The sequence below is a fragment of the Watersipora subatra genome, chromosome 5 (assembly GCF_963576615.1).
Source record: "Watersipora subatra chromosome 5, tzWatSuba1.1, whole genome shotgun sequence".
In the NCBI taxonomy this organism is placed as follows: domain Eukaryota; kingdom Metazoa; phylum Bryozoa; class Gymnolaemata; order Cheilostomatida; family Watersiporidae; genus Watersipora; species Watersipora subatra.
The window spans coordinates 23,315,811-23,892,526 of NC_088712.1; the positions used below are offsets into that span (position 1 = coordinate 23,315,811).

The following is a 576,716-nucleotide window of genomic DNA, read 5'->3' on the forward strand; positions in this document are numbered from 1 at the left end:
AGGCATGATCGGTCCGGATGGTAAACTCTCTGCCATATAGGTAGGGCCGGAAATGCCGGACAGCCAGCACAACTGCCAGCAACTCTCTTCTAGTTACGCAGTAATTGCGTTTGGCGGAGGAGAGGGTCTTGCTATAGTAGGCTATGGGTCGCTCCTTGCCTTGCTGGACCTGGGATAACACAGCCCCGGTCCCTACGTTACTAGCGTCGGTATCTAGCACGTAGGGTAAGGAGGGATCGGGATATGCCAGTACTGGGGCGTGTGTCAGCGACCATTTGAGCCTAAGGAAAGCTTCCTGTTCCTCTTCTTCCCATTTCCAGGGGACCCCTTCGCTTGTCAACAAGGTGAGAGGTTTGGCGATCGAGGCGTAGTCAGGTACGTATCGGTGATAGTACCCAGTGGTACCCAAGTATGACCTTAACTGCGTCACGTCCTGGGGTGCTGCCCATCCACTGATGGCCTGAATCTTCTCAGGGTCGCTAGCCACTCCCGTGTCGCTGACTATGTGGCCCAGGTACTCGACTTGGGTCTGGAACAAACTGCATTTAGAGGGCTTTAGCTTCAGCCCGGCCTGTTTCAATTGCTCCAACACCTCTGCCAGCCTAGTGACATGACTAGAGAAGTCTGCTGACATGACGATGATGTCGTCTAGGTACAGCAGCAAGGTTTTCCAATGTAGCCCTTGGAGGACGCGCTCCATTAGCCGCTGGAAGGTAGCCGGGGCGGAGGTCAGTCCAAAGGGGAGCACCTTCCACCTCCATAACTCACTGCGTGTGGCGAACGCCGACCGCTCCTGGGCCTCGGCGGAGAGGGGTACCTGCCAGTATCCGCTCATCATGTCCAAGGTATTGAAAAACCTACTGCCGGACAAGGCGTCCAAACTCTCGTCAATCCGGGGAAGGGGGTAGGCGTCCTGGCGAGTGACACTATTAAGTTTTCTATAGTCTACACACAATCGCCACGCCCCGTCCTTCTTCCTCACCAAGACCACCGGAGAGCTCCAGGCCCCGTGAGCGGGCTCAATCATGCCTTGCTTTTCCAGGGCCGAAACCTGTCGTTCGATTTCGGCTTCTTTTCCGTGTCCTACACGGTATGGGTGTTGACGGATGGGTTGTGCCTCTGGAAGGAGGGGGATCTCGTGTTGTACCAGGGTGGTACGCCTCATGTCCTCGCTTCCTTGGCTGAATACATCCGCATAACGGACCAAAAGGTCTTCCATCCTTCGGTGCTCGGTAGGGGACGAGCAATGTGGTGCCGCCTGTTGGAGCAAGTCCAGCATGTGGGAAGGTACGTTGGAAACAGGAGGGGGAGTTTCCTTGGAAATCTCGGCTTCTCCCTTCGCTGTCCAGGGGACCCCTATTTCGTCCGGCCCGACTCCAGTGTATTGTCCCACGACCGTTCCCGCCGTCACGCTGACGGGATGGTCGGTGGGGTTCATACAGCGGATGGCCACTCTCCCCTTCTCACCGAGTTGGTGTAGGCTGGTGGCCACCATATACCCGTTTCTTATTCCCTCGATTAACCCGACTGGTTGATAGGATGAGGACGTGAGACGTCCGGCAACCAGGACCTCGGTTCGAGGGGGAAGCGTTGTGGCTCGCATTATTTGAACTTTGCTTGTCAGAGGTCGACCCTCTCGGTCAGTGCAAGTCAACTTCTGTCCATTTAACACCAACGTGGGTTGCTGAAAGTTCATCTCACAGTGGTGGTCGACCAAGAAGGGCATGCCCAGGATGGCGTCCTCCTTCAAGGCACACACCACGAGAGATATAGTAACCTGGACACTCCTGACTCTGACCGGGAGAGTGATGAGTCCGTGAAACTGCAGCCGGGTACCATCTGCCATTCGTCCATAGTCCTCCCGAACCTCCAATTTGCTTTTGACATCTTAAGGTAATCGCTCAAAGACATGTCGTCCCAACAAATTAGAGGTGCATCCGGTGTCCACGAGAAACTGGACGGGCTGACCTCCGATGCGACCTGGCAAAAAATAGCTGCTATTATGCGGCTTCCATGATTCGTCTCCGTGAGTTCGTCTGGCTTTGCTCATCCTCTGGGGGCCTTTTTTGGAAGGCCGAAACGGCTTTGGCCAGACGTACGTTTCGTCCTTGGCTTCTGAGGGTGGGAGACCTGCACACTCAGGTAAGGGTTGATACTGGTTATGCAAGGGGACCGGTGGCGAGCAGGGGGGGGAGCCTGTGTCGCCTAGTCCGTCGTGGCCGTTGCCACTGGCCTTGCAGGGGTATATTCAATCCACAGTCAGTACTTCCCCCTACTGCTGTGGATGGTAACCGTTTCCCGACCTCGTGACTTGAGGCAGTTGTCCTTGGGAGGCTTGGGGGCACCGGCGTTGGGTGTGCCCTGTCTGGCCGCAACCCCAACAATTTGGTCCCCTTTTCTCCACTCCCCGTTGTCCCAACAGCTTTCCTTCCCTTAGTCCATCCGCTAATCCTTTTATAGCCATCAGGACGTCATTCAGGGTGGCTGATGGGGGATCCGAATGGACGGGGGCGACTGTAGCGGGGGTAGCCTCCTCCTCCTCCACCGTCATTATTAGGGGTCGGGCACCAGGCCGAGGAAGAGTGGGCTGGATTTGCAGGAACTCATTCCCCGCCTGCACTGCTTCCTCCAAGCTCTGGGCCTTCATTGCTAACAGGTGGCGTTGGAGGGGCGTGTTTCCCAGGGTCAGAGAAAACGCATCCATGGCCATACTGGACTGGTAGGAGTCTGGAAGGTCAGCGTACGCTATCTTCACCAGACGCTCCATTTCTGTGGCATGTTCTTGGAGGCTCGTCTTTGGTTCCCTCTTGAGGTGGAGCCTACTCTTAGCCTCTCTCGGGGAGAGCCTGTACTTTGTGCGTAAAGCCGAGAAGATGGAGGCAGGTGAGTCCCCTCGACTACAGCTTCTGGCTCCCTCCTTCAGTGTCTCCCGCAGGTGGAGGAGCGTGGCCTTCTCACTCCACTCATTAGCTTCCGCAACCTCTTCGAACTGGGAGATGAATAACTCTACATCTTCACTCCCATCGAACTTCGGAGGCTTGAAGCTAGCTTCCTTCCTGGGTATTCGTAAGGCTCTAGTAATAGCCTCTGTTAGTTGACCAATCTGGTCGACCTGGTGTAACTCTGCCTCAGCCAGATCTCTGGTAGCACTTCGTCGGCTGCTTGGCATGGTTACAAGGTTTATCCTGGAAGTCTGTGGTCAAATCCCACCGCTGCCACCAGTGTGTTGGATCCTGCGACCAACACGTAGAGGCGACCTGGGTCGGCTTACTCTACCGGTCTGCATTCACTCTCCACAGGGGCCGTGTAAGGGTTGCCCGTTGACCAACACGCGGAGGCGACTAGGTCGACTTTCACCACCGGTCTACTTCAACCACCTTACACCAGGAATTGCTCCCTGAGTGATATTATACTCGTTCGACAAGGTCGACCTGAGGTCGACGGGGTCGACAGTGTTTCTATAGCTCTACTCCCAAAGCACAGTCCGTAGACTGAGGCTTGGAGTAAAGTAAGTGCTCAGTGTGATTCTGTTATTGCGCAAGGTAACAGAAGAGTGTGGGTCCAAATGCAAAGCATGTATTGAACGATCTAAATGAGCCGAGGCTCTGCCTTAAATACAACCGAATATGTAAATGAGGTGGCAAAGGCCAGCCTCCTCTAGGGGCGTGATTACATAAAGGAAAGAGAGAATACAACTCCAATGACACCAAAGAAAAGGAGATGGCAACGCACGTTTCCATCACAATATTAATGAACATCAATTGGAAAATGACAGTATAGGGGAGACACCTAGGCCTGCTAAGAGAAAACAAGTTGCAAACCAGCGACCAATCTTACCTTCAATATGTATTCTGTGTAAGGAACGCAAGTGCAAGACTGGATGTGTAACCACTACTATTAATAAGCTTCGAAAAACCCAGCCCTAAATTTTCAGGTATGTCAGTGAAGCATGTTTAAATAACCTGTGATGGCTGATTTGATCTAGTTGGTTTTATGGCATAGTATTATTATGGCGATATCATCCGATTTTGACCTACTAAAGGTAACCTGTGATTTATAGTATATGTTTGAGTTGTGCTATTGGTTGTGCTATCTTTCAAAGGAAAACTCCAGGACTGTGCAGAGATCCTTGGAGATGAACGTATTTTGCGGGAGTTTAGCGGGAGTGATGCTGTCGAACGAAGGCTGAAATACCATAAATCCTGCTATAATAAATATGTATATGACGCCGAGGGGTAAATTTCCTATTCTATTACTTTTTAGGAATATTATTGTTGTTAGTGCTTTATAGTCTCTGTGTGAACAGGTATTCTATCTTTGATATTTATTTGTCATGTGAAACACTCAACACTGCAAAGCATGATTTAATTTAACAGATTACGCAGGAAAGATGATGTGGTATGTATAGAGTGTGTAGAATAATAGGTATAAAAGGTGTATGGTATATGTTGTGATTTGTGTGGCCTTCCGCTATAAAGATTGACAATCTATTTCAGTTGTAGTTTGAGGCAAAACAACAACCCCAAACATAGTGGCGCTGAACTAGATTATTAATAAATTTCAACTTGAGACTCTTTAATATGGTTAAGGATCATGATTATTCGGCAGGGGGAAATAACTCACCTCAAACATAAACCTATCCGTGCAATGTAATCTTAGTAGAAGAAACAGATGATTTGTGTTATATAATTCTTCTTAAACATGGCTTCATTATTATTCTGCTAACATCTACACACCCTATGACTGCTAATAAAGAGCTTTCACGTGCTTGTCTAACAATTTGATATAATGCCATTGCTGTTTATGGTATGAATCGCACATATATAGACTTTATTTCTTTCAAGCCCAACATTCCTCCACCTCAAGGTAATGGCTGGCACATGACTAAAAAAGACACACTAGAAATAACTTGGTATCAGAAATCTGTCATACCACCACAAGTTCTGAAAACGGTACATTGCAAGTGCGACAAAAATGGCTGCCGTCAAAGATGCTCATGTAAGATGGCCAACTTACCATGGTGCGACCTTTGTGGCTGCACCAATACAGAATGCGCTAACAGGGATGTGGAAGATGATGAGGAGGATGATGATGAGAAAGATGAGAGCTAAATCCTATTATTAAGTTATCAATATGTATATATTGTTATTTATCGAATCTCAATAAAAACCACAATTATTTGTTGAAGTTGTCTCCTTTGTGTCTGTAGAAAATACATTTATTAGCATAATGCATCTATTCACTTGTGTAATAGTTCAGCGACTAGGTATGAAATACATTGATATAATCACCTCATATTTAAAACAAAGTTAAATAAATGTTTAAAAGCTTTTAGGTCACCTTAGACTGCCACGCACACAGTACATGTGTAAATGGCAAATGTCGCTGCCAAGAAATTTGGCGCTGATTGAGTATTGGCAAGGTTGGTCATTCCGACAAACTGAATTTCTAAAGACATACATTACAGCAATCTTTTGGAACAATCAAATCCTGCTCTACTTTTTGTTTCCTAAACTAAAAAAAAATTAACAATTCAGCATCACATGCACTGGACTATACGTGAAGTTCGGAAAATATCCACGGCTAAACAATACTTCCCTTGATTTTTATACAACGCCTCCTCTATTCAAAAAGTTTGAACAGCGATAATTATAAAAGTGTAGTTGTCTGCTCTTTTCAAGTTACAACTTTTCAAGACCATACTAGACTGGGCAATGCGAAGCCACGGTGTCCTACATAAATAGCCACATTCCTCGCGACGCAACGTCAACGCTTTGTTCACTTGCAGCTGGTCAGGCAAGCGAGTCATCATTGTTTACATTGAAAGAATGGCTGAGACAGCTTTGTTGCTACATGTAATTTGACATAACTACTAAAGTACACAAGATATTGGTTTAAAACTTTAGATGCAAAGCTTATACACTATGCTTTTCCTACCCTGCAAATTTGTAAACGTAAAGTTGAATATTTCATATGTAAAGTGCCAGTAAAAGTGTATATGCCTATTCAAAAAATATTGCAAAATTATCAATGTTGCCCTATGCTATGGGCTAACAGGTCTGATAGCTAAGTGTACAAACTGATTTCAAATACATACACACTAGTAAATGGTACACTGATCGCAGTCTGCCATGAACATAAATGTTGAGTCTTAGGTGTTATGCAAACAGCATCAGAAAAATCGTAGAAAACAAACGACAAATGGTACACTTTTCTAGACATAATTATTGTGACAGGCTACACATGACTAAAGATGACCAGTCGGCTGAGCTTTGATCTAAGATTATTTTTGTTAGCTGCTACCTTTGTAGCCTCGTGGTGAATTCTAATTCTGACATATCTGGATGTGATAGTTTTAACTAACGCTGGCTGCGCTGTGACTTGAGCATGGAACTTCCTGATGCAAATTGCTTTGAAAAACCAACAAAAGAGTCTTAGTGACCACCAGCTCGTGTATGTCTGCAGTGATTCCTTGAATAGATTCCTTGAATATTCCTTCCAGAATAGATTATACGGCAGTGTGTCGACTTACAAGGAAGTCGACACACTGCCGTATAATTCTTAGCCTAGACATATCTTTGTGATGAAAGGATGAGGTGTAAACAGACCACCTCTATCTTTTACACTGATTAGTGTCGCATCATCCCTGGTGTGTAAACCTGGACAGGAGCTAGGCTATAAAGCAGGTGCAGTCATTGCAGTTGAGTTTTAAGCTCCGTACCACATAACCTGCTAAATAAATATTATATGTTAATATTATTATAAAAAGTATATGTATCAACCGTAAAATAAATTTACCTACATCTCACTGATCTGCTGCAGTATTACTTCAAGCCACTCTGCTACCTGTATATCTGTTCTATACACTAACAATAAGTGAAATTAGCTAATACCAAAATACATGTACATACCTAAATCATGTACCACAATATGGGCAGTCATGCAGTTTAGCCCATGCAGCAAGGCTACAATGTGTGCCAGATCTCTTGTTTTGTAGAAAATTTGGAGGAATTGGTTGTATTTACCTACCGATGTACTCCACTACGTCTGATACAGATTTTGTTAGATCGATTTCCAGCCGTTCGCTTGATTCCAAATAATCATGCAAGTCATCATCACTTTTTACAATAATTTTTCTTTGTTTAGATGAGAGAAGTAGGGAGCAGGAGCCATCTGAGCTATCACAATCAAGACAGTTAGCACTCGTGCTTGGTGTGATGTCTGTTTTCACTAGTCGAGCTGTCAGTGCAGATTTGAAGCTACGGATATCTGGATTATTGTTGAAACCTCCCTTGGCCCAAATCTTTGAGGACAGTGTTTCTATGTGCTCTTGTCTAAGCTTGTACAGAAGTAAATACTTGACCTAGCGAAATGTTTGAAAAATTTAATTCCCTATTCCAAAATATGAGGTACGCTTATGTAGAGGGTCGGGAATGATCTCTTCAGATTGCTTGGCGGCTGTTGACTCTTCATAGCAAAGTGAAGGTTCCAGGACTGGCTCATTGCGGTCTGGTGGAGATGATTTAGATAGTGTTGGTCGGCATAACAGTCGTCTATGCTTTGGTTGAGTCAGTTGTAAATATTTTCGCGGAAAATCAAATACCCTTAGTACAGCAGTATGTTCTAGTATGGCAGTCATCACCATACTCATTTACTAGCCCATGTCCACCTGCCATGGTCATGAAAAACTTCATGAAATGGGAAACACTTTGTCTACTTCGCGGTTGGCACCTCTTTGTGCGAAGAAACTTTTCAAATATTAGTGCCAGCAATGAACTTTAGGAAAACATTTTGGAATAACTATTATTTGTATGCATATCTCGAAAAAATCCGCAAGATTTCTTGCTCTTCACATCTAGGTACCTCTCACAACCACCCTTGAAAACAATTTAAGTAAAATTTACCTTTGAATCATTTCCAGTGCTGGTAGTTGCTCCACTCTCCACGGCTTCCTACTTAAAAATATGGCCTGGACTAGGCAAAGTGAACAAAGCAACAAAGTGAACATAGACCTATTTTCTGATGCCGTTTGCATAACACCTAAGACCCAACATTTATATTCATGACAGACTGCAATCAGTGTACCATTTACGAGTGGGTATGCATTTGAAATCAGTTTGTGCACCTAGCTATCTGACATGTTAGCCCATAGCATAGGGCAACATTGATAATTTTGCAATATTTTTGAATAGATCAATATACATTTTTACTGGAACTTTACATATGAAATATTCAACTTTATGTTTACAAATTTGCAGGGTAGGAAAAGCATAGTGTATAAGCTTTGCATCTAAAATTTTAAACCAATATCTTGTGCACTTTAGTAGTTATGTCAAATTACATGTAGCAACAACGCTGTCTCAGCCATTCTTTCAATGTAAACAATGATGACTCGCTTGCCTGACCAGCTGCAAGTGAACAAAGTATGGCGCTTTACAGTCCCTCGCCTTGCGCGTTCACAACTCGAGTTGATCAACTCGAGTTGCACAACTCGAGTTGTGAACGCGCAACACGACTTTTCAAAAGTAAGGCGCAATATATTGGTATTACGGTAGAATAACCGTAGATCTGGTTATATTAACAATGGTATATCAATAGACACCCGTTAGCTAATAGAAATTAAACTCTGTATATACTGTAAAACTAGAGCTAATAGCGAATTATTAGAATTATACTGTGCCGAGTTTGCAACTCGAGTTGTACAACTCGAGTTGCACAACTCGAGTTGTACAACTCGAGTTTGTAAATATAACTCGAGTTGTACAACTCGAGTTGCACAACTCGAGTTCATCAAAACCCAAGCCGAGTTCTTTAAACAGCAACTCGAGTTCAACAACTCGGCTTGAGAACATCTCATCGTTTCATTTTCTCTAGCTATATGGAATTTTTTGTGCATCATTAAACGCCGTTGAAATAATTTCTATGTTCATTTTGGTGTTCATTCAGTTTCTTGTCAGATTCTAGAGAGATGACTTTTTTTTTATTTAAAAAAGAAGTTGCCCAGCTGGCTGCGAATTTCTTTTTCCCAAACAGGTTTACATACGGCAGTAAAATTTTGGCTCATGTTTGGCTTTAGTAATTGAGTTTTAGTAACCAAAACTTACATCATTACATTAGAAATCAATAGTTGTAATTAGAAAGGAACACAAACTTCTAAATAACGTAGCAAAACTGATGTTATCATTCAAAAAGTGCTGTTAAAACGTAAGAGGCGCTCACTTAAAACTCATTAATTTAAGCCATTTTGAATAGTATTTTGGAATTTTGTGTTCCTCTCTAATTATAACTATTGACTTTCAATGTAATGATGTAGGTTTTGATTACTAAAACTCGATTACTAAAGCCAATCATGAGCCAAAATTTTACTGCCGTGTATAAACCTGTTTGGGAAAAAAAATTCGCTGCTCGGTTCTCATATAGATTGTTTTTAGTTTGCTTTTTACATTCTACAATTGTTTTTGTCTCTCTATATTTATAGAAATGAATATGCGCAAATCTCGCCAATATATAATTTAAATATGTATACATATTTAAATTATTATTATTATTAATATTAAATTTCTGTAAATGAGACACCCCAATTACTCACTTTGCTTTCTTTACGAACCCGTGTTAGTTTTGCGTATAGGTAACACAACTCGAGGTCATAAACCCAGGCCGAGTTGTACAATTCGGCAACTCGAGTTGGACAACACGGCAACTCGAGTTGTACAACTCGAGTTGTGAACGCGCAAGACGAGGCACTGTAAGGCGCCATAACAAAGCGTTGACGTTCGTCATGAAGAATGTGGCAATTTAAGTGGGACACAATGCTGAGCCGTGATGCATTGGATTGCCCAGTCTAGTATAGTTAATAGGTCTATGTTCGCTACAGTGATTAATCACTATCAAAACATGATTGCCGAAAACTGCTAATGCGCAGTGACATGCGCGCGCAGAAGGGTGCGGCTCACCGGTAACTTCCTAGTCCACTCGCAATTACGTTTGGTCGCAATTATTTAACTTTTGGAGATTTTTATGGTGAGTTTTATGTTTCATTGTGTGCTAAGCTGAGAAATTTCATTATATACAACTAATAGAGCTTGTTTACGCAATGGAACGTGCACTAAACTCACTTTGTCATATATTCACCTAATGTTTAATCAGTGTTAACGTGGACCGACCATTTACGATCGATTTGGCTTGCTGACAGATTTGGCAAACGCCCGTGCATGAATCAAACTGCGATATCGAAAATATATGGTTCATTGGAGACTTCTCATTTGATATATTAAGGGCATTTCAATTGAACTAATTATTATTATTAGGTAGAGCTGATTGTGTCTGAACCAATGACTAGCTTTAGTGAGAACTGCCTGAAGTTATCTTTATTTGCTCGATTGCATAATGTAATACACGATACTCCCGATGAATTGCCTCAGAGCATATAAGTGTGGTTAATATCTTGGCAGACTATTGTGGACTACAAAAGGTTTGCAAGGTGTGATATGAAGCCTGATTAGATTTTTATCGCAGTAGGCCTACTCTTTGTTATGACTATTTATTACAGCGCTGTATACTAGTAGTTGAGATAGACTTGAAGGCAATTTAAGCAATGAGAATATTCAGTATAAACCATGTTATGATTACATTCCTACCAGTCAGCTAACAATATAATAAACTTATTCTAAGCATAGTTGTCATTAACAGTAAACTTTGCTTCACTAATAAACCACCGCCTCTGCTTTAGGTGTATAGTACAGTATTATGTGGAAAAGTGTGAGACATTTTTGAGGCAGTTTTTGAAGACTTGTGATTTTTGTGCTATTCACTTTGTCTTGTCGCGGGGTAAACCAATCATCATCTTCTTAACTGCAGGAAAACAAGTCATAACAGAGCTCCACTTTTTTGCAAGTAATAATCTCATTTTACCTTTTTGCTTTAAAAAAATGCTTTTCATGATGCATTGTAAGTAATAAGTGGCAGTGAATAATGTTCCTCACATTTAGGCAATGGCTAGTCAGTACAGCAGCCATACCGTTATCACTTTATATGTATATGTAACGGTTAGTATGTTACTCTGTAGGTTCAATATAAATCTTTAAACTTTATTGTTATCATATATTTTTGTCATTTCATAGAAGCAATGGCTTCTGCACATCATGATATAGAGTGTGAATTCTGTGGCCAGAGGAATGAGAAAATTGTTGATCCAAAACAGCTTCCTTGCGGCCACATTCACTGTATGCCGTGCCTCACATCACACTATGAAAAGAACAAGATTTGCTGGTGCGGCCTTCAAAGCTGTGGGTAAGTAATATTCCACAGTCTTGTGATGCTTGCATTGTAAATAATTAATATGGCTTGTAATAAGTTGGTAAGAATCATTCATCCATTGGGTCCTGCTATTGTTTTAGAAGGCCATTCTTATTAAAGTTGTCTCTCAGATATTTTAATATTAGGTGACGAGAACATTAATTCTACGTGATCACACACCTTCATAGTTGGCCAATAAAATGATGTTTCTACATTTCTTGAAATACTTTATGTACATTTGATTCATTGGAATGAGTAGTCATCATCGGACGAACTGCAATTTCCACAACGATACTTGTCTAAAATCAGCTTTATTTGGTACTCATTTAAGGTGACTAACATATCCATCATTAATGATAGGGGAATTATGAAAAAAAATTAAATGTACATATTATTAGATTTTGTTATGTATAAACCATGATTTTTAGGAAGGTGTATAAAATGTCACCCGAATCATTGGCTGACCTGGATGTTGATGCTGCGAAGTTGTGCGATGCTTGCGTAAAGAAGGGACAACGCAACCGTCTCGCCTTATCTTACTGTGCAGCTTGTTCTAAAAAGTTCTGTGAAGAGCACCTGGAGGTAAGTCAGACATATAGTTGATTTTGGTGCTGTTGCAATTCCTTGCTTCAGAATTCAGCTTGTCACATGCAGGTTTATTTTACATGGCAGCATGGTTACTGCCGTTTACCTCTGTTACTCTTCAGATATAAATATAATAGTCAGTTGTTTACTTGTATCAACCAGCTGCAGTGCATTTCTTTTTAAATATTTACTTAGCTTATATAAAGCATTAAGGTAATGGAGGGTGGGTGCCGCTTCTAGAATATAGATGTTTATCATTTAGCACTAGAGCTTCAGAGCTCAGGCTAAGCAATCTGAATTGAGTAGGCCTCAAACCCTTGATTTCGATAGGAAACAATCTGAGGCATATCAGACTACCAGAGGTTTACTATCAAAATAACCTTTTCTCATCTTCCTGTCCCTTTTGTAAATCACAGTGACTCTTGTCTGAGATTACCTTGATCAGTTGTAGAGCAGGTGATTCACTAGTAAGTGCATGCTCTAGCATTCTATGCAACTTCAAGTATAATATGTAGTCGGTATTTTATATTAAAAGCAGAACTTGTTCAGAATGCATCAAACATGTGAAAGTCAGTTCAAAACTGTTACTAGAATCATTCTTATTGACTTCTGTCTTCTGTTGAGAACAGTCATATTCTATATGATCTTCACTCTCTGTATCAGTTGGGTCAGGCTATTACTTGTAATGCTACTTTTCATCTAGTCAACCTGCTGAGTCTCAAATTGCAATGTTTTGCTGTACAATATTGCAGCTCTGGGTTTTGAGGCTGATAGTAACACTATAATAGCTTTTAAGAATGCATCACTATACATGCTCATATCCGCTCTCAACTGACCATACCTGACTTGGTTGTTATCTCATGTGGGGCCCAACTTCTACCTTTATAAATGTAGAAAGTCTAAAAGCCCCCTTAACATCAACATATGGTAATCTACCATACCGCAAGCTTGGCAGCATTCTCTTGAATCTTTTTACTCGCTTCACCAGTTACTATGACAGCAATTCTACTTGACCCTTGTTGTCTTTCTTTTAGCAACATGATGTTCTGCTAGATAATCATCATACAGTCTCCATGACTCAATATATGTCAGGGGAGAGCCAACATCTGCCAGATATCTGTACAAAACATGAGAATCAACCACTAGTTTTGGGATGTAAAGTCTGCCATACTATCAGTTGTGTGAAATGTGTAGCAGATTCATCTAAATGTGAGAAAGGTAAGTCTATTGAGTAAACACTGTACTTACATTAGATAGCAGGATGATATTTACACAGTGAAGTAGACTGGGAAAATCTGGAAAGATTTAGTAGGAAAATTCATAAGCAATTGTTTACTGTCAAGGTAATCTTGCACAGGTGGACCACATGACTTCCAGTTGCTGGAAGATCTGGCAGCCTCCCTGTTGGATACCGTACTAACAGAAGAGAGTACAACCAAGGATGAGGAATACGAAAAACTATTCAAGGAAGTATCCCAAGTACAGGCAGACTTTGATGATGAAACACAAGCCATGCTTCTACTAATCCATAATACAAGAGACAGTCAGGTTTGAAATTATTGTACTGTTGAAATACCTCGGCTGCCTTCTTTCTTTCGTTATACCCAACTAGTTGATGTGACATACTGGCATTCCAGTAATATGAGAAAGAGGCTACAATTTGATGTAATATGAGAAGAGGCTACAACTTACTCCAGCTAATGTTCTTCCTAACTTTATATCCAAATAGTTTCTATGATATTCAAGCATTAGTTTTAGCGAGAGAAAGAGACTACAACTCCTGAATGTTAGCTTTTCTATTATTTCCATTTACTCTTCTATTTCCTGTTACAGTTGAATGAGATTAAACTTAAATATGACACACTGGAGAAACATGTGATGGAAAACCGACAGCAGTCACAGACTAAAATTGCTGACTTCATAGAAGACGAGCTGCTTAAGCAGTGGAATAGCCTAAGAACCAATAAGGAGTTGCTAGAAACTGGGACCAAGAGCCATCCCCCGGTAAGCTTTTAGCCAGGGTTGCTACTCAGTAGTTCATTAATGTTCAGGATTTCTTGTATGTGAGTTTGTGAGGGTATTGTGGATATATGGGTATGCCCGTGTGTGCTTGTGTGGTGTATATATTTTGGTATACCTGTGTGTAGTAGTGCTTTTGCAGTGTATATATATATATATATATATATATATATATATATTCTGGTATACATGTGTGTACTAGTGCTTGTGTAGTGTATATATTTTGGTATACCTATGTGTACTGGTGATTATCTAGTGTATATTTTTAGTACACTTTTGTGGAGCAGCACTTGTGCGCTATATATACTTTTGTGTACCTGTGTGTGCTAGTGTTTATGTAGTGTATATATTTCGGCATACTTGTGTACTAGTGGTCGTGTGGTGTATATATTTTAGTATTCATGTGTACCAGTACTTATGTAGCGTATATATTTTGGTATACATGTGCATACTAGTGCTGGTGTAGTGTATATATTTTGAAATACATGTGTGTACTAGTACTGGTGCAGTCTATATATTATGGTATATATGTATGTACTAGTGCTGGTGTAGTATATATATATATATCTTGGTATACCTGTGTGTTCTAGTGCTGGTGCAGTGTATATATTTTGGTATACCTGTGCGTTCTAGTGCTAGCGCAGTGTATATATTTTGGTATAGCTCTGTGTACTAGTGTTGGTGTAGTGTATATATTTTGGTATACCTGTGTGTTTTAGTGCTGGCACTTGTGTAGTGTATATGTTCGGATATACCTGTGTGTACTTGCAAGACTGAACTCATCAACTTGATACAACCATGTCCGCTAGTGCTAAACCTTCACGAAAAACCTATAGGCCTATAAGTCCTTATAAGGCCTATAATGTAAGCCTATAAGTCCTCTGACAGTGCAATAAAAGTCTAGCTGAGACATGGCAATTAAGTTCCTGATGCAAGGATTTAGGAATTTTAATTCGAACTTGGAAGTAAAAGAAAATTATTTTCACATGTACTGATGTAGCCTGTTTTTGCATTCAAGAGGACGGGGGTATAGCAAAACCTGTCTTAATACTTTCGCTGCCAAAGGGGTCAAGGACGACAAAACCCAATTTGTTAGCGGCGATCTGTGGGCATATGTGGCGTGTTGGTAAGGGTGGCTAGATACCACAGACCGCTTGTTTGAGGGTTATTTCTTCCTTCGTGAGTCATCCGTTTGTGGGCACAAGCCGCGCGGCTTGAGCTTGATGACTTACGGGTAGTGTATATAATTTGGTGTAGCTGTGTTCTAGTGTTTGTGTAGTATATATAATATGGTATACTATATGAGTACTAGTGCTTGTGTAGGGTATGTATTCTGGTATACATCTCTGTACTAGTGCTTGTGTAATGTATATATTTTGTTTTATCTGTGTGTACTAGTGCTTGTGTAGTATATATAATATATATATATGTATATATATATATACATATATATACATACATACGTACAAAGTAGATTCGAAAAACGGACATTTTATCTGAAGAGTGTGATACTTATTGTACCACATGAAACTACTAGTAATAAAATGTTTAACTTATATAGCGAAGTTCCACTTATACATATTATATATATATATATATATTCCGGTATACCTGTGTGTACTTATGCTTGTGTAGTGTATATATTTTAGTAAAACTATTTAGCAAGAGAGAGACTACATAAAACAAGTGATTTTTGAGAAAAACTTGTAGTTACCTTTTTGTTATGTTTCTCAGTAACTTGAAGCTTACAATGTTGTCATTTCAAAGGTTTTAAAATACGGAGTCCTTCCAGTGTTTGAATAACAGTAGTAGTTTATTTGTAACTTGAGATCAGACCTATGAGTACAGGATGTGATTTCATTTATTTAGCAGTTTTTTAGCTTCATAGCTAGAAAAAACATAAGTATCAAAAAACATAAATGAATGACAAAAATATAGCCTTTAGCTTATCAATAATTGAATAAGTGATTTTTTTTGGCTTTCAAGTATCTCAAAAGTTTGGGTATTTCAAAGTATCTCAAACCTACCTGAGGACGATTGCTTTTGTTGCCCTTTTAACATGTTGAAATAAGGACGAACACGAGTGTCGTCACAACGGCTAATGCACGACCACTAGCCAACTTGTCCGAGTTTCTATTTTTTAGTCTTCCTAGCGGCACCGGTCTTGTCACATAGCATCCTCTCAGTTACACTGTCGCCGACCAATTGTTTGTCTAATATCCAAAGCCCGAGCAGCCTATTCATCAGCTATCATGAAACATGCTGCCAATTGTGAAGATCGCTGCGATGTTTATAAACTATGGTTACTCCTTTTGCAAACTAAATACCTTCTGTTTAATATTTGAGAATGTAATTCTGTCATATTGCTGAGCTAACTCAATCATACTTTTCACATGTTTTTCAATAATTTCACGTTTGTATTGTTATTGTTATTTCACGTTATCAATTGTTATCATTCGCTTTTTCTTTGCATTATCCTTCATTGTACCGGTTAACTTTCGGTCTGCCCACAGTATTTTAATTCACATAGTTCTGCACTGAAAAGCACAGTTGAAAAATACTGAATGACGTTGTCCTCATAAAACACCTTTGACATGCTTGACCACCGACTTGCGTGCTCGTATCTCAAACATGGCTTGTACATGTATGTTAGTGCTAAAACTTGCCTTAAAGCTGGCTTGCATCTCAAGTTTCTCATATGTTGGGCACTCGTCAGTTGAAGCATTACTGTATACTTGGTCATATAGTGGCATTTGAAAAATGGGTCAAAGGCTTGTATGTGGAGAATCTTATATCTACGAGAAGAAACTTGTTCGAAATGCTGATCGCATCTCTATTATCTCATATGCTGGGGCACTCCTATCTAGAGACATGACTGTGTACAATTAAATTACCCTTAGTTATTAGCACAACACACAAATTTTAATAGTCATTTTCCATGAGTTTCTCTATTAGGATCACTCTATGTTTAGGCTGCAATTGTGAGAGGATTCAAAGAGTTGAAGGCAGAGTTGGACAGAATTGCTAAAGAATATTTACCAAAACTCAAACTCACAGATCAGCTACAGTTGAAACAGACGGGTATGAATAACTATAAATGGATATGTTTTCTACCCTCATAAAGGGTTGGATACACCACATGTTTACTAATGATGCTAACACCAATTTAGTCAGCAGATGACATGCGGACTCAGCATGTTAGGTTATGCTGAAAGCTAAATGATTGTAAGGTTAGATATTTGATTGAAGGCAGCTTTATTTCAGAAGGTAGTGATTTCCTATTGCTATTACCACCTTGCTACCGTTATAGAAGACATTTTTCTTATCACCAAAAAGACTTTTGGTGAATAGTATCCAAATAACTTGCCATTTCATTCAATCGAATATCAAAGCAATAAAAGCAATTATTCGCCTTTTTTCCCCTTAAAGATGAACTTACATGAATGTTTAATAAGTTTTATCAGAAAGTATCAGTATTTGTCTATAATTTGCCACTAGAACTAATTGAATTTGTATGTTGGTGGTTCACTGTACAGTACTACAAGTACAGTATGTACAAGTAGCTCAGGTATTATTTGCTAATATTGATTCCACATAAGGTGTTGACAAACAGTATTAGAAAAATTTTATTCAGTGTACTGCTGAAGGTGATGTTTTTGTAGCATGGCTACTAGTACATTGAAGGGATAACACGGGGCTATACAGCCGACCCTTTACCCAAGCTTTTTGTTAAACTTTCTGGTTAATCCAGAGATTAGCTGTTATCAAGTGGCATTCAGTGATAGTATCATGTAGACCTGCACGATTTGTCTCCCCACGCCAATTCGGTTATCGACCTCAACTTCAATCGAACACCGTTTATAACCGACACACATGAGGACTCGCCACGGTGTCAAACGATGTCACAATTGATTGCACAAAATATTGACACAAACAGCTTTTCAAACATATTTCTTTGAGTAAATATATACAGAAGTCATTAATATAAATTGGAATCTATTAATAGTCATTCAGAATAATTTATTTGGTAGATCCGTGTGTAAAAGCCCGTACACACTATCACTCAAATCAACATTTAGCTGTGTGATGGACTACAACGATTAGCTGTTTGTATGTCATCACCAACGATAAGGTGTACATACTTTGGGCGATTAGCTGTAGGTGATAGCTGACCAACAGCCAATTAAAAATTACTAAATTGTATCAGTGATATTGCAGGGTCCTTTTGTTATCTTTAATTATCTGATTATGCAATTCATCATGAGCGTAGTTCTTCGCCATGCTTACAACTATTAATTGACACAAATCTTCATAACTGTTGAGATTAGATCTGATGCCAATCAATATGCTAATAGTTGCTGTCATCGGTGTCAAAGTTCAACATGTTGAAAGTACATCGCATCGTCACCAGCAATGATTGGGTACGCCGCTCATCGCAGAATGACATTATAGCAGTCCATCGTTGTAGTCTATTGCATCGCTAATCGTCGATTTGAGCGATAGTGTGTTCGGGCTATAAATCATTGAAGTAAATCTTATTTTGGTGCTGTAAATCCTAGTGAAAATGCTACCATCATGTATAAGCCTCATACCGAACTCTGGAGGTTATTTTTGAGTTACAGGATTACAGCATATATAAGCCACACCCATCATTTTCACAAAAATAAATTTAGTTTAACCCAGCCACAATAGTCATTTGACAAATGTACTCTGTGGGTCCCTCGTTACACTCGTGCTTTGGCTGACTAAAAGACAATCGGTCAATGAGTGTTCTCACCTTTGACTGGAATGTGGTACGCGTGCAGCAAATTACAGTACAGTAAACAAGTACCAAATCAGCAAGCACATTTTGTAGCACATGCCATTGAGAAGGCAAAATATGACACTTTGCTTTAATTTAAAGTTTTTAATTTTTTTAAAACCGTGTGAACTTTTATATTTGTATCCCAAATAATGGTGAAGTACCACTTTTTCTGTGTGATGAAATTTACCGTGGGTCGCTCGACTTTTTTTTTACTAGTGTTTTACCAAATACCATTGTATTATGAGTAAATTTGAATATACTTAATAAAAGTTGAAAAACTCTTGATAGGTGGAAAAATTTTTCCATAGTTACTGACATGCATTGACAAGAACAGCCAGGGTTCAAAGGGTTAGAGTTGTGAACATAGCATTGAAAACTACTAACTGAAATGCTGCTGCAGTTTACCCATTAATAAAAAGTAACCTGACAAATGGAATCAAGGAGTGCGTAAAGCCTGATTTTCATATAAGTCGCGAAGCATCGACGACAGCATCACAGGCTATTAGCGATGAAATGGTTCACACTGTATCACAGTTTGTCTGTGTTAATCCTATACTACATGGTGATCATTTGTTGTAAGATTATTCACGCTTTCTCTAGAACTTCAGTATTTACATCAACATGAATATTCCCTGACATAATGTTCATATTACACAATGTAGTGGCTGAAGTGATGAAATACTAGTCCTGCAGCAACTATACTGTAGATTACACAACCCGTGACAGTCAATCACTGTTAATGCATAGTGAACAGTGATTGTTGCACATGTTGCAGGCTGTCATAGATGTTTAGCAAAGTCTGGGGCAACTTTGACAGCTGCAATTGTTTCTGACATATCCTTAGTACATGCAACAGTCTATGATGCCTTTACTATGTCATACGCTGATATTGTGTGAACTGGCCTTTATGGATCCCTGTACATGCATTTTACTATACAAGTGTACTGCATGTACAATGAGGGATGCGTACATGTATTTACATGTGTAGTAATTGTGAGAGTTTAGGAAGCAGTCTAAATGTTCTGAAGTGTTGAAATTATAGCTCTTCCTTAACCAAACCCTATTTTCAATTTTGAGGTAAATTCATGTTGTATAAGGGTCTCTAACCATTGAACTTAAAACCCCTGGAATGGCAAGAGGTCATTCGCGAGTACGGAAATCCGGTCGACGCCATTATCAGTTAATGTTCAAGTCAATTTCATTGTGTTCAATGTGAGAAAGAAATCTAATTTCAGATTTAACAGCTATGGAAGGTCACGAATACACCGCTCAATCAAAGGAACAGCCCAACTAACAATTTTACGTTCCCAGAACGTTCCAGGGAGGTTCCGAAAAGTCCCAGAAACGTTACATCGTAACGTTGTCACAAGATTATTTGTAGACACATTTTCAACGTTCCAGCAACGTTGTGGGAAAAACATTGCTGGAACGTAACTCTCAAAACGTTCCATCAATGTTGTGGGAATTACTTTGCTGGAACGTATTTCCCATAATGTCCCTACAACGTTGTGGGAAATACGTTGCTGGGACGTATTTCCCACAACGTCCCAGCAACGTTGTGGGAATTACGTTGCTGGAATGTTAGCAAATGATCCTGCATAACATTCCCACAATATTGGGAGAATATTGTGTAATATTCCACGAACATTTCTTACATAATATTGTCTCAAGGCTATTAGCTAACATCCCAGGAAGGTTACGCATAGAACATTGGTGGGACATTGATGCGTAGGGATTTCCATCTTTATTATACAATATGCCTAGCTACTGAGCATTGCTTTCCTTGCCGCGGTAATCTCGTTGAGCTAAAACAAAATATAATAATAAGGGCAGACAAGTTAATGGGCATTGGCTTCGCTCTACTAACGTAATGATTTACATACACGTCGGCTTGTCAGACGACACGTAGCGTTAACCAATCGGTAGATAGACTATCACCATCCATTTGGCACATCATGTATATGTGGCGACTTGGTCAGTTGCGATGAGTTCACACCGTCGTGTTTTACTCTGACCCGTCTTGCTAATGCTTTGGGAGTCAGAGCTAATGGACCCTAGTCATTTTTGCGATATGTCTAATCAAGTGCGAAAATTGAAATTTGGAGTGACTTTTCATTTCATTTACATAAATCATTCAAATTTATCATTATTTTTTTTTCACTATTTTGTTTGTTTTTATATCTGTGATGAAAAATCTATAACATTTTTAATTTGTTTCATTTTAAATATTTTTTTGTTATGAAAGGGGGACAACTTCCAAAAAATGAATCATGCGTTTTTGTACCATTCTAGCTAGAACGTTAGAACGAGGAAAAGGTTTGCTAACGTTATTATAACGTTGTTACAAAACATTGTTATCGAATGTCCTAGCAATGTTACAGGATTGCTACTTTGAAATGTCTGGGTATAAGCATTCACATAATATTGTCTTCTAATATATTCGGAACAGTATGGCATTTCACCATTATGGAACATTCAGCAGATGATCTGGTGCAAAATTCCTGCGACATGGGGAGAATGTTACAGAACATTCCACAAGCATGCCTTTTATGATGTTGCCTCAAAGATATTAGCTAACATCCCAGGAACGTTTTCGTGCAGAACATTAGTGGGGTGTAACTGTGTAGACAATTTCTAACATTTTGATGTTTCACAGAATGTTCCTCTAATGAATTGCGTACAATGTTACTATAATGTACCGAGCATAACCGTCGACAATATTCTTTCCTTAAGCTATACAACATTCCACCAACATTACGTCTCCGAAGCAACCTAATTTTTCTATAATGTGCCATGCTTAACCTTCACACAACATCTCTTCTCAAGGCTGACGGACATTCAACAAATATTGCACCTTAGATATATATGAAGACTTTTACTAGATTATTCTTAAAATAATCTTTGTGAGCATCTCAATAGTTAGGGCATGGTTCCGAAGCTGTATATTTTGGTACAAACAGTTGCATGATATAATAACAAAAAATAATATGAAACACAATAAAAATATAGCTATAAAATGACTAAACTCTATATATATTGTCATCATCAAAACATGGCAGAAAAATACCACAACCTTTACACCAGAATAAATTATATATCAATGATACACAGAGACAAACAAGCAAAGCTATGATCATATTTGTGAATAATGCTACGGTCCACCAAATGCTTTACCACATTAGACTAAAGTTTTTCCAGCTCGTCCGTCCTTGGATTGTGGTGGCGAAGGCTGTTCTTTCATCCAACAATTCAGATTACAGTACAATCCTTTAAGCCCTGAAATGTGAAGAAGCATTTATATTAGCAGATGAGAACTGCTAAAAAGTACAGAATACAAACAAAGCAAATATGAGTATAAACTAAATATGGCAACAACCTGTTAACAAAGTAATTATGAACATCGAGGTTGATCTGCCACATCACAGTGTCACTTGCTAGATACATGAAATAGTACCAGCAATAATTTTCTTTTCACTATTTGTGGGCACTCTATAATAAGGTAATATTGTCCAGTCATTCAAGTTTTTGGAATCGCGATTCCTCATAATAGGCACAGGTGGATACAAGAGTGCACAACCACCATATTTTCAAAATCATCCTAATCAGCTTTTTATTTAATGTCTTCATAACTGAGCTTCCTATAAGGCTGCAACTTCATATTGGCATATTATGAAAAATGCACAAGCATATCATATTTAGGGTTGCGCTAATAGTAAGTTTCTTCAGAAGCAACTAATGTCCTAGTCGCATTGTTCTTATGCTGAATTATCATTTTAATAATTTGAAATTTAAAAAAGAGTTGTTGTAGAATAGCAATGCGGTAAATTAATTAGTAAATCTCATGTAGCCAAAAACACGAACTTGGACATATCCATTAAAAAATAATAACAAACTGTAAGCTAACAACTCCGCATTAGTTGAGTTATTCACTTGGAGTAAACCTTTCTGATGAGACGCTATATGTGCAAACAGCTATATACGCAGGTAAATGAGAAGCACTGTTAATGCTATTGCAGATTGTTCCAAAGCTTTAAGAAACGCCGTGCAGATATTTAATGAAAAATTAAACGATAAGATTTTGTAAGTTTTAGTTGATCTAGAAGTATGCGAGCAGCCTGCCTTTTCAATTTCCTATATAAACTTGTTTGAATTAGCGCGTACACTCTTTTAAAAATACATAGTCAATCGGCTATTGTTGCCTCTTACATATTGTCAAATTCTTCAATCATACCTATCTTATATCACAATCAAATAGCTGAAAATCATGTCATAAAAAGAGAAAAAGAAATTACATCGCACTACTAGCTCTAAGTTGACATTTTGGTAAAAGGCAGCACGATTCTCAACCTAACATGCTTATCACAAGTTATACATAATCTAACACAATGCAAACTTTCAAGAGTTGCTTTCTTAATTATCTACACGTGCACACAACTCTTAGAATTCCATATTTTCTCTGCTTAAAATTCTGATGTGCTAGGTAGTTAGTGTTGAAATGTGCTTCCAATCTGCCAAAAAAATCTACGTTTTGTACTACAGCATTTCTAAATTTGAAATTAATTTTTCCAACTTTCAATAACAAAAATCACAGTTAAAGGGAGAGTAACTATAGATCTATCGTAAATTCAAGAGTACAAGTCGAGATCTGAAGTTTGGTTCGAAAATCCTGGTTTTGACATGTACATACCGTGACCTCTTCCATGGCCCAAATCTTTTATTCGCTAATAGTTCAATCGGGATCAGAGGCGGGCAATGCGTAGCTGAAGAAATGGCATTCAAAACACCATCAGTAAGGACGCCTTTTTTGGCGCCGTCGGGAATACTACAATTAACAAAAGCCTGAGAGTAGCATGTTATAGTGAAGATCACAGAGAACAAAAAACAAGCACTTAACCAACGTACTGGTTCACCTCAATACAAGAACAAAACCGCTACCTCGGATAATAGGTATTCAACAGTGTAGCAATGCCGCAAGACAGATTTCTGTCAGAAATCGTGATTCATGTACAAGAAAAAGGTGTGAATGCCCAATAGTGGATGTGTCAAATGGATTACCGAAGTGTGGCTTTGTAGGCAGATACTACAAAAACCAACATCAAATTCAAAACATATCACGTAATTCCAGAAGAGAATCCTAGTGATGACATTTCGAATGGTGAATAATGGGGACCTGGTGTTCCAATCAGCTCACATTGAGTAGGATTACTGGTATTGCACTATTTTATAAATAAATTCCTATATGTGATATCATGTAATTTTGATTCGCAACGGTTTTTTGAAGTTGAATTTTACTAGAAATCGTGCCATGAATTACATTACCGTTGTATTTTTGTGCAGACACCGCAGCAATACTATTTAAATTCATGAAAGAAACGAAGTCACTGTTGGGATTCAAACACAAATGCTCTATGGTAACATCTTCCAGCGCAGCGAGCTGGAAGCTTGTAAGTGTAGCATAAATACACACTGGTCAGTGCGCAAGGCGACATTGCAGTAGAAGGACTGGTCTTATGTACTGAATATTATATGGTATGTTTATCGAATTTGATATGGTTGTCACGACGTTAAGGGCTTAGGGCACAAATAAACAAACTTTCCATGTAGCTGAATTAAAGCATATTGATAACATATTAGTAAGCCTACAACATGTATAATAAAAACACAGACATGGAAAATTTGCAATAGTGATGGAAAAATGCAAGAAATATGTCTAGATCTCACCTGTCCCACAGTTATTGATACCGATTCAATTGGTTATGGATAATTTACTGTTGAGCCGAACCGGTGTATGGTTGGCAAATTGACCATAGTAGTGGTGATTGACTAGATAGCGATTAGACGATTAGTTGCAAGGATAATGGCCAGATCTTGTGAGATTCATTCTAAAAAATCGCAACAAACTACATTAGAGATCTTGCAAACAGCAAATCGATAAACTATCTATATGGTAAGAATCTAATGGTTATGGACTTGGACTGAGATTGAACCGATAACCTTGTAGTTGCAAACCCTAAATCTGGCCACTAAAAACTGCTGGTTGGTCACTACTAATATTGCTCAACATTTTCCAACTGAATAACAAGTTTAGCAGCTCAGTGACTAACAAACATGTCTTTACTCATTTGATATATGCGTATAGATCTTCATCTTTATGAAATTTTGGAGACAAAAATAATGGCAAAGAAAGATTTCTTCAAATTAAGTTTAGGAAATGGCGTTCAAACTTGTATCAGAGTTTGTCACATCAGAGTTGTCTTCTCTATTTTATGGCAGTCAAAAACTATTAATGATTCACCATTACTCCGTTTGTACACAACACACAGTCACTCGCAATGATATTTATTATCAACAATGCCTCTGAAGTAGGTAATGAAATCAAAAGATAATGCTACTACTCAGTAACATGCTTTACACATTTTTCTACGCATATATGGCTTCAAAGCCATTTCAATTCTATTAGCAAAAGCTCGCTCAACAAGCAAAAGTGTTTTTTATCAGTTATTAAGACATTCGATAACATCGCTGTGATACGTGAAAAAAATCATTTTAAAAGTTGTACTTCTCTTAAAGCACAGAGGTACAGTTAAAGAACGAAAGCAATATGTAACCCTTTTAGTGCCATAGGCCTACTCTTTTTAATGAATTCCTGTTTACAGAAGCGTGACATTTTAAAGACAAATTATATCCATTCTATGACTCGCAAATGCTCTTCAAGCTGTTTTCCAACGTCAAACGCATCCAAGAACGATAATCCACTGCAGTTTACCACCATGGAGTGCAATTATTTATAAACACAGTCTTTAACACTCGGTTTTATTTACGGAGAAAAACTTGAATTTGTACCAATGCAAAAAACTTTACTCACCTGCAATAACGATCACAAAGAGCGTCAATATCATTTATTACTATATTGTGAATTTTATTGCAAGTATTGCAGATGAGTTAAGCATCGTTAAATCATTAATTGAACTACAACAACCGCAAAAATAAATCAGTATGGCGGATATTTCCTCCTCCTAGTTTTGCCTTGTCCGATATTTTCAGGCATAATACGATGTAAATGCACACCTTCGAAATCTTTCGAAGGAGTACGATGCGGATTTTTAGCTTTCCTACGCATCGAACTTCATAAATTCAGAAAAGTTATAACTGAATTCTATGTATATGCCCACAAACAATCTCGGTTGATATTTTGGTTCATTATAGAGTAATACAAAAAAGCGTTTAATCTCTTTGTAAAGATTTAATAGACGTAAACTGACAAAACGTCGTAAAACCACGGTTATGGAAGAGCAAGCGAGTCATACTTAACGCCGAATACCTGTTGGAGATTCCGACAAGTTGGTGATTTTTTCTGAAACTACCGATGTGATTACCGCTGCCTATACTCATGATGTTGTGTTTAAACTGCTAAAAGAGTTCTGAATAAATATCGCCGAGTGATTTATTCACTACTAATGGACGTGATTTGACGCTATTTGGTAAGAAACCTCAAATTGTTGATCAGTTACAAAACTGCCTTACACAAAGCCACTGCACACTCGCAGACCTGCGAAAATGGTGCCCGAAGGGTTGAAATCAACTTGATATCAAATAATGAATACCATATTTGCCTTGTGGTGACCGATTTAACTCATGCAATACTATAAGCCCCTCTGTGGGGCTTACAGACAATTTAAATCAGACGGAAGCCCCTCACTGGAGCTTTTTTATATTATGTGGTTTGGTTCTCTTTTTGTAGCTACAAGTGAATGGATTCAAATTTTCTTGGTTCAAATGCTTAGTATGGAGACTATTGTAGTGTGTGCTCATGTGAAACTGACAGTAAAGGATTCTTATAAGTATTATATATATAGCATTTGAATTCATTTCATGTGAAACGTTAACTGCGGATGATTCCCAACATCTATAAGCACAAAAGCTCTGAAACGCGCTCGTAGAGAGCATACGAATTTCATCGCATCTGACGAAGACTTGCCTTGTTTGGCCTGACCCATTTTGTGAGCAGCTGTTTGAATGGCTTTTGTTGACACAAATTAATTATGTTCAACCTAAAATGAATTACGTAGTGAATAAGTTGAAGACTCTTTTATGAGAAAGAGATTTTGAGGTGATTTTTTTGTGAGCAGTACATCATGTTTATGTTACAAAACTATTTATTGTACTGACTGAAAAGAAAAACGAAGTTGCAAGTTGTCAGTCAAGACTCAATAATCATTTTTTATTTACAGCATGAAACTTTGTTGAGTCCAAAAATAATCCGTCAGACAACAAGCAAAGCAACCTTTTCACTTCTAACATTCCTTGCAAAAAACATAATTTTCAGTGATTTGTCTGCTAATATGTTACACAATTCTAAGAAAATTTATCTTTGCCAAAATTATTTAAGCATTGCCAAGTGGAAGTAACTTTATGCGGATCCATGGTCTATTCTAGCAAATACATGTAGACTAATTATTATGACATGACCATGTAGTAACTGTAATTTTTAATTTCTGTAATTTATCTAATTGTAATTTTTACAATTTGATATAAATGAGATAATCTCTCTTCGAGTTAAATTCAACAACAAGATTGCATAAAGGTTTGGAAATTTTTTTGAAGGTGCATCCCCCTTTTTCTTATTTTGTAAAGAGCAAATCTGACAATACAACAATCATTTCAACGGGTATGTGAACTGACTGTTTGATATAGCCGCGTAATTGCCTTTAAGCTGTATAAATCATCTATGTGAGAATTTTCTGCAAGTTGACAGGCTCGGTTACGAAGGTTGTTTCTTGTGTCATTACTGACCAATGCCCCAGATGGGCGCAAACTATTTTGTAATTGCAAAAGGAAGATTTGTTTAGTAAATTGGCAATGTCATATAAGCAAGCTAATAACAATAACTGAACACTTCATTGTTTTGTTAATTATTTGTAATATCTACTGTGACAAGCAACAACAAAAACTGAGCCAAAGGTTTCAAAAGAACAGTGAATATCACACTGTATTATTTAACACTGTTTACGAAAACCTACAATAGGTGTTCTCGTCATTTCATGAACAAAAAATAAGATTGTTATATATGACCTATTGTTAAAGGTTGACTTGCAACAAAATTCACATTACAGTTATTTGATATCAAAAGATTCACCGTGTCTTATTCTGTTGTGTTGTAGGTGCAAATTATATGGGAATGTGATTAAAAGCTTTTAAAAGCTATAAAAATCAACAGTTAATCGCAGCCACATGAGACCGCCGTAGTTTGAATTCTCTTTCCACAGCGGCTCAAATGGGACGTAGTTGTTACAGGATGGTTTCTGTTTACACTTTCATGCAACCTCATTCGTCGAAATATTTTCACAAATATATTTCACACGTTCAATAAAACCAGGTCTATTGTTCTTACGCGTCTATTTTATCGTCATTGTAATGCAGTCACTTTTAGCTCTGATATATTATAACTTACCGTAAAAGGTTGTTAAACTTTCTATCCTTAGTTCGAAGGCGTACATATCATTGTCTGATAATCATGACGAGCCTGTTGGTCACATGTGATATTCGAAAATTGCTGCAAAAATTATTTGCGAAGTATTGGGTCACATGATCAGATTACGACTTGACGATTAGATCAAGCCAAAACAAAATTAAAAATAGCGCGCATCTATATTTGATATGGGGTCTTCGGTAAAACCCGAAGTGTTTGTCATAAACTAGTGCTACGATAAGTTTTATATGGAGCTTTTTATTGGCCTTTCAATTCACATGAGAACATCACGTAACAAGACAATAACCAAACTGTCAGAACTACGTCAGAGAAATAAACAGATTCCAATTTACGGCGGCTTTTCGTTTTTGAGCTTTCAAGAGCTTGTAATCACATTTCCACATATTTGGCACCTACAACACAACAATGTAAGACATGGTGAATCTTTTGATACCAAATAACTGTAATGTGAATTTTGTCGCAAGTCAACCATTAAGACTAAAACTAAAGCTTTGGAGGCTAAGCTGCTTTTCATCAACAACAAAAACTTCAGCTTTTTAAAATTCACTCTCAGAGTCGTAGAGCTCACATGTGTGCTATACGGCTCTGTTCACGTCTACACATACTGTTGCAACAATAAAGCTATCTCTCCTTGGAGCAGACAATTCCACTTCTCCGGTAACTTTTAACTACTAAACAGCTATGGCATTTGTTAAAAAGTATTAGTCAGCCCAGCTTATAGCTCTATGGTGACAGTTTTGTCTTATTAATAGAAACGCACATGCAATAGATTGAAGGGGAGTCTATGGGTGATCGATCCGCATGATGCCACACTATCACAGTATTATCCAGGAATTGTATTTCAATGGGATTATCGCTCAACTGAGCAGTTACCGGTGTATCTTAGACTCGCAGCTTACAAATTTCTTACTCATCAATACTCTTTAAGGGTGGTCAGTGGTCACGTGAGAGCCGAAACGAACTAAACGACACAAAACAACATCGCTGTCAGTTGTAAACTGTTCAGCCGAAGACATTTCTGGCTGAAACGAACCATTTCGATCCTGCTCGAAATTTTGTGGTCGAACCCTTGCGTTTATTGGCTGGTTAAAATTCTACCGAGCACTCGTCACATTTCTATTTACGTGCGTGTGAGCAAAGGTAAATAGAAATGGGACGATCTTTATATTTGGTTAAATAAACAACGTCAAACAATTTATGACAAGGCTCTCCCGGACTTGTGATTGTATTGCATGAATGTAAGATGTTGTGCTTGAGTTTTGCATAAATGTTAAAGAATGGTTGTGGTTTTATTTCCTGTAGAATATAAGTAATGTGTCATACTCATCCTGATGAATAATCGTTGCCTGTTTTATTTATGTAAAACCACAGTACTATGATGAAGACTGTTTTTGTTTGTTATGTACTCAGCATAGAAAAACATTCATATATTAACAAAAAGTATAATTTTGTTGATGGAAGGTTTGGCAAAATTTTTCTATCGAGTGATTTATTCTGAGCAGCTGAACGATCTTCTGATAAGTCTGCTGTGTAATAATAATTAATAATTGTTCCTCAAAGTTTTTTGTTTACAATAGAAATATTTAGTTTAAATACATAAAAACTACCAATGAAACAGTGTCCTGTCTCCATGCGTATGGTATCTAGGAGGCGAACTGACTTCGGATGCCATGTGACATGTGGCTTAGCCGACCCAAAGTAAACTAACCTCCAAACCTAAGTCAGTTCGGTCATCGCGTGACCACGGCTTTAGCGTGTCACCTTTGCAACATTACTAAAAGGCTGTGTTTCAAGTAAGCGAATCTATTACTGGTGCACCTTCCATTACATCACGTGGTCCATACATGCATACATAGCTGAGAGGTTCTATAGAGGTCTGAAGGGCTATACAATATTACATAGCTTTTTGCAGAGGTCTCTCCAAAGTCGTTCTGTTATCGAAGATGTCATTGGCAGCTGACCAAAATTAAAGTAAAACAACCATGATAGTTAGTGTAATTAATACAATTATTCAATAAGTTAAAGCAATGGTAAAATAAATTGTGGCAATATGTTACAATGCAATACTGTTAGCAGCGGATGACATTCAATCTATATATAAATGTGAGCGTTTGTCGGTCGGTCCAGTTGTATATGGATAGTTTTAGTAATAAAAAATTCGCTTCGCAGAGGATTTAAACTTGCGAAGATTGTAATCGCAAGTTTGCAAACACGCATAACTAACCACAAGATTGTGATTTTCGGCCATCTTTTTTTCAGTATCCGTATTGCGATTGTAGGTTACTAACTAAATGTATATGTATTTTTACTATTAACTAATATCACATCACCATTTGTTTCATTTTTATAAAGTCATTTTAAAATCCATTACCTCTCTTTTAATGTGACGTTTCAATTTCAGATGTCCTGCTACACTCATATTTTCGGTTTCTTATAAAGCAATCGCTAAATCTACAAAGAACCGTGGTGCGCTTCATTGCTATACGGGTAAAGTCACAGTATTTCCGTTATCATACAAGGGACATCCTGAAGCACTTAAACTAGAATTGTGCTTTGAGTTTTTGGATTTTGGTAAACAATTTTCTCATGCTGAAGCAGTTCAGAAGGATGAACAGTTTAAGACAAAAAACTTTAAAATTGCTTAAGTCAATCCATAATTATAAGGTGATTAAGGCCCATCATACAAGGGACGCAGAAAAATCGCTAAAAACGAAACTTCAATTTTTGGCTGAAAACTCTGTGAAGTATATGATCACATTTTAAATTCCTTTTAGCTGATGTTTGCTATGTATGTTTCAATGTTCAGTGTGAAAGAACTAACAGATTTCATTAATGGTTCTCATTAAACCACAGATTATTTACCACTAAGTTTGATCATACAAGGGACATCATACAAGGGACATTTCGGATCACTTGGTTTTTCCACATATTTTATTGATAGACAGTAAAGTATCTAGCTAAAAAAAACTACAACCATTTTAATGGAATACTACATCTAAAACTAGCATGCACTGAAACCAAAACTAAAACTATAGAGCTAAAAAAAGTTGAGTTTACAGGAAGTGACCAGACATGTCAAAAAACGATAAATAATTAATATCTTAGATAAATATTGGAAATTAGATAAAGAAATGACAAATAAGATCACAAGGACATGCACCTTGCAAATTTACATGCATTTACGTTTATGTTGACTGTAAGCAGCTTTGACTGCCTCAGCATTCAGCAGCCGATAGGCTCGACAATTGTTGTCGCATGGAATGAGGTCTGGGTTAATATCGAGGATAAAGTTAGAGTGGGTGACTTCGATATTTCTTGGGGTGGGCCACATCCATTTCTCTCTATTTCTATTTCTACAGAACTATTGCTCGCTTAGAAGGGGATTTTGGCAATGTCTTCTGTACCTTCCGTGATGCTTTTCCTGTAAAAAATTAGAGCACTTGGTAATTAACCTTTAATACTTGTACTTGCTACAAAGTGATCGAAGTCAAAATTTTATAACACAATTCTTATTAATTAAAACCAATGCAATTGAACTGATTGATTTTGTTATAACTTACCAAATGCTTGAGTAGTTGTGTATCCTGGTGTTGACTGATTACTGGTGCTTGCTTTCAGCTCACGAGCCTTCTGACGCTGAGCAGCCTTCTTGAGCCGTTCCTTCTCTCTTCGAGTAGCCCTTTGCTCCTCTGTAAGGCTGGCTGTTACTTTTGCCCATGCCTCGCGTACTTGTTGCAAATGCTTAGCCTTGTACAGCTCTGGATTTTCCGATTTCTTTTTAGCTATATATTTCCTTTGCGCGGCACAATGAGCTGCAGGCATGTCTTTGACAACCTTTACCGTCGACATTCTGGTTGAGACTGGCAGCTTGTGAAAAGTAATTGTTCTATTGCATTGACCAGCAGCAGTGTCTTGACGGGATTATTTATTAAGGTAGCCAGTCAGGCAATCACAAGCCGACAATGCTTTTAGAAAATATTTAGAGACAGCCACATTAATTGTATTGGAACTAATTAACTCAACTAGTTATGTTTAGTTGCCTACAATGCCAACTCATGCCATCACTATTCAGATCGAGAAACTAAATTTCGACATAATGGGATTAAGTGCAATTAGGCTGGGAATATGTTGGGTACAGAAAAGATTATGGCCTTCCTCCACCAACAATGGTTAAGAAACCACTAACCATTTAAAATTAAGCTACGGACTGCCGAGTATAATAACTTTCGTATGTATGTTAACTATACCTCATGAAAATTGTCTAAAATAACATGGCCATCTTTTCAACGCTACTATTGTGTCATGAATATTCATGACATAATAGTAGCATTGCAAAGATGGCCATGTTATTTTAGACAATTTTCATGAGGTATAGTAAGGGAATGAAAGAGTAGATGTCCCTTGTATGATAAAATTGTCCCTTGTTTGATAATTTGTTTTCTTAATTTTTCTCAAGTAATTAAATTATTTTAAAAAACTAAACATGCCATCAAGAACCTCTCATGGTACTATCGGAAAATCCTAACTAGAAATTTTTTCACATGATTTGTTTTCAAAAAAACCAAAAAATGGTGCCCAAATTATCATACAAGGGACAGGCATGTATTTGGAACGCCTCTTAAGCAAGATTTATTAAGGTTAGAACTTTGGAAACTTTTCCAGTCATAGAAACTTAATTGGATTAAGAGGTTCCTGGTGACACAATTTGCAATTTAAAATATGCATCTAAAAAAATCCAAAAAAATCAATGTCCCCTGTATGATCACATAATCGTCTCTTGCTGCTTAATTTTCTCAATTTCATGAAAATCGTTCATTATTTTTAAAAATCATTATTAGTTATGAAAAGTTTGGACTTTTAGCTTTCCAATGATGTGTAAAACTTGGTTCTATGATAAAATTTAAAAATCACATCTTTGGTTTCACAATACTGTGATTTGACCCATACATTTGTACTGGTATCGTCCATAAAAACTTTTTCAATAGTTTTTCAAAGTAGCTTCTGCTGCAGCAGTAACCTTTGTATACACACGTTTCTACATGTATATAGTCACTGTTATTAATAATTCAGCCTAGTCATGATTTTTATTTTATTTTTTCAATTAAATTGTGCAAGTGCTCTAGAATATCGAATATCAGAATAGGATGAGGTTAAGCACTTTACAAAGAATCACAGCCATCTTTGGTACTAAAAATGATCAGTGCTTGTCCAATTACTACATGAATTATGATGTTATACTTATTTCTTTGGCAATTAGGCTTATTTGTGCTGTTTGTCCGAGGTTGGAAGGAGCAGAAAAGCCTCTGACCTCTTGTATAGAACGCACTAGAGTTTGCGCAAGCAGAGTGCCTCAATAGTTTAATAACCTAACCAGTATGGACAATCATTTGTGTCGCTTTGGTTGTCCACTAGTTTATTGAATGATTCATAAGCAGTTTGTTTGTGTGTGTGTATGTGTGCTCTGGTCACTCGCCTGTTCCCATACACGTCACAAAGTACTGGCGACAGCACCGCATGCTATTAGCGGTGAAATGGGAACCTATGCGCCGGGTACAGCCAAGGACCGCCGATAGTTGCAGACGGCCTCGCAATAGTTTAGGGCTGTTCAAATGTCGCAAAAGGCCGCAGGCAAAACCTTCATGTAATGCTCGTACAGGTGAAGGTCACCATTATAGAAACGGCATGGCGAGCGAACATTTTATGTGATTCCTCGATTATGTTTAGCGATGTAGCTTATATGTGAACATATGCCACCGAGCCTAGTGCCGCAAGGGTTTTGCTGCGCAAGTTACCGCCAGAGTTTCGCAATCGATATGTGAACCAGGCTTTAGTATTAAGCTGCGTTCAGATCAGCCATTGTGCAGAGGCCAAGTTTGATCTGAGAGTGGGTGATTTTGTCCGTTTTTTATTTGCAGGGTCAGATAACTTTAGCTGATATATTTTAGTGAGTAACTCCTTGAATTTTGCTGACTGTTTCCTACAATGTTTTTAGTGAACTTTTTTAGCAAGCTGCCCGATTATTTTGCACTGCTCATCGCTAATAATGGATAACCATAAGGAGGACGATCTTTTGCTAACATAATGTGCTTCAACTATTATAATAACAGCAGTTTTCCGGGTTGCTGTTACTCATGAGTGAAGCTATGACAATAGCATACACAGGTGTGAAGACAAATATGGTGTTCATATTAAAGCCTGGTTTCCATATGACAGCACAAGGCCGCGACGTCCTGCGTGCGTAGGCCAGCTGTGATATGGAAACTTCAACACACGACGATAGTGCGTACGCTAATCGCAAGGATCCAACAGAATGGGTCCTTGCGATGGGTGCGCACGATTATGTTTCCACAATACACCGCTAGACCTTGTCAACCCATCCCATAATTCAAACGGAGGGCTGTTTTCCGAAGAAATCCGTCTCTCCTACGAAAAAGTAAGGAAATTATCCACTCTGTCCAATGCAAGCGTGGTGCCTACGCGCGATATGGAAACACCGCATTGCGGCCCATGAAATGCATTGTGCACGATCACTGGGCTGCGCACGATCATTGTGCTGTCATATGGAAACCAGGCTTTAATGACACTATGGCTCACGGTAAAAAAGATGTCATTGGCTACTCAAATAGAATATCGGCTTTGAAAAAAAATTTTCTCTTTGGACTATATCGGTATCAGGCTTGTTTGCGCTGTTCACACGATACGATTCTCGGTCAGTAGAAAAATTGGTCAGAGAATTGACCCAAAATCGGCTGCTGTGACCGCAGCTTTAGTCTGTTAGATTTAGCTTTCTGCTTTTAGGAGGAAACTTATGTTATGCAAAAGCTATTATAACGAATATTGTTGGTTGGTCACATCGTGTATCTGCTCTAGTAGGGCAGTGGTGTCAGGTTTAATGCTTATTAGTTTGTTGTAGGGGCCTAATAGAAACTGATGTTTTTTTTTCTTCTCTAGAGGGTATTCTCAGTAGAAGCATATATCTGACTTTCGTTCATTTTTGGCAATTGTTTCCAGTTCTAATTTATTGCGGCTTCAGTGGTAGTGTCTGCCTTTGAATTTTGAGCTAATATAATCGTGCATTGTGGTGCCATTTTGTGAAGCGACCAGCATTTGTAATCTTTAGTTACACACCCCATGAATACCTGTCATTGTGAAACAAAGGAACTCATCATGTTATTCAACTTCTATATTACTATTTATGCATCCTGTCTTAAGAGTATTATACACATCTTACATAACCACTCATCCCCTTTTATTTAACCATTTCTGATGTGATTAGGAAACAGCTTTCTTGACTCTTGCTAGCTAGCCTGGGCATGGCTCTCGTGGTGGATATGGAGAGAGAGCCTGGGACACATAGCGAAAAAAAGGTAAGATAACTTCTGCAAAACGAGCGACATATGTTACATATGACGCTCAGACTGATACTAATGGAAGCGTGTCGTTAGATTCGTATCTCACGATGTATTAGATGTGGCGCGTTTAAAAGCCTATTGTCACGGTAACGTGACTTGATCTAGTAAAAAGCGCTATTTTTTTGATAGGCTGGGTGGTTACGAAATACCTCGTTTGATAATAAAACGATAGGAACCATAGGCTACTATTCTCTTGCGTTTTCACGTTAGCAGTTTCATTTCCTATACTGATAAAAATGGAGCCATTCAAAAATTACTATCAAAGCTAGGCATAGTCACACTGAGACCAGAACAGTCTCAAGCTTTACAACATATTATCGCAGGTTTTGACCAATTTGTAGTTCTTCCTACTGGCTTCGGAAAGAGTATTTGCTTTCAGATGGCACCGTTTTGCAGTGGTAGGTCCGAGTTGTTCATAATAACTGTCGCGAGTAATAATACTCGTGAGTAAAATAAAACTGAGATTACTTTTTACCAGATAAACTTTTCTTTATTAGCAGCGTGCAATTCATTTTTGTTGTTCTATTGCTATTCGTTTGCTATGTTTGTATTGTTATTGTGAATTTTTTTTATTCAATTGATTCAAATTTTTATTATAATTAAATCAAAACATAATGAATTGAACATATGAAATAATAAAACTGTCGTTATTAAATCTACACCTAAAATACAGTCCTTTATAAATTCGCAAATCATAAACCAACTACTTGAACCACCAATCCAGCACTTATAGTTAATAATCCTTTAACCCATTCAGGACTAATTAGTTATTGGTTTACTGCTCCCCCAGCCCAATTAATTTTTCACTAGCCTTACAATTAAAATAGAGCTACACAAAATTGAGTATAACTAGAGTTCTTTTTAAAATAATCTTGATTTGTTTTTTGCAGCTTAACAAAGACATTCTAGGCTTCGATGTGATATAAATTTTTGTGCTTCTTTACAAATTCTACTGACCACAATTTCTAATAATTCTGAACTTTTTTTTATCAAAATTGTTTTTCATGTTTCGTAGCAGCTCACAAGCAGTTTTTTGATACTGAAATTGTTGGACCTATGTTAGATTGATAGCAAACTTTATCAGCAGCAAATAAAAAAAAAGATTTCTCAATTCCGAGCAATAGAACAGGTGTTACTAGCTTCTAACCAACACTACGTCACTGACAGTTTTATCAAATATATAATCAAACAATTTGTTAATTTATATTGAAATGCATTGCAGAGGTTATTATGAATATATTATGCATAAAAAATACTCAAGTTACCAGCTAACAGACAATCAATTACCAGCAAAAAAATAGGTGTAAAAATACAGTAAAATATATTGTAAAAAATACAGTAAAAATGAATATGCATGAAAACGAAACAATATATACATGTATAATAAGGGTGTGTTCATTAAAAAATTATGACACGGTGAGAGTTATTTGATGCCAACTACACATGCATACTTGCTGCCATTATAAGTTAGTTGATGCAGTATTCATCAGATATTGATGTTGAAGCCCTAGGCTCATCATCAACGGCATCATCACTCACAAGCCCTTGACTGTCTTCACCTTCATGTAGCAAATATGATACAGCCTAAAAAAATTGTGCTTTAGTAGCTTTTCAGGGTAAATACTTGATAACAAATTGAAAATAAGTAGTCTACTGCAGCTAACAATTGGTAATACAAATTGCAAATATTTTTTGATACTGTAAATATAAACACAAAAAGTCATGAAGATGATTACTGTGGTAAGTGTCCCCTATCGACCAATATTAGAGCCTAGTGGTTGGGGGTAGTTTATAGTAGATGTTGATGTTGAGAACTATATGCTTGACTAATTGTGGGTTGAACAATTGGATATAAATGAAATAAGAAATTTTTATTATCTTGTAGTTCTACAAGGAAATCATAAAACTATTGTTTATTTTGGGGTAATAGAGTGATGAGTTCATGCTGCAAAAAGATCTAAATTTTATTGGATTGAAAATGTTATAACCATGTGCATCATGAAAAAAATCCATATCTCACACTGTTAGAATAAAGTTTGTTAGAAATTCACAAGAAAAATTTCGGTGTTTTATCGTTTTTTTTTGGTAAAATTCTATTAATTGCCACATAAAACTTACCTTCTTCCATCAGAAAATTCTCATTTTCTTCTTGAACATTACTTTTGTTGCTATTTTCTTCCCCTGAGCTGATTACCGCATCTAATTCACTTAAAAATTTTGCCATCGTTCGGATAAACCTTTTCCAAAATTGCGATCATCAAATTTCCAAAACAGTTGATATCTATCACATAATTTGTTAGTTAAAACTTTTTTGTCCAATCACATATTTGGTATCAAAATGATGCCCAGACTCTTAAACTTCGTTTGGTGAATGAATAAAACCGATGTACCTAAACAGCTAAGCAATAGAGCAAATCAAAGTTTAACCCGAGTAGTTCGGGAATGGGCCCTGGAGAGCACAACTCTTCCCGAGGTATTCGGGAACAGTCCTGAGTGGGTTAAACAGAGGGTCATTACAATTTCTATGTCATCAGTCAACTATTCAATTGACAATTTCATTACTGAAGCAGCATGTTTGTGGTGGTTGTAGATAGTAGTTTGTGATTTTGCTGCCAGCAACTTTCTAACAGCAAATTGTTTCCAGCAAAACTGTTGAAAATCTGAGTGTATTGATTTTAACTATATACATTGTATAATAACCGCAAGTACATCACTAACTTCCATACTATACTCCACACAAGTTGCTTGTAAAACTGTGTATCTCATAACTGAATATTGTAAGATGGCAGATCTCTTCATGAGTGTTTCTATTGTATTCTCAAGAATCTGGTTAATCATTGATTGGCTTGGTTTGCTGAGCATTAGTATCTTTGTCAGACTTATTATTGTTGGCATAGGCCTGAAATCCTCAATTGCTTTATTTGTTTTCTCTATAAAACATGTTATAATGGAACTCTATACATAACAACCCAAAGGTAGACAAATGTATTTTATTTTATAATTTTAAAAGTATAGCACTATGATTCTTCGTCTTAACTTATTAGTATGCTGGACTTGGTAGATGGCATCGAAATCTGCAAGCAAACACATTAACAATCAAATATATTACAGAATAGGAGAATGTGTTCTAAAAATGGTAACTACCCTTGTTGCTAAGCTCGCACCTATTTTTTGGATCAGCTTTAAAATGGCTTTTTTGCTAGAAAAACAGCAATACTGTTTCTAGTGCTTTTTGATTCAACTTAACTAGCCCATGTTTATTACATTTACTGTGACTAGCATGCTCACTTATCACCACTTGCGACTCTACTACATGCCATTCAGTCACCTAAATGCTAAGTATTATTTAATGTCATACGGCAACCAGCTTTATGGATGCAAAGCTTTTATGTGAATTTAATAATATTTTTAAAATTAATTGCTATTAAATCTAAGTGGTAGGTACAATGGCTGGTTTGGAAACTTTGGATAAATTTTGGCACAGTATTCCGATGTCACTCATGAAAAGATCCTGAGACCTACCGAAATTTATTAAAAATAGCATTCTTTGCAATTGTGTTATGCAATTAAAACTTGATTTTAATGACACAGATGGCTCCTGCCTCTACTTCTCTCATCTAAACCAAGAAAGAGTCATGTAGAAGGTGACGATGACTTCCATGATGATTTGGAATCAAGCGAACAGCTGGAAATCGAACTGTCAAGGTCTGGCTCGAACATAGTGGAGTGCATCGGTAGGTAAATATGACCAATATATCCAGGTTTTCTACAAAACAAAATATCTGGAACACATTGCAGCCTTGCTGCATATGCTAAACTGCATGGCTGCTCATATTGTGGTGCATAATTTGGGTATATAAATGTATTTTGGTATTAGCTACTTTCACTTATTGTTAGTGTATAAAGCAGATATACAGAAAGCAGAGTGGCTTGAAATAATACTGCAGCAGATCAGTGAAATGTAGGTAAATTTATTTTATGGTTAATACATATGCTTTTTATAATAATATTAGCATATGGTATTTATTTAGCAGGTTATGAGGTACAGAGCTTAAAACTCAACTGCAATGACTGCACCAGCTTTATAGCCTCCTGTCCAGGTTTACGCATCAGGGGATGATGCGATACTAATCAGTGTAAAAGATAGAGGTGGTATGTTTCCACCTCATCCTGTCATCACAAAGATATGTCTAGGCTCAGAACTGAGCATACGGCAGGGTGTCGACTTACAAGGAATCACTGCAGACATACACAAGCTGGTGGTCACTAAAACTCTTTCATCGGTTTTACAAAGCAATTTGCATAAGGGATTTCCATGCTCGTTCCACTGCACAGCGCAACGTTAGTTAAAATATCACCTCCAGATATTTCAGGATTATAATTCATCAGGAGGCTACAAAGGTAGCAGCTAACAAGGGAATCTCAGATCATGGCTCAGCCGACTGGTCGTCTTTAGTCATGTGTAGCCTTTCACAGTATGTCTAGAAAAGTGTACCATTTGTCGCTTGTTTTCTACGAGTTTGCTGATGCTGTTTGCATAACACCCAAGACCCAACATTTATATTCATGGCAGACTGCAATCAGCGTACGATGTACCAGTGTGTATGCATTTGAAATCAGTTTGTACACCTAGCTATCTGACATGTTAGCCCATAGCATATGGCAACATTGATAATTTTGCAATATCTTTTGGAATACATGTGCATCAATATACACTTTTACTCGCACTTTTTATATGAAATATTCAACTTTATGTTTATAAATTTGCAGGGTAGGAAATACATAGTGTATAAGCGTTGTATCTAAAATTTGAAACAAATATCTTGCGTGCTTTAGTAGTTATATCGAATTACATGTAGCAACAAAAATGTCTCTTGATTCTTTCAGTGTAAACAATGATGACTCACTTGCCTGACCAGCTGCAAGTGAACAAAGCATTGCCCTTCTGTCACAAAGCATGCGGCTATTTATATAGGACATCATGGCTTTGCATTGCCCAGTCTCCTATAGCTAATAGGTCTTAAATAGGCTCGTAAATGTCACCTTCAAGAAAGGGTAGTGAGCTTCAGCCAGCGCATTGGCATTTAAAATACACCAAAGGTCAAGCTGAGAATTAAACATGAGTAGCAGTACGCAGACCAACACACACAGGCACACATACATATTGAGCTATCCCTGCTACTTCACTCTGTATGGGGTATAAGTGGTAACATCACTTATGAGTTCAATATAGTGTCAGGGTCAGTCATGTAGTAGGACACTCCCCTGGTCATGAACATAATCTCCAACATATCTATGGCAAAACAGTCTTCAGCCATTTTGCAGCTGTTTAACTATGTGAATACAATTGTGAGAACTTTGCAAATTTTATGCAATTCAAGTTAGTTTATTTTTATCCTATAAAGTTCTGATCAGACATCAGCTGTAATCAGCAATTTGGATTTAAATGCTCTCTGTTGTGTCCTTATGAGGCTTACAGCGTACCCATACCCGTGGTTTTATAGGACTATTTTGACTATTAGGACTAAAAATGGCTTGAGACAGCTGGAACAAACATTAACTGAACCAAAATGAATCGAACAATATTAGAGCATGAGCGTTTAATTAATCTAGCAAAAGGGCTACCCAAATATTGCAGCAGTAATATTAGGTGCTCAAAATTAGCCAGTTCAACCTTCTTAGGAGGGTTTTTGACATACACTATTTTCCCATGATGGGCAGTACTTCGGAGTTGTGCCCTTTCCGAATCATGGAAACGGCGTCTTCGCACTGAAATCACTGCGCACTGATCAGTGCGAAGTCTGTGCAAATTTGCAACAAGGAAACAGCAACTGCGCAGTGGCTGCACATATCTCCCATGCCATGAAAACGGATTCTTCGAGGGCCATGAAATAGTACAAAAGCTATCCTGCTAATCTTGTTTTTTTCTAATCTGATTTTCTTTCGCCTATATTTAATTATGGTCTGCGCCCACAAGGATGAGGTGATTACTTTCCCAGACTTTGTTATCGATGCCAACACCTTTCGAGAAACAGGAGGCACGTCCTAAATAACGTTTAAATAATATATTGCTTAAAAAATTCTTATTAAAAATATATTACTTTGTAAAAATTGTGTTAAGTTTTGTAAAACATTGTGATTGTGTATTGTAAATAAAAGTATAATGATGACAGAAGCATAAAAAGACCTTTTCTGATGTTCGGTATCCATGATCGATTCAATTTCTCCATCAGGCGATTCGATTTATACAATGTATCTTCTCTGGCTAATTTGCTGAAAACCGCTGCGCAGCATGGTAACGTGTCAATCCCTTCGACTTCGGAGGGGGCTGCATCGCAGTACTGCGCACCATGGAAACATAGTTATAGTCCTTGTAACATTGCCCTAACAATAGACCGATCTTTAAACAGAGCAGCTCGTTTTTTGTGAACGATATTTGCAATAAGGTTTCCTTTTATACATTTGGAAAATTTGCAGGTATTTTATAACCATAAAACAGCTAAAGATTTTTGCTTAGATTTTAAAATAACCTATCTAAAGTTTTTTTTAAATTCTGCAACTGAATAAAGCATTGTTGCAGAAAAACAGTGATATCTTATAGAGATGTTGTTTTCATTGCATGAAGCAAGACTAAAGCTGAATAAGGATACTTCATTAATAATAATTTTGTTTGTGTTTTAAAGAGCATTGTTAAATATTAAAATGGTTTTCTATTCTGTGCTAAAGTTTTGCATGCAAACAATAAAATAGAAGGAACTTAAATGACAACATAGGTGAAACAAGTGCAGGCCTCGATTGAGTAAAATGTTGATGTATTGTACCTAAGTTCACTTGAAATGTAGAAAAGAGTAAATTGAATGTAATAAAATCCTGCAAAAGTGCTCTCAACTTCAATGAGAAATTAGTACGAGTGACTGCGCGTTACAATCAGAGAATATGAATATTTAAGCATTTTGCTATGTACACACTGTACTCTGCAATCGAGCGTTTCAATAAACACTTGCTGATGTGGATTTAACACCAGGCTTGACCTCATAGGTCAAGTACTAGCCTAATTAATGACTCAATAAATAGCCAAGCAGTCTTGTCCCCCGCTAAGCTTAGAGCAATGATTCGGAAGGTTGGCACATTGAGACTGCTGAAATGGAAATAGAAACGACTGAATCGTGAAAATGTTTTTAATGTGATTGTCATCGATATTCTAATGCACATTAATAACACTAGTGCCGTTTCCATAATTGGCAAGAACAATGGATTCGATAATGTTTTGTAGATCGCAAAACTCGCTTAGTTTGCGGATTTATGCCGTTTCTATGACGCAGATAACTTGTGGATTGGCTCAGTTTGCAAATTATGAGCGTCATGGAAACGCAGCTATTGTCTGTTAATTCTCTAGCATGTTGAACTCTTCTCTAGTTGAGCTCTAAGAGATGAGCGGATTAATCACATCCTTCAAATAGCACTACACTAGACGGTCTCACTGTCAAGGACTGTTACACAGGCTGAGGATGTCTGACTGCTAACACGAGCTCAGTCCGTTGACTATCTTTGCGTTGACTATCTATGCCATCTCACCGTGCGGCGCAATCTAACCATAATGTTTTGGAATGTTGCATATATGTTACAGCCATTCTGAAAATAGAAATACACACAAATTTTTATTAATCATTTTGATACTTATGTGGCTACAACATATAATGGCACTGTTTTGAAGCTGTCTTCCATTATATTTGCAGATGTGTCAAAGGTTGGCTTGCAATAAAATTCACATTACAGTTATTTGGTATTAAAAGATTCACCATGTCTTACTCTGTTATGTTGTAGGTGCAAAATATGTGAAAAGGGATTACAAGCTCTTAAAAGCTCAAAAACGAAAAGCCGCCATAGCTTAGAATCTCTTTATTTCGATGACGTAACCACGAAGTTTGGTTATTGTCTTGTCACGAATGTTCTCACGCGAATTGAAAGGCCAATACAAAGCTCAATATAAAACTTATCGTAGTATTTGTTTATGACAAACACTTTGGGTTTTACCAAAGACCGCATATCAAATATAGATGCTCACTACTTTACAGTTTTGCTTCGGCCTGGTCTAATTGGCAAGTCATAATCTGATAATGTGACCCAACACTTCGCAAATAAATTTTGCAGCGCTTTTCGATCATCAAAGGTGACCAACAGGCTCGTCATGATTATCAGACAATGATATGTACTCCTTCGGGGTAAGGTTAAAATATTTAATGAACTTTTGCGATAAGTTATAAGATATCAGTGCTAAAAGTGACAGCATTACAATGACGATAAAACTGACGCGTAAGAACAATAGACATAGTTTGATTGAATGCGTGAAGTATATTTGTGAAAACATTTTGACGAATAAGATTGCATGAAAGTGTAAACAGAATCCATCTCTCACAACTACATCACGTTTGAGCCGTTTTGGAAAGGGAATCCAAACTACGGCGGTCTCGTGGGGCTGCGATTTTATGTTCGTTTTTGAGCTTTTAAGAGCTTGTAATCACATTTCCACATCTTTTGAACCTACAACACAACAGAGTAAGACATAGTGAATATTTTCATATCAAATAACGGTAATGTGAATTTTGTTGCAAGTCAACCTTTAACAACTAAACACCTGGCCAGACATTTAGTTGTGCTGCCAAAATAGATGACTATGGTATATTTAAACCCACCAGTCTCATGTGCATCGCATCTCCATCATTCGCTCATTGAGCAATGCTATGGCTGTCCCAAAGTAGGTATTATTCATGGAGTAAGCTCTATGACTGCATGAACAGTAATCAATCAAAAGTTTACTATTTTAGTCATGTTTACCAGTTTGCCTATTCGCTATGACATCACTCAATAGGCTTACAGTGGAAATGTCTTACAGTGTGTTTACACTGCAGCAACTACTATCAATTTTAGTTGCACATGAAATTGGCTGCAATCACATAGCTGCAACTTCCTACAACTCCACCGATGATTGCACAGTAAAATTTTAGATTTACCAGACTTATTTGTTTTTTGAAACATGTAAACAGTTAGAATTTATATTTTCGAAGCTTGATGCAGTTGCGCGAGTGCATTGGGCGGAGTCATTGACTATCTTTGACATCAAACATCTTTGTAAGCTTTTGCCCTTACAGATGTTGTTACCCGCAGCTAAAGCTTGGAACATCAGCAGAATATATAACAGAATCTTTGTGATAGCTTTTGTCATGTTATGGAGGATTTTGTTCACCCAACCTCAGACAAGCTGACTATTTTACAGCGCTTACTGCTTGCTGTTTGAATTTTTCACCTTTATTGCTCTTCTATATGAATAAACATGTTTCACCAATCATTGCAAATGCTAGTTGACTTTGATCATGTCGCATCGCTTTTCTTCTTTTCACAGTGTATGACTTAGTATGAGGCTTCCTAGTTCATCTACTAGCAAAGTTATGGTAGGGATACTTAACAATCACTTTCAATACGTCTACTTCATTTAAAAGCTACAGAGTGACAAATCTAAACATCTGAGGTATGCATCAGTTGACATTAACTGACTTGCCCTTAATTCGATTATGGAGCAAACTTTGAAGGCATGGTATCAAATGAAACCATATACATGTACCTCTGAAAGGTGTTATGAGGTCACTTAAGTTAAAGTTAAACTAAGTCAAAATAAATTTGGGCCTACAAAAACAACACTTGAGCTAAGGTTAAAATGGTCCGCTGCTTCTGTAAAAAGTATTCACAAAATTAGCCATTATTCTTCTTTGAGGTGGGTTTTCAGATAATATGTCACATATTTCAAACATTCATCTTGTTCATTGCTAATAAGACTAATATGCTCATTGCTAATATGATTAATTTATCTCTGCAAAACATTCCAGTTCATTAGAACATTGTCAAGACATGCACAACGCTTCATTTATTACTAGGTGAATGCCCTGCGTTGCAAGGGTAATAGAACTGCTTATAAACACTACATTACCTACTACATTACAATTACAGTACATTATCTGCAACTGTTTATAAGTTGTTTTATTACCCCTGCAATGCCAGGCATTCAGCTAGTGAGGCTATGAGCCCTGAAGCTAGATGGTAATTATTATCATTGCTATAACAGGACTACACTTAGACACAGATTAATATATATATATATATATATATATATATATATATATATATATATATATATATATATATATATATATATATTGTAATGGCTTGGCCGGTAGCTGAGCCAGCTTTACTATCCTAACAAGCCGGTGCAGCCTGAACTCTGGGCCTTCCCCTCGTCGGCCTGCCTGACACACCTAGTGGTCTGATCAGGCCACGGCTGGTTGCCCCAATCTCAGGCTCACTTGGAACGCTAACACAGCCTGCTCTCTGAGACCCTATCTAGGCTGGTCTAGGTTCCGGGCTAGCTTACTGTAGGGCCTGATCTCTAATGCTATGGCATTTCTGATCAGGTCCTGTTGTAGCGTAGCCAACCCTTAGCCTTCCTTAGGTATCTCCCAAGCAGTCCTTACTTGAAGCTAGATCAGTTTTGGTAGAATGGTCCTGACTAAGCCACCCAGGCAGGCATAAACGTGATCAGTCGGTGTGAGTGAATTTAGCCTATTTATTATATATAATCATGAATACATGTTGCACAGCGTCGCCCACTTACATAATGATTACATAACACCTAATTACGTTGCGGCAAGCCTGTGAGGCAGGCCTAGATATGCAGTGTTACATAATAGGGTATAATAGAAAAGCACACATAAGGTTGTAATACAGAACATTGATATCTAAAGATAAGAGCATAGTTAATACATTTGTCTAGTCCTCCACAATATATATATATAAAAAATTGTTTCCTCACCCCGGATACCCCGTATGGGTGGTAAATTCTGCTCTAACTCGGGTCTCCTACCAGAGACCTGGGAGTTTGAGCACTCGCCTCAAGATCTTAGCTGTTCCCAATAGCGCACTTTTCTGCAACTCACCTGAGTTGATTGCTGTTGGTATTTGGGCAAGCCACATTTTATGCGCCGGTGTTATTGCGCCCAGTGCCCCAATGACTACTGGGATTACAGTTGTTCTTACATTCCAGCATTTTTCAATTTCTTCTCCAGAAAGGGAGATATTTATATATCTATGTATGTATCTATTTATATATCTATTTATGTATGTATATATATATACATATATATATATATACATACATATATACATATATATATATATATATATATATATATATAAAGTTTATTAAAAACTACAGGTTAAAATCATTACTACTATTAGTTTCATGCAATCGTGTTGCAATCTTCAGGTAGAATGACTAAAATGTATAATGTACAAGCTATAAAATTACTTAATAAAGCTGTGGGCTTAATACTATTGTGTGATATATATATATTATAGTATACAGCAAATTATGTAGTCAAATTATGTTATTGAGCTAATTAGATGTTTTCTGGCATGCCGGCATGTGGATATTAGCTCACTTCTAGTGTTCAGGCTGGCTAACTTTGGTTCGAATATGATGAAGTACTTTTCCCATAGACATAACTGGCAAGATTTTGTTGATGTGTTGTAAGATCGCGCTCTTTTGATGATCTTCCAGGTTATATTATAGCGAATGTTCTTGTCTTTTAAGTCCCATATGTATTTACTCAATTCTGTTTGTAGCCTTTTAGTAGGATTTTTAAAGGATGTATTGTGGATGGCTAGTCTTGTTTTAAAAGTTGTTTCGGTTAGGCCTACATACGTTTGTTTCTCTTGCCCATCGCGTTCTTCAGACTCTACGGTTGCCTGATATACTATGCATTTTGAAAGGCATTCTCCATTTAGAGGGCAATTTTCCCGATTTTTGCATTTGCATTTTCTGTCGGTGTTGGTTGGTTGTGATAGTGCTTGTTTATTGTGCCCGCTAATTATGTGGTTGATATTAGAAGCACAGCTATAACTTAGTTTTACGGAGTTTTTGTTGAAGATTTTGTGTAATTTGTGTTCTGGTGGAAATTCACTCTCCAGGACCTGGAAAAATTGTTTACCGATCATGGTGTTAACAGCTTTGTTGTTGTGTAATTTGTGTTCTGGTGGAAATTCACTCTCCATTTGTGGTTGCATCATCATCATGCTCTAATTGACTCAATTATTGAGCACTTTACTTTACAGTGTAAACCACATATACTATATATATATATATATATATATATATATATATATATATTTAAATATATATATATATATATATTTAAATATATATAGATAAAAATCTTGACTATTATATTTACACTACTAATAGTTTCGTGTTAAAAACACTCATCAGGTGAGCTGATGAGTGTTTTTAACACGAAACTATTAGTAGTGTAAATATAATAGTCAAAATTTTTATCTTCTTTTAAATTATTTTAAATTATTCTATATGCACTGCCTTTATGGCATTGAGCACTTTTTAGTCAGAAGATTTTCACTAGATATATTAGTATATATATATATATATATATATATATATATATATATGTACACCTCTGTGAGAGGTGTACACCTCTGTACACCTCTGTACACCGCACCTCTGTGAGAGGTGCGGCACTACTAGCCTTTGTGCAAAGCTCATCACTTTTGTGATTTGAGCACTCTGGTGCCAGCACATTGACTTTCTTAAAGTCTGTGAAGCAACTTAGTTGTTTCGTGGCAGGAAGTCAACTCTCATTGGTAATGGGATTTGTGTCCCTTGCCTAAGCTCTGAGCTGCACTGATGAGGCTTCAATAGCCGAAACAGTACTGTCTGTAGCATGAGTATATATATATATATATATATATATATATATATATATATATATATATATATATATATATATATATATATATATATATAGACTGTTGTTTATTCATTAGGCTCAGCTTACTTTTGTAGTCTATCAAGAATCACATGTAAGCCCATGTCTATTATTTTAGTGACATCTGTGATTGACTGGTTTAGAACATCAACTAGCCAGATATGCAAAAAAAACAGAAAATAAACGCTCCATTTGCAGATTATGGTTATGTACATAGTGTTGACACAAAATTTTGCATAAAACACGCAAATAAAATCACATGGAAAATGATAGCAAGTAGGCAAGCAAATACCAAATGTGTCGACAAGCCTGAACAATGATGTTGTGTCTTCTAATATACAACCCTGATTCCTAAAGCTAAGAGCTGTCTGGTGTGGACTACTGAGCCGTAGCGATACTAACTGGTAGTCTAAACATTTTACTTGAACATTATCTTTATGGTAAATGGATTATGATATACCTTAAATGCACAAACCCTATTACCCAAACAGACAATAGAAAAACCATTTGTGGTTGCATTGTACTATAGCCATTTTGCTTAGTATCAAATCTACATATGATGTATTTTAACAATTCTAAAGCCAAATTAATCTAGCTTATCCTTCAGTGTCCTATTTGGATCTGAACTGCAACATGATAAAAATGAATTTTTTTAAACTAATTTAATGTGAACTTGTTAAAGATTTTCATAAACATGACTTGACTTGGAGCTCTCTACATGCACATGTATTTTTCTATGTAATGCAAAAACACTGATTCAGTTCAAGCATGTACTCAGCTGCAATCTATTTCAATAACAGAGTACCCAGTTTTTTCCAGTTAGAGTTTTCCCTCCTTGGAAGGTTGCATCTATGAGGTGTTAATCATGCCTCATAGCATTTCTCTAGAATTACTAGCAATTATCTGATACAACCTCCGGTAACTTCTCTTACTGCACCCTAAAACTTATGCTTAGTACCATGTGATTCTGCAAAAGAGTTGAAACCTGACAACAACAGAAGCTATGAAACATCCTGATAAAATACACCACAGTATAACAACTCCTTACCAGGTCTTTAGTATAACTACTAAATTGATGAAAACTGCCATATTTGGTAAAATCATCATTTATTATTATTCTAACATTATGACAGAACTAAATTATTTAGCGGAATGAAAGGTATATACTTTCGGTACTATGTTATGCAAATAAAATGTATGAATAAATCGAGTATTGAATAGTAATTTGAAAGTATTCAAACAATGTTGTTTTGGTATAATAAATCAAAACTCAAACCAAAAATGTTTAAAAATATTACGCAGGCTCACAACAGTAGACTCAAGTCTTTTGAAATAATTTCAACAAAATACATTTTTAATTAATTGGTTGAAAACATTTAACTTACAAAACAAAATGTAAACATGAAAAATTTGTTTAAAATGTACTAATACACATATTAAACTTACTTGTATTTCGTCTATATAATTTGTAAAAGCTTTTAATGATAAAAAAACAAATATCTGGCAAGCCAATTGAATTATCGTTTTTGGAATTTCAGTACTTAATGCTACAATTTTTAAAACCTTGCCGTAGTATTATTAATTCCCCTAAAACATATCAGTTGATGTTACACACATAGAATCAAAGTACTTGTTAATAAAATGTCGTTTGTCAATTTATATAAAGACTGTTTTTTGCATCATCATTACTTCTAAGAATTACAATTGTAGCTGAATGCTTTATGCCTATTTACCAAATGTATATGTAGAACAGTCTAAACAGATGCAACTACTGTGAACTAGTAAGTGCTGCAGCTTTATAACCTCGTTACATTTATATTACTGCTACACTTTCCTCTTTAGAAACTCTTTGTTTGCATTCAAACTTCTTTGCGTTGGCCTGTTATCAAATTAGCTAATGTTTTACTTTTTCAGCGCTCTCTGAAGTTAGTACCAGTATCAGTTGGTATTATTTTTGAAATTTGCTCTTTTCAACTATATTTGCATTTATCTCAAATTTTTAACAGGTTACTAATGAGGTTTTAACTACATTACTAATGAGTTTATGGTCAAAACGCATACAGCGGTAGTCTGTCATTCTTGCTATAAACTTTGTAGTATTATTTTACATACCTAGTATTTAGGATCTTCAGTTAATAGCATCTATAAACTGTATGCAAAGTGAATACAGTGTCTTTCTTTTCGTGAATTTTAGCAAGTCAATAATCTTACTTTCCATTTTATTGACTACTGCAGTTTAACTATGTTAGTTTCAAAAAATTGCAAGCATCAACTATTATAGCAATTTAATAAAAACGAGTTAATGTGAAACTAAAAGTTGTCCTTTTGTTAAAGCGTAGTGGTACAACTCCCAAATTATTAAAACATCACTTGAAGTTACTGTATCTTGCTGCAAAATGAGAAGGTAACTTCTATGTAATTTTGTATGCAAAATATAAATATTGTGTGGCGTGCTCCGAGCAAATATGTCAACAGCATTGTTGCTTTTAGATGCAAGCTCATAATTTGTTTAAATAGGTTTCTTTCTAAATATTATTGCATATCTCCCAGCTGAAAATTTGGGATCTAGAAGCGACCACTAGCGGTGGAAACCGTCATGGTCAGGATACACTTGCCTGACCATAATGTTCCTGATTGCAACTCATAATTAATCACATTTGGCTAATGTCTAAAACTCTCTGTACCATTGTGCTCGATTTCTCAAAATAATGAATATCGATAGAGCTATTAATAATTCCCATACAAAAATGAGAAAAGTAAAATGATTGCAGACAGCTGTTATGATGAAAAAGACAAATGATTGCTATCAATTGGTTTTAGTCAAAACAATATTTGCATAGGAGGATGGCAAAATGGGTAAAACTAAAATTAATCTTTTTTTTAATAGTTTGTTGTTCGCCTATTTATTAAACTACCAACAAAAGCTCTAATAGAACCAGTTATACGACAATGTACATATGTTACACCATAATGTTATAGCAACATAGCAAGCCAATGTTATACGCATGTTTACACTCCAACATCCCAAAGTAATGTTTTTGTAACATTGCTGGGACATTTATTTGAAAGTAAAAACAATATAACACCATAATGTTTTAACTACATTGCAAGGCAACGTTATATAAATGTTTACGCTGGAACATTCAAAGGTAATATTTTGGGAATATTCCTGGGACATTCATTTGAATGTAAATATGATGTCACACCATAATATTCTAACTACATAGCAAGCCAATGTTATATGAATGTTAACACTCGAACATTCCAGAGTAACGTTCCTGTGACATTTCTGGGACATTCATTTGAAGTTAATGATGATGTCACACCATAATATTCTAGCTACATTGCTAGCCAATGTTATATGAATGTTTTCACTCAAACATTCCAGAGTAACGTTCCTGGGAGGTTCCTAAGACATTCATTTGAAGTTAAATATGCCGTCACACCATAATATTCTAGTTACAATGCCAGCCAACTTTATGTAAATGTTTTCAATTGAACATTCCAAAGTAACGTTCCTGGGACATTCCTAAGACATTCATTTGAAGTTAAATATGATGTAACACCATAATATTCTAACTACATTACAAGCCAATGTTATATGAACATTAACTCTCGAACATTCAAAAGTAACATTCTTGAAACATTGTTGGGACAATTATTTGAATGTAAATATGATGTCACCCCATAATATTCCAGTTACATTTCAAGCCAATGTTATATGAATGTTTTCACTTGAATATTCCAGAGTAACGTTGCTGGGACATTCCTGGGACATTCATTAATAATGTTCGCTAACGACGTTATGATAACGTTTCCAAAGTATATTCCTGTAACATTCTGCTGAACGTTACGATAATATTATTGCACAACATTCTATGCAACGTTCCTGCGACATTGTTGGAACATAATTCCACAATGATCATCAAATAACGTTTGTAGAACGTTATGACAATGTTTTTTTTGGAACGTTATTTCAGCGTAACGTTACGGAACATCTCAGGAATGTCGTTGTTAGTTGGATATTCTGGTGAATGACAGGAGTTGCCCATTGTATTAGCAATTGCGAATGCAGTATAGAGTAGATATGCTGCTTTTACAATTATATTATATTCATGAATAAACTAACTTCTATTCATGAATAAAATATCAAATATATCCTGGAACATTCCTATGAAATTCATTTAAAGTTAAATATGATGTTACACCATAATATTCTAGTTACATTGCAAGCTAATGTTATATGAATGTTAACCCTCGAACATTCCAAATTAACATTTTTGTAACACTGCTAGGACATTCATTTGAAAGTAAAATTGAGGTAACACCATAATATTCCAACTACATTGCTAACCAATGTTATAATAATGTTTGCACTCGAACATTCAAAAGTAACATTCCTGAAACATTGCTAGAAAATTCATTTGAAGTTAAATATGATGTCACACCATAATATTCTAGCTACATTGCTAGCCAATGTTATATGAATGTTTTCACTCGAACATTCAAAAGTAACATTTCTGTAACATTGCTAGGACAATCATTTGAAAGTAAAATTGATGTAACACCATAATGTTCTAACTACATTACAAGCCAATATTATATGAACATTAACTCTCGAACATTCAAAAGTAACATTCCTGAAACATTGTTGGGACAATTATTTGAATGTAAATATGATGTCACCCCATAATATTCCAGCTACATTTCAAGCCAATGTTATATGAATGTTTTCACTCGAACATTCCAGAGTAACGTTGCTGGGACATTCCTGGAACATTCATTTGAAGGTAAATATGACGTCACACCATAATATTCTAGCTACATTGCCAGCCAACGTCATGTGAATGTTCCAGAGTAACGTTCCTGGGACATTTCTAAGACATTCGTTTGAAGTTAATTATGATGTCACACCATAATATTCTAGTTACATTGCAAGCCAATGTTATGTGAATGTTAACACTCAAACATTCAAAAGTAACATTCCTGAAAAATTGCTAGAAAATTCATTTGAAGTTAAATATGATGTCGCGCCATAATATTCTAGTTACATTGCAAGCCAATGTTATATGAATGTTAACCCTCGAACATTCAAAAGTAACATTTCTGTAACATTGCTAGGACATTCATTTGAAAGTAAAATTGATGTAACACCATAATGTTCTAACTACATTACAAGCCAATGTTATATGAACATCAACTCTCGAACATTCAAAAGTAACATTCCTGAAACATTGTTGGGACAATTATTTGAATGTAAATATGATGTCACCCCATAATATTCCAGTTACATTTCAAGCTAATGTTATATGAATGTTTTCACTCGAACATTCCAGAGTAACGTTGCTGGGACATTCCTGGGACATTCATTAATAATGTTCGCTAACGACGTTATGATAACGTTTCCAAAGTATATTCCTGTAACATTCTGCTGAACGTTATGATAATATTATTGCACAACATTCTATGCAACGTTCCTGCGACATTGTTGGAACATAATTCTACAATGATCATCAAATAACGTTTGTAGAACGTTATGACAATGTTTTTTTTGGAACGTTATTTCAGCGTAACGTTACGGAACATCCCAGGAATGTCGTTGTTAGTTGGGAGACTACTGAGATTGCTACTAATAATTTATGTACGAGAGATAAGGGTGTAGGTGCACAGTGCTATTGCTATTCCATGAACTGCAAAAACCGCAAGAATGGACTTTTAAAGGAAAAGGCATGACATTTCACAAGTGAGTCACTTCTACTACTAGTTCTGTTACTATTGCTCAAGTCTACGACTACTAATAGTTGTGCTACTACTAGTTAGTACTGCCACTAGTTAGTTCTACTACACTAGTCACTGGGTGAGTGAGAGTTGATCAGTGTCACTACTGAGTGTACGAGTTTGACTGTATTTTGTCGGTGATTAGATAAATTTATAAGCTAGTGAGTGAAATGTTCTTCCTTCAGAACGAAGGTTTTTTATTATTTAAATTTTGAATTTTTTTTATAATAATATTTTGGAACTACAACCCATTAGGTTATTTCTAAATATTTATATTTGAAGGAAGTGTTTGTCGTGCTTATAATATTATTTATTGTTGTACCTGGATCTAGCTAGCAGTAAGGAGATAAGAGTAATAATACTATTGTTATTACTACTGTTGCTAACTAACTACTACAGTTTCATTTTAATTTTTAGATTTCCAAACAAAGCAACTGAGAACTCTCGTTATTTACAATGGTATCGCAACCGCAGAAGAGTGAATAAGCCTGATCCTTGAGCACTTATCTGCAACGAACATTTCAATGATCCATGTTTTAACAGCAAGTTAAAACGTTCGACTGAAGCCATTTAAAGGTAATATTTTTCAATGTTGAATGATACTTTTCAATGATTAAATTTAAAACCATATTGTCAAGCACAGTGCTGCAAGGTTGCTCAACTTAAAGTAGCTATTATCTAAAAAAAATTTAGAAACCTCAAACAGCACCCAAAACAGTGACAGCTGCCACAGCAAGTGCCTATGAATATGTCTGCAGCTTAGCAGTTGTGTGATCTGTTCTCTGTGATTCTTCATCTTCGTTTCTGGGATTTAATGTCCAACGCATAAATTATGCTGTCCTTTTTATCAAATGTTAACTGTGTAAATGTTTTTTTCATTTCCTAGTTGTTGTAATAAAACTACATAATACTCCTGCAAATCATAAATTCCAAATTGATAGCAATAACTTGCAATTTAGAACATAAAACATCTTTTTGGAACAAAAAAAATCGATTTAAATAAAAAAAAATCAAATAAAACAATAGAAATCGATTTTTTGATTTAAAAAAAATTATCAATTTTTAACAACCCTGCCTACAACACAACAGGGTAAGACGTGGTGAATCTTTTCATATCAAATAACGGTAATGTGAATTTTGTTGCAAGTCAACCATTAAGCTTTATGCCTAAGATGGGTGTGAATGACTTCCAGTGAAAATTGCTACATTTTCATTTTATATAGCGATATGGTAGCATTTTGAGCTGTTTTATTTTCATTATTTTATTACTTGTATGGTTGTTTATTAAGGGTACTATGTTTATGTGAATAAGACATTCATTTTTGTTGATTTTATGTAATTGTTATAATTGATGCTTTTGTTTAGGGGGTTGGAATAATAATCCTACTGTTACTCAGTTTAAGGCTACCTTCGCAGACTTATCATCAAATGTGGTGCAGAATCAGATGCTAGTAAGACAGGTAATGTTACTGCTCAAAACGAGATTCTCATCATACAGGCTACTCCAGAAGTTGATCAGTTTGTCGAACTCAATGATTTCAGATGTCAAATTTCTGTTATAGGTAACAGTATAGTCTATATAGCTGGCTACATTGTGCAAAAGCTAACTAAAGTGCTGTCGTGACATTGGCCGTCAGTTGCTGGTTACCACTAAGTCAAATATCCAGTACCGACATCTCTATACTCTACTCAAGCTACAAAACAATGGAGGATTGGTGCGTCCATCAGACGATGTCATCAGGATCCTGCTAGTTGCAGATCAATACTTTCGTATTCATACAAAGCCAGATCCACTCCATTGTGTGGTGTATTTTATCAGTAGTGTAAGGTCTAGTGATGTGTTATGCTTTGGGAAACACCTTACGGATACGGCAGATGGCATATCCAACCACTGTGTCATTGATGAAAAACTTAATTCAGTCGTTTTATGATCTCCGACAGCATCATTATGCTAAAATCCTACACTCAAACTGCAAGGTGCATCTTTGTGGCATACAATACTAAAGTAGTACTTTTTAAAGGCCAGTAACAATATAATCACTGTAATATTCATCTGCAGCTGTTGTTGTGCTATTATTCCTAATCTAATTTAGTTCTAAGAAACTGATACACCTTGGCTCAATATTCAGTGGTATACAAATCTCCTTTTACACAGTTTCTGTAACGTGTATGTATAAGTTTAATCATCTGATTACACTAATTCCTGCATTTCCTTGTTTGCATTATTTTGATTATTCTCTATTACAACGGTTTTTAATTTCCGTTTAGTTGTTGCAGTAGTTCATTCCATCTTTTACAAATACTGTATTATACATATCATACATTCATAAGCTATTATCACTTAAATCTTGAAAACAGTTTCTGTTTTGGCAGCATACCTATGTGTTGTTTTTATCGAAATACTTCATGTGCTAAGTTTTTCCATATGCATTTATGCATATGTAATATAAATTTTAATATAATGGAACAGTTGTTATTTGCCTGAATATATCATTTGCTGGGTTTATGCATTTGTAATACAACAGTTTGTATGAGTAACATGGTCGACGAAAATTTATTATACATCTACTTATCATTTGATATATCCCACTCCATATGTTATAAATAGTTTTTCTTCTATCAGGGCACTCTAAACGTTGTGTAGGAGTAGCTTTCATTAACACCCAGCTGGAAAATAACTATTCAATATGTACATTTCTGTCATTTTTCACCGTTTGTTTACAAACGGAACTAGCATTCGATTAGCTCTCCAATATGGCGCATACGTTTACGTATTATTATCAACGTAAAAGTCACGTGATTGCCATTCCAGGGGTTTTAAGTTCAATGTCTCTAACATAACCTCTGGGAAATAAGGTCAAGACTGGGTGTGATGAACCACTCCTTTATGTCTATTATTTAAAGATTCTTCAGTCATAAACCATATTAATAATTATTACCCTCCGTTTCTTTGTTGAAAATTGATCGACAAGTTATTTGGTTTACTAAGACTGATCAGTTAGCCTCCGGTCCAGTGATTAAAATATAGCTTATGTAGCAGTTAACTGAGTTTTGTTGTTTCATTGTCAATAATGTGCAGCCTCAGTGTATTTTATACTTTATGTTGCCTAACCAGGTCCTACTGTATGAGCTGCCATCAACATATTCACGTAATAATTATCATTGTTACATGGAATAATAGAGCACCTTTAGCCATATCAATAGTTAACAGTCTGGTGTTTAGGTGAGAAATAGCTGGGTAAAAAGAGCCAGGTTGGCATGCTTCCAAGTAATCATTATAACAATGCTTATTATTGGACACTGCTGATAGCAGTTGATATTAGTATTATATAGCTAATTATTAGTTTATAGTTGTACATCTGTGTATGGCAGCGCTGTCATATTGGCTGACTCTGTGTTTTCTTATTGTGTAAATATAACCTACAGAGGAATGTGAAGATGGTGATAAAACATGAAACTTGATTTCTCTGAGCTAATATCTTTCTTTCAAGTTCAATATTTCTGTGTAAAATATTTAATAACTGTTGCTACTCACATGTACACTCTATATTCTACAGGTGAGAGAAGAGATATTGAGATAGAAGTTATCTCATCTCGTGATAATATCGTTGAAGAACAAAAAGCTCCACCTGTTCAACTCCCCAAGTCCCTCACCAGACTGTCCAGCATACAACTGCCATCCTGGCCCTACTCCATCTGCCACTATAAGGGTAACACTTTTATTGGACTAGAGGATAACACAGTCAGCAGAATAGACATTGATAATAACATCACCAACAAGTTCATCTCAACCTCCGGGGATGTAGAGTCTATCACTTGCTACAAGAACAGGCTCTACACTCTGTCCACTACTAGTCCTCGTACAGTCAGTGTCTACAGCATGGAAGGGGAACTCATCGCCAGCTGGAACCATTCATATCATATCTACCTCTCTGACATGCTGGTGATTATTAAAGACAAGGTTTTTATCGCCGACCCACCCAACAGCAGGATCACTACCTACTCCTTAGATGGTCAAGTTCTGCATCATATTCCCTGTCCTCCTCTCACTGATAGCAGCAGTGTCTCCATGTGCGCCCCTGACAGCTCATCTATCATCTTATCATCCTACATACATTCCAAAGTATTTAAAATAGACACGGCCACCCATGAAGTCCTGTGGACTCTCACTGAAGTGGAGAAGCCTGATGGGATGGTCAGCTATGGAGAATATGTTCTACTGGCTGCATACAACAACAAATCTATATGCATTATTAATTCTACTACAGGTTAGTTATTAGCATGGTGCAGGGTTATTATAATATGTGTTGCTATTATGCAGGAATACATCATAGTTAAATTGTGTACATGGTTATAAGGAAGCATGCCAAATATTTGCATAGTTGAAATATGACTAGCAAAATTGGTTGATAGACTGAGCTCTCGCAAAAGGTAGTCTGAGTTCTCATTGTAGGCAAATTTGAATGAAACTGTTTTAAAAAATTATTGATTGGCTCATAACACATAACTGAAATTTTACAGAATTAGTCATAATTTTTAATGAAAAATAAGATGAAAACTACTACAGCAGTGTGTTATATTAACAACAAGAAAGTGTGTATCAGTACCTTATCATTATGTAAGATAGCAGTGATGAATTTTATTGTCCTGTAGAAATCCTGCACTCTGTTCTTCCTAATCAAGTACTTCTGAGTGCACTTGTGAGTGTACTGTGTGTTATAAAATAGCATTCCTAGCTCTTATCACACCTGAGATAAATATAGAGATGCTCGTATCATTCTAGGGGAGGACCTGCTGCCCTGCCCTAGTGTCATTCCGTGGTGCAGTGGTTATTATTAGTTTATGAGAGAGCCAAGTATCTACAGCTTAGAAATTTTCCATAAAATTTTGTATCAGCTTTGGTGGTGCTTCCATGTTTATTTTATGTTTCTATCAAAAAGCGCTGCCTGACAGCAGTGTCCATGTAGAGCTGATATTTATAAGTGGAAGTTTGACTGTGTATTTATTATTATATATTGTAGGGAATATAGTCTCTCAGATGGCACATGATGATATAGCTGGAGGTAGTGTGCCCTCCTTGGAGGTGTCAGGTTCCACCCTACTCCTTCCTAAATGTGACAGCAAGGAGGTCATCCTATACAAGATGAACTCATAATACCAGAGACTACAGTCAATGCTACAAGAATAAAGGTCGTTGTGTAAAGACATGTGGAGAGACATTATTACAAATGACCAGCAGCTGAGTCTCTATTTCAGACTGTGAGTAACACAAGACATAGTTACTATGAAAAGACAAGCCGTAAGTTTCCTTAACAGAGTTGACATGAAATCCAAGTTCTCATGGTCTTCAGCGGGGTCGTGTCCCTCTGAGCCATCCACTTCTGTCCCTCGCATCACTCCCTGGCAACGCAGCCAACATTTGTAGAGATCCAGCTTTCTCCACTGAGCCTTCTACTACCGAGAAATACCCGAGAGCGCCTCAAGGAGACGCCAACTGGAAGTAAAGACAAACATTAGAAAAGAAAAGCTATGTTTAACCTATAATGTTAGTTTTGTTCTTAGGCCTTCCTTACATGTTGCTTTAGAAATATTTTTATATGAATAATAAATCAATGTATTAGGTTGCCAGGTGTTGACTGTAGCCTTTCTAAGCCATGTTGCTGTTATAATAAAAGCTCTTTATAATGACCCTTGAAAGGAGCCTATGCTGGCAATCTGCCAGATCAACAATAGGACTAGTTGCATGCATTGTCATGGTTTTAATTTGGCTTGAGATGGAAAAGAGAGCTTCATCCTGAGTTATTGTTATCAATGCCCCTTTAGTTTTACCTATTCTTACAAAGAAACTCTGAAACATAGTTTTATTAATTAAACATTGGAACCAGTTAAGTTATTGTCAGGGCCTTACCGGTACTAATATAATAATTGCAAAACAATTAGGATAATTGTGTCTGGAATATTAGGACTTGTCTCCCTTGACATACAACCTATTTTATTTTTTGTGTGGATCATTTTCCATGAGAATGTTCTCATTTGTAATAAAGTAAAATGTGTATATGCAAACTTTTAAAAAACTATTTGAGGGTTTTTAAATCAAGGATGTTATATCTTTCCGTTTTGATGAGGTATCACACTTGAAATTTCAACAATTCCAAAAATACATTACCTGCCTTGTTCGCCGGTCATGACAACGGCCTGTAAGAGTGCAACCTCAGCACTGCAACTGACTCTATGGATGGAACAGGGCATGGTTATGGGCCTTACAGTGCCTCGCCTTGCGTGTTCACAACTCGAGTTGCTGTGTTGTACAACTTGGCCTGGGTTTTAAATGAACTCAGTTGCACTAATGCGGGTTTGTAAAGAAAGCAAAGTGAGTAATTGGGGTGTCTTTTTTACAGAAATTTAATGATAATAATAATTCAACTATGTATACATATTTATATTATGTATTGGCAAGATTTGCGCATATTCATATCTATAAATATAAAGAAACAAAAACAATTGTAGAATGTAAAAAGCAAACTAAAAACAATCTATATGAGAACCGAGCAGCGAAATTTTTTTTCCCAAACAGGTTTACATACGGCAGTAACATTTTGGCTCATGATTGGCTTTAGTAATTGAGTTTTAGTAATCAAAACCTACATCATTACATTGAAAGTCAATAGTTATAATTAGAGAGGAACACAAAATTTTATTCTAAATGGCTTAAATTAATGAGTTTTAAGTGAGCGCCTCTTACGTTTTAACAGCACTTTTTCAATGATAACATCAGTTTTGCTACATTATTTAGAATTTTGTGTTCCTTTCTAATTATAACTATTGATTTCTAATGTAATGATGTAAGTTTTGGTTACTAAAACTCAATTACTAAAGCCAATCATGAGCCAAAATTTTACTGCCGTATGTAAACCTGTTTGGGAAAAAGAAATTCGCAGCCAGCCGGGCAACTTCTTTTTCAAATAAAAAAAGAGTCATCTCTCTAGAATCTGACAAGCAACTGAATGAACACCAAAATGAACATAAAAATTATTTCGCCGGCGTTTAATGATGCACAAAAAAATTCCATATAGCTAGAGAAAATGAAACGATGAGATGTTCTCAAGCCGAGTTGTTGAACTCGAGTTGCTGTTTAAAGAACTCGGCTTGGGTTTTGATGAACTCGAGTTGTACAACTCGAGTTATATTTACAAACTCGAGTTGTACAACTCGAGTTGTGCAACTCGAGTTGTACATCTCGAGTGGCAAACTCGGCATAGTATAATTATAATAATTCGCTACTAGCTCTAGTTTTACAGTACATACATAGTTAAATTTCTATTAGCTAACGGGTGCCTATTGATATACTATTGTTAATATAACCAGATCTACGGTTATGCTACCGTAATACCCATATATTGCACCTCACTTTTGAAAAGTTGCGTGTTCACAACTCGAGTTGTGCAACTCGAGTTGTACAACTCGAGTTGTGAACGCGCAACGTGAGGCACTGTAAGGCGCCATAGCATGGTGGCCCTTTAGCCTGGTTTCCATACATGCAACAATCATGTGTGTCAGGTAATATCCGCTGGTCACCGCAAGAGTGCAACCTTCGTGAGAAGATGCAAATAAAACTTTCCCAAATTGGGCTGTGCTAGAGTGGATCATGTTAAAAGCAGCATTTCGTACGAACCTCTTTTAAAAGAAAGCTTAATATTTTAATAGATAAATGGCTGCAATGCTGATAAAACTGCATTAGCAGCAATGCAGTTTTATGTGAAGAGAAGCTTCACAAGTTTAGTGTCACAAGTGTTTGTTGTGTCACAAGTGTCACAAGTGTCACAAGCAATGTTGACTGGTCTCGGTGGTGTGAAGGTCGAAACATGATTTTGAGATTTTTTGCTCAGTTTCTACATTATCTCCAGGATAATAATTGAACTACTTTATTTATTTTAAATATAAAGAAACAAACGTTTAAAATACTATTTGATTACTGAAAAGATTATCTGAGTTGCTTAACAAGCTTTTTCAATATATATTTGGATCTTTCATGTATTTGAAATATATAAGATAAGATATTTTCATTAAACACCCATTTTACTAGTATTCCGCAGCTTTAGTTAGGTTAAATTTCTTTGTTTATTTAATTTTTTTTTTTAAATAATGAATGTATTAACTACTCAGTGAATCTGAGTTTATTGTTAAAGAATAGAGAAAGCATAATATTATTATGCTTTATTAGTTATCTTGAGGTGTTGACTGATGTTCTAAAAAAAGAATCAAGGAGATTGACCCCCTAGAAGCTGAGATATAGACAGCCAAACACAGGTCTACCTAATAAAGAATCAGAGGAAAACCCTTCGAAAATCCCGAAAACTATGACGTGTAAAATCGACTTAATGGTCATGTGCCGGAGTTGCGCACCCTTACCGCCGTTATGTATAATGATTGTTTTGGCTACGAGATGTGAAACGCTTCTCGCGATAGTAAATAATTTATATACTAGCTCTGGTTTCTCAGGAAAATCATCCAAACATTGTGTGGTAAAGGCATTTGCCCACAACCCCTCGTCATGATTTTTTAAAGCAGAAGAGCAGATTTTGACTATTGTGCTTCAAATTTTAACTCGATCTCCACGGATATGCTCCGAAGATCATCTGTTCAACGAACGGCGCGTGTATAGTCTATATGCGATATCCGCGATTGCAGTTTGTTTAGAATACGAAATAGGAATGGGACTTTTTGTTCCTTCATCATTTTTCTACTGTGTATCTACTGCAGCATTCAGTTGATTTTCATGATTATCGTCACTATTAACAGACTGGAGGTTCACTACAGCCATAATCTTAAAAAGACTAACTTGACCGTGCTGCTCTTGCTACAAGAAAAGAAAACGATAACTTTTGCTTTGATTTTTCTATTGATCTATTATCTTATCTATGATTATTTTTTATGATTTATATAATATTCATAATGCATATTATACAAAATAATAATATAACTGCGTATAGAATAAATGATGTAACTAATATAATTTGTAGAAAATTCCAAATGATAACCGAGATTGATGATTGATTTAATTGATTCTATTTATTAGCTATAGCTAAAAAAATCTGAACAACGCTAAAGGTGAGTCTGAATAGGGAAGCTAAGTAGGAGAACAACAAAAATGAGCTGAACTAGCAAGATAGCGAAATGTTGCGAAATAATAGATGCGTGTAATTATTTTGTGCTAAAACTAATCTACACGTCAGAGGGGCTGGTTCGGAATTCTAGGAGCGATGATTGTTAGGCCCAATTTGATTGTTCTATACTTCCAGGGATTAAACCAATTAAAACGCCGTGATTGTTATAGGAGAGCGCATTAGTTGGCTTAATTGACCAATGGCACACAAGTCGATTTCATACGTCATATATTGATGATTACCAAAACACTTTTGTTTTTTGGTAGACCTGTGTTTGGCTGGCTATATCTCAGCTTCTGGTTGGTCAATCTCCTCGATTCTTTTTTTAGAACATCAGTCAACACCTCAAAATAACTAATAAAGCATAATAATATTATGCTTTCTCTATTCTTTAATGTAAATAATTTTGTATAGACCTGTTTCCATATGCATAGCATAAATTATGTGACTAGGACTTTCTTGTGGTGGTTTTATTCACATCAAAAAATATGGAGTGTGGGCGAGGTCTGCATCGTAATTTTTAGTTTTTATTATAAGAGCTGGTTCATTAATTCGCCTGAATCTATGCTAAAATCATTTTGAGAAAAAAAACTTGTACTGCACAGAGATTAAAATCAATACATCCAGACTCCAAAACATCCATGTTACCCACTACCCCACTCAATCGCATTACTGTCTTATGGAATAAATATCCATACAATTGTGGCACATGTTATCCCACAGTGCTTGGCTATTGTATGTCCTAGTTTTTTATTAAAACACTATTCTTGCATTAAGGATAGCCTTTTTCAAATTAGGCTCAAATACATAAAAACGCGGTCAATCGTCAATTGCATGCCAATCTTAAATTTTGAATTTTACCAGATGTATGAATTCTTCAGGTTATTCTTGCTTACATCCCTCAATTGGCAGAGACATGCTGATGAGTGTGGCTAACTTGTTAGTAAATAGAAATGTGATCATCACACTTAAAATAACAAAAAACAAGTACCAAAAACTAAATCCAACCATTTTATTGGTTTTGGTTCAGATGGTAATAATTTGAAGTTATCTTCAAGTTTACACAAGTCGGTTTTGAGTAATAATTGGCTAAGATATTTTTAATGCGTTGAACTTAAGGTCATAACTCAACTAAACATGCATAAACAATATTGTAATTGAATTTTTTGTTAACAGCTTTAACTTTCCTCTCATGAAGTCAAGTCTTTCATTATGGTTCAAACATATGGTTGTTAAAGTTATAATAATAATCTCCATTTTCTTACAATAGCCCTCAAGCGCACTTCCTCGTCAAACTGTGGATATGAAAATCTGAACAGCTGATAAATGTTCATGTACAAAAGCCTAAATATTGTTAGAAGCTTGCTCAGAGTTTACTCAACCTGTCTCTCCTTTGTGCAGTATATGGTGACCTAGATGTAACCTCCTGCGCAGTAGCCTTATTTGTCAAGAGATTTACCTGATAAAAATTATAGGGACTAATTAGGAGTAACAATGACAGGGGAATTGTTATTTAATCTCATTCTTCCATACTTTAATATGCACAACGTATGCTCATGGTTGGTATTAAAATTATTTGTTTTTCTTTATCTACAGGTTAATTTATATTTAATTTGGAGCATACATTAATCAACTTTTCATGGGAACTGGTCTACTTGTAATTAAACTTTTATTCTCAGTAAGGTTATCAATACTCAGTAAAAATAACAGGTTATTATACTTTCCTATTAAACATGATATGTAGCAATGCAGTACAATAATAAAGACATTAATCGATGTTAAATGTTGAAATGTGGTTGAATTTAGCAAAAGTGTTCTCTTTCCATCTCAAATACTTTAAGACTAAAAGGGAAGTAGGATACGACAACCTAAGAATGCACTAAACAATTTTCTATATTTAGTTAAAAAATGGCATTAAAATTGCATAACCTTATTGCTAGGAAAGTGCAAAAATTAGATTGTTCCAGCTCCTAATTACTAGTCACAATATTGGCTATAGATTTATGTATACAGGAAGATAAATAAACACATATCTCAATCAGGAGCATGACAGGAAATATCATAACTATCTTATCAACCTTATTATAAGTTAGATGAGTGCTTCCTAGACTATTAGATTACATGTGAGCTTGTGTTACTCAGTGTGTCCTTAATGGGTACATCCTGCTTGTATGTATCTCCTACCATAAACTTCTAACTTTTGTTAAAATAAACATAGATAGCCGACATTACTGCTAATTCCACTGTACTAAAAATTAATTTATTGCTGCAATTGAGAATATTTCCTCACTTTTTAGATTATTTTTTCACGCAACTTTTAATTTAAATTGAATAAAAATTATTAATCAGCGAATTGGTAGTATTTTTATGAAGATACTTGCTAGTTTAGTTTACAAGTTCCATTGGTAAATCATAACTATTTTATTGCCAAATGTTTAAAAAAAGGTTAACAAAACACACAAAAATGCTTTACTGTGTAATAATTCACATTTTATATTTGTTAGTGATTTGTAACTAACTGTGCTGATTTGATTTCTTCGAAGTTGTTCTCTCCTGCTATGCCAGAACTTCTGCAGATATAAAAATTATCGGCTACCAATGTCTTCTAGCAGAAGTTTCCTTTTGTATATAAATATTTGTTGACTTTTTTAACTTGTTGAGCCAATTTTTGGCACACTGACAATCATCAAGGTCTAATGTCATCATAAGCCTGCTATTTCTTAGTCAAACTTTAAACGCTGGATGAATGTTCAATGCATTGAACATTGAAGCAATGTTAGTCTTTACATATAAAACAAGAGAAGACAATTTCTTCTAGGTGCACTTGAAAAATTTACTATAACTTTTAACTTTTGAACGAACTATTTGTGTAAGCCATTATTAGAATTTTCAGTTTATACATTTTGACTGGTGATAAACTGTTATTAATTCACTTACCCTTTTCACTGTTGATCCTACCAACTCTTCAATAATGCTTATGTTTTGCTGTTGGCACAGCAACTGCAGACATATGTATGATACAGTAAAGTACAAACTACCTTATTATATGTTCCATTTTCATTAAGTTTCTCTTTTATATCTTAATTAAAAACATTGGAATTGTAATCAAACCTAGTTGGAAACTATAATGTCTCTTAATGCTTTGTTATGATATTCAGGTATGATTTTATCACTTATAGTAGTAAATATTGTGTATTTCGCCACATTTCAATTTAACCTATTGAGAACGTGTGTCTTCTGCATATTTAACAGTTTAACATTTTGTGTGCAGAGATTTTTGCAGGTATTTGAAGAAAACTAATTTACAAAACAGATTTACCACTGATCCAAAAGGTTAAAGCATTTACATTAAAAACTTTTGACTTATTTTGCTTTCATCAATATGGTTAATAATCTTAAAAAACTGTAACACTTTAGGTCTGTATGAGTGAATTTGGCTGGTTTCAGCCTTATTACGCTTTGTTTCTTAAATATGACTATTTACTAACCGGTTATTCATGACAATTGATAGCTGTACAACATATTAAAAATGCTTACCATTTTCTCTCAGAATTATTATCTGCTTATCAAATTAATATGTGTATATGTAGCCAAACTGCTATTTTGTTTTATTATCCTGTGTTATTGCAAACAGTTCTTTGTTCAACTAACTTCTCAAAAAACCCTGCCCTCGGCACTGATATAATGTGAAAAAAAAGAAGAGTGCTGTGGAAACTTTAAGAATGCTATCATAGAGACATTGTATCTATCCGGTGATACTGTCTATCGATGCTTGACTTAAAGGTATCTATACTATGATAAAAGCCATTTTCATTCATTCATCTAAAACTATGCTCAGATCTTTATGGGGAAAAACGATAGTGCTGAGCCAGAATCAGAAATTGGTCTAATATAAAAAATAATGAAAAAGCATTGCTTCTCAGAGAATTAGGCAAAAACAGTTATGACGGGCGCTTTGTGGCGTGTAGGTGCATTGCTCAAATAATATGACAGCGCCATATTGCCATATTGTCATATTGTTATCCTGGGCTAGTACAAACAGTTCTTTGTTCAGCCAACTACTCAAAAAGCACTGACCTTTGCACTACTGTAATGTGAAAAAAGAAGAGTGCTGTGGAAACTTTAAGCATGTTATCATAGAGTCATTATATCTATCCAGTGCTACTGTCTACTGATGCTGGACTTAAAGGTATCTATCCTATGATAAAAACAATGTTCATTCATTTATCCCAGACTATGCTCAGATCTTTATAGGAAAAAAACAATGGTACTGAACAAGAATCAGAAACATCTCTCTTAAAAAAATAACGAAGAATAATTGCTTCTCAGAGAATTGGGCAAAAACAGTTACGACGAGCGCTTCGTAGCGTGTAGGTACAATGCTCAAATAATGCGTCATAGAGCATGCGCATACGCTGTTTGGTATATGATGAAGGTGTGGATTAATAGTGCTTGTATAGCTCAGTGGTCAAGCGGGTGGTTTGAAACTTGTGGTTGCAATCTTGAAATTGAATACCAATATTGTATAGCTATACCTGGAAATACTGAAAGACAAACACACATACATACAGACATTGAAATTTATAAATAGATTCATTACATTTATAAATGTGTTCATATATGCAAATTACTTTTTAGTGGAACCAGAAGAATGCTATTCCTAGTTATCTATATAAATAATAATATATATCTCATCGGAAGGATAACTCTTTCTGTGAATTAGTTTATTGGAAATTAGCAAGATAATTCAAATTTATTACAGAGTCTGAAATAGTCTAATTTTATAATTGTATAGCTATGGACCAGTCAACACTAAAAAGTTTCAGAGTAACATTAATATTATTTTTAGAACATCTACAAGCGATGTACATCATCAAATCGCTTAATACTCTATATCGCATTAAACGGTGTTAATAAAACAATATCGGTTTGGTTCACAAGTTCGTTTTGGCTGCAACTGATGCTAATAGTAAATGCCAGTAAAGCGCACCCGCAGGTTATTGTTAACCCGTTATACAGTTTTTTTCACCTTTTGATGTGGAACACAATCAATTACGCCCTTTTACTTTTCTAACATCAACAAGTTTCTTTCAAAGTTTAAAGATATGCTATTTGCCAAAGTTTCTCTGACAACACACGACAGAGATATGATGCACGCTCTCTTTCAGTTCAAAGTTATTCGTTATAAATTATAGTGAAAACAAAACCAGAGACAGATCGGTAATAAAAGTTTAGCCGATGATAAAGTTGAAATTTAGTTTTGTTAAATACATACTAAAACCAGGTAATAAAAGTTTAGCCGTGTTTAGTTTATACACATGTAATGAATAGTATTCTAAGCGCACATTTTTATTTCATCCGCAAGTGTGGGGAAATAAACTAACATTCAAATCTATTTTGAAAACTCGCTCGACTTGACACTTTACGTTTTATGGAATTTTTTATGTAGTAGGAAGCAAAATCTTTACATAATCTTTCTACATTACCTGAAATTTATGTCATAGGAGGTATGCATCATAGGAGCCTGTACTGTATAGTCTAGAATAATTAGCTTTGGTCATGGGGGTTAGTAGCTAGTACTGCAGCTAACATTTGCTGTTGATGAATAGACTACTACATACTGATATAGCAAGCCGATGTTTTGCAGTTGTACAAACCGTGAGTGGGATCGAGTGCAAGCAGTCTAGTCACGGAGAAGTACAATGTAATGACGTGGATAGTAGATGGCTCCTACGATATGGCATACAAGTGCCATTATATACAAGAGAGATTGTGGCCATTAAAATATTTGTGGAGTCTGAAAACAACCCGTTATTCAAAAAGATTGCAATGAGAGAAATTTGCATGCTGAAGGTTAGTTTGTCTTTTTTGTCAAGTCCCGAAACATTTAAAAGAATTAATTACTGTATTATTTGAATATTTATTATGAAGTGATAAACCTTTGAAGATAACATTCATCAGCCGATGTTGCAGCCGTCTAAGACATTGCTCGCTGCAGTGTAGTTTAATGTAAGGACATTGTTCTATTGCTCTTGTAGGTATTAGACAGCTCTGTAATTTGTAGGTGTGTTATGTGTGCGCATGCTATTGATATTAAACAGGCTATACCCTGGCAGTGTTGTATCGTCTTTGTATTTGGCAATTTTGTGATCGAGTTTGCCGGCTTATATGGCTAATTACTTTAGAAATACATGCCTGATTCACACAAAGTATATTTATATCAATCGTCTGCAGTTTGTCTACAGGTAAACAAACCATTCGAACGTGTTTTTTTTCAACATACGACTTAAGATTTGAGGGAATACTGGCGCATGAAACCCAAATATTTTCAACAATTTATTTTTTAAGTTTTACAGTACATCACAGTTTTGTAAAGGACAGTATAGGAACTGGCTAACAATTAAATATTAAATGTGAAAAGTAAAAAAAATTAGACGATGTGAAAGCATCGCTTGGTTAAACATGACCCAGTCTCTGTTAGAGTAAGCATATTTTCATTACGACATTTAAACTTGTTGATAGCGAAGTTTTCGCTGTCACTCTGCGTGTCTGTAAAGAAGGAAAACAATTAAAACCTATTTTTATTTATTTTCCATTTAGTCTTTTGCATAGTTTTATAAAGTACTTTTGTATTAATGCTATGCCTATTTACTCTTGATACCATCCAAAGAGGAAGAGCTATGATATGTTTTCAGGCCAGAGAATATGTTACAGTATAACGGTATACAAATATTTGCTCCATTATACGATGGTGTCCAGATAGAAGACAGTCCATACCTGTCATGTAAGAAACGAGGACATAGACCATGAAAGATCTGAAAACCTTTAAATGACACACATGAAACATTTAGCATATATATGGTAAAGCAAGAGGATGCAAAGACTTACTGCTTTGCTATATTTGTCGATTATTTTCTACAGTTGGAAGTGGTTTAGGTAAAAATAGTGTTGAGGCTAACATGTTAGAGGTCATTGTGTTTATTCTTTCGGTATTCATATCACTGGCAGCTCCGATTCTTTATTTTCCAGCATTTGAAACACCAGAATCTGGTCAACCTCATAGAAGTGTTCAAGAGAAAGAAGAGACTACATCTTGTATTTGAATACGTCAATCACACGGTGCTCAATGAGCTGGACAGGAACCCGAACGGGTGAGGACTCAATGATCTCTCTCTTTCTCTCCCTAATCTTAGCTATAATAAGAAGAGTATTTCAATTCGAAGCCACGCTAAGAACTTTAGGAAAAATGCTTGTCTCATATGGGAATTGAATTCGGACACTTGGCTATGGGAATTAATTAATTATGCAAATATTACTACTTATTACGATCTCTCACGGTGCCCGGTAGTGCCAAGCGTCCTAGTATCCAATGAGTTTTATTTTCTTTACTTCAGCGAGTGCTCTTGTTTGTGTTCCATGAACTTTCCTTTGTTCTTGCTCCATACGATGCTTCTACCGTATCTACAAAATTCTTTTTGTTCAATGAACTTTTTGGTATTGTATGCTATCCATTTTCATCCTCTGCAATGAGTTCTTCTGAATATGCTTCATAATATTTTGTTTTAGGCAACAATTTCATCTGCTTAGGCTCAATGAGCTCCCCACTTTGTGTAATGACTAAAATTGTTTCATATGATGACACAGGAAGTGACTTTTTTGACTACCCATTTATTTTCCGAAGTTGTTTGAAACTGGATGATGCTGGTTCCCAAAATGTTAAACTTGGTGGATTCTTTACTTTGGCTAATTCCTTAGATAGCCTTGCTAATTGCTATTGCGGTTGACAATAGAGAGAGCTTTCGCAGTTAGTTCTACTGCCTACCTGACCTCTCAACAATATCTAATATCTGTGGTTAATTTTTTTGCAGGGTGCCAAAAGCGTTGACTAAGACTGTTATATGGCAGACGTTACAAGCAGTAAATTTCTGCCACCTGCACAATGTAAGTTTCTGATGTGTCTACTCCCTTTTCCTTGACTATCTCTGACTGTTTACCATTGTGGAGTCTCTACCCTTGTAGTATCTACTCCATCTTGACTATCTCTGACTGTTTACTATAGTGGATTCGCTACTCTGGTAGTATCTACTCTCTCTTTCTCGACTATCTCTAACAATTTACTATAGTAGATCCGCTACCCTGGTAGTCCCTACTCCATCTTTCATGACTATCTCTGACTGTTTACTATAGTGGATTCGCTACTCTGGTAGTATCTACTCTCTCTTTCTTGACTATCTCTAACAATTTACTATAGTAGATCTGCTACCCTGGTAGTCCCTACTCCATCTTTCATGACTATCTCTGACGGTTTACTATAGTGGATTCGCTACTCTGGTAGTATCTACTCTCTCTTTCTTGACTATCTCTAACAATTTACTATAGTAGATCCGCTACCCTGGTAGTCCCTACTCCATCTTTCTTGACTATCTCTGACTGTTTACTATAGTAGAGTCGCTACCATGGTAGTCTTTACTCCCTATTTCATGATTATCTCTGACTGTTTACTATAGTTGAGTCTTTACCCTGGTAGTATTTACTCTCTCTTTCTTGACTATCGCTAACCGTTTACTATATTGGAGTCGCTACCCTTGTAGTATCTACTCTTTCTTTCTTGACTATCTCTGTTTGTTTACCATTGTGGAGTCTCTACCCTGATAGTATCTGCTCCCTCTTGACTATATCTGACTGTTTACTATAGTGGAGTCTCTACCCTGATTGTATCTACTTCTTCTTTCTTGACTATTTCTGACTGTTTCTATAATAGAGTCTCTACTCTGGTAGTCCGTACTCCCTTTTTCATGACTATCTCTGACTGTTTACTATGGTTGAGTCTCTACCTTGGTAGTGTCTACCCCTTTTTTTAACTATATCTGACTTTTTACTATATTACAGCCCCTTCCCTGGTAGTATCTACTCCCTCTTTGTTGACTATCTCTGACTGATTACTTTAGTGGAGTCTCTACCCTGGTGGCGTCTACTCTTTTTTCATGACTATCTCTGACTGTTTACTATAGGGGAGTCTCTACCCTGGTAGTCTCTGCTCTCTCTTCCTTGACTATCTCTGACTGTTTACTATAGGAGAGTCTCTACCCTGGTAGTATGTACTCCTTCTTCCTTGAATATCTCTGACTGTTTACTATAGTGGAGATTCTACACTGATTTTGCCAAAAGCCATTTTCGATTAACTCAAACTCAACTTTACTTATACCCAATCTAGTCCAACTCACTTAGTTAACGATTGTGAAAAATTAATCAGGCATGGCAGGCTGCCAACTAGAAAATAATTAGGACAGAATTGTTGAATTAATTATAAATAGCCTAATTTATTCCAAGATCTTTCCAAACCTGACAGAAAGAAAGAATAACTTTTTTTAACTTTTTTAGTTGGTTGGTTGCACCGTAACTGCAGATTTATTGGATTTGCATTGACATATATTCTCCTTTTTATGATCAATCCCACTGGTTTTATAGACCATGATTACGGTAATCTTACAATAAGTTGATGGGAACTGTATACTTTCAGCATTCCTTTACAACGATTTGCTTATTTTTCTAAACAGCAAAGTCTATTTTGCAAAGTAAAGCTAATAACAAATATTTTGTACATCTACAAAAAGGCAAAACAAAATATGTTCACTGTAAAAAGCAGTTTTACCTATTCCTAGTCTATTGCTATCCAGGGGTCAAGGCTAGGATAAAGATACTTTCAACGATACTCCATATGTGACAGTGAGACTAGTAGACTTACGCTGTAACACCTACACTTACCAATCCCCTTTGTATTTATGAATAATTGCGCAGCTATCCTAAACGCTTTTTTTGTCAACACGTTTAACGATCTATTACGACGACGAAATAGATTGTTGCGAAAGTTGTACATGCATATTGTTATAATGAAGTTATATATACATGTTATGAATAGTATTCTAAGCGCACAGCGTGATTTCGTCCAGAAGTTTGGCGACTAAACAAAGAAATCTATTTTGAAAACTTTATTTTTCAAATCTATTTTGAAAACTCGCTCGACTTGACACTATACGTTTTATGGAATTTTTTATGTAATAGGAAGCAAAAACTTCACATAATCTTTTTACATTACCTGAAATTTACGTCATAAGAGGTATGCATCATAGGAGCCTGTCCTGCATAGTTTAGAATAATTAGCTTTGGTCATGGGGGTTAGTAGCTAGTACTGCAGCTAACATTTGCTGTTGATGAATAGGCTACTACATACTGATATAGCAAGACGGTGTTTTGCAGTCGTACAAACAGTGAGTTGGATTAAGTGCAAGCAGTTTAGTCATGGAGAAGTACGACGTAATGACGTGGATAGGAGATGGCTCCTATGATATGGTATACAAGTGCAGGGACAAAGACACAAGAGAGATTGTGGCCATTAACATATTTGTGGAGTCCGAAGACGACCTGTTATTCAAAAAGATTGCGATGAGAGAAATTTGCATGCTGAAGGTTAGTTTTTTTTTTTTTGTCAAGTCCCGAAACATTTAAAAGAATTAATTACTGTAATATTTGAATATTTATTATGAAGTGATATACCTTTGAAGATAACATTCATCAGCCGATGTTGCAGCCGTCTAAGACATTGCTCGCTGCAGTGTAGTTTAATGTAAGGACATTGTTCTATTGCTCTTGTAGGTATTAGACAGCTCTGTAATTTGTAGGTGTGTTATGTGTGCGCATGCTATTGATATTAAACAGGCTATACCCTGGCAGTGTTGTATCGTCTTTGTATTTGGCAATTTTGTGATCGAGTTTGCCGGCTTATATGGCTAATTACTTTAGAAATACATGCCTGATTCACACAAAGTATATTTATATCAATCGTCTGCAGTTTGTCTACAGGTAAACAAACCATTCGAACGTGTTTTTTTTCAACATACGACTTAAGATTTGAGGGAATACTGGCGCATGAAACCCAAATATTTTCAACAATTTATTTTTTAAGTTTTACAGTACATCACAGTTTTGTAAAGGACAGTATAGGAACTGGTTAACAATTAAATATTAAATGTGAAAAGTAAAAAGAAAATTAGACGATGTCAAAGCATCGTTTGGTGAAACATGACCCAGTCCCTGAGTAAGCATATTTTCATTACAACCTTTGAACTTGTTGATAGCCAAGTTTACGCTGTCACTCTGCGTGTCTGTAAAGAAGGAAAACAACTTAAACCTATTATTATTTATTTTCCATTTAGTCTTTCGCATAGTTTTATAAAGTACTTTTGTATTAATGCTATGCCTTATTACTCTTGATACTATCCAAAGAAGAAGAGCTATGATATGTTTTCAGGCCAGAGAATATGTTACAGTATTACGATATACAAATATTTGCTCCATTATACGATGGTGTCCAAATAGAAGACAGCCCGACCTGTCATGTGAAAAACGAGGACATAGACCATGAAAGATCTGAAAACCTTTAAATGACATAAACGGAACATTTAGCATATATATGGTAAAGCAAGAGGATGCAAAGACTTACTGCTTTGCTATATTTGTCGATTATTTTCCACAGTTGTAAGTGGTTTAGGTAAAAAATAGTGTTGAGGTTAACATGTTAGAGGTCATTGTGTTTATTATTTCGGTATTCATATCACTGGCAGCTCCGATTCTTTATTTTCCAGCAATTGAAACACCAGAATCTGGTCAACCTCATAGAAGTGTTCAAGAGAAAGACGAGACTACATATTGTATTTGAATATGTCAATCACACGGTGCTCAATGAGCTGGACAGGAACTCGACCGGGTGAGGACTCAACAATCTCTCTCTTTCTCTCCGTAATCTTAGCTATAATAAGAACAGTGTTTCACTACGAAGCCACGCTAAGAACTTTAGGAAAAATGTTTGTCTCATATGGGAATTGAATTCGGATACTTGGATATGGGAATTAATTAATTATGCAAATATTAGCTACTCATTACGATCTCTCACGGTGCCCGGTACTGCGAAGCGTCCTAGTATCCAATGATTTTTATTTTTTTCTTTCAGTGAGTGCTTTTGTTTGTGTTCAATGAACTTTTTCTTTTTGTGTTTCCATACGATGCTTCTACCGTATCTACAAAAATATTTTGGTTCGATGAACTCTTTTGGTATTGTGTGGTATCCATTTTCGTCCTCTGCAATGAGTTCTTTTCACTATGATCTATAATATTTTGTTTTAGACAACAATTTCATCTGCTTAGGCTCAATGAGCTCCCCACTTTGTCTAATGACTAAAATTGTTTCATAAGATGACACAGGAAATGACTTTTTTGACTACTCATTTATTTTCCGAAGTTGTTTGAAACTGGATGATGCTGGTTCCCAAAATGTTAAACTTGGTAGATTCTTTACTTTGGCTAATTCCTTAGATAGCCTTGCTAATTGCTATTGCGGTTGACACTAGAGAGAGAGGTTCCTCGTGCAGCTAGTTCTACTGCCTACCTGACCTCTCAACAATCTTTAATATCTGTGGTTAATTTTTTTTTGCAGGGTACCAAAAGCGTTGACTAAGACTATTATATGGCAGACGTTACAAGCAGTAAATTTCTGCCACCAGCACAATGTAAGTTTCTGACGTGTCTACTCCCTTTTCCTTGACTATCTCTGACTGATTACCATTGTAGAGTTTCTACACTTGTAGTATCTACTCCCTCTTTCTTGACTATCTCTGACTGTTTACTATAGTGGTGTCTTTTTCTGGTAGTATCTACACTCTCTTTCTTGATTTTCTCTGACTGTTCACTCTAGTGGAGTCTCTACCCTGGTAATATCTATTCCCTCTTTCTTGACTATCTCTGTCTGTTCACCATTGTGGAGTCTCCACCCTGGCAGTATCTACTCCCTCTTTCTTGACTATATCTGGCTGTTCACTATAGTGGATTCTCTACCCTGGTAGTACCTACTCCCTCTTTCTTGACTATATTTGGCTGTTCACCATAGTGGAGTCTCTACCCTGATGGTAGCTTCTCCCTCTGTCTTGACTATCTCTGACAGTTTACTGTATTGGCGTCTCTACCCTGGTAGTATCTGCTCCCTCTTTCTTGACTATCTCTGACTTTTTACCATAGTGGAGTCTCTACCCTGGTAGTATCTACTTTCTTTTTCATGACTATCTCTTACTGTTTACTATGGTCGAGCCTCTACCCTGGTAGTAACTCCTCCCTCTTCCTTGACTATCTCTGACTGTTTACTATAGTGGAGTCTCTACCCTGGTAGTATCTACTCCCTTTTTCATGACTATCTCTGACTGTTTACTATAGTAGAGTTTTTACCCTGGTAGTATCTACACAACAAGGTAAGGTATGGTGAATCTTTTGATACCAAATAACTGTAATGTGAATTTTGTTGCAAGTAAACCTTTAAGAGGTTCCGCATGCCTCCATCAAAAATGCATCAACAAGGGGATTACTTTATCAATTCTGAGGATGACCTGCAGCGGGTCCAATAAAACAATTCATTTTTCGTACATATAAATATCAGTGTTTGTCTGTCATTCATGTGTCTACTTATAGCGATGCATTTATAGGGACAAACAATCCGCTTCATATTGGATTTGAACTTGGAACTTTCAGTTTTACAGACAGGCGTAGTACACATCCATTGCAGTATGATTCATACTTAATGCTTCAGCTAGCGCTGAGCGTGAAAACACACGAAAAAATAACACATCCCCATGCGTGTGTAAGATATCATAATATCTCAAAGAAGAAGACCCCCGGAGTTGACCTAAATATGTCAGCTGTATAGGACAACCATTATCCCGTTACAATAACATCACAGTAACATTCCAAGAACTACACTCATTTACACAAGCTATGCAATGTTTACTGTTTTATTTATACTGACAGTCATTGCTGACACTAATTACTATGAACAATGTCTAAAGCCAACAATCTCATCCTGTCTCTGCCTTCAATATTTATTATTGATACATTTCATCATACTTAATGATATATTCTCCTGTGAACTTTGGTCGTGCCTTCGGTGTCTAAAAACATACAATGTGTATTTTGTCTAATGTTGTGTGGCACTTATACCAAGTTGTCTTTGGCAATGTTTATTCTTTGATTTCAGTCATGCTGTCACAGTTTTTGTATAAAAGAAACATTTTAGCTTTATATTAAGAGTTATTTTACAAGTGATTGCTATGTACACACTGTATCTGACTCAAATATATTATCACGCTTAATGATTAGAGTGTACGTGTTGTTTCACGCCGAACCCATAAGTGTGAGGACAGCACCCCCTCACTCGTGAAGCACAATGCTTAAACTCACATGGTCAGCAAGGCTATTGTACTCAGTAAAGATCTGTAGTAGGCAATACAGCCAGTTCAGTATGAATTACACATAAATTTACACAAAATTAAGCACAATAGGCCTACATAGAAATAAACAAACACCTTCATTTAAATGTTAGAATAGTAAATGTTGTATATGTTGACTGATAATACATTTTCTAGGCAGAACTTTTTTATTTTACATAATTTTTTTATTATAGACCAACGTTTTGAAACAGCGCGTTTCAAATGACACACTTCTTTGGTGTGTGTAGCCAATCCCTCACTCCACTAGGGTACCCCTTCTTTGGTGTGTAGCCAATCCCTCACTCTGCTAGGGTACCCCTTCTTTGGTGTGTAGCCAATTCCTCACTTCACTAGGGTATCCCTTCTTTGGTGTGTAGCCAATCCCTCACTCCACTAGGGTACCCCTTCTTTGATGTGTAGCCAATTCCTCACTTCACTAGGGTACCCTTTCTTTGGTGTGTAGCCAATCCCTCACTCTACTAGGGTATCCCTTCTTTGGCGTGTAGCCAATTCCTCACTTCACTAGGGTATCCCTTCTTTGGTGTGTAGCCAATCCCTCACTCTACTAGGGTACCCCTTCTTTGGTGTGTAGCCAATCCCTCACTCTACTAGGGTACCCCTTCTTTGGTGTGTAGCCAATCTATCACTCTACTAGGGTATTCTTTCTTTGGTGTGTCCCCAATCCCTCACTCCACTAGGGTACCCCTCAAGCATACTCCAAGTCACAACTGTCTATAATAGCTAGACAAGCCGGTCAGGTCAGTGTTCCATTTGGGATAAAATCAATTTATCTCTTGTAGCTGGACCTGATGATGACTACACAGATTATGTTGCGACTAGGTGGTACCGCAGCCCTGAACTGTCGGTTGGAGATACTCAGTACGGCCCTCCGGTAGACATATGGGCTATAGGTTGTGTTTTCTATGAGCTCATGACTGGCCAGCCTCTTCGGCCAGGCAGGTCAGACGTTGACCAACTCTACCTTATACGGAAAACCTTAGGTTGGTGTTGCCCTACATTGTCTGATTTGCCAGTACTTCTGTCTCACAATGACTACTTTTCCTTTTCAATGATCAGAACTTTGAAAATGAGTTAATGTTAACATATAGTTTATCTATACTGAGGTTCACTGATGTTATAAATAGTTCATTTATACAGAAGTTCACTGAGCTTAACCGATCGTTTACATATACATGTGGTTATTTGATGTTAACATGCAGTTTATATATAGTGGGGATTCACTGATGTTATCATATAATTTTTATATACAGAAGTCCACTGGTATTAGCAGATAGTTTATACGTATATATATACTGGGGATTTACTGATGTTAACATATAGTTTATATATACTGGGTGTTTACTGATGTTAACATATACAGTGCAACCTCGGTTCTCGACCATAATCCGTTCCTGAAGGTTGTTCAAACACCGAGTTGTTCGAACACCGAAATCATTTTTCCCATTACAAATAACTTAAATCGTTTTAATCCGTTGCAACACCCTGAATGTTTACCTTGTTAGTACACATACATTTGTACAACAAAATGGCCAGGACACGAATAACATAAATGTAACCCGTAAAACGTAATGTAATTACTATCGTAATCTTCCATTCGAAAGATTACGCTAACATGAACGTGTAAAAATAAAAAAAGGATAAAGAAAAGAATTATGAATAGGATTTTTCAGGATACAGGATGTTCTTTTCTCTTAAAATATCTATCCAATGACACTTGCTTCTGCCTTCTTTTTAGTACTTTTCGGAAGTGGTTCATGATAGGGCCGTTAAAGTCATTGATAACTCTTGTGGCTGCAGCTTTATCGGGGTGATGGAGTTCGCCAAAATTCTGTAACTCAGCCCATTTGCTACACATTTGTTTAATCTCGGACATCGAGGCATCTTTTCTTGGCGACAACAGTTGGTCACGGTCAACACCGCTCAGCATCCGGCGTTCGAACTCCGATTTTTGTTCGAACTACGAAGCAAGAATTGCTTGAATTTTTTGTTCGGACTCCGATTTGTTCGAACTGTGAGTCATTCGAAAACCGAGGTTACACTGTAGTATATATATATACTGGAGATTCACTGATGTTAACATTTAGTTTATATATACTGGAGGTCCCTGGACGATAAGTTAATGATAAGATATAAGATGATAAGATATAGTTAATTTATACTGGGGATTCTTGTATGTTAACAGATAGTTTATATATACAGGGGATCTACTGCCCAGACACATGCAAGTCTTCAGCAAGCAACAACTCCTTCTTTAATAGAATTACTATACCAACTCCCGACAGACAGCAACTCTTAGAAGAAAAAGTCCCAAATATCAGTCCTAACGCTCTGACCTTTCTCAAGGTGACTACCTTTTTATTTTGCGGTCTACTTAAAAGACAGTGTTACAACATATTACAAGCTATATACAATAGACGCCTAAGGCACAAGACATTTCTACAAATTAACTAGATCATGGCTAAAGCCTGGTTCCCATATCGATTGCGTGACTCCGGCGGTAACATGCGCAGCAAAATGCTTGCGACGCTAGCCTCGGCAGCATCTGTTCACATAAAAGCCACATCATTAATAATATCGTAAATATTATTGCGTAATCAAATAAAACATTCGCTCGCCATGCCGTTCCTATAATGGTGACCTTTACCCGTACTGCGCATTTCAGGAAGATTTCACCTGCGTCCTTTTGCGAAATTTGAGCAGCGCTAAACAGTTGTGTTGCCGCCGGCTAATACCGGCAGTACCCAGCGTGTATGTTCCCATTTCACCGCTAATAGCCTGCGGTGCTGTCGCCGGTGCTTTGCGACGTATATGGGAACCAGGCTTTAGCCAGTGTCAACAGTACAGAGACTGCATACCATTAGCCTGGGCATGGCTCTCGTGGGGAATTGGGAGAGAGAGCCTGGGACACATAGCAACACGCGGCGAAGACAATTCTAAAAGTCGACTTTTGCAGTCGCTAATATCACAATCGTTATTTCCGATGGAGTATCATGTGACGGTCTTATTTATGATCTACGCGAGGTATTATTTTTAATCTGAATTGGCAGCAAACAAACGCTGGTTAGTAAGTATGAAATGTTGGTTGCATAATAAATCAATCACAGGAGTTATATTATTTCATATATTCAAATAATTATGTTTTGATTTCAGTATAATAAAAAATTACATCACAATAACAATTTAAACATAACAAATGTATAGCAATAGAACAACAAAAATAAATTGCAAGCTGCTAGTAAAGAAAGGTTTATCTAGTAAAAAGTCATGTCAATTTTATTTTACTCGCGAGTATTATGATTACTCGCGACAGTTATGAACAACTCGGACCTAACACTGCAAAACGGGGCCATCTGAATGCAAATACACTTTTCGAGGCCAGTAGGAAGAACTATAAATTGGTGAAAACCTGCAATAATATGTTGTGAAGCTTGAAACTGTTCTGATCTCAGTGTGACTATGCCTAGCTTTGATTGTAATTTTTGAATCGCTCCATTTTGTATCAGTATATGAAATTAAACTGCTAACGTGAAAACGCAAGAGAACAGTAACCTATGGTTCTTATCGTTTTATTATCAAACGGGTACTATGTACCCACCCAGCTTATCAAAAACAGGGCTTTTTACGAGATTAAGTCACGTGACCATGACCCTAGGGTTTTAAACGCGCCACATCTAATACATCGTGAGATCTGAATCTAACGACACGCTTCCATTAGTATCAGTCTGAGCGTCATATGTAACATGTCGCTAGTTTTGCAGAAGTTATCTTCCCTAGCATCATTAGTTTAATCAGCAACTTGATCTTTTTCTATTTGGAGCCTATTCTTCAGCCTTCATATACTTTACATCATGACTGAAACTTGGTTAACAGTTCCCCTAAGTGTCAGTCATCACATAGTGCAGTTACCCTCTAACAGTACTATTGTTCATATCTATTATATCATGACTGAAACTTACATGTAGGCTAACTGTACTATTGCTCTGACTAGAAGTTCAAAAACATACAAACGGTTTAACATAGGTAACATTTATAATTGTTCTATTTAAGTAGCTTTTTTTTAAAAGTTGTAGTTTGGGCATTTACTTGGCTCTTATTGGGAACACAATTTATTTAAGTAGTATTGTATTGTTTATACAGTGGACTCTCATATAATATAAACCTTCTATGACGCAAATTCCATTTAACGTAAAGAAAAATATTGTTTTCTTCCGGGTTGCACTTGAAAGAGTTTAACGACTTACCGGGGTATATCTATTATTTAAACTAGTACCGTGAGAGATTGTCAAGTACGCTGATAAAACACAGATAATAAGTAGCTGCATGATTATTCAGCAATGTTTAGTAATAGCATATATACAACTTTCATGACGTGCTAGTTAGTAGTGATCATCAGATGTGTCTACAAAATGGAGAGTAAGTAGCTGCACAGTTGTTTATTGATACTTAAAGGAGGTTGATGAGTGCAGGTCTTACACTGTCGGTCTATCAATCTGAATGTCACGAAAGATTGAAACAGTACATAAAGGTTGAATCTGTAAGATCTCCCAATGTTAAAGGTTTACTTGCAACAAAATTCAGGTTAAAGTTATTTGGTATCCAAAGATTCACCATGTCTTACTGTGCTGTGTTGTAGGTGCAAAATATGTGAAAATGTGATTGCAAGCTCTCAAAAGCTTAAAAACGAACAGTTAATCGCCGCCATCACGAAAACGCTGTAGATTAAAATCCCTTTCCAAAACGGCTCACATGGGATGTAATTGAACGAGATGGCTTCTGTTTACACTTTCATGCAACCTCCTTTGTCAAAATATTCTTGCAAATATACTTCTTGCATTTAATAAAACCATGTCTATTGTTCTTACGCGTTTATTTCATCGTCATTGTAATGCTGTCACTTTCAGCACTGATATCTTATAACCTGCCGTGAAAATTCATTTAATTTTTTAACCTTAGCTTGAAGGAGCACATATCATTGTTTAATAAAAACATGACGAGCCTGTTGGTCACCTGTGATAGTCGAAAAATGCTGCAAAAATTATTTGCGCTGTTTGACAGGCAGTATGGGTCACATGATCAGATTCCGACTAGATGATTAGACCAAGCCGAGACAAAACTTTAAAGTAGCGAGCATCTATATTTGATACGGGGTCTTCGGGAAAACTCGAAGTGTTTGTCATAAACTAGTGCTGCGAGAAGTTTTATAGTTAGCCTTTTATTGGCCTTTCAATTAATGTGAGAACATCACGTGTCAAAACAATAACCAAATGGATTAACTACGTCAGACAAATAAACTGATTCCGATCTACGGCGGTTTCTTGATGGCGGCGATTAATTGTTAGTTTTTGAGCTTTTACAAGCTTGTTAGCACATATCCACATATTTTGTGCCTACAACACAGTAGAGTAAGACATGGTGAATCCTTTGATACCAAAGAACTGTAATGTGAATTTTGTTGCAAGTAAACCTTTAAAGGCGGTTGATTAGTGCAGCTGTTACACTGTCGGTCTATCAATCTGAATGTCACGAATTGGAGTCTCGTTGAAATCAATCTTTTATCCTAACCTCCAGCCCTGGTTTCAGAAAAAACCAGACAGAGGCGACTCTTATGGTAGTGCCTGTATATTTTTGCTTCAATTTATTTTATTTCATACAATAAAAAAAGTTTGAAAGATCGGTTTAATATTGAATGTGTGGGCTTCCCATAACTTGACGTATTATTACCGTAATCATGAACCCTACACCGAGTCAAAATGATGAGAAAAAAGAGAAAATGTGTCGATATCAACCAATAATATCACAATTACTGCACCGGAATTAAATTAAAAAATTAAGTTCAGTTTTTCCTGTTTGACGGGACAAAGAGGTGAGTTTGGGTCAATCTTAGTACGGATTAGGAAATTTACATTTATCTTACTGTTGGTATAACAGATTATTTACATTGTAAAAACGTCTACTGTTTAATAAAATGTTACTACTAAGAGACACTGGCTCTTGCTAACTTCAGAAGAAAAACATGGAATCTATTAACCTCCAATCTGTTGCAGGGGCGACAACTCACCTTCCAAACATCTGACAGCCTTCCGCTCATACCATGTTTGCAAGAGATCACTAGCAGCAGCAGTTGATGGACAATTGGCTGATAGATACACTTTCATTCAGCTCACAAATCAGCCATCATATTATCCCCTGTACTGTTCCAACTCACCCGTGTTGTCTTGCACTTTCTTACCTCTGTATATTTATCATATTTCATGAGATACTTTTTATCCACCTTCGCATTTTCTACCTTTATGATGCTCCAACTTTTACAGTTTTAAGAACAGATCTGACCTTGATTCTTTTTATCCGGTTCAACTTTGAACTTGCTTTTAAATTGTATTTTCTTTCCTTAACAACAGCTTAGCTAAGCTCACAAAGTCTGTGTGATTTTCTACTTGCCAAGAATTCATTACGTGCTGTTTTTTTTCTAAACATCCACGAGCACCCGTCCAATTGATATCAAGGAACTGTTTAGATGATATTAGTATTCACTTTCCATTTACCGTCTATGTATTTGTTGTGGTAATATAGACATAATTCTTCTATTGTCCCTTTCATGCAGTCAAGGCAAAGGACATTTCTATAAAACAACTAGAACATGGCTAAGCCAGTGTCAACAGTGCAGAGACTGTATACCATAATCTCCCAGCTTTGTAGGGTTCAATAGTTTAGTGATGCGCTCTAATCAGTATGCCTCCATATAATCAGTCTGCTGATGATACATGCACAAGATAATACAATACTTTTATACTATACTAAAACTGGTCAGTATAGCTACTAAAACTGGAGCACCATCTAACGAGGCTAGAAAGACTCATCAAAATGCACTTGTTGGCTGTTAGTAGTTTTGTAGATGAAAAAGAGATGGTCTTAAATGTCATTTTTATATGAGTTATTGGTGCTTGTTCAAGAAGACAACTCCAACTTTGAAGCTTTTTAGCTTCCTAGTTGAATAGTAGCTAGATGAATTGTTGAGTCAAAGACTGAGCTAATGCAGGAGTGCATTGAGAACGAAGCACGCAAATGTGGTGACAAGAATAGATGTTGTCATGCTGAGGGCATTTCCTGAAATGGTGGTAAAAGACAGAAGAGTAATGCTGCCAAAGTTTTGAAGACATTTGCTGCTAAAAATGTAGGCTACCACAGTGTTTAGTTAAAATGCTGCATGCTGCTCTTATATTGTAGGGTGACATCAAGTCTACCTAAATGCCAACTTCATCATCTACCAGTATAACATGAAATAGGAGACAACGTAATACAATTAACTTACTAAAAATCAGAGAGTGATTTTGTTAGACTGAATAATGGAAAAATTGCAAGGTGTAACAGAATGGTAGTTATCTACAGATACATGTGAGAACATACATAGCTCTATGCCTACAGTTTGTAAAAGGAAAGGGAAAATGACTCCAGACTTTTCCTACAATATGCACAAACACCCTTTGTCTCCTTGATTTGGGGTTGCTTCTGCATATTAAGGTGGCATCTAATTAAAGGTTTCACGGTAAGCATGGCTGCACACTCTAAAATTCTATTGTAAATTCATAACATGAGTGGCTTCTTCACATCAACATTAGTGATTTCAATTTCAAAACTTAATTGCTGCTAGTGTCGACCCAGTGCATTAAAGAGCCAGCATGACCAGACAGAGATACTGAGGCTAAGAGACCAGCTCGGGTAATGTGGAAATTATCTAACCTCGTTTATGATATCTTTTAAACCAAATAGAAAATATTGTAAAAGAAACTGCTGGTTCTCTTTACAATCCACAAGACAGTGAAGTAATAAACACATAAAGTGTTAGCTACCAACAATATATACATGCATATTTATTAAATATACTGTATATAAGAATTGATGGATGACAGGTAATAAACCAAGAACATACATGCTTTTAGAAGAACAAACACTTCTATACGCTTTCTTCTTTGTTAGTCTTTACTCGCTTTTTATTTATTTTTTGCTCAGTTCCTCTAGATGTGAGCTCCTCCGGTGGCATCGCTATCTTCGCTGGTATTGGCCGCTTCTTAAAACAGGAATCGAGCTCTCTCTGTTGTGTTGGGCTTGACTGAGCCATGCCAACTCGAGGCCAGTTTGAGACTCTTAACCAGGGCTCTTCCTTTGTGTTTGTAGTAGTAACAGACCAAGTCGTCAGCTCTCTAGGGGAGCGGTCAGCTACAGTCAACTTTGGTTGGCAGGACAGCACTTCCAGGTTGACCTACCACCATCTAGTGCGCAGAAACAATATCCAGCAAACCCGGTCAACCAGATACTGCGCTGCCGCACTCGGCAGCTTGGCAAGGCATCTGATGGGCCATCAGCTGGTCTTGAGTGATGTGTCATAAGTGATACGGCAGACATACACAGCAAAATGTTGTGTCTTTTCTGCCCACAGTATGCTTTTCAGAAATGTCTGTTTCTGAAAAGAACGTACATGCTTTTAGAAGTATAAACACTTTTATACACTTTCTTCTTTGTTAGGCTTTACCCGCTTTCCATTTATTTTTTACTCAGTTCCTCTAAATGTGACCTCCTCCGGTGGCATCAGTGTCTTAGCTGGTATTGGTCGCTTCCTGAAAGAGGAATCAAGCTTTCTCTCTGTTGTGTTGGGCTCGACTGAGCCATGCCAACTCGAGGCCAGTTTGAGACTTTCAGCCGGGGCTCTTTCTCTGTGCTTGTAGTAGTAACGGACTGTGCCGTCGGCTTTCTAAGGGAGTGGTCAGCCACAGTCGACTTTGGTTGGCAGGGCAGCACTTCCAGGTTGACCTACCACCATCTAGCGCACAGAAACAATCTTCAGCAAGCCCGGTCAACCAGATACTGCGCTGCCGCAATCGGCAGCTTGGCAAGCCATCTGATGGGCAATCAGCTGGTCTTGAGTGATGTGTCATAAGGGATATGGCAGGCATACACAGCAAAATGTTGTGTCTTTCCTGCCCACAGTATGCCCACACTTCTTTTTAGAAATGTCTGTTTTTGCTCACCCTTATAGTTACTCCATATACACTGCAGGTGCCAGACTTTTTAAGTGCATCTTCCACTCGCTTCATTGTGCTACTGCTGACGGAGCGCTCAGTATGAATTACCTTTTTCTTCTCAATTCTTATCTCGGCCAATTTAATTGGTAGCTTCTATAAAGGTGGCTGTAACAGTCTGACAACTGAACTGTCTCGGTCGCAGTCACAGATTAGTCCTGAACAGGCTTATCAAACTCAGCTCTCTCCACTTCTTCAACCCAGTCGAGGCATTGTTGAAGTTCTAATGACGTCTTGTTGATTACTAGATTACTAGTAATCAACAAGTTGTTAATCAACTTGCTACTAGATTAGTAATCTAGAAATCAACTTGATTTCTTAATTACTTATTGGAATTTTCTTTTGTTTTTTATTCAATTGAATTTCCAACTTGGAAATTCCAACTTGGAAATTCCAAGTGAATGATCGTAGACTGCAATTCTTAGTAATTAGCCGCCGAAACTCACTAATAAGTTGGAGTGCCTCAGCCATCTCGGGAAATACCGGCCTGTTGGTAATGACTAGATAAAGTTGACTATACATGACGTTTTAGTGATGCAGTTGGTCTTGCCATATATTTGAAAATACTATTTTTAAAGATTCGGATAATGCAAAGGTCGCAATAAAATAAGTTAACTTGATGACTTAATTACCGTAGACTGGCAGAATCATAATTGGTACTCATATGTTTACACAACAACTAGAAGAAACTAATATGACAATATTTCAATTATTCTTATTTGAGTCGTTTGAAATATTTATAATATTGTATCTGTACCTAGAGTTAAAGTTTTATCCTAAAACGACAAACAACATCTCGAATGATAGAAGAAAAATGGATAATTTTTGTTGAAATCCACTATAAATTTGCCAAATCACATCTTTAAGCTTGATTAAGCGACTGTTGCTTGACCCAGCCTGAGAAGTTGTTTTCCCTTCATTTAAAGAAAAGTGTCACACAACTCTCGTTTGACAAACATATGTCAGTTTGGGGTTTCCACACTGCACATATTCAGGTACATGTGTACACAATGCAAACTTTGTGAATTGACGATATGCTTCTAAATATCCACATATTGTAAAGGAGCCCAAGTAGCCTTTTTTTGTTTTTACTCACTCACCAGTTTTATTGTCCTTCGCTAATTAAAATGTCATTGTGTTTGGGTTGAAGAAGAAACGACAGGAGTTGTCTCCACGTGGGGTGCGTTTGGTCAATTGCGTTAGCAGTTCATCCAGAAGCATCAGACTGTCCTTAATGGCAGCAGTAAAAGCTTCCCTCTGAATATATCTAGTATCACATACATAGATTGTCTACACAATTCATTAGTGACACCCACAAAACTGTTTACAGTTGAGGCAAGTGGCACCTACAACTTTACAAGACTTGTTTATACGGCTGCACCCTCATAGCTTGTCAAGTTGATTGCTCACTGGCATTCATAAAGGCTGTCTGCGTATCTGATTAGTGACACTTGCCAAGATTGAAGCCTCTTACTAGTGAAACCTGCAAAGGCTGTCTGTGTATTTCACTAGTGAGAGCAGCCAGTGCAGTTGCTTCATTTAATTATATGGTAGACGCTCCTATAATGTGACTAATACGTTCCAGGAGCGTTTACGTTATAGGGAAATAATCTTATAAGAACATTAAAATGCATGTAAATTGCCTAATCTGTGCCAACATCTTACCAAACTCACCCCTTTGGTCATGCAAAAACAAGAAACACTTTACTTAACTCTTTTAATTTGTGGGCTGTATCGCAACTACAGAATTATTGGTTTGTATCAACAACGTTTCTAATTTTTTTTGATCAGTTTCACTGGTTTTATAGACCGTGACTGCGGTAAATTTACAACAAGTTGATGGGAACTGCACATTTTTGGCGTTCATTTACAACGATTTGCTTATTTTTAAACAGCAAATTCTATTTTGCATAGTAAAGCCAATAACAAATATTTTGTACGTCTTCAGTAAGGCAAAACAACAAAATATCTTTATAACAAAAAGCAGTTCTACCTGTTCATCGTCTATTACTATCCGAGGGTCAAGGCTAGGATAAAGATAAGTTTTCGAAGATACTCCAACAGTAGTATAGTGAGAGCAGATCTACACATAATAGGCGGAGCTTAGGGAGCAGGAAGTGACATCACATCAGGATCTGTTTGATTGACAGTTGGGGGGCGGAGCTAGGCGGTGTTGAGTCATGGTGTGAGTCATGGTGATCTGTGTGATTCGTGGTGCGAGTAATGGTGTGAGTTGGTTGGTGACGTCGCGGTGGTGGTGTCGGTGGCCGAGTGGTGAGTCGGGCCGCAAGACGATTCGCGGTTGTATTTGGGATTATCGGATTTCGTTGGCGTCCGGTAGAGGTCGCTCTTCCGTGCCGTTTCGGGGATTGACGGAGAGCTCGGTGGCGACGGGTTGACGGACGGTGGCTGATGGATTTCGAGATCGTCGGAGCTTGTATGTATTTTCTTTTTTCCGATCCCGAATGAGAATGATGTGTCTGCGAACGAATATTCATTTTGATTGCAAACTTCATAAATTCTGAAATTATCTATCGCCTCTAAGTCTTCATCAGGATTAAAACTTTTCAGAATTGACGGAGCATGCAATCTGAAGGAATTCAGAGAGAAATTAAAACAAAGATTATAAACTCTGTATATCAAGACAGTAATGAGTTAAGGAAATGATATTATGATTAAATTTTATATAGTTTATTTGATGATATATCATAGGGATTAAAACTTACTATCAATGGATATGTTATTGAATAAAAGTTTTGTATATAAAAATGCTAAAACATAATATAAAAAAGACTATTGAATTTCATTCAATCCCAATTTTCTTCTTCTTTCATTGTCGAATGAGAATGAACTGGCTAAAATCAAAACATACATTATTTTTAGTGAGATATAGTAAAAGTAAGACATACAATCAGATTAGATGTACATATACTTATTATCTGTACTTTAATAACACTCCTGATGATCTCTTACTACACTTTATAATAATTGTACATATACTTATTCTCTGTACTTTATTAACACTCTTGATGATCTTTTACAGCACTTTATAATAATTGTACATATACTTATTATCTGTACTTTAATAATACTCCTGATGATCTTTTACAGCACTTTATAATAATTGTACACATACTTATTCTCAGTACTTTATTAACACTCCTGATGATCTTTTACAGCACTTTAGAATAATTGTACACATACTTATTCTCTGTACTTTATTAACACTCTTGATGATCTCTTACTACACTTTATAATAATTGTACACATACTTATTCTCTGTATTTTATTAACACTCTTGATGGACTTTTACTACACTTTATAATAATTGTACACATACTTATTCTCTGTACTTTTTTACCACACCTGATGATCTCTTACAGCACTTTATAATAATTGTACATATACTTATTCTCAGTACTTTATTAACACTCTTGATGATCTCTTACAGCACTTTATAATAATTGTACATATACTTATTCTCAGTACTTTATTAACACTCTTGATGATCTCTTACAGCACTTTATAATAATTGTACACATACTTATTCTCAGTACTTTATTAACACTCCTAATGATCTCTTACAGTACTTTATAATAATTGTACATATACTTATTCTCTGTACTTTATTAACACTCTTGATGATCTCTTACAGCACTTTATAATAATTGTACACATACTTATTCTCAGTACTTTATTAACACTCCTGATGATCTCTTAATACACTTTATAATAATTGTACATATACTTATTCTCTGTACTTTATTAACACTCTTGATGATCTCTTACTACACTTTATAATAATTGTACATATACTTATTCTCAGTACTTTATTAACACTCCTGATGATCTCTTACAGCACTTTATAATAATTGTACATATACTTATTCTCAGTACTTTATTAACACTCTTGATGATCTCTTACAGTACTTTATAATAATTGTACATATACTTATTCTCTGTACTTTATTAACACTCCTGATGATCTCTTACAGCACTTTATAATAATTGTACATATACTTATTCTCAGTACTTTATTAACACTCTTGATGATCTCTTACAGCACTTTATAATAATTGTACATATACTTAATATCTGTACTTTATTAACACTCTTGATGAACTCTTACAGCACTTTATAATAATTGTACATATACTTATTATCTGTACTTTGTTAACACACCTGATGATCTCTTACAGCACTTTATAATAATTGTACATATACTTATTCTCTGTACTTTATTAACACTCTTGATGATCTCTTAATACACTTTATAATAATTGTACATATACTTATTCTCTGTACTTTACTAACACTCTTGATGATCTCTTACTACACTTTATAATAATTGTACATATACTTATTCTCAGTACTTTATTAACACTCTTGATGATCTCTTACAGCACTTTATAATAATTGTACATATACTTAATATCTGTACTTTATTAACACTCTTGATGAACTCTTACAGCACTTTATAATAATTGTACATATAATTATTCTCAGTACTTTATTAACACTCCTGATGATCTCTTACAGCACTTTATAATAATTGTACATATACTTATTCTCTGTACTTTATTAACACTCTTGATGATCTCTTAATACACTTTATAATAATTGTACATATACTTATTCTCTGTACTTTACTAACACTCTTGATGATCTCTTACTACACTTTATAATAATTGTACATATACTTATTCTCAGTACTTTATTAACACTCTTGATGATCTCTTACAGCACTTTATAATAATTGTACATATACTTATTATCTGTACTTTGTTAACACACCTGATGATCTCTTACAACACTTTATAATAATTGTACATATACTTATTCTCTGTACTTTGTAAACACTCTTGATGATCTCTTACAGCACTTTATAATAATTGTACATATACTTAATATCTGTACTTTAATAACACTCCTGATGATCTCTTACTACACTTTATAATAATTGTACATATACTTATTCTCTGTACTTTATTAACACTCCTGATGATCTCTGACAGCACTTTATAATAATTGTACATATACTTATTCTCTGTACTTTATTAACACTCTTGATGATCTTTTACAGCACTTTATAATAATTGTACATATACTTATTATCTGTACTTTATTAATACTCCTGATGATCTTTTACAGCACTTTATAGTAATTGTACACATACTTATTCTCTGTACTTTATTACCACTCTTGATGATCTCTTACTACACTTTATAATAATTGTACACATACTTATTCTCTGTATTTTATTAACACTCTTGATGGACTTTTACTACACTTTATAATAATTGTACACATACTTATTCTCTGTACTTTTTTACCACACCTGATGATCTCTTACAGCACTTTATAATAATTGTACATATACTTATTCTCAGTACTTTATTAACACTCTTGATGATCTCTTACAGCACTTTATAATAATTGTACATATACTTATTCTCAGTACTTTATTAACACTCTTGATGATCTCTTACAGCACTTTATAATAATTGTACACATACTTATTCTCAGTACTTTATTAACACTCCTAATGATCTCTTACAGTACTTTATAATAATTGTACATATACTTATTCTCTGTACTTTATTAACACTCTTGATGATATCTTACTACACTTTATAATAATTGTACATATACTTATTCTCAGTACTTTATTAACACTCCTGATGATCTCTTACAGCACTTTATAATAATTGTACATATACTTATTCTCAGTACTTTATTAACACTCTTGATGATCTCTTACAGTACTTTATAATAATTGTACATATACTTATTCTCTGTACTTTATTAACACTCCTGATGATCTCTTACAGCACTTTATAATAATTGTACATATACTTATTCTCTGTACTTTATTAACACTCTTGATGATCTCTTAATACACTTTATAATAATTGTACATATACTTATTCTCTGTACTTTACTAACACTCTTGATGATCTCTTACTACACTTTATAATAATTGTACATATACTTATTCTCAGTACTTTATTAACACTCCTGATGATCTCTTACAGCACTTTATAATAATTGTACATATACTTATTCTCAGTACTTTATTAACACTCTTGATGATCTCTTACAGCACTTTATAATAATTGTACATATACTTAATATCTGTACTTTATTAACACTCTTGATGAACTCTTACAGCACTTTATAATAATTGTACATATACTTATTATCTGTACTTTGTTAACACACCTGATGATCTCTTACAACACTTTATAATAATTGTACATATACTTATTCTCTGTACTTTATTAACACTCTTGATGATCTCTTACAGCACTTTATAATAATTGTACATATACTTAATATCTGTACTTTATTAACACTCTTGATGAACTCTTACAGAACTTTATAATAATTGTACATATACTTATTATCTGTACTTTAATAACACTCCTGATGATCTCTTACTACACTTTATAATAATTGTACATATACTTATTCTCTGTACTTTATTAACAATCCTGATGATCTCTGACAGCACTTTATAATAATTGTACATATACTTATTCTCTGTACTTTATTAACACTCTTGATGATCTCTTACAGCACTTTATAATAATTGTACATATACTTATTCTCCGTACTTTATTAATACTCCTGATGTTCTCCTACAACACTTTATAATAATTGTACACATACTTATTCTCAGTACTTTATTAACACTCCTGATGATCTTTTACAGCACTGTAGGATAATTGTACACATACTTATTCTCTGTACTTTATTAACACTCTTGATGATCTCTTACTACACTTTATAATAATTGTACACATACTTATTCTCTGTATTTTATTAACACTCTTGATGGTCTTTTACTACACTTTATAATAATTGTACACATACTTATTATCTGTACTTTTTTACCACACCTGATGATCTCTTACAGCACTTTATAATAATTGTACATATACTTATTCTCTGTACTTTGTTAACACTCCTGATCTTTAATTAAATTAAACTAGTAGACTTGCTAGCATCACATTCTAACTGATATCTTCAAAATATGGAAAAGACTGTGAAGTGATATATAATACACAATCTTTCGATAAAATCATGACAAAATACTTTTGGTAAAGAGAACCCTGTTATCATTCATCAATCTTTGAGAGAATAAATGATACATACTACATTTATTCAAAACAATACATATATTCATTTTCTTTATATTCTCTTCAAAACGAATACGTACCTATACCTACCTTAGTAAAATTCCTCCATCTGTTCATTGGGCCTTCTTTTTTTTTGCTCATCCCTCTATTTACTGGGCAAGAGACTGTTATGGAATGGTTAAGCCAAACCAAACAGGAGAATTCCATAGGCAAGCCTAGGAAAACACTCAGGTCGATTGCCAAGGCGCTTGTCCACACGACAGCCTGAACACAGCGACACTCAACGAACTTAATCGCGAGTAGCCGGCTAACAGAATTCTAGCTGAAGCATACAAGCCTTATGGTATCAACGCTCGATTGCCCCAAAATCCCAATCTGTATATAAGTAGGCATCAGGAGCAGGACTAAGTGATGAAAAGGAAAATTACACTGAGCAAGCTTCTTATACAGAGTATTGAAGAATAGTGGCGTATCCAACAAAATCAATGAAGCGAAAATAGTGAACAGATTTTCGCGAAATTGAATTTCCCGAAAGTGAATTTTGCGAAATTACACATTATATATATTATATAGTCATCTTTCGCGAAATTGAATTTCGCGAAAGTGAATTTCGCGAAATTACACATTATATATATTATATAGTCAACTTTCGCGAAATTGGAATTTGCGAAATTGGATTTCGCGAAATTACACATATAATATACATGTGTAATTTCGCGAAATTCACTTTCTCGAAATTCAATTTCGCGAAAGTTGACTATATAATATATATAATGTGTAATTTCGCGAAATTCACTTTCGCGAAATTCAATTTCGCGAAAGATGACTATATAATATATATAATGTGTAATTTCGCGAAATTCACTTTCGCGAAATTCAATTTCGCGAAAATCTGTTTACTATTTTCGCTTCATTGATTTTGTTGGATACGCCACTATTCTTCAATACTCTGTATAAGAAGCTTGCTCAGTGTAATTTTCCTTTTCATCACTTAGTCCTGCTCCTGATGCCTACTTATATACAGATTGAGATTTTGGGGCAATCAAGCGTTGATACCATAAGGCTTGTATGCTTCAGCTAGAATTCTGTTAGCCGGCTACTCGCGATTAAGTTCGTTGAGTGTCGCTGTGTTCAGGCTGTCGTGTGGACAAGCGCCTTGGCAATCGACCTGAGTGTTTTCCTAGGCTTGCCTATGGAATTCTCCTGTTTGGTTTGGCTTAACCATTCCATAACAGTCTCTTGCCCAGTAAATAGAGGGATGAGCAAAAAAAAAAGAAGGCCCAATGGACAGATGGAGGAATTGTACTAAGGTAGGTATAGGTAAGTATTCGTTTTGAAGAGAATATAAAAAAAATGAATATATGTATTGTTTTGAATAAATGTAGTATGTATCATTTATTCTCTCAAAGATTGATGAATGATAACAGGGTTCTCTTTACCAAAAGTATTTTGTCATGATTTTATCGAAAGATTGTGTATTATATATCACTTCACAGTCTTTTCCATATTTTGAAGATATCAGTTAGAATGTGATGCTAGCAAGTCTACTAGTTTAATTTAATTAAAGATCAGGAGTGTTAATAAAGTACAGAGAATAAGTATATGTACAATTATTATAAAGTGCTGTAAGAGATCATCAAGAGTGTTAATAAAGTACTGAGAATAAGTATATGTACAATTATTATAAAGTGCTGTAAGAGGTCATCAGGTGTGGTAAAAAAGTACAGAGAATAAGTATGTGTACAATTATTATAAAGTGTAGTAAAAGACCATCAAGAGTGTTAATAAAATACAGAGAATAAGTATGTGTACAATTATTATAAAGTGTAGGAAGAGATCATCAAGAGTGTTAATAAAGTACAGAGAATAAGTATGTGTACAATTATTCTAAAGTGCTGTAAAAGATCATCAGGAGTGTTAATAAGTACTGAGAATAAGTATGTGTACAATTATTATAAAGTGCTGTAAGAGAACATCAGGAGTATTAATAAAGTACAGAGAATAAGTATATGTACAATTATTATAAAGTGCTGTAAGAGATCATCAAGAGTGTTAATAAAGTACAGAGAATAAGTATATGTACAATTATTACAAAGTGCTGTCAGAGATCATCAGGATTGTTAATAAAGTACAGAGAATAAATATATGTACAATTATTATAAAGTGTAGTAAGAGATCATCAGGAGTGTTAATAAAGTACAGATATTAAGTATATGTACAATTATTATAAAGTGCTGTAAGAGTTCATCAAGAGTGTTAATAAAGTACAGATATTAGGTATATGTACAATTATTATAAAGTGCTGTAAGAGATCATCAAGAGTGTTAATAAAGTACTGAGAATAAGTATATGTACAATTATTATAAAGTGCTGTAAGAGATCATCAGGAGTGTTAATAAAGTACTGAGAATAAGTATATGTACAATTATTATAAAGTGTAGTAAGAGATCATCAAGAGTGTTAATAAAGTACAGAGAATAAGTATATGTACAATTATCATAAAGTGTATTAAGAGATCATCATGAGTGTTAATAAAGTACAGAGAATAAGTATATGTACAATTATTATAAAGTGCTGTAAGAGATCATCAGGAGTGTTAATAAAGTACAGAGAATAAGTATATGTACAATTATTATAAATTACTGTAAGAGGTCATCAAGAGTGTTAATAAAGTACTGAGAATAAGTATATGTACAATTATTATAAAGTGTAGTAAGAGATCATCAAGAGTGTTAATAAAGTACTGAGAATAAGTATGTGTACAATTATTATAAAGTGCTGTAAGAGATCATCAAGAGTGTTAATAAAGTACTGAGAATAAGTATATGTACAATTATTATAAAGTGCTGTAAGAGATCATCAAGAGCGTTAATAAAGTACTGAGAATAAGTATATGTACAATTATTATAAAGTGCTGTAAGAGATCATCAGGAGTGTTAATAAAGTACTGAGAATAAGTATATGTACAATTATTATAAAGTGTATTAAGAGATCATCAGGAGTGTTAATAAAGTACTGAGAATAAGTATGTGTACAATTATTATAAAGTGCTGTAAGAGATCATCAAGAGTGTTAATAAAGTACAGAGAATAAAGATATGTACAATTATTATAAAGTACTGTAAGAGATCATTAGGAGTGTTAATAAAGTACTGAGAATAAGTATGTGTACAATTATTATGAAGTGTATTAAGAGATCATCAAGAGTGTTAATAAAGTACTGAGAATAACTATATGTACAATTATTATAAAGTGCTGTAAGAGATCATCAAGAGTGTTAATAAAGTACTGAGAATAAGTATATGTACAATTATTATAAAGTGCTGTAAGAGATCATCAGGTGTGGTAAAAAAGTACAGAGAATAAGTATGTGTACAATTATTATAAAGTGTAGTAAAAGTCCATCAAGAGTGTTAATAAAATACAGAGAATAAGTATGTGTACAATTATTATAAAGTGTAGTAAGAGATCACCAAGAGTGTTAATAAAGTACAGAGAATAAGTATGTGTACAATTATTCTAAAGTGCTGTAAAAGATCATCAGGAGTGTTAATAAAGTACTGAGAATAAGTATGTGTACAATTATTATAAAGTGCTGTAAGAGATCATCAGGAGTATTAATAAAGTACAGAGAATAAGTATATGTACAATTATTATAAAGTGCTGTAAAAGATCATCAAGAGTGTTAATAAAGTACAGAGAATAAGTATATGTACAATTATTATAAAGTGCTGTCAGAGATCATTAGGAGTGTTAATAAAGTACAGAGAATAAGTATATGTACAATTATTATAAAGTGTAGTAAGAGATCATCAGGAGTGTTATTAAAGTACAGATAATAAGTATATGTACAATTATTATAAAGTGCTGTAAGAGTTCATCAAGAGTGTTAATAAAGTACAGATATTAAGTATATGTACAATTATTATAAAGTGCTATAAGAGATCATCAAGAGTGTTAATAAAGTACAGAGAATAAGTATATGTACAATTATTATAAAGTGCTGTAAGAGATCACCAGGTGTGTTAACAAAGTACAGATAATAAGTATGTGTACAATTATTATAAAGTGTAGTAAGAGATCATCAAGAGTGTTAATAAAGTACAGAGAATAAGTATGTGTACAATTATTATAAAGTGTTGTAAGAGATCACCAGGTGTGTTAACAAAGTACAGATAATAAGTATGTGTACAATTATTATAAAGTGTAGTAAGAGATCATCAGGTGTGTTAATAAAGTACTGAGAATAAGTATGTGTACAATTATTATAAAGTGCTGTAAGAGATCATCAGGTGTGTTAATAAAGTACAGAGAATAAGTATATGTATAATTATTATTTACTAAATTATATTTTTGATTAAAGGAAACTTGAGAATATAAACTACATATTAAATATATTTCGAATTATAGGGTTTGCTTAAATGAAACAATTAAATTATACAAAGTAATTTTGGAAATTATTGGAGAAATCATTGGTCATGCAGCAGCAAAGAGAGGAGTTCTTTCGTAACTTCGACGTTACATTGACTTTAAAAGTAAGTATTACATTATATTTATTTCGTCTAATATCGTTGTATAATGATAAAACATGTAACTAAAGATCAAATACATTCAACAAAATTCACTCCAATTGGTTTGTAGGAATGTTAAAATGAGTATCAATATGTGAAAACAGTAATTAATATTTTGTATAACTCCACTTTAAAACAAAAGGAGTTGGAATTGAAATTCAAAGTAAGACCTGACTGTGTTTTAATTTGTCTGCATGTTCTACTCTGACTATAATCAATACAATTGTAGGATCCTGGGCATCACCGAACTAAATATAGTCCTTTTCGGAGAAGGCTTTATGAATTTGAATCTTCAGTAAGTAGTACATTATATTTATTTCTTTATTTTAACTGAATATCCTCCTCTGTCTGTGTGTCCTAGTCTGACTATGTGATGTAACATATTTGTTTTTCTTATTGTCTATATGTCCTACTCTAGCTGATTGCATATCCTATTCTGTCTGCATTACATCTTGCATATCATTCTATGATTCGATGACTAATGCAATTGAAATTTACAGTTTAAGTTGGAGTCCATTGTGAATGTAGAGTCTACTATCTCAGCAAGGTTATAGTAATCCATCCTGACTGTAATCATTGCAATTGCAGGCTCCCGTATCTCAACAGGAAGATTCCATTCAGAAAAAGAATGGATCTTCTTCTTCTTCTTCAGTAAGTATTACATTATATTTGATTTTTAGTTTGAATGAATGATCTAATCTGATTGTATGTCTTACTTTTACTATATCTCACTAAAAATAATGTATGTTTTGATTGTAGACAGTTCATTCTCATTCGACAATGAAAGAAGAAGAAGAAAATTGGGATTGAATGAAATTCAATAGTCTTTTTTATATTATGTTTTAGCATTTTTATATACAAAACTTTTATTCAATAACATATCCATTGATAGTAAGTTTAAATCCCTATGATATATCATCAAATAAACTATATAAAATTTAATCATAATATCATTTCCTTAACTCATTACTGTCTTGATATACAGAGTTTATAATCTTTGTTTAATTTCTCTCTGAATTCCTTCAGATTGCATGTTCCGTCAATTCTGAAAAGTTTTAATCCTGATGAAGACTTAGAGTTCATGTAAATCTCACTTCGATCCAATATCATGAGAGCTGGTGTCAACCATTGAAATGATGAGGGAATGTTATACTTTTGAGGATCGATGATCGAACATAATACCACATGCTCTCCCTTACGTTCAACGAAGAATTGCAACGCAATCTCACAATTGTCATTTTCTTCAGACTTATTTGCTTGTATTACTTCTAACGAAGCTGGAATATCCAAAACTTTTAGATCAATCCATTTCCATGGTTCTTGCATTTCCTCGGTTTTAAAAACTGTTGCAATAGGTGACGTAATTTTCTCATCTCCTTCCATATAATTTTCCTTGGATTCGAATAACCGCTTTACTACCGAACTTTTTCTTGATGATCTTCGTAATGATGTTCTGTTCAATCTAGACTTGGTTGGTCTTCTATACTCTCTTTGTTTCATATTCAATTGGGAAGTTCTTTCAGAAATAATGTCGATATTCATACTATTGGAAGTTGACTCCTCAGAAGCTCCAGTAACAATCAACACTAACTAATAATACTTCATCAATTTATACATTATCTTTAAAAAAGTAGTGGAACCATAACAGCGATGGATAATTTCAGAATTTATGAAGTTTACAATCAAAATGAATATTCGTTCGCAGACACATCATTCTCATTCGGGATCGGAAAAAAGAAAATACATACAAGCTCCGACGATCTCGAAATCCATCCGCCACCGTCTGTCAACCCGTCGCCACCGAGCTCTCCGTCAATCCCCGAAACGGCACGGAAGAGCGACCTCTACCGGACGCCAACGAAATCCGATAATCCCAAATACAACCGCGAATCGTCTTGCGGCCCGACTCACCACTCGGCCACCGACACCGCCACCGCGACGTCACCAACCAACTCACACCATTACTCGCACCACGAATCACACAGATCGCCATGACTCACACCATGACTCAACACCGCCTAGCTCCGCCCCCCAACTGTCAATCAAACAGATCCTGATGTGATGTCACTTCCTGCTCCCTAAGCTCCGCCTATTATGTGTAGATCTGCTCTCACTATACTACTTCCAACTCGTGACAATAAGACTGGTAGATGGACGCTGTAACCCCTACACTTACCTATCGCGTTTATATTTATGAAAAAAATGCGCAGCTATCCTATTCACCTTTTTGTCGACACATTCAACGATCTATAACGGCGAACTAAAATTTTGGTAAAGTTGTATATGGTACGCTAAGCGCATTGCGGCTTCCTTCCTTTTCTTCTTGCGGCTAAATAAACTAACATTTAAATCGATTTTGAAAACTTGCCCAACTTGACACTTTACGTTAAATGGATGTTTTCATGTTGTAGTCAGCAAAAACTTTACATAATTTTTTAGGTTTTCTGGAATTTACGTTATAGGAGGTATATGTTATAGGAGCGTCTACTGTACTCTGGCAGTCTAATGATTTGTGAGAGATAAACATGTATTAACTATATGTACAATTATTACACTAGTACACTGGCACAGTGGTAGCATGTTGGTCTAGTAAGCTCAATTTTGTGGGTTCCAATCACATGGCCTGTGGTGTTTTTTACCAACACTCAATTGTAGTTTTGGATAAAGGGACACGGCTGTAAGGTGCAAAAACACCAGGTAGTATTTAATAAGACATCATGCCATGGCGATTGAAACAATTAAGTATGAATGAAAATAGCAAAATGTTTTCTCTAGCATGCACTGGTCTGGCTGCTAACTTTTTGTGTCAATGGTTAGTAACTTAAAACTTCAGCATTTTGCGATTGAAACAAGTTTGAATAAAAATAGGTAATTGAGCATTGAGCTGTTTAAAGATTTAATACGAACAAATTTCACTCGGTATGTGTTACATATTAGCTGTGCAGTCAGCTTTCTTTTAGCTGTGCTATAATCGCATAATTGTCTAACCACCCATAGCTATGGGCTTGCTAACTAAGTCAGTTCCTTTATGTGCTTCTTACCTGTTAGCTGTGTTTTCTGTGATACAAGACTTATCGTAATAATACAATACAACAACTACAATACAACAACTGGTGTCAGGAACGAACATTGTGGACTCACAGCCAGCATTTTTCTATTGTCTTGCTATGGATCCTAACATAAAAGCTTTGATCGATGCTATGCAGAAACAGCAACAACAGTTCCAGCAGCAAAACGCTGATCTACAGAAGCAGTTTATCTCCTTGTTTGAAGCTACCAAGAGTGATAGTGCTGCATCAATACCAGTAGCTGTCGCCATACCCAAGTTCGAAGCATACGACAGGGGTAAAGAAAAATGGAACCAGTACCTTCAACGTTTCAATCAGCACTTTAATGTGTATCGGGTGGTAGATGACAGTCAGAAACAAGCATGCTTACTATCTTGGGTAGGAGCTGAGACATACGACTTGTTGTCAAACTTATTTGGCGCAGAGGATATTACAAGCAAGTCATTTACTGAGTTGTCGGAGAAACTTAATGAACACTTTGCAGATACCATACATGTGCAGGCAGCAAGATTTGAATTTTCTCAATGTAAGATGAAGACTGGTCAGTCCTATGTTGATTGGGCTGCAGAACTTCGTGGACTCACACGGCACTGTGCTTTCACGTGCAAAAGCACAGGCTGTGGCACTAGTTATGTTGATGAACAAAATCGTGACATAATCATTAAAGAGACGCCACATGCTGATGTACGTCGCCAGTGTCTACTTGATGCTGATCCCCCTTTTAATGATGTTCTTAAGAAGGCTACAGCATTGATCAAGACAACGGAGACCGATAAAATTCTCAAGGGGGAGACAACTTCTCCAGCTATTGAAGACACAGTAAACAAAATGTCAGGTCAGTACAAGCAAAGATCACGCCGAGGTCAACAAACCATTAGAAAGCAACAAGCTAATGCACAAAACACAGGTATGTTGAAGTCTTGCCCTAGCTGTTACATTAAACATGACAGAAAAAATTGTCCCTGCAGGGCATTTGTCTGCAGGAAATGTGAGGTCAAAGGTCACATTGAGGCTGTCTGTATGGCTAAGACAGCAGCACAAAGTCAGACAGAGCAGTCTGCTAGGACAGTTGAAAACTCTGTGTTAAGTGTGCTCACTGATGCAAGTGAACCTTATCATTATGTGAATGCAGTTTCAGATAATCTTTTCCAACGAGTCAATTGAAAGGTTTGGATCAAAACTGCTGTCAATGGTCATGACGCAATGTTTCAATGGGACACAGGGGCTACTTGCTCTATAGTTGATTTGCAAGGCTACTAAAGTCTTGGATCACCCCCCCTCTTACCTGTCAGTACCCATCTTAAAGCGTATGGGCAGAGTGAGTTACAGATTAAAGGACAATGTTCAGTTAGTGTGAAGGTAGGAGATGTGGAAAAACAAAATCTCAAACTTCTTGTTGTAAACACAACACAAGGCTCAAACTTTTTTGGTCTAGATTGGAGTGACAAATTTGGTCTCTCGCAGCAGTGGCTAGCTATATTGACACAGGGTAGTTGTGATGTTACCTGTACTGTCACAGGAAGTAACCCTATTGGATTTAGAGACAAAATTGCTGCACTCTCCTCTAAGTACTCTGATGTCTTTAAGACAGGTCTTGGCCAATGTAAAAAGGTATAAGTACCAGTACGCTTGAAACCAGGAAGCACACCAAGCTTTTCTAAACCTCGTGTAGTGCCATTTGTAGAGAATTTCTTCTCTAATAGCGACTAGTCCACCACATAAGTGGTAGACAATGAGTATTATTCCACCTCACTACTACTTGCACACGCTTGAAGACGACAAGTCACTGATTTGTAGGATACGTTTATAGCATGTATATATTTGTATTCCTTTAAACCGTGAAATCTGCAATTGTAATAACGATGTTGATAATAGGCAAGGCAAAATTGTAACGCTCTATATAATATCAAATAGAAAAACACAGATTCGCACAATTGCAAATTTAGGACGCATGCACATGCAGGCAAATGACAATAATAACTGCATATAAAATTGATGTATAATAAAAATGTAAAATACCTTGTATGGTCCCATGCATGCTGCTAGTGATGAAATGGAGGTTAGAGCTAATGTTTGTTATAAATGTACGTTTGTTCTGGTAGATGGCTAAAATAAGACTGATTCTAGTTCACACAGAAAATGCAATTGAGTTTTATGTATGAGTAAAAATATGCTTTTAATTGGTTGCACTAGCAAAAAGATCCATTTTGTGGTAATTCAGAGTTTTGTAAGCTATGATGATGACCTGTCTGCCGCCAGTGCAATGTTTATCTAGTAACCACTCAGTTATCCGGTGACCTGAGTAGGCTGGTCAGCAAAACTTTACACTCCCACCTAAATTTAGAATTAAATTTATTTTAGCAAAGGGTGCAGTGTTTTCAATTTTAATTACAAGACATGAAATGTACCAACTTTTGTACGGGTCGTTCCAAAATCGTTCTGTCCTTAGTCGGTTTACCCAATTTATCCAAGTCTGAGGTCTGAAGCAGAACGGAAGCCTTTCTAACTTTGTGATCTACACCTATGTGAATGGAGATTACTCTACCGGTTCTCCAGTAGTTTCTGTGCTCATTACTGTCAACAATGGTAACTAGATCTCCCACCTTTAGGTCTGGCTGGGAAAACTGCCATTGTGTTCTTTTCTCAATCGTCATCAGGTATTGTGTGGTCCATGCATACCAGAATTTTTGAGCTAGCTGCTGTGATTTCCTGTACATACTGCGACCGTACACTTCTTCGTTGTCAAAGTCTCCTGGTGGTGGTGCTGTGAAACCAGACTTGGCTGTAAGTAGTCGATTAGCTGTTATGATTGGGTCTGTGTCAGTAGCATTTGTGCCTGACAGTGGTCGGTTATTGATGGATGCCATTATTTCATAGAATGCAGTTCTTAAGGCTTCTGTAGACAGTCTTTGTGAGTACTTTCCAAACATGCTGTTCATGATTGACATGATACTTCTTATTTGGTGTTCCCAGACACCACCTTGGTGACTGGCTGTCGGGGAGTTCACTTTGTAAGTAATTTTCTTTGCAAGGAGGTACTGTTTTAGTTTGTTGTCCCTCATGGTGAGTAGATCCTTTTCCTGTTGATTTCTTCCTCCTAGAAAGTTTGTACCTCCATCACCATATATAGTAGCCACAGAACCACAAATGGATTCGAATTGTCTAAGTGCTTGGAGAAAGCTGTCTGCTGAAAGGTCCTCTAGGAGCTCAATGTGTAACGCTCTACTATATAAACATGTAAACACAACGCCCCATCTCTTGATGACTGTTCGACGGTCCTTGACTTCGAAAGGCCCAAATGTGTCTATGCCTATTTGAGTAAAAGGTGGACTTGGTTCACTTCTTTCTTTTGGTAAGGGTGCCATTAGTTGCTGTAGTGGTTTGCTTCGTTGTTTTAAGCATGTTATACAGTTGCGAATTATAGACTTTGCTAGGGTCGGTGCACCAACTATCCAGAAACCAGCTTGTCTGATTGCAGCGACTGTTGAGTTAGAGCCTTGGTGATGGGTCAGTTCATGGTAATGCCTGACTAGTAGTTTTGCCAATAGTGATTTTGCAATAATGATTGGATGGTTCTCTTCATAAGTGAGATGAGTGGTTACTCGACTATCCATTCTTAGTGTGTTTTCCTTGTCCAAGAAAGGAGTTAGACTCGCTATTTTGCTGGATTTGCTGACTCTTGTGCTATTGGAGAGGCTGTTCACTTCTTCAATGTAGCTTTGTGATTGTTCCATGAGAATTATTGCCTTCTCTGCTGATTTTATTTCGTCATTCTCAATTGGTTGCTTTTTGAAGCATTTGTGTCGTAGCATAGCTTTTGCATTAGCTACAGTTCGCACCAATTTGCGCCAGGAGCTAAACTTCTCTATGATTGTCTGTGATGTTGACTTCTCTGTTTGTAGAATGGTAAGTCCAGTTTTCTTTCTCTTGATTTCTGGGCTGTTTTCTATTGCTTCTTCAAAGTTGAGATCGCTTGTTAGCTTGTGACTAATATCTGGCTCATGTAGAAAGCTCGGACCATTATACCATGTGCTTTTCATAAGTTGACTTACTGAAGCTCCACGTGACACTATGTCTGCAGGGTTTTCTGATCCTGGTACATGGTGCCACTGCTTTGGGTTGCTATGTCGTCTGATCTCGCTGACTCGGTTTGCTGTAAACATTTGAAAGGGTGTGTCATTGTTTTTAATGAAACCTAGAGCTGCTTTTGAGTCTGACCAGAAGAATTCTTGGTCAACGTCCATATCTAGTTCTTCTCCAATGAAGGATTTAAGTCTAGTTGCCTCCACTGATGATTGTAACTCAAGCCTTGGGATTGTAAGTCCCTTTAAAGGCACAACTTTTGATTTGGCAGCAATGAGGGTCGCATGAATGTTGCCCTCATTGTTGATGATCCTTGAATATGCACAAGCTCCATATCCATCTAAGCTCGCATCACTAAAGTAGTGTATTTCAGTCCTTTTGACATCACCAAATTCTGTAGGCTTGAGACATCTTGGTATACGGATTTGATTCAGATTGTTGAGGTCATCTTTCCATTGTTTCCATTTGGACTGTAAAGTTGGCGACACTTCATCATCCCATCCTTTACTTTCCTGACAGGCTTGTTGCATCACGATTTTTCCTTGAAGTAGAAAGGGAGCGAGGAAACCTAAGGGGTCATAGATCTGGGAAACTGATGACAAAATTCCTCTCTTGGTAGCAGGCTTGTCGATTGGGTTACTAGTAAATATGAATGCATCTGTTTCGATGCACCATTCCAGATCGAGAGTTCTCTCCGATGGGAGAGTGTCCTTGTAGAGGTGTAATCCTTGTAAATTGGCCGCCTTTTCACTTTCAGGAATAGCTTCTAACACTTCCCTGCTGTTGCTTATAAACTTATGCAACCTGAGATTGGCTGCTTTACATATGTTAGTGGTGTCTCTGATCAAGTTGATAGCTTCTTCAGGGCTTTTTACACTTCTAATCCCATCATCTACGTAAAAATCTTTTATTATAAAATTAGCTGCGGCTGGATGCTTCTCTGATGCTTCGCTTGCTAATTTTCTCAATGCAAAGGTTGTAACTCCAGGAGAACTTGTTGCGCCGAACAGGTGCACTGTCATTCGATACTCTTTTATAGTTTCCAGATCACGGTCTACCCATAGAAACCGCAGATAGTCTCTTTCCTCTGTGTTCACTTTAAAATTGAGAAACATCTTCTGTATATCACATGAAAATGCGATTGGCTCTTTTCGAAACCTGAGTAGTATTCCGGGCAGACAGTTTACATGGTCTGGTCCTGAAAGAAGCTCGTCATTTAGACATTCGTCTTGGTATTTGACACTAGCATCGAAGACTACTCTAAGTTTCTTCTTTTTTGGATGATGCACAGCAAAGTGCGGTAAATACCAGATTTTTCCATCTGGTGGACACTCTGTCGGAACTGGTTCTGCATGACCACTGCTGAGTATCTCATCCATGAAGGAAAAGTATTCCTCCTTTAAGGCATGGTCCTTTTTGAACTTACCGATTAGCAAGCCTAGTCTCTTAACTGCTTGTGTTCTATTGTTTGGCATAAATGGGGTCTTTAAAAATGGCAACGGGAGAGTGATTGTGCCATCTTTCAGTGTATCTGCGTTCTCTTCTAGTATTTCTAAGAACTTCTTATCATTCTGTGACATCTTTTTTCTACTGTTCAGATCTTCAAACTCATTGTGTTGTATTGTACAGTAGCTTTGTTGTGGTGTAATTATCTCTGAACTACCACCACAAAGAGTCCATCCTAAAACAGTTTTGACTGCAAAAGGTTCTGTAGGTTCACCGACAATTGATTCATGCGGTGCTAGCAAATGGGAGTTGTCTCTTCCAATTAGCATTTCGACTGAAACGTTCAGCTTAGGTGAGATCAGGTGAGATATGTGACTCAGGTGTTGAATTTGCTTAGCAACTTCTCTGGTTGGTATATGAGCTTCGTTGTAGGGAATCTTCCTTTGTTCAAAACCTGTAACTTTGTATGTAATGTTGTCAGTGGCTGGGCCAATTCCACGTACGTTGAAGTCGTACTGGCTTCTGTAGCTCTTTTCTTCCCCATTTAGCGTCTGTACTGTCACCTTCTCCGGCTGTCTACTTGTCTTTAAATTCAGGGTGTGTACAGCTTCTTTTGATATGTAAGTTGTGTCCGATCCATTGTCCAGCATGGCATACATAGTGGACTGTTTACCATTTTCCGTTGACACACTGACTGGTATGAGCATGTTGAGTAATTCTGTTTGAGAATCTCTTTTAGTTGCAGCTGTAATGTGTTGTTTGGCTTTTGGCTTATCCGATTTTGACTCTGTTGTAGCTGCTCTTGTAACTGGTGTATTTGCCGCACCTGTTTTTGTTTCTGAAATTTGCTTAGATGCTGACAGCTGAGTTTGCTGCGCCGATGACGCAGTAGATTTGGAGTTTTCCCAATCCTGTTGCGTTTTATGTAGACAGTCAGGATGTTCCCGCTTGCAGAATCTACATTTCCACTTCTTGGTGCAAGAATTGTGTCTATGACCTTCGTGTCCACAGTTGAAACATAGACGATGGTGTTTGAAGAAGGCTACCACTTCTTCATGTGAGACTTTCACCAACAGGTTGCACTGCGCGGTGAAGTGATTGTTCCTATTGCATCTTTTACAATGACGATCCTTCGTGTCTGCGTCCTCAACAGACCTATAAGCTTGAAGGGTTTCTGCTCTCCTTGCAGTGTTTCTTAGTTGTCTTTTAGATTCTTGCTCCTTTTTGCTTGAAGCGGATTGACTTTCGATCCCAAGGATGTTCATCGATTTGGCTTCTTCACAAACAAACTCCTTAAATATGTGGAAAGGTGGGTAGTCTTCATACTTTATTTCGTGCTGGCGAACCTTGTACTTCCATTTTGTTTTCATCCACTCTGGAAGCTTCTCTAGAATATCTTGGTTCTTCTCCTGTTCATCTAAACTATTTAGATGAGGTACGGTTTTTCTTGCGCTTTGGATGTGTGTTAGAAAATCGGCAAACTTCTGTAGACCACTGCCATCTTTTGGCTGTATTTTGGGCCATTCTTTCAGTTTTGCCTTCAGCAGACGAGAGATGTTTGTCCTTTTTCCATAGCGTTCTTTAAGATGTTGTCTTGCGTCTTCGTATGATTCGATGCTGTCACTTAGCAAAAAGCCTTCAATGCATTCTTTTGCTTCACCATCAATGAACTTTTTAAGCATCCTCATTCTTCTTGTTCCAAATACGCCTTCAGTTTCCAAAAAGTCGTCGAAATCGGATTCCCAATCTTTAAACTTGAGCGGGTCTCCTGTGAATGTTGATGGTTCTACAATAGTCCGCTTTGTTCCTTTCATAGAGGCTGCAATCGTATTGGCTAGCTTTTCTATGTCGCTAACTTGAGGCCTGCTTGTAGCATGAGAACCTTGTGTAGAAATGTGTGCTTGGTCTACTATGTGGTTGTCCATGGACATGGCTGGCGAGGGCTTGGGTCTTACTCCAGTTATTGGAAAGTGGTCGGAAGAGCCGTAATTATCAGGCGAAGAAGACCTACTTGTGGGGGTTGATAACTCCGTTATCTCTGCAGCATTTGCCGTAGCTTGTTGTACTTCTATAGGCTGCTGCACATTTTGACGTTGCTCGAGAGGAAGTAAGTTGTTTTGCTGGTTGAGGTTCCCATTAGTAGTAACCTGTCGGGTTCTGTCCAAAATACTTCTTCTGACTTCTGCTTGCCTTTTCTGAGCATTTTGGATGTCTGCCAAATTTCTCCTAAGTGTTTCTTCTAATTGTGAAGCCAATTCTTCTTCCGCATTTTCAATGTCATCCATTAACTCATTAACAAGGTCAATGTTACCTTCACGTTCAGTGTTGAAAACTAAGTATATGCTTTCCATTTGCTCATCGAGTTCACCTTCGCACAGGCCTTTTAACTCATCACATAATGTGTCGACTTTTTGCCCGTCCTGTTCCAAGTATTCCAAAAGATCTGCTAGCCCATCAAAATTTTGTCTATCTACATTTGACAGGGCTTGTTCATAATTACCAAGTTTAGAATTTATCAAGACGGAGATCTCGGTTTTTAACTGGTTAACACGATTTTGTTTACCTTTTTCAGTGGTTTACGGTTGCGTCGTCCTTTTACGGCTACAACTGTGCTGCTAGTGGGCTAAGACTCGGGTTCAAGACTTTCAAACTCAGGGTTTGATTTACTTTGATTTGATTGATTTACTGAATTACTGCTACTATGATTATCAATTTTTGAAACTTGATTTTCCTCACTGTTAGAATGTATAGCAATGCTATGAGTGTCACTAGTGTCCTCACTCATGCCTCAAATGACTGCTTAATTACCATACAAATTGAACTGGCAGCAATATTTTGTGTCAAAGGTCAGCAATAAAAACTAAAATGTTTACGCTGTGTACTTGTTTCCGATTCGGTCAAAAGAATGTACTAATTGGCTTTTGCTCAATTTCTGTGTGAACTGAATCAGCTTTTACAACCATGTATGTAAATTGCATAAGCATTAAATTTATAAGCAGAATTTTAACTAACTTTACAATATAAACGCTTATAAGAACTACTGTAGTAGCATTTAATGTTATAATGCTAAAATGTCCTATGGAAAGACAACTCTATCTGTGCTAATCTAGGATAATGTTCAAAACATTGCTGCTTACATAAACAATAGTCACAAGATACAAAGAACTTAGCTGATGCTGATATGTAGATCTTGCTAATTAGCTTGATCAGAAGGAAGATATCCTATCTCCGTGGTACTGGTTAGATTGTGACTGTCTCTTTTGGGCGAAGAGCTCACGATTTCTATTGACTGGTTATATTGTGACTGTCTCTTTTTGGCGAAGAGCTCACGGGTTGACTGCTTACTGATTATGATGTGACTGTCTCTTACTGGCGAAGAGCTCACAGGTTGACTGCTTACTGATTATGATGTGACTGTCTCTTACTGGCGAAGAGCTCACGGGTTGACTGCTTACTGATTATGATGTGACTGTCTCTTACTGGCGAAAAGCTCACGAGTTGACTGCTTACTGATTATGGTGTGACTGTCTCTTACTGGCGAAGAGCTCACGAGTTGACTGCTTACTGATTATGGTTCAGAGATAGTCCTACCTCTGACTGCTGATTGTCTACTGCTGGCTTGTAAGGATCTCCGAGGAGCTTGCATACAAGATTTCACTGTAGAGAATTTCTTCTCTAATAGCGACTAGTCCACCACATAAGTGGTAGACAATGAGTATTATTCCACCTCACTACTACTTGCACACGCTTGAAGACGACAAGTCACTGATTTGTAGGATACGTTTATAGCATGTATATATTTGTATTCCTTTAAACCGTGAAATCTGCAATTGTAATAACGATGTTGATAATAGGCAAGGCAAAATTGTAACGCTCTATATAATATCAAATAGAAAAATACAGATTCGCACAATTGCAAATTTAGGACGCATGCACATGCAGGCAAATGACAATAATAACTGCATATAAAATTGATGTATAATAAAAATGTAAAATACCTTGTATGGTCCCATGCATGCTGCTAGTGATGAAATGGAGGTTAGATGCTAATGTTTGTTATAAATGTACGTTTGTTCTGGTAGATGGCTAAAATAAGACTGATTCTAGTTCACACAGAAAATGCAATCGAGTTTTATGTATGAGTAAAAATATGCCTTTAATTGGTTGCACTAGCAAAAAGATCCATTTTGTGGTAATTCAGAGTTTTGTAAGCTATGATGATGACCTGTCTGCCGCCAGTGCAATGTTTATCTAGTAACCACTCAGTTATCCGGTGACCTGAGTAGGCTGGTCAGCAAAACTTTACACCATTCTTTAGACGCCAAGCTGTAAAAGAAGAGCTAGATCGATTAGTTAAAGCTGGTGTTTTGGAACATGTGGACTTTAGTGATTATGCTGCTCCAATAGTAGCAGTTTCCAAACCAAATGGAAGAGTGCGTATATGTGGTGATTTCAAGATGTTGAACCAACAAATATCAATTGATCAACACCCATTACCAAGCCTTGGAGAGTTGCTAGAGAAGTTGAGAGGCGGGGTACACTTTTCCAAGATAGACCTGGCAGATACCTACTTGCAACTAGAGTTAGATGATAATGCAAAGAAGTTGTGTGTCATCAACACTCAATGTGGTTTGTTTTGCTACAACAGGATGTGTTTTGGATTGGCATCAAGCCCTGCACAGTTTCAGCGATGCATGGACTCAATGATTGCTGACTTACCTGGAGTTGCAGCATACTTGGATGATCTGATTGTCACTGGTAGCAGTGAGAGTGAGCACTGGTCTAATCTTGACAAACTCTTAGCTAGACTACAGGAGTATGGGCTCCGCATACAGAAAGAGAAATGCGAGTTCTTTAAGAATGCTGTTGAATACCTAGGTCACATAATAGACAAGAACGGCCAGACTCCCTCGAATTCTGCAATAGAGGCTATTGAACAGCTTCCACGACCACAGAACTTACAACAGGTACAGCCGTTTTTGAGCAAGATCAACTACTATGGCTCATACATTGCTGACCTGTCTAGCAAAGCAGCCCCCCTCTACAAGTTTCTTCATGAAAATGTCGAGTTTGACTGGACTGACGAGTGTGACAAGGCCTTCCATGTTCTTAAAGAAAGTGTCATCAAGGCTACCAAACTTACCCATTTTGACCAGAGTAAACCGCTGGTTCTAGCAACAGACGCATCTAACTATGGAATTGGGGCAGTACTCCTACAAGAGGAAAATGGAGGTGAAAGACCACTAGCACATGCATCAAAGACATTGAGCGTGCGCCAAAAGAATTACTCACATATAGAGAAAGAAGCGCTTTCTATCATCTATGGAGTGACTAAGTTTAGACAGTATCTATATGGGAGACGTTTTACACTCATTACTGATCATAAACCCCTGGTTGCCATGTTTTCACCAGAAAAGAATATCCCCGTTTTAACAGCTCAGCGACTGCAGAGATGGGCCCTCACACTGATGGCTTATCAGTATGACATTAGGTACAAACCTACAGCACAACACGGCAATGCAGATGGCTTGTCCAGGTTACCTATAGGGGCAGACCCGAAGTTTGACCATGATGAAGAGAAGGAGAGCATTGAGGTCTCACACACTATACAAGAGGAGCTCGATCATGGTACCCTTGACGATGAGGCTGTTAAACAAGAAACCATGAAAGACACATCACTACAGATAGTGAAAGAGTGGATACTGAATGGCCTTTGGCCCAATAAGCTTACAGCTAGCTATGAACATTTGCGGCCATATTGGAATATGAGGGAGTCTCTTTTTGTTCATGGGGAGGCTGTGCTTTTGCAACGTGATGACACTACTAGAGTTGTCATTCCACAGGCTCTGAAGAGTAAAGTGTTAGACTTGCTGCATACATCACACTGGGGTGTAGAAAGAGTAAAACAGCTTGCTCGTCGATACGCATGGTGGCCTAGCATCAATGCAGACATAGAACAGCTAATCAAAGCTTGTGAACCTTGCCGGATTTGTGCTAATGACCCAGCCAAGACTTACCAAAGTTGGCCGTCCACCTAACTACCATGGGAACGAATTCATTTGGATTATGCAGGACCTTTTAAAGGTCAGATGTGGTCGGTTTGTGTAGATGCACATTCCCGATATCCGTACGTTGCTATGCTAGATGTAGGAAAAACTACTTCGAAGGACACAATTGGCGTGCTACAACAGATCTTTGTACATGAAGGTCTTCCTCGAACTGTTGTTACGGATAACGGCCCACAATTCGTGTTAAATGAATTTGACCAGTTCTGCACCATGCATGGCATTAAACATATAACATCTCCCGCATTCCATCCTGCATCGAATGGAGAAGCGGAGAGATTTGTCCAGACTCTTAAGCGATCTGTAGAGAAGAATTGTGCAGGAGGGGAGAAAATCAAGACTGCCCTACAACTGTTTTTAACCACTTACAGATGTTTGCCTCATCCCTCTTTGAACTGGAAATCACCTGCTGAAGTTCTACATGGACGACAGCCGAGAAATACTCTGAACTTGCTGAAACCAATTCAGAACAAGAAAACTCTTTCACCAGGTCAAGCATCTTCTACATCATCACGGTATGAAGTAGACTCTTTGATTTATGCAAGGAACTATAGCTCTGGACCTAAGTGGATACCTGGAACGATAATTAACAAGCTGGGTAACATACTGTATTCTGTGCGAACAGACCGTGGTGTATGGAGACGACATGCCAATCAGCTACAAGCTAGACTTCAAGTTAATGATACATCCACCAATGACAATATCATCACAGCTTCAAATGATCTTAACATCCTGATACCTGATGAGAGGCCAGTACAAAGTCCCAGATATCCTACTCGTAATAGAAGACGACCTGATTACTATGACATTTCTAAGTTCTAACAAGGTCATGACTAACCATAAACTCAGAATAGTGAGGGAGATGTGTTACATATTAGCTGTGCAGTCAGCTTTCTTATAGCTGTGCTATAATCGCATAATTGTCTAACAACCCATAGCTATGGGCTTGCTAACTAAGTCAGTTCCTTTATGTGCTTCTTACCTGTTAGCTCTGTTTTCTGTGATACAAGACTTATCGTAATAATACAATACAACAACTACAATACAACAGTATGAATTATACACATTAATAACAAAAGTACCCAGTTGAATACCTACATTTGGAAGTCAATCGTTGAGAAAGCTGACCATGTGAAAATGATAAATATTATTTACTTGAAAAAAATAAAAACTACTACAAGGTACATTAGATATAAAAAGTTGAAGTTGTTTACATTTTTGTCTAGAAGGCACCATATTTGCTTATTTTTATTTGTTAACAACTCCAAATAAACAAACAAAGTGTTACTGGCCGTTGGCACGCGTGAAGTGTGCTTGGGTTTATGTTAGAAACTGCAGCAAAACTCCGCACTCATCATGGTGCCCGTGATAGAATCACCTGTGTGCCCTTTTATTATGGTAAAGAATAGCACCCTGACAGTCTGGTGCATCGCAAGAGTTCCTCAAGTGTAATAACTAAATTAATAATTATTCCACAATATGGCAGAGTGGTGAATTGTCATAGTTGGTAGCAGGTTGGTCCACCTAGTCAAAAGCGTTGAGTCTGAATATTATAGAAAGTGATATTGTTTCCTAAGCTAGTAAGTCTGACGTACAGATGGAAGGAGAAACCTCTTACTTTAGCAAAGATTGTAAAAAATCTACAAGCCATACTATAAACACTTAATGCAATATAATTGTAATCAATATATTATGATAAACATTGAAGAATAATTGTAGAGAATGTAATCTTAGCAGCAAGTACCTGTAACAAGATTTTGATAAACAGAAATACAATTAGTTGAGCAGTTGCTTGATTGTCTAATAAGGTAAGTGGTAGAAAAAAAAATTATAAAATAAATCTGAAACCACAATTAAAAATAGAACAGAAAAGTGCAAGTAAATTATTAGCCTGAATTACGGCTCACACAACAAATAATCAATTAAACGGTGTGACTGTGTTAAAAAGTCTGAAAGGCAATCCAACTACATGAATCATATAAATCATTACACACTTTACAACTGCGTCAACTTTGGTATACCTTGCGACTTTCATATTGTAAGTAATTTTATACACAATTTAACAAAAAGGAAGTGACAAACATGTGTTAAAAAGCTATGGAACCGGAACCATTGTGACTGTCCAACTAAATATGCACATCTTATAGTCAAACAAACAGCTTTATAATTGGCTCTATAATTAGGCTCTGACAGAAAGGATCCACATTACAGGTTATTACCCACTGTGACATCATCATCAGTAGACTGTATCTGTTGATAAGCTGTAACAGAGATTGTGATGCAGATCAACAGAACATGTCAGAGTTTAGAGTTATAACTTCCTCTGTCAGAGTACTCCCTACGGAAAACCAACATTGTGAATAACTGGAGACAACTCCTAAAGCAGCAATTACTGAATCTTACAGCAAATGAGAGCTAAAGTAAATACATCATGCTAAGCTTCAATGTAGGCATATTTAGAGTGGTATGACAACTCCGAAGATTTGAGAAAGCTTTAGAGAAAGCAATGACAAGGTTAGTAAGATGTGGTTCAGATAAGTGTGAAGGTAAGTGATATAGATAAGGTAGTGATGCAGACTAACAGAACAACCAATTAAATGCCTTGTTTTTGTCACTAACAAGTCAGCAATACCTTATAATTGATGCATCATATATAAATAAACATGTTGGTCTGTGACGGTAAAGAGGCAACTGACACAATTGTGATGAGTTAAAATGAGCCTATTTGAAACAAATCTAATTTTGATTAAACTTTATTTAATCAAAGAGGGCTGATTGTATTGAGTTTCACTTTTAAACCATGAAGACTGGGTTTCACACTGATGACAATGTTTAACATAAACCACTATTATATATGGATAAATATATTCCTACTTGTAACAGATATATGAAGAAAACTAGCGTAAATTTACAATACTTGTGAAACATTTCTCATAATTCTTTCTTCCAGCAATCCGCAAGTATTTTGAGTCCGATTCATTTCATGAACATGACTGATTTTCATCGTTAACGCGTAGCACTTTTTTTTGAGCAGCAATGTAGCAACTTATGCTGCTTATAGTAGTCTTGCGGAACCTTCATAATTTCGAGGTATGCAAGGTTTGAGGTGTTCATGTTCTTCAAGGAAATGGCTGACCAAACAGAATACCAAATGCAGAAGTTAGTGATTAAAACATAGCCTACTGATCACTGTTGACGTACTAACTTGGTTATTTTGTGCATTCGAATTAACTAGCAAAAATCGATTGCTAAAGTGGAATCTGTAAGTATTGGAAATCGCGCACCATCTAAACTCACTTCACTATAAAAACTAAGTTATCAACATAGTTGCCAAAAACTGAAACAAAGAAAGAGCAATCTAAAGGAAACAAGGAAATGGCCTATGAAAGTAATGGCATGATACATAATCAACTCACCCTTTTGTTATTTGCTGCCTTATGTCATGATTCTGAATACCCTCGGCTGGGTGGATCTGATCAGTGACAGCAAAGGAAGCCATGCAGAGCGATGCAGAACACATCAGTTCATCACCTAAAAATGAAAGACTGTGATATTTACATTGAGCTCTAAGCATAAATGCATTAGACCAAAGAAAGCAAGATATGAAAAACTGAAAATATAGAATTGTGCCAATTTGGTGTATTCATGGTACATACACATGGGTAGCCCTACATGATCTAGTAATTCTTTATTATAAAAATTAACCGGCCCAGGACGCAGTACTAGGAAAACAACTTTTTTTTACTGAAAATAGACATAGAGAGCTGAAATTTTGCACACTGTTTGGAAGCTAGGTACTTATTAACCACTCAAAAAATCATTATGTTTGATGCAGCAGTTTATGATATATGGCCATCAATAAAATATAAATCAAAATTTTTAGAGCTTCACATTTGACGATTTTGTGAATCAGCTGCTACACCAAAATGCGTGTTCTTGGTGTCAAATTGAAGATCAAAAGATTTATGCCGATCGATATGACAAGACTGTGACCTATAATTTACAGAATAACAAAGAAGGTGCTGATTTTAGCCAAAATCTGTTACTATCACCCGACTCTTCACAAAAATCTAAATATACAATAAAATCTCATGACAATATCTTGTATCTTCTTCTCTCTATAGTCTCCGGTAGCATATGAAGTCACCGAGAAAGCACATTTGAGAAAAACGACTTTGAAAATCGGTCATCCAGCCTAAAACCTATTTTGGCTAAAAATGAACTAAAAGTGCTGAAATTTTGCACACTGTTTGGAAGCTAGTAGGTACTTATCAACCACACAAAAAATCATTATGTTTGACGCAGCAGTTTTTGAGATATATTCATCAATAAATATAAACATTTTTAGAGCTTCACATCTTCACATTTTTAAAACTTCACATCTGACTATTTTGTGAACTAGCTGCTACACCAAAAAGCTTGTTCTTGGTGTCAAATTGAAGCTGAGAATGTGCTTCTAGCAGCCATAGAAACAGAGTTTTGATAACGACTACAAAAAATTTTTTTTGAACAAATAAATTTATGCCAATCGATATGACACGACTGTGACCTGTAATTTACAGAATAACAAAGAAAGTGCTGATTTTGGACAAAATCAGTCACAGAGAGTCACAGTCACAGAGTCACAGAAAAAGCACAAATTTGAAAAAAACGACTTTGAACAAAATTTATGCCACTGTCTCTGTTGCTCAGTAGTTGTGCGACGTGTTGTTGACTTACTTCAGCAGTTGGCCAGCTCGCTACTCAACCTTTTCAGGAGTATGAAACTGAGCAACTGCAAAAGAAAGTAAACTTTACCGATGCTATCTTCAACTTCTGCTCTTTATGCTGCTGTCCCTGTTGCTCAGTAATTCTGTGACGTGCTGTTGACTTACTACTACAGACAATTGGCCTTTTTCTCAAATCTTTCAAAAGAAAAAATCCAATGACCTACAGGAGGAAGTAAATTTACCATGATGTTGACTTATTCCGTCTTTGCTGATGCTCCCTCTCTTCAAACTCTGCTCATCTTGCATGCAACTATTTCTTCTTAGCTACAACCAAACCAAAATACATTTGCACTCTAAATACTTCTGTCGACTACTAGTGAATACTACTATGTATAATACTCTAACTAGCACTTCACCATACCTTTGAATTGGGCACCAAACTTTCCGGCTGCATAGGTTACCCCTTCTTTTTGCCACTGTCTTTGTTGCTCAGTAACTCGGTGACGTCTTTTGGACTTCCTCTGGCTGCTACTGACCATCTTTCTCTTCATTCTGTGCTCATCTTTAGCTCTTGCATGCAGCAAAGACTTCTCACCTACAAGCAAACCAAAATACTTTTGTACCCTAAATACTTCAGTCCTACCACTATTGAAGACCATCACAGCCATCGTCGCACTCCCTGTCACCGCGCGCTTACCATGCCACTGGGTCTACGGGCAACGTCGCCAGATTTCCCCATTCAAACACTCATTCGTATTCTGCGTACCCACCTTCGCACACCGCTCCAACAATCTCTCGTCCGACAATCTCTCATACACAGGCAGGATCATACTCAACATCGCATTCGGTAAGTCAGGTCTCTTAGGTGACATGCTGGGATTCTTATACCAACACCAGCTATCAGAAGGGCAATAATCATGCTGCGGGTGCGAGGCATCAGACGTGATGTGATACGGCGCGGCCAAAATTTCTCTTTTCATTCCATCAATGTTACCCGGATTCCGACTGATGGCGTTGCGATAATAAAATTGCAAAGATGCCATCAAGGTTTCTGTAAGCTTGCCTTTCCCGGAAATAGGCGTCGCCGATTTACTATATGAAACTTTGAGTTTTTTCAAATGAGTCGTCAAACGTTTAGCAACATGATTTATGCAATCCTCCTTCTTGACGCTGACATTACCATACACAGTCAGACTACAAACCGCATAATACGCTGCACTGTCACCATCACCAAGAAAAACAGTATATCGTAAAGGCCCTGTTGTAGATCTCTGCCAGATGATCTTTGCTGCTTTTCTCTCCATAGCACCGATTGAGCCGTCATGGTTCTTCGTACAAGCATATTTGGGTTTCGTCCAAAACTCGTCGTAGTTACTGTCATCCTTCTTCGGTCCTCTCTCACATCCCCCGCAGTAATTTGAAATCACTTCAAAGTCTACAACATATCCAGAAAAGAACATCTATAGCGACAAACACACCATTGCGTGAAGTATGACCACGCTTCTGCCATGTACCGTCGTAACTTACCGCTATATCTACAGTATCTACATCAGTACTACGTTCCTCAAGCTTTAGATACGCTGCCTTTACAATACTCCTAATGATTCTAAAAGGATCCTCTAAAGCTGTAGAACATGCAGTAGCTAACTTACCTAACTTAGCGAAGTATGAAGTACGCTGGATAGGTAGTGGTAAATTTAAATCTGAAATAAAGCTACACGTCTGCTCATAACCTACCCCGTTACTCTTGCAAGAATAAACAAACCTATCGTTTATATCATAAGCCTTACAATTTACCACACTCGGGGATGTGTGCTGCGGCATAACTACGCTCTTACAATCATTACAAATTACTTCAAACAAACTAAACATACCATATACCCTATCAGTCTCAACTAACCCTACATTAGTACTACAACAGACGGAACACATTATATGAGAAACTAAGCTATATAAAAATTCCATACTCACTACCCTAAAGCTGCTTGACCTAACACGGCTTGCGGCGGTATCACCAGAAGCGGTGTCAGCACCAGCAGAAATAGGAGAGCTAGCAGGATACTTCCTGAAAGTCTCCAGCTTGCACTTGGACGCAGAAACTGGAGCGGCAGCAGAAGAATCTGAAGCAGCAACAGAATCTGGATCAGCAGAAACTGAAGAACAAGATGTGGATAGTGCTGATGAGAGAAGAGATGTGCTCGGGGGTGTTGTGGTCGCATCAACTCTCTACAAATAAAAATCTATGTTTAGAAATTATTAGTTGCAGATAATTATTTTTTGCCGAGATGTCATATTCATCTTGGGTTCATATTCTGCGATGTATACAGCATACTGAAGCACCACAGCTAACTTTACCACTGATAGAAAGGCTTAAAGATTTAGTTGCGTCAAAATTTAAGTTGATCTTAAAAGAAAGCATTTTTTTTTTTCTCTATCAGTTGATATGTTGTTTGTTGTGTTACGCGATCGCATTGCCAAGATATTTGAAGATTAAAACCGAAATCTGATCGCCGTAAAAACGCTCAGGCCACAAAAACGTGCCCAGCCTCGCCAAAAATGATGTCACGCGTTTGGCAACCTGTCTCTATCTCTCGTATTCACATCGGCTATTTGCGATAAAAGTCTAGTCTTACGCAGCTCTATTGGCATATATCTTATTTTGTATTTGCTAATGTTGGCTAGAATAAAATTTTAAATCCTGCTACAGATGCATTATTATGAATGTTTAAAAGGCCTCAAATAACAAAAATTGAAAATTTGTTCTACTCACTTTCTCCAAATGTTGTGTAAACATTTGGGTACCGACTACCAATTCTACCGGTCTACGGTAATTCTGTCAAGTCACTTTATGTAGAACGCGGTCTTTGTATCAGCACAGTTCTGCAGCTACCCATATAAACGATATACAGCCTCCCATAAGCCCCGCCAACATTATGTCGCCTATTGCCTACATACTAGTTTCTTACTAGTATTCTTACCGAATACTAAATAATTGAAATAAGCAAGCCACCTCTTTGAAAAGAATATAGACAGGGATAGAGTTTTAAGGATGAGAAGTCTGCTGCAAACTGGATTTGAACTCACATTCTCCAGTTCTGCGGACACCCATATACCATATCCGATTCACTACAATATTCTGCAAATCATGTTTTGCATTATCTTCAACAATATTATTTTATTATATAATTTTTACAAGCAAAAATATTTTCATCTCGGCATAAAGCTTTTATTAAAAATATTCATCAAGTCGTGGCCACTCACATAGTATTAGCTGATACAATAAGACAAATTCATCTACTGCAACAAACTCAAACAAAACATCATCCAGCACGCATTCAAGTCTCGCTTTCTCCTTTATGGCAGTTTCCACACTGACAAAGCTTCTTTGGCTGGTGGGACGACATAAACATTCTGTAATCAGTAAAACAAGTAAATGTAAACAAAGTAGATGCAATAAATATGTCATTCATAGATATGTCATTCTAAAGCGTATCTATTGACAGCTTCCAAATTGGGAGTTAAATAGATTGCGAGTGTAATTTTAAAAACGAATAAACATTTAATAAAGACACAAGTACGCCAAGCCAACGATTCGAAGCTTTGGTTCTGGAAATTAAAGATTTGCAATGATCAATCGATTTTACCCACTTCCTACGAGTGAAAACAATTTGTAATCGTGACTCTAATTTACCAAAGAAAATTCGAAAAAAATATTATAGCTAGGTAAAACGGCAGATAAGCTATGAAACGATGATTGGAGATAGCAAATAATTATCATTTTATTAATTAGTATATGTATTTATGACAATAAAAAAATATTACATTTACTAAAGTATAGAAGACTCTAAGTTAATTTACCTCCATTCTGTCTTCTTCTGCAGCAAAACGCTGCTGACGCCTGTCAGCTTTGGCCATAGGCTGTCTACTCTAATCTTTTACTAAAAGTTGCTCAGATAACTCTGAGTAGCGGTCGCTCGAACTTGAAGCCATTTTAAAACTATGTATAACTTAGAAATTGTTGAAACGCGTTGAATCAGTAACGATGAGAATGAATTCTCTAACGATGAGAATCTTCGAGATCACAGACAACGCGTTTTACGAGTGATAACATTTATTACAGCCTATATAAAAATTTCGCACGCATGATTGGCTAACGAATCGACCTCATATTTATTGCTCGTGGTTTCGTTTCAGATACCTTGCTTGTGACGTCACGAAATAGGCACCCGCTGGAACGTGAGCTTTTTAAAAGAGGGCCTCATTCAAACGCATATATCTCTGGACAGGGTTGGTCTACAAAGACAAAAATGGCATCAAATTGTAGCTGATGTTTTAGCCTTTTATGGGTCCTAATTTCATTTTTGACGCAACTACATCTTTAATAGAAAACCTTCAACGTGTATGTTTGGTATCGAATAGCATAACATCAACTCGGTATCATCGATACATAATCAATATTTATTAATGGATACTATGTGAATTGTTTGGTTAGCCTAATTGGATAGTAGCTGAAAAGATTTCTAGTACCGAATTAAAACTAGTCGTAGTAACTAAAAATTGAATAAAAAAAATTACCAATAAAAAATAGCAAAGCGATAATGCTAACCTCTTCATCAGTCTTTTTAGATGAAAAGACTCGCTTTCTTTTCTTCTTCCCAAACTCAATGGCTGAATATGACTTCACCATACCATCAATGTAAATCCAAATATAAAAGTAGAGCGTGTGTGAGAGCTTTGTAAAACGTGTGTAGCTAGGACCTCGGTCAGAGACAAAAGGAATGAACTAACCGCTGGCATCGATATGTTTACAATCGCTACCTACGTCACCGGCATTTCATTGGCCAATGTTTATTATACGTCGATTTCATTTGATAAGAAAAAGCAGCTCCGATGCAAATCAAACCAGCTGGTTTGATTTGCTTCAACGTGATCCTTTTAGCGGGAACAAAAAGGCTCTATATCTTTATTGATTGAACGTGAATGCAAACAGTACCATTGGAGAGACCGCGTGTTGAACTCTCATTTGGTATATGGATTACATTTGATATCGGCCGATAAGGAGCGATTTATTATGCAAATAAAGAGGTCGTAAGGGTCGAATTTTTGCGGTTTTCTTTCGGTTTGTATTATGACAGGGTGTCAATAAAAAGCTTATTGTAGAGTTTTGCCTTAGTTTCTGTCAATAAAATGCATATCAGTTGAAAGAGCACATTCTACTGCTTACAGTGCTTCATAAATTTGCAATATAGAAAATTTGACAAAAAATTCAAAAATTGCCATGTCATTTTAAACTCCGTCCACTGTTACTGTCCAGCTCCGTACACTGCTGATTTTAAAGATGTAGTTGCGTCAAAAAAGTCAATTTAATGAAATTAGGACCCATAAAAGGCTAAAACATCAGCTACAATTTGATGCCATTTTTGTCTTTGTAGACCAACCCTGTCCAGAGATATATGCGTTTGAACGCCTATTTCGTGACGTCACAAGCAAGGTATCTGAAACGAAACCACGAGCAATAAATATGAGGTCGATTCGTTAGCCAATCATGCGTGCGAAATTTTTATATAGGCCGTAATAAATGTTATCACTCGTAAAACGCGTTGTCTGTGATCTCGAAGATTCTCCTAATTAGAGAATTCATTCTCATCACTCGTTACTGATTCAACGCGTTTCAATAATTACTAAGTTATACATAGTTTTAAAATGGCTTCAAGTTCGAGCGACCGCTACTCAGAGTTATCTGAGCAACTTTTAGTAAAAGATTAGAGAGTAGACAGCCTATGGCCAAAGCTGACAGGCGTCAGCAGCGTTTTGCTGCAGAAGAAGACAGAATGGAGGTAAATTAACTTAGAGTCTTCTATACTTTAGTAAATGTAATATTTTTTTATTGTCATAAATACATATACTAATTAATAAAATGATAATTCTTTGCTATCTCCAATCATCGTTTCATAGCTTATCTGCCGTTTTACCTAGCTATAATATTTTTTTCGAATTTTCTTTGGTAAATTAGAGTCACGATTACAAATTATTTTCACTTGTAGGAAGTGGGTAAAATCGATTGATCATTGCAAATCTTTAATTTCCAGAACCAAAGCTTCGAATCGTTGGCTTGGCGTACTTGTGCCTTTATTAAATGTTTATTCGTTTTTAAAATTACACTCGCAATCTATTTAACTCCCAATTTGGAAGCTGTCAATAGATACGCTTTAGAATGACATATCTATGAATGACATATTTATTGCATCTACTTTGTTTACATTTACTTGTTTTACTGATTACAGAATGTTTATGTCGTCCCACCAGCCAAAGAAGCTTTGTCAGTGTGGAAACTGCCATGAAGCAGAAAGTGAGACTTGAATGCGTGCTGGATAAGCCATGATGTTTTGTTTGAGTTTGTTGCAGTAGATGAATTTGTCTTATTGGATCAGCTAATACTATGTGAGTGGCCACGACTTGATGAATATTTTTAATAAAAGCTTTATGCCTAAATGAAAATATTTTTGCTTGTAAAAATTATATAATAAAATAATATTGTTAAAGATAATGCAAAACATGATTTGCAGAATATTGTAGTGAATCGGATATGGTATATGGGTGTCCGCAGAACTGGGGAATGTGAGTTCGAATCCAGTTTGCAGCAGACTTCTAATCCTTAAAACTCTATCCCTGTCTATATTCTTTTCAAAGAGGTGGCTTGCTTATTTCACTTATTTAGTATTCGGTAAGAATACTACTAGTAAGAAACTAGTACGTAGGCAATAGGTAATAGGTGACATAATGCGGGCGGGGCTTATGGGAGGCTGTATATCGTTTGTATGGGTAGCGTTCTACATAAGTGACTTGACAGAATTACCGTAGACCGGTAGAATTGGTAGTCGGTACCCAAATGTTTACACAACATTTGGAGAAAGTGAGTAGAACAAATTTTCAATTTTCGTTATTTGAGGCCTTTGAAACATTCATAATAATGCATCTGTAGCAGGATTTAAAATTTTATTCTAGCCAACATGAGCAAATACAAAATAAGATATCTGCCAATAGAGCCGCGTAAGACTAGACTTTTATCGCAAATACCCGATGTGAGTACGAGAGATAAAGACAGGTTGCCAAACGCGTGACATCATTTTGGGCAAGTCTGGGCAAGTTTTGGTGGCCTGAGCGTTTTTACGGCGATCAGATTTTTTCGGTTTTAATCTTCAAATATCTTGGCAATGCGATCGCGTAACACAACAAACAACATATCAACTGATAGAGAAAAAAAAATTCTTTCTTTTAAGATCAACTTAAATTTGACGCAACTACATCTTTAAGTGTTTTTTAAACCAGTCAAAATTAATCACTAAGTATACAATTTATGCTTCCACAACTGGGAACATATACACAAATACAGCTACTTTAGTTCTGAGCTCACACTCACTGAGTAGTTATTATATACATATTTAAGCAATCTTTATTGTGGTAATCAATAGTTATATTTTTCAATGTTTTCCACAAGGTACTCTGCTAGTAAACTAACTAAAAAGCAGTGTACAAAAAAGATCAACACAAAAATATAGTCTAACTGAAAAACTAATGAATAGTCTGACTAATTTAATAATGTTGAAACATAAAAAATAACATACGTAAAAAGCAAGTTTGAGGGCTGAAATATGTATTGTTTAAAGAAACTGTAGACATAAAAGCTCTGTAAAAATAGTTATGCAGATCTTTGACACCGATCATATCTAATAACCTTTCTGCCAAACACAGCTAGCAAAAAAGCTCAGAACAGATTGATTCGACCGTTTGCTTGTTTTACCACCGCAAAAACTAACTAATAACATGCTAGCTTAAAGACAGAATAATATTTTGTATTTTATTTTGTACCGGTAAATATTATTTGCCGGTATAAAATGAAACCGCGAGAGGGAAAAACAACCATAAAAATGTTAACAGATATGCAGCACTAAAACTTACCTAAACACGTGATAACATGTAAATGCATATTTCAACAACCACCGTATGTCAACAGCAACCAGCTTTATATGCTTCCTTTACATATGCATCCTTTTCGTAGGCACCGTAACAAAACAGTTTACGTTTATGGAACTCACAGAAAAACCTATTTTAGCTCGACTGTAAATTCCGAAAGAATCCACGTATAAGACCAGAAACAACACGCAGCCCATGAAAGTTGTGAGAACATTGCTAAGCATACTGACGATTCCATTATAATTTATATATTTCTGACTTTAATTGTTTCCTGCGTAGCAAACATCTTCACCGGATATGATTTACGGCTCCATGTACCAGTCATCTTACTACGTTTGACATTACCTGATGGTCAGAAAAGCGCGATGGCTAAATAAATAGTTTAATTGATTTTCATACAACGTTTCCTTTATTTCTGATCTACTCTGATCAAACTGTGAGGTTGTGAAATTAGTAGTTGTATGCTCTTTTAAAATCGTTCACCCAACGTTGTCGACACCGCTTCCGCTTGACAGAAATTATAATGCTCCGCTACAGTGATTAATCACTATCAAAACATGATTGCCGAAAACTGCTAATGCGCAGTGACATGCGCGCGCAGAAGGGTGCGGCTCACCGGTAACTTCCTAGTCCGTTCACAATTACGTTTGGTCGCAATTATTTAACTTTTGGAGATTTTTATGGTGAGTATTATGTTTCATTGTGTGCTAAGCTGAGAAATTTCATTATATACAACTAATAGAGCTTGTTTACGCAATGGAACGTGCACTAAACTCACTTTGTCATATATTCACCTGTTTAATCAGTGTTAACGTGGACCGACCATTTACGATCGATTTTGCTTGCTGACAGTGTTGGCAAACGCCCGTGCATGAATCAAACTGCGATATCGAAAATATATGGTTCATTGGAGACTTCTCATTTGATATCTTAAGGGCATTTCAATTGAACTAATTATTATTATTAGGTAGAGCTGATTGTGTCTGAACCAATGACTAGCTTTAGTGAGAACTGCCTGAAGTTATCTTTATTTGCTCGATTGCATAATGTAATACACGATACTCCCGATGAATTGCCTCAGAGCATATAAGTGTGGTTAATATCTTGGCAGACTATTGTGGACTACAAAAGGTTTGCGAGGTGTGATATGAAGCCTAATTGGATTTTTATCGCAGTAGGCCTACTCTTTGTTATGACTATTTATTACAGCGCTCTATACTAGTAGTTGAGATCGACTTGATGTCAATTTAAGCAATGAGAATATTCAGTATAAACCATGTTATGATTACATTCCTACCAGTCAGCTAACAATATAATAAACTTATTCTAAGCATAGTTGTCATTAACAGTAAACTTTGCTTCACTGATAAACCACTGCCTCTGCTTTAGGTGTATATTACAGTATTATGTGGAAAAGTGTGAACATGGCAGTCAAATTTCTAGATCGACCTCATTTTTGACACATTGGTAGTTTTTGAAGACTTGTGATATTTGGGCCATTCACTTTGTCTTGTCACGGGGTAAACCAATCATCATCTTTTTAACTGCAGGAAAACAAGTCATAACAGAGCTCCACTTTTTTGCAAGTAATAATCTCATCTTACCTGCTTTTTAAAATGCTTTTCATGATGCATTGCAAATAATAAGTGGCAGTAAATAATGTTCCTCACATTTAGGCAATGGCTAGTCAGTACAGCAGCCATACCGTTATCACTTTATATGTATATGTAACAGTTAGTGTGTTACTCTGTAGGTTCAATATAAATCTTTAAACTTTATTCTTATCATATATTTTTGTCATTTCATTGAAGCGATGGCTTCTGCACATCATGATATAGAGTGTGAATTCTGTGGCCAGAGGAATGAGAAAATTGTTGATCCAAAACAGCTTCCTTGCGGCCACATTCACTGTATGCCGTGCCTCACATCACACTATGAAAAGAACAAGATTTGCTGGTGCGGCCTTCAAAGCTGTGGGTAAGTAATATTCCAATGTCTTGTGATGCTTGCAGTATAAATAATTAATATGGCTGGGAATAAGTTGGTAAGAATCATTCATCCATTCGGTCCTGCTATTGTTTTAGAAGGCCATTCTTATTAAAGTTGTCTCTCAGATATTTTAATATTAGGTGACGACAACATTAATTCTACGTGATCACACACCTTCATAGTTGACCAATAAAATGATGTTTCTACATTTCTTGAAATACTTTATGTACATTTGATTCATTGGAATGAGTAGTCATCATTGGACGAACTGCAATTTCCACAACGATACTTGTCTAAAATCAGCTTTATTTGGTACTCATTTAAGGTGACTGACAGATCCATCATTAATAATAGGGGATTTATGAAAAAAATTTAAATGTACATATCATTAGATTTTGTTACGTATAAACGATGATTTTTAGGAAGGTGTATAAAATGTCACCCGAATCATTGGCTGACTTGGATGTTGATGCTGCGAAGTTGTGCGATGCTTGCGTAAAGAAGGGACAACGTAACCGTCTCGCCTTATCTTACTGTGCAGCTTGTTCTAAAAAGTTATGTAAAGAGCACCTGGAGGTAAGTCAGACATTTAGTTGATTTTGGTGTTGTTGCAATTCATAGCTTCAGAATTCAGCTTATTACATGCAGGTTTATTTTACATGGCAGCATGGTTACTGCCGTTTACCTCTATTACTCTTCAGATATAAATATAATAGTCAGTTGTTTACTTGTATCAACCAGCTGTACTGCATCTCTCTTTAAATATTTACTTAGCCTATATATATAGCATTAGGATAATGGAATGTGGGTGCTGCTTTAGAGTATAGATGCTTATCATTTAGCACTAGAGCTTCAGAGCTCAGGCTAAGCAATCTGAATTTAGTAGGCCTCAAACCCTTGATTTCGATAGGAAACAATCTGAGGCATATCAGACTACCAGAGGTTTACTATCAAAATAACCTTTTCTCATCTTCCTGTCCCTTTTGTAAATCACAGTGACTCTTGTCTGAGAGTATCTTGATCAGTGGTAGAGCAGGTGATTCACTAGTAAGTGCATGCTCTAGCATTCCATGTAACCGCAAGTATAATATGTAGGCAGTATTTTATATTGAAAGCAGAACTTGTTCAGAATGCATCAAACATGTGAAAGTCAGTTCAAAACTGTTACAAGAATCGTTCTTATTGACTTCTGTCTTCCGTTGAAAACAGTCATATTCTATATGATCTTCACTCTCTGTAGCGGTTGGGTCAGGCTATTACTTGTGATGCTACTTTTCATCAAGTCAACCTGCTGAGTCTCAAATTGCAATGTTTTGCTGTACAATATTGCAGCTCTGGGTTTTGAGGCTAATAGTAACACTATAATTGCTTTTAAGAATGCATCACTATACATGCTCATATCCGCTCTCAACTGACCATACCTGACTTGGTTGTTATCTCATGTCGGGCGCAACTTCTACCTTTATAAATGTAGAAGTTCGAAAAGCCCCCTTAACATCAACATATGGTAATCTACCATACCGCAAGCCTGGCAGCATTCTCTTGAATCTTTTCACTCGCTTCACCAATTACTATGACAGGAATTCTACTTGAACCTTGTTGTCTTTCTTTCAGCAACATGATGTATTGCTAGATAATCATCATACAGTCTCCATGAACCAGTATATGTCAGGGGAGAGCCAACATCTGCCAGATATCTGTACAAAACATGAGAATCAGCCACTGGTGTTTGGATGTAAAGTCTGCCATACCATCAGTTGTATGAAATGTGTAGCAGATTCATCTAAATGTGAGAAAGGTAAGTTTATTGAGTAAACACTGTATGTACATTAGATAGCGGGATGATATTTACATACTGAAGTAGACTGGATAAATATGGAAATATTTAGTAGGAAAATTCATAAGCAATTGATTACTGTCAAGGTAATCTTGCACAGGTGGACCACATGACTTCCAATTGCTGGAAGATCTGGCAGCCTCCCTGTTGGATACCGTACTAACAGAAGAGAGTACAACCAAGGATGAGGAATACGAAAAACTATTCAAGGAAGTATCTCAAGTACAGGCAGACTTTGATTAAGAAACACAAGCCATGCTTCTACTAATCCATAATAGAAGAGACAGTCAGGTTTGAAATTATGGTTTCGTTGAAATACCTCGGCTGCCTTTTTTCTTTTGTTATACCCAACTAGTTGATGGGACATACTGGCATTCCAGTAATATGAGAAAGAGGCTACAATTTGATGTAATATGAAAGGAGGCTGCAACTTCTTCCAGCTAATGTTCTTCCTAACTTTATATCAAAATAGTTTCTATGATATTCAAGCATTAGTTTTAGCGAGAGAAAGAGACTACAACTCCTGAATGTTAGCTTTTCTATTATTTTCATTTACACTTCTATTTCCTGTTACAGTTGAATGAGATTAAACTTAAATATGACACACTGGAGAAACATGTGCTGGAAAACCGACAGCAGTCACAGACTAAAATTGCTGACTTCATAGAAGACGAGCTGCTCAAGCAGTGGAATAGCCTAAGAACCAATAAGGAGTTGCTAGAAACTGGGACCAAGAGCCATCCCCCGGTAAGCTTTTAGCCAGGGTTGCTACACAGTAGTTCATTAATGTTCAGGATTTCTTGTATGTGAGTTTGTGAGGGTATTGTGGATATATGGGTATACATATGTGTGCTTGTGTGGTGTATATATTTTGGTATACATGTGTGTAGTAGGGCTTTTGCAGTATATATATATATATATATTCTGGTATACCTGTGTGTACTAGTGCTTGTGTAGTGTATATATTATGGTATACCTCCGTGTACTGGTGATTGTCTAGTGTTTATTTTTAGTATACTTTTGTGGAGTAGCACTTGTGCGCTATATATACTTTTGTATACCTGTGTGTACTAGTGTTTATGTAGTGTATATATTTCGGCATACTTGTGTACTAGTGGTCGTGTGGTGTATATATTTTAGTATTCATGTGTACTAGTACTTGTGTAGTGTATATATATTGGTATACATGTGTGTACTAGTGCTGGTGTAGTGTATATATTTTGGTATAGTTGTGTGTACTAGTGTTTGTGTAGTGTATATGTTTTGGTATACATGTGTACTAGTGCTGGTGCAGTCTATATATTATGGTATGGTATATATGTATGTACTAGTGATGGTGTGGTATGTATATATTTTGGTATACCTGTGTGTTCTAGTGCTGGTGCAGTCTATATATTTTGGTATAGCTCTGTGTACTAGCGCTGGTGTAGTGTATATATTTTGGTATACCTGTGTGTTTTAGTGCTGGCACTTGTGTAGTGTATATGTTCAGATATACCTGTGTGTACCTGCAAGACTGAACTCATCAACTTGATACAACCATGTTCGCTAGTGCTAAACCTTCACGAAAAACCTATAGTGTAGCCTAGAAGTCCTCTAACAGCGCAATAAAAATCTAGCTGAAACATGGCAATTAAGTTCCTGAAGCAAGGATTTAGGAATTTTAATTCGAACTTGAAAGTACAAGAAAATTATTTTCACATGTACTGATGTAGCTTGTTTTCTCATTCAAAAGGGGGGTATAGCAAAACCCGTCTTAATACTTTCGCTCCCGAAGGGGTCAAGGACGACAAAACCTCAGTTGTTAGCGGTGGTCTGTGGGCATATGTGGCTTGTTGGTAAGGGTGGCTAGATACCACAAACAGCTTGTTGGAGGGTTATTTTTTCCTTCGTGAGTCATCTGTTCGTGGGCACAAGCCACGCGGCTTGAGCTTGATGACTTACGGGTAGTGTATATAATTTGGTGTAGCTGTGTTCTATTGTTTGTGTAGTATATATAATCTAGTATACTATATGAGTACTAGTGCTTGTGTAGGGTATGTATTCTGGTATAAATCTGTGTACTAGTGCTTGTGTAATGTATATATTTTGGTTTATCTGTGTGTACTAGTTCTTGTGTAGTATATATAATATATATATATATATATATATATATATATATATATATATACATGTATATATATATACAAAGTAGATTCGACAAACGGACATTTTATCTGAAGAGTGTGATACTTATTGTACCACATGAAACTACTAGTAATAAAATGTTTAACTTATATAACGAAGTTCCACTTATACATATTTTATATATACATATATATATATATATATATATTCCGGTATACCTCTGTGTACTAATGCTTGTGTAGTGTATGTATTTTGGTATAGCATTATGTACTAGTGGTTGTGTAGTATGTATATTTTTGTATACTTTTGCACTAGTGCTGGTGTAATTTATATATTTTATACCACTATCTACTAATCCTTGTCTAGTGTATATATTTTAATAAAACCATTTAGCAAGAGAGAGACTACATAAAACAAGTTATTTTTGGCAAAAAAAACTTGTAGTTACCTTTTTGTTATGTTTCTCAGTAACTTGAAGCTTATAATGTTGTTATTTCAAAGGTTTTAAAATACGGAGTCCTTCCGGCGTTTGAATAACAGTAGTAGTTTATTCGTAACTTGAGATCAGACCTATGGGTACAGAATGTGATTTCATTTATTTAGCAGTTTGTTAGCTTTATAGCTAGAAAAAACATAAGTGTCAAAAAACATAAATGAATGACAAAAATATAGCCTTTAGCTTTTCAATAATGGAATAAGTGATTTTTTTGGCTTTCAAGTATCTCAAAACTTTGGGTATCTCAAAGTATCTCAAACCTACCTGAGGCCGGTTGCGTTGTTGCCCTTTTAACATGTTGAAATAAGGACGAACACGAGTGTCGTCACAACGGCTAATGCACGACCACTAGCAAACTTGTCCGAATTTCTATTTTTTAGTCTTCCTAGATGGCACCGGTCTTGTCACATAGCATCCTCTCAGTTACACTGTCGCCGGCCAATTGTTTGTCTTATATCCAAAGCCTGAGCAGTCTATTCATCAGCTATCATGAAACATGCTGCCAATTGTGAAGATCGCAGCGATGTTTATAAACTATGGTTACTCGTTTTGCAAACTAAATGCCTGCTGTTTAATATTTGTGAATGTATTTCTGTCATATTGCTGAGCTAGCTCAATCATAAATTTCGCATGTTTTTCAATAGTTTCACGTTTGATATTACTTGTTATCATTCGCTTTTCTTTGCATTATCCTTCATTGTACCGGTTAACTTTCGGTCTGCCCACAGTACTTTTAATGCACATAATTCTGCACTGAAAAACACAGTTGAAAACTACTCAGTGATGTTGTTCTTATAAAACATACCATGACATACTTGACCACCGACTCGCGTGCTCATATCTCAAGCAAAGCTTGTATGTTAGTGCTGAAACTTGCCATAAAGCTGTCTTGTATCTCAAGTTTCTCGTATGTTGGGCGCTCGTCAGTTAAAATATGACTGCACTTGGTCATATAGTGGCCTTCGAGAATTTGGTCGTTTGCTTGTATGTGAAATATTACTCGTATCTACATGAAGAAACTTGTTCAAAATGCTGGTCGCATATCTATTATCTCATATGCTGGGGCACTCCTATCTAGAAACATGACTGTGTACAATTAAATTACCCTTAGTTATTAACTCAACACTCAAATTTTAATATTCATTTTTCATGAGTTTTTCTGTTAAACTCACTCTATGTTTAGGCTGCAATTGTGAGGGGATTAAAAGAATTGAAGGCAGAGTTGGACAGAATTGCTAAAGAATATTTACCAAAACTCAAACTCACAGATCAGCTACAGTTAAAGCAGACGGGTATGACTAACTATAAATGAATATGTTTTTTACTCTCATAAAGGGTTGGATACACTGCATGTTTCCTAATAAGGTTGACACCACTTTAGTTAGCAGATGACATATGGAGTCAGCATTTTAGGGTTTGCTGGAAGCTAAGGTATTGTAATGCTAGATATTTGATTGAAGGTAGTTTTATTTCAGAAGGTTGTGATTTCCTATTGCTATTACCACCTTTCTACCTTGATATAAGAAATTCTTATCACCAAAAAGACTTTTGGTGAATAGTAGCCAAATAACTTGCCATTTCATTCAATCGAATATCAAAGCAATACAAGCAATAATTTCCCTTTTTTCCCTTAAAGATGAACTTACATGAATGTTTAATAAGTTTTATAAGAAAGTATCAGTATTTGTCTATAATTTGCCACTAGAACTAATTGAATGTGTATGTTGGGGGTCCATTGTACAGTAGTACAAGTACAGTATGTACATGTAGCTCAGGTATTATTTACTAATATTGATTTCTCATAAGGTGTTGACAAACAGTACTAGAAAAATATTATTCAGTGTACTGCTGAAGGTGATGTTTTTGTAGCATGGCTACTAGTACATTGATGGGATAACATGGGGTGATACAGCCATCCCTTTATCCAAGCTTTTGGTTAAACGCTCTGGGTAATCCAGAGATTAGCTGTTATCAAGTGGCATTCAGTGATGGTATCATGTGAAGACTAGCTACTCATATGCCATCAAAATGGATTGCTTACATTGCCAATGCGTTTGCAATGTGTTGGTGATGCCTGGTGGATGTGTCGTTTCTAAACGGACATCTTGGTTAAAATCAGTAGAGGAAGAACTGGCATGTCTGTATTTGGTTGAAACAGTAATTTTTACCATCTCCATTCTACCTTAATAATTTCCAATACGTGCTGGTTGCATTCATGATTGGCTTTCGATGGATGAAAGCAAAAGGGTTTCATTGACACAAACAGCTTTTCATATATGTACAAACAACATATTTCCTCGAGTAAATATATACAAAAGTCATTAATATAAATTGGAATCTATTAATAGTCATTCAGAATAATTTATTTGGTAGATCCGTGTGTAAAAGCCCGTACACACTATCAATCAAATCAACATTTAGCTGTTCGATGGACTACAACGATTAGCTGTTTGTACGTAATCACCAACGATAAGGTGTACACACTTTGGGCGATGAGCTGTAGGTGATAGCTGACCAACAACCAATTAGAAACTACAGAATTGTATCAGTAATATTGTGGGTCCTTTTGTTATCTTTAATTATCTGATTACACAATTCATCATGAGTGTAGTTCTTTGTCATGCTTACAACTATTAATTGACACAAATCTTCAAAACTGTTGAGATTGGATCCGATGCCAATCAAGATGCTAATAGTTGCTGTCATCGGTGTCAAAGTTCAACATGTTGAAAGTCCATCGCATCGTCGCCAGCAATGATTGGGTACGCCGCTCGTCGCAGAATGACGTCATAGCAGTCCATCGTTGCGGTCTATCGCATCGCTAATCGTCGATTTGAGCGATAGTGTGTTCGGGCTATAAATCCTGGAGGTAAATCTTATTTTGGGCTGTAAATCCTGATGAAAATGCTGCCATCATGTATAAGCTTCATACCGAACTCTGGAGGCTATTTTTGAGTTACAGGATTACAGCATATATAAGCCACACCCATCATTTTCACAAAAATAATTTTAGTTTAACCCAGCCACAATAGTCATTTGACAAATGTACTCTGTGTGTCCCTCATTACACTCGTGCTTTGGCTGACTAAAAGGCAGTCGGTCAATGAGTGTTCTCACCTTTGACTGGAATGTGGTACGCGTGCAGCAATTTACAGTACAGTAAACAAGTACCAAACCAGCAAGTACATTTTGTAGCACATGCCATTGAGAAGGCAAAATATGATGCCTTGCTTTAGTTTAAAGTTTTTATTTTTTTTAAAACCGTGTTAACTTTTATATTTTTTGCCCAAATAATGGTGAAGTACCATTTTTACTGTATGATGAAACTTACCGTGGGTCGCTCGACTTTTTTTTACTAGTGTATTACCAAATACCATTGTATTATGAGTACATTTGAATATACTTAATAAAAGTTTAAAAACTTCAGATCGTTGGAAAATTTTCCCATAGTTACTGACACACATTGAAGAACAGCCAGGGTTCAAAGGGTTAAAGTTGTGAACGTAGCATTGGAAACTACTAACTGAAATACTGCTGCAGTTTATCCATTAATAAAAAGTAACCTGACAAATGGAATCAAGGAGTGCGTAAATCCTGATTTCCATATACGTCGCAAAGCATCTACGACAGCATCACAAGCTATCAGCGGTGAAATGGTTCACATCGTATCACAATATGTCTGTGTTAATCCCAGACTACATGGTGATCATTTGTTGTAACATTATTCACACTTTCTCTAGCACTTCAGTATTTACATCAACATGAATATTCCCTGACATGATGTTCATATTACACAATGTAGTGACTGAAGTGATGAAATACTAGTCCTACAGCAACTATACTGTAGACTGCACAATCCGTGACAGTCAATCACTGTTAATGCTGAACAGTGATTGTTGCACGTGTTGCAGGCTGTCATAGATGTTTAGCAAAATATGGGGCAACTTTGACAGCTGCAATTGTTCCTGACATATCCTTAGTAAATGCATCAGTCTATGATGCCTTTACTATGTCATACGCTGATATTGTGTGAACTGACCTTTATGAATCACTGTACATGCATTTTACTACACAAGTGTACTGCATGTACAATGAGGGACGCGTACATGTACATACATGTATAGTAATTGTGAGAGTTTAGGAATCCGTTTAAATGTTCTGAAGCGTTGAAATTACAGATCTTACTTAACAAAACCCTATTTTCAATTTTGAGGCAAATTCCTGTTTTATAAGGGTCTGCAAAATAACTTCTGGAAAATAGGGTCAAAATTGGGTGTGATGAACTTTAAGTCTAATATTTAAAGATTCTTCAGTCATAAACCATATTAATAATTATTACCCTCCGTTTCTTTGTTAAAAATTGATCGACAAGTTATTTGGTTTATTAAGACTGATCAGTTAGCCTCAGGTCCAGTGATTAAAATATAGCTTATGTAGCAGTTAACTGAGTTTTGTTGTTTCATTGTCAATAATGTGCAGCCTCAGTGTATTTTATACTCTATACTGCCCAATCAGGTCCTACTGTATGAGCTGCCATCAACATATTCACATAATAATTATCATTGTTACATGGAATGATAGAGCACCTCTAGCCATATCAATAGTTAACAGTCTGGTGTTTAGGTGAGAAATAGCTGGGTAAAAAGAGCCAAGTTGGCATGCTTCCAAGTAATCATTATAACAATGCTTAATATTGTACACTGCTGATAGCAGTTGATATTAGTATTATATAACAAATTATTAGTTTATAGTTGTACATCATTGTATTGCAGCGCTGTCATATTGACTGAACTCTGTGTTTTTTATTGTGTAAAATAACCTACAGAGGAATGTGAAGATGGTGATAAAACATGAAACTTGACTTCTCTGAGCTAATATCTTTTTCTCAAATTCAATATTTCTGTATAAAATATTTAATAACTGTTGCTACTTACATGTACACTCTATATTCTACAGGTGAGAGAAGAGATATTGAGGTAGAAATTATCTCCTCTCCTGACATCACCATTGAAGAACAAAAAGCTCCACCTGTTCAACTCCCCAAGTCCCTCACCAGACTGTCCAGCATACAACTGCCATCCGGTCCCCTCTCCATCTGCCACTATAAGGGTAACACTTATATTGGACTAGAGGATAAGACAGTCAGCAGAGTAGACATTGATAATAACATCACCAACATGTTCATCTGCACCTCCGGTCTAGTAGAGTCTATCACTTGCTACAAGGACAGGTTCTACATTCTGTCTGATACTAGTCCTCGTACAGTCAGTGTCTACAGCATGGAAGGGGAACTCATCACTAGCTGGAAGCATCCATATCATCGCTACTGGTCTGACATGCTGGTGATTATTAAAGACAAGGTTCTTATCGCTGACCCACCCAACACCAGGATCACTGCCTACTCCTTAGATGGTCAGGTTCCACATCATATTCCCTATCCTCCTCTCCCTGGTAGCAGCAATGTCACCATGTGCGCCCCTGATAACTCGTCTCTCATCTTACATGTATCATCATACAGACATTCCAAAGTATTTAAAATAGACACGGCCACCCATGTAGTCCTGTGGACTCTCAATGAAGTGGAGTACCCTGAAGGGCTGGTCAGCTATGGTGAATATGTTCTACTCGCTGCATGCAACAACAAGACTATATGCATTATTAATTCAACTACAGGTTAGTTATTAGCATGCTGCAGGGTTATTATAATATGTATTGCTATTATGCAGGAATATATTATAGTTAAATTGTGTACATGGTTATAAGGAAGCATGCCAATTATTTGTACAGTTTAAATATGACTAGCAAAATTAGTTGATAGACTGAGCTCTCGCAAAAGGTAGTCTGAGTTCACAGTGTAGGCAAATTTGAATGAAACTGTTTTAAAAAATTATTGATTGGCTCATAACACAAAACTGAAATTTTACAAAATTTGTCATAATTTTTAAGAAAAATAAGATGAAAACTACTAAAGCAGTGAGTTATATTAACAACAAGAAAGTGTGTATCAGTACCTTATCATTATGTAAGATACCAGTGATGAATTCTATTTTGCTGTAGAAATCCTGTACTCTGTTCTTCCTAATCAAGTACTTATGAGTGCACTTGTGAGTGTACTGTGTGTTATAAAATAGCATTCCCAGCTCTTATCACACCTGAGATAAATATAGAGATGCTCGTATCATTCTAGGGGAGGACTTGCTGCCCTGCCCTAGTGTCATTCCGTGGTGCAGTGGTTATTATTGGTTTATGAGAGAGCCAAGCATCTACAGCTTAGAAGCTTTCCATAAAATTTTTTATCAGCTTTGGCGGTGCTTCCATGTTTATTTTATGTTTCTATCAAGAAGAGCTGCCTGACAGCAGCGTGCATGTAGAGCTAATATTTATATGTGGAAGTGTGACTGTGTATTTATTATTATATATTGTAGGGAATATAGTCTCTCAGATGGCACATGATGATATAGCTGGAGGTAGTAAGTACTCCTTGGAGGTGTCAGGCTCCACCCTACTCCTTCCTAAATATGACAGCAAGAAGGTCATCTTCTACAAGATGAACTCATAATACCAGAGACTACAGTCAATGTCCCGAGAATAAAGGTCGTTGTGTAAAGACATGTGGAGAGACATTATTACAAATGACTAGCAGCTGAGTCTTTATTTGAGACTGTGAGTAACACAAGGCATAGTTACTATAAAAAGACAAGCCGTAAGTTCCCTTAACAGAGTTGACATGAAATCCAAGTTCTCATGGTCTTCAGCGTGGTCGTGTCCCTCTGAGCTATCCACTTCTGTCCCTCGCATCGCTCCCTGGCAACGCAGCCAACATTCGTAGAGATCCAGCTTTTTCCATGGAACTGCCATCTACTACTGAGTAATACCATGCTCGAGAGCTTCTCGAAGAGACGCCAACTGGAAGAAAAGACAAACATTAGAAAAGAAAAACTATGTTCAACCTAAAATGTTAGTTTTGATTCTTAGGCCTTCCTTGCATTTTGCTTTAGAAATATTTTATATATGAATAATAAATCAATGGATTAGGTTGCCAGGAGTTGACTGTAGCCTTTCTAAGCCATGTTGCTGTTATAATAAAAGCTCTTTATAATGACCCGTGAAAGGAGCCTATGCTGGCAATCTGCCAGATCAACAATAGGATTAGTTGCATGCATTGTCATAGTTTTAATTGGGCTTGAGATGGAAAAGAGAGCTTCTCCCTGAGTTATTGTTATCAATGCCCCTTTAGTTTTACCTATTCTTACAAAGAAACTCTGAAACATAGTTTTATTAAATAAACAATGGAACCAGTTAAGTTATTGTCAGGGCCTTACCGGTACTAATATAATAATTGCAAAACAGTTACGATAGTTGTGTCTGGAATATTAGGACTTGTCTCCCTTGACATACAACCTATTTTATTTTTTGTGTGGATCATTTTCATTGAGAATGTTCTCATTTGTAATAAAGTAAAATGTGTATATGCAAACTTTTAAAAATTATTTGAGGGTTTTTTAATCAAGGATGTTATATCTTTCCGTTTTGATGAGGTACCACACTTGAAATTTCAACAATTCCAAAAATACATTACCTGCCTTGTTCTTGCACAATATGTGCAACCCCACCATCCATCTGACTGATGGATGGAACAGGGCATGTTGGCCTTTTAGCCTGGTTTCCATACATGCAAAAATCAAGTGTGTCAGGTAATATCCGCTGGTCACCACAAGACTGCAACCTTCGTGAGAAGATGCAAGTGAAACTTTCCCAAATAGTGCTCAAGAGTGGTTCATGTTTAAAACAGCATGTTGTACCTTTTTTAAAAGAAAGCTTATTTTAATATATAAATGGCTGCAATGCTGATAAAACTGCAGTATCAGCAATGCAGTTTTATGTGAAGAGAAGCTTCACAAGTTTAGTGTCACAAGTTGTAGTGAACCACGGTTGTATACATTAGTTATATCCTATTTACCAGTCTTGCACTTGTGTTATGATTATCAATTTGCCATTATAGCATGGAAAAGTAATCATTATTAACAAAGCTACTACCTATCCTACCTAACCTCAATGTCAAACAAGGCAGTAACTCGTTGGGGGTATGCCAGGTCACCCCAATCCATAAGATTGGTCTTGCTTTGTGCACCAACACTGGCTGCTGAGTAATGTTTTTATTTCTGTTGCGAAACCGGATTTGGTAGAAACAACTGACCATCCTGCACAGTAGAGCTGACAGCTTGCTGATCTAGATTGGTGTTTGACACTTCATAAAACAGTCTAGAAACTTTTATTCATGCTGTTATATTATATCATAATAGACAATATCATTACAAATTAACAAGCTAGCAAGGAGCTCAAAGGTTAGTTTTGTTTACTATTTCTACCTTTTTTTATCCTTGTACTTTTAGAATTGTCTACAATTAATTGTCACTTTTTCTGATTTAATGCTTTATATCAGTCACACTTTCATTCATGCTTCAAGAAAGAGTGTCATAATATTGTTTGTTATTGCATTTATTGTATTTACTATTCCTTATTGTAATGGGTTACAACTACTCTTTTAGATTTCACGGTGTTAGTTGCAATAAATATATCTATCAACTAAAATATGCAACTATTACACATCAGTGAATTCACACCCTCCGATGAGCTAGCTGGGTCGTTAGCGGACCAATAAACCGCTACACAAGTGTTTGTTGTGTCACAAGTGTCGCAAGCAATGTTGACTGGTCTCGGTGGTGTGAAGGCCGAAACATGATTTTGAAATTTTTGGCTCAGTTTCTACATTATCTCCAGGATAAAAATTGAACTACTTTATTTATTTTTAATATAAAGAAACAAACGTTCAAAATACTACTTGATTACTGAAAAGATTATCTGAGTTGCTTAACAAGCCTTTTCAATGTGTATTTGGATCTTTCATATATTTAAAATATATAAGATAAGATATTTTCATTAAACACCCATTTTACTTATACTACTATATTATTATGATACTTGTATTCCACAGCTTTAGTTAGGTTAAATTTCTTTGTTTATTTAAGTTTTCTTTTTTTGAAATAATGAATGTATTAACTACTCAGTGAATCTGAGTTTATTGTTAATGTAAATAATTTTGTATAGACCTGATTCCATATGCATAGCATAAATTATGTGACTAGGACTTTCTTGTGGTGGTTTTATTCACATCAAAAAATATGGAGTGTTGGCAAGGTCTGCATTGTAATTTTTAGTTTTTATTATAAGAGCTGGTTCATTAATTCGCCTGAATCTATGCTAAGATCATTTTGAGAAAAAAAACTTGTACTGCACAGAGATTAAAATCAATACATCCAGATTCCAAAACAGCCATGTTACCCACCACCCCACTCAATCGCATTACTGTCTTATGGAATAAATATCCATACAATTATGACACATGTTATCCCAGAGTGCTTGGCTATTGTATGTACTAGTTTTTTATTAAATCACTATTCTTGCATTAAGGATAGCCTTTTTTAAATTTGGCTCAAATACATAAAAACGCGGTCAATCGTCAATTGCATGCCAATGTTAAATTTTGAATTTTACCAGATGTATGAATTCTTCAGATTATTCCTAGTTACATCCCTCAATTGGCAGAGGCATGCTGATGAGTGTGGCTAACTTGCTGGTAAATAGAAATCTGATCATCACACTTAAAATAACAACAAACAAGTACCAAAAACTGAATCCAACCATTTTATTGGTTTTGGTTCAGATGGTAATGATTTGAAGTAATCTTCAAATTTACACAAGTCGGTTTTGAGTAATAATTGGCTAAGATATTTCTAATGCGTGGATCTTAAGGTCATAACTCAACTAAACATGCATAAACAATATTGTAATTGAATTTTTTTTAACAGCTTTAACTTTCCTCTCATAAAGTCAGGTTTTTCATTACGGTTCAAACATTATGGTTGTTAAAGTTATAATAATAATAATAATCTCCAATTCCTTGCAATCGCTCTCAAGCGCACTTCTTCGTCAAAGTGTGGAAATGAAAATCTGAACAGCTGATAAGTGTTCATGAACAAAAGCCTATATATTGTTAGCAGCTTGCTTAGAGGGCACACAACCTGTCTCTCCTTTGTGCAGTATATGGTGACCTAGATGTGACCTCCTTCACAGTTGCCTTATTTGTCAAGAGACTTACCTGATAAAAAGGATAGGAACTAGTTAGGAGTAACAATGACATGAGAATGGTTATTCAATCACATTCTTCCATACTTTAATATGCACAACGTATGCTCATGGTAGGTATTAACATTATTTGGTGTTTTTATCTACATGTTAACTTATATTTAATTTGGAGCATACATTAATCAAATTTTCACGGGAACTGGTCTACTTGTAATTAATTTTTTATTCTCAGTAAGGTTATCAACACTCAGTAAAAATAACAGGTTAATATATTTTCCCATTAAACATGATATGTAGTAATGCAGTACAATAATAAAGACATTAATCGGTGTTAAGTGTTGAAATGTGGTTGAATTTAGCAAAAGTGCTGTCTTTCCATCTCAATTACTTTAAGACTAAAAGGGAAGTAGGATACGACAACCTAAATTGCACTAAACAATTTTCTATATTTAGTTATAAAAATGGCTTTATAATTGCATAACCTTATTTTTAGGAAAGTGCAAAAAATTAGAGTATTTCAGCTCCTAATTACTAGTCACAATATCGGCTATACATTTATGTCTACAAGGAAAAGAATAAAATATCTCAATCAGAAGCATAATTTGAAATATTATGACTATATTATCACTTTATAATAGTTGATATAAGTGTTTCATCGATTATTATATTAAAAGTGAGCTTTTCTTACTCAGTGTGTCTTCCCCGACCAAAAAATTTAAACTGTTATTAAAAAATAGAAAACTGGTATTACTGCTGATTCCACTGAAGTTAAAATTTTATTTATTACTGCAATTTAGAATATTTCTTCCCTTTTAAGAATAATTATTTACAAAACTTTAAATTTAAACTAGATATACGTTATTAAATAGCGATTTGGTGGTCATTTTATGAAGATACTTCATAGTTTAGTTTACAATTTTCATTGGTAAACCACAACAATTTTATTGTCAAAATAATGTTTTGAAAAAGTTAAAAAAACAATAAAATATTTTACCAAGTAAAAATTCACATTTTATATTTGTTAGTGATATGTAACATTTCTTTGAAGTCGTTATCTCCTGGAAGGCCTGAACTTCTGCAGATAGAGAAATTTATTGGCTACAAAAGTCTTCTAGCAGAAATTTCTTTTTGTATATAAATATTTTTTGACCTTTTTTATTTGTTGAGCCAACTTTTGGCACACTGCCAATCATCAAGGTCTAATGTCATCATAAGCCTGCTATTTCCTAGTAAAACTTTAAAAAGCTTGATGAATGCTCAATGCATTAAACAATGAAGCAATGTTAGTCTTTATGTATCAAACAGGAGAAGACAACTTCTTTTAGTTGCACTTTAAAAAACTTACTGCAACTTTTAACTTTTGAACCAACTATTTGTGTAAGTTATTGTTAGAATTTGCAGTTTATAAATTTTGACTGGTGAGACACTGTTATTAATTCACTTACACTTATCACTGTTGACTGTACAAACTCTTCAATAAGGCTTATGTTTTGCTGTTTGCACAGCAACTGCAGACAAATGTATGATACAGTAAAATGAAAACTACCTTATTATATGTTTTATTTTCATTAAGTTTCTATTTTATATCTCAATTACAAACATTGAAATTGTAATCAAACCAATTTGGAAACTATGGTGTCTCTTAATGCTTTTTTATGATATTCAAGTATGATTTTATCACTTTTGGTAGGAAAAGGTGGTATATTTCACTACATTTCGATTTAACCTGTTGAGAACGTGGGCCTTCTGCATCTTTAACAGCATATTTTTGTGTGCAGAAATTTTTGCAATTATTTGAAGAAAACTAACTTACGAAACAGATTTACCCCTGATCCAAAAAGTTGAAGCAATTACATTAGAAAAGTTATGACTTATTTTGCTTTCATTAATATGATTAATAACCTAAAAACTGTAACACTTTATAGGTCTGTATGAGTGAATTTGACAACTTTCAGCTTTATTACACTTTCTTTCTTTAATTTGACTTTATGCTGTACATGATATTAAAAATGCAAACCATTAAATTTCAGAATTATTATCTGATTATCAAATTAACACATGTATATGTAGCCATATTGCCATATTGTTATCCTGGGCGAGTAAAAACAGTTCCTTGTTCAGCCAACTACTCAAAAAACTCTGACCTCTGCACTGATATAATTTGAAAAAAAAGAAGAGTGCTGTGGAAACTTTAAGCATGTTATCATAGAGTCATTATATCTATCCTGTGTTACTGTCTACTGATGCTGGACTTGAAGGTATCTATACTATGATAAAAACCATGTTCATTCATTCGTCCGAAACTATGCTCAGATCATTAGGGGAAAAAACAACGGTACTGAACCAAAATCAGAAACATCTCTCTTAAAAAATAATGAAAAAGCATTGCTTCTCAGAGAATTGGGCAAAAAACAGTTACGACGGACTCTTTGTAGCGCGTAGGCGCATTGCTCAAATAATACATTATGGAGCATGTGCATACGCTGTTTTGTTTGTGATGAGGGCGTGGAATAATAAGGCTTGTATAGCTCAGTGGTCAAGCGTGTGGTTTGAAACTTGTGGTTGCATTCTCGAAATTGAACACCAATATTGTAGTAGCTGTACTGGAAATACTGAAATACTGAAAGACAAACACACATACATGCAGACATTGAGATTAATGAATAGATTCCTTACATTTATATATGTGTTAATATATGCAAATGATTTTTTGTTGGAGCCAGAAGAATGTTAGTCCTAGTTATCTATATAAATAATCACATATATCTCATCGGAAGGATAACTCTTTATAATATTTAGTTTATAGGAAATTAGCACGATAATCCACAATTATTACCAAGACTGAAAAAGAGTAATTTTATAATTTTATATCTATTGAACAGTCAACACTAAAATGTTTCAGAGTAACATTAATATTATTTTAGAACATCTACAAGCGATGTATATCATCAAATTGCTTAATCCTCTATATCGCATCCAACAGTGTTAATAAAACAATACCGGTTTGGTTCAAAAGCTGTCTGTGGAACGCTTCAAATATATTTGTTTAAAGAAAAGAAGATGTTTTCCAAGAGTATTCTTAAACTGGCATCACTTTGCTGTCAGACTCAAAAAGGTCAGTAGTTTTATATTTTACTGTCACTAATAGCTCTAACCAGTTACATGCACATTGATATTAGTATATGTATGAAGCTTACTCTACACTAACACACTAGATGAGGCCAATTCCTTCCCAACTGTATATACTTCTAAGGCTTTTCTAAAACAGTTTTCAGAAAGGGAAGAAAACTACTAAATCTATTAAAATGAGAAATAATTTTTTAGCTAGACATTGTTGTTATTTTCACAGGTACATATTTAATAATTATACTGTGTTAGATTCAGTTTATTTGTATACATGAAGTACTACAAAGTGCAACATTAACTTAAAATCCAGACTAATAAATTACAAATTCTATCATTAATTTTGAACTTGATAAAAAAAAACTAAAAAAACTACTGCATTCCCAAACCTAAGATATCACTTTTGTATACTTTGAGGGTTTCATACACTTCAAACATTCATATACTGAGGGTTTCAGTCAAATGATATTAGTTCATTGTAATTTAGATTAACTAGTGTTTAAAGTGACACTCCCTAAAATTGCTAAAAAGTTACAAGGTTTGTTTGTTTCTCCACAATAAAACTTACTGTGTTAAGAAAAAATGCATTGCGCAAGATTTGCACTCAAATATTAAGTTTTGCAGAATGGCAAGCGAACCACTGCAGCAGTCAGCCACCTTGAATTGTTATGGAATAGTTGTGCACATAATTATTACACATAGCAACCATAACACTGCTTGAAATTGCCAGCATAGTAGTATATCATAATAAACAGTCGAATAAAAACAATTCATAACCCTAATGCTAGCAAAGTGCCAAATTTAGAGTATTCTAGCTCCAAATAACTTGTCCCTATATCGGCTATACATTTATGTATACATGAAAAGAAATAAGCCCATAACTGAATCAGAAGCATAATAAGAAATATCATGATTGTCTTATCAACATTATTGTAGTTGAGATACAGTGCTGCACTAAATATTACATTACAAACCAGCTTTTATTGTTCAGCGTGTCTTAATGGACAGCTGCTTCTCTTGCTCACCTCCTATAAAGAACTTATAACTTACATTAACGTTAACAGAAATAGCTGGCATTTCTGCTGCCCCTAGTGGAGTGAAAATTCATGTTATTATTGCAATCAGAAAATTTTTCTGCTTTTTCAAAATATGTATTTACGCTACTTTTGGTTTATAGTCAAATTTTTAATTTAACTGAGACTAATTTACCAAAACAAAAAGCTGCTGGTGAAATGAAGTTTGGTAGAGTCAGTAAACAGTTGATATTCAAGAGGTGGAATAATTCTCTTGAGTGAAAATACTGGTTATCACTGCAATTGATAATATATTTGGTTTAATATATACTTACACTAGTTTTAACTTAAGTTTATTATGTAAATGAGACCGATTAACCAGAGAGCTAATATTATTTCTTTGAAGAACAGTAGAATATTTCTCCTTAAAATTTTGAATACACGTAACAACACCTGAAAAGTTAATTATTGACAATCTTTGTAAAAGTTAAAATTATCAAAGAAATAATTGGTAAGGTTTTCATGAAAGCGCTAGCTAGCTTAGTTTAAGCATTGCATTTGAAAATCATAAATATTAATTTTATTATTTTTATTATAATTTTTTTATATATATAAATTTGCAATTGCTAATTATTTTGAATAAGTCAAACAAACAAACAAAATTACATGGTGTAGTGGTTCAAAATTCAGTTTTAGTGGTAAAATACATTTTTGGCAGCTCATAAATTTACAATAACGTTACCGGGGCACTATTTCATTATATATTGTATTTTTTATAAGTCTACAAACATGAAAGTTTCATAAAATGTAATTTGTAGCCGGTTAATGCTTTGTTAGGTTATTAGGGTGCGAAAAATAATTGACTCTAGTTTATTTCACTAATATAGTTCATAGCCTAAAACTGATACTTTAGGTCTGTATTGGCGATTTTTGAAGCTTTTAGCCTTACTGCACTTTTGTTATTTCACAAAGTTGTTCGATAAATGTATACGAGTTATTAAAATATAGTTTCACAAGTTTTTAAAATGCAAACTATAGTCTATAAAGCTTTGAAGCTTTCAAACCCACTAGTTAAATAGCACAAATCATTATATATCTATGGACTAGACCGAAGAAGAGAGTTTGTGGAGACTTTAAGAATGTACTCATGGAGACTCTGTATTTATCAGGTGTCCCTGTCTATCAACACTTGACTTATAGCGTTATTTACTATGATAAGAGCCATGTTCATTCATCTGCTCAAAAAACATTCTCTAAGACAGAACAGAGAAGATAAAAGAAAATTGAACTGCACTGAAATTAGACCGTGGTATCAATATTCCCAAACAGCCGCGCTATCCGCTACACTGTTGAATCACGTTGCTGTAACATGGCATAATTGTGCATACAGGTATTACATAAGATATTATACCAAACCACATGTATATTGCTATTGTACTAGTTTTCATAACAAACCATTATCGTTTCCTAATGGTTAGTTTTGTTAAAATCTCCTTAAATACATCCTAAGACAGTCCATGCTGGGTCTTATTGTTAGATATTTGCCAAATATATGAGTTAGTCAGATTATTCCTGCTTACATCCATCAATTGACAGAGACATGCTAATAAGTATGGCTAACTTGTTTAGGAACAGAAATGTGAGCACCACACTAACAATAAGTACCACCCAAAAACATCAAGCCGTTTATTTGTTACGGCTCAGATGATGAATGCCATCTTCAAACTTAAATACCTCAGATTTGACTGATAGTTGGATAAATTAGTTGTCAAACACGGAGCCTAAACTCCAGCCTCGACTATGAAATGTAAAATGAGTATTGTAATTGAAGTGTTGGTTTAATGCAGCAGATTAGTAAAGTAAACATGCATGCTTACAGTACATCTCACCATTCTCCTATTTAGAAAAAATAAGGCTAACTTCTGCACAGTGAAATTTTTGGTCAATGATCTTAATTGACAGAACATATATAAGTTAATCTTGATTTAAAATGACAGGAAAATTAATATTCCATATGCATTTATTCATACTTGAATGTGCACAATGTGTTTTCATGATATGTATTGAACGCATTTGGTGTTTTTATCTGCATGTTAATTTGTTTGTAATTTGGAGCATACATTAAACTACCTTTGATGAGAGGTGGTCTACAAGTAATCTACTTTCTTATCTTCAGTTAAGTTTGCAAAATTCAGTAAAAGAAATGGATTATTTTATGTTCCTATTAAATATGCTATATTAAAATACCAATGTATTGTTGAATACATTACTTGATTTATGGGTCAACATTGTGTTTGGATTATTAATAGTGCTATTTTTCCGTCTTAATTTTTAAAGAGACAAAAGGAAGTGGGATCCGGCGACATTTTAATTAAAATCTTTGGAGATATTGTAAGGCTGGTGAGAGTTTACTTTAAAGAATCACTTAAATAATGGATTATTATTGATTATTGATTATTATTGATTATTGGTTAATTATGACAACTGAATAGGACCTTCAAAATTGTTTATGAATGTTTGCTAGCACATTTATTAGTAATTGTCCACTATGATAATTGGAATTCAGACTCAACTTTCAAATACTTTGCAGACTTGTCAGCAAGTCAACTTTAGGCAGGCTGACACATTGAATTTATTAAAACTGGGTTTGAGCTTTCCAAATGGTAAATGGATATTGAAATAGCTTTTTTATGTTTATATCAAACATAGAATTTAGTCATCCTGGAATATTCAAACCTTAATTTTCTACCAGATACACAAAATACCTCTATGGAAACATGCACAAGGAATCACCCTAAAAATATACAATAGGAATCTTTATGAAAGTATACACTTAAGAAAATCTATAGGAATAAACACAATGAATTTTGCTGAAAATATACCCAAGGAATTTGTGTGAAAATATAGAGAAGGAGTCTCTGAGTAAGTATACACAGAAATTTATATGATAGTATGCATAAAGACTCTTTATAAAATGATACACAAATAATCTTTATCAAATACCTAAGGAATCTTTATGAAAACATACACTAAAAACCTCTTTGAAAATATACCAAAGGATTTTCTATAAAAATGTACGGATAGAATATCTATGGAAATATACACAAGGAATATCTAGAAAATGTACAAAAAAAGTATCTGCAAAAATATACACAAATACTCTCTATGAAAATATACACAAGGTATCTCTAAGAGAATATGGACCAAGAATATCTATAAAACATAAACAAGAACATATATATGAGAATACACATAGAGTCAAATTAATGAATTGACAATATTTACCAAAACTTTCAATAAGATACATTTTGGTCCTGAGTCTATGATTTATATTAACTTGCTTTAATCACTTCAGTTTTGTTCAAACACAACTAAGTTTCTGTCACAGCCATGCTTGTTATTATTGCACCATGTTAGTCATATTGAAAGTTTTCTCTTTTCTCATCGTACCAGCTATATTTCACATTATGTGGTCCTATTTGGTGGTTACAAATCTGTCAAACTCTCAAGCTGATTTATAATAACAGTAAACCATCATCATGGTAGAGTAATCAAATCATTATGCTGACTCCACGAACAAAAAGCTTTCAGATTAATCAATGAACACATTTTGAAGTTTTGCATCTGAGGATTGGTCATCGACACAATATTTGCTCCTAAAAGGAAATTTTGGGTATGATGCTAAATAACAGCTGTCGATCTTCGCTATTAGTTCAAACATTTTATCTGACACCTGAAATATTCTGAGTATCCATGCAGTGTCAACTTTTAAGTCACAGTGTCATCTTGCTGCTCTGGTTTTCTACAAACAAATGAGAGATCAATGGATATGAATCGAATATATACACTGAAAGCTAGGTTAAGCAAATCATGGACTGGACAATATAATATCTTCATGAATAACCACCTATCAATTACTAACAATTGACTGTTCTCTATATTTCTGAGAAGAAGTTTTACACTAACGTACACAGTGGCATTTGAACAATGTGGTTGAGCAACTCATTAACTAGACAATGTTTTAATAAATTTAGACAACTGAAAAATTTACAAGAAGTAAAGGTTGTTAGTTCTGGGCTTGCTTGTAGTGCACCCACAAATCTCAAGGTTAGTGGTATAGGAGGTTATCGTTACATTGTAGTTAAATGACTCATGAACTAGACAATGTCTTAGAAAAACGTAAATATACAGAAACTAAAACCCAATGTGGTAAATTCTAGACTTGCTTGTAAAGCATGCCACAAGTTTCTTCTTCGGTCAGTATAAGATGACATACAGATGACCTACTGCACTATTGCATCCGTTGTCAAGAATCTCATTTGATAAAACAAATAAACATGCAAACTAATTTTGAGAAACAATGACAGGAAAATTATTATTTAAAAACATTTTTCTATACTTCCATATCATTTTTTATAGTAGGTGTTAATATCATGTGGTGTTTTAGCTATGTGTGAATTTATATTGAACTTGAGCATACATCGATCAACCTTCGAGGAGAATTAGTCACTTAGTAATCTACTTTTTTATTTCCAGTCAAGTTTGAAAGACTAAGCAAGATAAATGAGTTATTGTCCCATTAAATAGATGATGTAATACACATAATACATTAATAAGTATATTTGATGATGCTGAGGAGTGAAATTGGTTTGATTTATTAATAGAGCTATATTTCTGTCTTAATTACTTAAGACAAAAAGTGAAGCAGAATATGGAGGCATTTTAAAAAAGACCATCAATATACAGTAAATAAAATACTTTTGTATCGACCTGTTTCCATATGCATAGAATAAATTATGCAACTAGGAATTTCTTGTGGTGGTTTTATTTAGATCAAAAAATAAGCAGTGTGGGCAAGGTCTGCATCGTAATTTTTAGTTTTTATTATTAGAGCTTGTTCATTAATCCGCCTGAAACTATGCTAAGATCATTTTGAGAAAAAAAACTTGTACTGCACAGGGATTAAAATCAATACATCCAGTTGCCAAAACAGCCATGTTACCCACTACCCCACTCAATTGTATATTATAAGGCATAGCTGGGCTGGTGAGAAACTTTTTTTAAAGGTTATTCGAATTATTGATTTGTGATTCCTGACGATTGAATAAAACGTTCAAAAAGTTTGGTAAATGTTCGTTAGTATTTTTATTATTAGATTTTAATTTTAATATTATTGGTAGATTTTTTAATGAAACTATAATAATAAGTTTAACTCTGGCTCAAGTTGTTAAATATTGTGGACTTGTTAGCTAATCAGCGGTAAGAATGCCGACACATTGACCCATTTAAAAACTGGCCTAAAATTGTTCAATAGGTCAGTAAATATTGAAATAGGTTATTTATGTTCAGAATAATCAAAGAACTAGCCAGCTTGACATATTAAAAGCTTTATTTTGCCAGATACACAAGGCATCGCCACAAGAATATACACTAAAAATCTCTATGAAAATATACATAGGAAGTTTTTTTTTAAATTTAAGCAACGAACCTCTATAAGAATATACGCAAGAAATCTTCATGAAAACATACAGGAGGAGTCTCTATGTAAGTACATGTACATACAATGAGTCTCTATGAACATATTGGCCATGAATTTCTATAAAAATATACACAAGGAATCTTTATGAAAAATTACTTAAGGAACCTCTATGAAAATATGCAAAAGGAATCTTTATTAAAATCACCTATAATGAAATTAGTTACGTACTTCCCTACCATTAACCTTTAGTATTTCACCTATTAAAAAGTTTTACCTTCTGAATTTTTAACAGCATTATTTCCTGCGCAGCAATATTTGGAGTTATTAACCAAAAAACTGATTTATAAAAGAGAGTCACCATTAATCCTAAAGGTGTATTCAATCACTGTAAAAAAACATTTGACTCATTTTGCTTCCATTAATATGGTTGTAGCATAAAAACTGTAGTGATGTAGTTTTGCATGGGTGTTTTTAAGAGCATTTAGCTTCATTAGGCCTTTTTTTATATGGTCTGTATGGGTCCTTTTCATAGCTTTTGGACTAATTAGCCTTCTATTCTTTAATTAACCAGCCTACTTAATTGCTAACTATACTTGATTATACATAACATTTATGGATGTATTATCACGTTATCTATGCATGTTATTAAAAACCTCCAAAATATTGTCTTCAAAGCTCACTGACTGATTATCAACTGAATAAAAATGTGTATGTTGCATTACCGCTATGTTGCCCTACTATTTTGTGTAAGCGCAAATGGTTTTCTTGAAAACCTGCTACTCAGAAAGCACTTAGCTTGGTATTGTTATAAATAGGAAAAATAATGTTCTAGAGACTTTAATAATATTATCATAGAGACACTGTATCTATCAAATGTTGCTGATTATTAGTAATTGACTCAAAGCAGTCTATACTATGATTAGAGCCAAGTTCATTCATTTGCCCAAAACTAGGCTAAACCTGTTATAAAAAAGAGCATTGCACTGAACTGGAATCAAATGAGGATTTCCAAGTTTCCAAACAGCCATACTATCTACTACTCTACTTAATAGCATAGCTATATCATGGCATAACTATGCAAATAATTATTGCAAATGAATTTATTCCACACAAAATGGCTATCATACTAATTTTCAAGAAAACAATATTTATTGGTTTGAGTCAGCATAATGTCTAAACAAAGGTTTAACATATTTTTGTAATAACTATTTACTAATTTAGATCAAGGTTTGAAAGTTATAATGATAATATGAAATTTATCACCAACACATTTGTGTGTCTTTTCTTATTAATGTCTGGAGATGAAAATCTAGATAACTGATATATGTACATGACTTATAGACGTGATATTATTAGTTTTTGGCTCGCTTCGAGTGCACTCCACAGGTTCGCTTTATGATCAATATAAGAGGACCTTCGGATGACCTCCTTCAAAGTTTTATAAGTTGTCAAGAATTCTAGCCAATAATCATAGTACAATAACAAACACTGTATGGCCAATGCGCTAATTTCTATCAAACACTTTTTACTATATCACCAAGATTAGCCTTTTTTAAACTTTCTTAAATACATAAACAGACACTGTATGGAAATATTATTTTTGAATTTTACCAGATATAGTAGCTAGTCAGATTATTCCTGCTTACATCCCTCAATTGGCAGCGACATGCTAATGAATATGATTAACTTGTTTTTGAACAGAAATGTAAGCAGCGCACAACAATCAGTATCAAACAATAACATCAAGCAGTTTATTTGTTACGGCTCTGATGAGAAATTCAACCTTCAAGCTTGAATAATTTGGTTTAAAGTAATAATTGGTAAAGACAGTGGTCAAACATCCAGCCTAACCTTAACTCATGACCTCGAAAAGTATAAGAAACACTTTAATTCAAATGTTGGTTTAATACAAGATAAAATTTAAACATATATTTAGGATGATTTTATAAGAATATTAACTTATTCAAAATTTTGTTGCAAAGGTTGTAATGTTATTCTATGTTTTCTCAAAATTGCACCAATGAGTGTTTGCTTGGCAAATTTGGTGATGAACATGTAGACAACTAATAAATGTACATGACCTAAAACCTGACAGTATATCTTCTGCGCTTGCTTAAAGTAAACCCAACAATTCCCTTTATCATAAATGTAAGGCTACTTTCTGCATGGTTGCATCTTATGTCAAATGTTTTGTTTGATTAGACACATGGAAAACTTATGTTGGTTAAAGTTACAGAAGAATAATTACTTGGATGCATCTTGATAAATGTTTGCTAGTAAATTTTTAATTAAATATATATATTAAAAATGATGGAATGAATCTCTATGAAAGGTACACAATAATCTCTGAAGGGAAATATACATAAGACTAAGGATAAGGACTAATATACATAAGACTAAAGATAAGGACTAATATACATAAGACTAAGGACAAGGACTAATATACATAAGACTAAGGATATAGACTAATATACATAAGACTAAGGATAATGACTAATATACATAAGACTAAGGATAAGGACTAATATACATAAGACTAAGGATAAGGACTAATATACATAAGACTAAGGATAAGGACTAATATACATAAGACTAAGGATAAGGACTAATATACATAAGACTAAGGATAAGGACTAATATACATAAGACTAAGGATAAGGACTAATATACATAAGACTAAGGATAAGGACTAATATACATAAGACTAAGGATAAGGACTAATATACATAAGACTAAGGATAAGGACTAATATACATAAGACTAAGGATAAGGACTAATATACATAAGACTAAGGATAAGGACTAATATACATAAGACTAAGGATAGGGACTAATATACATAAGACTAAGGATAAGGACTAATATACATAAGACTAAGGATAAGGACTAATATACATAAGACTAAGGATAAGGAAATATACATAAGACTAAGGATAAGGACTAATATACATAAGACTAAGGATAAGGACTAATATACATAAGACTAATGAATTGACCATTTACAAGGATGTGTTTAAAGAAAGATAATGGTCATGAATATTTTATTTCTATATTTGAACTTGCTTTTATCATGTCAGTTCTCTTCAAACGAAAAAAAGGATTATGTCATAGCGATGCTTGTCATATAACATCATGTCAGTCGAGTTGAAGGTTTTGTTCTTTCCCGTAGTGCCTGCAAAATATCACATTATGTGGTTCCCTTTTTTGGTTATCAACCTGTCAAACTGACAAGTTGGTTATAACCAGCAGAAACTGGTGACAGTAAACGGCCATGATAAAATAATCCATTCATCATCCCAATTCTAGGAACTAAAAAACTGTCAGAATAATCCATGAACAACATTTCAAGTATTGCACTTGGTACTTGGTCATCAACACAGTATTTACTCTTAAATTAAACTTCATAGTGTGACACATTGTGACAGCTGTTGATCTTCACTATCAATAAACAGCATTTCAAGTATTGTGCTTGGTACTTGGTCATCAACATAGTATTTACTCTTAAATTAAACTTCATAGTGTGACACACTGTGACAGCTGTTGATCTTCACTATCAATAAACAGCATTTCAAGTATTGTGTTTGGTACTTGGTCATCAACACAGTGTTTACTCTTATATTAAACTTCATAGTATGACACATTGTGACAGCAGTTGATCTTCACTATCAATAAACAACATTTCAAGTATTGTGCTTGGTACTTGGTCATCAACATAGTATTTGCTCTTAAATTAAACTTCATAGTGTGACACATTGTGACAGCAGTTGATCTTCACTATCAATAAACAACATTTCAAGTATTGCACTTGGTACTTGGTCATCAACACAGTATTTGCTCTTAAATTAAACTTCATAGTGTGACACATTGTGACAGCTGTTGATCTTCACTATCAATAAACAGCATTTCAAGTATTGTGCTTGGTACTTGGTCATCAACACAATGTTTGCTCTTAAATTAAACTTCATAGTGTGACACATTGTGACAGCAGTTGATCTTCACTATCAATAAACACCATTTCAAGTATTGCGCTTGGCACTTGGTCATCAACACAGTATTTGCTCTTAAATTAAACTTCATAGTGTGACACATTGTGACAGCTGTTGATCTTCACTATCAATAAACAGCATTTCAAGTATTGTGCTTGGTACTTGGTCATCAACACAATGTTTGCTCTTAAATTAAACTTCATAGTGTGACACATTGTGACAGCAGTTGATCTTCACTATCAATAAACACCATTTCAAGTATTGCGCTTGGCACTTGGTCATCAACACAGTATTTACTCTTAAATTAAACTTCATAGTGTGACACACTGTGACAGCTGTTGATCTTCACTATCAATAAACAGCATTTCAAGTATTGTGTTTGGTACTTGGTCATCAACACAGTGTTTACTCTTATATTGAACTTCATAGTATGACACATTGTGACAGCAGTTGATCTTCACTATCAATAAACAACATTTCAAGTATTGCACTTGGTACTTGGTCATCAACACAGTATTTGCTCTTAAATTAAACTTCATAGTCTGACACATTGTGACAGCTGTTGATCTTTGCTATCAATGAACAGCATTTCAAGTATTGCACTTGGTACGTGGTCATCCACATAGTGTTTACTCTTAAATTAAACTTCATAGTATGACCCATTGTGACAGCTGTTGATCTTCACTATCAATAAACAGCATTTCAAGTATTGTGTTTGGTACTTGGTCATCAACATAGTATTTGCTCTTATATTAAACTTCATAGTGTGACACATTGTGACAGCAGTTGATCTTCACTATCAATAAACAGCATTTCAAGTATTGCGCTTGGCACTTGGTCATCAACATAGTGTTTGCTCTTAAATTAAACTTCATAGTGTGACACACTGTGACAGCTGTTGATCTTCACTATCAATAAACAGCATTTCAAGTATTGTGTTTGGTACTTGGTCATCAACACAGTGTTTACTCTTATATTAAACTTCATAGTATGACACATTGTGACAGCAGTTGATCTTCACTATCAATAAACAGCATTTCAAGTATTGTGTTTGGCACTTGGTCATCAACATAGTATTTACTCTTAAATTAAACTTCATAGTATGACACATTGTGACAGCTGTTGATCTTCACTATCAATAAACAACATTTCAAGTATTGTGCTTGGTACTTGGTCATCAACATAGTGTTTGCTCTTATATTAAACTTCATAGCATGACACACTGTGACAGCTGTTGATCTTCACTATCAATAAACAGCATTTCAAGTATTGCGCTTGGCACTTGGTCATCAACATAGTGTTTGCTCTTAAATTAAACTTCATAGTGTGACACATTGTGACAGCTGTTGATCTTCACTATCAATAAACAGCATTTCAAGTATTGTGCTTGGTACTTGGTCATCAACACAATGTTTGCTCTTAAATTAAACTTCATAGTGTGACACATTGTGACAGCTGTTGATCTTCACTATCAATAAACAGCATTTCAAGTATTGTGCTTGGTACTTGGTCATCAACACAATGTTTGCTCTTATATTAAACTTCATAGAGTGACCCATTGTGACAGCAGTTGATCTTCACTATCAATAAACAACATTTCAAGTATTGTGCTTGGTACTTGGTCATCAACACAGTATTTACTCTTAAATTAAACTTCATAGTGTGACACACTGTGACAGCTGTTGATCTTCACTATCAATAAACAGCATTTCAAGTATTGTGTTTGGTACTTGGTCATCAACACAGTGTTTACTCTTATATTAAACTTCATAGTATGACACATTGTGACAGCAGTTGATCTTCACTATCAATAAACAACATTTCAAGTATTGCACTTGGTACTTGGTCATCAACACAGTATTTGCTCTTAAATTAAACTTCATAGTGTGACACATTGTGACAGCAGTTGATCTTTGCTATCAATGAACAGCATTTCAAGTATTGCACTTGGTACTTGGTCATCCACATAGTGTTTACTCTTAAATTAAACTTCATAGTATGACCCATTGTGACAGCTGTTGATCTTCACTATCAATAAACAGCATTTCAAGTATTGTGCTTGGTACTTGGTCATCAACATAGTGTTTACTCTTATATTAAACTTCATAGAGTGACCCATTGTGACAGCTGTTGATCTTCACTATCAATAAACAGCATTTCAAGTATTGCACTTGGTACTTGGTCATCAACATAGTATTTACTCTTAAATTAAACTTCATAGCATGACACATTGTGACAGCTGTTGATCTTCACTATCAATAAACAGCATTTCAAGTATTGCGCTTGGTACTTGGTCATCAACACAGTATTTGCTCTTAAATTAAACTTCATAGTGTGACACATTGTGACAGCAGTTGATCTTCACTATCAATAAACAACATTTCAAGTATTGCGCTTGGTACTTGGTCATCAACATAGTGTTTGCTCTTAAATTAAACTTCATAGTGTGACACATTGTGACAGCAGTTGATCTTCACTATCAATAAACAACATTTCAAGTATTGCTCTTGGTACTTGGTCATCAACACAGTGTTTACTCTTAAATTAAACTTCATAGTGTGACACATTGTGACAGCAGTTGATCTTCACTATCAATAAACAGCATTTCAAGTATTGTGCTTGGTACTTGGTCATCAACACAGTGTTTACTCTTAAATTAAACTTCATAGTGTGACACATTGTGACAGCAGTTGATCTTCACTATCAATAAACAACATTTCAAGTATTGCTCTTGGTACTTGGTCATCAACACAGTGTTTACTCTTAAATTAAACTTCATAGTGTGACACATTGTGACAGCAGTTGATCTTCACTATCAATAAACAACATTTCAAGTATTGCACTTGGTACTTGGTCATCAACATAGTGTTTGCTCTTAAATTAAACTTCATAGTGTGACACAATGTGACAGCAGTTGATCTTCACTATCAATAAACAGCATTTCAAGTATTGCACTTGGTACTTGGTCATCAACATAGTATTTGCTTTTGAATTAAACTTCATAGTGTGACACATTGTGACAGCTGTTGATCTTCACTATCAATAAACAGCATTTCAAGTATTGCACTTGGTAATTGGTCATCAACATAGTATTTGCTCTTGAATTAAACTTCATAGTGTGACACATTGTGACAGCAGTTGATCTTCACTATCAATAAACAGCATTTCAAGTATTGCGCTTGGTACTTGGTCATCAACACAGTGTTTGCTCTTGAATTAAACTTCATAGTGTGACCCATTGTGACAGCAGTTGATCTTCACTATCAATAAACAGCATTTCAAGTATTGCGCTTGGTACTTGGTCATCAACATAGTATTTGCTCTTGAATTAAACTTTATAGTGTGACCCATTGTGACAGCTGTTGATCTTCACTATCAATAAACAGCATTTCAAGTATTGTGCTTGGTACTTGGTCATCAACATAGTATTTGCTCTTAAATTAAACTTCATAGTGTGACACATTGTGACAGCAGTTGATCTTCACTATCAATAAACAGCATTTCAAGTATTGCACTTGGTACTTGGTCATCAACATAGTATTTGCTCTTGAATTGAACTTCATAGTGTGACACATTGTGACAGCAGTTGATCTTCACTATCAATAAACAGCATTTCAAGTATTGCGCTTGGTACTTGGTCATCAACATAGTGTTTACTCTTAAATTAAACTTCATAGTGTGACACATTGTGACAGCAGTTGATCTTCACTATCAATAAACAGCATTTCAAGTATTGCGCTTGGTACTTGGTCATCAACATAGTGTTTACTCTTAAATTAAACTTCATAGTGTGACACATTGTGACAGCAGTTGATCTTCACTATCAATAAACAGCATTTCAAGTATTGCACTTGGTACTTGGTCATCAACATAGTATTTGCTTTTGAATTAAACTTCATAGTGTGACACATTGTGACAGCTGTTGATCTTCACTATCAATAAACAGCATTTCAAGTATTGCGCTTGGTACTTGGTCATCAACATAGTATTTGCTCTTGAATTAAACTTCATAGTGTGACACATTGTGACAGCAGTTGATCTTCACTATCAATAAACAGCATTTCAAGTATTGCGCTTGGTACTTGGTCATCAACACAGTGTTTGCTCTTGAATTAAACTTCATAGTGTGACCCATTGTGACAGCAGTTGATCTTCACTATCAATAAACAGCATTTCAAGTATTGCGCTTGGTACTTGGTCATCAACATAGTATTTGCTCTTGAATTAAACTTCATAGTGTGACCCATTGTGACAGCTGTTGATCTTCACTATCAATAAACAGCATTTCAAGTATTGTGCTTGGTACTTGGTCATCAACATAGTATTTGCTCTTAAATTAAACTTCATAGTGTGACACATTGTGACAGCAGTTGATCTTCACTATCAATAAACAGCATTTCAAGTATTGCACTTGGTACTTGGTCATCAACATAGTATTTGCTCTTGAATTAAACTTCATTGTGTGACACATTGTGACAGCAGTTGATCTTCACTATCAATAAACAGCATTTCAAGTATTGCGCTTGGTACTTGGTCATCAACACAGTGTTTGCTCTTGAATTAAACTTCATAGTGTGACCCATTGTGACAGCAGTTGATCTTCACTATCAATAAACAGCATTTCAAGTATTGCGCTTGGTACTTGGTCATCAACATAGTATTTGCTCTTGAATTAAACTTCATAGTGTGACCCATTGTGACAGCTGTTGATCCTCACTATCAATAAACAGCATTTCAAGTATTGTGCTTGGTACTTGGTCATCAACATAGTATTTGCTCTTAAATTAAACTTCATAGTGTGACACATTGTGACAGCTGTTGATCTTCACTATCAATAAACAGCATTTCAAGTATTGTGCTTGGTACTTGGTCATCAACACAATGTTTGCTCTTATATTAAACTTCATAGAGTGACCCATTGTGACAGCAGTTGATCTTCACTATCAATAAACAACATTTCAAGTATTGTGCTTGGTACTTGGTCATCAACACAGTATTTACTCTTAAATTAAACTTCATAGTGTGACACACTGTGACAGCTGTTGATCTTCACTATCAATAAACAGCATTTCAAGTATTGTGTTTGGTACTTGGTCATCAACACAGTGTTTACTCTTATATTAAACTTCATAGTATGACACATTGTGACAGCAGTTGATCTTCACTATCAATAAACAACATTTCAAGTATTGCACTTGGTACTTGGTCATCAACACAGTATTTGCTCTTAAATTAAACTTCATAGTGTGACACATTGTGACAGCAGTTGATCTTTGCTATCAATGAACAGCATTTCAAGTATTGCACTTGGTACTTGGTCATCCACATAGTGTTTACTCTTAAATTAAACTTCATAGTATGACCCATTGTGACAGCTGTTGATCTTCACTATCAATAAACAGCATTTTAAGTATTGTGCTTGGTACTTGGTCATCAACATAGTGTTTACTCTTATATTAAACTTCATAGAGTGACCCATTGTGACAGCTGTTGATCTTCACTATCAATAAACAGCATTTCAAGTATTGCACTTGGTACTTGGTCATCAACATAGTATTTACTCTTAAATTAAACTTCATAGCATGACACATTGTGACAGCTGTTGATCTTCACTATCAATAAACAGCATTTCAAGTATTGCGCTTGGTACTTGGTCATCAACACAGTATTTGCTCTTAAATTAAACTTCATAGTGTGACACATTGTGACAGCAGTTGATCTTCACTATCAATAAACAACATTTCAAGTATTGCGCTTGGTACTTGGTCATCAACATAGTGTTTGCTCTTAAATTAAACTTCATAGTGTGACACATTGTGACAGCAGTTGATCTTCACTATCAATAAACAACATTTCAAGTATTGCTCTTGGTACTTGGTCATCAACACAGTGTTTACTCTTAAATTAAACTTCATAGTGTGACACATTGTGACAGCAGTTGATCTTCACTATCAATAAACAGCATTTCAAGTATTGTGCTTGGTACTTGGTCATCAACACAGTGTTTACTCTTAAATTAAACATCATAGTGTGACACATTGTGACAGCAGTTGATCTTCACTATCAATAAACAACATTTCAAGTATTGCTCTTGGTACTTGGTCATCAACACAGTGTTTACTCTTAAATTAAACTTCATAGTGTGACACATTGTGACAGCAGTTGATCTTCACTATCAATAAACAACATTTCAAGTATTGCACTTGGTACTTGGTCATCAACATAGTGTTTGCTCTTAAATTAAACTTCATAGTGTGACACAATGTGACAGCAGTTGATCTTCACTATCAATAAACAGCATTTCAAGTATTGCACTTGGTACTTGGTCATCAACATAGTATTTGCTTTTGAATTAAACTTCATAGTGTGACACATTGTGACAGCTGTTGATCTTCACTATCAATAAACAGCATTTCAAGTATTGCACTTGGTACTTGGTCATCAACATAGTATTTGCTCTTGAATTAAACTTCATAGTGTGACACATTGTGACAGCAGTTGATCTTCACTATCAATAAACAGCATTTCAAGTATTGCGCTTGGTACTTGGTCATCAACACAGTGTTTGCTCTTGAATTAAACTTCATAGTGTGACCCATTGTGACAGCAGTTGATCTTCACTATCAATAAACAGCATTTCAAGTATTGCGCTTGGTACTTGGTCATCAACATAGTATTTGCTCTTGAATTAAACTTTATAGTGTGACCCATTGTGACAGCTGTTGATCTTCACTATCAATAAACAGCATTTCAAGTATTGTGCTTGGTACTTGGTCATCAACATAGTATTTGCTCTTAAATTAAACTTCATAGTGTGACACATTGTGACAGCAGTTGATCTTCACTATCAATAAACAGCATTTCAAGTATTGCACTTGGTACTTGGTCATCAACATAGTATTTGCTCTTGAATTGAACTTCATAGTGTGACACATTGTGACAGCAGTTGATCTTCACTATCAATAAACAGCATTTCAAGTATTGCGCTTGGTACTTGGTCATCAACATAGTGTTTACTCTTAAATTAAACTTCATAGTGTGACACATTGTGACAGCAGTTGATCTTCACTATCAATAAACAGCATTTCAAGTATTGCGCTTGGTACTTGGTCATCAACATAGTGTTTACTCTTAAATTAAACTTCATAGTGTGACACATTGTGACAGCAGTTGATCTTCACTATCAATAAACAGCATTTCAAGTATTGCACTTGGTACTTGGTCATCAACATAGTATTTGCTTTTGAATTAAACTTCATAGTGTGACACATTGTGACAGCTGTTGATCTTCACTATCAATAAACAGCATTTCAAGTATTGCGCTTGGTACTTGGTCATCAACATAGTATTTGCTCTTGAATTAAACTTCATAGTGTGACACATTGTGACAGCAGTTGATCTTCACTATCAATAAACAGCATTTCAAGTATTGCGCTTGGTACTTGGTCATCAACACAGTGTTTGCTCTTGAATTAAACTTCATAGTGTGACCCATTGTGACAGCAGTTGATCTTCACTATCAATAAACAGCATTTCAAGTATTGCGCTTGGTACTTGGTCATCAACATAGTATTTGCTCTTGAATTAAACTTCATAGTGTGACCCATTGTGACAGCTGTTGATCTTCACTATCAATAAACAGCATTTCAAGTATTGTGCTTGGTACTTGGTCATCAACATAGTATTTGCTCTTAAATTAAACTTCATAGTGTGACACATTGTGACAGCAGTTGATCTTCACTATCAATAAACAGCATTTCAAGTATTGCACTTGGTACTTGGTCATCAACATAGTATTTGCTCTTGAATTAAACTTCATTGTGTGACACATTGTGACAGCAGTTGATCTTCACTATCAATAAACAGCATTTCAAGTATTGCGCTTGGTACTTGGTCATCAACACAGTGTTTGCTCTTGAATTAAACTTCATAGTGTGACCCATTGTGACAGCAGTTGATCTTCACTATCAATAAACAGCATTTCAAGTATTGCGCTTGGTACTTGGTCATCAACATAGTATTTGCTCTTGAATTAAACTTCATAGTGTGACCCATTGTGACAGCTGTTGATCCTCACTATCAATAAACAGCATTTCAAGTATTGTGCTTGGTACTTGGTCATCAACATAGTATTTGCTCTTAAATTAAACTTCATAGTGTGACACATTGTGACAGCTGTTGATCTTCACTATCAATAAACAACATTTCAAGTATTGCGCCGGGCACTTGGTCATCAACACAGTGTTTGCTCTTGAATTAAACTTCATAGTGTGACCCATTGTGACAGCAGTTGATCTTCACTATCAATAAACAGCATTTCAAGTATTGCGCTTGGTACTTGGCCATCAACATAGTGTTTACTCTTGAATTAAACTTCATAGTGTGACACATTGTGACAGCTGTTGATCTTTGCTATCAATGAACAGCATTTCAAGTATTGCACTTGGTACTTGTTCATCAACATAGTATTTGCTCTTGAATTAAACTTCATAGTGTGACCCATTGTGACAGCTGTTGATCTTCACTATCAATAAACAGCATTTCAAGTATTGCACTTGGTACTTGGTCATCAACATAGTATTTGCTCTTGAATTGAACTTCATTGTGTGACACATTGTGACAGCTGTTGATATTCACTATCAATAAACAGCATTTCAAGTATTGCACTTGGCACTTGGTCATCAACATAGTATTTGCTCTTGAATTAAACTTCATTGTGTGACACATTGTGACAGCAGTTGATCTTCACTATCAATAAACAACATTTCAAGTATTGCTCTTGGTACTTGGTCATCAACATAGTGTTTACTCTTAAATTAAACTTCATAGTGTGACACATTGTGACAGCTGTTGATATTCACTATCAATAAACAGCATTTCAAGTATTGTGCTTGGTACTTGGTCATCAACACAGTGTTTACTCTTGAATTAAACTTCATTGTGTGACACATTGTGACAGCTGTTGATCTTCACTATCAATAAACAGCATTTCAAGTATTGCACTTGGTACTTGGTCATCAACATAGTATTTGCTCTTGAATTAAACTTCATAGTGTGACACATTGTGACAGCTGTTGATCTTCACTATCAATAAACAACATTTCAAGTATTGTGCTTGGTACTTGGCCATCAACATAGTATTTGCTCTTATATTAAACTTCATAGTGTGACACATTGTGACAGCAGTTGATCTTCACTATCAATAAACAGCATTTCAAGTATTGTGCTTGGTACTTGGTCATCAACACAGTGTTTACTCTTAAATTAAACTTCATAGTGTGACACATTGTGACAGCAGTTGATCTTCACTATCAATAAACAGCATTTCAAGTACTGCGCTTGGTACTTGGTCATCAACATAGTGTTTACTCTTAAATTAAACTTCATAGTGTGACACAATGTGACAGCTGTTGATCTTCACTATCAATAAACTGCATTTCAAGTATTGCGCTTGGTACTTGGTCATCAACATAGTATTTGCTCTTGAATTAAACTTCATTGTGTGACACATTGTGACAGCAGTTGATCTTCACTATCAATAAACACCATTTCAAGTATTGCGCTTGGTACTTGGTCATCAACATAGTATTTACTCTTATATTAAACTTCATAGTGTGACCCATTGTGACAGCTGTTGATCTTCACTATCAATAAACAACATTTCAAGTATTGCGCTTGGTACTTGGTCATCAACATAGTGTTTGCTCTTAAATTAAACTTCATAGTGTGACACATTGTGACAGCAGTTGATCTTCACTATCAATAAACAGCATTTCAAGTATTGCACTTGGTACTTGGTCATCAACATAGTATTTGCTCTTGAATTAAACTTCATAGTGTGACACATTGTGACAGCAGTTGATCTTTGCTATCAATGAACAGCATTTCAAGTATTGCACTTGGTACTTGGTCATCAACATAGTATTTGCTCTTGAATTAAACTTCATAGTGTGACCCATTGTGACAGCTGTTGATCTTCACTATCAATAAACAGCATTTCAAGTATTGCACTTGGTACTTGGTCATCAACATAGTATTTGCTCTTGAATTGAACTTCATTGTGTGACACATTGTGACAGCTGTTGATATTCACTATCAATGAACAGCATTTCAAGTATTGCACTTGGTACTTGGTCATCAACATAGTATTTGCTCTTGAATTAAACTTCATAGTGTGACCCATTGTGACAGCTGTTGATCTTCACTATCAATAAACAGCATTTCAAGTATTGCACTTGGTACTTGGTCATCAACATAGTATTTGCTCTTGAATTGAACTTCATTGTGTGACACATTGTGACAGCTGTTGATATTCACTATCAATAAACAGCATTTCAAGTATTGCACTTGGCACTTGGTCATCAACATAGTATTTGCTCTTGAATTAAACTTCATTGTGTGACACATTGTGACAGCAGTTGATCTTCACTATCAATAAACAACATTTCAAGTATTGCTCTTGGTACTTGGTCATCAACATAGTGTTTACTCTTAAATTAAACTTCATAGTGTGACACATTGTGACAGCTGTTGATATTCACTATCAATAAACAGCATTTCAAGTATTGTGCTTGGTACTTGGTCATCAACACAGTGTTTACTCTTGAATTAAACTTCATTGTGTGACACATTGTGACAGCTGTTGATCTTCACTATCAATAAACAGCATTTCAAGTATTGCGCTTGGTACTTGGTCATCAACATAGTATTTGCTCTTGAATTAAACTTCATAGTGTGACACATTGTGACAGCTGTTGATCTTCACTATCAATAAACAGCATTTCAAGTATTGCGCTTGGTACTTGGTCATCAACATAGTGTTTACTCTTAAATTAAACTTCATAGTGTGACACAATGTGACAGTTGTTGATCTTCACTATCAATAAACTGCATTTCAAGTATTGCGCTTGGTACTTGGTCATCAACATAGTATTTGCTCTTGAATTAAACTTCATTGTGTGACACATTGTGACAGCAGTTGATCTTCACTATCAATAAACACCATTTCAAGTATTGCGCTTGGTACTTGGTCATCAACATAGTATTTACTTTTATATTAAACTTCATAGTGTGACCCATTGTGACAGCTGTTGATCTTCACTATCAATAAACAACATTTCAAGTATTGCGCTTGGTACTTGGTCATCAACATAGTGTTTGCTCTTAAATTAAACTTCATAGTGTGACACATTGTGACAGCAGTTGATCTTCACTATCAATAAACAGCATTTCAAGTATTGCACTTGGTACTTGGTCATCAACATAGTATTTGCTCTTGAATTAAACTTCATAGTGTGACACATTGTGACAGCAGTTGATCTTTGCTATCAATGAACAGCATTTCAAGTATTACACTTGGTACTTGGTCATCAACATAGTATTTGCTCTTGAATTAAACTTCATAGTGTGACCCATTGTGACAGCTGTTGATCTTCACTATCAATAAACAGCATTTCAAGTATTGCACTTGGTACTTGGTCATCAACATAGTATTTGCTCTTGAATTGAACTTCATTGTGTGACACATTGTGACAGCTGTTGATATTCACTATCAATAAACAGCATTTCAAGTATTGCACTTGGCACTTGGTCATCAACATAGTATTTGCTCTTGAATTAAACTTCATTGTGTGACACATTGTGACAGCAGTTGATCTTCACTATCAATAAACAACATTTCAAGTATTGCTCTTGGTACTTGGTCATCAACATAGTGTTTACTCTTAAATTAAACTTCATAGTGTGACACATTGTGACAGCTGTTGATATTCACTATCAATAAACAGCATTTCAAGTATTGTGCTTGGTACTTGGTCATCAACACAGTGTTTACTCTTGAATTAAACTTCATAGTGTGACACATTGTGACAGCTGTTGATCTTCACTATCAATAAACACCATTTCAAGTATTGCGCTTGGTACTTGGTCATCAACATAGTATTTACTCTTATATTAAACTTCATAGTGTGACCCATTGTGACAGCTGTTGATCTTCACTATCAATAAACAACATTTCAAGTATTGCGCTTGGTACTTGGTCATCAACATAGTGTTTGCTCTTAAATTAAACTTCATAGTGTGACACATTGTGACAGCAGTTGATCTTCACTATCAATAAACAGCATTTCAAGTATTGCGCTTGGTACTTGGTCATCAACATAGTGTTTACTCTTAAATTAAACTTCATAGTGTGACACAATGTGACAGCTGTTGATCTTCACTATCAATAAACTGCATTTCAAGTATTGCGCTTGGTACTTGGTCATCAACATAGTATTTGCTCTTGAATTAAACTTCATAGTATGACCCATTGTGACAGCTGTTTATCTTCACTATCAATAAACAGCATTTCAAGTATTGCGCTTGGTACTTGGTCATCAACGTAGTGTTTACTCTTAAATTAAACTTCATTGTGTGACACATTGTGACAGCAGTTGATCTTCACTATCAATAAACAACATTTCAAGTATTGCTCTTGGTACTTGGTCATCAACATAGTGTTTACTCTTAAATTAAACTTCATAGTGTGACACAATGTGACAGCTGTTGATCTTCACTATCAATAAACAGCATTTCAAGTATTGCACTTGGTACTTGGTCATCAACATAGTATTTGCTCTTAAATTAAACTTCATAGTGTGACACATTGTGACAGCTGTTGATCTTCACTATCAATAAACAGCATTTCAAGTGTTGCGCTTGGTACTTGGTCATCAACATAGTGTTTACTCTTAAATTAAACTTCATAGTGTGACACAATGTGACAGCTGTTGATCTTCACTAACAATAAACAGCATTTCAAGTATTGCACTTGGTACTTGGTCATCAACATAGTATTTGCTCTTGAATTAAACTTCATAGTATGACCCATTGTGACAGCTGTTTATCTTCACTATCAATAAACAGCATTTCAAGTATTGCGCTTGGTACTTGGTCATCAACATAGTGTTTACTCTTAAATTAAACTTCATTGTGTGACACATTGTGACAGCAGTTGATCTTCACTATCAATAAACAACATTTCAAGTATTGCTCTTGGTACTTGGTCATCAACATAGTGTTTACTCTTAAATTAAACTTCATAGTGTGACACAATGTGACAGCTGTTGATCTTCACTATCAATAAACAGCATTTCAAGTATTGCGCTTGGTACTTGGCCATCAACATAGTGTTTACTCTTGAATTAAACTTCATAGTGTGACACATTGTGACAGCAGTTGATCTTCACTATCAATAAACAGCATTTCAAGTATTGCGCTTGGTACTTGGTCATCAACATAGTGTTTACTCTTAAATTAAACTTCATAGTGTGACCCATTGTGACAGCTGTTGATCTTCACTATCAATAAACAGCATTTCGAGTATTGCGCTTGGTACTTGGTCATCAACATAGTGTTTGCTCTTAAATTAAACTTCATAGTATGACACATTGTGACAGCAGTTGATCTTTACTATCAATAAACAGCATTTCAAGTATTGTGTTTGGTACTTGGTCATCAACACAGTGTTTGCTCTTGAATTAAACTTCATAGTGTGACCCATTGTGACAGCAGTTGATCTTCACTATCAATAAACAGCATTTCAAGTATTGCGCTTGGTACTTGGTCATCAACATAGTATTTGCTCTTGAATTAAACTTCATAGTATGACCCATTGTGACAGCTGTTTATCTTCACTATCAATAAACAGCATTTCAAGTATTGCGCTTGGTACTTGGTCATCAACATAGTATTTGCTTTTGAATTAAACTTCATAGTATGACACATTGTGACAGCTGTTGATCTTCACTATCAATAAACAACATTTCAAGTATTGCACTTGGTACTTGGTCATCAACATAGTGTTTACTCTTAAATTAAACTTCATAGTGTGACCCATTGTGACAGCTGTTGATCTTCACTATCAATAAACAGCATTTCAAGTATTGCGCTTGGTACTTGGTCATCAACATAGTATTTGCTCTTAAATTAAACTTCATAGTGTGACACCTTGTGACAGCAGTTGATCTTCACTATCAATAAACAGCATTTCAAGTATTGCTCTTGGTACTTGGTCATCAACATAGTATTTACTATTAAATTAAACTTCATAGTATGACACATTGTGACAGCTGTTGATCTTCACTATCAATAAACAGCATTTCAAGTATTGCACTTGGTACTTGGTCATCAACATAGTATTTGCTCTTAAATTAAACTTCATAGTGTGACACATTGTGACAGCTGTTGATCTTCACTATCAATAAACAGCATTTCAAGTATTGCGCTTGGTACTTGGTCATCAACAGAGTGTTTACTCTTATATTAAACTTCATAGTATTACACATTGTGACAGCAGTTGATCTTCACTATCAATAAACAGCATTTCAAGTATTGCGCTTGGTACTTGGTCATCAACATAGTATTTGCTCTTAAATTAAACTTCATAGTGTGACACCTTGTGACAGCAGTTGATCTTCACTATCAATAAACAGCATTTCAAGTATTGCGCTTGGTACTTGGTCATCAACATAGTGTTTACTCTTAAATTAAACTTCATAGTGTGACCCATTGTGACAGCTGTTGATCTTCACTATCAATAAACAGCATTTCAAGTATTGCGCTTGGTACTTGGTCATCAACATAGTATTTACTCTTAAATTAAACTTCATTGTGTGACACAATGTGACAGCTGTTGATCTTCACTATCAATAAACAGCATTTCAAGTATTGTACTTGGCACTTGGTCATCAACATAGTGTTTACTCTTAAATTAAACTTCATAGTGTGACACATTGTGACAGCAGTTGATCTTCACTATCAATAAACAGCATTTCAAATATTGTGTTTGGTACTTGGTCATCAACACAGTGTTTGCTCTTGAATTAAACTTCATAGTGTGACCCATTGTGACAGCAGTTGATCTTCACTATCAATAAACAGCATTTCAAGTATTGCGCTTGGTACTTGGTCATCAACATAGTGTTTACTCTTAAATTAAACTTCATAGTGTGACACATTGTGACAGCAGTTGATCTTCACTATCAATAAACAGCATTTCAAGTATTGTGTTTGGTACTTGGTCATCAACACAATGTTTGCTCTTGAATTAAACTTCATAGTGTGACACATTGTGACAGCTGTTGATCTTCACTATCAATAAACAACATTTCAAGTATTGCACTTGGTACTTGGTCATCAACATAGTGTTTACTCTTAAATTAAACTTCATAGTGTGACACATTGTGACAGCTGTTGATCTTCACTATCAATAAACAGCATTTCAAGTATTGTGCTTGGTACTTGGTCATCAACATAGTGTTTACTCTTAAATTAAACTTCATAGTGTGACACATTGTGACAGCTGTTGATCTTCACTATCAATAAACAGCATTTCAAGTATTGCACTTGCTACTTGGTCATCAACATAGTGTTTACTCTTAAATTAAACTTCATAGTGTGACACATTGTGACAGCAGTTGATCTTCACTATCAATAAACAGCATTTCAAGTATTGTGCTTGGTACTTGGTCATCAACACAGTGTTTGCTCTTGAATTAAACTTCATAGTGTGACCCATTGTGACAGCAGTTGATCTTCACTATCAATAAACAGCATTTCAAGTATTGTGTTTGGTACTTGGTCATCAACACAGTGTTTGCTCTTGAATTAAACTTCATAGTGTGACACATTGTGACAGCTGTTGATCTTCACTATCAATAAACAGCATTTCAAGTATTGCACTTGGTACTTGGTCATCAACACAATGTTTGCTCTTGAATTAAACTTCATAGTGTGACACATTGTGACAGCTGTTGATCTTCACTATCAATAAACAGCATTTCAAGTATTGCACTTGGTACTTGGTCATCAACACAGTGTTTACTCTTAAATTAAACTTCATAGTGTGACACATTGTGACAGCTGTTGATCTTCACTATCAATAAACAGCATTTCAAGTATTGCACTTGGTACTTGGTCATCAACATAGTGTTTACTCTTAAATTAAACTTCATAGTGTGACCCATTGTGACAGCAGTTGATCTTCACTATCAATAAACAGCATTTCAAGTATTGCGCTTGGTACTTGGCCATCAACATAGTGTTTACTCTTGAATTAAACTTCATTGTGTGACACATTGTGACAGCTGTTGATCTTCACTATCAATAAACAGCATTTCAAGTATTGCGCTTGGTACTTGGTCATCAACATAGTGTTTGCTCTTATATTAAACTTCATAGTGTGACACATTGTGACAGCAGTTGATCTTCACTATCAATAAACACCATTTCAAGTATTGCACTTGGTACTTGGTCATCAACATAGTGTTTGCTCTTAAATTAAACTTCATAGTGTAACCCATTGTGACAGCAGTTGATCTTCACTATCAATAAACAGCATTTCAAGTATTGCGCTTGGTACTTGGTCATCAACATAGTGTTTGCTCTTATATTAAACTTCATAGTGTGACACATTGTGACAGCAGTTGATCTTCACTATCAATAAACACCATTTCAAGTATTGCACTTGGTACTTGGTCATCAACATAGTGTTTACTCTTAAATTAAACTTCATAGTGTGACCCATTGTGACAGCAGTTGATCTTCACTATCAATAAACAGCATTTCAAGTGTTGTGCTTGGCACTTGGTCATCAACAAAGTATTTGCTCTTATATTAAACTTCATAGTGTGACACATTGTGACAGCAGTTGATCTTCACTATCAATAAACAGCATTTCAAGTATTGCGCTTGGTACTTGGTCATCAACATAGTGTTTACTTTTAAATTAAACTTCATAGTGTGACCCATTGTGACAGCAGTTGATCTTCACTATCAATAAACAGCATTTCAAGTATTGTGCTTGGCACTTGGTCATCAACACAGTATTTGCTCTTATATTAAACTTCATAGTGTGACACATTGTGACAGCAGTTGATCTTCACTATCAATAAACAGCATTTCAAGTATTGCGCTTGGTACTTGGTCATCAACATAGTGTTTACTCTTAAATTAAACTTCATAGTGTGACCCATTGTGACAGCTGTTGATCTTCACTATCAATAAACAGCATTTCAAGTATTGCGCTTGGTACTTGGTCATCAACATAGTGTTTAATCTTAAATTAAACTTCATAGTGTGACACATTGTGACAGCTGTTGATCTTCACTATCAATAAACAACATTTCAAGTATTGCACTTGGTACTTGGTCATCAACATAGTGTTTACTCTTAAATTAAACTTCATAGTGTGACACAATGTGACAGCTGTTGATCTTCACTATCAATAAACAGCATTTCAAGTATTGTGCTTGGTACTTGGTCATCAACATAGTATTTACTCTTAAATTAAACTTCATAGTGTGACACATTGTGACAGCAGTTGATCTTCACTATCAATAAACAGCATTTCAAGTATTGTGTTTGGTACTTGGTCATCAACACAGTGTTTGCTGTTGAAATAAACTTCATAGTGTGACACATTGTGACAGCAGTTGATCTTCACTATCAATAAACAACATTTCAAGTATTGCACCGGGCACTTGGTCATCAACACAGTGTTTGCTCTTAAATTAAACTTCATTGTGTGACACATTGTGACAGCTGTTGATCTTCACTATCAATAAACAACATTTCAAGTATTGCGCTTGGTACTTGGTCATCAACATAGTATTTACTCTTAAATTAAACTTCATAGTATGACACATTGTGACAGCTGTTGATCTTCACTATCAATAAACAACATTTCAAGTATTGTGCTTGGTACTTGGTCATCAACATAGTGTTTACTCTTAAATTAAACTTCATAGTATGACACATTGTGACAGCTGTTGATCTTCACTATCAATAAACAACATTTCAAGTATTGCACTTGGTACTTGGTCATCAACATAGTGTTTACTCTTAAATTAAACTTCATAGTATGACACATTGTGACAGCTGTTGATCTTCACTATCAATAAACAACATTTCAAGTATTGCGCTTGGTACTTGGTCATCAACACAGTGTTTACTCTTAAATTAAACTTCATAGTGTGACCCATTGTGACAGCAGTTGATCTTCACTATCAATAAACAACATTTCAAGTATTGCGCTTGGTACTTGGTCATCAACATAGTGTTTACTTTTAAATTAAACTTCATAGTATGACACATTGTGACAGCTGTTGATCTTCACTATCAATAAACAACATTTCAAGTATTGCACTTGGTACTTGGTCATCAACATAGTGTTTACTCTTAAATTAAACTTCATAGTGTGACCCAATGTGACAGCTGTTGATCTTCACTATCAATAAACAGCATTTCAAGTATTGTGCTTGGTACTTGGTCATCAACACAGTGTTTGCTCTTGAATTAAACTTCATAGTGTGACACATTGTGACAGCTGTTGATCTTCACTATCAATAAACAACATTTCAAGTATTGCTCTTGGTACTTGGTCATCAACATAGTATTTGCTCTTAAATTAAACTTCATAGTGTGACACATTGTGACAGCTGTTGATCTTCACTATCAATAAACAGCATTTCAAGTATTGTACTTGGTACTTGGTCATCAACATAGTATTTGCTCTTAAATTAAACTTCATAGTGTGACACATTGTGACAGCTGTTGATCTTCACTATCAATAAACAGCATTTCAAGTATTGCGCCGGGCACTTGGTCATCAACACAGTGTTTGCTCTTGAATTAAACTTCATAGTGTGACCCATTGTGACAGCTGTTGATCTTCACTATCAATAAACACCATTTCAAGTATTGCGCTTGGTACTTGGTCATCAACATAGTATTTACTCTTAAATTAAACTTCATAGTGTGACCCATTGTGACAGCAGTTGATCTTCACTATCAATAAACAGCATTTCAAGTATTGCGCTTGGTACTTGGTCATCAACATAGTATTTACTCTTAAATTAAACTTCATAGTGTGACCCATTGTGACAGCAGTTGATCTTCACTATCAATAAACAGCATTTCAAGTATTGCGCTTGGTACTTGGTCATCAACATAGTGTTTACTCTTAAATTAAACTTCATAGTGTGACCCATTGTGACAGCAGTTGATCTTCACTATCAATAAACAGCATTTCAAGTATTGCGCTTGGTACTTGGTCATCAACATAGTGTTTACTCTTGAATTAAACTTCATAGTGTGACCCATTGTGACAGCTGTTGATCTTCACTATCAATAAACAGCATTTCAAGTATTGCGCTTGGTACTTGGTCATCAACACAGTGTTTGCTGTTGAATTAAACTTCATAGTGTGACACATTGTGACAGCAGTTGATCTTCACTATCAATAAACAGCATTTCAAGTATTGCGCTTGGTACTTGGTCATCAACATAGTGTTTACTCTTAAATTAAACTTCATAGTGTGACCCATTGTGACAGCAGTTGATCTTCACTATCAATAAACAGCATTTCAAGTATTGCGCTTGGTACTTGGTCATCAACATAGTGTTTACTCTTGAATTAAACTTCATAGTGTGACCCATTGTGACAGCAGTTGATCTTCACTATCAATAAACAGCATTTCAAGTATTGCGCTTGGTACTTGGTCATCAACATAGTGTTTACTCTTAAATTAAACTTCATAGTGTGACCCATTGTGACAGCAGTTGATCTTCACTATCAATAAACAGCATTTCAAGTATTGCGCTTGGTACTTGGTCATCAACATAGTGTTTACTCTTGAATTAAACTTCATAGTGTGACACATTGTGACAGCAGTTGATCTTCACTATCAATAAACAGCATTTCAAGTATTGTGTTTGGTACTTGGTCATCAACACAGTGTTTGCTCTTGAATTAAACTTCATAGTGTGACCCATTGTGACAGCTGTTGATCTTCACTATCAATAAACAGCATTTCAAGTATTGCACTTGGTACTTGGTCATCAACATAGTATTTACTCTTGAATTAAACTTCATAGTGTGACCCATTGTGACAGCAGTTGATCTTCACTATCAATAAACAGCATTTCAAGTATTGTGCTTGGCACTTGGTCATCAACACAGTATTTGCTCTTATATTAAACTTCATAGTGTGACACATTGTGACAGCAGTTGATCTTCACTATCAATAAACAGCATTTCAAGTATTGCGCTTGGTACTTGGTCATCAACATAGTGTTTACTCTTAAATTAAACTTCATAGTGTGACCCATTGTGACAGCTGTTGATCTTCACTATCAATAAACAGCATTTCAAGTATTGCGCTTGGTACTTGGTCATCAACATAGTGTTTACTCTTAAATTAAACTTCATAGTGTGACACATTGTGACAGCTGTTGATCTTCACTATCAATAAACAACATTTCAAGTATTGCACTTGGTACTTGGTCATCAACATAGTGTTTACTCTTAAATTAAACTTCATAGTGTGACACAATGTGACAGCTGTTGATCTTCACTATCAATAAACAGCATTTCAAGTATTGTGCTTGGTACTTGGTCATCAACATAGTATTTACTCTTAAATTAAACTTCATAGTGTGACACATTGTGACAGTAGTTGATCTTCACTATCAATAAACAGCATTTCAAGTATTGTGTTTGGTACTTGGTCATCAACACAGTGTTTGCTGTTGAATTAAACTTCATAGTGTGACACATTGTGACAGCAGTTGATCTTCACTATCAATAAACAACATTTCAAGTATTGCACCGGGCACTTGGTCATCAACACAGTGTTTGCTCTTAAATTAAACTTCATTGTGTGACACATTGTGACAGCTGTTGATCTTCACTATCAATAAACAGCATTTCAAGTATTGCACTTGGCACTTGGTCATCAACATAGTATTTGCTCTTAAATTAAACTTCATAGTATGACACATTGTGACAGCTGTTGATCTTCACTATCAATAAACAGCATTTCAAGTATTGTGCTTGGTACTTGGTCATCAACACAGTGTTTACTCTTAAATTAAACTTCATAGTGTGACCCATTGTGACAGCAGTTGATCTTCACTATCAATAAACAACATTTCAAGTATTGCGCTTGGTACTTGGTCATCAACATAGTATTTACTCTTAAATTAAACTTCATAGTATGACACATTGTGACAGCAGTTGATCTTCACTATCAATAAACAACATTTCAAGTATTGTGCTTGGTACTTGGTCATCAACATAGTGTTTACTCTTAAATTAAACTTCATAGTATGACACATTGTGACAGCTGTTGATCTTCACTATCAATAAACAACATTTCAAGTATTGCACTTGGTACTTGGTCATCAACATAGTGTTTACTCTTAAATTAAACTTCATAGTATGACACATTGTGACAGCTGTTGATCTTCACTATCAATAAACAACATTTCAAGTATTGCGCTTGGTACTTGGTCATCAACACAGTGTTTACTCTTAAATTAAACTTCATAGTGTGACCCATTGTGACAGCAGTTGATCTTCACTATCAATAAACAACATTTCAAGTATTGCGCTTGGTACTTGGTCATCAACATAGTGTTTACTCTTAAATTAAACTTCATAGTATGACACATTGTGACAGCTGTTGATCTTCACTATCAATAAACAACATTTCAAGTATTGCACTTGGTACTTGGTCATCAACATAGTGTTTACTCTTAAATTAAACTTCATAGTGTGACCCAATGTGACAGCTGTTGATCTTCACTATCAATAAACAGCATTTCAAGTATTGTGCTTGGTACTTGGTCATCAACACAGTGTTTGCTCTTGAATTAAACTTCATAGTGTGACACATTGTGACAGCTGTTGATCTTCACTATCAATAAACAACATTTCAAGTATTGCTCTTGGTACTTGGTCATCAACATAGTATTTGCTCTTAAATTAAACTTCATAGTGTGACACATTGTGACAGCTGTTGATCCTCACTATCAATAAACAGCATTTCAAGTATTGTACTTGGTACTTGGTCATCAACATAGTATTTGCTCTTAAATTAAACTTCATAGTGTGACACATTGTGACAGCTGTTGATCTTCACTATCAAAAAACAGCATTTCAAGTATTGCGCCGGGCACTTGGTCATCAACACAGTGTTTGCTCTTGAATTAAACTTCATAGTGTGACCCATTGTGACAGCTGTTGATCTTCACTATCAATAAACACCATTTCAAGTATTGCGCTTGGTACTTGGTCATCAACATAGTATTTACTCTTAAATTAAACTTCATAGTGTGACCCATTGTGACAGCAGTTGATCTTCACTATCAATAAACAGCATTTCAAGTATTGCGCTGGGTAATTGGTCATCAACATAGTATTTACTCTTAAATTAAACTTCATAGTGTGACCCATTGTGACAGCAGTTGATCTTCACTATCAATAAACAGCATTTCAAGTATTGCGCTTGGTACTTGGTCATCAACATAGTGTTTACTCTTAAATTAAACTTCATAGTGTGACCCATTGTGACAGCAGTTGATCTTCAATATCAATAAACAGCATTTCAAGTATTGCGCTTGGTACTTGGTCATCAACACCGTGTTTACTCTTAAATTAAACTTCATAGTGTGACCCATTGTGACAGCAGTTGATCTTCACTATCAATAAACAGCATTTCAAGTATTGCGCTTGGTACTTGGTCATCAACATAGTGTTTACTCTTAAATTAAACTTCATAGTGTGACCCATTGTGACAGCAGTTGATCTTCAATATCAATAAACAGCATTTCAAGTATTGCGCTTGGTACGTGGTCATCAACATAGTGTTTACTCTTGAATTAAACTTCATAGTGTGACCCATTGTGACAGCTGTTGATCTTCACTATCAATAAACAGCATTTCAAGTATTGCGCTTGGTACTTGGTCATCAACACAGTGTTTGCTGTTGAATTAAACTTCATAGTGTGACACATTGTGACAGCAGTTGATCTTCACTATCAATAAACAGCATTTCAAGTATTGCGCTTGGTACTTGGTCATCAACATAGTGTTTACTCTTAAATTAAACTTCATAGTGTGACCCATTGTGACAGCAGTTGATCTTCACTATCAATAAACAGCATTTCAAGTATTGCGCTTGGTACTTGGTCATCAACATAGTGTTTACTCTTGAATTAAACTTCATAGTGTGACCCATTGTGACAGCAGTTGATCTTCACTATCAATAAACAGCATTTCAAGTATTGCGCTTGGTACTTGGTCATCAACATAGTGTTTACTCTTGAATTAAACTTCATAGTGTGACCCATTGTGACAGCTGTTGATCTTCACTATCAATAAACAGCATTTCAAGTATTGCGCTTGGTACTTGGTCATCAACACAGTGTTTGCTGTTGAATTAAACTTCATAGTGTGACACATTGTGACAGCAGTTGATCTTCACTATCAATAAACAGCATTTCAAGTATTGCGCTTGGTACTTGGTCATCAACATAGTGTTTACTCTTAAATTAAACTTCATAGTGTGACCCATTGTGACAGCAGTTGATCTTCACTATCAATAAACAGCATTTCAAGTATTGCGCTTGGTACTTGGTCATCAACATAGTGTTTACTCTTGAATTAAACTTCATAGTGTGACCCATTGTGACAGCAGTTGATCTTCACTATCAATAAACAGCATTTCAAGTATTGCGCTTGGTACTTGGTCATCAACATAGTGTTTACTCTTAAATTAAACTTCATAGTGTGACCCATTGTGACAGCAGTTGATCTTCACTATCAATAAACAGCATTTCAAGTATTGCGCTTGGTACTTGGTCATCAACATAGTGTTTACTCTTGAATTAAACTTCATAGTGTGACACATTGTGACAGCAGTTGATCTTCACTATCAATAAACAACATTTCAAGTATTGTGCTTGGTACTTGGTCATCAACACAGTGCTTGCTCTTGACTTAAACTTCATAGTGTGACACATTGTGACAGCTGTTGATCTTCACTATCAATAAACAACATTTCAAGTATTGCACTTGGTACTTGGTCATCAACATAGTGTTTACTCTTAAATTAAACTTCATAGTGTGACACAATGTGACAGCTGTTGATCTTCACTATCAATAAACAGCATTTCAAGTATTGTGCTTGGTACTTGGTCATCAACATAGTATTTACTCTTAAATTAAACTTCATAGTGTGACACATTGTGACAGCAGTTGATCTTCACTATCAATAAACAGCATTTCAAGTATTGTGTTTGGTACTTGGTCATCAACACAGTGTTTGCTGTTGAATTAAACTTCATAGTGTGACACATTGTGACAGCAGTTGATCTTCACTATCAATAAACAACATTTCAAGTATTGCACCGGGCACTTGGTCATCAACACAGTGTTTGCTCTTAAATTAAACTTCATTGTGTGACACATTGTGACAGCTGTTGATCTTCACTATCAATAAACAGCATTTCAAGTATTGCACTTGGCACTTGGTCATCAACATAGTATTTGCTCTTAAATTAAACTTCATAGTATGACACATTGTGACAGCTGTTGATCTTCACTATCAATAAACAGCATTTCAAGTATTGTGCTTGGTACTTGGTCATCAACACAGTGTTTACTCTTGAATTAAACTTCATAGTGTGACACATTGTGACAGCTGTTGATCTTCACTATCAATAAACAACATTTCAAGTATTGCTCTTGGTACTTGGTCATCAACATAGTATTTGCTCTTAAATTAAACTTCATAGTATGACACATTGTGACAGCTGTTGATCTTCACTATCAATAAACAGCATTTCAAGTATTGTGCTTGGTACTTGGTCATCAACACAGTGTTTGCTCTTGAATTAAACTTCATAGTGTGACACATTGTGACAGCTGTTGATCTTCACTATCAATAAACAACATTTCAAGTATTGCTCTTGGTACTTGGTCATCAACATAGTATTTGCTCTTAAATTAAACTTCATAGTGTGACACATTGTGACAGCTGTTGATCTTCACTATCAATAAACAGCATTTCAAGTATTGTGCTTGGTACTTGGTCATCAACATAGTGTTTACTCTTAAATTAAACTTCATAGTATGACACATTGTGACAGCTGTTGATCTTCACTATCAATAAACAACATTTCAAGTATTGCACTTGGTACTTGGTCATCAACATAGTGTTTACTCTTAAATTAAACTTCATAGTATGACACATTGTGACAGCTGTTGATCTTCACTATCAATAAACAACATTTCAAGTATTGCGCTTGGTACTTGGTCATCAACACAGTGTTTACTCTTAAATTAAACTTCATAGTGTGACCCATTGTGACAGCAGTTGATCTTCACTATCAATAAACAACATTTCAAGTATTGCGCTTGGTACTTGGTCATCAACATAGTGTTTACTCTTAAATTAAACTTCATAGTATGACACATTGTGACAGCTGTTGATCTTCACTATCAATAAACAACATTTCAAGTATTGCACTTGGTACTTGGTCATCAACATAGTGTTTACTCTTAAATTAAACTTCATAGTGTGACCCAATGTGACAGCTGTTGATCTTCACTATCAATAAACAGCATTTCAAGTATTGTGCTTGGTACTTGGTCATCAACACAGTGTTTGCTCTTGAATTAAACTTCATAGTGTGACACATTGTGACAGCTGTTGATCTTCACTATCAATAAACAACATTTCAAGTATTGCTCTTGGTACTTGGTCATCAACATAGTATTTGCTCTTAAATTAAACTTCATAGTGTGACACATTGTGACAGCTGTTGATCTTCACTATCAATAAACAGCATTTCAAGTATTGTACTTGGTACTTGGTCATCAACATAGTATTTGCTCTTAAATTAAACTTCATAGTGTGACACATTGTGACAGCTGTTGATCTTCACTATCAATAAACAGCATTTCAAGTATTGCGCCGGGCACTTGGTCATCAACACAGTGTTTGCTCTTGAATTAAACTTCATAGTGTGACCCATTGTGACAGCTGTTGATCTTCACTATCAATAAACACCATTTCAAGTATTGCGCTTGGTACTTGGTCATCAACATAGTATTTACTCTTAAATTAAACTTCATAGTGTGACCCATTGTGACAGCAGTTGATCTTCACTATCAATAAACAGCATTTCAAGTATTGCGCTTGGTACTTGGTCATCAACATAGTATTTACTCTTAAATTAAACTTCATAGTGTGACCCATTGTGACAGCAGTTGATCTTCACTATCAATAAACAGCATTTCAAGTATTGCGCTTGGTACTTGGTCATCAACATAGTGTTTACTCTTAAATTAAACTTCATAGTGTGACCCATTGTGACAGCAGTTGATCTTCACTATCAATAAACAGCATTTCAAGTATTGCGCTTGGTACTTGGTCATCAACATAGTGTTTACTCTTGAATTAAACTTCATAGTGTGACCCATTGTGACAGCTGTTGATCTTCACTATCAATAAACAGCATTTCAAGTATTGCGCTTGGTACTTGGTCATCAACACAGTGTTTGCTGTTGAATTAAACTTCATAGTGTGACACATTGTGACAGCAGTTGATCTTCACTATCAATAAACAGCATTTCAAGTATTGCGCTTGGTACTTGGTCATCAACATAGTGTTTACTCTTAAATTAAACTTCATAGTGTGACCCATTGTGACAGCAGTTGATCTTCACTATCAATAAACAGCCTTTCAAGTATTGCGCTTGGTACTTGGTCATCAACATAGTGTTTACTCTTGAATTAAACTTCATAGTGTGACCCATTGTGACAGCAGTTGATCTTCACTATCAATAAACAGCATTTCAAGTATTGCGCTTGGTACTTGGTCATCAACACAGTGTTTGCTGTTGAATTAAACTTCATAGTGTGACACATTGTGACAGCAGTTGATCTTCACTATCAATAAACAGCATTTCAAGTATTGCGCTTGGTACTTGGTCATCAACATAGTGTTTACTCTTAAATTAAACTTCATAGTGTGACCCATTGTGACAGCAGTTGATCTTCACTATCAATAAACAGCATTTCAAGTATTGCGCTTGGTACTTGGTCATCAACATAGTGTTTACTCTTGAATTAAACTTCATAGTGTGACCCATTGTGACAGCAGTTGATCTTCACTATCAATAAACAGCATTTCAAGTATTGCGCTTGGTACTTGGTCATCAACATAGTGTTTACTCTTAAATTAAACTTCATAGTGTGACCCATTGTGACAGCAGTTGATCTTCACTATCAATAAACAGCATTTCAAGTATTGCGCTTGGTACTTGGTCATCAACATAGTGTTTACTCTTGAATTAAACTTCATAGTGTGACACATTGTGACAGCAGTTGATCTTCACTATCAATAAACAACATTTCAAGTATTGTGCTTGGTACTTGGTCATCAACACAGTGTTTGCTCTTGAATTAAACTTCATAGTGTGACCCATTGTGACAGCAGTTGATCTTCACTATCAATAAACAGCATTTCACGTATTGCGCTTGGTACTTGGTCATCAACATAGTGTTTACTCTTAAATTAAACTTCATAGTGTGACACATTGTGACAGCAGTTGATCTTCACTATCAATAAACAGCTTTTCAAGTATTGTGTTTGGTACTTGGTCATCAACACAGTGTTTGCTCTTGAATTAAACTTCATAGTGTGACCCATTGTGACAGCTGCTGATCTTCACTATCAATAAACAGCATTTCAAGTATTGCACTTGGTACTTGGTCATCAACATAGTATTTACTCTTGAATTAAACTTCATAGTGTGACACAATGTGACAGCTGTTGATCTTCACTATCAATAAACAGCATTTCAAGTATTGCACTTGGTACTTGGTCATCAACACAGTATTTACTCTTAAATTAAACTTCATAGTGTGACCCATTGTGACAGCTGTTGATCTTCACTATCAATAAACAGCATTTCAAGTATTGCGCTTGGTACTTGGTCATCAACATAGTGTTTACTCTTGAATTAAACTTCATAGTGTGACACATTGTGACAGCAGTTGATCTTCACTATCAATAAACAACATTTCAAGTATTGTGCTTGGTACTTGGTCATCAACACAGTGCTTGCTCTTGACTTAAACTTCATAGTGTGACACATTGTGACAGCTGTTGATCTTCACTATCAATAAACAACATTTCAAGTATTGCACTTGGTACTTGGTCATCAACATAGTGTTTACTCTTAAATTAAACTTCATAGTGTGACACAATGTGACAGCTGTTGATCTTCACTATCAATAAACAGCATTTCAAGTATTGTGCTTGGTACTTGGTCATCAACATAGTATTTACTCTTAAATTAAACTTCATAGTGTGACACATTGTGACAGCAGTTGATCTTCACTATCAATAAACAGCATTTCAAGTATTGTGTTTGGTACTTGGTCATCAACACAGTGTTTGCTGTTGAATTAAACTTCATAGTGTGACACATTGTGACAGCAGTTGATCTTCACTATCAATAAACAACATTTCAAGTATTGCACCGGGCACTTGGTCATCAACACAGTGTTTGCTCTTAAATTAAACTTCATTGTGTGACACATTGTGACAGCTGTTGATCTTCACTATCAATAAACAGCATTTCAAGTATTGCACTTGGCACTTGGTCATCAACATAGTATTTGCTCTTAAATTAAACTTCATAGTATGACACATTGTGACAGCTGTTGATCTTCACTATCAATAAACAGCATTTCAAGTATTGTGCTTGGTACTTGGTCATCAACACAGTGTTTACTCTTGAATTAAACTTCATAGTGTGACACATTGTGACAGCTGTTGATCTTCACTATCAATAAACAACATTTCAAGTATTGCTCTTGGTACTTGGTCATCAACATAGTATTTGCTCTTAAATTAAACTTCATAGTATGACACATTGTGACAGCTGTTGATCTTCACTATCAATAAACAGCATTTCAAGTATTGTGCTTGGTACTTGGTCATCAACACAGTGTTTGCTCTTGAATTAAACTTCATAGTGTGACACATTGTGACAGCTGTTGATCTTCACTATCAATAAACAACATTTCAAGTATTGCTCTTGGTACTTGGTCATCAACATAGTATTTGCTCTTAAATTAAACTTCATAGTGTGACACATTGTGACAGCTGTTGATCTTCACTATCAATAAACAGCATTTCAAGTATTGTGCTTGGTACTTGGTCATCAACATAGTGTTTACTCTTAAATTAAACTTCATAGTATGACACATTGTGACAGCTGTTGATCTTCACTATCAATAAACAACATTTCAAGTATTGCACTTGGTACTTGGTCATCAACATAGTGTTTACTCTTAAATTAAACTTCATAGTATGACACATTGTGACAGCTGTTGATCTTCACTATCAATAAACAACATTTCAAGTATTGCGCTTGGTACTTGGTCATCAACACAGTGTTTACTCTTAAATTAAACTTCATAGTGTGACCCATTGTGACAGCAGTTGATCTTCACTATCAATAAACAACATTTCAAGTATTGCGCTTGGTACTTGGTCATCAACATAGTGTTTACTCTTAAATTAAACTTCATAGTATGACACATTGTGACAGCTGTTGATCTTCACTATCAATAAACAACATTTCAAGTATTGCACTTGGTACTTGGTCATCAACATAGTGTTTACTCTTAAATTAAACTTCATAGTGTGACCCAATGTGACAGCTGTTGATCTTCACTATCAATAAACAGCATTTCAAGTATTGTGCTTGGTACTTGGTCATCAACACAGTGTTTGCTCTTGAATTAAACTTCATAGTGTGACACATTGTGACAGCTGTTGATCTTCACTATCAAAAAACAACATTTCAAGTATTGCTCTTGGTACTTGGTCATCAACATAGTATTTGCTCTTAAATTAAACTTCATAGTGTGACACATTGTGACAGCTGTTGATCTTCACTATCAATAAACAGCATTTCAAGTATTGTACTTGGTACTTGGTCATCAACATAGTATTTGCTCTTAAATTAAACTTCATAGTGTGACACATTGTGACAGCTGTTGATCTTCACTATCAATAAACAGCATTTCAAGTATTGCGCCGGGCACTTGGTCATCAACACAGTGTTTGCTCTTGAATTAAACTTCATAGTGTGACCCATTGTGACAGCTGTTGATCTTCACTATCAATAAACACCATTTCAAGTATTGCGCTTGGTACTTGGTCATCAACATAGTATTTGCTCTTAAATTAAACTTCATAGTGTGACACATTGTGACAGCTGTTGATCTTCACTATCAATAAACAGCATTTCAAGTATTGTACTTGGTACTTGGTCATCAACATAGTATTTGCTCTTAAATTAAACTTCATAGTGTGACACATTGTGACAGCTGTTGATCTTCACTATCAATAAACAGCATTTCAAGTATTGCGCCGGGCACTTGGTCATCAACACAGTGTTTGCTCTTGAATTAAACTTCATAGTGTGACCCATTGTGACAGCTGTTGATCTTCACTATCAATAAACACCATTTCAAGTATTGCGCTTGGTACTTGGTCATCAACATAGTGTTTACTCTTAAATTAAACTTCATAGTATGACACATTGTGACAGCTGTTGATCTTCACTATCAATAAACAACATTTCAAGTATTGTGCTTGGTACTTGGTCATCAACATAGTGTTTACTCTTAAATTAAACTTCATAGTATGACACATTGTGACAGCTGTTGATCTTCACTATCAATAAACAACATTTCAAGTATTGCACTTGGTACTTGGTCATCAACATAGTGTTTACTCTTAAATTAAACTTCATAGTATGACACATTGTGACAGCTGTTGATCTTCACTATCAATAAACAACATTTCAAGTATTGCGCTTGGTACTTGGTCATCAACACAGTGTTTACTCTTAAATTAAACTTCATAGTGTGACCCATTGTGACAGCAGTTGATCTTCACTATCAATAAACAACATTTCAAGTATTGCGCTTGGTACTTGGTCATCAACATAGTGTTTACTCTTAAATTAAACTTCATAGTATGACACATTGTGACAGCTGTTGATCTTCACTATCAATAAACAACATTTCAAGTATTGCACTTGGTACTTGGTCATCAACATAGTGTTTACTCTTAAATTAAACTTCATAGTGTGACCCAATGTGACAGCTGTTGATCTTCACTATCAATAAACAGCATTTCAAGTATTGTGCTTGGTACTTGGTCATCAACACAGTGTTTGCTCTTGAATTAAACTTCATAGTGTGACACATTGTGACAGCTGTTGATCTTCACTATCAATAAACAACATTTCAAGTATTGCTCTTGGTACTTGGTCATCAACATAGTATTTGCTCTTAAATTAAACTTCATAGTGTGACACATTGTGACAGCTGTTGATCTTCACTATCAATAAACAGCATTTCAAGTATTGTACTTGGTACTTGGTCATCAACATAGTATTTGCTCTTAAATTAAACTTCATAGTGTGACACATTGTGACAGCTGTTGATCTTCACTATCAAAAAACAGCATTTCAAGTATTGCGCCGGGCACTTGGTCATCAACACAGTGTTTGCTCTTGAATTAAACTTCATAGTGTGACCCATTGTGACAGCTGTTGATCTTCACTATCAATAAACACCATTTCAAGTATTGCGCTTGGTACTTGGTCATCAACATAGTATTTACTCTTAAATTAAACTTCATAGTGTGACCCATTGTGACAGCAGTTGATCTTCACTATCAATAAACAGCATTTCAAGTATTGCGCTGGGTAATTGGTCATCAACATAGTATTTACTCTTAAATTAAACTTCATAGTGTGACCCATTGTGACAGCAGTTGATCTTCACTATCAATAAACAGCATTTCAAGTATTGCGCTTGGTACTTGGTCATCAACATAGTGTTTACTCTTAAATTAAACTTCATAGTGTGACCCATTGTGACAGCAGTTGATCTTCACTATCAATAAACAGCATTTCAAGTATTGCGCTTGGTACTTGGTCATCAACACCGTGTTTACTCTTAAATTAAACTTCATAGTGTGACCCATTGTGACAGCAGTTGATCTTCACTATCAATAAACAGCATTTCAAGTATTGCGCTTGGTACTTGGTCATCAACATAGTGTTTACTCTTAAATTAAACTTCATAGTGTGACCCATTGTGACAGCAGTTGATCTTCACTATCAATAAACAGCATTTCAAGTATTGCGCTTGGTACGTGGTCATCAACATAGTGTTTACTCTTGAATTAAACTTCATAGTGTGACCCATTGTGACAGCTGTTGATCTTCACTATCAATAAACAGCATTTCAAGTATTGCGCTTGGTACTTGGTCATCAACACAGTGTTTGCTGTTGAATTAAACTTCATAGTGTGACACATTGTGACTGCAGTTGATCTTCACTATCAATAAACAGCATTTCAAGTATTGCGCTTGGTACTTGGTCATCAACATAGTGTTTACTCTTAAATTAAACTTCATAGTGTGACCCATTGTGACAGCAGTTGATCTTCACTATCAATAAACAGCATTTCAAGTATTGCGCTTGGTACTTGGTCATCAACATAGTGTTTACTCTTGAATTAAACTTCATAGTGTGACCCATTGTGACAGCAGTTGATCTTCACTATCAATAAACAGCATTTCAAGTATTGCGCTTGGTACTTGGTCATCAACATAGTGTTTACTCTTAAATTAAACTTCATAGTGTGACCCATTGTGACAGCAGTTGATCTTCACTATCAATAAACAGCATTTCAAGTATTGCGCTTGGTACTTGGTCATCAACATAGTGTTTACTCTTGAATTAAACTTCATAGTGTGACACATTGTGACAGCAGTTGATCTTCACTATCAATAAACAACATTTCAAGTATTGTGCTTGGTACTTGGTCATCAACACAGTGTTTGCTCTTGAATTAAACTTCATAGTGTGACCCATTGTGACAGCAGTTGATCTTCACTATCAATAAACAGCATTTCACGTATTGCGCTTGGTACTTGGTCATCAACATAGTGTTTACTCTTAAATTAAACTTCATAGTGTGACACATTGTGACAGCAGTTGATCTTCACTATCAATAAACAGCATTTCAAGTATTGTGTTTGGTACTTGGTCATCAACACAGTGTTTGCTCTTGAATTAAACTTCATAGTGTGACCCATTGTGACAGCTGCTGATCTTCACTATCAATAAACAGCATTTCAAGTATTGCACTTGGTACTTGGTCATCAACATAGTATTTACTCTTGAATTAAACTTCATAGTGTGACACAATGTGACAGCTGTTGATCTTCACTATCAATAAACAGCATTTCAAGTATTGCACTTGGTACTTGGTCATCAACACAGTATTTACTCTTAAATTAAACTTCATAGTGTGACCCATTGTGACAGCTGTTGATCTTCACTATCAATAAACAGCATTTCAAGTATTGCGCTTGGTACTTGGTCATCAACATAGTGTTTACTCTTGAATTAAACTTCATAGTGTGACACATTGTGACAGCAGTTGATCTTCACTATCAATAAACAACATTTCAAGTATTGTGCTTGGTACTTGGTCATCAACACAGTGCTTGCTCTTGACTTAAACTTCATAGTGTGACACATTGTGACAGCTGTTGATCTTCACTATCAATAAACAACATTTCAAGTATTGCACTTGGTACTTGGTCATCAACATAGTGTTTACTCTTAAATTAAACTTCATAGTGTGACACAATGTGACAGCTGTTGATCTTCACTATCAATAAACAGCATTTCAAGTATTGTGCTTGGTACTTGGTCATCAACATAGTATTTACTCTTAAATTAAACTTCATAGTGTGACACATTGTGACAGCAGTTGATCTTCACTATCAATAAACAGCATTTCAAGTATTGTGTTTGGTACTTGGTCATCAACACAGTGTTTGCTGTTGAATTAAACTTCATAGTGTGACACATTGTGACAGCAGTTGATCTTCACTATCAATAAACAACATTTCAAGTATTGCACCGGGCACTTGGTCATCAACACAGTGTTTGCTCTTAAATTAAACTTCATTGTGTGACACATTGTGACAGCTGTTGATCTTCACTATCAATAAACAGCATTTCAAGTATTGCACTTGGCACTTGGTCATCAACATAGTATTTGCTCTTAAATTAAACTTCATAGTATGACACATTGTGACAGCTGTTGATCTTCACTATCAATAAACAGCATTTCAAGTATTGTGCTTGGTACTTGGTCATCAACACAGTGTTTACTCTTGAATTAAACTTCATAGTGTGACACATTGTGACAGCAGTTGATCTTCACTATCAATAAACAGCATTTCAAGTATTGTGTTTGGTACTTGGTCATCAACACAGTGTTTGCTGTTGAATTAAACTTCATAGTGTGACACATTGTGACAGCAGTTGATCTTCACTATCAATAAACAACATTTCAAGTATTGCACCGGGCACTTGGTCATCAACACAGTGTTTGCTCTTAAATTAAACTTCATTGTGTGACACATTGTGACAGCTGTTGATCTTCACTATCAATAAACAGCATTTCAAGTATTGCACTTGGCACTTGGTCATCAACATAGTATTTGCTCTTAAATTAAACTTCATAGTATGACACATTGTGACAGCTGTTGATCTTCACTATCAATAAACAGCATTTCAAGTATTGTGCTTGGTACTTGGTCATCAACACAGTGTTTACTCTTGAATTAAACTTCATAGTGTGACACATTGTGACAGCTGTTGATCTTCACTATCAATAAACAACATTTCAAGTATTGCTCTTGGTACTTGGTCATCAACATAGTATTTGCTCTTAAATTAAACTTCATAGTATGACACATTGTGACAGCTGTTGATCTTCACTATCAATAAACAGCATTTCAAGTATTGTGCTTGGTACTTGGTCATCAACACAGTGTTTGCTCTTGAATTAAACTTCATAGTGTGACACATTGTGACAGCTGTTGATCTTCACTATCAATAAACAACATTTCAAGTATTGCTCTTGGTACTTGGTCATCAACATAGTATTTGCTCTTAAATTAAACTTCATAGTGTGACACATTGTGACAGCTGTTGATCTTCACTATCAATAAACAGCATTTCAATTATTGTGCTTGGTACTTGGTCATCAACATAGTGTTTACTCTTAAATTAAACTTCATAGTATGACACATTGTGACAGCTGTTGATCTTCACTATCAATAAACAACATTTCAAGTATTGCACTTGGTACTTGGTCATCAACATAGTGTTTACTCTTAAATTAAACTTCATAGTATGACACATTGTGACAGCTGTTGATCTTCACTATCAATAAACAACATTTCAAGTATTGCGCTTGGTACTTGGTCATCAACACAGTGTTTACTCTTAAATTAAACTTCATAGTGTGACCCATTGTGACAGCAGTTGATCTTCACTATCAATAAACAACATTTCAAGTATTGCGCTTGGTACTTGGTCATCAACATAGTGTTTACTCTTAAATTAAACTTCATAGTATGACACATTGTGACAGCTGTTGATCTTCACTATCAATAAACAACATTTCAAGTATTGCACTTGGTACTTGGTCATCAACATAGTGTTTACTCTTAAATTAAACTTCATAGTGTGACCCAATGTGACAGCTGTTGATCTTCACTATCAATAAACAGCATTTCAAGTATTGTGCTTGGTACTTGGTCATCAACACAGTGTTTGCTCTTGAATTAAACTTCATAGTGTGACACATTGTGACAGCTGTTGATCTTCACTATCAATAAACAACATTTCAAGTATTGCTCTTGGTACTTGGTCATCAACATAGTATTTGCTCTTAAATTAAACTTCATAGTGTGACACATTGTGACAGCTGTTGATCTTCACTATCAATAAACAGCATTTCAAGTATTGTACTTGGTACTTGGTCATCAACATAGTATTTGCTCTTAAATTAAACTTCATAGTGTGACACATTGTGACAGCTGTTGATCTTCACTATCAATAAACAGCATTTCAAGTATTGCGCCGGGCACTTGGTCATCAACACAGTGTTTGCTCTTGAATTAAACTTCATAGTGTGACCCATTGTGACAGCTGTTGATCTTCACTATCAATAAACACCATTTCAAGTATTGCGCTTGGTACTTGGTCATCAACATAGTATTTACTCTTAAATTAAACTTCATAGTGTGACCCATTGTGACAGCAGTTGATCTTCACTATCAATAAACAGCATTTCAAGTATTGCGCTTGGTACTTGGTCATCAACATAGTATTTACTCTTAAATTAAACTTCATAGTGTGACCCATTGTGACAGCAGTTGATCTTCACTATCAATAAACAGCATTTCAAGTATTGCGCTTGGTACTTGGTCATCAACATAGTGTTTACTCTTAAATTAAACTTCATAGTGTGACCCATTGTGACAGCAGTTGATCTTCACTATCAATAAACAGCATTTCAAGTATTGCGCTTGGTACTTGGTCATCAACATAGTGTTTACTCTTGAATTAAACTTCATAGTGTGACCCATTGTGACAGCTGTTGATCTTCACTATCAATAAACAGCATTTCAAGTATTGCGCTTGGTACTTGGTCATCAACACAGTGTTTGCTGTTGAATTAAACTTCATAGTGTGACACATTGTGACAGCAGTTGATCTTCACTATCAATAAACAGCATTTCAAGTATTGCGCTTGGTACTTGGTCATCAACATAGTGTTTACTCTTAAATTAAACTTCATAGTGTGACCCATTGTGACAGCAGTTGATCTTCACTATCAATAAACAGCCTTTCAAGTATTGCGCTTGGTACTTGGTCATCAACATAGTGTTTACTCTTGAATTAAACTTCATAGTGTGACCCATTGTGACAGCAGTTGATCTTCACTATCAATAAACAGCATTTCAAGTATTGCGCTTGGTACTTGGTCATCAACACAGTGTTTGCTGTTGAATTAAACTTCATAGTGTGACACATTGTGACAGCAGTTGATCTTCACTATCAATAAACAGCATTTCAAGTATTGCGCTTGGTACTTGGTCATCAACATAGTGTTTACTCTAAAATTAAACTTCATAGTGTGACCCATTGTGACAGCAGTTGATCTTCACTATCAATAAACAGCATTTCAAGTATTGCGCTTGGTACTTGGTCATCAACATAGTGTTTACTCTTGAATTAAACTTCATAGTGTGACCCATTGTGACAGCAGTTGATCTTCACTATCAATAAACAGCATTTCAAGTATTGCGCTTGGTACTTGGTCATCAACATAGTGTTTACTCTTAAATTAAACTTCATAGTGTGACCCATTGTGACAGCAGTTGATCTTCACTATCAATAAACAGCATTTCAAGTATTGCGCTTGGTACTTGGTCATCAACATAGTGTTTACTCTTGAATTAAACTTCATAGTGTGACACATTGTGACAGCAGTTGATCTTCACTATCAATAAACAACATTTCAAGTATTGTGCTTGGTACTTGGTCATCAACACAGTGTTTGCTCTTGAATTAAACTTCATAGTGTGACCCATTGTGACAGCAGTTGATCTTCACTATCAATAAACAGCATTTCACGTATTGCGCTTGGTACTTGGTCATCAACATAGTGTTTACTCTTAAATTAAACTTCATAGTGTGACACATTGTGACAGCAGTTGATCTTCACTATCAATAAACAGCATTTCAAGTATTGTGTTTGGTACTTGGTCATCAACACAGTGTTTGCTCTTGAATTAAACTTCATAGTGTGACCCATTGTGACAGCTGCTGATCTTCACTATCAATAAACAGCATTTCAAGTATTGCACTTGGTACTTGGTCATCAACATAGTATTTACTCTTGAATTAAACTTCATAGTGTGACACAATGTGACAGCTGTTGATCTTCACTATCAATAAACAGCATTTCAAGTATTGCACTTGGTACTTGGTCATCAACACAGTATTTACTCTTAAATTAAACTTCATAGTGTGACCCATTGTGACAGCTGTTGATCTTCACTATCAATAAACAGCATTTCAAGTATTGCGCTTGGTACTTGGTCATCAACATAGTGTTTACTCTTGAATTAAACTTCATAGTGTGACACATTGTGACAGCAGTTGATCTTCACTATCAATAAACAACATTTCAAGTATTGTGCTTGGTACTTGGTCATCAACACAGTGCTTGCTCTTGACTTAAACTTCATAGTGTGACACATTGTGACAGCTGTTGATCTTCACTATCAATAAACAACATTTCAAGTATTGCACTTGGTACTTGGTCATCAACATAGTGTTTACTCTTAAATTAAACTTCATAGTGTGACACAATGTGACAGCTGTTGATCTTCACTATCAATAAACAGCATTTCAAGTATTGTGCTTGGTACTTGGTCATCAACATAGTATTTACTCTTAAATTAAACTTCATAGTGTGACACATTGTGACAGCAGTTGATCTTCACTATCAATAAACAGCATTTCAAGTATTGTGTTTGGTACTTGGTCATCAACACAGTGTTTGCTGTTGAATTAAACTTCATAGTGTGACACATTGTGACAGCAGTTGATCTTCACTATCAATAAACAACATTTCAAGTATTGCACCGGGCACTTGGTCATCAACACAGTGTTTGCTCTTAAATTAAACTTCATTGTGTGACACATTGTGACAGCTGTTGATCTTCACTATCAATAAACAGCATTTCAAGTATTGCACTTGGCACTTGGTCATCAACATAGTATTTGCTCTTAAATTAAACTTCATAGTATGACACATTGTGACAGCTGTTGATCTTCACTATCAATAAACAGCATTTCAAGTATTGTGCTTGGTACTTGGTCATCAACACAGTGTTTACTCTTGAATTAAACTTCATAGTGTGACACATTGTGACAGCTGTTGATCTTCACTATCAATAAACAACATTTCAAGTATTGCTCTTGGTACTTGGTCATCAACATAGTATTTGCTCTTAAATTAAACTTCATAGTATGACACATTGAGACAGCTGTTGATCTTCACTATCAATAAACAGCATTTCAAGTATTGTGCTTGGTACTTGGTCATCAACACAGTGTTTGCTCTTGAATTAAACTTCATAGTGTGACACATTGTGACAGCTGTTGATCTTCACTATCAATAAACAACATTTCAAGTATTGCTCTTGGTACTTGGTCATCAACATAGTATTTGCTCTTAAATTAAACTTCATAGTGTGACACATTGTGACAGCTGTTGATCTTCACTATCAATAAACAGCATTTCAAGTATTGTGCTTGGTACTTGGTCATCAACATAGTGTTTACTCTTAAATTAAACTTCATAGTATGACACATTGTGACAGCTGTTGATCTTCACTATCAATAAACAACATTTCAAGTATTGCACTTGGTACTTGGTCATCAACATAGTGTTTACTCTTAAATTAAACTTCATAGTATGACACATTGTGACAGCTGTTGATCTTCACTATCAATAAACAACATTTCAAGTATTGCGCTTGGTACTTGGTCATCAACACAGTGTTTACTCTTAAATTAAACTTCATAGTGTGACCCATTGTGACAGCAGTTGATCTTCACTATCAATAAACAACATTTCAAGTATTGCGCTTGGTACTTGGTCATCAACATAGTGTTTACTCTTAAATTAAACTTCATAGTATGACACATTGTGACAGCTGTTGATCTTCACTATCAATAAACAACATTTCAAGTATTGCACTTGGTACTTGGTCATCAACATAGTGTTTACTCTTAAATTAAACTTCATAGTGTGACCCAATGTGACAGCTGTTGATCTTCACTATCAATAAACAGCATTTCAAGTATTGTGCTTGGTACTTGGTCATCAACACAGTGTTTGCTCTTGAATTAAACTTCATAGTGTGACACATTGTGACAGCTGTTGATCTTCACTATCAATAAACAACATTTCAAGTATTGCTCTTGGTACTTGGTCATCAACATAGTATTTGCTCTTAAATTAAACTTCATAGTGTGACACATTGTGACAGCTGTTGATCTTCACTATCAATAAACAGCATTTCAAGTATTGTACTTGGTACTTGGTCATCAACATAGTATTTGCTCTTAAATTAAACTTCATAGTGTGACACATTGTGACAGCTGTTGATCTTCACTATCAATAAACAGCATTTCAAGTATTGCGCCGGGCACTTGGTCATCAACACAGTGTTTGCTCTTGAATTAAACTTCATAGTGTGACCCATTGTGACAGCTGTTGATCTTCACTATCAATAAACAGCATTTCAAGTATTGTGCTTGGTACTTGGTCATCAACACAGTGTTTGCTCTTGAATTAAACTTCATAGTGTGACACATTGTGACAGCTGTTGATCTTCACTATCAATAAACAACATTTCAAGTATTGCTCTTGGTACTTGGTCATCAACATAGTATTTGCTCTTAAATTAAACTTCATAGTGTGACACATTGTGACAGCTGTTGATCTTCACTATCAATAAACAGCATTTCAAGTATTGTACTTGGTACTTGGTCATCAACATAGTATTTGCTCTTAAATTAAACTTCATAGTGTGACACATTGTGACAGCTGTTGATCTTCACTATCAATAAACAGCATTTCAAGTATTGCGCCGGGCACTTGGTCATCAACACAGTGTTTGCTCTTGAATTAAACTTCATAGTGTGACCCATTGTGACAGCTGTTGATCTTCACTATCAATAAACACCATTTCAAGTATTGCGCTTGGTACTTGGTCATCAACATAGTATTTACTCTTAAATTAAACTTCATAGTGTGACCCATTGTGACAGCAGTTGATCTTCACTATCAATAAACAGCATTTCAAGTATTGCGCTTGGTACTTGGTCATCAACATAGTATTTACTCTTAAATTAAACTTCATAGTGTGACCCATTGTGACAGCAGTTGATCTTCACTATCAATAAACAGCATTTCAAGTATTGCGCTTGGTACTTGGTCATCAACATAGTGTTTACTCTTAAATTAAACTTCATAGTGTGACCCATTGTGACAGCAGTTGATCTTCACTATCAATAAACAGCATTTCAAGTATTGCGCTTGGTACTTGGTCATCAACATAGTGTTTACTCTTGAATTAAACTTCATAGTGTGACCCATTGTGACAGCTGTTGATCTTCACTATCAATAAACAGCATTTCAAGTATTGCGCTTGGTACTTGGTCATCAACACAGTGTTTGCTGTTGAATTAAACTTCATAGTGTGACACATTGTGACAGCAGTTGATCTTCACTATCAATAAACAGCATTTCAAGTATTGCGCTTGGTACTTGGTCATCAACATAGTGTTTACTCTTAAATTAAACTTCATAGTGTGACCCATTGTGACAGCAGTTGATCTTCACTATCAATAAACAGCCTTTCAAGTATTGCGCTTGGTACTTGGTCATCAACATAGTGTTTACTCTTGAATTAAACTTCATAGTGTGACCCATTGTGACAGCAGTTGATCTTCACTATCAATAAACAGCATTTCAAGTATTGCGCTTGGTACTTGGTCATCAACACAGTGTTTGCTGTTGAATTAAACTTCATAGTGTGACACATTGTGACAGCAGTTGATCTTCACTATCAATAAACAGCATTTCAAGTATTGCGCTTGGTACTTGGTCATCAACATAGTGTTTACTCTTAAATTAAACTTCATAGTGTGACCCATTGTGACAGCAGTTGATCTTCACTATCAATAAACAGCATTTCAAGTATTGCGCTTGGTACTTGGTCATCAACATAGTGTTTACTCTTGAATTAAACTTCATAGTGTGACCCATTGTGACAGCAGTTGATCTTCACTATCAATAAACAGCATTTCAAGTATTGCGCTTGGTACTTGGTCATCAACATAGTGTTTACTCTTAAATTAAACTTCATAGTGTGACCCATTGTGACAGCAGTTGATCTTCACTATCAATAAACAGCATTTCAAGTATTGCGCTTGGTACTTGGTCATCAACATAGTGTTTACTCTTGAATTAAACTTCATAGTGTGACACATTGTGACAGCAGTTGATCTTCACTATCAATAAACAACATTTCAAGTATTGTGCTTGGTACTTGGTCATCAACACAGTGTTTGCTCTTGAATTAAACTTCATAGTGTGACCCATTGTGACAGCAGTTGATCTTCACTATCAATAAACAGCATTTCACGTATTGCGCTTGGTACTTGGTCATCAACATAGTGTTTACTCTTAAATTAAACTTCATAGTGTGACACATTGTGACAGCAGTTGATCTTCACTATCAATAAACAGCATTTCAAGTATTGTGTTTGGTACTTGGTCATCAACACAGTGTTTGCTCTTGAATTAAACTTCATAGTGTGACCCATTGTGACAGCTGCTGATCTTCACTATCAATAAACAGCATTTCAAGTATTGCACTTGGTACTTGGTCATCAACATAGTATTTACTCTTGAATTAAACTTCATAGTGTGACACAATGTGACAGCTGTTGATCTTCACTATCAATAAACAGCATTTCAAGTATTGCACTTGGTACTTGGTCATCAACACAGTATTTACTCTTAAATTAAACTTCATAGTGTGACCCATTGTGACAGCTGTTGATCTTCACTATCAATAAACAGCATTTCAAGTATTGCGCTTGGTACTTGGTCATCAACATAGTGTTTACTCTTGAATTAAACTTCATAGTGTGACACATTGTGACAGCAGTTGATCTTCACTATCAATAAACAACATTTCAAGTATTGTGCTTGGTACTTGGTCATCAACACAGTGCTTGCTCTTGACTTAAACTTCATAGTGTGACACATTGTGACAGCTGTTGATCTTCACTATCAATAAACAACATTTCAAGTATTGCACTTGGTACTTGGTCATCAACATAGTGTTTACTCTTAAATTAAACTTCATAGTGTGACACAATGTGACAGCTGTTGATCTTCACTATCAATAAACAGCATTTCAAGTATTGTGCTTGGTACTTGGTCATCAACATAGTATTTACTCTTAAATTAAACTTCATAGTGTGACACATTGTGACAGCAGTTGATCTTCACTATCAATAAACAGCATTTCAAGTATTGTGTTTGGTACTTGGTCATCAACACAGTGTTTGCTGTTGAATTAAACTTCATAGTGTGACACATTGTGACAGCAGTTGATCTTCACTATCAATAAACAACATTTCAAGTATTGCACCGGGCACTTGGTCATCAACACAGTGTTTGCTCTTAAATTAAACTTCATTGTGTGACACATTGTGACAGCTGTTGATCTTCACTATCAATAAACAGCATTTCAAGTATTGCACTTGGCACTTGGTCATCAACATAGTATTTGCTCTTAAATTAAACTTCATAGTATGACACATTGTGACAGCTGTTGATCTTCACTATCAATAAACAGCATTTCAAGTATTGTGCTTGGTACTTGGTCATCAACACAGTGTTTACTCTTGAATTAAACTTCATAGTGTGACACATTGTGACAGCTGTTGATCTTCACTATCAATAAACAACATTTCAAGTATTGCTCTTGGTACTTGGTCATCAACATAGTATTTGCTCTTAAATTAAACTTCATAGTATGACACATTGAGACAGCTGTTGATCTTCACTATCAATAAACAGCATTTCAAGTATTGTGCTTGGTACTTGGTCATCAACACAGTGTTTGCTCTTGAATTAAACTTCATAGTGTGACACATTGTGACAGCTGTTGATCTTCACTATCAATAAACAACATTTCAAGTATTGCTCTTGGTACTTGGTCATCAACATAGTATTTGCTCTTAAATTAAACTTCATAGTGTGACACATTGTGACAGCTGTTGATCTTCACTATCAATAAACAGCATTTCAAGTATTGTGCTTGGTACTTGGTCATCAACATAGTGTTTACTCTTAAATTAAACTTCATAGTATGACACATTGTGACAGCTGTTGATCTTCACTATCAATAAACAACATTTCAAGTATTGCACTTGGTACTTGGTCATCAACATAGTGTTTACTCTTAAATTAAACTTCATAGTATGACACATTGTGACAGCTGTTGATCTTCACTATCAATAAACAACATTTCAAGTATTGCGCTTGGTACTTGGTCATCAACACAGTGTTTACTCTTAAATTAAACTTCATAGTGTGACCCATTGTGACAGCAGTTGATCTTCACTATCAATAAACAACATTTCAAGTATTGCGCTTGGTACTTGGTCATCAACATAGTGTTTACTCTTAAATTAAACTTCATAGTATGACACATTGTGACAGCTGTTGATCTTCACTATCAATAAACAACATTTCAAGTATTGCACTTGGTACTTGGTCATCAACATAGTGTTTACTCTTAAATTAAACTTCATAGTGTGACCCAATGTGACAGCTGTTGATCTTCACTATCAATAAACAGCATTTCAAGTATTGTGCTTGGTACTTGGTCATCAACACAGTGTTTGCTCTTGAATTAAACTTCATAGTGTGACACATTGTGACAGCTGTTGATCTTCACTATCAATAAACAACATTTCAAGTATTGCTCTTGGTACTTGGTCATCAACATAGTATTTGCTCTTAAATTAAACTTCATAGTGTGACACATTGTGACAGCTGTTGATCTTCACTATCAATAAACAGCATTTCAAGTATTGTACTTGGTACTTGGTCATCAACATAGTATTTGCTCTTAAATTAAACTTCATAGTGTGACACATTGTGACAGCTGTTGATCTTCACTATCAATAAACAGCATTTCAAGTATTGCGCCGGGCACTTGGTCATCAACACAGTGTTTGCTCTTGAATTAAACTTCATAGTGTGACCCATTGTGACAGCTGTTGATCTTCACTATCAATAAACACCATTTCAAGTATTGCGCTTGGTACTTGGTCATCAACATAGTATTTACTCTTAAATTAAACTTCATAGTGTGACCCATTGTGACAGCAGTTGATCTTCACTATCAATAAACAGCATTTCAAGTATTGCGCTTGGTACTTGGTCATCAACATAGTATTTACTCTTAAATTAAACTTCATAGTGTGACCCATTGTGACAGCAGTTGATCTTCACTATCAATAAACAGCATTTCAAGTATTGCGCTTGGTACTTGGTCATCAACATAGTGTTTACTCTTAAATTAAACTTCATAGTGTGACCCATTGTGACAGCAGTTGATCTTCACTATCAATAAACAGCATTTCAAGTATTGCGCTTGGTACTTGGTCATCAACATAGTGTTTACTCTTGAATTAAACTTCATAGTGTGACCCATTGTGACAGCTGTTGATCTTCACTATCAATAAACAGCATTTCAAGTATTGCGCTTGGTACTTGGTCATCAACACAGTGTTTGCTGTTGAATTAAACTTCATAGTGTGACACATTGTGACAGCAGTTGATCTTCACTATCAATAAACAGCATTTCAAGTATTGCGCTTGGTACTTGGTCATCAACATAGTGTTTACTCTTAAATTAAACTTCATAGTGTGACCCATTGTGACAGCAGTTGATCTTCACTATCAATAAACAGCCTTTCAAGTATTGCGCTTGGTACTTGGTCATCAACATAGTGTTTACTCTTGAATTAAACTTCATAGTGTGACCCATTGTGACAGCAGTTGATCTTCACTATCAATAAACAGCATTTCAAGTATTGCGCTTGGTACTTGGTCATCAACATAGTGTTTACTCTTAAATTAAACTTCATAGTGTGACCCATTGTGACAGCAATTGATCTTCACTATCAATAAACAGCATTTCAAGTATTGCGCTTGGTACTTGGTCATCAACATAGTGTTTACTCTTGAATTAAACTTCATAGTGTGACACATTGTGACAGCAGTTGATCTTCACTATCAATAAACAACATTTCAAGTATTGTGCTTGGTACTTGGTCATCAACACAGTGTTTGCTCTTGAATTAAACTTCATAGTGTGACCCATTGTGACAGCAGTTGATCTTCACTATCAATAAACAGCATTTCACGTATTGCGCTTGGTACTTGGTCATCAACATAGTGTTTACTCTTAAATTAAACTTCATAGTGTGACACATTGTGACAGCAGTTGATCTTCACTATCAATAAACAGCATTTCAAGTATTGTGTTTGGTACTTGGTCATCAACACAGTGTTTGCTCTTGAATTAAACTTCATAGTGTGACCCATTGTGACAGCTGTTGATCTTCACTATCAATAAACAGCATTTCAAGTATTGCGCTTGGTACTTGGTCATCAACATAGTGTTTACTCTTAAATTAAACTTCATAGTGTGACACATTGTGACAGCTGTTGATCTTCACTATCAATAAACAACATTTCAAGTATTGCACTTGGTACTTGGTCATCAACATAGTGTTTACTCTTAAATTAAACTTCATAGTATGACACATTGTGACAGCTGTTGATCTTCACTATCAATAAACAGCATTTCAAGTATTGTGCTTGGTACTTGGTCATCAACACAGTGTTTACTCTTGAATTAAACTTCATAGTGTGACACATTGTGACAGCTGTTGATCTTCACTATCAATAAACAACATTTCAAGTATTGCTCTTGGTACTTGGTCATCAACATAGTATTTGCTCTTAAATTAAACTTCATAGTATGACACATTGAGACAGCTGTTGATCTTCACTATCAATAAACAGCATTTCAAGTATTGTGCTTGGTACTTGGTCATCAACACAGGGTTTGCTCTTGAATTAAACTTCATAGTGTGACACATTGTGACAGCTGTTGATCTTCACTATCAATAAACAACATTTCAAGTATTGCTCTTGGTACTTGGTCATCAACATAGTATTTGCTCTTAAATTAAACTTCATAGTGTGACCCATTGTGACAGCAGTTGATCTTCACTATCAATAAACAACATTTCAAGTATTGCGCTTGGTACTTGGTCATCAACATAGTGTTTACTCTTAAATTAAACTTCATAGTATGACACATTGTGACAGCTGTTGATCTTCACTATCAATAAACAACATTTCAAGTATTGCGCTTGGTACTTGGTCATCAACATAGTGTTTACTCTTAAATTAAACTTCATAGTATGACACAATGTGACAGCTGTTGATCTTCACTATCAATAAACAGCATTTCAAGTATTGTACTTGGTACTTGGTCATCAACATAGTGTTTACTCTTAAATTAAACTTCATAGTATGACACATTGTGACAGCTGTTGATCTTCACTATCAATAAACAACATTTCAAGTATTGCACTTGGTACTTGGTCATCAACATAGTGTTTACTCTTAAATTAAACTTCATAGTATGACACATTGTGACAGCTGTTGATCTTCACTATCAATAAACAACATTTCAAGTATTGCGCTTGGTACTTGGTCATCAACACAGTGTTTACTCTTAAATTAAACTTCATAGTGTGACCCATTGTGACAGCAGTTGATCTTCACTATCAATAAACAACATTTCAAGTATTGCGCTTGGTACTTGGTCATCAACATAGTGTTTACTCTTAAATTAAACTTCATAGTATGACACATTGTGACAGCTGTTGATCTTCACTATCAATAAACAACATTTCAAGTATTGCACTTGGTACTTGGTCATCAACATAGTGTTTACTCTTAAATTAAACTTCATAGTGTGACCCAATGTGACAGCTGTTGATCTTCACTATCAATAAACAGCATTTCAAGTATTGTGCTTGGTACTTGGTCATCAACACAGTGTTTGCTCTTGAATTAAACTTCATAGTGTGACACATTGTGACAGCTGTTGATCTTCACTATCAATAAACAACATTTCAAGTATTGCTCTTGGTACTTGGTCATCAACATAGTATTTGCTCTTAAATTAAACTTCATAGTGTGACACATTGTGACAGCTGTTGATCTTCACTATCAATAAACAGCATTTCAAGTATTGTACTTGGTACTTGGTCATCAACATAGTATTTGCTCTTAAATTAAACTTCATAGTGTGACACATTGTGACAGCTGTTGATCTTCACTATCAATAAACAGCATTTCAAGTATTGCGCCGGGCACTTGGTCATCAACACAGTGTTTGCTCTTGAATTAAACTTCATAGTGTGACCCATTGTGACAGCTGTTGATCTTCACTATCAATAAACACCATTTCAAGTATTGCGCTTGGTACTTGGTCATCAACATAGTATTTACTCTTAAATTAAACTTCATAGTGTGACCCATTGTGACAGCAGTTGATCTTCACTATCAATAAACAGCATTTCAAGTATTGCGCTTGGTACTTGGTCATCAACATAGTATTTACTCTTAAATTAAACTTCATAGTGTGACCCATTGTGACAGCAGTTGATCTTCACTATCAATAAACAGCATTTCAAGTATTGCGCTTGGTACTTGGTCATCAACATAGTGTTTACTCTTAAATTAAACTTCATAGTGTGACCCATTGTGACAGCAGTTGATCTTCACTATCAATAAACAGCATTTCAAGTATTGCGCTTGGTACTTGGTCATCAACATAGTGTTTACTCTTGAATTAAACTTCATAGTGTGACCCATTGTGACAGCTGTTGATCTTCACTATCAATAAACAGCATTTCAAGTATTGCGCTTGGTACTTGGTCATCAACACAGTGTTTGCTGTTGAATTAAACTTCATAGTGTGACACATTGTGACAGCAGTTGATCTTCACTATCAATAAACAGCATTTCAAGTATTGCGCTTGGTACTTGGTCATCAACATAGTGTTTACTCTTAAATTAAACTTCATAGTGTGACCCATTGTGACAGCAGTTGATCTTCACTATCAATAAACAGCATTTCAAGTATTGCGCTTGGTACTTGGTCATCAACATAGTGTTTACTCTTAAATTAAACTTCATAGTGTGACCCATTGTGACAGCAGTTGATCTTCACTATCAATAAACAGCCTTTCAAGTATTGCGCTTGGTACTTGGTCATCAACATAGTGTTTACTCTTGAATTAAACTTCATAGTGTGACCCATTGTGACAGCAGTTGATCTTCACTATCAATAAACAGCATTTCAAGTATTGTGTTTGGTACTTGGTCATCAACACAGTGTTTGCTCTTGAATTAAACTTCATAGTGTGACCCATTGTGACAGCTGCTGATCTTCACTATCAATAAACAGCATTTCAAGTATTGCACTTGGTACTTGGTCATCAACATAGTATTTACTCTTGAATTAAACTTCATAGTGTGACACAATGTGACAGCTGTTGATCTTCACTATCAATAAACAGCATTTCAAGTATTGCACTTGGTACTTGGTCATCAACACAGTATTTACTCTTAAATTAAACTTCATAGTGTGACCCATTGTGACAGCTGTTGATCTTCACTATCAATAAACAGCATTTCAAGTATTGCGCTTGGTACTTGGTCATCAACATAGTGTTTACTCTTGAATTAAACTTCATAGTGTGACACATTGTGACAGCAGTTGATCTTCACTATCAATAAACAACATTTCAAGTATTGTGCTTGGTACTTGGTCATCAACACAGTGCTTGCTCTTGACTTAAACTTCATAGTGTGACACATTGTGACAGCTGTTGATCTTCACTATCAATAAACAACATTTCAAGTATTGCACTTGGTACTTGGTCATCAACATAGTGTTTACTCTTAAATTAAACTTCATAGTGTGACACAATGTGACAGCTGTTGATCTTCACTATCAATAAACAGCATTTCAAGTATTGTGCTTGGTACTTGGTCATCAACATAGTATTTACTCTTAAATTAAACTTCATAGTGTGACACATTGTGACAGCAGTTGATCTTCACTATCAATAAACAGCATTTCAAGTATTGTGTTTGGTACTTGGTCATCAACACAGTGTTTGCTGTTGAATTAAACTTCATAGTGTGACACATTGTGACAGCAGTTGATCTTCACTATCAATAAACAACATTTCAAGTATTGCACCGGGCACTTGGTCATCAACACAGTGTTTGCTCTTAAATTAAACTTCATTGTGTGACACATTGTGACAGCTGTTGATCTTCACTATCAATAAACAGCATTTCAAGTATTGCACTTGGCACTTGGTCATCAACATAGTATTTGCTCTTAAATTAAACTTCATAGTATGACACATTGTGACAGCTGTTGATCTTCACTATCAATAAACAGCATTTCAAGTATTGTGCTTGGTACTTGGTCATCAACACAGTGTTTACTCTTGAATTAAACTTCATAGTGTGACACATTGTGACAGCTGTTGATCTTCACTATCAATAAACAACATTTCAAGTATTGCTCTTGGTACTTGGTCATCAACATAGTATTTGCTCTTAAATTAAACTTCATAGTATGACACATTGAGACAGCTGTTGATCTTCACTATCAATAAACAGCATTTCAAGTATTGTGCTTGGTACTTGGTCATCAACACAGTGTTTGCTCTTGAATTAAACTTCATAGTGTGACACATTGTGACAGCTGTTGATCTTCACTATCAATAAACAACATTTCAAGTATTGCTCTTGGTACTTGGTCATCAACATAGTATTTGCTCTTAAATTAAACTTCATAGTGTGACACATTGTGACAGCTGTTGATCTTCACTATCAATAAACAGCATTTCAAGTATTGTGCTTGGTACTTGGTCATCAACATAGTGTTTACTCTTAAATTAAACTTCATAGTATGACACATTGTGACAGCTGTTGATCTTCACTATCAATAAACAACATTTCAAGTATTGCACTTGGTACTTGGTCATCAACATAGTGTTTACTCTTAAATTAAACTTCATAGTGTGACACATTGTGACAGCTGTTGATCTTCACTATCAATAAACAACATTTCAAGTATTGCACTTGGTACTTGGTCATCAACATAGTGTTTACTCTTAAATTAAACTTCATAGTATGACACATTGTGACAGCTGTTGATCTTCACTATCAATAAACAGCATTTCAAGTATTGTGCTTGGTACTTGGTCATCAACACAGTGTTTACTCTTGAATTAAACTTCATAGTGTGACACATTGTGACAGCTGTTGATCTTCACTATCAATAAACAACATTTCAAGTATTGCTCTTGGTACTTGGTCATCAACATAGTATTTGCTCTTAAATTAAACTTCATAGTATGACACATTGAGACAGCTGTTGATCTTCACTATCAATAAACAGCATTTCAAGTATTGTGCTTGGTACTTGGTCATCAACACAGGGTTTGCTCTTGAATTAAACTTCATAGTGTGACACATTGTGACAGCTGTTGATCTTCACTATCAATAAACAACATTTCAAGTATTGCTCTTGGTACTTGGTCATCAACATAGTATTTGCTCTTAAATTAAACTTCATAGTGTGACCCATTGTGACAGCAGTTGATCTTCACTATCAATAAACAACATTTCAAGTATTGCGCTTGGTACTTGGTCATCAACATAGTGTTTACTCTTAAATTAAACTTCATAGTATGACACATTGTGACAGCTGTTGATCTTCACTATCAATAAACAACATTTCAAGTATTGCGCTTGGTACTTGGTCATCAACATAGTGTTTACTCTTAAATTAAACTTCATAGTATGACACAATGTGACAGCTGTTGATCTTCACTATCAATAAACAGCATTTCAAGTATTGTACTTGGTACTTGGTCATCAACATAGTGTTTACTCTTAAATTAAACTTCATAGTATGACACATTGTGACAGCTGTTGATCTTCACTATCAATAAACAACATTTCAAGTATTGCACTTGGTACTTGGTCATCAACATAGTGTTTACTCTTAAATTAAACTTCATAGTATGACACATTGTGACAGCTGTTGATCTTCACTATCAATAAACAACATTTCAAGTATTGCGCTTGGTACTTGGTCATCAACACAGTGTTTACTCTTAAATTAAACTTCATAGTGTGACCCATTGTGACAGCAGTTGATCTTCACTATCCATAAACAACATTTCAAGTATTGCGCTTGGTACTTGGTCATCAACATAGTGTTTACTCTTAAATTAAACTTCATAGTATGACACATTGTGACAGCTGTTGATCTTCACTATCAATAAACAACATTTCAAGTATTGCACTTGGTACTTGGTCATCAACATAGTGTTTACTCTTAAATTAAACTTCATAGTGTGACCCAATGTGACAGCTGTTGATCTTCACTATCAATAAACAGCATTTCAAGTATTGTGCTTGGTACTTGGTCATCAACACAGTGTTTGCTCTTGAATTAAACTTCATAGTGTGACACATTGTGACAGCTGTTGATCTTCACTATCAATAAACAACATTTCAAGTATTGCTCTTGGTACTTGGTCATCAACATAGTATTTGCTCTTAAATTAAACTTCATAGTGTGACACATTGTGACAGCTGTTGATCTTCACTATCAATAAACAGCATTTCAAGTATTGTACTTGGTACTTGGTCATCAACATAGTATTTGCTCTTAAATTAAACTTCATAGTGTGACACATTGTGACAGCTGTTGATCTTCACTATCAATAAACAGCATTTCAAGTATTGCGCCGGGCACTTGGTCATCAACACAGTGTTTGCTCTTGAATTAAACTTCATAGTGTGACCCATTGTGACAGCTGTTGATCTTCACTATCAATAAACACCATTTCAAGTATTGCGCTTGGTACTTGGTCATCAACATAGTATTTACTCTTAAATTAAACTTCATAGTGTGACCCATTGTGACAGCAGTTGATCTTCACTATCAATAAACAGCATTTCAAGTATTGCGCTTGGTACTTGGTCATCAACATAGTATTTACTCTTAAATTAAACTTCATAGTGTGACCCATTGTGACAGCAGTTGATCTTCACTATCAATAAACAGCATTTCAAGTATTGCGCTTGGTACTTGGTCATCAACATAGTGTTTACTCTTAAATTAAACTTCATAGTGTGACCCATTGTGACAGCAGTTGATCTTCACTATCAATAAACAGCATTTCAAGTATTGCGCTTGGTACTTGGTCATCAACATAGTGTTTACTCTTGAATTAAACTTCATAGTGTGACCCATTGTGACAGCTGTTGATCTTCACTATCAATAAACAGCATTTCAAGTATTGCGCTTGGTACTTGGTCATCAACACAGTGTTTGCTGTTGAATTAAACTTCATAGTGTGACACATTGTGACAGCAGTTGATCTTCACTATCAATAAACAGCATTTCAAGTATTGCGCTTGGTACTTGGTCATCAACATAGTGTTTACTCTTAAATTAAACTTCATAGTGTGACCCATTGTGACAGCAGTTGATCTTCACTATCAATAAACAGCATTTCAAGTATTGCGCTTGGTACTTGGTCATCAACATAGTGTTTACTCTTAAATTAAACTTCATAGTGTGACCCATTGTGACAGCAGTTGATCTTCACTATCAATAAACAGCCTTTCAAGTATTGCGCTTGGTACTTGGTCATCAACATAGTGTTTACTCTTGAATTAAACTTCATAGTGTGACCCATTGTGACAGCAGTTGATCTTCACTATCAATAAACAGCATTTCAAGTATTGTGTTTGGTACTTGGTCATCAACACAGTGTTTGCTCTTGAATTAAACTTCATAGTGTGACCCATTGTGACAGCTGCTGATCTTCACTATCAATAAACAGCATTTCAAGTATTGCACTTGGTACTTGGTCATCAACATAGTATTTACTCTTGAATTAAACTTCATAGTGTGACACAATGTGACAGCTGTTGATCTTCACTATCAATAAACAGCATTTCAAGTATTGCACTTGGTACTTGGTCATCAACACAGTATTTACTCTTAAATTAAACTTCATAGTGTGACCCATTGTGACAGCTGTTGATCTTCACTATCAATAAACAGCATTTCAAGTATTGCGCTTGGTACTTGGTCATCAACATAGTGTTTACTCTTGAATTAAACTTCATAGTGTGACACATTGTGACAGCAGTTGATCTTCACTATCAATAAACAACATTTCAAGTATTGTGCTTGGTACTTGGTCATCAACACAGTGCTTGCTCTTGACTTAAACTTCATAGTGTGACACATTGTGACAGCTGTTGATCTTCACTATCAATAAACAACATTTCAAGTATTGCACTTGGTACTTGGTCATCAACATAGTGTTTACTCTTAAATTAAACTTCATAGTGTGACACAATGTGACAGCTGTTGATCTTCACTATCAATAAACAGCATTTCAAGTATTGTGCTTGGTACTTGGTCATCAACATAGTATTTACTCTTAAATTAAACTTCATAGTGTGACACATTGTGACAGCAGTTGATCTTCACTATCAATAAACAGCATTTCAAGTATTGTGTTTGGTACTTGGTCATCAACACAGTGTTTGCTGTTGAATTAAACTTCATAGTGTGACACATTGTGACAGCAGTTGATCTTCACTATCAATAAACAACATTTCAAGTATTGCACCGGGCACTTGGTCATCAACACAGTGTTTGCTCTTAAATTAAACTTCATTGTGTGACACATTGTGACAGCTGTTGATCTTCACTATCAATAAACAGCATTTCAAGTATTGCACTTGGCACTTGGTCATCAACATAGTATTTGCTCTTAAATTAAACTTCATAGTATGACACATTGTGACAGCTGTTGATCTTCACTATCAATAAACAGCATTTCAAGTATTGTGCTTGGTACTTGGTCATCAACACAGTGTTTACTCTTGAATTAAACTTCATAGTGTGACACATTGTGACAGCTGTTGATCTTCACTATCAATAAACAACATTTCAAGTATTGCTCTTGGTACTTGGTCATCAACATAGTATTTGCTCTTAAATTAAACTTCATAGTATGACACATTGAGACAGCTGTTGATCTTCACTATCAATAAACAGCATTTCAAGTATTGTGCTTGGTACTTGGTCATCAACACAGTGTTTGCTCTTGAATTAAACTTCATAGTGTGACACATTGTGACAGCTGTTGATCTTCACTATCAATAAACAACATTTCAAGTATTGCTCTTGGTACTTGGTCATCAACATAGTATTTGCTCTTAAATTAAACTTCATAGTGTGACACATTGTGACAGCTGTTGATCTTCACTATCAATAAACAGCATTTCAAGTATTGTGCTTGGTACTTGGTCATCAACATAGTGTTTACTCTTAAATTAAACTTCATAGTATGACACATTGTGACAGCTGTTGATCTTCACTATCAATAAACAACATTTCAAGTATTGCACTTGGTACTTGGTCATCAACATAGTGTTTACTCTTAAATTAAACTTCATAGTATGACACATTGTGACAGCTGTTGATCTTCACTATCAATAAACAACATTTCAAGTATTGCGCTTGGTACTTGGTCATCAACACAGTGTTTACTCTTAAATTAAACTTCATAGTGTGACCCATTGTGACAGCAGTTGATCTTCACTATCAATAAACAACATTTCAAGTATTGCGCTTGGTACTTGGTCATCAACATAGTGTTTACTCTTAAATTAAACTTCATAGTATGACACATTGTGACAGCTGTTGATCTTCACTATCAATAAACAACATTTCAAGTATTGCACTTGGTACTTGGTCATCAACATAGTGTTTACTCTTAAATTAAACTTCATAGTGTGACCCAATGTGACAGCTGTTGATCTTCACTATCAATAAACAGCATTTCAAGTATTGTGCTTGGTACTTGGTCATCAACACAGTGTTTGCTCTTGAATTAAACTTCATAGTGGGACACATTGTGACAGCTGTTGATCTTCACTATCAATAAACAACATTTCAAGTATTGCTCTTGGTACTTGGTCATCAACATAGTATTTGCTCTTAAATTAAACTTCATAGTGTGACACATTGTGACAGCTGTTGATCTTCACTATCAATAAACAGCATTTCAAGTATTGTACTTGGTACTTGGTCATCAACATAGTATTTGCTCTTAAATTAAACTTCATAGTGTGACACATTGTGACAGCTGTTGATCTTCACTATCAATAAACAGCATTTCAAGTATTGCGCCGGGCACTTGGTCATCAACACAGTGTTTGCTCTTGAATTAAACTTCATAGTGTGACCCATTGTGACAGCTGTTGATCTTCACTATCAATAAACACCATTTCAAGTATTGCGCTTGGTACTTGGTCATCAACATAGTATTTACTCTTAAATTAAACTTCATAGTGTGACCCATTGTGACAGCAGTTGATCTTCACTATCAATAAACAGCATTTCAAGTATTGCGCTTGGTACTTGGTCATCAACATAGTATTTACTCTTAAATTAAACTTCATAGTGTGACCCATTGTGACAGCAGTTGATCTTCACTATCAATAAACAGCATTTCAAGTATTGCGCTTGGTACTTGGTCATCAACATAGTGTTTACTCTTAAATTAAACTTCATAGTGTGACCCATTGTGACAGCAGTTGATCTTCACTATCAATAAACAGCATTTCAAGTATTGCGCTTGGTACTTGGTCATCAACATAGTGTTTACTCTTGAATTAAACTTCATAGTGTGACCCATTGTGACAGCTGTTGATCTTCACTATCAATAAACAGCATTTCAAGTATTGCGCTTGGTACTTGGTCATCAACACAGTGTTTGCTGTTGAATTAAACTTCATAGTGTGACACATTGTGACAGCAGTTGATCTTCACTATCAATAAACAGCATTTCAAGTATTGCGCTTGGTACTTGGTCATCAACATAGTGTTTACTCTTAAATTAAACTTCATAGTGTGACCCATTGTGACAGCAGTTGATCTTCACTATCAATAAACAGCCTTTCAAGTATTGCGCTTGGTACTTGGTCATCAACATAGTGTTTACTCTTGAATTAAACTTCATAGTGTGACCCATTGTGACAGCAGTTGATCTTCACTATCAATAAACAGCATTTCAAGTATTGCGCTTGGTACTTGGTCATCAACATAGTGTTTACTCTTAAATTAAACTTCATAGTGTGACACATTGTGACAGCTGTTGATCTTCACTATCAATAAACAGCATTTCAAGTATTGCACTTGGCACTTGGTCATCAACATAGTATTTGCTCTTAAATTAAACTTCATAGTATGACACATTGTGACAGCTGTTGATCTTCACTATCAATAAACAGCATTTCAAGTATTGTGCTTGGTACTTGGTCATCAACACAGTGTTTACTCTTGAATTAAACTTCATAGTGTGACACATTGTGACAGCTGTTGATCTTCACTATCAATAAACAACATTTCAAGTATTGCTCTTGGTACTTGGTCATCAACATAGTATTTGCTCTTAAATTAAACTTCATAGTATGACACATTGAGACAGCTGTTGATCTTCACTATCAATAAACAGCATTTCAAGTATTGTGCTTGGTACTTGGTCATCAACACAGTGTTTGCTCTTGAATTAAACTTCATAGTGTGACACATTGTGACAGCTGTTGATCTTCACTATCAATAAACAACATTTCAAGTATTGCTCTTGGTACTTGGTCATCAACATAGTATTTGCTCTTAAATTAAACTTCATAGTGTGACACATTGTGACAGCTGTTGATCTTCACTATCAATAAACAGCATTTCAAGTATTGTGCTTGGTACTTGGTCATCAACATAGTGTTTACTCTTAAATTAAACTTCATAGTATGACACATTGTGACAGCTGTTGATCTTCACTATCAATAAACAACATTTCAAGTATTGCACTTGGTACTTGGTCATCAACATAGTGTTTACTCTTAAATTAAACTTCATAGTATGACACATTGTGACAGCTGTTGATCTTCACTATCAATAAACAACATTTCAAGTATTGCGCTTGGTACTTGGTCATCAACACAGTGTTTACTCTTAAATTAAACTTCATAGTGTGACCCATTGTGACAGCAGTTGATCTTCACTATCAATAAACAACATTTCAAGTATTGCGCTTGGTACTTGGTCATCAACATAGTGTTTACTCTTAAATTAAACTTCATAGTATGACACATTGTGACAGCTGTTGATCTTCACTATCAATAAACAACATTTCAAGTATTGCACTTGGTACTTGGTCATCAACATAGTGTTTACTCTTAAATTAAACTTCATAGTGTGACCCAATGTGACAGCTGTTGATCTTCACTATCAATAAACAGCATTTCAAGTATTGTGCTTGGTACTTGGTCATCAACACAGTGTTTGCTCTTGAATTAAACTTCATAGTGGGACACATTGTGACAGCTGTTGATCTTCACTATCAATAAACAACATTTCAAGTATTGCTCTTGGTACTTGGTCATCAACATAGTATTTGCTCTTAAATTAAACTTCATAGTGTGACACATTGTGACAGCTGTTGATCTTCACTATCAATAAACAGCATTTCAAGTATTGTACTTGGTACTTGGTCATCAACATAGTATTTGCTCTTAAATTAAACTTCATAGTGTGACACATTGTGACAGCTGTTGATCTTCACTATCAATAAACAGCATTTCAAGTATTGCGCCGGGCACTTGGTCATCAACACAGTGTTTGCTCTTGAATTAAACTTCATAGTGTGACCCATTGTGACAGCTGTTGATCTTCACTATCAATAAACACCATTTCAAGTATTGCGCTTGGTACTTGGTCATCAACATAGTATTTACTCTTAAATTAAACTTCATAGTGTGACCCATTGTGACAGCAGTTGATCTTCACTATCAATAAACAGCATTTCAAGTATTGCGCTTGGTACTTGGTCATCAACATAGTATTTACTCTTAAATTAAACTTCATAGTGTGACCCATTGTGACAGCAGTTGATCTTCACTATCAATAAACAGCATTTCAAGTATTGCGCTTGGTACTTGGTCATCAACATAGTGTTTACTCTTAAATTAAACTTCATAGTGTGACCCATTGTGACAGCAGTTGATCTTCACTATCAATAAACAGCATTTCAAGTATTGCGCTTGGTACTTGGTCATCAACATAGTGTTTACTCTTGAATTAAACTTCATAGTGTGACCCATTGTGACAGCTGTTGATCTTCACTATCAATAAACAGCATTTCAAGTATTGCGCTTGGTACTTGGTCATCAACACAGTGTTTGCTGTTGAATTAAACTTCATAGTGTGACACATTGTGACAGCAGTTGATCTTCACTATCAATAAACAGCATTTCAAGTATTGCGCTTGGTACTTGGTCATCAACATAGTGTTTACTCTTAAATTAAACTTCATAGTGTGACCCATTGTGACAGCAGTTGATCTTCACTATCAATAAACAGCCTTTCAAGTATTGCGCTTGGTACTTGGTCATCAACATAGTGTTTACTCTTGAATTAAACTTCATAGTGTGACCCATTGTGACAGCAGTTGATCTTCACTATCAATAAACAGCATTTCAAGTATTGCGCTTGGTACTTGGTCATCAACATAGTGTTTACTCTTAAATTAAACTTCATAGTGTGACCCATTGTGACAGCAATTGATCTTCACTATCAATAAACAGCATTTCAAGTATTGCGCTTGGTACTTGGTCATCAACATAGTGTTTACTCTTGAATTAAACTTCATAGTGTGACACATTGTGACAGCAGTTGATCTTCACTATCAATAAACAACATTTCAAGTATTGTGCTTGGTACTTGGTCATCAACACAGTGTTTGCTCTTGAATTAAACTTCATAGTGTGACCCATTGTGACAGCAGTTGATCTTCACTATCAATAAACAGCATTTCACGTATTGCGCTTGGTACTTGGTCATCAACATAGTGTTTACTCTTAAATTAAACTTCATAGTGTGACACATTGTGACAGCAGTTGATCTTCACTATCAATAAACAGCATTTCAAGTATTGTGTTTGGTACTTGGTCATCAACACAGTGTTTGCTCTTGAATTAAACTTCATAGTGTGACCCATTGTGACAGCTGTTGATCTTCACTATCAATAAACAGCATTTCAAGTATTGCGCTTGGTACTTGGTCATCAACATAGTGTTTACTCTTAAATTAAACTTCATAGTGTGACACATTGTGACAGCTGTTGATCTTCACTATCAATAAACAACATTTCAAGTATTGCACTTGGTACTTGGTCATCAACATAGTGTTTACTCTTAAATTAAACTTCATAGTATGACACATTGTGACAGCTGTTGATCTTCACTATCAATAAACAGCATTTCAAGTATTGTGCTTGGTACTTGGTCATCAACACAGTGTTTACTCTTGAATTAAACTTCATAGTGTGACACATTGTGACAGCTGTTGATCTTCACTATCAATAAACAACATTTCAAGTATTGCTCTTGGTACTTGGTCATCAACATAGTATTTGCTCTTAAATTAAACTTCATAGTATGACACATTGAGACAGCTGTTGATCTTCACTATCAATAAACAGCATTTCAAGTATTGTGCTTGGTACTTGGTCATCAACACAGTGTTTGCTCTTGAATTAAACTTCATAGTGTGACACATTGTGACAGCTGTTGATCTTCACTATCAATAAACAACATTTCAAGTATTGCTCTTGGTACTTGGTCATCAACATAGTATTTGCTCTTAAATTAAACTTCATAGTGTGACACATTGTGACAGCTGTTGATCTTCACTATCAATAAACAGCATTTCAAGTATTGTGCTTGGTACTTGGTCATCAACATAGTGTTTACTCTTAAATTAAACTTCATAGTATGACACATTGTGACAGCTGTTGATCTTCACTATCAATAAACAACATTTCAAGTATTGCACTTGGTACTTGGTCATCAACATAGTGTTTACTCTTAAATTAAACTTCATAGTATGACACATTGTGACAGCTGTTGATCTTCACTATCAATAAACAACATTTCAAGTATTGCGCTTGGTACTTGGTCATCAACACAGTGTTTACTCTTAAATTAAACTTCATAGTGTGACCCATTGTGACAGCAGTTGATCTTCACTATCAATAAACAACATTTCAAGTATTGCGCTTGGTACTTGGTCATCAACATAGTGTTTACTCTTAAATTAAACTTCATAGTATGACACATTGTGACAGCTGTTGATCTTCACTATCAATAAACAACATTTCAAGTATTGCACTTGGTACTTGGTCATCAACATAGTGTTTACTCTTAAATTAAACTTCATAGTGTGACCCAATGTGACAGCTGTTGATCTTCACTATCAATAAACAGCATTTCAAGTATTGTGCTTGGTACTTGGTCATCAACACAGTGTTTGCTCTTGAATTAAACTTCATAGTGTGACACATTGTGACAGCTGTTGATCTTCACTATCAATAAACAACATTTCAAGTATTGCTCTTGGTACTTGGTCATCAACATAGTATTTGCTCTTAAATTAAACTTCATAGTGTGACACATTGTGACAGCTGTTGATCTTCACTATCAATAAACAGCATTTCAAGTATTGTACTTGGTACTTGGTCATCAACATAGTATTTGCTCTTAAATTAAACTTCATAGTGTGACACATTGTGACAGCTGTTGATCTTCACTATCAATAAACAGCACTTCAAGTATTGCGCCGGGCACTTGGTCATCAACACAGTGTTTGCTCTTGAATTAAACTTCATAGTGTGACCCATTGTGACAGCTGTTGATCTTCACTATCAATAAACACCATTTCAAGTATTGCGCTTGGTACTTGGTCATCAACATAGTATTTACTCTTAAATTAAACTTCATAGTGTGACCCATTGTGACAGCAGTTGATCTTCACTATCAATAAACAGCATTTCAAGTATTGCGCTTGGTACTTGGTCATCAACATAGTATTTACTCTTAAATTAAACTTCATAGTGTGACCCATTGTGACAGCAGTTGATCTTCACTATCAATAAACAGCATTTCAAGTATTGCGCTTGGTACTTGGTCATCAACATAGTGTTTACTCTTAAATTAAACTTCATAGTGTGACCCATTGTGACAGCAGTTGATCTTCACTATCAATAAACAGCATTTCAAGTATTGCGCTTGGTACTTGGTCATCAACATAGTGTTTACTCTTGAATTAAACTTCATAGTGTGACCCATTGTGACAGCTGTTGATCTTCACTATCAATAAACAGCATTTCAAGTATTGCGCTTGGTACTTGGTCATCAACACAGTGTTTGCTGTTGAATTAAACTTCATAGTGTGACACATTGTGACAGCAGTTGATCTTCACTATCAATAAACAGCATTTCAAGTATTGCGCTTGGTACTTGGTCATCAACATAGTGTTTACTCTTAAATTAAACTTCATAGTGTGACCCATTGTGACAGCAGTTGATCTTCACTATCAATAAACAGCCTTTCAAGTATTGCGCTTGGTACTTGGTCATCAACATAGTGTTTACTCTTGAATTAAACTTCATAGTGTGACCCATTGTGACAGCAGTTGATCTTCACTATCAATAAACAGCATTTCAAGTATTGCGCTTGGTACTTGGTCATCAACATAGTGTTTACTCTTAAATTAAACTTCATAGTGTGACCCATTGTGACAGCAATTGATCTTCACTATCAATAAACAGCATTTCAAGTATTGCGCTTGGTACTTGGTCATCAACATAGTGTTTACTCTTGAATTAAACTTCATAGTGTGACACATTGTGACAGCAGTTGATCTTCACTATCAATAAACAACATTTCAAGTATTGTGCTTGGTACTTGGTCATCAACACAGTGTTTGCTCTTGAATTAAACTTCATAGTGTGACCCATTGTGACAGCAGTTGATCTTCACTATCAATAAACAGCATTTCACGTATTGCGCTTGGTACTTGGTCATCAACATAGTGTTTACTCTTAAATTAAACTTCATAGTGTGACACATTGTGACAGCAGTTGATCTTCACTATCAATAAACAGCATTTCAAGTATTGTGTTTGGTACTTGGTCATCAACACAGTGTTTGCTCTTGAATTAAACTTCATAGTGTGACCCATTGTGACAGCTGTTGATCTTCACTATCAATAAACAGCATTTCAAGTATTGCGCTTGGTACTTGGTCATCAACATAGTGTTTACTCTTAAATTAAACTTCATAGTGTGACACATTGTGACAGCTGTTGATCTTCACTATCAATAAACAACATTTCAAGTATTGCACTTGGTACTTGGTCATCAACATAGTGTTTACTCTTAAATTAAACTTCATAGTGTGACACAATGTGACAGCTGTTGATCTTCACTATCAATAAACAGCATTTCAAGTATTGTGCTTGGTACTTGGTCATCAACATAGTATTTACTCTTAAATTAAACTTCATAGTGTGACACATTGTGACAGCAGTTGATCTTCACTATCAATAAACAGCATTTCAAGTATTGTGTTTGGTACTTGGTCATCAACACAGTGTTTGCTGTTGAATTAAACTTCATAGTGTGACACATTGTGACAGCAGTTGATCTTCACTATCAATAAACAACATTTCAAGTATTGCACCGGGCACTTGGTCATCAACACAGTGTTTGCTCTTAAATTAAACTTCATTGTGTGACACATTGTGACAGCTGTTGATCTTCACTATCAATAAACAGCATTTCAAGTATTGCACTTGGCACTTGGTCATCAACATAGTATTTGCTCTTAAATTAAACTTCATAGTATGACACATTGTGACAGCTGTTGATCTTCACTATCAATAAACAGCATTTCAAGTATTGTGCTTGGTACTTGGTCATCAACATAGTGTTTACTCTTAAATTAAACTTCATAGTGTGACCCATTGTGACAGCAGTTGATCTTCACTATCAATAAACAACATTTCAAGTATTGCGCTTGGTACTTGGTCATCAACATAGTATTTACTCTTAAATTAAACTTCATAGTATGACACATTGTGACAGCTGTTGATCTTCACTATCAATAAACAACATTTCAAGTATTGTGCTTGGTACTTGGTCATCAACATAGTGTTTACTCTTAAATTAAACTTCATAGTATGACACATTGTGACAGCTGTTGATCTTCACTATCAATAAACAACATTTCAAGTATTGCACTTGGTACTTGGTCATCAACATAGTGTTTACTCTTAAATTAAACTTCATAGTGTGACACAATGTGACAGCTGTTGATTTTCACTATCAATAAACAGCATTTCAAGTATTGTGCTTGGTACTTGGTCATCAACATAGTATTTACTCTTAAATTAAACTTCATAGTGTGACCCATTGTGACAGCAGTTGATCTTCACTATCAATAAACAGCATTTCAAGTATTGCGCTTGGTACTTGGTCATCAACATAGTGTTTACTCTTAAATTAAACTTCATAGTGTGACCCATTGTGACAGCAGTTGATCTTCACTATCAATAAACAGCATTTCAAGTATTGCGCTTGGTACTTGGTCATCAACATAGTGTTTACTCTTGAATTAAACTTCATAGTGTGACCCATTGTGACAGCTGTTGATCTTCACTATCAATAAACAGCATTTCAAGTATTGCGCTTGGTACTTGGTCATCAACACAGTGTTTGCTGTTGAATTAAACGTCATAGTGTGACACATTGTGACAGCAGTTGATCTTCACTATCAATAAACAGCATTTCAAGTATTGCGCTTGGTACTTGGTCATCAACATAGTGTTTACTCTTAAATTAAACTTCATAGTGTGACCCATTGTGACAGCAGTTGATCTTCACTATCAATAAACAGCCTTTCAAGTATTGCGCTTGGTACTTGGTCATCAACATAGTGTTTACTCTTGAATTAAACTTCATAGTGTGACCCATTGTGACAGCAGTTGATCTTCACTATCAATAAACAGCATTTCAAGTATTGCGCTTGGTACTTGGTCATCAACATAGTGTTTACTCTTAAATTAAACTTCATAGTGTGACCCATTGTGACAGCAGTTGATCTTCACTATCAATAAACAGCATTTCAAGTATTGCGCTTGGTACTTGGTCATCAACATAGTGTTTACTCTTGAATTAAACTTCATAGTGTGACACATTGTGACAGCAGTTGATCTTCACTATCAATAAACAACATTTCAAGTATTGTGCTTGGTACTTGGTCATCAACACAGTGTTTGCTCTTGAATTAAACTTCATAGTGTGACCCATTGTGACAGCAGTTGATCTTCACTATCAATAAACAGCATTTCACGTATTGCGCTTGGTACTTGGTCATCAACATAGTGTTTACTCTTAAATTAAACTTCATAGTGTGACACATTGTGACAGCAGTTGATCTTCACTATCAATAAACAGCATTTCAAGTATTGTGTTTGGTACTTGGTCATCAACACAAAGTTTACTCTTAAATTAAACTTCATAGTGTGACCCATTGTGACAGCAGTTGATCTTCACTATCAATAAACAACATTTCAAGTATTGCGCTTGGTACTTGGTCATCAACATAGTGTTTACTCTTAAATTAAACTTCATAGTATGACACATTGTGACAGCTGTTGATCTTCACTATCAATAAACAACATTTCAAGTATTGCACTTGGTACTTGGTCATCAACATAGTGTTTACTCTTAAATTAAACTTCATAGTGTGACCCAATGTGACAGCTGTTGATCTTCACTATCAATAAACAGCATTTCAAGTATTGTGCTTGGTACTTGGTCATCAACACAGTGTTTGCTCTTGAATTAAACTTCATAGTGTGACACATTGTGACAGCTGTTGATCTTCACTATCAATAAACAACATTTCAAGTATTGCTCTTGGTACTTGGTCATCAACATAGTATTTGCTCTTAAATTAAACTTCATAGTGTGACACATTGTGACAGCAGTTGATCTTCACTATCAATAAACAACATTTCAAGTATTGCGCTTGGTACTTGGTCATCAACATAGTATTTACTCTTAAATTAAACTTCATAGTGTGACACATTGTGACAGCTGTTGATCTTCACTATCAATAAACAGCATTTCAAGTATTGTACTTGGTACTTGGTCATCAACATAGTATTTGCTCTTAAATTAAACTTCATAGTGTGACACATTGTGACAGCTGTTGATCTTCACTATCAATAAACAGCATTTCAAGTATTGCGCCGGGCACTTGGTCATCAACACAGTGTTTGCTCTTGAATTAAACTTCATAGTGTGACCCATTGTGACAGCTGTTGATCTTCACTATCAATAAACACCATTTCAAGTATTGCGCTTGGTACTTGGTCATCAACATAGTATTTACTCTTAAATTAAACTTCACAGTGTGACCCATTGTGACAGCAGTTGATCTTCACTATCAATAAACAGCATTTCAAGTATTGTGCTTGGTACTTGGTCATCAACATAGTATTTACTCTTAAATTAAACTTCATAGTGTGACACATTGTGACAGCAGTTGATCTTCACTATCAATAAACAGCATTTCAAGTATTGTGTTTGGTACTTGGTCATCAACATAGTGTTTACTCTTGAATTAAACTTCATAGTGTGACCCATTGTGACAGCTGTTGATCTTCACTATCAATAAACAGCATTTCAAGTATTGCGCTTGGTACTTGGTCATCAACACAGTGTTTGCTGTTGAATTAAACTTCATAGTGTGACACATTGTGACAGCAGTTGATCTTCACTATCAATAAACAGCATTTCAAGTATTGCGCTTGGTACTTGGTCATCAACATAGTGTTTACTCTTAAATTAAACTTCATAGTGTGACCCATTGTGACAGCAGTTGATCTTCACTATCAATAAACAGCCTTTCAAGTATTGCGCTTGGTACTTGGTCATCAACATAGTGTTTACTCTTGAATTAAACTTCATAGTGTGACCCATTGTGACAGCAGTTGATCTTCACTATCAATAAACAGCATTTCAAGTATTGCGCTTGGTACTTGGTCATCAACATAGTGTTTACTCTTAAATTAAACTTCATAGTGTGACCCATTGTGACAGCAATTGATCTTCACTATCAATAAACAGCATTTCAAGTATTGCGCTTGGTACTTGGTCATCAACATAGTGTTTACTCTTGAATTAAACTTCATAGTGTGACACATTGTGACAGCAGTTGATCTTCACTATCAATAAACAACATTTCAAGTATTGTGCTTGGTACTTGGTCATCAACACAGTGTTTGCTCTTGAATTAAACTTCATAGTGTGACCCATTGTGACAGCAGTTGATCTTCACTATCAATAAACAGCATTTCACGTATTGCGCTTGGTACTTGGTCATCAACATAGTGTTTACTCTTAAATTAAACTTCATAGTGTGACACATTGTGACAGCAGTTGATCTTCACTATCAATAAACAGCATTTCAAGTATTGTGTTTGGTACTTGGTCATCAACACAGTGTTTGCTCTTGAATTAAACTTCATAGTGTGACCCATTGTGACAGCTGTTGATCTTCACTATCAATAAACAGCATTTCAAGTATTGCGCTTGGTACTTGGTCATCAACATAGTGTTTACTCTTAAATTAAACTTCATAGTGTGACACATTGTGACAGCTGTTGATCTTCACTATCAATAAACAACATTTCAAGTATTGCACTTGGTACTTGGTCATCAACATAGTGTTTACTCTTAAATTAAACTTCATAGTGTGACACAATGTGACAGCTGTTGATCTTCACTATCAATAAACAGCATTTCAAGTATTGTGCTTGGTACTTGGTCATCAACATAGTATTTACTCTTAAATTAAACTTCATAGTGTGACACATTGTGACAGCAGTTGATCTTCACTATCAATAAACAGCATTTCAAGTATTGTGTTTGGTACTTGGTCATCAACACAGTGTTTGCTGTTGAATTAAACTTCATAGTGTGACACATTGTGACAGCAGTTGATCTTCACTATCAATAAACAACATTTCAAGTATTGCACCGGGCACTTGGTCATCAACACAGTGTTTGCTCTTAAATTAAACTTCATTGTGTGACACATTGTGACAGCTGTTGATCTTCACTATCAATAAACAGCATTTCAAGTATTGCACTTGGCACTTGGTCATCAACATAGTATTTGCTCTTAAATTAAACTTCATAGTATGACACATTGTGACAGCTGTTGATCTTCACTATCAATAAACAGCATTTCAAGTATTGTGCTTGGTACTTGGTCATCAACATAGTGTTTACTCTTAAATTAAACTTCATAGTGTGACCCATTGTGACAGCAGTTGATCTTCACTATCAATAAACAACATTTCAAGTATTGCGCTTGGTACTTGGTCATCAACATAGTATTTACTCTTAAATTAAACTTCATAGTATGACACATTGTGACAGCTGTTGATCTTCACTATCAATAAACAACATTTCAAGTATTGTGCTTGGTACTTGGTCATCAACATAGTGTTTACTCTTAAATTAAACTTCATAGTATGACACATTGTGACAGCTGTTGATCTTCACTATCAATAAACAACATTTCAAGTATTGCACTTGGTACTTGGTCATCAACATAGTGTTTACTCTTAAATTAAACTTCATAGTGTGACACAATGTGACAGCTGTTGATTTTCACTATCAATAAACAGCATTTCAAGTATTGTGCTTGGTACTTGGTCATCAACATAGTATTTACTCTTAAATTAAACTTCATAGTGTGACCCATTGTGACAGCAGTTGATCTTCACTATCAATAAACAGCATTTCAAGTATTGCGCTTGGTACTTGGTCATCAACATAGTGTTTACTCTTAAATTAAACTTCATAGTGTGACCCATTGTGACAGCAGTTGATCTTCACTATCAATAAACAGCATTTCAAGTATTGCGCTTGGTACTTGGTCATCAACATAGTGTTTACTCTTGAATTAAACTTCATAGTGTGACCCATTGTGACAGCTGTTGATCTTCACTATCAATAAACAGCATTTCAAGTATTGCGCTTGGTACTTGGTCATCAACACAGTGTTTGCTGTTGAATTAAACGTCATAGTGTGACACATTGTGACAGCAGTTGATCTTCACTATCAATAAACAGCATTTCAAGTATTGCGCTTGGTACTTGGTCATCAACATAGTGTTTACTCTTAAATTAAACTTCATAGTGTGACCCATTGTGACAGCAGTTGATCTTCACTATCAATAAACAGCCTTTCAAGTATTGCGCTTGGTACTTGGTCATCAACATAGTGTTTACTCTTGAATTAAACTTCATAGTGTGACCCATTGTGACAGCAGTTGATCTTCACTATCAATAAACAGCATTTCAAGTATTGCGCTTGGTACTTGGTCATCAACATAGTGTTTACTCTTAAATTAAACTTCATAGTGTGACCCATTGTGACAGCAGTTGATCTTCACTATCAATAAACAGCATTTCAAGTATTGCGCTTGGTACTTGGTCATCAACATAGTGTTTACTCTTGAATTAAACTTCATAGTGTGACACATTGTGACAGCAGTTGATCTTCACTATCAATAAACAACATTTCAAGTATTGTGCTTGGTACTTGGTCATCAACACAGTGTTTGCTCTTGAATTAAACTTCATAGTGTGACCCATTGTGACAGCAGTTGATCTTCACTATCAATAAACAGCATTTCACGTATTGCGCTTGGTACTTGGTCATCAACATAGTGTTTACTCTTAAATTAAACTTCATAGTGTGACACATTGTGACAGCAGTTGATCTTCACTATCAATAAACAGCATTTCAAGTATTGTGTTTGGTACTTGGTCATCAACACAAAGTTTACTCTTAAATTAAACTTCATAGTGTGACCCATTGTGACAGCAGTTGATCTTCACTATCAATAAACAACATTTCAAGTATTGCGCTTGGTACTTGGTCATCAACATAGTGTTTACTCTTAAATTAAACTTCATAGTATGACACATTGTGACAGCTGTTGATCTTCACTATCAATAAACAACATTTCAAGTATTGCACTTGGTACTTGGTCATCAACATAGTGTTTACTCTTAAATTAAACTTCATAGTGTGACCCAATGTGACAGCTGTTGATCTTCACTATCAATAAACAGCATTTCAAGTATTGTGCTTGGTACTTGGTCATCAACACAGTGTTTGCTCTTGAATTAAACTTCATAGTGTGACACATTGTGACAGCTGTTGATCTTCACTATCAATAAACAACATTTCAAGTATTGCTCTTGGTACTTGGTCATCAACATAGTATTTGCTCTTAAATTAAACTTCATAGTGTGACACATTGTGACAGCAGTTGATCTTCACTATCAATAAACAACATTTCAAGTATTGCGCTTGGTACTTGGTCATCAACATAGTATTTACTCTTAAATTAAACTTCATAGTGTGACACATTGTGACAGCTGTTGATCTTCACTATCAATAAACAGCATTTCAAGTATTGTACTTGGTACTTGGTCATCAACATAGTATTTGCTCTTAAATTAAACTTCATAGTGTGACACATTGTGACAGCTGTTGATCTTCACTATCAATAAACAGCATTTCAAGTATTGCGCCGGGCACTTGGTCATCAACACAGTGTTTGCTCTTGAATTAAACTTCATAGTGTGACCCATTGTGACAGCTGTTGATCTTCACTATCAATAAACACCATTTCAAGTATTGCGCTTGGTACTTGGTCATCAACATAGTATTTACTCTTAAATTAAACTTCACAGTGTGACCCATTGTGACAGCAGTTGATCTTCACTATCAATAAACAGCATTTCAAGTATTGTGCTTGGTACTTGGTCATCAACATAGTATTTACTCTTAAATTAAACTTCATAGTGTGACACATTGTGACAGCAGTTGATCTTCACTATCAATAAACAGCATTTCAAGTATTGTGTTTGGTACTTGGTCATCAACACAGTGTTTGCTGTTGAATTAAACTTCATAGTGTGACACATTGTGACAGCAGTTGATCTTCACTATCAATAAACAACATTTCAAGTATTGCACCGGGCACTTGGTCATCAACACAGTGTTTGCTCTTAAATTAAACTTCATTGTGTGACACATTGTGACAGCTGTTGATCTTCACTATCAATAAACAGCATTTCAAGTATTGCACTTGGCACTTGGTCATCAACATAGTATTTGCTCTTAAATTAAACTTCATAGTATGACACATTGTGACAGCTGTTGATCTTCACTATCAATAAACAGCATTTCAAGTATTGTGCTTGGTACTTGGTCATCAACACAGTGTTTACTCTTAAATTAAACTTCATAGTGTGACCCATTGTGACAGCAGTTGATCTTCACTATCAATAAACAACATTTCAAGTATTGCGCTTGGTACTTGGTCATCAACATAGTATTTACTCTTAAATTAAACTTCATAGTATGACACATTGTGACAGCTGTTGATCTTCACTATCAATAAACAACATTTCAAGTATTGTGCTTGGTACTTGGTCATCAACATAGTGTTTACTCTTAAATTAAACTTCATAGTATGACACATTGTGACAGCTGTTGATCTTCACTATCAATAAACAACATTTCAAGTATTGCACTTGGTACTTGGTCATCAACACAGTGTTTACTCTTAAATTAAACTTCATAGTATGACACATTGTGACAGCTGTTGATCTTCACTATCAATAAACAACATTTCAAGTATTGCGCTTGGTACTTGGTCATCAACACAGTGTTTACTCTTAAATTAAACTTCATAGTGTGACCCATTGTGACAGCAGTTGATCTTCACTATCAATAAACAACATTTCAAGTATTGCGCTTGGTACTTGGTCATCAACATAGTGTTTACTCTTAAATTAAACTTCATAGTATGACACATTGTGACAGCTGTTGATCTTCACTATCAATAAACAACATTTCAAGTATTGCACTTGGTACTTGGTCATCAACATAGTGTTTACTCTTAAATTAAACTTCATAGTGTGACCCAATGTGACAGCTGTTGATCTTCACTATCAATAAACAGCATTTCAAGTATTGTGCTTGGTACTTGGTCATCAACACAGTGTTTGCTCTTGAATTAAACTTCATAGTGTGACACATTGTGACAGCTGTTGATCTTCACTATCAATAAACAACATTTCAAGTATTGCTCTTGGTACTTGGTCATCAACATAGTATTTGCTCTTAAATTAAACTTCATAGTGTGACACATTGTGACAGCAGTTGATCTTCACTATCAATAAACAACATTTCAAGTATTGCGCTTGGTACTTGGTCATCAACATAGTAGTTACTCTTAAATTAAACTTCATAGTGTGACACATTGTGACAGCTGTTGATCTTCACTATCAATAAACAGCATTTCAAGTATTGTACTTGGTACTTGGTCATCAACATAGTATTTGCTCTTAAATTAAACTTCATAGTGTGACACATTGTGACAGCTGTTGATCTTCACTATCAATAAACAGCATTTCAAGTATTGCGCCGGGCACTTGGTCATCAACACAGTGTTTGCTCTTGAATTAAACTTCATAGTGTGACCCATTGTGACAGCTGTTGATCTTCACTATCAATAAACACCATTTCAAGTATTGCGCTTGGTACTTGGTCATCAACATAGTATTTACTCTTAAATTAAACTTCACAGTGTGACCCATTGTGACAGCAGTTGATCTTCACTATCAATAAACAGCATTTCAAGTATTGCGCTTGGTACTTGGTCATCAACATAGTATTTACTCTTAAATTAAACTTCATAGTGTGACCCATTGTGACAGCAGTTGATCTTCACTATCAATAAACAGCATTTCAAGTATTGCGCTTGGTACTTGGTCATCAACATAGTGTTTACTCTTAAATTAAACTTCATAGTGTGACCCATTGTGACAGCAGTTGATCTTCACTATCAATAAACAGCATTTCAAGTATTGCGCTTGGTACTTGGTCATCAACATAGTGTTTACTCTTGAATTAAACTTCATAGTGTGACCCATTGTGACAGCTGTTGATCTTCACTATCAATAAACAGCATTTCAAGTATTGCGCTTGGTACTTGGTCATCAACACAGTGTTTGCTGTTGAATTAAACTTCATAGTGTGACACATTGTGACAGCAGTTGATCTTCACTATCAATAAACAGCATTTCAAGTATTGTGCTTGGTACTTGGTCATCAACATAGTGTTTACTCTTAAATTAAACTTCATAGTGTGACCCATTGTGACAGCAGTTGATCTTCACTATCAATAAACAGCATTTCAAGTATTGCGCTTGGTACTTGGTCATCAACATAGTGTTTACTCTTGAATTAAACTTCATAGTGTGACCCACTGTGACAGCAGTTGATCTTCACTATCAATAAACAGCATTTCAAGTATTGCGCTTGGTACTTGGTCATCAACATAGTGTTTACTCTTAAATTAAACTTCATAGTGTGACCCATTGTGACAGCAGTTGATCTTCACTATCAATAAACAGCATTTCAAGTATTGCGCTTGGTACTTGGTCATCAACATAGTGTTTACTCTTGAATTAAACTTCATAGTGTGACACATTGTGACAGCAGTTGATCTTCACTATCAATAAACAACATTTCAAGTATTGTGCTTGGTACTTGGTCATCAACACAGTGTTTGCTCTTGAATTAAATTTCATAGTGTGACCCATTGTGACAGCTGTTGATCTTCACTATCAATAAACAGCATTTCACGTATTGCGCTTGGTACTTGGTCATCAACATAGTGTTTACTCTTAAATTAAACTTCATAGTGTGACCCATTGTGACAGCTGTTGATCTTCACTATCAATAAACAGCATTTCAAGTATTGCACTTGGTACTTGGTCATCAACATAGTATTTACTCTTGAATTAAACTTCATAGTGTGACACAATGTGACAGCTGTTGATCTTCACTATCAATAAACAGCATTTCAAGTATTGCACTTGGTACTTGGTCATCAACACAGTATTTACTCTTAAATTAAACTTCATAGTGTGACCCATTGTGACAGCTGTTGATCGTTGCTATCAATGAACAGCATTTCAAGTATTGCACTTGGCACTTGGTCATCAACATAGTATTTACTCTTGAATTAAACTTCATAGTGTGACACATTGTGACAGCTGTTGATCTTCACTATCAATGAACAGCATTTCAAGTATTGCACTTGGCACTTGGTCATCAACATAGTATTTACTCTTGAATTAAACTTCATAGTGTGACACATTGTGACAGCAGTTGATCTTCACTATCAATAAACAGCATTTCAAGTATTGCACTTGGTACTTGGTCATCAACATAGTATTTGCTTTTGAATTAAACTTCATAGTGTGACACATTGTGACAGCTGTTGATCTTCACTATCAATAAACAGCATTTCAAGTATTGCACTTGGTACTTGGTCATCAACATAGTATTTGCTCTTGAATTAAACTTCATAGTGTGACACATTGTGACAGCTGTTGATCTTCACTATCAATAAACAGCATTTCAAGTATTGCACTTGGTACTTGGTCATCAACACAGTGTTTACTCTTAAATTAAACTTCATAGTATGACACATTGTGACAGCTGTTGATCTTCACTATCAATAAACAGCATTTCAAGTATTGCACTTGGTACTTGGACATCAACATAGTATCTGCTTTTGAATTAAACTTCATAGTGTGACACATTGTGACAGCTGTTGATCTTCACTATCAATAAACAGCATTTCAAGTATTGCACTTGGTACTTGGTCATCAACACAGTGTTTACTCTTGAATTAAACTTCATAGTGTGACCCATTGTGACAGCAGTTGATCTTCACTATCAATAAACAGCATTTCAAGTATTGTGCTTGGTACTTGGTCATCAACACAGTGTTTGCTCTTAAATTAAACTTCATAGTATGACACATTGTGACAGCTGTTGATCTTCACTATCAATAAACACCATTTCAAGTATTGTGCTTGGTACTTGGTCATCAACATAGTATTTGCTCTTAAATTAAACTTCATAGTATGACACATTGTGACAGCTGTTGATCTTCACTATCAATAAACAGCATTTCAAGTATTGTGCTTGGTACTTGGTCATCAACATAGTATTTGTTCCTAAATTAAACTTCATAGTGTGACACATTGTGACAGCAGTTGATCTTCACTATCAATAAACAGCATTTCAAGTATTGCGCTTGGTACTTGGTCATCAACATAGTGTTTACTCTTGAATTAAACTTCATAGTGTGACCCATTGTGACAGCAGTTGATCTTCACTATCAATAAACACCATTTCAAGTATTGCTCTTGGTACTTGGTCATCAACATAGTGTTTACTCTTAAATTAAACTTCATAGTGTGACCCATTGTGACAGCAGTTGATCTTCACTATCAATAAACAGCATTTCAAGTAATGCGCTTGGTACTTGGTCATCAACATAGTGTTTACTCTTGAATTAAACTTCATAGTGTGACCCATTGTGACAGCAGTTGATCTTCACTATCAATAAACAGCATTTCAAGTATTGCGCTTGGTACTTGGTCATCAACATAGTGTTTACTCTTGAATTAAACTTCATAGTGTGACCCATTGTGACAGCAGTTGATCTTCACTATCAATAAACACCATTTCAAGTATTGTGCTTGGTACTTGGTCATCAACACAGTGTTTGCTCTTGAATTAAACTTCATAGTGTGACCCATTGTGACAGCAGTTGATCTTCACTATCAATAAACAGCATTTCAAGTATTGCGCTTGGTACTTGGTCATCAACATAGTATTTGCTCTTATATTAAACTTCATAGTATGACACATTGTGACAGCAGTTGATCTTCACTATCAATAAACAGCATTTCAAGTATTGCTCTTGGTACTTGGTCATCAACATAGTGTTTACTCTTGAATTAAACTTCATAGTGTGACCCACTGTGACAGCAGTTGATCTTCACTATCAATAAACAGCATTTCAAGTATTGCGCTTGGTACTTGGTCATCAACATAGTGTTTACTCTTAAATTAAACTTCATAGTGTGACCCATTGTGACAGCAGTTGATCTTCACTATCAATAAACAGCATTTCAAGTATTGCGCTTGGTACTTGGTCATCAACATAGTGTTTACTCTTGAATTAAACTTCATAGTGTGACACATTGTGACAGCAGTTGATCTTCACTATCAATAAACAACATTTCAAGTATTGTGCTTGGTACTTGGTCATCAACACAGTGTTTGCTCTTGAATTAAACTTCATAGTGTGACTTATTGTGACAGCTGTTGATCTTCACTATCAATAAACAGCATTTCACGTATTGCGCTTGGTACTTGGTCATCAACATAGTGTTTACTCTTAAATTAAACTTCATAGTGTGACCCATTGTGACAGCTGTTGATCTTCACTATCAATAAACAGCATTTCAAGTATTGCACTTGGTACTTGGTCATCAACATAGTATTTACTCTTGAATTAAACTTCATAGTGTGACACAATGTGACAGCTGTCGATCTTCACTATCAATAAACAGCATTTCAAGTATTGCACTTGGTACTTGGTCATCAACACAGTATTTACTCTTAAATTAAACTTCATAGTGTGACCCATTGTGACAGCTGTTGATCGTTGCTATCAATGAACAGCATTTCAAGTATTGCACTTGGCACTTGGTCATCAACATAGTATTTACTCTTGAATTAAACTTCATAGTGTGACACATTGTGACAGCTGTTGATCTTCACTATCAATGAACAGCATTTCAAGTATTGCACTTGGCACTTGGTCATCAACATAGTATTTACTCTTGAATTAAACTTCATAGTGTGACACATTGTGACAGCAGTTGATCTTCACTATCAATAAACAGCATTTCAAGTATTGCACTTGGTACTTGGTCATCAACATAGTATTTGCTTTTGAATTAAACTTCATAGTGTGACACATTGTGACAGCTGTTGATCTTCACTATCAATAAACAGCATTTCAAGTATTGCACTTGGTACTTGGTCATCAACATAGTATTTGCTCTTGAATTAAACTTCATAGTGTGACACATTGTGACAGCTGTTGATCTTCACTATCAATAAACAGCATTTCAAGTATTGCACTTGGTACTTGGTCATCAACACAGTGTTTACTCTTAAATTAAACTTCATAGTATGACACATTGTGACAGCTGTTGATCTTCACTATCAATAAACAGCATTTCAAGTATTGCACTTGGTACTTGGACATCAACATAGTATTTGCTTTTGAATTAAACTTCATAGTGTGACACATTGTGACAGCTGTTGATCTTCACTATCAATAAACAGCATTTCAAGTATTGCACTTGGTACTTGGTCATCAACACAGTGTTTACTCTTGAATTAAACTTCATAGTGTGACCCATTGTGACAGCAGTTGATCTTCACTATCAATAAACAGCATTTCAAGTACTGTGCTTGGTACTTGGTCATCAACACAGTGTTTGCTCTTAAATTAAACTTCATAGTATGACACATTGTGACAGCTGTTGATCTTCACTATCAATAAACACCATTTCAAGTATTGTGCTTGGTACTTGGTCATCAACATAGTATTTGCTCTTAAATTAAACTTCATAGTATGACACATTGCGACAGCTGTTGATCTTCACTATCAATAAACAGCATTTCAAGTATTGTGCTTGGTACTTGGTCATCAACATAGTATTTGTTCTTAAATTAAACTTCATAGTGTGACACATTGTGACAGCAGTTGATCTTCACTATCAATAAACAGCATTTCAAGTATTGCGCTTGGTACTTGGTCATCAACATAGTGTTTACTCTTGAATTAAACTTCATAGTGTGACCCATTGTGACAGCAGTTGATCTTCACTATCAATAAACACCATTTCAAGTATTGCTCTTGGTACTTGGTCATCAACATAGTGTTTACTCTTAAATTAAACTTCATAGTGTGACCCATTGTGACAGCAGTTGATCTTCACTATCAATAAACAGCATTTCAAGTATTGCGCTTGGTACTTGGTCATCAACATAGTGTTTACTCTTGAATTAAACTTCATAGTGTGACCCATTGTGACAGCAGTTGATCTTCACTATCAATAAACAGCATTTCAAGTATTGCGCTTGGTACTTGGTCATCAACATAGTGTTTACTCTTGAATTAAACTTCATAGTGTGACCCATTGTGACAGCAGTTGATCTTCACTATCAATAAACACCATTTCAAGTATTGTGCTTGGTACTTGGTCATCAACACAGTGTTTGCTCTTGAATTAAACTTCATAGTGTGACCCATTGTGACAGCAGTTGATCTTCACTATCAATAAACAGCATTTCAAGTATTGCGCTTGGTACTTGGTCATCAACATAGTGTTTACTCTTAAATTAAACTTCATAGTGTGACACATTGTGACAGCTGTTGATCTTCACTATCAATAAACAACATTTCAAGTATTGTGCTTGGTACTTGGTCATCAACATAGTGTTTACTCTTAAATTAAACTTCATAGTGTGACACATTGTGACAGCAGTTGATCTTCACTATCAATAAACAGCATTTCAAGTATTGTGTTTGGTACTTGGTCATCGACACAGTGTTTGCTCTTGAATTAAACTTCATAGTGTGACCCATTGTGACAGCTGTTGATCTTCACTATCAATAAACAGCATTTCAAGTATTGCGCTTGGTACTTGGTCATCAACATAGTATTTGGTCTTATATTAAACTTCATAGTGTGACACATTGTGACAGCTGTTGATCTTCACTATCAATAAACAGCATTTCAAGTATTGTGTTTGGTACTTGGTCATCAACACAGTGTTTGCTCTTAAATTAAACTTCATTGTGTGACACATTGTGACAGCAGTTGATCTTCACTATCAATAAACAACATTTCAAGTATTGCACTTGGTACTTGGTCATCAACACAGTATTTACTCTTAAATTAAACTTCATAGTGTGACACATTGTGACAGCTGTTGATCTTCACTATCAATAAACAGCATTTCAAGTATTGTGCTTGGTACTTGGTCATCAACACAGTGTTTACTCTTGAATTAAACTTCATTGTGTGACACATTGTGACAGCTGTTGATCTTCACTATCAATAAACAACATTTCAAGTATTGTGCTTAGTACTTGGTCATCAACACAGTGTTTACTCTTGAATTAAACTTCATTGTGTGACACATTGTGACAGCTGTTGATCTTCACTATCAATAAACAGCATTTCAAGTATTGCGCCGGGCACTTGGTCATCAACACAGTGTTTGCTCTTGAATTAAACTTCATAGTGTGACCCATTGTGACAGCTGTTGATCTTCACTATCAATAAACAGCATTTCAAGTATTGTGCTTGGTACTTGGTCATCAACATAGTGTTTGCTCTTGAATTAAACTTCATAGTATGACACATTGTGACAGCTGTTGATCTTCACTATAAATAAACAGCATTTCAAGTATTGCGCTTGGTACTTGGTCATCAACATAGTATTTGCTCTTGAATTAAACTTCATAGTATGACACATTGTGACAGCTGTTGATCTTCACTATCAATAAACAACATTTCAAGTATTGTACTTGGTACTTGGTCATCAACATAGTATTTGCTCTTGAATTAAACTTCATTGTGTGACACATTGTGACAGCAGTTGATCTTCACTATCAATAAACAACATTTCAAGTATTGCTCTTGGTACTTTGTCATCAACATATTGTTTGCTCTTGAATTAAACTTCATAGTGTGACCCATTGTGACAGCTGTTGATCTTCACTATCAATAAACAGCATTTCACGTATTGCGCTTGGTACTTGGTCATCAACATAGTGTTTACTCTTAAATTAAACTTCATAGTGTGACCCATTGTGACAGCTGTTGATCTTCACTATCAATAAACAGCATTTCAAGTATTGCACTTGGTACTTGGTCATCAACATAGTATTTACTCTTGAATTAAACTTCATAGTGTGACACAATGTGACAGCTGTTGATCTTCACTATCAATAAACAGCATTTCAAGTATTGCACTTGGTACTTGGTCATCAACACAGTATTTACTCTTAAATTAAACTTCATAGTGTGACCCATTGTGACAGCTGTTGATCGTTGCTATCAATGAACAGCATTTCAAGTATTGCACTTGGCACTTGGTCATCAACATAGTATTTACTCTTGAATTATACTTCATAGTGTGACACATTGTGACAGCTGTTGATCTTCACTATCAATGAACAGCATTTCAAGTATTGCACTTGGCACTTGGTCATCAACATAGTATTTACTCTTGAATTAAACTTCATAGTGTGACACATTGTGACAGCAGTTGATCTTCACTATCAATAAACAGCATTTCAAGTATTGCGCTTGGTACTTGGTCATCAACATAGTATTTGCTTTTGAATTAAACTTCATAGTGTGACACATTGTGACAGCTGTTGATCTTCACTATCAATAAACAGCATTTCAAGTATTGCACTTGGTACTTGGTCATCAACATAGTATTTGCTCTTGAATTAAACTTCATAGTGTGACACATTGTGACAGCTGTTGATCTTCACTATCAATAAACCGCATTTCAAGTATTGCACTTGGTACTTGGTCATCAACACAGTGTTTACTCTTAAATTAAACTTCATAGTATGACACATTGTGACAGCTGTTGATCTTCACTATCAATAAACACCATTTCAAGTATTGTGCTTGGTACTTAGTCATCAACATAGTATTTGCTCTTGAATTAAACTTCATAGTGTGACACATTGTGACAGCTGTTGATCTTCACTATCAATAAACAGCATTTCAAGTATTGCACTTGGTACTTGGTCATCAACACAGTGTTTACTCTTGAATTAAACTTCATAGTGTGACCCATTGTGACAGCAGTTGATCTTCACTATCAATAAACAGCATTTCAAGTATTGTGCTTGGTACTTGGTCATCAACACAGTGTTTGCTCTTAAATTAAACTTCATAGTATGACACATTGTGACAGCTGTTGATCTTCACTATCAATAAACACCATTTCAAGTATTGTGCTTGGTACTTGGTCATCAACATAGTATTTGCTCTTAAATTAAACTTCATAGTATGACACATTGTGACAGCTGTTGATCTTCACTATCAATAAACAGCATTTCAAGTATTGTGCTTGGTACTTGGTCATCAACATAGTATTTGCTCTTAAATTAAACTTCATAGTGTGACACATTGTGACAGCAGTTGATCTTCACTATCAATAAACAGCATTTCAAGTATTGCGCTTGGTACTTGGTCATCAACATAGTGTTTACTCTTGAATTAAACTTCATAGTGTGACCCATTGTGACAGCAGTTGATCTTCACTATCAATAAACACCATTTCAAGTATTGCTCTTGGTACTTGGTCATCAAAATAGTGTTTACTCTTAAATTAAACTTCATAGTGTGACCCATTGTGACAGCAGTTGATCTTCACTATCAATAAACAGCATTTCAAGTATTGCGCTTGGTACTTGGTCATCAACATAGTGTTTACTCTTGAATTAAACTTCATAGTGTGACCCATTGTGACAGCAGTTGATCTTCACTATCAATAAACAGCATTTCAAGTATTGCGCTTGGTACTTGGTCATCAACATAGTGTTTACTCTTGAATTAAACTTCATAGTGTGACCCATTGTGACAGCAGTTGATCTTCACTATCAATAAACACCATTTCAAGTATTGTGCTTGGTACTTGGTCATCAACACAGTGTTTGCTCTTGAATTAAACTTCATAGTGTGACCCATTGTGACAGCAGTTGATCTTCACTATCAATAAACAGCATTTCAAGTATTGCGCTTGGTACTTGGTCATCAACATAGTGTTTACTCTTAAATTAAACTTCATAGTGTGACACATTGTGACAGCTGTTGATCTTCACTATCAATAAACAACATTTCAAGTATTGTGCTTGGTACTTGGTCATCAACATAGTGTTTACTCTTAAATTAAACTTCATAGTGTGACACATTGTGACAGCAGTTGATCTTCACTATCAATAAACAGCATTTCAAGTATTGTGTTTGGTACTTGGTCATCGACACAGTGTTTGCTCTTGAATTAAACTTCATAGTGTGACCCATTGTGACAGCTGTTGATCTTCACTATCAATAAACAGCATTTCAAGTATTGCGCTTGGTACTTGGTCATCAACATAGTATTTGCTCTTATATTAAACTTCATAGTGTGACACATTGTGACAGCTGTTGATCTTCACTATCAATAAACAGCATTTCAAGTATTGTGTTTGGTACTTGGTCATCAACACAGTGTTTGCTCTTAAATTAAACTTCATTGTGTGACACATTGTGACAGCAGTTGATCTTCACTATCAATAAACAACATTTCAAGTATTGCACTTGGTACTTGGTCATCAACACAGTATTTACTCTTAAATTAAACTTCATAGTGTGACACATTGTGACAGCTGTTGATCTTCACTATCAATAAACAGCATTTCAAGTATTGTGCTTGGTACTTGGTCATCAACACAGTGTTTACTCTTGAATTAAACTTCATTGTGTGACACATTGTGACAGCTGTTGATCTTCACTATCAATAAACAACATTTCAAGTATTGTGCTTGGTACTTGGTCATCAACACAGTGTTTACTCTTGAATTAAACTTCATTGTGTGACACATTGTGACAGCTGTTGATCTTCACTATCAATAAACAGCATTTCAAGTATTGCGCCGGGCACTTGGTCATCAACACAGTGTTTGCTCTTGAATTAAACTTCATAGTGTGACCCATTGTGACAGCAGTTGATCTTCACTATCAATAAACAGCATTTCAAGTATTGCGCTTGGTACTTGGCCATCAACATAGTGTTTACTCTTGAATTAAACTTCATAGTGTGACACATTGTGACAGCTGTTGATATTCACTATCAATAAACAGCATTTCAAGTATTGTGCTTGGTACTTGGTCATCAACACAGTGTTTACTCTTGAATTAAACTCCATTGTGTGACACATTGTGACAGCTGTTGATCTTCACTATCAATAAACAACATTTCAAGTATTGTGCTTGGTACTTGGTCATCAACACAGTGTTTACTCTTGAATTAAACTTCATTGTGTGACACATTGTGACAGCTGTTGATCTTCACTATCAATAAACAGCATTTCAAGTATTGCGCTTGGTACTTGGTCATCAACATAGTATTTGCTCTTGAATTAAACTTCATAGTGTGACACATTGTGACAGCTGTTGATCTTCACTATCAATAAACAACATTTCAAGTATTGCGCTTGGTACTTGGTCATCAACATAGTATTTGCTCTTGAATTAAACTTCATAGTGTGACCCATTGTGACAGCTGTTGATCTTCACTATCAATAAACAGCATTTCAAGTATTGCGCTTGGTACTTGGTCATCAACATAGTATTTGCTCTTGAATTAAACTTCATAGTGTGTCACATTGTGACAGCTGTTGATCTTCACTATCAATAAACACCATTTCAAGTATTGCGCTTGGTACTTGGTCATCAACATAGTATTTGCTCTTGAATTAAACTTCATAGTGTGACCCATTGTGACAGCTGTTGATCTTCACTATCAATAAACAGTATTTCAAGTATTGTGCTTGGTACTTGGTCATCAACATAGTATTTGCTCTTGAATTAAACTTCATTGTGTGACACATTGTGACACCTGTTGATCTTCACTATCAATAAACAACATTTCAAGTATTGCGCTTGGTACTTGGTCATCAACATATTGTTTGCTCTTAAATTAAACTTCATAGTGTGACACAATGTGACAGCTGTTGATCTTCACTATCAATAAACACCATTTCAAGTATTGCGCTTGGTACTTGGTCATCAACATAGTATTTGCTCTTGAATTAAACTTCATAGTGTGACCCATTGTGACAGCTGTTGATCTTCACTATCAATAAACAGCATTTCAAGTATTGTGTTTGGTACTTGGTCATCAACACAGTGTTTGCTCTTGAATTAAACTTCATAGTGTGACCCATTGTGACAGCAGTTGATCTTCACTATCAATAAACAGCATTTCAGGTATTGCGCTTGGTACTTGGTCATCAACACAATGTTTGCTCTTGAATTAAACATTATAGTGTGACACATTGTGACAGCAGTTGATCTTCACTATCAATAAACAGCATTTCAAGTATTGTGTTTGGTACTTGGTCATCAACACAATGTTTGCTCTTGAATTAAACTTCATAGTGTGACACATTGTGACAGCTGTTGATCTTCACTATCAATAAACACCATTTCAAGTATTGCACTTGGTACTTGGTCATCAACATAGTGTTTACTCTTAAATTAAACTTCATAGTGTGACACATTGTGACAGCTGTTGATCTTCACTATCAATAAACAGCGTTTCAAGTATTGCGCTTGGTACTTGGTCATCAACATAGTGTTTACTCTTAAATTAAACTTCATAGTGTGACCCATTGTGACAGCTGTTGATCTTCACTATCAATAAACAGCATTTCAAGTATTGCGCTTGGTACTTGGTCATCAACATAGTGTTTACTCTTAAATTAAACTTCATAGTGTGACACATTGTGACAGCTGTTGATCTTCACTATCAATAAACACCATTTCAAGTATTGCTCTTGGTACTTGGTCATCAACATAGTGTTTACTCTTAAATTAAACTTCATAGTGTGACCCATTGTGACAGCTGTTGATCTTCACTATCAATAAACAGCATTTCAAGTATTGCGCTTGGTACTTGGTCATCAACATAGTATTTGCTCTTAAATTAAACTTCATAGTGTGACACATTGTGACAGCAGTTGATCTTCACTATCAATAAACAGCATTTCAAGTATTGTGTTTGGTACTTGGTCATCAACACAGTGTTTGCTGTTGAATTAAACTTCATAGTGTGACACATTGTGACAGCAGTTGATCTTCACTATCAATAAACAACATTTCAAGTATTGCACCGGGCACGTGGTCACCAACATAGTATTTGCTCTTAAATTAAACTTCATTGTGTGACACAATGTGACAGCTGTTGATCTTCACTATCAATAAACAGCATTTCAAGTATTGCACTTGGTACGTGGTCATCAACATAGTATTTACTCTTGAATTAAACTTCATAGTGTGACACAATGTGACAGCTGTTGATCTTCACTATCAATAAACAGCATTTCAAGTATTGTACTTGGCACTTGGTCATCAACATAGTATTTGCTCTTAAATTAAACTTCATAGTGTGACACAATGTGACAGCTGTTGATCTTCACTATCAATAAACAGCATTTCAAGTATTGTACTTGGCACTTGGTCATCAACACAGTGTTTACTCTTAAATTAAACTTCATAGTGTGACACATTGTGACAGATGTTGATCTTCACTATCAATAAACAGCATTTCAAGTATTGTGTTTGGTACTTGGTCATCAACATAGTATTTGCTCTTATATTAAATTTCATAGTATGACACATTGTGACAGCTGTTGATCTTCACTATCAATAAACAGCATTTCAAGTATTGTGCTTGGTACTTGGTCATCAACATAGTATTTGCTCTTGAATTAAACTTCATTGTGTGACACATTGTGACACCTGTTGATCTTCACTATCAATAAACAACATATCAAGTATTGCGCTTGGTACTTGGTCATCAACATATTGTTTGCTCTTAAATTAAACTTCATAGTGTGACACAATGTGACAGCTGTTGATCTTCACTATCAATAAACACCATTTCAAGTATTGCGCTTGGTACTTGGTCATCAACATAGTATTTGCTCTTGAATTAAACTTCATAGTGTGACCCATTGTGACAGCTGTTGATCTTCACTATCAATAAACAGCATTTCAAGTATTGTGCTTGGTACTTGGTCATCAACATAGTGTTTGCTCTTGAATTAAACTTCATAGTATGACACATTGTGACAGCTGTTGATCTTCACTATCAATAAACAGCATTTCAAGTATTGCGCTTGGTACTTGGTCATCAACATAGTATTTGCTCTTGAATTAAACTTCATAGTATGACACATTGTGACAGCTGTTGATCTTCACTATCAATAAACAACATTTCAAGTATTGTACTTGGTACTTGGTCATCAACATAGTATTTGCTCTTGAATTAAACTTCATTGTGTGACACATTGTGACAGCAGTTGATCTTCACTATCAATAAACAACATTTCAAGTATTGCTCTTGGTACTTGGTCATCAACATATTGTTTGCTCTTAAATTAAACTTCATAGTGTGACACAATGTGACAGCTGTTGATCTTCACTATCAATAAACACCATTTCAAGTATTGCGCTTGGTACTTGGTCATCAACATAGTATTTGCTCTTGAATTAAACTTCATAGTATGACACATTGTGACAGCTGTTGATCTTCACTATTAATAAACAGCATTTCAAGTATTGTACTTGGTACTTGGTCATCAACATAGTATTTGCTCTTGAATTAAACTTCATTGTGTGACACATTGTGACAGCAGTTGATCTTCACTATCAATAAACAACATTTCAAGTATTGCTCTTGGTACTTGGTCATCAACATAGTGTTTACTCTTAAATTAAACTTCATAGTGTGACCCATTGTGACAGCAGTTGATCTTCACTATCAATAAACAGCATTTCAAGTATTGCGCTTGGTACTTGGCCATCAACATAGTGTTTACTCTTGAATTAAACTTCATAGTGTGACACATTGTGACAGCTGTTGATATTCACTATCAATAAACAGCATTTCAAGTATTGTGTTTGGTACTTGGTCATCAACACAGTGTTTGCTCTTGAATTAAACTTCATAGTGTGACCCATTGTGACAGCAGTTGATCTTCACTATCAATAAACAGCATTTCAGGTATTGCGCTTGGTACTTGGTCATCAACACAATGTTTGCTCTTGAATTAAACATTATAGTGTGACACATTGTGACAGCTGTTGATCTTCACTATCAATAAACAGCATTTCAAGTATTGCGCTTGGTACTTGGTCATCAACATAGTGTTTACTCTTAAATTAAACTTCATAGTGTGACACATTGTGACAGCAGTTGATCTTCACTATCAATAAACAGCATTTCAAGTATTGCACTTGGTACTTGGTCATCAACATAGCGTTTACTCTTAAATTAAACTTCATAGTATGACACAATGTGACAGCTGTTGATCTTCACTATCAATAAACAACATTTCAAGTATTACACTTGGTACTTGGTCATCAACATAGTGTTTACTCTTAAATTAAACTTCATAGTATGACACAATGTGACAGCTGTTGATCTTCACTATCAATAAACAACATTTCAAGTATTGCACTTGGTACTTGGTCATCAACACAGTGTTTACTCTTATATTAAACTTCATTGTGTGACACATTGTGACAGCTGTTGATATTCACTATCAATAAACACCATTTCAAGTATTGCGCTTGGTACTTGGTCATCAACATAGTATTTGCTCTTATATTAAACTTCATTGTGTGACACATTGTGACAGCAGCTGATCTTCACTATCAATAAACACCAATTCAAGTATTGCGCTTGGTACTTGGTCATCAACATAGTATTTGCTCTTAAATTAAACTTCATAGTATGACACATTGTGACAGCTGTTGATCTTTACTATCAATAAACAGCATTTCAAGTATTGTACTTGGCACTTGGTCATCAACATAGTATTTGCTCTTAAATTAAACTTCTTAGTGTGACACAATGTGACAGCTGTTGATCTTCACTATCAATAAACAGCATTTCAAGTATTGTGCTTGGTACTTGGTCATCAACATAGTGTTTACTCTTAAATTAAACTTCATAGTGTGACACATTGTGACAGCAGTTGATCTTCACTATCAATAAACAGCATTTCAAGTATTGTGCTTGGTACTTGGTCATCAACACAGTGTTTGCTCTTGAATTAAACTTCATAGTGTGACACATTGTGACAGCTGTTGATCTTCACTATCAATAAACAACATTTCAAGTATTGTACTTGGCACTTGGTCATCAACATAGTATTTGCTCTTAAATTAAACTTCATAGTGTGACACAATGTGACAGCTGTTGATCTTCACTATCAATAAACAGCATTTCAAGTATTGTACTTGGCACTTGGTCATCAACACAGTGTTTACTCTTATATTAAACTTCATAGTGTGACACATTGTGACAGCTGTTGATCTTCACTATCAATAAACAGCATTTCAAGTATTGCACTTGGTACTTGGTCATCAACATAGCGTTTACTCTTAAATTAAACTTCATAGTATGACACAATGTGACAGCTGTTGATCTTCACTATCAATAAACAACATTTCAAGTATTGCACTTGGTACTTGGTCATCAACATAGTGTTTACTCTTAAATTAAACTTCATAGTATGACACAATGTGACAGCTGTTGATCTTCACTATCAATAAACAACATTTCAAGTATTTCACTTGGTACTTGGTCATCAACACAGTGTTTACTCTTATATTAAACTTCATTGTGTGACACATTGTGACAGCTGTTGATATTCACTATCAATAAACACCATTTCAAGTATTGCGCTTGGTACTTGGTCATCAACATAGTATTTGCTCTTATATTAAACTTCATTGTGTGACACATTGTGACAGCAGTTGATCTTCACTATCAATAAACACCATTTCAAGTATTGCGCTTGGTACTTGGTCATCAACATAGTATTTGCTCTTAAATTAAACTTCATAGTATGACACATTGTGACAGCTGTTGATCTTTACTATCAATAAACAGCATTTCAAGTATTGTACTTGGCACTTGGTCATCAACATAGTATTTGCTCTTAAATTAAACTTCATAGTGTGACACAATGTGACAGCTGTTGATCTTCACTATCAATAAACAGCATTTCAAGAATTGTGCTTGGTACTTGGTCATCAACATAGTGTTTACTCTTAAATTAAACTTCATAGTGTGACACATTGTGACAGCAGTTGATCTTCACTATCAATAAACAGCATTTCAAGTATTGCGCTTGGTACTTGGTCATCAACACAGTGTTTGCTCTTGAATTAAACTTCATAGTGTGACACATTGTGACAGCTGTTGATCTTCACTATCAATAAACAGCATTTCAAGTATTGTACTTGGCACTTGGTCATCAACATAGTATTTGCTCTTATTTAAACTTCATAGTGTGACACAATGTGACAGCTGTTGATCTTCACTATCAATAAACAGCATTTCAAGTATTGTGCTTGGTACTTGGTCATCAACACAGTGTTTACTCTTATATTAAACTTCATAGTGTGACACATTGTGACAGCTGTTGATCTTCACTATCAATAAACAGCATTTCAAGTATTGTGTTTGGTACTTGGTCATCAACACAGTGTTTGCTGTTGAATTAAACTTCATAGTGTGACACATTGTGACAGCAGTTGATCTTCACTATCAATAAACAACATTTCAAGTATTGCACCGGGCACTTGGTCATCAACATAGTATTTGCTCTTAAATTAAACTTCATTGTGTGACACATTGTGACAGCTGTTGATCTTCACTATCAATAAACAGCATTTCAAGTATTGCGCTTGGTACTTGGTCATCAACATAGTATTTACTCTTGAATTAAACTTCATAGTGTGACACAATGTGACAGCTGTTGATCTTCACTATCAATAAACAGCATTTCAAGTATTGTACTTGGCACTTGGTCATCAACATAGTATTTGCTCTTAAATTAAACTTCATAGTGTGACACAATGTGACAGCTGTTGATCTTCACTATCAATAAACAGCATTTCAAGTATTGCACTTGGTACTTGGTCATCAACATAGTGTTTACTCTTAAATTAAACTTCATAGTATGACCCATTGTGACAGCTGTTGATCTTCACTATCAATAAACAGCATTTCAAGTATTGCACTTGGTACTTGGTCATCAACACAGTGCTTGCTCTTAAATTAAACTTCATAGTGTGACACGTTGTGACAGCTGTTGATCTTCACTATCAATAAACAGCATTTCAAGTATTGTACTTGGTACTTGGTCATCAACATAGTATTTGCTCTTAAATTAAACTTCATAGTGTGACACATTGTGACAGCAGTTGATCTTCACTATCAATAAACAGCATTTCAAGTATTGCACTTGGTACTTGGTCATCAACATAGTATTTGCTCTTAAATTAAACTTCATAGTGTGACACATTGTGACAGCTGTTGATCTTCACTATCAATAAACAGCATTTCAAGTATTGTGCTTGGTACTTGGTCATCAACATAGTATTTGCTCTTAAATTAAACTTCATAGTGTGACACATTGTGACAGCTGTTGATCTTCACTATCAATAAACAGCATTTCAAGTATTGTGCTTGGTACTTGGTCATCAACATAGTATTTACTCTTAAATTAAACTTCATAGTGTGACACATTTTGACAGCTGTTGATCTTCACTATCAATAAACAGCATTTCAAGTATTGTACTTGGCACTTGGTCATCAACATAGTATTTGCTCTTAAATTAAACTTCATAGTGTGACACAATGTTACAGCCGTTGATCTTCACTATCAATAAACAGCATTTCAAGTATTGTGCTTGGTACTTGGTCATCAACACAGTGTTTACTCTTATATTAAACTTCATAGTGTGACACATTGTGACAGCTGTTGATCTTCACTATCAATAAACAGCATTTCAAGTATTGTGCTTGGTACTTGGTCATCAACACAGTGTTTACTCTTAAATTAAACTTCATAGTGTGACACATTGTGACAGCTGTTGATCTTCACTATCAATAAACAGCATTTCAAGTATTGTGCTTGGTACTTGGTCATCAACATAGTATTTGCTCTTAAATTAAACTTCATAGTATGACACATTGTGACAGCAGTTGATCTTCACTATCAATAAACAGCATTTCAAGTATTGTGCTTGGTACTTGGTCATCAACACAGTGTTTACTCTTAAATTAAACTTCATAGTGTGACACATTGTGACAGCTGTTGATCTTCACTATCAATAAACAACATTTCAAGTATTGCGCTTGGTACTTGGTCATCAACATAGTATTTACTCTTATATTAAACTTCATAGTGTGACACATTGTGACAGCTGTTGATCTTCACTATCAATAAACACCATTTCAAGTATTGCGCTTGGTACTTGGTCATCAACATAGTGTTTATTCTTAAATTAAACTTCATAGTATGACACATTGTGACAGCAGTTGATCTTCACTATCAATAAACAGCATTTCAAGTATTGCGCTTGGTACTTGGTCATCAACATAGTATTTACTCTTAAATTAAATTTCATAGTGTGACACATTGTGACAGCTGTTGATCTTCACTATCAATAAACAGCATTTCAAGTATTGTGCTTGGTACTTGGTCATCAACACAGTGTTTACTCTTAAATTAAACTTCATAGTGTGACACATTGTGACAGCTGTTGATCTTCACTATCAATAAACAACATTTCAAGTATTGCGCTTGGTACTTGGTCATCAACATAGTGTTTGCTCTTAAATTAAACTTCATAGTATGACACATTGTGACAGCAGTTGATCTTCACTATCAATAAACAGCATTTCAAGTATTGCGCTTGGTACTTGGTCATCCACATAGTATTTACTCTTAAATTAAACTTCATAGTGTGACACATTGTGACAGCTGTTGATCTTTGCTATCTTTGCTATCTGAGCTTGCTTAAAGTAAACCCCACAATTCCCTTTTTCATAAATGTAAGGATAGTTTCTGCATGGTGGCATCTTATGTTAAGTATTTTATTTGATAGAACCAATAGAAAACTTATGTTGATTAAAAGTTACAGGAGAATAATTACTTAAATGAATCTCGAAAAATACTGAATAAATCTCGAAAAATGTTTGGTTGTACAATTATCAACATTTATTAATATTGTAATATTTTACATTATCAACATCACAATAAGTGAAACTCTGTTTCCATTTTGTAAATACGTTACTGACTGTTCAGTAAGTCAAGGCAAGGAAGGCTGCTACATCAAACTATCATAAGACTGACTTAAATCTTTTTACATAGTAAGTAAATATTGAAATAGAACGTTTATGTTTTAATCAAACATAGAATTCGTTAGGCCTGGCATATTCAATTGGTTAGTTTTTATGAGGTAAACAAAAAATATCTATGAAAATATTCACAAGGTATACCTATAGAGTAAATACAAAGTACCTCTTTGGAAATATACACAAGTTTCTCTATGTCGATGTGGGCATGGAATCTCAACGAAAATATATGCAAGGAATTCTATGGAAATACACACAAAGAATCTCTATGGAGATATATGCAAACAATTCTATGGAAATATACACAAGGAGTTCTATAAAATATACCCAAGGATTCTCAATGGAAATAAACACAAGCAATCTTTATGTAAATATACAGACTGATTCTCTATAAAGACATACAAAAAGAATTTCTTTATAACTTACACAAGAAAAGATATTTGAAAATAACAACAAGATCAGACTAATGATTTTGAAATGTTTACTAAACTTTTTGAAGAGATACATTATGGTCATGGATCATGTTATATCTAATATGAACTTGATTTAGCCATTTCATTTCTTTTCAAACACAACCATAGACTTCTGTTATAGCGATGCTTGTCATTATTGCATCATGTCAGTCGAGTTGAAAGTTTTCCTCTTTCTTATGGTACCAGCAGTATTTCTAATTATGTGGTCTTCTTTTGTGGTTGTCAAACCTGTCAAACTAACATACTGATTAAAATAACAATAAATAGCCATGATAAAACACCCAATCTATCTTCCTGAATCCAAGAACAAAAATCTGACTGACTAAAATATGAGCAACATTGGAATTAGTGTGTCTGAGGCTTGGCCATTTGCACAGTATTTGCCCCTAGAATAAATGTCATGGTATGACCCATATTAAGACAGGAGAAATGTTTCTTAAAAATATCCCAAGGGTATCCATGGAATTTCTTTGAAAATATACTTAAAGAACCTCTATAGAATTAATCGTCAGGAATCTCAATGATAATATAGATAATGAATCATTTTAAGATATACACAATATACACTTGTCTCTATAAAGGTAATAAAAAGGAATTCTAGGAAAATATACACAAATAATATATATGTGCGTATACACAAGGATTATTATTGAAAATATACAAATAAATCTCTATGAAAATTCACACAAGGAATATTTTTGAAAATATATGCAAAGAATGTCCATGAAAATATTCACAAGGATTCCCTATCAAAATATACACAAGCAACTTATTAAAACATACAAAACGGTCCTCTATGGAAATATACATGAAGAATATCAATGGAAACATATATAACTATCCTTAATAGAAATGTACACAAAGAACCTACATAAAATTATACAGAAGGGAATTCTAGGAAAATATCACAAGGTTTTGTAATGAAAACATAAACAAAAATATATTTTAAAATACATAGAGATAAATTTTATGAGGATATACAAAAGGAAACTATGCCAATATACACCGAAAATCTTTATAAAACTACACACTTTTATTCTCTGTCAAAATATGCACAAGAAACTGCTATGAAAACATAGCCTACTCAAGGAATATCTATGAAAATATAGACAATAAATCTCTATAGAAGTATATGGTATGGTCCTCTATAAAATATGCATGAGGAATATTCATGGAAATATACATAACAATCATCTATAGAAATATACACCAGAAATCTCTATAGTCATATATGCTAGGAGCTTCTATGAAAATATAAACCAGGAACCTTTATGAAACTATACACAGTTATTCTCAATGAAAATATGCACAATAAATATTTATGAAAATATACAACTGAATCTCTATAAAAATTCACACAAGGAAGATCTGTGAAAATACACACAAGGAATGTCTATGAAAACATATACAAGGAATCTCTATGAAAATATACCCATGGAACCTCTGTAAAAACATACACAACAGTCCTCTATGAAAATATACATGAGGATTATCTATGGAAATATACTGACGATTCTCTATTAAAATCTACACAAAAAATCTATATAGAATTATACACAATGAATCTCTTTGAAAATATAAACAAGTAATCCCTATGAAATGATGCACCAAGGGTCTTGATGAGAATATACAGAAGGAATCTCTATGAAAATTCACAAAAGTGAATGTCTACGAAAATATACACAAGAAATCTCTGTTAAATATACGCATCGGTCCTCTATGGACATATACATGAGGAATATTCAACAATATTTTCTCAAAGAACTCCTATGAAAAGATACACAAAAAACCTTCTTGAACTTATACACAAAAATCATCTATAAAAATATTCACAATATCCTTTATGAAAATATACACAAAAGCCTCTTTAAAAATATACACAAGGAACCACTAAAAAAATCTAAACACTGAATTTATTTTAAAATATACACAGGATACCTAAATGAAAATAGAAACATGGAATTATCTGAAAGTATGCACAAGGAGCCTATACGAAAATATACACAAAAAATCTTTAAAAATATATACAAGGAATCTCCATACACAAAGAATCGCTATAAAAATATAAACATGCAATTTCTATGAAAATATACACATGCAATGTCTATTAACATATGCGAAATGAATTTCTATGAAAGTTACACGAGAATCTCTGAATGAGAATATACATAAGATCAAACTAATGAATTGAACATTTAAAATAACTTTTTATAGGAAGCATTATGGTCATGAATAGTTTTTTTTCATTTGGACTGGCTTTTATTCTTCCAGTTCTTTTCAAACACAACAATAGATTTTTTCATAGGCATGCTTGTCATTATAGCATCACGCCAGTCGAGTTGAAAGTTTTCCTCTTTCACATGTGACCAGCTGTTTTTCACATTATGTCTTCCTCTTCTGAGACTACAAACCTGTCAAACCCACGAGCTGGTTATAAAAAGCAGGTGGCAGCAACTAGTGACAGTAAACCGCCATGGTAGAATAATCAATTCATCATCCAATTCCAGGAACACAAAAGACTGCCAGATTAATTATTGAGCAACATTTCAAGAAATGTGCTTGGTCCATGGTCATCCACACAGTATTTGCTCCTGAATTAAACTTCATAGTGTGCCCCATTGTGACAGCTGTTGATCTTTGCTGTCAGGTCAAATATATTCTCTTTAGTTTGAAACAGTTTGATTATTTTTTTCCAACCTTTTACGTAGAAGCCTCATCTTGATGCCTCGGTTTTCTACAAACAATTAAAAATTCACTGAATTTCGATCAAATATGTAACCTGAAAGCTAGTTTGAGCAATTCATAAACTTGACTATGTTTTCATTGATAGCAAACTACCAATTGCCAACAATTAAAAAGTACCTTATATTATCAAGTACCAGTTGAAGGTTATTTGAAAATTATGGCATTCTAATCATTGGTTGATTTCATGGCAAATTTTGTTATGTAAATGTATCTAAATTGTATTTAAACATATAATAATGCTTTCATAGAATAAATAATTACCAGGAGACGTGTAAATCTGAGTGTGTAATGCTAAAATTAGAGATCAGGAAAATTTGCATCACTTTAATTTTGTATCTTGCTTAGCAGCCACGCAAACACTAGCTCAGGTCAAACTACCTCCTCGCAACATGTCAGACTAGTTTATACCTATTTATTATACCAAAAATCGCACATTCACTTGAATGTTTAGAACAACTAAAGTTTTCCAGTCTTGTAGTATTAGTTAATATTTGGTTCCTCAAGTGAATCATGATAACAATTAGACTGTATGTAACAACACTGAACAAAGCGATGATGCATTTATGATACAGATAGATTGATGAAGAGTTCCACGTTATAATGGTACATCTTTTCATAGCCTTTCATAGTGCTGAAAAATATATCTGTTGAGTGAAAAACATATTAGGGCGTTCAGACTAAATGATATATCTATCACGTTTCATGATATTGACAATCAGCTACCAGCTACCAAGGGGAAATAACAATATTTTTTTAAGAAAGACTAGTTTAGTTTTTTTCAGATTCATCCAAAATAATTAATTCATTTTGATTATTAGTGTAAGGATGAATCAGACTGGTGAAAAAGTATGCTTTTTAGTTAAGTATTTTGGATAGATTCGATTTCCTTACACCTTAAATGTTTAACCAAGAAAAAATCTAATTTTATTCACATATAAAACTAAATTAAGTTAATAGCTAAAGTTACCAGCGATTAGAGATGAGCAGAAACATGAATTATACTCTTCAGTCAACAAGTAGAAGGCTTCTGATGCATTATTTAAATCTTAGCATAACTGTGATGATAACTTTATTTCTGAAATTTGATTGTTCCGAATGCTTGCTACAGTTTATGCCTTCTGCGTATATTTCTTCAACATCAATATATATGCTGATTTAATTGTAAATACACAGGGCTGTAATAAAAATACAAAGACAAAGTTTGTTTGACTTTTCTCGTTATACATAGGTAATCAACCTTTCTTTGAAATGCCTCAGAGGAAATGCTAATCAAAATTATAAATGTTTCTGCCATTGAATTTTTTTAGAAAATAAATGGGCTCGCTCAAAAACGATTTAATTCATAACAACCAATGATTATATCATGGGAAACTACACGGTACATATTTTTAAATATTATATTATATTAACACAAAGCAAAATGTTACTGAAAGCATTAATTGTCATTTCTAGTTATTCATTTTTAAATGTAGACTTTTTTAATAGTGTATATATAGTTAATTAATATTTGGGCATTATCAGACACACCTTTCTTCATCCCAACCAATGGTTCTATTGAAAGAAACTCTGTGGTACATATTGGTAAATGTTGGCATTTACCAATACCAACTGTAATATTACATAGTGTATATTCATAACTCAACACTGATAATTGTCTGGCTAACTAATAGCTGTTTATATTGATAGTTATTGTCTACTTGACACACAGTTGTACCCAGTAAATAACAATCAATTCATGTTAGACTGTGTTTTAGTATAGCTACTGCTTGCTGCATTAATTGAAATCACCTAAAAATCCACATTGACCAGAATAATTATGCACAGAACACAAACTAGCACAATAGGTTTCGAGCAAAATTACATTAGTTTGGAGGTCATCTAGCTTAGGCTAAGAAACTTTTTTATGACTTCAAACACAAAATATATTGTTTGTTCATGTTTACATAGTGTTATACTCACCTTTATTTTTACTATTGATATTCTCAGCAGGTGGAGAAACTATACTCCAGTTATAATAAACCAACTATACACCAGGTATACACTATATATACACTTGGTATACTGCTGGTCTCCAGTTAGACTTAATTTACAAACATTCTCGCTCTAATCTATTGACAGCCTAGCCAATGAAGCTAGTCCTTTCTACTGTTTAAAATTTACATGAGTCGGTGTTTTGATCAAATCAACAATAATTAAATTTGAAATTATACTTGTAATAATTCTAGCCTTCTGCTCAACATATTTTATGCTAATATTCTTCAAACTGACTTCTCAAAACTAGCAAATAATGGTTAAAATACTCTTTACCATTACTAAACAAGTTTGATATTTTCTACTTTCCATACTGAATAATGGTAAATATTACACACATTTTAGAAAATGTCGACTTCAGCTTTGCTATTATATGAATTTCTCAACTAATGAAACGTCTTGTGTAGCTGACACAGTTATAGTGGTTGGCAGATTTTTGTGTACTCATTATGTACGCGGAAGTTTTCTAATCAAAGTCAAAGAAACTTAGCTTATGTATTTACCATATTGCTGTGCATTTCTCCCCTATTGTAACCGCCAGACTTAATGCAACATTGTGCTAATTCAGATTTGTTTCAAGCGACATTCAAACTGCAGCTTATTACCACTGGTTTAATGCCTTTGATGCCTTTGCCTATGTGATTGAATTTGCCTCCCTGACAGATTGACAGATTTTTGTGCACTCATTATGTACAAGAAAGTTTGCTAATCCAAAAAACTTGGCTATGTCTTAACCATTTTGCTGTACATTTCTCCCCTATTGTAACCGCCAGATTTAATGCAACCTTTTCCTGATTCATATTTTGCCTCAAGCAACATTTAAACTGCAGCTTATGACTACTGGTTTAATGCCTTTGACGCCTTTGCCCTTGTGATTGAATTTGCCTATCTGACAGGGTGATCCTTTCTTGTGCTGTAGCTCGTAGCAAAAACATTCTGCTGAGGAGATTTAACCTGCGAATCATCCTGAAATCATTTTAATTAAAACTTTTATACAAAAACATTTTCTTTTCAAATCAATTAGAACTTGTCAATGCCATGCACTCAAATTATCATAATTCTCAAAACGCAAAATAATTTTCAAGCTGTCGTCTCCTTTCTACATATTTTTTTTCTATGTGCAGCTTTAAGAATTCGACTCTTTAGCGTGAAAAACACATCCACCAGCAAGCAAAATACAGTTGTTGCATTTTGGCATTCATTGCTATACAGAGTACAGGTGGCTGTACTATGTACATGTAACCATGTATGTGTATATAACAAATATTTCTGCACATTATTGTTATTGATTTACTTATTGAAGTTTAGTGAGCCAACTCAACTAAACCAATGAGATTATTACCCATATAACCGAAGAGAGGAGAAGGTGATCGATAACAAGCATTACACCTACCAGATGTCTATTGAGTATATTGAGTCTCTAACAGAAACAGGCCAGTGTGTAACTAGCTTATGGAACTGTTTGGTTGAGTGAGTTGTGTTAAATAAGCCAGCGTTATAATTGAATTGTGCATCAGGCAATCTTATTAGCATAAAATATATACCACCAAACATATTTTGGTTGGTTTCCAGTTCAAAGTTTAGGCAAGATGGATTACAGCTTCTTTTATTCAGTTTATTTCCCATCTATTAAATGTTTAATTAGTTTTGTTTAATGTTGTGATAATTTCCACTTTGTACATGTGACAGTTAAAAACTTTTCAGCTAAACATAAATGTCAGGGTTATAGCAGAAAATCATATTGTGTAATACTGACATGTATTGGTGCTGTGTACCTAAATATTTCCCTAAATTGTTAGTAAAATCCATAGAAAGCTTTATAGGTCGTCTACTTTGTCCCTTTTAATTTGTCAGGAAAGTTAACGAGATATGTTTCACATATTAGTATGTCGGTAGGCCAATTAAAAGCTTCATAAAAAAGTTTTGCACTCCAGCTAAGTTTTGTTCACAGAATTCAAAAGCTTTCATTTCTTGTTGGTAACTAATTACCTTTTAACCATATCCTAAAGAAACCTAATAAGACAACTCATGTAAATTATCTTTGGAAAAATGTCCGCTTAGTTATGACTTACTGCATCCAGCATATGAACATCACTTTACAATCTTTTAGGAAAGCTAATCGCTTTTTCTCTACCGCATGCACACAAAAATGGCCTGTCATTATGCTCTTTTGAGAGTTCGGTCTAGAATTAGACTGTGTACGTCAATGTCATTTGTTCATTGACTCTCTGCTAATTACTCACCACAGATGAGCTGTCATTTTAGGTATCAGCCAAAAAAACTCTCCTAGTTTTGTGTCAGCAAATATGAATTGCCAAATAAATTAGGCATGCTTATCACCACTAAAACTGCAATCAAGGAAGTCTCTTCATAATCGTTTTATAGATTTTAGAACTCATAAATCTTTAAGTATCATTTTAATTAAATATTCTCTATGCACAGTTTGGCATTACGTTATCTAGTGAGCTATTTAGTCTAGACTATGACCCTTTACAAAGTGCCAATGATTGCATGTTTGGCTCACTGTTTGCATCTCTGAGTTTTATGGAAACAATCAAAGAAATATTACAGCAACTATTATACTTTTAGCTGACAAAGATTGGAAAATAGCCTATGACAACAGTTAAAGTTGCTACCTGCCATTGCTATTGGCAATAATCAATTATATTTGGTAACAGATTATGGTTGATCAGTTATTTTATTTGGTCACCTATTGTAATTCGTCACATATTATAATTGGTCACATATTATAATTGGTAACTTAGTATTGTTATTCAACTGCTGCACCAAATCCTTATTTTGCCGCCTTAGTCTTCTACATATGATTGATAGATCACTGAATCGGAATCAAAAGTGTAAACATAGAGCTAGGTTGAGCAACTCATGAACTGGACAATATTAATAGATATCTAACTAGCAATTACTCCAAATTAACAAGTCTCTATGCCTTTATAATACCTTTATAAATCGAGACAACTGATAAATGTACATGAGCTAAAGGCTCAATAATATTAGTTATTACCAGTTTTCAAGACTCTGAATGGATAAAACAAATATAAAACTATTTTGAAAAACAATGAAACAAGAATTATTATTTAACTGCATCTCTCCCTACTCAAATATGCACAATGTAGGTATTAAGGGCGTTTTTTATCTGCATGTCATTCTATACTCAATTTGTAGCATACATTGATCGACTTTTGATAAGAGTTGGTCGTCTAGTAATTTACTTTTCTATATTAAGTTAAGTTTGTGTGATTCAATAAAATAAGTAGGTTATTACACTAACACTTTAACCCTTTAGCGACGATCGGCTTACGGCTTGGAAAGTACCAGCGGACGGGGGCAATTACTAGGGCGATTTGACCCTTCGACATGACTGCATAAAAACTGCAGTAACTTACATCACAACTGCGGTAGTGGCATAAATCAACATGCATGAGAAAGCTGAGAAATTATTCTACAGGCTCATTGTTTTTGCATGCAATTAGCTTGCAAATGCTTTCCAGCAAACGTGTCCATTTTTTGAAGAGATGATTTTTTAATTTTCATGTGCCAACTTCCATTGCATTTTCCAAATCGATACGAATAATCGACAATGTTGTACAAATACTACTTCCAAGGATTCATAGGTTCACAACAGTTTGCAAAAAAAATTGGTCGTCTAAGGGCTTTGAAAGTTAAGTTACGAGCTCCGATACATTATGGGAGCGCCCCTCGAAATTCTCAGTGCGCAACCTGTAAGACAAGCAAAAATTGAAGGCCTGACATGGCCGCCTAAAAATCGCAATAACTTGCATACAAATTGACATGGAGCTATAAATTAATATGCATTGGGCAGCTTAGAAATTTCTCAACAGGCAGCCAATAATTTCCTGGAAATAGTCTGTGATTATTTTTGACAAATTATTAATTTGTCTAAGTTTTCACTTCTTTTTCCATAAAATATCGATAACAAATACATTTTTAAAAGCAATAACTCTGTGAAAATGATTTATAATAAGCATCTGCACAGTGTCATATGTTTGCAAGAGTTAGCAAAAAAAAAATTTGTTTAAGTGCATTAAAAGTAGAATTAGGAGCTTCGATGCATTGCGGGTGAAGACCTTCAAAATGCTCATGACGCCATGTCGATAACCGTGCAACAGTCGCCCGACAAGGCAGCTCAAACCTTGCTATAACTCTCGTGCAATTTGGCATAAAGCTGCAAATGAATATGCATCTGAAAGCTGAGATATTTTTCTATACAGACTGAGATTGTTTCCTCCAGACAGCTTGTGAAAACTTAGCATCTTGAGATCTATATGTTTGCAGTTATGATTTTTTGCATTCAATTTATTATTATGTATTTCTTGAAGCTATATATGTATCAATTTTGCATATAATCTCATTGCACAGACTCATATGCGCTGCAGCAAAGATTAACTGTTTGTGTACAAGAAGAATGGAGTGGTGGGCCTGTATTCACACATTTGGTGAAGCAGCAACAGACAAGAAGCAACATTTATTATGAACAAACACAGCAAATCATGGAGAAAGCAATCTGCTACATTGCAGAACATGTGAACTGAACTCTCTTGATTAGTTGGCTGCCCTGAAAAGGGCAATGGACAACAAATACAACATATCAAAGCAATGCAGAACAAATACAACATATCAATGCAATGCAGAACAAATACAATAGACTAGATGACATTTCAGCAAATGTATGTACAAAAGCTAAAAATACAAAGCAATGAAACAGTTGCCAAAACTAAATAAATTAATTTGTAAAGAAATTTATCTAGCATGGTAAGGAATAAAACATGACTTGCACAAAGATACTCCACATGCTAGGCATTTAAACTTAGTTTCGCTTCGTTTATGGGTGCCGTCATCATTTCGCCTTGAGCAGCACTTACAAACTCTATATTTTGGTTTTCTATTTTTTCCTGGACTATTTAGCACTAGTCGATGAGGGGAAGAAGTTGAAGAAGTTGAAGCGCAGGAACTAGTGTATTTGCGGCAAGATCCAGTGTATTCAAATATCTGTTCAATTAATTTATTTCGAAACTCTAGGTCAGTTATTTTACAGCCGCTATGTACTCTATAAACTATGACTGCATTATACACACAAATATCCAATAAGTGAAAAAATAATTTTTTGTACCATTTCATGGTTTTACGCGCAATGTTATAATAATGCAAGTTTTGATCTGATTTGTCAACTCCCCCCATGTATTTGTTGTAATCCAAAATAGCAGCTGGTTTGCAAATTTTACCCCCTTTATAATTTACTTTGCCTGTATCTACGACTTCCAAGTTTTTATGCATAGTTGAAATTAAACAAATAAATTTTTTATCTCTCCAACAGCCAATCATACTATCACCATTAGAAAAACTCGTTGTTTCACCTTTTTTAATAGTTTGTCCATTACATAATTTTAAATCTTTAGGAACACCTTTTCTGTTTGGACGCAGAGTTCCGCAAACATGAGTGTTATTTTTTATAAGTTCAGCAGCTAACTCTGGCGAATTATAATAATTGTCCATATATAAGCAACGACCTGTATTCAGCAAACCATTCATTAATTTCATTACTATATTATGGGTGACTCCTCTGCCGGTACCTTCAGCTTGCTCTCGCTCATCACCTATGTACACAGACAGCTTGTGCACGTAGCCAGAGACAGCATCGCAGAGAGCAAATATCTTAATTCCAAATCTGGATCTTTTAGATGGAATATACTGTTTGAAGCTAAGCCGTCCTTTTCATGCCAGCAAGCTTTCATCTAAAGATATAAATTTACCTGGCAGTAAAACAGAAGATAACCGCTCACATATCATGGATAACACATTGCCTAGCTTGAACAATTTATTGCCAGCAGGGTTTTCCGAGTTGTCAGTGAAATGTAAACAGTTTAAAATCGTTAAAAACCTGTCTCTTGAAATCATTTTCCCAAATATTGACGTAGATAAATGGGGACGGGTAGACCAGTATAATTTTAGAGTAGGCTTTTTAACAATACCCATGAGCACAACTAAACCAAAAACTCGCCAAATATCTTTGTCATCGACAGGCTCCCAGGTTTTTGAAGGCCATATCTATTTGTTTCGTTAACTATTACATTCATGATGGCCGATGTGATAAAAAGTTTTAAATAATCAAGAATACTTATCTGTCCAGGAATTCGACTTTTTACTCCTGCCAAGCTTTCATCAAAATGCAAATCTTTGGGTTTTAAGTCGGCTCCTCTTTGAAAGCCGTAAATACTCCCTGTTTCATCGCCGGCCGTTTCACTCTCATTTTCGCTATCAGATTCACTCTGTTGATCTTCTATTTCACATGCATCGTCTTCCCCACTTTCTTCTGACCTGATATCCTCTTCCTCACTTTCGAACCAGTTGATGTCTTCATCTAAACATACTTTTTTGGCTGAGCTGGAACAATCGCGTCCGTCCATGTTGACTAGCTTTCCAAAAAGGAAGAGCAATTTTTTGCAACGTGTTCTTCTTGCACATGCGTATTAGGGATTACTTTTCAGTCTCAAAACATTACTACAAAACCTACTGAAATTGATGAAATAATTAATTTTATTTTTAAACGCTATTTTCTTAAAAAATAAAATATTTTAAAAAAGGTCTATCGTAGACTGATTTCTAACGGGCTTTCACGTGATTCGGCCTCTGAGACATTGCCCGGTTGACGGGCTTTCACGTGATTCGTCCCCAAAGAGTTAAATGTGATACACAACAACAAATAATACATAATATATTTTTTGTGCGCTGAGAATTTAATTGTGTTGACTGATTATTGGTGGTATATTTCTGTCTTGAGTAATTGAAAATAAAAAGTGCAGTAAAGTGCTGCAACATTTAACCCTTTAGCGACCGCGAGGTTACGATGGAAAAACCACTAGCGTACAAGCCAATAACTGGCGCGATTTGAGCTTTCGACATGACCGCATAGAAACTGCAGTAACTTACATCAAAATTGTGGCAGTTACATAAATTGACATGCATAGAAAAGCTGAGAAATTTATCTACAAGCTGATGCTTCTTCTATGTAGATAGCTTGCAAATCTTTGCCAACAGAAGTCTCAATTTGCTGAAGCAGTGATTTTTTTATTTTTGTACGTCATTTTTAATTGTATTTTTCTAATTGATAAAGGCAATTGACAGTGTTGTCTAAATAATTCTTGCATAGATTCATATCTTCACAACAATTTGCAAAAAAACTGGACGTCAAAGAACATTGAAAGTGTATATATGAGCTCCGTTACAATGCAGGAGCGCCTTTCCAAATTTTCACCGCGTGACCCTAACGACCTGCGCTAATCGAGGCTTGACATGGCCGACTAAAATTGGCTATAACTCGCATGCAAATTAGCATGGAGCTATAAATGAATATGCATTTGAAAGCTTAGAAATTTCTCAACGGACAGCCATTTATTCCCTGCAAATCGGCTGTGCACACTTTAGTCAAAATTCTGATTTAACAAAGTTGTCACCTCTCTATCATGCAATATCGATTACAAATATGTTTTTAAAAGCAATACCTCTGCTAAAACTGGTTTATGATGAACATATGCACGGCGTCATATGATTACAATTGTTTGCAAGAAATTGGGTTATTCAAGCGCATCAAAAGTTGAGTTAAGTGCGTCTGTGCATTGCGGGAGCAGACCTTCGAAATGCTCATATCGCCATGGCGATAAGCAGTGCAACTGTTACCCGACATGGCTTCTCAAAATCTGCTAGAACTCTCGTGCAAATTGGCATAAGACTGCAAATGAATATGCATCTGAGACAGCTGAGAAAAGCTGAGACATTTTCCTTCAAGCAGCTTGTCGAGACTGCAACTTGAGATGAATATATTCACAGATATGATTTTTACTGGCAGATTTATGTGCATTTCTTGAAATTATAGATTCAAGTAACAATTTTGCATATAAACTCATTGCACGGATTCAGGTGTGATGCAGCTAAGATCAATGTGTGCTGCAGCAAGGATTAACTGGTTGTGCAGAAGAATTGAGTGTTGAGCCTGTATTCACACATTTTGTGAAGCAGCAAAAGACGGGAAGCAACATTTATTATGAGCAGTTACAGCAAATGATGGAGAAATCATTCTGCTAGATGGCAAAGCAATATAAGAACTGAACTCTTTTGATAAGGTGGGTGATAAGGGCAATGGGCATCAAATACAACATATCAATACACAACAAATACAATAGATGACATTTCAGCGAACGTATGTACAAAAGCTAGCAATACAAAGCGAGGAAGCATTTGCAGAAACTAAATAAAATACAATTTGTAAATAAATTTATTTTGCATGGTCGGGATCAAAATATGACTCGCATAGAGATATTCCACAAGAGAATCTGCTGCCGGTACCTTCAGCTTTACTTGCTCATCACCCATGTATACAGACAATTAGTGCACATTGCCAGAGACAGCATCGGAGAGCAAATAACTTTGATCCATATCTGTTAGATGGAATACACTGTCTGAAATTGAGCCGTCCTTTCCATGCCAGCAAGCTTTCATCTAAAGATAGAAATTTATCAGGCAGCAAAACAGAATATAACCAGTCGCATATCATGGCAAAAACATTTTTCAACTTGAACAATTTATTGCCAGTAGGGTCTTCAAAATTGTCAGTAAAAGGTAAACTTGCTTCTATTTTTCTTTCTACTTTCAATTTTATTAAAAATCCGCGTAGATGATGAAGGATTGTGGACCAGTAAGACAACAGAGTATGCTTTTTGAGAATACCTATATGCAAAACTAAACCAATAACTCGTCACATATATTTATCATCAACAGGCTCCGAAGCATCGCGATGTTTTTGAAAGCCATATTTATTTGTTTCGTTAGATATTACATTTATCATGGCCAATGTTATAAAAAGCTTCAAATAATAAAAAATACTTACCAGTTTAAGTATTCGAACTTATCTCCTGCCATGCTGTCATCAAAATGTAATTATTTTGGTTTTAAATCAGCTCCTCTTTGATATCCGTCATTATTCCCTGTTTCAACGCGGGCAGTTTCAATCCCACTTTCGCAATCCAATTCACTCTGGCGATCTTCTTTTTCACTTTCATCGTCTTCTCCACATTCTTCTGACCTGAAATCCTCTTCTTCACTTTCGAACCAGTCGATATCATCCTCTAAACAATTTTTTAAGCCGAGCTCAAATAATCACGAACGTCCATGTTGATCAGCTTTCCATAAAGAAAGATCAAATCTTTACAACGTGTTCTTTTTGCACATGCGCATAAAAATTATTATTTATAGCCTCAAAACAGTAGTAAAAAACTTACTGAAATTGCTCAAATTTTTAATTTTAATTTTTAGCGTTGTTTTTTAAATAAAAAAAAGTTTTTAAAAAAGGTCTATCGAAAACGGCAAAAATGTCGGGTTTGTCGGTTTTGGTACGCTGAGACATTGCTCGTAAACCGACAAAGGTCGGTCTTGGTACGCAAAGGGTTAAAAAAATCATGCAACATAATTTCTAAAGTTTAGCATGAAAGTATACACGACAACTTCTGTTAAAGTATAATTAAGGCCTCTCTTTGAATATATAAACAAAGAACTTCTATGAAAATATACAAAAAGAACATCTTTGAAAATATAAAAATGAGTCTCTTTGAGAACATACACAATGAATCTATAATAGATTATACACAAGTAATTTCTACGAAAATATACATAAGACCGAACGAATGAACTGGCATATTTTACAAAAACGGAAAATACAATTCATGGTCATGCATATTTGTTTATTTATTTGAACTCGCGTTGATCGTAACAATTCATTTTATGCGAAAAACTAGATTTCTGTCATAGTGATGCATGTCATTATTACATCATGCCAGTCAAATTGAAAGTTTTCATCTCTCATGTGACCAGCTGTAGTTCACAATATGTGGTTTTCTTTTGTGGTTGTCAAACCTGTCAAACTCACAAGCTGGTTAGAATGACAGTAAACAGCCATGATTTAATAATCAATTCATCATACTGATTCCAAGAACAAAGAGCTCGCAGATTAATCAATCAAACCACTTACCAATGATTAACAATCTTCTATATTATTGAGTAAAAATTGTAGTCTACTTAAACATTGTGGCATTTTAATCACTGGTTGTATTCACGGCAAGGTTGGCTATGGGAATTTGTTTAAATTGAATTCAAACATAGAATAATGTCTTAATAGAACTAGTCATTCTTATGGCAAACTTAACTTTTAATAGGAGACATTATGGTCATAAATAACTTTTATTTTTGATATGAACTTGCTTTGATCTTTTTCCTTCCTTTTCAAATACAAAAAATTGATTTCTATCATAGCAATACTTGTCACTATTGCCACATGTCAGTTGTGTTGAAAGTTTCCGTCTTTTTCATGGTACCAGCTGTATTTCACATTATATTCTCCTCTTTTGTGGTTACAAACCTGTCAAACTCACAAGTTAGTCATAATGACAGTAAACCACAATGTTATAATAATCAACTTATCATCCTGATTCCAAGAACAACAAGTTTTTAGATAAATCACTTAACAACAATTGAATTATTGTGTCTGATGTTGGGTCATGCAGACTGTATTTGCTCTTAAATTGAACTTCACAGTCTGAACAAATATGACAGCAGGTTGATATTTCACTATCCGATCAAGCAGTATATCTGATGTTTAAAAACATGCACAAACTACAAATAGTCACATACATGTATTATAATTAGTCACATATTACAAACGGCCACATATTATAAAAGGTCACATATTATAATTGGTCATATATTGTAATTGGTCAGATATTATAATTGGTCACCTATTATAACTGGTCACATGATATAATTGGTCCCTTATTATAATGAGTGACATATGGTAATTGGTCACACATTACAGTTTGTCACAATTTATAATTTGACATATTTTATGATTGTTCACTTATTATCATTAGCCGCATATTATAAGTAGTAGCAGAATATAATTGGTCACATATTATAGTTGGTCACTTATTATAATATGTAAGATATTCTAATTGGTCAAAAAATATAATTGGTAACATAACCTAGTTATTCACATGTTGTAATTGGTCAAATATTATACATTGTCAATTATTATATTTGTTCACCTATTATTATTGGTCACATATTATAATTGGTAGCGCATTATTTTTTGTCACACACTGAAATTGGTCACATATATTTGCCGCATATTATAATTGGTCAGAAAGTATAATTTGTCATATTATAACTGGTCACGTGCTATAATTGGGAATGTATTATACTTGGTCACATATTATAAAGGGTCAAATATTATAATTGGCCATATATTATAATTGGTCCCATATTTCCACGACCAAAGGCGAGCAGAGCGAGTGTTTGGGAGATTTATGATAAATGCATATGTGCACACAACTCACAAAAATAATTCATCTTTGGGTGTCGCAAATCCTTGTACCGAAATCTCATCAGGGGATTTAACCATTTTCAATGAAGTCGTTTAAGTATATCAATGATACGAATTACATATAAAAATATTTAAATATGTTACCAAGTTTTTATTATTTATAGAAAATTTCCTAAACCTTTCCCATTTGATTGGATTATACAAACATAGACAGATTACTTCAGCCTGAAATCGTTATTAAAGCTTGACAAGCATTACTATTATCAAAATTAAGACAAAAATCGGAACCAGTAATTTGTGAACATTTCACAAAAATACACATTTCACCAGTCTATAGCATTGTTGAATTGTCGAATGTTTCTGTAATTAACATAGAAACACTGGAAAGTTATAGTTTACTTTTTGCCGATTTCAAAGCGACTGACATTTTGGGCACTTATAGGAGTAATTTAGTATTTCAACTGAAGTTCAAAGCAGAGAAATTAAAGGAAATGGTGATGGTATTTTTTTAACGATTCTTATGAGATTATTGCAATATTCAATTATAAGAATAATTATTCGATTTTATAAGGTACAATTATAGGAATAAGCATTAGAATTTACAAGGTAAAAGTATATAGTGGCCGATCTTGGACAATATGTTACTGTTATTATTTTCTCTAAATAGTTTTGTTAAATAGATCTTCTAAAATTTTATATAAATATCATAACTTCTGAATATTGTTAGCTATAAAGTTTTGAAATGTAAACAAAATTTTGCAGTTTTTTTCTATTATTACTGATTTATTGTTTTAATAATATTGGTTATTTAAATAATATCAGCGCTTTTTACTTCTAATATTGCATTTATCCTATAACGGGGAGGGAGAGATATAATCATATAATATTTTCCTTTCATTATTGCTGTTTGGTGTACATAACAACACTCAGTACATTACAGCTACCAGTTCAGGTATCCTATTGCACTGCAGTGCCATTTGAGTGCTAATATCAAATTTCTCAACCATCAGTGCCCTTTCTTTTTTCCAATATCATTATGTTCGTGGGTTGCATAACAGGGGAACTTCTAGCATAATTGTTCACATTATAATTGGTCACATATTATAACTGGTAACATATTATAAATGGTCACATATTATAAACGGTCACATATTATAATTGGTCACATATTATAATTGGTCACATATTGTAATTGGTCACATATTATAAACGGTCACATATTATAATTGGTCACATATTATAACTGGTCACATATTATAAACGGTCACATATTATAACTGGTCATAAGGCAATTGATCACTTATTATAATTGGGTAAAATTATTAGTTATCCTGTCTGTGACCTTCAAGAAATGGTTTTATCAAGCATCCAACAATGCAGCAGTATGTGGTATTAAAAAGCTCAAATAAAAATAATCATCGAGGGTCCAAAAATTTATTAAGAGATGAAATTGTTTCATGCACTTTCTATACATTCATGGATTACAATGGATGCTAATTTATCGCGAGGGATACGTCCCTAAAATAACCTGCAATAGGTTAAATATGTGAATAGCCAGTTTTATCATTTACTGTCATTTTACAATGCAATACTGCACTGCAGAATGAGCCAAAGACTAAAACCTCTTTTCAGGCCCAACATATGTTAAATATTGAGAACTATCAATGTTTTTTTTTACAAATTACTATAATAATTGAAATAACGCTGGTGTAAACAATATTTTTAAATAGTATTATTCTTCTTTTTATGTGACAAAAAGAAGATTCATTTATTTCATAATGGCCTCCTGCAGCCGCATAGCTTGTACCTTCCTTCAACATTTCCCGAAGTTTAACTTTTTCTTCAATAGTTAACATATTCATTGGCCTCGTTGGTGCGTCTGGGGGTCTCTTAGTCAGCACAGAACGTTTCTCTGACATTGCGGGTTTTGTCAGGAAGAAAAATTGCAAACGTAAATTTGGCAGAATGTACAGAAACGAATACTGTTGGCAATGGTGTAATAAAAAAACCAAAAAGAAACCTTTTTCACTTCTGGACAACCGTAACGCCACTGAGCCAATTAGGATTCGCTGATAAAAAAATAAAGAACCAAAAAAATTCTTCAAAGCCGTGACAGGTAAGGCGCGATATAGCAAATGATTACATTACATAATTTTACTTCATTTTACCTAATTTTTAGCCCTGCTAAAGCTGCAAGTTGTTTGTTATGAGATTTTAGACATAAAAATATGTTACACTGATGTGAACTAAAATCTAGCAGTTTCACCAATGATAATTTTTTATAAAAATATTTTTCTCATGTTCCACCAATCTTTTAGAAAAAAAATTAAAATAATTTATTGTCTACATGCAAATAATCATGTGGGTCCAAAAAGTTATTAAGAGATGAAATTGTTTCATACACCTTTTATACATTCATGGATTACAACTTAGTTAGGAGTGTTATGAATGCTGCCTAAATAGCATAATTTATGATGGATAATTATTAGCTCTTAAGGTTATTCTAAAGTTAAACATTTTAGAAAGAAGATGTTTAAACTTAGTTTTCTAAGCTAAAATGTAGGAATCCTTCGTAAAAAAACTGATCAAACAAATTTAATTTTGCTGATGAACTAAATATACATATCATAAATTTATGTATATAAGTCTATCTAACAAATATGCCGAACATAAAAAATAACAAGAAATAAGAGCATTTGTAAAAGTCTGCAAACGAGCTGACACAATATACCGCAATGTAAGCTCCTTACAAAACTATTCATGCTGATCATTGGGTAGAAAAATTTTAGGCTAAAGTGTTGCAGAGCTGATCATTCCTTACATTCTAACTAAAACTAAAATATTGATGTAAAACTATGCCTCTGTTTATTAGAGTGGAATAAGAGCAGCATACCATATATCCCCGCGTATAAGCCTATCTTGTTTATAAGCCGGTAATGAAAAAAATTCCATGATAACAAGAAGTTGCTAGGAATTTGCATGTAGGCTGACACTAAAAATCTTTGCACGACATACCTATTAAAGAAAAGTTTTTGAAATAGTGTGACTCTTGCAGGCAAAACAAAACTGTACATAACATTTCTGGTTGCCAAATTGTCGTTTAATTAGCAATGTGTGTCTCTGCCTGATCAAAAACAAACCTTCACATTTTTCCGTTGAGCCAATAAAAAATATGCGTGCATCTCTCGCTGATGTTAGTTTTGCTATAAAAAGACATAATGTAAAGCTAAGTTAGCCATTTTTGTTGGATATGTTGAACTACAGCAAGTTAGCCTAAGCCCATTACATTTGCTTTCAATCAGCGTTGCAGTATGTTTAAGCTGGACCGCGTAGTTTGGTAAAAATGTTAATGAGCTCTTGAATCGGCATAAAAGTAGGGATATATCATAGTAGGAATTGCCTGACTTTAAAACTTTGATCTGCTTGATAAGCTGAAATTAACATAACCTAAGTTTTTGAAATCTTTAAAAGCTAGTGCCGCTCTAAAATACAAGCTTTGTTTAGTACTATAAGTCTTAAATCTTGTAGGCGTGGCTTACCAAGGAACCTATATTAGTAGTTCCCAATGACTTGTATCTTCATCCTGTGCCAAGGTTCACCAAATGGCTCTTTTATCTAGCCTTGTGCTACTAGTTCTGTTAGTTACTGATTCAATCGCTCGTCTTACCGGGCTGAATGGAAAAGGGCAAAAACTGTTTTGATTGCGACAAGGTATCTACGCAGTTCGTGAACTTTTGCAGAATGAGTGTCCGACAATCCTAACACTTATTCATGAAATTTCTGATGACAGCACAGTTCCGTTTCATCTTGAATTTACCAACACGGTTCATAGCAAACTGCTTGACAGCTTGGCCAAGTGTCTGGCAAGTCGAATTACAGCTAATAAAATGATAAATCTGGCTCCATCAAACCAAAGTCAAGCAACAGAAGATGTGACTTCATCACATCCAACAAGTCAACTGTTGTTGACAGAGCAATCTACAACTGATAAACTATTTGTAACTAGTGAGCTGCCTCTACCAGAAGGTAAAAATGTGATATAAACTATAATCAACTGCATATAACAATGGCTTCTTTATACAGAGAGACTATTATGCACTTGTGAGTTTGATGCCAGCATCTTTCAAGAAGATGTTATGAAGTGTATTACAACTATTTTAGATAGATTGTTTTTGAAGAAAAAACTAGTTACAAGTGTTATGTAAGGGTTGTAATCACTGTGGTTGAAGCTCTGATAAAAAGTTCACATTTTAGACCTTTTATTACCAAAACAAGCAATATTTGCAGTACATTTAAGAAACTTTGATGGTCAGTTTGTTATAATTTTAATAGTCTTTCTCATATTATTTATTTAATTCATTTAAAAGATAATTAGAAAAACAATAATCAGTTTACTCTAAAAAAACTAAATGTTTTCATGTTATGATCTTGAGAGATATATGTTTCAGGTTTATTTTTACCTACACACTAACATGAGCCCGTATTACGGCAACGCAAATAGTTTGTGTGTGGCCAAGAGCCACTAGGTGTGTTTTAGTAATCATCCCTAAACATGTTTCTGATTAGTGAGTACCTAATTACCTAGCCTATCATATATGTGCTTGAGCAAAAGAAAACAATTTTATGCATGAGCTGAACAAATAGAAAATATGTTTCTAGCCAATGCCAAGCTTAGTATTTCTTTGCGAAGCACTAGTTTTCTATAGCACTTTTTTCTTAGCCATTATTAGTTGTGTCACGCAGATACTGCTGTGATAAATTTACTAAATTTAGATCTATGGCTTTTGGGTAATTTTTACAGATCAATAATACTAATGAGAGAGATTTATGTTGCTGTAATAATAATAGTTTCATAAGCTCTAATAATATTGATAAATCATCTGACTCGGACAAGCTTTCAGCCATAAAAAAAACGAAAAAAGTGTCTGAGCACTTTTTGCAACAATTTGGTGTTTCTTTTAGTATCATCTGATGTATAATTTTATGCTGGTTACTTTGGGTTTACAGTATCTTTGTAGACTATGTGACTCAAAGGTTATGACAATTTATGCCATTGTCGCATATAAGGTTTCACCATGTGTGCAATTATGTGCAGCTTAACAATTACTTTTGTAGCAAAAGATGTTAATAAAATACAATATTTTCTTGTAAATACAGATTGTCAAGAGCTGTATGAACAAGGAAATAGATGTTCTGGAGTTTATCAAGTCCATCTATCTCATACAGATAGTGAATCATTTCCTGTCTGGTGTAACTGTTTTGATGGCCGAGGGTGAACTGTGTTTCAAAGGAGAGTAAATGGATCAGTCAGTTTTAATAAAAATTGGACAGATTACCAGGCAGGATTTGGGGAGATAAATGGAGAATATTGGTTGGGTAAGTTGAAAAATAGGCTTTTTGGTGAAATTTTTTATCATTATACATTTCATTTCACATTCAAAAATGTCTTAGTTACTGTCGTGTCTACACATTCGATGATCAGTGCATCAAATTTCAAGCTTTTTTCTTTGCATAATTACTAAATAGAAACTAAATAAACTTTTTAATCAAAATTCTAAATGTTCTTTAGATGAACACCAGAACCAACTATGACAAAAACTTCCTGCTTGTTGCACTAATAAGTGCCAAAACTGTTCATATGATCATATGATCTAGCAATTGTGTAAATCGGCTTTTCATGATACAGCAGTTGTGTCTGAATGGTATATGAATTCTCATAAGTAAGCGCAAAATAGTTTATCTCTATGAAATATATCATGTATGAAATACTCTAGAGCTGAAAATGCAGCAGATTCTAGCTTTTGATATACTGCCTTACCATATTTACTCATCCGGTCGCAAGAAAACATTGTTAAAAGTATTATTGCTTTGTAGCTTCAATAAAAGTATTATTTTTAATAATTTTAGCAGCTTTGTTGAAAATGATGCACCATTAAGGTTGTGATGGGAATATTATAACACTTACATAGATTTAGCTGCCTACAAGTGACAACATAAGTATTAGATACTGGTAAACTTTTTAAATTTCTTTTATTTCTTTTTTGTATATTTTATGGGAACCTTTCAGGTTTAGATAGAATCCACACTTTGACTAGATCAAACACCAAACTGTCCATTTTCCTCAGAGCAGGTAATGGAACTACTGAATCTGCAGTCTGGTCGAGTTTTTATGTAAATGGATTGGCAGATGGTTACAAATTAATAGTAAGTATTCGCATTGCGTTAGATTATATCAATTTTACTGTTTCAGCTAAATATTTAAATACTTCTCATGAATAGCATGAAACCTTTTTATAAATCTGTTAAGGATTCAACGACTATCACAAAACTTACACAATTTTATTTTATGTACCAGACTATGCTTCTAAAGACTTATTGGGAGCTAAAAAAGTTGATGCGAAAGACGATTTCACTAAACAATATTGACTGCTTGAATTATTAATAGAACTTGCCTTTTGGTTAAAGTACCCATAGCAGTTTATGCTTATTCAAATGATTAAAATCTACTTATAATCCATGTAAATGATTTTATTTTTCCAAGAGAATTATTGAATTTCAAGCATTTATCTTCAAAGGCGCACAGATTTTTAGCCAACATTAAACTACTTTCTGTGTGAATTTCTAGTTTCATTCAAAAAGGAAGTTACATTTAATGGAACTTGTTACATCATTTGCTACAAGACGGTCAATGAGGAGTTGCTTTCTTGTGTACTGGATTTGCCTTAACATAAATTTTTGGAGGAGAGAATATTTTCAATCCAGTTGCAAACAAAATATAACTAGAAAATTTTTAAATCATAGTTTACCAGCGGCTGACTGAAATGTTTTTTACACGCCTTCAAAATTGAGCAGTCACTAAGTTTTGGTTTATTTTAACAAATCCGAAAAACCTGGAAAAAGAATCTAATATTAAAATATATAAATTTGGATTTCTAAAGCAAACATATATTACAATATTGCAGATTAGTGGCAATCAAGACTTTGGTACCTGAACAATTGAATTACTTTAAAATAAAGCTTTAGGTTTTTGAGTTATAAAGACTTTCACAGTTTACTTCATAACCTGCTTTGGTCTTGAAGATTGATATTATTGCAAAAATATAATTGTAAATAACTTAGCAGCTTTGCTGAACCTTATTAAAAAGTTTATACTAAAAATTATTTGATGTTTATACTAAATATTTAACAGTTTGCTATCAGGTAAGAAAAATTATATGTCATTTGCATTATTTTTTATTGTCTATATATTTTATGCAGTTCTAATACGTATTAACCATTTTCATTTTCTGGAACACTGACCTTCAAGGAAACATCAATGGCAGGATGTTTTAGGAATAGTATCTCAATTTTAGTATCATGCTATTTACATATGCAAATCTAAAAAATGTTTTTGCGTTTATTTTGATAACATGATAGAGAAACAGATATGTTCTTACTGATTAGAAAATGGATTTTTCTTATTTTCACTAACAGATAAGTGAAGATGGATATCGTGGTAGTTTCATGTATACAATATATACAGCTTATCTAACCTACCTTCAGCCAAAAGCTGTGAAAAGACTGACACCAACCATGAGAACAGAAAGCCTGCTTAAACAGGGAAGGAGATCTCAGACAGCAGCTAGCACCATAATATCGGACCCTGAAGATCCTACACCTGGTGATACTACTGCCACTTCATAGCAGGTATCTACAATGTAGTTCAACAAACCTTAGACAAAAGACTAACTTGCCTAGTTATTTTCAGTCATGTCTAATGGATGTTTTATACTGTAAACAAACCTTACATTGTTTTAAAAATAAATGTGTCCAACGAAATTAATCAATTTTTACAAGAGATAAAACCATCGGTATAGTGAACCCTAGATTGGCAACGAGCAATGATTAAAATCGAGCAAGAGTGAGGCATATAATTGGCTGTCGTCTTCACGACGTTACGTCGCAGTGATGTACATCACACCATCATAGCCTTCAATTGATCAATGAGCTTAGTAGTGAAGCCATGACTGTCAAACTAGTTTCAGCCGTAAACGTAACAATAAGACCAATTTTCCAAAATATGTCATCAGAGGAAACTAAAACACCCTAGGTATGTCCTGTATTGCCTATAAAAAAGCAGAATTTGCACTCAAAAATGAATTTTTCAGCAATAACATAAGCTATTTATGCCAATTAAAGACAGCAAGCGGGCAGCTGGTGGTGGAAAATAATAGGAAATCCTTCATCATTGTTTTTGAGTCAGCAGTCAAATCTGTACATGGCATTGATCAATATCTTTCAGCGACTACCCTTACATCCACTACTCCCTAACATTTAAGATCAACCAGGATCACATTGAGACTCTGGTTTCCATGGCACAATCCAATGTTGGCTATACAAATAACCCAGATATGCAGTGCTTCGGATCTGCACCTGGATCACTGCTCAAAAAATCAGATATCACACCAACTCCCAATGATAACTGGGCCTTCAACATGATCAGATAATGTTAGTTTCAGTTCAAGTTTGATCTGTCGCAAATAGCAAACACGCTTTCTCACATTAAACTTGTTAATTTTAATTCGTCATAATGTCTAACGCGCCACATAGTGTTTGTGCAGCTGCCAAGCTGAGAAGCACCTTTTTTGGCCAAGAGCAGAGAAAAGACTAGAACTTCACAGGCGTAGAGCAACTGGGTGAAGCTGGATGTGACAAACTTTATTTATTCGTCTGCTTACTCTTACCTTTGTTTTCGCCATTTCAAAGACGACATGTTTTCTAACCTGTTTGCATACTCCACATATCACCAAAGCAAGTGAGTAATTTATTTTATGAACTACTTGTATTAGTAGTTGTAACTCGGGTTATTTTCTAGTATTCTCCTAATACTACTGTATTAATCTATATTTAATATAACAATATTAATGTCATTTAATTGTAATATGATATCATTAGTATTTTATCTTTTTAATTACGAGTATTATTCTTATTATAATAACAAAACTAATTAATACTGCATATCTATCTGTAAAACGTAATATATTAATATATAATTGATAAAATAATGTTATAAGTTTCACGATTAATTTCGCCAAATTTCTTAACCCAACTCACTTATAGATATGCTATTTAAAATAGTTATTGTCATTTTCTGGTATCATTGTTAATAGCATATTAATATTATTAGATGATTATTATTAGTATTAGATGAAGAGTTTGTGCCAACCACTGAAGACTGGGAAGAGTTTGAGCGCTATGTTGGCCAGCGTCAAACGCTCTCCAATTACATGCAAGATAGAGCTGAACTTAACCAAACTTGACAAAATATAAAACATATCCATAGAGTTATTACTCACATTTTATGTTAACAATATCATAGATTCTGATAAGGTTTTGTAACATCTGTGTCATGATTGCATGGCTATATATTTATTCTTTTTCTGATCAAGCAAATATGATATAATAACAGGAAATGATCTTGTACCAATCTTATTGCAAGTCAACTATTGTGTTGTGATTTCAAACCTGAATCCTCCTTCAAAGAGGAGAAAATAATATTAAGTGTGACAGCACTCCAGCGACTATTTCACTGTCACGTCTGCGCCCTCCCCTGCTCATTCACGATGGTGCAAGCAGCGGATGGGTAAAGTTTAAGGTTACATGTGCCTCCTGTCACCAATCGTACACTTGGGAAACAACTGCCAGGGTGAACAGAGCTCACGTCATCAACCTCCTGCTGGCAGCTGCATCACTCTTTTCTGGCAGATGCCTTACGCAGAACCTCCGTTTTCTGTCGCTCCTGAACATTGCGATACCAAGCCACAGCATTTGCCTCTACCAACAAAGAGAATACTTACATGGTGTGAGTGTTAATATTTACCCATAAATTTGAAAAATGTGAGTAAAAGCTTGGCACACTAATTGAATAACGACATTTAGAAACAATTTTTTTCTTGAAATGAAAATATGTCATCCTTCAAGCGAAATATATTATAATTTGAAATTCTGATTCTTCATCGTAATATAGCACAAAAAACGGGAAGAGGATTCTACATTCTTAGACTAATGATACAAATTAATATAGGAGAATAATGAAGTTTTACAATATTTTACAGTGTATTGCTGAGCAGTACACCCTGCATAACGAGGGATTGATGGCAGCAATCGATTGGGAGCTTGAGTTGGCAGGTGACGGTAGATGCGATAGTCCGGGGCATTGCGCACTATACAGGGCCTACACTATAATGGATCCGAGCTGCGGTTTAATAGTCAGCAGCCATCTTGTCAAGGTAAAACTTAGACAGTTTTTACTTTACAGCCTGACAAAAACCCAAATTTTTTAGTAGTCATCAATACATAAACATGAAGTTGCTGATCTAGATAAATAATTCATTCAAATAATGTGAAAGTGATTGTTGGTCATAACTTTCTTTACTTTGCAGTCAACAGAGACCACCAGCTCTAACACCATGGAGCTGGAAGGCTTCAAGCGATGCAAGTCCGATCTAATTTCCCAAGGGCCTGAGAGTGATGTCCATTATAACGGATGTTGTTACAAAGGTTGTGTGCATACCGCAAGCTTGTGTTTTGGCTTATGCCGCAAATTCGTCGCGGTGAGCGACAGCCTCTACCTGCCTGCTTGGTGTCTAGGATTCAGGCTCTTTTCCCACCAATGAATGATGAAGAAGAGTTTGCAGACTTGCAAACAAGATTTGCGGCATTATCCAAAACACAAGATTGCGGTATGCACACAACCTTTTCCGAGCATTTGGCAATGGCTCTCCAAATTGGAATAGATTATCTACCAAAAACAATTATTGAAAAACAATAATTGCTGAACATCAAAATAATCTCGATCTTTATATAATAAAATCATAAAACTAATACATTCTCTACTGTAGTAAGTTTACAAGCCAAATATAACAGTTCTCCTTGTGTTCCACGAGTTCAGAATATGTGTGTTCAACCGATGCATTAAATGTGTAACACAAGAATTGTAGATAATGCTGACACATTAGCATAGCTTTGGTGTTGTTGGCATTGAATGAAAATCCAACTCACTATGATATCGCAGGTAATTATTCCACCCCCAACTCAAGGGGTGCAGAGACTACAAGTTCGTCCACACCAGGATGCATACACAGGCATTCATACTCCCCTCGGTCTTAGAGACGATGCACCAACTCAGCATCACGACAGCACAAACATTCAATAAGAGATGGCATGTCTTGTCAGCGCTTGCAGACCCACCACTCTGTAGCCGGTGGTATTAGCTCCTTAAGAAATGAAGAGATATGTCTATGCAACCATAGCTAACACATCAGGTTGATGTTAACCAACAGTATATCAGTGCAGCATTAGATTAAAATTGTTAATGTTGTCATTCGAGAAAAATCTGTACTTATTGTTTCGCAATATGAAACGATAATTATCATTACTAAAATCATATATATATATAATAATATTCGTTCGATCACTCTCTAGCTAAAAATATTACTACTAGCTAGCTTGGCAAATAAGAGCTGGCTAGTGGTGGTGCTTACTTGCTGAGAGGTTTGATTCTGTTGAGGATCTTCTTCAGATAGAGCGTCAGGCTCGAAACCCCAGGGTCTTAACTATTAACAATTTGACATTTATTTATGATCGCAACTCGGACATGTACACGTACGTTGAATCGTTGGAGGGAATGGCTAAGCTAAAACTGTAAAGTAGCGAGCATCTATATTTGATACTGGGTCTTAGGTAAAACCCGAAGTGTTTCTCATAAACTATCGCTACGGTAAGTTTTATATTGAGCTTCTTATTGGCCTTTCAATTCACGCGAGAACATCACGTGACAAGACAATAACCAAAATCCGCGGATACGCCATCAAAATCAAGAGATTCCAATCTACGCCAGCTTTTCATTTTTGAGCTTTGAAGAGCTGGTAATCACATTTCCACATATTTGGCCCCAACTACACAACAGAGTAAGACATGACGAATCTTTTGATACCAAATAACTGTAATGTGAATTTTGTTGCAAGTCAACCTTTAAATAGTCGCATGCATTGATGTTGAATAGCTTTATATGAACAAATATCAAATCTTTGCCACATGTACTTTTCATGCATGCGTAATAGAGACAATTATTAGCCTCAATATAGAAGTACAAAGCCTATCGTATTTATTCAAACCAATAGTTAGAAGGTATAATGTGATTTTCTCAATAAATAACATGATTTTTAAAAAAGTCTACAAAACATCTGATTCTATTAGCATTTTATGAGATCGGTATGCTAAGACAAGTCTTTAATCCCAGTATAGTTGGTTTTGGTACGAAAAGGGTTGATTATGATTGTTGACCTTAGCTGACAGGTGTTTCATTAAACTTAAAGATATGGGTTGAGCGAGCCAGTCAGTAGTAGGCTCAGATTGACCCTCAACTCAGTTTGAACTAATCCGAACAAATAGACTTTGGGCATAGACATCCAATTTTGAGCATGATTAAGAAGCAGGCAGAGCCTAACTTTGGCATCCATATATAAAGAGGCCATCACAGAAGATCATCTAGAAAAACACTTGTGCATTGTTGTTATGTGTGACTTGACATGTATTAATAATTATACACAGATATACATGTATATCGATCTGAAAACAACTTTGTTGATGATCAAGATTTTGTGTATGACATAGTACACAAGGTTTTCCGGTTTCCTTTACAAATGGTTAATAGGTTATCACTTGAATGCAATAAAATTAGGCTCATGAAGTGCTGTATCGCAATTTCTATGTATTCTCTTTGTGTGGTTTCAGAGAAAGGGATCAAAACTGCCCATCTGCTAAATATCATTTTGCAATTACTTTCCACAACTACAGATGATTATTTGAAGTTGCGATAAATCATTTGATGATCCGTTTGCAGATTGAATCCTTTGTTGTTGTAATAAATCTATAACAATTTCCAGTAGTTATTAAAACTTGACTTAGGCGACTCTTCCTTGATGCTTTCTGATGTAAGATCAAAGCAAGTTGTTCAGTGAAAAATAGTTTCAAATCTATATATCTTATTCAGACCGCATCTTTTATGAGACTCACTGCTTCCTATTATAAACGAGTTCAATGTTCAAATCATGTATACATAATAAAAATAATCAATTTGTTCTCTAGCAAGTAGAGTTGGGTCACATCGTCTGTTGAAGCAGAAGCAACGAAAAAGAAAGTTTGTCTCGGTAACGGTCGCCTGGCACAATGAACAAGTCTGTGAATATTAATGGACATATCAATGGAATAGAAGAAAAGCGGGCAGAACATGAAGCTTTCCTTATCTGCCTAGTCTTTCTCAACATGTTCTCTATAGGACTGAATGCTTTACATATTAAGATGGTGAGCGGATTGTCTGAGGTGCAAAAGTTAAGCTTCTTTTGGGTCCTTGTATACTTGGGCCTAGCAGATATCCTGTACAGCGGCTTCTATATTATTGGCTCTCTTTTGCTTCTCACAACATAAAAGTTTGCTCACAAGACTGTGCAAGTTATGTTTGTGGTAGACAGCTTAACACAAGGTGTGATTCTTTTTCGATATTGGCAGATTTTGCTTGCTTGTATAGACAGATTCTATGCAGTGTGTAAGCCATTTCAGTACCCAACTTCTAAAATTGTGGAGAACATCGGAAAGCTGTCTTGTCTTGCTCTGATAATCAGTGTATGTTTGATGCTACCACTGAATCTACTGTACTCTACGGACTTGATTGGCAAAAGTGATAGCATCAATCTAGCTAAGTCTATGGTGAAAGCACTCTTTGCATTGATTAGCGTATTAATAATAGTTTCTACCTCTGTGCTGCTGATCAGAATCACACGAGAGTTAAAAAGAATGAAAGCAAAAAGTAACCTTAAGGATATGTACAGAAGGTGTGGAGTAGGCTTCAGTCACTTTGCACCAATCAAGTTCATCCCACCTGATAAGATTATATTTTAGTTACCATTTTGATCGAGTTGTAATCAGGTGGCGTATATCTTTGTAGCTTTGATAAATAGTCACACTTATTGCATAGTTTGTTGTTCATCTTATTGTACCTAAGTGAAAGTGTGACAGTTTTATTAACTTTATGTGTAGTACTCAGTAAGGAGCAAATTAGGTACTCACACTAGTTATTAGTTTATTCGGGTCATACATCAACAATATGTTCTAGCTTTGCAACTATCAACTTGTGTACACAATTACTTAAAATAAATATGGCTATGGTGATATTATACCTTATGTGTTTTCATGACATCAGTCCATAACCCAAGCTGTCAGTTCCACAGATACTTTGAAAAGGTGAATCATATTTTCTTCAGATTCTTGGGCATTTTCAGTAGCAACAAAAGTCTCCAGCATCATGTATAAATTTAAAGTCTGCCAATATTTTTTTAACACACTTTTTTCATCTTTTAAAATAATTGGCCTGGTTCTAAAAAAAGCTTGGTTTTTGAGAAGCTTGCTAAAGATACTTTTAAAGTATGGAGCAACAAAAGAGTTTTAAACAGCCACCAAAAAATGATATTGACTCTTTTTTAATGATTACGCAAAAACCAGCAAGAATAACAAATTAGTATATTAGTTGCTGTGAGAGTCTAAATACTGCAGTGAATTGTATTTATAAATGTATATTTATTCAAACAAACATGTTTACTTTGATGACACGTACAAACAATTCTTACTGCCTGAGCTAAAAAATAGATTGTTTCAGCTTCTGGATCTCATCGCAAGTTTACTGATGAGATAGCACTTAGATAGCATCTTAGCACTTAAAATAATCATGAATTGAAAATGTAGTAAGATATATTCTTTAAATCAAAAAGTTTATTGTGGGTAAAGCACAACTTGGAGCTTTGAATATTTTCATATTATGTACGATGCATGAACAAGATTAGTTATTGATTTGAGAAGCACAGTAAGTCAAAGATAAAAATAAAACAGAATGTTTTAGTGTGTATATCACCATGTAAACTTGGTCGAGAGTTGTTACACTGATGAAAAAATAGCTTTTAACCTGAATGTATTAGCAGTTTCGAATATCAGTAGAATATTAAGAAGATGATTTTGCAAACCTCGGTAGTAGTATAAGAATAAAAAGCCTCAAATAAAAGGCTCAGGCATAAATATACACTAACATCTAGTTGTTGATCGAAAGACATGCAGTTGTAAAGGACCTGGTATACAATACTTTAATGGAAACAGATCATCTAGGAAAATGAAAACTTAACTATCCTAGCAGATTTTTTAAAGCGCTAACTTACTCTCACTCTTGGGTTGGAGGATAGTTACCTTGTTTTGTTTACTTGATGCAGTTGTTTACGTTTTGTTTGACTATTATTTACAAATTAAAACTAGAGCTTACATTTATACTCTTCTTGTATGTTATACACCAATATTATGATTCCAATGAGCTGGATTAATATTGAACTCAATTTTGTCAGACAAAAATGCCCTAAAATGGGTACAATAACTATATGATATTGAACTCCAGAAATAAAAATAAACTCTATTATGTAACACGTGAGATAAAACTATTCAAACAAACTGTAATAACTATAAGATATGCTGGTTTATTTTAATACTATTCCAATGAGAAGTCATGCGACGGTCACTGTTGAAAACATTTTTGCGAGACATGAGAATACATTTAGTCTAAGAAACAGTAAGTCCTGACCTAAAATGCTGAATGGAAAGACTATTAAACACATTAACCAACTGTTTGGTAAATCCGTCGGCATATATTGAGCTGATTGATCTGAGGTTATACGGTCATTATCTCATAACTGATGAAACACACGCTAAGATAGTCTTGTTGACTGAAGAAATCCAGATTCATTTAAAAGAGTCATGAAAGCTGGGTCAGCCTCAGTTAGTCTTTCATATAACATCTGCTTATCAATACCAATCCATGTATTGAACAATATATTGAATAAGTTGAGTTGACACTGCGAGATGGAAGGGGGTCTGTCTCTGATTGTAATAGAATTCATGGCATCTAGCATCGTATCTACCGACAAAAGAAAGATGTTCAATGAGCCAAAGCATAATTTATCTGTTTGATGGATTCAATCTTATTATTCAGAGTACAATAACGATACCAGTTATTCCGACAACAGCCATTGCTCCCGTTTACACCATTTACCATATAGCTGTTAAATATTCAGTTTTAGTAACTACAAGTGACTTAAGTTCTTACGTATTATTTCATGCAATTTTTTCATACAAGGTAAAGGATGATGGTCTACCAAGTTTTATATTAAAGCTCTTGAATCTCTTTCAATCAGTATCAAAACCACCTGGAAATTTTCAAAGAAATTTAATAGGCTAATTGCTTCAACTATTCCCAAGGATAGCCGAAGCTTTCAGTAATAATCTGCTTAACCTTTCAATCTGCCAAAAATTTTGTTACAATGATTATCTTGTAACACACATAGTTTTGTCACAAGCGCAATGAATTACAAACACCAAAAACAGTGTATATACATTGAGGGACACTTCAATTTATCAGTAGCTGAAATATCTGATGGCATGTCTTGCCTTTGCTACAGAGAAACTCAAAAACTTTGGAAAACTGCTATTAAATTTGACGCTGGTTCCATTAAATGATTCGGACAATACAACTGATTTTATGTTTAACGGCTAACTACTAGCAAAATAAGAAGTGTCTCAACTGGATTTAAGTGACATATAAGTTCAATAGAACAGGAGCAACAAAATGCTTGTACATTAAATTGATAATTCAAAAGAAAGTGTGCATACAGTCGACCCAAAGCACACGCAATCCAACACTGAATTATAGGTCTAACAAGCCAAGTGTTTGGCGTTGCACAAGTTTAACCCTTTTTTGCATGACGTCCTCATATGATGACAAAATACTACATTCAATTTTTAAACCTTAAAAATCAGAAGTTGTTTTTCCTTGTATCATTCAATCAATATTCTACAAATTGTTTTCTCCTGTTATACTGTTATTGAGGTCATAAGAAGTAGGTCAAGGTCTAGAGGAAAATCTGAAATCAGGCAGCTGTGCAAAAAGTGAGTTTGCTAATTATCAGTGATTCTTTTGCTATTTCTTCAGTTCCTCTTTTATTTTAGAAATGTGACTTTTTTTCTGAGCTGGTTCAGTCTTTCAGGTAAATGATTAAAACAAAACAATGTTGTTCACAAACTTGTAAAACTTTCAAGATGGCTAAACTGAATTGTCCTCATTTGAGGACATCATGCATTAACTGAATGAAAATTCCATTATGCATAAAGTCTTCATTAGAAATTTTGTTGATAATAACACTGTCTACATTGTTTTTAGTCTTGCTAAAGTTTCTGCATCTCTCAACTATGAGTAGTCAGCGCTCCAGAAAAGCAGCCTCTGAGGCACTTCAAGCTATGTTATGCTCAGACTCTGAAGATGGCTACGTTTCATCATCAGGTGACTGCACTGATTTTTGACGCAGACTACAATGTGAATGCTCAAGAGGAACAGGTTAGCGATGACTCTGACTGGGAATACTTCACCAACACTTTTAGTTTGAGCAGTAGAAAATTCTATGGCAACAGCAGTTCGAGTTCTGTCTGTTATCTGCCTTCTCAACCTTCTACCTCAGTCGTTGCAACAACTCCTTTGCCACAAAAGAGAAGAAAAGTGGCCGTTGCATCGACTTCTTGTTCTTCAGCATCTACTTCAGCTGCAGCTTCACATGAGCAAATGTGTAAGAAACCACCATTTGCTAACTCTACACCTTCAACACTTGATCGAAACAAAGCAATACCATCAACCATTATCAAAGCATCAACTAGTTGGACAATCAACAATGACAACGACTATGCGCATAACGAACCTGTCTTTACTGGTAAACGTCAAGTAAACCTTGCAAATACTGAAACACCAGTCAATATATTCAAGCATTTTTTTGACAATGACTTACTAGATGACATGGTGTATAACATAAATCTGTACTCGTCGCAGGTAAACATCAACTCTGCATTCAATCTTACAAGGGGGGAACTTATGGTGTTTTTGGGAATAAACCTTGTGATCACCTACATAAGATATCCAAGATTACGGATGTATTGGTCCAGCAACCAATGAATTCAATGTGGATTGATTGCTGATGCACTGAGTGTCAATAGATTCGAAGCCATACGCTGTCACCTTCACTTTGTATATAATAAAAAACATGATGCAAACTCTACTGATAAAATATGGAAGCTACGCCCTGTGATGGGAGGTCTTCGAAAAAAGTTTCTTCCAAGTGTAGATGCTGAAGAATGTCATAGTATCGGTGAGCAAATGGTTTGTTTCACTGGCCAGAGTGGTCTAAAGCAATATATCAAGAGTATGCCGAAGAAAGGGGGTTACAAAATATGGGTGAGATCAGGTGTGTCAGGCTACGTTTATGGCTTTGAATTGTATCAAGGAGCAAGCGGTAATAGACTTGAAAAAGTCCTGGGACTGAGCCCAGATGTTGAGATGCAGTTATAAAATCGTTCGGCTAGCAAGAACCGCAAAGCTTACTTTGACAACTGGTTTACAACGTTGGAGCTGTTGACCGAGCTAAAAAAAAGATATATGTTGTTGGTACTCTCCGCAAATATTGGCTATGCGGCGCAGATGCAGTTTTGATTTGTGATAAAGGTATGAGAACAAGAAGAAGTGCTACCTACGCTATCAACAAAAACAACATCACCATTGTGAAGTTGAATGATAACAATCTTGTCTACACTGCAAGCACATTTGTTGGCATGCAACCAACCAGCGTAGTACGATAGGACAAAAAAGCAAAGAAGCATGTGGATGTTATCAGGCCTCGAGCTACTGAAGTTTATAACAAACATATTGGAGGAGTAGATTTAACAGATTTTCTGATTTCATGCTACTGACACAACTTGAAGCACAAGTGTTGGTATTTACGTCTGTTTTTTCACTTTGTAAATGTCACAATTGGGAATGGATGGCTGATCCATCGCTGGGAACACGGAGACAGCGTTGATTTGCTTGAGTTTCGCAGCTCTGTGACACGAGCGCTAATCACACAAGGCTGGACAATGACAAATCAAAAAAAGGGAGGCCATCAAGCTCATATGTACACCCTCCTTGTCTAACAAACATGAGAATGAGAGTACCAGATGGGATCAGGTAAGCAAAAGTGATCATTATGAAGTTTTCAATTACTAAATAGTCTTGAGTTTACCAATAATTTTGGTAATAGTAATAGTTTACTCATTTATTTTACAATTGTTATTTGTGAAATTGTTTATTTAGTCAACATGTGCATATTGCTATAAGCCTACAACTTAAAAGCTCACAATTTTCACAACACTGGTTGAATCACTTTAGATACAACCTTGATGCTGGATACTAGCCAGAAAAGCCAGCTATTAAATATGCAAGCCGATGTGTTGCTTCAACCTGCCGCAGCAAAGCCAGATACTCGTGCACAATTTGCTAAAAAGCTCTCTGCCCAAAATGCTTTGAAGCATATCATACCAAGTGACTTTGTCTGACTACAGCCTATAATGCTACCAACCAACTGTTGTTTGTCCTCATATGAGGACAGAGCACATTGTTTCATAACTGCATGGCGTCCTCATATGAGGACAATAATTTTTACATATGTATAAGATGGGGTGGAAGTAAAATATTAAATCTTTTGTGTATTTGGTGTGTAAATGTGCAGTTTTTGCTTGCTTATTCTCCTCTAGCTCAATAGCAGCTATATTTATGCAAGAAAGGGTTTAAAAACAGCTTATAAACCGTGTCAGGTAATGTCATTGCATGCCACTTAGCATTAGCATGGCACATTGCCAGTGGCTAATTTGAGTATGTTAATATCCCTATTGCTAAACTTATTAATAGGAGCCGTGAGAGCAAGCTTTAATGCTTGAATGAATGCGGTGCAAAGAAAGGATCATACCCTACATCAAGTATCATGTATACAATATTTACAGCTTATCCAGCGTACCTTCAGCCAAAAGCTGTAAAAACACTGACACCAACCATGAGAACAGACAACCTGCTTAAACAGGGGAGAAAATCTCAGACAGCAGCCAGCACCATAATATCTGATCCTTAAGATCCTACACCTAGTGATACTACTGCCACTTCAAAGCAGGTATTTAATTCAACCAACTTTAGACAAAAAACTTTCTTGCCTTGTTATTTCAGTCATGTCTAATGGATGTTTAATACTGTAAACAAACCTTACATTGTTTTAAAAATGCATGTGTCCAACGAAATAAATCAATTGTTACAAGAGGTAAAACCATATGTATAGTAAACCTTAGATTGGCAAATAGCAATCATTAAAATGGAGCGAGAGTGAGGCATATACTTGGCTGTCGTTTTCACGATGTTACATCACAGCATCATAGCTTTCAATTTAGCAATAATTTTAGCAGTGAAACCGTGATGGTCAAACTAGTTTTAATTTATAAACATAATATAAGACCAATTTTTTTGTGTGAAATATCATTGGAGGAAACTAAAACACCTTAGGTATATCCTTTATTGCCTATAACAAAACCGAACTTGAATTCAAAGATGAAGTTCTCAACAATATCATAAGCTATCTATGACAATTAATGACAACATGCAGAAAGCTTCTAGTAGAAAATAATAAGAAAACCTTCATCATTAGTTTTGAGTCAAATCTGTACATGGCATTGCTTAATATCTTTCAGCAACTATCCTTACATTCACTACTCCCAAACCTTTAAGATCAACCAGGATTACATTGAGACTCTGTTTTTCATGACACGATCCGAGGGTCGCTATAAAAATTACCCAGATATGCAGTGCTTTGGATCTGCACTTGGCACAGTGCTCAGAAAATCAAATATCACATGAAGTCCCAGTGTTAACCGTATTCTGGATGTGAGCAGGGCTGAGCAACCTGACCAACTCATTCTACATTCTCTGGTTAGGAAGAAAAAAAAGGAATAGATAAAAGCTGAGGAAGGTAAAAATGAGGAAATTGGTGATAAGGATTTTTCTCGAAATCATATTGGATGACTGTATCAAGTATTAACCGATATAGAAGTAGTGGGAAATAGCAGTAGTGATGACATGATTCTAATCTCAGTTAAAATCATGGGAGGATTGGCGACGCCAAACCCATCGATTGGTGGAATAGGTATTTCTGCAGAAAAGTGTTTATGTTCACACATGGAGGGCTATTTTATCACACAGAGAGTTTTTAAACAAGTAACATCACAGACAATACCATATTTCTTTAATACATAACGCCAGTCAAGGTTTTACGTGGATTCACAGATTTTTACAGGTTTTAAAAGGTCGCGTGCACTATGCATGCCACTAATTTACTCAAAACCATAGCAAGTCGTTAGATTAAAATCGGAATACATTATGCCATTTCAAAGCAGGAATCTAGTTCAACCAACCTTATACAAAAATTATCTTGCCTAGTTACTTTCAGTCATATGTAATGAGTGTTTAATACAGTGGTCTAGCTTAACTGGTTCCAACTGTCATTTCATTCAATAGTTTGTTATTAGCTCAATTATATTTTGCCACACTTTGTATTATCAAAGATATAGAAGATTTTAAATCATTGGTATTATCCATTACCAGGTGTGTAAGGTTCTTGCCTTTCTCATCTAAAGTCATTATATGGGTTTTATATATTTTCAATAAAATATGCAGTTTCAGATGCACAAACTATAGAATAATTGTGCAGGTTTTAATGTTAGGTTAATAAGAATTCATAGATCAGCTGATTCACTCTACACATCAACATGAAGTTGCGTCAATCTATTTATTCTCTTCACTTATTTTCATGAATCGCATATCTAGGGATTATTATATCTATGACTGAGTATAAACAAAATTATGAATAAACAAACTGTTGGAGTAGTAATAAGTACATACATTCGATGGAGCGGCCTTGTTGAGCAGCTGCTTAAACAACTGTTCTTTATCCCATTGCCTCCAGCAATGTCTTTTTTGATTCACTTCTAAACCAGTCGTTGTCTTCATCCAAATAAATATTTTTTGCGTAGCTAAAACAGTCGGATGCATTGCTGTTGAATAGCTTTCTATGAAAAAAGATCAAATATTGGCAAAGGTACTTCTCATTCATATGTAATATACACAATTATTAGCCTCAAAATAATAGTACAAAGCATATTGTGTTTATTCAAATCAATAAATAGAAGGTATAATGGGTTTTTTCTAAATAAATAAAATTATTTAAAAAAAGGTCTATAAAAGATCGGATTCCGTCAGCATTTTATGGGATTTGTAAATAAGGACGAGTCTCTAATCCGAATATAGTTGGTTTGGTACGAAAAGGGTTAAACGTAATTGTTGACCTTAGCTGACAGTAGTTTTTTATTAAAATTAAGGAAATTAGTCAGGCGAGCCATTCAGTAGTAGGCTCATGTTGACTCTCAGCTCAGTTTGAACAAATCCGAACAGCTTGACTTTCGACACGGACATCCAATTTGGTGCATGATTAGGTAACAGGCAGAGCCTAACGACGGCATCCATATATAAAGAGGCCAATACAGAACACCATCTAAAAAAAAACTTGTGCCTTGTTGTTATGTGTGACTTCACATGGATTATTATTCACATATATACATATATTTCGATTTGAACACAACTTTGTTGTTGATCAATATTTGGTGTATGACATAGTACACAAGCTTTCCCGGTTTCCTTTACAAATGGTTAATATGTTATCACACGAATGCAATAAAATTAGGTTCTTGAAGTGCTGTTTAGCTAATTTTATGTGTTCTTTTTGTGTGGTTACAGAGAAAGGGATCCAAACTGCCCATCTGCTAAATATTACTTTGTAATAATTTACCACAACTACAGATGCTTCTTATTTGAAGTTGCGATAAATCATTTGATGATCTGTTTGCAGATTGGATCCTTTGTAGTTGTAATGAATCAAAAACAATTTCAAATAGTTATTAATACTTGATATAGGTGATTCTTCCTTGATGCTTTTTGATGTAAGATCCAAGAAAGTTGTTAAGTTAAAAGTAGTTACCAATCTATGTTATCCAGACTGCTTATTTTGAAACTCGCTGCTTCTTAGTATAAACAAGTTCAACGTACAAATCATGTTTACCTAATAAAAATAATCAATGTGGTTTACAGCAACTGGGTTGGGTCACATCGTCTGTTGAAACAGAAGCAACAAACAATAAATTTTGTCTCAGTCACGGTCGCCTGGCACAATGAACAAGTCTGTGAACACTGATGGACATATCAATGGAGTAGAAGAAAAGTGGGAGGAACAGGAAGTTTTCATTATCTGCTTAGTCTTTCTCAACATGTTCTCTATATGACTGAATGCTTTACATATTAAGATGGTGAGCGGATTCTCTGAGGTGCAGAAGTTAAACTTTTTTTGGGCCTTTGTATACTTGGGCCTAGCTGATATCCTGTACAGCGGCTTTTATATTATTGGCTCTCTTTTGCTTCTCACAACATCAAAGTTTGCTCACATGATTGTGCAAGTTATGTTTGTGGTAGACAGCTTAACACACGGTGTGACTCTTTTTCGATATTGGCAGATTTTGCTTGCTTGTATAGACAGATTCTACATAGTGTGTAAGCCATTTCAGTACCCAACTTCTAAAATTGTGGAGAATATTGGAAAGCTGTCTTGTCTTGCTCTGATAATCAGTTTATGTTCGATACTACCACTGAATCTGCTGTACTCTACCAACTCCAATGGCAAAAGTGATAGCATTAATCTAGCTAAGAATATGGCAAAAGCACTCTTTGCATTGATTAGCGTTATAATAATAGTTTATACCTCTGTGTTGCTGATCAGAATCACATGAGAGTTAAGAAGAATGAAAGCAAGAAGTAACCTAAATGACGATGATCAAGTGTTGATGAAAGCTTCTCAGTATATTAGAAGAACAAGCATTCTGTTTTACACAACATTGTCTACTGGATTCGCCACAATGGTTGCTTTTTTGGCATTCAAAGATGAGGAGAAACTTGATAAGTATTTTCATATTCAAGGGTATGTCACGCAAGTTCTTCAAACCGCATATGGCATTGCCAACATATCTCTGTATGCCTATGTAAATCAAGGATATGTACAGAAGGTGTGGAGTAGGCTTCAGGCACTATGCACAAATCAAGTTCATCCCACCGAATAAGAATCTACTCTTGGTGACAATTTCGATTGTGTTGTAATCAGGTGGCATAAATCTTTGTAGCTTTGATAGACAGTCACACTTATTACATATTTCACGTTGTTCATCTCATTGTTCCTAAGTGAAAGTGTGACAGTTTTATAAACTTTCTGTGTAGAACTCAGTAATGAGCAAATTAGGTACTCACACTAGTTGTTAGTTTATTTGAGTCGTACATCAACATTATGTTCTAGCTTTGGAATTTTCAACTTGTGAGCACAGTTACTTAAAATAAATATGTCTATGGTGATATTATGATTTATGCGTTCACAGGACATATGTTCATAACTCGAGCTGTTAGTTCTACAGATACTTTGAACAGGTGGATCATGTTTTATTCAGATTTATGGGCATTTTAGTAGCAATGAAAATCTCCAGCATCGAGTAGAATCTTAAAATCTGCTAATATTTTTTGAAAAGGAGTTTTTTTATCTCGTAAAATAATTTGCCTTGTTCTAAAAAAGCTTGCTTTGTGAGAAGTTTTATAAAGGCACCGAAAAGTATGGAGCAAAAAAAGAGTTTTAAACAGCCACCGAAAAAAATAATTTGGACCCGTTTTTTTAATGGTTACGCAAGAAACCAGCGAGAAAAAAAAATCAGTATATCAGTTGCTGTGAGAGTCTGAATACTGCAGTGAAATGTATTTATAAGTCTATATTTATCCAAACAAACATGTTAACTTCAATGACACGTAAAAACAATATCTTACTGCCTGAGCTAAAAAATAGATGGCTTCAGCTTCTGGATCTCATCACAAATTTACTGATGAGATGGCATTTAGAAAACATCGTAGCACTTACAATAATCATTAATTGAAAATGTAGTAAAATATATTCTCTAAATCAATAAAGTTTCTTGTGGGTAAAGCACAACTTAGAGCATTGAGTAATTCACTATTTTGTACAATACGTGAACAAGATTAGTTATTGATTTGAGAAGCAGTAAGTCAAAAGCAAAAGCAAAACAGAATGCTTTAGTGTGTATATCACCATGTAAACTTGGTTGATACTTGTTACACTGATGAAAAAATAGCTTTTAACCTGAATGTATTAACAACTTCAAACATCAGTAGAAGATTAAGAAGATGATTTTGCAAACCTTGGTAGTAGTATAAGAATAGAAAGCCCCAAATGAAAGGCTCAGGCGTGAATATACACTAACTTCTAGTTTTTGACCGAAAAACATGCAGTTGTAAAGGACCTGGTTTAAAAAACTTTTATGGGAACAGATCAGCCACGAACATGAAAACTATACTTTCCTAACAAATTTCTCTACACGGTAACTTACTCGCATTCCTGGGTGAGAGGATAGTTATCTTATTTTGTTAACTTTTTGAAGTTGTTTTTGTTTTGTTTGACTATTATTTACAAATTAAGACTAGAGCTTATCTTTATGCTCTATTTGTATGTTATACACCATGTTATGTTATAATTTGATTCCAACTAACTGGATAAATATTGAACTCGGCTTTGTCAGACAACAACGTTCTCAAACAAAATGGGTGCAATAACTATATGATATTGAACTCCAGAAATATAAATAAACTCTATTATGTAACACGTGACATGAAACTATTCAAACAAACTGTGATAACTATAAGATATGCTGGTTTAAGTTAATACTATTCCAATGAAAAGTCATGCGACTGTCACTGTTGAACGTATTTTTGCATGAGAATGCATTTAGTCTAAGTAGGAGTGAGTCCTGACTTAAAATGCTGAATGGCAAGCCTATTAAACACATGAACCAACTTTTTGGTAAATCCGTCGGCATACATTGAGCTGATTGATCTGAGGCTATACAGTCATTATCTCATAACTAACAAAGCACATGCTAAGATAGTCTTGTTGACTGAAAAAACACAGCTTCATTCAAAAGAGTCATGAAAGCTGGGTCAGCCTTAGTGAGTTGTTCATATAACATCTGCTTATCAATACCGCTCCATGTGTCAAACCATTGATGGAATAATTCAAGTTTACACTGCAAGATGGAATGGGGTTTGTCTATGACTGTAACAAAGTTCGTGGCGTCTAGCATTGTATCTACCTACAATAGAAAAATGTTGAATGAGTCAATATATATAAATATCAGTTTTATGGATTTGATAGCTTGGTTGTCATTGAGAGTACAATAACGATACCAGTTATTCCAATGACAGCCATTACTCCAGCTTACACCATTTACCATATAGCTGTTAAACATTCCGTTTCAGTAACTACAAGTGATTTAAGTTTTCACCTTTTCTCTTCAAAACTAGTGTTTCAATACTAGATAAAAAATGATGAGCTGTCTATTGTGAATAATGTTAAAGCTCTTGAATTTCTTTCAATTACTTAAAAGGCTGGCTGGGCATTTTCAAAGAAATGTAGTAGGCTAATTGCTTTAACTATTCCTAAGGATAGCCAAATGTCTCAGGAATAGTCTGCTTAACCTTTTGATGAGCCAAAAGTTTTGTTACATTGGTTATCTTGTAGCACACAGAGTTTTGTCACAAGCGCAATGAGTTAGAAACACCAAAAACAGTGTATATACATTGGGGAACACTTCAACTTATCCGTAGCTAAAATTTCTGCGAGCATGTCTTGCCTTTGGGAAATTTGCTGGACATTACGGAGAAGCTTGAAAACTTTGGAGAGCTGAAAATTAAATCAGAAGCTGGTTCCATTCCACGATTCTGATAATAAAACTGGTTGTATGTTAAAAGGTTAATAGAAAAAGTCTAGGATCAAATATGTTTTCAAGTTGTCAAGCTTTTTTTTCTGATGTCACATCCGTAATAAATTTTGGCAAGCGCAAGTAAAATATTGACCAGTTTTCTTTTATATATTAACATAAAGTGAATGCTGCACAATAAGTTACAGAGTGCTCAATGATAAATCAGAGCTAAATTATAAAATATGTATATGCGGAACTTCACTCTATAAGTTAAACATTTTATTACCAAAAAGTTTCATGTGGTACAATAAGTATCACACATTTCAGATGAATTGTTTAAAATGATTTTCATACACTAGTAATATGCTGTTATGAAGAGTTAGATAAGCTGATAATTGGATGAGGGTATGGAAGCCAAAGGCCAAATAGTTAAGTGATACAATTACAGAGCAAAAACATAGATGAATGTCTACATGATGATAACAGCTCGTTACGATTATTAAAGCCTGGTTCCCATATCGATTGCGTGACTTCGGCGGTAACACGCGCAGCAAAACGCTTGAAATGCTAGGCTCGCCGCTATCTTTTCACATAAAGCCACATCGTTAATAATATTGTAAACATAATTGCGCACTCAAATAACATGTTCGCTCACCACGCCGATCTTATATAGGTGACCTTTACCCATACATTGCATTTCGGGAAGGTTTTGCCTGCGGTCTTTTGCGAAATGTGACGAGTGCAAAACTATTGCGATCCCGCTGGCAACTACCGGCGGTCCTCCGCCGTGCCCGGTGCGTAGGTTCCCATTTCACCGCTAATAGCCTGTGGTGGTGTTGCCGGTGCTTTGCGACGTATATGGGAACCAGGCTTTAGAGTACCTAGTGATGGTCTGTAAATAATAAGGAATTTTTCCCATAAGCATAAGTTACAGTTGTTGGAGATAGTGTTGTATGCTTTAGCATGTCATAGAGTTTTCCATGATTTTGAGTAATTGGTGCAACCACAAGCCATAAAACTTCTTTCAACCACCCGTCTAAAAGAAACTCAATCGAATTAAGCAAATAAAAATGGCCACTAAAAGACAATAATACAATGAATATATTACAATGGGTACATACATTAGATGGAACAGCCTTGTCAAGTAGCTGCTTAAAAACTGTTTTTTCTCCCATTGCTTCCAGCTTGAAAACCAGTGGAGTATGCATCGTACTTCATTATCATGAGTAGAACTGTCTCCCATCGTGATGTGACATCAGCCACAGATCATAAGAATTCTAGCTCATCAGATGACTTCTGCTGGTCTTTGCTTAGTATAAATCTGTAAATTAGTATAAACGCACTTACAGGACACCAAATTAAAAACAATTATCACAAATAGATCAATTTTACAAGTTTTACAATATATATATGAACAATATTTATTGTGGTAATAAATAGTCATATTATGCAAAATGCCTATTCCACGGAAACACAGCAAGTAAACTAACTAAAAATCAGTGTACAAAAAAACACAAAATAAAGAACTATAGTCTAACTAATAACTAATGATAAGTATAACTAATATAATAATGTTGGAACTGCAAGAATAAAACATGTAAAAAGCAAGCTGGAGGGTTGATATGATTGTTTAAACAAAAAGTGGACAATTAAAAGCTTTGTGAAAGTAGTTATGGGTATCCATGATAACAAATTTCTAGTTATGAAAACAAACTATAATATAAAAATGTTAAAATAGATAAGGATAGATGATGAATGGATGGTTTAAAGGATAGTTGGTGTAGTTTGAGTTTAGTATTAAAGGATTGCAGAGTGAGAGTTCTTAAATGAGTCCAGACGTTGTTAAATGAATTTAGTAGGTCACTGTTGAGTTTGTTGTAGTTTATGGCACAAGGTTATTTAAATCTGGTGTTGGTTTTGTGATCATGGTTTACGGTTTGAAAGCTGTAGCGGAGATATTTAAGGTAGTTATTGTAAAGTATTGAATGAGCAGTGAGGCAGGTAATGTACTGTGATAGCTTAGGTAAGCGAAGAACGCCAGTAGTGCTTGTTTATTAAGTGGTAAGTGATGGTTTTTATGAAGTATGTTTAGGTCTTTGCATATGTCTTAAAGCTTTTTTGTAACATCAATAGTGTGTTGGTATATTTCACAGTTGGTGTAGGGTGGAACACATGAAGATCATATATAAGATAGGAATGAATAAATATATAATACTACAGTCTGGCAGTATCAAAGTTCATAAGATCAGGAATGTTATAAAATAAACGTAGGCTAGATGGTATTTTATTTGAAATGAATGATATCTAATTCAACCAACCTTAGACAAAAACTATCTTGACTACTTACTTTCAGTCATGTCTAATGGGTGTTTAATACAGTCGTCTAGCTTAACTGATTCTAACTCTCATTTGATTCAATAGTTTGTTAGTCGCTCAATTTCTATTTGGTACCTCTCTGTATTATAAAAGATATAGAAAATTTTAGGTCGATGGTTTTATCCATTACCAGTTGTGTAAGATTCTTGTCTTTCTCATCTATAGTCATTATGTGGGTTTTATATATTTCCAATAATTTTTGCAGTCTCAGATGCACAAACTATAGAATAGTTGTGCACAATTTAATGTTAAGTCAATAGGAATTCATAAATCAGCTGATTCACTTTACACATCAACATGAAGTTGTGTCATACTATGTATTCTCTTCCCTTATTTTTATTATTCGCATATCTAGGTCTTATTATGTCTATGACTGAATATAAACAAATTTATGAATAAACAAACTGTTGGAGTAGTTACAAGCACATAAATTCGATGACGCGGCCTTGTTGAACAGCTGCTTAAACAACTGCTCTTTATCCCATTGCCTCCAGCAATGTTGTTTTTCTTCACTTCCAAACCAGTCGATGTCTTTACCAAAAAATATGTTTTGCATAGCTTGAATAGTCGCAATCATTGATGTTGATTAGTTTTCTATAAAGAAACATGAAATTTTTGCCAATGCACTTATCATGCATGCGTAATAGACACAATTATTAGACTTAAAATAGAAGTACAAAGCTTATTGTATTTATTCAAATCAATAATTAGAAGGTAAAATGCGATTTTCTAGATAAATAAAATGATTTAAAGAAAAATGTCGATCAAACATCAGATTCCATCACCATCTTATGGGATTGGTACAGTACGACAAGTCTCTAATCCCGATATAGTTGGTTTTGGTACGGAAAGGGTTAAATGTGATTGTTGACCTTAGCTGACAGTGGTTTTATTAAAACTAAAGAATTGAGTCATGCGAGCCAGCCAGTAATAGGCTCAGGTTGACCCTCAGCTCAGTTTGAATGAATCCTAACAGCTGGAATTTTTGCAGGTACATCCAATTTGGTGCATGATTAGGTAACAGGCAGAGCCTAACAATGGCATCCATATATAAAGAGGCCCATACAGAAGACCATTTAAAAAACCTTGTGCCTTGCTCTTATGTGTGACTTGGCATGTATTATTATACACAGATATACATATATATCGATCTGAACACAACTGTGTTGTTGATCAAGATTTGGTGTATGACATAGTACACAAGCTTTCCCTAGTTTCCTTCACAAATAGTTAATAAGTTATTACACGAGTGTAATAAAATTAGGTTCATGAGGTGCGGTACAGCTATTTTTATGTTTTCTCTTGGTGTAGTTACAGAGAAAGGGATCAAAACTGCCCATCTGCTATTTCTTAGCTTGTAATAAATTACCACATCTACAGATGATTATTTGAAGTTGTTATAAATCATTTGATGATCCGTTTGCGGATTGGATCTTTTGTAGTTGTAATGAATCTATAACAATTTCAAATAGTTAATCAAACTTGAAATAGGCAATTCTTCCTTGATGCTTTTTGATGTAAAATTAAAGCATGTTGATAAGTAAAAGTAGTTACAAATCTATCTTATTCAGACCACTTATTTTGAAACTCGCTGCTTCTTACTATAAACAAGTTCAACGTTCAAATAATGGATCCTCAATATAAATAATCAATTTGTTCTATAGCAAGTGAGGTTTGGTCACATCATCAGTTGAAGCAGAAGCAACATAAAAGAAAGTTTGTCTCGATAACGGTCGCCTGGCACAATTAACAAGTCTGTGAACACTGATGGACATATCAATGGAGTAGAAGAAAAGTGGGAGAAACATGAAACTTTCATTATCTGCCTAACCTTTCTTAACACGTTTTCTATAGGACTGAATGTTTTACATATTAAAATGGTGAGCGGATTGTCTGAGGTGCAAAAGTTAAGCTTCTTTTGGGTCCTTGTATACTCGGGCCTAGCAGATATTATGTACAGCGGCTTCTATATCGTTGGCTCTCTTTTGCTTCTCACAACATCAAAGTTTGCTCACAAGAATGTGCAAGTTATGTTTGTGGTAGACAGCTTAACACAAGGTGCGGCTCTTTTTCGATATTGGCAGATTTTGCTTGCTTGTATAGACAGATTCTACGCAGTGTGTAAGCCATTTCAGTACCCAACTTCTAAAATTGTGGAGAACATAGGAAAGCTGTCTTGTCTTGCTCTGATAATCAGCGTCTGTTTGTCGCTACCGCTGAATATGCTGTACTATACGGACTCGATTGGAAAAAGTAATAGCATCAATCTGGCTAAGAATATGGCGAAAGCACTCTTTGCATTGATTAGCGTAATAATAATAGTTTCTACGTCTGTGCTGCTGATAAGAATCACGCGAAAGCTGAAAAGAATGAAAGCAAGAAGTAACCTAAATGAAGATGATCAAGTGTTGATTAACCCATTCAGGACTAATTAGTTATTGGTGGACTGCTCCCCCAGCCTAATTAATTTTTCACTAGCCTTACAATTAAAATAGAGCTACACAAAATTGAGTATAACTAGAGTTCTTTTCAAAATAATCTTTATTTGTTTTTTGCACCTTAACAAAGACATTCCAGGCTACAATTTGATATAAATTTTTGTGCACCTTTACAAATTCTACTAACCACAATTTCTAATAATTCTGTGAACTTTTTTTGATCAAAATTGTTTTTTATGTTTCATAGCAGCTCACAAGCAGTTTTTTGGTACTGACATTGTTGGACCTATGTTAGCTTGATAGCAAACTTTATCAGCAGCAAAAAAAAAATATTTTTTCAATTCCAAGCAATAGAACAGGTGTTACTAGCTTCTAACCAACACTACGTCACTGACAGTTTTACCAAATATATAATCAAACAATTTGTTAATTTATATTGAAATGCATTGCAGAGGTTATTATGAATATATTATGCATAAAAAAGATACTCAAGTTACCAGCTAACAGACAATCAATCACCAGCAAAATAATAGGTGTAAAAATACAGTAAAATATATTGTAAAAATACAGTAAAAATGAATATGCATGAAAACGAAACAATATATACATGTATAGTATGGGTGTGTTCATAAAAAAATGATGACACGGTGAGAGTTATTTGATGCCAACTACACATGCATATTTGCTCCCATTTAAAGTTAGTTGATGCAGTATTCATCAGATATTGGTGTTGAAGTCATAGGCTCATCATCTACGGCATCATCACTCACAAGCCCTTGACTGTCTTCACCTTCATGTAGCAAATATGATCGGTAGTAAGCAACCTCTTTCCTTTCAAACTTCTCGTACAGCCTAGAAAAAAAGTGTGCTTTAGTAGCTTTTCAGAGTGAATACCTGATAACAAATAAAAATAAGTAGTCTACTGCAGCTAAAAGTTGGTAATACAAATTGCAAATATTTTTTGATACTGTAGATCTAGACACAGAAAGTAATGAAGATGATTACTGTGGTAAGTGTCCCCTATCAACCAATATTAGAGCCTAGTGGTTGGGGCTAGTTTATAGTAGATGTTGAGGTTGAGAACTATATGCTTAACTAATTGTGGGTTGAACAATTGGATATAAATGAAATAAGAAATTTTTATTATCTTGTAGTTCTACAAGGAAATCATAAAACTATTATTTATTATGGGGTAATAGAGTGATGAGTTCATGCTGCAAAAAGATCTAAATTTTATTGGATTGAAAATGTTATAATCATGTGTATCATGAAAAAATCCATATCTTACACTGTTAGAATAAAGTTTGTTAGAAATTCACAAGAGAAATTTCGGCTTTTTATCGTTTTTTTTCGGTAAAATTCTATAAATAGCCACATAAAACTTACCTTCTTCCATCAGAAAATTCTCATTTTCTTCTTGAACATTACTTTTGTTGCTATTTTCTTCCCCTGAGCTGAGTACCACATCTAATTCACTTAAAAACTTTGCCATCGTTCGCATAAACCTTTTCCAAAATGGCGATCAACGAATTTTCAAAACAGTTGTTATCTATCACATTATTTGTTAGTTAAAACTTTCTTGTCCAATCACATATTTGGTATCAAAATGATGCCCAGACTCTTAAACTTCGTTTGGTGAATGAATAAAACCGATTTACTCAAACAGCTAAGCATTAGAGCAAATCAAAGTTTAACCCGAAGACTTCGGGAACGGGCCCTGGAGAGCACAACTTTTCCCGAAGTGATCGGGAACAGTCCTGAATGGGTTAAAGCTTCTCAGTATATTAGAGGAACAAGCATTCTGTTCTACACAACATTGTCAACTGTATTTGCCGCAATGGTTGCTTTTTTCGCATTCAAGGATGAAAAGAAACTTGATGAGCATTTTCATATTCAAGGGTATGTCATGCAAGTCCTTCAAACAGCATATGGCATTGCCAACATCTCTCTGTATGCCTATGTAAATCAAGGATATGTACCGAAGGTGTGGAGTAGGCTTCAGTCACTTTGCACTGATCAAGTTCATCCCCTTGAATAAGATTCTATTTTAGCTACAATTTCGATTGTGTTTTAACCAGGTGGCGTAAATCTTTGTAGCTTTGATATATAGTCACACTTATTACATATTTCATGTTGTTCATCTCATTGTTCCTAAGTGAAAGTGTGGCAGCTTTATTAACTTTCTGTGTAGAACCCAGTAATGAGCAATATAGGTACTCACACTAGTTATAAGTCTATTCGGGTCTTACATCAACAATATGTTCTAGCTTTGCAACCTTCAACAAGTGAACACAATTACTTAAAATAAATATGTCTACGGTTATATTATACTTTATGTGTTTTCAGGACATCGGTCCATAACCCGAGCTGTCAGTTCCACAGATACTTTGAACAAGTGAATCATGTTTTCTTCAGAGTCATGGATGGTTTTAGTAGCACCGAAAATCTCCAGCGTTTTGTATAAATTTAAAATCCGCTAATTTTTTTTGAAAACGTGTTTTTATCTCTTAAAATAATTTGTCTGGTTCTAAAAAAGCTTTGTGAGAAGTTTGCTAAAGATACCGAAAGATATGGAGCAACAAAAGAGTTTTAAACAGGCACCGAAAAAATAATATGAACTCTTTTTTCAATGATTACGCAATAACCAAAAATAATAAAAAAATCAGTATATTAGTTGCTGTGAGAGTCTGAATACTGCAGTGAAATGTATTTATAAATGTATATTTAGCCAAACAAACATGTTTACTTTAATGACACATTAAAACAAGATCTTACTGTCTGAGCTAAAAAATAGATTGCTTCAGCTTCTGTATCTCATCACAAGTTTGCTGATGAGATGGTACTTAGCATCTTAGCACTTACAATAATCATGAATTGAAAATGTAGTAAAATATATTCTCTAAATCAATAAAGTTCATTATGAGTAAAGCACTACTTGGAGCTTTGAATAATTCCCTTTTATGTACAATACATGAACAAGATTAGTTATTGATTTGAGAAACACAGTAAGTCAAGAGGAAAAGCAATTACGACATCTGTTAGTGTGTACGCCATCATGGTCATTTATATAAACTTGGTAAATATATATTACACTGATCAAAAGCTTTCAACATAAATATACCAGCAGCTTTGAACATCAGTAGAATATTAAGAAGATAACTTTGCAAACCTTCAAAGCAGTATAAAACTACGATTCAAATAAAAGACTTGCGCATGAAAGTACTATCATGTGACTACTATTGACCTCTGACCGTTTTATGTGTTTTACTGTTTTACTTGTAATTAATAAATAGAGACAGTTGGGCTCTAGATGTGAAGCAATAAGCACGCTAACATTAATTAGCAATACACATCGAGACACTACACTAAACTACTATAGTCCTACACTACAGAAGATAATACACACAATAACAATCATACTACACATGGTGGAGGTAGCCTTATTTGATCTTGAAGTACCTATCATTAGCTATGCCACCCAAGACTGTGACTTTGCGTCGGAGGCTTGCTGAGAAAGAAGAGGAGCTCAAACGCTTGGAGGACAGACTAAAATTATTTGAGCTACAGCAGCAAAGTGATCAGGCTGTGGGAGAAATGTCAGACAATGAAGAGGAAGTGAAAGTGCGACCACAGCAGCCTAAGAAAAGTATTTCAAAGACAGAATTAGCATTAATTGGAAAATTTTCAGGCTATGGTGCAACTACGGAGTTTATAGAATGGTCAGAAAAGCTAGTGTTGGTAATGCAGGACAATGAAATGACAGACAGTGAAAAGAAAAGGACAATACCATTGTTGCTTGCGGGTGGAGCCTATAATTATTATAGTTCGTTGCCTAATGCAAAGAAAGCAACGTTTGAAGGAATTATGTCAGAGCTTAGCCTACGCTATGGCAGAACCGACGACCAAATATGGAGAGCAACAGCAGAGCTTAATGCTCGTAAGTGGAACATTGGTAAAGAAACTATAGAAAAATTTGCTGAGGACATTGACCGTCTGATATCTCAAACAAATAAAAGTTCGAGAGAGAAGTTAGAAGCGGTAATGCGAGGACTGCCAGTAGATGTACAAAAGCAAGTCATGTGCCATCGACCAGCCACGGTTGAAGCTATATTGGAGTATGCCAGGATATTAGCTCCTACAACAGGTCCTATGACTACGACACAACCGCCTGTGGCTAGTGCTTCTGTCTCAACTGAACTACAGACATTAATTCAAAATGAAATTAAAGCAGCGGTAGCACGTTACATGCCTAGACAAGAACAGAACAAGGGCAATCATTATCATGCTAACAATAACACTAATGACAATGACAGTAGTCATAGCGCTAGAAGCAATAACCATGCTGGGTATATCAAGAACTGTCAACGATGTGGTAAGTCTCATAGCAAAAATGCATGTTATGCTTTTAGTGCAACTTGTCGGGGTTGTGGCCAGCGGGGGCATTTTGTGGCCTACTGCAGGTCTGGCGGAGTTGGGTCACAGCCTTCAGCTGGTGCCTCGTCCCGGTCGGGGGAATCATCTCGGCAATAGCAATCAAATGCTCCTGTTCACGCCGGTTGCCTTGGGGGTTTGTCTGAGTGCCTTATTCTTGCTGCCTTTGGGGGTTTTTCTGCTCGTGCACTTGTGGACACGGGGGCACAAACTTCTTGCATGAGCATGACAACTCTAAATAGAATAAATCCTAAATGTAAGCTAACTGAATGTACTACTCCTAATCTTAGAAGTGTAGGTAACACAGTAGTTCCTATATTAGGTGTTACTGATTTAGAGGTTAGTATAGGTAGTTTTATCTGTAGTCATAAGTTTCATATTATAGAGAATCTTAGTCATGACATCATTCTAGGTGTAGATTTCATGAAGGCTCATAATGCCACTGTAGAATATGACAATCAGGATGGCTCTTTGTTTCTGGAAGGTGTATTTGTTTCTACTATTGAGAGTTCAGATAAACGCTTTCCAAATGTGAGTGTTATCACAGCAGAAACATTTGATATACCTTCTCGAAGCATCGTTGTGTTCCCTGTAATATTCTCTGATAATGCGATAGCTAGTGACAATAGAGGACTATGTGACTGTGTAGCTGAACCTCTAGACTATAGTTCTGGTCCATTGCAAGGTTGCAAAGGTGCTCATTGTATCATTAGCAGAGACAAACCAGTCTATCATATATCAAATGACACAGATCAGAACATAACTGTTCAAAAGGGAATCCCCATAGCTAGAATTTCCCCTATCAACAAACATTCCACAAATACCACAAAGAACATCAAAGCCAGTGAACTAGCTGTTACAGCTAATAATAGCCATATGAACGTGCAAGTGTGTAGCAAGAAAGTGGTTCCGCTTGATGAGCAAGCTTCAGCTAATGAGCTGAACATTGACTTTTCACCATGTGCTTTAAATAGCAACGATGAGGCTGAGCTAGTTAGCATGGTAGAGGAAAACTCTGATGTTTTTGCCAAATCATGGGCTGACCTAGGTTGCACAGATCTGCATACTCACAAAATTGATACGGGTGAAGCACGTCCAATACGCTCATTTCCTTATAAAACCTCACCAGTGATAAAGCAAGAAATCTCTAGACAAGTAAAGGAATTGTTAGAGCTAGGTATTATAGAGGAAAATGATGATTGTGAGTGGTGCTCCCCTGTTGTTATGGTAAAGAAGTCTGATGGTAACTCTTGGCGCATGGCAATAGATTATAGGCGCATAAATGCTGTCACTAAACCAATGATATGGCCTTTACCACTATTCACCGAAGTCATAGATACATTGGGCAGTGCAGATGCTAAGATATTTAGTGTGCTGGATCTAAAAGGTGCTTTTTGGCAAGTGCCATTAGACAAAGATACTAAGGATAAATCTAGTTTTATTACCCATGATGCAGTGTATACATTCAACAGAATTCCTTTTGGGCTCATGAATGCGCCAATGTCATTTCAAGCAGTAATGTCTAAAGCATTAAAAGGTATTAGCTGGAAGTACTGTCTTGCATTTATGGATGATATCATAGTATTCTCAGAAAATTGGAGTGAACACAAAAAGCATCTGACTGAAGTTTTTGCTAGGCTTAGAAAAGCAAATCTTAAACTTCACCCAGCGAAGTGTAAACTAGCTTGCTCTAAGGTTCCTTATCTAGGATACACAATTGGTGATAATGGCCTTTCTGTTAATCATGAAAAAGTGAAAGCTGTGCTAGAATATCCTGTACCAACTAATGTTAGTGAAGTTAGATCATTTCTTGATCTAACTTCACTAACATCTAGAGTGAAGCTGGGCTAGCACAGTATTACTCACGTTTTATACCCAACTACAGTCGCATAGCTAGTGTGCTACATGGACTGACAAAGACTAGCAATAATCAAGAATTTGTTTGGAATGCAGAATGTCAAAGTGCCTTTGAGCAAATACGCAATTCTCTAGTCTCACCACCAATTCTAGCCTTGCCTAAAGCGGACTCAAAACCAGTAATATATACGAATGCGTGTGACAAGGCGGTAGGTTTTATACTAGGGCAAATAAACAGTGATGGACAAGAGACTGTGATAGAATATGGAGGAAAAGCGCTTCATGACGCTGAGAAAAATTACTCTATATGTCACAAAGAGGGTCTAGCCTTAGTTACAGCTATTGAGAAATACAAACACTACATAGCGGACAAACATTTTCTTGTGCTGACTGACCATATTTCACTCAAGTGGTTAAAAAGCATTAAAGATGCTAATGGAAGATTAGGCAGGTGGTCTTTGTTGTTACAGCCCTATGATTTTGAAATACAACACAAGAGTGGCAAAAAGCATGGGAATGCTGATGGGTTGTCTAGAAGACCATATACAAATGACAATGATAATGAGAAAACAGTGACTGACCTGGTAGAGCACCTTCCTGTTTTAGCCACAGGAAACATTCATAGTGAAAATGCACCCAAACCTTGTTTGTATGAGCTTGAAATTGATGGTAGCGTTTTGGAATAAATGGGTGCTAGGACCATAAATGCGGTCAATTTTGATGACAAAATAGACATGCCGAAGGAACAAAGAGGTGACCAGCTTGTGAGTCATTATATAAACTTTTTGTCGGAGGGCTTGCTGCCTGATGATTCTAAATTGGCAAGAGTTATAGAAATTAGGTCACAAGATATGGTTTTACAAGATAACATCTTGTATCACTTCTATACACCAAGTGGCAGACACATTGGCCCAATAAAGCAACTTGTTGTGCCCAGATCACTAGTACCTACAATTTTGGAGTCCTATCATGGGAATCACATGGGGGGTCATCAAGGTATTGATCATACATACCAACTGATCAAATTGAAATATTTTTGGCCTAATATGTATACAGATGTGCTCAAATTTGTCAAATCTTGTGAGATATGCCAACAAAGCAAGAGAGATTTTAGGAAAAATCGTGTCCCACCATTGCAGCCATTGCCAGTGTCAACGGAGGCATTTAGTAGAGTTCACATGAATTTTATTGGTCCACTCAAAGAGGCTGATGGATATAGGCATATACTTCTGGTTGTTGATTCTTTTACTAAATGGCCTGAGTGTTTTCCTTTGAAAACACAAGAAGCAACAGAAGTTGCTAAAACTTTCTACGGTGAAGTAATATGTAGATATGGGGCACCCAGAGCATTGGTAACAGATCGTGGTCAAAATTTCATGTCTTCATTAATTAGTGAACTCTGTAAACTCTTTGAAATCAAGAAGGTCAGCACGTCAGCATATCATCCACAAACTAATGCTGCTTGTGAAAGAATGAACTCAACTATTCTCACACAACTGAGGGCTATGTCTGACACAAATCAGACTAACTGGCCAAAGCTCTTACCTAGCATTATGGCTGCTTATCGGGCTACTCCCGCAACGCAGTCCATATTGTTCTCTCCAAGCTACTTGATGTTTGGTAGAGATATGAATTTTCCAGTTGACAATGAGTTGCTTCCTGTTTCACCACGTGGCCCAGACTACACTGCATACATGAATGGTCTTTTGTCTGACCTGCACTGTGCTCGTGAAATTGCAAAATCAAACATAGTTTCTGCTCAACAAACTTACAAGTCTAACTTTGATCAGAGAAACAAAGCTGCTTTGCCTACATTTGCTCCAGGCGATCGTGTATGGTTGTACTGTGCAAGAACTGCAACAGGACTTAGCCCTAAACTATGTAAGAAGTGGTTAGGACCATACATGATTATCACTGCATACACAAATCACACATATATGCTGCGCAGGTGCAATGACATGAAACTGCTAAAACATAGAGTAAATGCATGTCGTCTTAAGCCATACTATGGAGAACGGCTAGTGCCAAGTGCAAACCCAGACCTAGATGGGCCAGTAAACTCTGAAGAGTTTGACACTGAACATCCCGGAAATGGAGAGACAACTCCACAGACTGCTGCTGCTACAGATAGTAGCACGACTATAGACACTCCCATACCAGTAGTTGCGGGAAACCCTGCAACTCAAACTGACTCTGACTTATATATAGTTGACAGACTCTTAGATACTTTTGTAAAACAGGGTGTGCGATATTTCAAAATAAAATGGAAAGGTTTTAGTGATCGCACCTGGGAACCAGCTAAAAATATTCCTGATTCTTTGATAGCTGAGTTTTTCATAGGAAAGGGAAGAGAAAGAGAAGTAGGAAGTAGTATGTAATTAGGTAGATTAGATAGTAGTGTAGTATATGGTAGTTAATAGTAGTAGTAGTAGTAGTAGTAGTAGTCGTATATTATGCTTGTTTGAAAATGTCTAGTGGAGGTTGGAATGCATGGTGTCTGAGTAGTGACTTTGGAATTGTCTTATGTTTGATTATGCTTACCTGTATATTATCATTTACTCAATTTATTAGTTTGCATAGGTAGTCAACATTTATATTGGTAAAAACAAATGGACACACTTCTAAATCTTGTTTTTCATAGAGAATAAGTAGCTTGTAGACAGGTGGTAGGATAAGGCATGTGAATATCAATAGCGTATCTAACGTGTTGATAAATGAGATTAATTCAACTGGTGCAATAAAAATAGCCAGTCACCATGTATGATCAAAGGACATGCATGCGGGTAAATAAATTAATTGGTTAGAAGTATGCTAGCCAGTCATCATGTATGTTTAAAAGATATGCATGTAGTTAATAATTAAAATATAATTAGTTAAATTTACTGTAATAGATTAGCCTTTACTACACCTTGACCCAAGTTATGAGTTGTCTAGTCATGCAGGGTTGTGACCTGTTGTCCATTGGTGCTGGGGTTGGATGGCTCGCTTTGGATTAGTAGTTGGGGCGCTTCGGACTGATCACTCGGGGTGCCTGTGTGACGGGAGCTGTTGTTTGCGACTTGCTGGAGGGGTTCACGCGCTGGACGGGGTTTCTCCTGTTGGCTTGTCTGAGCTCTGCTCGAATGTGGTGGGTCGCGGAATGTCAAAGTTTGGTTAACGTGACAAATGCACTAGAAGCTTGACATGTTGATTGCCTATGAGACTTATTAGCATTGAATTTTTAATCTTTTAGAATACATTTTATTTTGTGTTATTTTGAACATAAATAGAAGAGGAAAATATCATGTGACTACTATTGACTTCTGACCGTTTTATGTGTTTTACTGTTTTACTTGTAATTAATAAATAGAGACAGTTGGGCTCTAGATGTGAAGCAATAAGCACGCTAACATTAATTAGCAATACACATCGAGACACTACACTAAACTACTATAGTCCTACACTACAGAAGATAATACACACAATAACAATCATACTACAGTACCCTAACTTATAGCTGTGCTGTTGTTGACACAAAAGCATACAGTTAGAAGAGGACGTGGTATGAACTACTGGTATGGGAACAAATCAGCCAGAAACATGAAAACTATACATTCCTAGCAAATGGGTAAGAAGGTAAAGCTATTTTATTTGTTTATGATATTACAGTGGTTTACTTTTTGTTATACTATTATCTACCAATTAAACATTTGGCATGTTTTATGCTTTTCTTGCAAGTTATATAGCAATCATTTGATTGCAAATAACTAGATAAATATTGATCTCAACTTTATCAGACAAAAATAAATATTGATCTCAACTTTGTCAGTCAGAAATGCCCTCAAACAAAATGGGTGCACAAAATATATGATATTAAACTCCGGAAAGAGAAATAAACTTCTTGACGTGACGCGTGAGACATAACTATTTTAACAAACTGGTATAACCATAAGATATACTGTTCATTATAATGAGTACTATTTCAATGAGGAGTAATGTAACTATCACACTTGAGAACCTTTTTAGAAGAATGCACTTAGTCCAAGTAGCAGTGAGTCCTAAATTAAAATTCTGAATGACAAGCAAATAAAGCACATAGATCAACTTTTTGGTAAATCCGTCGGCATATATTGAGCTGATCGATCTGAGGCTATACAGTCTCATAATTAATGAAACACTTGCTAAGATAGTTTTGTTGACTGAAAAAATACAGATTCATTTAAAAGAATCATGAAAGCTCGGTCGGCCTTAGTGAGTCCTTCATATAACATCTGCTTATCAATACCACTCCATGTATCAAACCATTTGTTGAATAATTTGAGTTGGCACTGTAAGATGGAAGGGGGTCGGTCCCAGACTGTAACAGAGTTCATGGCGTCTAGCATCGTTTTTACCTACAAGAGAAAAATGTTGAATAAGTCAATGTACAATTTATCTGTTTTATGGATTTAATTGATTTGATGTCATTCAGAGTACAATAACGATACCAGTTAATCCGACAACAGCCATTACTCCAGTTTACACCATTTACCATATAGCTGTTAAATATTCAGTTTTAGTAACAATAAGTGACTTAAGTTCTTAAATATTATTTAATGCAGTATTTTCATACCAGACAAAGGATTATGGTCTATCAAGTTTTATATTAAAACTCTTTAATCTCTTTCAATCAGTATCAAAGCCGCCTGGGAATTTTCAAAGAAATCTAATAGGCTAATTGCTGTTAAACATTCAGCTTCAGTAACTACAAGTGTCTTAAGTTGTCAATTTTTCTCCTCAAAACTTGTTACAAATGTTCCATACTATTTAATGCAATTTTCCCATACAAGATAAAAAATGTTGAGCTGTCTATTGGGATTTATGGTAATTCTCGTGAATCTTTTTTGATCAGTTTCAAGGCCGGCTGGGAACTTTCAAAGAACTGTAGTAGGCTAATTGTTTCAACTATTCCTAAGAATAGCCAAAGCTCTCAGAATTAATCTGCTTAACCCTTCGATAAGCGAAAAATTTTCTTACGATGATTATCTTGTAATACACAAAGTTTTGTCACAAGCGCAATGAATTAAGAACGCCAAAAACGGTGTATATACATTAAGGGACACTTCAATTTTCTTGCCTTTGGTAATTGTGCTGGTTGTTACGGAGAAACTTGAATACTTTGGAGACCTGTTATTAAATCTGAAGCTGGTTCCATTCAATGATTCTGATAATACAACTGGTTGTATGTTAAAAGGTTAAATACAAGCAAAATAAGCAGTGTCTCAACTGGATTTATGTGACATATAAATTCAATAGAACAGGAGCAACAATATGCTTGTACATTAAATAGATAATCCAAAAGAAAGTGCGCATACAGTCGACCCAACGCACACACAATCAAACACTGATTTATAGGTCTAACCAGCCAAGTGTCTGGCGTTGCACGGGTTTAAAAAAACAGCTTATAAACAGTGTCAGGTAATGTCTGCTAATGCCTGCCACCTGACATTAGCATGACACATTGCCAGTGGCTAATTTGAATATTCTAATATCTGTATTGCTAAAATTATTAATAGGAGCAATGAGAGCAAGCTTTAATGCTTGAATGAAGGCAGTGCAAAGACAGGATTGGACCTTACATCAAGTATCCTGTATACAATATTTACAGCTTATCTAACCTACCTTCAGCCAAAAGCTGTGAAAAAACTGACACCAACCATGAGAACAGAAAGCCTGCTTATACAGGGAAGGAGATCTCAGACAGCATCTAGCATCGTAATATCGGACCCTGAAGATCCTACACCTGGTGATACTACTGCCACTTCAAAGCAGGTATCTAGTTCAACCAACCTTAGACAAAAAACTATCTCACCTAGTTATTTTCAGTCATGTCTCATGGATGTTTTATACTGTAAACAAACCTTACATTTTTGTAAAAATACAAATTTCCAACGAAATAAATCAATCGTTACAGAAGATAAAACCATAGGTATAGTAAAACCTAGGTTGGAAAATAGCAATCATTAAAATGGAGCAAAAGTGAGGCATATATTATGCTGTTGTATTCACAACGTTATGTCGCAGTGATGCGCATCACACCATCATAGCCTTCAATTGAGCAATGAGTTTATTAGTGAAGCCATGATTTTCAAACTAGTTTTAAGCCGTAAACGTAACAATAAGACCAATTTTTTTGTGAAATGTCATCAGAGGAAATTAAAACACCCCATGTATATCCTGTATTGCCTATAACTAAACAGAACTTGAACTCAAAAATGAAGTTCTCAACAATATCATAAGCTATCTATGCCAATTAAAGACAACAAGCGGGAAGCTGGTGGTGGAAAATAATAGGAAAACCTTCATCATTGGTTTTGAGTCAGCAGCCAACTCTGTACATGGCATTGCTCAATATCTTTCAGCAACTACCCTTACATCTACTACTCCCTAACATTTAAGATCAACCAGGATCAAATAGAGACTCTGTTTTTCATGACACGATCGAAGGTTGGCTATACAAATAACCCATATATGCAGTGCTTCGGATCTGCACTTGGAGCACTGCTCAACAAATCAGATACCACACCAACTGCCAATGCTAACTGTGTTGATCTGAATGTGAGCAGGACTGAAAAACCTGACCAACTCCTGCTACATTCTCTGGTTGGGAAGTAAAAAATGAATAAATAAAAGCGGAGGAAGATGAAAATGAGGAAATCGGTGATGAGGATTTTTTCTAATTCAAATTGGATGACTGTATTAAGTATTAAACAATATAGAAGTATTGGTAAATAAAAATAGTGATGACATGAATATGATTTCAGTTAGAAACATAGGAGGGTCGGTGACGCCAAACCCATTGATAGGTCGAATACGTATTGCTGCGGGAAAGTGCTCATGTTCACACATGGAGAGCTATGGTATCACACAGAGACTTTTTAAACAAGTAACATCACATACAATACCATATTTCTTAATACATAAACCCAGTCAAGGTTTTACATGGTTTTACAGATTTTTACAGGCTTTAACTCATTCGCACCCAGGCGCGAGTTAACTCGCCTATTTATAACGTTGCTAAGCACCCAACGCGAGTTAACTCGCATATGAAATCTACCGACTCCTTGCATTGTTTTTATTAAATTATGTAAAACATTTTCTGATTAATTATAAAAAAAGATTTCTGGCCAATCAGAGAAACTTTAAATTATGCCTCTATGACGTCCCTGGCAAAAGTTATAATCATATTAGTACACCCATCTCCATATCTGCCAAAACCGGAAATCACCGTGCCGACTTGAAATTCTATCGTTCGCGATAATTTTTTTGACTCGAGAAGAAAATATGCAGATTCAGAAGTGGTAAGGCATTAAAAGACTGCATCAATTAAATTAAAACATTATTTTTAATGTTTCAAAGTTTTTATCAACTTTTACTTTTGCCAAATTGAATCGTTACGCTTAAATAAAAATGCAATCTTCAGGCTGCCAGCTGCAGTCAGACTAAAGCCGTGGTCACACCGGCACCGAACCGACGTAGGATCGGTTCGGTTCGGAGGATGTTTCAGTTTGGTTCGGTTCGAGACACATGTCACACGGCACCCGAAGTCCGAAGTCACTTCACTTCCTGTCTGATATTAATACAATGGATGTCATCGATGAAGATATAGATATTATTTTTGCATTTACTTGCTTGCTAGTTTGCGCCTACCTTTTTCTCAGACAAAGAGATAGGCATCAGACAGAGAGAGAACATTGGGTACATCCTATGAACGCGACTGGGGATGCAGACAGAGTCAGGTTGATGATTGACAGGTTACGCAACCATCCTGATAGATTTCACTCTTACTTCAGAATGAGACCTAATGCTTTCAATCACATTCTTCAGACAATTTATCATCGTATTCGAAAAAATGATACGAACATGAGGAAAGCGATTGATCCAAGAACAAGGTTGTACGTGACCCTTCATTACCTTGCCACAGGCACAAGTTACAATGTGATAGCCACCCACTATGCACTGGGCAGATCAACAGTCAGCGGAATTATTCTGGACACTTGTCAAGCTATTGTAGATATAATGGGTCCTATTTACCTCGAACCACCTACCTCTCACGTTGAATGGCGCAATATCGCAGACAAGTAAGTGCAATAGACATTGAACGTAAGTTGTTGTTTTAACCTTTTTTGCAGGCACCCGAACATTGTTTTAACCCTTTATCATCACAAATTGATTTCTTGTTTGCGTATTGCCGTTTTTGTTGACTTTTGGTTTCTGTTAGCAACAAAAAATAAGCCGTGTTAAAAAAACGGTCGTTTTTGCAATACTCAACGAACAATCTGAGAAACAGTTATCTGAGGAATTGGCGTGAAACATTTTTATTTGTATTTACCTGTATCATAAAAACGTAATACACGTATACAATATCATAAATATTAGTGTATCATTTTTTTTGTTTAAATCGGTTTGTGAAAAGTCAATTTGCCCTGGCGGTCTCAAAAAACCTCAAAAACTCCCCTGCGAAATGGTTAACTAGGTAACTTTGACCAATATATTAGTGATCCAATTATTGTTCGGAAACTGGAATGAGTTGATTACATATTGGAGGAAGATTACAAGAGTATATCTATTATGTTATATATAATCAGAAAAACACCAGAAGGGCACTGGAGCTGTTAATCTTGATTTGCTTTTATGTATTTCTAGGTTTTATGAATCATGGGATTTTCCCAACTGTGTGGGTGCTATCGATTGAAAGCACATCCTAATAAGATCACCTGATGAAAGTGGGTCTACATATTACAATTACAAAAATACCTTTTCAATAAACCTGATGGCAGTAGCTGATGCTACATACAAGTTCCTGATTGTGGACATTGGACAACAGGGATCCGCTAGTGATGGAGGTTAGTTTAAAATGTTATGTTTTATGCAGGCAAAGACTAAAGTCACGTATTTTTTTATGCACGTGTCTGCTAGTACCAGGGCCACCTCACCTCCATGCACAAAGTATGCATCCTAGCAACTTTATTTATGGATCTCCACTAAACACAGATCACTAGAAATATGTAAACAAATGATATCTTATGTCTTTGTTGCAGGTGTCTGGGATCATTCAAATTTTGGTAGCGCCTGGAGTGAGAATAGAGTCAATACCCCTCCTCCAAACAACTTACCTGAAGTCAACCAAGAAACTGCTTATGTGATGGTAGGGGATGAAGCCTTTCCTCTCCAGGCAAACCTGATGAGACCATTCCCAGATAATCCATATAAACAGGGGGTGTAAATAAGTTCAAGTATGGGCATCTTCTATTTATAACGAAGAAGGGATAGAACCTAGCACCCATAAGCTGAAAATCTGCCATATATGCAGCCAAAGGCAATAGCTGGTGTTTGCAAAATCATTGCTCATTAATTAGTAATGCTGATTAAACATGATTATATATGTTTTACTGTGCAGGTAGAGAGGCGAAGAATGACATGCGCAAAAGAAGATACAACTATCGGCTATCCCGTGCACGACGAGTCATTGAGAATGCATTTGGAATACTATCGACCAGGTGGAGATTTCTCTATATTCCAATTGATTCATCACCCGAGAAGGTTACATGCATGGTGCATGCTACATGTATTCTTCGCAACTACTTAATGGGTTTAAAAGACGATGAATATGTACCAGCTGGTTATGGGGACACCGCACTACAGAATGGTGAGATAGTTCAGGGATTATGGCGAGATGACAATCGGCTCATCGGTGTAGACCCTCTTGCTGGTCGTAACTGGGCAGTAGCTGGTACTAGCACCAGACAGAAATATGTTGAATGGTTTTCGAAACAAGGTGTTCGGGAGTGGCAGGATCGACTTCTTATGAGAATAAACTGATGTGGCTGATGCTACTAGGCAATCTATTACCTAATTATTAGACAATAATTGCTACTAGGCAATTTATTATTATACATACAATACATTATCTACTGAAAGCCTAACAACTTCGTTTATGTCTTGAGTTGAACATAGAATTTATTTCTTGAGTTTGAAATAAAATGAGGCAGATTGTCAAAATAAAACTTGAGCATAGTGTAAATCTTAGTGAAAATATTGAACTTAGTAAAGTGTCATTGGGCGGGATTGTGGTGTGCGGTGTACAGAAGACAATAAAACTAACAAAAACCTAACTAGATATGGTTAGTATATTCCATTGCACCAAAACATAGTGCTACACGGGCTACAGATGATGAAATGTGCTGCCATCCAAGTCTTTGTCAACACATTCATTTGATGATGCAAACTGAGGTAGGGGGGAAGCCGACTCCATTACTTCGAGGTAGGCTTTTGGACTTTAATGTGAAAGATTCTACGACTAGGAGCATCCAGTAGCCTGTACTGCTCCTTCACCATGGTGCCAAATCTTTCAACACTATCATCAGTAGCAGTCTGACAAGTTCTCTAAAAGGATGTGGAGATGACAGACTTAATAAAACAGGTGAAAACAACACAAACTCAAACATCGGATTGCTAGTATCGAAAGTCTATGTGACAATAAAACTTCAATTAGTATTGTGATAGGTAATGTCCGAGTGTAATTGTGGTGCTTTTTTATATAAACTAAGCCGCTGCTACTCTTGTTTCATGAGTAAATAATCTTCCAACATTCACACACTCACCCTGCTATCTAAATAAGAATTGAAAGACTTTATGTTGTCCAGCAGAGAGGAAGCGATTGCGTCATCATTTGATCGCTTTCTTTTTTTTGGGAAGATGGCGTCACTGGTGGCATAGTCGGGCTGGAAAGAGTGGTTCTCTCAAGCTCATGATCATCTGTGGAGGTAGATGGTGTCGGTGCTTCGATCTGCGTGTCGAGTTTAACAACAGAGATATTGGTCGAGGTATTTGAGGCTGTTCTAAAAAATTCAGAAAGAAATTACAAACATGACAAAATCATTTCTAGTCTGCTCATTTGCTAGTAACAATAGATTGACATTAGTTTTTCTTCTATTATTGCATAAGAACTAGACATTTCATAAAACGCAGGGCAAGGTTTGGGTAAAAAATAACACTTATACTTGTTATACAATGCAACCCAATAATAAATATGCATGAAATATTCTTACTCCGATTTCTTCATGTAGTCATCTAACCATGCCATCTAGGACCATAGATACCACGTTGGCTCGGTTGATTTTGCAGAACCACTCTTCTCTTTGACCCGTTGCCTTTTCTTTGCCTTCTGGTACCTATCCCGCAGCGCCCCCCAATACTTCGCAGCATAGTCTGCATCTAAAATATGGAAATATAACTGATAGGAACAAAAAAACTTTGCATAACAATCATAAATTATGATTATGCAGTAGATTTATCAGAAGATCGTTCAACTGCTCAAAACAAATGACTAGATACAAAGATTTTACCAACACGTCCCATCAACAAAATTATATTTTTTGTTAACGTTTGAATGTTTTTCTATGTTGAGTACATAACAAACAAAAACAGCCTTTATCATAGTACCGTGGTTTTACATAAATAAATCAGTCAACTCTTCTTCATCAAGATGAGTATGACACATTACTTCTACATATATCTACTTATATTCTATACGAAAAAAACGCACTCATTCTCCTACATTTATGCAACACTTAACTGCAACATCTTACATTTATGCAACATAATCACAAGCAACATTGTGTCAGAGTGACGCCCGGCACAATACTTTTACAACATATCATATGACAATGGATGACGTTATTTAATTATTTTACTTACTTACCAACGAATTCCAAATAGTTTTGTGCTCTCATTTCAATCGAAATGAGAGACCAAATATTGTGAACTACGCTATCTTTTTTACTATAGTCCGGGTGAGCCTTGTTGTAAATTGATCCGTGTTGTTTGATCAATGAAATAAAAAGATCGTCCATTTTAAATGGTTATTAAATAGTATAAATGGTTTTAAATCGTTACTTTAAAATTTTGCTCACACGTGCGTAAAGAGAAATGTGACGCGCGCTCGCTAGAATTTTAACCAGCCAATAAGAGCAAGGGTTCGGCCACAAAATTTTGAGCAGTACCGAAGTGGTTCGTTGTGGCCAGAAATGTCTTCAGCCGAACTTTTTACAGCTGACAGCGACGTCGTTTTGCGTCATTTAGTTCGGTTCGGTGCCCGTGTGACCACGGCTTAACGTTGTCGTTCAGTTTCGATGGGATCATATTGATTCTCAGAGCTGTTTATGAATTCTGAAAAGTCAAGAACAGAGTTGTTGAACATATTTTTATTATTTGAAACATTTTCATGACGTTTTATTTGAGTTATAATGGCATATAGATGTGCTATGCTTTTGTTTGAAGGATGATACTCGAGAGGAAAAGTTAGATTTTCATGTTCATGGCTAACTGCATATGTATCAATAATACTCATACCTATTATTGTGTGTAATAAGAAAGTAATTTCAGTCAAACTTGGTATATTTTGCAACTTTTATGGTGCAAATCTAACTTTGTTTCAGCAAATGACAATTTTTTCAAAGTTTGAGATTTCCTGAAACTACCTTCTTTGAGGCACGAATTTACATAAAAGAGATACGAGTTGTCTATATTAATATAATATAATTTGAAAGAAGAGACTTGGCTGGTTCTTGTGAAATTTGAAGGAGTAAATTATTTCAAGTCTGTCCTTCAACTTCCTGAAAAATTAGCGGCATCTGGGGCTAATCACCTAGAAATTAGTCAGGTGCAAATGAGTTAAAAGGAGGCATGCACTATGCATGCCACCAATTTACTCAAAACCATAACAAGTTGCTAAATTAATATCGGAAAACATTTTGCCACCTCAAAGAAGGAATCTAGTTCAACCAACCTTAGACAAAAACTATCTTGCCTAGTTACTTTCAGCCATGTCTAATGGGTGTTTAATACAGTAGTCTAGCTTAACTGCTTCTAACTCTCATTTGATTAATTAGTTTGTTATTAGCTCAATAATATTTGGTCACTCTTTTTATTATCAATGATATAGAAAATTTTAAATCATCGGTATTATCCTTTACCAGGAGTGTAAAGTTCTTGCCTTTCTCTTCTAAAATCATTAAATGGCTTTTATATATTTCCAATGAAATATGCAGTTTCAGTTGCACAAACTGTAGAGTAATTGTGCAGGTTTTAATGTTAGGTCAATAGGAATTCATAGATCAGCTGATTCACTCTACACATCAACATGAAGTTGCATCATACTATTTATACGCTTCACTTATTTTAATTATCCGTATATCTAGGGTTTATTATATCTATGACTGAGTATAAACAAAGTTATGAATAAACAAACTGTTGGAGTGGTTATAAGCACATACATTCGATGGAGCGGCCTTGTCGACCAGCTGCTTAAACAACTGTTTTTATCCCATTGTCTCCAGCAAGGGATTTTTCTTCACTTCCAAACCGGTCGTTGTCTTCATCCAAATAAATATTTTTTGCATAGCCTAAATAGTTGCATGCATTGATGTTGAATAGCTTTCTATGAAAAAATATCAAATATCTGCACTTGTATTTGCAAATATTTGCAAATGTACTTTTCATTCATGTGTAATAGACACAATTATTAGCCTCAAAATACTAGTACGAAGCCTATTGTAATTATTCAAATCAATAAATAGAAGGTATAATGTGTTTTTCGAATTAAAAAAAATGTTATTTAAAGAAAAAGGTCTATGAAAGATCGGATTCTGTCAGCATTTTATGGGATTGGTAAATTAGGACAAGTCTCTAATCCCAATATACTTGTAGTTGGTTTGGTACAAAAAGGGTTAAATGCAATTGTTGACCTTAGCTGACAGTGGGTTTAATTAAAATTAAGGAAATTAGTTGTGCGAGCCATTCAGTAGTAGGCTCAAGTTGACTCTCAGCCCAGTTTCAACAAATCCGAACAGCTGAACTTTCGGCACGGACATCCAATTTGGTGCATGATTAAGTAACAGGCAGAGCCTAACGGCGGCATCCATATATAAAGAGGCCAATACAGAAGACCATCTAGAAAAAAACTTGTGCCTTGTTGTTATGTGTGACTTGACATGGATTATTATACACAGATATACATATATTTCGATTTGAACCCAACTTTGTTGTTGATCAATATTTGGTGTATGACATAGTACACAAGCCTTCCCGGTTTCCTTTACAAATAGTAAATAAGTTATCTCACGAATGCAATAAAATTAGGTTCATGAAGTGCTGTATAGCTATTTTATGTGTTCTTTTGTGTGGTTACAGAGAAAGGGATCAAAACTGCCCATCTGCTAAATATTATTTTGAAATAATTTACCACAACTACAGATGCTTCTTATTTGAAGTTCTGATAAATCATTTGATGATCCATTTGCAGATTGGATCCTTTGTATAGTTGTAATGAATCAATAACAATTTCAAATAGTTATTAAAACTTGATATAGGTGATTCTTCCTTGATGCTTTTTGATGTAAGATCCAAGAAAGTTGTTAAGTTAAAAGTAGTTACCAATCTATGTTATCCAGACCACTTATTTTGAAACTTGCTGCTTCTTAGTATAAACAAGTTCAACGTACAAATCATGTTTACCTAATAAAAATAATCAATGTGGTCTACAACTAGAGGGGTTGGGTCACATCGTCAGTTGAAGCAGAAGCAACAACATATAAATTTTGTCTCAGTCACGGTCGCCTGGCACAATGAACAAATCTGTGAACACTGATAGACATATCAATGGAGTAGAAGAAAAGTGGGAGGAACAGGAAGTTTTCATTATCTGCCTAGTCTTTCTCAACATGTTCTCTATAGGACTGAACGCTTTACATATTAAGACGGTGAGCGGATTCTCTGAGGGGCGGAAGTTAAACTTTTTTTGGGTCCTTGTATACTTGGGCCTAGCTGATATCCTGTACAGCGGCTTCTATATTATTGGCTCTCTTTTGCTTCTCAAAACATCAAAGTTTGCTCACAACATTGTGCAAGTTATGTTTGTGGTAGACAGCTTAACACACGGTGTGACTCTTTTTCGATATTGGCAGATTTTGCTTGCTTGTAATGACAGATTCTACTCAGTGTGTAAACCATTTCAGTACCCAACTTCTAAAATTGTGGAGAATATTGGAAAGCTGTCTTGTCTTGCTCTGATAGTCAGTGTCTATTCGATGATACCACTGGATCTGCTGTACTCTACCAACTCCAACGGCAAAAGTGATAGCATCAATCTAGCTAAGAATATGGCGAAAGCACTCTTTGCATTGATTAGCGTTATAATAATAGTTTCTACCTCTGTGTTGCTGATCAGAATCACATGAGAGTTAAAGAATAGAAAAAGCATTATATTTTTATGCTTTATTATTTATCTTGAGGTGTTGACTGATGTTCTAAAAAAAGAATCAAGGAGATTGACCAACCAGAAGCTGAGATATAGCCAGCCAAACACAGGTCTATCAAAAAACATAAGTGTTTTGGTAGTCATCAATATATGACGTATGAAATTGACTTGTGTGCCATTGGTCAATTGAGCCAACTAATGCGCTCTCCTATAACAATCACGGCGTTTTAATTGGTTTAATCCCTGGAAGTATAGAACAATCAAATTGGGCCTAACAATCATCGCTCTGAGAATTCCGAACCAGTCCCTCTGACGTGTAGTTTAGTTTTAGAATAAAATAATTACACGCATCTATTATTTCGCAACATTCTGCTATCACTTTCTACAAATTATATTAGTTACATCATTTATTCTATACGCAGTTATATTATTATTTTGTATAATATGCATTATGATTATAATATTAATCATAAAAAATAATCATAGATAAGATAATAGATCAATAGAAAAATCAATTCTAAAGTTATCGTTTTCTTTTTTACATCAAGAGCAGCACGGTCAAGTTATTCTTTTTAAGATTATGGCTGTAGTGAACTTACAGTCTGTTAATAGTGACGATAATCATGAAAGTCAACTAAATGCTGCAGTAGATACACAATAGAAAAATGATGAATGAACAAAAATTCACATTCTCATTTCTTATTCTAAACGACTTGCAATCGCGGATGTCGCATATAGACTATGCACGCGCCGTTTGTTGAACGGAGGATCTTCGGAGCATATCTGTGGAGATCGAGTTAAAATTTGAAGCACAATAGTCAAAATATGCTCTTATGTTTTGACAAATCACGGCGAGGGGTTGTGGGCAAATGCCTTTACCACACAATGTTTGATTGATTTTCTTGAGAAACCAGAGATAGTCTGTAAATTATTTACTATCGCGAGAAGCTTTTCACATCTCATAGCCAAAACAATCATTATACGTAATGGCGGTAAGGGTGCACAACTCTGGCACATGAACATTAAGTCGATTTTATACGTCACAGTTTTCGGGATTTTCGAAATGTTTTCCTCTGATTCTTTATTAGGTAGACCTATGTTTGGCTGGCTATATCTCAGCTTTTAGTGGGTCAATCTCCTTGATTCTTTTTTTAGAACATCATTCAACACCTCAAGATAACTAATAAAGCATAATAATATTATGCTTTCTTTATTCTTTAAAAAGAACGAAAGCAAGAAGTAACCTAAAGGAAGATGATAAAGTGTTGATTAAAGCTTTTCAGTATGTTAGAGAAACAAGCATTCTGTTTTACACAACATTGTCTACTGGATTCGCCACAATGGTTGTTTTTTTGGCATTCAAAGATGAAGAGAAACTTGATAAGTATTTTCATATTCAAGGGTATGTCACGCGAGCTCTTTAAACCGCATATGGCATTGCCAACATCTTTCTGTATGCCTATGCAAATCCAGGATATGTACAGAGAATGTGGAGTAGGCTTCAGGCACTATGCACAAATCAAGTTCATCCCACCGAATAAGAATCTACTCTTGGTTACAATTTCGATTGTGTTGTAATCAGGTGGCGTAAATCTTTGTAGCTTTGATAGACAGTCACACTTATTACATATTTCATGTTGTTCATCTCATTGTTCCTAAGTGAAAGTGTGGCAGCTTTATTAACTTTCTGTGTAGAACTCAGTAATGAGCAAATTAGGTACTCACACTAGTTATTAGTTTATTCGGGTCGTACATCAACAATATGTTCTAGCTTTGCAACTTTCAACTTGTGAATACAATTACTTAAAATAAATATGTCTATGGTGATATTATACTTTATGCGTTCACAGGCCATATGTTCATAACTCGAGCTGTCAGTTCTACATATACTTTGAACAGGTGGATCATGTTTTATTCAGATTCCTGGGCATTTTCGTAGCAATGAAAATCTCCAGCATCCAGTAGAAACTTAAAATCTGCTAATATTTTTTGAAAACGAATTTTTTTATTTCTTAAAATAATTTGCCTTGTTCTAAAAAAGCTTGCTTTGTGAGAAGTTTTATAAAGACACCGAAAAGTATGGAGCAACAAACGAGTTTTAAACAGCCACCGAAAAAAATAATATGGACTCGTTTTTTTAATGATTACGCAAGAAACCAGCAAGAAAAAAAATCAGTATATTAGCTGCTGTGAGAGTCTGAATACTGCAGTGAAATGTATTTATAAATGTATATTTAGCCAAACAAACATGTTTGCTTTGATGACACATAAAAACAATATCTTGCTGCCCGAGCTAAAAAATTGATTGCTTCTGCTCCTGTACCTCATCACAAATTTACTGATGAGATGGCACTTAGATAACATTGTAGCACTTACAATATACATGAATTGATAATGTAGTAAAATATATTCTCTAAATCAATAAAGTTTCTTGTGAGTAAAGCACTACTTGGAGCTTTGAGTAATTCTCTATTCTGTACAATACAAGAACAAGATTAGTTATTGATTTGAGAAGCGAAGTATGTCACAGGTAAAAGTAAAACAGAATGTTTTAGTGTGTATATCATCATGTATACTTGGTCGATACTTGTTACACTGAGGAAAAAATAGCTTTTAACCTGAATGCATTAGCAGCTTCGAACATCAGTGGAATATTGGGAAGATGATTTTGCAAACCTCGGTAGTAGTATAAGAATAGAAAGCCTCAAACGAAAGGCTCAGACGTGAATATAAACTAACATCTAGTTGTCGATCGAAAAACATGCAGTTGTAAAGCACCTGGTTTAAAATACTTTTAGGGAAAAGATCAGCCAGAAACATAAAAACTATACTTTCCTAACAGATTCCTCTACACGCTAACTTACTTGTTTACTTGTTGCAGTTGTTTACGTTTTGTTTGACTATTATCTACAAATAAAAATTATAGCTTAGTTTTATGCTCTTCTTGTATGTTATATACCAATAATTTGATTCCAATTAGCTGGATAAAAATTGAACTCAGCTTTGTCGGACAAAAATGCTCTCAAAAAATGGGTGCAATAACTGTATGATATTGAAGTCCAGAAATAGAAATAAACTCTATTATATAACACGTGAGATGAAACTATTCAAACAAACTGTGATAACTATAAGATATGCTGGTTTAATTTACTACTATTCTAATGAGAAGTCATGTGACTGTCACTGTTAAAAAAATTTTGGCGGGTGAATGCATTATAGTCTAAGTAGCAGTGAGTCCTGCCTTAAAATGCTGAATGGCAAGACTACTAAACACATGAACCAACTATTTGGTAAATTCGTCGGCATATATTGATCTGATTGATCTGAGGCTAAACAGTTATTATCTCACAACTAATGAAACACACACTAAAATAGTCTTGTTGACGGAAAAACACAGATTCATTCAAAAGAGTCATGAAAGCTGTGCCAGCCTCAGTGAGTTGTTCATATAACGTCTGCTTATCAATACCACTACATGTATCAAACCATTGATTGAATAATTTAAGTTGACACTGTAAGATGGAAGGGGGTTTGTCTCTGACTGTAACATAGTTTATGGCCTCTAGCATTGTATCTACCTACAACAGAAAAATATTGAATGAGTCAATGTATGATTTATCTGTTTTATGGATTTGATAGATTTGATGTCATTGAGAGTACAATAACCATACCAGTTATTCCGACAACAGCCATTACTCTAGTTTACACCATTTACCATATAGCTGTTAAACATCCAGTTTTAGTAACAATAAGTGACTTAAGTTCTTACATGTGTTTAATGCAATATTTTCATACCAGGTGAAGGATGATGGTCTATCAAGTTTTATATTAGTAGTATTTCGATCTGAACACAACTTTGTTGTTGATCAAGATTTGGCGTATGACATAGTACACAAGCTTTCCCGGTTTCCTTTACAAATGGTTAATAAGTTATCACACGAATGCAATAAAATTAGGTTCATGAAGTGCAGTATAGCTATGTATTCTTTTTGTGTAGTTAGAGAGAAAGGGATCAAAACTGCCCATCTGCTAAATATTATTTTGTAATAACTTTCCACAACAACAAATGATTATTTGAAGTTGCGATAAATCATTTGATGATCCGTATGCAGATTGGATCCTTTGTAGTTGTAATGAATCAATAACAATTTCAAATAGTTATTAAAACTTGATATAGGTGATTCTTCCTTGATGCTTTTTGATGTAAGATCCAAGAAAGTTGTTAAGTTAAAAGTAGTTACCAATCTATGTTATCCAGACTACTTATTTTGAAACTCGCTGCTTCTTAGTATAAACAAGTTCAACGTACAAATCATGTATACCTAATAAAAATAATCAATGTGGTTTACAGCAACTGGGTTGGGTCACATCGTCAGTTGAAGTAGAAGCAACAAACAAATAAATTTTGTCTCAGTCACGGTCGCCTGGCACAATGAACAAATCTGTGAACACTGATGGACATATCAATGGAGTAGAAGAAAAGTGGGCGGAACATGAAATTTTCATTATCTGCCTAGTCTTTCTCAACATGTTCTCTATAGGACTGAATGCTTTACATATTAAGATGGTGAGCGGATTGTCTGAGGTGCGGAAGTTAAGCTTCTTTTGGGTCGATTTACAGGTACAAAAATGCGGTCCACAGGTTATCAGCCTATGTTTTCTGTCCAATTACCAAAGGTTTCATTGAATTATCTAGAACATTAGCCAGATTTCTTTACATCTCATCTACAAGCTAGGATCGAACTTCAATGCCCCTTTGTGACAAGAACATTTCTTTATTTTGCTCCACTTTGCAGATAACTTTCAGAAATGTGAACGCTCATATTTGCTTTCTGCTAGACTCCTATCAAAACCATTCTAAATTCAACACAACCAACTTTCAAATATTGTATATTACTCAGACGCTTGTCATTTTAGTAGTAATATTTCATTTCAGAAATATAATAAACAAATTTCATTATTGCTGTTGTTAGTTAAACTACTTACAGTAGGTTAGGCCTACAGCTTGAATAAATATTTTTTTTATTGTTGTCAAACATAGGTTTGAGATAGCAGTAGATTAGGTCTGATTTTTATACAACCATTGGTTTTGCATAATTGCCCTTTTGAATTTCATTTCAAAACAACTTGACAACTACCATGTACATAAAACCTATCAGAACACGGCGTTGTCACAGTGGTCGCCTACGTGTCTCCCAATTACTACGGAGGAGGTGAAATAGAAGGTCCTCACAGCAACCATCAACATCAAATGCTGATGTTCAACAACATGCTACTCAACATAACAACAAAACTCATATGATTCAGAGAAATCATTTATAGACGAAAAACCAAAAATTATACCTTTGTAGAATTCTGACCTTTTGTAACTACTTTTTCCACAACTAGCAGTACCCATTTTTGTTCCCATTATAACTTCAGTCATGGGTTGTATGACAGAAAAATTTTTAGTTAAGTAATATGACTGTTTCCCATTTCATAAAAAACACAATATTTGTTTTAACTATATATTTTTGCAAACCTTCACTTTTAAATATAAAAATGAAACACATATCATTCCGCAGTATCAACAAGCCGTTGAGTCTCGGGTTTGAGAGTTAAGCAATTGCAATTGACATTAACAAAGCGTTTAGAATTTGAAAATAAAACAAAGTTTTTAATCTAAATTCTTTTATGAAAACTTATTGTGATTTGTTGACATTTAAAATTGGTGTGAACAAAATTTTTCAGGTTTATCATGTGGGCAAACAGCTATTTGAAAATTTATTTTCGATGAAGACTTGGATTTCATTTTGCTTTAAAGTTACATTTAAAAAAAAATTATCTACAGAAATTAAACAAATATCTCCATTTTAAATTCATACAATTTGTCAGAGAAATTTACTATTGGTTTTACCATCTGGTTCTATCTAGGATGGACTGACAAGGGTGACACATAATCCTGAGGTACACGTTCAAACTTTTCTTGTCCGACTGCAAATGATTGCGCATTAATGAGTCAGACAAAGCAGGTGTTTAGCTAATGGATGTGCAAAAGTATGGTGCACTAAATAGCCAGTGGTTGTCATGACAACTATGACAGATATCAGATCCTATGAAGCTTGCAAGCTTTACAATTAATTAGCGCATTGGAAATGGAATGCAAATTTATCAGCTTGTGGCTGTAGCCATACCAGAGCTACAGATGGTGAGACTGGAGCTAATTAATTTTCATGGCTTCGCTGGTACAGCATGATTTATTTCTCTGACCAGCAGATGATGGAGGTAACGCTAAGAAGTAAGGTAGCAGAACTGTTCATGTTTAAAAATTGCATTGCCATTCACTGATCATGAGCTAACTGAATGCTGCTGAATATGGTGCTAAGATTTTATAGATAACAAAATAATGTTAGCGTTAAATAAAGGTGTTCTCAGTATCTAACTAAACCAAACTTAGAAGCATCTGCTTTGTTTTTAATCTATTCTCAGCTGCATGCAAGACAAAAAAATGGACCAGAAAGTAATGAAAGATGAGCAAAATGTCTTAAGCTAAAACGTTGCTCACAAAGTTTTGTGAGAAAGTAATTAGGTGAGGGTTTTCTTCCCCGGTACTATGTTGGGTAGCGCTATTAATCAGTGATACTATACAAAAAATTATAAGTTAGTGCAATAGGTGGTATATGATAGCGTTAAAACTAGACCTTACTTTCAATATATAATAAGAAGGTTCTAGATGCATATCAAGCCAAATGTGTACATAAGAGTTAGGGGCGTGTAAATTTTACAAGGCTTAAGATTGTTTGCTAAGCACATATACATGTATATATCTTGAGATAACCTAAATGAGGCTAATTCTCATAGGTTTATTGTTGTTGCGCTATTTATTGTATGCTAGTATTGTTCAAAGATTGTAAAATAACATGTGGGTTGACCGAGTACATGTACATGTAGTTATCACACAGCTTATTATGGTTCCACCATTCTGCATTGTCTGAAAACTAGTCAGTTTATATATATCATTACAAATAATTGTTATGACATCTAATTAATTGTTTTTTTAAATAGCAAACTTTTATAGATAAGGTTCTCAAAAACAGGAAACTGCAGTCAAGCCTCAGCTAGCATAGCCTGATAAAATCCACCCACAACTAAAAATTAGTAATTTATCAGTCTGCCTAGTAATAAAGATGGCAGTCTAATCATGGCAATATTTCTATAAAATTACAACAATTGCCTGTTGCACTGTTAAGTACTCATCAAGTGTAAATTTTGCAGAAAAGTATTAATGATACTTGAAAATTTGTCAAGTGTTAAATAACCTTTAGGTATCAAATAATCAGTTTTAATGTTTAATTAATAAATTTGAAAGGTGTTTATCGCTAACATTTACTTCAATACAAATTTATAGTTTTGAATCTTTATTTCTTTAGAATAAATTTTTTAGTTTTTCCAAATTTATTTTCTTTAAAAAGCGCAAGCTGCAGAAATGGGTACATGGCCAAAACTTATGACATGTTACAAATTTATTTATTGTTTACTTCCGAGTTTAGTTTGGTTCTGATCGGTAATATAATGATGAGTCTGTATTTTGCTTCAGCTAATGTGGAACTGCTAGATTTAGTTATTTGACAATAAAATCAATGCCCCCATATTCTCATCTATCCAGTAAACAAATATCTGATTCTAAGTTATATTTACACCTAGGATAAAATACTTTTACTTTAGTAGTTTACTATCGTACATGTTACTTAGATATACTTTAAAATAAAGTTAATAGATTCTTATGATCTTACATATATAAGTTAAATATCATAACCTTGAGCTTAATATATCTACAATCACTAATAGTTAGTAATCTATTTGTCTCGATGAGTCCTTTCTCTGTGAACAAAGCAGTCAGAAAAGTACACAGTGCCCAGCTGTTAACTGTGTGTGTACAATTTCCCAGCAAGCGAAACAGTCGGAAATAGTGAATTTATTTAAGTTGTTTTCCGAGGCGAGTTTAAATCTGTTCACAGATTTTTTTATAATACTACCATATTCAAGCTTACGAATAATATGATAAATTCCAACTAAGGCTGCAATAGGGCACTGCAAAAGTATAATGAAAGGGATTACAAAAGATTTAGGCGCTAAGGGAATACTTGTTTAGCTATGTGATTATGGGTTGGCTAAATGATACATATTAGTCAGTCACATCTCAGCTAACATAGAATTTTAATTAGTCTCAAAATATATATGTTAATTGTCTACATGCCCAGTAGAATATAGTGACTGAATACATATTTTAGAAAAGTAAGCAACTGAATATAAATAAAGTTAATGATGTTAGATTTACTACTAGATGCTATTAAGACCCGAACTGAAAAGAGGAATTTCTTATTCAAAGTAGATTCAAGCATGGCATGTGAAAGGTTGGAATCAAAACCACATCTCCATCAACAATGTTGTGTGGTTTTGGGAGAATTATGTTAAGCATCACTAATCTAAATTCATCTTTTATGGCATGTAAGATGATTTGCTTGTGTGTGCAGGTTGAGTGTCAAGGCTCAATGTTTTATGTTAGGCGTGTGAAGATATCTTGTTGGCATAAGTCATCATGAGGGTGATTTTGACATGTAGGGTTGAGCTCGTGAGATACTAATGTTAACTAAGTCATGTTAAACTGGAGTGGCTGATCTGTATGTGACTCTTATGAATCGCCTCTAATGTTTCTCTGGTCGCTTTTCAATGATGGTGGTAAGTAAGTTTCATTGCTTTGACTTCCCTTTGGTATGTTCTCTTTTTGGTATTGTCGCCGTATCTATGATGGATATCTTCCAATTCATGAAGTTCATAATTTTCTTTTGACAGTTCCGATTAATGGATATTTTGATGTATTTGAGGTATCATACCGATGTAGGTATTATATGCTTATGTTGTGGTCTGACCACATTCTCTGTTGGTATATTTTTGTCACTGTATCTCCATACAACGACAGAAGAGCGAGAGAGAGAGAGAGAGAGAGAGAGAGAGAGAGAGAGAGAAAGAAAGTGATGACGAAAATAAAAAGGGAAATATTACCAAAACATATATATGGGACTAATAACTAAGCAAAACTTGTGATAACACATATAATGCATATTTTAAAAACTACCCTGTGTCACAGCCACTAGCATTGTGCAAAGCATCTATTACACGGGCACAATAGCAAAAAATTTTAATTAGGCTCTGAGGAACTTGCAAGAAAACCTTGTTTTAGCTCAGCCATAGGATCTCCTAAACGAAGCCTTCATAAAAATCAAGCCGCTACACATACGCCCTGAAATGTTCCAGAGCATTACTAAATATTCATGCGGCTCTACTATACATTTTTGTTTTGAGATTAGGCGTTTCTTGCTTAGCAGATATCTTGACCTAGATAATACAGAAGATAGCCTTGTGTACTACTCACCATACAGCGTTTTACATAATGTGACGTTCGAAAAAAATCAATGGCTGACAAATGGTTTCGGCGATTTTTCTACAATGCATCATCTATTCACAACGTACTTTGTTCAAAATGTAATCTTGTTAAATAGTAGTTGCCTGCTTTTCTCAAACAGCAAACTTGCAAATGTCACAACTGTTTCTACTTGATAGATTTTCTAACCCTTGTTACTGTTGCTAAGCACCTTCAAAACGTAATTTGCTGGAATTTGCTAGTGCGCAGTCAAATTTGTGCGCATAAGGGAGCGGCAACCAGGTAACTTCCTAGTTCACTGACAGTAGCAAAATCGTTTCAATTATCTCACTTTGAAAATTTTATGGTGAGTATTACAGTATGTAAAAATATTTATTCATATGTAGCTAATAGAGCTTGTTTACTCATTGGAACACGATTTAAGCTCATTTCGTTACATATTCACACAATGTTTAACAGCATTAACTCAGGCCAATAGCTTATGCTCGTTGATAATGTTGGCACGCGCCCCAAGCCCTAATCATTGCATTGCACCATTTTTTGTTTTTAATCTTTGTTACAGCCTTCTATGATAGTAGATCAGACAGACCTTTAAGCAATTTAAGCAGTAAGAATGTTTAGCATAAACTAAGTTTTAGCCTTACTGCCAGCCAGCTGAGCGATACCTTGAACTTACCTTGAACTTACCTTGAACTTATGTTAAGTACAGTTGTCTTTCACAGTAAAACTTGGTTTTACTAATAAATGACTATCTTTTCTCTAGGTGTAGCTTACGGTATTGAGCATTACAATATTGAACAATGAAGTTGAAGTTTTAAATCACCTCCATTTTTGAAACATTCAGAAGTTAGCATCTTGTGAAAACTTGGCATTTTTGAGCCATTAATTTTGTCGGATCATGTGGTGAACCAATCATCAAACTCTTTGCTATAGAATGACAAGTCATAACACCGCTCCCGTAATTTTGCTTGTTACAATCTTATTTTCACTGGAAACTTTGTGACTTCATATATTTAAGTGCTTTAGAAATGCTTTATTCGACGCATTGTACATAATAGATGGCTTTAAATAATGTTCCAGACAACTAAGCATTAGCTTAGTTGTCTGGAACATCCCAACTAACCATCCCACCATAGCTAGTCTACAGCATTCAAACTATTATCATCTTATGATGTATTGTTTAGTATGTAATTCTTTAGGTTCAATATAAAGTTTTAAACTACATTTTTATAATTTGTTTTTCATTTCATTTTAGCAATGGCTTCTGTTTTTTATGATATTGAGTGTGAATTTTGTGGATTGAGAAACAAAAAACTAGTTGATCCAAAAAAATTACCTTGCGGCCACATACACTGCATGCCGTGCCTTACATCGCACTATGAACAGAGCAAGATTTGCTGGTGCGGCTTTCAAAGCTGCAGGTAAGTAATATTCAACGGTCTTGTGATGCTAAAATTGTAAATATTTAATAGGTTTGGGAACAAGCTATTTAGAATGATTCACCGACTAGGCCCTGCTATTGTTCTAAAAGGTCACTTTTACTAAAATTGTTTTTCAGAAAATTTAATATTAAGTGGCGAGTATATTAATTCCATGTGCTCATGTACCGTCATAGTTGACCAATGAGAAATAGTTTTTATTTGAAATGATTTGAGTACATTTACCTCATTATAAAGAGTGATCATCATTGAACTTACTATAATATATGTTACAACTCTTGTCTCTAGTTGTTTATTAGTCCAACTCTCAAATAAAACAAGTATTTAAAGGATGAATTTAAAAAAGCACATTACAGTTATTTGATATCCAAAGATTCACTATGTCTTACTCTGTTGTGTTGTAGGTGCAAAATATGTGGCAATATGATTACAAGCTCTCAAAATCTCAAAAGCGAACAATTAATCGAAGCCATCCTAAAAAATGCCGTAGTTAGGAATCTCTTTATTTGGTTGACATTCTCCAACCTTTTGGTTATTGTTTTGACACCTGATGTTATCTTGTGAAATTAAAGGCCAATAAAAAGTTCTATATAGAAAATCTTGTAGCACTAGTTTATGACAAATACTTCGGGTTCAAGCAAAACCCCCGTATCAAATATAATTTGTTGTTACTTCATTGTATCGATTCAGCCTGGTCTAATCATCTAGTCGTAATCGGATCATGTGACCTGAACTTTCCGCCAAATTGCGCGAAAAGTTACTGCAGAATCTTTTTACTATCACCGGTGACCAACTGGCTCTTCAGGTCCATTAGAAAGTGATATGCATTCCTTCAAGGTAAGGTCAGAAAGAGAGATTTTTTAAAGGGTTGGTTTAAAGATATTAGGACTCAGATGACAGGTTTAAAGTTATGATGAAATAAGCGCGTAAGAACAATGTACATGGTTTATCGAATGCATGAACTATATTTGAGAAAAATTTTTGACGAATGAGTTTGCATGAAAGATTAAACAGAAACCATCTTGTTCAACTACATCCTATTTGAGCCGTTTTGTCAATTGATTCCAGTTTGAGACATTTTCGTGATGACTTCATTTACCTGTTGATTTTTAAGCCTGTAGAAGTTTGTAATCACATTTCCACATATTTTACGCCCTCAACACAGTAGAATAAAACATGGCGAATTGATTGATATCAAATAACTGTAATGTGATTTCTGTTGCAAGTCAACCTTCAATAATTGTCCTTTATCAGATAATAGATATCGCTCTGTGACCGGACAAGTTATCTGATATATGACTAATGACGAATAAAACTCAAGATAATTGAGAATATTTCATCCTTAAATTAGTCTAAAATAAAAAGAATTTAGCAGCCCTGTATTATTTTATTACATTAGCATACTTATGGCAGCACTTACCTTATATCTTAACATAACATAACATGTAATCTAAAATTTAAATAAAGTCTATGTGTACATTTTATCAAACTGAGCTATGTATAAACTATGATTTCAGGAAGGTGTATAAGATGTCACCCGAATCATTGGCTGACAATGATGTTGATGCTGCAAGGCTTTGAGACACTTGTGCCAAGAGAGGACAACATAAACGCCAAGCCACATCTTATTGCACCGACTGTTCTAGGAAATTCTGTAAAGAGCACCTGGAGGTATGTCATATATATATTTGATTTGGGTGTTGCTGCCACCGTTCATAGCTTTAGAGTTCAACTGTCATGTTCAGATTTAATTAAAATGACAGCATATTTACTGTTGTTTATCTCTGTTATTCATTAAATATAAACATAATAGTCCAGTTGTTTACTTGTACTGACCAGCTGCAACGACTCTCCTTTTAAATATTCATATTTATATTTCCCAAATTAGTAACATTGCTGTAATAAGGGCTGATGCTTATCAGCGCTTATCATTCAGCTCTAGGACTTTGGAACTCAGTCTAAGCAGTTTACGCTTAGTTATATCGTTGAATCCATCAAGTGATAATGCTTATCATTTATCACTGGAACTGTCACACTCAGGCAAAGCTGTTTTCATTAAGTGTAAACGATGAGGTTTACTATGAGTATTGCCTTTTCTCATTTCCTTGTCCTCCTTGTAAAGCACAGCGACTCCTGTGGTCTGAAATTGTTCTGAATAGTAGAAAATCAGGATATTCATTAGTCAGTGCATGACACAGTATTCCATGTGACTGCAAGTATAATATCCAGTCAGTACGGTAAAGGGTCAGGATTATCTACTTCTATTAAAAACAGTCATATTCTACACAATCTTCATTCTATGTAGCAGTTTGACCATGCTATTACTCACAATCCTATTACTCACAATCCTATTACTCACAATCCTATTACTCACAATCCTATTACTCACAATCCTATTACTCACAATCCTATTACTCACAATCCTATTACTCACAATCCTATTACTCACAATCCTATTACTCACAATCCTATAACTCACAATCCTATTACTCACAATCCTATAACTTACAATCCTATTACTCACAATCCTATAACTCACAATCCTATTACTCACAATCCTATTACTCACAATCCTATTACTCACAATCCTATTATTCACAATCCTATTACTCACAATTCTATTACTCACAATCCTATTACTCACAATGCTATTACTCACAATCCTATAACTCACAATCCTATTACTCACAATCCTATAACTCACAATCCTATTACTCACAATCTTATTACTCACAATGCTATTACTCACAATGCTATTACTCACAATCCTATTACTCACAATCCTATTACTCACAATCCTATTACTCACAATCCTATAACTCACAATCCTATTACTCACAATCCTATTACTCATAATCCTATTACTCACAATCCTATTACTCACAATCCTATTACTCACAATCATATTGCTCACAATGCTATTACTCACAATGCTATTACTCACAATGCTATTACTCACATTCCTATTACTCACAATCATATAACTCACAATCCTATTACTCACAATCCTATTACTCACAATGCTATTACTCACAATCCTATAACTCACAATCCTATTACTCACAATCCTATTACTCACAATCCTATTACTCACAATGCTATTACTCACAATCCTATTACTCACAATCCTATTACTCACAATCCTATAACTCACAATCCTATTACTCACAATCCTATTACTCACAATCCTATTACTCACAATCCTATAACTCACAATCCTATTACTCATAATCCTATTACTCACAATCCTATTACTCACAATCATATTACTCACAATCATATTACTCACAATCCTATAACTTACAATCCTATTACTCACAATCCTATAACTCACAATACTATAACTCACAATCCTATTACTCACAATCCAATAACTTACAATCCTATTACTTACAATCCTATTACTCACAATCCTATTACTCACAATCCTATTACTCACAATCCTATTACTCACAATCCTATTACTCACAATCCTATTACTCACAATACTATAACTCACAATCCTATTACTCACAATGCTATTACTCACAATCCTATTACTCACAATCCTATTACTCACGATGCTATTACTCACAATCCTATTACTCACAATCCTATTACTCACAATCCTATTACTCACAATCCTCTAACTCACAATCCAATTACTCACAATCCTATTACTCACAATCCTATTACTCACAATCCTATTACTCACAATCCTATTACTCACAATCCTATAACTCACAATCCTATTACTCACAATCCTATTACTCACAATCATATTACTCACAATCCTATAACTCACAATCCTATTACTCACAATCATATTACTCACAATCGTATTACTCACAATCGTATTACTCACAATCCTATTACTCACAATCCTATTACTCACAATCATATTACTCACAATCCTATAACTCACAATCCTATTACTCACAATCATATTACTCACAATGCTATTACTCACAATCCTATAACTCACAATCCTATTACTCACAATCCTATTACTCACAATCCTATTACTCACAATCCTATTACTCACATTCCTATAACTCACAATTCTATTACTCACAATCCTATAACTTACAATCCTATTACTCACAATCCTATAACTCACAATCCTATTACTCACAATCCTATTACTCACAATCCTATTACTCACAATCCTATTACTCACAATCCTATTACTCACAATCCTATTACTCACAATCCTATAACTCACAATCCTATTACTCACAATGCTATTACTCACAATCCTATTACTCACAATCCTATTACTCACAATCCTATAACTCACAATCCTATTACTCACAATCCTATTACTCACAATCCTATTACTCACAATGCTATTACTCACAATCCTATTACTCACAATTCTATTACTCACAATCCTATTACTCACAATGCTATTACTCACAATCCTATAACTCACAATCCTATTACTCACAATCCTATAACTCACAATCCTATTACTCACAATCTTATTACTCACAATGCTATTACTCACAATGCTATTACTCACAATCCTATTACTCACAATCCTATTACTCACAATCCTATTACTCACAATCCTATAACTCACAATCCTATTACTCACAATCCTATTACTCATAATCCTATTACTCACAATCCTATTACTCACAATCCTATTACTCACAATCATATTGCTCACAATGCTATTACTCACAATGCTATTACTCACAATGCTATTACTCACATTCCTATTACTCACAATCGTATAACTCACAATCCTATTACTCACAATCCTATTACTCACAATGCTATTACTCACAATCCTATAACTCACAATCCTATTACTCACAATCCTATTACTCACAATCCTATTACTCACAATCCTATTACTCACAATCCTATTACTCACAATCCTATTACTCACAATCCTATAACTCACAATCCTATTACTCACAATCCAATTACTCACAATCCTATTACTCACAATCCTATAACTCACAATCCTATTACTCACAATCCTATTACTCACAATCCTATTACTCACAATCCTATTACTCACAATCATATTACAATCCTATAACTTACAATCCTATTACTCACAATCCTATAACTCACAATACTATAACTCACAATCCTATTACTCACAATCCAATAACTTACAATCCTATTACTTACAATCCTATTACTCACAATCCTATTACTCACAATCCTATTACTCACAATCCTATTACTCACAATCCTCTAACTCACAATCCTATTACTCACAATCCTATTACTCACAATCCTATTACTCACAATCCTATTACTCACAATCCTATTACTCACAATCCTATAACTCACAATCCTATTACTCACAATCCTATTACTCACAATGCTATTACTCACAATGCTATTACTCACAATCCTATTACTCACAATCCTATAACTCACAATCCTATTACTCACAATCCTATTACTCACAATCCTATTACTCACAATGCTATTACTCACAATGCTATTACTCACAATCCTATTACTCACAATCCTATAACTCACAATCCTATTACTCACAATCCTATTACTCACAATGCTATTACTCACAATCCTATTACTCACAATCCTATTACTCACAATCCTATAACTCACAATCCTATTACTCACAATCCTTTTACTCACAATCCTATTACTCACAATCCTATTACTCACAATCCTATTACTCACAATGCTATTACTCACAATCCTATTACTCACAATCCTATTACTCACAATGCTATTACTCACAATGCTATTACTCACAATCCTATTACTCACAATCCTATTACTCACAATCCTATTACTCACAATCCTATAACTCACAATCCTATTACTCACAATCCTATTACTCACAATGCTATTACTCACAATCCTATTACTCACAATCCTATTACTCACAATCCTATTACTCACAATCCTATAACTCACAATCCTATTACTCACAATCCTATTACTCACAATCCTATTACTCACAATCCTATTACTCACAATCCTATTACTCACAATCCTATTACTCACAATCCTATTACTCACAATCCCATTACTCACAATCCTATAACTCACAATCCTATTACTCACAATCCTATTACTCACAATCCTATTACTCACAATCCTATAACTCACAATCCTATTACTCACAATCCTATTACTCACAATCCTATTACTCACAATCCTATTACTCACAATCATATTACTCACAAGCCTATAACTCACAATCCTATTACTCACAATCGTATTACTCCCAATGCTATTACTCACAATCCTATTACTCACAATCCTATTACTCACAATCCTATAACTCACAATCCTATTACTCACAATCCTTTTACTCACAATCCTATTACTCACAATCCTATTACTCACAATCCTATTACTCACAATCCAATTACTCACAATCCTATTACTCACAATCCTATTACTCACAATCCTATTACTCACAATCCTATAACTCACAATCCTATTACTTACAATCCTATTACTCACAATCCTATAACTCACAATCCTATTACTCACAATGCTATTACTCACAATCCTATTACTCACAATCCTATTACTCACAATCGTATTACTCACAATCGTATTACTCACAATCCTATTACTCACAATCCTATTACTCACAATCCTATTACTCACAATCATATTACTCACAATCCTATTACTCACAATCCTATTACTCACAATGCTATTACTCACAATCCTATTACTCACAATCCTATGACTCACAATCATATTACTCACAATGCTATTACTCACAATGCTATTACTCACAATGCTATTACTCACAATCATATTACTCACCATCCTATAACTCACAATCCTATTACTCACAATCCTATTACTCACAATGCTATTATTCACAATCCTATAACTCACAATCCTATTACTCACAATCCTATTACTCACAATCCTATTACTCACAATCCTATTACTCACAATTCCATTACTCACAATCCTATTACTCACAATCCTATTACTCACAATCCTATTACTCACAATCCTATTACTCACAATCCTATTACTCACAATCCTATTACTCACAATCCTATTACTCACAATCCTATTACTCACAATGCTATTACTCACAATCCTATTACTCACAATCCTATTACTCACAATCCTATTACTCACAATGCTATTACTCACAATCCTATTACTCACAATCCTATTACTCACAATCCTATAACTCACAATCCTATTACTCACAATCCTATTACTCACAATCCTATAACTCACAATCCTATTACTCACAATGCTATTACTCACAATCCTATTACTCACAATGTGGCTTTATATGAAACAAGACTGCCCATCCTTGCGCTGCAGTGTTTTGATGTACAATATTGCTGTCAGAGTTTTTAGGGTAAGAGTGGCACCGTGACTTCTGAAGATGCAGCAATATTCATACTGCTATGTACTCTACACCAATCCTACTCAACTTGTTTATTAACTCATGAGATTCACAACTGCTTCCCTTCTAGGTGTAGAATAACTTATAATACTTTTGATAAGAAGTGCTGTCATCATATTTAGTTTTTAGTGTTGCCAGTACAACCACTACTGCAGAGATTCTGCTGTAACTGTAATTTGCTATGTTTCGAAAAAGTACTGTATTTACGCTTGGCCTTTTTAGCAGCACGATAATGCCCTGGACGGTCATCACAAGATATCCATGGCCCAGTATTTGTCAAATAAGAGCCAGAATTTGTCAGATATCTGTACAAAGCACGAACATCAGCTGCTAGTGTTTGGGTGTAAAGTCTGCCGTACCACCAGCTGTGTGAAATGCGTAGCAGATTCAACAAAATGTGAAAAAGGTAAGTTTGTTGAGAAAAAGTTGCATTTATATCAGAGAGTATGATGACATTTACATACTGAACAAAACTGCAAAAATATGAAAATATTTAATAAAAAATTTCATAAGCAGAGCTGGTGCAGGTAGTGCTAGGGTTAAATACTGGTTTTTTGGTTTCTATAAGGAGTGTTTGATATTTACACATGCTGCTTTGTCATGGTTGGCAGGCTGATCATTGAGCAGATATTTTATGTGAACACATAAATTGCCTTAAGATAAAAAATACATGGTCGTTCTGAAAAAAATTCATTCAATACTAGAGTTGTTATAAATACTTCAAATGTACAATTCATACTGCAAATCTAAAAACAAAAAAAAAGCTGAAAAGGGTTTGGTGCAACTCTTCACTTCTCCACACAGAGAGAACATGCAGCCACTAGGTATTAATAAATGTATTTTATCAATACAACATACTATAATGACAAGTATAATACAATATAGCACAACTGTTTTGCTGGAGCTCTCCTCTAGTAGTGCGTTGAGCAAAAGTCCTGTAGGTCCTAACAGATGCTCGGATATGCCCTCTGGTTCAAGTAGGGCTAACTGGTCATATTTTCTCTAGCCAGCCTTTGGACAGTTAGTCTGACTAGTTTGAGTCTAGGACTGACGTCCCTTACAAAAGAAAGAGATGGCGCTGGTGTCTGACACTAGTAGTAACATTTAGTAATGACTCCTACTTTTCTTTCAGTTTATGTCTCCCTTCTACTCAGTCTGATTGTATTTAGAGTAGTCATTTTTACACTGTACATAATTTTATAGAGTTTATATCTGTCCTAATAAGAAACTATTATTAGATACAAAGTGGCATAGATTTTCTTCTGTCTACTCTGAACTATATCAAAATCGTTCACCCACTTTTTTGATAAAATCAACATACCTTGCCATCTCTTTTCTTGACTCGCTTCAACCATTGGTAGTCAGCAGATTAAGGTCACAGTTCATGGTAAACTATCTTACTCAGATCTCCGTTTTCTGCCTAAATCTTCATAAGATTAATATCAAATTCATAACTTATTTTGAGTAAATCTATACTGACAATCATAGTAATATTGCACAGGTGGACCGCATGACCTCCAGGAACTGGAAGATCTGGCCGCCTCCCTGCTGAACACCATAAACACAGAAGAGAGTACAACCAAGGATGAGGAATATGAGAGACTCTTCAAGGAGGTATCTAAAGTACAGGTAGACTTTGATGAGGAAACACAAGCCATGCTTCTACTTATTCATAAGAGTAGAGATAGTCAGGTTTGTAATTAATTTTCACGTTGAAATACCCATATGGCCTTTTTTCCTTTGTTGTACCCAAATACATGTAGTTGCCCTGACATAATGGCATTTGCTGTAATACGAGAAAGAGGCTACAATTTGATGGCATAAAAAAGACTTAATCTACTTACCTCAGATGTTACTTAATGTTATATTCAAGTGGTTGCTGTGATAATGTAATATTAGTTTTAGCGAGAGTAGTAGACTACAACTCCTGAATGTTAGCTTTTCTATTATTTCCATTTACTCTTCTATTTCCTGTTACAGTTGAATGAGAATAAAGTTAAATATGATACATTAGAGAAACATGTGCTGGAAAACCGACAGCAGTCGCAGACTAAAATTGCTGACTTCATAGAAGATGAGCTGCTCAAGCAGTGGAATAGCCTGAGGACCAATAAGGAGTTACTAGTAACTGGTACAAAAAATCATCCTCCGGTAAGCTATTGGACAGGATTGTTACTCTGGAGTTCAATAATTTTCAGGACTTCATGTATGTGAGCTGGTATTGCAGATATATGTGGATGCCTGTGTGTACAAGAGTTTGTGTTGTGTATATTATGGGTTTTCTTGTGTGTACGAGTGCATGTGTAGCATATATATAATGGTATACCCGTGTGTGCTAGCGCTTTTGTAGTGTATATATTTTGGTATTATTGTGAGTACTGGTCTTATGTAGTATATATAATTTAGTATACCCGGGTGTAATAATTTTAGGCGAGTGTGTATTTTTTGGTCTACCTGTGTGTAATAGTTCAAAGGGTAGTATATATATTGTTGTATACCTGTGTGTACTAGTGCTTGTGTAGTGTATACATTTTAGTAAAACTGTGTAGCAAGAGTAATAGACTGCATAAAATAAACCACATAAAACCGGAAGGGAATGGATTTTTACCTATTTTAATCCAGTACATACACTAAAGAAGTGGCAAATACCTATTTACCTAGTAAAATCTACAATAAACTATAACATTACTATGAACCCTACCGTAAGATTTTACATATTGGCTAACGATGGTCGGAGAGGCTTAACAGAAATGTGTTCGGTACATAAAATTTTTATGACTCTGCGTAACAGAAACTAAGTCTAACTTATATGAAATCAGTTTACTAAACAAACACTTACAGATATTTTTTGATATTTTACTGTAAAAAAGTTAAATTTGTCGTCTTAACTATTTATTAGTTTTTTCAGGTTTGGCAATTTTGCCAGACATTTGCTATTTATTTTATCCAATCTTCTAAATACTCTTTCCATACTGATTCATGGAGAAGGACTAATGTTGTTCTTATAGTCAGTCTCCCACATATTGCCATAGTACGACCTACGAGCTTAATGCGTTGTGCGACTGAGCTCGTATGTTAGTCTACTCCAGTGTGGGTGCAATTTATTTATTTATAGAACAAATAACTATATATTGTTTGGTTTCCATACTCTGAAAGAAACAAATAAAACCACTTGAAAAAAATTTAACAGAAAAAAAAACATTCTGGATATTTTCCTAACTTACGACACGCTTTCAAAAAGCAACAAATAAAAAATAAAGCAAATAAATGTGAATAATTAAATTGAGAAATTGAATACATACGATAGCAGCTAATGCTAGCATTTGCTAGGAACGAAAAGATAAGTTATTTTTTGCTACAACAGTTGACTTTAATGATTTTTGATTGTGATCCACAGACTTGGAAGCAAACTTTCATTTTAAACATAGCATAATTAAAGTTTTGTGGGCGTTCATAGTTTTAAGTTTTTCGCAGCTTAGCTAGTTCTTCCTTTGTTTAGCTTTTACGATCAGTTGATCGTTCAAAGAAAAATCTACCTGAGGACACTTGCCTTTGTTGCCCTTTTAACATGTTGAAATAAGAACGAACACAGGTGTCGTCACAAAGGGCTAATGCACGACCACTAGCTAACTTGTCCGAAAGTTTATTTTTATAATCTTCCAAGATGGCACCAAACTTTTCACACAGCATCGTCTCAGTTACACTATTGCTGGCCAGTTTTTTGTCTTATATCCAAAGCTTGAGCAGCCTATCCATCAGCTATCATGAAAATTGCTGCCGATCGTCCAGATCTCTGTGGCGTTTATAAAAAATAGTTACGCTTTTTACAAACTGAATGCTTTCTTTTTATAATTTTTGAATGTTTTTCAATCATATTGCTGAGCTAGTTCAATCATACATTTCACTTGTTTTTCAATTATTTCATATTTGATGTCAATTATTATCATTCGCTTTTTCTCTGCATTATCATTCATTGTACCTGGGAGCTTTCGGTCTGCCCACAGTACTTTTAATGCACATAATTCTGCACTGACAGCACGCACAAAACATGGTGCAAAAGTATAACCTGAGCAGTTGATAAATACTGAGTGATGCTTTTCTCATAAAACACCCTTGACATACTTGGTCACCGATCAGCATGCTCATATCTCAAACAAAGCTAGCATGCTAGTGCTGAAACTTGGATAAAGGCTGGCTTGTATCTCAAGTTTGAAGTATGGCTGTGCCTGGTCATTTAGTGGCCTTCGAGAAATAGTTTGTATGCCTGTATTGGAAAGATTTCTTGTATCTCTATAAAGAAACTTGTTTGAAATTCTGATCGCGTCTCGAAATTCTCATATGTTAGGGAAATCTTATTTAGAAATATGACTGTATAAAATGACCATACCATTTGTTATAAACGCAACACTTGCAATTATTTATCATTTTCCATGAAATTTTCTATTAGGATCACTTTATGTTTAGGCTGCAATTGTGAGAGGATTTGGAAAGTTGAAGGCAGAGTTGAACAGAATTGCTAAAGAGGATTTACCAGAACTCAGACTCACAGACCAGTTAAAGTTAAGACATACAGGTATGATTGACTAAAATTGGACGTTTCCTGCCTAATGATGCTGATCCCAATTTAGTTGGCAAATGATATGTGGACTCAGCATGTTTGGGTTTGCTGGAAGCTTATTGATTGTAAGGCTAGATATTTGATTGAATGTCACTCTAATAATGCTATTATCCCCTTGACACCATGATGTAATTAATTTGAGGACTTTTTGTAAACAGTGTAGCCCAATAGTTTGCCATTTAATTTAACTGAATATCAAAGAGTTACAACCAATTGTTTGCCTTTCTTCTCCTTAGAGATGAACTTACTCAAAATTTTGATAATTTGTATCAGAAAGTATCAGTATGTGTAAACAGTTTGCCAACACAAGTACTAATTGGAATTGTATGTTGGGAGTCCAATGTACAGTAGTCCAAGGAGAAAGTCCGCTATAACAGTCATTTACATACTGTAATTGTTATGTACAAGCGCAGTATGTAAAGGTAGCTCAGAATTTACTCAGTAATATTATTTCCACGTGAAGTGCGGAAATAAATTACATTATTAAAAATTACATAAAAATACATTATTCAGTATAGTGCTGAAGGTGATGTTTATATAACATGGCTACTACTGTATTGATGATATCCATGGAGCAGTAAAGCATAGAAACCAATTTCTTTTTATTTCAAAATCTATCGACTTTGAACAATATATAGTTCAAAGTCAGTATAGACAGGACTGGCATGACTTTAATTTGATGAAATAGTAATAAGTACTACTTTATTAATTTCCAATGCATGCTGGTTTCATTCATTGTAAGCTTTCGATTGATAGATACAAAAGGGTTTCATTGACACAAACAGCTTTTCATTTATGTAACAACGTATTTCCCTGAGTAAATATGGACAGAAGTCATTAATATAAATTGGAATCTATTAAAGGTCATTCAGAATAATATATTTGGTAGATCATTGTGTAAAAGCCTGTACACACTATTACTCAATTCAACGTTTAGCTGTGCGATGGACTACAACGATTAGCTGTTTGTATGTCATCACCAACGATAAGGTGTACACACTATGAGCAATGAGCTGTAGGTAATTGCTAATGCAAAGGCTGCCACTATATGTTTAAGCCGTATATCAACCTTTGGAGGTTATTTTTGAGTTACAGGAATACAGCATATATAAGCCATACCCACCATTTTTACAGTCATTTAGTTTAACCCAGCCACAATAGTCGTTGGTCAAAATTAATGTACTCTGTGTTTTCCTTGTTACACTCTTGCTTTGGCTGACTAAGAGGCAATTGGCCAATAAGTTTTCTCACCTTTGATTGGGATGTCGAAAACTTTCAGCCATTAACAGTACATTAAACAGGTACCAAATCAGCAAATACATTTCGTAGCACATTCGATTGAAAAGGAAAAATATGACACCTTGTTTTAACTTAAAGCTTGAAAGTTTCTTAAAATCATACAAACTTTTATAGTTTTATTTCAAATAAAGGTGAAGGAGTCCTAATGTTTTTTTTTTCTGAATGATGACGTTTGCCATGGAGTGCTTGACTTTTTTAGCCATTGTTTTACCAAATATGGTTGTATTTTGAGTAAATGTGGATATACCAAGTAGAAGTTTACAAACTCTGAATCGTTAGACCAATTTGAATGGGGTAACTGACACGCATTGACAGAAACAGCCAGGGTTCAAAGGGTTAAATCTGTGAGTGTAGCATTGGAAACTACTAACTAAAATGCTGCAGCGATTTATGCAATAATACATGTAAAAAAAAACCTCAGGAATGGAATCAAGGAGTGCGTTACATTGACAAAAAAATTTTGTACCATTGCCTTACCAACATGTAAAATAGCAAGGATAGATTTTTATGATTTTGCTAACTTGACACTGATAGGTATATCAATAATAGTAGTTGATTTTGTGTCTCTCGTTTTAAAGCAAGTCAGAGTTTACTGTTTAGCTCACATTGATCTCTTAAGGTTGGTTCACATTGTATCACAGTATGTCTGTGTTAATCCTACACTACATGGTGATCATTTGTTGTAAGATTATTCACGCTTTCTCTAGAACTTCAGTATTTACATCAACATGAATATTCCCTGACATGATGTTCATATTACACAATGTAGTGGCTGAAGTTATGAAATACTAGTCCTACAGCAACTATACTGTAGACTACACAATCTGTGACTGTCAATCACTGTTAATACATAGTGAACAGTGATTGTTGCACATGTTGCAGGCTGTCATAGATGTTTAGCAAAATATGGGTTTACTTGAACAGCTGTAATAGTTCCCGACATATCCTTGGTGATGGCATCAGTCTATGATGCACATTATCAATGAAAAATCACTGAGATGGGAGTCACGACATACGGTGATATAGTGTAAACTGGCCTTTGAGGATGTCTGTATTTGCAATTCACTATACAAGTTTACCGCATGTACGATGATGGACAAGTATATGTACTTACATGTATAGCAATTGTGTGAGTTGAGAAAGCAGTTTAAATTTTCTCGACTGTTGAAATTATGGTTCCTAATTTATAAAACTCAACTTTCTATTTTTGCTGTAAATCCTGTGTTATAAGGGTCTGCAACAACCTCTGGAAAATAGGGTCACTTACTGGGTATGATGAACCACTACTTTAGCTCTCATATTATATATCTAATTAATAATTGATAATTCTGTGTTTTGGGTAAAAAATGATGAAAAATTTAACTGGCTTACTAAAACCGATCCATTAGCCTGAGGCCCAATGTTTAAAATATAGTTCATGTGGGAGTAAACTGAGTTTTGCTTTTTTATTGTCAATAATATGCAGCCCCCAGTGTATTTTATACTTCATGTTGTCCAACCAAGTCCTACTATATGAGCTTCCATCAACACATTTACATAATAATTATCATTGTTACATGGAATGGTAGAGCACCTGTAGCTAGCCTGGGCATGGCTCTCTTGGAGGTGGGGGGTGACAGATAGCCTGGGAAACATAGCGAAAAAAATGTAAGATAAACTCTGTAAACGAGCGACATATGTTACATATGATGTTCACACTGATACTAATGGGAGCTTGTCGACAGATTCAGATCTTACGATGTAGTAGATATGCCACGTTTAAAAGCCTATAGTCAAAGTCTCGGTCATGTAACTTGATCCAGTAAAAGGCCCTATGTTTTTGATAGACTAGGTGGGTACGTAATACCCCGTTTGATAATCAAATGATAAGAAGCATAGGTTACCAATCTTTTCCGTTTTCACATTTGCAGTTTCATTTCATAAACTGATGAAAAATTAGGCAATTAAAAACAATCTATCAAAGCTTTAGGCATAGTCACAGTGAGACCAGACCATTCCAAAGCTTTACAACATATTTTCACAGGTTTTGACCAATTTATAGTTCTTCCTACTGGCTTTGGAAAAAGTATTTGCTATCTGATGGCATTGTTTTGGTGTGGTAGGTCCGAGTCGTTCGTAATAACTGTCGCGAGTAGTCATAATACTTGCAAGTTAAATAAAATTGAGAATACTTTTTACTAGAGAAACTTTTCTTTACTCGCAGTGTGCGCTTCACTTTTGTTGTTCTATTGCTATTCGTTTGCTGTTTGTATTACTATTGTGAAAGTTGTTTATTTACTTAAAATAATTTTATATTATAGGTAAATCAAAACATAATTAATTAAACATATGAAATAATATAACTCATGTGATTGAATTAATATGCAACCAATATATCATACTTACCAACCAGAGTTTGTTTGCTGCCAAATCAGATTAAAAATAATACATAATACTCGCATAGACCATAAGAAAAACTGTCACATGATACTCCTTCCGAAATAACGATTGTTTTATTAACGACTGCAGCAGTCGACTTTTAGAGTTGTCTTCCTTGGGCGTTGCTATGTGTCCAAGGCTCTCTTTATTTCCCCCCCTTTCCAAGAGAGCCATGCCCAGGCTGCGAAATCTTTTTTCCCAAACAGGTTTACATACGGCAGTAAAATCTTGGCTCCTGATTGGTTTTAGTAATTGAGTTTTAGTAACCAAAACCTACATCATTACATTAGAAATCAATAGTTATAATTAGAAAAGGACACAAAATTGTAAATGACGTAGAAAAAAATATGTTATCATTCAAAAAGTGCTGGTAAAACGTAAGAGACGCTCACTTGCAACTCATTAATTTAAGCCACTTTGAATAAAATTTTGAAACTTTGTGTTCCTTTCTAATTAAAACTATTGATTTTTAATGTAATGATGTAGGGCTTGATTACTAAAACTTAATTACTAAAACCAATCAGGAGCCAAAAATTTATTGTCGTATGTAAACCTGTTTGGAAAAAAAAAAGTTGCGCCCAGGCTAACCTATAGCCATATGAACCTTTGACAGTCTGTTGTTTAGGTGAGAAATAGCTGGGTAAAAAGAGACAGGTTGGCATGCTTCCAAGTAATCATTATAACAATGCTTAATATTGGACACAGCTGATAGCAGTTGGTATTAGTATCATATAACTATTTTGAGTTTAATAATAGTTGAACATTATTAAATGGCATTGATGTCATGTTGGTTAAATTATGAGTATTTTTATTGCTTAACATAATTGTTTTTCGGTGCTTATCACGCAGAAAAATTGCAACTTAATTAAATCAAATTGAGTGTTGCTTATAGAGGAATGTGAAGATGGTGATAGAACAGAAACCCCAGCTTCCATCGGCTAATATATTTTTTTCAAGTGCCATATTTCTGTGTATAGTAAAAAATAACTGGTGGCTACGCACATGTACACTTTCTATTCTACAGGTGAAAGAAGAGAAATTGAAGTACAAATTTTCTCCTCGCATTCTATTATTGTTGAAGAACAAAAAGCTCCACCTGTTCCCAAAAGACTCCCCAAGTCCTTCATCAGACTTTCCAGCGTACCATTACCGTCTCGTCCTCTCTCCATCTGCCACTATAAGGGTAACACGTATATTGGATTAGATGACAGCACAGACAGCAATATAGACATTGATAATAATGTCACCTACAGATTCATCTCCACATATTGTCCAGTAGAGTCTATCCTTTGCTACAATGACAGGCTTTTTACACTTTCTCTTACCAGTCTTACAGTCAGTGTGTACAACATGGAAGGGGACTCATCACCAGCTGGGAGCATCCTAATCATAAATACTATTCTGACACGCTGGTGATAAACAACGACAAGGTTTTTATTGCTGACCCAACCAACAGCAGGATCACTACTTACTCTCTAGATGGTCAAGTTCTACATCATATTCCCTGTCCTCCTCTCACTGATAGCAGCTTTGTCACCATGTGCTCCCCTGATAACTCATCTCTCATCTTATCATCCTACAAACATTCCAAAGTATTTAAAATAGACACGGCCACCCATGAAGTCATGTGGACTCTCACTGAAGTGAGTAGACCTGATGGGATGGTGAGCTATGGGGAATATGTGCTACTTGCTGCATTCAACAGCAAGACTATTTGCATCATTAACTCTACTACAGGTTAGTTATTAGCAAGATACAAGGTTATTATACTATGTGTGGCTATTATGCAGGATAGCATTAAAGCTAAATTGTGTACATGGTTATAAAGAGGGATGCCAAATATTTGTGCAGTTTAAATATGACTAGCAATAATGGGTGATAGACTGAGCTCTTACCAAATGTAGTCTGAGTTCCCATTGGAGGCAAATTTGAACAAAACTGTTTGAAAAAATTATTGAAACGCTCATAACACGATACTAAATTTTCTACAGAAGTCTTTTAAAATTTTTTGTAAAATTAAATTCAAAAATACTGAAGCAGTGAGCTATTTTTACAACTAAAAAGTGTGTATCAGTTATTTATAAAAATTTAAGATAGCAGTGATGAGTTTTATTTTGCTGTAGAACTTCTACACTATGTTTTTCCTAATCAAGTACCTATAAGCGCACATCTGAGTTTACGGTGTGTTACAAATAACAACATTGCAAGCTCTTATCACAACTGAGATAAAGATAGGAATGTTCATACCATTTCAGTGGAGAACCTGCCGCCCTGAACTTGTGTCATTCTATGGCACATTTGTTATTATTGGGTTATGAGAGAGCCAAGAATTTATAGCTTGAAAATTTGCCGTGAAACTTCCTGTCAGATTGAGCAGTGCTTCCATTTTTATTTAGCTTTTATTTAAGAGCTGCCTGACAGCAGTGTCCATGTAGAGCTAATATTTATATTTGGAAGTATGACTGTGTATTTATTATTATATATTGTAGGGAATATAGTCTCTCAGGTGGCACATGATGATATAGCTGGAGGTAGTAAGCCCTCCTTGGATGTGTCTGGCTCTACTCTCCTCATACCTAAATATAGCAGCGATGAGGTCATCTTCTACAAGATGAACTGTTAATACCAGAGACTACAACCGATGTCACGAGAATGAAGGTCGTTGTGTGAAGACATTTGGAAAGACATTATTACAATTGACTTGCAGCTGAGTCTCTATTTGAATCTGTCAGTAACACAGGCCGAAATGCCTATGAAAAGACAAGCTCTAACAGAGTAGAAAGGAAAGCCAAAACTTCATGGTCGTAAGCTCGGCCCAATCCTTTTGAGCTACTCTCTGTCACCTGTCTTGCTCCTTGGCAACCCAGCCAATGTGTTAACTATATAACTTTAGATTTGTCGTTAGGCCTTCCTTACATTTTGCTTTAGAAATATTTTATACATGAATAATAAATCAATGGATTAGGTTGCCAGGAGTTGACTGTAGAATATGTAAGCCATGTTGCTGTTATAATAAAAGCTCTTTATAATGACCCTTGAAAGGAGCCTATGCTGGCACTCTGCCAGATCAGCAATAGGACTAGTTGCACGCATTGTCATAGTTTTAATTTGGCTTGAAATGGAAAAGACAACTTCTCCATTAGCTATCGTTGTCATTGCACCTTTAGTTTTACCTATTCTTACAAAGAAATTTAGAAACATAGTTTTAGTAAATGAACAATGGGACCGATTAAGTTATTGTCAGGGCCATACAAGTACTAATACAATATAATAATTGCAAAACAATTAGAATAATCGTGTCTAGAATATTAGGACTTGTCTCCCTTGACATACATCCTATTTTTTTCAGTGTGGATCATTTTCAATAAGAATGTTCTCATTTGTAATAAAGTAAAATGTGTATATGCAAACTATTGAAAACTATTTGAGGGTTTTTTAATCAAGGGTGTTTTATCTTTTCGTTTTAATGCCGTATCACAAGTGAAGTTTAAACAATTCCAAAAATACATTTTTGTTTTGGCTGCATGTGGGGCAACTGCATAGCGTAATGCTGCCTACTAAATAAATCTGTGTCAATAGATAGAACAGTTCACATCAGTCCTAAAGGCTGGTCTCCATATATTATGTCTTATGCAATGGTGACAGTATCGCATGGCTATCATCGGTGAAATGTGATTCACACTGACTAATGCCGGTAAAAAGTGCTGGTCAACGCTAGAGTTCATCTCTCATCAACTTTTGTGGTGAGCTACAAGCAAAGCTTTCCCGGTATATACTGTACAAGTGAAGGTCAGTATTTTCGTTGCGGCATGGCGAGTGAACCATTTTTATGTGATTATTAGCGATGCAGTTTTACGTGAACAGAAGCCGCCGAAAGTCAAAAGGTTTTTGCTGTGCAAGATTACCACCGATTGGCAGCCCGTATGGGAACCAAGTTTTAGGCAGCAGCACTGTGGAATTTCGTAGTGGTCTCAAAAGTTTCAAGAAATGATAGCTGATATCGGTTATGCAAAGGTCAAAACAACTTTTTGAATATTTTTGATCATTATCCACATTATCTTCAAGATAATATTTGACCTTCTTTAATTTAGTCAAAATGTAAAGAAACAAATGTTCAAAATACTTAATTTTTAAAAAAACAACCTTAATTGCTCCAAAAAACCTTTTAATTTGTGCTAGCAGCATTCATATATTCAATTCTATCACTGCCATTAACGCATTTATGCATTTTCTATGGTCGTTTGCAGTATAACTGGAGCATACCATATAACTGGAATATATACTGTATAACTGGAGTATACTGTAGAACGGGAGTATACTGGATAACTGGTGTGTACCGTATAACTGGTGTATACTGTATATCTGGTGTATACTGTATAACTGATGTATGCTGTATAAATGATGTATACTGTATAACTGGAGTATACGATATAACTGGAGTATACTGGATAATTTGTGTGTACCATATAACCGGTGTATACTGTATAATTGGTGTATACTATATAACCAGTGTATGCTGTAATTCTGGAGTAATCTGTATAACTGGTGTGTACTGTATAACTGGTGTATACTGTATAACTAGTTATATACTGTATAACCAGTGTATACTTTATAACTGGTTGTATATTGTCTAACTGGTGTATACTGTATAACTGGTGTATACTGTATAACTGATGTATACTGTATAACTGGTTTATACTGTATAACTGTTGTATACTGTATAACTAGAGTATACTGCAGAACGGGAGTATACTGAATAACTGGTGTGTACCGTATAACTGGTGTATACCATATAACTGGTGTATACTGAATAACTGGTGTATACTGTATAACTGGTGTATACTGTATAACTGGTGTATACTACCTTTAGCTACTGAAAGTATTAACACTCCAAGAAGAGGTTACTCTCAACATTTTGTACACATGAACTAACAGTATATGGTGTCTTCAGGATCCTAAAATATTTGTTCTCAAAAGTTTTAGATTAGCTATGAAATATTTTTCTGAAAACATAGTGTATTATTTTATATTCTGTGCATAATTATTCTTGACAACCTTGAGTTGTGTGTTTACAATAAAACAGCAAGCATTTGTTCCACTAACCTGCCTTGTCATACAAGTTAGTTTTGTAAATAGGCACAGATCATTAAAACAAGCGTCCATCATTGCATGTGTCATGCATCAAATTTGCATGATGACAGTTGAAACAATTTAACATAATTTGTTTGTAAGTTTATCCTAAATATTTCTTGAATAAATTAGTTAATTTAAAAGGACATTCTGACCACATCTCTAGGTTTTAGTTTGCATGTTCTAGCACTTTCCTAAAATGAACTATGAACTATCCAAGGGCTACCATTGACTATTCACTAGAGTTGCCCCGATTTTGGTATCGGAATCGGTATCGGTGCCGATATGAGTGTCAAGCATCTGAATCGGTATCGGCCGATCTTTTCTTAAAAAATCTGAACCTTCCGATACTTTTTACAGATCAACCATTTAGCAGAAAACTGTATTTTAGCCTGCTGTACTAATAAAAAATCATCAGCTGTAAGCTTCTTACTTTTACTTAATGAATTTCAGGCCTGCCACACAATTTATTTCATGTCTATAGCCTGATCAACACAGCGAAGGAAACTTTTTAGCCAGAACGTAAACAAAAAGTTTGGTATTTCCCAATTACACCGATAGGTTTTATTGCAAGCAATCACGAACAATATAACAAAAATGGGAAACAAGAACGCAGTTTAATATTTCTATTTACTAGCATTACGAAAGTAATTTAAACAGTTGACGCATAAAGTTATCTATCACTCTCTTGATCCTGACGATACAATGGATCGTTTGTATTTTACAAAAAACGGTAACCCCAGTGGCGTATCGGTATGTAGCCTGTCCTCCAATATCTGTTTCAAGGGAATCCCCCTTCAGTACGTTTGGCTACATTGATAATGATGGAAGAAAAGAGACGTCTTAGCGAGATAATTGAATCACTAACGGTAATTAAAAGAAACATTGATTTGCTCTAAACTTTTACAGGCACAGCAGTTCATCCAACAATAAAAGAGGGACTTCGTTATCACAGATAGAACTGTACCACTAACAGTAATTACCTTTATTTACAAATTACAAGAAACATGGACTGTTTTGTTACTACATGCACGGTATGTCAGTATGTGAATATGTATATATTTTTTTCCATAGATGCAAACAAATAAATAAAATAATATTCATGTTTTATTTGCATTATGTTTGTATTTGCATAATAAAATGAGCTACCATCTATGCAACACAAAATATCTGAATCGGTATATCTGAATCGGATTATTTTTCAATTAGGATCGGTATATCGGATCGGTATCTGAATTGGCTGGTGAATTTAGAATCGGGGCATCTCTACTATTCACCTCTTGTAAAGTTGTAAGATATTAACCAATAATAAGGCTGCTACAAACATGTTCAGTTATGTGAAAGTTTTAGACTAAGCAGCCAATAAGTCAGATGTAGCAGCGTGTTGAAAAACATACAGAACCATCACTCATTGAGTTTATACGTTGGTAGATGAAGTTCTGGCGTTGCCAGAACTTCATAAACTCTAGAACTACAGAACTTCAGAACTACTATAAATTCTGGTAATAAAAATTAATTGAGGAAAATTAATTTTTCTTCAACATATAACAACTGTTATCATTGTAATTTTCTAACTTTATGAGTGTTTTGTATGAATTTGTTTCAAATAAATTTAGAAAAAAACTGAAACAAATGTGAAAGTGTTTAAATGGAAGAATGATTAGCAATAAATGGCAAAATAAAACCTGTTTTGCTATGATTACCATGAAAAATCTTTGCTATACGGTTGTACGATTTTCATCCCTTTTAGTGTTACAGTAGGCATTGTGAGGCTAAAATATAGTATACAGTGGTCTAGATACCAATATTACTGGTCTAATGTCCTGGTAAAAATTATCAAGTTTTTAAATATGCATTGTCCCTATTAAAACATTACTAATAAAGTAGTGTGTTAACATTAGTAACTATAGTTACTTACATCAACTTTCATGTATTTAGTGGTTATGATAAGAAGAGCTTGTAACACTACAATGTACTACCTGCAACCTGTAATATAGGGAGTTCTTACCAATAAGACACACGTATAACATAAGGAATTAATTCATCCGAAACTGATTTACCTTACGCAAACTTAAATCTAAGTTTTATTATTTATTTTACTAAACTTAGCTTCAACTTTATGAGCTAAAAATTTATCACTCTTTTGTTTTCGGTTTCGCTTTTCCTATAACTTATAATGAATAGTGCTGAAATCAGATGGTGTGCATCGTATCTATTTCAGGCATTTTGGGGAGGATTTCAGTAAACAACAAATCGGCACTCTCATCATTGCGTCGTAATCATTATCCCAAATACCAAACATCAATTTTCAAAGAAATGCGTGTCACTATTTTGTGGCAGAAATAGTTGAATAAGTAGTGTACTTGTACTTTCATCACAGCCCTGTGTTTTTACAATTAAATCAGCATGTGTATTAATTTTGAAATAAGCATATGCATGAGGCCTGAACTTTAGCAAACATTAAAAAACAATGAAATTTCAGAAATAAAGTTATCATCACAGTTATGCTAAGATTCTAATCTTGCATCAGCAGCCTTGATGTGAAAAAAGAGAATGAGAAATATCACGTATTTGTGATATTTGTGATACAACATTCTCATAACCAGACTTCCCATAAAATAACCAATATTTAGCATGTCACAAGGTACCAATACCTATGACTTGTACACTGGAACTCGAGAGACTTTTATTCTTTTTAGAATTGGCGGTCTACTATCAATAAAGATGTTTACCAGCTCATGAGGTACTCAACTTAGCATTCGGTGTATATATTTGATTCATATTCATTGGTCTCTCAATTGTTTGTAGAACACTAAGACAGAAAGATGAGGCTTCTAACTAAATTTTGAAACTGGATACTCGGACTGTTTCAAATGTCAGATAAGATGTTTGCACTGACACCGACGATCAATAGCTGTTTAATTGGATCATACTATGAAGTTTATTTTAGGATCAAGTACTGTGAGGATGACCAAGTTTCAGACAAAATACTTCAAATTATGTGTAACCTTAGTAACCTTGTTTGCAATCAATATTTGAAATGTCACACGGTACCAATATCCTATTACTTGTATTTAGGAATATGAGAGATTTTTAGTTGTTGGAATTGGCAGTCTACTATCAATAACGATGTTACCAGCTTATGAGGTGCTCAACCTAACATTCAGTGTATATATTTGATTCATATTCAGTGGTCTCCCAATCGTTTGTAGAAAACCAGGGCAGCAATATGAAGCTTCTAACTAAAGTTTGAAACTGGACACTCCTCCTGATTAGTAGTCAGATTAGATGTTGCAGCGGATAGCAAAAATTGACAGCTGTTCAATTGGGGCATATTATGAAATTTATTAAATGATCAATTACTGTGAGGATGACCAAACGGCAAAGGCAAGTTACTGTAGTCAAATTTGGTTCATCGATTAGCCTGGCAGCTTTTTGTGGTTGGATTCAGGATGTAAAATTTGTTATTTTACCATTGCTGGCTCCTTTTATTCCAAATCAGTTTGTGAGTTTGACAGGTTGTTAACCTCAAAAGAGGAAGTCATGATGTGAAAAAACAGCTGGTGATATGGGAAAGAGGAAAACTTTTAACTCGAGTGGCATGATGCAATAATGACAAACACTGCAATGACAGAAATTTATTTTTGTGTTTAAAAAAAATGAAAAGGTCAAAGCAAGTTCATATCAAAAGTAAAAGTGACTCAGGATCATACTATTTCTAATAGAGATTTTTTGGTAAGTGTTGCCAATTCATTAGTCTGATCTTATGTAAAACTTCATAGACACTCTTTGTATTTTTAAAAGATTCCTTGTGTATGTTTCCAAAGAGGTACCTTGTATATATTCCTATAGAGACATCTAGTGTATTTGATAGAAAATCAACAATTGAATGCGCCAGACCGACCATGATCTAAGTTTAATTCAGACATAACTAGACTATATCAATATCCACTGTCATTTAAAAAGTTAAAGACCAGAATTAAAATAGGCCAACATGGCAGCCTTCCTAGCGCTGAATTGATGACAAATCTGTAAATTATTTAAAAACTTCAGCTAAATTTGCACATATTATAGTTACAAATCAATAAAAAATGTGTTACCAAGTATTTACAAAAGTTTTTTGATAGGTCTGTTTACATCATAAAGCTCAAGCCGATAACAAGAAAGTTTTTCTAAGTAAATTATGACCATCCAGCTAAACTCTAAAAATATGTTGGTTAGTTTCTTAAAAGCTTGTTGCACCCAACACGAACCTCGCTCTTTGTCTTGAAAGAACCAATACAGAATTAAAGCACTCTTAAAATTTTACTCCAGTATGGAATAATATTAACTACGATGTATTATGTAATGTAATATAGTATATTTAAAAAATAATTCAATAATCTACTTATTTTACATAATTTTTCGAACTTTACTATAGTTACAAAAAAAAATAAATAGGAGACAAATTCTCATCAAAGGTCAATCAACGTACGCTCCAACTCCCATATATGCTGGACATGCAGATAAAAACACGATTGATGTTAATACCTAGCGTGTGAATACAGTGTGCATATTGAGTTATGTAGGAGGTCACCTGTAGGTCACCTTACACTAACTAATAAAAAGACGTTTGGAATGCTTTCCAAACAAGCCCAGAAGTAATAATATCAAGGCTTAAGGTTTTGTACATTTATTCATTGTCTAGATTTTCATATCCACATTTTGACTGAAAAGGTGCATGAATGCAATTGTGAAAAATTGAAGATCATCATTTTAGCTTTTGACCTTCAATCTAAATAAGTAAATTTTCTTATAACAAAAGAGCCTTCAATCTCTAGATAAACATTTTGCTGCTTCAAAACAATATTTTAATTGCTTGAATTTAAGGTAAATCTAAATTAAAGTTTAAGTCGTATCAAAACTATCTTAGCTAGTCAATGTTTAAAACCGAATTATATCAGTTTGAGGATCACATTTATCATCTGAACCAAAACGAATAAAACTGTTTGCTTCTATTGGGTGGTACTGTGCCTATGTTAGTGTGATGCTAACAATACTGTTCATAAACAAGTTAGCCACAATCATTAGCATGTCTCTGCCAATTGAGGAATATTAGCAGAAATTATCTATCTCATACTTATAGTAAAATTCAAAATATGATATTTTCTTGCGGCGTCTCATTTTTTTATTTGAGAAAAGTCTAAAGAAAACCTTCGCTTAAGATAAAAATAACTTTTTTATAACAAATTGTTATATACCCTTGTTAGACTAGTGTTAAAAAGGAAACATCTCACAAATAACTTAAATGCATTAAACTTTTGGATCAGTGATGAGTCTGTTTGTGAATTTAATTTTTTTAATTATCTACAGTTTCTGTGAACAATTGTATTTATTTAAAGATACAATTATAAGCATAACTCATCATCAAGTGAAAAGTAAAGAATTTTGAAACTTTCTATACTATAAGTAATAAAATCACAACTAAATATCCAAACAAAATATTGACAGACATTTCGATGACCAACTAACTTTCATTGCAATTCAAATTTCTGTAGCAGAGATATAAAAGAGAAACTTGATAAAAGTAAAATATATACTATAAGATTTGCAATACTTACCAGCAGTTTCTGTGCACACAACAGAACACAAGTCTTACTAAAGAGTTTGTATAGTCCACAGAGTTTGGTGTAGATGTAATAATAGTAGTTTATCAGTTTATTACTACTAGTAGATTTCTACTAATAAACTAAATATTCTAACAATGATTTGTAAACAACTCAAAAAATAAAATAATTTTGTAACATTTTGCCTTGCATATGAAAGCAGTTGTCTTCTTCTGTAATATAACCGAGTTCAATAATACTGCTGCAATGCTCAACGTTATGAACAGTCATTCAGCATCTAAATTTTTACTGGGAATATGCAGGCTCAATATTTTATTGGATCCTTATGAGTGCCTGCAGCCAAAACTTGGCCGATCAAAATAAAGTTGCCAATGATTAAAAAAAAACTTTTGCTAGACAACTTCAGTGGCGGATAATTTTATTTATTTATGCTGGTTTTGGTTTTGCAAGTAATGACAACTTTCGAAAAAATTCATATATCACTAAAAATATAAAACGTTAACTCTTCACATGTCAAATTGTTAGTGATAAACTTTGATGCTTCTCCTGTTTGGTTTACCTTTTCCCCATTTTTACCAGTATAATATTTATGATTTACAAATGAAACTTGTTAACTAAGGCGTGATAATAAAAATATCATCAATCTACTTTTTATTAATTTATTATTTGCAAGAAACATAAATAGTCGTCTTTCAGGTATTTTTGCATGTATTCTTTATTCATTGTTAGTCTTTAAAACACTTTAATAAATAAACTAAACCGGGTGAATGTTTTTTATTTTAAATTGACAAGCTGCAAGTTATCGTCTGATACATATATAGTTATATTTTGACTGTTTATTATGAAATACTAGCATAATGACATTCCAATGCTGCAAGACAGGTTGAGATGTGTAATAGGTTTGTGCATAATTTTTCCATAATAATACTAGGTAACTGACTGTTCTAGTGGTTAGCTTGCCCATATGTAAAACATAATATCTGAGTTCAAATTCTGCAAGATGCAACTTTTTCGCCCCAAGTGTGGCTTTATAGATACAAACAGACCTATCTTTTTAGCAATGTTGAAAGGTGCTAATTATAAACAATAGTTAATGTACATTACAATAAACTAATTTATTTTGACTCGAACCCTCTGCATATAAAGGTGTGAAGTGTATGAACTCATCAAAATATACAAAAGTGATTTCTTAGGTTTTGGATTGCTGTAATTCGTTTAGTATATCAATTATGAAACTAATAATAGAGTATTTTTCATTTATCAGTCTGTGCCTTCAGTTAATGTTATGTTTTTAGTAATTCATGAAAGCAAATAAGTCGATTCAAACACTATATAATTATTAAATAGTATAATATTCACCTGTGAAAGTGTCAAGGAGGGCTAGCTGAACAATACTTGGTTATTTTAATTGATTTTAGTAGTTGTCTTCCCGTTTTAAAGATTGTGCTAGGGAAGCCTTAGATCTACACGTATCTACAGTTGGGGAAGAATGAGCCTTTTGTAGTGTATTAGTATATCTTTTCTACACTATATTGGTTCTATTTCACATTATATTTCACATTCTTTCTGTTACATTAGTACAAATTTTTCCATATTGTATCTAAATTAGCATTCTTCAAATGTAACTGTTTGATATTAGATCCCTATAAAAAAGATTAGGAAATTTGATGACACACGTCTATTTTAAAAGCTAAAAAATTGTTAATCTTAAACTTTTTAGTGTTGATTTTGGAATGGCTGCATAATTATATCTTTCAAACATTGTAATGTTTGTGTATTGTTATGCTCATTTCTCATAAACTGATTCATAGAAGAAGTTATCTTTCCAGTCATATATATATATATATATATATATATATATATATATATAGTCAAATTAGATTGAATAGGAGGCCACTTTGAAAAATATATCCACGATATAGGGCTTTCGGATAATAGGAGGCTTCTGATAGGAGGCTTCGCTAGAAACATGCTTAAACAACTCTACTCGTCATGCTGATCGCATACGTATCTATTTTGCATTTTGCATAAATTTTGCCGGAGAGTTCAACATTATGGAAAATTTTGCAGGTTAGGAGGCTCTGTAGTTTGAAATGGAGGACCTCCCATTAGCGTAAAATTTGAAAATTTTTATACAAAATTCTGAGTTGTCTTCTCTTTTGCAAGAGAAGTTATCTTCTCATTAAATTCAGGGCCTCATATTATGTTTTTATATCTTGAATTAGTCCTAGTTCCAAGCTCTACTTCTTTTTATATAAATTTAGCTAACTATGATATTTAGTTTGGTTCTTTTTACTTGTAATGAACCTTTATTGCACCATTTAATTTTCTATCAATTGGTTAAAAAGGCAAACTAATCCCTGAAACCCCATTTCAGGGATTTTGCCAACAAAACCTAAGAAAACCGATTTGCAGGCACATCTGTGTGTGCTTTGATCTAAAGTTTATCATACGTATTATTCATAAAATTGAAATCTTATGCTTTCACTTAATACCTTGTTAGTGGGCATGCATGGCAAAAACAAGCACTTTGTCCATTTAAAAAAAGTTGTAATAAGTTGCAATAAACGCTAGGATGGTATTGACATCAAGTAATTGGTATTGAAACCATCCTAGTTGTCAAATAGAAAACTTTTAAAACGTATATTAATTAAAACAGTGCATATATTCATGCTGCCAAATATGCCTGGTAGAGTCAGAGACACCCAATTTTTAAAACATAAATGTCAAACATGGGAGATTTGCATACCTGTAGCCACATTTATTACTTATAAAATTTGATTTAGTCAATTCATTGCTACTGAGGCAAAACTGGGAAATATAGCATATGTGGGGCCCTTTGGATTATAAAAGGTTTCAGATAAGGGCTTTCGATGAAACCATGCAGTAACATTGAACACACTGTGCAGATTGCATGCATGTATATCTAACTCGCATTTATCAACATTGGTCAGCATATTTCTTTAAAAAAGCCCAAACTTACTCAAAAGGAAAAAAATTGACTCTTCAAGCAACCCCGTCAAGGAGTTGAGTTTACAGAAAAGGAAAGCTCAATATAAGTCCGTCAAACAAATTGCTCAAGTGAGTGCAACGGTGACAAATAAAATATTCTTAAAACACAATGAGTTTGTATAAATCTAAAAGTCTTTAGTGCAAATGGAGCAACCTATCAAAAGCAGGCCAAACAGCTGTTACATTACCAAAAGATTAAAAATCAAAGCATTCACAAGAATACCATAAAACATTTATCAACAAAAGTGGACTATTTTATTTCTGTCAAATAAAGCTGTAGAGCTTCAAAACACTGAGCTCTATAATTGTCTTGCAAATTGTGCGACCATCTCCTGGCACCTCGAGTATAATATGTGAAGTTGTGGTAGCTGTAACTAATGGCTCTGCACAACGTTTAAAATATGATTTTAGCTAGAGATCTTAGAAGCGATTCGCAAGAGAACTTTGTTGATTGTAGACACGCCCAGCTACAGAAAGAACTTTAAGGTTGGATGTCATTCCAGTCACTTGATGCCTTTTTGGAAATTGAACATCAACTTGTTGTTTGAAGGTTAGGTAATCTAGACCACTTTGCCTCCACTGGTAAATATGCTGCTCTACCTGCAAAGAAACCAGTTATTAACCTGTTAGTATAGTTAAAAATTAGGAATATGTTGAACACTACTCATTTTACAGACTTTCCCAAGATATCAAACCAGCTTTAAAACAATACTGACTAAAAAGTGTGCTCTATCATGTTGTTTTAGAACGCTTAGGAGATTGGCCAGAAACTTGAAGAGTAGGCTTTTGCAGCTAGCTAAATTGGTGGCTGTACTAAATGTAGGTCACACAGAAGGTGCTTTCCTACTGAAACTCTGCATAATTATGTTTGCCCTAAAGAGATTGCAGTTCTCACTATGTTGATGTTATGCCTAAAAAAAGATTAACCTAGTAAGCCTTAAAAAATTCTTGTTTCGATGTTGTTAACACAAGTTAACTCAATAAAAGTAAAAAACAACAAACATTATCATTAATGCTTTCTTTTAAGCTAAAGCTTTTTTGTCAAACTATTAGGTAAGAATGGTATCTTTTAAATATAAAATGTAATGAATAGTTGGGTTAAGAAAAGCTTTATTTTACAAACTAATAATTACAGCGTTACCATTCCTCTTATTTTTAAGCAAAATGCACCAAAATCTACAACATTTTACACATTCAGCCTGTACTGTGATGAGAACCGTGTCTGTCCATATAAAGCCATCGTTGGATAATGGAAAAATATTGCATCCCGCTGGATTTGAACTTGCAACATTTACCTTTTTAGACTGACACTACAAAAACTATGCTAATTAACCTTGTAATAATTTGCAATATTTGAATGCATAATTATTGCAACTGATAATCTTTTACAGCACTCTACACTGCCAGGGTATTTGTTGGTACAAGCCAAGTTGATTCAAAATCTTGAGCTGAGTAAAATTCCTAACTGTCTACACGGTCAATTTTTTCCATGCACAGATTGACTATGAATTGTATAAAAGTCCCTTTTCATTCAGTTGGCCTTTAACACTGTAAGGTTGGTGTGTATGAATATGCCTTTCACTGCAATGCATACATGTACAAATTAAGCATAGGGTTACTGCCAGGTTACTCTGCAAAGCAGAGTTGTCCTCTCGTGCACTCCAAACAAATCCTAAATATTTAGGATTATACATTAATCATTAATTATATAGACATATTGAAATTCTTTAAATAGTTTAGAAGTTTCTATTAAACAGATTTTCAGCTTTTGTTTACACCATTTAGTCTCTGCTTATATGATAAAGCTACTCTTTGCCATTAGCATGTCTGTGCAAATGCACTCGTTTATAACAGTTCATCTTCGTAGACTATTTGAGATGACCAAAATAAATTCTAGGTCAGCAAAAAATTTAACTCTGATGCTCATATCAACTGATTTGACAATTAAAAAACATTCAGTTTTGAAGGTAGTAAACATGAATTTGGAGATCAAACAGAAGGTTAGGTGAATAAAAGCCACAAAAGACAGGCTGATACTTGTTGCGGCTAGCTAACAAAGTAAAATCAGTGTCTGTATGACTTATCATTTATCCATCGTTGGGAAGAGCTTGGGAGCAAGATAGATTTTGATGAGACTAAATATCATGACATTCAGCTTGGTATACAGACGGTCTCCAACCTACGAACGAGTTACGTTCCGAACAATTGTTTGTACAGTGAATTTGGTCGTAAGTTGCTTCAGTGCTATATTTTGTATTATACCTTATGCTTAAGGCCTACATGTATATAAGTATATTGAAGGTTTATATTAGTATGTTTAAGGCTTGTATAAGTAACCTGTAAATTGGTTTGTACTGAAAAAACTTTTTAATAAAATGGAGAGAATACTGTGGTGGACGCCGGGCCATGACACAGCATTTCTTATTGATCGTATGTGTTGTCCTTTTTTATTATATCGTTGTTTTAATCGTTATGCTAGAACTTATCTTTGTTGTCCTTTTTTATGTGTCGTCCTTTTATTATACCGTTGTTTCACTCGTTATGCTATTGTTATATCTGATATCATGTTATAACACTATCATTTATCGTCACTTTTATTGTTGTCATACCAACTCGCTAGCGATCCTATTTATTCACCTTGTTAGCCGGTGTTCTCACCGTTTGCCGTTAGGACGGAACAGTTGATATTACTGAATATAACGGAGCACTCTCATTTATTTGAGCAGAGCAGATAGATGTACGCTCCTCGAATAGTGAAATTTCCTTCGCTAATAAAAAAGCTGAATGAAACTACACACACTCTCTTCTTTTTATTTATTAGTCTAGATCGTGCCAAGTAAAGGTCGGCAAACTCCTTTACAATACATACAGGAAAAATAAAAAGGTTCTTTACGCACTGGAGATACGTTCACACACTAATGCCCTGCAACGAACTGGGCAGAGGAAGGTGGATGCTAGGTGATGCTTCTATGTAGCACCTCTTTCTGCCGCTAATAAGTCGGTAATACCGTCGGTATTATCGATTAATATACGCGCAGACCTGTTCGTATGTACCGTTGTGTGTAACTCGAATGTTCGTAAGTAGGAAACCGTCTGTATTAACACTCCAAAGCTTTCACTGATAGATCCCCTTCAAATATTTCTGATTTCTTGCGAGGCGAATCATTTTACATATTTTTGACAAAAATGACAATCTCTAATGACAAACTAGTTTAACAATGTATTGGTATCTATAATAGCGAACCCTATGCATCTCATCATTGCTCAAGTTTGGCAAGAATGTAAGCGATATTTTTAAGGACAACTATGAAAATTTTGTTAATAATTTTGGGAACTTTCACCAACTTGACACTTTACCCTATATGGCATTACTTATGTTGGTCAAACAAAAGCTTTACATAAATTATTTACATTGAGAGGAATTTGCGTTATAATAGGTATACATGTACATTATAGCAAAATTTGCTGTACAGCTATTCTAACCAGATAAAAATCTGACCTATGCCCATACTACAAAAAATTCATAATTTGAGTTAAAATACTTGGATTTAAGTTAGAATATGACCTAAAAGTCAATGAAAGGAACTTAAGTTTACTTTTCACATAGGAAACAAATACATTATGCTTATGAAACAATGCAAGTGTTTTGGCCTTAAAGTTTGGCTTATTAATGTATATACTTAAAAACATTACTTTTTATTTTGTGGGTTTTCACTGTCCACAAAAGACCTTGGTCCCCGTTAATCCCGAAAATTGAATGGTGACTGCAAAAAACAGCTATGACAGGCCGAACAGGATTTGGAACAAAAGGTACATTTCTCACAAACAGAGATTGTAAATGGTACAAAAATGCAAGTTAAGCAATACGAGTGTCATTCAGAGTTAAAAAAAGCTATAGCTTGTTGCATACTATTAGATACATCGTCCAAATACATATTATTGAAATTTTCGGACTAGCACAAAATTTTTCATCTCAATATTTGTAAAATACATCTAAAAAAATATTGTTTTTCACCAAGGTTCATTCTATGTCACTCAATATTTTGGTGTTTTGACACTCTAAGTTACCTTCACTAAGTTCCTTTGTCCGCTCTCCTCTGACCAGAAACCTCCCCAAATATGTAAGCTTTTGTAACCTTGAATCGCCAATTCTTTAGATAACTTGTCTAGCACCAGAGTGGGTGCAGAACATGTTATAGCAACACCCTGCAATTAGTAATAACAAAATAGAAATATCAAATTTTTTGAATGAATGATTTTCCAATTTAAATTAAACTCTTTTCATAGCTAATCAATTGAAAGCTCATTGCTTGCTGCAAAAAAAGGAAAAAACTGAGCAAGCAGAAGTGCATCTGATATTTTAGCTTATGACTCTCAATCCCAGCTTTGATATTTGTCACCATTGTGATTTGTAGGCAATTGAAGAACGCGAGTTAAGCAATGTAAAAACTTATTCATATTCTATTAAAAAAAGGACTTCAAATATTGAAGTGGTATTTCAAAAGCAAAAACTCATTCGTAAAATTGATAGTCAGTAGTCTGACCCTGATCTGGACTTCGCTTTTAGATATTATTGCAAAGTAAAGTTTAGAGCTGGTCACCATAGGTTTTAACTGTGAGTTTCAGTTCCTATCCCAGACACTATGCTTACATATAGTCTGTACAAGTGCTATCATCAGTGGACAGGCAACCAGAATGCAAGAACATGACAACTATAAACATGCAATAATACTTAGTCAATACTAAGAATGATTATGAAGTTTAAGAATATTAATCAAAATTACGTACAGTGGCACTCGCATACCGTTGTTGCTTGAAAGGTATGTTTCCAAAAGAAAATCTTGTCATTTTTCTAAAAGATTACTAATGCTTAAAGGTTGACTTGCAACAAAATTCACGCTACAGTTATTTGGTATCAAAAGATTCACCATGTCTTACTCTGTTGTGTTGCATGTGCAATATATGTAGAAATGTGATAACATGCTCTTAAAAGCTCAAAAGCGAAAAGTTAATCGCCGCCATCACGAAATTGCCGAAGATTAGAATCCCATTCCAAACATGGGTCAAATGGAACGTAGCTCAACAAGATGGCTTCTGTTTACACTTTCATGCAACCTCATTCATTCAAATATTTTCACAATTACACTTCACGCATTCAATGAAACGATGTCTATTGTCCTCAAGCATCTGTTTCCTCATCACTGTATTGATGTCACTTTGAGCACTGATATCTCAAAACCTACCGTAAAAAATGGTTTAATTTTTAACCTTAGCTCGAAGGAATGCATATCATCATCTGATAAGCATGACAAGCCTGTTGGTCACCTGTGATAGTCAAAAAATGCTGCGGAAATTATGGGCGCTGTTTGGCAGGAAGCATGGGTCACATGATCAGATTGCGACTAGACGATTAGATCAACCCAAAACAAAATTGTAAACTAGCGAGCATCTATATTTGGTAAGAGCTCTTTGGCGAAACCCAAAGTTTATGTCATAAATTAGTGCTACAAGAAGTTTTATATTGAGCCTTTTACGGAACTTACCATTCATGTGAGAAGATCACGTGTCAAAACAATAACCAAATCATTTTACTATGTCAGAGAAATGAATTGATTCCAATCTACGGCGGTTTCGGGATCGCGGAGATTAACTGTTTCTTTTTTAGCTTTTAAGAGCTTGTAATCACAGTTCTCCATATTTTGCACACACAACACAGCAGAGTAAGCCATGGTGAATCTTTTGATATCAAATAACCGTAATGAAATTTTGTTGCAAGTCAACCTTCAACAAGCAAAATGATAACAAGCTCCAGTACCATGCATTGACAACTTGGGCAGCTAAGTCGTACATGCAAATCAGATGAGTATTTTACGGTATTTTGGAAAGGCCAATAATTAACCAATATTTGAGTTTTCATCAAATTAAAGTACATTTAATGGGCCATTTTAGCAGCGCAAAGAAAGCACATTTCTGATGACCATTTGCACCAATTTAGGGCAGATAGTAGGAGTGAAACAAATTGGTTCGACTTATTTTAGTCAAAAATGGATACAAGTATTAGCCAAATGAAAGTTTGTTACGGAAAGTTCTATCATAAGAACATAATTTGAAATAAATTCTAAAATAAACCTCTTGCAGTTGCTTCATTTTGTCCTGCAAACACATTAAAATCTGTAATAGAAAACAAGACACCTATACAAAATCAAAACTGGTAGTTAATTTCTGTTAGTGATGACATATTTTTTATTGTAGTTCTACAATAGCACTATAAGTTCCAAACAGTGCACTAACTATTAATATGTGTCATGATCACAGAATTCATGGTAAGTCGGGATTACAAGATTTAGCAAACACAATTTTGATTCTAGCCTAATTGCAGCAGATTATATGGTCAAAAAACTGAAGCACGTTTACCATTAGTGCAAAAACATAGTTCCAAGAAAACTGGTATTAAAGTTTGAGAAACGAAAACCAATGTAATGTTTTGTTTACATTTCAAAACGACATAGCAACCAATATCAAGATATTGTGATATTTATCTAGATTTCTGTACTTGGATCCAAAAAACTATGCTGAATTTAAAAATCTAAACAGATTTTAGCTGGTTGTCAAAGAAATAGCTGTATATTTATAAGCAAGTGTTTTACTTATTTTTGCAGATATTAAAAACAGCTTGATTGTATCGCGATGTTGGGCACACCCAAATCATCAACCAAATCTTTAGAAAATTAACAACAGTAACATATTGCACACCATCGGTCACTATATACTTCGACCTTGCAAACTCGAATAATTATTCTCATAACTAAATCTGATTATAATTTTATAAAAATTGAATAATTATTCTTATTATTAAATATTGTAGTAATCTTGTAAGAATCGTTAGGAAAATATCACCACAACTCCCTTTACTTTCACTGCTTTTGACATCAGTTAGAATACCAAAGTACTCATTACAAGCATCCAAAATGTCAAAGTTACCTTTAAAATCGGCAAAAAAGAAACAATTATTTTTAGCGGACACCATTTTTCAGTACTTCTTGTTTAGCATAGCAACGGTTTTAAGTTTTTTTTCGATGGTAAAATACTTTTATTGGCTAAACTGACTTCAGATTCAGAAAGATCATTATTTGATTGGTCCAGACCTGCAGGTTACAAAATTTGTTACCAATATTATAAGTTCAGTTGGTGCAACTTCAAAGTCGAATAACTCAACTTCGTGATTTGCGACTTAACCATGTTTTCTGTGACCGCAACCCATATGATCTACCTGCTGATAACTTCAACTCCTTTACTACCAAAATGGATCTCTCTACCGCGACATAAGTGTTTCGTGAAACTTAATTTCTAAAAGAGTGTATAAATGGTTATAACTTTACACCCCAATTGTTTATTAACAATATTTTTATAGCAAGTTTGTCAGCATAAGTTTTTATGTTAGTTCATGCCCCCAAAAATATTACAAACAAGTTGTCGAGTGAGAGGGACCACTTTTCGTCCATTTTGAAATTACTGTGAGGTAAGCACAAAACTCTAGTCGGATGATTTATGAATATTATTAGTTTACATGTTAACTAATCTGATGAACATAATTACTCTCATTAGTACTATTGCTCAATAAAGTTGCTCAGTCTATAGATCTGAAGTTAGTAACCATTTATGGCTGTATTGCTTCTGAAATTACTGGTCATCAGTAAGAAGACTTCATAAAACAAGTTTTTACAAAGCAAAACTATGCTCAGGTTGTAAACGCATTCTTATTTGCTCAACATATGCAAATAATAGCTTTTTTCAATCAGGTATAGATGTAATAAGATAATTTACTAATTAATCAGTAATCGGAAACAATTTGTACAAAAGCTTGCTAAAGCCGCATCATGCAGCACTTGGCCATACAGAAAAACATTGCCAAACGAGCTGTACTATTGGTAGTTTAAGAGTTCACACTGAAACAGCTTCAACATAAAAATAAGACATAAGAAATCAGTGCAAAAACTGCTTCGCATTACATTTACTTCATGCCTTGTTGTAATTGAGCATCATACTGTGTGCACAATTAGGAATAATGGCTGCAAGGTCAAAATTTACCAAGTCTTTAATTTGTTAATGAAGCCGTGATAAAAAACAATTTAGACAATTTATGCAGAACTTAAATGCAACTGCATTTCATCGGCATTTTTATAAGCAGGCTTAGTGTAAAAAAAACAGAGTATGAGCCATACTACAAGTTCATGAAGTTTTGAACAAATTGTTACTTTACCCTTCAATATGTTGTAAAATGCTAAGACAAGGTTAAAAAATTATGGACGCTGTTGGAAGAGAGAACGTTTCAAATGCCTCTAGATTTCATAAAAAACAGCTAAAAATGATGGCCAGGGTTTTTGAGGACACTTTTATTTGTATGAAAGATTGGTAGATAGAACATTATTACACAAACAGACAATTCCAGAATTAAAGCGCAAACATTGTGGCCATAAAGGGTAAATAAAAATTGTTTCAAAGTAAAAGCTAAAAGGCTATTGTGCCTGGTAGTAGTAGCATCATTACCATATCATTTTTCTATTGAATAACGTAATACACTTTTTATTAGAATAGAACAGACTTTGGTACATTAATTTGTCCTACATGTGATGGCTCTTATTAAAGACCTAATTTTCACCAATGAAGTGTGCCCTCAGATTAAGATGACCCTATTTATGAACCACACCGCCTATCAGAGTTTTTTAACATACACATTAATCAGCAGAAGGTTTTACGCCTAATGTTACCGACAAAAAATCTAAAAAGTGTGTTGCAGTATGAGCTTGGTCAGGTTCTCATCCTCTTTTGCTGATACAATAGGTAGCAATCAGTAGTCCATTTTCCAAAGGTTTATTTATTGCCCATTTCTAAAACCTTGGTAGCTGTAGAGGTCTAACACAGCTGTTTATTGCAATAATAAACTGTAAAAACAAAAATAATGATTCTCAAAAAACTTTGGTCGCTGTTGGCTGTTAACATGTTTTCTATTAGTTAGATGCAGGATGGCGATTGGTTTTTCCTATTAGGTACACATATGACCGGCTAACTAATTGCCTACTCACTAATAAGAAATGTTTTGTACAAATATTTTTAGCGCATTGCTCTTGGTTATAAGCGTACATTGTGCTGAGCTGCACTGCGCAGCCTGTTGTACGCACTCAGTTAATAGACTAGACCAAAATCTGATTGTGTTTTATACTTTTTCCATTCGGAAAACCCAGGCTACACTCATTAAGAAATACATTCAATCTTTAAAAAATGGTTAATATTTTAATACTTTGATATTGTATTTGTACAATTTAAATATCAATTGTACATGCCACTCCATACATGGTTATTTTGCTTCTTAACTATTGTTTTACTGTTTTTGCGGATTGTCAGTGCTATAGTATTTTAGTGTAGCCAACTACCCAATGTAATGACTGCAGTCTCCAGAGCTCACTTTAGTCATCAAAGCCCAATTTAATTATCAGAAGATTAGGACTACAAAAAGTAGAGGACTCATCAACTTACCCTTCAGTTTTTCAAAACACTTGTAGGCCAATATGATTAGTTCTGTGAGAACATGATTAAAGAACAATAGTTCTGCGTGGTGAGCTCATCTTCGTTCTCCAGATTAAACAACTTCTACAAAAGAACAAAGATTTTAACATTGTATAAAAAAATAAGTTGATGAGGACTTTATGCACAGAGTCTATGACCACCTTCAATTTGGTATTGGAAAAAATGTTGAAAGTGAGCTACCGTTAAACCTATATTTGAATGCACCTTGATTTGATTGGCACCGCTATTTGGGACCACATCAGGAGATTGCTTTGAAAATCGAGCGCCATCTTTTTAATGAACGCCAACTCTATTTGAGGAAGTAAGTTACCTTATCAGTATATGTATAGGTTTAGGTATATTCGCCTTTTGTGAAAATATAGCAAGGAGCTTTTAAGGTCCAAACACACTAGGCGATTTTATTGCAAGCGTCATGAGGGCGAAGATATCGCTGGTGCGTGCATAAACACACTCGAGCGATTTACTAGCAAAATGATATAATGGGCACGCTCACAAACTGCCAATAAAAATCCGTATCATTAGTTTTTTTGGAGTTGTTGATAAATTTAGGCCAGTCAAAATGTCGTCGTCTAGGCTACAACATAAACAACCTCCACATTTGTTATTAAACCTATCTCCCTTTCAAAGAGTGTACACTGCCTACACTACAAGAAGACAAAAGAAAAACAATTCTTGTATTTTTAGCTGTATTGTTTTTACAATTTTTTATAAATATTTTATTTTGTAGTGGTTTTTCATATTTAATATATTAAATATTTACCATTCTCAAGATGGTCAACCGGCGCAACGATTGACTCCGGATGTTGGTTTTCAACTCGTTTTTTTTTTAATTTTGTTATGATGGACAGAACTGGGAGTGCTATTATTAAATTCATAAACAATTGAGTGTTCGTTCTGAAGATGTTTCGTAACAAAATAGAAAATTGGAGCTGATGTACGTTGTTGAACATCGGTAAGAAATTATTACCCGCCGTAAAATTACATTCTGGTAAGAACTAACCAATCGAAATGCATCTCGTTAGCAATAAAGTTGTGTAGAGAAATTCTAGCTTTATCGCTCTGCATGAACACGCTGAGTGAATTTTAACGCAGATTAGCTCTAACAGATTAGCTCTAACGAAATATCGCTCTAATTATCGCCTAATTTGTTTTCACCTTAAGAGAATGCTTCAGCGATAACATTTGTTCTATTGAGTCAAATATGCTACAAAGCAAAAAATTACTCTGAATTTGTTGTCGGGGTTTTATAAAAACACCATTATCAGCTTTTCAAATGTCTTAACCGCCAGTACATCAGCAGCCATAATTAAACATTGTCCCAAAAACAAGCGGCCTCAAACTGCCTAAAATATCGTACTAATCAAACATTCCATGTTAAATGGAAAGAAAATGGGATAAACTACAGCATTGAAATTAAAGCACTCTCACACTCACTTCATGAACAGTTCTGTCAAAATCTTTACTGATTGCACTTTTATTCCATAAGTGCCAGAGTCACATCTAGGAGCAATAGGTCAGCTTTGCGCTAGAGGACAAGCAAGGCTAAAAGTGATAAAAATTAGATAATACACAATAAACTTTCAAGTTCAATTAATGATGAGGGAGCAAAAGTATCCTACATGGGAGCTATTGCACACTTTAAACATGAAATTTGTACCTCACAAACTCACATGGTCTTTTAGAGTAAAGTAGATGCTCCTATAATGTATACCTCCTATAGCATAAATTCTAGAAAAAGTCGGGCAATTTTGTGAAGTTTTTGCTTCGTACCGCGTAAAAAACTCCATATAACTTAAAGTGTATCATCGGGCGAGTTTTAAAGTTTGATTTGAGTGTTAGTCTGTCTCGCCACACCTGCGAGAAAAGAAAGCGACATACAGCGGTGTCAAAAAGTATTTGTCCACCTCAAACCTCACTGCCCATTTTAGGTAAATTTGTTGTAGTAGTCATGTAGAGGGATTAAACCCTGACAAACCATGCATCATTTAAAAGTAAATTAACATTAGATCTTGTTGACACCATCAGTAATAAAATTACGGTTATCAGGGATCAATAATCATTTATAGGCCAATCAATGTGAATCAGTGCTTATTAACTCATTTTCAAACGCAATATGACATTATTAATTTTCAAAAGGAATATTATCACAACAATAAAGATCCTGTTGGACAGCATGTGCAGCAAAGGTTTACAGTTTTGCTTGTTAGAAGAGGAACAGCTAGAGATCCCAGAATTCATACCAGCGTCAACATCAACCATGGATAAGAAATGTGTCAACGACCTCATCATTTGCCTGCATACGATGGGCAATCTGAGCAATAGAAAAATAGTGAAGAAGCTTAGAGTATTTCAATCTAAAGAAAATTAAGTGGTAAAGAAATGAATGCAGCATCAAACCACCAAAGATCTACCACGATCAAGGCGTTTGAAAAAACCAGCTGTCCAACATGATTGCTGGTTTCAGATTATGAACACTCAAGCGCTCGTGAGGCTTGTTCACAGCATGCCTAAGGCTGCAGAATGGTTATAGTCTGCAAAGGCTACCAGATAAAATATTAAAATGCAAAACAACCCCAATGGTTTTTTTCTGGGCCCATAACAGTACAAGACTGTTATTTTCAATTTAGAAAATAATTAAAGAAGAGATAATAACGAAATTTGCGATGACATATTTTCTGGTATGCAGTGTGAATTAGTAGGCAGCGGTTGATACAATAGAAGATATTTGGCAATTTTAAAATCTAGTTATTTCTATTTTTTCAGCTCATTAGGATTGTTTTGATACAGGGTTTTATGTATGCGGTGCAAAATATTTCAAATTATGATGAATTTATTGCAGTGCTACACTTACTTAAACAGGCAGACAAAGATTTTTTCCCAACACTGTACATAAAGCATTATACATATAATACATACAATTTCCATGACATTCTGACTTTTGTGATAATTTGTCTGAAGTGACAACGGAACAGAGAATAGGTACATATAGCAGTGCAATTGTTGATAAATACTTTAAGGCTATTGGTCGGTGCATCTGAATGTCACGAGTTGGAGTTGCAATCTTTAGCTCTTAAGAACGAATAGATGACGAAAAGGTACTATCGCTTTTTTATAGTGAAACTATTTTTTCTTAGTCAATTGTTGTAAGTCGCTGTCACGTCAAACTATGCGCTCTTCATCAAATTATTGTTAAATTACCACAATCATGGTCTATTAAACCAATGAGGTTGATCATGAAAAGTTGTCGATGAAAACCAATAATACAGTTAAGGCACCGCCAATACATTCAAAAGAATTTAAGTCGGATTCTCACATGAGCGAGTTTGGAAAGGTCCTGAAATGGTTTAGACAATTTACATGTATGTTAACATTCTTATAATGAAAAATCCTTATCGTGTAAACGTTCCTAGAACTGATCATCTCATTTTAGCAGCGCCTACTGTACAGTCATGTCTGATATGAGAGCAAAATGCATTCTGGGACAAAAGCTCGCAAGTTAATTTTCTTAAAGTCCTATCTCAAAAATGTTTTTGATATAAATTAACTAAAGATAAATTATTGTGTTGCCATCCTCTAAAAAACTACCAATAAGAGATATTACAATGAAAAAATACATGATTTTATCTATTCATGCTCTATACCCATGCCCCCAAGGCTACAAATACCTATGTAAAGGTTATGGTCTGCATTAAAATGTAGCAGTATTATGTACAACATAATTTTGAGTAGTGGCAGTATGCAGCAGTCCATACAGTAGCATACCGTATGGAGTTCTTACCTTTCAGAGAATCATAGCACTAATGATTGTGAGAGAGAGAGACCTGATGCAACACGCTTGGTACGCTACACTTTTGTGGCATCGCATAAACAAACTTAAAGTATAAATTTAATATAACTGAATTCAGCTTAATAAAACATTCTTGAAAAAAATGTTCTGATCTTATATTAGAGCTAATTCTATTTTTTCTTCATTTTAATTTTTAAATCATCTCTTCCTGGCTGGAAACTTCTCGATTTGCTTATACTCTCATTTTCAGCCAACCTTTTTAAAACAAATCTGAAGCAGACCTGACGGGAAAACCGAGTGATGTAGTTTCCGTAACTGGCCTTTCGCATCTTTGGGCATTTAGTGATACATCAAAAACCACCTTGCAAGCTCGCATCTCTAATTTTCTAGAATTTCAAGGCGAAAGTAGGTAGTGAGATAGTGAATGGTACAGAATTTGTCTAAACATAAATTGCTTGAATTCTTAAATCTATTTATTGGTTATTGTTATATATATATATATATATCAATATATTTATTTTGAAGGTTTGGGGTAGACTGACGCAATCTTCTGAAGAATCAATTGATTTCCTATAGCCGGTTTGTGTATTGACTCGTGTTCGCTTCAAATTCTGTATCATTTACGATTTTGCTACCCATGAAAGTTTATTATAAGTTATGACTAATGTGTTGAGAGTATATGGGAGGTCATTAAGTACAAAGCCCATCAAGTCAAGTAGTCAATGATGACTTACCAGCTGTTCAAAATTAGGTTTGGTACGTGTCTAATGACAGGGAAGAAGCGTTCAACTGACATTTATGATCTACTCATCGCCAAAATCTTCCGGAAGACAATGCAAGGAAGAGGGCCTTGATGACCGCCCAGGCCTATATAGATGAAAGAACCGTGAGTCACCACCAGTTTGTATGTCAATGAATTTGATATAGAAATACATAAAGTGCTGGTCAAATGAAAAGCAATACACGAGATGTTATGGATGAATAGCTATGCAAATGGCTTTGTGCTAACCCTTGGTATGAAATATTACCCAAGCCTGTGTCATTAGACAGCAACCACATTTGCTAGTTAAAGCTCTAATTTTCAAATAAATTAGACAATGCTATGTAAATACATGTAAGATAATATCATAGTTGTTAAATATAAATACAAACTTGTAAAAATCCATGATACGAAACCGAGTTTTAACCCGTTGATCCTTGCTCGATCTAATCAATGCGTGTCAGTAAACCTAGACAATATGTCCAGCAATCCGAAGTTATTAATTTTTTACCAAATATAGCTAAATGTGCTAACAATACAATGATATTTGGTGAAACAGCAGTACAAAACGTCGGACAACCTACAGCAGATGTCATCAAACAGAAAAAAACAGTATGTCACCATTATTCGGGCTAAAACTATAAAAGTTCGCATGATTTTAAACACTCATTAAACATTTACAGATAATATTCATCCATAGCACACTCATCATCCTTTCATGACTCAAAATATACTGGAAATTTATACTTATAATCATAAAATTCCACATTTGTATCACAGTCATTTATGACCTACCAACGAATGAGTCATATTGATTGTTTCGCGATATCATTCCAATAAAATGTGTTATTATAATGAAAGAAGTAGATAAAGATAAGTGAAAAATGTTACAAATGGAAGTGAAATTCAGAATCTAACATCCTGCGAACAAATTAATTTTATTAGTTTTTGCTGTTGCTTAAAAACATATTTTGTAAACAGAACCATATGGAAGCCTGTATTCTGCCATTAAGGTTTCTGCCACAGCCTACGCAATTCCGTAATACCAGCTGTGAGGGTTCAGAGGGCTAACATTGATGAGATACTGCATTATTTACTGTTTTGGTTAGTATTGTTCCTTATACCTAAATTGTAAAAACAAATGAAAAATAATTTTCTTTTGTTTTGCAGGTACAACTACAAAAACATTGACAACAAGCGTGATAATCTCAAATCAGAAGATTGGAGACTAAAATTATAAAAACACTACACCATTCTATGTCATTTTAATTGAACAAGTTGAACTGACTGAAACATGCTACATCTCCGGTGTTTTTTTGTGTAAAACCTAACTTAATACATGACACCAGCATAGTCAGCGTGATATTTAAATGCAACTATAATTATTTCCCGAGTTGCATTAGTCCATAGCAAGCATAGTTGCTGAATATTGCACATCTTTCAAGTGGAGTAAACCCAGCACTTATACATTCTGCTCAAAGAGTTCTTGTGCCAAATCTCAAACTCAGCAGTCAAAATTCTAGCCAACAAGATAAAAATACTCAAACTTTTAAATATCAAGATTTGAGAGAAGATAATTCCCGAATTTCCGGTGAGTATAATACTACTTTTTACTAACAAAAGTCAACCAAAATACCATGAGAACAGTAATACACAGTGTGGGTAAGGTTAGTCGGCTAGGCTATTAAGAACTAGATGAAATCATATTTGTTATAGACAGGGTTTAGATTTATAAGAGGGTCAGTATGGTGTAATCTCAAGAGTTCAAAACTTTCAAGTTAGAAACATTTGAAAACATTGAAATCAATATTCAGAGGCTAAGCATGACACTAAACCACAAAAATTTTCATTTTAATGTCATGACCAGAGCTATATTGATTGCTAATTATGATTTTTGTTATGTGGGTCTACAGAAAAACGCTATCTTAAATAGTACTCCACCCTTTCCTATTATAATTAGTTAAAACAATATGATTTTTAAATTTCTTGTTGGCATGAGTAACAGTAACAAATTAACAAGAAAATAGGGCATTCAGCTAAAGACTAAGTCACAGTTGTTATCAAAATTATAGACCATATAATTAAACCCTGAAAATAAAATTGAAAAAAGAGTCTCACTGTTTTATCTTGTCAGTACATACCTGCAACCAAAAGCAAGTCAGGCATCATAGCATCATTACGAAACACGATTGCAGAATCTACAGAAAAAAAAGACAATTGATGGTGAGCATGCATTCATGTTGACCAAGATAAGTTAGTCAGTACATCACAAGTTAGACAAAGACACACGAGTAACGCATGTAAACAAGTGCCAGCGAGGTGTTGACAGTGGCTGATGGGATTAGCCATTTCTCTGAACTAAACAATCACCAGCCACGCTATTACATAATGCCATACACTCAGCTATACACAAATGGATGTTTAAATAATGCTAGCTACTAGATTATGACCTTCAGTTCTTGAACTGGGTAATGTCTGGCTCTGAAAGCTAAAGCTTGCAAGATACAAAAGGTGTCCCACAGCACATTGGAGAACTATCAAGCAAATTTAGTCATTGATTTTGCTAATGCTGCACACAAATTTGTTGCTAACTAGCATATTAATGTGTATACAGAGAGCCTAATTATTTTGCATGTATCTGTATCATGGTTCAAAAGCTAAGCTTGCTGAAAAATTATTTAGTAATTCATATCTACCAAAGCATTATGAATTATAGCAACTCTCGACTACTGCCAATCGCTTGACATTTCTACAGTTTCTTCGGCTTTTATGACTACAGAGGTTTTCTTGGTTTGCGATTAGGTTATCTGTAGTGTTCTTGTCCCTGCATGCACATATATCTTTTTTGATCACTCAAACCTTATCTCTATCTCTTCTTCGAGTACATAGAACAGTTTAAGTATTGTTCAATATATATACTTAAATTGTAATTTTACAGGTGAAAATAACTTTTTATCATTTTGCAGGTAGAACTACAAAAAACATTGGCGACAAGCGTCAAAATCTCAAATAAGAAGAATGGAGACTAAAATTATAAAAACACTACACGACTCCATGTCATATTTAATTTTACTAGTAGAACTGACTGAAACATGCTATATCTATGGTGTTTTATGTGTACAACCTAAATTATTACAAGACACCAGCTTAGTCATCATGATATTGAAATGCAATTATAATTATTTTCATAGTTGCATTAGTTCGTAGCAAGCCTGGTTGTTGAATATCACACATCTTTCAGTCCCAGTAAACCCAACATTAATCCATTCTGTTCAAATAATTCAAGCACCAAATCTCACACGCAGCAGTCTAAATTCTAGCCAACAAGATAAAAATACTCAAACTTTCTAATTACAAGATTTGAGAGAAGATAACCCCATGAATTTTCAGTGAGTTTCACTGCTAGTGCCAAACCCTAATTTGTACTAACAAAAATCAGCCACAATACAATCAGGACAGTACTACACAGTGTGGGTAAGGTTATTCGGCTAGGCTATTAAGAACTAGATGAAATCATATTTGTTATAGACAGGGTTAAGCTTTATAAGAGGGTCAGTATGGTGTAATCTCAAGAGTTCAAAACTAGAGTTAGAACTCATTGGAAAACATTGAAATCAATGTTCAGAGGCTAAGCATGACACTAAACCACAAAATGTTAATTTTAATGTCATGACCAGAGCTATATTGATTGCTAATTATGATTTTTGTAATGTGGGTCTACAGAAAAACGCTATCTTAAATAGTACTCCACCCTTTCCTATTATAATTAGTTAAAACAATATGATTTTTAAATTTCTTGTTGGCATGAGTAACAGTAACAAAATAACAAAAAAAGAGGGCGTTCAGCTAAAGACTAAGTCACAGTTGTTATCAAAATTATAGACCATATAATTAAACCCTGAAAATAAAATTGAAAAAAGAGTCTCACTGTTTTATCTTGTCAGTACATACCTGCAACCAAAAGCAAGTCAGGCATCATAGCATCATTACGAAACACGATTGCAGAATCTACAGAAAAAAAGACAATTGATGGTGAGCATGCATTCATGTTGACCAAGACCAGTTAGACAGTACATCACAAGTTATGGTGTGTTTACACTGGCCAGGACCGACTCCGATTAGGTGCCAATACTCTGACTCAGACCGGTACCTCAGACATTTCACGTATGGGTGCCGACACCGACTCCCCTTTACATTGCAACGATCGAACCATTTTTTTCGGTACCAACAGCCAATCACAGCGCTTCGCCGTTCTGACCTTCACCCAACCACGCAAAGACGAGTACACATAAAAATCAACGCGTTTGATGTGGAAAATTATATACTAGTACTACACTATTACTACTGCTCCTACTACTATCGCTAGAAGCAACTACTGAATGCCGAATGGAATCTTCCGATGACGATTAGATTTTGTTGATGGCAGGATCAGCTGCGGGAGCTCTGACAGTCTGTATTATATGTAATTATATGTTTGTATATATTTTATGTCTATAAATATTTTATTATATGTGTTTTCCTTTTTATTATAGCCTTGTTACTCGTTAGGCTATCAATTGTCGTCGTTTATGTTGTCATATCAACGCACTAGCGGGCCTAATTATTGGCCATTTAAACATTGTTACCTGGTGTTCCTACTCGGTTCCGTTAACTGGAACGGGCAATTTTATTGTATATAAGGGCGCAACGCTCACTTAGTAGACAGAGCGAATGGCCGTACGCTCCTCGGCTAGTAAATTTCCTTCGCTAATAAAACCTTGAATAAAATCACACTCAATTTATTTCTGTATGAAATAATTTAGATCGTGCCAAGTAAGGGCCGGCAAATTCATTTAAAGTAGTACATGTAGTTGAACTAGTAGTAGTACTAGTAGTAGTCATACACCTGGCTATTCACTTTTAATTAATTTAAATAAAAGCTCACTATCAGAAAGAGCACTAGGGAAAGTTTAATGACAGTCTCCTAGCCTCTCATTAAACCTAGCCCTTTCGTTTCATAAACTTAGAACTGCCATTAAAGCTTAGGCTCATTTAATCAGAGGCTCCTAGCTTATGATTGGCTGATGAGCTGCTGGGATTCACCGGACACCGACTTTCAAATCAGCACCAACACCGATCTCTCTGCTCACACCTACCGATGCCGACACCGACTCATCAAATTGGTCTGCGCTCGACAAAATGGGTGACAAAATCGGCCAGTGTACACGCACCATTAGACAAAGAAGCATGAGTAATGCGTGTAACAAGTGCCAGCGAGGTGTTGACAGTGGCCGATGGGATTAGCCTGAACTAAACAACCCCCAGCCATGCTATTACATAATGCCATACCCTCAGCTATATACAAATGGATGGTTAAATAATGCTAGCTACTAGATTATGACCTTCAGTTCTTGAACTGGGTAATGTCTGGCTCTGAAAGCTAAAGCTCACAAGAGACAAAAAGGGTCCTGCAGCACACTGGAAAACTATAAAGCAAATTTTAGTCATTGATTTTGCTAATGCTACACACAAATTTGTTGCTAACTAGCATATTAATGTGTATACAGAGAGCTTAATTACTTTGCATGTATCTGTATCATGGTTGATTAGCCAATCAAAAAAATGTTCAAAAGCTAAGCTTATGGCAAAATAGTCATTTCTTTTAAGTAATATCTGCAACTGGGAATATTAATAATATCATTCAATAATATAAACATCCATGGTAAAAGATTTTTCTCATGTCATGCGTATCTAATATCCTTCACAAAGCCTTGTTAGCAAAGCTGATGCTACATGTAGTTCTAGCATTATACAATGTTGCTCATTTTACATCCATTTTTCGTCCTAAATTTCTATACTGAAAAATGAACTACTGCTAACTTTTGCCTTGCAATGGAAGCTTTGATAAGCATATGGTACGGAAATAATTTTTGTATGAATATTACAATATAAATTACAGTCAAACATGGATAACTCGGCCACGGATAGCTCGAAAACATGGTTAATTCGAACAGTTTCTTTGGTCCGTTCCCACGTAATGATAAATTGCTATAGATAACTCGAACTCAACACTGTTAATTCGAACTGTTTTTTTGCCCAACAGCTACCGAAACGGCCTATTCAAAGCCATAGAGGTAAACTTCATCTTTTCGTAATTCATAAGCGTCGTTATTACCACCATCGGCAAAATATTTTTGTCAACGACTTTTCTAAAAGTTTGGTGAAATTTGATTTATACTGCGATACGATGAATAGCACGGGCTAGCCGGGTCTCGCGCGCAAGAATTTTCGCCACCCACATACAAAACAAAAATCGCATGTTGTTTTGTATGTGCGTGGCGAAAATCCTTGAGTGCGTGACTCGGCTAGCCCGTGATGAATAGTTTTCCGACGTTGATTCCGTGTTGAATCAACGTCGGAATGTTGAATGTTTAAAACGTCTTAAAAAATGTTGTAATTAAACGTATACGTCGTCTGAGCTACAAAAACTATTCATCGTTTGACCTAAACACAGAATACGTGTGTACATTCAATAAGTATCTATTAAAAAAGCGTGAGTGATATAGAATGTACCGTAAAACCTCGTAAAACTTCTAATTGAACTGCCTCGGAGTGTTGCTCTTAACGAATCCCAGGTAAAGTAAGGTAATCTGCATAAACTTCAAGAAAAAACGGCAAAATTGATCGTGGGTAAAACCCCAAAAGAAAAAAATGTCTTTTCTTTTGAGCATTTCAACAACGATCAAGTTTTGCCAATGTCAATCTGAAAAACGTCCTGGCAATAACATCACCTCAAACAACAAACCAATCTCAAGTGATAGAAAAATCTCTATACTTTTTCATGAAAACGTTTTAAACTTTACATTAGAAGCATTTAATTTGAAACAAACCATTTGTGCTTTTGATTTATATTATAGTTTGTATATGTACATGTATCTACTAATAAATAAGTAAATATATGGACTTGTGACAGTGCTCTGATAACTTGAATGCTCTGATAATTCGAACACTTTTGCTCGGTCCCTTGAAGTTCGAGTTATCCATGTTTGACTGTATATACCATTTCACTATTCAGTTCTTAAACATCCTTCTGTAAACCATATTATTGAAACAGTTGCTGTACATTTTTGAATCCCTTAAAATCTTTAAAAAGTTGAAAAACTTATCATTCGCGACCTTGAAGCTTTAATGTAAAGCATGCATCTAGCAACCAGTTAGCAAGACAACATTTTTCTGTAATCCATATCTACGGAAACATTACCAAGGATAGCGACTCTCAATTCTTGCAAATCACTTGACATTTCTACAGTTATCTTCAGCTTTTAAAACTACATATGTTGTCTTGGCCTGCGCGGTCAGGTGAGTTTTTGTACCTGCATATTTTTTGCTCCCTATAACTATATATCTAAGCATTCATAACAGCCTTTCTCTTCTTTGATTTTCTGCTTTTCAGTTGTTATACGACTAACACATATATAAAGTCAGAATGACTGCGTTAAAAACATGAACATGAAATAAATGTTAGGCTACAATCATTCAGGCTTCTAATAAAAGTCCTAATTTTTTGTTACTTTGGATGAGTGACAACCACAAATTATTTAGTTCAATGTAATCCCCAAGGTACATGGTAAGCCAGAGCTAAAGCATAAGCACACATACCTGCTACCTCCACTATCTGTCCTATTTCTTAAATAGAGTTTTAGCCTATCCTTGTTTGTCTAAATCAGAAACTAAAGCTAAAAGCCTGACTGTAACGAGATGGAATGAGGTAGATTTACAGCCTTACTTAGGCCTGGTTCAAACCAATATGGCATCTAAGACACGCGTGACAGAGTACCTGTTATGCAAGCGATCGCTCATGGACTACAAGCTCAGAGTGCGCGACTATTATGTCCTACAGAAAGAAATGTCGTCATTTGCGCAATTAAATTAATTTTATGCCCATACGCAGCTACACAATTTGTTTGCTTTCCAGCTGTTGGATACATAATGAGTCGAGATTACGCAGCTGTCCCCAGGTCTGAACCCGGCCTCACCTTAGCATGCGCAGACAAAGGAGTGCCACACTGATAATTTCAAGATAGATAAACTTCACTACAGGATTTGTAAATTTTTGATGGTTTTAATTTATACGCTACCACGTGCACAATAATATATATATATATATATATATATATATATATACAATATATCATTATATTTTTAAAACAACAACTGCAAGAGACTTGCCAAATCATTAGTTCAAAAGGCAATGATGAAAGCGGGGATGAATTTGAGCACAAATTTAAAAAACAATATATGCATAGTGCATAAAATGCTTTAGAAAAAAATATATTTGAAGCATATAGGTGTCTTTTAATGCTTTTTAAATGCTTTCTGGAAGGCTCACCTATCTGGTATGTATATGAAATTTATTTTAAGACTGCAGGGCTTTCTGCAATGCTTTAAAACAGTATACAGTTCACAAGCTATCGGCATGCTTAATCCATCATGGCTAACTGATTGTCAATGACAGTAGTTTAAAAACACTGCTACATTAGGCAGCAGTAAAAACTTTTGTTAAATCTTTTCTTTTTCAGTTTAATATATATGATATCTGAGTAAATACAACATCTTTAAAATTTATTGAAAGCCTTTTACTAAAAGCATTGGAGTAAGTAAGAACGTCAAAGTTCAGAGTGACAGTGAATTGGCATTGCCTTAATTAGTGTGTCTCTATCAAAGCCGGGCACTGCTACACTTTTGCTGCATCATTTGCTGTTAATTTCTCTCATCCTTTGTCCAGCTGGAGACAATCCATAGGTATTACGTAATTACTCTTGCATTGAGGGTCTGCTGCGCCAAATTGGACATTCACTGATCCCCATAGCTCGTTGCTCTGGAGTGATTATTTCTAATCACAATCATTCTAAACATAGATGTTTGGATTCATCAAATTGAAAAACATTTAAAATCCCTAATTGGAAATTATGCAACTCCTATTAAAACATACATGATAATAATTGAAAACTACCGTATGATAGGACAATCTTGTGCCAACACAATCTGTTTGAACTATTATAGCAATAACAAGTAACAGTTATTAGCGGAGAACATTGGCTAACAGAACATTTCAGGGGTTGATGTAGATCTGGCCATCCATAGGAGCTTATTTGAGAATTGAACAATGAACCACAGTTTGAATGCCAGGAGTTCTAATTGAACAGGCAACGGCTGTCTAAAAAGATAATGAAACTTATGAAAGGTTGGGAAGTTAAAAAGGAGCCTAGCTTAATCATTCTCCAAGTTTGTGATGACAGCTCACACCTAAAAAACAGAAGAACATTGTTTGGTTTAATCCAAACTTGTAAATACTAATGATTGGATCCGATAAGCGCCCCTAGCCCATATAGGTTGCTGTTTTTTTAGGTTTGGCTAACAGCTGAAGCCAAATAAGTAACTAATGTATTATTATTATTGTACCAGAAAATGTGGCCAATATCTTATTATTGGGTTATATAACATCTATAATAGATGTTATATAACTCAATTATAAGATATTGGCCAAATTTTATGGCAAAAATTTCATTAAGAGTTGAAAAACATGTTTTCTTGAGTTGTTTGTGATAGATAGCCAAGCTACTTAATTGCAACGCAAATAAATGGCATTTTGTGCATTTCAAAAGCATAGTAGCCAGAGCTAATGCTTTCACTTCTACATATACAGTTAGGTAGTTGGTATAATGAATCAATTTGGGAGTGGCTACCGGTTTCTGTTTAGATTGCGTAATAGCAAATGTGCTGAGGTTCTACCGTTCTGCTATGTCATACTCTGAACGTTTGCTGAGCCCTAGGTTTGTTGTTGATCTGTATTTCATTTTCATAACAATAATTTTATGAGCCTATAAATCTGGAATATTTGATATAAAAAAATTTCATAAAAGGCTTTTATAAATAGACTTGGAAACAATATTTCAGTTTGTTTTTATAACTTTTTTGTGCATTGATAAAGCGATGTAAAGTACAATCACTACAAAGCTAAAACAATCCTCCGCAATATTTCTTACTCTTACAAAAATATTACTTTCACTACCATCAGAGTCAGTGCTGCTATTTTTGTCGGTTTAATGAAAAAAAAGTAAATCTGAATTAGCTATAATATCATCAACATAAGTAATTATCTGTTGTCTAATGTAAGTTATGTATCTTGGTCTACTAAAATTCACTAAATGCCTCTCATCTTCAGCTCTGTTGTGATACTCTCCTTTACTGTTAAAGCATACGTAGCTCACTGACTCCAGCAAAACAATGCTACTAGCATAACTCATCAACGACAAAAACAGATACAAAAACCACAGCATAATTGCTTTATAATAGCATACCATAACATACCTTAGGCAAGACTAACTAATGACGAAAAACATCATGAATACTTTAACCATAGATATAGTAAACCCTAGATTGGCGAATAGCTATCAATACAATGGAGCAAAAGTGAGGCCTATAATTGGCTGTTGTTTTCACTACGTTACGTCGTAGTGATGTGCATCACAGCATCAAAGCCTTCAATTGAGCAATAAGTTTAGTAGTGGAAGCACGCTTGGCATGCTAGTTTTTAAGTCATAAACATAACAATAAGACCAAATTCTTAGTGAAATGTCATCAGAAGAGACCACAACACCCCAGGTATATCCTGAATTGCCCATAACAAAACAGAACTTCAACTCAAAACAAGAAGTTCTCAACAATATCATAAGCTATCTATGCAGATTAAAGACACCAAGCTGAAAGCTGCTAGTGGAAAATAATAGGAAAATCATCATCATTTCGTCATTGGTTTTGAGTCAGCAGCCAAATCTGTACATGACATTGCTCAATATCTTTTCAGCAACTACCCTTACATCAACTACTTCCTAACCTTTAAGATCAACCAGGATCACATTGAGATTCTGTTTTCCACAATACGATCTAAGGGTGGCTATAACAATAACCCGGATGTGCAGTGCTTTAGATCTGCACTTCGAGCACTGTTCACAAAAGCAGATATCACACCAAGTCCCAATGTTAACTGTATTGATCTGGATGTGAGCAGGGCTGAAAAAACTGGCCAACTCCTGCTACATTCTCTGGCTAGAAAGAAAAAGAGAGAAGAGACAAAAGCTGAGGAAGGTGAAGATGAGGAGTTCGGTGATGAGGATTTTTTTCTAACTCAAATGTGATGAGCGTATCAAGTTCTTGACCGATGTCGAAGTAGTAGGAAGTAGAAATAGTGATGACATAACCCTAATCTCAGTTAAAAACAGAGGAGGATTGGTGACCAGATTGATAGGCCAAATATGAATTGCTGCAGAAAAGTGCCTACGTTCACACATGGAGAGCTGTGGTATCACACAGAGAGCTTTTAAACAAGTAACATCACAGACAGTAATATATATGTCTTATTACATAACCTCCATCAAGGTTTTACATGTACAGTGCATGTCAACAGTCTACTCAAAACTATAGTAAATCGCTATACTAAAATCAGAAAACGCTATGCCGCTTCGAAGCAGGAATCTAGTTCAACCAACCTTAGACAAAAACTATCTCGTCTAGTTATTTTCAGTCATGTCTAATGGGTGTTTAATACAGTGGTCCAGCTTAACTGCTTCTAAACCTCATTTGATTCATTAGTTTGTTATTAGCTTAATTTCTATTTGGTCAATCTTTGTATTATCAATGATATAGAAGCTTCTAAATCATTGGTATTATTCATTACCATGTGTGTAAGATTCTTGCCTTTCTCATCCAAAGTCATTACAGTCATACTTCGACTTACGAGCTTAATGCGTTCATAGACTGAGCTCGTATGTCAATTTACTCGCATGTTGGTGCAATTTATTTATATATAGAACAATTAAATATATATTGAAAGGTTTTCATACTCTGAAAATGCAAATAAAACACTCAAAACAATATATTGTAACAAAAAGAACATGTTCGTTATTGTCCTAACTTACCACATGCTTTCAAAAAGCAACAAATAAAAATAATGCAAGGAAATGTGATTAATTAAAATGTAAAATTAAATACATACAATAGCGGTTAAAGCTAGCATTTGCCAGAGAGGGAGAGATAAGTTATTCTTCATTACAACAGTTGACTTTGATAAATTTAGATTTTATCTAAGTCTTAAAAGACAAACTCAAAAGCAAACCTAAAAGCAAACTTTAATCTTTAACTTAACGTAATTAAAGTTTCTTCGGCGTTCATAGTTTTAAGTTTCTCGCTGGTTAGCTAATTTTTCTTTTGTTTCACTCTCACGACCAGCCGGCCGTTTTAAGAGAAACCTATCTAAGGGCGTTTGCCTTTGTCGCCCTTTCAACGTGTTGCGATCCGGATGAACACAGGTGTTGTCACCAAGGGTTAATGCATGACCGCTAGCCAACTTGTCCGAATGTCTATTTTTTATAGCCTTGATAGATAGCACCGGCCATTTCACGTAGCATCGTTTCAGTTACGCAGTCACCGGCCAATTCTTTGTCTTTTATCCAAAACCTGAGCAGTCTCTCTATCAGTGGTCGTGAATATGGCTGCATTGTTTAGAAACTATGGTTAGTCCTTTTGCAGACTAAATGCCTTGAATATAATCCTTGTGTTTGATAATTGTGGATGTATTTCTGTCATATTGTTGCGCAAGCTCAATCACGCATACATCTTTTGCATATTGTTCAATAATTTTCCATTTGATATCAATTGTTATCATTCGCTTTTTCTTTGCATTATCTATCCTTTTACTGGCAAACTTTCGGTCTACGCACGGTACTCTTAATTCACATAATTCTGCACTGAAAATCACGCACAAAAAACATGGTACAAAAGTATAATCTGAGCAGTTGAAAAATACAGAGTGATGCTGTTCTCATAAAACACCTCCGACATACTTGGCAACTGTCTCATGTGCTCGTATCTCAAACATGGTTCGTATTTTAGTGCTAAAACTTGCTTAAAAGCTGGCTCGTACCTCAAGTTTCTCGTACGTTAGGGCACTCGTAAGTTGAAGTATTACTGCATATAAGTTTTACATATTTTCAATAAAATATGCAGTCTCAGATGCACAAACTATGGAAAAATTGAGCAGTTTTTAGTGCTAAGTCAATAGGAGTTAATAGATCAGCTGATTCGCTTTGCACATCACCATGACGTTGTGTCATGCTAATTATAGGCCTCACTTGTTTTGATTATTCGCATATCTAGGGTTTACTATATCTATGACTTTAACAGATGATTGAATGTGAGCCAGTGCTAAAACTAATATTAATGACATATTTAATGACAGACCTAATCCTACTCTGCTTATGATAGGTAATCCAATTCACATGTATCTTGGAAGGTTCTTACATAAAACTTACACAATAATGTTGGTTTTTTCGGTTGGAAATTTCCAAACAAAAATTTAAAATTATCTTGTGATTCAATGCTAATTTTATACAACAAATTTTGGACAACATTGTCAATACCATAAAAGTCCTAAATATCACTGGTTATGTTGTCAACGGATAATAAAATCAGGCTACTACGCAATTACTGGGAAGTTCGCGAAAATGCGCAGTCGACCATATATTTCACATAACTGAGCATACGGCAGTGAAAGCGTATACGACACTGTATATTGTTAGTCATATGTATATTTAGTGATCGAATCTTAGGAAAACCAGAAACATGAGTGTACCAGGACCTTTGAAATTGAAATTGAAAATTGAAAATTGAAATCCATTGAAAACTACCAACTAAAAATGTATAATGGTAAAAATTAGATTTAAAAAAAAAACAAAACACCAAAGGTAATATCAATTAGCTACCTATAGGAAGTGCAACTTTGGCTTTTCCAATCGTTGAAAGAATATACAGTAGGCCTACATTACGAGCTCCTGCAGCATAAATAATATTTTCCAGTGAAGTTTACAATATATTGATTGTACAATATAAGAACAGTAAAATACATGTGAATTGCACAACCCATTCAAAGACCTTTCCAAACCGACCTTTCGGGCATACAAAGAGGAAAAACTTGACGTAATTTTTTTTAAATATGTGGGGTGTACTGTAACTGCAGTAATATTAGGGTGCATTGACAACTTTTCTCTGTTTTTGATCAACCTCATTTGTTTTTTACCATTTTTCAGTACTTCCACAATAACTTGGGGAGCGTACATCTTTGACATTCATTTACAACGATTTACTAATTTTTCTAAACAGCAATGTATAATCTGCAAAGGAAAACTAATAACAAATATTTTATGTCTACAAGGAAACAAAACAACAAAATATTTTACAAAAGCTGTTCTGCCTGCTCATCACCTATCTGTATTCAGAGGTCAAGGTTAGGAAAAAATAGAACTAGTGATGATACTCCCACTCGTTACATTCACATTGGTGGACTTACGCTGTAACACCTGCGCCAATCAATCGCCTTTATATTTATGAACATTGCACAATTACCCTATTCTCTGTTTTGTCGGTACATCTGGCAATCTGTCACAACCAACTAGATTGCTACGAAAATTATATACATAATATGTATAATGCTATATTCACATAGTCTTCTCTCTTACATGTAAAGCAATCAATATAAACTAACGTTTAAATCAAAGTTGAGAACTCACTCGACTTAGCATGTAATATGGAATTTTTTTGGTAGTCGGAAGCAAAAACTTTACAGAAATGTATGTCGTCTAGACTTTAGTTCTAAGAGGTATAGGCCTACGTTATAGGAGCGTTTACTGTATATGGTAAGAGTGATGGGAGTGATAAGAATGGCTTAGCCTTGTGGTTAGTCACTCTTGTTAGTAGACTTGCGGTCTGAATGTCATGAGTCCAATATACTGCAAGGCGATTTTCTCATTGCTAAGGCTTTATCGCTATAATTTGGTGAATGAATGACAGACAGACAAACATTGAGATTCGTGTATATATATATATATATATATATATATATATATATATATATATATATATATATATATATATATATATATATATATATATATATATATATCTGGATTTAACCCTGCATTTATTTATTCTAGCTTGTTCAAACTGCCATTGTGTTATCTTAAAAATTCTAGCAGCAAGGCCAAACGGCTAAATAATATACAAGCTAGGGCCCAGACAGTTCTATTTTCCAAACAGCTTTCTGTAAACTGCATCATCTGATTTGCTCTAAGGTCAGCATATAGCATGCATGCATATACCGTAATAAAAATAGGTATTTTTAATGTTTTATGTTTGAATGTACATGTTGGTTCTAGTAAGTGTTACAGAGCAGGCTTTATTATTCACATGTGTGTTCTACCACTCTTTAACTAGCTCTGCCTTACAAACCTGGCCCTTCAGGCTGAGAGCCACATAATGCGTATATAACGAGTATGTGATAATATTGCAAAATACTAGATAAGCAGCTGTAATAACATTGGCCTTGCTTTGACTGCAGCAACCGTAAATAACATCTCTGTCACATCTAGAAATACTGTGACGATTAGTGTTAGTCTTGCTTCATAAATAGGTGTATTTATAGGCCCACAGGATAAACCCAGCAATCAGCTGAAACTTGACCACTCCGACCCATATTTCTCAGTCCATTGGTCACCTGCACCTAAATTAGGCAGGGCTAAGAATAAAGGGAGTAACAGACAGAAATTTGTGCCTGTCCCAGCAACTATAGGCAATGAATTGGTACACCACAATTAGCTCTAAAGGTTAGCTCTGAGGTTGATTAGGTAACATTGTTTTATGGACTGGCTTGATGATCTGGCCAAATACAGAGCTGAATGCAAGCTGATTATACTAATTAATCTTGGCTTCACTCACATTTCCATTGCTACATCATCCAATTCGACTAATGTTGAAGTATAATCAAAATAACTATATTATAGCATTTGTAGACTCCTCCCCTCCTGATACATGGAGTTTTTAAAGAAGGTGCAAACCAACGGTGAAGGCCTCAACATCGCTTCAAAATCTTATAAATCGCACCGTCAAATACTTCAAAACCACTCCTGTCTCTTAAATAACCCATCTAAGAACTGTGGTAACTGAAGGCCAAAACTTCATGCTGGTTGCTTTCATGACACCAAGGCCAACCTTGCGGGTTTTCAAAAAGGGCACCTGGCTACATAGATGTTAATTAATATTGAGGTCAAGCCTTTTTACTTGTGGCTGCTACATGCCAACAGACAGCGTGTGTAATAAGAAAATTGTGATAATAATTGAATTTTCGCATCTGGTTGCATTTTTTCAACAATTCATCTCAACAACTATTAGACATGGTCATGATAAAAACACTCTAAAATAATTTGAGTTATGACATACTAAACTTTGAAGTATAAAGAATTTATTGTATTATAAACATTTCCAAGTTTTCCTAATATTTTTCAGATATATGGTAAAAGTGAGAATCTTTTTGTCCCCTTGTTAATAGATGTTTGTGTGAATCCCTGTTGCTATCTTCGTTCAAATGTCATTCATGGACAAATTAAAAGTATGTTGGAAACTCATTAAATAAAAATGAGACTGTAAAAATCAACCATTTCAGTTAAGCACACATGTTTTGGCTTTATTTTAAAAATTGTAGTTTTGCAAAAATATATTTGGCATATAATTTACCAAGTTTAACTAAAAAAACCTCATAGTCTCAGATTTTGATGATTTTTTTAATATGTTGTTGCCCATATTGAAAAGCGCTTATATCCCAAATTTTGATATTCTAGGGTCATTGGTTCAGGTGCTAAGAAGATTTCAACATTGACCATTTGTAGCCCGAGTTTGAGGGCATAGCACATCTACATGTAGCTGAATTTAGACTCATATGATCTGAAGAATATACAAGTTAAATATCTAGATTTTTGTGTCTACACAAAGTTTCTATATTTACACAAACAAATAGGTTTGAAATTTTTTGGATAAATAATGGGGGAGATAACTTAAACCAAAAAGGAACGAAAATGCTATTTTAAGCGACTATTCAAAAACAATTATCCCTCCTATCATATAATTTGCCTTTGTTTCTGTTATTATTTCTAAATTTCTCCATGCCTCAGCTATCCAAAACTAGTCTCATCTTCTCTGTAGATGTATCAGGTCAGAGTCTGGAAGCCATACAAGAATAAGGTCTTTGTCGAATTACTGCAAAAGGAGAGGTCAAGGTCAACCTGCGGTTTCAACAGTCGCACATTTTTCTCATGTTTTACACCAATTAGCATATGCAGATTTCATTAAAACTATCACAAGTTTGTGTTTCAGCCTGTAAAGTGCTGAAAATTGAGTTACAAATGCCCTCCAAACTCCTTTAAAACTTGCCTCAATCAAATGAGGTTATCCCCCTTGTCAAGCTTTAACTTGGCTGATTATTAGAATATTATCCTATCAAGTTCAAATATGCCGTGTAATTTTGATTTGTGATTGTGATAGTAATGAGCCTAAAATATTTTCTTAACTTACATTCCTCAATGTTATCAGTTGTTGTAGCTTCAAATGCATATGCTTTGCCTGAATTGGTGGTAGATGGCGGCGCCACAGCTAATAGAACATGCTCTTGTGGTACCCAGCAGATGTCATCTTGCTGTGGCCATGTGAAATTGTTTGTTGAGCCTTTGCACATGAATCTCACATTAACACAAACGTTCTCTCGATCATAGCCAATTGCCATCCTCATATACCATCGACCATCATATATACAGGCCAGATATTGTCCAGGTTGAGGTGTTAAGGTATTGCTGGTAACATGTGAGTCATCAGTCTTCCCAACTTTGTATTCTTGTAGCATACATTTTTCATCAACCAGTGGTGAAAGTTTGCAAACTTCAATGGATGTTCTACTGAGCGGCTTGAAACAGTGCAAGTTCTGAAAACCAATGACTCGTTGTGCTGCCTTGAACCTTGGTTTTTAATTCGCTGCTTGTTCTGCGACTTCTTCAGTGAGTACATAAAACACCTCCACCCCAGCAATGTTTTCTCTAGCATACTTGCACTGTGGTTTAGCACTGAGCAGTCTTTCTTTTCCTGACTTAACTAACTGCTTGGAGTGACGGGTGGCCAGTCTCTTGACCACCTCGTGAATCCCATCTCACGGACCTTTTTCATGTGAGATGGCAAAGAAGCTCCAAGATGCTGTAAGATTGAAATCAAGCTCATGGTAACATAAGTTGGCAAAGTTCTTGTAATTCCTGTATTGGGCGCCAGATCCATCACTGAAATAATTCACATGAGTCACTTGAGGTAGGTTTTTTTAATGAATCTGATGAGCGCTCTCTGGAATGTATGTATACAATCTAAAATGCGTTATCCGGATTTTACGCTTTGGATTGTAACCGAAAAGTGCTGCAGAAATTGTTTGCGATGTATTGGGTCACATAATCAGATTACGACTTGCCGATTAGACCAAACCAAAAGAAAACGGTAAAGTAGCAAGCATCTATATTTGATACGGTGTCTTCGGTAAAACCCGAAGTGTTTGTCATAAACCAGTTCTACGATAAGTTTTACATTGAGCTTTTTATTGGCATTTTAATTCACATGAGAACATCACGTGACAAGACAATAACCAAATATCATGTCTACGTCCAAGAAATAGAGAGATTCGAACCTATGGCAGCTTTTCGTTTTTGAGCTTTTAAGAGCTTGTAATTACATTTTCACACATTTGGCACCTACACCACAACAGAGTAAGACATGGTGAATCTTCTGATACCAAATAACTGTAATGTGAATTTTGTTGCAGGTCAACCTTTAAGTCAGGAAAAGAAAGACTGCTCAGTACTGAGCAACTGTACAAGTATGCTAGGGAAAACATTGCTGGGGTGGAGGTGTTTTATGTACCCACTGATGAAGCCGCAGATTAGGCAGCGATTTTGGAGCCAAGGTTCATATCAACACAATGAGTCATTGGTTGTCGGGAACAGCACTGGTTCAAGCCACTCAGTAGGAAAGCCATTGAAGTTTGAAAACTTTCACCACTTGTTGAAAAAAATGTATGCTACAAAGATATAAAGTTGAAAAGACTGATGACTCACATGTTACCAGCAATACCTTAACACCTCAACCTGGACAATATCTGGCCTGTATATATGATGGTCGGTAGTATATGGGGATGGCAATTGGCTATGATCAAGAGAACAATGATGTTAATGTGAGATTCATGTGCAAAGGCTCAACAAACAATTTCACATGATCAAAGCGAGAAGACATCTGCTGGGTACCACAAGAGCGGTTTTTTATTAGCAGTGGTGCCACCACCTACGACCAACTCAGGCAAAACATATGCATTTGAAGCTACAACAATTGATAACATTTAGGAATATATGTTAATAAAATAATTCAAGCTTCATTACTATCACAATCACAAACCAAAAGAAAACAGAAAATTTGATAATGAAAGGATAATAATCAGCCAAGTTAAAGCTTGGCAAGCGGGATCATCTCATTTAATTAAGGCGATTTAAAAAGGTGTTTGGAGGCCATTTGAAACTCAATTTTAAGCGGTTTACAGTATGAAACACAAACTTTAGATGGTTTTAATAAAATCTGCATATGTGAATTGGTGTAAACATGAGAAAAATGTGTGACTTTGTTGAAACCACAAGTTGACCTGGACCTCTACTATTGCAGTATTTCGACTAAGACGTTAATCTTGCAGGCTTATGGCTTCTATACGCAGACCCGATGCATCTACAGAGAAGACGAGACTAGTGTTAGATAGCTGAGCCTTGGGGAAATTCAGAAATAATAACAGAAACAAAGGCAAATTATATGTTAGGAGCAATAATTGTTTTTGAATAGTCGCTAAAAAAGCATTTTTGGTCATTTTCGGTCGGAGTTATCTCCCACATTATTTTTCTGAAATTTGTCATTCGTTTGCTTGTGTAAATATACAAATTGTGTGTAAACACAAAAGAATCTATACCTCTGACTGGTATATTCTTGAATTTATAAGAGTCTAAAGTCAGCTAAACATGCTATGCCCTCAAACTCAGGCGAAAAATGGTTCAAGTTCCCCAAGTTTCATGATCAGATAACGACTAGATGATTAGACCAAGCCGAAACAAAGCTGTAAAGTAGCGAGCATCTATATTTGATATGGGTTTCTCGATCAAACCCGAAGTGTTTGTCATAAACTAATGCTACGAGAACTTTTCTATTGAGCCTTGTATTGGCCTTCAATTTCACGTGAGAACATCAGTTGTCAAAACAATAACAAAAAATGCTGGACTAGCCTACGTCAGTAAAATAAATTGATTCCAACCGGCGGCGATTAACTGTTCGATTTAGAGCTTTTAAAAATTGCAATTACATTTACACATATTTTGCACCAACAACACAGCAGAGTAAGACATGGTCAATCTTTTGATACTATACACCTGTAATGTGAATTTATTTTGTGCAAGTCAATCTTTACAGCTTTTGATTAAAAGCTCTTAAATTAAAAATTAGATTAAAATTCTTGTTATATATGTTGGATGAAATGTGGTGTACTCTTGCATGTGTGACACAATAGTTATGATATAGTTAACTAAAAAATTCACACACGTCTAAAACCATCACTTTTTGTAAGATTTGCAATGTAGCTCTCTGTTTCAAAGTTCAATGTATTACACGAGCTAATTATATTTATCAAAGCGTTTTCATAAAAAGATTAAAATGTTGATATCATCGAAAATGTTGCAACTCTTACTCACTATTTATTGAGTAGGACGTACAACTAATATTGATGTCATTATTTGGCAAATACTTCCTATAAACCTTTTAAAACCAATATTTTGAAATTGTCCATTGCATAAAGTTTTAAAAATCATTATATAATCGTTGTATTTTCCTTCTTTTGACTTTCTGCATGTTGTTTTATTTGATTTGGCTGCAGGGATGTTTCAAAATTAAAATTGAGAATTTTTGATTGCATTGATAAAGTTCAGAAGAAAATGTTTACTCCAATAAGATGTCAATCGTTGCACTTCCTGTTCTTCATCCAGTGATGTCATCGGCTATTGCAGCCAAGTTGCGGTATTATGCATATTTATTGACGTACATATTATTTGTGTTTGCTTATGAGTGTTTAGATGCAAATTAGAATGTAAGCCTATCCTTAGATACACCGCTATAGCCAGTTTTAAATATTATAAAGATAGTTTGATTAGAATTAGTCCCACTGGTTTGCTTTAAATACTTTATGAACACATGAGTATCCATTGATTACGTGACAGTATGTCTATTTTTATAAACAACTAGCATGACTATGGATGTAATTTTTGGAGAGGTCTGAGCACTTTTTTTGTGTGAGCATTGTAACTGGAATTGAGTTTTGCTAATTTTAATCTTAAAACATCCTGTCTGTCAGAACACCAAAAACAACCAACAAAATTTCAAATGATGGAAAAACTTCAATACTTTTTGACCAACTATTTTTGAATTTGACAGGAAAAGAGGCCGTTAAGACATCGAAGCAAATGAACTATGTATTAAAATTGAGACTAAAATGTCACAAGCATCTTAATTACTGTTTAAACCGTATAATAATTGCTGACATTTCCAGAAGCACAGCAAGCGTTATATTAAAGTGTAACAGACAGCAAGGAGAATCACACGTTTTTAAAAAGCTTGCGAAAGATCATGGCAGCTTTGACTATCCATCATCAGTGGCCTCTAAGCACAAGTTGTCTTATCCTGCATATATGCACAGCTACAAGCAAGGTGCCTGGATGATTGTATTGGTAGTTCATTAGTACAGCCTCTTCATTAGCCTGTTCTCTATCAAATACAAACTCCAAGCAGTTCTACTTGTAAATGTATGAGAGTGTAAACTGATCAGTTCTTTAAAATATTTTTTACAAATGTTTGTTTGCATCTCCTTGCTGATTTTCTACCCATAGTACAAGATTGCTGGGACTGTTCTTGATCAGTGTGAAAACCTAATTTTCTCAGCTGTCGCTATCCTTGTGCTTTTCCTCTAGCTGTCTCTGGCAGTGATGTTTCATGAACGGGCTGAATTCTAAAAACTTTACCTCGGGAAATTATCAAAGCAGCAATTTATTTGTAAAAAATAATTTTTTCGTTGCAACTTTTCAATATTTACCCAGTATGAAACCTTACCTATTACGCAATGTTTTTCCCAAACCTCCAACCATGGCTTAGAGCAGAAGGAGGCTCAGAATTCTTATTACAGAAAAACTGGTACCCTGTCAGTCTGGCAAGCTGAATTAGTAAAATTATTACACATAGGCTATGGGCCGAGCAGGCAAAACAGTTCTAGAAATGATGTTCCTTTGGCACCCCATTTTGGTGGCATTTTCTGCAGTGATTTAGACTAATTTTGGTATGGAGAGCTCAAAACTGAAGAGTTGCCACAGCTGCCACTCCCACTTTTATGATAAATTTGATAAAAAGAATATATTAGGATTTATCTCCCCTGTAAATTAAATTATTTCCATAGAAGCGTCAGATTTGCAACTTTTTATCATAATTATTTTGCTGTAATTTAGGATGTCATTGGTGAAATCGAAATTTATCTTCTATCTATTTTCGAACATTCCATATCGTACTATTGTTACACCCACATGTAAACTATATACATGTATAAATGAATATGTACATACATGTATGTAAATAATTGTATGGTTTAATAGCTTTATTTTACAAAAACTATTCAAAACACTATAATTATGTTTTATAACCTGACACAGATTAGTTATGTTTTATTACCTGACACAGATGAATAATAGAAAATAATAAGATACAAGATAAGTGCATTCACTGTTTGAGCTTTGACATGATTTGTGTAGCTCACATACATGACTCTCAAAAAATTAACTTAATAAACATTGACTAGTCACTGTCTAGAAAGCTGGAAAACACTTTTAAAGAGCCTGAATGGTCTGTTTCAAATAGTGTACGCTTCAAGTTGTCTGCAATCGCTACTAGATTCACAGAACATATGCCATCAGAGACAAATAACAGCAAAATTGAGCTTGTTATGAGAAAACACTGTGAGGTGAGTGAGTATTTCAGAAGTCGACCTTCAGCACGTAATGAAAGGACTCTGGGAATCATTTAAGTTTCAAAGCGACTTTATTCTCTCTGTGAAACCTACACACGCAGACTCTATGGCCAAGGAGATAGCACCCAGGAAAATGGTACAGACTTCAACTGACTAACAGACCCAGCTGTTTGTGTCTAGGTCTAAACCAGTCAGTCCCTCCTTTCAATCGCTGAAAACCATGTGCATTGTGTCAATTATGTAACAGCTATACATACATGTATATGGAAAGGGTCAACAACACAACTTGCCAAAGCACAATTTCCTTCTTTACATTGGTGGATACTGGGTAAGGAAAATGATGAGTATGCAGTAAAGTGTCATACCAGAATTATCGCCCCACCTGAAATTCTACAAGCTGTTCTATGGGAGTGTCAAAATCCAGGTCCCGAGGGAACTGATGTGCCAGTATCATGGCAGAGCTGCCTTACACAGAGCTTTACACATGCATGCACTGAAACAAAACTGTAGCAGGAGTAGCAGAAGATGCCGATAGTGAGGAAAATGATTAAGAACTAAACATATTGAACAAATAGTTAGGATATGCGATATTTTGAAATATCCCAGCTCGTTTTGTAAGACTGCTGATATTAGCTGTTAATAATACCACTAATAATAATGCTAATAATAATCACCAATTATTATATTCCATGATTCATCAGTTTCAGGTTATAAAACATAATTAAAGAGGTTTTGAATTTTTTGTGTAAAATAAAGCTAATAAACCATACAACTATACACACATTTACATTTACATATACGTATATAGATGTATATAGTTTACATGTGGTTGTAACAATCGTAAGATATAGAAAGTTAGAAAGTAGATAGAAGATGAATTTTGACTTCACCAATGACATCCTAAATTGCAGCAAAATAAATATTATAAAAAGTTGCAAATCTGATGGTTCTATGGAAAGAATCTTATTTACAGGGGTGATAAATCCTAAACAAAATTTTATCAAATTTTTTTCAGAATTGGGAATGACAGCTGTGGCAACTGTTCAGTTTGAATTATCCATACCAAAATTAGTCTGAATCACTGCAGAAATTGCCACTGAAAGGGGGTGCCAACGGAGATGCAAGAATAAACTGCCTTGGCCCACTGCCCAACATAGCTGCAAGGTGGTTAAGCTGAGCCGTTTTTAGTGTTAGTTGTTAGTGTGCACAGCTGCTCAGCCACAGATTTGAGTTCAATTTCCCATGCAATGTTTTTCCTAACCTCTATATCTAGCTTTAGACATATGGACAGACACTGCTATTATTTATATTATTAGTGTCATTCTAAAAACTGTCTTCACAACCGGGTGGCTGGTAGGAGGTGAGCCAAGGCCTTAGCCTGATAATTTTGACTTTAACGAGTCATTTTACTGAATAGTCTTCCTTAAAATCTGACCAGCTCCTAGCAACACTGTTTTCTGAGTTGTTTGAAAGACTGTTGAACACTGACCTCAATGAGATATGACACAAGCTGGCTGAATAATGTATCAATCACTCCAACCACTACATACATTATATTACTTTCGGTTGAAAATTCTACAGCCTTCGATGCTCAAATCTTGCACTTTGTACATCTCCTTTATATATTTCCTTCTTTTTACTCTGGCATCACATATGATGGTTATACAACTAATCTGACAATCTGTTGTTTCTTTTTTGATCAGTACTAAACCTTTCACTTTGTCATTCTCAGACACTGGCTCTACCCTATGATTATACTATTATGCTGTGTGTGGTATGTTATGCTTCTTACAGATACTCCAGTAATCTGCTGAGGCCACTTGATCAAGTCAGAGATTGTATTCAGTTTGTGCAATCTTTGAGCACTTGTTTACAATATGGCTGTTTCACCCTTTGTCTTACACAACCTGCACTTAGTTACCATTCCTGGAATTGGTTTGCAGTGCTTAGTCTTGCGCTGCTGTTATTAGACACCCTGCCTCTTTCTTAAGGCCTCTTTTTGTCATCCACTTATGTGTCCCCTACTGTCTGATTGCTTGTTTTCATTTGTTATAGTTCATTCATTAGTCTTGGTGTTCATTATCTAGCATAGCACCTTCTAGTTTTTTTTTTCTAAAATCTATCTTACATGTCTTATTCATTGTTAGTTATCAGTTTATTTAAAATATGTATATGTATGTAATATGTATTTTTTCAGACTGCGGCTTTCATACTTTACAATTATCATTGTATTGTTATTACTAATACCCATGGCAGTCCGCTGTACTTTGAGGGATGGTCATGCGTGTTGATAAAGTGCAGAGAATAATTACATCCACAATTATTCTACCCTTAAAGAAGACAGCTCATTATTGCATGTGTTAGGGTAGTCGACTCTTAAGCTGTATGCCACCAGTAGCCAAACCAATAAAAATAGTTTTTTTAATCTCTGCCCCTAGCTTCAGAGGCACAGACAAAATTGTTGCGTACTATAGAAATTATTGACTACTGTCTGCTCTGTTTGATGTTTGCCTATTAAAACCGGTAAAAAAGGAAAGCCTGAACCTGTTCTTCATTAGATGAAGTAATTCGCTTAACCACTCTCCGCTTGGTGAGGTAGCATTTTATTGACAAACATCAACGTTTTATTTAATACAAATATACAAATATAAAGTGCTAGTAGAAGCAAAAAAATTTTCTTTGTAACTATTGATGCATTGTTGTAATGATAGCCATTGAACTAAGATAAAATAACTGAATTTTTGCTGCCTTCATCAGAAAACTAGCTGCAAGCGATTCTTACAGTATGTTTGTAATAATGTAGCCAGAACAGTGTAAGCTTTTTAATTAGTGGCTTGCCTAATGGCCTGTTCATGGTTTTTCAAACACTTGTTATGAAGTCAATTAACACTTTGATGCCGTATAGGCCGTGGGCCAAGACAGTTTATCTTGCGTTTCCATTGGCACCGTTTTTCAGTGGAAATTTCTGCAGTGATTTAGACTAATTATTGTATGGATAATTCAAAGCTGAAAAAGTGCCGTAGCTGTCATTTCCACTTCTATGAGAGATCTGGCGAAAATGACATTTTAGGATTTATCTCCCCTGTAAATACGATTTCTTCCATAGAAGCATCAAATTTGCTATTTTTATCTAAATTATCTTGCAGTGATTTAGAATACCAGGGGAGAAGTCAAAATTAACATTCTATCTATTTTTGAACATTCCATATCCTACGATTGCTACATGCGCACTAAAACTATATACATGTACATATGTATATGTACATGGATATATAGCTGTATAGTTTAATAGCGTCATTTTACAATACGAAATAAAACATAATAATATTTTGTTTTATAAACTGACACTGATGAATCATAACAAATAATAAAAACACATTGTGAATACTTTGTATGTGTTTGAATAATAATGTCTCTACTATTGTAGAATATATCTTTTAAATTTATTTGGTATTATATCATTTTTGTAATTAAGTATCAATATGTTGTTGATTTCTTAACATTAATATCAAGAGATGATTTTTTAGCGTAGTTCTGCATGATCATACTATGTTTGCATAAATGTGTTGCTGTTTGCTATTTATTTTTAGCACTGTTGTGAAGTAATAAAATACAAACTATTTTAATTGGTTTTAATGCATTTACAACTTTTTGGATAAAAATGTTAGGTAAAACAGCTGTTTTAGTACCTACCATTCAGTCCCTTCTTGCCATGACAATAACCAGTCAGCCAACATCCACATTTGCAAACTATATTTGTTGTACAATAAATAAAATGCTATGAGTTTTTTATATTGAGGAAAAGTAGCCAATTTACACATAAGTTCAAAAGATAGACCACAATCATCGAAATCAAACCATCAGTTTTAAAGGTTTATATTCAAAAAATAACTTCTTGCTAATTCAATTCATAATTGGTTTGTTTATTATTCACATCACATAACACTTGGATTTCATGCCTGATAAAAACCTGCCTATAAAAGCTCAGCTGGTAGCCATCAGTTGTGCATTTTATTGCAAAATTTGGGGTAAGGAGACTTAACTCTTAAGTGTGTAAAAATTTTACCTATGAATTCATTAATTTTGGACACATATCCTTGAGGAGACAACTCCAAGTTCAAAACTACCTCTAACAAATTTAAAAATATATCCTCGATAAGAGGCAAAAATGTTCCGCCTCCTATTATCAATTTGCTATACACATTTTAGATAATTTATATATATACGAAGGCCTCTTATTAGGGGGCCTCCCATCCTACATATTTTGAGTATATATATATATATATATATATATATATATATATATATATATATATATATATATATATATATATACTTATACTCCCCTTTACTAGCTTCCCTCACATAAGGTACAAATATGGAAAAAAGTTATTGCTAACCTCCCTCAACTAGGGTACAAGTATGTATAACATATATTGGGAACCTCACTTACATAGAGTATTAGTATATATGACATCTCTTATTAATTTTCATCCCAGATTAATGGGAACAAAGTAGACAGCTTCAAATTTTCTAGAATTTCCCTAAAAAAATAAATCAAGTCTTTGACTCCGCTCAAATACATTTTGGTATTACAATTATAACTTGGTGGTAATTACATGTATAATGCATGGTATTGTCCACATTCCAGTCCATTTAGTTATATTTTTTAAAATCTAACAGGTTTCATTGAATTGACTCACTAAACTTCCAAAATGAAATCAATGACAAAAAAGCACAGACATTCACCTTATACACATAAACAAATACAAAACAATATGTACCTAGTACAGCCACTTGTTCGGTGTATAGTTATAATTGCAACAACAAAATTTTGCTCACTTGTGAATGGGTATTTTGCACTGAAGGATTAAAGTCTTGAAGCTGTACTTAAAAATGAGTTGCAGAAATGGTATGACAGCATGAAAAAAGTTCAATTTTTTTTAAATTAGTGTCACTTAATTGCATGACAAAAACAGAACTTGCAGTTGTTTTGCAGAGGAAATTAGTTCAAATAAAATACCTAATTAGAACTGATTATCAGGTTGATACGCTGACTCAAAACTCACAACCACAGTTTTTTTTGCAACAAGCTGAAGTACGTGAACAGATTGCCCTCTCATGTAGACAAATTCATTTGCAAGGACAACTGTACTAAAAGTTACAAGCCAGTAGTTGCAGCTTGCAGTTTCAATCAGTTTGAATAAAGTAAAATATGCATCAGCATAATTTTGTCTCTGATTCTGGTGGTTAGAATAAAGAAGAAGAAATGCAAAGTGAAAGGGTAAATACATAAAATAAGTTTTTTGGAATGAAATACTTCCTTGTACATGATGACTCCAGGAAGAGCCGTAAACTATCAAATGTGTCAGTTACATCAAGGATTGTGACTAATTGAGAAATCACAATTTGTGTGTCACAATTTCCTTTATAAAGTACAAAAATATCAAAGTTTTTAGTTATTCTAAAGCGTAATATAGAGTGTTTTACTTTGTTTGAGAAGTTAGTTCAAAAATAATAGTTGAAAAAATATGCTGAGCCAAATGCCAGAATTGTTACAACTAAACTTGAGTCTTATTATAGTTAGATGGTCCGAAGCCACAGATCAACTAAGCTTCAATCAGTAAAAAGAGGAACTGCACTTATTTGCTAGGCTGTCAATTGATTAGAACAGCTATGCTTCTTGTGAAAAAAATCTATCTGTACAGCTTGTGTATACTGTATAACTAATGTATATTATCCCTAGCTGCTGAGAGTGCCAATACTCAAATGATAGGTTACTCAAAAAATTATATAAACAGTAACAAACAATATATCATGTTTTAGCATCCCAAAACATTTTTTCTTGAAGAAAGCTTGAATAACTATATATATAATTTCCTTAAAACATACTGTATTAGTTTATGTTTGGTGCATAATTATTTTCGACAATGTTGAGTTTTTGTGGTCTTTCAATTAAAACAGCGAGCATTAGCTCTACTAAATTACCTTCTCATACAAATGAGTTTTGTCAGTTTGCCTGCCTGTCAGGTAAGCACAGAACATTAATAAAATTCTTCATCTTTACATCTAGAATGTATCAATGTTGCCTGATGGCAACAAAAGCTGAATATATTGTTTGAATTTGAAATAATTGATACTCAAATCTAACTATATGTAGAGTATATTTTAATTCAATAAAACCTATGCCAAGAGCGAAGCTTTGTGAAGTTTATTTTTATGAAAAGTAGATGCATGCCACATCTGCAAGGTTGTAATCTCCATTTTCTAGCATGTTCCTAAAATAAACTAGGACCTATTGAATTATTATAATTGACTATTCAAATATTGAAAAATTGTAAAGTATTAACCAATAAGAAGGCTAATAGAGACACGTGCCCATGTATTAGAAATGTTTAGAGTAAGCAGCCAATGGGCCAGAAGTAGCATCATGTTTAAAACCATACAAAAGTAATTTACTTGTGATCACTTTTTTGAGTTTATAGGTTGCTAGTTGAATTCCCGGTGTTGCCTTAGGAACAAAAAGGTTTTTGCACATATTTTTTGCTAACATTTAACAACTGTTACTACTTTAACTTTTTAACCTAACGTCATGAGAAAAGCATCTGGTGCAGTTCCAATAAACTAAGAGAAAAAATGAAACCATTGTAGCGGTGTTTAAATTTAAATTCAAAATAATTAGCAGAGAATAGCCTAATAAAGCCTGTTTTGATATGATTACAATGAAAGGTTATTTAGCATACAATGATATATTTTAATGGTTTGATATTTTTTTAATGGTTGTACAGCAAAAGTATATTATACAGCAACATGGATACCTATAGTATTTTTCGAATGCCCAAATAAAAATCAGATAGTTCTTTAAATAAGTAATCTGAATATTAAAACATTAATAGCAAAATAATATTTTAACTAAATAAACTAAATTTACCTACAGTAAATTTCATGTATTCAGTGTTTGTGATTTCGAAGAAATTGTATAGAGAGAAAAGTCAAAAATAATTGGAAAAAATTATTTTTCCTTGTGTTTTCATTACACCCATGTGTATTCACAATTAAATCATCATATATATCGATGTTGAAAAGCAATATGCTGAAGGCGTGAACTTTAGCAAGCATTAAACACAATTATATTTCTGAATGAAATTTATTATCAAAGTTATGTTAAGATTTCAATCTTGCATCAGCAACCTTATACTGGTTGAATGATGAGAAAAGAAAGATACAATAGTGGTATTTGTGATACAAAATTCACATAACCAGACTTCCCATAAAGCAACCGATATTCAACATGTCACAGGGTACCAATACCTATGACTTGTATGCAGGAATTTAGTAGATTTTTAGATTTTGGAATTGGTAGTCTACTTAAAATAAAGATATGGTCCAGTTTGTGCGTTGCTAAACCCAGCATTCAGTGTATATATTTGATTCATATTCATTGGTTTTTCAATTGTTTTTAAAAAATCAGGGCAACAATATGAGGCTTCAAAATTGAGGTTGGAAACTGGATACTCCAACTGTTTAGGTGTCAGATTAGATGTTTGAGCTGATAGCGAAATCGACCACTGTTCAGTTTCATCATATCAATAAGTTTATTTTAGAAGGAAATACTGTGTGGATGACCAAGCAACAGAGGCAAGACATCAAATGTTGTTCATTAATTAATCTGGCAGCTTTTTGTTCTTGGAATCAGGATTATGAACTTATTATTTTACCATGGCTGTTTCCGGTTATTATGAATCAGTTTGTGAGTTTGACAGATTTGTAACCTAAAATGAGGAAGATGTAATGTGAAAAGCAGCTGGTCACATAGGAAGGAGGAAAACTTCAAACTCGAGTGACACAGTTTGATAATGACAAGCATCGCTATGACAGAAATCTATGTTTGTGTTTGAAAAGAAATGTAATGGTCAAAACAAGTTTGTATTAAAAGTAAAATTGAGTCATGACCGTAAAATCTCCAATTGAATTTTTTTGGTAAACGTTGCCAGTTGACTAGTCTGTTCTTACGTATGATTTCATGTAGACTTATTGTGTATATTTTCAAAGTTTTCTTGTGTATATTTCTACAGAGGTACCTTGTGTATATTTCCATAAAAGTACATTGTGTATATTTCTATAGAGACACTTTGTGTATTTGATAGAAAATTGACAATTTAATATGCCAGATTGACCAAATTCCAAGTTTAGTTAAAACATATTAGGACTATTTCAATATCTACTAGCCATTTGCAAAGTTTTAAGCCAGTTTTACAATAATTCAATGTGTCAGCCTTCAATGCTGCTGTTTTCTAGTCAAACTTTAAATGCTGAATGACTGCTCCATAGACCTATTAACTATACTAGACTGGGCAATACAATGCATCACGGCTCAGCACTTTGTCCTACATAAATAGCCACATTCCTCGCGACGCAACGTCAACGCTTTGTTCACTTGCAGCTGGTCAGGCAAGCGAGTCATCATTGTTTACATTGAAATAATTAGTCAGTAAGCCACTATCAAAAAAGTGGCCTAAAAATTGAGTTCCGCTCCAGTTACACGGATATACACAATTTAAGTGGTTTCTGGGTAAAAAAAATCTGAATTTTTCAAATCTGGGTAGTAACTCGCTCCAAACCGGCACGATAGCCGGGAAAACAGGGGTGTATAAAAATATGAACAAACCCCCTTCATTACATATGGCAATCATTTAAAATCAAACTGAGCATTAAGTTTTCATAAATTTATTGACTGAACACTCACATCTTTTAAATGAAAGTATAACTAAAGATTTTGATTGTGAAAAAATCACAGGGGTGGATAGAAATGCCCTCTTGCTGGCATATGCCTTGCAAATTATCAAACAAGTTAAAAAACATTGGTAGTTGATTTGTTTGATTATCTACTGGTCTATGGAAAAGTTAAAACTAGATTATGTTGGAACAAATGAAGAAAATAATGAATTCAAATACACCAGAACTGAAATTAGCCTTCAAAGTTGTCGTCCTCTTGGATTTGTCCTTCGTCGTTGTCATTTCCTCCAGCTTTATTCTCACAATTGACAACACTGACAGAACTCGGAGCATTTCAGGTTCAGCTTATAGCAGCCACATTGTCCAGACTGACATTTACTAGCCTTACATGAGCAAAAGGCATCTTTGTATGGCGCCTTACAGTGCCTCGCATTGCGCGTTCACAACTCGAGTTGCCGTGTTGTACAACTCGAGTTGCCGTGTTGTACAACTCGGCCTGGGTTTTTGATGAACTCGAGTTGTGTTACGCAAAACTAACACGGGTTCGTAAAGAAATCAAAGTGAGTAATTGGGGTGTCTCATTTACAAAAATTTAATAATAATAATTTAAATATGTATACATATTTAAATTGTAAATATTGGCGAGATTTGTGCATATTCATTTCTATAAATATAAAGAGACAAAAACAATTGTTGGATGTAAAAAGCAAACAAAAAAACAATCTATATGAGAGCCGAGCAGCGAAATTTTTTTCCCAAACAGGTTTACATACGGCAGTAAAATTTTGGCTCATGATTGGCTTTAGTAAATGAGTTTTAGTAATCAAAACCTAAATCATTACATTGAAAGTCAATAGTTATAATTAAAGAGGAACACAAAATTCCAAAATTTTACTCAAAATGGCTTAAATTAATGAGTTTTAAGTGAGCGCCTCTTACGTTTAAACAGCACTTTTTGAATGATAACATCAGTTTTGCTACGTTATTTAGAATTTTGTGTTCTTTTCTAATTATAACTATTGATTTCTATTGTAATGATGTAAGTTTTGGTTACTAAAACTCAATTACTAAAGCCAATCATGAGCCAGAATTTTACTGCCGTATGTAAACCTGTTTGGGAAAAAGAAATTCGCAGCCAGCCGGGCAACTTCTTTTGCAAATAAAAAAAGAGTCATCTCTCTAGAATCTGACCAGAAACTGAATGAACACCGAAAATGAACACAGAAATTATTTCAACGGCGTTTAATGATGCACCAAAATAAATTCCGTATATAGAAAATATTGCTAGAGAAAATAAAATGATGAGATGTTCTCAAGCCGAGTTGTTGAACTTGAGTTGCTTTTGAAAGAACTCGGCTTGGGTTTTGATGAACTCGAGTTGTGCAACTCGAGTTGTACAACTCGAGTTATATTTACAAACTCGAGTTGTACCACTCGAGTTGTACAACTCGAGTTGCAAACTCGCCACAGTATAATTCTAATAATTTGCTACTAGTTCTAGTTTTACAGTACACACATAGTTTAATTTCTATTAGCTAACGGGTGCCTCTTGATGTACCATCGTTAATATAACCAGATCTACGGTTATGCTACCGTAATACCAATATATTGCACCTTACTTTTGAAAAGTCGTGTTGCGCGTTCACAACTCGAGTTGTGCAACTCGAGTTGATCAACTCGAGTTGCGAACACTCAACGCGAGGCACTGTAAGGCGCCATAATCTTTGAGTACTTCCTCACATTGTGTGAGATACCATCTTTGCAGAGCACCTAGACAAAAAAGTATGATGATCAAGTTGTAAACTATTATTGGCAAACCAACAGTTCTTTGAGCAATTTAAGACATTCTTGGCTGCAAGTCACATCATGTTTGGCTTTTTTCACAAAGGGAACATCTTCCAAATAAACTAATGAACAATCCATTACTCTATATACTCTATATTACTCCCTATACCTCTCGATATCAGGGGGCATCATCATACTTTTTGTGGAGCTCTCTTAACTGAGTCATTGATCAGATCTGCTTCATGGTGGCTAATCGATAAGTGATCACTTCCCGGCAGAAGTTAGGGCTGATTTGTGTCCCCAGGTTACTAAAAAATAAGTAAAACATTATTACAAATGCATATGGTACTGTTTGTCGCAATAGATTCCCATGTACCACAATGTTCAGATAGCATGTACTGTAATTCATAAGAAGTTGCTCCCTCACCAAGGAAACAATCATCCATTTTTTTATTGTTTAGGACACCAGTCCAGCATAGGCCATGTTAAGAAGTTTTTCCATTTTCACATACACAGACAGGATGTAAGTGTATTAGGTGTTAGATTATGCATCCTGTTTTGTAGAGTTGCCCCTATTTCGGTATCGAAATTGGTATCGGTGCCGATATGGGTGTTAAATATCTGAATCGGTATCGGCTGATTTTTTCTGAAACTATCTGAAACTTGCAGTACTTTTTTACAGATCAACTATTTAGCAGAAAACTGTATTTTAGCCTGCTACACTAATAAAAAATCATCAGCTGCGAGCTCCTTACTTTTACCTAATGAATTTCAGGCCTGTCACCCAATCTATTTTATGGCTATACTCTGATCAACACGACTAAGGAACCTTTTTGCTTTGTCAGGACGTAATCACAAAGTGTAGTAATTCCCAATTACAGCGATAGGATTTATTGCAGCCAATCACGAGCAAGATAACCAATATGGAGACAAAAACGCAGGATAATATTTCTATTTACTGGCATTACGAAAGTAATTCAAACAGTGGGTGCATAAAATTATCTATCAGTTTCTTGATCCTGACGATACAATGTATCGTTTGTACCATACAAAAACGGTAACCCCAGTGGCTTATCGGTATTTATCCTGTCCTTCATCATCTGTGGCATCGCCTTTCAGTACGACTGGCTACATTGATAGTGATAGAAGAAAGCGACTTCGGACTAAAAGAATTGAATCACTAACGGTAATTAAAACAAACGCTGATTTGCTCTAAACTTGTACAGGAGCCGCAGTTTATCTAGCAATAAAAAAGAGACCTCGTTATCACAGAAAGAACTGTACCACTAACAGTAATTACCTTTATTTACAAATTACAAGAAACATGGACTGTTTTGTTACTACATGCACGGTATGTCAGTATGTGAATATGTATATACATGTATATTTTTTCCATAAACACAAACAAATTAATACATTAATATTTATATTTTCTTTGCATTATGTTTGTATTTGCATAATAAGATGAACAACTATCTGTGCAACACAAAAGATCTGAATCGGATTATTTTTCAATGAAAATCGGTATATCGGATCGGTATCTAAATCGGCTGGTGAATTTAGAATCGGGGCATTTCTACCGTTTTCCAAAAAAAATAGACACATTTCACACAATCTATATATTGTGCGGTATTACATATATTAGGTTTTTACCTGATTGAGTAAATATTCACTAAAAAGAAACAGAGTATAGCTGAACGATGGCATGTTATAAATAATTTAAATTCTACATAGTAAGTATTGATGTAAATCACAATTTACACACTTTTCATAATTCATTTGGTGCCTTGCTAAAATCTAAGTATATGGTGGACATGTCATATTAGTTTGTAGTCTGGTTTTGGTTGATATTGGACGATGGGAGCAGTTACGTACAGAACATCCAGCAATAATGTTCATATTCACACAGATAACAATGTACAGTGATTACACCAACCTGGATGATGCGCCTGTGTCTTGTGTGTGGGAGTTATACAATGATTTCAGCCGTGGGTATTGGTAGTAACACTGTCTGTGGTAACACATCTCCTGAGTGACAGTGTCAGCAGAGAGAAAATGTACCAGGAGGCTATGATCAGCTCTTAGCTCAGCAGCTTGTTTTAATTTACCTTGCAAAAACAAACATAATAATTCAACAAATCATCACAAATGCTAGATTAAATGGTCTTTACTGTAGACCCCAGTTGTGATAAACATAATCCCAAGGTTACCTAATTTCCCAGCATCTTTGGTCTCTGTCCTTAGTAGACCATCTCTGATGCGCTTCCCAGCTTTCTTAGTCCACCGCTCCTTTTTTCCACAAATAACACATAGTCCGGTAGCGTAGTTTCAGCTCTTATTGAGGATGAGGAGCACAGTTATTTAGTAGTTAGCTCAGGACCTTCATTCTCATGAGTTACAATCTTGAAAGAAACATGTACCAACAAAATTTAGCCAGATGCAGACGACATTCATACATTTCATTCATCGTTCAGAGTTGTCTAGACAACAGTCAAAGCCTAGCTCAAAATTTGTAATTTTAATTTAATAAATGTAATTTAAAATTTTAAAAACATTAGGTGCTGCAGGTTAGTTCAGAATTATGAGATTACTTACATTTGACTGTTGTGCTGATTTGAGCTTTGCTAAGCTGGTTATCCTTCCATAGCAGATTTGGTGAATTAAAGGCAGGTCAACTTTGCTACCAGTGGACTTATCAACAACATCTTCATAAGTATAAGAATGTACTAATTCTTTGCACAAAGTTCTTTCTGGATCTTTATTAGTAACTACCCAGTCTTTGGCATACTTCAGCAACTTATCATAGCATAGCTGACTCAGTTGTTTGTGTAGATTTCTTTGGCTGGTGGCTTGAAAGTGGCAGCAACAAATCATAATGCTGATCATCTTACTCAGAAATCAAAAACATGTCGATTGGAACTCAATTTCTCAATATAAATAAATGCTAGAACTCCACACACTGTATTAACTCATAAACGACCTTGCGCTCTAAACCAATCAAATGGCCGAAATTTGTTTGGCAAGAGAGGGCAACTCCTCAATTTTAGTTCTTCAAAAAATCATTAATTCTGAGTGAATGTGCCGGTTTGCAGTGAGTTACTACCTGCCATGTTGTTCAGCACCTTCAACTCTATAACCCACAACTTACACAGTGTATATCCATGCAACTGGAGCGGAACTGAACAATAATTGGAGGTGGCTTACTGACATTGGGCGGAGACAGCTTTGTCGCTACATGTAATTTGACATAACTACTAAAGTACACAAGATATTGGTTTAAAACTTTAGATGCAAAGCTTATACACTATGCATTTCCTACCCTGCAAATTTTTAAACATAAAGTTGAATATTTCATATGTAAATTGCCAGTAAAAATGTATATTGATCTATTCAAAAAATATTGCAAAATTAATAACGTTGCCCTATGCTATGGGTTAACTTGTCAGATAGCTAGGTGTAGAAACTGATTTCAAATGCATACACACTGGTAAATGGTACACTGATCGCAGTCTGCCATGAACATAAATGTTGGGTCTTAGGTGTTATGCAAACAGCATCAGAAAAATCGTAAAAAACAAACGACAAATGGTACACTTTTCTAGGCATATTGTGAAAGGCTACACATGACTAAAGATGACCAGTCGGCTGAACTTTGATCTAAGATTACTCTTGTTAGCTGCTACCTTTGTAGCCTCATGTGTAATTCTAATTCTGACATATCTGGATGTGGTAGTTTTAACTGCTGTGACTTGAGCATGGAAATTTCTGATGCAAATTGCTTTGTAAAACCAATGAAAGAGCCTTAGTGACTACCAGCTTGTGTATGTCTGCGGTGATTCCTTGTAAGTCGACACACTGCCGGATGATCTGTTCTGAGCCTAGACATATCTTTATGATGACAGGATGAGGTGTAAGCAGACCACCTCTATCTTTTACACTGATTAGTGTCGCATCATCCCTAGTGCGTTAACTTGGACAGGAGGCTATAAAGCTGGTGCAGTCATTGCAGTTGAGTTTTAAGCTCCGTACCACATAACCTGCTAAATAAATATCATATGCTAATATTATTATAAAAAGTATATGTATCAACCGTAAAATAAATTTAACTACATCTCACTGATTTGCTGCAGTATTATTTCAAGCCACTCTACTACCTGTATATCTGTTCTATACACTAACAATAAGTGAAAGTATAGCTAATACCAAAATACATGTACATACCTAAATCATGTATTATGTCTTTGAGGACAGTGTTTCTATATGATCCTGTCCAAGCTTGTACGGAAGTAGATACTTGGCCTCGCGAAATGTTTGAAACATTTAATTCCCTATTCCAAGGTACGAGTTACGGTTATGTAGAGGGTCGGGAATGATCTCTTCAGATTGCTTGGCGGCTGTTGGCTCTTCATAGCAAAGTGAAGGTTCCAGGACTGGCTCATCTCGGTCTGCTGGAGATGGTTTAGATAGTGTTGGTCGGCATAACAGTCGTCTATGCTTTGGTTGAGTCGGTTGTAAATATTTTGGCAGAGAATCAAATACCCTTGGTACAGCAGTAGGCTTTAGTATGGCAGCCATCATCATACCAGGAGGTCTGCAGGAGATCACTGCCGAGCGCAGAGTATTTTGAAGGCATCCAGTCCTTACGTTTCACGGCGTCTATCCACTTGTTACGTATGTCTAGTTGTTTTTCTTCCGATGGAAAGGTGTGGAAACTGAGTTAACTGTCATTTTTTCTGGAGTATTAAAACAATCAAATGCACAGCAAAAATTTTTACTCCTCTTGTCCTGCAAAATATTCAGTAAGCAATTGCATTCTTATGAGACCATCATAAAGTAAAAATCTTTTCATTGGGTTTAGCTACCCTTCTAAATATAGCACAGCCATCACCATACTCATTTACTAGCCAATGTCCACCTGCCATGGTGATGAAAAACTTCATGAAATGGGCAACACTTTGTCTACTTCGCGGTTGGCACCTCTTTGTGCGAAGCAACTTTTTAAATATTAGTGCCAGCAATGAACTTTAAGAAAGCATTTTGGAAAAACCTATTGTTTGTATGCATATCTCGGAAAAATCCGCAAGATTTCTTGCTCTACATATCTAAGTACCTTTCACAACCACACTTGAAAATATTTGGAGTAAAATTTACCTTCGAATCATTTCCAGTGCTGGTAGTTGCTCCACTCTCCATGGCTTCCTACTTGAAACTATGGCCTGGACTAGGCAAAGTGAACAAAGCAACAAAGTGAACATAGACCTATTTTCTGATGCTGTTTGCATAACACCTACATGTAAGACCCAACATTTATATTCATGGCAGACTGCGATCAGTGTACCATTTATCAGTGTGTATGCATTTGAAATCAGATTCTACACCTAACTATTTGACATGTTAGCCCATAGCACAGGGCAACATTGATAATTTTGCAATATTTTTTGAATAGATCAATATACATTTTTACTCGCACTTTACATATGAAATATTCAACTTTATGTTTAAAAATTTGCAGGGTAGGAAATGCATAGTGTATAAGCTTTGCATCAAAAGTTTTAAACCAATATCTTGTGTACTTTAGTAGTTATGTCAAATTACATGTAGCAACAAAGCTGTCTCTGCCCATTATTTCAATGTAAACAATGATGACTCGCTTGCCTGACCAGCTGCAAGTGAACAAAGCGTTGACGTTGCGTCGCGAGGAATGTGGCTATTTAAGTGGGACACAATGCTGAGCCGTGATGCATTGTATTGCCCAGTCTAGTATAGTCATAGATATATATATACCTAGATTGGCCAATAATAGCTAGCCTCATTGGTGGCCTTGTCAGACTTAAATGCCATGACGCAATGTAATCATATTGTACCTTACGCTTGACTGACCGCAAGATTCATCATTAGTTTACAATGGCTGAAGCTGAGAAGGGTGTGTCAGCTGCAACTAAGGTGAGTTTTTTACTACTTTTAATATCAAAGATAGGCTTGGAACTCCTAAATATCAGCTGTAAGGCTTTATAGTAAAAACTAGAACAGTTTTCATACCAATAGTGGACATATTTTCCCCATATTTGACACTTTGAAAAAATTATTGAAGACAATCAAATCAGCAGACATCATTGTTTGTCAAGTTACTATCAACTTCAACTTGTTTGATTCATTAACTGATTGACTCTCTCTTGGAAGGTTTCCTTAACTTTGCCCAAGGAGCTGCTTGTGTAATACTGCTACTTTGTGATGCTTGAGTCATTAATTTGGATACCATCTTGCTATAAATCACTAAGTCAGAATGGAATTCATATTCATTGCTATTTTGGCAACGATCTCACCATTATTCATCAAGCTCACAGTCATCTGAAAGGACTAGTAAGAATTGCTGCGTTGCTTTTGGATGTTCCAATTATCCAAGAAAATGCCCAGAGAAAAGCTTCCACAGGTAGGACAATATAACAAACATTCACCCTGCTAATCGTTGGGAGAATTCATGAACATACTACATGAGCATGGCTTGGAGCATGGTTATCTTTGGCTATAATCAGGCTTAAAAGTTTCCATTATTTGACAAGGTTAATGCTACACTTCTCAAAGGCAAAAAGTCAATAATCCAATGAGCAAAAAACACCACTAATTGTATGTATCTTTTATTACTTGTTAAGTTTTGCTACTGCTGCTGATCGCAAGGATGCCTGGATTAAAGCAGTGAGACGAGAACAGTGGACCCCAAGTAAATCTTCTGTACTTTGTTCAGACCACTTCACTAGTGAAAGCTACCAAGTATCACCTGGTATTGGGAAAAAAGCTAGATTGAAGGCCAATACCATACCAACATTAGAGTTTGTCTTTTAAGACATTGATAAAATTCAAATTTATCAAAGATAACTGTTGTAATGAAGGATAACTTATATCTCCCTCTCTCGCAAATGCTAGCATTAGCTGCTATTGTATGTATTTAATTTTACATTTTAAATAATCACATTTCCTTGTATTATTTTTTGATTGTTGCTTTTTGAAAGCATGTGGTAAATTATGACAATAACCAACATCTTCTTTCTGTTACAATATCTTGTTTTGAGTGTTTTATTTGCATTTTTAGAGTATGGAAACCAAGCAATATATATTTAATTGTTCGATATATAAATAAATTGCACCAACATGCGAGTATATTAACATACAAGCTCAGTCTCGGTACGCATTAAGCTCGTAAGTTGAAGTATGACTGTATAAGTTTTTAGCTTTTAAGAGCTTGTAATCACCTTCTCATATATTTCACACCTACAACACAACAGAGTAAGGCATGGTGAATCTTATGATACCAAATAACTGTAATGTGAATTTTGTTGCAAATCAACCTTTAACTTGCTTATGCATATTGTACAAATAACTTGGTATTGTCCTTTCGTGACTGGCTTCTTAGGGGTGGCAATTAGTGCTAGCCTGGCAAAGTTTTTCATCAATCCAGCGCTACTAAGCAACACTCTTGTCGCTTTCTCGCTGTGGTTGCAAACCTCAATCACCACAGGCGAAGACAAAGTCAAACCACCCTGATTCTTAACTGTAATTAGGGAATTCGTTGCTTGGTTTACATCAACGTTGGTAACATCCACGATGCTAGTGATACAATCATTACACTTCAGCTTTGGTGACCTAGCCAGCTGTAAAATCATCATTCTGTCTCATTTTTGACTTCAGACATATTTGCATACTCATCATATTTAGTCATGTTTAGTTCAGCATATTAATCTATTTACCTAGCCAAGGTCTGGCTCTTTGAGTGGGTGGGCTATTTCCCCTCCCCTCTCCATTCCCCTTCTCTCTTTTCCCCTTCTAACTTATTCTTTGGAGAAGGGGAAAAGAGAGAATGGGGATAAGAGAGGGTTGCAAATAAAGCCATGATGGCTCATGATTTGTGTGCAACAATTCATAGCTTTTATAGTTTTAATCTATGGTGGTTATCAGATATTATCACAGAATTGCTTTAGTTTACTGGATTATGTATACAAGAAGGTTTTTATGTGAAAATAAATGTAATTTTATTACCTTCTTCCCATTAGATTCATTGTAAACAGCAGTGCAGTCAAGCGTGAGGTACAATACAGTGACGTTGCGTCGTGCTATTTTGGTCTGACAGGCTTTTTCCCTATTGGCCAATCTAGGTATATATATCTATGAGTATAGTTAATAGGTCTATGGAGCAGTCATTCAGCATTTAAAGTTTGACTAGAAAACAGCAGCATTGTATTGGATATCTGTGAGTGCCAGCAGCCAAAACTTAGCCAATCAAATTAAAAACTGTCAAAGATTAAAAAAAATGTTTGTTAAACAACTTCAGTAGCTGATAGCTTTTTCTATTCATGCTGGTTTTGGTCTTGCAAGAGATGACAACTTAGAGAAATTACATATATCACTAACAAATATAAAACATGAACTATTTACATTTAATATTGTTAGTGATAAACTTTGAGGTTTCTTGTGTTTGGTTTACCCTTTAAAATTTTTAGCAAGATAATATTTATCATTTACAAATGAAACTTGTAAACTAAGCTGGTGTAATCGTAAACATATCATCAGATCTCTGTTTATAAATTTTTTTCTTTACGAGAGATATCAATAGTTATATTATCTTATAGTATTGTTGCATGTTTTATTTAATCACCATTATTCTTTAAAACACTTTAAGAAATAAACTAAACCCAGTGAATTTTTATTTATTTTAAATTGACAAGCTGCGAAATATCATCTAATAGTTATATTTTGACAATTTGTTATGAAATATAAGCATGTTGAAATTGCAGTGCTGCATGAAAGGTTGATATGTGTAATACATTATTGCGTAATTTTTTAATAATAATACAAGTTGGCCTACTGTTGTAGTGGTTAGCTTGCATGTCTGTAAAAAATAATATCTGGGTTCAAATTCTGCAGGACGAAACTTTTTTGACCTCCTAACTGTGGCTTCAGAGATACAAACAGACCTTTTACCTACTTTAGCGATGTTAAAGGGTGCCAACTATAAACAATAGTTAATGTACATTAGAAAGTACAAATTTATTTTTACTCAAACCTTCCGCATATAAAAATGTGAAGTGTATTTCAAAAATGATTTCTGAGGTTTGGGTTTGCAGTAATTCTTTAAGTATATCAAATATAAAACTAATAATATATTGTTTTCATTTATTAGTCTGTGCCTCAAGTTAATGCTATTTTTTAGTACTTCATGAAAGCAAATAGATTGAATCAAACACAATATAATTATTAAATTTTGTAATACTTACCTGTGAAAGTGTCAATGATTGCTAGCTGAACAATACATTGGGATTTTAATTGATTTTAGTAGTTGTCTTCCCTTTTGGAAGATTGTGCTAAAGAAGCCTTGGACGCTTCTTTAGCCATTGGGGCGGAATGAGCCTCCTTTAGTGTATTAGTGGATCTTTTCTACACTTTATCGGTTCTACATGTATGTCACATTCTATTACACATTCTTTCCGTTGTATCAGTATAATTATTTCCATATTGTAACTAAATTGTTATTATTTAAGGATAACTGTTCAATATTAGATACATATATTTCATTTGTAAATCATAAATAACATGTTGCTAAAAATTGTGAAAAGGTGAACCAAACAGGAGAAGATTTGAGTTTTATTACTGACGATATGGTGTGTAAATAGATCATGTTTTAAATGTGTTAGTGATATATGAAATTTCTCAAAAGTTGTCATCTCTTGCAAAGCCAAAACCAGCCAAAATAGAAAAAAATGTCAGGTACTGAAGTTGTCTAGCTAAAGTTGTTTTTTTAATTTTTGACAATTTTTAATTGGATTTGCCAAGTTTTGGATGCTGAGACTCATAGAGATCCAATATCATATGAACCTGACCTTTTTAGTCAAACTTTAAATGCTGGATAACTGCTAATAACATTGAGCATTGCATCAGTTTTAATGAACTCATTTGTATAACAAGAGAAGACAACTTCTTTTATACGCAATGCAAAATTGTTACAATTTTTTTTAATTATTGGGCTGTTTATGTTTATAAATCAGCGTTAGAATTTGCAGTTAGGGCAAAGTCTGATTCCGGTTAAGAACAATTTTTTTCTCACAACAATTTTAGCAGGTTTCAGACAGAACTTCTACAGAACTCTTCCTTCTTCCACATCATAGCAACACAAAAGTCAGTGCTTTTTAAAAAGTTAACTCCCCAAAAGCTAGTTAGTACTGAGTCGAGACAATAAGCCAATAAAGCAGTATTGCTAGACACACATTTATTCAGTGGATAATCAGGTAATAATCTAGAGAAAGCTTTGTGTTTTAATTAACTTTTACAAATGTCAAAAGTTATAAGTAAATAATCAGTTGGAAAACAGCCATTATCAACCAATAAACATAATAATTTTAACAAATGACGCATCGATGCGAATGTGAGAAATTGGAGATGATCATTATAACCTTTGACCTTCAATCTAAATAACTAGAGTTTTTATGTAAAAAACATTAAAAGTCTTTTAAACATTTTACAGCATCAGACCAGTATTTTTTTGCAATATTAATTGTGTATTGTCGATGTCAAAGTTTGAATTCAAACTTAGTCAATATTTAAGTTAAACCTGTGGCAAAACTGTTTTAACTACTCAATATTCAAAACCGAATTATTTCAGTTTGAGGATCAAATTTATTACCTGAACCAAAACAAATAAAACTGTTTGATTATGTTGAGTTGTACTGTGCTTATTTTAGTGCGATGCTAACATTATTGTTAATAAACAAGTTAGCCACATTTATTAGCATGTCTTAGCCAGTTGAAAAATATGAGGTGAAATGGTCTGATTATTTCATACATATAGTAAAATTCAAAATATAAGATATTCATCCACTGTTTATATTTTTTATTGGAAACAATTTCTACAAAAAGGTTCCGCTAAACATAAAAATAAACTTATTTTTATAAAAAATGGTTATAGACCCTCTTTAGACTGTTTAAAAGGAAATCACAAATAATTTAAATTCATTAGCAATTTTGAATCAGGTCTGTTTAATTACAATTTAAATTTTTGTGGTAGAGAGATAAAAGATAAACTTGAGAAAAGTTTTGCCTAATAAACTACAAATTCTAACAACTTATAAACATGAACAGCAACAAAATTAAAAAATTGTTGTAACTTTTATGCTTTGCTTCTGAGAGAAGTTGTCTTCTCCTGTTAGAGAAATGAGTTCAATAAAACTGCTGCAATGCTCAATGTTATTAACAGTTGTCCAGCATTTAAAGTTTGACTAAAAAATAAGGTTCATATGATATTGGATCTGTATGAGTCCCAGCATCCAAAACTTGGCAAATCCAATTAAAAATTGTCATAAATTAAAAAAAACTTTAGCTAGACAACTTTAGTACCTGATATTTTTTCTATTCAGGTTGGTTTTGTTCTTGCAAGAGATGACAACTTTTGAGATATTTCATATACCAATAACAAATATATAACATGATTTGTTTACATGTCATTTTGTCAGTAATAAAACTCAAAGCTTCTCCTGTTTGGTTCACCTTTTTACAATTTTTAGCAACATCATATTTATGATTTACAAATGAAATTTATGTATCTAATATCAAACAGTTATTCTTATGGAATAACAATTTAGTTACAATATGAAAATAATTATACTGATACAACGGAAAGGATGTGTAATAGATTGTGATATTCATGTAGAACCAATGAAGTGTAGAAAAGGTCCACTAATACCCTAGATGAGGCTCACTCCGTCCTAATTGTATATGCCTCTAAGGATTCCTTAGCACAATCGTCAAAAATATAAGAAAACTACTAAAATCAGTTAAAATCACAATGTATGGTTCAGCTAACCATCATTGACACTTTCACATGTGCATATTATAAAATTTAATAATTGTATTGTTTTTGATTCAATTTATTCGCTTTTATGAAGTACCAAAATATACCATTAACTTGAGACATAGACTAATAACTGAAAACAATACATTATTAGTTTTATATCTGAAATACTAAAAAAATTACTGCAATCCCAAACTTCAGAAATCACTTTTGGCATACACATCACACACTTGTAGGCTGAGGGTTCGAGTCAGAATAAGCTAGTACATTCTAATGTACATTAACTATTGTTTATAATTGTCACCTTTTAACATTGGTAAAGAAGGTAGAAGGTCTATTTGTATCTCTGAAGCCACAGCTAGGGGGTCAAAAAAGTTGCACCCTGCATAATTTGAACTTACATATTTTGTTTTACAGACATGCAAGTTAACCATTACAACAGTCGTCCGACTTGTATTATTATTAAACAATTACGCAATAATGTATTACACATATCAACCTTTCATGCAGCACTGCAGTTTCAACATGCTAATATTTCAGAACAAACTGTCAAAATATAACTGTTAGATGATATTTCGCAGCTTGTCAATTTAAAATAAAAAAAATTCACCCGGTTTAATTTATTTCTTAAAATGTTTTAAAGAATAATGGTGATTTAATAAAACATGTAGCGATACCATAAGATAATATAAGTATTGATATTTCTCGTAAAGAATAAAATTTATAAACAGAGATTTGATGATATGTTTATGATTAAACCAGCTTAGTTTACAAGTTTCATTTGTAAATAATAAATATTATCTTGCCAAAAATTTGCAAGGGTAAACCAAACACAAGAAACCTCAAAGTTTATCACTAACAATATGAAATGTAAATAGTTCATGTTTCATACTTGCTAGTGATATATGAATGTTCTCTAAAGTTGTCATCTCTCGCAAGACCAAAACCAGCATAAATAGAAAAAAGCTATCAGCTACTGAAGTTGTCTAGCAAAGGTTTTCTTTAATCTTTGACAATTTTTAATTTGATTAGCCAAGTTTTGGCTGTTTTGGCAAGTTTTGACTGCTGGCACTCATAAAAATACAATATAATCTTGAGCCTGCTTTTTCCTAGTCAAACTTTAAATGCTGGATGACTGCTCATAGCATTGAGCATTGCAGCAGTTTTATTGAACTCATATAACAAGAGAAGACAACTTCTTTCAGAAGAAAGACAAAAGTTCCAACAATTTTTTAATTTTGTTGTTGTTTATGTTTATCAGTCATTAGAATTTGCAGTTTATTAGTCAAAACTTTTATTAAGCTTTTCTTTTATCTCTCTACAACAAAAATTTAAATTTTAATTAATGCCATTTAACGTTTATATAAAATATTTAATTTTATGTCTTTACTACAAAAATTTGAATTGTACTATAAGGTAGTTAACCATTGAAACGTCAGTAAATGTTTTGTTTGGGTATTTAGTTGTGATTTTATAACTTATACTAGAGAAAGTTTGGAAATTCTTTATCTTCAACCTGTTGATGAGTTTTGCCTATAATTGTATTTTTAAATAAATACAATTGCACACAGAAAATGTAGCAGATATTTAACAAAAATTAAATCACATACATACTTATCCCTGATTCAAAAATGCTACTGCATTTAAATTATTTGTGATAAATTTCCTTTCTAACCCTAAATGTAGTCTAAAAAGGGTATATAAGAATTTTTTATAAAAATAAGTTTTCTATTATGTTAAGCAGAACTTTTTTTTAGAATTCTCTCAAATAGAAAATAAAAGCAGTACATGAATATCTTATATTTTGAATTTTATTATATGTATGAGGTAGTCAGACAGTTTCTGCTCATATTCTTCAATTGGCTGAGACATGCTAATAAGTGCGGCCAACTTGTTTATGAACAGTAATGTTAGTATCACACTAAAATATGCCCAGTACCTCTCTACAGAATCGCAAAGTTTTGATTGTTTTGGTTCAGATTATAAATGTGATTCTCAAACTGATATAATTCAGTTTTGAATATTGAGTAGCTAAGATAGTTTTGATACAGCTTAAACTTAAATTTAAATTTAGCTTAAATTCGAGTTTAATAAAAAAAAATATTGCAATCAAAATATTGGTTTATGCAGCAGAATGTTTAAATAGAGATTAAATGCTTTGTTTTTATAAAAAACTCCACTTATTTAGATTGAAGATCAAAGTTTATATTGATGTTCTCCAATATTTCACAGTCCCATTGATGTGTCTTTTCATGTCAAAGTGTCATGATCAACAAGTGGGATGAAATGCTAGACAACTGATAAAGATACATGAACTAAATCATCAATATTATTAGATCGGGGGTTGCTTGGACAGCCCTCTGCAATTCTCTTATTTGGTCAGTATAAGGTGACCTATAGGTGACCTCCTACATAACTCATTAGGCACACTGTATTCTCACGCTAGGTATCAACCGCATTTGGTGTTTTTATATGCATATTCAACTTATATGTAAAATGAAGCGTACATTGATTGACCTTTAATGAGAATTGGTAATATAGCTATTTATTTTTTATATCTTTAGTAAAGTTTGCAAGATTACGTACAATAGGTAGACTATTACATTATCCTCTTAAATATACTATATTACCACCCATCATAGTAGTAGTTAATAATATTCAATACTGGGGTTAAATTATGTTTGAATTTTTAATAGTGCTACAATTCTTTATTGAATATTTTAAGACAATAAGTATAGTACATGTAGGCTATGGTGAGCTTTTAAAAAAATTCATCAGCATACATTTTGAGGCTTAGCTGGATGGTCATAATTTACTTTGAAAAAACATCCTTATTATCTGCTGGTGCTTAATGACTTGATTGGGACCTTCGAAAAAAGTTTGTAATTATTCGGTAGTACATTTATTATTGATTTGTAACTATAGAAAGTGTAACTTTAGCTGAAGTTTGTAAATATTTTACAGATTTGTCAGCAAGGCAGCGCTAGGAAGGCTGACACATTGAATCATTTTAAAACTGGCTTAAAACTTTGCAAATGGCTAGCGGATATTGAAATAGTCCTAATACGTTTCAACTAAACTTGGAATTTGGTCAATCTGGCATATTAAATTGTCATTTTTTTATCAAATACACAAAGTTTCTCTATGGAAATATACACAATGTACTTTTATGGAAATATACACAAGGTACCTCTGTAGAAAAATACACAAGAAAACTTTGAAAATATACACAAGAAGTCTACATGAAATCATACGTAAGATCAGAATAATCAACTGGCAACGTTTACCAAAAAAACTCAATTGGAGATATTACGGTCATGAGTCAATTTTACTTTTAATACGAACTTGCTTTGACCCTTTCATTTCTTCTCAAACACAAAAATAGATTTCTGTCATAGCGATGCTTGTCATTATCACACTGTGTCACTCGAGTTGAAATTTTTCCTCTTTCCCATGTGACCAGCTGCTTTTCACATTACATCTGCCTCATTTGAGGTTACAAATCTGTCAAACTCACAAACTGATTCATAATAACAGGAAACAGCCATGGTAGAATAATAAGTTCATCATCCTGATTCCAAGAAAAAAAATCTGCCAGAATAATTAATGAACAACATTTGAATTCTTGCCTCTGCCGCTTGGTCATCCACACAGTTTTTGCTCCTAAAATAAATTCTTAGTATGACCCAATTGAACAATTGTTGACCTTCGCTGTTAGCTCAAACATCTAATCTCACACCTAAACAGTTGGGGTATCCAGTTTCCAACCTTTTTTAAAAACAATTGAGAAATCAATGAATATGAATCAAATATATAGACTGAATGCTAGGTTTAGCAACTCGCAAACTGGACAATATCTTTATTTTTAGTAGACTACCAATTCCAAATCTAAAAATTTACCAAATTCCTGCATACAAGTCATAGGTATTGGTACCCTGTGACATGTTGAATATTGGTTGCTTTATGGGAAGTTTGGTTATGTGAATGTGGTATCACAAATATAACTATTGCATCCATCTTTTCTCATCAGTCAACCAGTAGAAAGCTGCAGCTGATGCATTATTAAAATCTTAGCATTACTGTGATAATAAATTTCATTCAAAAATATGACTGTTTTTAATACTTGCTACAGTTCAAACCTTCTGCATATATTTGTTCAACATCAATATATATGCTGATTTAATTGGGAATACACAAGACTGTAATGAAAATACAAGGAAACATAATTTTTTCCAAATTATTTTGACTATTCTCGCTATACAATTTCTTCGAAATCACAACCGTTGAATACATAAAATTTACTGAAGGTAAATTCAGTTTATTAAGTTTAAATATTACTTTGCTACTAATTTTTTAATATTTAGATTACATGGTTAAAAAAACTAGCTGATATTTATTTAGGCATTCGACAAGTACTATAGGTATCCATATTGCTGTATACAACATTTTTGCTGTACAACCATTAAAAAAATTAAAATATATCATTTTACGCTAAATAACCTTTCGTTGTAATCATATCAAAACAGGCTTTATTATGCTATTTCTTGCTAATTATTTTGAATTTAAATTTAAACCCCGCTACAATGGTTTCTTTTTTCTCTTAGTTTATTGGAACAGCACCAAATGCTTTTCTCATTATATGAAATCCAAAAGTTAGAGTAGTAACGGTTGATAAATGTTAACAAAATATATGTGCAAAGACCTTTTTATTCCTAAGGCAACACTGGGATTTCAACTAGCAACCTATAAAATCGAAATAGTGATCCCAAGTAAATTGCTTTTGTATGGTTTTCAACATGATGCTACTTCTGGCCCATTGGCTGCTTACTCTAAACCTTTGTAATACATGGGCACATGTCTATTAGCCTTCTTATTGGTTAATACTTTACAATTCTTCAATATGTGAATAGTCAAATATAACAATTCAATAGGTCCTAGTTTATTTTAGGAACATGCTAGAAAATAGAGATTACAACCTGCAGATGTGGCATGCATATATTTTTCATAAAAAATAAATTTCACAAAGCTTCGCTCTTAGCATAGGTTTTATTGAAAGAAAATATACTCTACATATAGTTAGATTTGAAATATTGATTATTCCAAATTCAAACAATATATTCAGCTTTTGTTGCCATCAGGCAACATTGATACATTCTGGACGTGAGGATGAAGAATTGTATCAATGTTCTGTGCTTACCTGACAGGCAGGCAAACTGACAAAACTCATTTGTATGAGAAGGTATTTTAGTAGAGCTACTGCTTGATGATTTAGTTGAAAGAGCACAAAAACTCAACATTGTCGAAAATAATTATGCACCAAACATAATCTAGTGCAGTATGTTTTAAGGAAAGTATATATATATAGTTATTCAAGCTTTTTTCAAGAATAAATGTTTTGGGATGCTAAAACATGATATATTGTTTGTTACTGTTTATATAATTTTTTGAGTAACCTATCCTTTGAGTATTGGCACTCTCAGCAGCTAGGGATAATATACATTAGTTATACAGTATACACAAGCTGTACAGATAGTTTTATTTCACAAGAAGCATAGCTGTTCTAATCTATTGACAGCCTAGCAAATAAGTGCAGTTCCTTTTTTTACTGATTGAAGCTAAGTTGATATGTTCCTTAGGCCCATTAAACTATAATAAGACTCAAGTTTAGTTGTAACAATTCTGGCATTTGGCTCAGCATATTTTTTCAACTATTATTCTTGAACTAATTTCTCAAACAAAGTAAAACACTCTATATTACGCTTTAGAATAACTAAAAGCTTTGATATTTTTGTACTTTATAAAGGATATTGTGACACACATTTTAGAGAATGTTGATTGCAGGTTTGTTTTCATATGAATTTCTCGATTAATCACAATCCTTGGTGTAAGTGACACAATTGATAGTTTACGGCTATTCCTAGAATCATCATGTACAAGGAAGTATTTTTATTCCAAAAAACTTATTTTATGTATTCACCCTTTCACTTTGCATTCCTTCTTCTTTATTCTAACCACCAGAATCAAAGACAAAATTATGCTGATGCATATTTTGCTTTATTCAAACTGATTGAAAATGCAAGCTGCAACTACGGACTTGTAACTTTTAGTACAGTTGTCCTTACAAATGAATTTGTGTACATAAGAGGGCAATTCTGTTCACGTACTTCAGCTTGTAGCAAAAAAACTGTGGTTGTGAGTTCTGGGTCAGCGTATCAACCTGATAATCAGTTCTAATTAAGTATTTTATTGAAACTAATTTCCTCTGCAAAACAACTACAAGTTCTGTTATTGCCATGCAATTAAGTGACACTAATTTTTAAAAAATTGAACTTTTTTTATGCTGTCATACTATTTCTGCAACTCATTTTTATGTACAGCTTCAATACTTTAATGCTTTAGTGCGAAATACGCATTCACAAGTGATCAAAATTCTTTTGTTGCACTTTCGCACTTATAACTACATGTATACACAGAACGAGTGGCTGTACTAGGTACATATTGTTTTGTATTTGTTTATGGGTATAAAGTGAATGTCTGTGCTTTTTGTCATTGATTTCATTTTGGAAGTTTAGTAAGTCAATTCAATGAAACCTGTTAGATTTTAAACAATATAACTAAATGGACTGGAATGTGGACAATACCATGCATTATACATGTAATTACCACCAAGTTATAATTGTAATACCAAAATGTATTTGAGCGGAGTCAAAGACTTGATTTATTTTTTTAGGGAAATTCTAGAAAATTTGAAGCTGTCTACTTTGTTCCCATTAATCTGGGATGAAAATTAATAAGAGATGTCATATATACTAATACTCTATGTAAGTGAGGTTCCCAATATATGTTATACATACTTGTACCCTAGTTGAGGGAGGTTAGCAATAACTCTTTTCCATATTTGTACCTTATGTGAGGGAAGCTAGTAAAGGGGAGTATAAATATATATATATATATATATATACATATATATATATATATATATATGAAAATCAAGGGAGGTATTGTTTAGCCGTTGATACCCTACAGGATGAATTTATTCGCAGAGTTATATTTCGCGAAAACTGTCTTTTCATGCATATTCGCGGATGAATTTATTCGCGGCTGAAAACTGCCGCTCTCTAGGAAAATTTAACTCTATTGCGGTTTGTAATAGTTATTACTACGCATGCGCACACCGCGTGTTCCGGTTTATATTTAGCTTACAACTGCTGGGCGATCATGCTATTCTACGGTAAACAATTTTTGCTGCGTCCAGAGGTTTTCACGAATATTAATCGCTTTAGAGGCCTTTGATAAGCCAAAAACTTGCGGTAAGTAATGAGTTTTTACATTTACCAAATTAGTTGAATTTTACTTTGGTTCTTCAGTAAAACGCAATACTACCGTATTTTTTCCATCCCCACTGCTTCATTAGTTGTTTTAGTGTGAGAGAGAGGGATTTTTCATCATACACCGAAGAACAATGATTGCAAGGGTGGTAGATGTCATTCTTAGAAGATCACCAATCATTCAGGGGGATCTGGAAATTGAGGTTGAAGTGACCGCAGCTACTTACGAGAAGAATATATCTGTTTTTAAAAAAGGAATAAAAACGCCTTTACGAGCGCAAATATTTGGCCAACCGGCAGAACTTTGCAATAGTAAGCCACGAGAAGAGTTCTGATGATAACTTCCTACCAGCCATGTAGTAGCGAGAGAATCGCTTTCAACACCTACCCAAGACAGTGACAGCGACAGATCTGCTATTAGTAAAATAACTAGTCAGAAAGCACCATTACACGCTATTATTCACATATCAAGAGTACCAGTTTAATTTTATTTCTAGACAAGCGCCATATGGACTAAACTGTTTATATTTACTCCATTCATCGTTTGTAAACTTTTGATTGTATTTGAAATATTTTATTTGTACACTCAAGTTTGTAATAAATTATAATATATCTATACATGAAATAAAATATATAATTTAATCATGTTTGCTACAGCGATATCAAGGAGTTGTTGTCGATGAAGGGGTCTAGGTTGACTGGTTGCATGCCTCTCTGCCAATATTCCTGCCTTGATGAATATTACTATTTGTCTCTAGTTTTCGTAATCGGAGTAGGTTGTTTCATTCTCAATCTGCAGTAACCAAAAAAAGAAACAATATTAGCGAGTTTTGAGGAAGTACAAAAACAATAGCTGAAGTATTTGATGAAAGCGATCAGTTTTTAAACAAAATAATTAACTAATGCAGTTGATTATGGAAAAACGTATCTGCACTGCAAATCAAATACATACCATAATGTCCAGATCATGATCGTCCTTGACTTCGGTATTAGAGATTGATGAAGTTGATTCTAATGTAAAAAGACTAGGAGAGCTTTTTTGCTATGCTGAAGCCATGCCGAATAACTTGTAAAAACTTTGAATAATTTTGTAAAGTTTGACGCAATGGCAATAAAGCTCGAAGCCTGGCGATGATTTTAAAGAAGTTTTGGAACTCGGCTACGTTTAGTACTTTTGCCTCGTGGCTATTTTTGCGATGACGCCATTCTGCATATCTTGTGACAACCTCGAATAATTTTGTAAATAAGTGTACGTGATGCATTGCCAATGGTGTTAGCTCAAAGCTCAGGCAATGATTTTAAAAATGTTTTGGAACTCAATTACGTTTAGTATTTACAGTAAAAACTAGGCTAGCGACTAGTTTTAAATTTGATGCAGTAGTTATTCTCTCTTGTGATTAAAAATAGAACTAATTATTCACTGAATTTAATAATTCACGGGATTGACTGTTCGCGAAATTGCGAATTTTTATGACCAACGAATATTTTCATCCTGTAGGGTATTTTCCGAACGTCACGTTATGAAAAACGCTGTAAGGTGAGCAGTACACAGTCTCTCCTCCCATAATATCCACGTAAAGATATCTGCTACGCAGAAAACGCCTAATATTGAAAACCAAAAAATGTAGTGGAGTCGAAACAATCTTTAGTATTGCTCGAGCAAACTTCAGGGCTTACGTGTAGCTGTTCTAATTTTAAGCAGGGTTCTTCTAGAAGATCCTACAACCGAGCTTAAATAGGGAAAAATCTGGTTCCCATCAAAAAAGTCCTGCGATCCCGGTGCACGGTATATGGTATATACGGTAGAAGAATTTACTACCCTAAAAGTCTCGCAACAACCCGCTTAATCTCTCTCACTCCAATCCTGTGTGTAATTGATATAGGAAATGATAAATAACCGTAATTTTTCCAGAATAGTGTACCATCTTTATTTTGCTACTAGCCCGAGGTGAGATAAGTAGTTAGTGAGTGGAGATTTGTTGTAAAACAATAAACCAACACCAAGTCTGGCTTGCATACAGGCTAGACCAATAAACCATCCACAGAAGTAGAGCAGAAAGTTCAGCAGCAATTGTTATCGAGCTTGGTGCTTTTCTCCTGTGATAGGTAGGTCCTCCTGAGTGGTCTTATTGTTTTCTAGGCTTATTTATTTTTGACTATTTTTATATTACGAAACATTTACGTCAACATCCCAAACACCCACCCTCTTTTTTCTTGTTAATATTATCGCTTGTTGTGTGACAGACTGATTGTGGTGACAAACCTTTGATCGTGACTGTGTAGACTTATTAGGACTAAAGGTTAACATAAATCTCAGTCAATCAATAATCAGTACAGGCCCTGGCAAAAGTGGGTGCAATGTAACAGTAATTATACCTTACACAACATTACCCACTTTAAACGACTGCATCTGTGCTTTATTTATCTGTCAGCATCACTCTTTAGATTAATATTGCATTTGCCAGTAGATATGCAATAAGCTTTGATGTTTGTTGGTAGTAGTCTGAGCCAAATACTGGTATTATTTCCTAAACTACGGTTACAATACCCATATACCCATTATGTTTGTTTACAGCTTGGACACGGTTGTTACTCCATTACCATGTAGGCTACACAGTAGGCTACATACAATCAGTACTTTAGATAGTCTTCAAGCATACATAGAATGATATGAGCTGAGACACACGATGAAGCACGCGGTCGCACAGCAAGACAAGAGCTTCACTGCTCCGCTCAATGCCGATACGCTCTTAACGTTCTGAAACTGGTTTTACTTACTGGCTTTAAATATACTTACAGGCTATATATATATATAATTATATATAAATATATGTAACGTTCAATTAGGCCTGCCTGGGCTATCAGGGAGTCTAGAGAGACCGATTTTATTGCATGTATAGCAAGCTTTCTGTTTTTGTTTATTGATATTCCACTAGGTTTGTTCGGTTGAGTTACTAATAGCGTATGAATCATTGAATCCTTGAAAGATTACGCAATATATATATATATATATATATATATATATATATGTATATATATTTATATGTATATATGTACATGTGTATATGTATATATGTACATATGTATGTTTATATGTATGTGTATGCATATATGTAATGTTATGTATGTGTACGTTATGTTACGTAACGATATGTATGTGTATGTGTATATGTATATGTATGTGTATATGTATGTGTATATGTATGTGTATATGTATACATATATATACATATATATATTTCTGCAAGTATGCCTGTATATATGTTGGTCTGTTGGTAGTCATCCCGGCTATAGCTATTATTTGAACAGCTGAGCTGGACAACAATGCAGGGACAAATTCATGGCTTTAGGTCATTAGAAGTCTAATGTTATTAACTAGCTTGGTGGAATTTTCATTAGCAATATGCCAGGCTACTAGCTTGAAAGGCACATTTGTTTGACAAAGTTTTAAAACTTTCACAGTTGTTTTTATTTTTCTCCTAATTTGTTTCAACTACACAAAACAATTCTCTCATGGTATGGAGTTTGAAAGTAAGAAGGATAATTGTTGTTATGTTTTAAATAGTAGGACGAATACCAATTTCAAAATGTGAGAAAATTTTTACAATTGCAGCAATTAAATAAATATTCACTCTAGTATGAGCAGCAGTATTACGAGCTGTCTATGTTTATATCAATATAAGTTATAAGTTCTTAGAAGGAGGGAAACAAGAACAGGGTGTATGTATTAGGACACACTGAGTATTAAGAACTCACTTGTAATATAATAGTCAAAGAAGCAATCATATCAACTATAATAAGGTTGATAATATAGTCTAGATATTTCCTATTATGCTTCTGATTGAGTTATGGGCTTATTTCTTTTTATGTAGACATAAATGTATAGCCGATATTGTGACTAGTAATTAGGAGCTGGAATAATCTAATTTTGGCACTTTGCCAGCATTACGGTTATGAATTGTTTTCATTTCACTGTTTATTATGATATACTACTAGTCTGGCAATCTCGAGCGGTGTTATGGTTGCTACGTGTAATAATTATGTGCACAACTATTCCATAACAGTACAAGGTGGCTGACTGTTGCAGTGGTTAGCTTGCCATTCTGCAAAACTTAATATTTGAGTGCAAATCTTGCGCAATGAATTTTTTCTTAACACAGTAAATTTGATTGTAGAGAAAGAAACAGACCTTGTAACTTTTTAACCACTTTAGGGTGTATCACGTTAAACAATACTTAATGTAAATTACAATGGACTAATTTCCTTCAACTGAAACCCTCAGTATATGAAAGTGTGAATTGTATGAAGCCCTCAAAACGTACAAAAGTTATTTCTTACATTTGGGATTGCAGTAGTCTTCTCAGTTTTTTCCTATCATTCTAAAAATTAATAACATATTTTATAATTTATTATTCTGCATTTTATGTTAATGTTGCATTTCTAGTACTTCAGGCAATTAAATAAACTGAAATAAACACAATATAATTATTAGAAATATACCTGTGAAAATAACAACAATGGCTAGCTAACAATTTATGTTAATGTATTTTTAACACTGTATTATTAACTTGTAGATTATAGTAGTTTTGTTCGCTGATGATTGTATTGGGGAAGTATTGGGGAGGAATGAGCCTCATCTAGTGTATTAGTGTAGAATTACCTTCATACATATACTAATATCAATGTGCTTGTAACTGGCTAGAGCTATTAGTGACAGTAAAATATAAAACTATATATTGACCTATTTGTGAGTGACAGCAAAGTGATGCAAGTCTAAAAATGGACTTAGAAAACAAATTCTCAGGTTTAAAAAGTTTATATTTAAAGTGTTTTACGGACAGCTATTAAATTATAAAATTACACTTTTTCAGACTTAGTAATGATTGTGGATTATCATGATAATTTCTAATAGAATAATTCACAGAACTATTTATCTTTCTGATGAGATATATATGATCATTTATATAGGCAACTACGACTAACATCTTCTGTTTCCAACAAAAAGTTATTTGCGTATTTAAACACATATATAATTGTAATGAATCTATTCATAAATCTCAATGTCTGTATGTATTTGTGTATGTCTTTCGGTAATTCCAGCTTTAGCTATTACAATATTGGTATTCAATTTTGAGATTGCACCCACAAGTTTCAAACCACATGTTTGACCACTGAGCTATACAAGCCTTATTAATCCACGCCCTTATCATATACCGAACAGTGTATGCACATGCTCCATGACGTATTATTTGAGCAATACACCAATGCGCCACGAAGCACCCGTCATAACTGTTTTTGCCTAATTCTCTGAGAAGCAATGCTTTTTCATCATTTTTTTATTAGACCGATTTCTGATTCTGGTTCAGTACCATTGTTTTTTTCCCATAAAGATCTGAGCATAGTTTTGACGAATGAATGAATATTGCTTTTATCATAGTATAGATACCTTCAAGTCCAGCATCGATAGACAGTAACACAGGATAGATACAATGTCTCTATGATAGCATTTTTAAAGTTTAAACAGCACTCTTCTTTCTTCCACAACACGGCAATGCAAAAGTCCGTGCTTTTTGAGTAGTTTGCTGAACAAAGAACTGTTTGTACTAACCAAGGATAACAAAACGATATAGCAGTTTAGCTACATATACATGTACTAATTCGATTATCAGATTAAAATTCGGATAAATAATGGTTTGCATTTTTAATATCATGTACAGCAAATAGTCAAATTAAAGAAACAAAACGTAAAGAGACTGAAAGCAGCCAAATTCACTCAAACAGACCTAAAGCGTTAGTTTTTTTAGGTTATTAACCATATTAATAAAAGCAAAATAAGTCAAAAGTTTTCTAATGTAATTGCTTCAACTTCTTGGATCAGTGGTAAATCGGTTTTGTAATTTAGTTTTCTTTAAATAACTGCAAAAATCTCTGCACACAAAACAATGCTGTTAAAGATGCAGAAGACACACAGTCTCGACATATTTAATTGAAATGTAGTAAAATACACACATTTCCTACTATACATGTAAGTTGTTATATGTGTTATCGAAGTATTTGACTTACTTGACAGCACAATAACATCAATGATTAATCACCGTTAGCTCTTCTCCAATCTAGACTAATTTTACTGTGGTTGATTAAGTGTTGGCAAGCCGCCTGGTTTGTTCAATGATTGATTAAAGTGTGAGTTCAATTTATGGGACTTGACCCAGATCTTTAGTGCAAGCCTCAACTAGTTGAGCTCCGATGTTGATTGTTAGCAAATAGCAACACTCTTTATTTCATGAACCAAAACCTAGTATACAAGTAGCAAAGTTCTAGAATATGAGAAAGATAACAAATAATGAGAAAGAACTAAGTAATATAAATCTCTTACGCCAACAGCAAGCTTGTGTCTGCCCTTAAAGCTCAGTCTTACACGTCTGTAAGTGTCACTGCCAAAGAGGCTGAGCTATTAAAAACACTAGCTTTTATAGGCATTTAGGATAGCCTGAGGACGGGTATATAATGTTTGTATCATATACTATGTTGTAGGAGTAAGTCCATTGGAAGGAACACTGTCTTTGGATACGTCACATGGAGAGCGCCGAGATTGTGGCTGGATGTTAGTATTGCATAATATTGTTTCCGTCAGCACCGTAATATGTCATGGAAAAATACCGGCTTAGGGTGAGGGTAAGTTCAGATATTTTTGGTAGTGCTTGGGGATGGGTGGATAGATGTAATTACTCCCAAATTCCTTGGCGGTTTCCATAGGCGGTGTTGACTCATCAGTTTCCAGATTGATGTATTATAATTTTGACATTTCTAATTAGGGAATGTTTTGATGTCTCTTAGGCGTTTCGATGATTGTACGGCGGTTTGGCTACATTCCCTGCTGGTATCTTGTTTTCGGAGTATTTCCATACAACAAAGTGATAAAATCATACCTGAATATCATAAAAAAGAATCAAGATACATCATAGTTTCCAATTAGGTTTGATTACAGTTCCAATGTTTGTACTTGAGATATAAAAGAGAAACTTAATGAAAATGAAACATATAATAAGGTAGTTTGCATTTTACTGCATCATACATTTGTCTGCAGTTGCTGTGCAAACAGCAAAGCATAAGCCTTATTGAAGAGTTGGTATGGTCAACAGTGATAAGGGTAAGTGAATTAATAACAGTTTATCACCAGTCAAAATGTATAAACTGCAAATCCTAACAATGACTTACACAAATAGTTGGTTCAAAAGTTAAAAGTTATTGTAAATTTTTTAAAGTGCACCTAGAAGAAGTTGTCTTCTCCTGTTTGATATGTAAAGACTAACATTGCTTCAATGTTCAATGCATTGAGTATTCATCCAGCATTTAAAGTTTTACTAGGAAAAAGCAGGCTTATGATGACATTAGACCTTGATGATTGGCAGTGTGCCAATAGTTGGCTCAACAAATAAAAAGGGTCACAAAAATGTTTATATACAAAAGGAAAGTTCTGCTAGAAGACTTTAGTAGCCAATAAATTGCTCTATCTGCAGAAGTTCTGCCTTCCAGGAGAGAACGATTTCAAAGAAATGTTACATATCACTAACAAATATAAAATGTGAATTTTTACTCAGGACAATATTTTTTTTAACTTTTTCGAAACATTTGTCAATAAAATTATTGTGATTTACCAATGAAACTTGTAATCTGAACTATGAATTTTCTTCATAAAACAAAATCTACTAAATCAAATCTACCCAACCAAAAATCTACCAAATTCTACCAAATCACTTATTATTAACGTATATTTAATTTAAATTAAAAGTGTTGTAAATAATTATCCTAAAAAGTGAAGAAATGTTCTAAATTGCAGTAATATATGAAATTTTAACTTCAGTGGAACCAGCAGTAATACCAGTTATCTATTTTTTAATAAAAGTTTAAATTTGTTGGTAGGGGGGAAGACACACTGAGTAACAAAAGCTAACTTTTAATATAATAATCGATGAAACACTCATATCAACTATTATAAAGTGATAATATAGTTATAATATTTCTTAATATTCTTCTGATTGAGATATGGGCTTATTCCTTTCTTTGTAGACATAAATGTGTAGTCGATATTGTGACTAGTAATTAGGAGCTGGAATAATCTAATTTTGGAACTTTCCTAAAAATAAGGTTATGCAATTTTAAAGCCATTTTATAACTAAATATAGAAAATTGTTTCGTGCATTTTAGGTTGTCGTTTCCTACTTCCCTTTTAGTCTTAAAGTAATTGAAATGGAAAGACAGCACTTTTGCTAAATTCAACCACATTTCAACACTTAACATCGATTAATGTCTTTATTACTGTACTGCATTGCTACATATCATGTTTAATGGGAAAATGTAATAACCTGTTATTTTTACTGAGTATTGATAACCTGACTGAGAATAAAAAATTAATTACAAGTAGATCAGTTCCCATGAAAAGTTGATTAATGTATGCTCCAAATTAAATCACATCTAGGTCACCATACACTGTACAAAGGAGAGACAGGGTGAGTGCCCTCTAAGCAAGCCGCTAACAATATTTAGGTTTCTCTTCATGAACATTTATCAGCTGTTCAGATTTTCATCTCCACACTTTTACGATTAAGTGCGCTTGAGAGCGATTGTAAGGAATTGGAGAATATTATTATAATTTTAACAATCATAATGTTTAAACCATAATGAACGACTTGACTTTATGAGAGGAAAGTTAAAGCTGCTAAAAATGTTAAAAAAATTTCAATTACAATATTGTTTATGCATGTTTAGTTGAGTTATGACCTTAAGTTCAACGCATTAGAAATATCTTAGCCAATTATTACTCAAAACCAACTTGTGTAAATTTGAAGATTGCATCAAATCATTACCATCTGAACCAAAACCAATAAAATGGTTGGATTTAGTTTCTGGTACTTGTTTGTTGTTATTTTAAGTATGATAATCACATTTCTATTTACTGACAAGTTAGCCACACTCATCAGCATGTCTCTGCCAATTGAGGGATGTAACCAGGAATATTCTGAAGAATTCATACATCTGGTAAAATTCAAAATTTAACATTGGCATGCAATTGACGATTGACCGCGTTTTTATGGATTTGAGCCAAATTTAAAAAAAAGCTATCCTTAATGCAAGAACAGTGTTTTTAATAAATAACTAGTACATACAATAGCTAAGCACTATGGGATAACATGTGCCATAATTGTATGGATATTTATTCCATAAAACAGTAATGCGATTGGGTGTGGTAGTGAGAAACATGGCTGTTTTGGAGTCTGGATGTATTGATTTTAATCCCTATACGGTACAAGTTTTTTCTCAAAATGATCTTAGCATAGTTTCAGGCAAATTAATGAACCAGCTCTTATAATAGAAACTAAAAATTACGATGCAAACCTTGCCCACACTCCATATGTTTTGATGTGAATAAAACCACCACAAGAAAGTCCTAGTCGCATAATTTATGCTATGCATATGGAAACAGGTCTATACAAAATTGTTTACATTAACAATAAACTCAGATTCACTGAGTAGTTAATACCTTCATTATTTCAAAAAAAGAAAACTTAAATAAACAAAGAAATTTAACCTAACTAAAGCTGCGGAAAACTAGTAAAATGGGTGTTTAATAAAAATATCTTATCTTATATATTTTAATATATGAAAGATCCAAATACATATTGAAAAGGCTTGTTAAGCAACTAAGATAATCTTTTCAGTAATCAAATAGTATTTTGAACGTTTGTTCCTTTATATTTAAAATGAATAAAGTAGTTCAATTATTATCCTGGAGATAATGTGGAAACTGAGCAAAAAATCTCAAAATCATGTTTCAGCCTTCACACCATCGAGACCAGTCAACATTGCTTGCGACACTTGTGACACAACAAACACTTGTGACACTAAACTTGTGAAGCTTCTCTTCACATAAAACTGCATTGCTGATACTGCAGTTTTATCAGCATTGCAGCCATTTATCTATTAACATAAGCTTTCTTTTAAAAAAGGTACGAAATGCTGTTTTAAACATGAACCACTCTAGCACAGCACAATTCGGGAAAGTTTTATTTGCATCTTCTCACAAGGTTGAACTCTTGCAGTGACCAGCGGATATTACCTGATACACATGATTGTTGCACTTATGGAAACCAGGCTAAAGGGCCACTATGCCCTGTTCCATCCATCGAGTCCGATGCGATGGTGAGGTTGCACTCCTACAGGCAGTTGCCATGACCGGCGAAACAAGGAAGGTAATCTATTTTTGGAATTGTTGAAATTTCAAGTGTGATACCTCATCAGAACGGAAAGATATAATATCCTTGATTAAAAAACCCTCACATAGTTTTTAAAAGTTTGCATATACACATTTTACTTTATTACAAATGAGAACATTCTCATGGAAAATGATCAACACAAAAAACAAAATAGGTTGTATGACAAGGGAGACAAGTCCTAATATTCCAAACAAAATTATCCTAATTGTTTTGCAATTATTATATTAGTACCGGTAAGGCCCTGACAATAACTTAACTGGTTCCATTGTTTATTTAATAAAACTATGTTTCAGAGTTTCTTTGTAAGAATAGGTAAAACTAAAGGGGCATTGATAACAATAACTCAGGGTGAAGCTCTCTTATCCATCTCAAGCCAAATTAAAACTATGACAATGCGTGCAACTAGTCCTATTGTTGATCTGGCAGGCTGCCAGCATAAGCTCCTTTCACGGGTCATTATAAAGAGCTTTTATTATAACGTCAACATGGCTTAGAAAGGCTACAGTCAACACCTGGCAACCTAATCCATTGATTTATTATTCATATATAAAATATTTCTAAAGCAAAATGCAAGGAAGGCCTAAGAATCAAAACTAACATTATAGGTTGAACATAGTTTTTCTTTTCTAATGTTTGCCTTTTCTTCCAGTTGGCGTCTCTTCGAGAAGCTCTCGAGCACAGTATTACTCAGTAGTAGATGGCAGTTCCATGGAAAAAGCTGGATCTCTACGAATGTTGGCTGCGTTGCCAGGGAGCGATGCGAGGGACAGAAGTGGATGGCTCAGAGGGACACGACCACGCTGAAGACCATGAGAACTTGGATTTCATGTCAACTCTGTTACGGGAACTTACGGCTTGTCTTTTTATAGTAACTATGCCTTGTGTTACTCACAGTCTCAAATAGAGACTCAGCTGCTAGTCATTTGTAATCATGTCTCTCCACATGTCTTTACACAACGACCTTTATTCTCGAGACATTGACTGTAGTCTCTGGTATTAATAGTTCAGCTTGTAGAAGATGACCTTCTTGTTGTTACATTTAGGAAGGAGAAGAGTGGAGCCTGACACATCCAAGGAGGGCACACTATCTCCAGCTATATCATCATGTGCCATCTGAGAGACTATACTCCCTACAACATATAATAATAAATATACAGTCAGACTTCCACATATAAATATTAGCTCTACATGGACACTGCTGTCAGGCAGCTCTTCTTGATAGAAACATAAAATAAACATGGAAGCACCACCAAAGCTGACACAAAGTTTTATGGAAAATTTCTAAGCTGTAGATGCTTGGCTCTCTCATAAACCAATAATAACCACTGTGCCATGGAATGACACAAGGGCAGGGTAGCAGGTCCTCCCCTAGAATGGTATGAGTATCTCTATATTTATCTCAGGTGTGATTAGAGCTGGGAATGCTATTTTATAACACACAGTACACTCACAAGTGCACTCAGAAGTACTTGATTAGGAAGAACAGAGTACAGGATTTCTACAGCATAATAAAATTCATCACTGCTATCTTACATAATGATAAGGTACTGATACACAATTTCTTGTTGTTAATATAACACACTGCTTTAGTAGTTTTCATCTTATTTTCATTAAAAATTATGACAAATTCTGTAAAAATTCAGTTTCGTGTTATGAGCCTTTCGATAATTTTTCAAAAAAGTTTTATTCAAATTTGTCTACAATGTGAACTCAGACTACCTTTTGCGAGAGCTCAGTCTATCAACCAATTTTGATAGTCATATTTAAACTGTACAAATATTTGGCATGCTTCCTTATAACCATGTACACAATTTAACTATAATGTATTCCTGCATAATAGCAACACATATTATAATAACCCTGCATCATGCTAATAACTAACCTGTAGTAGAATTAATAATGTATACAGTATTGTTGTTGTATGCAGCCAGTAGAACATATTCACCATAGCTGACCAGCCCTTGAGGGTCCTCCACTTCAGTGAGAGTCCACAGGACTTCATGGGTGGCCGTGTCTATTTTAAATACTTTGGAATGTCTGTAGAATGATAAGATGAGAGATGAGTTATCAGGGGCGCACATGGTGACACGGCCGCTATCAGTGAGAGGAGGACAGGGCATATGATGTATAACTTGACCATCTAAGGAGTAGGTAGTGATCCTGCTGTTGGGTGGGTCAGCGATAAGAACCTTGTCTTTAATGATCACCAGCATGTCAGAGTAGGAGCGATGATACGGATGCTTCCAGCTGGTGATGAGTTCCCCTTCCATGCTGTAGACACTGACTGTATGAGGACTAGTATCAGACAGAGTGTAGAGCCTGTCCTTGTAGCAAGTGACAGACTCTACTGGAGCGGGGGTACGGATGAACTTGTTGGTGATGTTAATATCAATGTCTACTCTGCTGACTGTGTTATCCTCTTGTCCAATATAAGTGTTACCCTTATAGTGGCAGATGGAGAGGGGCCAGGATGGCAGTTGTACGCTGGACAGTCTGGTGAGGGACTTGGGGAGTTGAACAGGTGGAGCTTTTTGTTCTTCAACGATAATATCACGGGATGAGATAACTTCTAACTCAATATCTCTTCTCTCACCTGTAGAATATAGAGTGTACATGTGAATAGCAACAGTTATTAAATATTTTACACAGAAATATTGCACTTGAAAGAAAATATATTAGCTCATAGAATTCATGATTCCAGTTTTATCATCATTTTTACATTCCTCTGCAGGTAATATTAAAGTCATTTTTATTAAGATTACATTTTTTCTGAGCGATACAAGAGCATTGAAAAACAATTATTTTATACCATAAAACACTCAGAGTTCAGTCAATATGACAGCGCTGCCATACAACGGTGTACAACTATAAACTAATAATTAGTTATATAATACTAATATCAACTGCTATCAACAGTGTCCAATATTAAGCAATGTTATAATGATTACTTGGAAGCATGCCAACCTGGCTCTTTTTACCAGCTATTTCTCACCTAAACACCAGACTGTTAACTATTAATATGGCTAAAGGTGCTCTATCATTCCATGTAACAATGATAATTATTATGTGAATATGTTGATGGCAGCTCATACAGTAGGACCTGGTTAGGCAACATAGAGTATAAAATACACTGAGACTGCACATTATTGACAATACAATCACATAGCTTAGTTAACTCCTGTGTACGCTATATTTTAAACAGTGGATCTGAGGCTAACTGATCATTTTTAGCAACAGACTAACTTTTCCATCAATTTGTAACCAAAACACAGGGTTATTAATTATTAATATGGTTTATGACTGAAGAATCTATAAATATCAGACTTAAAGGAGTAGTTCATCACACCCAGTAATAAACCCTATTTCCCAGAGGTTATGTTGCAGACCCTTATTCGATAGGAAGTACCTCAATACTGAAAATAGGGTTTGGTTAAGGAAGAGCTATAATTTCAACACTTCAGATCATTTAAACTGCTTCCTAAACTCACACAATTACTATACATGTAAATACATGTACTCGTCCCTCATTGTACATGCAGTACACTTGTATAGTAAAATGCATGTACATGGATCAATAAAGGCCAGTTCACATAATATCAGCGTATGACATAGTAAAGGCATCATAGACTGATGCATTTACTAAGGATATGTCAAAAACAATTGCAGCTGTCAAAGTTGCCCCAAATTTTGCTGAGCATCTATGACAGCCTGCAACATGTGCAACAATCACTGTTCACTATGTATTAACAGTGATTGACTGTCACGGATTGTGTAATCTACAGTATAGTTGCTGCCTGACTAGTATTTCATAACTTCAGCCACTACATTGTGTAATGTGAACATTATGTCAGGGAATATTCATGTTGATGTAAATACTGAAGTCCTAGAGAAAGTGTGAATAATGTTACAACAAATAATCACCATGTAGTGTGGGATTAACACAGACATAATGTGATACGGTGTGAACCATTTCACCGCTAATAGCCTGTGATGCTGTCGTCGATGCTTTGCGACTTATATGGAAATCAGGCTTTACGCACTCCTTGATTCCATTCGTCAGGTTACTTTTTATTAATGGATAAACTGCAGCAGCATTTCAGTTAGTAGTTTTTCCAATGCTATGTTCACAACTTTAACCCTTTGAACCCTGGCTGTTCTTGTCAATGTGTGTCAGTAACCATGGGAAAATTTTTCCACCCATCAAAAGTTTTTCAACTTTTATCAAGTATATTCAAATGTACTCATAATACAATGGTATTAGTTAAAATACTAGTAAAAAAAAAGTCGAGCGACCCACGGTGAATTTCATCATACAGAAAAAATGGTACTTCACCATTAGTGGGATACAAATATAAAAGTTAACACGGTTTTAAAAAAAATTAAAAACTTTAAATTAAAGCAAAGTGTGATATTTTATTGGCATGTGCTACAAAATGTGCTTGCTGATTTGGTACTTGTTTACTGTACTGTAATTTACCCTAGGACACTTAAGTATTCGCGGCATCTAACTTTCGCGTTTTCGCGGAGTCATCATCACGCGAAAAATTCATGCGCGAAACTAAACTATCATAACGAACTAGCGAAAATTCGAAATTAAATAGCTATGTTCTACGCAGGCCTGTATTCACTGGTTGCAAGTTAGGGGGCTAATGTTAGACGACTAGTTATGAACATCTGGGGTGTGGAGAAGGGGGGGGGGTGCTGTAAGCTCCCAACAGGTTTCTCTTATGTAGGGCCTCAGCCGGGCCTCTCACGTGAAGTTTTAAAAAATTTTATTGGCAAATATCAACATTTTTCTATTTTTTGAGATTTGCTTTGTTTTAGCTGATGTGACTGACAAAACGTTTTAAAATTAAAACAGGCAAAACTTGTATGCAGTTAAAAAGCTCAGAAAGAAGACATCTTTTTTTAAGCGTTTTAACAAAGATCATTTTTGCCGATTTTATTTCAAGTTCATTAAGTAGGATATGGGCAAGCAGATGTTTGCTAAAACTTGATATTTTGCAAACCTTTATAAAAGTCGTTAACAAGAATATTTTGCCGCTGATGAAGATAATAATGACGCCTAAGAACTACTAAAAGTTGATGTTTGTATCTATGGCTTCGAATAAAGTGATATTCTACAGCGATAAAAACCTTTCTATAGCCGTTGGACTATGAAATTCCTAAAAAGTTGGGGCGTCTTAGCCGGCCATCTGTCCAAGGGAATACGGCCCTGTGGCTCATTGATATCCACAACAAAATCGTGATATTAGAAATGCAGATAATTTTGTGTGTGATTGAGCTCATTGGGAAATTTCTAGTAAATTCGTTAATACACCGAATGAGCAGCATGGCAAAGCAAATTAAGATAACAAGTTTTTTTGGAAAAGCCAAGACAAACGAAGAAGATGATGATATCAGTTTAGTCACCGAATTTGTAACTGATGAGGATGAAAGTCTGGTAGGTGAAGTCATACAATTAAATAATACTTATTGTAGTGATGAATTTTACTGCCAACCAAAAACGATAACAACCCTCACCAGGTCTAACCATGTTATACAGTTCTGGTTGTGATGTTGGTTGTTATTTATTTTCTTTTTTATGAGACATGTACTGTATTTGATTTTTTTTAAATTTGAAATATTGTGAACTCAAAACGTGCCATGGCCATTGCTTGCTATAAATACTTGAGATCTAATATTGTTACCATATCGGTCACGACGGAAAGGACCGAGACGTCATTGATAGTCCAAGAAACAAATGGCAGCAAGCGATCACGTTGAATTATCGATTTCTGCCATACATTTATACCTGCGGGTTACAAATACAAACTAGTCGCAAATATAACAACTTTTTTTACTAGACGACCGGACCTGAGGAATCTAATTTGTTTGTTCCACTGTATTTATTTTCACATCACTATATTTTCGCACTCATCAGAGCTGCGAAATTAAGTTGCAGCGAAATTTTACTCTGTGTGCTACTCACGAAACTAAATACTAGCGAAATATAAGTGTCCTAGGGTACTGCATGCGTACCCCATTCCAGTCAAAGGTGAGAACACTCATTGACCGATTGTCTTTTAGTCAGCCAAAGCAAGAGTGTAATGAGGGACACACAGAGTACATTTGTCAAATGACTATTGTGGTTGGGATATACTAAAACTATTTTTGTGAAAATGATGGGTATGGCTTATATATGCTGTAATCCTGTAACTCAAAAATAACCTCCAGAGTTCGGTATGAGGCTTATACATGATGGCAGCATTTTCACTAGGATTTACAGCACCAAAATAAGATTTATCTCAAGGATTTATAGCCCGAACACGCTATCGCTCAAATCGATTAGCGATGCGATAGACTGCAACGATGGACTGCTATGACATCATTCTGGGATGAGCGGCGTACCCAATTGTTGCTGGCGACGACGCCATGGACTTTCAACATGTTGAACTTTGACACCGATGACAGCAACTATTAGCATATTGATCAGCATCGGATGCAATCTCAACAGTTATGAAGATTTGTGTCAATTAATAATTGTAAGCGTGGCGAAGAACTACGCTCGTAATGAATTGCGTAATCAAATAATTAAAGCCTGGTTCCCATATACTCGCAAAGCACCAGTAGTATCGCGTAGCAAAACACTTGCTCAGTTTAATGTTCACATAAAAGCCACATCGTTAATAATATCGTAAACAGAATTGCGTAATCAAATAAACTGTTGGCTCGCCATGCCGTTCCTATAATGGTGATCTTTACCCGTACAATGCATTTCCGGAAGGTTTTGCCTGCAGTCGTTTACGAAATCTGAACAGCGCTAAAGTATTGCGATGTCGCCGGCAACTACCGGGCGGTCCTCGGCGCATACGTTCCCATTTAATCGCTAATAGCCTGCGGTGTGTCGCCAGGGCTTTGCGACGTATATGGGAACCGGGCTTAAAGACAACAAAAGAACTTGCAATATCACTGATGCAATTTTGTAATTTCTAATTGGCTGTTGGTTAGCGATCACCTACAGCTCATCGTTTAAAGTATGTACACCTTATCGTTGATGATGACGTACAAACAGCTAATCGTTGTAGTCCATCGCACAGCTAAACATTGATTTGAACGATGGTATGCATAGGATTTTACACAAGGATCTACCAAAAAAATTATTCTGAATGACTTTTAATAGATTCCAATTTATATCAATGACTTCTGTATATATTTACTCAAGGAAATGATGTTTGTTCACATAATTATGAAAAACTGTTTGTGTCATAGAAACCTTTTTATCTTCATCAATTGAAGGCCACTAATGAATGCAACCAGCACTTATTGGAAATTAATAAGGTAGAGTGGAGATGGTAAAATTTACTATTTCATCCAATTACAGACATGTCAGTCCTTTCTCTACTGATTGTGACAATGATACAAGTTTCAAAGTGACACATCCACAAGGCATCACCAACACATTGCAAACGTATTAGTAATTAAAGCAATTCATTTTGATGGCATATGAGTAGCTAGTCTTCACATGATACTATCACAGAATGTTACTTGATAACAGCTAATCTCTGGAGTAGACAGAGCGTTTAACAAAAAGCTTGGGTAAAGGAACGGCTGTATAGCCCCGTGTTATCCCTTCAATGTACTAGTAGCCATGCTACAAAAACATCGCCTTCAGCACTGCCTACACTGAATAATATAACTTGTTGATACTGTTTGTCAACACTTTATGTGGAATCAATATTAGTAAATAATACCTGAACTACTTGTACATACTGTACTTGTACTACTGTACAGTGGACCCCCCACATACACATTCAATTAGTTCTAGTGGCAAATTATAGACAAATACTGATATCATTCTCATGAAACTTATTAAAAAATCATGTAAGTTCATCTGGAAGGGGAAAAAAAGCAAATAATTCCTTGAATTGCTTTGATATTCGATTGAATGAAATGGCAAGTTATTTGGCTATTACTATAGCCAAATAAATTGGCTATACTGTTCACCAAAAGTCTTTTTGATAATAAGAAACATGTTTTCTATAAAGGTAGCAAGGTGGTACTAGCAATAGGAAATCACAATCTTCTGAAATATCGTTGCCTTCAATCAAATATCTAGCCTTACAATCATTTAGCTTTCAGCAAACCCTAAAATGCTGACTCCATATGTCATCTGCTAACTAAAGTGGTGTCAACCTTATTAGGAAACATGCAGTGTAGCCAGCCCCTTATGAGGGTAGAAAACATATTTATAGTTATTTATACCCGTCTGCTTTAACTGTAGCTGATCTGTGAGTTTGAGTTTTGGTAAATCTTCTTTAGCAATTCTGTCCAACTCTGCCTTCAATTCTTTGAATCCTCTCACAATTGCAGCCTAAACATGAAATGATCCTAATAGAGAAACTCATAAAAAATGACTATTAAATATTGAGTGTTGTGTTAATAACTAAGGGTAATTTACTTGTACACAGTCATATCTCTAGATAGGAGTGCCCCAACATATGACATAATAGAGATGTAATCAGCATTTCAAAAAAGTTTCTTCTTGTAGATATGAGTAATCTTCCACCAACAAGCATACGACTCATTTCTCAAATGCCACTCTATAACCAAGTACAGTCATACTTCAACTGACGAGTGCCCAACATATGAGAAACTTGAGATACAAGCCAGCTTTAAGGCAAGTTTCAGCACTAACATACAAGCCATGTTTGAGATACGAGTACATGAGTCGATGACCAAGTATGTCGAAAGGTGTTTTATGAGAACAGCATCACTCTGTATTTTCCAACTGCATTTTTCAGTGCAGAACTATGTGAATTAAAAGTACTGTGGGCAGACCGAAAGTTAACCGGTACAATGAAAAATAATACAAAGTAATTCAAAATAGCATCAGCTGCTATTGTATATATTTAATTTTACATTTTAATTAATTCCATTTCATTGCATTATCTTTTATTTGTTGCTTTTTGAAAGCATGTCGTGGGTTAGGACAATAACCAACATGTTTTTTTCTGTTACAATATTTTATTTCTAGTGTTTTTGTTTGTGTCTTTCAGAGTATGGAAACCAATTAATATATATTTAATTGTTTATATATAAATAAAATGCACCAACACGCGAGTAAATCAACATACAAGCTCAATAACAGCATTAAGATCGTACGCCAAAGTATGGCTGTACATGAGAGACTGTGTTTGAGAACAGCATCACCCAGTCTTTCTCCCCAAACCAGTTTGAAGTACTTAAAATATGGGTTAAAAGTTATAGAGAACGCGTGGCAAAAAGTGCCAAACAGGAAAGAGCTAATAAAAAGTAAAAATGACAAAATCAGAGTTATCGTAGTAAAATATTGAAACTTAGCTTCAAGTGTGTATTTAAAAAACTCAATTTATACAAGTTAAATTAAGTTTCTGTTACGTAGCGTGGGAAAGTTTTGTGTATCGAACACATTGCTGTCAAGTCTCTCTAACCTTTGTTAGCAACTATATAGAATCATACAGTAGTGTTCACAGTAATGTTACATTTTATTGTAGATTTTACTAAATAGGTGTTTACTACCATTTCTACTTCTTTAGTTCATTAACTGAATTATCAAAAGTTTTGAGATACTTAAAAGCAAAAAAATCAATTACTCTATTATTGAAAAGCAAAGGCTTTAATTTTATCAAGCTTTTTGATACTTAGGTTTTTTCTAGCTATAAAACTAAAAAACTGCTATATGAAATACTAAATGAAATCACATTCTGTACTCCAGTCTGATCCCAAACTACTAATAAACTACTACTGTTATTCAAACACTTGAAGGACTAAGTATTTCAAACCTTTGAAATAACCACATTATAGGCTTCAAGTTACTGAGATATTTCAATATACACTACATAAGCACTGGTACACAGTGGTATACAAGCATATATACTCTACACAAGCACTAGTACACAGTGCTATTCTAACATATATACTCTACACAAACACTAGGATACACAGTGGTATACAAACATATATACATCACACAAACACTAGTATACACAGTGGTATACAAACATATATACTCTACACAAGCACTAGTACACAGTGGTATTCTAACATATATACTCTACACAAGCATTAGTACACATGGGTATTCTAACATATATACTCTACACAAGCAATAGTACACATGGGTATTCTAACATATATAGTGTACACAAGCAATAGTACACAGGGGTATACAAACATATATACTCTACACAAGCACTGGTACACATGGGTATACTAACATATATACTCTACACAAGCACTAGTACACATGGGTATTCTAACATATATATTCTACACAAGCACTGGTACACATAGGTATTCTAACATATAAACTATACACAAGCACTAGTACACATGGGTATTCCAACATATATACTCTACACAAGCACTGGTACACAGTGGTATTCTAACATATACACTCTACACAAGCAGTACTACACATGGGTATTCCAACATATATACTCTACAAAAGCACTAGTACACAGGGGTATACAAACATATATACTCTACACAAGCACTGGTACACATGGGTATACTAACATATATACTCTACACAACCACTGGTGCACATGGGTATTCTAACATATATATTCTACACAAGCACTGGTACACATAGGTATTCTAACATATAAACTATACACAAGCACTAGTACACATGGGTATACTAACATATATACTCTACACAACCACTGGTGCACATTGGTATTCTAACATATATACTCTACACAAGCACTGGTGCACATGGGTATTCCAACATATATACTCTACACAAGCACTGGTACACAGTGGTATTCTAACATATATACTCTACACAAGCAGTACTACACATGGGTATTCCAACATATACACTCTACACAAGCACTGGTACACAGTGGTATTCTAACATATATACTCTACACAAGCACTGGTACACACGAGTATTGTAACATACATACTCTACACAAGCACTAGTAAACATGGGTATACTAACATATATACTCTACACAAACACTGGCACACATGGGCATTCTAACATATATACTCTACAAAAGCACTGGTACACATGGGTATTCTAACAAATATACTCTACACAAGCACTGGTACACATAGGTATTCTAACATATATACTCTACACAAGCAGTACTACACATGGGTATTCCAACATATACACTCTACACAAGCACTGGTACACAGTGGTATTCTAACATATATACTCTACACAAGCACTGGTACACACGAGTATTGTAACATACATACTCTACACAAGCACTAGTAAACATGGGTATACTAACATATATACTCTACACAAACATTGGCACACATGGGTATTCTAACATATATACTCTACAAAAGCACTGGTACACATGGGTATTCTAACATATATACTCTACACAAGCACTGGTACACACGGGTATTATAACATATATACTCTACACAAGCACTGGTACACATAGGTATTCTAACACATATACTCTACACAAGCACTAGTACACATGGGTATATTAACATATACACTCTACACAAGCACTAGTACACATGGGTATTAAAACATATATACTCTACACAAGCAATAGTACACATGGGCATTCTAACATATATACTCTACACAAGCACTAGTACATATGGGTATTCTAACATATATACTCTACACAAGCACTGGTACACATGGGTATTCTAACATATATACTCTACACAAGCACTGGTACACATAGGTATTCTAACACATATACTCTACACAAGCACTAGTACACATGGGTATATTAACATATACACTCTACACAAGCACTAGTGCACAGGGGTATACAAACATATATACTCTACACAAGCAATAGTACACATGGGCATTCTAACATATATACTCTACACAAGCACTGATACACAGTGGTATTCTAACATATATACTCTACACAAGCACTAGTACACATGGGTATTCTAACATATAAACTCTACACGAGCACTAGTACACATGGGTATTCTAACATATATACACTACACAAGCACTGGTACACATGGGTATTCTAACAAATATACTCTACACAAGCACTGGTACACATAGGTATTCTAACATATACACTCTACACAAGCACTGGTACACATGGGTATTCTAACATATATGCTCTACACAAGCACTGGTACACAGTGGGTATTCCAACATATATACTCTATACAAGCACTAGTACACAAGGGTATTCTAACATATATACTCTACACAAGCACTGGTACACAGTGGGTATTCCAACATATATACTCTATACAAGCACTAGTACACAAGGGTATTCTAACATATATACTCTACACAAGCACTGGCACACATGGGTAATCTAACAAATATACCCTACACAAGCACTGGAACACAGTGGTATTCTAACATATATACTCTACACAAGCACTGGTACACATAGGTATTCTAACATATACACTCTACACAAGCAATAGTACACATGGGTATTCCAACATATATACTCTACACAAGCACTGGTACACACGAGTATTGTAACATATATACTCTACACAAGCACTAGTACACATGGGTATACTAACATATATACTCTACACAAGCACTAGTACACATGGGTATACTAACATATATACTCTACACAAGCATTAGTACACATGGGTATTATAACATATATACTCTACACAAGCACTGGTACACATAGGTATTCTAACATATATACTCTACACAAGCACTGGTACACATGGGTATTCTAACATATATACTCTACACAAGCACTAATACACATGGGTATACTAACATATATAATCTACACAAGCACTAGTACACATGGGTATTCTAACATATATACTCTACACAAGCACTGGTACACACGGGTATTATAACATATATACTCTACACAAGCACTGGTACACACAGGTATTATAACATATATACTCTACACAAGCACTAGTACACATGGGTATTCTAACATATATAATCTACACGAGCACTAGTACACATGGGTATTCTAACATATATACTCTACACAAGCACTAGTACACATGGGTATTCTAACATATACACTCTACACAAGTACTGGTACACATGGGTACTCTAACAAATATACTCTACACAAGCACTGGTACACATAGGTGTTCTAACATATACACTCTACACAAGCACTGGTACACATGGGTATTTTAACATATATACTCTACACAAGCACTGGTACACGCACAGTGGTAAACCAAAATACTGTAAAACCTCTAAATGAAGGCCATGGCCAATTGACTGCCACCCTGAGAGAAGGGTTGAAAAATAGACCGCCAGTCTCCAATTGAACGCTACCTCTATTTGACCGCCAACTTGACATTATTTGATCATTTCAAGCCCACATTAGCACTGGATCAGTAAAAGATGTCCACAAAATTGTATTATTAATGAATCGTTTATATCAATAACAGTTACATAATCCTCTCGTTGTCCAAATCCAAAGCATTTTTTGTTTTTTGTTGTTGAGAATTTGACAGCAACACCGTAGCAATAATCGGTCTCAGACTAACAGTAGCTCTCTGTTTAACGCGGTATTTTTACTTTGAAGTAGCCTTCATATATATATATACATGTATATATAGAAACGGCTCAAATTCACGATGGTAGATGGAACTTAGAAAGCAACGCCATAGAATTAATGACTAACCATCTCAGGCTAATAGTAGTTCCTCGTTTAACGCGACCCTAATACTTTAAAGGATAGGCGTATAAAACCGGTTTGCAAGTTTTTGACCAGAAGTCATACGTTTAGCGAGCCAACTATTAGCACAGCATGAATGCTAAATGCAGCACGTGAAAGTTTTGCTCTGCCGAAACATTGTTTGGACGCTAATATTGACTGGTTCAGCAGTGCAGAAGAATTGAAGACAGAAAAGATTGTGGATTGTATTGAACCACTACAAGATTGAACAACATCCATCGAAATCAGCAACCAAAACGCAGCTATCCGAGCAAACCATGAAAATATTTTGTTTTTTGAAAACGTTAATTTTTGTTTCTGCATGTAATATAAGTGTGGTTCGTTTATGTCACTTGTTCATGAATATATATTTGTATAATTTGATAGATCATTGTTGTATAACTTAAAAATATGCAAATTAATAGCATGTTATTATTTAATAGCAATGTGTGGCTCTCTTAACACGGCTTGCAATGGATCGATGCTCATAACTCCATTTCTATTGCACACGAAAAGCTAGTTTTTGCTGCAAACTATATATATATATATATATATAGTATAGATATATAGTATATATATATATATAAACAGATATATATATATATATGTATATATATATATATACATATATATATATATATATAGTCAAAAATGAATAACTCACCCACGGATAGCTCGAACACATGGTTAACTCGAACGGTTTTTTGTTCCGTTCCCACGTAATGAAAAATTGCTATAGACAACTCGAACTCAACACCGTTAACTCGAACTGTTTTTTGCCCACCGGCTACCGAAACGGTTGTTATCGCTTTAGAAAATCACTTTATTTCAAGCCAGAGAGGTAAACCTCAACTTTTCGTAATTAATAAGCGTCGTTATTACCACCATCGGCAAAATATTTTTGTCAACGACCTTTCTAAAGGTTCGGTGAAATTTGATTTATACCAAACATCTGCTTGGCGATTGCCCTTCGGAAGCAAGGTAAAGTGAGGTAATCTTTGCGTAAACCAAGAAAAATCGGCAGAATTGATCGTGGGTAAAACGCTCAAAAGAAAAAGATGTTTTTATTTTGAGCATTTCAACAACGATCAAGTTTTGCCAATGTCAATCTAAAAAACGTCCTGGCAATAACATCACCTCAAACAACAAACCAATCTCAAGTGATAGAAAAATCTATACTTTTTGATAAAAACGTTTTAAACTTTCGATTAGAAGCATTTAATTTGAAACAATCCATTTGTGCTTTTGATTTATATTATAGTTTGTATATGTACATGTATCTACTAATAAATAAGTAAATACATCGACTTGTGACAGTGTTCTGATAACTTGAACGCTCTGATAATTCGAACAATTTCGCTCGGTCCCGTGAAGTTCGAGTTATCCATGTTTGACTGTATATATATATATATATATACATATATATATACACTACACAAGCACTAGTACACACAGGTATAGCAAAATATATACACTACACCAGCACTGGTACACCAAAATATATACTTTACACAACCACTAGTACGCAAAAGTATACCAAAATCTATACACTACACAAGCACTAGTACACAGAGCTATACCAAAATATATACACTACACAAGCACTAGTACACAGAGCTATACCAAAAAATATACACTAGACAAGCACTAGTAATTTGAGGCATACCAATAAATATATACTACACAAGCACTAGTATACGCAGGTATACCCATGTACCCATAATACCCTCACATACAAGAAATCCTGAACATTATCAAACACCTGACGAACAATCCTAGCCAATATCTTACTGGGGGATGGCTCTTAGTCCCAGTTTCCAGCAATTCCTTGTTAGTCCTCAGGCTATTCCACTGCTTGAGCAGCTCGTCTTCTATGAAGTCAGCAATTTTAGTCTGTGACTGTTGTCGGTTTTCCAGCAAACATTTCTCTAGGGTGTCATATTTAAGTTTAACCTCATTTAGCTGTAACAGGAAATGGTAAAGGAAATAGAAATATAGAAATATAAATGCCAACATTCAGGAGTTGTAGTCTCTTTCTCTTGCTAAAACTAATGCATCAATATCAGAGCAACTACTTGGATATAACATTAGTAAGAACAATATCTGTGGTAAGTTGATGGGGCCTCCTTCTATATTACCTCAAAATGTAGACTCTTTCTCATATTACAGCAAATTTCATTCTGTCACAGCAACTACTTGGGTATAACAAAGGAAAGAAGGCCGTCCGGTATTACAACATGAAAAATAATTACAAACCTGACTATCTCTAGTATTATGGATTAGTAGAAGCATGGCTTGTGTTTCATCATCAAAGTCTGACTGTACTTTAGATACTTCCTTGAAGAGTCTATCATATTCACCATCCTTAGTTGTACTCTCTTCTGTTATTTTGGTGTTCAGCAGGGAGGCTGCCAGATCCTCCAGCAATAGGAAGTCATGTGGTCCACCTGTACAAGATTTCCTTGATTGTTAGTATGGAAGAAATTCATGAATCAATAATAGCAGGTGATCAGTAGAAACATGTCCACGGAATCGTACTAATAATGAATAAATTAAATCAATAACAATTAATTTTTACATTGCTTCAGTCCATATCAAAGTCTCTTGTTCAACTTAAAGCTTTCCATCTTTTTCGGTAAATTTTCAAATACACCATAGAAATAATTAGGAATTAATCAACCTAATATAAGTTACTTGTTCAATGTGGTCATGTGACTTTAATGCATGAGGAAAACGGTTAACATTTTAGAGTTTCAGCAGTGCAGAAGAGTTGAGGTTAGAAAAATTGTGGAAAGTATTGGACAGCCAAAATAAAATGTTCATTACATCGGAAACACCAAACATAAGGCATCTATCAGAGCAAACGATGCAAATAATAATTTAAAAATGCTCATTTGGTTTCTGAGTTTATTAGAAGTAAGACTCACTTATGTAGCTTGTTTTTTTAATATGTTTGTAGTGTTTGATATATTATTAATATTATTGTTATTATTATATAACGCAGGAACTTGTAGATATATACAATTTTATTTGATAGCATCCTTGCGGTTATTTAACTAGAGTAAAATGGGTCAACACTCCTAACTTCTCTTATATTGCACATAAAAAGATAGTTGTTGCTGCTAACCATAGCAAACATATCAACAAATGCAATGGGTTTTTATGCAAAACTGTTAAATGTGGTTATAGAACAGTAATATGCCCTCAAATTTAAAATGAAATAAGCAACTAAAAGCTCCAACAAATTGCACAGCAGGACACAGGCTATAATATCATTGGGATATATTGTAAGCAATATATATATCCATTGGTACAGAAATTTTCCAGATTCCAAATGAATAATTATTAAGAGACTATGACAAGTTGGAGGTAAGTTAGCAAATTTATTGCCTGAAGGAGAGTGCAGAATATAAGCAAGATCCACTTCACCAATAAAAAAGGGTTAAATAATCTTCTCAAAAGTCTGACGAGCTGGAACATGTCAGTGTTTATAACTAGCATCAACTGTGATATTACGGCCTGTGAATTTTACTACTAATTGGTGCCATATATATCTAGTCTACTTCAGTGATTAATTGTCATCCTGTTATCTAATGTATGTACAGTGTTTACTCAATAAACTTACCTTTCTCACACTTAGTTGAATCTGCTACACACTTCATACAACTGATTGTATGGCAGACTTTACATCCCAACACTAATGGCTGATTTTCATGTTTTGTACAAACATCTGGCTTATGTTGGCTCTCCCCTGACATATACTGAGTCATTGAGACTGTATGATGATTATCTAGCAATGCATTATGGTGCTGAAATCATACAAAACATAGCTACAGTGTTATTTAAACAAGGGAAATCACGATCACAGTGATATATCTGCTGAAGTAGTTGATCTGGAAATAAAAAAGAATCAATATTTGAAAAAAGGCCTTGCTTATCAACAATTACTATCTAAGGATGATATGTAGGCTTTTAGATTTTCTACACCTGGAAGGGAAGTAGTTGGGAATCCCATGAGGTAATAAACAAGTTAAATATGATTGGTGTAAAGTACATAACATCATGAATGTTGCTGCATCCTTGAAAGCCATCTTGATACTGTACAGCAATCCATTGCAGCACGAGGCTCAGCATAATGTAGCATTATAAATAATACAATTTCTAAACTGCTAAAGAGAATGATGATCATATAGAAAATGAGTGTTCTTAACAGAAGACAGAACTCCATGAGCCTCACCCCACATTGGCCTGATTAGTGAGCATCAGTTTTAAACTGACTGTTACCTATTTGATGCATTTAGGGCAAGATCTGCCTACACAAAGGCTACTGGCCGCATACTATACTTCCTGTAATATGAAATGCATGGGCATGCACTAGTGTTGGGCCGTTATCGGGTTATCCGCTCTTACCGATACCGAGTTATTCTCGGTATCCGAGGAAACCACTCATTTTCGGTGTTAGCTAGGTATCCGCGGCCGGTTTGATATGATCGGTATTTATTCGTAAAAGCCTACCGGTAAATGGTTATACGGATATCCGGAGAGATTTTTAAAACGCTTCTTGCCGAACATGCTAATCTCAGCACACATTAGCGAACAAGTTCAACGAAAATATCCAAGCTTACTGTATCTACTATTATATTATGTTACATTGATAATGCTACCAGCCTCGAAGGTTTGGGAGTTCTACACAGATGGGAGGACGTATAAAGACTCTAACGGGACTGGACACTAATTGGACTGCGTATAATTATGCGATTGCATTACCTGATTACAATATGTGATAGTAAGATTTTTTTTAACTATTTCAGTATATATATTTAACAAAGAGAGCCCCTTGCCATTATCTATCTGTTCTTTATTATACATAACGTTTGTATCAATAACTATATTTTTAATAGAATAAACAATAAAAACATCTATCATGAAAATTATATTTCCATCTTTCTTTCCTTTTTTGGCTTTCTTAAACAAGGAGTCTCTTTGCCGTAAGAATATACTGCTGACGAAAGAATGTTTTTTTGAACAGGCTACTTTTTGCACAACGATAAAAATGGTTCGAGACAGTTATGGTTTAAAGTTTAAACCATTTAAGGACACACTGATAACCACATACCGAACAATAGTACCGACAATACCGAACTTTCTTAGTTGGCAAAGAATACCGAAGATGGTAAATACCGAGGATACTGATGCCAGGAAAACCGATAAAAATGTGCAAGGATATTCGATCCGGCACTAAAATAGATACCGGCACTAAAATAGATACCGGCCCAACACTAGCATGCACTGACTTCCAAATCAGCTTTCCAGCGACCACAAATCAGGGCAATCTCAGACAACAAGATTCACAAATTCACAAAAGTGACAAATGAGAAAAGACTATCTAGATAATAAACCTCTGGTGATCCAATATGCATCAGATTGTCACCTAAAGGCTGGTTCACACTAAGTCGCCGTTGATGCAACAATACTTCGGTGATTGTCGATAATGACAATGTTCACACTAGCACAAAGCCATCCGCGTTTGTATCAGGGAACAGTCGTCGACATTACGTTCTCACATATAACGTAGTCACTGGAGCGCCAGCGATGGGCGTGGCCTAATTAATAACAGACCATTGAGACGGGCGTAAACATTCGCGTTTCGGTTTAGTAGCAAAAGCTAGTACCACGGGCATCGAGTGATCGCTTTTGTTGAAGATGGATAGAAAATTAAAACTAAGAAAAGTATTTGTCTTAGCATTGCTCAGAGGAAGCAACCGGCTTAGACAACAGCAGCAGCAGAGCTTTACACCTGAAAGAGGCATAAAAGAAGATGGTGGGTGCGTCCAGCCTAGAAGAAATCAAGAAGGACAATTTAACGCACTCTATTATACATTGCGCAATGAGAACTGTGAAATGTTTATTTTCGGTGAGTAAATATACATAGGCCTTACAAGAATATTTTCATAAATTTATCATAGACAAAACGAGTCAGTATAAAAATGTTGTCGTGTGTCTCTGGTCCCTGCTAGTCCAACGAGTGTAACATAGTCCTGCAGCAACTATCATAAACAGAAACCACGCTATCCACGATCGCGAATTGTCTTCGCCGAAATGGTTCACATTACACGTGCTGTCGTCGATGCTCCGCGAACTATCGGGAAAGTTTGACAGCTGCAAACTTTCCCGACGTGTCCGCGATGCTTCGTCGATGCCATCAATTCACGGTTCACATAATCGACGATGAACGCCGAAAGGGAAACGCCGAGATACGGCGATATAGCGTGAAACGGCCTTAATGCATTCAAAGTTATCACTAAGCATAAACTGCTCAGCCTGAGCTCTGAAGGTCTAGTGCTAAATGATAAGCATCTATAAGCGGTACCCACCTTCAATTACCATAATGCTATATATACGCTAAGTGAATATTTAAAGAGAGAGGCACTGCAGCTGGTTGACACAAGTAAACAACTGGACTATTATATTTATATCTGAAGAGTAACAGAGGTAAACAGCCGTAACCATGCTGCCATGTGAAATAAACATGCACATGACCAGCTGAATTCTGAAGCTATGAATTGTAGCAGTAACATTCAAATCGAATATATTTTTGACATACCTCAAGGTGCTCTTTACAGAATCTCCTTGAACAATCGGTGCAGTAAGATGTGGCTTGGCGTTTGTGTTGTCGTATCTTGACGCAAGTGTCACAAAGCCTTGCAGCATCAACATCATAGTCATCCAATGATTCGGGTGACATCTTATACACCTTCCTAAAAATCATGGTTTATACATAACATAATATAATTAGATAATGAACTATTCTCAATTATCTAAAGTTAATTATTAAAGACTTAAATTTCGTTGCAAGTCAACCTTTAAAGACGTGAATGGTTTGAGAGTTGAACTAATAAGCAACTAGAGACAAGAGTTCCAATGGAAATTGTAGTCTGTCCAATGATGATCACTCTTTCCAGTGAATTAAATGTACAAAAATCATTTCAATTAATGTACAAACATCGTCTCTTAATGGTCAATTATAAATGTGTGTGACTGATCACATGGAATTAATATACTCGTCACTTAGGCCTAATATTAAAATATCTGAGAGACAACTTTAATAGGAATGGCCTTCTAGAACAATAGCAGGGCCCAATCAATCATTCTAAATAGCTTGTTCACAAGCGTATTAAATATGTACAATGTTAGCATCACAGTACCTTTGAGTATGACCTACCCGCAGCTTTGAAGCCCGCACCAGCAAATCTTGTTCTTTTCATAGTGTGATGTGAGGCATGGCATACAGTGTATGTGGCCGCAAGGTAGTCGTTTAGGATCAACAATTTTTTCATTTCTCAATCCACAAAATTCACATTCAATATCACGAGAAGCAGAAGCCATTGCTAAAATGAAATGACAAAAATATATAATAATTAAATTTGAAAATTTCTATTGAACCTACAAAATTACACACTAAACAATACATTATAAGATGATAACGGTATAAATGCTGTAGACCAGCTAATGCTTAATTGTTAGGAACATTATTTAGTGCCACTTATTATGTACAATACATCGGATGAAGCATTTCTAAAGCACCTAAATAAATGAAGTCATAAAGTTTACATTTAAAAATAAGATTGTGACATGCAACATCATTATTATATCATGTAAATAAAAAGATCCAAGTGATGACTTGTCATTCTGTAGCTAAGAGATTCATGATTGGTTCACCACATGACAAAACAAAGGAAATGGCTTAAAAAAGCAGTCTTCAAAAATGTCAACTTCTCACTGTCTCTAGCATGAGGCTGAATTAAAACTTCAACTTCCTTGGTCATATTCTCCTACATAATACTGCTATATATCCCTAGAGCGGAAGCAGTGGTTTATTAGTAAAACCAAGTTTTACCGCCAAAGATAACTTTAGTTAGCATAGTTTTATGGTATCCCTTACTATAGAACTAAGCTAGATAGATACGTTGATAGAAATGTCATCATAACATGGTTTATAGTTGACACTTTTACTGCTTAAATAGCATAAAAGTCGGTATCACCTTCTAGCATAGAATGTTGTAATAAAGAGTAATATAGCAAAAAGAACTGCTATAATATCTTACTACACTTCGAATCACACATCGTTAACATCTTGAGATCAACAATAGTCTATCCAGATATTAACCACATATCTATGCTCTCCCACAACTCATCGCGAGTATCACCTATTACATTAAGCGATCAAGCAACTTAGGATAACTCAAAGCAGAGCACACTAAAGCTAGTCATCGGTTCAGATACAATCAGTTCTACCTAATAATAATTAATTAGCAGTTTAAATGCTCTTAATATATTAAATAAATAGGCTCCAATAGATCATATCTTCTTGATTGCGCAGTGTGAATCGAGCATGGCCGTACGCCAACATTGTCAGTGAGCAGAAGTTATCGTAAGTGATTGGCCTGCATTAGCACAGATTAGACATGAGCATGTGTAACAAAATTAGCTTAAAGCACGTTTTACTGAGTAAACAAGCTCCATTAACTGCATACAATTAAATTTAGCAGCTTAACACACAATGGAACATGATACTCACTATAAAATTCTCCAAAGTGAGATAATTACGATGAAAACGCTACTGTTCGCGAACTAGGAAGTTACCGGTGTGGCCCTCCCTTCTGCGCGCGCATTTCACTGCGCACTCGCAATATCCGGCAAAACACGTTTCGTTTGCGCGCTTAGTAACAGTAACGAAGCGTTGTAAAATCTGTCAAGCGGAAACAGATGGAGCAACATAAATGTTGATATTTGCAAAGAGCAGACAACTACAAATTTAAAAATATCGCAAATCAAACCGAGTACTTTTTGAATAGAAGATGCGTTGTATGATCCGTGGTACCTTGTGGAAAACATATTGTAAAATATGACTATTGATTATCACAGTAAAGATTACTCATATATATATATATGAAAATCAAGGGAGGTATTGTTTAGCCGTTGATACCCTTACAGAATGAATTTATTCGCTGAGTTATATTTCGCGAAAATTGTCTTTTCATGCATATTCGCGGATGAATTTATTCGCGGCTGAAAACTGCCGCTCTCTAGGAAAAGTTAACTCTATTGCGGCTAGTAATAGTTATTACTACGCATGCGCACACCGCGTATTCCGGTTTATATTTAGCTTACAACTGCGGGGCGATCATGCTATTCTACGGTAAACAATTTTTGCTGCGTCCAGAGGTTTTCACGAATATTAATCGCTTTGGAGGCCTTTGATAAGCCAACAACTTGCGGTAAGTAATGAGTTTTTACATTTACCAATTTAGTAGAATTTTACTTTGGTTCTTCAGTAAAACGCAATACTACCGTATTTTTTCCATCCCTACTGCTTCATTAGATGTTTTAGTGTGAGAGAGAGAGATTTTTCATCATACACCGAAGAACAATGACTGCAAGGGTGGTAGATGTCATTCTTAGAAGATCACCAATCATTCAGGGGGATCTTGAAATTGAGGTTGAAGTGACCGCAGCTACTTACGAGAAGAATATATCTGTTTTCAAAAAAGGAATAAAAACGCCTTTACGAGCATAAATATTTGGCCAACCAGCAGAACTTTGCAATAGTAAGCCACGAGAAGAGTTCTGATGATAACTTCCTTACCAGCCATGTAGTAGCGAGAGAATCGCCTTCAACACCTACCCAAGACAGTGACAGCGACAGATCTGCTATTAGTAAAATAACTAGTCAGAAAGCACCATTACACGCTATTATTCACATATCAAGAGTACCAGTTTAATTTTATTTCTAGACAAGCGCCATATGGACTAAACTGTTTATATTTACTCCATTCATCGTTTGTAAACTTTTATTTGTATTTGAAATGTTTTATTTGTACACTCAAGTTTGTAATAAATTATAATATATCTATACATGAAATAAAATATATAATTTAATCATGTTTGCTACAGCGATATCAAGGAGTTGTTGTCGATAAAGGGGTCTAGGTTGACTGGTTGCCTCTCTGCCTATATTCCTGCCTTGATGAATATTACTATTTGTCTGTAGTTTTTTGTAATCGGGGTAGGTTGTTTCATTCTCAATCTGCAGTAAACACAAAAAAAAAAAATTAGCGAGTGTTGAAGAAGTACAAAAACAATAGCTGAAGTATTTGATGAAAGCGATCAGTTTTTAAACAAAATAATTAACTAATGCAGTTGATTATGGAAAAACGTATCTGCACTGCAAATCAAATACATACCATAATGTCCAGATCATGATCGTCCTTGACTTCGGTATTAGAGATTGATGAAGTTGATTCTAATGTAGAAAGACTAGGAGAGATTTTTTGCTATGCTGAAGCCATGCCGAATAACTTGTAAAAACTTTGAATAATTTTGTAAAGTTTGACGCAATGGCAATAAAGCTCGAAGCCTGGCGATGATTTTAAAGAAGTTTTGGAACTCGGCTATGTTTAGTATTTCTGCCTTGCGGCTATTTTTGCGATGACGCCATTTTGCATATTTTGTGACAACCTCGAATAATTTTGTAAATAAATGTGATGCATTGCCAATGGTGTTAGCTCAAAGCTCAGGCAATGAATTTAAAAATGTTTTGGAACTCAATTACGTTTAGTATTTACAGTAAAAACTAGGCTAGCGACTAGTTTTCAATTTGATGCAGTAGTTATTCTCTCTTGTGATTAAAAATAGAACTAATTATTCACTGAATTTAATAATTCACGGGATTGACTGTTCGCGAAATTGCGAATTTTTATGACCAACGAATATTTTCATCCTGTAGGGTATTTTCCGAACGTCATGTTATGAAAAATGCTGTAAGATGAGCAGTACACAGTCTCGCCTCCCATAATATTGACGTAAAGATATCTGCTACGCAGGAAACGCCTAATATTGAAAACAAAAAAATGTAGTGGAGTCGAAACAATCTTTAGTATTGCTCTAGCAAACTTCAAGGCTTACGTGTAGCTGCTCTACTTTTAAGCAGGGTTATTCTAGAAGATCCTACAACCGAGCTTAAATAAGGAAAAATCTGGTTCCTATCAAAAAAGTCCTGCGATCTCGGTGCACGGTATACGGTATATACGGTAGAAGAATTTATTACCCTAAAAGTCTCACAACAACCCGCTTAATCTCTCTCACTCCAATCCTGTGTGTAATTGATATAGGAAATGATAAATAACCGTAATTTTTCCAGAATAGTGTATCATCTTTATTTTGCTACTAGCCCGAGGTGAGATAAGTAGTTAGTGAGTGGAGATTTGTTGTAAAATAATAAACCAACACCAAGTCTGGCTTGCATACAGGCTAGACCAATAAACCATCCACAGAAGTAGAGCAGAAAGTTCAGCAACAATTGTTATTGAGCTTGATGCTCTTCTTCTGTGATAGGTAGGTCCTCCTGAGTGGTCTTATTGTTTACTAGGCTTATTTATTTTTGAGAATTTTTATATTACGAAACATTTACGTCAACATCCCAAACACCCACCTTCTTTTTTCTTGTTAATATTATCGCTTGTTGTGTGACAGACTGATTGTGGTGACAAACCTTTGATCATGACTGTGTAGACTTATTAGGACTAAAGGTTAACATAAATCACAGTCAATCAATAATCACTATGTTTCCATGATGCGCAGTGCTTCGGAGTTGCGCTATCTCCAAATCATGGAAACGGCGTCTTCGCACTGAAATCACTGCGCACTGTTCAGTGCGAAGCCAGTGCAAATTCCCAGCAAAGAAACAGCAACTGCGCAGTGGCTGCGCATAGCTCTCATGCCGTGGATACAGATTCTTCAAAGGCCATAAACTAGTACAAAGGTTGTCCTGCTAATCTTGTTTTTTTTATTCTTCCGATCTTCTTTCACTTAAATTTAACTAAGGTCTGCATTCACGAGGATGACGAGGTGATTACTTTCCTGGACTTTGTTATCGATGCCAACACATTTCGAAAAATAGGTGGCAAGTCCAAAATTAACGTATAAATAATATATTACTTAAAATACTTATTAAAAATATATTACTTTGTAAAAAGTGTGTTAAGGTTTGTAAAACCTTGTGAATGTGTATTGTAAATAAAAGTATAATGAGGACAGAATCATAAAAAGACCGTTTATGACGTTCGGTATCCGTGATCGATTCTATTTTTCCATCAGGCGATTCGATTTATACAATTTCTCTTCTCTGGCTAATTTGCTGAAATTCTGAAAACCACTGCGCAGCATGGAAACGTACAATCCCCTCGACTTTGGAGGGGGGCTGCTTCGCAGTACTGCGCACCATGAAAACATAGTGAATCAGTACAGGCCCTGGCAAAAGTGGGTGCAATGTAACAGTAATTATACCTTGCACAACATTACCCACTTTAAACGACTGCATCTGTACCTTTTTTATCTGTCAGCATCACTCGTTAGATTAATGTTGCATTTGCCAGTAAATATGTAATAAGCTTTGATATTTGTTGGTAGTAGTCTGAGCTAAATGCTGGTATTATTTCCTAAAGTACTGTTACAGTACCGATTCTGTTTGTTTACAGCTTGAACACGGTTGTTACTCCATTACAATGTAGGCTACACAGTAGGCTACAGACGCTCAGTACTTTAGATAGTCTTCAATCATACATAGAAGAATGTGAGCTGAGACACATGATGAAGCATGTGGTCGCACAGCAAGACAAGAGCTTCACTGCTCCACTCAATGCCGGTACGCTCTTAACGTTCTGAAACTGGTTACTTACAGGCTTTAAATATACTTACAGGCTATAAATATATTTATATATAAATATATATAATGTTCAATTAGGCCTGCCTGGGCTATCAGGGAGTCTGGAATGACAGATTTTATTACATGTATAGCAAGCTTTGTGTTTTTGTTTAGTGATATTACGCTAGGCTTTTTCGGTTGAGTTACTAATAGCGTATGAGTATCTAATTAGCGTTTGCATGGCGCAATGTCATATTATGCTTGCTCTTGCGGCGTTGTTAGTATGTGCTCCAACTAGTCATTGACTACAGGCTAGGCTAATGGCAAATGGAAAGCAACCACATTACCTGTCCCAGTTTATAAGCTGATTTTTAAGACTCGTGCAATGTTTGGCATTCTGCTAGTCTCTATATATAAAACTAGCTGTACCACCAGGCATTACCTGGGAAATAAAAAAGTCTTTGGACCGGAAATTGATTTGTATTTAAAACATAACAACAATTCTCCTTTTTACTTTCAAACTACATACCATGAGAGAAGTGTTTTGTATAGTTGAAATAAATTAGGAGACAAATAAAAACAACTGTAAACGTTTTAAGACTTTGTCAAACAAATGTGCCTTTCAAGCTAGTAGCCTGGCATATTGCCAATGAAAATTCCACTAAGCTAGTTAATAATATTAGGCTTGTAATGACCTAAAGCCATGACTTTGTGCCTGCATTGTTGTCCAGCTCAGCTGTTCACATAATAGCTATAGCCATGATGACTACCAACAGACCAACATATATACAGGCACACATATATACTACCCTGTTGTTTTTGTTTTGTATGAGCGTGGCAAAAATCCTTGAGTTCGTGACCCGGCTAGCCCGTGATGAAGATATTATATTGTCCAGTCCATGATTTGCTTAACCTAGCTTTCAGTGTATATATTCGATTCATATCCATTGATCTCTCATTTGTTTGTAGAAAACCAGGGCAGCAAGATGACACTGTGACTTAAAAGTTGACACTGCATGGATACTCAGAATATTTCAGGTGTCAGATAAAATTTTTGAACTAATAGCGAAGATCGACAGCTGTTATTTAGCATCATACCCAAAATTTCCTTTTAGGAGCAAATATTGTGTTGATGACCAATCCTCAGATGCAAAACTTCAAAATGTGTTCATTGATTAATCTGAAAGCTTTTTGTTCGTGGAGTCAGCATAATGATTTGATTACTCTACCATGATGATGGTTTACTGTTATTATAAATCAGCTTGAGAGTTTGACAGATTTGTAACCACCAAATAGGACCACATAATGTGAAATATAGCTGGTACGATGAGAAAAGAGAAAACTTTCAATATGACTAACATGGTGCAATAATAACAAGCATGGCTGTGACAGAAACTTAGTTGTGTTTGAACAAAACTGAAGTGATTAAAGCCAGTTAATATAAATCATAGACTCAGGACCAAAATGTATCTTATTGAAAGTTTTGGTAAATATTGTCAATTCATTAATTTGACTCTATGTGTATTCTCATATATATGTTCTTGTTTATGTTTTATAGATATTCTTGGTCCATATTCTCTTAGAGATACCTTGTGTATATTTTCATAGAGAGTATTTGTGTATATTTTTGCAGATACTTTTTTTGTACATTTTCTAGATATTCCTTGTGTATATTTCCATAGATATTCTATCCGTACATTTTTATAGAAAATCCTTTGGTATATTTTCAAAGAGGTTTTTAGTGTATGTTTTCATAAAGATTCCTTAGGTATTTGATAAAGATTATTTGTGTATCATTTTATAAAGAGTCTTTATGCATACTATCATATAAATTTCTTTGTATACTTACTCAGAGACTCCTTCTTTATATTTTCACACAAATTCCTTGGGTATATTTTCAGCAAAATTAATTGTGTTTATTTCTATAGATTTTCTTAAAGAATAGAGAAAGCATAATATTATTATGCTTTATTATTTATCTTGAGGTGTTGAATGGTGTTTTAAAAAAAGAATCAAGGAGATTGACCAACCAGAAGCTGAGATATAGCCAGCCAAACATAGGTCTACCAAAAAACATAAGTGTTTTGGTGATCCTCATATTAGCATAAAAATATGACGTATGAAATCGACTTGTGTGCCATTGGTCAATCAAGCCAACTAATGCGCGCTCCTATAACAATCACAACGGTTTAATTGGTTTAATCGTAGAAAGAATAGACTAATCAAATTGGGCCTAACAATCATTGCTCCAAAGATTCCGAACCAGTCCCTCTGACGTGTAGATTAGTTTTAGCATGAAATAATTACACGCATCTATGATCTCGCAGTATCTCGCTATCTTGGTAGTCCAGCTCAGTTTCGTTGTTCTCCCACTTGGCTTCCGTGTTCGTACTCGTCGTTAGCGCAGCTCAGATTTTCTAATTTATACCTGTTAAATGGCTGGTTTTGAGCCTAGAAAGCGTGCTGCTGAGCCTGACAGCGAGGAGCAGGAAGTAAAAAGGAGGATCGATATGCGAAATTTGGTAAATATAATGATCAATCTTTCGCTCTGCCTATAAGTTAATATCTATGACCATGTTGTTACATTCAATACTAACGATAAATGTATGGTATGCATTTTAATAATCATACATACATGTCATATATATATATATATATATGAGCGCTATCTATCACGAATGTCTAACATCATTGATCGCTATTGCAAAATATTTAAGTATCACTCCTACCTGAAGGTTTGTTAAAATCAAAGCTGTAGATAGTTGACGGTGCTCTCATTGAGCTTATTGTATAATTGTTTGAGACTTGCAGTCCTTTCATCATTCTAGGTCAGTGTTAAGTTTGGCCACATGAAGTGGTGTACGTGTGGCAGCTGTACGCTGCAACCCACCCCGGAAATGAATCGTTGCTGTTGGAGCCACAAAGGTGCACGGATGAAGATGATGGGGAAGACCTTCCTATGCTTTACTGACAACCCTGCACTAGAGCAGCTGACATCTGAGGCAGTGCTAGAAAGTGCGTACAACCACTATCTTGCTTTTCATGGTAAGAATAAAAATTACCATCTCATGTTGCATTATAGTTGCAGGTTTCATCATATACCAAATACATTACTAGTTGTTGGTCTATGTCATAGCATTATGGATGGTCGACTTACCTTTTAATAACAATATAATGTTTGTTTATTCCTTTATTGCAGAAGACATGTTTCCAGAAAACCCAACCCAGGATGATTACAGGCGCAAGGATAGGTTTAGTGCCTACAGATCGATTGTATTTTGGTTGTTCTCAGGCCTAAAGAAACGGGACAGACGTGCCCTGCCTGCATGTGTTTATCAGTATGTGAGAAAGAAATTCCCCTTTATTAATAATAATAATGATGACGATGATGAACCTGATTCACTTTTGTTCAGCAAATTTGTTTCGAGGTGATTATTTTTATATTTATCTCTAGTTTATACATATTTTATGCACACAGATGTTTATATATAAATATATAATCATTGTAACCAATCTCAGTCTTTGATGATTCTTTATCGCTTCTTAGCCTTTTTCTTTGGGATGATGAGCACCTTGGACGTTGCAGTTTTCTTAACTCTTGATTTCCTAGCTGTGCCTCTTTTTGTGGTCTTAGCTGCTACCAATATTTTCTTAGCTGCTGCTGAGGTAGCTTTCATCTTCCTGTCAACATGAACAATATCGATGCAAATTTCATAATATTCATAGCATGCCATCAGCTCCAGACTGGAATGGACAATCAAACCATGAGCCATCTGGGTTATATTTAACCCGTCCTCCGCCAGAAAGGAGAAATAAAGCCCTGATGGCCCAATAACCGAACCTTGACATGAACAATATTAGTGCAAATTACATGTCATAGCATGCCATTAGCTACAGACTGGATTGTCAGGGATTAACGAACCTTTTCCTATTAGCTTCAGTGGTAGCCATTGTAACATGGTGTGGCTTTCGTATCACTCCCGGTCTGCTCTTCTGTCTTGATATTACCTCCTCCCTTGTTAACTGGGATCCTGTCGAGGCTAGTGTTGGTGGTATTATGTCTTCTAGTGGAATAGGCTTTGTTCTGCTTTGCAGGTAGGATTCGAACTGTAGAAACATCCTGTCTCTGTATGCTGGTAAAAGAAAGCATTTTCCTATGTTAATTGAATAGAACAGTGACCACACCACATATTTCTTAGTAACCTTATTTCTTATAACCTTCTAAGTTCATATAATTATGAGACCTCGTAAGTGCGGTATGCATAAAGTGGCAATGACCAATGATGTTTCTTTTGGATGAGAAGAGATTCTCTGGTCTTTTCCCATTGCCCATTTTGAGTTATTGTGGCCATGAACATGTTGAAATATTATACCGATGCAAAACTTTGATAGCCGAAACTCACCATATGTTGGTGGCACCCTCAAAGGAATTGAAGTTTGCTGTTGTTTGGTAATCTTCTTTCTAACAATTTGCTGCCTTACAGTCCCATCCTTGTTGATGATGACTGGCCGATTGACATCCTCGTTATGGTGCATAACTGTCAATTGAATCCTGTCACACCAAAGAACACAATGATTCATAGAATATTCAGTAAAACACACTGGCACTGCATATACCACTACGACAACATTAATTTACCATCAACATTTACAGCCATAGTAAAAGCATTTATGAAGCAAAATATGTACAATGATGCAACACCTTGGAGCAGTAGGTGGGCAATGTTTTGTGTGCCCTGTTTGTGGTTGGACAAGGGCTTGCCTATCTCAACATAGGGCCAAGTCCAGGTTACAGAATAGTATTTTGTTCATGCATTTACAAACTGCTATGACTGGATGACCTTGAGTCAATATCATACAAACGTGATACCATCCACATTGCTGAATTTACCAACAGATGTCCCTGTATAGACGGTCAAATAATGCTACACATTTGTGATCTACATACCTTGACTGCATACCAGAGTATGAGAAGTAACTCATCTTTGGTGCATTTCTGTTTAGTTCGGCATGATAGCTCTCGAGGGCTGCCGTGTCTGCAGAGCTGGCTCTCATCACTGCCTCAAGAATGTCTTTTTTGTGCACCACAGGAGTTAGGGCTTGATAAATACCTTTCCACCTAAAACATAGCCATATAAATAAGAATTTGTAGGGTTATTTAAATCATGTGTCTGTTTGACAATGGATTAAATGTGGATAAGAAGAAATGAATTATTGAGGCAGCTAGACTACCTCACTGTCCTGTGTTATTGATTACCATAAATATGTTATTATATCATATCTGTTAGTTACCTTTGAGCAGCCAGTCTATTATTTCACCATTACCATCAACACCAGACAAGTCGTCATGCGGACACTCTTTATAGTGCATATTAGCAGGAAACTCGTGGATATCCTATAGCAGAAGAACAAAATATGTCAATGCTTCAGTTTAATAGCAAGTTAACCAATTGAACACCATCACTGATGATACTGGTATTTTGTGGCCTTCTGCAAGTACGTTCAGTAAAAGTAATTGTTTTGGCCTACAACAAATTTACCAACCTGTAGATGGGATAAAACACTTTTCCACATTTCTAGACGAAGAGGGGAGTTGAGAGGCGAAAATTCAGCGCAATGGTACACATGACTGACCACAGGCTTGATCCAGTTGAGAGTTTTTCTCAGCGACACAATCTTACCAATGTCTAGCATTTTAGTCTTTAGTCCTACAATCGTCAATCAATCATAAAAGTGATTCCATCTGGGTGAATGAAACAAAGCTAAATTAAAGTACCATCACAGTAACCAGCTCCAGTCTAAGCTTTATGTTTACCTTTTGCAATATGCCAAGGGTCAAATGTATGTGTAATGCTAGGCAAATTCTTGGCTACAAAGGCATTCACAGTTTTGTGCCGGTCCGTGACTAACTCTCTTATGCTCAAGCCTGCGTCTAATACCTCTCCATGGCATCTCTTGAGTCCCTCTAATTCCATAGCGTTGGAGCTGGATACCTCTGTTACCTACATACATAAAACAACACCAATCCATGTCATGTAGGAAGTTTAAATGCACTGTAGAGTGTGACAATATGCTGTTATTGTCCCCTGAATTACAAATTGTTTTAACTACCTTTACTAGCTTTGCTGATAGGATGAAGTTCGTCTCACAATCCATCAAGCTATAAAGCCCATATATGGCAGAGTGCCCTGCTGTGTCACACCTTCCATCTCCTGCCACAACCACAGGTCCCCTCACCGTCTTCCACAGATTAATTTTCATGGCAGAAAATTCATCTCTAATGATCTGAAAAATTTCATACAATATGATTGCTCAAAACATTAATGATACTGGGACATATATTATGACAGCTCAGAGACCAATATAAACGCCTTGTATTTTGATCAGACGATGACTGTGGACACAATAACTATATTCCATGTCCATGTATATTATTACATATGGATGTGTTGTATGACAACAGCATTCAAATCAAATTTAGCACATACAATAATATCCATCTCAGTATTGGAAACATGTCTAGGTTTTTGGGCGGGTGAGCAACTACACAAATCCACCACACAATTGTGTAGAGCTGTGCTCACAATAACAACTGTGCCAAAGGGAACACATTCATCAACCCAAGTGCTGTATATATGGTATATAAATATACCCTACCTGGTGCAGATAAGTCCTCTGGTAATAGTGAAGAGTTTGTACCGTCGGTACACAAACCTTCAGGGAACTGAGAAGCCTTAAAGACTTTGCTGGCAGGGAGCCTGTGAATAGCACTGCAGCAGCTAGAAGAGCATTGATGGATGCAGCTTTCCCTATCATATCACAAGTTGACCATGTTCTGCAGAGAGACCAACACAAACAATATTATGACGATTTTAGCAACACTGGTTTAGCTTTGGTTGGCGAGAGATTTTGTGGCGCTACAAGTGTAGCGCCACAAAATCTAAACCAGTGTAGCTATGAAGAAGCGTTTAAACTACAAAATCTAATATTCACAATGACGTGATTTCCGCTCCACTAACCTTGTGTGCATGCAAAACTGACAAGTGATGGTGAATGTGAGGGCGGCACCGAGTCTTCTTCCTTCTACATCACAAGACTTGGCACACAACATGCAAACTCCCAGTAACTCCGCCAACTTTCTTACGGACACGATAACTTTTGGCTCATCAAACCAAGTACCTCGGCTAAGAATATAATACATGAGTTTACGAACTACTATGTGGTGCCAGTGTGTATGGCAATTATAATAGGCAGCTGATATGATGTTGATTAACAATGGTGTAAGTTACCCCTGACTGAACATAACCTCTTCTGGATCCTGGTCATCATCTCCACTATCTGGCTCGTAGTCAGGATCATTCCCATCATTATCGGGATCCTCTTCAGACTCACTGGATGAAGGGGCCACTGAGCTTAACTCATCCTGTGAAAGCAAGAAAATGACAATAGGCCAGCTGAATGAATATAAGCTTAATTTGCAACTGTATATAGGTGTAAGATTACCTCCTACCTACCTCACTGCCAGTGTCATAGTCAGATGAAAATTCTTCATCTGAAAATCCATCAGATTGATTTGCTGCGAAAAGTGGTGGCGCATCGATTAGATTGCACTGTGTTGCAACAGACCGTCTTTTACATCTTCCAAGACGCTTCCCTGTCTGAGTTCCTGATGTAATGAAATAATAGGTCAGGTTTTCAGAACAAATGAGTATAGTGTTAGTGTATAGTGTCAGTAGGTGGACTTGCAATCATGAATAAACAACCACATCCCTTAGCATTACATGAGGCATGTTAGTGTGTGTAAATGGTATACATAATATTTCGGTTCTATAAGACTCAAAACAGCCATAACAACATTTTGTATGAAGGACTCTTACCTGTGCAGTTACTGCTTGCTGGTAGAGATACAGCCTCAGTCTCAGGCTTAGAAAGTGTCACCCCAATTGGAAAAGAGCACCAGGGTTTAGGTTTGACAACATGGAAGGGTTTGATCTTAGGTCTGTGAAAGAAGGTGTTATAACAATAGGCGTCTACCTCAACTGTACAAATGATAGTTCAGATTGTCAACAAGTAGGAATGACTGGATGCCCTTGTGGTTGTGTATTGTTAGTTAGTCGTGATTTTAACAGCTTTATAAAGTTTATTATTGTTCAGGCAAATGATTTATGTCATATAATATTAGTAGTACTTCTCTAGTGTCAGGTCTCGGATGATAGCCGATCTCTCTCTCTTAGTTAGTTCTGTGTCATCCATGCGCTCAATGACAGATGTAGGAAGGGTGGCCTGCACCTGGATGGTTGGCAGTGCATCTGGTACTAAATGTGGTCTGATTGGAGATAGAAAACATGGTTAGTGGCGTGTAAAACATTTGTTATGGTTATAATCGGCAGACAAGAAATTGACATATCAATCATTCTTACCTTATATTTTCCTGAGGCATCATCACCATCATTTGATAATTAGAAATCATATCAGGTGCAAAATGATTCAAGCAAAGCTGGCTTGTCTTTGTTCTGACAAAGTTCTTTACCTTAATTCACAGAAAGAGGTGTTACTAGTTTAAATCACATCATAACATGGCCCACAAATATAATTTGCCAGCTCAAGGAAATCATTGCTAGTGCTGGGGTTAGGTTAACAGACATAGGACGGCTTTTGACATACCTTATCCAACACGAATTTAGTCCATTTATTGGCAACCGCCTCATTCTTTGGCCAATGAAATAGCCTCTCTGTGTTCTCACAGAGAGCAGCAACACAGTGAGACCGCTTAGACTTCTTAGAGCCATAAGTTGCCATGGTATCAGTGTCCAACAGTATGGTAAGAAGCGTACAATGTTAGTCTAAAAAGATAAGAAATCATTGCTGAGCATGATATTCATTGTGACCAGCAGAAGAATATCATTTGGTTTCATTTACATCTCCCAGCAAAGATCAGCAAATTATATATATATATATATAAATCTGGTAACAATGAAATTGCTGGTAACCACTTCAGTCTCAAGTGTCAAAGCACTTCATACTCAATTTGATTACCATGACCAAAAACTAAATGGATATTGATGATAGTTGGGTTTAGTTCAGTAAGTAATATATTAAATGATAATATATGAACTTCAGCATAAGTATCTGCATAGTATTTTCTTCAATCAATCATCAATCGCGATTATCATTTGGAATTTTCTACAAATTATATTAATTACATCGTTAATTCTATACAAAGTTATATTATTATTTTGTACAATATGCATTATGATTATATTAATTAATCATAAAAAACAATTATAGATAACATAGACAGAAGAATCAAATCAAAAGTTGTTTTCTTTTCTTACGACAAGAGCAGCACGGTCAAGTTATTCTTTTCAAAAATATGGATGTAGTGAACTTACAGTTTAATTAACAGTGACAATAATCCTAAAAATCAACTGAATGCTGCAGTAGGTACAAAGATGAAGAAGGAACAAAGATTTACACCCGCGTGTCTTATTCGACTGGTGAACAAACTGCGAATAGCGGATATTGTAAATTATAGACCGGCATAGACTATACACGCGCCGTTTGTTCAACAGACGATCTTCGGTGCATATAGAGTTAAAGTTTGAGGCACAATAATCAAAATATCCTCTTCTGTTTTGACAAATCATGGCAGGGGGTTGTGGGCAGTTGCCTTAACCACACAATGTTTGCTTGATTTTTTTGAGAAACCAAAGCTAGTCTGTAAATTATTTACTACCGCGAGAAGCGTTTCGCATCTCACAGCCTAAAACAATCAGTATACGCAATGGAGGTAAGGGTGCGCAACTCCGGCACATGTCCAATAAGTCGATTTTATACGTCACAACTTTTGGGGTTTTCGAAGGGTTTTTCCTCCGATTCGTTTTTAGGTAGACCTATGTTTGGCTGGCTATATCTCAGCTTCTGGTTGGTCAATCTCCTTGATTCTTTTTTTAAAACACCAGTCAACACCTCAAGATGAATAATAAAGCATAATAATATTATGCTTTCTCTATTCTTTAAGTGTATACTTTCATAAAGATTCCTATTGTATATTTTTAGGGAGATTCCTTGTGCATGTTTCCATAGAGGTATTTTGTGTATCTGGTAGAAAATTAAGGTTTGAATATTCCAGGATGACTAAATTCTATGTTTGATATAAACATAAAAAAGCTATTTCAATATCCATTTACCATTTGGAAAGCTCAAACCCAGTTTTAAAAAATTCAATGTGTCAGCCTGCCTAAAGTTGACTTGCTGACAAGTCTGCAAAGTATTTGAAAGTTGAGTCTGAATTCCAATTATCATAGTGGACAACCACTAATAAATGTGCTAGCAAACATTCATAAACAATTTTGAAGGTCCTATTCAGTTGTCATAATTAACCAATAATCAATAATAATCAATAATCAATAATAATCCATTATTTAAGTGATTCTTTAAAGTAAACTCTCACCAGCCTTACAATATCTCCAAAGATTTTAATTAAAATGTCGCCGGATCCCACTTCATTTTGTCTCTTTAAAAATTAAGACGGAAAAATAGCACTATTAATAATCCAAACACAATGTTGACCCATAAATCAAGTAATGTATTCAACAATACATTGGTATTTTAATATAGCATATTTAATAGGAACATAAAATAATCCATTTCTTTTACTGAATTTTGCAAACTTAACTGAAGATAAGAAAGTAGATTACTTGTAGACCACCTCTCATCAAAGGTAGTTTAATGTATGCTCCAAATTACAAACAAATTAACATGCAGATAAAAACACCAAATGCGTTCAATACATATCATGAAAACACATTGTGCACATTCAAGTATGAATAAATGCATATGGAATATTAATTTTCCTGTCGATTTAAATCAAGATAAACTTATATATGTTCTGTCAATTAAGATCATTGACCAAAAATTTTACTGTGCAGAAGTTAGCCTTATTTTTTCTAAATAGGAGAATGGTGAGATGTACTGTAAGCATGCATGTTTACTTTACTATTCTGCTGCATTAAACCAACACTTCAATTACAATACTCATTTTACATTTCATAGTCGAGGCTGGAGTTTAGGCTCCGTGTTTGACAACTAATTTATCCAACTATCAGTCAAATCTGAGGTATTTAAGTTTGAAGATGGCATTCATCATCTGAGCCGTAACAAATAAACAGCTTGATGTTTTTGGGTGGTACTTATTGTTAGTGTGGTGCTCACATTTCTGTTCCTAAACAAGTTAGCCATACTTATTAGCATGTCTCTGTCAATTGATGGATGTAAGCAGGAATAATCTGACTAACTCATATATTTGGCAAATATCTAACAATAAGACCCAGCATGGACTGTCTTAGGATGTATTTAAGGAGATTTTAACAAAACTAACCATTAGGAAACGATAATGGTTTGTTATGAAAACTAGTACAATAGCAATATACATGTGGTTTGGTATAATATCTTATGTAATACCTGTATGCACAATTATGCCATGTTACAGCAACGTGATTCAACAGTGTAGCGGATAGCGCGGCTGTTTGGGAATATTGATACCAGGGTCTAATTTCAGTGCAGTTCAATTTTCTTTTATCTTCTCTCTTCTGTCTTAGAGAATGTTTTTTGAGCAGATGAATGAACATGGCTCTTATCATAGTAAATAACGCTATAAGTCAAGTGTTGATAGACAGTGACACCTGATAAATACAGAGTCTCCATGAGTGCATTCTTAAAGTCTCCACAAACTCTCTTCTTCTGTCTAGTTCATAGATATATAATGATTAGTGCTATTTAACTAGTAGGTTTGAAAGCTTCAAAGCTTTATAGACTATAGTTTGCATTTTAAAAGCTTGTGAAACTATATTTTAATAACTCGTATACATTTAGCAAACAACTTTGTGAAATAACAAAAGTGCAGTAAGGCTAAACGCTTCAAAAATCGCCAATACAGACCAGAAGTATCAGTTTTTAGGCTATGAACTATATTAATGAAAGAAACTAGAGTCAATTATTTTTTGCACCATAATAACCTAACAAAGCATTAACCGGCTACAAATTACATTTTATTAAACTTTCATGTTTGCAGACATATTAAAAATACAATATATAATGAAATAGTGCCCCGGTAACTTTATTGTAAGTTTATGAGCTGCCAAAAATGTATTTTACCACTAAAACTGTATTTTGAACCACTACACCATGTAATTTTGTTTGTTTGTTTGACTTATTCAAAATAATTAGCAATTGCAAATTTATATATATAAAAAAATTATTATAAAAATAGTAAATATTTATGATTTTCAAATGCAATGCTTAAACTAAGCTAGCTAGCGCTTTCATGAAAACCTTACCAATTATTTCTTTGATAATTTTAACTTTTACAAAGATTGTCAATAATTAAATTTTCAGGTGTTGTTACATGTATTCAAATTTTGAGGGAGAAATATTCTACTGTTCTTAAAAGAAATAATATTAGCTCTCTGGGTAATCGGTCTCATTTACATAATAAACTTAAGTTAAAACTAGTGTAAGTATATATTAAACAAAATATATTATCAATTGCAGTGATAAGAGGTATTTTCACTCAAGAGAATTATTCCACCTCTTGAATATCAACCGTTTACTAACTCTACCAAACTTCATTTCATCGGCAGCTTTTTGTTTTGGTAAATTAATCTCAGTTAAATTAAAAATTTGACTATAAACCAAAAGTAGTGTAAATACATATTTTGAAAAAAGGAGAAAAAATTTTCTTATTGCAATAATAACATGAATTTTCACTCCACTAGGGGCAGCAGAAATGCCAGCTATTTCTGTTAACATTAATGTAAGTTATAAGTTCTTTATAGGAGGTGAGCAAAAGAAGAAGCTGTCCATTAAGACACGCTGAACAATAAAAGCTGGTTTGTAATGTAATATTTAGTGCAGCACTGTATCTCAACTACAATAATGTTGATAAAACAATCATGATATTTCTTATCATGCTTCTGATTCAGTTATGGGCTTATTTCTTTTCATGTATACATAAATGTATAGCCAATATAGGGACTAGTAATTTGGAGTTGGAATACTTTAAATTTGGCACTTTCCCAGTATAACGGTTATGAATTCGACTGTTTATTATCATATACTACTATTCTGGCAATCTCAAGCAGTGTTATGGTTGCTATGTGTAATAATTATGTGCACAACTATGCCATAACAATTCAAGGTGGCTGACCGCTGCAGTGGTTAGCTTGCCATTCTGCAAAACTTAATATTTGAGTACAAATCTTGCGCAACACATTTTTTCTTAACACAGTAGGTTTTATTGTGGAGAAACAAACAGACCTTGTAGCTTTTTAGCAATTTTAGGGAGTGTCACTTTTAAACAATAGTTAATCTAAATTACAAAGAACTAATATCATTTGACTGAAACCCTCAGTATATGAATGTTTGAAGTGTATGGAACCCTCAAAGTATACAAAAGTGATATCTTAGGTTTGGGAATGCAGTAGTTTTTTTAGTTTTTCCTTATCAAGTTCATAATTAATGATAGATTTTGTAATTTATTAGTCTGAATTTTAAGTTAATGTTGCACTTTGTAGTACTTCATGTATACAAATAAACTGAATCTAACACAGTATAATTATTATATATGTACATGTGAAAATAACAACAATGTCTAGCTAAAAAAGTATTTCTTATTCTAATAGATTTAGTAGTTTTCTTCCCTTTCTGAAAACTGTTTTAGAAAAGCCTTAGATGTATATACAGTTGGGAAGGAATGGGCCTCATCTAGTGTATTAGTGTAGAGTAAGCTTCATACATATACTAGTATCAATGTGCATGTAACTGGTTAGAGCTATTAGTGACAGTAAAATATAAAACTACTGACCTTTTTGTGTCTGACAGCAAAGTGATGCCAGTTTAAGAATAAACTTAGAAAACATCTTCTTTTCTTAAACAAATATATTTGAAGCGTTCCACGGACAGCTTTTGAACCAAACCGGTATTGTTTTATTAACACTGTTGGATGCGATATAGAGGATTAAGCGATTTGATGATATACATCGCTTGTAGATGTTTTAAAATACTATTAATGTTACTCTGAAACATTTTAGTGTTGAATGTTCAATAGATATAAAATTATAAAACTACTCTTTTTCAGTCTTGGTAATAATTGTGGATTATCGTGCTAATTTTCTATAAACTAAATATTCTAAAGAGTTATCCTTCCGATGAGATATGTGTGATTTATTATATAGATAACTAGGACTCACATTCTTCTGGCACCAACAAAAAATCCTCTGCATATATAAACACATATATAAATGTAAGGAATCTATTCATTAATCTCAATGTCTGTATGTATGTGTGTTTGTCTTTCAGTATTTCAGTATTTCCAGTATAGCTACTACAATATTGGTATTCAATTTCGAGAATGCAACCACAAGTTTCAAACCACACGCTTGACCACTGAGCTATACAAGCCTTATTAATCCACGCCCTCATCACAAACAAGACAACGTATGCACATGCTCCATAATGTATTATTTGAGCAATGCGCCTACGCGCTACAAAGAGTCCGTCGTAACTGTCTTTTGCCCAATTCTCTGAGAAGCAATGCTTTTTCATTATTTTTTAAGAGAGATGTTTCTGATTCTTGTTCAGTACCATTGTTTTTTTTTCCTATAAAGATCTGAGCATAGTCTGGGATAAATGAATGAACATGGCTTTTATCATAAGATAGATACATTTAAGTCCAGCATCAGTAGACAGTAACACAGGATAGATATAATGACTCTATGATAACATGCTTAAAGTTTCCACAGCACTCTTCTTTTTTTCACATTACAGCAGTGCAGAGGTCAGGGTTTTTTGAGTAGTTCGCTGAACAAGAAACTGTTTGTACTAGCCCAGGATAACAATATGGCAATATGGCTACATATACATGTGTTAATTTGATAATCAGATTATAATTCTGAAAGTTAATGGTTTGCATTTTTAATATCATGTACAGCATGAAGTCAAATTAAAGAAAGAAAGTGTAATAAAGCTGAAAGTTGCCAAATTCACTCATACAGACCTATAAAGTGTTACAGTTTTTAGGTTATTAATCATATTAATGAAAGCAAAATAAGTCATAACTTTTCTAATGTAATTGCTTCAACTTTTTAGATCAGTGGTAAATCTGTTTCGTAAGTTAGTTTTTTTCAAATAACTGCAAAAATCTCTGCACACAAAAATATGCTGTTAAAGATGCAGAAGGCCCACGTTCTCAACAGGTTAAATCAAAATGTAGTGAAATATACCACATTTTCCTACCAAAAGTGATAAAATCATACTTGAATATCATAAAAATGCATTAAGAGACACTATAGTTTCCAACTAGGTTTGATTACAATTCTAATGTTTTTATTTAAGATATAAAAGAGAAACTTAATGAAAATGAAACATATAATAAGGTAGTTTGCAATTTACTGTATCATACATATGTCTGCAGTTGCTGTGCCAACAGCAAAACATAAGCTTTATTAAAGAGTTTGTACGGTCAACGATAAGGGTAAGTGAATTAATAACAGTGTATCACCAGTCAGAATTTATAAACTGTCGACAGTGATACTATAAAATAAGAAAACTTAAATAGGCAAATAAATTTAATCTAACTAAAGCTGCGGAATACAAGTAAAATGGGTGTTTCATGAAAATATCTCATCCTATATATTTTAAATATATGAAAGATCCAAATACATATTGAAAAGAATGGTTAAGCAACTCAGATAACCTTTTCAGTAATCAAATAGTATTTTGAACTTTTATTTCTTTATATTTAAAAAATTGAAGTAGTTTAATTATTATCCTGGAGATAATGTAGAAACCTAGAAAAAATCTCACAATCATGTTTCGGCCTTCACACAACCGAGACCAGTCAACATTCCTGGAAACCTTTGAGACAACAACGGAAATTCTAAAATGCTGCTGCCTAAAGCCTGGTTTCCATATTGGCTGTGAGACCCTGGTGGTAGTCTTGTGCAGCAAAACACTTGTGACACTAAACTTGTGAAGCTTCTCTTCACATAAAACTGCATTGCTAATAATGCAGTTTTATTAACAATGCAGCCGTTTATCTATTAAAATATTAAGCTGTCTTTTAAAAAAGGTTTGTTCAATATGCTGCTTCAACATGATCCACTCTAGCACAGCACAACTTGGGTAAGTTTTATTTGCATCTTTTCACCAAGTTTGCACTCTTGCTGTGACCAGCGGATATTACCTGTCACACGTGATTGTTGCATGTACGGTAAACAGGCTAAAGGGCCATCATGCACTGTTCCAACCATCGATTCAGATGTGGTGATGAGGTTGCAATTTAACAGACCGTTGCCAAGACCTTTGGACAAGGCGGATAATGTATTTTTGGGACTGTTGAAATTTCAAGTGTGATACTTCATTAAAACAGAAAGATATAACATCCTTGATTAAAAAACCCTCAAATAGTTTTTAAAAGTTTGCATATACACATTTTACTTTATTACAAATGAAAACATTTTCATTGAAAATAGTCCACACTAAAAAAATAGGTTATATGTCAAGGGAGACAAGTCCTAATATTCCAGACACGATTATTCTCATTGTTTTGCAATTATTATATTGTATTAGTACTTGTATGGCCCTGGCAATAACTTAACTGGTTCCATTGTTTAATTAATAAAACTATGTTTCTGAAATTCTTTGTAAGAATAGATAAAACTAAAGGTGCAATGTCAACAATGGCTCATGGTGAAGTTGTCTTTTCCATCTCAAGTCAAGTTAGAACCATGACAATGCATGCAACGATTCCTATTGTTGATCTGGCAGAGTGCCAGCATAGGCTCCTTTCAAGGGTCATGATAAAGAGTTTTTATTAAAGCAGTAACAAGGCTTAGAAAGGCTACAGTCAACACCTGGCAACCTATTCCATTGATTTACTATTCATATATCCAAATCATATATCCAAATATAATTCCAAAGCAAAATGTAAGGAAGGGCTAAGAACAAAACGAACATTATAGGTTAATTATAGTTTTTCTTTTTAATGTGTGTCTTTTTAACCCCGTGGCGTCTCCTTGAGGCGCTCTCGAGCACGGTATTTCTCGGTAGTAGATGGCGGTTCAGTGGAGAAAGTAACTGGACAAATAACAGCAAACAACAAATAAGCGAACAAACAACAAGCAAACAACTAACAAGCAAACAATTAACAAATAAACAACTAAGAAGCAAACAACTAACAAGCTGACAACTAATAAGCAAATAATTTACAAACAAACAACTAGCAAGCAAACGACTAACAAGCAAAGAACTAACAAGCAAACAACAAACAAGCAAGCAACCAACAAGCAAACAACTAACAAACAAACAACTAGCAAGCATGCAACTAACAAGCAAACAACTAACAAGCAAACAACTAACAAGCAAAAAGATAACAGGCAAACAACTAACAAGCAAACAACTTACCAACTAACAAGCAAACAACTAACAAGCAAACAATTAACATGCAAACAACTAACAAGCAAACAACTACCAAGCAAACAACTAACAAACAACTAACAAGCAAATAATTAACAAGCAAATAACTAACAAGTAAACAGCCAACAAGCAAACAACTAACAAACAATCACCTAACAAGCAAACAACTAACAAGCAAACAACTAACAAGCAAACAACTAACAAGCAAACAGATAGCAAGCAAACAACTAACAAGCAAACAACTAACAAGCAAACAACTAACAAGCAAACAACTAACAAGAAAAAACTAATAAGCAAGCAACTAACAAGCAAACTACTAACAAGCAAACATCTAACAAGTAAACAACTAACAAGCAAACAACTAACAATCAAACAACTAACAAGTAAACAACTAACAAGCAAACAACTAGCAAACAATCATCTAACAAGCAAACAACTAACAAGCAAACAACTAACAGTCAAACAACTAACAATCAAACAACTAACAAGCAAATAACTAACAAGTAAACAACTAACAAGAAAACAACCAGCATACATACGACTAACAAGCAAACTACTAACTCGCAAGCAGTTAACAAGCCAGCTATTAACAGACAAGCATTTAGCAAATGAACAACTAATGAGCGCACCACTAAAATATGTAACTGCGAAGTTGATGCCTGTGATTTAGAAGCAGCGAGCTGGGAGTTTTGTTGTCTTAGGTAGTGACAAGCAGGTATAGTGACAACTCTCATTGAGGAAGTTAATACAATGACAAGGTCTTTATCTAATCCTAGCTTTGCTAGCATCCAGCCAAGAAAAAACATTTACATGGTGGAAGTTTGCTGATCCAGCAGACATTGAGTAACAGAGTCATTCAGAAGATAGCATCAGCTCTATCAGTAGCACAAAATTAATCGGTAGGGCACTGAGTTTCAGAGGATTTAGCGGTTGGATAAGTAGGGGAGGCAACTCTACCCACATGATAAGGAAAACCCTATTTATCATCCCAATTTGCCTTCTCATCCATCTCCAGTTTCTATGTGTCGGTCTCTATCAGGTCCTCTATTTACAGGTGTTCTAGTTGTTTTGCAACAATGACAGCATTGCTGACATACTGAGTGTTTACTGTCACTGTTTATCTCTTACAGTTACTGCCCTACTTAAATTCAACCCAATTTTGGTGTTTGCAGAAATAAAGAGGTTAAATGTACGCATAGTTTGTAACTCATGCTTTTGAGAGCTTTCTATAACTGATATGGCCTCAAACATCAGTGTAGCCTGAGTCCCAACAACTCCACTTACACACCAACGTGTTAATTTCTATGAGTTTATCTCTAATGTTTGCTTTCCTGCTTTCTTATTCACTTGTACTGATTAGCATATTCTATAATTTACTCCAATGATAATGATATTTTTAAGGCAGTTCGAAAGTATCTTTATGCCACTTGGGGAATGTTTTGGCAGATAAAATTTGTTGGAGAAGAGGCGGAGTGTTTGTCTGTCACTTTGTACACACCAACTATTATGAGCGCTCCTGGCTAATCTCTATTTTCGTAAAGTTATATATAGCAGTTTACCCTGAATTTGAAGCTTGTGACTGTCTAAAGGTAGAATAAAAATACTGATTTGTTGATGATGTAGCTGCTGTTGTATTGAGTCAAAGGGATAATAATATAGCAATTTGGCTACATATACATGTATTTGATAATCAGATAATAATCCTGAAATATAATGGTTTGCATTTTTAATATCATGTACAGCAAATAGTCAAATTAAAAAAACAAGGTATAATAAGGCGGAAAGCTGCTCTCCGAAAGTTCACTCATACAGACCTAAAGTGTTATTGTTTCTTAGGTTATTAATGATATTAATGAAAGCAAAATAAGTCTATACATTTCTAATGTAAATGCTTCAATTTTTTAGATACGTGGCAAATCTGCATTGTAAATCTTCAAATAGCTGCAAAAATCTCTGCACACAAAAATATGCTGTTAAAGATGCAGAAGACACACAGTCTCAATAGGTTAAATTGAATTGTAGTGAAATACACAACATTTCCTACTATAAGTGATAAAATCATACCTGAATATCATAACAAAGCATCAAGAGACACTATAGTTTCCGACTAGGTTTGATTAAAATCCAAATGTGTGTAATTGAGATATAAAAGAGAAACTTAATGAAAATGAAACATATAATAAGGTAGTTTTCATTTTACTGTATCATACATTTGTCTGCAGTTGCTGTGCAAAGAGCAAAACATAAGCCTTATTGAAGAGTTTGTACGATCAACAGTGATAAGGGTAAGTGAATTAACCCTTTAGCGACCGCGAGGTTACGATGGAAAAACCGCTAGCGTACCAGCCAATAACTGGCGCGATTTGAGCTTTCGACATGACCGCATAGAAACTGCAGTAACTTACATCAAAATTGTGGCAGTTACATAAATTGACATGCATAGGAAAGCTGAGAAATTTATCTACAAGCTGATGCTTCTTTTATGTAGATAGCTTGCAAATATTTACCAACAGAAGTCTCAATTTGCTGAAGCAGTGAATTTTTTATTTTTGTACGTCATTTTTAATTGTATTTTTTAAATTGATAAAAGCAATTGACAAGGTTGTCTAAATAATTCTTGCATAGATTCATATCTTCACAACAATTTGCAAAAAAAACTGGACGTCAAAGAGCATTGAAAGTGTAGATATGAGCTCCGTTACAATGCAGGAGCGCCTTTCCAAATTTTCACCGCGTGACCCTAACGACCTGCGACAATCGAGGCTTGACATGGCCGACTAAAATTGGCTATAACTCGCATGCAAATTAGCATGGAGCTATAAATGAATATGCATTTGAAAGCTTAGAAATTTCTCTACGGACAACCATTTATTCCCTGCAAATCGGCTGTGCACACTTTAGTCAAAATTCTGATTTAACAAAGTTGTCACCTCTCTATCATGAAATGTCGATTACAAATATATTTTTAAAAGCAATATCTCTGCCAAAACTGGTTTATGATAAACATGCACGGTGTCATATGTTTACAAGAGTTTGCAAAAAAATTGGGTTATTCAAGCGCATCAAAAGTTGAGTTAGGTGCTTCTGTGCATTCCGGGAGCAGACCTTGGAAATGCTCCTATCGCCATGGCGATAAGCAGTGCAACTGTTACCCGACATGGCTTCTCAAACTCTGCTATAACTCTCGTGCAAATTGGCATAAGACTGCAAATGAATATGCATCTGAAAGCTGAGACATTTTCCTTCAAGCAGCTTGTCGAGACTGCAACTTGAGATGAATATATTCACAGATATGATTTTTTACTGGCAGATTTATGTGCATTTCTTGAAATTATAGATTCAAGTAACAATTTTGCATATAAACTCATTGCACGGATTCAGGTGTGATGCAGCTAAGATCAATGTGTGCTGCAGCAAGGATTTACTGGTTGTGCACAAGAATTGAGTGGTGAGCCTGTATTCACACATTTTGTGAAGCAGCAAAAGACAGGAAGCAACATTTATTATGAGCAGTTACAGCAAATGATGGAGAAATCATTCTGCTAGATGGCAAAGTAATATGAGAACTGAACTCTTTTGATAAGGTGGGTGATAAGGGCAATGGGCATCAAATACAACATATCAATACACAACAAATACAATAGATAATGACATTTCAGCGAACGTATGTACAAAAGCTAGCTATACAAAGCGAGGAAGCATTTGCAGAAACTAAATAAAATACAATTTGTAAATAAATTTATTTTGCATGGTCGGGATCAAAATATGACTCGCATAGAGATATTCCACAAGAGAATCTGCTGCCGGTACCTTCAGCTTTACTTGCTCATCACCCATGTATACAGACAACTTGTGCACATAGCCAGAGACAGCATCGGAGAGCAAATAACTTTGATCCATATCTGTTAGATGGAATACACTGTCTGAAGTTGAGCCGTCCTTTCCATGCCAGCAAGCTTTCATCTATAGATAGAAATTTATCAGGCAGCAAAACAGAATATAACCAGTCGCATATCATGGCAAAAACACTTTTCAACTTGAACAATTTATTGCCAGCAGGGTCTTCAAAATTGTCAGTAAAAGGTAAACTTGCTTCTATTTTTCTTTCTACTTTCAATTTTATTAAAAATCCGCGTAGATGATGAAGGAATGTGGAACAGTAAGACAACAGAGTATGCTTTTTGAGAATACCTATATGCAAAACTAAACCAATAACTCGTCACATATATTTATCATCAACAGGCTCCGAAGCATCGCGATGTTTTTGAAAGCCATATTTATTCGTTTCGTTAAATATTACATTTATCATGGCCAATGTTATAAAAAGCTTCAAATAATAAAAAATACTTACCTGTTTAAGTATTCGAACTTATCTCCTGCCATGCTGTCATCAAAATGTAATTATTTTGGATTTAAATCAGCTCCTCTTTGATATCCGTCATTATTCCCTGTTTCAACGCCGGCCGTTTCAATCCCACTTTCGCAATCCAATTCACTCTGGCGATCTTCTTTTTCACTTTCATCGTCTTCCCCACATTCTTCTGACTTGAAATACTCTTCTTCACTTTTGAACCAGTCGATATAATCCACTAAACAAATTTTTTAGCCGAGCTCAAATAATCACAAACGTCCATGTTGATCCGCTTTCCATAAAGAAAGATCAAATCTTTACAACGTGTTCTTTTTGCACATGCGCATAAAATTTATTATTTTTAGCCTCAAAACAGTAGTAAAAAACTTACTGAAATTGCTCAAATTTTTAATTTTAATTTTTAGCGTTGTTTTTAAAATAAATACAACGTTTTAAAAAAGGTCTATCGAAAACGGCAAAAATGTCGGGTTTGTCGGTTTTGGTACGCTGAGACATTGCTCGTAAACCGACAAAGGTCGGTTTTGGTACGGATAGGGTTAATAACAGTGTCTCGCCAGTCAAAATTTCTAAACTGCAAATTCTAACAATGGCTTACACAAATAGTTGGTTCAAAATTTAAAAATTATTGTAATTTTTTTTAAAGGCACCTACAAGAAGTTGTTTTCTCCTGTTTGATATGTAAACACTAACATTGCTTCAATGTTCAATGCATTGAGCATTCATCCAGCGTTTAAAGTTTGACTAGGAAATAGCAGGCTTATGATGACATTAGATCTTGATGATTTTCAGTGTGCCAAAAGTTGGCTCAACAAATAAAAAAGGTCACAAAAATGTTTAAATACGAAAGGAAAGTTCTGCTAGAAGACTTTGGTAGCCAATAAATTTCTCTATCTGCAAAAGTTCTGGCCTTCCAGGAGAGAACGGCTTCAAAGAAATGTTACATATCACTAACAAATATAAAATGAGAATTTTTACTCGGTACAATAATTGTTTGTGTTTTTTTAAATTTTTCAAAACATGTGACGATAAAATTGTTGTGATTTACCAATGAAATTCGTAAACTAAACTATGAGTTTTCTTCATAAAACGACTACAAAATATATGTATCTTTTTAAAATCACCTATTAATAACTTATATTTAATTTAAATTAAAAGTGTTGTAAATAATTATTCCTAAAAGTGATGAAATGTTCTAAATTGCAGTAATAAATGAAATTTTAACTTCATGGAACCAACAGTAATACCAGTTATCTATTTTTTTAAATAAAAATTTAAATATTTTGGTAGGGGGGAAGACACACTGAGTAGCAAAGGCTCACTTTTAGGTAATATAATAATCGATGAAACACTCGTATCAACTATTATAAAGTGATAATATAGTCATAATATTTCCTATTATATGCTTCTGATTGAGATATGGGCTTATTTCTTTTCATGTATACATAAATGTATAGCCGATATAGGGACTAGTAATTTGGAATTGGAATACTCTAAATTTGGCACTTTTCTAGCAATAAAGTTATGCAATTTTAAAGCCATTTTCTAACTGAATATATTTATACTAATTGTTTAGTGCATTTTTAGGTTGTCGTATCCTACTTCCCATTTAGTCTTAAAATAATTGAGATGGAAAGATTGCACTTTTGCTAAATCAAACACATTTCAACACTAAACATCGATTATACCTAATGTCTTTATTATTGTACTGCATTGCTACATATCATGTTTAATAGGAAAATATAATAACCTGTTATTTTTACTGAGTATTGATAACCTTACTGAGAATAAAAATTTAATTACAAGTAGACCAGTTCCCATGAAAAGTTGATTAATATACGCTCCAAATTAAATATAAGGTAACATGTAGATAAAAAACACCAAATCATGTTAATACCAACCATGAGCATACGTTGTGCATATTAAAGCGTGGAAGAAAGTGATTGAATAACCATTCTCCTGTCATTGTTACTCCTAATTAGTTCCTATCCTTTTTATCAGGTAAGTCACTTGACAAATGAGGCTACTGTGCAGGAGGTCACATCTAGGTCACCATATACTGCGCAAAGGAGAGACAGGGTGAGTGCCCTCTAAGCAAGCTGCTAACTATATTTAGGCTTTTGTTCATGAACACTTATCAGCTGTTCAGATTTTCATCTCCACACTTTAACAAGGAAGTGCGCTTGAGAGCTATTGTAAGGAATTGGAGATTATTATTATAACTTTAACAACCATAATGTTTGAACCATAATGAAAAACTTGACTTTATGAGGGGAAAGTTAAAGCTGTTAAATATTGTTCATGCATGTTTAGTTGAGTTATGACCTTAAGTTCAACGCATTAGAAATATCTTAGCAAATTATTACTCAAAAACGACTAGTGTAAATTTGAAAATTACTTCAAATCATTACCATCTGAACCAAAACCAATAAAATGGTTGGATTTAGTTTTTGGTACTTGTTTGTTGTTATTTTAAGTGTGATGATCACATTTCTATTTACTAACAAGTTAGCCACACTCATCAGAATGTCTCTGCCAATTGAGGGATGTAAGCAGGAATAATCTGAAGAATTCATACATCTGGTAAAATTCAAAATTTAACATTGGCATGCAGTTGACGATTGACCGCGTTTTTATGTATTTGAGCCAAATTTAAAAAAGGTTATCCTTAATGCAAGACTGGTGTTTTAATAAAAAAACTAGTGCATACAATAGCCAAGCACTGTGGGATAACATGTGTCATAATTGTATGAATATTTATTCCATAAGACAGTAATGCGATTGAGTGGGGTAGTGGGTAACATGGATGTTTTGGTGTCTGGATGTATTGATTTTAATCTCTGTGCAGTACAAGTTTTTTTTTCTCAAAATGATCTTAGCGTAGATTCAGGCGAGTTAATGAACCAGCTCTTATAATAAAAACTAAAAATTACAATGCAGACCGCATGCCCACACTCCATATTTTTTGATGTGAATAAAACCACCACAAGAAAGTCCTAGTCGCATAATTTATGCTATGCATATAGAAACAGGTCTATACAAAATTATTTACATTAACAATAAACTCAGATTCACTGAGTAGTTAATACATTCATTATTTCAAAAAAAGAAAACTTGAATAAACGAAGAAATTTAACCTAACTAAAGCTGCGGAATACTAGCAAAATGGGTGTTTAATGAAAATATCTTATCTTATATATTTTAAAGATATGAAAGATCCAAATACGTATTGAAAAGGCTTGTTAAGCAATTCAGATAATCTTTTCAGTAATCAAATAGTATTTTGAACGTTTGTTTCTTTATATTTAAAATAAATTAAGTAGTTCAATTATTATCCTGGAGATAATGTAGAAACCGAGCAAAAAATCTCAAAATCATGTTTCGGCCTTCACACCACCGAGACCAGTCAACATTGCTTGCGACACTAGTGACACAACAAACACTTGTGACACTAAACTTGTGAAGCTTCTCTTCACATAAAACTGCATTGCTGTTACTGCAGTTTTATCAGCATTGCAGCCATTTATCTATTAACATAAACTTTCTTTTAAAAAAGGTACGACATGCTGTTTTAAACATGAACCACTCTTGAGCACTATTTGGGAAAGTTTTATTAGCATATTCTCACGAAGGTTGCAGTCTTGCAGTGACCAGCGGATACTACCTGACAAACTTGATTTTTGCATGTATGGAAACCAGGCTAAAGCGGCCACCATGCCTTGTTCCATCCATCGAGTCAGATGTGGTGAAGTTGCACTTTCACAGGCCATGGCCATAACAGCGGACAAGGCGGGTAATGTATTTTTGGAATTATTGAATTTTCAAGTGTGATACCTCATAAAAACGGAAAGATAGAACATCCTTGATTAAAAAACCCTCAAATAGTTTTTAAAAGTTTGCATATACACATTTTACTTTATTACAAATGAGAACATTCTCATGGAAAATGATCCACACAAAAAATAAAGTAGGCTGTATGTCAAGGGAGACAAGTCCTAATATTCCAGACACAATTATCCTAATTGTTTTGCAATTATCATATTAGTACTGGTAAGGCCCTGACAATAACTTAACTGGTTCGATTGTTTAATTAATAAAACTATGTTTCAGAGTTTCTTTGTAAGAGTAGGTAAAACTAGAGGGGCATTGATAACAATAACTCAGGGTGAAGCTCTCTTTTCCATCTCAAGCCAAATTAAAACCATGACAATGCATGCAACTAGTCCTATTGTTGATCTGGCAGGTTGCCAGCATAGGGTCCCTTCAAGGGTCATTATAAAGAGCTTTTATTATAACAGCAACATGGCTTAGAAAGGCTACAGTCAACACCTGGCAACCTAATCCATTGATTTATTATTCATAAATAAAATATTTCTAAAGCAAAAAGTAAGGAAGGCCTAAAAACAAAACTAAAATCATAGGTTAAATATAGTTTCTATTTTCTACTGTTTGTCTTTTCAACCACGTGGCGTCTCCTAGAAGTGCTGCCGAGCGCGGTATTTCTCGGTAGTAGATGGCAGTTCAGTGGAGAAAGCTGAATCTCTATGAATGTTGGCTAGGTTGCCAGAGAGCGATACGGGTGATGGATGCGGGTGATAAGTGGATTAGAAGAACACGACCGACTTAAGACCATGAAAACTTGGCTTTCATGTCAACTCTGTTACGGCTTGTCTTTTTATAGTAACTATGCCTTGTGTTACTCGCAGTCTCAAATAGAGACTCAGCTGCTAGTCATTTGTAATAATGTCTTTCCACATGTCTTTACACAACGACCTTTATTCTTGTGACATTGACTGTAGTCTCTGGTATTATGAGTTCATCTTGTAGAAGATGACCTCATTGCTGCTATATTTAGGAAGGAGTAAGGTGGAACCTGACACATCTAAGGAGTACACACTACCTCCAGCTTTATCATCATGTGCCATCTGAGAGACTATATTCCCTACAATATATAATAATAAATACACAGTCAAACTTCCACCTATAAATATTAGCTCTACATGGACACTGCTGTCTCATAAACCGCATTGGCATTGGCTCTCTCATAAACCAATAATAACCACTGCACCATGGAATGACACAAGGGCAGGGTAGCAGGTCCTCCCCTAGATTGGTACGAGCAACTCTATATTTATCTCAGGTGCGATAAGAGCTAGGGCTATTTTATAACACACAGGACACTCACAAGTGCACTCATAAGTACTTGATTAGGAAGAACAGAGTACAGGATTTCTACAGCAATATAAAATTCATCACTGCTATCTTACATAATGATAAGGTACTGATACACACTTTCTTGTTGTTAATATAACTCACTGCTTTAGTAGTTTTCATCTTATTTTTCATTAAAAATTATGACAAATTCTGTAAAATTTCAGTTTCGCTGTAATAGAATTTCAATAATTTTTTAAAACAGTTTCATTCAAATTTGCCTACAATGTGAACTCAGACTACCTTTTGCGAGAGCTCAGTCTATCAACCAATTTTGCTAGTCATATTTCAACTATGCAAATATTTGGCATGCTTCCTTATAACCATGTACACAATTTAACTATAATGTATTCCTGCATAATATCAATACATATTATAATAACCCTGCATCATGCTAATAACTAACCTGTAGTAGAATTAATAATGCATATAGTCTTGTTGCTGTGTTCAGCCAGTAGAACATATTCTCCATGGCTGACCAGCGCATCAGGCTTCTCCACTTCCGTGAGAGTCCACATGACTTTACGGGTGGCCGTGTCTATTTTAAATACTTTGGAATGGCTGAAGGATGATAAGATGAGAGATGAGCTATCAGGGGCGCACATGGTGACAGGGCTGCTACCAGTGAGAGGACAGGGAATATGATGTAGAACCTGACCATCTAAGGAGTAGGTAGTGATCCTGCTGTTGGGTGGGTCAGCGATAAGTACCTTGTCTTTAATTATCACCAGCATGTCAGAGTAGGAGCGATGATACGGATGCTCCCAGCTGGTGATGAGTTCCCCTTCCATGCTGTAGACACTGACTGTAAGAGGACTAGTATCAGACAGTGTGTAGAGCCTGTCCTTGTAGCAAGTGATAGACTCTACTGAACCGGAGGTTGAGATGAACTTGTTGGTGATGTTATTATCAATGTCTACTCTGCTGACTGTGTTATCCAGTAGTCCAATATAAGTGTTACCCTTATAGTGGCAGATGGAGAGGGGACCGGATGGCAGTTGTATGCTGGACAGTCTGGTGAGTGACTTGGGGAGTTGAACAGGTGGAGCTTTTTGTTCTTCAACGATGATATCATGAGAGGAGGTAACTTCTAACTCAATATCTCTTCTCTCACCTGTAGAATATAGAGTGTACATGTGAGTAGCAACAGTTATTAACTATTTTATACAGAAATATTGCACTTGAAAGAAAATATATTAGCTCCTAGAAGTCAGGATTACAGTTTTATCATCATCTTCACATTCCTCTGTAGGTAATATTTAAGTCATTTTTATTAAGATTACATTTTTTCTGAGCGATACGAGAGCATTGAAAAACAATTATTTTACACAATGAAAACACTCAGAGTCAGTCAATATGACAGCGCTGCCATACAATGATGTACAACTATAAACTAATAATTAGTTATATAATACTAATATTAACTGCTATCAGCAGTGTCCAATATTAAGCATTGTTATAATGATTACTTGGAAGCATGCCAACCTGGCTTTTTTTACCCAGCTATTTCTCACCTAAACACCAAACTGTTAACTATTGATATGGCTAAAGGTGCTCTATCATTCCATGTAACAATGATAATTATTATGTGAATATGTTGATGGCAGCTCATACAGTAGGACCTGGTTAGGCAACATAGAGTATAAAATACACTGAGACTGCACATTATTGACAATAAAATCACATAACTCAGGGAACTACTGCATACACTATATTTTAAACAGTGGATCTGAGGCTAACTGATCATTTTTAGCAACAGACTAACTTTTCTATCAATTTGTAACCAAAACACAGGGTTATTAATTATTAATATGGTTTATGACTGAAGAGTCTATAAATATCAGACATAAAGTAGTGGTTCATCATACCCAGTATTTGACCCTATTTCCCAGAGGTTATGTTGCAGACCCCTTATAAAACAGGAATTTACCTCAAAATTGAAAATAGGGTTTGGTTAAGGAAGAGCTGTAATTTCAACCCTTCAGAACATTTAAGCGGATTCCTAAACTCTCACAATTACTATACATATAAATACATGTACGCGTCCCTCATTGTACATGCAGTACACTTGTATAGTAAAATGCATATGAAGGGATCAATAAAGGGCAGTTCACACTAAATCAGTGTATGACATAGTGAAGGCATCATAGAATGATGAATTTACTAAGGATATGTCAGAAACAATTGCAGCTGTCAATGTTGCCCCATATTTTGCTAAGCATCTATGACAGCCTGCAACATGTGCAACAATCACTGTTCAGCATTAACACTGATTGACTGTCACGGATTGTGTAGTCTACAGTATAGTTACTGTAGGACTAGTATTTCATAACTTCAGCCACTACATTGTGTAATATGAACATTATGTCAGGGAATATTCATGTTGATGTAAATACTGAAGTTCTAGAGAAAGTGTGAATAATGTTACAGCAAATAATCACCATGTAGTGTGGGATTAACACAGACATACTGTGATACAGTGTGAACCATTTCATCGCTAATAGCCTGTGATGCTGTCGTCGATGCTCTGCGACTTATATGGAAATCAGGCTTTACGCACTCCTTGATTCCACTTGTCAGGTTACTTTTTATTAATGGATAAACTGCAGCAGCATTTCAGTTAGTAGTATCCAATGCTACACTCGCAACTTTAACCCTTTGAACCCTGGCTGTTTTTCAATGTGTGTCAGTAACTATGGGAAAATTTTTCCACCCATCCAGAGTTTTTAAACTTTTATTAAGTATATTCAAATGTACTCATAATACAAAGGTATTTGGTAAAATACTAGTAAAAAAAGTCGAGCGACCCACAGTAAATTTCATCACACAGAAAAAAATGGTAATTCGCCATTAGTGGGATAAAAATTAACACGGTTTTAAAAAAATTAAAAACTTTAAACTAAAGCAAGGCGTCATATTTTGCCTTCTCAATGGCATGTGCTACAAAATGTGCTTGCTGATTAGGTACTTGTTTACTGTACTGTAATTTACTGCACGGTACCACATTCCACTCAAAGGTGAGAACACTCATTGACTGATTGTCTTCTAGTCAGCCAAAGCAAGAGTGTAATGAGGGATACACAGAGTACATTTGTCAAATGACTATTGTGGCTGGGTTATACTAAAATTATTTTTGTGAAAATGATGGGTGTGGCTTATATATGCTGTAATCCTGCAACTCAAAAATAACCTCCAGAGTTCGGAATGAGGCTTATACATGGTGGCAGCATTTTCACTAGGATTTACAGCACCAAAATAAGATTTACTTCAAGGATTTATAGCCTGAACACATTATCTATCGCTCAAATCGACGATTAGCGATGCGATAGACTGCAATGATGGACTGCTATGATGTCATTCTGCGATGAGCGGCGTATCCAATTGTTGATGGCGCCGATGCGATGGACTTTCAACATGTTGAACTTTGACACCGATGACAGCAACTATTAGCATCTTGATCGGCATCAGATCCAATCTCAACAGTTATGAAGATTTGTGTCAATTAATAATTGTAAGCATGGTGAAGAACTACGCTCATGATGAATTGCGTAATCAGATAATTAAAGATAACAAAAGGACTTGCAATATCACTGATGCAATTTAGTAATTTCTAATTGGCTGTTGGTTAGCCCTCACCTACAGCTCATCGCTCAAAGTGTGTACACCTTATCGTTGGTGATGACATACAAACAGCTAATTGTTGTAGTCCATCACACAGCTAAACATTGATTTGAGTGATAGTGTGTACGGGCTTTTACACAAGGATCTACCAAATATATTACTCTGAATGACTTTTAATAGATTCCAATTTATATTAATGGCTTCTGTATATATTTACTCAAAGAAATATGTTTGTACGTATATGAAAAGCTGTTTGTGTCAAGGAAACCCTTTTGCCTTCATCGATCGAAAGACAATCATGAATGCAACCAGCACGTATTGGAAATTAATAAGGTAGAGTGGAGATGGTAAAATTTACTATTTCAACCAAATACAGACACGCCAGTTCTTCCTCTACTGATTTTAACCAAGATGTCCGTTTAGAAACGACACATCCACAAGGTATCACCAACACATTGCAAATGCATTAACAATGTAAGCAATTCATTTTGATGGCATATGAGTAGCTAGTCTTCACATGATACCATCACTGAATGTCACTTGATAACAGCTAATCTCTGGATTACCCAGAGAGTTTAACCAAAAAGACTGAGATAAAATGACGCCTGTATAGCCCCATGTTATCCCATCAATGTACTAGTAGCCATGCTACAAAAACATCACCTTCAGCACTGCCTACACTGAATAATATAACTTGTTGACACTGTTTTTCAATACTTTATGAGGAATCAATATTAGTAAATAATACCTGAGCTACTTGTACATACTGTACTTGTACTACTGTACGGTGGACCCCCAACATACACATTCAATTAGTTCTAGTGGCAAATTATAGACAAATACTGATACTTTCTGATAAAACTTATTAAACATTCATGTAAGTTCATCTTTAAGGGAAAAAAAGGCAAATAATTGCTTGTATTGCTTTGATATTCGATTGAATGAAATGGCAAGTTATTTGGCTACTATTCACCAAAAGTCTTTGTGGTGATAAGAGAAATATCTTCTATAAAGGTAGCAAGGTGGTACTAGCAATAGGAAATTACAACCTCCTGAAATAAAACTACCTTCGATCAAATATCTAGCTTTACAATCATTTAGCTTCCAGCAAACCCTAAAATGTTGACTCCACGTGTCATCTGTTAACTAAAGTGGTGTCAACCTTATTAGGAAACATGCAGTGTATCCAACCCTTTATGAGGGTAGAAAACATATCCATTTATAGTTATTCATACCCGTCTGCTTTAACTGTAGCTGATCTGTGAGTTTGAGTTTTGGTAAATCTTCTTTAGCAATTCTGTCCAACTCTGCCTTCAACTCCTTGAATCCTCGCACAATTGCAGCCTAAACATAGAGTGATATTTATAGAAAAACTCATGAAGGAAGAATATTAAATGTTGAGTGTTGTGTTAATAACTAAGGGTAATTTGATTGCACAGTCATGTCTCTAGATAGGAGTGCCTCAACATATGATATAATAGAGATGCGAACAGCATTTCGAACAAGTTTCTTCATGTAGACACGAGTAATCTTCCACATACAACCCATTTTTCTAAAGTCACTACCCTACAGGATGAAAATATTCGTTGGTCATACAAATTCGCGATTTGGCGAACAGTCAATCCCGCGAATTATTAAATTCAGTGAATAATTAGTTCTATTTTTAATCACAAGAGAGAATAACTACTGCATCAAATGGAAAACTAGTCGCTAGCCTAGTTTTTAATGTAAATATACTAAACGTAATTGAGTTCCAAAACATTTTTCAAATCATTGCTTGAGCTTTGAGCTAACACCATTGGCAATGCATCACATGTTTTTACAAAATTGGCCAAAATTGTTCGAGGTTGTCACAAGATATGCAGAATGGCGTCATCGCGAAAATAGCCGCGAGGCAGAAGTACTAAACGTAGCCGAGTTCCAAAACTTCTTTAAAATCATCGCCAGGCTTCGAGCTTTTTTGCCATTGCGTCAAAATTTACAAAATTATTCAAGGTTTTTACAAGTTATTCGGCATGGCTTCAGCATAGCAAAAAAAAACTCTCCTAATATTTTTACATTAGAATCAACTCCATCAATATCTAATACCGAAGTCAAGGACGATCATGATACTGATCTGGACATTATGGAATGTATTTGATTTGCAGTGCAGATACATTTTTCCATAATCAGCTGCATTAGTTAATTATTTGTTTAAAAACTGATCGCTTTCATCAAATACTTCAGCTATTGTTTTTGTACTTGCTCAACACTCGTTAATATTTTTTCTTTTTTGTGTTTATTGCAGATTGAGAATGAAACAACCTTCTCCAATTACGAAAACTAGAGACAAGTATTAATAATATTCATCAAGGCAGGAATATTGGCAGAGAGGCAACCAGTCAACGTAGACCCCTTCATCGACAACAACTCTTTGATATCGCTGTAGCAAACATGATTAAATTATACATTTTATTTCATGTATAGATGTATTATAATTCATTACAAACTTGAGTGTACAAATAAAATATTTCAAATGCAAATAAAAGTTTACAAACGATGAATGGAGTAAATATAAACAGTTTAGTCCATATGGCGGTTGTCTAGCAATAAAATTAAACTGGTACTATTGATATGTGAATACTAGCGTGTAATGGTGCTTTCTGACTAGTTATTTTGGTAATAGCAGCTCTGTCGCTGTCACTGTCTTGGGTATGTGTTGAATGCGATCATCTCGCTACTACATGGCTGATAAGGAAGTTATCATCAGAACTCTCCTCGTGGCTTACTATTGCAAAGTTCTGCCAATTGGCCAAAGATTTGTGCTCGGAAAGGCGTTTTCGTTCCTTTTTTAAAAACAGATATACATGTATTCTTCTCGTAAGTAGCTGCGGTCACTTCAACCTCAATTTCCAGACCTCCCTGAATGATTGGTGATCTTCTAAGAATGACATCTACCACCCTTGCAATCATGGTTCTTCGGTGTATGATGAAAAATCTCTCTCACACTAAAACAAATAATGAAGCGGTAGAGATGGAAAAAAATTAGTATTGCGTTTTACCGAAGAACCAAAGTAAAATTTAACCAATTTAGCAAATGTAAAAAACTCACTACTTACCACAAGTTGTTGGTTTATCAAAGGCCTCCAAAGCGATGAATATTAGTGAAAACCTCTGGACGCAGCAAAAATTGTTTACCATAGAATAGCATGATCGCCTCGCAGTTGTAAGCTAAATATAAACCGGAACACGCGGTATGCGCATGCGTAGTAATAACTATTCCTAGCCGCAATAGGGTTAACTTTTCCTAGAGAGCGGCAGTTTTCAGCTGCGAATAAATTCATCCGCGAATATGCATGAAAAGACAATTTTCGCGAAATATAACTCCGCGAATAAATTCATCCTGTAGGGTATATGACCAAGCGCAGTAATACTTCAACTGACGAGTGCCCAAAATTTGAGAAACTTGAGATACATTCCACCTTTAAGGCAAGTTTCAGCACTAACATATGGGCTTTGTTTGAGATACGAGTACATGAGTCGATGGTCAAGTATGTCAAAGGTGTTTCACGAGAACAACATCACCCAGTATGTTTCAACTGCATTTTTCAGAACAAAACTATGTGAATTAAAGGTACTGTGAGCAGACCGAAAGCAAGTAGAAGCAAGGATAAGGCAAATGAAAGCGAATGATAACAATTAATAACAAATGGGAAACTATTGAAAAACATGCAGAATGTATGATTGAGCTAGCTCAGCAGTATAACGGAAATACATTCACAAATATTAAACAGAAGGCATTTAGTTTGCAAAATGAGTAACCATAGTTTATAAACATTGTAGCGATATTCACGATCGGCAGCGATTTTCATGATAGCTGATGGATACGCTGCTCAGGCTTTGAATATAAGACAAGCAATTGGCCATCGACATTGTAACTGAGACGATGCCATGTGAAAAGGCCGGTGCCATCTAGGAAGACTATAAAACTAGACATTCGGACAAGTTGGCTAGTGGTCGCGCATTAGCCCTTTGTGACGACACCTGCGTTCGTCATAATCACAAGATGTTGAAAGGGTGACAAAGGCAATCGGCCTTGGATAGGTTTCTAGTCGAATAGTCTGACTGCTAAGCTGCAAGAAACTTAAAATTATGAACGCCGACGAAATTTTAACTACGCTATGTTCAAACTAAAAGTTTGCTTCCATGTATCTGGATAAGAATCCAAAATAATTAAAGTCAACTGTTGTAGCGAGGAATAACATTTCCCTCCGTTCCTGGCAAATGCTAGCGTTAGCTGCTATTGTATGTATTTAATTTTACATTTTAATTAATTACAATTCCTTGCATTACTTTTTATTTGTTGCTTTTTGAGAGCATGTTGTAGGTTAGGACAATAACCAACATGTTTCTTTCTGTTACAATATTTTATTTCAAGTGTTTTTGTTTGTGTCTTTCAGAGTACGGAAACCAATCAATACATATTTAATTGTTATATATATATATAAATAAATTGCACCAACCCGCGAATAAATCAACATACAAGCTCAATAACAGCATTAATATTGTAAGTCAAAGTATGGCTGTACATGAGAGACTGTGTTTGAGAACAGCATCACCCAGTCTTTCTCTCCGAACCAGTTTGAGGTACTTAAAATATGGGTTAAAAGTTATAGAAAACGTGTGGCAAAAAGTGCCAAACAGGAAAGAGCTAATAAAAAGTTAAGATGACAAAATTAGACTTATCATAGTAAAATATTGAAACATAGTTTCAAGTGTGTATTTAAAAAACTCAATTTATACAAGTTAAATTCAGTCTCTGTTACGTAGTGTGACAAAAGTTTTGTGTACCGAACACATTGTTGTCAAGTCTCTCCAACTTCTGTTAGCAACTATATAAAATCATACAGTAGTGTTCATAGTAATGTTACATTTTATTGTAGATTTTACCAACTAAATAGGTATTTACTACTTCCTTAGTGCGTGGACTGAATTATCAAAAATGTTGAGATACTTGAAAGCAAAAAATCAATTATTTTATTATTGAAAAGCAAAGGCTTTATTTTTATCAGTCTTTTTGATACTTGATGTTTTTTCTAGCTAGAAAGCTAAAAAACTGCTATATAAATGAAATCACATTCTGTACTCAATCAGTCTGATACCAAACTACGAATAAACTACTAATGTTATTCCAACACTGGAAGGACTAAGTATTTCAAACCTTTGAAATAACCACATTATAAGCTTTAAGTTACTGAGAAACAAAACAAAAAGGTAAATACAAGTTTCCCCCAATAATATCCTGTTTTATGTAGTCTCTCTTTTGCTAAACAGTTTAACTAACATATAAACACCACACAAACACTAGTATACACAGTGGTATACAAACATATATACTCTACACAAGCACTAGTACACATGGGTATACAAACATATATACTCTACACAAACACTAGTACACATGGGTAATCTAACATATATGTGACAGGTCGTGTCATTTTCAATACAAATGAGGTCAGATCACAAAATTGTTTTTTAGCCCAATGTAATAGAGCAGTTTCTCAGCTTTTCAAAACTGTTTTCGGAATTGAAATCGAAGCAACTTAACCTGAGATACAGGTTTTTATCTTAGAAGGTGTTGGTCAATATGGTCGACACCACAAATTGAGAAATTCGTCTTTAAAGTTGATGGATTGAATTTTAAACCGTAGTATTTGTTGACGTTTTGGAATGTCATAGCAACCGCACGCTACAGACATTATATTTTCATGAATGTTGAGATCTATAGGGAAGAGAACATGGCGAACGATATGAAATGGGTCCCGATGATGTCACTTCAGCTCGAATACATAAAACAGTGAGGTCAAAGTCACATGTTGTGTCATTGAAAAGGAGCACATTGATGCACAGTAAAGGAGTTACTACCAAATTGTGTTGCACATTGAATTGATTATTTTGATCATAAAATTGATGCAAATGTATTAGTGTTAGAATAATAATCCAATGCACTCACAAAACTTTTACTGAGATGAATGAGTTAGCGTCTTTAGGGTAGACGATCCAGGCTTCTGAGCCCGAGGAGACAATTTGAGATCAATGTTACTTGTTTAGTAGCTAAATTAGATTCAAGTTAAAGCAAGTTAAGATTGATTAAAATATTATCAAAATAACATGAATATAATATAATAATATAATATCAATAAAAAAATAAACTAGTAGCCCTGCTGCTACTGTCTATGATTGACGTTTACGTTTCCGTATCGGGGCGATAGAGCTAGCCTTAGTAGACTTTTTAGTAGTCTTTTTACTTTCTGCGGCGGTTGAGCTGTGATGTATTGAGCTGACGTATTGAGCTGTGATGGCTGTTGAATAGGCGCTGGGCACACGATATCTCTTTTACTCTCATCACATAACTCTCTGATTTCTTTGAAAAGATATTGCTGACGTTCAACAGTCAGACAAGGAGGCGGAATGATTTCAGGCCACCCTGACCTGGCTGACTCTGCAGACATAAGCTGTATATCTTCACTCTCCACGCTATTGGCATGCTTTTTTACTTGAACACTGCCTGCAGCAAAACAACGATTACTGCACACACTGTCTATTAGTATTACATTTATTGTACAACATTATTGAATTTCTCTATGTTGTACTTTCAAAGCCAAAATTCAGGATGGCAAAGAACACAAAACAAAGTAGGCCTAATCTTTCCGCCAATAAGATAAACTGGTGGTAGCTCTTAATTTGGCTGATCATTTTGCTTTTTGCATGAAAAAATCCACTTCAGTCCTTTATTGGAACAAGCACATTGCCATGATCATCCATGACAAGCTGGGCACTGTTTAGGCGAGCCAAGCCAAGCCATTTACTACCTAATTAAATAAAACTCAGATTAAGTAACCAAGAACCTTTAGATAGTTTCTGTAAAAATAGCGCAAGCAAGATTTGAAAATTCTCATTTCACTAATTGACAAAATGAGAAACATACCTCACCTATATCAGAAAGAGAGGAACTCTGTTAGTTCTGTATTTCCTTTTTAGCAAGCCAAAGCAGTAATCGCAGCTGAACTTCGTGTAACCTGCGACGAGAAAATTCAGTTCAATCTCCTTGTACAGCCCGCTTGCAACGCGCCAAGCCAAGTACTGTATTACTGCGTTGTTTTTATTCTGGCCATTAAAAAGGGTTTGATATACATAATTGTATCAATACATTTTCAATACAAACATGAAACTTCAAAACATTGGTTGTTGCTTGCATACCAACAGTTGTCAGCGTGGAACAAAGCTTTCTCTTCATCAAGGCAATAGGTTTCTAGATACTGATGAATATAAGATATGACGCTGTTGGCTCCTTTTGTCGAACAAGCAGTCTCATCAATCAGATAATTCACTTGTGCAGGGAAGGTGTCACAGACCACTCCAAATAGCGCACACATCCGAGTGGTTTTGAAATAGAGTGGCCCAGGTTGCTGTGGGTTGGCAGGGTAGTGGACCTAAGAATTAAACAGAACGAAAATTTGTTGTTTTTCTATAGACATGCAAGTACATTTACTATTTATATTTTATTTTTTAAATGTATATTTTTGCTTATAAATTTGATCGTTTTTATAATTCTTAATTAGCATTTGCAATTGCTAATTGTTAAAACTCAGCAATGTTTCAACTTAAAACACTACGTTCATTGCTTTATACCTTGTAATAGTCGACTAATTAATGTTATATTTTGGGCTGCGTGTGCGTTATTGACGAAAACATGAAATAAGATTTGCGTTTTGCAACAAGCAATGTTTAAAAAAATGTTTTTGACCTACCTGCTGTGCATAATCAAAGCCATAGTGAGCAACATGAGGTCCAGTCAAAGGAGTGTTGGTACCAAGCTTCGAACCTTCTGTTAGATATTGTCGTGACGACAGGATCTCTAAACTACGACCGTTATCAGTAAAACTTGGCGGAAAATTTCCATCTAATCCATCATTCTCAAGATCTAAATCGATCTTACTGTTTCGAAAATCACTAATACTTCCTTCTCTACCCTGTAAATCTAAATAATTCACATCGACCTCCTCAAATTCTTTCCAAAAGTCACCATCAACGATAAATCAGTAAGACATTTTAAAACGCGATACATAGACTGAATAACCGGAAATGAAATATCGCTATTTTTGTTATCCTTAGCAACCACTTCAAAGTCTGCAAAACAGTCTAATAAAGCATCTTAGCTAATCATACGCCTCAGAAACTGATTCCTGACATATGATTCGCCCTAGAAAAGTCATGACCTCAAATTCCAAAAGTCTAAGCTGCATGGACCAGTTTCACTTTGAGAGCCTATTGTGCGCTATATGAAATGCCGCGTTTGTATTGAAAATGATACGCGCTGTCACATATACTCTACACAAGCACTAGTACACGTGGGTATTCTAACATATATACTCTACACAAACACTAGTACACATGGGTAATCTAACATATATACTCTACACAAGCACTGGTACACACGGGTATACAAACATATATACTCTACACAAGCACTAGTACACATGGGTAATCTAACATATATACTCTACACAAGCACTAGTACACGTGGGTATTCTAACATATATACTCTACACAATCACTAGTACACATGGGTATTCTAACATATATACTCTACACAAGCACTGGTACACAGTGGTATTCTAACATATACATGTATACTCTACGCAAGCACTGGCACACATAGGTATTCTAACATATATACTCTACACAAGCACTAGTACACATGGGTATTCTAACATATATACACTATACAAACACTAGTAGACATAGTGGTATACAAACATATATACTCTACACAAGCACTAGTACACATGGGTATTCTAACATATATACTCTACACAAGCACTAGTACACATGGGTATTCTAACATATATACTCTACACAACCACTGGTACACACGGGTATACAAACATATATACTCTACACAAGCACTAGTACACATGGGTATTCTAACATATATACTCTACACAAGCACTGGTACACAGTGCTAAACAAAACACTGTAAAACCTCTAAATGAACGCCATCGCCAATTGACTGCCACCCTGAGAGAAGGGTTAAAAAATAGACCGCCAGTCTCCAATTGAACCTCTATTTGACCGCCAACTTGGCATTATTTGATCTTTTCAAGCCCACATTATCACTTGATCAGTAGAAAAAAGTGTTCAGAAAATTGTTTTATTAATGAATGGTTTATATCAATTAACAGTTACCTAATTCTCTCGTTGTCCAAATCCAAAGCTTTTTGTTTTATGTTGTAAAAAATTTGAAAGCAACACCGTAGCAATAATCGGTCTCAGACTAACAGTAGCTCTCTGGTTAACACGGCATTTCTACTTCGAAGTAGCCTATATACATAAAAACGGCTCAAATTTATGACGGTTGATGGAACTTAGAAAGCAACGCCATAGAATTAATGTCAAACAATCTCAGGCTAATAGTAGTTCCTTGTTTAACGCGATCCTAATACTTTAAAGGATATGCATATAAAACCGGTTCGCAAGTTTTGGACCAAAGGTCATACGTTTAGCGAGCCAACTATTAGCACAGCATGAATGCTAAATGCAGCAAGTGAAAGTTTTGCTCTGCCAAAACATTGTTTGGACGCTAATACAGACTGGTTCCGCAGTGCGGAAGAATTAAAGACAGAAAAGATTGTGGATTGTATCGAACCACTACAAGATTGAACAACATCCATTGAAATCAGCAACCAAAACGCAGCTGTCCGAGCAAACAATGAAAATATTTTGGGTTTTAAAAACGTTAATTTTTGTTTCTGCATGTAATATAAGTATGGTTCGTTTATGTTACTTGTTCATGAATATATATTTGTATAATTTGATAGATCATTGTTGTATAACTTATAAATATGCAGAATTATAGCATGTTATTTAATAGCATTGTGTGGCTCTCTTAACACGGCTTGCAATGGATCAATGCTCATAACTCCATTTCTATTGCACACGAAAAGCTAGTTTTGGCTGCAAACTATATATATATATATATATATATACAACGCAAGCACTAGTACACACAGGTATTACAGAATATATACACTACACCAGCATTGGTACACCAAAATATATACACTACACATCCACTAGTACACAAAGGTATAACAAAATATATACACTACCCCAGCACTGGTACACCAAAATATATACACTACACATTCACTAGTACACAAAGGTATAACAAAATATATACACTACACAAGCACTAGTGCACCAAAAAATATACACTAGACAAGCACCAGTACACAGAGGTATACCAAGAAATATATACAACGCAAGCACTAGTACACACAGGTATACCAGAATATATACACTACCCCAGCACTGGTACACCAAAATATATACACTACACATTCACTAGTACACAAAGGTATAACAAAATATATACACTACCCCAGCACTGGTACACCAAAATATATACACTACACATTCACTAGTACACAAAGGTATAACAAAATATATACACTACACAAGCACTAGTGCACCAAAGTGTACCAAAAATATACACTAGACAAGCACCACTACACGGAGGTATACCAAGAAATATGTACTACACAAGCACTAGTATACACAGGTATACCCATGTACCCATAATACCCTCACATACACGAAATCCTGAACATTATCAAACACCTGAGGAACAATCCCAGCCAATATCTTACCGGGGGATGACTCTTAGTCCCAGTTTCTAGCAATTCCTTTTTGGTCCTCAGCCTATTCCACTGCTTGAGCAGCTCGTCTTCTATGAAGTCAGCAATTTTAGTCTGGGACTGTTGTCGGTTTTCCAGCAAACGTTTCTCTAGGGTGTCATATTTAAGTTTAACCTCATTTAGCTGTAACAGGAAATGGTAAAGGAAATAGAAATATAAATGCCAACATTCAGGAGTTGGAGTCTCTTTCTCTTGCTAAAACTAATGCTTCAATATCAGAGTAACTACTTGGATATAACATTAGGAAGAACAATATCTGTGGTAAGTTGATGGGGCCTCCTTCTATATTACCTCAAAACGTAGACTCTTTCTCATATTACAGCAAATTTCATTGTGTCACAGCAACTACTTGGGTATAACAAAGGAAAGAAGGCCGTCCGGTATCTCAACACGAATAATAATTACAAACCTGACTATCTCTAGTCTTGTGAATAAGTAGAAGCATGGCTTGTGTTTCATCATCAAAGTCTGCCTGTACTTTAGACACTTCCTTGAAGAGTTTCTCATATTCTTCATCCTTGGTTGTACTATCTTCTGTTATTATGGTGTTCAGCAGGGAGGCTGCCAGATCCTCCAGCAATAGGAAGTCATGTGGTCCGCCTGCACAAGATTACCTTGATTGTTAGTATGAAAGAAATTCATGAACCAATAATAGCAAGTGATCAGTAGAAACGTGTCCTTTGGAATCGTACTAATAATGAATAAACTAAATCAATAACAATTAATTTTTACATTGCTTCAGTCCATATCAAAGACCCTTTTTCAACTTGAAAGCTTTCCATCTTTTTCGGTAAAATTTCAAATACACCATAGAAATAATTAGTAACTAATCAACCTAATAGAAGTTGAATGTTTGATAGAAAAATTGTGGAAAGTATTGGACAGCCAAAATAAAATGTTCATTTCATCGGAAACACCAAACAGAAGGCATCTATCAGAGCAAACGATGCAAATAATAATTTAAAAAATGCTCATTTGGTTTATGAGTGTATTAGAAGTAAGACTCACTTATGTCGCTTGTTTTTTAATATGTTTGTAGTGTTTGACAGATTATTAATATTATTATTATTATTATATAACGCATGAACTTGCAGATATATAACATTTTATTTGATAGCATCTTTGTGGTTTTCTAACTAGGGTAAAATGGGTCAACACTCCTAACTTATCTTATATTGTACATAGAAAGATAGTTGTTGCTGCTAACCGTAGCAAACATAGCAACAAATGCAATGGGTTTTATGCAAAACTGTAAAATGTGGTTATATAACAGTAATATGCCCTTAAATTTAGAATGAAATAAGCAACTAAAAGCTCCAACAAATTACACAGACTATAATATCATCGGGATGTATTGTAAGCAATATATATATCAATTGGTACAGAAATTTTCCAGATTCCAAATGAATATTTATTAAGAGACTATGACAAGTTGGAGGTAAGTTAGCAAATTTATTGCCTGAAGGAGATTGCAGAATAAAAGCAAGATCCACTTCACCAATAAAAAAGGGTTAAATAATCTTCTCAAAAGTCTGACGAGCTGGAAGATGCCAGTGTTTATAACTAGCATCAGCTGTGATATGACTGCCTGTGAACTTCACTACTAATTGTTTCAATGTTTATCCAGTCTACTTCAGTATGTAAATATCATCCTGCTATCTAATGTATGTACAGGGTTTACTCAATAAACTTACCTTTCTCACATTTAGATGAATCTGCTACACATTTCATACAACTGATGGTATGACAGACTTTACATCCAAACACAAGTGGTTGATTCTCATGTTTTGTACAGATATCTGGCAGATGTTGGCTCTCCCCTGACATATACTGAGTCATAGAGACTGTATTATGATTATCTAGCAATGCATCATGGTGCTGAAATCATACAAAACATAGCTACAGTGTTATTTAAACAAGGGAAATCACGATCACAGTGATATATCTGCTGAAGTAGTTGATCTAGAAATAAAAAAGAATCAATATTTGAAAACAGGCCTTGCTCATCAACAATTACTATCTAAGAATAAGATGCAAGCTTTTAGATTTTCTACACCTGGAAGGGAAGTAGTTGGGAATCCCATGAGGTAATAAACAAGTTAAATATGATTGGTGTAAAGTACATAACAGCATGAATGTTGCTGCATCATTGAAAGCTGTCATGATACTGTACAGCAATCCATTGCAGCACGAGGCTCAGCATAATGTAGCATTATAAATAATACAATTTCTAAACTGCTAAAGAGAATGATGATCATATAGAAAATGATTGTTCTTAACGGAAGACAGGACTCCATGAGCCTCACCCTCACATGGGCCTGATTAGCGAGCAACAGTTTTAAACTGAATTTTACCTATTTGATATATTTAAGGCAAGATCTGCCTACATAAAGGCTACTGGCTGCATACTATACTTCCTGTAATATGGAATCCATGGGCATACACTGAATTTCAAATCAGCTCCCTAGCGACCACAAATCAGGATAATCTCACACAACAAGATTCACAAATTCACAAAAATGACAAATGAGAAAAGACTATATTGATAATAAACCTCTGGTGATCCAATATGCATCAGATTGTCACCTAATGCATTCAAAGTTATAACTAAGTGTAAAATGCTTAGCCTGAGCTCTGAAGCTCTAGTGCTAAATGATAAGCATCTAGAACCGGTACCCACCCTCAATTACCATAATGATATATATACGCTAAGTAAATAATTAAAGAGAGAGGCAATGCAGATGGTTGAGACAAGTGAACGACTGGACTATTATATTTATATTTAATGAATAACGGAGGTAAACAGCAGTAACTATGCTACCGTGTGAAATAAACACGCACATGACAAGCTGAACTGTGAAGCTATGAATTGTAGCAGCAACATTCAAATCAAATATATTTTTGACATACCTCAAGGTGCTCTTTACAGAATTTCCTTGAACAATCGGTGCAGTAAGATGTGGCTTGGCGTTTGTGTTGTCGTATCTTGATGCAAGTGTCACAGAGCCTTGCATCATCAACATCATAGTCGTCCAATGATTCGGGTGACATCTTATACACCTTCCTAAAAATCATTGGTTTACACGTACCATAATATAATTACATAATGAACTATTCTCAATTATATAAAGTTAATTATTAAAGACTTAAATTTCGTTGCAAGTCTACCTTTAAAGACGTGAATGGTTTGACAGTTGAGCTAATAAGCAACTAGAGACAAGATTTCCAATGGAAATTGTAGTCTGTCCAATGATGATCACTCTTTCCAGTGAATTAAATGTACACAAATCATTTCAATTAATGTACAAACATCGTTTCTTAATGGTCAATTATAAAGGTGTGTGATCGCATGGAATTAATATACTTGTCACTTAGGCCTAATATTAAAATATCTGAGAGACAACTTTAATAAGAATTGCCTTCTAGAACAATAGCAGGGCCCAATCAATTATTCTTAATAGCTTGTTCACAAGCGTATTGAATATGTACAATGTTAGCATCACAGTACCTTTGAGTATGACCTACCCGCAGCTTTGAAGCCCGCACCAGCAAATCTTGTTCTTTTCATAGTGTGATGTAAGACATGGCATACAGTGTATGTGGCCGCAAGGTAGTTGTTTAGGATCAACAATTTTTTCATTTCTCAATCCACAAAATTCACATTCAATATCAAGAGAAGCAGAAGCCATTGCTAAAATTAAATGACAAAAAAATATGATAATAAAATTTGAAAATTTCTATTGATCCTACAGAATTACACCGTAACCAATACATTATAAGATGATAACGGTATGAATGCTGTAGACCAGCTAATGCTTAATTGTTAGGAACATTATTTAGTGCCACTTATTATGTACAATACATCGGATGAAGCATTTCTAAAGCACCTAAATAAATGAAGTCATAAAGTTTACATTTAAAAATAAGATTGTTACATGCAACATTATTATTATATCATGTAAATAAAAATATCCAAGTGATGACTTGTCATTTTGTAGCTAAGAGACTCATGATTGGTTCACCACATGACAAAACAAAGTAAATGGCTTAAAAAAGCAGTCTTCAAAAATGTCAACTCCTCACTGTCTCTAGCATGAGGCTGAATTAAAATTTCAACTTCCTTGTTCATATTCTCCTACATAATACTGTTATATACCCCTAGAGCGGAAGCAGTGATGTATTGGTAAAACCAAGTTTTACCGCCAAAGATAACTTTAGTTAGCATAGTTTTATAGTATTCCTTACTATAGAACTATGCTAGATAGATATGTTGATAGAAATGTCATCATAACAAGGTTTATAATTGACACTTTTACTGCTTAAATAGCATATAAGTCGGTATCAGCTCCTAACATAGAATGTTGTAATAAAGACTAATATAGCAAAGAGAACTGCTATAATATCTTACTACACTCCGAATCACACATTGTTAACATCTTGAGATCAACAATAGTTTATCCAGATATTAACCACATATCTATGCTCTCACGCAACTCATCGCAAGTATCACCTATTACATTACGCGATCAAGCAACTTAGGATAACTTAAAGCAGAGCACACTAAAGCTAGTCATCGGTTCAGATACAATCAGTTCTATCTAATAATAATTATTTAGCAGTTTAAATGCTCTTAATATATTAAGTAAATAGGCTCCAATAGATCATATCTTCTTGATTGTGCAGTGTGAAGAATCGATCATGGTCGTACGCCAACATTGTCAGTGAGCAGAAGTTATCGTAAGTGATTGGCCTGCATTAGCACAGATTAGACATGAGCATGTGTAGCAAAATTAGCTTAAAGCACGTTTTCCTGAGTAAACAAGCTCCATTAACTGCATACAATTAAATTTAGCAGCTTAATACACAATGGAACATGATACTCACTATAAAACTATCTTAAGTGAGATAATTACGATATACAGTATACACTACTGTTCGCGAACTAGGAAGCTACCGGTGTGCCGCTCCCTTCTGCGCGCGCATTTCACTGCGCACTCGCAATATCCGGCAAAATTTGTTTCGTTTGCGCGCTTAGTAACATTAACGAAGCGTTGTAAAATCTGTCAAGCAGAAACAGATGGGGCAACTTAAATGTTGATATTTGAAAAGAGCAGACAACTACAAATTTAAAAATATCGCAAATCAAACCGAGTACTTTTTGAATAGAAGATGCGTTGTATGAAAATCAAGGGAGGTATTGTTTACCCGTTGATATTTTCTGAACGTCACGTTATGAAAAACGCTGTAAGGTGAGCAGTGCACAGTCTCGCCTCCCATAATATCCAGGTAAAGATATCTGCTACACAGGAAACGCCTAATAATGAAAACAAAAAAATGTAGTGGAGTCGAAACAATCTTTAGTATTGCTCTAGCAAACTTCAGGGCTTACGTGTAGCTGCTCTACTTTTAAGCAGGATTCTTCTAGAAGATCCTACAACCGAGCTTAAATAGGGAAAAATCTGGTTCCTATCAAAAAAGTCCTGCGATCCCGGTGCACGGAATACTGTATATACGGTAGAAGAATTCATTACCCTAAAAGTCCCACAACAACCCGCGTAATCTCTCTCACTCCAATCCTGTGTGTAATTGACATAGGAAATGATAAATAACCGTAATTTTTCCAGAATAGTGTGTCATCTTTATTTTGCTACTAGCCCGAGGTGAGATAAGTAGTTAGTGAGTGGAGATTTGTTGTAAAATAATAAACCAACACCAAGTCTGGCTTGCATACAGGATAGACCAATAAACCATCCACAGAATTAGAGCAGAAAGTTCAGCAACAATTGTTATTGAGCTTGGTGCTTTTCTTCTGTGATAGGTATGTCCTCCTGAGTGGTCTTATTGTTTACTAGGCATATTTATAAGTGAGAATTTTTATATTACGAAACATTTACGTCAAAATCCCAAACACCCACCCTCTTTTTTCTTGTTAATATTATCGCTTGTTGTGTGACAGACTGATTGTGGTGACAAACCTTCGATCATGACTGTGTAGACTTATTAGGACTAAAGGTTAACGTAAATCTCAGTCAATCAATAATCAGTACAGGCCCTGGCAAAAGTGAGTGCAATGTAAAAGTAATTATATCTTGCACAACATTACCCACTTTAAACGACTGCATCTGTACCTTTTTTATCTGTCAGCATCACTCTTTAGATCAATATTGCATTTGCCAGTAGATATGCAATAAGCTTTGACGTTTGTTGGTTGTAGTCTGAGCTAAATGCTGGTATTATTTCCTAAACTAATGTTACAGTACCCATTCTGTTTGTTCACAGCTTGAACACGGTTGTTACTCCATTACCATGTAGGCATGTACACAGTAGGCTACATACGCTCAGTACTTTAGATAGTCTTCAAGCATACATAGAAGAATATGAGCTGAGACACACAATGAAACATGTGGTCGCACAGCAAGACAGGAGCTTCACTGCTTCACTCAATGCCGGTACGAATCATTGAATCCTTGAAAGATTACGCAATATATATATATATATATATATATATATATATATTTATATATATATAAAAATAAAAAAAAATTGTTTCCTCACCCCGGATACCCCGTATGGGTGGTAAATTCTGCTCTAACTCGGGTCTCCTACCAGAGACCTGGGAGTTTGAGCACTCGTCTCAAGATCTTAGCTGTTCCCAATAGCGCACTTTTCTGCAACTCACCTGAGTTGATTGTTGTTGGTATTTGGGCAAGCCACATTTTATGCGCCGGTGTTATTGCGCCCAGTGCCCCAATCACTACTGGAATTACGGTTGTTCTTACATTCCAGCATTTTTCAATTTCTTCTCCAAGAGGGAGATATTTTTCTACCTTTTCTTTTTCTTTGCTGGCTATATTGTAGTCATTGGGTACTGCTATATCTATTATAGTAGCCCTCTTGTTCTCCTTGTCTACCACCACTATATCTGGTTGGTTTGCTAGGACATGCTTGTCAGTTTGGATGTAGAAGTCCCAGAGGATCTTAGCGCGGTCATTTTCATTGACCTTACCAGGAGCTTCCCACCAGTGTTGTGGTTTATTAAGGCCATACTCATCACATAGACTTCTATACACAATACCTGCGACATGATTATGCTGCTCAGTGTATGCGTTCCCTACTAGCTGTCTGCATCCACTGATGATGTGTTGGATGGTCTCAGGTGCATCTTTGCACAGTCTGCATCTAGGATCGTCTCTAGTGTGATAGATTTTCGTTTGGAGTTGCCTTGTTGGGAGCACTTGCTCCTGGGCTGCCATGATTAGCGACTCTGTATTGGCCGTTAGGTTTCCTTTGTTCAGCCACATATATGTCTGGTGAAGGTCGCCACCCTTAGATATTTGTTGGTGGTAAGCACCATGAAGAGGTTTCGTATGCCAGTCAATTTCCTCATCATCAGGGCATAGGTCCGTTGTGAGAGCAGCCGATTGAAATTCAGCTAGCAAATTATCTGAGATGGCCATGGAGGCTGCATATGCTTTGATGCTTCGCTCCTCCTCTTTCACTGTCTGCTGTACACTTTTGAGTCCCCTACCGCCATCTTTCCTATCAAGATACAATCTAATAGTATCAGATATATATATATATATATATATATATATAGATATATATATATATATAGATATATATATATATATATATTTATATATTTATATATATATATATACAATATTTAAAAAAGTCTACCTTAAAACATGAATAGCTAGAAATGACAATTAATGTTTTCAGTAAGCTTTTACTTTGTATTAATATAATCTAATATTTAAAAATATGTACCGTATAGTTTCCTATGATATAACCATTGGTTGTTACGATTGAAAGCTTTTTTGAGCGTGCTCATTTATTTTCCATAAAAATCCAATGACAGAAACATTCATAATTTTTGATTTGCATGTCCTCCCAGGCATTTCAAAGAAAATATTGTCACTACTGTATAGAGAGAAAGTCAAACAAATTTTGTCTATGTATTTTTATTACAGCCCTGTGTATTTATAATTAAATCAGCATGTATATTGATGTTGAAAAAATACATGCAGCCGGCATAAACTGTAGCAAGAATTAACAACAACCAAATACCAGAAATAGAGTTAACATCACAGTTATGCTAAGATTTAAATAATGCATCAGAAGCCTTCTACTTGTTGACTGATGAGTATAATTAATGTTGCTGCTCATCTCTATGCGCTGGTAACTTTAGCTATTAACCTAATGTAGTTTTATATGTGAATAAAGTTAGATTTTTGTTGGCTAAACTTTGGAGGTGTAAGAAAACCAAATCTATCCAAAATACTTAAGTACAATGCATAATTTTTCACTGGTCTGGTTCATCCTTACACTAAAAACCAGAATGAATTAATTATTTTAGATGAACCTGAAAAACTAAATTAGTATTTCTTAAAATATATTGTTATTTTCTCTTGGTAGCTGGCAGTTGATTGTCAATATCATGAAACGTGATAGATATATCACTTAGTTTGAATGCCCTTACATTTTTTTCACTCAACCGATATATTTTTCAGCACTTAGGCTATGAACAGATGTTCCAGTATAACATGGAACACTTCATCAATCTATGTGTATCATAAATGCATCATCCTTTTGTTCAGTGTTGTTACATACAGTCTCCATGGTTAACCTGACGAACCAAATACCAACTAATACTACAAAATTGCAAACTTTTTGTTCTGCTAGAAATTCAAGCGAATGTGCGATTTTGTGTGTGTAATAAATAGGTGTAAACTATCTGACATGTCGCAAGAAGGTTGTTTGACCTGAGCTAGATAGCAAAATACATAAGTAAAGCCATGCAATTTTTTGTGATCTCTAACTTTAGCGTTACATACTCAGATTTACACATCTCGTAGTGATTAGTTATTCTATGAAAGCATTACACTATTATTAAATTCAATTTAAATAAATTTACAGCTAAACTTGCCATAGAATCAACCCATGAATAAAATGCCACAATGTACCAACAGACTACAGTTTTACTCAAGAATATAGAATATTGTTAATCGTTGGAAATTGGTAGGTTGCTAACAATAAAGACATTGTCAAGTTCATGAATTGCTCAACCTAGCATTTAAGTTATATATTTGATCGAAATTCAGCAAACTGTTAATTGTTTGTAGAAAACTGAGGCGGCAATATGAGGCTTCTCTGTAATGTTGGAAATAAATAATCAAACTGTTTCAACCAAAAGAGAATAATAAAATTGACCTGATAGCGAAGATCAACAGCTGTCACATTGAGTCATAATATGTAGTTTAATTCAGGAGCAAATACTGTGAGGATGACCAAGTGCCAAACACAATAGTTGAAATGTTGTTTTTTGATTAATCTGACAGTTTTTGTTCCTGAAAGTGTGTTGATGAATGGATTGTTCTATCATAGTTGTTTACTGTTACCAGTTGCTGCTACTAAGCTGTTTATAACCAGCTTGTGAGTTTGACAGGTTCATAACCTCAAAAGAGGACCACATAATGTGAATTACTGCAGGTACTCCGGGAAAAAGAAAATTTTTCAACTCGAGTGAAACTATGCTATAATGACGAGCATCGCTATGACAGAAATCTTTTTCACGTTTGCAGACAAATGAAATGATAAAAGCAAGTTCAAATATAGAAATAAAATACTCATGACCATAATTTTTCTTTAAAACATTTATTTTGTAAATGTTCGGTTCATTAGTCTGATCTTATGTATATTTTCATTCAGATATTCTTGTGTACCTTTCATAGATAAATAATCCTTGTGTATAATTTCATAGAGATCTCATGTGTATATTTTTATAAAGATTGATTGTATATACTGTCATGGAGACTCATTGTGTATATTTTCAAATAGTTTTGGTGTGTATTTTCATAGCATTTTTGTAAATATTAGATTTATATAGCGGTTCAATGTGTATACATTTAGAGAGGATTATTGTGTATATTTTTATAGATATTATTTGGGTATATTCTCATAGATATTACTCATGAATATTTTAAAGAAGATTTTTTGTGTATATTTTCATAGAAGTTCCTCGAGTATAATTATTTCTTTAGATATTCCTCATGTATATTTCCATAGAGGACCTTGAGTATATTTTAATAGAGGGTCCTTGTGCATATTTTCATAGATATTCTGTCGTGTGTATTTTCATGGAGATTCCTTGTGCATATTCTGATAAAGATTTCTGGTAAATAATTTCATAGAGTTTACCTGTGTGTATTTTCAAAGAATTTCATTGTGTATAACTCTATATAGATTGTTTGCATATATTTCTATAGATGAGTGTTATGTATATTCCCACGGATATTCTTCACTCACATTTTTTATAGATGACCGTACAGTATTCTTCTATAGAGGTTTATTGTCTATACTTTCATAGACATTCCTTGAGTATATTTTCATAGCAGCTCATTATCCATATTTTTAAATAAAATAACTGTCTATAGTTTCATAAAGGTTTCTAGTGTATGTTTCATGTTTCCATAGTTTCCTTGTGTATATTTTTATATAAGTTATTTGTAGGTAACTTAAAAAGAGATTTTGTGTATTTTCATATCAAATTATTGTGTATATTTTCTTAGAAATCCTGTCTTTATAATGTTATATAGGTTTGATGTGTATATTTCTATAGAAGATGGTTACGTATGTTTTTATTCATATTCATCATGTATATTTTTATAGAGTACCGTTGTGTATGTTTTCATTGAAGTTCCTTGTGAATATTTTGATATAGATTATTTGTATATATTTTCATAGACATTCCTTGTGTGTATTTTTATAGATATTCCTTGTGGAAACTTTCAAAAAAATTTATTTGTATATTTTCATAGATATTCCTTGAGTATATGCACATATATATTCTGTGTGCATATTTTGCTAGAATTCTCTTTTGTATATCTTTATAGAGACATGTGTTTATATTGTGTATACTTTTAAATCGATTCATTGTCTATATATTTACTGAGATTCCTCGTGTATAATTCTATAGTGGTTGTTTGTGTATATTTTTGAAGAGATTTCATGGACATCCTTGGAAGAATCCTTTGGAGACCTGTTTCCTGTTTTAAATTGAGTCATACCATGGTGTTTATTTTAGCAGCAAATACTGTGCGTATGGCCATGCTGCAGACACACTACTTCGAATGTTGTTCATGATTTCACCTGTAAGCTTTTTGTTCTTGGAATCAGGATGATGAATTGGTTGTTTTATCATGGATGTTTACTGTCATTATAAATAAGCTTGTGATTTTGACAGGTTTGACAACCGCAAAAGAGGACCACAAAATGTAAAATACTGCTGGCACCACAAAAAATAGGAAAACATTCAACACGACTGGTGTGGCGCAGTAATAACAAAAAATCGCTATGACAGAAATCTGTTTTTGTGTTTGAAAATAACTGAAATGGTTAAATCAAGTTCATATTAGAAATAAAATGATTCATGACCATGATTTACCATCTTAAAAAGTTGAGTAAACCTTTCAAAATCATTAGTCTGATCTTGTGGTTATTTTCATATGTTTTTTGTTGCTAAAGTTATATAGAAATTCATTTTGTATGTATTTATAGAGAATCATTGTGTATATTTCCGTAGAGATTGCTTGTCTATATTTCTATAGAATTCCTTGCATATACTTCTATTGATTTCTTACATACATTGACATAGAGATATACATTGTGTATATTTCAATATAGGTATTTTGTGTATATTCCATAGATATACATTGTGTATATTTTCATAGATATTATTTGTTTACCTCATGGAAACTAATCATTCGAATATGCCAACTTAACCAAATTATATGTTTGATTAAAACATGAGTATTCTATTTCAATATTTTCTTACTATGTGAAAAGCTTCAAGTCAGTCTTGCTTGCCTTGACTTACTGACCAGTCTGTAAAATATTTACAAAATGAAAACAGAGTTGCACTTATTGTGATATTGATAATGTAAATTATAACAATATTAATAAGTTGTGATAAATATACAACCAAACATTTATCAAGATGCATTCAAGTAATTATTCTCCTGTAACTTTTAATCAACATGAGTTTTTCATCTGTTCTATCAGATAAAATTTATGAAATAAGATGCAACCATGCAGAGAGTAGTTTCAAATTTATGAAAAAGGGAATTGTGGGATTTACTTTAAGCAAGCCCAGAAATAATACTGCTCAGGTTTTAGGTTATGTTCATTTATTAGTTGTCTACATGTTCATCTCCAAATTTGACAAGAAAAGACTAATTGGTGCAATTTTGAGAAAATGAGATTAACATTACAACCTTATAAAAACAAAATTTTAAGTATGGTAATATTCTTATAAAATACATAATCCTAAATATATGTTTAAATGATATCTCGTATTTAACAAACATTTGAATTATAGTATTCCGTATACTTTTCAATGTCGTGAGTTAAAGTTATGCTGGATGTTTGACAACTATCTTAGCCAATTATTACTTTAAACCAAATTATTCAAGTTTGAAGGTTGAATTTATTATCAGAGCCGTAACAAATAAACTGTCTGATGTTATTGAGTGATATTGATTGTTAGTGTGCTGCTTACATTTCTGTTCATGCACAAGTTAACCACAGTATTTAGCATGTTGCTGCCAATTGAGGGATGTAAGCAGGAATAATCTGACTAGCTACTATATCTGGTAAAATTCAAAAATAAGATTTGCATACACTGCCTGTTTATGTACATGTATTTAGGAGTGTAAAAAAGGCTTACATTAGTGCAATAATAAAAATAAATCGATAATAAGTAGTACATTAACCATACGGTGTTTGCTATTGTACTATGATTATTGGCTAGGATTCTTGACAACTTATGAAATTTTGCAGGTGGTCATCCGATGTTCCTCTTATACTGAGCAAAAATCACACGTGTGGAGTGCACTCTAAGCGAGCCGAGAACTAATAATATTGAGGCTTTAAGTCATGTACATTCATCAGTTGTCTAGATTTTCATCTCCACACATTAATAAGATAGAACACAGGAATGCGGTTGTGAGAAATTTGATATAATCATTATAACTTTTGAACCTTGCTCTAAATAAGGTAATAGTTATTATAAAAGTATTTTAAACCTATATTTAAACATTATGCTGCATTAAACCAACAAATATTGTTTCCATGAAAACTAGTATGATAGCCATTTTGTGTGGGATAAATTCATTTGCAATAATTGTTTGCATTTTAATGCCAAGATATAGCAATGCTATTGAAGTGGGTAGTAGGTAGTATGGCTGTTTGGGAACTTGGAAATCTTTATTTGATTCCAGTTCAGTGCAATGCTCTTTTCTTATAACAAGTTTAGCCTAGTTTTGTGCAATAGAATGAACTTGGCTCTAATCATAGTATAGACAGCTATAAGTCAATTACTAATAGACAGCAACATTTGATAGATAGAGTGTCTCTATGATAGCATTATTAAAGTCTCTAGAGCAATATTTTTCCAATTTATAACAATACCAAGCTAAGTGCTTTCTGAGTAGCGGTTTTTCAAGAAAACCATTTGCGCTTACACAAGATAGTAGGGCAACATAGCGGTAATGAAACATACACATTTGTATTCGGTTGATAATCAGTCAGTGAGCTTTGAAGACAATATATAGGAGTTTTTCATTACCTGCATAGATAACGTGATAATACATCCATAAATGTTATGTATAAACAAGTTGTTAGCAAGTAGGCTGGTTAAAGATTAAAAGGCTAATTAGTCTAAAAGCTATGAAAAGCACCCATACAGACCATATAAAAAGGCCTAATGAAGCTAAATGCTCTAAAAACATCCATGCAAAACTATAGCACTTCAGTTTTTAGGCTGCAACCATATTAATGGAAGCAAAATGGGTCAACTGTTTTTTACAGTGATTGAACACACCTTTTGGATTAGTGGTGACTCTCTTTTATAAATTGGTTTTTTGGTTAATAACTCCAAATATTGCTGCACAGGAAATAATGCTGTTAAAAATTCAGAAGGTAAAACTTCTCAAAAGGCTAAAGATAAAAAGTTAAAAGTAGTGAAGTACGTAACTAACTTCATTATAAGTGATTTTCATAAAGATTCCTTTTGCATATTTCCATAGAGGTTCCTTAGGTATATATTCATAGATATTCATTGTGTATATTTTTTATACAGATTTGTTGAATATATGTTCATAGAGACTCCTTGTGTGTACATGTACCTACATGGAGATTCCTCGTGTATGTTTTCATAGAGATTCCTTGCGTATATTTTTAGAGAGATTTGTTGCTTAAATTAAAAAGACTTCTCTGTATGTTTTCATAGAGAGTTTTAGTGTATATTCTCGTGGCGATGCCTTGTATACCTGGCTAGTTCGATGGTTAATCTGAACATAAACAAGCTATTTTAATATTTACTGACACATTGCAAAGTTTTAGTGCTGACTAGCTAACAAATCTTTAAAGTATTTAACAACTTGAGCCAGAGTTGTTAAATACCAAATTTAAGTTTCAATAACAAATGTACCAATAATATTAAAAGCAAAAACTAATAATAAAAGTACTACCAAACATTTACCAAACTTTTTGAAAGTTTCATTCAATTTTCAGGAATCACAAATCAATAATTTGAATACTTCTTTCAAAAAGTTTCTCACCAGCCAAGCTATGCCTTATAATATGTGTTGTATGTCTTTTTTAAAATGCCTTCATATCCTACTTCACTTTTTATCACAAATTAAGACAGAATTTTTGTCATAATTAAGACAGAAATATGGGACTATTAATAAATAATAAATAAAACAAATTTCAATCCTCAGCATCATAAAGTATACTTATTAATTTATTATGCTCATTACATTACCTATTTAATTGGATAATATAATAACCCATTTATCTCACTTATTCTTTCAAACTTGACTGAAAATAAAAAAGTAGATTACTAAGTGACTATTTCTCCTCGAAGGTTGATCGATGTATGCTCAAATTCAATATAAATTTACACCTAGATAAAACACTACATTATATTAACACCTACCATAAAATATGATATTGAAGTATAGAAAAATGTTTTTAACTAATGATTTCCCTGTCATTGATACTCAAAATTAGTGTGCATGTCTATTTGTTTTATCAAATGAGATTCTTGACAACTGATGCAATTGTGCAGAAGGTCATCTGTATGTCATCTTATACTGAACGAAGAATAAACTTGTGGAATGCTTTACAAGCAAGTCTAGAATTTACAACATTTGAGCTTTAGTTGGTGTATATTTATTGGATTTATACGTTTTTCTAAGACATTGTCTAGTTCATGAGTTGTTCAACTACGATGTAACGATAACCTACTATACCACTAACTTTTAGATTTGTGGGTGCACTACAACCAAGGCTAGAACTAACAACCTTTACTTCATGTAAATTTATCAATTGTCTAAATTTATTAAGACATTGTCTAGTTCATGAGTTGTTCAACTTCATTGTGCAAATGTCACTATGTACGAAAAATCTAAAACTTGTACTCAAGAATATAGAGACATTTATTTGTTGGTAATTGATAGTTTGTTATTCATGAAGATATTATATTGTCCAGTTCATGATTTGCTCAACCTAGCTTTCAGTGTATATTTTTTATTCATATCCATTGACCTTTCAATTGTTTGTAGAAAACCAGGGCAGCAAGATGACACTGTGACGTAAATATTGAAACTAGATACTCAGAATGTTTCGGGTGTCAGATAAAATGTTTCAACTAATAGTGAAGATCGACAGCTGTTATTTAAGGCCGGGCCACACGTATTGTGTAATTTTAACTATTCTGGGAAATTCTATTCGTACGAAATTTCTGACCTGCCACACGGAGTTTCTCCACCATGGACTCGTACGAAACTAACTTTCAACTAGCCAATCATAACGCGGTGATAAATTGAAGCCGATTCCGTTTCAATCATTTGCTTCAGTACAAACATGCGGGTCAGATCTAAAAAGTTAACGATTTGTGAGTTTCTAGTCGTAATTCCTAATTCCTAAAATCGGTTGCGGAATGTACACGTAAATTAATTTCGGGGCCTACAATATAACTGCGCGTTAATAAGGTTGTTTCTACGCAACTACAAAACTGCTAATGCTAGTTGCACTGAGTAGTTGTAGTAGGCTGTTGTTGTAAATGGTTTTTAGTATACTTTTGAATACAGCTTGTACATTGATAATATTATTACGAACTATTACGTATGTACTACATTGAAAAACGGTTATTTTGTATGACTAGAGCAGGTTTTGGCTTGCCAACAAAACCGTTTTACTTTTTCTTTTAATTACAATACAAATTTGAACCTGACTTTTCAGCAGTTATTAGCCTTGCTACAAAACAGTTATATTTCTATTAAATACATAATGGAACCTGACTTTTCAGCAAATATTAGTCTAGCTACAAAACATTTATATTTCCATTAAATCAATCCATTACGGCCATGGTACTACTGATTACATATAATCGCCAACACAGTACGCAGTTTTCAAACCGAGTTAGGAACTGCGGGCTAAAAACTCGCAAATCGTTATCTTTTTTAGATCTGACCAAACATGCGCAAAAGAAAACGACCTTCAACATTCAACTAACCTTTTCAACCGACCAATCAAACAACGATTTGTAGGAATTTCTGACGTTTTGTCCAATTCAGGAACGTTCATCATGCGCAACCAACGATAGACGAATTCGTCCAAATGTCAATTCGTACGAATCGTTTCGTCCAAATTTCACCGATTTCGTGAGAATTTTGTCTCGTGTAGCCCTACCTTTAGCGTCATACCCAAAAGTTCCTTTTAGGAGCAAATATCGTGCGGATGACCAAGCCTCGAATGCAAACCTTCAAAATGTATTTATTGATTAATCTGAAAGCTTTTTATTCTTGGAATCAGCATAATAACTTGATTACTGTTTACGTAATGACTGTTTACTGTTAATATAAATCAGCTCGAGAGTTTGACAGATTTTTAACCACAAAAGAGGACCACATAATGCGAAAATCTGCTGGTACAATGAGAAAAGAAAAAACTTGCAACTGGACTAACATGGTGCAATAATGACAAGCATTGCTGTGACAGAAAGTTGTGTGTATTTGAACAAAACTGAAATGATTAAACAAGTTAATATGAAAAATCAACTGATGACCACAATGTATCTTATAATAAGTTTTGGGGAACATTGCCAATTCATTAATCTGACCCTATGTGTACTCTCATATAGATGTTCTTGTTTATGTTTTAAAGAGATGCTTGGTCCATATTTTCTCAGAGATACCTTGTGTATAGTTTCATAAAGATTATTTACGTATATTTTATAGAGGTTATTTGTGTATATGCTTGCAGATATCTTGTTGGAAGTTTTTCTAGAGACTCTTTGTGTATATTTTCCTAGATATTCTATCCGTACCATTTTATAGAAAGTCCTTGGGTATATTTTCAAATCGGTTCCTGGTGTATATTTTCAAAGAGATTCCTTAGGTATTTTTATAGAGATTATTTGTGAATTTTTATAAAGATTATTTATGCATACTATCATATAGATTCCTGTATATTCTTATACAGAGATTCCTTCTGTATATTTTCACACAAATTCCTTGGGTATAATTTCATCAAGATTCATTGTGTATATTCTCATAGACTTTATTAAGTGTATACTTTCATAAAGATTCTTATTGTATATTTTCAGGGAGACTCCTTGTGCATGTTTCCATAGATGTATTTTGTGTATCTAGTAGAAAATAAAGGTTTGAATATTTCAGGCTGACTATATTCTATGTTTGATATAAATATAAACAAGCTATTTCAATATTCATTTATCATTTGGAAAGCTCAAACCCAGTTTTAAAGAATTCAATGTAGCAGCCTTCCTAAAGTTGACTTGCTGACAAGTCTGCAAAGTATTTGAAAGTTGAGTCCGAGTTCAAATTATCATAGTGGAAAACCACTGATAAATGTGCTAGCAAACATTCATAAACTTTTTTGAAGGTCAAAATTATTCAGTTGTCATAATTAACCAATAATCAATAACAATCAATAATTGAAGTAATTCATGAAAGTAAACTCTCACCCCCGTTACAATATTTCCAATGATTTTAATTAAAATGTTGCCAGATCTTGCTTCCTTTTTTTGTCTTTAAAAATTAAGACGGAAAAATAGCACTATTATTAATTCAAACACAAGTTTGACCCCAAAATCAAGTAATGTATTCAACAATACATTGGTATTTTAATATATCACATTTAATTGGAACATAAAATAACCCATTTCTTTTACTTGATCTTGCAAATTTAATTGAAGATAAGAAAGTAGATTACTTGTTGACCACCTCTCCGCAAAGTTTGTTTAATGTATGCCCCAAATTACATAGAAATTAAAATGCAGATAGAAACACCAAAGCTTTCAATACCTATCATGGAAACACATTGTGCATATTCAAGTATGTAGAAATGCATACAAATCAATAATCTTCCTGTAATTTTGAATCAAGATTAACTTATATATGTTCTGTCAAATAGGATCATTGACCAAAAATTCAACTATGCACAAGTTAGCCTTATTTTTTCTAAATAGGATAATGGTGAGATGCACTGTAAGCATGCATGTTTACTTTACAACTCTGCTGCATTAAACCAACACTTCAATTACAATACTCATTTTACATTTCATAGTCAAGGCAGGAGTTTATGCTCCGTGTTTGACTACTAATTTATCCAACTATCAGTCAAAACAGAGTTATTTAAGTTTGAAGATGGCATTCATCATCTGAGCCGTAACAAATAAACGGCTTGATGTTATTGGATGGTACTTATTGTTAGTGTGGTGCTCACATTTCTGTTCCTAAACAAGTTAGCCATACTTAATAGCATGTCTCTGTCAATTGATTGATGTAAGTGGGAATAATCTGACTAACTCATACATTTGGAAAAACTACAATAAAAATATTTTGCATGCCCTGTCTCTGCATGTATTAAATGAAATATTAATAAAACTAATCATATGGAAACGATAATTTTTTTATGAAAACTAGTACAGTAGCAATAAATATGTGGTCTGGTATAATATCATGTGTAATACCTATATGCACGATTATGTCATGTTACCGCAATGTGATTCAGCGGTGTAGTGGATAGCGTGGCTGTTTGGGAATATTGATACCCCTGTCTGATTTCAGTGCAGTTCAATTTTTTTTCTCATAACGGTCTTAGAGCTTGTTTTTGCAGATAAAAAAATATGGCTCTTATCATAGCAAAAAATGCTATGAGTCAAGTATTGATAGACAGTAACACTTGAAAAATACAGAGTCTCCATGAGTGCACTTTTAATCCTCATTAAGAGTCTCTTAAAAGTCTCTACAAACTCTCTTCTTTCCAGTTCCTTGAAATACGATGACTAGTTCTTTTTGACTAGCAAGGTTGAAAGATTCATAGCTTTATAGACTATAATTTGCATTTTAATAACTCGTAAAACTGTCCAATTTTGCACGTAATCTACTAGCAAATAACTTTGTTACAGAACAAACGCGCAATAAGGCTGAAAGCTGAATAAAAAAATTGGCTAAAAGCGCCAATACAGACCTAAAGCATCAAAGTTTTCAGGCTATGAACTATACTAGTGTAAGAAGAAAGAGTCAATTAGTGTTACAGCAAACAAATCAACTTTTTGTATCAGCAGTAAATCTGTTTAGCTAAACGTTTTTTTAAACAACTGCAAATGTTGCTGCTAATAGTGAGGCATTTAAAAATGCAAAAGGCAAAACCTCTCAATAGGTAAAAAGTTGAACATAGTGAAATACATAACTAAGTTCACTGAATGATAAAATTGCACTTAAATATCCTAACAAAGCATTAACAGGTTGCAACTACAATTTATTACAGTTTCAAATTTTGTTAACTGAAAATAAATACAATATATAATGAAAGGGTGCACAAGTAACTTTATAGTATATTTATCAGCAGTTAATGTGTACACCACAGAACACAAGCTTTGCTAAAGAGTTGGTATAATTAACAGCACTTAGTGAAAGTGAAATAATAGCAATGTATTACCAGTTAATACTATAAATTGCAAATTCCACCAAGGGCTTACAAGCATCATCAGTTCAAATTTTACAAAAAATTTGCTTTGCTCCCAACAGAAGTTTTCTTCTCCTGTTGCTCAGCTTCATAACTGGACTAGGAAAAAGCAGGCGCAATTAATATTAGCCCTTTATGCGTGTCAGTGTTCCAAAACCTGGCCCATCTACTTATACTACGTTGAAATTATTTTTTGAACAAAACACGGCTTATGCTAAACAACTTTAGTAACTAAAAACTTTCCCATCTATATTCATTCTCGCTATGCAGGAGAACACAACTTCTAGTTGGTTCAATTTGCATTTAGTTTGTCAAATTTATATGTTTAATAAACAATAATAAGAATAATAAACTTTCCTGATTTACAAATGAAATGCCTAAACTAAGCTAGCTAGCTTTTTCATATAAACCTTATCAAATATTTCATTAATAATTTTAATCTCTACAAAAAATACCAATACTTAATCTTTCAGGTGTTGTTACGTGTAGTCCACATTTGAGTGAAAATTATTCTACTGTTTTAAAAAGAAATAATATTAGCTCCCTGGTTAATCGGTCTCATTTACATTATAAACTTAAGTCAAAACTAGTGTAAGTATATATTCAAAAAATATGCTCTCAATTGCAGTGATAAAATGTATTTTCACTCAGGAGAATTATTCCACTTCCTGAATAGTAACCGTTTACTGGCTATACCAAACTTTGTTTCAGCGGCAGCTTTTCGTTTCGGTAAATTAGTCTCATTTACACATTGGCTTTAAATCAAAAGTTTTATAAATACCTATTTTGAAAAGTGATAAAAATTTTACAACTGCAGCAATAAAAAGTAATTTCACTCTAGTAGGAGCAGCATTATTACCAGTTGTCTATGTTTATTTTACTAAAAGTTTAAAGTTGTTAGTAGGAGGTAAACAAGAGCAGGATGTGTTCATTAAGACACACTGAGTAATAAGAGCTCACTGGTAATATAATAGTATAGGAAGCACTTATCTCAGCTTTAAAAAGGTTGATAAGATAGTCATAATATTTCCTATCATGCTTCTGATTGAGATATGGGCTTATTTCTTTTCATGTATACATAAATGTATAGCTGATATAGGAATTAGTAATTGGGAATTGGAATACTCTAAATTTGGCACTTTGCCAGTATAACGGTTATGAATTTGACTGTTTATTATCATATACTACTATTCTGCCAATTTCGAGCTGCGTGACGGTTACTTTGTGTAATAACTAAGCAAACTAGTATACTATACGGATACAAGGTGGCTGACTGTTGCTTGGGTTGGCTTGCAATTCTGCAAAACTTAATATTTGAGTTCAAATCTTGCACCGCACATTTCTCTTAACACGGTAAGTTTTATTGTGAAGAAACAAACAGACCTTGTACCTTTTTAGCAATTTTAGGTAGTCACATTTAAACAAGAGTTAATGTAAATTACAATGGACAATAAAAGTGGTTTATGAGGTTGGGGATTGCAGTAGTTTTTTTTAGTTTTTTGCTATCAATCTCAACCTTATTAATATATTTGATAATTTATTATTCTGCATTTTATGTTAATGTCGCATTTCTATTACTTCAGGCAATAAATAAACTGAAATAAACAAACTGGATACTCAAACTGTTTCAGGGTTTTGACAAAATGTTTAAACTAATAGCGAAGGTCGACAGCTGTTATTTAGCGCCATACCCAAAGGTTCCTTTTAGCAGCAGATATTGTGCGGATGACCAAGCTTTGGATGCAAAACTTCAAAATGTGGTTCATTGATTAATCTGAAAGTTTTGTATTTTTGGAATCAGCATAATAACTTGATTACTGTTTACAACATGACTGTTTACTGTTATTATAAATCAGCTTGAGAGTTTGACAGATTTGTAACCACACAAGAGACCACATAAAGTGAAAATCTGCTGGTACCATGGGAAATGAGTAAACTTGCAACTTGACTAACATGGTGCAATAATAACAAGCATGGCTATGACAGAAACATATTTATGTGTTTGAACAAACTGAAATGATTAAACAAGTTAATATGAAAAAAACAACTCATGATCACAATGTCTTTTATTAAATATTTTGGAGAACATGGCCAATTAATTAATCTAACCCTATGTATATTTTCATATATATTTTCTTGTTTATGTCTTATAGAGATTCTTTGAGCATCTTTTCTTGGAGATACCTTATGTATTTTTTCATAAAAATGACTTGCATATATTGTCATATAGTTATTTGTGTATATTTGTATAGAGCTTCTTTGTGTATATTTTCCTAAGGATTCATTGTGTATAATTCCATAGATATTTCATCAGTACATTTTTTATAGAAGTTTCTAGTGCAATTTTTTATAGAGTTTCCTCAATAACTTTTATACAGATTATTTGTGCATTATTTTAAAATATTTCTTACACATACTATCAAATAGATTCCTGTGTTTACTTTCGTAGAGATTCCTTCTGTGTATTTTCATACAATTTTCTTGGACATGATTTCATTAGGATTCCTTGTGTATATTTTCATAGATTTCTCAGTGTATACTTTCATAAGATTCTTAGTGTATAATTTCAGTGAGATTCCTTGTGTATGTTTCCGTAGAGGTATTTTGTGTTTCAGGTAGAAAATAAACATTTGCATATTCTAGGGTGACCAAATTCTATGTTTGATATAAACATAAATAAAATAATTCAATATTACTGACCATTTGGAAAGCTTCAAGTTCATTTCAAAAGAATGCAATGTAGCAGGCTTCCTAAAGTTGACTTCCTGACAAGTCTGAAAATTATCAAAAGTTGAGTCCAAAGTCCAATTATCTCCGTTGCAAAACACTAATAAAATACTACCAAACATTCATAACATTTTATTGAAGATCCTATTCAGTTGTCATGATTAACCTAAAAACAAAAACAATCAATAATTAAAGTAATTCTTTAAAGTAAACTCTCACCAGCCTTACAATATCTCCAATGACTATAATTAAATTGTTGTCGCATCCTACTTCCCTTTTTGTTATTAAAATTTAAAAAAGAAAATTAGTACCATTAATAATCCAAACACAATTTTGACCCTAAAATTAAGTAAGGTATTCAACAATGCGTTATTATTTTTAATATATCATATTCAATAGGATAATATAATAATCCATTTCTTTTACTGAATTTTGCAAACTTAATTGAAGATAAGAAAGTAGATTACTTGTTGACCACATCTCATCAAAGGTAGTTTAATGTATGCTCAAAATTACATACAAATTAACATGCAGATAGAAACACCAAATGCTTTTAATACCTATCATGAAAACACATTGTGCATATTCAAGTATAGAGAAATGCATATAGAATAATAATTAGCCTTATTTTTTTTCAAAATAGACAAATGGTGGGATTCACTGTAAGCATGAATGTTTACTTTAACATTCTGCTGCATTAAACCAACCCTTCAATTACAATACTCATTTTACATTTTGATTTACATTTACTCAATTACATTTACTCAATTTACATTTGCATGCCCTGTCTCTGAATGTATTTAAGGAGATTTTAAAAAAATTAATCATAAAGAAACAATAAGTTTTTTTTATGAAAACTAGTACAGTAGCAATAAATATGTGGTGTGGTATAATATCATACGTAATACCTGTATGCACAATTATGTCATGTTATATCGTTATCAAATCATTATTCAATCAGTATGGGTATGCGTTATGGGTAACAGTGATTTTTAAATCATTATCAACATATTATTAAATCTTAAGCCTAGCTAAATCAAATTACAATCATTTTTTTCTCTCTGTGTAGAGCAATGTGATTCAGCGGTGTAGCGGGTAGTGTGGCTGTTTGGGAATACTGATACCCCGGTCTGATTTCAGTGCAGTTCAATTTTCTTCTCTCATAACAGTCGTAGAGAATGTTTTCTAAGCAGATGAATGAACAAGGCTCTTATCATAGTAAAAAAATGCTACAAGTCAAGTGTTGATAGGCAGTAACACTTGAAAAATACAGAGTCTCCATGAGTGCACTTTTAATCCTCATTAAGAGTCTCTTAAAAGTCTCTACAAACTCTCTTCTTTCCAGTTCCTTGAAATACGATGACTAGTTCTTTTTAACTAGCAAGGTTGAAAGATTCAAAGCTTTATAGACTATAATTTGCATTTTAAAAGCTTATAAAACTGTTCAATTTTATGCATAATCTGTTAGCACATAACTTTGTGAAAGAACAAATGCGCAATAAGGCTGAAAACTGTGTTATATGTGTTATCGAAGTATTTGACTTACTTGACAGCACAATAACATCAATGATTAATTACCGTTAGCTCTTCTCCAATCTAGACTAATTTTACTGTGGTTGATTAAGTGTAGGCAAGCCGCCTGGTTTGTTCAATGATTGATTAAAGTGTGAGTTCAATTTATGGGACTTGACCCAGTTCTTTAGTGCAAGCCTCAACTAGTTGAGCTCCGATGTTGATTGTTAGCAAATAGCAACACTCTTTATTTCATGAACCAAAACCTAGTATACAAGTAGCAAAGTTCTAGAATATGAGAAAGATAACAAATAGTGAGAAAGAACTAAGTAATATAAATCTCTTACGCCAACAGCAAGCTTGTGTCTGCCCTTAAAGCTCAGTCTTACACGTCTGTAAGTGTCACTGCCAAAGAGGCTGAGCTATTAAAAACACTAGCTTTTATAGGCATTTATGATAGCCTGAGGACGGGTATATAATGTTTGTATCATATACTATGTTGTAGGAGTAAGTCCATTGGAAGGAACACTGTCTTTGGATACGTCACATGGAGAGCGCCGAGATTGTGGCTGGATGCTAGTATTGCATAATATTGTTTCCGTCAGCACCGTAATATGTCATGGAAAAATACCGGCTTAGGGTGAGGGTAAGTTCAGATATTTTTGGTAGTGCTTGGGGATGGGTGGATAGATGTAATTACTCCCAAATTCCTTGGCGGTTTCCATAGGCGGTGTTGACTCATCAGTTTCCAGATTGATGTATTATAATTTTGACATTTCCAATTAGGGAATCTTTTGATGTCTCTTAGGCGTCTCGATGCTTGTTCGAATTATAAGCTTGTACGGCGGTTTGGCTACATTCCCTGCTGTTATCTTGTTTTCGGAGTATTTCCATACAACAACTGAATAAAAAAATGGTGAAAAAGCCTCAATACAGACCTAAAGCATCACAGTTTCCAGGCTATAAACTATTCTAGTGAAAGAAAAAAGAGTAATTTATTTTTACATTAAATGAATAAACTTTTTGGATCAGCAGTAAATCTGTTTAGTAAAACGTTTTTTTGTTAAATAACTGCAAAGGTTGCTGCTAATAAAGGATGCAGTTGAAGATGCTAAAGGTAAAGCCTCTTAATAGGTTATATATTAAACGTAGCAAAGTACATAACTAATTTCATTACATCTGAAAAAATTGCATCTGAATATCCTAACAAAGCATTACCAGGCTACCAACTACGATTTATTACGGTTTCAATTTTCGTTAACTTTAAAAATTACAAAATATAATGAAAGAGTGCTCGAGTAAATTTATTGTACATTTATCAGCAGTTGCTGTGTACACAACAAAACACAAGCCTTGCTAAAGAGTTTGTATAGTCAACAGAACTTAGTGCAGGTGAAATAATAGCAGTGTATCACCACTAATAAATTGCCAATTCTACCAATGGCTTACAAACATGATTAGTTCAAAAATTACAAACATTTGCTTCGCTCCCAATATAAGTTTTTTATCCTGTTATTCAGTTTCAAAACTGGGCTAGAAAAAGCCGGTTCAAAGTAATATTTGACCTTTATGCAAGTCAGTGTGCCAAAACCTGTCCCATCTACTTAATACTACGTTGAAATTATTTTCTGAACAAAAGACGGCTTATGATATACAACTTTAGTGACTCAAAACTTTTAAATCTATATTTATTTTGTCTTTGCAGGAGAACACAACTCCCAAGAAATGCTGTTTATCACTAAAACTGAATTGTGCACTACTACACCATTAAATATTTTTGTTTTGTTTTGCTTTTTCAAAATAATTAGCAATAGCAAACTCATATATATATAATAAATAATAAAGAATAATAAATATTTATGATTTACAAATGAAATGTCTAGACTAAGCTAGCTAGCTAATTTATAAAAACCTTACCATATATTTTATAAATAATTTTGTTCTTTACAAGAAATTTCAATAACTAGCTGATCAGGTGTTTTTACGTGTAGTCAACATTTGAGGGAGAATTATTCTACTATTCTTTAAAAAATCATATTAACTTTTCGGTTAATCGGTCTCATTTACATAATAAACTCAAGTTAAAACTAGTGTAAGTACATGTATATATTCAAAAATATACTCGCAATGGCAGTGATAAAATGTATTTTCACTCAAGCGAATTTTTCCACTTCCTGAATAGTAACCATTTACTGACTATACCAAACTTCGTTTCACCGGCAGCTTTTTGTTTCAGTAAATTAGTCTTATTTAAATTTTGGCTTTAGATCAAAAGTAGTGTGAATACATCTTTCGAAAAGTGAGAAAATTTTTTACAATTGCAGCAATAAAAGGAATTTTCACTCTGGTAAGAGCAGCGGTATTACCAGCTGTCTTTGTTTATATTAATATAAGTTATAAGTTATTGGTAGAAGGTGAACAAGAGCAAGGTGTATCTATTAAGACACACTGAGTACCCATGCAGAGCCAACTTGTAATCTAATAGTCTAGGAAGCACTCATCTCAACTATAATAGGGTTGATTAGATAGTCATGATATTTCCTATCATGCTCTGATTGAGATATGGGCTTATTTCTTTTCATGTACACATAAATGTATAACCGATATAGAGACTAGTAATTTTGAATTGGAACACTCTAAATTTGGCACTTTGCCAGTATTACAGTTATGAATTTGACTGTTTATTATTATATAATACTATTCTGGCAATCTCGAACGGTGTGACCGTTTCTTTGTGTAATAACTAGGTGCGCAAGTATACCATAATAATTCAAGGTGTATGACTGTTGCAGTGGTTAGCTTGCCATTCTGCAAAGCTTACTATTTGAGTTCAAATCTTGCACCGTGCATTTTTCTTAACGCGGTAAGTTTGATTGTGTAGAAACAAACAGACATTGTACCTTAATATTTTAGCAATTTTAGGGAGTGTCACTTTTAAACAATAGTTAATGTAAATTACAATGGACTAATGTCATTTGACTGAAGCCCTCAAAGTATGCAAAAGTGATTTCTGAGGTTTGGGATTGCAGTAGTTTTCTTAGTTTTTTTTGTATCAATCTCAAAATTAATAATATATCATATAATTTGTTAGTCTGCATTATAAAATAATGTTGCATTTGTAGTACTTCATGTAATCCAATAAACTTAATAAAACACAATATAATTATTAAATATGTACCTGTGAAAATAACAACAATGGCTATCTAAATTTTTTTGTTATTTTGATAGATTTTAGTAGTTTTTTTCTCTGATGATTGCCCTAGGGCAGTCTTAGAAGTATTGGGGAGGAATGAGCCTCGTCTAGTGGATAAGTGTAGAATCAGCTACATACATATCATAATATTAATGTGCTTGTAACTGGCTAGAGCTATTAGTGACAGGAAAATATAAAACTATTGACCTGTTTGTGACTGACAGCAAAGAGATGCAAGTCTAAAAATAGACTTAGAAAACAGTTTCTTATGTTTAAAAAATATATATTTGAAGTGCTTTACGAACAGCTTGTGAACCAAATCGGTATTGTTTAATTAACCCGGTTTGATTCTAGATAGAGGGTTAAGTGATTTAATGATGTACATCGCTTGTAGATGTTCTAAAACACTCTGAAACTGTTTAGTGTTGACTGTTCCATAGCTATTAAAATATATATTACACTTTTTCAGCCTTTGTAATGATTGTGGATTATCATGGTAATTTCCCATAGAATAATTCATAGACAGATTTATCTTTCTGATGAGATATATATGATTATTTATATAGGCAACTACGACTAACTTTTGCTTTTTCTAACAAAATTTATTGGCGTATTTAAACACATACAGTCAAACATGGATAACTCGAACTTCAAGGGACCGAGCAAAAGTGTTCGAATTATCAGAGCGTTCAAGTTATCAGAGCACTGTCACAAGTCCATATATTTACTTATTTATTAGTAGATACATGTACATATACAAACTATAAAATAAATCAAAAGCACAAATGGCTTGTTTCAAATTAAATGCTTCTAATGTAAAGTTTAAAACGTTTTTATTAAAAAGTATAGAGATTTTTCTATCACTTGAGATTGGTTTGTTGTTTGAGGTGATGTTATTGCCAGGACGTTTTTCAGATTGACATTGGCAAAACTTGATCGTTGTTGAAATGCTAAAAAAAAGACTTTTTTTTCTTTTGGGGTTTTACCCACGATCAATTTTGCCGTTTTTTCTTGAAGTTTATGCAGATTACCTTACTTTACCTGGGATTCGTTAAGAGCAACACTCCGAGGCAGTTCAATTAGAAGTTTTACGAGGTTTTACGGTACATTCTATATCACTCACGCTTTTTTAATAGATACTTTTTGAATGTACACACGTATTCTGTGTTTAGGTCAAACGATGAATAGTTTTTTATAGCTCAGACAACGTATACGTTTAATTACAACATTTTTTTAAGACGTTTTAAACATTCAACATTCCGACGTTGATTCAACACGGAATCAACGTCGGAAAACTATTCATCACGGGTTAGCCGGGTCATGCACTCAAGGATTTTCGCCACGCACATACAAAACAACATGCGATTTTTGTTTTGTATGTGTGTTGCTAAAATCCTTGCGCGCGTGACCCGGCTAGCCCGTGCTATTCATCGTATCGCAGTATAAATCAAATTTCACCAAACTTTTAGAAAAGTTGTTGACAAAAATATTTTGCCGATGGTGGTAATAACGACGCTTATGAATTACGAAAAGATGAAGTTTACCTCTATGGCTTTGAATAAAGTGATTTTCTACAGCGATAACAACCGTTTCGGTAGCCGTTGGGCAAGTTCGAATTAACAGTGTTGAGTTCGAGTTATCTATAGCAATTTATCATTACGTGGGAACGGACCAAAGGAAATGTTCGAATTAACCATGTGTTCGAGCTATCCGTGGACGAGTTATCCATGTTTGACTGTATATAAATGTAATGAATCTATTCATAAATCTCAATGTCTGTATGTATGTGTGAATGTCTTTCAGTAATTCCAGCTATAGGTATTACAATGTTGGTATTCAATTTTGAGATTGCACTCACAAGTTTCAAACCCAGCGCTTGACAACTGAGTTATACCAGCCTTATTAATCCAGGCCCTTATCATATACCAAACAGCATATGCACATGCTCCATGGCGTACGTATTATTTGAGCAATGCGCTTACACGCTACGAAGCACTCGTCATAACTTTTGTTTGCCTAACTCTTCGAACATCATTTTTTTTTGTTTTTTTATGTTAAAGCAATTTGTGATTCTGGTTCAGTACCATTGTTTTTTCCATAAAGATCTGAGCATAGTTTTGAACGAATTAATGAACATGGCTTTTATCATAGTATAGATACCTTCAAGTTCAGCATTGATAAACAGTAACATAGGATAGATACAATGTCTCTATGATAGCATTCTTAAAGTTTCCACAGCACTCTTCTTTCTTCCACATTACAGCAATGCAAAAAATCGGTGCTTTTTGAGTAGTTGGCTGAACAAAGAACTGTTTGTACTAACCCAGGATAACAAAACAATATAGCAGTTTGGCTACATATACATGTGTTAACTTGATGATCAGATAATAATTATGATATATAATGGTTTGCATTTTTAATATTATGTATCGCTATCAGTTGTGATAAATAACCAGTTAGCAAATAGTCATATTAAAGAAAGCGTAATAATGCTGAAAGCTGCCAAATTCACTCATATAGACCTAAAGTGTTATAGTTTTTAGGTTATTAATCATATTAATGAAAGCAAAATAAGTCAAAATTTTCTAATGTAAATGCTTCAAATTTTTGGATCAGTGGTAAATCTGTTTTGTAAATTAGTTTTCTTCAAATAGCTGCAAAAATCTCTGCACACAAAACGATCCTGTTAACTATGCAGAAGACACACGTTCTTAACAGAATAAATTGTTAACGAAACATAAGCCTTATTTAAGAGTTGGTACGGTCAACAGTGATAAGGGTAAGTGAATTAATAGCACAGTATCACCAGACAAAATTTATCAACTGCCAATTCTAACAATGGCTTATACAAATAGTTGGTTCAAAAGTTAAAAGTTATAGTATTTTTTAAATGCACCTAGAAGAAGTTGTCTTCTCCTGTTTGATATGTAAAGACTAACATTGCTTCAATGTTCAATGCATTGAGCATTCATCCATCCTTTAAAGTTTGACTAGGAAAGAGCAGGCTGATGATGAAATTAGACCTTGATGATTGGCAGTGTGCAAAAAGTTGGATCAACAAATAAAAAAGGTCAAACAATGTTTGTATACAAAAGGAAAGTTCTGCAAGAAGATTTTGGTAGCCAATAAATTTCTTTATCTGCAGAAGTTTTGGCCTTGCAGGAGAGAACGACTTCAAAGAAATGTTACACATCGCTAACAAAATTTGTTAGTGATATGTAACATTTCTTTAGTTACAACATTGGTAATTATAAATACAAAATAAAAATATGTCTTCAAATTTAAAATGGTATAAAAGATTGAAAGCTCATCAAATTGCACAGCAGGACACAGGCTATAATATCCTTGCAGATTAATTGCAAGCAATAAGTAGTGATATTTCTTAGTTTCTTAATGCATAAAAATTAATTTAATATAAAATGTGCATTTTTACTTGGTACAACCTTTTTTGTGTTTCTTTAACATTTTCGAAACATTTGACAATAAAATTGTTGTGATTTACCAATGAAACTTGTAAACTCAACTATGAAGTATCTTCATAAAACGACTACAAAATCCCTTATTAATAACGTACATGTATATTTAATGTAAATTAAAAGTGTTGTAAATAATTATTCTTAAAAGTGAGGAAATGTTCTAAATTGCAGTAATAAAAGAAATTTTAACTTCAGTGGTATTAGCAGTAATACCAGTTATCTATTTTTTTAATAAAAGTTTAAATTTGTTGGTAGGGGGAAGATACACTGAGTAACAAAAGCTTTCTTTTAATATAATAATCGATGAAACACTCGTATCAACTATTATAAAGTGATAATATAGTCATAATATTTCCTATTATGCTTCTGATTGTGACATGGGATTATTCCTTTTTTCGTAAACTTAGATGTATAGCTGATATTGTGACTAGTAATTAGGAGCTGGAATACTCTAAATACTCTAATTTTTGCACTTTCCTAGCAATAAGGTTATGCAATTTTAAAGCCATTTTATAACTAAATATAAAAAATTGTTTAGTGCATTTTTAGGTTGTCGTATCCTACTTCCCTTTTAGTCTTAAAATAATTGAGATGGAAAGATAGCACTTTTGCTAAATTCAACCACATTTCAACACTTAACATCAATTAATGTCTTTATTATTGTACTGCATTGCTACATATCATGTTTAATGGGAGAATATAATAACCTGTTATTTTTACTGAGTATTGATAACCTTACTGAGAATAAAATTTAATTACAAATAGACCAGTTCCCATGAAAAGTTGATTAATGTATGCTCCAAATTAAATCACATCTAGGTCACCATATACTGCACAAAGGAAAGACAGGGTGAGTGCCCTCTAAGCAAGCCGCTAACAATATTTAGGTTTCTGTTCATGAACATTTATCAGCTGTTCAGATTTTCATCTCCACACTTTTCCGAGTAAGTGCGCTTGAGAGCGATTGTAAGGAATTGGAGAATATTATTATAACTTTAACAACCATAATGTTTAAACCATAATGAATGACTTGACTTTATGAGAGGAAAGTTAAAGCTGTTAACAAAAATTTCAATTACAATATTGTTTATGCATGTTTAGTTGAGTTATGACCTTAAGATCAACGCATTAGAAATATCTTAGCCAATAATTACTCAAAACCGACTTGTGTGAAATTGAAGAATACTTCAAATCATTACCATCTGAACCAAAACCAATGAAATGGTTGGATTTAGTTTTTGGTACTTGTTTGTTGTTATTTTAAGTATGATGATCACATTTCTATTTACTAACAAGTTAGCCACACTCATTAGCATGTCTCTGCCAATTGAGGGATGTAAGCAGGAATAATCTGAAGAATTCATACATCTGGTAAAATTCAAAATTTAAGATTGGCATGCAATTGACGATTGACCGCGTTTTTATGTATTTGAGCCAAATTTAAAAAAGGCTATCCTTAATGCAAGAACAGCATTTTTAATAAATAACTAGTACATACAATAGCCAAGCACTTTAGGATAACATGTGCCATAATTGTATGGATATTTATTCCATAAGACAGTAATGCCATTGAGTGTGGTAGTGGGAAACATGGCTGTTTTGGAGTCTGGATGTATTGATTTTAATCCCTGTACGGTACAAGTTTTTTCTCAAAATGATCTTAGCATAGATTCAGGCGAATTAATGAACCAGCTCTTGTAATAGAAACTAAAAATTACGATGCAGACCTTGCCCACACTCCATATTTCTTGATGTGAATAAAACCATCACAAGAAAGTCCTAGTCGCATAATTTATGCTATGCATATGGAAACAGGTCTATACAAAATTATTTACATTAACAATAAACTCAGATTCACTGAGTAGTTAATACATTCATTATTTCAAAAAAAGAAAACTTAAATAAACAAAGAAATTTAACCTAACTAAAGCTGCGGAATACAAGTAAAATGGGTGTTTAATGAAAATATCTTATCGTATATATTTTAAATATATGAAAGATCCAAATACATAATGAAAAGGCTTGTTAAGCAACTCATAACCTTTTTCAGTAATCAAATAGTATTTTGAACATTTGTTTCTTTATATTTAAAATAAATAAAGTAGTTCAATTATTATCCTGGAGATAATGTAGAAACTGAGCAAAAATTCTCAAAATCATGTGTCAGCCTTCGCACCACCGAGACCAGTCAACATTGCTTGCGACACTTGTGACACAACAAACACTTGTGACACTAAACTTGTGAAGCTTCTCTTCACATAAAACTGCATTGCTGATACGGCAGTTTTATCAGCAATGCAGCCATTTATCTATTAAAATATTTAGCTTTCTTTTAAAAGACAAAGGTTCGTTCGTCATGCTGTTTTAAACATGACCCACTCTAGCACAACACAATTTGGGAAAGTTTTATTTGCATCTTCTCACAAGGTTGAGCTCTTGCAGTGACCAGCGAATATTACCTGATACACGAGATTGTTGCACTTATGGAAACCAGGCTAAAGGGCCACCTTGTCCTGTTCCATCCATCGAGTCAGATGTGGTGGTGAGGTTGCACTCTAGCAGATCACTGCCAAGACTGGCGAACAAGGCAGGTAATGTATTTTTAGAATTGTTGAAATTTCAAGTGTGATACCTCATTAAAACGGAAAGATATAACATCCTTGATTGAAAAACCCTCAAATAGTTTTTAAAAGTTTGCATATACACATTTTACTTTATTACAAATGAGAACATTATCATGGAAAATGGTCCACACCAAAAATAAAATAGGTTGTATGTCAAGGGAGACAAGCCCTAATATTCCAGACACGATTATCCTAATTGTTTTGCAATTATTATATTAGTACCGGAAAGGCCATGACAATAACTTAACTGGTTCCATTGTTTATTTAATAAAACTATGTTTCAGAGTTTCTTTGTAAGAATAGGTAAAACTAGAGGGGCATTGATAACAATAACTCAGGGTGAAGCTCTCTTTTCCATCTCAAGCCAAATCAAAACTATGACAATGCATGCAACGAGTTCTATTGTTGATCTGGCAGAGTGCCAGCATAGGCTCCTTTCAAGGGTCATTATAAAGAGCTTTTATTATAACAGCAACATGGCTTAGAAAGGCTACAGTCAACACCTGGCAACCTAATCCATTGATTTATTATTCATATATAAAATATTTCTAAAGCAAAATGTAAGGAAGGCCTAAGAACAAAACTAACATTATAGGTTAAGCATAGCTTTTTTTCTAATGTTTGTCTTTTCCTCCAGTTGGCGTCTCTTCGAGAAGCTCTCGAGCACGGTATTACTCAGTAGTAGATGGCAGTTCCATGAAAAAAACTGGATCTCTACGAATGTTGGCTGCGTTGCCAGGGAGCGATGCGAGGGACAGAAGTGGATGACTCAGAGGGACACGACCACGCTGAAGACCATGAGAGCTTGGATTTCATGTCAACTCTGTTAGGGAACTTACGGCTTGTCTTTTATAGTAATTATGCCTTGTGTTACTCACAGTCTCAAATAGAGACTCAGCTGCTAGTCATTTGTAATAATGTCTCTCCACATGTCTTTACACAACGACCTTTATTCTCGTGGCATTAACTGTAGTCTCTGGTATTATGAGTTCATCTTGTAGAATATGACCTCCTTGCTGTTATATTTAGGTATGATAAGGGTGGAGCCTGACACATCTAAGGAGAACACACTACCTCCAGCTATATCATCATGTGTCATCTGAGAGACTATACCCCCTACAATATATAATAATAAATACACAGTCAAACTTCCACATATAAATATTAGCTCTACATGGACACTGCTGTCAGGCAGCTCTTCTTGATAGAAACATAAAATAAATATGGAAGCACCACCAAAGCTGACACAAAGTTTTATGGAAAACTTCTAAGCTGTAGATGCTTGGCTCTCTCATAAACCAATAATAACCACTGTGCCACGGAATGACACAAGGGCAGGACAGCAGGTCCTCCCCTAGAATGGTACGAGTATCTCTATATTTATCTCAGGTGTGATAAGAGCTGGGAATGCTATTTTATAACACACAGTACACTCAAAAGTGCACTCAGAAGTACTTGATTAGGAAGAACAGAGTACAGGATTTCTACAGGACAATAAAATTCATCACTGCTATTTTACATGATGATAAGGTACGGATACACACTTTTTTGTTGTTAATATAACACACTGCTTTAGTAGTTTTCATCTTATTTTTCATTAAAAATTATGACAAATTCTGTAAAATTTCAGTTTTGTGTTATGAGCCGTTCAATAATTTTTTAAAACGATTTTATCCAAATTTGCCTACAATGAGAACTCAGACTACCTTTTGCGAGAGCTCAGTCTATCAACCAATTTTGCTAGTCATATTTCAACTGTACAAATATTTGACATGCTTCCTTATAACCATGTACACAATTTAACTATAATATATTACTGCATAATAACAATACATATTATAATAACCTACATCATGCTAATAACTAACCTGTAGTAGAATTAATAATGTATATAGTGTTGTTGTTGGGTGCAGCCAGTAGAACATATTCACCATAGCTGACTAGCCCTTCAGGGTACTTCACTTCAGTGAGAGTCCACATGACTTCATGGGTGGCCGTGTCTATTTTAAATACTTTGGATTGTATGAAGGATGATAAGATGAGAGATGAGCTGTCAAGGGTGCACATGGTGACATCGCTGCTATCAGTGAGAGGAGGACAGGGAATATGATGTAGAACCTGACCATCTAGAGAGTAGGTAGTGATCCTGCTGTTGGGTGGGTCAGCGATAAGAACCTTGTCTTTAATAATCACCAGCATGTCAGAGAAGTAGACATGATATGGATGCTCCCAGCTGGTGATGAGTTCCCCTTCCATGCTGTAGACACTGACTGTACGAGGACGAGTATGAGACAGAATGTAGAGCCTGTCCTTGTAGCAAGTGACAGACTCTCCTTGACCGGAGGTGCAGATGAACATGTTGGTGATGTTATTATCAATGTCTACTCTGCTGACTGTGTCATCCTCTAGTCCAATATAAGTGTTACCCTTATAGTGGCAGATGGAGATGGGACTGGAAGGCAGTTGTACGCTGGACAGTCTGGTGAGAGACTTGGGGAGTTGAACAGGTGGAGCTTTTTGTTCTTCAACGATAATATCATGAGAGGAGATAACTTCTAACTCAATATCTCTTCTCTCACCTGTAGAATATAGAGTGTACATGTGAGTAGCAACAGTTATTAACTATTTTACACAGAAATAATGCATTTGAAAAAAAATAGCTCATATAAGTCAGGATTCCAGTTTTATCATCATTTTTACATTCCTCTGTAGGTAATATTAAAGTCATTTTTATTAAGTTTACATTTTTTCCGAGCGATACGAGAGCATTGAAAAACAATTATTTTATAAGACAAAAACACTCAGAGTCAGCCAATATGACAGCGCTGCCATACAATGATGTACAACTATAAACTAATAACTAGTTATATAATACTAATATCAACTGCTATCAGCAGTGACCAATATTAAGCAATGTTATAATGATTACTTGCAAGCATGCCAACCTGGCTCTTTTTACCTAGCTATTTCTCACCTAAACACCAGACTGTTAACTATTGATATGGCTAAAGGTGCTCCATTATTCCATGTAACAATGATAATTATTATGTGAATAAGTTGATGGCAGCTCATACAGTTGGACCTGATTGGGCAGCATAAAGTATAAAATACACTGAGGCTGCACATTATTGACAATGGAACAACAAAACTCAGTTATTTGCTACATAAGCTATATTTTAATCACTGGATCTGAGGCTAACTGATCAGTTTTAGTAATAAACCAGTAATTGACCCTATTTCCCAGAGGTTATGTTGCAGACCCTTATTCGATAGGAAGTACCGCAAGATTGAAAACAGAGTTTTGTTAAGTAGGAACCATTTTTTCAACACTTGAGAACATTTAAACTGCTTTCTAAACTCTCACAATTACTATACATATAAATACATGTACGCATCCCCCATTGTACATGCAGTACACTTGTATAGTAAAATGCATATACAGTGATCCATAAAGGCCAGTTCACACTAAATCAGTGTATGACATAGTGAAGGCAACATAGACTGATGCCATTACCAAGGATATGTCAGGAACAATTGCAGCTGTCAAAGTTGCCCCATATTTTGCTAAACATCTATGACAGCCTGCAACATGTGCAACAATCACTGTTCACTATGTATTAACAATGATTGACTGTCACGGAATGTGTAGTCTACAGTATAGTTGCTGCCTGACTAGTATTTCATCACTTCAATCACTACATTGTGTAAAGTGAACATTATGTCAGGGAATATTCATGTTGATGTAAATACTGAAGTTCTAGAGAAAGTGTGAATAATGTTGCAACAAATAATCACCATGTAGTGTAGGATTAACACAGACCTACTGTGATACAGTGTGAACCAACCTTTAGAGATCAATGTGAACTAAACAGTAAAGTGTGGCTGGGTTCAGAATTGACCAGGCCAAGTCAATGACTAATACTGTTCTACCAATCAGGGTTAACATCGCGATGTCACAGAAAATTACCACAGCTGTCTAACATGTTGGTAAGGCACATATAAAAACTTTCTTGTTAGTATTATAAAGCCTGGTTTCCATATCGATTGCGAGACACCTGCAGTGATATTGCGCAACCAAACTACGCTACGCTCGGCAGTTTATGTTTACATGAAGCTGCATCGCTAATAACGGCATAAAAATGTTCTTTCACCACTCCGCTTTGATAAGGCTGACCTTCACCTCTTCAGTGCATTTCGGGAGAGTTTTGCCCACGGCTCATCGCGAGATTAGAACAGCGCTAAACTCTTGCGTTGCCGCCGGCAACCATTACCCGCGGTACTCGGTGCACAGGTTCCCATATCACCGCTAATAGCCTGTGATGCTGTCGCCGGTGCTTTGCGACGTATTTAAACCTTTAAATTAAAACAAGGGGTCATATTTTTCCTTCTCAATGTCATGTGTTACAAACTGTGCTTGCTGATGTGGCACTGGTTTAATATACTGTAAACTTCTGTGAGCAAACCACATCCAACTCAACTATGTGAACACTCATTGGCCGATTGCCTTTTAGACGCACAGAATACATTTGGTAAACAAATATTGTGGCTGGGTTAAATTAATGATTGTGAAAATCATGGGTGTTGCTTAGACAGGCTGCATTCCTGAAACTCACAAATAACCTCAAAAAAATTGGTGGGAGGCTTATACATGACGGCGGCAATTGCATGAGAAGTTACATTGCAAAAGAAAGATTTACCTCAAATACCTACATGATTATGATTACACGCTCTGAAATGATTCCAATTTATACAAATGACATCTGTATATATTTACTCAGGGAAATGTGTTTGTTTATATATAGAAAGTTGTTTGTTGTCAGGGAACCCATCAATTGAAAGGTAATCATAAATGCAACCAGCATGTATTAGAAATTAATTAAGTAGAATGAGGGTAATATTTACTATTTCATCCAATTACAGACATACTAGTTTACTTTCTATACTCATTTTCACTAAGATGTCCCTTAAACCATAACTGCCACGAACAACTTTTATCGTATTTACTAGGTAAATCAGACATGCTGATTCCGATTTTGTACTTAAAATAAAGATTAGGCCACTAACTTTCAGAGTAATAAAGGATTTTTTATAGCGTTTTAATATCGGTCTCGAAAACAACACGATCGGCATAACAAGCTCCGCCCATAAATACTTGACGTAACCTAGCTTTTTAGGAACAGAAGTTACATAGAGATGTTTAGACCGATTTAGAATAATAGAGATGGGTGTTTTAAAATCTATTAATATCTAAATCCAGCTTTAAAAATAATATCAGTCTTTTCTGAAAGGTAGATAAGCTATTTAGCATTGCATATTTAAAAAGCGCGATAACAACGCTAGCTCGTGATAAAACCGCGCTTTTTGAGCTCATTTTTCTCGGTGTCCAGCCCATTTAAACGTCATGTAACAAGCTGCGAGCAATTTTAAATAGTTTATATCCCTTTCATAAAAACTGAAATTATTTTACAGGCTGGATTTAGATAATAATGGGTTTTAAGACACCCATCTCTATTATTCTAAATCGGACTAAACTTTCCTTACTTCCGTTTCTGAAAAAGCTAGGTTTCGTCACATATTTATGGGCGGAGCTTGTAATGCCGATTGTGTTGTTTTCAAAACGGATATTGAAACGCTTTAAAAAAGTCTAAATGACTTTGAAGGTTAGTGGACTAATCTTTATTTTGAGTACAAAATCGGAATCAGCGTGTCTGATTTACCTAGTAAATACAATAAAAGTTTTTCGTGACAGTTATGGTTTAATAAATGAAACATCCACAAGGCATCACCAACACATTGGCAATGTAACAAATTCACTTTGATGGCATATGTGTAGCGAATCTTTAAATCATACGGTCACTGAATGTCACTTGATAACAGCTAATCCCTGGAGTAACGCGATAATTTAACCAAAAATAGATAAAGGGACTGTATAGCCTCATGTTATACCATCAGTACATTAGTAGCCATGCTACAAAACATGACCTTCAGCAGTACACTGAATCATTTAACTTGTTGACACATTCTTTTAACATTTTATGCAGAACCACTATTTTTGAATAAAACCTGAGCTAAATGTACACACTGTACTTGTACTACTGTACAGTGGACCCTCCCCATATGACTTTGATTAGTTCCAGTGCTGACATCAAAAGGTGAAAATGGCGTATAGAGAAGTATAAAAACCTGTAGTGATTATCCACTACCAACACACCCTAGTAAAAGTCGTAAAAACCTTATATACGTACATATTAACATTTGGTAACAAAATAGTATGTTAACCTCAGTAACCATGGTTACCTACAGTTAGTTTAGTGGATTTAGTGGATATGATCCGCAATAAAATGTAACATTACAAAGCACCAGGTGCAGTAGCAGCAGTGCGTACATAGGAATTTCTAACCTTCGAGACAGACATATAACTCAGATGTTGAATTTAACATGAAAAAGTTTAGCTTACTAGACTTACATAATAAAAGCTAAGGTTCAGAATTAACTTCGCAAAACTTCAACTATTTCAGCATCCAAAATATTATCACCTATTTGTTTCCGGTTTCATTTTCACTCTAACTATTAAAGAATAACCCTGAGCTGAGAGAGATCGAGCATCATATCTCATTCAGGTGTTGTGAGAGGGATTTCAGCGAGTAACATTTTACTATATTTGTTATTACTGTGTATTCAGCGCATAAAATACCTAGTTTTGTTGCTGTAGCGGAAATCAGTCATTGTGTTCAAGTTGCATGTTACACAGTTTAATTCTGTCAGTTTCTTTGAAACTATGAGACAGCAAAAAGGCACCATATTTTGATCTGAATGTTTTGTCAATTTTAATCTTAAACATCCCTGTAAGAAATCACAAGTACTGATACTTTCTGATCAAATCTGTTAGGAGCTTGTGTAAGTTCACCTGCAAGAAGAAAGGCAAACGACTGCTGGTATCACTTAAATATTCGATTGAATGAAATGGCAACCTATTCGATTGCTGTTGCCCAAAAGTCCTCAAAATTAATTGTCTCGTGGTAGCAAGGGAGTAATAGCAAATGAAGTTACAACTTTCTGTAATAGAGTTACCTTCAATCAAATATCTAACCTTACAATTGTTTAGCTTCCAGCAAACCATAAAATGCTGACTCCATATGTCATCTGCTAACTAAAGTGGTGTCAACCTTATTAGGAAACATGCGGTGTATCCAGCCCTTTATGAGGGTAGAAAACATATCCATTTATAGTTATTCATACCCGTCTGCTTTAACTGTAGCTGATCTGTGAGTTTGACTTTTGGTAAATATTCTTTAGCAATTCTGTCCAACTCTGCCTTCAACTCTTTGAATCCTCTCACAATTGCAGCCTAAACATAGAGTGATATTAATAAAAAAACTCATATAAAATGACAAATAAATTCCATGTGTTGTGTCAATAACTAATGATATGGTCATCGTATACAGTCATATATCTAAATACGAGTGCCCCAACATATGAGAACATGGAGATGCGATCAGCACTTCAAACAGGCTTCTTCTTGGCGATACGACTAATCTTTGAAATGCGAGAAAACAATATATTTTTCAAAGCCACCGTATGGCCAAATATGCAAGAGACTGGTCTTAAGAACAACATCCCGGTTTCTTCTCGAATCATTTTAAAAAAAAAAGAACTGAGAGGTTCGCTAATGGCTATTTGAAGTTGATTGAATGCATGAAGTTTATTTGTAAAAATATTTCGACGGATGAGGGCGCATGAAAGTGTAAACAACAGCACATTGTGTTCAATTGTATCCCATTCGAACAGTTTTTGAGAGGGATTCCAACCAACAGCGTTTTCGTGATGGCTGCGATTACCTGTTGGCGTTTTGGCTTTAAAGAGCTTAGGACGAAAACATATATATTACACAAACACTAGTACACAAAGGTACACAAAAATATACACACTACACAAGCACTACTATGCATTAGTATACACAAATATATACACTACACAAACAATAGTTCACACAAATATGCCAAAATACACAGACTACACAAGCGCTATTACACCCATATATACCAAAATATACACACTACACAAACACTATTACACATTGGTATACCAAAATATATACACTACATAATCATTAGTTCACACAGGTATACCAAAATATATACACTACACAAACAATAGTTCACACAAATATGCCAAAATACACAGACTACATAAGCACTAGTACACCCATATATACCAAACTATATACACTACACAAACATTAGTACACACAAGTATACCAAAACATACATACAACACAAACACTGGTACACATTGGTGTACCAAAATATGTACACAACAAAAACACTAATACACACATGTATACAAAAATACATATACTACACAAGCACTAGTACATCCACATATACCAAAATATATATTGTACACAAGCACTAGTACACCCAGGTATATCCATATATACCAAAATATATACAATACACAAGCACTAGTACACCCAGGTATACCAACAGGTATACACTACACATCCACTAGTTACTACATGTATACCGGAACATATATACTACACAAGCACTAATACACAAAGGTATACCAAAACATACACACTACACAAGAGCGAGTACACACAGTTATACCAAAATACATACATTACTCAAGCAGCAGTACATACAGGCATACAAAATATATATACATTGCACAAACACTAGTACACTTAGATATGCCAAAATAAATGCACTACAAAAGTACCTGTACATACAGGTAAACTAAAATATATACACTGTACAAGCAGTAGCACGCACATGTATAACAAAATATATGCCCTACACAAGCACCGATACACACATGTATCCCAAAGCATATTAACGACCCAAGCACTAGTACACACAGGTATAGCAAAACATATACACTACACATGTAATTGTATGCAAATGTATACCAAAAAATACATTCTAAACAAGCACTATACACAAAGGTATACCAAAAGATTTCCCCATATACACCAAAAGACAAACATGTACACCAATATATATATATATATATATATATATATATATATATATATATATATATATATATATGAAGTTTATTAAAAACTACAGGTTAAAATCATTACTACTATTAGTTTCATGCAATCGTGTTGCAATCTTCAGGTAGAATGACTAAAATGTATAATGTACAAGCTATAAAATTACTTAATAAAGCTGAGGGCCTAATACTATAGTGTGATATATATATTATAGTATACAGCAAATTATGTAATACATAATTTGCTGTATACTATAATATATATATCACACTATAGTATTAAGCCCTCAGCTTTATTAAGTAATTTTATAGCTTGTACATTATACATTTTAGTCATTCTACCTGAAGATTGCAACACGATTGCATGAAACTAATAGTAGTAATGATTTTAACCTGTAGTTTTTAATAAACTTCATACACAGCTCTAATTGACTCAATTATTGAGCACTTTACTTTACAGTGTAAACCACATATACTATATATATATATATATATATATACATATATATATATATATATATATATATATACATATATTATATATATGTATATATTATATATATGTATATATATATTTATATATATATATATACATATGTATACATATATATACATTTATATATAACAGGACTAGTCCAAACAGCCATAAACAACACAAGCACTAGTACACATATCTTTCCTAACTATGCACACTAATCAAGCACTAGTACAAAAAAGGCCTACCAAAATATATACACCACCAACCACTATACACAATCACTACCACAGTTTTACAAAAGCGTATAAACTACACAATTACTAGTACACACAAGTATACCACAAAATATACACTACACTAGCACAAGCGGGTACACCCAAATATATATATATATATCTCATAAGCACTAGTGCACGCAGGAATTTCAAAAATATACAGTAGAAAAACATCAGCACACAGGTATACCAGAACATACACACTACACAAGTGCTAATACACAAGGGTATACCAAAAATATACACTACCCAAGCACTAGTACACAATCAAAATGTTTTCATGATGCGCAGTATTTCGGAGTTGCGCTATCTTCGAATCATGAAAACGGCATCTTCCCAGTGAAATCACTTCACACTGATCAGTTCGAAGCCAGTGCAAATTTGCAGCAAGGAAACGGCAATTGTGCAGTGACTGTGCATAACTCTCATGCTGTGGAGGCAGATTCATTGTGGCCTATAAACTAGTAGAAAGGTTATCCCACTATCTTTTTTTCAATTCTTCTGATCTTCTTTCACTTAAATTTAATTATGGTCTTCACCCACGAGGATGATGAGATGATTAATTTCCTGGACTTTGTTATCGATACAAACACTTCTAAAAATAGGTGGGAAGTCCTGAAGTAACATTTAAATAATATATTATTTAAAAATACTTCTTAAAAAATATATTACTTAGTAAAAATTGTGCCAAGGGTGATAAAACCTTGTGAATATGTATTGTAAATAAAGGTATAACGACGAAAAAGCATAAAAAGATCGTTTCGGACATTCGGTATACATGATCGATTCCATGTATCCACCCGGTGATTCGATTTGTACAAATTCTCATCTTTGGCTAATTTGCTGAAAACCACTGCGCCGCATGTAAATGTACAATCTCCTCCACTTCAGAGGGAACTGCTTGGAAGTATTGTGCATCATGGAAACATAGTGATAGGTATACCGAAAAATACATACTACACAAGCGCTAATCCAAACTAGCATACCAAAATATATACACTACACAAGTACTAATGCCTACAGGCACACCAAAACACATACAGTACACAAGCACTACTACACTATACCAAGGTATATAAACTACACACATTAGTTTACACAAATATCTCAAATTATATACACTGCCCATGCACTAATATACGCTGGTGTACAAATATATATACACTACAACATCACCAAAATATTTACAAAACAATATATACTACGCAAAGAGCAGTACACATGCGTATACTAAAATATATACACCACACAATCATTAGTGCCTAGGTATACTAAAATATGTACACAACCTAAGCACTAGTACTCACGGGTATACCCAAATATAGAAAGGACCCCAGCACAAGTTCACAGAAGCATACCAAAAGTATATATAATACACATGCACTAGTACGCACAGGTACAAAAAAAACATATACACTACACAAGCAGCAGTACATGCAGGTCTACCAAAATATATACACTGCACAAGTACTAATGCCTACAGGTATACCAAAAGGTATACAGTATACAAGCACTAGTACACTATACCAAGGTATATATACTACACACATTAGTTTACACAAATATCTCAAATTATATACACTACCCATGCACTAGTACACACAGATATAGCAAAACAAATACACTACACAAGCAGCAGTACATGCAGGTCTACCAAAATATATACACTGCACAAATACTAATGCCTACAGGTATACCAAAAGGTAGACAGTATACAAGCACTAGTACAGATGTGTACACTAAACTATATACACTTTACAAACACTACTACAAACAGTTTCTAAAAAATATTTTTGTTACAGAAGCACAAAATGGTATACCAAAAGACATATACAAAACAAGCACCGGTACATACAGTATTGCTAATACATACTATATATAAAATGCAATATAAATATAGTATTGCTAAAATATATACATTGTGCAAGCACTGGTACGCACGGGTATATCTCGAAGTATACACTACACAAACACTGATAGAGGCAAGTATACTATAATCTATACACAACACAAACACTAGTACACATAAAAATACCAAAAATATGATATATTCCAAACATGTAATAGTACAACACAGGTTTTACGAAATATATAGAGTATACGAGCACTAGTTTATATTGGCATACAAGAAAATACCCAGCACACAAGCATTGATGCTTAAAGTTATACAAAAACATAGACGCTACCCAAGCACTAGTACAGTCAGGTATACCAAATTACATATACAAGACCAGCATTAGTACGCACGAGTGTACCAAACTATATATGCTACACAAGCACTAATACTCACAGGTATACCAAAATATATATACTACACAAGAACAAGTAGAAACAGGTATTCCAAAATATATACACTACACAAACGCTAGTACACACAGGTAATACCATAATATATTCACTACAGATGGACTAGTACACACAAGTACATAAATATATACACCACCAAAGCGCTGTTAAGAACAGTTTTAGTAGAATATATACACTACGCAAGCACTGGTACACACAGGTATACCAAAATATACACAACACTAACCCTAGTAAAAACAGATTCATCAAAATATATACACTACACCAGCACTAGTACACACATGTATACCAGAACATATATACTACACAAGTCCTAGTACACACTAGTGTATCGAAGTATATACACTACACTCGCGCTAGTAAAAACGAACACTAATACACAAAAGTGTACCAAAATATATAGAGTACAAAAGCACTAGTTACGACAGGCATATAAAATATATATACTACACATGCACTAGTACACACGGGTATACCAAAACACACATAATACACAAGCGTTAATCTAAACCGGTAAACAAACATATATACACTGCACATGTACTAATGCCTACAGGCATACCAAAAAGTATACAGTACCAAAGGACTACTACACCCGTGTATACCAAAGTATATATACTACACACACTAGTCTACACAGATATATCAAATTATATATACTACCCATGAACTAATATGCACTGATATACAAAAATATATACAATACACTAGCTCAAAAAGGTATAAAACAATATATATACTACACAAGGATTAGTACAAACATGTGTGTATACTAAAAGAGGTATACCCACACAAGCGTTAGTACCGTGGTATACTAAAATATATACACTGCCTTAGCACTAGTATTCACAGGTACAGAAGCTCCACTACTTACAAACATTCGAGTAACGAACAACGGTACATACGAACATGTATGCGCGTATGTGCGCCACTAATACCGACGCCATAAGCGGCGGAAAGAGGCGCTATTTGGAAGCACCACCCAGCAGCCACCTTCCTCTACCCAGTTCGTTGCAGTGCAGAAGTGCGTGAACGCATCTCCAGTGCGCAAAGAACTTTTTTATCTTTACTGTACGTATTGTAAAATAATGTGCCGGCTTTCACTTGGCACAATCTAGATTAATAAATAAAAAGAAGAGAGAGTGTGTAGTTTCATTCAGCTTTTTATTAGCGAAATAAATTTCACTAGCCGAGGGGCGTACAGCTATCTGCTCTGCTCAACTGAATGAGGGCGCTCCTTTATATACAATAATATCAATCATTCCGGCTAACGGCGAGAACACTGGCTAACGAGGTGAATAAATAGGATCACTAGTGTGTTGGTATGACAACAATATAAGTGACGAACAAACCAGTTTTTCAGTACAAACCAATACAAATTACTTATACAAGCCTTAAACGTACTTATATAAAGCTTCAAATACTTATATAGGACTAAACATAAATTATAATACAAAATATAGCACTGAAGCAACTTTTTTGAAGAACAAATTCACCTTACGAACGATCGTTCGGAACATAACTCGTTTGTAAGTTGGGGAGCGTCTGTACACCACAATATATAAAGTACACAAGCAGCAGTACACATAGGTCTATCATAATATATACACCGCACAAGAACTTATGCCTACAGGTATACTAAAATGTAAACAGTATACAAGCACTAGTACAGATCTATACACTACAATATATACACTTTACGAAACACTACTACAAAGAATTTCACAAAAATATTTCCATTACACAATCAAAAGTACTAACTGGTATACCAAAAGACATATACAAAACAAGAACTGGTACATAGAAAATTACTAAAACATATACACTGTGCAAGCACTGGTACACACTGGTATATCTTGATATATACACTACACAAGCACACACAGATATACCAAAACATATACACTACACAAACACTGATAGCGGCAAGTATACTACAATATATACACAACACAAGCACTAGTACACACAAGTTTACAAAAATAAATATATATGACAAACATGTAATGGTACAACGCAAGTGTACCAAAATATAGAGTACATAAGAACTACTCCAAACCGGTATACAAGAAAATACCTAAAACACAAGCACCAGTACACCAAGTTATACAAAAACATAAACGCTACCTAAGCACTAGTACAACCAGGTATAACAAATTACTTATAAAACACCAGCACTAGTACTCACAGTTTAGTTAAAATATATACAATACACAATCACTAGTACACACAAGTATACCCAATTATGTAAACTACCCAATACGAAAATATATACACTACACTAGCACTAGTACCAACAAGTTTACAAAAAATATACACTAGATTAGCAATATCACTCAGGTTTTATAAAACATCACACTACACAAGCGTTGGTACACAAAGGTATACCAAAACATATACAATGTGCAAGCAGTAGTAAACACTGGCATACCTAAGTATATACACTACTCAAGCGCTAATACACACAGGTATTCCAGAATATGTATACTACACAAGTATAGTACATACAAGTATACCAAAACATACGCAGTGCACAAGCGCTAGTACACACAGGTATACCAACATGTATACACACCACAAGCACTAGTGCACACTGGTAAACCAAAATATACACACTACACAAGCATTTGTACACACACAGGCATACCAATGTATCTACAATATATTTACAATACCATCATGTCGATGAAATCCTGAACATTATTGAACTCGTGAGTAGCAATCCTGGCCAATAGCTTACCGGCGGATGGCTTTTAGTCCCAGTTTGTAGCAACTCCTTATTGGTTCTTAGACTATTCCACTGCTTGAGCAGCACATCTTCTATGAAGTCAGCAATTTTAGTCTGTGACTGCTGTCGGTTTTCCAGCACATGTTTCTCTAATGTGTCATATTTAAGTTTAATCTCATTTAGCTGCAACAGGAAATAGTAGAGGAAATAGAAATCTTAAATAAGCAAACATTCAGGAGTTGTAGTCCCTCTTCTCATTCTCCAATTTTTAGGATATAAAGTTAGGAAAAACAATAGCTGGAGTAAGTTGATGTAGCCTCTTTCTATATTACCTCAAATTGTAGCCTCTTTCTCATATCACATCAAATGCTATCACGTCACAGCAACTATAGTTGGGTATAACAAAGGAAAGAAGGCAGAAAGGGTATTTCAACATGAACAATAATTACAAACCTGACTATCTCTAGTCTTATGAATAAGTAGAAGCATGGCTTGTGTTTCATCATCAAAGTCTGCCTGTACTTTAGACACGTCCTTGAAGAGTTTTTCATATTCCTCATCCTTGGTTGTACTCTCTTCTGTTATTACGGTGTTCAGCAGGAAGGCTGCCAGATCTTCCAGCGATTGGAAGTCATGTGGTACACCTGTGCAAGATTACCTTGATTTGTTAGTATGGAAGAAATTCATGAACCGATAATAGCAATTGATCAGTAGAAGCGTGTCCACGGAATCGTACTAATAATGAATAAATTAAATCAATAACAATTAATTTTTACATTGTTTCTGTCCGTATCAATCCCTTTTTCAACTTGAAAGCTTTCTAGCTTTTCGGTAAATTTTTGAAAGCAACACAATAGAAATAATTAGTAATTAATCAGCCTAATAGAAGTTGCTTGTTCAATGTGGTCTTGTTACTTCAATGCATGATGAAAACTGTTTAAATTTTACAGTTTCAGCATAAGAGTTGAGGTTAGAAAAATTGTGGAAAGTGATGGGCAGTCAAAATAAAATGTTCATTTCATCGGAAACACCAAACAGAACGCATCTACCCGAGCAAACGATGCAAATAACAATTCAAAAAATGCTCATTTGGTTTTTGAGTGTATTAGAAGTAAGACTCACTTATGTAGCTTGTATTTGAATATGTTTGTAGTGTTTGATAGATTATTAATATTATTATTATTATATAACACAGGAACTTGTAGATATATACAATTTTATTTGATAGCATCCTTGGGGTTTTCTAACTAGGGTAAAATGGGTCAACACTCCTAACTTCTCTTATATTGTACATAAAAGATAGTTGTTGCTGCTAACCGTAGCAAACATATCAACAAATGCAATGGGTTTTTATGCAAAGCTGTTAAATGTGGTTATAGAACAGTAATATGCTTTCAAATTTAGAATGAAATAGGAAGCTAAAAGCTCCAACAAATTGCACAGCAGGCCACAGGCTATAATATCGTTGGGATATATTGTAAGCAATATATGTCAATTAGTACAGAAATTTCCCAGATTTCAAATGAATATTTATTAAGAGACCATGACAAGTTGGAGGTAAGTTAGCAAATTTATTGCCTGAAGGAGAGTGCAGAATATAAGCAAGACCCACTTCACCAATAAAAAAGGTTTAAATAATCTCAAAAGTCTGACGAGCTGGAACATGCCAGTGTTTATAACTAGCATCAGCTGTGATATTACTGCCTGTGAATTTTCCTACTAAATATTTCCATATTTATCCAGTCTACTTCAGTATGTAAATGCCATCCTGCTATCTAATGTAAATACAGTGTTTACTCAATAAGCTTACCTTTTTTACACTTGGTTGAGTCTGCTACACATTTCACACAGCTGATGGTATGGCAGACTTTACATCCCAACACAAGTGGTTGATTATCATGTTTCGTACAGATATCTGGCTTATGTTGGCTCTCCTTTGACAAATACTGGGTCATGCAGAATGTATGATGATCTCCTAGTGCAACATCATGGTGCTGAAACAAAGAAAAACATAGCTACGGTGTTATTTAAAACATAGGAAATCACTGTCACAATGAGACATCTGCTGCAGTAGTTCATCTAGAAATACAAAAGAATCAAAGTTTGAAAACAGGCCTTGCTTATCAACAATTACTATCTAAGAATAGGATGTAAGCTTTTAGATTTTCTACACCTGGGAGGGAAGTAGTTGGGAATCCCATGATGTAATAAACAAGTTAAATATGATTGGTGTAAAGTACATAACATCATGAATGTTGCTGCATCATTGAAAGCCGTAATGATACTGTGCAGCAATACATTGCAGCACGAGGCTCAGCATAATGTGGCGTTATAAATAATACAATTTCCAAACTGCCAAAGAGAATGATCATATTGAATATGATTGTTCTTAACGGAAGACAGGACTCCATGAGCCTCACCCTCACATGGGCCTGATTAGCGAGCAACAGTTTTAAACTGACTTTTACCTATTTGATATATTTAACCTTTTGACTCCCGTTCCCGTAATCTGACGGGCTGAGAGCGCAGTCTCAGCGTACCAAACCCGTAATTGCCCGTCAGATCTGAGTCTTCGATACGTATTTTTTAAATTCATTTATTTATTTTAAAAGCGGCACTAGAATTTTTAATTAATATTTTTAGGAGTTTTAAAAGATATCACACTACTATTTTGAGGCAATAATGAGTCCTTTATACGCATGTGCAAAAAGAACACGTTGCTAAAAGTTGATCGTTCTTTTTGGAAAGCTTATCATCATGAACGGACGCGATATTTCAAGCGCTGCTAAAAAGATTAGTTTACAGGAAGATATCGACTGGTATGAAAGTGAAGCAGAGGATTTCAGTGCAGAAGAATATGAAGAAGAAGATGAAAGTGAAAAAGAAATTCGACAGAGTGAATCAGAGTACGAAAGTGAGAGTGAAACGGCCGGCGTTGAAGGAGGTATTCATGACGGATTTCAGAGAGGAGCCGATTTAAAACCCAAAGAATTTCATTTTGATGACAGCTTGGCAGGTGTAAGAAGCCGAATTCCTGGTCAGATAAGTATTTTTGGCTATTTAAAGCTGTTTATTACATCGGCCATCATGAATATTATAGTTAATGAAACAAATAGATATGGCCTTCAAAAACATGGCGATGCCTGGCAGCTTGTCGATGAAAAAGATATTTGGCGAGTTTTTGGTTTAATTTTGCTTATGGGTATTGTTAAAAAGCCTACTCTGTCGTCTTACTGGTCTACTGATCCTTTGTTATCTACGCCAGTGTTTAGTAAAATGATTTCAAGAAACAGGTTTCTAATGGTTTTAAGCAGTTTGCATTTCACTGACAATTCGGAAAACCCTGCTGGCAATAAATTGTTCAAATTAGTAAGTGTTTTTGCCATGATATGTGACCGGTTATCTTCTGTTTTGCTGCCTTGTAAATTTATATCTATAGATGAAAGCTTGCTGGCTTGGAAAGGGCGACTCAGCTTCAGACAGTATATTCCATCTAAAAGATCTAGATTTGGAATAAAGCTGTTTGCTCTCTGCGATGCTGTCTCTGGCTATGTGCACAAGCTGTCTGTGTACATTGGTGATGAGCAGGAGCAAGCCGAAGGAACTGGTAGAGGAGTCACTCACAACATAGTCATGAAATTAATGAGTGGTTTACTAAATTTATGTCATTGTTTATTTATGGATAATTTTTATAATTCGCCAGAGTTGGCAGCTGAACTTGTAAAAAATAATACTCATGTTTGTGGAACTTTGCGTCCAAACAGAAAAGGTGTCCCCAAAGATTTGAAAATGTATAATGGAAAATTAATTAAAAAAGGTCAGACAACAAGCTTTTCTAATGGGGAAAGTATGGTTGGCTGTTGGAGAGATAAAAAATATATTTCTGTAATTTCAACTATGCATAAAAACATGGATGTCGCAGATACAGGCAAAGTAAATTATAAAGGGGATAAAGTTTGCAAACCAGCTGTTGTTTTGGATTACAACAAATACATGGGGGGAGTTGACAAATCGGATCAAAATTTGCATTATTATAATGCTGCGCGTAAAACCATGAAATGGTATAAAAAACTATTTTTTCATTTATTAGATATTTGTGTATACAATGCGGCCATAGTTTATAGAATTCATAGCAGCTGTAAAATAACTGACTTGCAGTTTCGACAGAAATTAATTCATCAGATATTTGAATATACCGGTTCTTGCCGCAAAAATAGTACTCCCCGCGCTTCAACTTCTTCTACTCATCGAATAGTGACAAATAGTCCAGGGAAAGGTAGATCGGCAAAATACAGAATTTGTAGGCACTGCAAAAAGCGCGGTGATGACAACAAACCTAAGCGAAACTAAATTTAAATGTCTAGCATGCGGAGTACCTTTGTGCGAGTCGTGTTTTGATGCTTACCATGCTAAATAAATTCATTTTAAAATTTATTTAGCGTGTGCAAATTCTTCATTGCTTTGTATCACTTGTTTTTGTACATACACTTGCTAAAATGTCATTGTCTATGTATTGTATTTGTTGTACATTTACAGGTTTTATTTGTTACAGATTGCCCTTTTTAGGGCACCCATATAATCAAAGAGTTCAGTTCACATGCTTTCTAGCAGTCCATGATTTGCTGTTTGTGCTCGTAATAAATGTTGCCTTCTGTCTTGTGCTGCTTCACCAAATGTGCCAATGCAGGCTCACAACTCAATTCATTTTATGCACAATAAATTTTGCTGCAGCACACATGAATTTGTGCAGTGTGTTTATATGCAAAATAAATAAATATAGTTTTGAGAAATGCATAAGATCATAACTAAAATCAGCAAAAAATCATAACTATCAATATACAGATCTCAAGTTGTAAAGCTTTGCAAGCTGTCTGGAGGAAGAAATCAGTCTAGAAAATAATCTCAGCTTTCAAATGCAGATTCAGTTGCAGCTAAATGCCAATTTGCATGAAAGTTATAGCATTGATGGCACAGCCTGTCAGGTCTTGTCAGCCCTCTCGTGCTCTGCTTACAGACATGGCGTCATGAGCATTTCTAAGAGCTGCACGCGCAATGCATGTGAGCGCATAACTCTGCTTTTGATGCACTTGGACAACCAATTTTTTTGCTGCGTGTAGCAAACATATTTGCCGCCGTGCAGATGCTTATCATAAACTATTTTCTTAGAGCTATTGCTTGTAAAGAAATATTTATTATCGATATTTTACGGTAAAAAGCTGACAGCTTCGTCGAATCAGGACACTGACCAAAAATATTTTTACAGCTAAATTGCAGGAAATAAACAGCAGTCTCTTGAGAAATTTCTAAGCTTTCTAATGCATATTTATTTGTGGCTGTATGCCAGTTAGCATGAAAGTTAAAACTAATTTTAGGCGGCCATGTCAAGGCTCCATTTTTCGCTTGTCATTAGGGCCACGTGCTGAGCATTTTGAGCGGCGCTCCCGCATTGCATCAAAGATCATAACTCCACTTTCATTGCTCTTGGGCGACCAATTTCTTTTGCAAATTGTTGTGGACATATGAATCCATAGAACTACTGTTTGTACAAAATTTTAAATTGCTTCTATCATTTAGAAAACACAATTGAAAATGACGTACGAAAATAAAATATTGAGAGCTTCAACAAGTTGAGACTTCTGCAGGATAGCAATTGCAAGCTATTTACATAAAAAAAATATATCAGTTTGTAGAGAAATTTCTCAGCATTCCTATGCATGTTAATTTATGTATCTACCTCAAGTTTACTGGACGTATATTAAGTTTTTACGCAGTCGAGTCGAAGGCTCAGATCGCCGTAGTAAATGCTCTGGTACGCTGGGGAATTCCCAGCCGTAAGCGCCCAGTCGCTAAAGGGTTATAACTGTTGCTATTCACATGTACACTCTATATTCTACAGGTGAGAGAAGAGATATTGAGTTACAAGTTATCTCCTCTTGTGACATTATCGTTGAAGAACAAAAAGCTCCACCTGTTCAACTCCCCAAGTCACTCACCAGACTGTCTACCGTACAACTGCCATCCAATCCCTTCTCCATCTGCCACTATAAGGGTAACACTTATATTGGACTACATGATTTCACAGTCAGCAGAGTAGACATTGATAATAACGTCACCAACAAGTTTATCCGTACCCCCGGTGGTATAGAGTCTGTCACTTGCTACAAGGACAGGCTCTACATTCTGTCTGGTACCAATCCTGGTACAGTCAGTGTCTACAGCATGGAAGGGGAACTCATCACTAGCTGGAAGCATCCTCATCATGGCTACTGCTCTGACATGCTGGTGGTAATTAAAGACAAGGTTCTTATTGCTGACCCACCCAACAGCAGGATCACTACCTACTCCTTAGATGGTCAGGTTCTACATCATATTCCCTGTCCTCCTTTCACTGATAAGAGCAATGTCAACATGTGCGCCCCTGATAACTCATCTCTCATCTTGTCATCCTACAACTATTCCAAAGTATTTAAAATAGACACGGCCACCCATGAAGTCCTGTGGACTCTCACTGAAGTGGAGAAGCCTGAAGGGCTGGTCAGCTATGGAGAATATGTTCTACTGGCTGCATTCAGCAACAAGACTATATGCATTATTAATTCTACTACAGGTTAGTTATTAGCATGATGCAGGGTTATTATAATATATATTGCTATTATGCAGGAATATATTATAGTTAAATTGTGTACATGGTTATAAGGAAGCATGCCAAATATTTGTACAGTTTAAATATGACTAGCAAAATTGGTTGATAGACTGAGCTCTCGCAAAAGGTAGTCTGAGTTCACACTGTAGGCAAATTTGAATAGATCTTTTAAAAAATTATTGAAAGGCTCATAACATGAAACTGAAATTTTACAGAATTTGTCATAATTTTTAATGAAAAATAAGATGAAAACTACTAAAGCAGTGTGTTATATTAACAAAAAGAAAGTGTGTATCAGTACCTTATCATTATGTAAGATAGCAGTGATGAATTTTATTTTGCTGTAGAAATCCTGTACTCTGTTCTTCCTAATCAAGTACTTCTGAGTGCACTTGTGAGTGTACTGTGTGTTATAAAAAAGCATTCCCAGCTCTTATCACACCTGAAATAAATATAGAGATGCTCGTACCATTCTAGTGGAGGACCTGCTGCCCTGCCCTAGTGTCATTCCATGGCACAGTAGTTATTATTGGTTTATGAGAGAGCCAAGCATCTACAGCTTGGAAATTTTCCATAAAATGTTGTGTCAGATTTGGCGGTGCTTCCATGTCTGTTTTATGTTTCTTTCAAGAAGAGCTGCCTGACAGCAGCATCCATGTAGAGCTAATATTTATATGTGAAAGTGTGACTGTGTATTTATTATTATATATTGTAGGGAATATAGTCTCTCAGATGGCACATGATGATATAGCTGGAGGTTGGGTGCCCTCCTTGGAGGTGTCAGGCTCCACCCTAATCGTAACTAAATATAACAGCAAGGCGGTCATATTATACAAGATGAACTCATAATACCAGAGACTACAGTAAATGTCTCGAGAATAAAGGTCGTTGTGTGAAGACATGTAGAGAGACAGTATTACAAATGAATAGCAGCTGAGTTACCATTTGAGACTTAACGTAACAGAGCTGACATGAAAGCCAAGCTTTCATGGTCTTAAGCCGGTCGTGTTTTTCTAAGCCATCCACTTCTGTCACTCATATCGCTCCCTGGCAACGCAGCCAACATTCGTAGAGATCCAGTTTTTTCCGTTGAACTGCCATCTACTACCGAGAAATACCCCGCTCGAGAGCGTCTCGAGGAGACGCCATGTGGTTGAAAAGACAAACATTAGAAAAAAACTATATTTAACCTATTATATTAGTTTTGTTCTTAGGCCTTCCTTACATTTTGCTTTAGAAATATTTTATATATGAATAATAAGTCAATGGATTAGGTTGCCAGGTGTTGACTGTAGCCTTTCTAAGCCATGTTGCTGTTATAATAAAATAGCTCTTTATAATGATCCTTGAAAGGAGCCTATGCTGGCAATCTGCCAGATCAACAATAGGACTAGTTGCATGCATTATCATGGTTCTAATTTAGCTTGAGATGAAAAAGAGAGCTTCACCCTGAGTTATTGTTATCATTGCCCCTTTATTTTTACAATGAACTTCAAAAACATAGTTTTAATAAATAAACAATAAAACCAGTTAAGTTATTGTCAGGCCCATACATGTACTAATATAATAATTGCAAAACAATTAAGATAATTGTGTCTGGAATATTAGGACTTGTCTCCCTTGACACACAACCTGTTTATTTTTTTAGTGTGGATCATTTTCAATGAGAATTTTCTCGTTTGTAATAAAGCAAATGTGTATATGCAAACTTTTAAAAACTATTTAAAGGTTTTTTAATCAAGGATGTTTTATCTTTTTGTTTTAATGAGGTATCACACTTGAAATTTCAACAATTCCAAAAATATATTATCGGCATTGCTTCCTAGGCATGCAACTGCCTGTTGAGGTACAACCTCACCACTTCTTCTGGCTCTATAGTTGGAACAGCGCATGGCAGCCCATGAGCCTGCTTCCTATACATGCAACAATCGCATGTGACAGTACTGCAGCGTTAACAGCGGTGCAAAGCCAAACTATCTTAACCAATTCGCGATGTGCAAGAGTGGATCATGCTCAAAGCAGCATGTGGAATGAAACCTTTATAAAGCAATGCTAAATATTTTAATAGATAAAAGGGGGTGCTACCGCACAATGTCGTCAAAATAGTCACTTTTAAAATCACTGTCGTCAAAATAGTCACTTTTAAAATCACTGTCGTCACCTTTTTCAAGTTGGTAACCAAAACAACCTTTTTCTTCACAGTCGTTATTTTAATACAAATATCCATTCTGGTGGCACTGGGTTTCGTTAAAAACCTGAAACTTGCTCAGCTTGAACTTCTGCTAATCAAAAGCATGGCTCAACCAGCAACCTTCACAAACTTATTAGCAATGTTTGGGAGCATTGCTGATTACTCCGCGAAGAGTGACAACAGTTTTAGGCTTTTAGGGCTACATTTCTAGTACTGAAAATAGACCGAGATTATCTTTAATAATCACTGTCAGTCACAGACTTGGAAATGGATTTGCTGTTAGTGTTGTGGCATTTCATTGCTGTTTACCTTAATTACCTGGCAGTCTATAACTGCTGAGCCAGATGCTTCAAACCAAAACTAGTGAAGTTTTGTTTGATTGTGTTGAGTTATGGACAAATAATAAGTTAGTAAAGGTACATCCACACGTAACACATTTTTCGTTGGTTCTGACCGAAATCACGAAATGAACGAGACACACAGAATTATTCTGTGCTAGAATCGTGCAGGCGAGCACGATTCTAGCAGCTTTTGCTATTAATATAGTCCAAAACACGTAAAATGACACACAATAAAAGTATAATTGCAATTCCACATAGTACACACGATGAAACTGCTTAGATTGTGCTTTTGTAGGTTTTATCGTCTGGATACTATGGCTACAAGTCGTTTATTTTTAATAATAAAAATTTCCCTTTTTACAGCAAAAGTTTTGTGGTAGAAAATGTTGCCATCTTTAGCGCAACAAAGTTGATTGCATTGTATTTACTATGGTGAATTGCAATGATACTTCTCTTGCATGTTGCATTATGTTTTCGGACTAAATCAATTTTAAAAATTTGCTTGATTCGTGCTCGCTAACCAACAATAGCGCAACTTAAACAGTTACACCGTGTCTGTTATATTGAATTGCTTTCGTGCTTTTATTGTGTATCGCTGTACGAGTCTTGGATTATACTCATTGCTAAAGCTTCTAGAATCGGGCTTGCTAATAATGTTGTTTAGTCTGCTAGAAGTGTTTCGTCGACGAATTAGATGGGCATGCACAGCTCAAATAATTCTGTGAATTTCGACAGAATGATTCTGTTTTTCATGAATTTGGCCAGAACTCAAAATAAACGAAAAATTGGCTGCGTGTAGTCGTACCTTTAGTAATCCTACTTACGCAATCATCGTCACCTACATTGATAAATGGTCGTCTCGTCCGTCACTTTTCAAATATCCCTGTCGTTGGGTTGTCAGAATCGTAACAAAACATGGGAGGACCCCATAAATGTAAGTCAAATACTTCGATAACACATATAACAGTGTCACAATTGTTTTGCTGCACAAGATTACCACCAGGGGTCTCACAGCCAACATGGAAACCAAGCTTTAGGCAGCAGCAGTTTAGAATTTCAGTTGTCTCAAAGGTTTCAAAAAATGTTGATTGGTCTCGGTTGTGTGAAGGCCGTAACATAAATTTGAGATTTTTTGTTCAGTTTCTACATAATCTCCAGGATAATAATTGAACTATTTAATTTTTTTAAATATAAAAGTACAAACGTTCAAAATACTATTCAATTACTGAAAAGGTTATCTGAGTTGCTTCACAAGCCTTTTCAATATGTAGTAGGATCTTTCATATATTTAAAATATAAGATTGTTTGTTTGACGCTCTTTGTCATCGACTTCTCTGAAAACCACTCCTGAAGGCTACAAATAAAATTAATCAAGATTGCTTAAACCCTCCGGGGCCCAAAGGTGTTATCACTCAGGTGAAAATTGTTTTTGCTGGTTCTGCTTTGTTCACAGGGTCAGAAAAGATATTCTATTCAGTTTATTTTTAATTTTAACTTTTTAATAGCTTTATAAAATTTGTCAAATTTAACACGTTTAATTTCACTAAAGAGGATTCAATTCAGAATATTTTAATAATATAAAAGCCAACATAGAATGTAACAAGAATGTAACAAACCCAAAATAATACTTTTCAAAGCAGAATTGACAAAACTTTTGAAATAAAATTATTTAAAAAAGCTACAAATGATTGTCAAAGTCACATGAAATTGATTGAAGCAGTTTCTTTCCTTGTTTAGACATGAACGAACATCGCATTTTTCACACTGAATATTGCTTTACCCTTCAGTACACAGGTTGCACCGTTTTCTTTTCTCAGACATAACGGGCCAGTGTTGATAGCCGTCCTGCTTTACGTGTTTGCATGGTGCTATCTTGGCACACTTACGTGAAACTGCTACAGCTGGCTCATCATCTGCTGCAATTTAAGTAGTAGAAGGCCGTCCTCTACGTCTCTCTCCAGCGTCCACTTTGATGAGACTGCTTGCGAGGATTGATTGGAAAAGACGTCTGCTCATAACTTCTTTTGGTGGTATTGCCAATCATTTAGAATCATAGTAGTAGAATAGCCAGACATTGATGATAGCAACTGTTACAAAATCCCAGAAGATGTATGTGTACCACCTCCAAAATCTCATGGAAAATCTATGTATTCCCAAAAAATTCAAGCTAATCCACACCTCCCATATAAGTATTGTAGTGATTTTATTATTGCTGGCATTGGTACCTGCACGTGTTCCTTTTTTCCTTGTACCAGTGCATTGCTTCAGTATGTGGCTCGATTCCAGTCTCAGTAGAAAGCATAGAAACAGCCTGGTTGTAAAACCAGCGTACTGCCACTATGTTGTAAATATTTTCTACTCTGTGATCTTTCGATCCTTGCCCAGTTTTATTCCATTTTTTCTCATCTGAAAGTGAGCAGTTTGACAGCCTGTTTTGGCGTACAGTCCCTGTATACTGTATACCACTCTCCTTTAACTTGAATAGCAGCAGAACACTGGTAAAAAGGTTGTCAGCATATATTTTGTGGTCCTTGTTTCCTGGCAATGTTGAAGCTAGTTTTAGTACTACATCCGCCCCTGTCCGAGCTCACTCCGTGTTCCATCTCCACCATGATAAACATCAAAATCATGGAGGAAGCCATAAACATCGGCTCTGCACCAAACTTTGAAACCCCATGGATGTAGTTTCCTCTTTATGTACTGCCTGATGGGCCTTACTTTATCTTTATGAGGCACCATAGATTCGTCAATGGAGCAGTGCTCAGGTGGAGCTACTGCTAAACAGTTTTGCAACAACTGCTCCAGCCAAGGACATATTTTCCAAGTATTGTCTTTTTTTCTTCATCTTTTACAGTCAAGTCATTAACAAAGTGGAGAGAGTAGAGTAGGGAGGTGAAACAATTGCCACTCATAACTCCACTGACTGGCTGGTAGAAAGATTTGGCTTCCCCATACTGTCTTATGCTGGTCATTTTCACTAGCCCCTTGTGAAAATACATGCCTAAAACTTATCCAACTCTTTTTGTTAGTATTGACAGATTTACCGGTCATCTGTACAATGTATATACATGTATTTGTATTTTCTAAAGTATTATCAAGCATATCAGCCATCACAAACTTTTGAAAATAGTATAGCGGCGATTCCACCTTGGCAGTAGGCGGAAGCTCAAAAGATGCACCGGTATATTTACTGTCATCAGGAACAAAATCTTTCTTTTTCCATTTAAATCCTGGTTGTCTCCGCTTTATTGAGCATGCAGTGCAAGCAGTTGCTTGACATGACGTCAATTGCACTAAGGAGATGCTATCCTCATTGTCAGAGTCATCCGAATCAACCGTGACTGCTACTAAATCCAAATCTACATGGGCCTCATCATCGCTTTCACCGTAGTCTTCACCAAAATCGCTTTTATCGCCATTTACCAAATCTAAGACATTTTGCACTCTCAGGCGTTTTGCTCGCTCCATGTTACAGCCTACAACATGGTAGTAATAAATAGGCATTAGTACTAGCTAAAGATAAAAAATTCAATGTATTTTTACTGCAATCTGAATACTGCAAAAATTGATCGTCAGTCTGGCATTATATAGAAGTTGCTCACTTCATCAATGGAATAACACAGTCATAATGAGTTATCACTCTGATTGTCCTGCAGAAAATAAAATCCCCCTTTTGCATTTAGAATCCCCTCCAACAGTTCTTTTCCAGTATAAAAATTCAGCAGCTCTGCGGCAGTGAGTCAGGTGCAGCAATGACAAGTGCAGCAAAAATTATATAAATGCAAATCAAAGTAATACCATAATTGTAATAACTGGACAAAGTTACATTTCTTCCCATCTACATAAACTTCAAAAGTTTTAAATTGTAAAAGAAATATATGAAAATTCACGTTACGATCATTAACATTTTGAGAAACTGTGATGTAGGGAAATAAACATTATTCTTCCTGTGCTGGTCATTAAAAGTTGAAGTACATAGCTGAAAGTGGCCTTATGCTAAAGGACAACGTTGCCCACCAATTGTCTAGTGCATACTCACAGTGCATACTCATTGTGGTTTAAACCAATAAAATGAATTTCAAAAACAAACTAGTTGGCGGCCATTAATTATTACTAGTAAAGTATTATGATTACACTTCTAAAAGAAAATCTTGTTCACAACTCCATAACAATGGCATTCAATTGAGACCCATTGTGCTATTTATAACACACAAATATACTGAGTTGAATAACTGTATTGATCAAATATTTGCCACTAATTTTTGGCAATAATGTAAAAATTGAATGTTTTGCTTGTGTAATTTTATAAAAAATTAAATTTTAACAACCTTGTAACCTTCCAAAAGTTGGCAGATACAAAGCTATTTTACACCGTGCAAGCTATGCAGTTTGATGCGATGTGGAAATAGACAGGAAACCACAATTAGCAACCAAGAAATCAAAATTTTTGGACTTAGTGGTGAAGATAACGCATTGAGCTTTAAGAAATAACAAAGAATTAGCACATTGCTGCATATGAAAGCCATTTATGACTTCAACAATTTTGATGTGTTAAATTTAACACAAGGGGCCCTGCAGGGTTGATAAACTACTCAGAGATGGTCACATATTAATTATGATTACTCAATTTTCATAAATAAATTTACATAAAAAAATAAAAAAACAAATTTCTAGTTTACACCAATATATGTGTTCACTGATAGCCATAATTGCTCAAGGCCATATTAGTCAGCTAAAACTTGTGAGTCAGCGGGAGTGTCATTCTATGGAGGGGTATGACAACTATTATCATCAGCAGAATGTACTGTAGCCTTTATCACTTCTCAAGAGGGTAGCCTGAGATACCCGAATGAGCTAGGATGCGTGAGTTAGCAAATATTTTATTAATTTCATCACATCAGCTGTTTACTCACATCAGACAATTCAATTAACAACAATCAGATGATGAATAGAAACTTATTAAATTTATATAACTCTCAATAGCTCTGTAATCTATAATATTAAAACAATTCAATGTGGCAATATAATTTAAATCATTAGTTGTAAAAGTTAAAAACTTGTCATAAACGTTTCCCTTTTTGTCTTAATACTGTGCAATGATGTTGAGCATCTGATCAACTTGTATATAAAATTGTCGTCTTGCAAGGTGCCTTTGGTCAGAATAAACCTAAATCAAATCAACTCATTTTCAATTTCATAAAATAATTTCCATTCTGTTGTCAAGCCACCAAATATTGACAGAGGTCCATATTTAGACCGAGTCCCAAAATTATTAATATGTTAGTAACTCTTTGGCATCTTTGATTATTTCTGATTACATAAACCAATAAAAGTTGAGACACTAAGAAAATGGCAACATCAACAACCTTCTACAGCATATGAATTACATATTTTTCTATCATATAATTCGATACATCATACTCTTGGCTTTCGAATGAGCCATTGTTTGACATGGTGAGACAGACATTGGTAGGTGTTTATAAGATTTCCTCAAAACTTTACTGCAAAAATGTTGAATAGTATAGGCTCGAAAATTGTTTTGTCACATATTTCATATTTGGGGTTGCGTGTCCTTAATGCTCATTATATGGTTTACCGCTTAAATTTATCAAATACGATAATGACACTAGTGGCAGGCCAAGGTAGGACAACTCCAGAAAACCAATGGATATGGCAAAGGAATCAGTGTCATTGTCCCTTCATGAACATATTATTTTTATGATAAATACCTCAGACTCAAAGCACCATACCATGTTTTTCCGATGATCTTATGCACTAGCCCCTCTCTTTTTATTGTGATATTGGGGCACAACTGATATTAACTAATTTCAAGCATTGTGTGATCTTGCGAAAGTGCGATTGACATAGGGCCAATAGTCCGAAGGCCATGCAACCGCAGTGCGCCAATTAATTTATCGGATTTCATTACCTTTATCAACGACAGTTAATTTATTGAAGCACATACCTGCCAACTCTCACACATTGGGCGTGAGACTCACGCAATCACCCACAAGAAAAAATGAAAATGCGTGAGAAATGCGGGAGATTTTTGCCCCAATTTCCACAATTTTATATATACTATCATTGATACATCAATCGCCCCAAAACCAAATCTCACGCATTGCCCCACTCTTGGGTTGGCAGGTCTGTTGAAGCATAATTAATTAACCCAGAACATGTGTTTGTATTGGTCGGCCATTAGCACGATCCCTGGTTATTGTTGGTTATCTAGAATTTCAGTCTATTTTAGCACTCTCTAGATATAACAGCACCGATGGTCACAGAAAAGCGCAGTTTCAAAGGGCAGCGAAAGGAATCGGCTACCTAAGGCTAAATGATAATTATGACACCACATTGTGGGAACCGCAACCAAGTGTTTCTTTATTGCAGGACATTCCTTTGACACCCTAATTTTCATTGTTCTATTATTTTTGTGTGTATTAAATATAAGCTCATTCGATAGCAAAGACTCTGCTAAATTGGATTATATAATGAAAGGTTTATAACTTATGTGCTTTAGGCTTGATTAGGCCACTCTCTTTGTGTCAATAACAGTGTCACTTCTCCTGTTTGACAGAAATAACCTACCAGTAGCATGTGTTTCCTACACTTACACATATTCAGTCACATGTGTACATTATAGAAACTTTGTGAATTGCCTAGAAGCTTATAAATATATACGCACATTTTCAGAGCATAGAGGTCAGCTAGAAAGTAATTTTATAATAGTTGGTGTGCACAAACTGACAGATTAACACTTTCAGTCTTTCCTACAAATAAACTTTCAACTGAAAACCTTTACAAATAGCATTTACATGTCCCAACTTTTGATATGCTTTAAAAATCTAAAATTTTGACGGTTAAATGTAGGTTACATTTTTTATCCCTACAAGTAAATATGGAAACAGGAGAACATGCACTAGAGGTTGAATCGTAAAGTTTAATATTTTGATATGAAGTTGGAGCTGTTGGCACTCAGGCTGAACTTATGACTGAGGTCATAGCAGCAAAAATAAGCTCCCAAAAGTATCGGTTTTTACGTATAAATATAATTAGCCCCCTTATCAGTGTAAATACCAAAATTACAGTGCCTTTAAATAGTGCAGTAACTGGAAAAAGCAAACAGTAAAAGGAAACACTCACTATGTGAGCGATGTTGTAGCTGTCTCAAAAACAAAGACTAGTCCAGTTTTTTTGTTTTGTGTGCCAGAAGGAGTAAGTTTGGAGAGATCTGGAAATGGATTAGGTAAATTACAAGTATTTCACTGTTCTTATAACATAAAATACTCAAGGCGCAAGCAATCCTTGAATGGATTATTTACGCTGTAGGAGCGCGTATGGTACCTCGTCAGATTATTGGAAAACAAATTTAACCCTTTTACGGGTCAAGCAAACATAGCCTGTATTTTTTCCTTTTCCTTCGGGCAGAGCGACATTAACTCTTTTGGACGCAATAAATTTGCCAACTCACTTCTAACTTTTCGTGCTTTTTAATTAAATATGCACTGGAAATCTGGGAAATATCTCTACCAGTTGATATCAATTGCTTACAATTAACTTGTAATGATATTATGGCATGTGCTGTGAAATTTGTTGAAACTTTCAACTTTTTATTTAAATCTATTCAAGCATAGCTTTATTTAACAATTTTGCATAAAAGTTCATTTCCCTCAGTGAAATGTTTGCTACAGTTTGAAGCAAAGACTGGCTTGTCATGTGCAATAAAAGATTAGTTATGTGCTTTGATCGACTCTAAGCTGAGTTAAGATAGATGTTATTAAATAGTATGCTATAAATCTGCAAACTAATAAAGTATATTATAATTTATCAAATGCTACAAATATATAATATATTCAAGAACAAGGGGCATAATTGAATCATAATTCTATTACATGCATAAAAATTAACGTTCCTCAAACAAAAATAGAAGTATCATTTTCTCGGCCAGTTACGTTCTGATCGTTGCTTTTGATGAAATGAACATTTTTTAGCTGCCCAATACTACCGCAGTAGTCCTGCACCCAATCCAGCGCAGCTGCCTAACTTCTGCACTCTTGAAATTGTTGATATTAAAAAATTCTGAACATTTTTTTCAGCAGAGAAAAACTTTTGCAGGTTGCATTTTGCACAAATAATTTTCAATTTTATCAACATGCGCACTCAGCACAACTTTTAGCCTAAAAAAGGGAATCATATGCCATGGTGAATATAAACTGTTTTTAAATATGTCAAAGTAAACAAGGAACTGTTATTAGCTTGACATGGTTATTCTTTATGTATTTTGTGTTGTTTTAACATTTTAACAAAAAAACCGAAATGTTTTAAAGTTGGAACGTAGACTTTGATATGAACGGAACAATGAAAAAAATTAATTGTTATTGTTGGAACCGAGTCATTACTAATATGATTTTGCAGACACTTTTTCTATTGCACATTTGCTTTTATTGGTTTTTAAATATCAAAGAACGTCAATGTGGTGGTCAAATGAATCAAGCATTTAACCCATTCAGGACTAATTAGTTATTGGTTGACTGCTCCCCCAGCCTAATTAATTTTTCACTAGCCTTACAATTAAAATAGAGCTACACAAAATTGTGTATAACTAGAGTTCTTTTTAAAATAATTTTGATTTGTTTTTTGCAGCTTAACAAAGACATTCCAGGCTACAATGTGATATAAACTTTTGTGCACCTTAAAAATTCTACTGACCACAATTTCTAATAATTCTGTGAACTTTTTTTTTATCAAAATTGTTTTTCATGTTTCGTAGCAGCTCACAAGCAGTTTTTTGATACTGACATTGTTGGACCTATGTTAGATTGATAGCAAACTTTATCAGCAGCATATAAAAAAAAAGATTTCTCAATTCCGAGCAATAGAACAGGTGTTACTAGCTTCTAACCAACACTACGTCACTGACAGTTTTATCAATTATATAATCAAACAATTTGTTAATTTATATTGAAATGCATTGCAGAGGTTATCATGAATATATTATGCATAAAAATACTCAAGTTACCAGCTTACAGAAAATCAATTACCAGCAAAAAAATAGGTGTAAAAATACAGTAAAATATATTGTAAAAAATACAGTAAAAATGAATATGCATGAAAACGAAACAATATATACATGTATAATAAGGGTGTGTTCATTAAAAAATTATGACACGGTGAGAGTTATTTGATGCCAACTACACATGCATATTTGCTGCCATTATAAGTTAGTTGATGCAGTATTCATCAGATATTGGTGTTGAAGCCCTAGGCTCATCATCAACGGCATCATCACTCACAAGCCCTTGACTGTCTTCACCTTCATGTAGCAAATATGATACAGCCTAAAAAAATTGTGCTTTAGTAGCTTTTCAGGGTAAATACCTGATAACAAATTGAAAATAAATAGTCTACTGCAGCTAACAATTGGTATTACAAATTGCAAATATTTTTTGATACTGTAAATATAAACACAAAAAGTCATGAAGATGATTACTGTGGTAAGTGTCCCTTATCGACCAATATTAGAGCCTAGTGGTTGGGGCTAGTTTATAGTAGATGTTGAGGTTGAGAACTATATGCTTGACTAATTGTGGGTTGAACAATTGGATATAAATGAAATAAGAAATTTTTATTATCTTGTAGTTCTACAAGAAAATCATAAAACTATTGTTTATTACGGGGTAATAGAGTGATGAGTTCATGCTGCAAAAAGATCTAAATTTTATTGGATTGAAAATGTTATAATCATGTGTATCATGAAAAAAATCCATATCTTACACTGTTAGAATAAAGTTTGTTAGAAATTCACAAGAAAAATTTCGGCTTTTTATCGTTTTTTTTCGGTAAAATTCTATAAATAGCCACTTAAAACTTACCTTCTTCCATCAGAAAATTCTCATTTTCTTCTTGAACATTACTTTTGTTGCTATTTTCTTCCCCTGAGCTGATTACCGCATCTAATTCACTTAAGAATTTTGCCATCGTTCGGATAAACCTTTTCCAAAATGGCGATCATCAAATTTCCAAAACAGTTGATATCTATCACATAATTTGTTAGTTAAAAATTTCTTGTCCAATCACATATTTGGTATCAAAATGATGCCCAGACTCTTAAACTTCATTTGGTGAATGAATAAAACCGATGTACCTAAAAAGCTAAGCAATAGAGCAAATCAAAGTTTAACCCGAGTACTTCGGGAATGGGCCCTGGAGAGCACAACTCTTCCCGAGGTATTCGGGAACAGTCCTGAGTGGGTTAATTAAATGTTTTACGGTATGTGGATGGAAAAAGTCTAGATAACGGAAAACCTGTAAAAAGGAGACCTGATAGAGACCGACACACCATTTTCTCGGCCAAAGTCTCGGAACCTATAGAAACAGGAAATGAATGAGAAAGCAAGTCATTATGATGTAGAGTTCACCCCATGATATGAGGTTTGGACTGACTCCCCTATTCATACACTCGCTAGAGCCTGTGAAACTCAGTACCCAACAAATTCTTCATGTGCAACTTGTAGAGCTGAAGCTGGCATCTGATTGACTCTGTGCCTTGATGTTTGCTGAAACAGAAACTTGTGGATTGGCTCAGCTCCAATTGTTTGCTTTATTGGCAGCTAGCCAATATACGTTTAGACGGTGACTTTGTCATTTTAATAGCTTCTATTGAGAGTTGTCACAACATGCTTGAGTTATATATCATATTATTTTCATATTATTTTCAATCTAACTAAAAGTTTTGCAATCAGTGGATTTACTGGATATCAAACAATTGCAATAATTCAGAAAATTAGCATTTAGCATTAGCGATTTAGAATTTCAGAAAGTCAGTAGCATCAACTGTGGTTTCGGATATTTATATCTATATTTACTAGCCAAAATCCCGACACTGCACGGGTATTAAAAACTAGCTTGCAAACAGGTGCAGGCAATGTAGTTGCAAGCCACTGGTCATTAGCCTGGCACATGGCCAAAGACTAGTTTGAGTATGTTATACTATCTGTATTCATAAACTTACTAATACGAGCCAAGACAACAAGCTTTAGTATTATTGAGTAACACAGAATGCTATGCCTATCTTAACCAACATTACAGCTCATATTGCCTCAAAGTTCAGTGCATCTTACAAAGCTTATTTGGTAAGATATTTGTCTGTAGAAAGGCTGTGAGATCAAATCTAGCATAAGCGGATATTTCATTATTATATCTTTAGAGCTACAACTGAACAAACCAACACACACTCACCCACAAACACACCCATACGCACACACGCACACACGCACACACACACACACACACACACACACACACACACACACACACGCACACACACATAAACACACACACACACACACACACACACACACACCTACACGCACACGCACGCACACACACACACACTACATGCACACTCACAAACACAACTTTACATTCATGTTATATATAGATACTAGTGGAATGCCAAGCATTGCACGGGTCTTAAAAATCAGCTTATAAACAGTGACAGGTAATGTAGTGGTCTTCCATTTGCCATTAGTCTGGTCCATAGCCAATGGCTAAGTGGAGCAAGTACTAATAAGAGCTGTAACAGCAAGCATTAAATGACGTTGTGCCAGGCAGAGCGGTAAGTGAATTTTTACCCAAATAGCAACATAAATCGCCTGAAGAATCATTCAATGTTGCTTGGCTTAATTGGGTCGATGTTGGCTTGGAAAACGGAAGATTCTAAGATCAAATCCAGGATTAAATGGATGTTTCAATCCTAAACTTTAATAATTATACATGGACTAATCGAATCACACACACATAAACATACAGACTTTGCACACACAGACTCTGAAGATTGTATATAATAGAGACAATGGTCATTTTCATTTTAGTAACACATTGAATGCTTGATAAAGAATGTATCCTGGTTGCATGGTCAAAGTGAAGACATCAAGACTATCAACTTGTTATTTCGAGATCACAGGCATTAATTTTGCAGTAAACTGAAACTACAGTTACATGTTTTGGCTATTCTCATATGAAACATTTTTATGCTGTAAACCTTTCTTTTAAATGGAATAGTTGATGTGGCTTACAAGCCTTGTGGAAAATGTTTTGAATAAAATTACATTCCAGATGTTTTATAGAGGCATCAATTCAAATCTTATGAGTTTACACTTGTCCATCTAGTCAAATTAAAGTTAGCATCGGAAATTTTAGCTGCTTCAATAAAGCATTTCTTCTTATAAACCTAGTTCAATGTACAAACATAACTCGCAAGTGTTTTCAGGTTTACATTAGATATATTACATAAAATAAAAATATATAATACCTGGTTTTATGAAGGCTAAACCTGTAAGAGGATTCGAAATTCTTTATGGAAACACGTGACACAACATCAGTATAATAACCATTAGAAAATATGATACATAATAAGCATTTATGTAGTAAGACGTGTATCAACAGACTTGGAGTTATCTTCTATACCTTCAGTTAAAGTGAAATGCTATCGGAACAGTAATAATTATATCGATTACCTGATAATTTACACAGATAACTTAGCAAACTCCAAACCATTTTCCTATAAGGCAATTATTCCATCATCATAGCGTAGTGTTTAGTCATCCCTAAATTATTCATAAGGATCTCAGACTAAAGCTAGTACTGATGCCTATCTGCTTAGCCGCTGTTGATAGATCCCATCCGACTTGGCATTCTCTGTAAAGTATTAAAGCTACTGTAGTTCTCTTAAAAATGACAGAGGTAGGTAACCAGAAAATGTTTTAACCTCATTAAAAAGTCTGAGGAAACAGGCTATAAATGTGTACAAATGGCAGTTTGAACATTGATTGGCCGTGCAGAATCACTGTGAATGAAGTGTTTAAGTCAGTGATTGCATTTGTTCTGAACCTTAAGTTTGAGCTGATCAGTTGCTAGTTGGATTTACTGAATAGCAAATGCAGAATCTAGTGGTCCTAACACTGTTGGTAGCTTGTTTCTGACAATGCTTCTAGCTTTGGGCATGATAATGAACTCATTTGCACAACCAAACAAACGCCTTAAAAAAGTTGATTGAAATGACAACTCCAGAGGTTGAATAACCAATGTGTAACATAAAAAAGAAACTTGATTAATTATGTAATTGGCTATTATTACCAAACCTGACTTGACTAGGGAGACATAAACACTTTGGTGCAAAATTTTGGTCTGTCGCAGCACCGAAAGCTTTTATGTGCATATTTATAGTAGTACCTGCACAGCTTGTCTACGTAATTGGTTAGTGACGCCTATATAAATTTTCTACATAGTAAAAATGGCACCTACAAAACTTATCTATATTTGCTGGTGCCACCCACATACATGTAGCATGTCAATATATTTGCAAAGTGGCACCTGTGAAAGCTGTCTGTGTATCTGATTAGTGACACCAGCCAAGCTCATCAGCCTCTTACTAGTGATGTCTGGAAAGCTTGTATGTATGTTTCACTAGTAAGAGCAGCCGGTACAAAGTTTATTCCGGTAGCTATACTCTGGCAGTCTAGTGCTCTGTGAGACAATTTCAAGTGTAAAAACTTCATGTGGAGTTGTTAAAAGATGCTGGTTGATGGTGGACTGGCACATGTGTTAGCAATCTGGTTAAGGAAGGTGATGAGTTCAAATCTCAAGCCCTGGATTTTTTTCCAAACCTTCAATTGTGGATTTAAAAGGATGGACACTGCTGTTATTATAATAAAGACTAACACTCTGGCAGTCTGATGTGCCATGAGATATCCTCAGGTGTAAAAACTAAAGGAACAAGTATTCCATAACATGGCAAAGCTGTCGATTGTCATAGATGGTGGGGTTTTGGTCTACCAAGCCAGAAGCTGTGAGTTCGAATACCGTAGAGAGTAATATTTTTCCTGAATTACCCAGTCAGGTATCATATGGAATAAAAATCTAAGATCTTACTTTGGCCACAACAGAATCAATAAATATATTCTTATAAATAATTGAAGATAATGAAAGATAATTGTAGAGAGGCAATCACAGCAGCGAGTACAAGTAGGCCTAACAAGACATTGATAAACAGAAATACAATTAGTGGAAAATTTGTTTGATTGTCTAATGAGGTAAGTTGTGGAAAAAAATTGTATACTAAATCTAAAACCACAATAAATAAAAATAGAACAGAAAAGTGCAAGTAACTTATTAGCCTGAATTCCAGCTCACACAATAAATAATCAATTAAACGGAATTACTATGTTAAAAAGTCTGAAAGGCATTCCAACAACATGAATCATATGAATCATTACACACTTCACAACTGCATCAACTTTAGCATATGGTGTGACTTTCATTTTGTACGTAATTTTATACACAAATCAACAAGAAGGAAGTGACAACAATGTGTTAACATGCTACTGATTAACCTGAAGCATTGTGACTGTCTTACCTTTGACACACTTCTCAAGGTCAAACATACAGTTTTATTACAAGTCAATAACCAAGCTCTGACAGAACACGATACAAGTTCTTGCCCACTGATAAACTCATAGAATCTCTGTTACACATATCTGTTTACGTAATCATTAACAAGCGCCTCCATGTCAATTACTGTGACATCATCATCAGTAAACTGTATATGTTGATCAGCTGTAACAGAGGTAGTGATGCCAGTCAACAGACCATGTCAGAGTTTACAGTTTCAACTTGCCCTGCCAGAAGACAGCCTATAAAGGAGTAAACATTGTAAATAACCAGAGGCCACTACTAGAGCAGCAATTACTGTATATTACAGCAAATGAAAGCTTAAACCAGAACTGCACCATACAGCTTTTATTAACTTTTCTAGGTAAATCAGAGAGCTGATTCCGATTTTGTACTCAAAACAAAAGATTGTTTAATTAACTTTCAAAGTGATGAAAGCTTTTTACAGTGTTTCAATATCGGTCTCGCTGACAACACAATTGACACAACAAGCTCCGTGCCAACAAGCCATGCCAACTCGAGGCCAGTTTGAGACTCTCAGCCGGCGCTTTTCCTCTGTGCTTGTAGTAGTAACAGCCAGGGCCGTCGGCTCTTTAGGGGAACTGTCGGCCACAGTCAAATTTGGTTGGCAGGGCAGCACTTCAAGGTTGACCCTACACCATCTAGCGCACAGAAACAATCTCCAGCAAGCCCGGTCAACCAGATACTGCGCCATGGGCCATCAGCTGGTCTTGAGAGATGTGTCATAAGTGATACAGCAGACATACACAGCAAAATTCTGCAACACCTGCTGTCTGTTCCTGCTCACCCTTATAGTTACTCCATATACACTGCAGGTGCCAGACTTTTTAAGTGCATCTTCCACTCGCTTCATCGTGCTACTGCTGACGGAGCGCTCAGTATGAATTACCTTTTTCTTCTCAATTCGTATCTTGGCCAACTTAATTGGTAGCTTCTGTAAAGGTGGCTGTAAGAGTCTGACAACCGAACTGTCTCGGTCGCAGTCACACATTATACCTGAACAGGCTTGTCCAACTCAGCTCTCTCCACTTCCTCAACCCAGTCGAGGCATTGTTGAATTTCTAATGATGTCTCGTTGAGTTGACTCGCAGGCATAATTTTAAAAGGCACAATGTCTGCGGGTATTGCTAATGCAAGTTGCTAGGGAGCTCAAAAGTACTCTCCGAGGCAGTCGGGCCCATGCTCTGAGGTACGGATGCGGTCTCCTATAATTTGCAGAACATACTGAATACATCATAGCCCCGTAGATACTTTTTTATAGCTCGACTCAATTCAAACGGACTAAATATTAGGAGCTCAAGAAATTTTGTGCTCCACCCCACTAAGGGGAAACAGGTGTGTCCATGCCAAAAACTGCCAACCAGGTGCGAAAATGGCTTTATTAACCCTTTGCCAGAATCAGTGGGTTAATTGTTTTCAAAGAAATTGACGTCGCTTCGTGTTCACTATTTTGGCATTTCAAAAAACTATTTGTTTTATACTTGAATCAATTGATCAAATGTGACAAGCAGATTTATTTTTTACGCGTTGATACTAATAATCAGACCTGTATTCCTATTTGCAAGTTGGGTGTGCAAATGTTAGGCAACTAGTTATGAACGTTTGGAGTTTGGAGGGCGGTGTAAGCCCCCAACGTGGTTCGGCGCAGCGCCCTGAAGCTCTGAACCTTTTTGACATCAACAACCCTCAGAATATGCATGAATGCAATTAATTGTAAGCATCAAAATCTACATAAATATATTGTTTATGGTTCATAGTAGGCAAAACATTTTTTTTATTCAACAAACGATATCAAACTCATGACACTACAGATTTCTGTAAGGGACCTTGACCAAAAAAGAGCAATTACTTCTTTATTGCAATAACTCTTGTTCTGTCAATGTGCCCATGACAGAAATCTTTCACAACTGATTCTGTATCTATTTCATCATCTTTATATTTGTGTAATATTAGAAGATTATTTAACCGAACCTGCTCCATAGTGCTCCTCGTCGATGTTTTGATTCGCTTCAATGCAGAAAAGGATCACTCACTGCATTAGTAGCAGGCAAAACCAATACTATATTAGTGAGCCTGAAAATTAGTGAAAATGCAAGTTTGGGGGTCTTCTTCACA

The 576,716-nt window shown here is 35.0% G+C and overlaps 7 protein-coding genes and 4 long non-coding RNA genes across 11 annotated transcripts; 4 read left to right on the forward strand and 7 right to left on the reverse strand.

Moving 5' to 3' along the window:
• The first annotated feature begins 11,125 nt into the window (after positions 1 to 11,125).
• Positions 11,126 to 17,021, forward strand: LOC137397206 (transcription intermediary factor 1-beta-like). The gene is made up of 6 exons (XM_068083494.1): positions 11,126 to 11,289; positions 11,724 to 11,877; positions 12,915 to 13,098; positions 13,238 to 13,428; positions 13,714 to 13,884; positions 16,872 to 17,021. Exons 1-6 carry the CDS (start codon positions 11,126 to 11,128, stop codon positions 17,019 to 17,021), a joined length of 1,014 nt encoding a protein of 337 aa, XP_067939595.1.
• Positions 17,022 to 21,628: 4,607 nt separating this feature from the next.
• On the reverse strand, positions 21,629 to 25,711 carry LOC137396578 (uncharacterized). The gene is made up of 4 exons (XR_010978579.1): positions 25,569 to 25,711; positions 24,425 to 24,585; positions 23,391 to 23,525; positions 21,629 to 21,979 (listed from the first exon to the last, which is right to left on the reverse strand). It is a non-coding gene; the product is annotated as an uncharacterized lncRNA (long non-coding RNA).
• A 9,787-nt stretch (positions 25,712 to 35,498) lies between these two features.
• LOC137396860 (uncharacterized) lies at positions 35,499 to 40,406 on the forward strand. The gene is made up of 3 exons (XR_010978637.1): positions 35,499 to 35,560; positions 39,197 to 39,339; positions 39,637 to 40,406. It is a non-coding gene; the product is annotated as an uncharacterized lncRNA (long non-coding RNA).
• Positions 40,407 to 43,151: 2,745 nt separating this feature from the next.
• Positions 43,152 to 451,303, reverse strand: LOC137397207 (uncharacterized). The gene is made up of 5 exons (XM_068083495.1): positions 451,279 to 451,303; positions 450,709 to 450,899; positions 450,244 to 450,414; positions 443,048 to 443,156; positions 43,152 to 43,237 (listed from the first exon to the last, which is right to left on the reverse strand). The coding sequence occupies exons 1-5, from the start codon at positions 451,301 to 451,303 to the stop codon at positions 43,227 to 43,229; spliced, it is 507 nt and encodes a 168-aa protein (XP_067939596.1). The 3' UTR covers positions 43,152 to 43,226.
• On the forward strand, positions 321,849 to 345,431 carry LOC137396637 (uncharacterized). The gene is made up of 6 exons (XM_068082952.1): positions 321,849 to 322,037; positions 335,874 to 336,057; positions 337,153 to 337,343; positions 337,632 to 337,802; positions 340,116 to 340,224; positions 345,011 to 345,431. The coding sequence occupies exons 1-6, from the start codon at positions 321,849 to 321,851 to the stop codon at positions 345,400 to 345,402; spliced, it is 1,236 nt and encodes a 411-aa protein (XP_067939053.1). The 3' UTR covers positions 345,403 to 345,431.
• On the forward strand, positions 345,429 to 346,966 carry LOC137396222 (uncharacterized). Its single transcript, XM_068082405.1, has 2 exons — positions 345,429 to 345,723; positions 346,476 to 346,966. The coding sequence occupies exons 1-2, from the start codon at positions 345,525 to 345,527 to the stop codon at positions 346,607 to 346,609; spliced, it is 333 nt and encodes a 110-aa protein (XP_067938506.1). The 5' UTR covers positions 345,429 to 345,524; the 3' UTR covers positions 346,610 to 346,966.
• LOC137396737 (uncharacterized) lies at positions 357,759 to 368,783 on the reverse strand. The gene is made up of 4 exons (XR_010978600.1): positions 368,754 to 368,783; positions 367,269 to 367,382; positions 361,803 to 361,940; positions 357,759 to 358,334 (listed from the first exon to the last, which is right to left on the reverse strand). It is a non-coding gene; the product is annotated as an uncharacterized lncRNA (long non-coding RNA).
• Positions 374,008 to 379,642, reverse strand: LOC137396738 (uncharacterized). Its single transcript, XR_010978601.1, has 3 exons — positions 379,505 to 379,642; positions 375,818 to 375,874; positions 374,008 to 374,064 (listed from the first exon to the last, which is right to left on the reverse strand). It is a non-coding gene; the product is annotated as an uncharacterized lncRNA (long non-coding RNA).
• A 15,650-nt stretch (positions 451,304 to 466,953) lies between the features above and the next one.
• On the reverse strand, positions 466,954 to 467,960 carry LOC137397208 (uncharacterized). The gene is made up of 3 exons (XM_068083496.1): positions 467,813 to 467,960; positions 467,273 to 467,440; positions 466,954 to 467,157 (listed from the first exon to the last, which is right to left on the reverse strand). Exons 2-3 carry the CDS (start codon positions 467,414 to 467,416, stop codon positions 466,954 to 466,956), a joined length of 348 nt encoding a protein of 115 aa, XP_067939597.1. The 5' UTR covers positions 467,417 to 467,440; positions 467,813 to 467,960.
• Positions 467,961 to 468,041: 81 nt separating this feature from the next.
• On the reverse strand, positions 468,042 to 469,954 carry LOC137397210 (uncharacterized). The gene is made up of 8 exons (XM_068083497.1): positions 469,820 to 469,954; positions 469,576 to 469,685; positions 469,344 to 469,481; positions 469,033 to 469,154; positions 468,670 to 468,821; positions 468,445 to 468,578; positions 468,175 to 468,339; positions 468,042 to 468,072 (listed from the first exon to the last, which is right to left on the reverse strand). Exons 1-8 carry the CDS (start codon positions 469,952 to 469,954, stop codon positions 468,042 to 468,044), a joined length of 987 nt encoding a protein of 328 aa, XP_067939598.1.
• Positions 469,955 to 501,485: 31,531 nt separating this feature from the next.
• Positions 501,486 to 506,259, reverse strand: LOC137397211 (transcription intermediary factor 1-beta-like). Its single transcript, XM_068083498.1, has 6 exons — positions 506,096 to 506,259; positions 505,481 to 505,634; positions 504,265 to 504,448; positions 502,980 to 503,170; positions 502,523 to 502,693; positions 501,486 to 501,521 (listed from the first exon to the last, which is right to left on the reverse strand). The coding sequence occupies exons 1-6, from the start codon at positions 506,257 to 506,259 to the stop codon at positions 501,486 to 501,488; spliced, it is 900 nt and encodes a 299-aa protein (XP_067939599.1).
• Between the last annotated feature and the right edge of the window lie 70,457 nt (positions 506,260 to 576,716).

Coding starts and splice junctions, on each gene's coding strand:
- LOC137397206 (XM_068083494.1), top strand. CDS start 11,126: ATGGCTTCTGCACATCATGATATAGAGTGTGAATTCTGTGGCCAGAGG. Junction 11,290..11,723: donor TGCGGCCTTCAAAGCTGTGG/GTAAGTAATATT, acceptor CATGATTTTTAG/GAAGGTGTATAAAATGTCAC. Junction 13,885..16,871: donor GGACCAAGAGCCATCCCCCG/GTAAGCTTTTAG, acceptor CTCTATGTTTAG/GCTGCAATTGTGAGAGGATT.
- LOC137396637 (XM_068082952.1), top strand. CDS start 321,849: ATGAACAAATCTGTGAACACTGATGGACATATCAATGGAGTAGAAGAA. Junction 322,038..335,873: donor TCTTTTGGGTCGATTTACAG/GTACAAAAATGC, acceptor TGGCCTTTTTAG/CAGCACGATAATGCCCTGGA. Junction 337,344..337,631: donor ATAAGAGTAGAGATAGTCAG/GTTTGTAATTAA, acceptor TTCCTGTTACAG/TTGAATGAGAATAAAGTTAA.
- LOC137396222 (XM_068082405.1), top strand. CDS start 345,525: ATGTGCTCCCCTGATAACTCATCTCTCATCTTATCATCCTACAAACAT. Junction 345,724..346,475: donor CATCATTAACTCTACTACAG/GTTAGTTATTAG, acceptor TATATATTGTAG/GGAATATAGTCTCTCAGGTG.
- LOC137397207 (XM_068083495.1), bottom strand. CDS start 451,303: ATGCCTTATGTTTGGTGTTTCCGAT. Junction 450,900..451,278: donor TTATGTTTGGTGTTTCCGAT/GTAATGAACATT, acceptor AATCTTGTACAG/GTGGACCACATGACTTCCTA. Junction 443,157..450,243: donor GGACTAAGAGCCATCCCCCA/GTAAGATATTGG, acceptor TTTCATGTTTAG/GCTGCAATTGTGAGAGGATT.
- LOC137397208 (XM_068083496.1), bottom strand. CDS start 467,416: ATGAAAATTAATCTGTGGAAGACGGTGAGGGGACCTGTGGTTGTGGCA. Junction 467,158..467,272: donor TCATCCTATCAGCAAAGCTA/GTAAAGGTAGTT, acceptor TTATGTATGTAG/GTAACAGAGGTATCCAGCTC.
- LOC137397210 (XM_068083497.1), bottom strand. CDS start 469,954: ATGGCAACTTATGGCTCTAAGAAGTCTAAGCGGTCTCACTGTGTTGCT. Junction 468,822..469,032: donor AGCAAGCAGTAACTGCACAG/GTAAGAGTCCTT, acceptor TCATTACATCAG/GAACTCAGACAGGGAAGCGT. Junction 468,340..468,444: donor GAGGTTATGTTCAGTCAGGG/GTAACTTACACC, acceptor TTATATTCTTAG/CCGAGGTACTTGGTTTGATG.
- LOC137397211 (XM_068083498.1), bottom strand. CDS start 506,259: ATGGCTTCTGCTTCTCTTGATATTGAATGTGAATTTTGTGGATTGAGA. Junction 505,635..506,095: donor TGCGGGCTTCAAAGCTGCGG/GTAGGTCATACT, acceptor AATGATTTTTAG/GAAGGTGTATAAGATGTCAC. Junction 503,171..504,264: donor TTCATCTAAATGTGAGAAAG/GTAAGTTTATTG, acceptor AATCTTGTGCAG/GCGGACCACATGACTTCCTA.